Below are 477,271 nucleotides of genomic sequence, written 5' to 3' on the forward strand. Positions count from 1 at the left end.
GAAAAGCTCACAGAGAATTGGAGGTACGGCAAAGGGTCTTTGTGCACGCAGAGAGGAAGGGCGGCTGAGAACCTCGCTGACTTTCTCTGGCGGAAGGGGGAAGGAAGCCCCCGACCGCACTGAACCCCAGTTCTGACTGCACTGAACCCCAGTTCCGGGCGAGCCCCTGGGGACCCATGCTCTTACGGGGGGAGTCTGGACTCTCGGCGGAGACTCGGGAGCTGGGGAAGGCAGAAGTCTGAAGGTGCGCGCATGCCAGTGCGCACAAAGGCTGCGGAGGTTGCCACAGGCTTTCCCTAGTGGAAGGGAGTCGGAGGCTCCTGACTGCACTGAGCCCCAGTTCTGACTGCAGTGAACCCCAGTTCCAGGCGAGCCCCTGGGGACCCATGCTCTTGTGGGGGGAATCTGGACTCTCGGGCGGAGACTCGGGAGCCGGGGAAGGCGGAGGACTGAAGGCGTGTGCGTGCCAGTGCGCACAAAGGCTGCGGAGGTTGCCACAGGCTTTCCCTAGTGGAAGGGAGTCAGAGGCTCCTGACTGCACTGAGCCCCAGTTCTGACTGCAGTGAACCCCAGTTCCAGGCGAGCCCCTGGGGACCCACGCTCTTGTGGGGGGAGTCTGGACTCCTGGGCGGAGACTCAGGAGCCGGAGAAGGCAGAGGTCTGAAGGCGCGCATGTGCGCGCAAGGGCAAGGCTGACAGGAAGCCAAGACTGAGGCTCCACCCCATCCAAGATGAGCACAGAGGCTATTGCAGTTTGGCAAGTCTAATCCTATAAGGCTGTCTCCAGCACCAAACTTCTCCCAGCATAGACACAGCTGATCCTTACAGCCAACTGGCCTGGAGGTCAATTCTTCCCAGTGATACCAACAACAATCAAGACTTAATTACAACAAGGCTGTATACACAGTCCACAAAGGGGTGCACCAAGAGTGTCCACCTCAGGTTAACTGGGGAGGCAGACCCACTGGGCCATATTGGAAACCTAGCACACAAATATACCGTACCAACTCAGGGAAGCAGTGAACATGCGGCGTCAAAGAATCAGATCACAAACGAAAGAAATGGAGAAAAAAAACGACTGGATATAGAATTCAAAACCACGGTTATAAGGCTTTTCAAGAATATCCTAAAAAAGGCTGATAAATGTAACGAGACCCTCGAAGATATGAAAAAGGACCAACTAGAAATTAAACATACACTGACTGAAATAAAAAATATTATACAGAGACCCAAAAACAGACTAGAGGAACACAAAAATCAAGTCAAAGAATTGAAATACAAAGAAGCAAAAAACACTCAACCGAAAAAGCAAAAAGCAAAAAAAAAAAAATCCAAAAAGTTGAAGATGGTGTAAGAAGACTCTGGGACAACTCAAGCGTACCAACATCAGAATTATGGGGGTGCCAGAAGAAGAGAGAGAGCAAGATACTGAAAACCTATTTGAAGAAATAATGACTGAAAACTTCCCCCACCTGGTGAAAGAAATAGACTTACAAGTCCAGGAAGCCCACAGAACCCCAAACAAAAGGAATCCAAAGAGGACCACACCAAGACACATCATAATTAAAATGCCAAGAGCAAAAGACAAAGAGAGAATATTAAAAGCAGCAAGAGAAAAACAGTCAGTTACCTACAAGGGAGCACCCATACGACTGTCAGCTGATTTCTCAACAGAAACTATGCAGGCCAGACAGGAGTGGCAGGAAATTTTCAATGTGATGAATAGCAAGAAGCTACAACCAAGATTACTCTACCCAGCAAAGCTATCATTCAGAATTGAAGGTCAGATAAAGAGCTTCACAGATAAGAAAAAGGTAAAGGAGTTCATCACCACCAAACCAGTATTATATGAAATGCTGAAAGGTATTCTTAAAGAAGAGGAAGAAGAAAAAAGTAAAGATAAAAATTATGAACAACAAATACATATCTATCAACAAGTGAACCTAAAAATCAAGTGAATTAAAAACCTGAGGAACAGAATAATCTGGTGAATATAATAGAATCAGGGGCATAGAAAGGGAGTAGACTGATAATTCTCAGGGGGAAAGGGGTATGGGGGGTTCATGAAGAGACTGGACAAAAATCATACACCTATGGATGAGGACAGTGCGGGGGAGGTAAGGGAAGAAGATGGGGTGGGAACTGGGTGGAGGGGAGCTATGGGGGGGAAAAGGAGAAACAATTGTAATAATCTGAATAAAGATTTATTAAAATAAAATAAAATAAAATAAAATAAAATTTAATGTCATGCTTTGCCAGCGTGACTAAGTGGTTGAGCATCGACCTATGAACCAGGAGGTCACAGTTGAATTCCCGGTCAGGGCACATGCCTGGGTTGCGGGCTTGATCCCCAGTGTTGGGTGTGTAGGAGGCAGCCAATCAATGATTCTCTCTCATCATTAATGTTTCTCTCTCTCTCTCTCTCTCTCTCTCTCTCTCTCTCTCTCCCCCCCCCTCTTTCTTCCTTTCTGAAATCAATAAAAAATATTTTTAAAGTTTTAATGTCATATTTGAATGTGTATATAGTTTTTACTTTTTAATTTAAAATAAAATCCTAGATTGGGGAAACCACTAATACAGGTGATCAATCAAAACACTTTTACCCTAGCCCTGGCCAGGTAGCTCAGTTGGTTGAGCATTGTCCCCTACACCAAAAGGTTGTGGGTTGGATTCCTGGTCGGGGTACACACCTAGGTTTTGGGTTCCATCCCCTATTAGGGCACATATTGGAGGCAACCAATTGATGTTTCTCTCTCCCTTCCTTTCTAAGAAAAAAATAATCAATTGGAAAAAAAAATTTACCCTAAAAATTATCTTTTTCCCATTGGCCATAAATGGCAATATTAAGATACTTGATAACATTTTAATAAACTCTTGATTAGAATAATAATATTATGTAAATGTTAACTTACTGATTTTTATAATAGTGCTATGTTTTTTAGGAAGCATACATTAAAGTATATATTTAGGGATAAAGGGGCATCATCTTATGTTCATCATGTGTGTCAAATGGGGAAAAGTATGAATATATGAAGAAAGAGAGGGGAAAATGATAAAGCAAATGTGGTAAATATTAACATTTGGGGAATCTGGGTAAAGGGAATTCTTTGTGCTATTTTGCAATGTTTATGTAAGTCGAATTATTTCAAAATAAGTTAAAAATAAATAAAAACATTTTTGCTTAAATTACATGTGATAGAGTGGGGGCGGAGGGTTGGGAGGGAATGATAACAAACTAGTTAAGAAAGTAAAAGAAGAAAGACAAATTTTGGCGAAATCTGAAAGTGGGCCAGCCTAGTTCCTTTCCATCTCTGGCAAACCACATGGTGTCTATAACATGCAGCTGATGGCTGGGGACATTCCTGCAGCTGCTGACATCTTCAGTTCTCTACCCACAAACCTCTGGAAGGTGAAGACAGAAAGCAACAGACTTGCAGGATTTACAGAGCATTCCAATACTTTTAGCTCTTCTCCCTAGTGATCGTCTTAAAATAAAAAACAGTAAACCAGGAGAACTTAAAAAAAAAAAATAGGACATTTGTAAAAGTAAGGAGATGAAAATAGGATGCACTTGGGAAATAGAGGGGGGCGGAAATAAACCTTAAATAATCCAGTAACTGTATAAAAATGTGGGATGATGCTTAAAAGTCTAGGACTAGTCTTCATAAATCCAAAGAGGCATCAGCATATTGTAAATTAAATTTCCTGAAAAACCATCTGGAATTAAACTAGTATTCAGCATATGTGAACTTCATAGAGAGGCAAAAAACTTTGTCTGCTGTAGATTAATGAGAACATTATTCAGAAGTTTTCTCCAAAATCAAGATATAATATCTGAGAGTGAGGCTCAAAAATTGTATTAAACAATACTTACCAATCTACCAGAAAATGATCAGCACCCGGGGAAGAGTGTACAAAAACAAACAAAAAACACAGGCAATTTACTAAAAGAAATGCAAAATGCCAAAAAAAAATTCTTTTAAAAAAACACCTGCCTAATAATAAAAAGAAGTATATATTTATGCAATGATAAAATATTATTATTTTTATCAAATTGGCAAATTTTAATACACAGTGTTAGTAAATGTGGGACAAAAGGTGTATATAGTTATTATATATATATCAATAAAGAGCATAAATTAATGCTTGTTGGAGTATAATTTAGCAACCTATTTAGGAAGACTTAAAAATACACATGCTTTTTTACACAGATATTCTACTTCTAGGAGTTTATCATAAGGAAATAATCCCAAAAGATTTTGCCACAGGAATACTTATAAAAAGAAAAAAAATTGAAGCAGCCTATATTTTTACAATTGGCTAATTAAACCAAGGTATATGGATAGCATGGAGTACTATGCAGCCATTAGAAATTACATAAAGGAAGAATAACTCTAGGACAGGAAAAGTATTTCCCACTGAATAGAAAAATGGGTTATAAAATAGTCATATCACATTTTTTAAAAAGCATGTTCATAATTGTAAGACTGAAAGAATTCACACCAAAGTGTTGCCTCTGGTGCTCTACAAGTGGTAAGATTATGGACAATTTTTATTTTCTTACTCTTGATCATATGTGTCTTGTAAATTTTTTCCAATAAACAAATTATTTTTTCAATTATTTGTTTATAGGTACAAACCAAACTTAGAGAAAAAGTCAGTGGGGATTTTGTCATAACAGTGGGGTCCCTGATTGCTCTCATGTCTTTTCCCAAATAGAGTGAGCTCTGGATGCTCCGCAGTGGTGCTTAGGGAGTTCAGGAGATGCCACTTGGGAAGCTGAGGTCCAGCCCACTAGACTCTCATAAAGGGATATAGAGGATGCAGAACAATTTGTGAAATTCTGAGAATTTAGGAATTGGTAGAATCAAGAAATATACATAGTGTGATCATGGGAACCCTGGGATGCTTCCTGATGTAGGGAAAGGAAACTCAGTTTTTAACTTTTAAAATTGAAATCAAAGATGAATGCACTCTTGGTTACTCTTTTTTTTTTTTTTTTTAAATATATTTTATTGATTTTTTACAGAGAGGAAGGAAGAGGGATAGAGAGTTAGAAACATCGATGAGAGAGAAACATTGATCAGCTGCCCCCTGCACACCTCCTACTGGGGATGTGCCCGCAACCAAGGTACATGCCCTTGACTGGAATCGAACCTGGGACCCTTCAGTCCGCAGGCCGACGCTCTATCCACTGAGCCAAACCGGTTTTGGCTCTTGGTTACACTTGATACAAACGCTGAATTCAATTGACCAGCCAGATCATCTTCTCTAAACTTTAGTTTAATTAAACACATCTTCCTAAATTACGTTGCTAGCCCTGGCCGGTGTGGCTCAGTTGGTTGGGTGTCATCCATGCACCAGGATGTTGCCAGTCCTGGTCAAGGGCACATGCCTGAGTGACAGACTCGATACCTGGCAGGGGGCATGCAGGAGGTAGCCGATGGATGTTTCTGTCTCTCTTTCCCTCTCCCTTCCTCTCCCTCTTAAAATCAATAAACTATTCTTAAATTACTTCGCTAAAGTCTGAAAATGAAGTTAAGTGTTCTAAACCTAGAAGACTGTTCACATACTTAACCAAGAGATTATACATAAGAAAAAATATAGGGTTTGTTTTTAAAGATTCATATGAGCCGAAACCGGTTTGGCTCAGTGGATAGAGCGTCGGCCTGCAGACTCAAGGGTCCCGGGTTCGATTCCGGTCAAGGGCATGTACCTTGGTTGCGGGCACATCCCTGGTGGGAGGTGTGCAGGAGGCAGCTGATCGATGTTTCTCTCTCATCGATGTTTCTAGCTCTCTATCCCTCTCCCTTCCTCTCTGTAAAATATCAATAAAATATATTTTTAAAAAAATAAATAAAATAAATAAATAAATAAAGATTCATATGAGCAAAATCAGACTTAAACTAGCCTATTTATGGGGACTTAGAGAAACAACACAATTCATTTGGGATCATTTTCCACCTGGGCCTCTGAGAGACCCTAACCCCTCAAATTCGAGACCCTCTCTAGAAAATAGCCCCTTTCAGGGTACTCAGAGGTAGGATCCATCCTGGTTACCCTCAGAACTATATGTATCCCCAGCACAGATCTCTAATCAGAAAGAAACAAATATATATATTTTTATTGATTTCAGAGAGGCAGAGAGAGGGAGAAAGAGATAGAAACATCAATGATGAGAGAGAATCATTGATCAGCTTCCTCCCACATGCCCCTCACCAGGGACCAAGCCCGCAACCCTGGCATTTGCCCTTGACTGGAATCGAACCCGGGACCCTTCAGTCCTCAGGCCGACACTCTATCCACCGAGCCAAACCAGCTAGGGCCAGAAAGAAAAATTTGCTTTCCAAGTTTGACAGAAAAATCTCCATTCATACTGAACTGTAAACAGAAACCTAAGTTATTTGTACATCTTGGAAGACAGATTCTGGATTTCCCAAAGAAGTGGTTGAAGGAATCAATTCCTCAAAACTGAAATTGTTACCCTCCGCCTGGGAAATTTAATTTCATGCTTCCAAATGTATGTTAAGGGCATCACTTTGTTTTGCAGGGCACACATAGCTCTAATTACATAGGAACAGTGGGCCAAGAAAGCACATGGCAACCATCATGCAGTTGGAGAGTAATTACCAGCTCCTTTCTGTTGTCTAAACCACAGCCACGCAATAAAATATTAAAATTGTAAATAACATAGCAATTAATCTGTTAACTATTTGGACAGTGTTTTACTAGGTGTCTATGCCTTGGGAGAGGGAAATGTTTAATCATAAAAACTTTTTTTAATTTTTATTGATTTCAGAGGGGAAGGGAGAGGGAGAGAGATAGATAAAAACATCAGTGATGAGAGAGAATCATCGATTGGCTGCCTCCTGCACGCCCCCCACTGGGGATCAAGCCGGCAACCTGGGCATGTGCCCTTGACTGGAATCGAACCCTGGACCCTTCAGTCCGCAGGCCAGTGCTCTATCTACTGAAACAAAGCAATAAGGGCTCTCCGCTGTATTTTTTTTTTTTTTTTTTTTTTTAGTAAATTTAAATCTTTGTTGTTCAGATTATTACAGTTGTTCCTCTTTTTTACCCCCATAGCTCCCCTCCACCTGGTTCCCACCCCACCCTCTGCCCTTACACCCCTCCACTGTCCTCATCCATAGGTGTATGATTTTTGTCCAGTCTCTTCCCGCACCCCCCCACACCCCTTTACCCCCCGAGGATTTCTATGCCCCTGATTCTATTATATTCACCAGTTTATTCTGTTCATCAGATTTTTTATTCACTTGCTTTTTAGATTCACTTGTTGATAGATATGCATTTGTTGTTCATAATTTTTATCTTTACCTTTTTCTTCTTCTTCCTCTTCTTAAAGAATACATTTCAGCATTTCATATAATAATGGTTTGGTGGTGATGAGCTCCTTTAGCTTTTTCTTATCTGTGAAGCTCTTTATCTGCCCTTCAATTCTGAATGATAGCTTTGCTGGGTAGAGTAATCTTGGTTGTAGCTTCTTGCTATTCATCACTTTGAATATTGCTTGCCACTCCCGTCTGGCCTGCATAGTTTCTGTTGAGAAATCAGCTGACAATCGAATGGGTGCTCCCTTGTAGGTAACTGACTGTTTTTCTCTTGCTGCTTTTAATATTCTCTCTCTGTCTTTTGCCCTTGGCCTTTTAATTATGATGTGTCTTGGTGTGGTCCTCTTTGGATTCCTTTTGTTTTGGGTTCTCTGTGCTTCCTGGACTTGTAAGTCTATTTCTTTCACCAGGTGGGGGAAGTTTTCAGTCATTATTTCTTCAAATAGGTTTTCAGTATCTTGCTCTCTCTCTTCTTCTGGCACCCCCATAATTCTGATGTTGGTACACTTGAAGTTGTCCCAGAGACTCCTTACGCTATCTTCATATTTTTGGATTCTTTTTTCTTTTTGCTTTTCCGGTTGGGTGTTTTTTGCTTCTTTGAATTTCAGATCTTTGACTTGATTCTTGCAATCCTCTAGTCTGCTGTTGGATCTCTGTATATTATTTTTTATTTCAGTCAGTGTATGCTTAATTTCTAGTTGGTCCTTTTTCATATCCTCAAGGGTCTCACTAAATTTATTGGCCTTTTCTAGAAAATTCTTGAAAAACCTTATAACTGTGGTTTTGAACTCTATATCCTGTAGTTTGTTTTCCTCCATTTCTTTCATTTGTGATCTGTTTCTTTGTCTCCGCATTTTGGCTGCTTCCCTGAGTTGATAGAGTGGCTTTGTGTGCTAGGTGTCCTATAGGGCCCAGTGGCTCAGCCTCCCCAGTTACCTGAGGTGGACACTCTTGGTGCACCCCTTTGTGGGCTGTGTGCACAGTCTTGTTGTAGTTAAGCTTTGATTGTTGTTGGTATCACTGGGAGGAATTGACCTCCAGGCCAATTGGCTGTGAGGATCAGTTGTGTCTATGATGGAAGAACTTCTGTACTGGAGACACCCTTATGGGGCAAGACTTGCTTCACTGGGGCTTTGGTGCTCACTGAGTCTGCCCCCTGAGTGTGTCCCTTATGGATCTGAGGAGTTGTAATCTGGATGGTCCTACTCTGACCCCTGGGTACACTGGCTCTTGGATCTCCAAGGCAGTGCTAATTTATCCTCTGCCTGAGGCCACCCAGCAGGAGATATGGAGAGATCTGCAGATTCCTCTTCTTTTTTGGGTTTTGGAGTTGCCCTGATGAGGCCCAGCTGTGAAGCAATGCAAACTGCTGTGGGGCCTTGGGCATTCTTTTGGATGTTCTGGGTCTTTCTGACTCAGCTGCAGTTTGATAGGTAAGTTTAGATTTCAAAGGACCAGGCCATTCATATGCAAAAGCCTCTGCGCTCAGCTTGGATGGGGTGGAGTCTCAGGGCAGAGCAAACAGCAATGGCTGACCCTCAGCCCTGCCCTAAGAAGCCCCCGGGTCTCAGTGTCCCTTGATAATTGCTGCAAGCACCTCTGAGAGAAAGCCACCCTTGAGTTCCACCCGCTGCCAGACAGTCCAGTTTCTCCCCGTATGAGTCTGGGTCCCCAGAGTCTCACCCGGAACTGGAGTTCAGAGCAATCAGGGGCTTACATCTCCTTGCAGATTGAAAAAGCCAGCGGCGTACTCAGTTACCAGCCTTTCAGCACGCGCGCCTCCGTACCTCTGCACTTTACTTCCACAGCTCCTCTGAGTCTCAGTGTGCTTTTCTCTTCCCTTCTAGTTGTAGAATTTCCACTCAGCCAGCCTTCCTGTGGTTCTGGATGATGTCTGTTTTGTCTTTTAGTTGTAGTTTTGAAGTGGTTGTGCAAGGCAGCAAGTTCAGGTGTTTACCTATGCCACCATCTTAGTTTCTCCAATCATAAAAACTTTCAACCCTCAAAAGGACTTCAAAACAAAAGAAATAATGCTAAAATGTTACATAACATCTAGTTTTTTAAAAAAAAAAAAAAAAAAAAGAAAAGAAAAGCTGAACTGCCTGATTTTGCCTTACAGAAATTGTAAGGTCTGAGAGATCCAGCTTTGGGGACAATGGAGACAGATGTTAGTCAACCCTGTTAATTTGGTAGTTCATTCAAAATAAAAAGGATCCCAACCTGTGAAATAGGATCAGTTAAAACTGATTTGATGTTTTCTGATCCTTTTAGGCTAATAGTTTTGGGATTTGTTTGTTTGTTTACACACAAAATTTTTTTAATATTTAAAAAAAATGATTTTAAATATAATAGTTACATGCAATAAACAGTATTTTAAGAAAAACAATTTAAAATATAATGTAACATACAATAAATATTAATATTTCAAGAAAATTTATTTTAAATATAATATTACATGTAATAAACATTAATATTTTAAGAAAACTATTTTAAATATAATAATATTACCAAAACTGTACTAACATAGTATAATATCACAAAAGTTGTAGGAAATATTAAAAATCTGCAAATAACAGGATTACTTCTATTATATTCTAAAATATTTTTTTCCTCTGGATCTATTTTTGTTCATCAGTTTCTGCTGTTCATTATATTCCACAAATGAGTGAGATCATGCAATATTTATCTTTCTCCAACTGGTTTATTTCACTTAGCATAATGCTCTCCAGGTCCATCTATGCTGTTGCAAATGGTAAGAGTTCCTTCTTTTTTACAGCAGCATAATATTCCACTGTGTAGGTGTACCACAGTTTTCTAATCCACTCATCTGCTGATGGGCATTTAGGCTGTTTCCAAATCTTAGCTATTGTAAATTGTGCTGCTATGAACATAGGGGTGCATACAGTATATCCTTTCTGATTGGTGTTTCTGATTTCTTGGGATATATTCTTAGAAGTGGGATTATTGAGTCAAATGGGAATTCCATTTTTAATTTTTTGAGGAAACTCCATACTGTTTTCCACAGCGGTTTAGGCTAATACCGTGTTTCCCCGAAAATAAGACATCCTCCGAAAATAAGACCTACTTACAGGTTTCCTTCTGAGTGGAATATAAGGCATCCCCCGAAAATAAGGCCCCCAGGCTCTGTCTCAGAATGAAAATTAATTTACCGTAAACTGGTCGCTAGGACCACCCCGACTGGCGTCTAGCAACCAGTGACGTTACGCGGAGTCCTGACGTCACTGCTGTGTGGAGGCGGAGCGGAGGTCGGAGTGAGCGGTGAGCACGGGGCGGGAGAGAGGAGGAGACTTTCGCAGATGCATGTAGAAGAACAGGAGGATTAGAGCGGACGGGACACGGCGAAGGTGGTGAGTGCTGGTCTGTCTCTGGTGACACTACCTGATGCTCGCGGCCGCCTTCATGATGACTGAAGGTTCTCAGTCAGTGGCAGACCCTGATCCAGCCCAGATCCAGGCCCCAGCAAGCCCAGTGACAGTCCCCAGGCAGGCCCCAGGGGGTAAATGTCTGATAAAGGGGTAGGGGGGATGTCTGGTGAAGGTGTTCAGTGGCACAGGGGTGGGGGGAGGGGGATCACTTAAAATGACACAGGAGGATCAGAGGGGGCAATCAAAATGACACAGGAGGATCAAAAGGGGTTACTAAAATGGTAATCCCTCCTCTGATTCTCCTGTGCCATTTTGATTTCCCCCTCTGATCCCCCTGTGTCATTTTGAGTGATTCCCCCTCTCCCCACCTTGATACCCCAATTCCTTTTTTTTTACCCCTAGAAATGAGCACAAAAAGAAAAAGCTACTCCGTGGAGTACAAGAAAGGAATCGTGGAAGACTCTTGGGGCCAAAATCTTACTGCTTTCTGCAAAGAGAAGATGTTGAGTATCCGATTGGTCTGAAAATGGCGAGCAGAGTATGGTAACCTCATTGAACAAGTGAACAAGGGAAATGCTAAAAAGCGCAAGTGTGGATCAGGTCGGCAACCATTATTTTCCGAGCTGGAAGACCTGATCTGTGAATGGGTTGTTGACAGGAGAGCAAAGGCTTTGGTTGTGAATAGGGCTCAGATTCAAGAATTTGCCCTTGCAATGGCACCACAGTTTGACATAGCCCCCGAAGACTTCAAAGCATCACAACACTGGCTGGATAATTTCCTTCAGCAAAGTGAACTGTCTTTAAGAAGATCTACAACATTGTTTAGGTTGGAAGATACTCAAGTTATTAAGCGAGCACTTGCATTCAAGTCCTTTATTGATGATGCTGACTTCTCTAAATACAATCTTTCCAACATGATTGCTATGGATGAAACTGCAGTGTTTATGGGCCAATCATCTCAAACAACAATTGAACAGCGGGGTGCCTCCTTAGCGTACATTCCCTCCACTGCTTACGAAAGTGCACGTGTTTCCTGTATTTTGGCAATTTGTCTGGATGGCACTAAAATCCCACCTTTAATCATTTCTAAGGGCAAGAAGGAAAAGATTGAACGTGTTTTGGGCGTTTTTATTCCTGAAACTGAAAAAGCCTGGGCCACACAAGCAGTTATAAGGAAGTGGGTCGATTTAATGCTGCCGCTTGTTATGCGAGGGAGCCAAAGAGGTCTGCTAGTCTGGGATGCAGCCAGAACTCACCACGCTAAAGACATGAAGACATTTCTTCACGAAAGAAAAATAGATCAGATAATGATTCCCGCAGGAATGACGGCCTATCTCCAGACTCTTGATATTGCAATAAACAAGCCATTCAAAGACAATTTGCGCATGGAAATTAATGACTACATTGAAAATAGAATGGAGAGAAATCAGCGTGGAAACTTTGTGAAACCTAAACTGCAAGAAGTTGTGACTTGGGTGAAGAATTCATGGGAGAAAATCACTGACAGTTGCATTGCAAGTGCACTGCGAGCAGGCTACCTTGACAAGAAGTACTCATTTAAAGACAGTGCTATTGCTAAACATGAGAGATTTGGTCCACTGATTCTGAAAGAAATGGAGTCACAAGAAATTCACCAGGAAATTCAGGAATTGGATTGTTATGATGATGTTCCAGAAGATGATGACATGATTGTCATTGAATAAATGAGTAAATTCTTGATACTGTAGGATTCACAGTTTGTCTGGTTTGTGTTGACAACTACTGTACTACCGTACCGTATACAGGTAATAAATTTCCTTTATTTTCATTTAACAATAAATGTGTACCGTATTCTTCTTCATGGAAAAATAAGACATCCCCTGAAAATAAGACCTAGCGTGTCTTTGGGGGCAAAAATTAATATAAGACACTGTCTTATTTTCGGGGAACCACGGGTAGTTTCATATAGCTGAAACCGGATAACCAATGGATCCAGGTACCTGTCGCTACTTGAGCCAGTTAAGCAAAGACAGGGTTGAATCATGTATGAATGTTTATTCCAATAATGCCAGCAGTGGGAGAGCAGCAGGTCATCCAAGAAAATCTGCTCAGCAACCAACCGCTTCCCCCACCCCATAAGCCAGCTGCTTATATTGGGTAGAAAGACAAATATTACATGGGGAAGTAGGAAAAAGGAATAAAAATGTTTGTGTTTTTTTTAAACTGATTTGAGACCCTTGGCCAGGTAGTTCAGTTGGTTAGAGCATCGTCAAGATACACCAACGTTGCAGTTTGATCCCCAGTCAGGGTACATATAAGATTTAGCCAATGAATGAATAAATAAATGAAACAACAAATCTCTCTCTCTCAAATCAACCAATCAATAATTTTTTTAAAAAACTGATTTGACAGTTGGAGCCAATACTGTTTAAACCTTCCTCAGGAGTTTTCTCCCTAAACCACTTTCACATTTCTCCAAGTCTCCCTAGAGATTTGTTATTTGCATTAAGATTCTACTAAAGTGTCAGGTAAGGCAATTCCTAGAGAATTTCTTTGATTCCTCTAATTACCTGGTGTAGTGCTAATAAGCACAGAATCAAACAGAGTCCCAAAATGCTAAGAAAATCCTAAGGTGGCTGCCATAAGTTCATGCCAGTGGTTTTAAAACCATTATTGAACAATCCAAAACTTATCCAATTTCAAAAGGTTACTTTATAATATAATAAATGTGTATATGTATTTGAGCCTATTTCTCTACTTTCTATTTTTATCCTTTAATCTGTATGTCTTTACAGGCATCAGTGCTATAGTTTTAATTACTGTAGTACAACAATATGGTTTAATATCTAGTAAGACAGTCTTCCCCCAATATTCTTCCTATTGAGAATTTTCCTGGCCATTCTGTGTGTGTGTGTGTGTGTGTGTGTGTGTGTGTGTGTGTGTTAATCCTCACTCGAGGATATTTTTCCATTGATTTTTAAAGAGTCGAAGGGAGGGGGAGAGACAGAGAGAGAGAGAGAGAAACATTGATGTGAGAGAGACACATTGATTGGTTGCTTCCTGAATTCGCCCTGACCAGGGTTAAGATTGAACCTGCAACCAAGGTACATGCCCTTGACTGGAACCGAACCTGGGACCCTTCAGTGGCCAGGCCAGTGTTCTGTCCACTGAGCCAAACCAGCTAGGGCAGCACTCTGCTTTTCAGTAACTACTACACAAAGGGCCCTCTCTCATTTAATGCTTGTGAAAGTATATATCAAAATGATATATGTACATTGACAAAAATGTCAATATACTTAACACTACTGAATTGTACACTTAAAAATAATTAAGATAGTAAATTTTGTCTTTTACCACAATAAAAAGTTTGACTTGTGTACATACCATTTAACCCAACAATGTAACTAGAAAATTATCCAATTGATATACACATATGTGGAAAATGATGTGTCTTTAAGATTCAGCCCTAGCTGGTTTGGCTCAATGGATAAAGCATTGGCCTGCAAACTGAAGGGTCCCAGGTTTGATTCTGGTCAAGGGCACATGCCTAGGTTGTGGGCTCGATCCCCAGTAGGGGGTGTGTAGGAGGCAGCTAATCAATGATTCTCTCTCTCCCTCTCCCTTCATCTCTGAAATCAACAAAACATAGTTTTTAAATTAATTATTTTTTAAAAGAATATTCATTGCAATATTCTTTCTATTAGCAAAAGATTAGATGCAAGTGTCCATCAGAGGGAAACTAACAAAAGACCCATTTCATCTTGTTGCATCCTTGTTAGAAATGACCAACAATTGGTTAGGGAATCTCATTTTAACCTTCCAATTACTTGAAGTCATTTGTGACCCCTTAGCCTTCCTTTTTACCAATTCAATGACCCTAACCCTTAACCTCTACTCAAATATCAATATAGCAACTATTCAATCATTCTGGCTTCTTTGAGCTCTGCAAGTCTTTCTTTAAATGCAGATTTCCAATTGGCTTATGGTATGTTAGTAAGGATCACACCTATCAGATATTGTGGGAGGATGATTGAGCAGGTTTCACATTACCTTCTGTTAACACTTTCCTATGTTCGCTTTTGAAAGAAAATCTTTTTTTTCTTCCCAGAGAGAGCATGGAGTTCAGAAAAGAGAACCAGTTTCAAACCACAAGACCTAACTTTTGAATTTCCACATTCACCATTTACTGCCTGAGTGGCCTTTCATAATTCATTTATTCAAAAAATATTTGTTGAGCCTACTCTGTGCCAGGCACTGTCCAGGGGTCCTCAAACTTTTTAAACAGGGGACCAGTTCACTGTCCCTCAGACCGTTGGAGAGCCGGACTATAGTTAAAAAAAAAAACTATGAACAAATTCCTATGCGCACTGCGGGCCCGGGACGAGTCGGCTGCAAGCAGGACAGGCAGCGGCACCCGGCGGGCCGGATAAATGTCCTCGGCGGGCCGCATGTGGCCCTCGGGCCGTAGTTTGAGGACGCCTGGCTAGGCACTGGGGATAGACTAGTGAGCAAAACAAAGTTCCCACTCTCATTGGAATTTATATTTTAGTGGGGAGAGACCACCAATAAGCAAAATGAATAAGTAATGTATATGTCATTTTAAATGGTGATAAAGAAGAAGAGGACAGGAAGCATGGGGGCAGAAGGTACAATTTAAAATTTTTTTTTCATTCATTTATTTTAGAGAGCAAAAGAGAGGGAGGGCAGAGAGAGAGAGAGAGAGAGAGAGTGAGAGAGAGAAACATCAATTTGTTGTTCCACTTAATTTATGCATTCATTGTTTGATTCTTGTATGTGCCCTAACCAGGGGAGTACAATTTTAAATAGAGTCAAGAACATCTTTTTTGACAAGGCCACATTGTAGCAGTGACAACTGAGACAAGACTCTAAGGATGTGAGGGAGTGAGTTACATGGATTTCTGGGGAAGAGGGAACAGCAAGTGCAAATGCTCTGAGGTGGTAAGTGGCCTTGATGAACAGCAAGGAACTAGTGTGGCTCGATGGGAGTAAATAGGGGAGCAGAGCAGAGAGTTCAGAGAGGGGAGGAGTTCAGCCAGAGAGGAGACTGTAAGCGGCTGGACAGTGACCTGTGACTGAATGAATTAATTTCTGAACAATTATAACAAGACTTCATTCTCTGAGGTTTAAATAATGTAATATACATGAAAAGTGCCTGCCAAAAAGTCTGAGCTGAGCAGATGGAAGTCGGTTTATTTTTTAAAATATATTTTTATTGGTTTTAGAGAGGAAGGGAGAGGGAGAGAGATAGAAACATCAATGATGAGAGACAATCCTGTGCCCTTGATTAGAATCCACCCCAGGACCCAGCTAGGGCTAGAAGTAAGTTTATTAATTGTCTGCAGGATTCTGTGGCTGTTTTTCAGGTTGGGAGTGGTTTTTACCTAATGATTTATTCCCTATGATTAGAGAGATGTCTGTGTTCTGAACCATTTTCACAAAGACCAAAAAAAAAAACCAAACAAACAAACAAACAAAAAACCCACACATGTGGCTAATGTCAATTAAGATGTTGGGCCATATCCCAGAAGTGATTTTTTTTTATATCTAAAATATATCTGCAGATAATAAACTTACTCATCTGTGTCAGAGAGAATGCTGCCAGGACACCCTCCTTTAACAGAAGCCAAAGGTGAAGAGGTGAGAGGAACAGCAGCCCAAGGTCACTGGGGCATGACACAGACTGATTCAGTTGATTCAGCAGAACATTTAGTCAATGCCAATATCTGATAGTTGAATTCTCTGCAACACAGGCTAGACACCTTATCTAAGATCAGAGTTTCCAAACTATAGTATTGCCTAGCCAAAACGGTTTTTCTCTGCCAATATTTCTATTTATTTACTGATAGCTCAATATTTTAGTTAAAGAAGAAGGATAGAAGCAACCTGACCTTTCAGAAGCCTGTCTGAGAACAAAGGTGAAAGAAAACCAGTGGAGAAGCCTGTTGCCAAATCCAGATTCTACTGCTTTCAGTTGCCTCCTCCAGAAGCCCTTGCTTTCTGGCTTGTAGAAAAGCCTTGCTGTTCTATCAACAAATAGAAACCCAGGTGGATTGGATTAATTTTGCTATCATCAATCCATTGATCTCACGTCTGTTAAATATTAATGCCTCAGGTCAAGGTGATGTAAGCTTCTCCAAGAGGTATCCAGGTAACATAATTCAACTACATCAGCAACTGGAACTAACCTAAACCCTAAACACACACACACACACACACACACACAGCTATGCTGACAGAAGATGAACTAAAATTAGTTGTGTTAGAGCAATAAGATTATTTTATCCTATTGTTTTAAATATCACTTTTGAAAAAATTTTTAAATGCATATGGGGCCCAGCCGGCATGGCTCAGTGGTCACGGTTTGATTCCCAATTAGGGCACATGCCTGGGTTGTGGGCTTGATCCCCAGTGTGGGGCGTGCAGGAAGCAGTTGATCAATGATTCTCTCTCATCATTGATGTTTCTATCTCTCCCTCTCCCTTCCTCTCTAAAATCAATAAAAATATTTTTTTAAAAATGCATATGGGGTTTCAGTTAATGTAGATTACCAAGAAGTATTATGAGATTAATTTGTATTTTCAAACTCCAGACAACCTATTCTATAAAGGAGATTGATTTTTAAAAATTCAGTGTGTCAATATAATATGCAGCCATTAAGATATATTATAGAAGCCATGGCCAGGTAGCTCAGTTGTTTAGAGTGGAGTCCCCATGCGCCAAGGTTGTGGGCTCCATCTCCAGTCAGGGTACATATAAGAAGCAACCAATGAATGCATAAATAATTGGGTCAACAAAACTGCTTCTCTCTCTCTCTTTCCTTTCCTTTCTTTCTTTCTCAAATCAATAAATAGCCCAGTCAGTGTGATTCAGTGGTTGAGCATCGACCTATGAACCAGGAGGTCATGGTTTGATTCCCAATCAGGGCACTTTCCCAGGTTGTGGGCTCAATCCCAAGTAGAGGGCTTGCAGGAGACAGCCGATCAATGATTCTCTCATTTTTGATGTTTCTATCTCTCTCTCCCTCCCCCTTCCTCTCTGAAATCAATAGAAATATATATATATATTTTTAAAAAGAGCCCTAGCTGATTTGGCTCAGTGGATAGAGTGTCAGCCTGTGGGCTGAAGGGTTCCAGGTTTGATTCCAGTCATGCCCAGGTTGTGGGCTCAATCCCCAGTTGCGGGTGTGCAGGAGGCAGCCGATCAATGATTCTATCTCATCATTGATGTTTCTATCTCCCTCTCCCTTCCTCTATGAAATCAATAAAAATATATATTTAAAAATAAACAAAAAAAGAAAAGAAAAAAATAGTTTTTATTGATTTTTAGATAGAGAGGAAGGGAGAGGGAGAGAAAGAAACATCGATGAGCTGCCTCCTACACATCCCCTACCGGGGATCGAGCCCACAACCTGGGCACATGCCCTGACCAAGAATCAAACCCGGGACCTCTTGGTTCATGGGATGATGCTCAATCCACTGAGGCACACCAGCTAAACATATAATAAGAATTATTTAAATATTGTGTTAATTAAAATTCAGCTGCCTAATATTTCTAAAAATCAAATTAAGTTTCCAACTAGGAACACAAATAAAGCAATTCAGCTATCTACTTTCTCTCCTTCAGAAAACAGCTTGAAATAAGCACACAGCCATAAAGATTTGTGTCACTGCAATTTAATAATGGTGAACAGGACTTTGCCTGCATCACCTCACCTAATCTGCACAAACCCATGAGGAAATCCCCAGTAGGGAGCCTATTTTAGAGATGAGAAAACCAAAGAGCAGAGAAGATAAGTAAATTATCCCAGACGACAAAGTTAGGAAGAGGCACAGACCAGGGTGAAGACTCAGGGTTCCAAACCCTGAGTCCTCACCATTACTAGTCTCTATATCCATGCAGCCCTGGTCACCTCATCTATATCGCCTTCAACAGCAGTGGCAAGTTCTAGCTCTATCCTCAAAACTCCCTCCCTCTCTCTCTCTCTCTCTCTCTCTCTCTCTCTATATATATATATATATATATATATATATATTTATTTATTTATTTATTTATACTGAGTGGCCAGATTATTACGACCACCCCATCAGTACTTCATTGGGCCATCTTTTGCCTTCAATACTGCGGCGATTCTTCTTGGCATTGACTCCACAAGATGTTGAAAGGTGATGCGAGGAATCTGACACCATGCCTGATGAATAGCACTGTCCAGTTCTGTGAGAATTGATGGTTGTGGAACCAGCTGCCTGATGGCTCTTTTAACTTCATCCCACAAATGCTCAATGGATTGAGATCTGGTGATTGTGGGGGCCACTTAAGCAAGATAAAATCTCCCTCATGTTCTTGAAACCACTCCTGCATAATACGAGCACCGTGGCATGGCGCATTGTCTTGTTGGAAGAAGCCATCTCCACTGGGTACGCCATCAACATGATAGGATGAACTTGATCAGCAACAATACTTAGGTATGTTGTGCTATCCAGACGTTGTTCCCAAATCATGCCAGGAAAACATGCCCCAAACCATAACACTGCCCCCACCAGCTTGAAGGGTTGTACTCATGCATGTGGGGTGTATCCTTTCATGCTGTTTCCCCGAAATTCTCACTCTGCCATCTGCATGATGCAACTGGAAATGTGATTCATCGGACCACATGACTTTTTTCCAATGCTCGACTGTCCAATCCTTGTGTTCCTGTGTGAATTAGAGACATTTTATCTTGATAACTGCAGACAGCAAAGGTGTTCGAACAGGCCTTCGGCTTCCATAGCCCATACGATGCAGTGTACGGCTAATTTGCCTACAAACGTCAGGTGGTCATAATAATCTGGCCACTCAGTATATATAAATATTAGTGCCCAATGCACGAAATTCATGCAAGGGGCTCGGCCCTCACAGTGACGGCTTCGTCCAGAAGGTCGTCCAGACAGTTGTTCTGCTGTTCAGTCTAATTAGCATACTAGCTCTTTATTATATAGGATATTTTTTTAATTGATTTCAGAAAGGAAGGAAGAGGGAGAGGGAGAGGGAGAGGGAGAGGGAGAGGGAGAGGGAGAGGGAGAGGGAGAGGGAGAGGGAGAGGGAGAGGGAGAGGGAGAGGGAGAGGGAGAGGGAGAGAGAAACATCAATGATGAGAGAGAATCATTGATCAGCTGCCTCCTGCACGCCCTCTACTGGGGATGGAGCCCGCAACTGGGCATGTGCATTGATCAGGAATTGAACCGTGACCTCTTGGTACAGAGGTCGACACTCAGCCACTGAGCCACGACGGATGGGCTTCAAAAGGCACTTTTAACAACTGACCTAATTTCAGAGAAAAGGGGAACCCCTTCAGCTTCCTGCATCCTTCCCTTACTTATCCATTCTCTCTCAGAGGGAGAAACCTTATATGATTGCAATATTTGGGATATACTTCTACTAAAAAAGTTATTATTTATCTGAAATTCAAATGTCCTGTTTTGGGCAACCCTACTTAGAGAAGATTCTCAGCTGTCTTTCATACTAAGGAAACATACCAAAACAATCTTACTTTCTTATCCCTCTCCCACAACCAGTCATCTAACCCAAAGATGCCTATCATGTCTACCATTCCCGTGCCTCCTCCCAAGGAAAACTGTATAACAACAAAACCACATTTCCTGTTGCCCTTGCCGGTTTTGTTTAAACACATAGCAATCTGGCCTCCATAGCAGATTGGAGACTGTCCTGGAGGATTGCTACAGCCTCCACTTCTGAACTCAGAGCCTGTCCACTATTCTAGACAAATTTCAGCTCCCCTCCCCCCCCCCCAGTTGTGGTAGTGTCAGTACACTAGGAGACCCATGGTCAGAGGAGACCTAACAACTGTCACCCATGGTTACCCTTTGGATGTGTCAAAAGCAGCCTTTATCTGATTCAGCACTTCTTTCTCACGAGTCCTCTCAAGTCCTCTCACCTTGCCCTGGGCGTGGCTCAATGTCAGTGAGCTGGGGAATGTACTAGTATAGTTCCCCAAGAAAGGACTGAGCCATGGTAGATATTCCTGGAAAAATAAGGTTCATCCTGCACAAGAAAGATTACATGGAGATGGGAGAAAGCAAGGCAGGGATGGGATTACAGGATAGTTAAGAAGAGTATTTGCTCTCTTGATGGTGGCTTATTTAAAAAATTTGTTAACCTACATGCACAGAAACAATGAACAAGGCTTATTTAAGGCAAAGAGAAACCTTTTACTAAAGAAGTTATATGTCTGGGGTGTGACTACCTACCATGACCTGCTTGACTAGGAATTTATGATCAGATCATCTTTTGAGATTATGTTCCATAGAACCCATTTTTTCAGCCTGTGAGGTTACTTTCCATGGAACCATTTTTCCCCCCTAGTAAGCAGAGACAAAGGGGGAAAAAGAGTGAGGGGTGGATAGGCTCCATTACCATGATTAGTTTTCCATTACTACTATAACAGATGACCAAAAACATAGCAGCTAACAGTGACACAAATTTACTATCTAACAGTTCTGTAGGTTAGAAGTCTGACACTTGACTCACAGGACTAAAATCAAGGTGCTGGTAGGGCTCTATTTCTTTTTTTGAGACTCTAGGGGGAAATCTGTTTCTTTGATTTCCCTAGCTTCTAGAGGTGGCAATTTCTGGGCTCATAATCGTCCTCCATCTTCAAAGCCAGAAATATCAGGTTGCTGATCTCCCCTCTCCCACTTTTAAAAATCTTTGTGAATAGGTTGTACTCATCCAAATAATTCAGGATAATCTCCACATCTTGAGGTTGTTTAAACACATCTGCAAAGTCTCTTTACAATATAAATGAATATATCTGCATATCTCTTAGGACATGAACATCTTTGGGAGGCCATTATTCTGCCTCTCACAATCAAATTTCAAAACTAGCCCTGCCAGCATGGCTCAGTGGTTGGGTGTCGACCTATGAACCAGAAGGTCATGGTCAATTCCCAGTCAGGGCACATGCCCAGGTTGCAGGCTCTATCCCCACTAGAGGGCATGCAGGAGGTGGCCGATCAATGATTCTCATCATTGTTTCTTTCCCTCTCCCTTCCTCACTTTGAAATAAATATATTTTTAAAAACTATACCATGTGAAACATATATTAGCTATAAATTTTAACACACATGTAAAATAAGGAAATATTACTTTTAATCCCACATTTTGACTCCTATCAGATTAAGATGATGAGAAACTAATTAATCATTGGTTAGGGTGCCTTATGTGATATGCATAATGCCATAAAAATCTTGGTCTCAAAAAAAAAACCACTAAAATCTTGGTCTCAGGCCATGTGGTTCTCTAATGTACAATGAAATTCCGTTTGGTCAGAATGTCATTGACATTTCTGCCCAAGCAGGTCACCTTGGGGTCCAGTCATTCTAGATACCCCAATGCACTCTGAGCCCACTCCTTGGGCCCCCAAATTACTAGTGAAGTTCCTGGTAATCCAGGCCCCTCCCCTGTTTAGGAGAATCTTCCCTTTTCTCCACCCTCCATTACTCTCTCAGGCAGAGGCCTCTCTCTTTCTTCCCTCCTCTTGACTGGATTTACACTTTTACAAAAAACAGAAGAGCATTTGGCTTTAAACTGCTTTTGGCTTTCCCTCTTGCAAAAATCCCAAGAAAGGAATTACAACAGACCTATATATGAAGGACCTGTGTAGAGTAGGATGGGGCAGGCTTGTGTGGAGGCTGAGAAATGATATGGTGACCAAAACACATTGGTACAAAACAAAACAAAACAAAACCCCAGATTGGTACAACCCTATCCGGTTTGGCTCTGCAGATAGAGCATTGGCCTGCAGACTGAAGGGTCCCGGGTTCGATTCTGACCAACGGCACATGCCTGGGTTGCAGGCTTGGTCCCCAGTAGGGGGCGTGCAGGAGGCAGCCAATCAATGATTCTCATCATTGATGTTTCAATCTCTCCCTCTTCCTTCCTCTCTGAAATAAATAAAAATGTATTTTAAAAAATCACATTGGTAAAATTAATAAATTAACATCTCAAAAAACAATTCTGTTACATAAATATAGCCTACTATTTTATCTTTTCCCACGAGGACCTATTTCTATTTAGATAATTTCTTTCATTTCAACTTCTTTACAGCTAGTTCTGCAGAGGCACTGGTAAATTCTGATTTTTTTTCATGGTCTTTTTTTTAAGGATTTTTTCCTTAACATATGTTTTTATTGATTTCAGAGAGAGGGAGAACTAGAAACATCAGTGTGCCTCCTGCACACCCCCTACTGGGGATCGAGCCCAAAACCAGGGCATGTGTCCTGACTGGAAATTGAACCATGACTTCCTGGTTCATAGGTTGATATGCAACCACTGAGCCACGCCAGCTGTGCTTAACGATTTTTTTTTAAAGAGAAAGTTTATTTAGAAAGTTACACAGGTAGCCTGAACCGGTTTGGCTCAGTGGATAGAGCGTCGGCCTGCGGACTGAAAGGTCTCAGGTTCGATTCTGGTCAAGGGCATGTACCTGGGTTGCGGGCACATCCCCAGTAGGTGTGCAGGAGGCAGCTGATCAATGTTTCTCTCTCATCGATATTTCTCTCTATCCCTCTCCCCTCCTCTCTGTAAAAAATCAATAAAATCTAGTTTAAAAAAAAAAGAAAGTTACACAGGTAGTAGAATAGAAGTGAGGCAGCTGAGCTACATAGGCTCAGAAAACAAGTTACAGAAGCAAAAGAAGGGATGCACCTGGGGGGGAGAGGAGAGAGGAAAGGGAGACAGGAAAGTCATGGGCCTGCTCCCAAGAAAGAGAGTCACCCATTTGAACAATTTTAAAGTGTACCAATCAGTGGAACTGAGTACAATGTGGCTATCTAGTTCTAGAACTTTTCTATCATCCCAAATGAAAATTCTATACTCATTGTCCGTGGAAGGAATAGTTTATTTGAGCCCAACTGATGACATACGCCAGGGAGTAAGATCTCAGATGTTCCCAAGAATAACAGTTTTGCAGCTCTTTTTATGCATTTGAAATGAAGGAGGAGGGGTAAGGAAGATTACATGGAGGTGGGAGAAAGCAAAGTGAGGGTTAGATTACCAGATATTTAACAAGATTATGTGCTTTCTTAAGAGTGGGCATACCTTCAAGGGTATTACTTCTGACTTCTCAAAGGTTTGTTAACCTTGCATAAGAATCTATATATATAGCCAAAACCAGTTTGGCTCAGTGGATAGAGCGTCAAGCCTGCGGACTGAAAGGTCCCAGGTTTGATTTTGGTCAAGGGCATTTACCTTGGTTGCGGGCACGTCCCCAGTAGGGGGTGTGCAGGAGGCAGCTGATCGATGTTTCTCTCTCATCGATGTTTCTAACTCTCTATCCCTCTCCCTTCCTCTCTGTAAAAAATCAATAAAATATATATTTTTTAAAAAAGAATCTATATATATAAAAGCCTAAGCAACCGTTATGACTGAACAACCGGAACGACCGGTCAACCAGTTGCTATAATGTGCACTGACCACCAGGAGGCAGACACTCAACACAGGAGCTACCCCCTGGTGGTCAGTGCACTCCCACAGCCAACCTCCTGTGGCCCCTCCAACCCCACCAGCTGGCCCCCCGATAGGCCTCGATCCCCAGCCAGGCCAAGGGACCCACCCATGCACGAATTCGTGCACTAGGACTCTAGTAATAAATAAAGCTGGCTTAAAACCTTTCACTAAAGAAGTTATAGGCCTGGGCATAACTACCCATCATGACCAGCCCAGTTAGGAATTTATCAGATCACACTGTGAGGTTAATTTCCATAGATCCCCATTTTTTTCCTCCATGTCATTAACCAGTCACTTTTTTCTTCCCCAATCCTTTATTTGTATAGACTTATATTAATTTTTTCATAAAAATATAAAATACATAAGCAATATAGAAAATGTGAAGATAAAAATCTCTTTCCTTCCTGGCTGGTGTTGCTCAGTGGTTGAGCATCGACCCATGAACCAGGAGGTCACCGGTTCAATTCCCGGTTGCAGGCTTGATCCTGTGTGGGGCGTGCAGGAGGCAGCTGATCAATGATTCTTCTCATCATTGATGTTTCTATCTCTTTCCCTCTCCCTTCCTTTCTAAAATCAATAAAAATAAAAAGTAAAATAAGCCCTAGCCAGTTTGGCTCAGTGAACAGAGCATCAGCCTGCGGACTGAAGGGTCCTGGGTTTGATTCCGGTCAAGGGCACATGCCTGGGTTGCAGGCTGGGTTCCCCAGTAGGGGGCCTGCAGGAGGCAGCAGATCAATGATTCTCTCTCATCATTGATGTTTCTCTCTCTCTCTCCCTCTCCCTTCTTCTCTGAAATCAATAAAAATATTTTTTAAAAATAAAATCAAATCAATAAATTAAAAAATTTGTAAATATATATCTTTATAAAGTTATTGTAGCAGCTAATATGTAGGATTACCATAATTCCTGTTTTGTTTGGGACAGTCCCTCTTATGCCAGTGAGGATTAACCAAATAAATAAATAAAGATATTCAACATCATATCATTAGGGAATTGTAACTAAAACAAAGAAAAATCATGGATGTGGAGAGAGCAGAGCACCTGAAGAATGGCTCCTTTGTGATGAACACATCCAACAGCAACTTGGGCTTACTCCTCACGGGTGGCAGGATACTGTGACCTTCCTGTGATATTACGCCCTATATATAAAATAAATAAATAAATAAATAAAATAATAAAACAAAGAAAAATCACTATACACCTATCAGAATGGCCAAAATTGTTTTTAAAAATATTTTTATTGATTTCAGAGAGGAAGGGAGAGAGACAGAAACATCAGTGATAAGAATCATTAATTGGTTGCCTTGGTGAAGGGTCCTGGGTTCAATTCCAGTCAGGGCATATGCCCCAGTTGCAAGCTTGATCCCCAGTGTGGGGTGTGCAGGAGGCAGCTGATTAATGATTCTTGTCATTGATGTTTCTATCTCTCTCTCTGAAATCAATAAGAACATATTTTTTTAAAAACTGAGTGTGGCATACTTCTAAGAGCCAATTTACTTAAGGTATACATAGTGTTAGATAAATAAAGGAAGTTCAGAAACATATTTTATGATCCTATTTTGTGTAGAAAAAATAGAGAGAAATGGATATGTTTAAATATGCTCAGAGCATTCATGGAAGAGCATGAAACTTGCTAATGGGTTTATTTTGGGGAATGGGTTGGGGAATCGGGAATGGGGAACTTTTATATCCTTCAGAATATAGATTAAAATGTTAATATGAGCATGTTGTTCTTATTTTTTATGATTACTTTATTTATGTAACAAGTGGATGTGTCTTTTTTTGCAAAATAGTCTAACAATTCAGATACAGTAAAAGTGTTCTTGACTTCCCTCCATACACAGTCCCACACCCCTCCCAGGACAGAACCTCTGCTGGCAGTTTATTTGTATCCTTGTTTTATGATTTTAAAAGTATAAGTAACTCCTTTCGAGCTGCTTAAATCTCTGTTTATTATTAGTTGTAAAATTCCCCAGTGACCACAGAAATACTTCTTATGGGGAAAGGGAAGTTTTAAAATAGGGGAGCAGCAGTATTTGTCATAAACCAACCAGGCAGCAGGGAAAACCCCAGGCCTTTTTTAGATCTCTGAAGGATGGCTTAAGATGACTGGCCGGAGGCTGGGAGTGGACAAAGAAAGGAAGGCCAGAACAATAGAGTCACTCCACCTCTGCCTTTCTGGAGGTGGAGCCGCTGCAGTCAGTGTGGGGTTGGCCTACTCAATGTAATTTAGGGAGTAGAAACTCACCACAGAGTTAAAGTTTCAAATCATTACTTTGAATTCTAAGATAGAATATGGTGAGAAGAGTGGAAAAGTCTGTCAATTGCTCCCTTGGGTCCAAACACTTCACTGGAGTTAGAAAGGCCCGGAAGATGGTGCCACTTCAGTTATTTTGCTGCTTTACAATTGTTATCGGGGTTAAAAACACATGGGTGTTATAGAATTTTTTTCACTAATGTAGTTGCTTTCTATGTCGTTTTTGGATTAACAGGCTGTTTTCCCCAAATAGTAATTTATTTTCCTGATCATTTAAAAAAAACAACAACAACACTGAATTTTAGCCTGTTTGGTCCAGAAGATGCTTCTAGAGTGCAGGGAAATTCCTAATCTGATTTAATGGGAAAATCCCGGTCCTGGGACTCCAGTCCTTACTAAATGGAGTCCTTGCATCCTTATTGTGTAATCTCTCATTTAATTGCTTGGTGCTTCACTTGTTTCATCTGTAAAATAAGACTTGGTACAAATGATTTCTATGGTCCTCTGGCTCAAAAATCTATTAGTTGAACTTGTCTAGTTAATATAAGACTGTCAGACTTATCATACACTCAAAATGAAGTGGAGAGTTGGATCAACTGTATAGGTCATTCTGGAAAAAAAAAAAGTAAATTGGACCTCAATTAGGCCTATTTTATTCTGTTTTCTTTTTCTGAGGCTATGAAACCAGAATCCTTCCTATCTGATGGATCAATGCACCTCACTTGTTCTCTGCTCCATTTTATTAGGTGGACCCCACAGAAATTCAAATACTTACACCTAAAACTGCTAGGTATAGTTTTGCTCTGTATGTGCTAGAAAAACAAAAATGTCCTTTCAACCTCAGTGTTAAACGGATTTCACACATACTGTCTACCATCATTTGGTTAGCCAGCCCTTCTCAAACTTTCTGAAGTGCATAGTCACCTGGGGATCTTTTAAAATGTAGATCTTGATTCAGCAGGGCTGAGTAAAGCGCATGAATCTGCATTTCTAATAAGCTCCCAGGTGATCCTGGTGCTGTCTGTTTGTGTTCTTCACCTGAACTAGCAAGGGGCTAAACTTGGGAGCCCCTCACTGTCCTTTGTTATTCTCTTTTTCAAATGCAAATTATTTTTGATGAAAAATAACTAACTCTAATTTAACTGATAAAAAGAATGCTGCTTTCAGATAGTAGTTGTGAAATAAAGCCAAAATTAAGGTCATTCCTAAAATAAATGTGTTGGGTCTGGATGCCTGACACTGCTAATAGGTTAGGAAACTTACAAGTATGTTCCTTTGTCTTTCCATCTATAGATATCTTATACAGCAGAGAAGACTTATTAACGTATATAAATCTTTTGCTCCAAAAAAGATTCAAGGTTGTAAGTAGTGTTCCGGGAAAGGGGATCTGGCCCTGAACAGGTCTGCCTAAGGACCAGCGGTAGTGTGGATTCTCAACTCCGTGCAGGAAAAGTTTTACAATACAAATCCAGGTGAATTTTAGAGGACGTTTATTAAAGCTGGGGACAATGAAACAAAGAAGGACTGGGGAAATGAGCCTAAGAGGGCCTGCTTTGGCTCACTAAGTCAGAGAAAAGGGGGCCTTGGGGACAGGTTCAGGGGGTTTGCCTGGGATGGACTGCCACTGCTCATTGCTGCCCTGGTTACAAGCCTCATGGGGTTCTTTAGAGTTTTGGAGTCACTTGCCTGTGGGGGAAGAACTGTGGGACAGGCAGGGGAGAACTCCTGGGAAGGAGAGCTTGCCTTAGACTTTTGCTTTGAGAAGTTTTAAAGGCTGGGCATTTAGGGGAGGTCTTTTTTTTTTTTTTTTTTGGCCTTTATTTTTAAATGTTATTTTATTGTTTAAAGTATTACAAATAGTAGTACATATGTCTCCTTTTTTTCCTCATTGACCTTCCCCCGGCCCTCACCCACCCACCCCCACCCAAGTGCCGTGCATCCATTGGTGATGCTTATATGCATGCATACAAGTCCTTTGGTTGATCTCTTACCTGCACACCCCAACCCCCCCTACCCCCGCCCAGGAGAGGTCTTAAGGGAGAATCTCAATAGAATATTCATCAGCTTTATGCTGACATACCAAAATGAGGTTTATTCTCTAAACTTCATCTGTCCTTGGGTGTGGTTGGCAAATGGCACTAATTGGATTTCTGCTGTCTCCCTGAGTAGGGTGATTTAAACTGTTTAAATCTGGTTGTGGAGAAGAAGTGCAAATCTTTTACTCTTAAGTGTTCCTGGTTTGGAGAAGATAGGATTTACTAGGTGGCTGCAAGCTGCTGTTTAACTTTGTCTCAGTTTCCCTATTTTGCTTGTTCTGGTTTACAGGCCTGAATCAGTAGGTTATGAGGATTAATGAGGTAACCTATGTGAAAACCCTTCACCTCGTGCCTTGTATTTACAAAATACACAACCAAAAGATATATTACCAAGTAAGGCAAAAGATCCAAAGGGGCATTTCATAGAAGGGGAATCTTGAATGATCAATAAACATTTGAAAAGATGCACAACCTCATTAATAATCAAAGAACTGAAAATTCAAACCACAGTAAGATACCACTTTAACCTCCAGAAGAGCAAAAAGTAAAAAACCATAAAGTAGCATGTATGATTGGTGCAATTACTTTGGAAAACAATTAGGCATTCTGGAAAGTTGAAGAATATGAATATTCAACTACCTAGTAATTCAAATATTAGCTATAAATCCTAGAGAACCTCTTGCACTATATACCAGTAGACATGCACAAAGAAGCTCATGATATTACTGTTCATAAGTACAAAAAAATGAAAACAACCCAAGTGACTATGCATAGTAGAATGGATAGGTAGTTTCATATTCATGTTATGGAATCCTATCTAATAAAGAGGGAATATGCTAATTGACCATCACTCCATCACAAAGATGACTGCACCCACAGCTGAGGCCAAGTTCCCATAAGGAGCCTTAATGAGCAATTAGCAGGGACCTGAGGCTACACCCTCCCCTGCCCCCGTGGGGCTTGACAGGGGACCTCAGGCTGCACCCCCTGCCCTGGCATCAGGCTGGGGGAATCTCAGGCCACGCCCCCCACCAGGTGGGGCTTGACAGGGGACCTCAAGGTGTACTTTCTGTCCTGGTGCTGGGCTAGGGGACCTCAGGCTGCTCCCCCCGCCCCAGCACTAGGCTGGGAGACCTCAGACCGCACCCCCCGCCTGGCAGGGCTTGACAGGGGACCTCAGGCCATGCCCCCTACCCCAGCACCAGGCCAGGGGACCTGAGGCTGCACCCCCCAGCCTGGCTGGGCTTGACAGGGGACCTCAAGGTGCACCCCCAGTGCTGGGTCAGGGGAACTCAGGGCGCACCCCCGACCAGGTAGGGCTTGACAGGAGACTTTAGGCCGCGCCCCCCACACCAGCACCAGGCTGGAGACCTCAGACCGCACCCCCCGCCTGGAGGGGCTTGATGGGGGACCTCAGGCCACACCCCTTGCCCCAGCACTGGGCCAGGGGACCTGAAGCTGCACCCCCCTGCCTGGCTGGGCTTGGTAGGGGACCTCAGGCCATGCCCCCCACACAGCAAGGCTTGACAGGGGACCTCAGGCCATGCCCCCCACCCAGCGGGGCTTGACAGGGGACCTGGGTGCACCCCCAGTGCTGGGTCAGGGGAACTCAGGCCGCACCCCCCGCCCAGTGGGGCTTGACGGGGGACCTGAGGCTATGCCCCCCTGCAGGTGGGGCTTGATAGGGGACCTGAGGCTTCCCCCCCTCCCGGTGCTGGGCTGGGGGACCTCAAGGCATGCCCCCCGCCCTGGTCTGGGCTGGGGGACCTCAGGCCACACCCCCCATCCTGGTGCCGGGCCAGGGGACCTGAGGCTACACCCCCTGCCTGGCAGGGCTTGACAAGGGTGGGACTGGCCAGGTCTGGATCTAGCCCAATGGGGGTGGGCCGGCTGGGTCTGGGTCTCACGTGACTTTGAGGTGCATGTGGGTAGGCGGGGACTTGACTCTGGGTCCCATGGTGCGCCCCAGACTCTGACAGGAGGAAGGTTTTCATATACATTTTACTAATTTTCTTTCATCTCTGACACTTCTATTATAAAGAAAGGGCAAGTAGCAATATTAAATTATTTCCTCTAATTAATCCCCTTTTAATGTGCACGAATTTCATGCACTGGGCCACTAGTATTATATAAGAGTGAAAATGAAAGTACTATAGTCACAAACATCATGGATAAATCTCAACAAACTTAATGTTGGGGGAAAGAAAAGGCAGAGAAAAATACATGTAATATGAAAACACAGTGTATTGAAGAACATATATATTCATCATAAAATGGAAGGAAAGTAAGAGAATAATAAGTACAAAAATCAGGGTAAAGATTATATTGTGCACATTGAAAGGGGATTAATTAGAGGAAATAATTTAATATTGCTACTTGCCCTTTCTCTATAATAGAAGTGTCAGAGATGAAAGAAAATTAGTAAAATGTATATGAAAACCTTCCTCCTGTCAGAGTCTGGGGCACACCACGGGACCCAGAGTCAAGTCCCTGCCCATCCACATGCACCTCAAAATCGCGTGAGACCCAGACCCAGCCGGCCCACCCCCATTGGGCTAGATCCAGACCTGGCCAGTCCCACCCTGTCAAGCCCCGCCGGGCAGGGAACGTAGCCTCAGGTCCCCTGGCCAGGCGCCAGGATGGGGGGCGTGGCCTGAGGTCCCCCAGCCCAGACCAGGGCAGGGGGTGTGCCTTGAGGTCCCCATCAAGCCCCACCAGGTGGGGGACATGGCCTGAGATCCCCTGTCAAGCCCCGCTAGGTGGGGGGCATGGCCTGAGGTCACCCGTCAAGCCCCACCAGGCATGGGACACAGCCTCAGGTCCCCCGTCAAGCCCCGCTAGGCAGGGGGCATGGCCTGAGTTCCCCCGACCCATCACTGGGGGTGCACCTTGAGGTCCCCCGTCAAGCCCTGCTGGGTGGGGAGCATGGCCTGAGGTCCCCTGTCAAGCCCCACCAGGCAGGGGGTGCAGCCTGAGGTCCCCCGGCCTGGTGCCCCGGTGGGGGGCGTGGCCTGAAGTCCCCTGTCAAGCCCCTCCTGGTTGGGGGCGTGGCCTAAGGTCCCCCAGCCTGGTGCCGGGGCGGGGGGAGCAGCCTGAGGTCCCCTAGCCTAGCACCAGGACGGGAAGTGCACTTTGAGGTCCCCCATCAAGACCCACCGGGCAAGGGGTGCGGTCTGAGGTCCCCTGTCAAGCCCAGCCAGGCAGGGGGGGTGCAGCCTCAGGTTCCCTGGCCCAGTGCTGGGGTGGGGGGCACGGCTTGAGTTTTCCCAACCCAGCACTGGGGTGCACCTTGAGGTCCTCTGTCAAACCCCGCCGGGTGGGAGGCATGGCCTGAGGTCCCCTGTCAAGCCCAGCCAAGCAGGGGGGCGCAGCCTCAGGTCCCCTGGCCTGATGCTGAGGTGGAGGCACAGCCTGAGGTCCCCCGTCAAGCCCCACTGGGCAGGGGTTTCGGTCTGAGGTCCCCCAGTCTGGTGCCAGGGTGGGGGGGCGTGACCTGAAGTCCCCTGTCAAGCCCCTCCTGGTGGGGGGCACAGCCTGAGTACTGGGGCAGGGGGAGCAGCCTGAGGTCCCCTACCCCAGCACCAGGACAGGAAGCGCACCTTGAGGTCCCCCATCAAGCCCTACCTGGCGGGGGTCGTGGCCTCAGGTCCCCTGGCCTGGCGCCGGGGTGGGGGGTGCGGCCTGAGGTCCCCTGTCAAGCCCTACGGGGATGGGGGAGGGCATAGCCTCAGGTCCCTGCTGATTGCTAGTTAAGGCTCCTTAGGGGAACTTGGCTTCAGCTGAGAGTGAAGCCATCTTTTGTGATGGAGTGATGGTCAATTAGCATATTCCCTCTTTATTAGATAGGATAAGGAGGAGGGAGACATAACTGATTGGGCACCATGAGGAATTTCAAATGTATTGACAATGACAACATGTAAAATATTAAAGTTTTTATCCCTTTCCTATTGTCTCAAGTTGTACACTTTGTCATCATATTTTACTCCAATCTCTGTCCACATCATATCAGTTTTTAAATATATATATACTAGAGGCCCGATGCACGTGAAATTCAAGCAAGAGTAGGCCTTCCTTCCCCCAGCTGCTGGCACCTACTTCCCTCTGGCACCCAGGACCTGGGCTTCCCTCACAGCCCCGGCTTCATCTGGAAGGACATCTGGTCTAATTAGCATATTATGCTTTTATTATTATAGATATATATATTTTTTTATTTCAGAGAAGAAGGGAGAGGGATAGAGAGATAGAAACATCAGTGATGAGAGAGAATCATTGATCAGCTGCCTCCTGCACGCCCCCTACTGGGGTTCGAGTCCGCCACCAGGCATGTGGCCTGACTGGGAATCAAACCATGACTTACTGGTCCATAAGTGGATGCTCAACCACTTAGATACACTGGCCCAGCCATATCAGTTTTTTACATGACCTCTCTCATTTAAGGACATCATTAATCCTCTCACCCATGCCAGAAATGTGAAGGTCATCTTTGATTCCTCATCTAAACATTTCTCAGATCTCAGCCTTCATTTTCAACCCCATCCCCACTAATATGTGTTAAGTACTTGTAAATCTTCGACTATTGGAATTACCTAACATTTCTTCCCTTATCTTATCTCTCTCCAATCTTCCCCTCTATCCTCTTCTGCTGCCAATAATCTTTCTAAAAAGAAATCCAATGTTGATCCTCCCCTAGAAATCTTAAACAGCTCCCTGTTGTTTTCAGGATAAAAAGCACACCCTTTGTCATGGAAGAAGCCATTTTAACATTATAAAATTAATACTTCTAACATTTAGTCAGCATTTACTATGGGTTAGGTACCATTCAAAATGCTTTACATTTATTATTTGTCCTCACAACAACTCTACTAGGCTAGCATTATTATTATGCATTTGGCCCACAGTGAGTGATCAATAAATGCTGTTGAATGAATACATTTCTCTTTTACAGTTGGGGAAACAAGGCTTAGCATATTAAGTCACCCAAGGTTTTCATAGCTAGTCAGTGGTAAATTGTATACAAAGGGCAGTCTGACTCCAGGGCCTATAAGTTTGATCCATTATATCTCAAGTCTCTTTAAAAGTGGACCTTAGCCCTGACCAGATTGGCTCAGTGGATAGAGTGTGGCCCAAGGACAGAAGGGTCACGGGTTCCATTCCCAATCAAGGGCACATACCTCAGTTGCAGGTTCCTGTGCTAGAGGCAAATAATTGATGTTTCTCTCTCCCTCCCTCTTCCCTCCCTCTCCTCCTCCCTTCCTCCCTTCCTCTTTCTTCTCTCCTTTCTTCCTTCCTCCCTGCCTTCCACTCTGTCTAAAAATCATTAGAGGATTTTTTTTAAAAGTGGGCCCTACCTTGCTTTTCTGGCCTTATCTCTAGATACTTCCTAGTGCCTTTTCCCACCCTAGTGATTGTTCTCTGCATTTACGAAGCTAATTCATACTTGCCCATCTTTAGTCAGGCTCTTGGCTCTGGAAATGTCTTTCTCTACTCCAGTATTGGTCAGGGTAGCTTTTCTCAGCCTTCAGTATCATCAGCTCTTCTCAACTTTCATAAAACTGGGTCTGAGAAACTCTTCTTCACCCTGAGGCTGAATTACTCCTTCCCTCCCCTTTTGCTCCCAAAGCATTTTATTCATGCCTTTAATTACAGACACTCTAACACTATATTATAGTTTATTTATGCATTTCCCTAGGTTGTGTTCTCCTTCAGGGCAGGGACTGGGTTTTATTCATGTTTGTATCCCGGCATGTAATCAGGATTCAATAAATATTTGTTAAGTGAATGAATAAATGGATATCTTTAATTTGACTTTGCAAAAGATATAGGAAATATTTCTTTGAAAGGACATACCTTATAATAACCTTTCTATAGAAGCTAAGGGATAAGATTAAATCTTAATTTAGCAAAGGCCCTTGGCAGGAAACTATTTCAATATCAATAAGGTATCTGCTTTCTGAAACTATTGAATACAAGGGTATCAAGGAATAGTTAGTTACTAAAACAAATCCTAAGTGCACTTAAATGGAAGAGGCTAAGCAAATAAATATGAATGGTTTGCTGGTACTAGCCATTTGGGGAATGAAAACTAGAGAAATTAAAAACTAAGAAAACTTCAAATATTTTCATTTATCTTTTAAAGTTTAGATAGGGAAGTTGGGAATAGAGAAAAAAAACTTACCAGGCACCCTGTACTAAGTCTATTTTTATGACTTTTAGTTCAAATGCCTTTTCATAAACATTAAGGACTTCAGGTCCCTTATTGTGGATTATGTGTCATCTCTTCTTTGTCTATGAGATGTAGATAACAGCAAGTTTAGTTTCTGAGACCAGTCATTTGGTAGGTTATTTGGATCCTTGGATCTCTGAAAATTGTTAATTCCTGCCAACCGGTCTCACTAACTACCAGCTTAAAAAGAGATGCATCTGACTCATCGACAGATTCAGAAGTTTGGCCATCCTCTTCATTGTTATCCTGGTATAATACTCGACAATTATTCCAATACTAGAGGCCCGGTGCACAAAATTCATGCAAGGGTGTGGTCCCTAGGCCTGGCTGGTGATCCAAGCGTGAACATCTGGCATGGAAGGGCAGGTCCCAGCTGACCTCTGGGCCCTGGGCAGCACCTGGGCCCCTGCTCGCACCTGCCTTGGCCTGGTGCCACCCTCTCACCTGCTCCACCATCCCGCCTTGGTCCCTATCATCAGGGCCTATCGGGGCCAGCAGCGCCTCCACTGCCATCCACTGCCAGCGCCGTGTCACTGACACCCGCCATGCTCTGCGCCACCCCCTGGTGGTTAGTGCACGTCATAGCAAGCGACAGAACTCCCAGTTGAATGACTGCCTGAGAGGACAATTTGCATATTAGGCTTTTATTATATAGTATTATTTTCAGTAACTTGGTTAAGTCTTTCCACCATTTCCCTCCCTACATTTTTCTGTGTAACCAAAAACATCAGTTGAATAAGCAAAGTAAGCTAGAGAAAAGAAAATGTTATTAAGAAAATCATAAGGAAGAGAAAATGCATTTACAGTATTTATTGAAAAAAAAATCTGCATATAAGTGGACCTGCTCAGTTCAAACCCATGTTGTTCAATGGTCCAGTGTATATGCATAAAGATGTTTTTTAGCTATTTGCCAGTGCTTCTTTGGTAAACTTGAGCTGCTTGTCAAAATAGGATAACAAGAACGTTTGGGTCCATGGGTATAGGAGCATCACAGAAGTGCCTATAAATAGACAGGGGGAGCCTTCATGCTGACTCTATCAAATTGCTGAGTTATAACTGAACCGGTTAAAGACTAGTGAGCCAGAGAGATTCAAAATTCAGAGAGAAGGTGATTAGTAGTGCAGAGCTCTAGAGTATGGGGGTGGTGTGTGTGTGTGTGTGTGTGTGTGTGTGTGTGTGTGTGTGTGTGTGTGTGTATGTGTGTGTGTTCCGCAGCATAGGTGGAAAAAATAGCCTTAATAGGTGGAAAGGAGGGGTGTTATTTTGGAGGCAGGAAGTCGGGGGAGTTCCTTTTAAAGCCCTCTGTTTTTCTTAAAGGAGGAGGTGAGGTCATTCTTAGAGGGTGAGATGGGAAGGTCAGAGATTTGTGGAGGTTTAAAAGGGCTGTTGTGGATAATAGGAAACACTCCTTGTATCCTAGCAGTCCTGTGAGCCCTTTTGCAGGTGAACCACAGAAAGGTAAGGGAATGTGGGGTCAAAGTAAAGAACCAAGAGCTACAAGCTAGAGAAGTAAGAAATGAAGGCAGGAGGAACTCAGCCCAAAGACAGGGAGAGAAGAGGTCATAGAACCTGTGTCTGAGGAGTGAAGGAGGAAAGGACCGGGGAGGGTGGGGAAAGCTTGGTCAGACAGTGTAAGTGGGTTGTCATTTTAAGTGTAAGAAAGAGTATGAGTTTGAAACAAAATTAAATATACTGCAATTTTGTAATCTTGCATTTGAACATTGGTTTTATTTGTAGATTGTGTTTTTCAGACTTTTAAAATGAAATTTTAAATCGACCTACCAAGTTGAATCCTGAGTGGGTGATCTAGAGCCCAATGGACTCTCTGCCAGCTTTACACCCCCCACAGCAACCTCTGAGGCACTTTTACCCCAGGACTCCACAGAACACAATTTAAATATCCACTAAAGTTTTGAGACTGAAAACAATATTATATCAAGCGAACACAATTCTGGCCTTGTTTGATAAGATGTGGGGTCACATACTTACTGTCAAAGTCATGACATCATCTCAAGAGCACATTCCTATATTTCCCATAGTGGATATGTTTTACATTTATAATGTGTTCTAACCGGAGTCAGAAATGCAGTTGATCCTGGATTCAGTTCAATAATCTATCCAAAGGAGCTAACACTTGAGAAATCCCAAGGATGGGTCTCCCAGCTGTGGAAAAGAAGCAGGTAGAGCTAATTTTCTGTATTTTTTAGGGCTAACATAGTTTTCAGTCAGTCCTGTTTGCTTATTTAACATTTGTTAGAAAATAACACTAGACCTCTATCACTTATATTCCAAAATATATTCCCTATAGAGTAAAGCTTTAGATATAAAAATTTACAATATGTAATTAGAAGAAAATATAAGAAAAAAATTATATAAACTTGTATTAGAAAGGCAGATTATAAACTTACTAAAGGCCCGGTGCATGAAATTCGTGCACTGGCAGGGGGTGGGGGATCCCTTAGCCCGGTGTGTGCCCTCTCGCAGTCTGGGACCTCTCAGGGGATGTAGCAGTGTGCCAAGCGGCAGGTGGCCAGGGAGGAGCCCGAATCGGGGCCAGGTGCCATGCCACTCACACTCATCCTGGCCCACTGCGCCTGCTGCTGCAGCGTGGTAGTGCTACCACAGAGTCGGGAGTGCTGCCACAGATTGGCAGCTGCACTCGACAGCCATGAGCCCGGCTGCTGGCTGAGCGGCACTCCCCCTGTGGGAGCGCACTGACCATCAGGGGGAAGCTCCTGCATTGAGCGTCTGCCCCCTGGTGGTCAGTGCGCATCATAGCAACCGGTTGTTCCAGTCATTCTGCCGTAACAGTTGCTTAGGCTTTTATTATATAGATATCAGAAAGGCAAAGGCAACTCGGGAAAGTCAGAAGCCCAAATTAAAAAAGACAGACCTATCTGACTACACAAAAGGACAAACAATAACAAGGGAAAAGATGCAAAAGACATAATCAAAATCAGGACTGCTAAAAATATCTGCAACACATATGATGAGCAAAGAGTTAATAACATTACAAACAGATAAGAAAAAGACAAGCCAACCAAGAGCAAGGCAGACAAAGAACAGGCAATCCACAGGAAGGAATCCAAGTAGCCAACATATATATGAAAATAGTAGCCAGGAAAATAAAAATGAAAGTAACTATCAAACAGCATCCTGAGCTGGGAAGAAACTGTAGATATGGACACTCTCAAATTTACCATAGTGTGTGTGTGTGTGTGTGTTACTATAGCCTTTTTGAACAATCATCCAGCAACATCTATAGAATTTTAAATACTAATAAGATGAAAATGCAAGTAAACATACACTTTATCTTCTAATTTTATGTTTAAAATTGTTCAAATCTATAGAAAAGTTGCAAAAATAGTACAATGAGCAACCAGTCACCTACAGTCACCAATTGTTGACATTTTATTATATTTACTTTCTCTTTCTCTATCTCTCTCTATATTTAATACGTAAATACTTTTTATTTTCAAGAATAAAAAATGTTTCAATAAAAGTATTTTAAACTTGAGATCTAGGTGTGTCAGTGTCAAATAAAAAATTAAATGGAGCCCTGACTGGTTTGGCTCAGTGGATAGAGCGTCAGTCTGAGGACTGAAGGGTCCCAGGTTCAATTCCGGTCAAGGGCATGTACCTTGGTTGCAGGCACATCCCCAGTAGTGGGTGTGCAGGAGGCAGCTGATTGATGTTTCTCTCTCATCGATGTTTCTGACTCTCAATCCCTCTTCCTTTCTCTCTGTAAAAAACATCAATAAAATATAAGAAAAAAAAATTAAATGGAGGGCAACCAGCAAGGGTACCTTCCCTGCAGCAGGAAACTTTTCTGTAATAAAACTGCTTTTGCAAAAAAAAAAAAAATTAATGGAATCAAGCTCTATGTACTGCATAAAATAAACCCATTAAGACACATGGTTCTATTTTGGCAATGGCAACAAAACCCTATTAGGACAAAGAGTTTGCCTTATGCATAACTATATCTCCAGTGCCTAGAACACTGCCTGGTATATGGACAGTTCTTAGTAAATATTTCCTGAATGAGTGCATAAATATGAAATTATTTCCATTTTTGTCTGTTTTCCATTTAGTTGAATATCTGACTCAGGTGTCTCTATCTTAGCTGAATAGAATTTCATTTATAAATATGTTCTGAAGTAAAAACTATGGATTCCTGCATGGTAATTTATGCTTATCAAAAATAATAATTGTTGTGCTCACTTTGGCAGCACATATGCTAAAATTGGAATGATACAGAGAAGATTAGCATGGCCCTAGTGCAAGGATGACACACAATTCATGAAGCATTCCATATTTTTAAAAAATTGTTCTAGGTTCTAAACAAGCTTGGTCAATCAGGAAAGGCTACTTAAGGGAAGTAATATTTACATTGCTCTTTAAGGATGAGTAGGAATTAGGCAGATGAATGGCATTCTAGTCAGAGGAAGCAGCATTCATTCATTTATGTTTATTGCAACATTTACAGTGCTTACTGTGAGCCAGTCCATAGGTTCTGGAGATGTAGCAATGAACAAGACAGAAAAGTCTATGCCATCTTGTGGGAAGAGATAAATAAACAAGTAAACAAAAAATGTATAAATGACAAGAAGGATAAGGTATGAGAGAGGGCCTGGGGTGGTATGTGCATCTTAGATAAGATGAGTAAGGGAAGGACTAAGAAAGGAGATAACATTTGAGCAAAGGCCTGTGTGAAGTAAGGGAGGGACTGAGAAGGAAGAGCAATAAGTGCAAAGGGCCCGGCATATGGCTCAGTGGTTGAGTGAGATCACAGTTTGATTCCTGGTGAGGGCACATGCCCTAGTGGCGGATTCAATCCCTAGTGGGGGGCGTGCAAGGAGGCAGCCAGTCAATGTTTCTCTCTTATCATTGATGTTTCTATCTCTCGCTCCTTCTCCTTTCCTCTCTGAAATCAATATATATATATATATATATATATATATATATATATATATATTATACAACATATTATATACAATAAATATACATATATACATATGAAGGCCCTGAGGTGACCAGTGAAGCTAGAACTGAGTGAGTGGGAGAGCAATGCAACAGGAGATAAAATCAGAGAGATGCAGTGGGATATCACATAGAGCCTAGCCCTCAACAACTGGTGACTTTTCTGAGGTCACCAAGGAAATGAGGGTAGAGTTAGAAGTCTTAGAAGTGAGCAATATTTAGAGGTCTGGAAATACCAATACTTAGAGGTCTGGAAAAAGATAAAGATACAGAAAAGGAAAGTAAAATAGGAGCAAAACCAGGCATAAATGATGTTCTAGAAGTCTAGTGAGTACGTGTTTTAAATAAAGAAGCTATTTACTGTGCCAAAATATATAATATTGCTCAGGGAGCAGGGAGCAAATTCCGGGTAGAGTGATGGCAGGAGAAAGTGGTCACAAGCAACTTTTTCAGTCATATAACTTAACAACAATATTGACATGGAGGTCTTAAACATAAAGCAAGGCAAATGTAGAGCACTTTATCATCTTAAAATTACTTTCACACACACCAGATCAGTTGTCCCTCTAAGCCAGCAATTTTTAACCAGTGTGCCACAGCAGGCACACTGATAGCCGAAAGAATATTTATTTATTTATCATTGAACTAGAGGCTCAGTGCACGAAATTTGTGCACGGGGAGGGGAGGGTGTCCCTCAGCCCAGCCTGCACCCTCTCCATTCTGGGACCCCTCGAGGGATGTCCCAGTAGGATAGAGCCTAAACGGGCAGTCGAACATCCCTCTCACAATCTAGGACTGCTGACTCCCAACCACTCGCCTGCCTCTGCCTGATTGCCCCTAACCACTTCTGCCTGCCAGCCTGATCACCCCCTAACCACTCCCCTGCCAGCCTGATCGACACCTAACTGCTCCCTTGCCAGCCCGAATGCCCCTAACTGTCCTCCCCTGCCGGCCTGGTCACCCCCAACTGCCCTCCCCTGCAGGCCTGGTCGCCCCTAACTTTTCCCACCTGCAGGCCTGGTCGCCCCTAATTTCCCTCCCCTGCAGTCCTGGGTCCCCCCAACTACCCTCCCCTGCCAGCCCAGTCACCCCTAACTGCCCTCTCCTGCCAGCTTGGTCCCCCCACAACTGCTCTCTCCTGCAGGCCTGATCGCCCACAACTGCCCTCCCTTGCAGACCTGGTCCCTCCCAACTGCCCTCCCCTGCTGGCCTGATCACCTACAACTGCCCTCCCCTGTTGGCCATCTTGGGGGTGGCCATCTTTGACCACATGAGGGTGGCCATCTTGTGTGTTGGAGTGATGGTCAATTTGCATATTACTCTTTTATTAGATAGGATTTACGTGGATGACATTGTTTAATAAAATAAGTGTCAGAGGTAAAATTCTATCACAAGAATTTTTTTTTCTCCCAAGAATTTTAAAACATGCAATACCTGACTATTTAGTTAGGGGCACTGGCCTCTTTTCCCTTAGATTGTCAAATTGAAAAATGACCATGAAAAACAAGCAAACAAGTAAACAATTAAAAATTGACAACAGCCAACACAATAATAAACGTCCAGTGTGAATAAATAAAAATTATACCTTTTTTTTGTCAGAACAGAAAAAAAACATAATATATTTCTTGGTGTGCTGCAGAAATTTAGTAATTACTTTATATGTGCCATGAGATGAAAAAGGTTGAAAATTGCTGTTCTAACCAGTCCAATGCAGAACAGCCTTAATTTTCTTTGTCTGGAGGTATTCAATTAACTTCATTCATTTGAATCCATTTTTAAGTTATCTAGCTATATAATCATATTCAAATAATGATAATTTGCCTTATCTTTTAGAATATTTTCATATCGTAGAATACATGTTTTGTTGCACTGGCTAGAACTTCTAGCACACTATTACAGGAAAGTGGCTGCAATTTACATCATAAGCCAAAGTTAATCTTCCTTGTATAGAAAAAGCTCCTACCAAACACAGAGAAAGAGACCAACAAGAGAAAAATGAACAAAGAATGTGAATAGACAGTTCAGAGAGAAGAAAATACAAACTGTTCAACATTAAAAAAAAAAGTCTTCAACCTTACTTATAGTGAGAAAAATGCTTAGATGGTCAAATCATGAGAAGTTTGTTAACACTATGTGTTTTGAGGCTGTGGGAAAACAGGTGCTCTCATTTACTGCTGACGGGAATGTAAATTGATTTAATCCCATAGAGGGCAATCTGGCAGTATCTATCAAAACAACAAATGCATATACCCTTTAACCCAGCAATACCAATCTTAGGAATTTACCCTTGGGACATACTTGCACATGTGTTAATTGACCTATGTACAAGATTATTCATTGCAGCATTGTTTGTAATAGAAAACAAAAAGGAATCAATCCAAATGTCTATCAAGGAACTGGTTAAATAAATTGTAATATATCCACGAAATGGAATACTATGCTGCCAAGAAAGAATGATGAGCTAATGATACAGAAATATCTTTAGGACATATATACTAACTAGAAAAAAAAAAGGTGCAGAACAGTATATATGGTATGAGTATGATACCTTTTGTGGGGGGGAGGGGGCAAAATAAGAGCATATATTTTTATTTGTATATTCATAAAAAAATTCTGAAATAATACAAAAGTACTTATAACGAATTACCTTTGATAGTCTGGGTGTGAGCCAATGGGAGATAGGAATGGGAAAATTTAAATGAACCTGCTTATTTTTTAAAAAATGTTTGAACTGTGAGAGAACAGACTGATGGTTGCCAGAGAGGAGAGGCATTAGGGGGGTGGCTGGGTGAAAAAGGTGAAAGGGTTAAGAACTACAAATTGGTAGTTACAAAATAGTCATGAAGATGTAAAGTACAGCATAGGAAATATAGTCAATAATATTGTAATAGCTATGTAAGATGCCAGGTGGGTATGTATTTGAAATATTGGGGGACCACTTTGCAAAGTATATGAATGTCTAACCACTATACTGTACACCTAAAACTAAAACAAAGTAATATTGAAAGTAAACTTTAAATGAAAAATAAAATATTTTTAAATAAAATAAATGTTTGAACTGTGAGAATTTATTATCTATTGAAAAAAAAGTGGGGAAAACATGTAAATGAGTTACATACTCAGCATTTAAAAATGTAAATCAATTTTTAATTGGCTATTTTAGGTCCCTTTTCAATTGCTAACAGGGCATGGTGAAGTGGCTGGACATATTCACAGGGACTCATGTCAGCTGTTGTGTACATGTATCTGTAGCTTTCTGCTTTGGAGCTGGAATACCTGGATAAGCTGGATTAAATACTGCATGTGGCCTCAGGCAAGATCCTTAACCACCACCTAGGGTTGTCCTGAGGACTGAATGAAGGAGATAATGTACAGATTTTAGTTCAGAGCCTGGCATGTGCCAAGTGGAAAAGCGTTGTTTCCATGTTTTCTGAGAGTTGGTACTTGCTTCTCTCTTCTCCCAAAGCACCTGTTACCCACTTCCTGTCAAAGCTCTCATGCTCTGTGCTAGCAGTTTGTTTGCAAGTCTGATCCCTTGAAGGCAGACACCCCGTCTTAGTGAACTGAGTCCCCATAGTGCCCAACACATTGTCTGGCATGTAGTAGACTGTAATGGGCACACAATAAATGTGTGTTCCTTCATCCTACAAAGATCTGTGAAGAACCTACTATTTGGGAAGGTACTGTTCTTGCTGCTGAGCATTAAAGAGACATGTGGTCCTGTTAATTTAGCAAAAGATAAAGACATTAAAAGATACTTGATTGCAGTGGTATGAGTGAGAAGAAGGAACAGTATCTAAAGCACAATAAGCCCTAGCCGGTTTGGCTCAGTGGATAGAGCATCAGCCTGCAAACTGAAAGGTCCCAGATTTGATTCCGGTCAAGGGCATATGCCCGGGTTGTGGGCTCGATCCCCAGTGGGGGACTTGCAGGAGGCAGCCAATCCACCATGATTCTCTCTCATCATGGATGTTTCTATCTCTTTCTCCCTCTTCCTTCCTCTCTGAAATCAATAAAAATATATTTATAAAAAAAATAGTACAATGAGCCGAAACCGGTTTGGCTCAGCGGATAGAGCGTCGGCATGCGGACTGAAGGGTCCCGGGTTCGATTCCGGTCAAGGGCATGTACCTTGGCTGCGGGCACATCCCCAGTGGGGGGTATGCAGGAGGCAGCTGATCGATGTTTCTCTCTCATCGATGTTTCTAGCTTTCTATCCCTCTCCCTTCCTCTCTGTAAAAATATCAATAAAATATATTAAAAAAAAAAATAGTACAATGAGACCCTACAGGGAGAGGCTAAGCTGGGAGTCTCCCTTAGGAACTGACTTTTAGAGAATTGAAAATAAATCTAATTTAGTTGCAGGAAACATTGCAGGCAGAGGGAACTGCCTCCCCAAAGGAAAGGGTTTTATGTCCTTGGGGAGCCAAAAGGCCAGCAGACCCTTAAGGAGCAAGGAGGAGAGAAACCTCTGCAGTGGCCCTGGAGGTAAACTTAATAAAACTTAACACTTGTATGCTTGATACTTGTGTGTGTGTGTGGTGGGGGGTGTGGGTGGGGGGGAGCGGGAGAGGGAGAATGGTTGAAAAAGGTGAAGGGATTAAGAAGTACAAACTGGCAGTTATAAAAATAGTCACGGGAAACAACCTAACTGCCCATCAGCAGGTGAGTGGGTTAAAAAACTGTGGTACATCTATACAATGGAATACTACTCAGCTATAAAAAAGAAAGAATTCTTACCATTTGCAACAGCCTGGATGGACCTAGAGAGCATTATGCTAAAAAAATAAGCCAGTCAGAAAAAGATAAGTATCACATGATCTCACTCATATGTGGAATCTAATGAACAACATAAACTGATGAACAATCAGGTCGGGGGCCGGTCGGCCGGACCCCACCCATGTACAAATTCATGCACTGGGCCTCTAGTAATATTATAATTATGTATAATGTCAGATGGATAGTACACTTATCAGGGTTATAACTTCATAAGTTATATACTTGTCTAATCACTATGCTGTACACCTGAAACTAATGTAATATTATATTTTTCTTTTTTTTTCTTTTTTTTTAATATATTTTATTGATTTTTTACAGAGAGGAAGGAAGAGTAGAGTGATAGATAGTCAGAAACATCGATGAGAGAGAAACATCGATCAGCTGCCTCTTGCACACCTCCTACTGGGGATGTGCCAGCAACCAAGTTACATGCCCTTGACCGGAATCGAACCTGGGACCTTTCAGTCCGCAGGCCGACGCTCTATCCACTGAGCCAAACCGGTTTTGGCTGTAATATTATATTTTTCAACTGTAATTGAGAAATAAAAGAAAATCATAATAGAACAATGAGGCACAGCCGGCATGGCTCAGTGGTTGAGCATCGACCTATGAACCTGGATATCAGCCAATAAATGATTCTTTCTCATCATTGATGTTTCTATGTCTCTCTCCTCTCCCTTCCTCTATGAAATCAATAAAAAAAATATTTTTTAAAAAAGAAGAACAATGAGTTTCCATTGAAGGATTTTAGGCAGAAGAAAGAATTGATTAGATTTTCATTTCTTAAAATCTTTCTGGCTGCTATGGAAAGATTAAGAGGCTTTTGCAACTGTTGAGGATAATGATAGTGACGAAGTGTTACATGATTGCATAGATAAGCCAAACAACAATTCATCACGAATTATATTCAAATTTGTATTACAAATTTACTTGGTTTGCACATCTTTTTATACTTCACTGAAACTGTATCCTCTTTATTTATTTATTTTTGTAACATGTTTTTATTGATTTCAGAGAAGAAGGGAGAGGGAGAGAGAGATAGAAACATCAATGATGAGAGAGAATCATTGATCAGCTTCCTCCTGCATGCCCCATACTGGGGATCGAGCCTGCAACCTGGGCATGTGCCCTAATCGTAAATCGAACCATGACCTTCTGGTTCATAGGTCCATGCTCAACCATTGAACCACATCAGCCGGGTTGTATCCTCTTTTACTTTACCTTATCTAGGAATTCACAGATCTCTTCAAGCTACAGATTAGTAACCACTTTTAGGAAGGTTACCCCTATAGATAAATCCTATTACCTGTTGATATAATTTTACTGTAGAGAGTAATCAAATCTTGGAACTCTGGGAGATCATACCTGCCCCGACATGTAGTAGGCCTCAGTCTTCATTCTACCCTACCCAACTGCCCAATACCACTCCCTGCTACCACCTCGCGAAATTATTCTACTAGGAAAAGCCTCAGAGAACTTTATAAGAAAAATAAGCTAGTGCATAGCTCTGGCAGAGAAACAAAAACAAATATGGGATCTGAGGAATATGAAAAACAAGATGGGAACTGAGGAATATCTATCTAATTTGTGTGATTTTTACAGTAACTCTTTGGCTGCCTTAATCATCTAGAAATCAGTTTGGGTAACAGTTCTGAAAGTGATAATCTTGATAATGTCATTAGGGAGTTTCTATTCTAATAAGAGCTATCTTGTATACTTGGCCAAAGTTAATAGAATTCAAATGATATAACAACAGATTCCATTTTGCTTACCAAAATAAAAATAACAAAACTAATACACAATTTAAAATCTGTAATTACTTTTATTCTGTCTTCATCTTGTAAATAATTTGACATTTTTGCTGATATAGGTGCTAAGTAATAAAATTCTTAATGTCTGTTTAGAAGATTGTGACGTTAGGGGAAAAGTATCTTTTTTTCCCTTCCTGTGGCATTCTAAAAAAGAGGAAAAGGCATTGTTTGATAATATAATTAATGCTGTAGATATCAAATGAAGCACTGCAAGCTGTGTGAATCTGAATGAGTAAAAATTCTAAAGGCAACAAATAAGATTTTAAATGTCTTATTAAAACACATTTCCTCACCAGAGGGAGAGACTGTAAACACCATCTGAAAATTAATCTCAAACCTGGAATCTCCTTTCAGAGTGACTCGATGATTTTGATAAGCTCCCTTTGTGATAAAATTACTCTTTACTCTGAGGGGTAACTATCTGATAATTATATAGAAGTCAATTTTTTAACATATTTTTTATTTATTTCAGAGAGCAAGGAAGAGAGAGAGAGAGATAGAAACATCAATGATGAGAAAGAATCATTGATTGGCTGCCTCCTGCACACCCCCCACTGGGATTGAGCCCACAACCTGGGCATGTGCCCTTGACTGGAATCGAACCCAGGACCCTTCAGTCCACAGGCCAACGCTCTATCCACTGAGCCAAACCAGATAGGGCTAGAAGTCAACTTTTTTAAACCTAGGGAAACACTTAATTTTGACCAAGTGACAAACAATATATCTCACTAATTTGTAAAAGCCAATTTGTCATGGTTACAATTTATCCTATATAATAAGAGGTAATATGCAAATTGACCATTACTCCAACACACAAGATGGCTGCCCCCATGTGGTCAAAGATAGCTGCCCTCATGTGGACACAAGATGGCCGCCACAAGATGGCCAGCAGGGGAAGGCAGTTGTGGGCGATCAGGCCTGCAAGGGAGGGCAGTTAGGGGTGATCAAGCCTGCAAGGGAGGGCAGTTGGGGGCAACCAGACCTGCAGGGGTGGGCAGTTGGGGGCGATCAGGCCTGCAGGGGAGAGCAGTTGGGGGGGGACCAGGCCTGCAGGGGAAGGCAGTTGGGGGGGACCAGGACTGCAGGGGAGGGCAGTTGGGGGGAACCAGGCCTGCAGGGGAGGGCAGTTGGGGGTGATCAGGCCTGCAGGGGAGAGCAGTTGGGGGGGGACCAGGCCTGCAGGGGAAGGCAGTTGGGGGCGACCAGGCCTGCAGGGGAGGGCAGTTGGGGGAGACCAGCCTGCAGGGGAAGGCAGTTGGGAGCAACCAGGCCAGCAGGGGAGGGCAGTTAGGGGCAATCGGGCCAGCAGGGGAGCAGTTAGGCATCAATAAGGCTGGCAGGGGAGTGGTTAGGGGGTGATCAGGCTGGCAGGCAGAAGCGGTTAGGAGCAATCAGGCAGGCAGGCAGGTGAGCAGTTGGGAGCCAACAGTCCTGGACTGAAGAGGGTGCAGTCTGGGCTGAGGGACACCCCCCACCCCACCCCGTGCACGAATTTCATGCACCGGGCCTCTAGTCAATCAAATAAAAGATAAGTCAAGAGAGGAGTGTGTCTTTGGAATACCTGAGAGTGCCTGGTACCAAGGATTGTACACAGATTTAGGAAACACCTGGTGAGTGATTAATAATAATAGTGATGATGATAATAATATGTATGGAGTGCTTATCATGTGGCAGGGACTTTGAAGCAAGATTTACAAGTATTACATGTATAACTACCAAGTCTCACAATGACCCTAGGAAGTAGGTTCTGTTGTTATCCTCTTTTTACAGATGGCGAGGCTGGATCACAAAGAATATGGGGGACTTGAACAAAATCACAGAGCTAGGAGGTGATGGAGCTGGGATTCAAAATCAGACATCTGCCCCTAGAGTCTTTAATCACTGCTATTTCTTAAATATGGGATGATGAAAGTTGAGGTTTTCAAGGGGCAGGCCATAACCCATCACTTTAATGGCTCTTTTAAAAATTAAACAGAATAGAATGGAACAGAAAATATCCAGACTGCACAGTAGCAAAGGTAAGTACTGTTTCATAAAACGACTGTCATTTATGTGTAGACACATAAACAATCTACTGCACAGCAGCAAATGAAAAAGTACATTACAAAGCCTGATTCACAGATGTGAAACTAACAGAATCAGTTTTCCTGATATCACAGGAAGATATCACAGCTATCTTATTTGTCCTGCAAAATTAAACCTAAAAATGCATCAGTTCAACTTATTATTTTTCCAGCTCAGAAGACCACACATTTATCTCACAGTTTATGTGGGTCAGCAGATTAGTCATTTATGTGTAGACAAGTACATGTGGACTGGGTCACAATGTAAAATGTATTTTTACTGTGGGTTGAAGTAAAAAAAAAAATCTTTGCAGCCTACTAACCTAAAATATGGTGAATATAGATATGTTTTAAAATAATAATAAGATATAGATTATTTATATATTTTTATCAATTCCAGAGAGGGAGAGAGAGATAGAAACATCAATGATGAGAGAGAATCATTGATCGGCTGCTTCCCACATGCCCACAATGGGGATGGAGCCAGCAACCTGGGTATGTGCCCTGACCAGGAATGTGCCATGACCTCCTGGTTCATAGATCCACGCTCAACCACTGAGCAACACCGGCCAGGCTCCAACATGTTTTTGTGGGTTGGTTTGACCTGTAAGTTCATGAATCATAGTTCAATATTTTATGAGTTACAAGAAGATTTCCAGAGGGAATCTGAAAAGTATACAGGATTTTTCTCTGTGGAAAGAACAGAGTACGTTGTCTGACATTTCTGACATTCTAAGTGACAAGATTTCTCCAAACAGATGTAGCATATGATAGTATACAGTATACTTTTACATTGATTTGGACAAGAGTTCTCTATGTGATATGATTCTAAGTGGCTGGTTGCACAGATTTTTCTCATTGTTCAGATTGTGTAAAATGAGGTCCTTTTAAGCATATGCTTTAAAATAAAAGTATCCTTTCTTCCAATAGGAAATTCTTTTTTTTCTTTCTTAATCCTCACTGGAAGACAGACTTTTATTCATTTTAGAGAAAGTGGAAGGGAGAGGAAGAGAGAGAGAAGCATTAATTGGTGGCCTCCCCCACGGGGTTCCCAAAACCCGGGCATGTGGTTCTGACCTAAATTCAAACCTGTGACCTTTCAGTGTATGGGACTACGCTCCAACCAACTGAGCCACACCAGCCAGGGTTATATTTGCCTTTTTTGGCAATAGGAACACTCTACCAAGTTAGCCTTTTCTGATCTCTTTCAGGTCTAAAGTGACTACCTGAATCACTTTTGATTTGTTTTTGTCTTTATTTGTTTATGCTTTTTAGAGACAGAGGGAGGGAGAGAAATATTTATTTGTTGTTCCACCCATCTAGCACTCATTGGTTGTCTCCTGCATGTACCCTGAACGGGTTGAAACCGCAACCTCGGCACATCAGGACAATGCACCAACCAATTAAGCTACCCGGTCAGGACTGTTTTGCTTTGTTTTTAAAAGTAAGCATTTATCCCTAACCGGTTTGGCTTAGTGGATAGAGTGTCGGCCTGTGGACTGAAAGGTCCCAGGTTCAATTCCGGTCAAGGACATGTACCTTGGTTGCAGGCACATCCCCAGTAGGGGGTGTGCAGGAGGCAGGGGATCGATGTTTCTAACTCTCTATCCCTCTTCCTTCCTCTCTGTAAAAAATCAATAAAATATATATTTTTAAAAAGAGTAAGGATTTAGCCATGCCAATGTTGCTCAGTGATTGAGCGTCATCCGATGAACCAGGAAGTCACAATTCAATTCACCATCAGGACATATGCCCAGGTTGCAAGCTCTACCCCAGTATCTTTGCCTATTCCTTCTTCTCTGAAATCAATAAAAAAAAAATATTGTTTTTTACAAAGGGTAAGGATTTATCAGCTCTACCTTGTGTATAGCACTCAAGTTTCATTCATCTAATAATTCAACAAATATTTATTGAACACCTAATCTATAGGTAAGCGCCATAGGTAACTTAATGGAATACAAAGACATAAACTGCAGAATTCCTGCTCTTCAGAAGTTTATCACTTGATTGGGAAGGGAAGATGTAAAGCTGACAAAACACCAAGTTCTGACAACTCTACCTCTAACATTTCTTGAATCCTTCCACTTCCTGCCATTTTCAAAGCTGCTATATTAGTTCAAGCCACCACCAGCTTTTCCTTGGTTTTCTCTAACAAATCTCCTTGTCCCCAAATCTGTCCTTCAGTGTGCTTTCTAAAATGCTAATATAATCACTTCCTTTCCTAAAATCTTTTAACAACTCACTGTTTTTTAAACATTTATTTATTTATTTATTTATTTATTTATTTATTTATTTATTTTTATTTTTTGTTAATTCTCACCTGAGGATATTTATTCATTGACTTTTAGAGAGTGGAAGGGATGGGGAGAGACAGAGAAAGAAACACCAATGTGAGAGAGACACATCGATTGGTTGCCTCCCACATGCACCCTGACCAGGGCCAGGGATCAAGCCTGCAACCAAGTATGTGCCCCTGACTGGACTTGAACCCGGGACCCTTCAGTCTGCAGGCTGACACTCTATCCACTGAGCCAAATAGCATGACTCACTATTGTCCTTAGGATAAAGTCTAAATTGTCAAAGTGACTGAATCGGACCTTGCTTCTCTCCTTTGTTCTATCTTTAGCCATTTGCTTTCTTCAGACATGTTTTTCAGCCATTCTGAGTTCCTTTCAGAGTCCCTAATTTACATGTTCTCCCTGCTTGGAATGTCATCTGTAAATGTGTGCTCATTAACTTCTTTATTCACTCAAAGCATCTTTTATTAAAGGTGTCTATGTATCCAGCCCAGTACACTATCCTGAAATTTCCCATTGTTGTCAGGAGCTGGAGTGTAAGCAGGCCATTACACTGCAGTGGTCAAGTCCCCAGATGGGTGAAGACATAGGAACTGTGGGGGTCATAGAAAAACCCAACCTAGAAATCAGTGAAGGTGCTGGAGGGAGGAAGAGAGTGAAGAGTAGTCTGGATTGAGGAAGCAGCATGTGTAAAAGATTGGCAATTAGTGTGGCCTGAGCCGATGTGTAAACCCCAGAGCATGAGCAAGACAGGGAGGCAGGGCCCAGTCACCGAGGGCCTTTTACATGATGTGCTAGGGAGTTGGGATTTCTTTTCTTGTGAAGTAATGGGAAGCCACTGAAAGACTTTTTAGAAGTGGAAGGGAAAGATAGGGAGCTGGAGAGGAGAAGGAAGAGTAGCATGATCACATTAGTTTTAAAAATCAACACTAGTAGCCTTGCTAGTAGAAGTGGCAATTTGTGACAAATTGCTTAAATAAGCACACACAGTCCTGGATTGGGGGGGTGGGAAACCACCCAAAAAATTTCAGGGCTGCCTTATGAAGCTGAGGCCATTTACTAACATGCTAAGGAAGTTTAAATTGCATAAATGCATGCTAGTTTAAATTTCTCCTATTTTAATAAACTCAAGAGTATGAGTCTTTGAGAGCAGGACTTCTGCCTGACTTGTTCCCTACCATATCCTCACCACTCATTACAGAATCTAGTATGCAGTAGGTTATCAATAAATATTTTTGACCAAGTTACTCTTAAATATCTTCAAATACCTCTTCCAATATTGTTCGATGAAAATAACTCCCTGGTATTTAAAAAAAGCCAACAATGCAACTAAATTAACACCCACTTATTAAAGATAACATGTTCAAATTTATGAAACTGTGTGATTACTCAGAAACTATTATAGATCCAATTATAGGAAAAATCACATCTCAAGAAAATATTTTTTATGATTTGGTCGTTTTCTGTCAAGAGAAATAAAAGGTTTTTCTTATAATTGTATCCCCAGTCCCAACACAGTACATGTCACATTTTGGGCCTCAAAATATTAGTCAAATAAATGAATATCTGAATAAGTATAGAGAATGCTTCCTTAAGGCAAACACATTGACAAAATCCCTAATAGAAAAGTTTCTGTATTTCTATTTATCTGCTCTAATCTTCAAAAGAAAGGAACACACAGAAAGCACCTGAGAAACCTTCTAACAGTTGGATCCCTTCACGGATGGTGAAGAGCTCTGCTGCCTTATGAAGGGCAGAAGGAGTAGGAGAATCCCCATCTCCTGCTTCCAGGCATTTTTCACTGTCCCATTTTGCAACTCCAACTTTTAAAAAAAGTGGCAACATTCATAAGAATATTATTTGATCCTGTGAAACCCACTTTGTTTGTACAGCTCAAATGTATCTCTCTCCACTGCAGAGTTACTACAGAGCCATATATCTCCTGTAGCAGCAGAATTTGGAACATAGATGTGGAATTCATAAATGAAGGCGTTTTTGTCCCTCAAGTAAACTTTGTATGCTTTTCTGTGTGCCAGTTATTTCCACAGTGTAAGTTGTTTGGCTGCAGTCTTCAACAGCCAATGAAGTTTATGTTGTACACGAGACCTTGGGGATTTCATGTTCGCTGGGGCCAACAAAAGCAAATTCTCTTATGCCCTCCTACCAAGAACCTCATTATGACATTCTGATAGATGCCTTCTCAGATCTGCATGAGTTTCTACTTCCCTCTCTAGTTTCCACGACAGGCAAAGTTTGCCTCTGAAGTCTTATTTAGTCTGTCTTCCCTCACTGGTCCTCTTTCTGTCTCTTCAGGTCCCGTTAGTGGTCCTGTTTTCTTCCCTTAGCCACCCTGATTTCATAAGAAATATACTTGCAGAGTTCTCATTCCCACTAAAGTGCAAATGCTTGAAACCACTCTCCACACCCCACACAGTTCATTTGTGAGAAAAAGCAGAAGGGAGAAATAACACCTGCCCGTCTGCAGTTCTAGTCTCTAAAGGCAGAGACTACAGTATATAGGCACTAAATCTTATTATTTGTATATTTTTTGAAGAGCTCATAGTCAAGAAAAATGGTCTTCAGAGAAAAAGCACAAATAAAAATGCAAAGATTTCTCATTTGACTGTGTTGTGATCTTTTTTGTTGTTGTTGTTAATCCACATCAGAGAATATTTTTTCCATTAATTTTTAGAGAGAGTGGAAGAGACAGGGAGAGACAGAGAGAGGGAAACATCGATGTGAGACATCAATTGGTTGCCTCCTGAACGCATCTTGACCAGGGCTGGGGATCAAGCCTGCAACCAAGGTATATGCCCTTGGCCAGAGTAGAACCCATGGCTCTTCAGTCCTTGGGCTGACGCTCCAATCACTGAGCCAAACCAGCTAGAGCGACTCTGGTGTGATCTTAATAGCAAATATTTATAGCTTTAATAGGGAACAAACAGGTACTGTTCATATATTGTAGTATGTAAATTGATACAATCATTTTAGGGGACACCTTGGTAGTACCTACCACAATAATCTATATACACACTGAGTGGCCAGATTATTATAATCTCTGAATGCATAATGATCTGGCCACTCAGTGTATATATATATATATTAGAGGCCCGGTGCATGAATTTGTGCATGGGTGGGGTCCGGCCAGCCTGGCCAGGGGGAGGGAACATGGGCAATTGGTCGGCCTAGGAACCCTACCCGTGCACCAATTTCGTGCACCAGGCCTCTAGTAACTATAGATGGCCTTTGACAAAGTAATTCCACTTTTAGGGTGTTAACCTAAAGATATATTCACATATGTGTCTAAAGATAAATGTATGGGGCATTCATTGCAGTATTATTCATGAGAGAAAACCAGAAATAGCCCAATTGTCCTCAGTAGGGAAATGGTTGAATGATTTATACCATAAGTTTTATAGTACTGAGAAGATGGGGAGAGCTATGGGACTGTTATAAGGATGAAGTGGATTTATACATTCTGATCTGTTAAGTAAAAAGTAAGTCACTGAACAATATGTATAGTATGACGTCATATACTAGTATAATGAACAAAACACAAAGCAAACATATTTGTAAATACCTCAAAGCATACAAACCACACCCTAAAAGATGATTATCTCTAGACAGGGAAAAGAAATGGGGAAGGCATAAGAAAGGGATTTTATTTTTAGCTGCAGATAATTTTTTCTCTATTGTTTGAATTATTAACAGTAATCATGTATTGCTTTTTAATTTAAAAATAATTTTAAAAAATGTGCCCTAACTGGTTTGGCTCAGTGGAAAGAGCGTCGGCCTGTGGACTGAAGAGTCCCGGGTTCGATTCCAGTCAAGGGCACATGCCTGGGTTTCGGGCTTGATCTCCAGTAGGGGACGTGCAGGAGGCAGCCAATCAATGATTCTCTCTCATCATTGATGTTTCTATCTCTCTTTCCCTCTTCCTTCCTCTCTGAAATCAATAAAGATATATATTTTTAAAAAAACAACTGACAGTCTCACATCTTTAAAAAAAAAAAAAATTTTTTTGGAACAGTTCCCAAATTTGCATGCCATCCTTACTCAGCACTCATGCTCATCTTATCTATATCGCTCCAATTTTAGTATATAGGGTGTCCAAAAAAATGTATACACACTGAATAATTATAAAGACAGTGTTTATTAAAGTACATTTCATTTTCAAAATTGAGGTATCAGCTGTTAAAGTGTGCATACATTTTTTGGGAGACACCCTGCTGAAGCGAGCACTAAAAATAATTTACAAAAATAGAAATAAGAGCCCTGGCCGGGCCCTAACTGGTTTGGCTCAGTGGATAGAGCGTCGGTCTGTGGACTGAAAGGTCCCGGGTTCGATCCCGGACATGGGCATGTGCCTTGGTTGCGGGCACATCCCCAGTGGGAGATGTACAGGAGGCAGCTGATCGATGTTTCTCTGTCATCGATGTTTCTAACTCTCTATCCCTCTCCCTTCCTCTCTGTAAAAAAATTAATAAAATATACTTAAAAAAAAAAAAAAAGAGCCCTGGCCGGTGTGGCTCAGTTGGTTGAGCATTGTCCCTGCACTGAAAGGTAGCTGGTTTGATTCTGGGTCAGGGTACATGTCCAGGTTGTGGGTAGTAGGGGAAGGGGCAACTGATTGATGTTTTTCTCATATGGATGTCTCTCTCTCTCTCTCTCTCTCTCTCTCTGTCTCTGAATCAATAAAGACATTTAAAACATAGAAATACATGACAAGTGGTAGAAAGAAATTTGAGTTTCTGTTGCTCTTATATCTGATGAATGTTATTGTTTTGTGAGACAATGTGAACTAGTAGAAAGAACACAAATATCCCAGTTTTTATTCCTATTGTCCTGCCATCTAAAAAATCAGTGTTCTGGTCAAAGAGCTAAAAATGTGGAGGAAAAAAAAATTTAAAACACAAGACAGCCCCAGTTTTTCTAATAATAGAATATAAGTATTCCAAATGATCAGTGTACATCATACATATTATACATTATGGTTTAATATTAGGTCTGAAAGTCACTCAATATCACTTTGGTAAATCTAGGCGTTAAGTCATTGGGTTTTTGTTTTGTTTTTTAATATTTTTTTTTAAAATATATTTTATTGATATTTTACAGAGAGGAAGGAAGAGGGACAGAGAGCTAGAAACATCGATGAGAGAGAAACATCGATCAGCTGCCTCCTGCACACCCACCACTGGGGATGTGCCCGCAACTAAGGTACATGCCCTTGACCGGAATCGAACCTGGGACCCTCCAGTCCGCAGGCCGACGCTCTATCCACTGAGCCAAACCGGTTTTGGCTGTTTTTTAATATATTTTTATTAATTTCAGAGAGGAAGGGAGAAGGAGAGAGAGATAGAAACATCAATGATGAGAGAGAATCATTGATGGGCTGCCTCCTGCATGACCCCAACTGGAGATTGAGCCCACAACCCGGGCATGTGCCCTTGACTGGAATCAAACCCAGGGACCCTTCAGTCCACAGGCCGACGCTCTATCCACTGAGCCAAACCAGCCAGGGCTCATTGGGGTTTTCTTATTGGAGGCTGAGGGAGTTACTCTCCACCCCCACCCCCCCACCCCCGCTCCCCCAGAATTTAAAAATCTTTGTTTAAAGTATTACATATGTCTGGCCAGGGGGAGGGGACATGGGCGATTGGCCGGCCTGCCTGCTGGTGGAGCTCCCCCATTGATCCTTTCTAGCTCACCCCCCCAGCTCCTCCAGGCCTTCACCACCCTATTGTCTGTGTCCATGGGCTATGCATATTTGCATACAAGTTCTTTGGTTGATCTCTTCCCACCCACCCACCCACGCCTTCCCTCTGATTCCAGTCTGTTCCATGCTTCTGTGTCTCTGGATATATTTCGTTCCTTATTTTATTTTGTTCATTAGATTCCACATATGAGTGAGATCATGTGGAGGGAGTTATTTTTAAGGGTGCTTTGGTGTTAGCTATGGCTACTGTGAGTGAAGATTTGCTGAAGAAAATTGTGTTGATTTAATAAACCATTTACCAACCTCTTGGTGGCACAATAGGCCCCATAAAATTTGGGTGGGTTGCTTGCTGTTTCTTAATCCAATAATCAGTAAAGCTGATTTGGAGGGCACCTGGGGACAACCCAGAGGCAACCATGTGAAAGGCCATGTGCATGTGACTTTCAAAGAAAATACCATCTGCTGATGGTGCAGTGTGTGAAGGACAGCTATGCTGAGAAGAAAAACCGAGGGTAGAGACAGAGCAAGGGCACTTGCTGGGAGGCACTTAGCATGCAAGTTTACCCATGCGCCATGTTCAATCAATTACCGGGATTATAGTTTTAGTTTTTAGGAAGGGTTGGTTTTATTTATTTTGCCTTTTTATTAAATTTATTGGTGTGACAGTGGTTAACAACATTATATAGGTTTCGGGTGCACAATTCTACAGGTCAGGGTTGGTTGTTGAAGTAGCCAAATTTCAGTCTGGGGAAGAGTTAAAATTTAAAGACTTGCCCAAGAACTATTTTAAGTATCTTTTTCAGGGCTCTGAGATCACAAAGCGGCAAGAGCCAAAGACCCCACACCTCATCTCAACCTCCTTCAGGGTTATTCTCCCCATCAACTCCAGGCCCCAAGCCGAGGGCTTTAAAATAGATGAGAGGTCTGGGGCCTACACTTGGGCTAGGCGTGTGGTTTTCGCTTGTTCTCCACCCCCGCCCGGATTAAAGAAAAACACTGGGTGCGCATTCCCTTTTCAGAGCGCGGCCCCCATTCGAGGGGCGGGTCCTCATCCCGGCGGGCTCAGGCCACGCAGGTTGGCGGGAGCTGGCGGGGGCGGGCCGCCGCGGGTCCCGGGAAGCCGAAAGAAGGATGCCGCGCGCCACGCTCAAACTCGCGCCACCACCAGCTCACGAGCTACTCCCCACCCTCTTCGTCACTAAAGGCGCCAGCCAATGAGCGGGTCGGAAAGGCCGGGCCTGCGGACTAAGCCCTGGGAGGGGGAGCAGCGGGAGGGGAACGGGAAGTCGAAGGCGGGCTGCATTTGATTGACGGATGATCGAACCAGTCCTCCTCGCGGCTTCTCTTCGCTCTCTCCTCTGCTGGGCTCAACTCTTGTCCCACCTCCTCCTCCTCCACCCCCCCTTCTCGCTCTTTTTCGACCCGCCCCAATTCCCTTCCCCCACTCTGCGGGCAAATCGCTGCTGGAAAGAGGCGGGGGCAGAAGCGGCGGGCTCGTGTGGAGACTTGAGGTGGGATTGACGGGCGATCTGACCAATAAGAGGTGGACTGATGGCGCGGTTGTGGCTGGAACAGGCCAATAGACGGGCGGGCTGGGGGCGGAGGCCCAGGTTCCAAACGCTCCGCGGCGCCATGGGCTGAAAACTCAACCGAGATGGAATCTCCCAGTCTGAACCGGTTTCAACCGGTTCCGAGTTTGAGGCACTAGGAGGAGGGGGAGAAGCGGCTGCAGCGGCCGCGGCAGGACCAGCGGGAGCTACAGCATCAGCAAGAGCAACAGTAGCTACAGCCCCGGCGGCGCTGCCTCTTCCAGTCTTTGCTGCTGCAGTCCGTGCAACCACCCGGAGGGGGAGGGGGAACCACCAGTCGCTGAGAAGCAGGAGAAGGGGGGAAAGTTTAGGCGAGCCGGGGTGGGGGGGCCAGCGCCGGAGCCGCGTGAGAGAGGGAGCCGTATTTTGGTAGGGGAAGTCGGACTGCAACTGGCGGCAGAGCGTTCCCCGGCCGTGTGGACTCTACACCCCTACTCCTGCCGCTCCCGCCGCCGCCTGTAGCTGGAGGGTCTCCCTGGGGCTGAATCTTTGGGACTTGACCCCGTTCCCCTCCCCCTCCCCTTACTCCCCAGCCAGGCGGGAGCATTTATTTCTCAGATTAATTCCCCTCCTTTTTTGGGTGTGTGTGGGTGTGTGTGTGTCGGGGTGAAGTGTCTCTGGATAGTACATACTGTTGAGCCTTTTTTTTTTTTTTGCCCTTATCTCCTTTTTTTTTTAATTTCCTTTTTTTAAGGTGGGAAAACTGAAACCCACCTTGATTTCCTCCCCTTTCCCCTCTCCCCACCTTCCCTCTCCCTAATCCCCTGACCAGGAAGGAAGAAGCAGTTGGTTCAATCTCTGGGTAAGTCGACTGTGTCTTCGGGGCCGGGGGCCGGGGGCCGGGCGGCGGCGCGGCCGGGCGGGAGGAGGCCGGCGTGGGGCGCGGCGGCGGCCGCGGGAAGCGAGCCGAGGAGGCGGCGGCGGGCCCAGCGCAGCCTGCGATTGAATGGAGCCGCTTCTGCCACTGGGAGATGGAGGCGGGGAGGTGGCCGCGGGAGGGGAAGCGCTTGCTGGGTCATTCGCGTGTGCGGGTGACGGTGGAGGAAAGCGAGGAGCGTGGTAGTGAAGCAGGGCCCCAGCGCGGGGGTGGAAGGGCTTCCCCAGCCCAAAGGGCTGGGCAGGAGTTGGGGTGACTTCAGGAACATCTCTGTAAATTATTAGGAGTGGAAGTTTCCAGAAATATTTAGTGCAGCAGCATTGAAACGTCCGCCTGCATCACGTGGCCGCTCGGTGGAGAGCTTGGAGATCGGGGGAGGGAGGGGCTGCCGAGTCCCTGCACCTCCTGCGAGGAAACTCAAAATCTTTGTGTTTTTTGCAGAGTGAGATTAGAAGTAGGGAAGATGAGTTGATTTTTCAAGGATCTGCAAATGGGGATTCGTGCCATAGTTTGTTTTCGGCGGCTTGAGCTCGTTGTGATGGATTTTTACTGCTGATACTTTATGGTGGATGATGTCCTAATTCTCCTTCATTACGATTTCTCTTGAGTTTGGTGTGGGTGGGAGAAGTGGTGTAGTAGAGGAAGCATTAAAGATTTGCCCAGCCCGGACCTCCTGATCACGCAGAGGCCATGCTGCATAGAGAATGGGGCGGTGAACTTCGGGCGCCTGGCGGTGCCTCCTGCGAGTCTGGGCGGGGTGAGTGCGTGCTCGGTGTGCTCTAGTCAGAAGTGCCGCGAATGGGCTCGGGGAGCGAGGGAGGGCGGGCCTAGTGAGGTGTGTTTCTAGTGAATGAAGCCAGCCCTGGCCCACTCACCTAAGGGAGTCGTCTCTCTGCTGTAGCGACTTGGGTTTTTTTATTATTATTTTGCCTACTGTGTAGTTATCATTAACCAACGGTTATGCTTTTCTTGGTTTTGGATGGGAGTGGCAGTAGGTAGCTGCCTGCCTCTTGAGTTTGAAGTTGGTAGTCACTTGTAGAGCCACCACATTGTGTATGCTATCCAGTGAGTGGATTTTAGGATTGAGCGTCCAAGGGAAAACAGCCTTTGTGGTTTCACCCTTCTCGCTATGGCTGTTTATCTGCCTGGTTGTATAACGTAAGTGTATGGGACACTGCAGTTAGTGGAAAGAATGCTTTGGAAGTTATTTGATTTGGGGGACTAAATGTGCTTGGCATTGACCAGAAAGCCGCCATTTCTGTACTCGGTACAGTTCAAGAATAGGCAGGTCATATCGAAGATAGCCACTAGTTCTAAAGATGGCAAACTCTTCAGTATTTAACACAAGCTTCTATTCTAAACCTGTTTTTTTCAAAAGAATTTAGCTCAGAGAACTCAGAGAACAATTTCTTGAAAATGAAACTTTTTAGAGTCACTTTATTTTTTGTTTTGGTTATTCAATTATGATCGGTAGGCCAAATAGGAAAGTTCGTTCAATGTTTAAACAAAACAAAAAAACAAACAACAACAACAAAAAACGAAAACGTGATATGTAGATCTTGATGCTTTATGGACATTGTTTTCAGCTTCAATTTTTAAGATTGTTCTGATCTTTTAAAAATTGTCTGGCTCTTGAAGGAAGGAAATTGAAACATCTTTATTTGAATCACATTTCCTTTTTATGTTAGTATTTAGAACAAAGATTTTTGTTGTGTATGCCAGGTACTCTGTACTAAAAAACATGTTTAATAACTTATATAAAAGTTTTTGAAATCTCATCAGTTTTACTGTCAACAGACTTCAGGTTACTAAAAATCTTTCAACTCTTTTTAATGCAGATTCTCAGGCCTCTTTAAAATATATCTTTTTATTGATTTCAGAGAAGAAGCGTGAGGGAGAGAGATAGAAACATCAAGGATGAGAGAGAATCTTTGATGGGCTGTCTCCTGCATGCCCCCCACTGGGGGAGGAGCCTGCCACCCAGGCATGTGCTCTTGACCGGAATTGAACCTGGGACCCTTCAGTCCACAGGCCTACGCTCTATCCACTGAGCCAAACCGGGTCGGGCCCTTCATCTCTTAATACCTCAATTTTTTACATTATGTCTAACTTTACCCACTTCTAATTTGTTGTAACTGACATTATCATTAAATAAAACATTTGATCAAGCTAGTTTTTCCAAACATGATCAAATTAGCCACCCATTTCCTGATCCTGGAAGGTTTTTAAAAGTGGGGAACAAGTGGAGATTACCATCGAACCTTGTTGGGTCTAGGTACAATAAACTAAGAGTTCTTAACCTAAGGTTTCATGCCTGGCTTTCAAAGAGTCCGGCATCTTCTGTAATTGTATACAAAACTGTGAGCTTTTAATTTGGCAAGGACTATCATCTCCTAATTGTAAGGCATCTTGACCCCAAAATGTTAAGGAGTACTGATTTACTAGCCTGTCAGACTTGAGTGGCATTAGCTTTGAAGTAAAAGCAAAGATTTTTATACTGCGGGGCAACAAAAATGTGGATGTGTGCCAGCATCTTGGAGTGGAATCCTCTTAAAAGGATAACATCGCATATGAACCAGTAGGTTTTAGCCAGTACATTTTTTGAGGTGAAGAAGCTCATTTTCTGTTGTGATGGAATTTGTTTTTATTTGGAAAATAGTTGGCAAGCTTTACAGTTTTTACCTTGCCAATGAAGACCTTGAAATTTGAAGGAAAAAAATCTTGTTTGACATATTATCATAAAGATGTGGTTTTTTTGTAGACCATATATTCAGGGAATTTATATGCTTGTAACCTTAGTCCCAAATTCATTGGGTTGAAAGAAGCAAATGTAGATGGTTTAATTGTATGTAGAAACTTGAGTTCTTTATAGATGTTAAGAGCACCAGATTTGTTAGGCTGGTGGTTCCTACTAATCATTGACACATACAATAGTAAAACTTGTGTACCACATTTAATTTTTAGCATCTTCCTGCCTTTTCACTATATCTTAATTTAAAAATTAAGGTAACATGAAATGAGGGGAAGTGAGTGTTTACTGAACTAGACCTACTTATGAAGGGGGAAAATAAACATGTCCACTTGAAGTTCATCTGTACTTAAAAATTTGAGATCAAGACTTGGAACGGTCAATATTTAGGGCCATAAATTCTTAATAGGTTCATCTTAAAAACAAGTTAGGGTAACTTTATATAAATGTTAGTAGAGAACAACACAATTTTTCTGGCATCTAGAGTTGAATAGATGCTGATAACTGGTATGGTTATGGAGTAGCTAAGTAATTTCAGCTTTTATTTGCTTTTGTTAAATCTTTGAAATACTCATTAAAATATTTGTGTGAACATGGTTGAAGTAAAATAACTGAGTAGAAAGTTTTGACTGATATCAAAACTTCATAGATATCTTAAATATTTTTTCTTTATTTTCAGTAATCTATGCCAGCAATTATGACAATGTTAGCAGACCATGCAGCTCGTCAGCTGCTTGATTTCAGCCAAAAACTGGATATCAACCTTTTAGACAATGTGGTGAATTGCTTATACCATGGAGAAGGAGCCCAGGTAAAGTAGCTGTTCAAAACTTGAGAGCATAGTGTAACAAAGTTGTTGGATTTTGAATACAGGTTTAAATAATTGCCTTTTAAAAAAGTGTTCCATAGCTTGTATTAATTCAGAATTAAATAGAAATGATAAATGTCTGAAGAGAGAAGTTGAATTTTATATTTTTTTTTATTGATTTCAGAGAGGAAGGGAGAGGGAGAGAGAGACACATCAATGATGAGAGAGAATCATTGATCTGCTGCTTCCTTCACGATCCCCAGTTGGGGGCAAGCCTGCAACCTGGGCATCCTTCAATCCGCAGGCGGACGCTCTATCCACTGAGCCAAACCGGCTAGGGCTGCATTATATTTTGACACAGAGTGAAATAATATTTTCTTATACTTGTTCTATTATTCTTAAACATTTACTCCATTTAATAAAAAATAGAGTTCTGGCCAATTTGGCTCAGGGGATAGAGTGTCAGCCTGCTGAAGAGTCCCTGGTTTGATTGCTGTCAAGAACAAGGGCCCATACCTTGGTTGCAGGATCGATCTGCATGCAATCTGTGTGGGGGAGGCAACAAATCAATGTTTTTCTCCCTCCCCCACCACCCCCTCCCTTCCACTCTAAAAAAGAATTTTTAAAATATCCTCTGGTGAGGATTTAAAAAAATAAGAAAGGAAAAAAATAAAAGAGCACAATGTATTAAATGTTTTGTAGAGATATTAAAGATAGTATGTACCTTATACGTATATCATGTATTTGTAGTTAATATGATTCTTTTAATCTGTAAAATATTTAAATTAAATTACAAAACTACTTCACAGATATAAACTTGTTTTGATTTTTTTTTTTTTTAAGAGAGGAGGGAGAGAGAGAAACATTGATGAGAGAAACATCAATCGGTTGCCTCCTGCATTCCCCCTACTGGGGATGGAGCCCACAATCCTGGCATGTCTCCTGACCAGGAATCGAACCTCTTGGTGCAGGGTTGACACTCAAGCACTGAGCGACACCAGCTGGGCTATAAACTTGTTTTAAGAATCTTAATACCAAACATCTTTATGCTATTTGAATTTTTAAAAATATATTTTTTTATTGATTTCAGAAAGTAATGGAGAAGAGAGATAGAAACATCTATTGTGAGAAATAATCATTGATTGGTTGCCGCCTCCTCCCACCGCTGGAATTAAGCCCGCAACCCAGGCATGTGTCCTGACTGGGAATTGAACCGTAATCTTCTGGTTCATAGGTTGGCTGGGCTGTTACTTGAATTTTAACATTTGTAAAAGTGGTACTGTTAATGTAGGGAATTATCTTACCACATAATCTATTTTTGATTGTTGTAAAGTGTGGGTTTTTTGTTTTTAATACCCCATTTAAAGAGAGATGAGGCAGGACTGTTTCTAAAATGTAATGTTAACAAGAAACTGGACAGTCTTAGGACTTCACCCTATGGAACTAATGTCAAAGTTTTATTTTTATTTTTTTATATTTTATTGATTTTTTTTTTTTTTCAGAAAGGAAGGGAGAGGGATAGAGAGAGAGAAACATCAATCAGCTGCCTCCTGCACACCCCCTACTGGGTATGTGCCCACAACCAAGGTACATGCCCTTGACTGGAATCGAACCTGGGACCCTTCAGTCCGCAGGCCGATGCTCTATCCACTGAGCCAAACCGGTCAGGGCTAATGTCAAAGTTTTAAATGAGTAAGTTTCCTTTCGGTTGGATAAGAAAATCTTAAGAGAATTTTAAAGGAAAGGGCCATGAAAATTGTGTGAGTGGAAAAATTACTCTTGCAATGGTTGTTGTAAGCTTGTTAGTCCAGTTTTATATTCCTAAGGGCAGTTGATCAGAGTTGTTTTCTCCAAAAGCATTCCTGAAAAGGTTACTCCATCTGTATCACACATATCATGTTTCCTCATGCTGTACATTCGACATGGAGCTTTAAGCTTAATTTTATTTTAACTTATGTATGGAAAGCAGCTGCTTTTGGAAGAAAGTATAAAAAATAAGGTTAAAAATGCATGAAGTAAAGTTGGGCTCAGCTTTGAATATATTCGAAACACAAATCTATAGCCATTAGGAAGATGAGCATTTAATTTTTTCACATCATTCAGTTATTGCTGCTCTTCAATCTTTGTCTTTTTTTAACCTCATTTACAACATCTAAAAGTAATATGAATAAATGAGGAGACCAGTGTTCTAGGCTTATAAATGAGAATTAGCAGTAATTTTTATCAAGAAAAATATGTTGTAATACTGCCTTCAGTAATGTTTCATAGCATTGAGATTTAATGATTTGTTTTAAATTTGAATTTTTAATAAAGTTTATAGGTTTAGAAAAGTAAATATTTTCTATGTTTAAAAGCAAAACTATCTCAAATGTAAGGATTTTAAGTTTAGATCTCATGACAAATCAGTTGCATAAAGATGATCAGTAAACTGGTATTTGTTATATTATAGACTAGAGGCCTGATGCATGAAATTCGTGCAAGAGTAGACCTGCCTTCCTTCCCCTGGCTGCCGGTACCTGCTTCCCTCCGGACCCAGGCTTCCCTCGCAGAGGGAGGCCCCACCCACCTGCTGCAGCCCGCTGGATGGTGGCCTGGGCCTCTCTCTGCGGGGCGATCATGGGGTGATGGCCGGGCACCCGCCTTGGCTGGCCTGGCCCAGTGGGTGTCATAGCGTGGTCCCGGATGGTCGTTCCGCTATTTGGTTGGTTTGCATATTATGCTTTTATTATATATATAGGATAAGGAAACTGAGGTTTAGAGCTTAAAGATTAAGAACTTTTCTAAAAATCATGTCTTTAAACTTCTAGTTCTGTTTTTTTTTGTGTGTGTTTTTGTTTTTTTTTTGTAACCACTTTTTTTGAGGGTCTTATTTTGAATGAAAAGAAGAAAAAGATGTAGTAGGGAACATGTTAGTTGTCCTAATTTTATTCTAGTAAGTTTTCTAGTTATTGCTCTGGAGTCTCCTCTATAAACTATTACCTACCTTGCAAGCTATTGGAGGATTAATGATGAGATTTGTAAAGTACCTGTTATAGTACCTGATACTTAACAGGAATTCTGTTTAAAGAGTACTTTTGGCCCTAACCAGTTTGGCTCACTGGATAGAGCGTCGGCCTGGGGACTGAGAGATCCCAGGTTCGATTCTGGTCAAGGGCATGTACCTTGTTTGTGGGCACATCCCCAGCAGGAGGTGTGCAGGAGGCAGCTGATTGATGTTTCTCTCTCATTGATGTTTCTAACTATCCCTCTCCCTTCCTCTCTGTAAAAAATCAATAAAATCTATTTTTAAAAAAGTACTTTTGGAAGTATAAAGATTTAGTATATGTGATGTCAAATTCATTGTTTTTAAAGTACAGTATATATTTTTTCCTAATCTCAAAATATGTGCTAAAAATGGCAACTAGAAATTATACTGATTAAACTTTTAAACTAAACTGTAGTTAGTCTTAACTTTTTAAAAAGGACTACATAACTTTGGAGGGGAAGAAATTACTAGAAGAGTGGCTTTTTTAAATTTATTGGGGTGAACTTGGTTAATATGATCATAAAGGGTTCAGGTGTAGGTTTCTGTTACAAGATCTGTAACTTGTGCCCATCACCCAAAGTCAAATCTTCTCTTTGAAGAGTAAAATTACAGGAAAACTAAAAGGAAACGATTTTAAGAGGCATGGATTTTTTTTTTAAATATTTTATTAATGTTTTTACAGTGAGGAAGGGAGAGGGATAGAGAGCTAGAAACATCGATGGGAGAGAAACATCGATCAGCTGCCTCCTGCACACCCCCTGTTGGGGACATGCCCGCAACCAAGGTACATGCCCTTGACCGGAATCGAACCTGGGACCTTTCAGTCCACAGGCTGACGCTCTATCCACTGAGCCAAACCGGTTTCGGCAGCATGGATTTTTTTATATCTCTTAATATTTGTTACTATTTTATATTATACTTATTTTTTGTTAATCCTCTTCAAAGATATTTTTTCCCCATTGATTTTCAGACAGTGGAAAGGAGGGGGAGAGGCAAAAGAGAAACATTGATTTGTTGCCTCCCATACTCAACCTTGCCCAGAATCAAACCCGAGGGCCTTCAGTCTGAGGGCTGATGCTCTAACCACTGAACAAAGCCAGCTAGGGCTATTTGTTAACTATTTTAAAATGCAGCTGTGTCTAGTAAGAAATGAATATTAAGAGATTCTCAGAATCAAAACTGCTAAAATGTGCTTTAGCCCGAGATAACTCACATCAAGTACTCTTTCTGCCTTTTGTCTGCCTTTTATATAGTCTATTTATATAAAAGCCTAAGTGACCATTCAACTGGTAGCTATGACACACACTGACCACAGGCATGAAAACATGGGACAGACTGAATCTCAGAGGGAAGGAGAGAGGGGGAGGGCAAGAAGAGATTAACCAAAGATCTTATGCATACCAGAGGCCTGGTGCACCGATAAGTGCACCGGTGGGGTCCCTCGGCCTGGCCTGGAGGGAACGGGCTAAAACCGGCAGTCCGACATCCCCCAAGGGGTCCCGGATTGCGAGAGGGCGCAGGCTAGGTCAAGGGACCCCACTGGTGCACGAATCTGTGCCCTGGGCATCTAGTATAATTATAGTCCCTTAAGTTATCAGTCCTTAATGAAATGAAATAAAATCTATCTATAATAATAAAAGTGTAATATGCGAATTATACTGGACAGCCCAATGACCTTCCAGACAAAGCTGGGGCTGTAAGGGCCAAGCCCCTTGCACGAATTTTATGCATTGGGCCTCTAGTATCTACACTAATAAAAGAGTGAGATGCAAATTGACTGTACCTTCGTGACGCCCACCAGCCAATCAGGCGTGAGTATGCAAATTAACCCAACAAAGATGGGTTAATTTGCATGTGCAGGTGCCGAATGGCCAGGGGTGGGACACTTGCGTCATCAGGCAACGATACAGGCGTTCACACAACCCCAGCCACTCTGGGCCTATGGGCAGTGTGGGAAGGTGGAAAGGCAGCTCTGGGCCTGAGTAAAGGCAGTGCTGGCAGCCAGGAGAAGGAAGGCCCATTCTTGCACAAATCTTCGTGCGTTGGGCCTCTAGTATATATATAAAAGCCTAAGCGACCGGCCGGTAACTATGACACATACTGACCACCAGGGGCAGACGCTCAAAGCAGAAGCAGAAACTACAGTCATGGAAACATGGAACTAACTGATGAATCTCAGAGGGGAGAGAGGAGGACGGGAAGAGATTAACCAAAGATCTTATATGCATACTAGAGGCACCAGTGGATCCCTTGGCCTAGCTGCCTGGCCTGAAGGGATCAGGCCAACACCCACTCTCCGACATCCCCCGAGGAGTCCCAGATTGTAAGATGGTGCAGGCCAGGCCAAGGGACCCCACCGGGCCTCTAGTGTATATATATAATTACATTTTCCAGCTTACACTCTAGCCTTAGCCCCAGACCCTCAGGTGAAACCCAGGCAGCTGATTTTTAAGTTGCATGAGGCTTCTGGTGGTGGTGGTAGAACCACCACCTAGCTTTAGTTTAACTCAAATGTTTTAAAAACAATAAAGAGTATATGTTGACTAATGGCAAAATGATGAATGTGATGTAACTGTTACCTGAGGAAAATAATTCTCAACATCAAAGCCAAAGTAGGAGTAAGGGTTATTTCCATAGGTTGGAATAAAAGCCAAGTCAAAGATTATGAGATATCTCTGTCAGAGATGATTGAAGTAAGAATGCTTCTCCCCCCCATCCTCCCTTTTTAATTTTTCTTGTTTTATAGTATAGATTTAAACCCTTGATCAGGTAAATTAGTCTAACAGGAGGGAATCAGACAAATTTAAAAACCATCAAGCTAGATTTTTGCCTACAATATGTGATAGAAACAGGTAAAAGATCATTAGGGAGAATCCAAAACAGAGCTACAAAACAGCCTTTAAAGATAAGAAAAGATTAAGCTATTGCTTTTTAAGGAAAACACATATATTATTAATAATAGAATTAACAGTCTTTGTTTATGTATAGATAGAAAACTATAATGGTTTAAAAAACTAGATAAATAATGTCAACCTGGCTAGATCTTTAAAACTGTTCATTTCAATCATATTTCAGTAAATGTGAGGAAGCTAAAAACTGTCCAATGGAAAGAGCAAATTACAGGAGGATTTCTGTAAAATACACGATATAAAATTTAGTGACTACACTATTATTTTTTTTAAATCCTCACCTAAGGATATTTTTCTATTGATTTTTAGGGAGAGTGGAAGAGAGGGAAAGACAGAAATATTGATGTGAGAAGCACATCGATTGGTTGCCTCGTGCACGAGCCCTGACTAGGGCCGGGGCCCAGGAAGGGACTGCAACAGAGGTTGAACCTAGGACCCTTTGGGCTGCAGGCCAATGCTCTGTCCACTGAGACAAACTGGCTAGGGCTACACAACTGTAGTTTCTATGAAATTCATACACGTGCTCTGAAAATAGGGACAGGAAAAGACCAAATTCATGATAGTGCCTATCTTTAAAGAAGGAACAAAGGAAGGAAATGGCATTGGAGAAACTTATAAAAGATGACTTCCATAAGTTTTAGATCTTTTATGCTTAAAACAAAAACACATTCTAGATAATGGCTACATTGATTTAATATTTTCTTGGTTTGCATTTAAGAAAAAATTTTAATCTATTTTTATTGATTTCAGAAAGGGAGAGGAAGAGACAGATAGAAACATCAGTGATGAGAGAGAATCATTGATCGGCTGCCTCCTATACCCTCTCCTTCCCCCCACCAGGGATTGAGCCTGCATCCCAGGCATGTGCCCTTGATTGGAATCTAACCTGGAACCCTTCAGTCCGTAGGCTGACATTCTATCCAATGAGCCAAACGAGCTGGGGCATGCATTTTTTAAAATTTAAAGCTTTCAAAATAAGCTAGGATTTAATATATGAAATTTGAGGACATTCAGAAAAGTAAGTTTACAATATATTTGAGACTATTTAAAAAATTAGTCTAAGGGTCTTAATGTCATATATACATATCTATAGGTATTTGAGATTTAAAGTATTAGACCTCGTTTATATGCCTTCACACACTACATTTTTATAGATAAATTTTGTTAAGAGGTAGGTTGGTGACTCTTGTAAAACAGTATACCATTATTTGTCTAAGTAGATGAAGTTTTCTATGTTGCTTTTAGTTGATTGTAAGTACTGAGAACTTGTTTATGTCAGAAAAGATCTTTGTTAGCATTGGTTGAATTTAAGTACCCAAAAAAGGCTATTTTGTTTCAAAGGAATAAATACTCCTATTTTTAATTGAAGTTTGAGTGATAACAAACACATTTTTATTTCTATAAAGACTTATTATTTGAGTGGTTCTGAAAGTTGGTAGAATCATTGTCCTGTTAGGATTTGTGCCTTGTTCAATACCATTTTAATAAATGATTCAAAAGAACAAGTGAGTTTAAAATTCTTCTTGTATAATATTTTAGCAAAGAATGGCTCAAGAAGTACTGACACATTTAAAGGAGCATCCTGATGCATGGACAAGAGTCGATACAATTTTGGAATTTTCACAGAATATGAACACGAAAGTAAGCAAGTAGTGGTTTTAAAATCCATTTATTTCTTCTTTTCTTCCAGTCATAAACTTTGAGGAAGGTATCTCATTTTTAGTATGAGCATTTGTTATCTCAAATCATTTAATATTGTTAACTTATTCAAAATTGAGTCTTAAACATAGAATTAATTCTTGCAAATAGTCCTAAGAATTATGAAGCTTTGTAATTGGGACTAGTATGCAAGGTGGCTTTTTGTTTGTTCGTTTTGGGTTTTTTGTTTTGCTTTATTTTCTTTTTAGAATATGTGTACAGATCTAAGTAGCATAAAAAATTCTGAATGTTACTCAGAGATGAAACATAACATCAGAGGAATTTGGGGGGGGCAAGTAATCAATATAATACAGGCTCTAAGCACCTCCAACACCAAGTTGTATGGGCAGCATAAAACCCTACTCAGTGGTACCAATGCTTTTAATGGGACAGCTCTCAGTTTTTATTTGCAATTGAAAATGTTATAATCCAGGTCCTTTTTTTCTTAAGTTTGGACAGAAGGGTTGATCAAAATGTGTTTTGACTGTTTTAGGCTTGGTGATTCACACTTCTCTTTAAACTGCATTAACTTAAAATACCGTGCGTGGCATTCTGTTTAATATGCACAAGGTTTCCACTTGCTACACATTGTGTTAAAACAGAAAATAGCCATGTTCACATCTATTTATGAAATCAGACTGCGTTAATTAACAGTTTTAAAATATTAGTTTTGACATCTTGTAAATTTTCGGGCAAAAATACAGTTCAGAACTTCCTCAAAGTGCTAACCTTAAGTAACATAACAGTGTTTGCCTGTTTGCTTGCCTGGTAAATTTTGCTTTTTATACTGACAGACATTACTAATGTTTAAGTTGATTTATCAACAGTATTTTTAAAAACTCAAAATTTGTCTTGTGAAAAATGAGATGATTAGAGGAACAGAAAGAAAGCAACAGGTAAAGAATTCTTCGATTTACATAAATTACAAATGATTTGGTGCTAAAGTTATGCACTATGACATTTGGCTTTTATGCAATCATTTTTTTTTCTTTAAAGATGTTAACACTACCTGATATTAATCATAATGTTCCATTATGTTGATTGCTTGTAATAGGAAGAAAAGGGGTGTCTTCCTGTGCAACTGACACAGCTAGGCTTTGACGGCAGGCCTCCACAAGGTCTACCCTTTTGATTCCCTTTAACTGAATTCTGTTCATCAATTGTTTTTGTTTCATGGGTGGTGGGAGGGGAAAGGGGAATTCAATGCATAAAATAAGTATTTCTGGGGGCTCAGTAGAAATTTCTACCATAGGGATCATTTCATGCATTTATTTATTTATTTATTTATTTTTTCATTTAGTCTTTGCTGTTTTCTGTCCCTCATCTTCATAACTCAGCAGTGGATTTCTCAAATCCTGAGATGTAAAGCAGAAATGTAATTCTTTAGAATGATTGAATTACTTGTGGGTATTTCCAAAGTAGTCATTTTTCATTGGCCTTCGAATTTGGCTGTCACTTTAGATTTTTGGTGTGTTTTTGTTGTTTTTTAAATTTATTTTTCTTTCAGAGAGGAAGGGAGAGGGAGAGAGAGAGAAACATCAATGATGAGAGAGAATCATTGATCGATTGCCTCCTGCATGCCCCACACTGAGTATCAAGCCCACAACCCGGGCATGTACCCTGACCGGGAATTGAACTGTGGCCTCCTGGTTCACAGGTCAACACTCAACCACTGAGCCACGCCGGATGGGCCACTTCAGATTTTTGAATCAAAATATTATTGTTCAAATAAATATGAATTCAACTGTAGAGTCTAAATGTTTAGGACAGATTGGGTTTTAGGATATTATGATGGTGATCTATCTATTTCTTTGACCTAACTTGTGAAAAGCTTATATTGGGCTTCTTGCTTCAGCCCCCTTGGCAGAAAGACCCAAATATGTGTTGTATCTTCTGCAAGCTTATGCTACCTTTTTACAGTTGGAGAAAGGACTAGAGGTTAGTATACAGATGATTGAAATAACAAAGTATCAAATATAAAGGAAGATGTAAATAAATAACAATAAAGGAAGGGGAGACTATCCTTCAATTAAAAACTAAGCTGAAAAACTTTGACTAAATATGGTATGGTTATTTAAATTATTACTTTTTACTGGTATATTTATGGTTGTTTTGCTTCATAATTTTAAAAGATCCTTTTGATTAGTTTAGTATTAGCAAGAGGATAATAGTCCATGTAGTAAAAAAATACATAGCTTTGACAACTTGATAGTCTGATTTCATGCCTATAAAATTAAAGTTTTTAGAGCAGTTTTTTTTTTTTTTAAAGTTAATTCAGAATTTCAACCAGAAACTTTCCCTTTTTGCTTTATTTACATTTTTCTGAGAACTTTAGAGAGGTGTAAATGAACATGATAGAAAGCTTCATTATTTACTGCTGATTATGAAACACCTGCATCAAATTTACATTTTCAGAATTTTGCTTTGGCCTTGTTTTTATCTGGAAGTCTTTTTAAGGAATGTTTTGCAAATGTAGGATTTCATTTGAAAATTTTACTGAAAAGTGTGAAATGTTAAAATGAAAGAAACAGCAAAAACATTTACTGTTTGAGCACAATGTAGTTTGGGACAGTCTATATTGTGCTTTGGATAAAATGAGCATTCATATGATCCCTTTGGTTGAAATACTAATGCTCCTATTTTATTGTGTGATGACTAACCATTTTAAAGATGAACTCTTATTCTCAGCCAAAACTTGCAATCTGAGGTTATATGTCTATATATGAGTGAGTTTACCTTTCAGGTATTATAGCTGATTCTTCCCTAATTTAACCAGTTAAAACATACCACAATAATTTTGTCTTTTTTCTTCCTCCTGTCTATCCACACTAATTGGTCATGATAATAATTTTGGGTTTTAACTCCTATAGCATTATAAATTGTTATAAACATTCTTGACTATTTAGAGTGAGTAATCAGCAGGAGGGACAAAATGGCTTGAAAGTGGTATCTGTTTATTCTTTTTTTACATTTTCAGTTATAACTTCTATATTTAGGAAGGAATACCTGAAAGGTAGATACAGATTGCAACATGCACTTGTATTATTTTTGACTGTGCACAAAAGTTTATCTTTAAGTTAGTAGAAATAGCAAATATAAGGGTGGGGTTAAAATTTAAAATTAAACCCATGGGCTGTCTTGCTGCTCCTTAAATAACACACCAGTGATGTTTGTAAAGACTTTCTACAGAAAGTATCTTTGGCAATACTTTAATGCTTGGCCAAGAGCTTACAACTCCTAGAAGATGGTAGGAAGCTTGAGAGCATCCAAGCTGCTAAATTCTTAGGAACCTGGTCGTGTTAAAGTACGTGAGCCTATAAGCAGTCATTTATGCTGTGAATTCATATCTGGCTGCTACTTCCTTCTACAGATAAGCCCAATTGGCTGCAAAAAGGCTTTTTATTTGGTTCTTCCTGGTGTGAGCATGTGTAAACAGCAGGACTTTAAATAGAGTAGTAAACAATAAAATGAGGAAAATGCATGAAAACTCAGTATATGGGTGAATAGATCCTTGTTTAATATATGTAATTAAACTTGGTAGCATAATGTTTTTGAAACTTTAGATGTAAATGTGTGAATGTCTGTCCATTTGTGAATCCTGAAAGTTGCTAGTCTTACAGTAATATATTCACATATCTCTGTTATCCAATTTTCAGTATTATGGACTACAAATTTTGGAAAATGTGATAAAAACAAGATGGAAGATTCTTCCGAGGAACCAGTGTGAAGGTAGGAAATAATTTATGAAATTACAAATTCAGAGAAATTTTATTAATCCTGACATTTTTTTATCATAGTTAAGTATTTGCTTAACTCTAGTTTATTATGCTTTAACTAGAGGCCTGGTGCACGGATTCGACACCAGTGGGGTCCCTCGGCCTGGCCTCCAGGGATCGGGCCAAAACCAGCTCTCAGACATCCCCTGAGGGGTCCCAGATTCCGAGAGGGCAGTTCTCCGGTGATGCACCCCAGAATTGGGCTCCCTCCTCTCTGGTTCTGGGTGCGTCACCCAAGAACTGCAGCTGCCAAGTCACCGCAGCTCGGCAGCTCCTGCGTTGAGCGTCTGTCCCCTGGTGGTCAGTGTGTGTCATAGCTCCAGTCGGCCAGTCACTTAGGCTTTTATATATACTAGAGGCTCGTTGCACGAAAATTTGTGCAGGAGTAGGCCTTCCTCCCTCTGGCTTCTGGCAGGCACCCAGGACCCAAGCTGGCTTTCCTCCAGCCCCAGCTTTGTCAGGAAGGACGTCAGGAAGACGTCCAGTCTAACTAGCACAGTGGTCAGCACACTGCGGCGCATGAGCCACGTGCGGCTCACGAGCCACGGTTTGCCGCTCTGTTGACTAATGCGTTTGCTGACCACTGAACTAGCATATTACCCTTTTATTATTATAGATTATATAGGTGCCCCTTTCTTTGACTATGGATCTTTAAGATACCGTCTTTCACTTGATTTCTCATGTCATCTCTTTTAATTTTTTTTTTTTTTTTTTTTTATTGATCTCAGCGAGGAAGAGAGAGAAACAGCAGTGATGAGAGATAATTATTGATCACTGGCTGCCTTCTGCACACCCCACACTGGGGATCGAGCCCTCAGCCCAGGCATGTGCCCTGGCTGGGAATTGAACTGTGACTTCCTAGTTCATGGGTTTGTGCTTAACCATTGAGCCACACAGGCCATGCTCTCATGTCATCTTTATGTTGGGATAGGGACCTGGATTTACTCAACTAGTCTGACTTAAATCTTGATACCTATTTAGCATGCTTAGAGGTAAATAAGACAAGTTTTAATGACAAATATTTTTAATATATTTTAAATAAAGATTAAGAATGATAGTGCAGGAGGAAATAGTATCTCCAAAAGAAGTTCCTATTTCTTTAAATGTTTTATTTTGCGTTGCAACCATTTTAGATCATGTTCTGTGACCTTCTCAGAAACTAATAAGAGCTGTTTGACTGTTGGCCCAAATAGATTCTTCATACTTTCCCATCGCTCTTTAGGGACATTAGATGCTGTTTTCCTTCACTACTTTTGTTTGATACACATGTTCTGAGCCTCAAATTTAACTTTGGCCATGACTTACCATACCTAAAAAAGGTGTTTAGTTTTTTACCTCAGTACCATTTTACTGTAGTATAAGTCCTTCTTTTTGTTTTTAAACACCTAGACCTCTGCTTGTGATCACATAAGGATTGTACTAGATGCTCTCCCATAACCTTTTCCAGCTTTAAATTTAAGTGATTTAAAATTATACTAGTCTATCAAAGTCATGGTTATATTTGTTATAAAATTAGAGGCTAAGGGTCTACCTAAAGATTCAACATTGTTTGCTTTCTACATGAAGTGGAGTGTGGTATATTTGTTTGTTTGTTTAATTTAAATTTTTTATTGTTTAAAGTATTACATAAGTCTCCTTCTCCCCCCCCCCCCATTGACCTCTCCCTGGTCAGTCCCATCCCCCAGCACATGCCCTCACCCCACCCTACTGTCTTGTGTCCATTGGTTATGCTCATATGCATGTATATATATTTTTTAATTATGACATTAGAGGCCTGGTGCATGATAACTCTTGCACTGGAGCGGGGGTCTCTCAACCCAGCCTGTCCCCTCTCACAGTCCGGGAGCCCTCAGGGGTGGGAGGCGACCCGGCGATTAGGGGAAGGCGATGCCCCATCACACCTGCTGCTGCCACTGCCAGCAGTGCAAGCCTCAGCCACCCCTAGTTACCTGAGCCTCGGGCAGCCCTGGGCAGCTGGACAGCCACCATCTGAGGCTTGCCTGCGCCTCGGGCTGGCCCTGGGGGGCTCCGGAGGCAGGTGTGGGGAGTGGCCGAGGGATCCTTGGGCGCTGCCATCTTTGAGGGTGGGGCAGTCAATTAGCATATTTCCTCATTGGCTGTGGGCACCGCCATCTGTGACGACGTGAGGGTCAATTAGCATATTCCTTCTTTATTAGATAGGATCATAAGAGCTCCCATGGATTAATATGCAAATATCCAACATAAAATATTTCAGAGGGCTTAAGACTTTACTTTTGAGAGTCTGTTTTCATGTTTGAAAAGACTGGAGGGGAAGCAGTGGTGATTATTCTGCCTATTCTGCCAAACTATATTTATTTTTAAAAAGTATCAGAATCACCTTTCTCCCTGCATTTCCCATCATCACTAGTGTTAAGATTAAGTATGGTGTAGCCAAAACCAGTTTGGCTCAGTGGATAGAGCGTCAGCCTGCGGACTGAAGGGTCCCAGGTTCGATTCCGGTCGGGGGCATGTAACTTGGTTGCGGGCACATCCCCAGTAGGAGGTGTGCAAGAGGCAGCTGATCGATGTTTCTCTCTCATCGATGTTTCTGACTGACTATCACTCTTCCTTCCTCTCTGTAAAAAATCAATAAAATATATTTTTTTAAAAAAAAGATTAAGTATGGTGTAAACTTCATAAAATTACCTGAAGTTACTCTTTTACCCATGTATAATTGCTATTATTGGTGAAGACATTATATGGAGGAAAAAGTGTGGTGTAACTTCTAGGTCTTGGAGAGGCTCATTGTTGGAAGACTAGGCAAAATGGATTCCAGAGAATGTTAGTGGACCCTAGATTTTGATACCAACAGCAACTTTGCATGATGGATTTAATGATTCATGTTCTTTTTTAAGGTAATGGCTCTCATCTGTAAAGCATTGGAAAATAAATTCAATACTGTATTAATTTTGTAATTCTTTTTAACATTGTCAGTCCTGTGGAGGCTTCTCCAAGCTTATGATTTTGTGTTTCACAAAATATGCTAGTATTTCTGAAAGTTAATTTTCCTTCATCTTTAAGTAACTTTGGTATTGGAAATGAATTAGTATAACCCGGCAAATACTGTACATTTCTTTGTCATGTCATTTAAAGCTGTCAGTGCCACTTCTTACTCTGTCTTAGAATATATATTTACTAGAGGCCTGATGCATGAAATTCATGCAAGGTGCTTGGCACGTGCGCGCGCGCGCGCGCGCACACACACACACACACACACACACACACACACACACACACACACACACACCCCACCCCACCCCCCGCCGCCACGGCTTCGTCTGGAAGACCATCCGGACTAATTAGCATAGTACACTTTTATTATTATAGATTTACCTGGGGCACATACTGTATATCTGCTTCATACAAAGCACTGTTAGGTATTAAGGCTATATAAATATATCCTGACATCAGAGTGCATGCTAAGGGTCAGAATGTGCTAAAAGAAGGGAATGATGATTAGGTCAGGCCCTTTAGACAAGTTCCATCATACAAATTGCAATGCTTGTATTTTAAAGGAAGTGTAGGTTTAGCTACACAACAAACCAAAATAAATTTTGTACATTTTTTTCCAATCTAGCAATTTTAAAAATCTGATTTCAGGTGCTTGTTCATTAACAGTTTAATTTTCACATGTTCTTTTAGGGTAATGGTACTTTTAATTCAGGCCTCTTGTCTAAAGCACTTTGCCAGGAAAATCTCTGACAATTCTAGACTGTGTTTAGATGTCTCTTGCTGCGTGTTCCCTTAGTAGATTCTGTAACAGTGGATCACAGATGAATACAATTTCATTGAGCAAAAAACACACAGGTAATAATAAGCCAAGTAAAGACATTTTAAAAAAACATACAATTAAGTGACATTTTAATTTAAAAATGATCAAGGGAGATACAACATCATAATAAAACATTTTTTTAAAATATATTTATATTGATCTCAGAGAGAAAGGGAGAGAGATAGAAACATCAGTGATGAGAGAAAATTATTGATCAACTGCCTCCTGCATGCCCCCTATTGGGGATGGAGTCTGCAAACCTGGGCATGTGCCCTTGACTGGAATGGAACCCAGAACCCTTCAGTCCCCACGCTGATGCTCCAGCCACTGACCCACACTGGCTAGGGCCATAATAAAACATTTTAATAAATTTAGATTTATATGATACAAAATCTGCTACATTGCTCTGTTTTTGTTTTTGTTTTTTTTTAGGCCAGAAAAAACGTTAACTGTTTGGAGTCTTTCCCTCCACTACCACCACCATAACATTTCTCATATATGGCTGCCATTGTTTTTTTCTAACTCTTTCTCTTAATACCTCAAAATGTTAGCTTAATGGTGTTAAGGATCAGAGAATATCTATTGCATTCTTATTTCTTAGTATATGTGTCAACATATAATTATTCAATTAATGAATTGCATATTATTGAGTTAATGTTCTCCAATTTACTGTATTCTTCTACTTTAAGGAAATAATGACTTTTCCTATGTTTTTATTCTTATAAATTATGTGTTATATAATTGATATATTTGAGGTTAAGTTTTGAAGTGAATATTTGCATAGATGAGTTATAAATCAAATACTAAATATTTTTTACTTAAAGATAAAGGGGAAATTTTAATATGTGAAGTAGGATAGTTTTCAGATGGGGAGTGTGTGCTAGTCACTGGAGTAATTAAAGGTATACTAGGATTGCCCTAACTGGTTTGGCTCAGTGGATAGAGCATCGGCCTGCGGACTCAAGGGTCCCAGGTTCGATTCCGGTCAAGGGCATGTACCTTGAAGTTGGGGGCATATCCTCAGTAAGGGGGGGGGGGGGGCATGCAGGAGGCAGCTGATCGATGTTTCTCTCTCATCGATGTTTCTAACTCTCTATCCCTCTACCTTCCTCTCTGTAAAAAATCAATAAAATATATTTTTTTAAAAAAAAGGTATACTAGGATTGTCAGTGATATTGAATCTATGTCTTAGTTGTACAATAACTTTCATTATTCAGGTAAGCTCCCTTTCCTTTTAAATAATTTTAGAAAATTTTATTGTTGTTAGTCCTCACTCGAGGATATTTTTCCATTGATTTTTAGAGAGAGTGGGAAGGGTGGGGGGAGAGAAACATTGAACTGGAACTGTAATCAAGCTGCAACTGGTACATGCTTTCAAACCGTAATGGAGTGGGGGCAGATACTAAAACTCCTTTTATTCCCCCCTGAAATGATTATCTGTATAAAGGTATCTCTGTATTTTTAAAAATGTAAACCAAAGGCTTGTGTTTTACTCCATTAAGGCATATGATTTATAAATCATTTTATGAGATAGATATGAATTTGCTGATATTGAAAAGAGGAGTGATGAATTAATGAATAGTCCAAAGTGATATAATCATAATTGAACATTTAGCAGTTTGGTCACTTAAAGTAGTTGGACAAAGCTTCTAAGTTGTGCATTTCTGTGTTATAATTTATGAAGTTGACAGACCAAAGCTGATCATCCATAAGGTTTTTGTTAATCCTCAACCTAAGATATTTTTCCATTGTTTTTTCCCCCTTTTTTTATTCCATTGATTTTTAAGAGAGAGAGAGACATCAATGTAAGAGAGAGACACATCAATTAGTTGCCTCCCACACATGCCCCAACCAGGCCCAGCTCAAGCCTGCAACAGACATATGTGCTCTTGACCAGAATCGAATCTGCAACCCTTCAGTCCACATGCCTAGGCCTTAATCACTGAGCAAACTGGCTAAGTTACCCATAAGGTTTTATACAATGCTTTCCTTTGGAATGAGGCACATGGTAATTACTATATGATTTTACATGAATTTCTGTACCTCTTTGAATTTTGACTGTCTTGTCAAGGTTGTTGGGATATAAGAGGTGGAATGTGTGTAAAGCTCTCTGTGCTTCTAGGTGCTGGATATGAATAAACACAGCATGTGTTGAAGTCATTTTTTCCACAAAAATGTATCCATTTTCATTTTACCATCCTATATAATAAAACCCTAATATGCAAATCGGCCAAATGGCTGAACGACCAGTCTCTATGACGCACCCTGACCACCAGGGGGAAGGTGCTCAACATAGGAGCTGCCCCCTGGTGCTCAATGTGCTCCCACAGGGAGCATCGCTCAGCCAGAAACCGGGCTCACGGCAGGTGAGCGCAGTGGCAGCTGGTGAGTGCAGTGTTGAGAGCCTCCTGCCTCTGCTGCAGGTGGGCGGTAAGGAACAAGGGGTCCCGGACTGCGGAAGGGTACAGACTGGGCTAAGGGACACACACATCCAGTCAACGATTTTTGTGCACTGGGCCTCTAGTATACATCTACTAGTCTCAAGCTATCTTGAAAAAATTTATGCAATAGCTTCCTAACTGGACTACTTAATACCTACTTTTGTTGTGTTATAGTCCCCACAAAGGATTTACCATGATATTTGAAAGACAGAACTAATTGGGTCACTCCCATGCTTAATTAAGACCTCCCATTGTACTGAAGATCATATGTTCAATATGTTGATTGTGATACTGGCTTTTAAAATTTATATTTCTTGGGTTCCCAGCCGCCGCCACGCCCCAGTCTGCCTATGCGTGCCGCAGTCCACTTATGCACACCCCTCCAGCAGCTGCCAGCAGCCCCCTCCCCACTTCACACGCCCTTGTACCAAATAGCCCCACCCAATTTGATAAGTTTTGATTTATGCATATACCCATGAATCCACTATAATCAAGATGTTCATCTTGGCCTGGTTGGCGTGGCTCGGTGGTTGAGTATCAACCTATGATCTAGGAGGTCCTGGTTCCGTTCCTGGACAGGGCACATGCCCAGGTTGTGGGCTCTACCCCAGTATGTGGTGTGCAGGAGGCAGCTGATCAGTGATTCCCTCTCATCATTGATGTATTTATCCCTCTCTCCCTCTCATTCTTCTCTGAAATCAATCCATTCTATATATGTATATAAAAGCCTAAGTGGCTGACCTGTTCGACCGGCCGCCTCATAGCTATGATGCACACTGACCACCAGGGGACAGACGCTCAATGTAGGAGTTGCCAAGCGACAGCAACTTTGCAGAGTGCCTTTTCACACTCCAGGACCCCCCAGGGGATGTCAATTTGCAGTTTTGGCCAGATTCCCGCAGGCCAGGCCAAGGAACCTGGGCCTGTAGTAAAAATATATTAAAAAAGAAAAGATGTTCATCTTGTAATTACCTACCCTACCCTTCAACCTGTTTTCTATCACCCACATAGTAGGTGTATGTTTAACTATTTTCCAAAATGGTTGTATCATTTTACATTCTTACTAGCAGTATATGAATATGCTTTACATCCTCACTGAAGCTTGGTATGGTGAGTGTTTTTTAATTCTAGCCATTATAGAATGGCTTCTGGTTTTAATTTGCATTTCTCTAATGACTAATGCTGTGAGCATTCTTTCACATCATCTCTCTATATTATTTAAGTTGATACTATTGCTCTCTATTGAACACAGATGGTGGTTGTTTCCTTTGTTGGTAATTTTGAAAAGAAAGTTTAAGTTTTGGGATTCTTAAGCCCTTGTGTCTAAAGGAAATTCATCAGAAATTCATCCTCCCCAATAGAATGTAATGTTAGAAGTATTATCAGTCTGATCTTAGATTTGACAGGTGCCCCTATTTGTATGTTTTTACCAGTTTTATACCATGGTGGGATAATAAAAAAAATAATATTGCCCTAACCGGTTTGGCTCAGTGGATAGAGCGTCGGCCTGTGGACTGAAAGGTCCCAGGTTCGATTCTAGTAAAGGGCATGTACCTTGGTTGCGGGCACATCCCCAGTAGGAGGTGTGCAGGAGGCAGCTGATGGATGTTTCTCTCTCATCGATGTTTCTAACTCTCTATCCCTCTCCTTTCCTCTCTGTAAAAAATCAATAAAGTATATTTTTAAAAAATAATATTGATTAAATATACATTATATCTTTAAAAATGTCCTATTATATTTTAGTGTCATACATATTTGACAGTAATTTCCTACCACTTCTGGTAAGGTAGCACTTTTGTCCTTACAAAATTTCCTATTTATGTGGAATTTGCATAAGAGATGTTTACTTGAGACCTAACAATACCTAATACTTAGCTTGTATCCACATAGCAATAGGAGATGGGAACCACTTATAGAAGGACTTGATTACAGGAGGATGGACTTTAATAAATTTGCTTTTTTTTATTGTTAGAGGAAAAATAGTTAAATCTTTAATAAAATAAAATTATCTTGTAAGATATACACAACAGTATTTGTCGTTTCAAGTATATGATTTAGTGTTGGTAAGTACATTCACAATATTGCACAACCATCATCACTGTACATCTCCATAATTTTTCATCATCCCAAATTGAAACTACCCATTAAACATTAATGCTTTACACTCCCTCCCCAGTCTTCCCAGTACCTGTTAACCACTATTACACTTTCTTTCTCCATGAATTTGCTTATTCTAGTCATCACATATATGTGCAATCATGCCATATTTGGGGGGGCGGGGTTTGTCTCATTTCACTTAGCATATTTCCAAGGTTTGTCCCATGTTTTAACATGCATCAGAATTTTGTTCATTTTTATGACCAAATAATATTCCATTGTATGTTGTATACACACATTTTACTTATTCATTTGTGTATGGACATTTGAGTTGTTTTTATATTTTGGCTATTATAAATAATGATGCTATAAGCTTAATAAAATTTTGATTTCTGCATTATCTTATAAAGTTCTTATTAAGTATCTGTTTTAGGCCATAAATCTTTTTAAGAAAGATAGTCTTATAGATCAATTTATCTTCAAATTACTAAACATGTAGGCAAATAAATAAGTTAGTCTAATTCTAACCTGTCAATTGGAGCCCTAGGTTAAGAACCCCCACTTTCGAATTGTTCTTAGTTATTTGTCTCTTTATATTGCTGTTCTCACAGGTTCATTCCATTGAGTGACCAGGATGATATTATGGATTCCTGAAAATAAGGCAAAGAAGACAGCTATTTTAGAGCACTATACAGGGTTGGGGAAAAGTAGGTTTATAGTTGTTCATATGGAAAGTATTACAATGATTAATAATACAAGAATAAATTCTCTTTCGTGTGCTCACAGCTATAAACCTACTTTTTCCTCAATTTGCATTTTAGTGTCCACCATGAGGAAGTAACCACTTGAGCTAAAGCCTACCCTCAGCTTCTCTTTCAGAGACTCTCTTTCTGATGATTGGTCTAGGTCAGTGGTAGGCAAACTGCGGCTCGTGAGCTGCGGTTTGCCGCTTTGTTGACTAATGAGTTTGCTGACCACTGGTCTAGGTAACTTAAATGGACAAATGCTTGTAATCGAAGGCACAGGGAAAGAGCCTTCATATTTTACATAGTTTTGATGGAGGGATTTACTTAGTTTACACTTTAAAATATATATTTTTTCATTGATTTCAGAGAGGAAGGGGGAGAGAGAGAGAGAAACATTAGTGATGAGAGAGAATCGTTGATCAGCTGCCTCCTGCACCCCTCCTCCTGGGTATCGAGCCTGCAACCTGGGCATGTGCTCTTGACCTGAAACCAAGCCTGGGACCCTTCAGTCCACCTGCCGATGCTCTATCCACTGACCCAAACTGGTTAGGGTTACTAAGTTTACACTTTTATAGCTTTTATATAGAGTTTGTTTGCTTGTTTATTTTAAATCCTCACCCGAGGATATTTTTCCATTGATTTTTAGAGAGAGGGAAAGGTAGAGAAATATCGATGGGAGAGAAACACACTGATTGGTTGCCTCTCTCAAGCACCCTACCATGGCTGGGGCCCAGGGAAGGAGCCTATAGCCGAGGTATGTGACCTTGACCAGAATCGAACCTGGGACCCTAATGGTTTGCAGGCTGACACTCTATCCACTGAACCAAACTGGCTAGGGCTGAGCTGCTTTTCAGAAAAAACTTTTTAAACCTATTTTTATTGATTTGAGAAAGAAACATCAGTGGTGAGAGAGAATCATTGATAGGCTTCCTCCTGCGCATCCCTTATTGAGGATTGAGCCTGCAACTGGGCATGTGCCCTTGACCCGAATAAACCTGGGACCCTTTAGGCCACAGGCCAATGCTCTATTCACTGAGCCAAACCGGCTAGGGCTGCTTTTCAAAAATTTTTGAGTAAACTCTAGGAAGGAATTAGGGGAAGGAGTTAAGGTACTTGATCAAATAAGCTCTGGTATCTAGCAATTGGAGATTCTGGGCAAACAGTAAAAAAAAAGTCAGTAGTACTTGGTCAGAAAGGTGGTTGTTTATATTTAAAAGTTAGTCTTTTGAAGGGAAAGAAGTATTGAATATGGTAAAGTGACATTAAATTGAGACTTTATTGTCTATGAGAATCTTCCAGTTACTGACTACTTATATTGCTTTTTTCCTATTTTCATCTTTCACCCTTTGTTCCATCTACAGTGTGTTTTAGAAGCCTCTGAAAAGAGGATCAAGATAATCTAATGAATCGGTAACAGAGAAGTGGAAGGCTGTCTGATCCTGTTTTATATTCTCTGAGACTGAGAAAAGCCTCCAAATCTTAAATATCCCGACTAGAGGCAACAGTAGCAGTTTTGGACATTGTCTTGTTCCTTGTGACAGAATTAGAAGAAAAAGTAGTGAATCTTTTTTAGTTTAGAGAGAGAGGAAGAGAAACATCAATTTGTTGTTCCACTTATTTATGCATTAATTGGTAGATTTTTTTATGTGCCCTGACCAGGGATCAAATTCCCAACCTTGATATATCAGGTTGATGCTCTAACCCAGTGGTCAGCAAACTCATTAGTCAACAGAGCCAAATATCAATAGTACAACGATTGAAATTTCTTTTGAAAGCCAAGTATTTTAAACTTAAACTTCTAACGCCACTTCTTCAAAATAGACTCGCCCAGGCCGTGGTATTTTGTGTAAGAGCCACAGTTTGCCAACCACGGCTCTAACCAACTGAGCTACCTGGCAGGTTCCTAAATTTCTTTTATTACATTATATTGTCAGTCATTTAATCAAAGAGCAGGCTGCCCTGGCCAGTGATTCTCAATGGTTAAGAGTGTTGGCCTGCACACCAAATGGACTTGGGTTCAATTCCCAGTCAAGGGCACATACCTCAATTGTAAGTTCAATCTCTAGCCCCCTTCAAATTTTTTTGAAAAGCAGCTTGGTGATAGTACGGGAAGCAACCAATCAACGTCTCTCTCACATCAATCTTTCCCTCCCTCACTCCCTTCCACTCTTAAAAATCAAAGGGAGTATCTCCTCGGATAAGGATTAACAACAAAAGCAGTCTGTATTTTTGTTTCTATTTTTAAACTTGTAAACTTGGATTAAGAGGTTTCAGAGGAATGCTTACTCTTAATTTATTTTTTATTTTTTTTTAGCCTGCCCATTTCCTTATTTTGGGTGGGCCTTAATGATAGTAATTTATGGGTAAAGAACAGAAAGGTCATTGATACCAGAATTGTTTTTGATTAGGTTTAACAGGTAATACGGACATGTGATTGTTGTGTGGTGTAATTTAGTACTCATTAAAAAAATTTTTGGCTCCCCTAATTGTTACATTTTAAAAATCACCTTATTAAAACTAAACCTAATTTTACGTTGTGTCCACAAAGCCTCTTAATACTTTGAAGTAATTTTAGACTATAGAATTGTTGCCCAGAAAAGTACAGATTGTCCTGGTACTAACAACTTACACACAACAATAAAATGAACAAATCAGAAATTAAACATGTGGTTCAGTATTATTAACTGAACTGTGGACCTTGATTCACATTTCATAAGCTTTTTCTCTAATATCCTTTCTCTGTTCTACAATTCATTTAGTTGTGTCTCTTCAGTCTTGCAATCTGTGACAGTTCTTAATTCCTGATTCTATGCTTTTGACACTTGAGTTCTGGTCCATTATTTTGTATAGTATATTTTAGTTTAGGTTTGTTCTTAATATGATTAGACTGTGGTACATATTTTTTTAAGCAAGAATACCACCTAACCAGGGAATACATAATGTCAATTGTTCACTTTATTAACCTTTATCATATTTTTTTTATTGATTTTAGAGAGGGAGGGAGAAGGAGAGCCATAGAAACTCAATGATGAGAGTGAATCATTGATTGGCCACTTCCTGCGTGTTCCCAACCCAGGCACGTGCCCTGACCAGTATCAAACTGACCTCCTGGTTCATAGATTGACCCTCAACCACTGAGCCACACCAGCTGGACTTACTTTAAACTTTAAGGGGACCTAGAGTACATACTCTATAAATTCTGAATGATGTAAATTAAAAGCAAAGATATGGAGTCTTAACTGTTTGAAGAATAAGCTGTATTATTAAGGAGTTATTAGGTAAAGAACTATTGCAAACAAAAATATTTCCCTCTTTTTTTCCTATATTATAGTGGGGAAATTTTTAAAATCAAATTTCCACGTTGTGGCCAGGTAGAACTCAGTTGGTTAGAGCAGTGGTCGGCAAACCAGGGCTCTCCGCTCTGTTGACTAATGAGTTTGCCGACCACTGGGTTAGAGCATCAACTGGATAGTTCAGTCCCTGGTCAGGGCACATACAAGAATCAAGGAATGAATGTGTAAATAAGTGTAACAAATTGATGATTCTCTATTTCTAAAAGCAATCAATAAAATTTTTTTAAAAATACTTTTCCAGGATTAGCTTAATGTTATAATTAAAATAAGTTGGGAAAGGGTAAATATATCTGACCTTGATTTATAAGTATTTTACATAAAACTTTATAATGCTTATTACAGAGTAACATCTTTAGGGTTTTTGCAGTTTTGACCCACAAAAATAAGTTGATGTGAGTGTTTATTTAAGTGAAGAGCACATTAGTCCCTTGCAGTATTTTTTTTTGTTTTTCTCAAAATTAATATATTGGTATATTTAACTGGTATAGCATTTAAAGATTATCTTAGAACAGTGGTTGCCAACCTTTCAGACCTCGCGGACCACCGGTTGGCGACTGCTGTCTTAGAAGATATTAATTTGTAATTGTTCAATCTAGATTTTGTAAAGGTTAAGAACAAAACCTAAAAATTTAAAGTAGTGCACTAAAGCCCTGGCTAATGTGGCTCATTTGGGTGAACATTGTTCTATGCACTATAGGGTCGCCCACAATTCCCTGTCAGGGCACATGCCCAGGTTTCCAATCAATGTTTCTCTCCCTCTCCCTTGCATTCTGTCTAAAGTAAATTTTTAAAAAAAATTTTTTTTAATAGTATAAAGTAGTATATTAAATTTTTCCCAAAAAGCCAACATTGGTAATGGGATTAGGCATATTATCTGACTGTACTCTGCCCTCTTCATCCCCCAAATTTTTTGTTCCTGAAGATTTATTAATATGCTATAAAAATACTGATTTTTTTTTTCCCCCCATAGGAATAAAAAAATACGTTGTTGGCCTTATTATCAAGACCTCATCTGATCCAACTTGTGTAGAGGTAAGAAATTTTTTTAAGATTATTGTGAAAATGTAAAAGCATTTAAATATTGAATCTTCAACTTAAACCTTACTATCACTATCACAGAGCTATAAACACACATACACAATCATTTCCAATAAATATGCACTTATTTTTCTCTCTGAGGTTTCTTATGCTTTTGTTCTTAACTATACCTATTTTAGGCTCTCATTTAATCTAAATGTTTCTCTTTTCGTAGAAGGAAAAAGTATATATCGGGAAATTGAATATGATTCTTGTTCAGGTAAGCTTTCACTGTTTTCCTCAAAAGAGTTCAATGTTTCAGTTAGGCTGATTACTTGAACAAAATATTTGAACCCACTCTATTGAATAACTAAACTAACGTCTTACAGAAGTAGTGATAGTAGGGTTTTATATATATATATATATATATATATATATTTCAGAGAGAAAGGGAGAGGGAGAGAGATAGAAACATCAGTGTTGAGAGAGAATCATTGATGAGCTGCCTCCTGCCTGCTCGCCCCCTACTGGGACCGAGCCTGGCAACCCAGGCATGTGCCCTTGACCAGAATTGAACCTGGGACCCTTCAGCCAAACTGGCTAGGGCGATGGTAGTCTTTATAATAACTCTAATAGTTAACCTACTATGTAGCATTTTAAATTGTAAAACTGAAAACCCATCACTTTATTGTTCCAATATGGATTGGACTCGATTAAAATTTTATCATTTATGCTTGGTACTGTGTGTGTTTCCATGTTATCTGTCTGTTTTAATTGTTTTTTAATATAGCATTCCTTTAATCTCTAAGACGGTTTTTCAAACTTTCTGTATAGTCTAACTTTAGATTAACTTATCTGTTTTTAATATGTCAAAAAATTTTTTCTCAGGTTAATTGATGTGTAAGGAAAAAAGAAAATTTTCTCTATATTAAGTTTTGGAAACTTAAATGATTTTTAAAACATTTACATTTTCAATAAGTTATACTGGCTTTTATACTAAAGACTTTGTTGGTAACCTGTTTCTGAATTGGGAAGAGGAAGGAGTACATATATGTCCAAACTCTACTGTATTTCAAGGGCCAGATTTCAGCCAAAAAGTGTTTCCCTGCCCATCACCTTTTTAATTGCTTAAGAGTCTCCTGGGATACTTTGCATATGCCTATCTGGCAGATATTACATGCACACACATTATAGCCAGATTAGACCAGTTGGGATAACAGAGAGTAGTTGCAGGGCATTTGAGACAGAGGGCTTTATCTGTGTTGTACTTTCTATCCAGTGTATTTTATGGATGGTGGCACGTTTCCTCTTTTAATAAAGCAGTAGAAAATGGAAAGTGGTTTGATATTTGCTACTTTTAATATGATGCAATTTCTTTGAAGTTTTGCCATTGACAAGTGAAATAAAATTAACATTTTCTTATTTTAGATACTGAAACAGGAATGGCCAAAACACTGGCCAACTTTTATCAGTGACATTGTTGGAGCAAGTAGAACCAGTGAGAGTCTCTGTCAGAATAATATGGTGATTCTTAAACTCTTGAGTGAAGAAGTATTCGATTTCTCTAGTGGACAGATAACCCAAGTAAAAGCTAAGCATTTAAAAGACAGGTGAGTATTCTGTGTTAGAAGCTTAAGTAATTTCTCAAACTATTTAAAGGAATTTGGAGGCAGGCTGTAAGTTTTTAAAGAGTTGATTGTTAATATGATAAATTACTTTTAATTGTTTTTCAGTGCAAATTTAAATAGTTCTACAGTGAGCCTAATATTCTAAATCTGGAGGCTTAAAAAGTACATTCGGTGTTAAAGATAAGATGTTATACTTCATTGTCACAGCAAAAGAACATCATCATATGGGAAAGGATTATAGGTTGAGAGTTCCTTTGGGATATGTTTTATATGGTGACTACTTAATTATGGCTTCCAAGGAAAATTGTGTCCAAATGCCAGCTAAATTTTTACTAGTCCTGCATCTTGTTGGTTTCCTACTGTTAACACTAGGATCATGCTAGACTTTATTTTCTTTCTTCTTAGTTACTAAAAATTTGTTGAAGTCATTAGGACACAGCAGTATATTACTTTTATATACCATTATTATGTGGTCAAACTAGCTTCAGAATTTAGAATATTTCCTCTGATTGGGTGTATTTGGCATATACAGGATATGACAAAAGTAGGTTTACAATTTGTTCCTATGGAACAAAATACATTAGCTAATAAATCATGCAAGAATAAACTGTTTCACGTACTCACATCTGTAAAGCTACTTTTGTCCAACCCTGTATGTAATGCCACTTCACATATTTTGAAGATTTGTGAGCTTTGTTTTTTTAATGTTTTTATAGATTTTTTAAAGAGAAAGGAAGGGAGAGAGAGAAATACCAACACTGATCAGCTGCCTCCTGTATTCGCCCTCCTGGGCATCAAGACAGCAACCTGGGCATGTACCCTGACCTGGAATCGAACGGGTGACCTTAGTGCATGAGCTACACCAGCCAGGATAATTTGTAGAGTTTTGTGGGTTGGTTGGTTGATTGGTTGATTGGTTGGTTGGTTTGTTTGTTTGTTTGTTTGTTTGTTTTTAACTAACTTGATATCAAGACTAGATTGATTAATATTAAATAGAGTAAGGATGATAAAAAAAATCAAGAAACAGTTTAATAACTTTGTAGCTTTTGATGAAGTTGGTGTATGTGTTTAAATGAGAGTAATTCAAGTTTTTAATGGGCAGATTGGAATATGTAATATTTGTTAGTACGTGACTAATTACAGTATTTGTTTTTATTTGTCTTCTAAACCTATCACTCTTTATTTTTAGCATGTGCAATGAGTTCTCACAAATCTTTCAGCTGTGTCAGTTTGTAATGGTAAGTGCTTTCATTTTTACTTTTTAAAATAACAAATATATAAGAAGATAATTATTATATAGGTTTGTTTTCATTGCAGGAAAATTCCCAGAATGCTCCACTTGTACATGCAACATTGGAAACATTGCTCAGATTTCTTAACTGGATTCCACTGGGATATATTTTTGAGACCAAGTTAATCAGCACATTAATTTATAAGGTAGAGTGAATACATTTCACTTATCACTGAATAGTTGCATTTATTCTTATTTATAATGCTCTTTCCTATAGAAAATTATTCTGCATTTATAGCCATAGCCAACCTTGTTTCTGAGATAAGGAACCTGCTCAGAAGAACTTTTCCATAGTTTCGGCTAGTAGTTTTTTGTAATGATTGTTCACTTATACCATGTAATTTCATAAATTCCATGTGAACAACTGGGAATGGATCCTATTTTATTTTAGGTGATTATATAGACTACAGGGAGGTAACCTAAAAAATGGAACATCAATATTTTTTTCCTGATGATTTAAAAGCAGCAGCCTGGCTGCCATGGCTCAGTGGTTGAGCATTGGCCAATGAACCAGGAGGTCACGGGTTCATTCTCAGTCAGGGCATATGCCTGGGTTGTGGGCTCAATCCCCAGTGTTGGGAGTGCATGAGGCAGCCGATAAATGATTCTTTCCCATCATTGATATTTCTATCTCTCTCCTCCCCTCCTCTCTGAAATTGCTAAAAATATATTTAAAAAATAAAAGCAACATGTAATGCCTAGATGAAGTCTTATAATTGTTTACCCAGACATAACCAGTTTCCAAGTGGTTTTATTATATTTTCAAATCTTTTTTGATCAGATGTAATATACCTAATTGTGGCTTTATAAAAGCAGGCAATTGTAATTTACATTTTGGGCTTTGTAGTTCAGGGTTTGAGAAGGTCTTATTCTGATAAATGAATTTATAATGTTGGAGATAATTATTTTTTTAATATATTTTTATTGATTTCAGAGAGGAAGGGAGTGGGGGAGGGAGATAGAAACATCCATGATGAGAAAGAATCATTGATTGGCTGCCTCCTGCACACCCTCTACTGGGGATTGAGCCTGCAACCCCGGCATGTGCCCTTGACCTGAATTGAACTCTGGGGACCTTTCAGTCACAGGTTGACACTACCCATTGAGCCAAACTGGCTAAGGCTGGAGATATTTTATTAATAGACAATTTGTATAAGATTGTTTGCTATTGTCAATAGTACTAAAGGTTACATTCTTGTACATAAGACATTTATGCCCTTGTCGGAATATTTATTTTGTATGAGTTTGTGTTAAATATCAGGTAAATAGTAATGTCCATTTCTAAGGCTTTTGTTGCTTACCAAATTACCATCCACAAATGGCATGCCATCTTTATATCTTCTCAGCAAGAGAATATGAAAGAGCTAGTTTTTCCATACCTTCATTAATCATTGGTGTGTTGTCCATATCCTAAAATCTGAACAGTTATAAATCTTGTATTCTTTTTAGACTACACAGAAAATATGATATTCTTAAAAGTCACGTAATAGATCCTGGATAAGTTACTAAGCAAATTTGTGTTTTTTAGGTGTCCCAGACACATCAAAAGAAAGCACAGTTTGCTCTTAAAATAATTATTGTCAATAGGGTAGTTAATGAAATTTTCTCAAAATACATGTGCAAAACAAAATTATCTGTCAACCTGCATATCTGCTTGGGGGGGGTCTATATTTGATGTACTAGTAAAATAATTTATTCCCCCCCCCCTCCCCAACTGTTAATTTTAAGTAAAATGTTTCGGGCCCTTTAATTTTATGTTTTCTTTTTTGTATTAAAATAGTTCCTGAATGTTCCAATGTTTCGAAATGTCTCTCTGAAGTGCCTCACTGAGATTGCTGGTGTGAGTGTAAGCCAATACGAGGAACAATTTGTAACACTATTTACACTGACAATGATGCAGCTAAAACAGGTAAAACAACACTCAAAAACTGAGTAAATTTATGTTCCTTAGAAAAGGGTGGATTAGAGTTTAATCATTTCAGAGCAGTTTATAATAGACCGAGTATAATATGGTTGCATATCTATTCTATAAAAAGATGAGTAAACTAGCCATTTTAATAGTTCATTAAATGCTTGCAAATCTGGGGATTAATGTCAGCTGCTTCTGACCTAATGTCTGAAATGAAGGATTGTGCAGTTCTAGTTTATACAAGTTACTAGAAGATTGATGATAATATTACATTACTGTATGTTATATGAATAAATTAATTGAATGTTTTTACATTTCTGATAACATTAAGGAGGAAAAAGTTTGGTCCAGGAAAGAATTCAGAGTATTGTCTGAGTAAATCTTACTACTTGCATAAATTGCAATAGCTAAGATCTGGAAACAGCCCAAGTGCCCATCAGTAGATGAATGGATAAAAAGGCTGTGGTGCATTTATACCATGGAATACTATGCAGCAGTAAAAAAGAATAATATCTTAGCCTTTGAGATAGCATGGAGGGACCTGGAGAGTATCATGCTAAGTGAAATAAGTCAGAGAAAGAGAAAGAAAGACAAGTATGATCTCACTCATATGTAGAATCTAGGTAACAAAATAAAATGATGAACAGAGTGTGTCCAGAAATAATGGAAGCATGGAATAGAGTGCAGAATCTCAGAGGGAAGGTGGAGGACAGTGGGTGGGTGGGAGGTAATCAATCAAAGAAACCGTATGTATATATATATGCATAACCCATGGACACACACAATAAGGTGGTCAAGGTCTAGGATAGGAGGCGGGGGCAGGCTGGAGGGGGTAAAAGGGGACATATGTAATACTTAAAACAAGGATTTTTTTTTTTAATGTGTCCAAAGCTAGGACACAAAGATACAAAAACAGTTATAACTGACAAAGGAATTCTCATGAAGAATAAGCTATTTGACTATTTTAGTATTGGTAAAAGGGTAATGGAATCTTTGGGCTTAAATGTAGCGTCTTTTTTTCATTGGTTTTAAAATGCAGACTAATAGTCTCTATTTAAACCTGCAGATGCTTCCTTTAAATACCAATATTCGACTTGCATACTCCAATGGGAAAGATGATGAACAGAACTTCATTCAAAATCTCAGTTTGTTTCTCTGCACATTTCTTAAGGAACATGGTCAACTTATAGAAAAAAGACTAAATCTCAGGGAAACACTCATGGAGGTAGGCTTTGTAGAGCCTTTGGCTTCGGAAATTCTTTTTTTACATAATAACTCTTAAATACCTAAAGTACAGACATGTCAATATATATATATATATATATGTTTGTTTGTTTGTTTCAGAGAGGATTGGAGGAGAGGGATAGAAACATCAATGATGAGAATCATTGACTGGCTGCCTCCTCCATGTCCCACACTGGGGATCGAGCCTGAAACCCTGCATGTGTCCTGACCGAGAATCGAACCATGACCTCCAGGTTCCTAGGTCCATGTCAACCACTGAGCCACGCCAGTCGGGTCAGATGTGTTATTTCTAAGATGAAGTCTAATTACCGTACTTAAAAATTGATGTGTAGCCTGGTTTGTGTGGTTCAGCGGTTGAGTGTCGACCCATGAACTGGGAAGTTGCGGTTCTATTACTGGTCAGTGGACATGTCTGGGTTATGGGCTCCATCCCCCAGGGACAAGGGGGGCACATGCCGGAGGCAGCTTTTCAATAATTCTCATCATTGATGTTTCTATCTCTCTCTCCTTCTACCTTCCTTTCTTTAAAATCAATTTAAAGCCCTTGCTGTTTTGGCTCAGTGGAAGAGTATCAGCCTCCGGACTGAAGGGTCCTAGGTTCAATTCCGGTCAAAGACACGTACTACCTAGGTTGTGGGCTTAATCCACAGTAAGGGGGCATGTAGAAGGCAGCCGATCAATGATTCTCTTTCATCATTGTTGTATCTCTACCTCTTACTTCCTCTCTGAAATAAAAAATATATATGATTAAAATCATTTTTAAAACAAGTTTTTTAAAAAATTGATTTGTGATCCACATAAAACTATCTAGTTTAAAGTGTATAATTTAGTGCCATTTAGTACATTCACAGTGTTTTCAACCATCTATCTTTTTCAAAAGATTTTTACCCACAAACCAGTGATATACCCATTGAAAGTTACTTCATTCTTTCTTCTCCCCCATTCCCTCACAGCCACTGATTTGCTCTCTGTTTCTGGAATTACCTACTCTAAACCTTTCATACAAATGAAATCATATGGTCTTTTGTAGTTGGGTTTTCAAGGTTCATCCTTGTTACATCATGTACCAGTACTTCATCCTTTTTATGGCTGAGTAATAGTTTCTTGTATGGCTATATCAGATTTTGTGTGTTCATCAGTTGATGGATATTTGGATTGTTTGTTTCTTTTTGCTATTGATACCAACTAATTACTATATAAGTGTTCCAGGACATGTAAGAAGAAAACAGAATTTGCTCCTAGAGAATTTTTAGCATGGCGCATGAATAATGAAATATCAGGAGTTGTGAAACTTAAAACAGGAACTTTTATTTCTAAATAACACAATGAGTGCAAAGCAATTAATAATGAGTTATTTTAATAAGTTTTGGTCTTCTTTGTAGGCCCTTCATTATATGTTGTTGGTATCAGAAGTGGAAGAAACAGAAATCTTTAAGATTTGTCTTGAGTACTGGAATCATTTGGCAGCTGAACTCTATAGAGAGAGTCCATTCTCTACATTGGCCTCTCCGTTACTATCTGGAAGTCAACATTTTGATGTTCCTCCCAGGAGGCAACTGTATTTGCCCGTGTTATCCAAGGTAACAGTAAAGTGGGTGGTTGATGCTCTTGTTGCTTACTGTGATTTTTGAGAGCTAAATGCAAGCACTGGCTTTTGTTTTTTACTAATCTATCCAAATAAATGAGCTACAAAAAGAGTCCATCCTCCATGCATCTTGAAAACTAGAACATGCAAGGGATTTTTATAAGCACATCTGTGAGTTTATTAGAAATGCAAGTTAAGAGGCTATCCCAGCCATGGGCAAACTACGGCCCGCGGGCCGGATCCGGCCCGTTCAGCTGTTCTATCCGGCCCATGGAGCCGAAAGAGCAGAGGGTTCTCTTGCTCTCCCCTCCGCTCCTTTACTTTGAATTTATATTAGTTCACACAAACACTCCATCCATTCTTTTGTTCCGGCCCTCTGGTCCAGTTTAAGAACCCATTGTGGCCCTCGAGTCAAAAAGTTTGCCCACCCCTGGATCCCCTTTCAGTTTCTGGATGAAACACTGGATATTTGACAGTTGGTTTTTATTCATGATAAAGTTCGAGAACCACTGTTACAGAATTACACTTTAAATATGTTCATTCTTTTGTATTGTCAGGGCAATTCGGTACCTTAAGGTGCATATAACCTAATTTTTTAATCTTTATTTGATGTGGCTGATTTCTAAGATCTAACAGATTTTTCTTGTTCTTGAATAGGTTCGTTTATTGATGGTTAGTCGTATGGCTAAACCAGAGGAAGTATTGGTTGTAGAAAATGATCAGGGAGAAGTTGTAAGAGAATTCATGAAGGATACAGATTCCATAAATTTGTATAAGAATATGAGAGAAACATTAGGTAAGTTAATAAATACTATTAATTTAAATCTTTGTGATTCTATTCTGGAATGAAAATACTGCAAGAAATGTGATCCACTTAGGTTCTGAATCTGTTAATAGCCATTTTATTAATGTGCTGCTCTTCCCTTAGTAAAAGTTTTTGCTCATTAAATTTTGCATCTGGAACTTTTTTCCTTTGTAGTTTATCTTACTCATCTGGATTATGTAGATACAGAAAGAATAATGACTGAAAAGCTTCACAATCAAGTGAATGGTACAGAATGGTCATGGAAAAATTTAAATACATTGTGTTGGGCAATAGGCTCCATTAGTGGAGCAATGCATGAAGAGGATGAAAAACGATTTCTTGTTACTGTTATAAAGGTATGCACGTGGTATGTATAGACTGGAATTATTAAGTAATTATGTTTTATTATAAATTACTGAAATTTGTCTTATTTTACAGGATCTATTAGGATTATGTGAACAGAAAAGAGGCAAAGATAATAAAGCTATAATAGCATCAAATATCATGTATATAGTAGGTCAATATCCAAGATTTTTAAGAGCTCACTGGAAATTTTTAAAGACTGTAGTTAACAAGCTGTTTGAATTCATGCATGGTAAATCCTTTTTATTTAATATATTTTATTTAGTTGTTTGTTTTTGTTTAAAAATTATTTTTGAAATTTTTTTAATAAATTTTTTTTTTTTTCATTAGAGACCCATGATGGAGTCCAAGACATGGCTTGTGATACTTTCATTAAAATAGCTCAGAAGTGCCGCAGACATTTTGTTCAGGTTCAGGTTGGAGAAGTAATGCCGTTTATTGATGAGATTTTGAACAACATTAACACTATAATTTGTGATCTTCAGCCTCAGCAGGTATGGGAGATCTTAGCTTATTAACTGCTGTTTTAGTCAGATGGGAATAGAAAGAATGTCACTATTAGATTTAGTTCCCAGTATCTCTGGTTAAGTTTTCATAGTGAAGGAAAAATTGAACCAGAAGTTTGTCAGGCTGTTTTCCTGTCTAATATAATTTATTTCTGACACTTTAATAAAATTGGTTTCAGTATGTACATGAATTGTTTGTGTATGGTTTTCCTTATTATGATACATAAAAGTAAAATGTCTGCCTTTCAACATAGGTCCATACATTTTATGAAGCTGTGGGGTACATGATTGGTGCACAAACAGACCAAACAGTACAAGAACATTTGATAGAAAAATACATGCTGCTTCCTAATCAAGTTTGGGATAGCATAATCCAGCAGGCAACCAAAGTAAGTTATATTACTTTTTACAAAAGTTATGGTGGAATTTAAGAAGAGTGTTATTTTTAAGAGCAGTGAGCTTGGTACCTTTGACATGTATACCTGATTCATAACTACTTTTGTGTGTGTTTTTGTGCATTAAAAAAATAAGTGTATTTTTATTTTGTTTTGCTGTTACATTGGTAAGATTTCACTCTAATGTTAGTTGTAGGTATTAGTAATAGACTTCTGTGTTTTTATACTATTTTGGATTATAAATGTGATTATAAATTTGGAATGACGTGGGTAGTGGTTTTTGCTTTCATAATTACAAAGATAATTCTCATGTGATAAATAGATGTTTTTGTCTTTCACAGAATGTGGATATACTTAAAGATCCTGAAACAGTTAAGCAGCTTGGTAGCATATTGAAAACAAACGTGAGAGCCTGCAAAGCTGTTGGACACCCATTTGTAATTCAGCTTGGGAGAATTTACTTAGATATGCTTAATGTATACAAGTGCCTCAGTGAAAATATTTCTGCAGCTATCCAAGCTAATGGTGAGTGATTTTGAATTCTTATGGAATGTTGTACATCATCAGTTCTACATTCTCTGCCTTAGTGTAAACATTTAGTAGTTCTTACAGATTTTAAATAAGCCTCCCTCCAGATACCCCTAGATAATTTTTTAACCAGTTGCATGCCCCTTCCCTTATAAAATTAGTCCCTTTTTTTCCCCATTGAATTTATCTTTAGAGGTAAATAGTATTGGAAGCACATGTAATTACCAATATAGAATTTTAGTTGTCAAGTTGGATTCCACTTGGTTGTATTTTTTAGGTGAAATGGTTACAAAACAACCGTTGATTAGAAGTATGCGAACAGTAAAAAGGGAAACTTTAAAGTTAATATCTGGTTGGGTGAGCCGGTCCAATGATCCACAGATGGTAAGTGAGATGTGTTTTTGTTTTTGTTTTTTAAGTTGATGCTGCATTCTCTGATGTAAGCTTTATCTCTGTATGTATTTGGCTAATTTAAAGGTAACTTAGATGTCTACATTTGGGGTTATTGTATAGCATTCTATTTATTACATTCCTTGACTACTTAAAAATACTAACAGTTTTAAACCATCTTGCAAAGTCGTTTAGATGGTGGTGATAAGTAACAAGATAACTGAAAGGAATAGATTTGGTAATTTCAATTTTTCCATGGATAGATATATAAAGAGTTCAGGTGAAATCTTTGTGTTCATCATGATTTTCAAAGCAATTTACAAAGCTGTCATTAGTTTGCCTCCTCAGAAAAAGTGCTTTACCTGTTGAAGGTTTGAAAATCTCATTTACTCTTACTGCTTTTAGTCTAAATCATTTCCAGAAAGGAGTATGGTTTTCAGAAACTAAATCACCTCCATATGCCTCAACTTGGGAAAATATGAATAATTTTTCGTTTTTGTTACACCTTTTCATTCTCTTGATCCTTGGAACATTACAAAAATTTCTGTCTTATTAACACTGCTGTGTGGAAATATTGGTTGACAAGTGAGCTATTTGTATAATTTTACAATTTCAATATTGTTCCAAATGATAAAGAAATAATTCTCAGGAAACTTGTTCAGAAAACAATTGTGGAAGTCTCAAGGTATCAGATTTAAATATTGAAAAGTTTTGAACATGTGCATTATGAAAGTACAATTATATTTAAAATTGTAAAGTAAAAATAGGAAGAATTGAAGGAATTATGAAGTTTGTAATTTAAAATAAGTTGGGCAAATTTTAGGCATATCAGTGGTGATAATAAAGATGGCACCATTATATTTTACAATTAAGACTTATGTCATGGTTTAGGGCAGTAAATTCAAAGATACTAAACACTTCAGATTCAGTTTCTAGGAAAAGAGTTCTTTTAGTCAGTGTCAAGAGTAGAAATGAGCCCTAGCCTGTTTGGTTCAGTGGATAGAGCGTCGGCCTGTGGACTGAAGGGTCTTAGGTTTGATTCTGGCCAAGGGCACATGCCTGGGTTGCCACCTCCATCCCCATTGGGGGGTGTGCAGAAGGCAGCTGATCAATGATCCTATCTCTCCTTCTTTCCTCTCTGAAATCAATAAAGAAAAAAAAGAGTAGAAATGAGGCCCTGGCCAGTTTGGCTCAGTGACTGGAGTGTCGGGCTGTGGACCAAAGTGTCACAGGTTTGATTCCTGGTCCACGGCACGTACCTAGGTTGCAAGTACCCCAGCCCTAGTAGTGGCACTTGTGGGAGGTAACCAAACCAGGTGTCTCATGTAAATGAGAACCAGTTCTTTAAGATGCCAAGTGGGTAATTGGAAAAATAATTTTGTGCTTATTCTTCAATCTTATAAAACCTGTTTTGTATATTACTACACCACTGACACTGGTAATCTTCAATGAAGGAAAAATTGGTTGTAATTATTGTACATGTCTTAATATAGAACTTACAAAAAGCATAGATGTCACACCTTAATATGACTATGTTTATTGAGAATTCTAGAAATTTCACAGGTTCTGTTTTATATAAGAAGTGAAAGTGATGGCTATTCTTTTTGTTTATTAAAATACATTGAGTGGGTGTATTTTGGTTAGATATGAGTATTTTGGTTTTTATAGATATTATCCACTGAAGAAACTGATATAATCTTGGTTAGGATGATTTTTCTTTCCTGCTAGGTTCCTCATCCTTCATATACAGTACTAGAAGCCTGATGCGCGAAGATTCGTGCTAGAATGGGCTTTCCTTTCCCTGGCTGCCGGCACCGCCTTTTCACTCAGGCCCCGCCTTCCCATGCTGCCCAGAGGCCCTGAGAGACCGGGGGTGGAGCAGAATGCTTATGTCCCGCCCCCATCATTTGGTGCCTGTATATGCAAATTAATTCCCATCTTTGTTAGGTTAATTTGCATATCACTCCTGATTGGCTTGTGGCGTAGCAGAGGTATGGTCGATTTACATGTTTGTCTATTATTAGGTAAGATTCCTAGAATCCTGGTTGTGCCACAGCACCTTGGAGCCAGTCGCTTGGTTTTGGGCCTTAGTTTCTTTCTTAATTATAAATTTGAACTACACTATGTTCTGGCCCTTCCCGGCCTATTGTGATGTTTTGTTTTCTTTTGGTTAAATGCTTTAGTGTACAAAATACCTAGTCAAAGTGCATTTTCAGTTTATAGTAAAGCATCCTGAGAGATAAGAGTGACCTAGCTTTTTATAATAGTGACCAAAAACATAGATTAAAAGTTTTGCCCGGCTAGTGTGGCACAGTTGGTTAAGTGTCATCCCATTGCACCTGGAGGTTACCAGTTCGATTCCTGTTCAGGGCACATGCCCGTGTTTCAGCCTTGCTCCCCATTGGGCAGTCTGCAGGAGGCAGTTGATTGATGTTTCTCATCTATGTTTCTATCCTCCACTCCCTTCTCTCTAAAATATATAGATATATTTTTTTCTAAACTTAAAAGTGTGGTTTTGTGTTTTTTTTTTAAACAGGTAGCTGAAAATTTTGTTCCTCCTTTGTTGGATGCAGTTCTCATTGATTATCAGAGAAATGTCCCAGCTGCTAGAGAACCAGAAGTGCTTAGTACCATGGCTATTATTGTCAACAAGTTGGGAGGACATATAACAGCTGAAATACCTCAAATATTTGATGCTGTTTTTGAATGCACATTGAATATGATAAATAAGGTAATGTGATTTACATTTCAGTTATAAAATGGGAAATTCTACAGGATATCCTAAACTCTTGAAAGCATAAATGATATTTTTGATTGCAGCATAGTTCCTGGAGTTAAATGCTTGAACTTCTAGATCAGGGAAATGCTTGTTTTGTTTTTTTAATCCTATATAATAAAGAGGTAATATGCAAATTGACCATCACTCTAACACAAAAGATGGCTGGCAGGGAAGTGGTTAGGGGGTGATCAGGCTGGCAGGCAGAAGCAGTTAGGGGCAATCAGGCAGGCGAGCAGTTGGGAGCTAGCAGTCCCAGTGGGATCGGGCCTAAACGGGCAGTTGGATATGCCTCGAGGGGCCCCAGATTGGAGAGGGTGCAGGCTGGGCTGAGGCGGTGGGGGGGAGGGGGCGCGCACGCGCACACATACACAGTGCACAAATTTCGTGCACCGGGCCTCTAGTTCACTATAAAATGTACTAAAAAGGAGTACATTTGATAGATTGCATTTGTTCAAATAGTAGCTTGAATTTATTGAAAACTGCATTCATATACATTAAGAATTTAAATGTATTGATTTGTGAGTCTCCAAGTTACTAATGATTACATAGCATGTTAAACATGATGTTCTTTTATGTGCATTTTGATGAGTTGCTTTAAAATGTGACCTAAGGTCTCCATATTTTCATAATTCATTTGTTTAACAAATGGTAATTTTATGATCCATGAGAAGTGAATTATATTGTCTTTGAATTGGCCTTTCAATAGACCATACAACTTAATGAGTTCCACTAACAAGTATATTGAATTAGGGCTTGCTTTTTATTTTGTTCTTACTATTTATTTTTAGGACTTTGAAGAATATCCTGAGCACAGAACGAACTTTTTCTTACTACTTCAGGCTGTTAATTCTCATTGTTTCCCAGCATTTCTGGCTATTCCACCTGCACAGTTTAAACTTGTTTTAGATTCCATTATTTGGGCTTTCAAACATACTATGAGGAATGTTGCAGATACAGGTAAATGCATAGAAATTAATTTATTTGCCTGCCAATTTACAAACTCTACAGAGATAGATATATAGTTGTAGACAGGTAGGTATCACTTCACTTGTCAAGTTTTGTCTGTAAGCCCTAAAAGCAACTTAGTTGTCTGTTTTATACATAGTACATAGGCAGAATTAGTTATGGGGAGATGGGCATAAAATTAAAAAGTAGGGAGAACATCACTTTATTGATCTCTTTTTTTTTTTTTTTTCCAGTTGACTTCAGAGAGGGAGGGGGAGGGCATGGGAGGGAGAAAGAGAAACATCAATGATGAGAGAGTATAATTGGTCAGCTGCCTCCACATACAGGGGATCGAGCCTGCAACCTGATTATGTGCCCTAACTGGGAATCCAACCGAAACCTCCTGATTCATAGGTTGATATTCTACCACTGAGCCATGCAGCCTGCGCTCCGTCTCTTTATTACTGCTTCCTTTTCTGCATAGGCTTTTCCACTGCGGCACTAAGAATTTACTGAGGATAAACCTAAAGAACATCTCTAGCAGGAGGATTTTTATTTGTTGTGTATTTAAATAGTAATTGGTTTATGTAACAGAAACATCTATTTGTGCTGTTTTTGGTATGGATGTGGATAAAATCAATTGATCTTTCAGACATGGTGGTAAGGTGGTTATGGTTATTTACAGTTTGTCAGAAAGCAGACATTGATTCTAAGAGACCTCTATTACTGATTCAGGATAATTTAGGCAAATAATTAGCTAAAAAGAGAGAGAATGGGCTTTGAATCAGAATAGTATTTTGGTAAAATACTATTATGTGAGTGTTATCAGTCTGTAATTTGCTGCTGTTCTATGTATTTTAGGCTTACAGATCCTTTTTACACTCTTGCAAAATGTTGCACAAGAAGAAGCTGCAGCTCAAAGTTTTTATCAAACTTATTTTTGTGATATTCTTCAACATATCTTTTCTGTTGTGACAGACACCTCACATACTGCTGGTAAGGATTTAAAGCTATAAAAATGTTAAATGTTCCAGTTGTTAAATCTTAAGAGCTAAGACTACTCTTTTCATCAACAGGTTTGACGATGCATGCGTCAATACTTGCATATATGTTCAATTTGGTTGAAGAAGGGAAAATAAGTACACCATTAAATCCTGGGAATCCAGTTAACAACCAAATGTTTATTCAGGAATATGTGGCTAATCTCCTTAAGTCTGCATTCCCTCATCTGCAAGAGTAAATACATATATACTTTTAATAAACAAATTTCTTATTTTTAAAAAAGCAATTATTTAATTACTGTTTTTGATTTGCAGTGCTCAAGTAAAGCTCTTTGTGACAGGGCTTTTCAGTTTAAATCAGGATATCCCTGCTTTCAAGGAACACCTTAGGGATTTCCTAGTTCAAATAAAGGTATGTGATTTATTTGCATTTGCAAAACTACAAGACTAACTTGATCATTAGTTTTAAGAGAATCAGCTTTTTTATATCTTTGCTAGTGATTTTTTTTATACACACACACACACACCAGATAATGATGATCTCTGAATGCATAATAATCTGGCCACTCAGTGTATATCCTATATAATAAAAGGCTAATATGCAAATTGTCCCCTCCCTCTGGCCAGGTTGGCCAGACCCCACCCATGCACAAATTCGTGCAGCGGGCCTCTAGTATATATATAATTAGAGGCCCGGTGCATGAATTTGTGCATGGGTAGGGTCCAGCCGGCCCACCTTGATTGGGGCCGATCGGCCAGGCCAGCCGGGGAGAGGGGCTGCAGGCAGTTGGCAGGCCGGCTCTGCCCCGATCCGGGTGATGGGGGTGATCAGGGGTGGTGCCGGCCCCATCCCTGGTCTAACTCCTGGTTGAACTCCCCATCAAGAGGACAATTTGCATATTAGCCTTTTATTATATAGGAGATGCACGCACGCACACACTGAGTGGCCAGATTATTATGCGTTCAGAGATCATAATAATCTGGCCACTCAGTGTATATATGGCATCATTCTATGGCTCTTTTATAACCTTTTCCCCACTAGCACCTTTGGTTATTGTTTGTTTCGGGTTTTGTTTTGTTTTGTTTTTTAATATACTTTTATTGATTTTGGAGAGAGAGAGAAATATCAATAATGAAAATCATTGATCAGCTGCCTTCTGCAGGACCCCTACTTGGGATCAAGCCCGTAATCCAATCCGGGCATGTGCTCTGACTGGGAATTGAACCATGACCTCCTGTTTCATAGGTTGATGCTCAAATCTGTGCAACAACTTTGGTTTTTAATTCAGCCACATAATAATGAAATTTAAACCCAACCAATTGATGGAAAAATTATATCCCTTGTGTAAACAGGGATATGCTTATCTCCACTCCATCCCCCCCCAAAAAAAACTTTGTTTTTCATAACACACTTATTTATGTTGACCTTTCAATTATCTGCTTTCACAGGAGTTTGCAGGTGAAGATACATCTGACCTGTTTTTGGAAGAAAGAGAAACAGCCCTCCGACAGGCTCAGGAAGAGAAACATAAACTTCAAATGTCTGTCCCTGGCATCCTTAATCCACATGAAATTCCAGAAGAAATGTGTGATTAAAATCAGAAGTCATGCTGGGGTTTGATTTTTCTCTGCAACTTTTGTTAGCAGAAGAAAACAGCATCTGGATATTTGTCGACCAAAATGATGCCAATTTGTAAATTAAAATGTCACCTAGTGGCCCTTTTTCTTATGTGTTTTTTGTATAAGAAATTTTCTGTGAAATACCTTCCATTGTTTAAGCTTTTGTTTTGGTCATCTTTATTTAGTCTGCATGAAGTTGAAAATTAAGGCATTTTTTAAAATTCTACTTCATGCCCATCTTGTGGCTAGGATGGGGGAGGAGGCAAATTCGATTTGAACATATACTTGTAAATTCTAATGCAAAATTATACAATTTTTTTTTCTGTAAACTACCAATTTTTAATTAGGGAGAATTTTCTTTCTAGCCTGTATTTCAGTCTAGAAGAAAAATAATGAGTAAAACAAATTGCATTGTTAAAAGGATTATAGTGCTGCATTGTCTGAAGTTAGCACCTCTTGGACTGAATCGTTTGTCTAGACTACATGTATTACAAGTCTGTATGGCAAGTTTGCAGCAAGATCATGTGCATATCATCCCATTGTAAAGCAACTTCAAAAAAATATGTGAACACAGTTAGTTATTTTTACACAGTTCTTTTTGTTTTTGTGTGTGTGTGCTGTCGCTTGTCGACAACAGCTTTTTGTTTTCCTCAATGAGGAGTGTTGCTCATTTGTGAGCCTTCATTAACTCGAAGTGAAATGGTTAAAAATATTTATCCTGGTAGAATAGGCTGCATCTTTTTAACAACTCATTAAAAAACAAACAACAAAACTGGCTTTTGAGATGACTTATACTAATTTACATTGTTTACCAAGCTGTAGTGCTTTAAGAACACTACTTTAAAAAGCAAAATAAACTTGGTTTACATTTATTTTCCCTTTATTGGCTCAAAATTATTCCTATATTAAAAGGGGTTATTTGTGTTTAGGTATTTCATTTTAAAATAATGTGTGCAACCTGTTGACGTGCAAATATTTCTAAAGTGCCTGGGAGTAAAAGTTATATAAAGTTAATATGCTCAGATACCTTCTGTTCCCAAGAAACAAATTTCTTATTTGATACATTTTACCCTTATTTGTGATTAAAGAGAATGAGTGTCTTGTGTCCTTAATCCAGGTGTACAAACTACTACAAATAATTTTTTTTTTTAATATTTTATTGATATTTTACAGAGAGGAAGGGAGAGGGATAGAGAGCTAGAAACATCGATGAGAGAGAAACATCGATCAGCTGCCTCCTGCACACCCCCTACTGGGGATATGCCCGCAACCAAGGTACATGCCCTTAACCGGAATCGAACCCGGGACCCTTCAGTCCGCAGGCTGATGCTCTATCCACTGAGCCAAACCGATTTCGCCACAAATAATTGTTTTTTAAAAAATATTTTTAAAATCGATTTTTTGAGAGAGACAGAGGGGAAAATATTGATGTGAGAGCATAGTATCAGCCATCTGCCTCCTCAGGCCCCCTGTCAGATCAAGCCCGAAAACTGGGCAAGTGCCCTCACCAGGAATTAAACCAGCAACCTTCTACGCACAGGATAACAGCCACACTTGGCCAGGGCCAGATATTCTTGATTTGTGTTCTTGTGAAATGTAACCCTTAGAAGGAAGTGGACGGAAAGGGAAAAATGTATACAGGGCCTATAAAACACAAAAAAGGGTAGAGTGAAGGGAATACAAAAAGGAAACCAGCTGGGGTAAACTTGTTTCCAGAGGATAAACAAGTCTTCTATAAACTAGATTAAAGCTTAAGCACTCAAAGGACCTCATGTCAGTTGGAGAATCAGCAATTTTATATAATTGCCATCTTCCTAACAAGTGTGGCAACACTGCCATCATTTCGATAGATTATAATCCTACTTAAAGCAATTTGTTTCTAAAATAGCAAATGGTAAGGATTTAAATGTATTCAAAGAGAAATATTGGAAGACTTAAAGTTGCAGCTTTGTTCAACTCTTTGGCTGTGTTATTGGCGTATGACTAAAAATACGTTGGTTTTTTTAAAAATATATTTATTGATTTTTTACAGAGAAGAAGGGAGAGGGATAGAGAGAAACATCGATGAGGGAGGAACATTGATCAGCTGCCTCCTGCACACTCCCTACTGGATATATGCTGGCAACCAAGGTACATGCCCTTGACCAGAATCAAACCTGGGACCCTTGAGTCCGCAGGCCAATGCTCCATCCACTGAGCCAAACCGGCCAGGGCCTAAAAATATATTTTAAGGGGCCCTGGCCAGTGTTCCTTAGTGGACCAGAATGTCTTGGGTTCGATTCTGGATCAAAGGCATGTACTTGGGTTGTGGGTTCACTCCCCACCCCTGGTGGAGTACGTGTGGGGAGGCAACCAGTCAATGTGTCTCTTTCACATTGGTTTTTCTTCTCCCATTCTCTGAAAAGCCCATTCTCTGAAAATCGATGAGGGAAAATACCCTCAGGAGAGGATTAACAATTTTTAAAGGTTTGTGTGTTTTTTTAAGTACTATTGTTGTTTTGTGTTTTGCTTTTGTTTTTAATCCCCATCCGAGGATATTTTTCCATTGATTTTTAGAGAGAGAAAGACAGGAGAAATATATGTGAAAGAAACACATCTATTGGTTGCCTCCAACCAGGGCCCAGGCTGGGGAGGAACCTGCAACCAAGGTTCGTGCCCTTGACCACACTTGAACCTGGGACCTTTTAAGTTCACAGGCCAGTGCTCTATTATTTTTTATTAATTTTTTACAGAGAGGAAGGGAGAGGGATAGAGAGTTAGACACATTGACAAGAGAGAGAGACCTCGATCAGCTGCCTCCTGCACAACCCCTACTGGGGATGTGCCCGCAACCAAGGTACATGCCCTTGACCGGAATTGAACCTGGGACCCTTCAGTCCACAGGCCAATGCTCTATCCACTGAGCCAAACCGGCTAGGGCAACAATGGGCATTTTTAATGTTCTTATCTTTCTATAGCTCCACAGGACTTGATATGTTGGGGTTGTTGCAAGAAACCAAGCTTTGGCTTGGGAACCAGGATAGTCCATTTTGAATTAATGCTATAAAGTGGATCTCATCAGAGGTCCATGATTCTATTCTGCAATTCAATCCCTGCATGAAGATTATTTTGTGGTAGTATTTTTTGAGCAAAAATATTTACCAAAACTATAGAAACCAATAGTGTTAGCAACTTAAATCCTAGATGGGCAGTTTCTTGCTTAATAATCATATTTGGGTCAGCCTCAAGGTATTTGACAGCAAACACGGTTTTAGCTGTTTGGCATACTGCTATTTAACTCATAAGGTATTGTTTCAATAGTTAGAAATTACAAAGTATAATTGGGATTGTCTTACTAGTAAATAGTAAGAGGGTGTGGATCCTAGTCTAGGTGCTTCCTGGGTCTGACCTTACTTATAGCTGTTGGCTATAATGTATTTGATAGTATTGCTACTTAAAATTGTCTTCCAAAGGATAGTTCAACATCAAATTAAGTTGTTCCTCTTTATGTAAAAAGAAGTAGCGGACATAAACGATATTAAGTAGCGGACATAAACGATGTTATGCCTCCCCTAACCAGTTTGGCTCAGTGGATAGAGCGTCGGCCTGTGGACTGAAGGGTCCCAGGTTCGATTCTGGTCAAGGGCATGTACCTTGGTTGCGGGCACATCCCCAGTGGGATGTGTGCAGGAGGCAGCTGACCGATGTTTCTCTCTCTCTCATTGATGTTTCTGCCTCTCTATCCTTCTCCCTTCATCTCTGTAAAAAATCAATAAAATATATATTTAAAAAAAAAATAAGGAAATCCTCATTGTTGGAGGGATAACCACAGTTCTCTTTTTTTTTTTTTTTTCCCAAAGTGGCAACCAAATTTTTTTGCAACCAAGAAAGGGCATTCCTAATAAGCTCTGCAAAGAATTATCTACCAAATGCCAAGCAATGCAATTTTATAAGTGGAACAGATTAATTACATTTTAAAAAGAGGTAACCAGTTTATACATTTCACACAAGTATCATAAATATATACCAAAAAAAATTATTGAATTTATTGTGGTGACATTAATAAAATTATATAAGCTTCAGGTGTGCAATTCTATAATACATCACCTGTATGTTGTTTTGGGTGTTCACAGTCTCAAGTCTCCTGTCACCATTTATCTCCCCTTCACTCTCTTCTACATCCCTCATCCCTGCTTTCCTTCTGGTAATCACCATACTGTTGTGTCTCTGCGCTTTGTTCTTTCTTTGCTTAATCGCGTCCCCCTTTTTCACCTAGCCCCGAAACCCTCTTAACAGCTGTCACTCTGTTCTGAGTCTGTTTATACTTCGTTAGTTTATTTTGTTCATTAGATTCCACATATGGTGCTCTGACTGGCTTATTTCACTTCGAATAATATTCTTCATGCTATCAGAAAAAGTAATAGTATTCCATTATGTAAATGCACCCACAACTTTTTTATCCACTCATCTGATGGGCCTTTGGGCTGCTTCCAAGTCTTGGCTGTTGTTAATGCTGCAATGAACATAGGGGTACATACTAGTACAGGGGTGGGCAAACTCTTTGACTTGAGGGCCACAATGGGTTCTTAAACTGGACCGGAGGGCCGGAACAAAAGCATGGATGGAGTGTTTGTGTGAACTAATATAAATTCAAAGTAAACATCATTACATAAAAGGGTACGGTCTTTTTTTTTATTTCAATAGTTTTATTCATTTCAAACATTTTAACAAGAAGAATGTAAACACTAATATAATTTCAAACTTCAAAAAATGGAGGAATCATAGCACAATAACATACCTTATATTGAAGATGGCAAAGGCAAAATAAAATTGCCTAACAAAGGAAAGGTACAAAAGCCTTTCAAATTAAACTTAAATATAATAAAATAATTTAAAACTAAAACAAATAGAAAAGAACAAAATGTGTAAACAGTAAATTAAACATTTTCTTTAGTGCAACTTCCAAATTATGCCTGGGACGTAGATGTAGATGGCAATGTAGACTGGGTTGAAAGGTTTTTGGACTTTAAAACATCAACTTCAGTGGGAACAGTGTTGTTGGTCTCCTTTTTAGCTGATGCTCTGATACTGTGCTCTCCAGGGGCGTGTCTCCCTACATCACCACGATAACGTGTCTATGCATTCCCAGGGTGATGTCGGGGGACGTCCGCGGGCATTACAATGAGCCTCTGGAAGATTGAGAGGTTATTCCTTCTACTGAATGGGCGGTTATAAATCCGCCCACTCAGAAGAAGGAGCTGCGGCCGTGTTTCCCGACGTTGCCATGTTAACACTGCTTCTGGTGAAGGAGCGGAGGGGAGAGCAAGAGAACCCTCTGCTCTTTCGGCTCCGAGGGCCAGATAGAACAGCCGAAGGGGCCGGATCCGGCCCGCGGGCCGTAGTTTGCCCACAGCTGTACTAGTATATTTTTTTGAATTAGTGGTTGGGGTTTTTGCATGTATTTCCAGAGTGTAATTACTGGGTCATAAGGCAGTTCCATTTTTAATTTTTTGAGGTAACTCCATATCCACAATGGCTGCACCAATCTGCATTACCACCAACAGTGCACGAGAGTTCCTTTTTCTCCACATCTTTGCCAACAACATATGTTGATTTATTGATGATAGCTATTCTGACAGGTGTTGAGTCATTCCATTATAGGTTTAATTTACATTTCTCTGATGATTAGTGACATTGAGTATTTTTTCATCTGTCTATTGGCTATCTGCATATCCTCTTTGGAGAAGTGTCTATTCAGATCCTTTGCCCATTTTATAATTATATTGTTTTTGGTGTTGAGTTGCATAAGTTTCATAGGTTTTGGATAACCTCTTATCTGATGTATCATTGGTGAATATGTTCTCCCATTCAGTTGGTTGTCTTCATTTTCATGGTTTTATTTTTATTGATTTCAGAGAGGGAGAGAGAAAGAAACATCAATGATGAGAATCATTGATCAGCTGCCTCCTGCACACCCCTGTACTACTGGGGTTCAAGCCCACAATCCAGGCATGTGCCCTGACCAGGAATCAAACACTGATCTCCTGGTTCATAGGTCAATGCTCAACCATGAGCAAAGCTGGCCGGGCTCATCTTTGATTTTAAATAAAGCAGTAAGTAAACCGAGTCTGAGTTTGTCTTCATAGGTTATTCTTACCCCATTTGAGTCTAATCTACTTTGGTAGGACTACCTGGAATGCTGGCATTTCATGTTATGATAGCAACAGAGATAGGCAGGGATGGAGTTTGAAAGAAAAATACAATATAGAATGTTGAGAAGAACTAATTAGTCCGACTTACTCATATGTATTGGATTTTCCTCCAGAAATGTTGCCAGCAGAATTCATTCTGTAACAAGTCTTTAAGAAAAAGAGTTTCATAAAATATGGTCACATAAAGCAATGAACTGGTTTTGGTTCTGTGATTAAGAAGTTCATGGGTGGCCCTAACTGGTTTGGCTCAGTGGATAGAGCATCAGCCTGTGGACTGAAGGGTCCCTGGTTTGATTCCAGTCAAGGGCACATGCAGGAGACAGCCGATCAATGATTCTGATCATTGATGCTTCTATATCTCTCTCCCTCTCCCTTCCTCTCTGAAATCAATGAAAAAATATATATATATATATATTTTTTTTAATATATTTTATTGATTTTTTTGCGGAGAGGAAGGGAGAGGAATAGAGAGTTAGAAATATCGATGAGAGAGAAACATCGATCAGCTGCCTCATGCACACCCCCCACCAGGGATGTGCCCACAATGAAGGTACATGCCCTTGACCGGAATCGAACCTGGGACCCTTCAGTCCGCAGGCCGATGCTCTATCCACTGAGCCAAACAGGTCAGGGCAAAAAAAATAGGTATTTTTTTTAAAGTTCATGGATGAAGGTCTAGATTATAAAGAAATATAAGCCCTGGCCAGGTGGCTCAGTTGGCTGCAGCATTGTCCCATACACCAAAAGTTTGCAGGTTTGATTCCCAGTCAGGGCACATATCTAGGTTGCAGGTTCAGTTCCTGGTTGGGGTACATACAGGAAGCAACTGATTGATATTTCTCTAATCAATGTTTCTCACATTAATGTTTATCTTTCTCTCAAAAAAATCATTAAAAATATATCCTCAGATAAGGATTAAACAAAATTATATAAAATATGTTTAATTCCTATTTATAAATAGTTCTTTTAGCAATTTACTCCTGTCCATTACTAATTGCTGTGTCTTTTTGATAGTTAAAATAAGTAAAACTACTGCCCTAGCTGGTTTGGCTCAGTGGATAGAGCGTCGGCCTGCGGACTGAAGGGTCCCGGGTTCGATTCCAGTCAAGGGCATGTACCTTGGTTGCGGGCACATCCCCAGTGGGAGGTGTGCAGGAGGCAGCTGATCGATGTTTCTCTCTCATCAATGTTTCTAACTCTCTATCCCTCTCCCTTCCTCTCTGTAAAATATCAATAAAATATATTTTAAAAAAAATAAGTAAAACTGCTGAAACTAACAACCTGAGGGGAAAATTGCAGAGGTTGCGGGAAAGGGCCAAGTCTGATGGTTGGGAAAGTTGAAACCTGTTACTTCCATTGTGGAAAATATCTTAGAAAAATGTAGAATCTAAAATTCAAGTACTTTCCCTCATCCACTTCAAAATGACCTAATGCCCAAACAATACCATTGCTCTCACTTCTCTGTTAAGACAGCCAAAGAAATGATATCGTTTCCCCAACATTTGCTGACTAAACTAGGCCTTTCCTTTCCTAACGGAAATGTTTATTCCACTTTCAAAATTCTTTCAAAATACCCTCTGAGTATTTCTTCTTTTTTTTAAATCTTTATTGTTGAAAGTATTACATATATCCCCCTTTTTCTCCCTTGACCCTTTCTCGGCCCCCCAAACCTCCCACCCTCCTGCCCAGGCCTTCACCACCCTATTGTCTGTGTCCTGGGTTGTGCATATACAAATACAAGTGCTTTGGTTGGTTGATCTCTTCCCTCCTACCCATCCACCCCTGCCTTCCATCTGAGATTTGATAGTCTATTCCATGTTTCTATGTCTCTGAATCTATTTTTTTAATCCTTATTGTTGAAAGTACTTCATATGTCCCTCTCTTACCCCAAATGACCCCTTTAAGCCCGCCCCCACCCCTTGTCCCAGGCCTTCACCACCCTATTATCTGTGTCCATGGGTTATGCATTTATTTATTTAATCCTCACCCAAAGAGCCGCATGTGGCTCGCGAGCCGCAGTTTGCTGACCACTGGTCTAAGGCATTACCCTTACCCAGAAGTTTTGACTTCAGGTTAAAGACATTAGTACATTATTAAAATGTTTTTTAACTCTTTGGCCCCTTGAGTGTGGCTCTTCCACAAAATACCACGGCCTGGGCGAGTCTATTTTGAAGAAGTGGCATTAGAAGAAGTTTAAGTTTAAAAAATTTGGCTCAAAAGAAATTTCAATCGTTGTACTGTTGATATTTGGCTCTGTAGACTAATGAGTTTGCCGACCACTGACCGAGATGAAGCTGAGGCCCCCTGGTCACTTTAATACTCCCTTGCCAGTGAGAACAACCTGCCCTCTTATTTCTGAGAAAATGAATCTCCCCTGGTATGAATATCTTGTCTTAATAAAATAATCATGAATGTTTTTTAAAAAATGTTTTTTAAGTGTTTTTCCCTAAGGCAGTGGTCGGCAAACTCATTGGTCAACAGAGCGGCAAGCTGCCGCTCGCGAGCCGCAGTTTGCCAACCATTGGTCTACAAGAAATTCTTTCGCTCCTGCGTTCACTTGAAGTCTGAGTCTTCATCTACAGGGACTACCTACCGTTTAGGTTTCCTTAAGCATCACAAATAGTGTTTGCTTAAAAAAAAAAAAAAAACTCACAGAATGGAAATAATAAAATAATAAGCTAGTTATTAGCCTATAGGAAAAAACGTTGCTGCTTTTGACAATGTTTGCAAATACTGAGAGCTGTCAAGTCTACAAGGTTAAAATAGAAAAGATGCCCGGCAGGCGTGGCTCAGTGGTTGAGCATCAGTCTATGAACCAGGAGGTCACGGTTCGATTCCCAATCAGGGCACATGCCCAGGTTGCGGGCTCCATCCCCAGTGTGGGATGTGCAGGAGGCAGCCGATCAATGATTCTCTCTCCTCATTGATGTTTCTATCTCTCTCTCCCTCTACCTTCCTCTCTGAAATCAATAAAAATGTATTTTTTAAAAAATAGAAGAGACCATATAACTACTTTGATTCATCCATGCATAACACCAAAAAATTGCCCTGATAAATTTTGTTGTTGGTAATCCTCACCCAATGATATTTTTTCCATTGATTTTCTAGAGAAGCATCAGTGTGAAAAAGACACATCGATTAGTTGCCTTCCACATGTTCCCCAACTGGGGCTGGGGATTGAACCTGCAACCCAGGTAAATACCCTCAACCCTTGGTGCACTGGTCACCGCTCTAACCACTGAACCATTGGCTAGGGTGGCCCTGATAAATTTTAGGAGCTCAGATGTTCTGCAGGATACTCCTTTTGGGTCAGTCATCATTGTTCATTGAGGTGCTGTGCAGTAAATTGCCCTTTTCCATAATATTTACACATTTTATACCCCATAGAGCCTTAGCTAACTAGTTACATTGCTTGTAAGCTGGACTAGGTTCTGCTTTGTCTTTCAGTTAAAAATCTCTGTGCTTCCTGATATCCAGAATAAAGAAAAAAGACCTCTTTTATAAATTTTTTATAAACTAGAGGATTCGTTTTTAACTCTTAGCAATGCAAATTCTAACCCCAAAACTTGTATTAATTTAAAATACAATTTCTGTTTATATAATTGCATGAAATTATAATACATATTCAGGGTAGGAAATGGTCTTAACTCAAAAATTGTATCTGTTAATATTCATCTAACTTGTAAATTCACTAGTCTGTTGTGTTTGCTTCTTTCCTTTCTTAGTTCTTCAAAGCTAATATATTCAGGGTGATCTCTGATGCAGTATAATTTTGTTTCCATGAATTTATATATCTATTTTTTCCATGAATTTATATTTATATTTATAAAGGAATTTCCAGAATCTTTCTGAATTCAGTCATCACAAGATAAGTTGATTAATATTGAATATCCTGAATTTAATGGAATCACAACTCTTGAATAGCTCCAGAGTTACTTAATAAATGTAAAGTCACAACCTCAAGCAAAAGTCATAGATTTTGGTAAGTCTGAACTATTTAAAATTTCTCAGGCTGCCTCTGCTAAAAAGTTTGAGAATGTGGCTGGATTTTCAGTCATCTCCTTAGTCAATCCTTGGAATATTGGAGATAAGAATTTCAGAATAATCTTGAAAAATATGCCCTCAAATAGAATAGTCCAGCTGTAGTTCTATGAAAGCATATTGCTTTTTATGAAACTTCTGAAATAGAAGCTGAAAGTCATGAGACAAGTTTGAAAAGTTCCTCACAGTGCAGTCCTGAGCCTTCTCATTGCACCTCTCAATCTATCCAGGAGGTGTCATCCATTCTGGTTTCAGACATAAACTAAATGTCTTTTCCAATTTAAAATTCCTGCTTAGACTTCTTTTCTGCCCATATATCTTTGGATCTTAGGCTCAATAAGACAAATTGAATTTTGCCCATCCTATCCCTATAAAATTCAAAACAATCTAGTTCTTCAATGTTCCTTTTCTCAATAGCACCAATATCCCTTTCAATTTTCATGCAAGAAATCTGGGAATCACCTTTGACATCTCCCGTACTCTAACATATCCACTCACTAAGTTTTATTCAAGTCTACAACATAAGAATAGATCTTAAATTCACCTACTTCTCTATTCTTCCATTGCCATTAACCTAGGTCTCATCTTTCCTGAATTACTGAAATAGCCTTCTAATAGGTTTACAATATGCACATCACCTGGGAATCTTAGACCCCAGCTCAGACTATTGAATCAGAACCTGTATTTTAACAAATCTCTACATTATTCTTATGCACAATGAAGATTCTTTTCCCAATGCAAACCTGATTGTGTTACCTCCATGCTTACAACATGGTATGACTGGTACAATAATAAAGCAATTGATTATATTTCTGAAATGGAAAAACAGCATTATTGTTTCAACAATATATATGATGGCTTATTGCAGGTTGCATACATGCGAATATAAATGGTGGTTAAATGTCTTATTCAAAGTTGGAAGTGCTAACAACATATTCCATCTAAATGGCAATTAGGTTCTGTTATAGCTCATGATATTTAAAAATTGCAATTATCATGGGGAAATTTTTAAAATTAAAAGAATATCATGATACTATTCAGCAATAAAGAAAGAAAAACAGTACTTAATACATGCAACAAAATGGATGCATTTCAAAAACATTGTTTGTTAAAGAAGCCAGATACAAATTTATGTCTAAGATGTAGATGGCATTCTCTTAAGTTGCTCACTGCACAGGGCTAACTGTACATCAAAGGCTCCAGTAAGACAGGCATCATGAAGTTCATAAATACCAAAAAACAAGCTCTACCATATCTTCATCTCCACCTAGCATCACACTTTTCTGATTAATCAGTTCATCTCCCTCCAGAATTTTTATTTCAAAACTATAGTTCTTTCAGTCTGGCATAATCCTAACTTCTTGACTCCAGATGACCTTTGCCTCTTATTTCAGGAAAAGACCCCAAATTATCTGATGGGAACTCCCTCAATTTCTGATCATCAAATGTATGCACATGGGTACCCATTATCAAAGTCCAATCCTTCTTCCCTTGCAATGGATTCCATCCTCTCTCACCTTCTTAGAAAAATTACAGCAACCACTCTGACTTTTCTGTCCTGGTATTATCACCCTCTGTTTCTGGCACAAATTATTTAACCACTCTATACCTTATTATTCTCTTCTCGAAAATAGGGTGAACAATAGCACACAGCATACAAGATGATTGAGAGAATTAAATGAGTGCTTAGAACAGTGTCTGTTGCACAGTATGCACAGTAAGTTACCTATGATTAATTTCATCTTTTTACTAGCATTTACCCCACTTTCTCTGAGTCCAAAGTCTTTTTTTAAAAAAAATATTTTATTGATTTTCTACAGAGAGGAAGGGAGAGGGATAGAGAGCTAGAAACATCGATAAGAGAGAAACATTGATCAGCTGCCTCCTGCACACTCCCACTGGGGATGTGCCCGCAACCAAGGTACATGCCCTTGACCTGAATCGAACCTGGGACCCTTCAGTCTGCAGGCCGACGCTCTATCCACTGAGCCAAACCGGTTAGGGCCAAAGTCTTTTTTTTTTTTTTTTTTAATATATTTTATTGATATTTTACAGAGAGGAAGGGAGAGGGACAGAGAGCCAGAAACATGGATGAGAGAGAAACATCGATCAGCTGCCTCCCGCACACCTCCCACTGGGGATGTGCCTGCAACCAAGGCACATGCCCTTGACCGGAATCGAACCTGGGACCCTTCAGTCCGCAGGCCGACGCTCTATCCACTGAGCCAAACCGGTTTCGGCCAAAGTCTTTTTTTTTAATAATATATTTTTATTGATTTCCAAGAGGAAGGGAGAGGGAGAGAGAGATAGAAACATCAATGATGAAAGAGAATCATTGATTGGCTGCCTCCTGCACGCCCCCTCCACTGGGGATTAAGCCGGCAACCTGGGCATATGCACTTGACTGGAATCGAACCTGGGACCCTTGAGTCCCCAGGTCAACACTCTATCCACTGAGCCAAACCAGCTAGGGCGAGTCCAAAGTCTTAAAATAGTTTTCTACTTTAATAGTTTCTTCTATAAATGGTCTTCAGTCTACTGTAATGAGGCTTGTGTGTCCATAATTCCATCTCCCATGACCTCCATGAATAATCTTATGAATAATTTTGTAGATCTCGTTTTACTTGACTTCCCAGCATTCCTAATTGTCATCTTTTCCCTTGGCTTAATTGGTACCAAAATTCCCTCCCCACTTCCTTACCGGATTCATTACTCTTTGGGATATCTTCTCTTCCTCTAATCCAGTTCAACTTCCTTAAGGCTCTGTTTTAGGTTCTTTTCTTTCACTGTCTGGTATTACCTCTCCCTATATTATTTCATGACTTCATGTACCATTTGTGGCAGACACTGTAAGTAAACTGACTTAATACCCACTGCCAACTAGCTTTTCCTTGAGGCTTAAATGTGGCCATGTGACAGTTCTGGGAAGTGAGACCAAAAGTAAAGTTAGCTGTAGGGCTTTCTTGAAAGTTTTTGCTTTCCTGATGAGGACAGTTGAGGGAAGTGGTTCTTTCCTCCCCCTTCATGTGTGGAACCTGTAATGCTGAATGTGTAGCAGCTATCTCCCCTCCCCCATATAACAAAGAGCTAGTATACTAAGGATTGTTTTCATGTTTACATTTCCAGTCTGGGACTTTCTTCTGATCTTTAGATCAACATAACTGCCAGCTCAACAACTCCTTCTGGTTGTCTCACAGGCACCTCAAGTTGAGCAGTTCTAAAATAGTACGTCTCTTTATTGACCCCATCCCCCTCTGGTCCTTCAAGTGATCCCTATCTTGGTAAATGACACCACTATATCCAGTTGTGCATATCAGAAATCTGGATACATCCCCGATACCATCATCTCCCCATACCCATAAACCAAGTCTTGTTCTTTTTACCCCTAAAATATTCTTAGATGAACTCACTTTTTATGCATAGCTTTAGTTCAAGCTATCATCATCATCATCTTTCTGGATTACTATTAATGGTAGTAATCCTCTGCTGTCTCTACCTCCAATCCATTCTCTATAGATTAGTCAAAGTATTTTAAAATACAAATATGATTGTACAGCTTCCATACTTCAATTGCTTTTAGAAACTTATTGTTTCTAAACGTATTGTTTCTTGCCAATATCTTAGCAAGATCTGTGGTGCTCTGCAAAATCTGACTTGGGCCTTCTCCCACAATCATGTTCTAGTTATATTGGCTTTATTTTTGTGTTTCAGGGATTTTGCTGTTCTCTATATCTGCATGCTACTTATATTAGTTTTCTATTTTTTGCTGTAACAAATTACCACACCTTTAGTGGCTTAAAACTAAATTTCTTTTATATATATATATATATATTTTAGAGAAAGGGAGAGGGAGAAAGAGACACATCGACTGCCTCCTGCACACCCCACACTGGGGATCGAGCCTGTAACCTGGGCATGTGTCCTGACCGGGAATTGAATCAGCAACCTTTCGTTGCATGGGATGAGGCCCAGCTGAGCCACACTGAGCCACATCAGCCAGGGTTCAACTAAAGTGGTTTCTTTTAACAAACATTATTTTATAATTCTGTAAATCAGTGGTCTAACATGGTCTCATTGGTGTCAGCTGTGTTCCTTTTTAGAGGCTGAAGGGGAGAATTTCTTTATCTTTTACAGCTTCTCGAGGCCATCACATTTCTTGGCTTATGCCCCCTTTCTGCTTTCAAAGCTAGGAAATTGCATCTCTCTGATCACTCTTGTGTAGTCATAGCTCCCCCTGAATAAAGTTGGGAAAGGTTCTCTAATTTGAAAGTTGCATATAATTAATTGAGCACACATGAATAATCTAAAATAATCTTCCTTTTGCCATGTGAAGGTACCATATTCAGATACGTGGGATTAGGACATGGACATCTTTGGGAGTGTGTGTGTGTGTGTGGGGGGGGGGGCAGGTATTACTGTGCCTACCACACTAGTGTTAGTAAGTGTAAAACTCCAACAGTGACTTTAGGGTTTTTGTTAGGTAACCAAATGTCTTACATAGCAACAAGTAGGCAGTTAGTTGCTAGCACTGATTCAGCTGCTCAACGCCACCAGGTACCCACGCCTCTCTTTCCATTTTGTCATCTTTAATGCCTTGGCTTTTGCTTATAGGCTTCTTGGGTCATGATGGCTGCTGCTTCTCCACATATCACATTTGTATCCAAGGCAGACAGAAGAGGGAAGGATGGTGTACCAGATACCATCAGTACTCCTAGTTCTTATCACTTCAGTGCACAGTGGCCAGACTTCCAGCTGTTAGCATGTTTTTTTCTATGCCTGAGGGTTTTCTTCGGCTGCTTGAGAAGCCTGCTTTGCTGCCTATAAATCCTCCTAACAGTCAATCAGTGACTAAAGAGAGTAAATACTCAGCTTCTTTGTCCCTTGGGTAGGATGATTTTAAGGCAGGTTTTATAGTTACTTGTAGTTTCCCAGTAGGATTAGGTTCCAGTTACTCTCAAGAAAAAAGGGTTAGGCCTGGCCAGTATGGCTCAGTGGTTGAGTGCCAACCTATGAACCAGGAGGTCATGGTGTGATTCTCACTTAGGGCACATGCCTGTGTTGTGGGCTTGATCCCCAGTAGGGAGCATGCAGGAGGCAGCGATCAATGATACCCTGTCATCACTGATGTTTCCATCTCTCTCTCCCTTTCCCTTTCTCTCTGAAATGAAAAAAATATCCTATATAATAAAAGGGTAATATGCAAATAGACCGAACAGCAGAACAACCAAACAACCAATCAAAGCATAATATGCTAACGATATGCTAAAGCTGCTCAACCGCTCGCTATGACATGCACTGACCACCAGGGGGCAGACAGTCAACTGGTCAACCAGTCCCTATGACGTGCACTGACCACCAGGGAGCAAATGCTCTAACTGGTAGGTTAGCTTGCTGCTGGGGTCCGGCCGATTGGGACTGGGCGAGATGGGCTGGACACACCCTGGAGCCCTCCCGCAGTCCCTCCCTGGCCTGATTGTGCACCGGTGGGGTCCCTCAGCCTGGCCTGTGCCCTCTCACAATCTGGGATCCCCTGGGGGAGGTCGGAGAGCTGGTTTCAGCCCAATCCTGCAGGCCACTCCTCTTGGGAGGGTGCCAGACGCAGGGGTCATGGCTGGCGAGTGCTGCTGTGGCGGTGTGAGTCTCTCCTGATCAGGACTGATTGGGTGCAAGCCCACAGCAGGCACAGTGGGGCTGGGATGAGTGGGAGCTGCAGGTAGGAGCTGCAGGTGGCGTTGGACTGTGGGTTTTGGCCCAATCCCTGCAGGCAACCCAGAGGGACCGCACCCATGCACGAATTGTGTGTGTGTATATATATATATATATATATATATATATATATATATATATACATACATACATACACACACACACACAAACACACATATATATATATGTGTGTTTGTGTGTGTGTGTACTATATATACTACTATATATACTACTATATATACTAGAGGACTGGCGCACGAAAATTCGTGCACTGCGGGGGGGGGGGGGTCCCTTAGTCTGGCCTGCGCCCTCTCAGGGGATGTCCACCTGCCGGCTTAGGCCCACTCCCTGGGGGCAGAATATGTTTTTCTTCTTTAAAAAAATTATGTGAAACGCCAAAACCGGTTTGGCTCAGTGGATAGAGCGTCGGCCTGCGGACTGAAAGGTCCCGGGTTCGATTCCGGTCAAGGGCATGTACCTTGGTTGCGGGCACATCCTCAGTGGGAGTTGTGCGGGAGGCAGCTGATCGATGTTTCTCTCTCATCGATGTTTCTAGCTCTCTATCCCTCTCCCTTCCTCTCTGTGAAATATCAATAAAATATATTTAAAAAAAAATGTGAAATAATTTGAGAATCTTGCCCCAGCCGGAGTGGCTCAGTTGGTTGGATGTCCGACTGGAAGTTTGCCAGTTTGATTCCCGATCAGGGCACATACCCTGGTTGCAGTTGGGGTGCACACAGAAGGCAACCGATAGATGTTTTTCTCTCTAAATATGCCCTCAGGTGAGGATTGATTAGAGAATTATTCCCATGTATGATCACTTAATCATCACTTCAGGGTTCAACAAACTTCTGTAAAGGGCCAGATACAGTAAATATTTTATTCTCTATTTTTTAAAATATATTTTATTGATTTTTTACAGAGAAGAAGGGAGAGGGATAGAGAGTTAGAAACATCGATGAGAGAGAAACATCAATCAGCTGCCTCCTGCACACCCCCTACTAGGGATGTGCCCACAACCAAGGTACATGCTCTTGACCGGAATCGAACCTGGGACCCCTCAGTCCGCAGGCCAATGCTCCAACCACCGAGCCAAACCAGCTAGGGCTTACTCTCTATTTCTTATCCCAACTACTCCACTCTAAGCAGAAAAGGAGCCATAGAGAATATATACTGAATAAGTGTGGCTGTATTCCAATAAAACTTTATTAATAGACTTTGAAATTTTTTTAACCATTTAAAATTTTTTCTTAGCCCACAGGCCACACAAAAACCGGTAACCAGCCATATTTGGCCTATGGGTTGTAGTTTACCAACCCTTTATCTACTTCAGCTGCTTGTAAATAGATAAGGGCATAGAAGCTAATAAGAAGGTTGCCTGCCTTCTGACTCTATAGTCTTCACTTTTTTTTTTTTTAATATATTTTATTGATATTTCACAGAGAGGAAGGGAGAGGGATAGAGAGCTAGAAACATCGATGAGAGAGAAACATTGATCAGCTGCCTCCTGCACACCTCCCACTGGGGATGTGCCTGCAACCAAGGTACATGCCCTTGAGCGGAATCGAACCTGGGACCCTTCAGTCCGCAGGCCGACGCTCTATCCACTGAGCCAAACCGGTTAGGGCTATAGTCTTCACTCTTCAGTGCTATTTGGTATATGTCAAGAAAGACTTTTTAATATACTTAAAGAGAGATGTGAATTCTAAAAGAATTATGGAACAGAATCTGACAAAATATCTCCTAAATTCTTGTACATTGATTTTAAAACTGATCAGCAACCACCATACACCTTTGATAGCTAGTAGATTGCTGATGACATTCATTTTTCCAGTGTCCTGTTTCCTTACAATAGGCACACTGGTCCCATCTCAGACTTGCTCTTCCTTTCCCTCCTGATCTGTCTTCTTGCTTCCCTTTTTGGGCTGTCTGGGGGCCCGAACCTCTGAAAGCCGCTGCTATCACATTGGCCCTTCTTTGTATTCTCTTTTCTTCCTCCTTTTTTGCTGCCCTGTCTCGGTTGATGAAAACCTTGTTGGCTATCTCTAGCAGTTCACTAGCATTTTTTCCTGCAAACCCTTCCAGCTTCTGTAATTTTCTCCTGATATTTACCATGGTTTGAGTGTCCAGGGCCTCAGGGTTAAAGGGAGTGTGGATCCAGTATGCCTCACACAGACTCTCATAGAAAGCTGCTGGACTTTCATCAGGCTTCTGGAAAACCTCAGAGATTTTAGCCATATTGGTGGGCTTTTTGGCTCCAGCCCTGAACCCCTGGAGGAAAGCCAGCCGATATCTTTCTGGCCTGGTCTTTCCGTCTTCTGAGTTTGGGGACCAATTAGGTTCCTCATTGGGAGGGCCTCCCTTGCCCATCTGTCTGTGTCTAATGTCCCTGCCAGGGCCTGGGTCTGGAGCCACTTCCGAGCCTCTGTCATTACTCTCATGTGCTCCTTAGTGTTAAAGAATGCAAAAAGGAGCTGCTTGCAGTCCACCCAGGTGGGCTTCTGGGTCTGGAAGATCATTTCTAGGAGGTCTACCAGGGCCTGAGGTTTTTCAGAATAAGCTGGGGTGTGTTGCTTCCAATTCAGAATGTCACTTGTGGTAAAGGGCTGATAATAATAGACCGGCCTTCCTTCCTGTAAGGTCCCATCTTCACCAAGCACTTGGGCACCCCGAATCTCCCTGAGAGGCATCTGACGTGCCGGCTGTTGTTTGGGCCCTTGATCGGCTGAACGCAAGCGCCGCCCAACCGGCTCAGGAGAGCCTGGTGGAGGGGAGATGGAGGGAGGCGCTGTTTCCAGACTTTCCGGACCTTCCAGGCTAGCAGGGGGGGCACTTGGTGCTGCCTGTGGCTCATATGGAGGTGGTAACACTGGTGGGACTTCCTCGGGGGCGTAGGGGTCCTGTAGAATAGGGGGTTGAACTTCCTTTTAAGGGACCTGCTCCTGCCCTGCCTGCCTCTCCTTAGCCTGCTCCTGCCCTGCCTCTTCACTCCTGATACTAAAACCTTACTCTGTCCCTTCTTACACACGCAGAACCGGACCCAAGGCGGCAAGGTTTGAGCAGTTTCTAACCAGCTGTCTATGTAGGGAAACTGATCTGGGTGTCCAGGGTCTCCTGTGACTACATTCCAGACCGCCCTGACCAATCCTTCATCTAAAGAGCCTTCTGAGGGCCAGCCAACCCCGAAGTCTGGCCATTCCACTTCACAGAATTTCCTCAGTGTTTCAGAATTCATTTTAACTCCATAATCCCCATCAAATCCCTTTTAAAAATTTTTCAACATGCAATTGAGAACAGTGGGTTTACTCTGTCCCGACCCCATGATGATCCGTGGCGCGAGACAGACAAGGGAGGGGGTGACCTGCTTTCACAGATCCTCACTCAGACGCCCACCTGGCCAGGTCCCTTGGGAGCTTAGATTTGTCTTAGTTAAGGTGCACCGGTATAAACCCCGGGCCTGGTCACCTCCACGTGGGGGTGAGTCACTGTTATGCCATATGACGAAACGCGGAACCGCAGGTTGGGGCCCACTCGGACTCCATAACCGAAGCCGTGGAGCCACACAAAGGAGAGGAGAGGGCAGGCTCACTCTCTCCCTCCACACTCACACACTTTTTTTTTAAAAAAAAATACATTTTATTGATTTTTTACAGAGAGGAAGGGAGAGGGATAGAGAGCTAGAAACATGGATGAGAGAGAAACATCGATCAGCTGCCTCCTGCACACCTCCCACTGGGGTGTGCCTGCAACCAATGTACATGCCTTGACCGGAATCGAACCCGGGACCCTTCAGTCCGCAGGCCGACGCTCTATCCACTGAGCCAAACCGGTTTCGGCACACACTCACACTTTCACCAGACATTCAGAGTTTAAACAACAATCCACCCAATTCCTGATTCCTGATTAATTTGCCTGAGGAAGCTGTATGGCTTCCGGGGAGGTGATTAAGCTCCCCCTTCCACTCACTTGGAGTGGCTGAACTGATGGGGCCCCTGCCTTACCGATTCTGTTGACAGGTCCAGAAGTGTCCATCTGCTCTCTCCAGTTGCTGGCCGGGTCCTGGGCTGAGGTCCGGGAGCGCCCAGAGTCCCCCGGTTTAATTCTGCTAATTCAGCAGAGTGGCGCCTCCCGGAGGCCTGTCCAACGCCCCCGGGCCCCAAACCGGGTCCACTCACCAGAGGCTAAAAAGCCAAGCATGGGTTGGTTTTCCTGGAATCTCAAGGAACCAATAATGTTACAGAGAACTGGAATAAATCAAGCAATGCTCAGAGAGTTTGAAGTCACACTTTATTCACCGGTGGGCTTAGAGAAAATAAATTCAAATTCTAAGCAAGGCTACAAGCAGAACTTCCCTTTTTATTAAAGAGCCAGCCCTATGTGCACTTAGTGGTTATCTCGCTGCTGGCCTTGAAAACAACACAGTTCTATCCAATTAAAAAATGCACCTGGCATGGCATTGAAATTATGGGCATATCTAGTTCCTGGCCTACAAGGTCAGACAGCTGAGTTTATCTTCCTCATTATTCAAGCAGGCTAAAGAAGGCTAGAAAGCAAAGTTATTTTTTTTTCTTTTTTTAAATATATTTTATTGATTTTTTACAGAGAGGAAGGGAGAGGGATAGTTAGAAACACCGATCAGCTGCCTCCTGCACACCTCCCACCGGGAACGCGCCCGCAACCAAGGTACATGCCCCTGACCAGAACCGAACCTAGGACCCTTCAGTCCAAAGGCTGACGCTCTATCCACTGAGCCAAACCGGTTAGGGTGCAAAGTTATTTTTTTAGAATAAGAAGCCGTTTATGGAAAACAGCAGAGAATGCCAAACAGTAGTTTTACAAAATAGGGGTTAGCCTTCTCACCATGATTGGCTTTAAATCAGTAACAAATATTCCTTAGGGGCTTTCCTGAGACAGAGGTCTCTCAGATGGCACCTGAAAAAACACACAAAAACCACTTGGGTTTGGCAGGTTTTCCTGTTGGCAGGGAAGAGGGATGGGGCGGGGGCGTGGATATTGGATGGACGATGTCTGCCCACAGGGCCTCAAGTCTACGAATCGCAGATTTTGTGGGAAAGATGGGAAGGGAAGACGCTGTCGGGAGAGCTCCGCAGGCCTAAGGAGCACCTGCTCCCAGGGAGCCCCTGAAAACAGGATGGGCAGCAACTTGACAGCGTCTGCTTCAGGCAGCAGAAAAGCGAAGGCTAGGGATGGCGGTCCCGGCATGGCGAGGCGGTGGTGTGCCGGCTTCCACAGAATCCACGGGAGAATTTCTACTTACTAGATGGTCTGGGTGCAGGTCTAACAATATTACGCACCCTCCCTTTGGGACCTTTCAGTCACATCTCAGAACCACGTTGGATACAGAAATCCGCGAGGAAGGTGTAAGGAAGTGCGGGCGTGAGGAAAATTTCCCAAGGCTAACTGTAACTAGTTAACTAGCCCTGAACTTCAGCTGCGTGCCCTTCCCTCCGGGTTCTTCGTGCTCCGTCCCCTAGCTTAACTCCCTCTGAAAGCTGCTCTTCCCCGGGAAGCATCATCTGCTGTCTCAGGTGAAGAGTTTTAGATGGGCAAGTCCTGAGGGGCCCTCTCGCGTGAAAAGGAGGTGCCAATGTGGACGCCTCACTCCGCCATTTCTCCTCTCATCAGGCGTCTCACTGCTCGAGGAAGGATGAGCCCGCAGGATTGAAGGTAGCGAGGGACACGGATGCAGGTTAAGCCGACCTGGGCCGTTCCATCCTCACAAAGCCCGGCGGGGAGAGGGCCGTGTGCCCCAACGACGGCTGCGTGCCCCAACGAGGGCTGCAGCGTCGGCCCGGATCCCCATGCGCGCCTCTCCTCCCCGCCTCCCCCCTATACGCAGCGCGGGGAAGGGAGATGTGGGAGAAAGCGGCGCCCACTTCCCTTCGCGAGCCCGGAGGGAAAATGGCGAAGCTCAAGGGCGGGGGTCAGAGCGGCGCTCGCTGGGCCTCGGCGCCCGCGGAGGGGGCCGTCGTGGGCGACGCCGCGCAATCGCGACCAGCTCGGCGCCTCCGCCATCTTCAACTCACTCGGCGCCCCCCGCGGCCGCGCTGGCTGCCGTCTCCCTTCCGGCCGCCGACAGAGATCCGGGCGGGGCGGGGCGGGGCGGGGGGCGGACGCGCCGAGGGGGTGGGCCGAGGGCGGGGAGGCCGGACGGAAGAGGAAAGGGAGGGCAGCGAGCGGGCCGCGGCGGGGAGCGGAGCGTGCGGCGTGTGTGCGGAGGCTGAGTGGGAGGGCGGGAGGCGAGGCGAGGCGAGGGCGGGAGGCGGAGGAATGAGAGCGCGCGGCGCTTCTCGTGGGCTCCTTCGCCCGGACGGAAAGAGCCGAGCGCAGCCCGAACGCTCTATTAAAATGGCGGCGGCGTCGGCGGTGGCCGCGGCGTCTGGTCGGTGAAGTGACTCTGCTGCTTCTTTCCCCACCCGCCCCCTCCCTCCCTCTCCCCTCCCCCCGTCCTTCCCCCCCCTTCCCCGCCGCTGGCGCCTCCGCGCCCCTCCGGCCTGCGCACCTCCCCTCGCCCCCCTCCTCTCCCCCGCCCGCTCCGGGGATCGCCGGCCCCCTCCCCCATTCTGCTCCCGCCCCGTCTCCGCCGCCGCCCGCCCTCGTCGCCTCCCCGCCCCGCCGGTCGGCCGGCCCCCTCCTCCGCCTCTCTCCCCTCCCCCCCGCCGGTCGGGATCAGTCAGCGCGATCCGAAGCGGGGGAGGGGGGGGCGGCGGCCGAACGATGTGCGAGAACTGCGCAGACCTGGTGGAGGTGTTAAATGAAAGTAAGTAGCCGCGGCGGCGCCTGTCGGGGTGCACGGCTTGGGGTCCCCGCGCTGCCTTGCCGGCCTCTGCGGCCTGCGGGAGGGACGGCCGAGCCGGCGGCGTGCGGGCCTAGCGCCGCGGGAAGGTGCGCGGTGGCGCGGCCGCCGCGCCGCCTCAGGCCCAGCTCCGCCGGCTTACCTGGGCGCCCGGGAGGGGGCCGCCGCGGAGCTGCAGCCAGGCCGGGCCTGGCGGCCTCGGTGCCGGGAAAGTTTCCTCATTACAGGTGTCAATTAACGAAGCACTAATGAGCCTTCTCCTTTCCCTGTGGGGAGGGGAGGGGAGGTGCGGCCGAGAGCCGGCTTCCCTCCTCGGTCCGGACCCTGCGACCCTCCGGCCGCCCTCTGATTTTCGGGGTGCAGCCGAGGCCTCGCGTACCTGCTGGTTTTCTTTAAACTCCCTGGGAGGAGGATGGTGGTTTCTCCCTCCCTTGGGGTGTGTGTGGGTGTGTTAAAACCTTCTGCCAGACCTTAAATACCTGGAAATGAACTGTGGTAGTGGTGATTGGAAACTTCATACTATTCTAAAAAATTAATGCTGTTTAGTGTGCCATTCGTTGTTTTAATGGTGAATTCTGTCATACTAAGGAGAGTATTGTACCTCAGACACCATCCTGACATAGTCATGGCCTGTCTCCTGGAATAAAAGGCCTTATTTCTTATACTTTTGATTATTAAAGACTGTTAATGCATGTACATTGATCTTTTCTAGCCAGATTTAAAATTTTTATTCCCGACCCTTGCAAGATGGTATTTTAGCTTAAAGAAACAAGCTATATTGCAAGTTAACTACTTCTGGGCCCAAAGGCCTAGTTGGACCAGGTGAATTAGATAAAAGGTTAACACAGAAACTTGATTGTTAAGGAAATGCTCATTTACCAACAGCTTATGTAGGTTTTGGATTTGTGTTGTGTATGTGATATTTTGAAAGACTTTCAAACTACCTGTATCCTAATTATGATTCTTTAAGACAATTGATTCATAAAATGTATCATCTTGTTTGTGTTTGAATTTCACTTTAGTGTCCAAAGGCAATAATAAACGTGGAAAGGTATTCAGTTTACTTTTAACTGAGTGTTTACTTCCTGAAAGGTGGAAGCAGGGTTTTGCCCATATTCAAACGATACTTTCCAATAATTGTGCCATTCTGTAATTTCCTACATTTTTAAAGTTATTTGTATTTTGAGATACTTTTATTGTTGGCGCAGGTGGTTTGATATACTGATAAGCCCAAGTCCTTTTAAGTACTTACTTTAGTAAACTGTATTATGTATCTTAGATATAAGTTGTGTGATTATGGCTTGGTTCTGAAATTGGAAAAGGAATAGCCTTGCTGTGTAATATATTAGGGAAAATTGCTTTTAATAATTTTGTTGGTGTTTTAAAAATTGAACTTAACCAGTAAAATTAATTTTAAACATAGTTTCTAAATAAACTAAAGTTAATCTTTATTATTTTTTGAAAAGAGACATAGTGAAAGGTCTTATTGAGGATTATTTGTGAACCCCCTAGAACTCTGTTTAGGAGCACTCAAACATGTAATGGATTTATGGAGAGTTAGAAATAGTATGGAGAATTGAAGTAGAATTTAGTTTTTATTACCTTTAAGTGAATACAGTTAGTTGAACAAGGTTCACAAAATTTGTCCAGGCAGACCTTCTAAAAAACCTGTTATTTTTTAAAAATCTGTTTTAATGAACAAAAATAGAAGGATTTCCTATTTGTGTATGAGCCAATGATTTCTGAAAATACTGAGACAGTTTGTTAGTATTTTCTTTAAAGCTTAGTTTAAAAATTTGCCTCCTAAACACAATCTCACAGTGATAACTTCCTTTACAAAAAAAAAAAGTTACTTAAGCAATTTTTTTTTGTAGGTTATACCCAGCTATTATAAGTTGCTTCCTTCCCCCTCCTCACATATCCCCTCCATTATTATTTTTTCTTTGTGTAGTTCCTGTATTTCATACTAAACTTCATCTATGACTGGGTAGGAGTGTACTGTTGGAACTTGAAACTTGTTGAGTTGAAGTGTAGGGTATATGTCTTCGTGCTAATCTGGTTCACAATAATTATTAAGACTACTTTTCCCCTTCATGGTTGTGCAAAAATGAGCATCACTTCATTCTTGGTTAGAAATTCAGAGTTAAAGTACCAAAATATTGTGCTCAGAATTCATTTCTCAGTTAAACTCCCCATAAAAGTTTAACCAAGAGAAGAAATAAAACTATATTTTTGGGTGTTACATTTCAAGTTGATGTTGAAAAATAATTACTTAAAAAAGTACCAAAAACTTAATTTCTTTTAAAGTTTACAACCTCTGACCAAACTTGAAGAAGTCTGCCTGGACACACCAGTAAATGTGCAATCTAAAAATTTTGTGTTTTAAATAAAAGGGTAAACATGTGGATAGTATATGGCTTTATATCTGATATACACATAGTTTTGACAAGGTAGGGACTTCAGATTAATTATTTACTTTAAAATCTTGTAGGATGTAATGTAGTTAAAATAAAAATAGGTAGTAACAGAATGTGAGTAGTTTTTGATGAGAGTGTTAATACCAGTTATACCACTATTCCTCCTGAGAGTCTGAAGCTGTAAACTCTTTAACTGTGGAATATATATCCTTATACAGACACAATTTTGCCAGCAGGTTAAGGTCCATTGAAGCCTGTGTGTAGAACCAGGCTAGGAATCCCATAATGAGGACTCTTTTTAATGTGGTCTTGACAGATACCCTAAAACTTGAAATTACATTTCCAAATAGCTTTTGGCTGTAGTGTTAGAAAAAGATATCAACAGTGCTACATTTGAATTTCCATTTTACTTTCATGCTTTGTTTTTAATAAGACATTTAAAAATATATTTTTATTGATTTCAGAGAGGAAGGGAGAGGGAGAGAGAGAGATAGAAACATCAATGATGAGAGAGAATCATTGATTAGCTGCCTCCTGCTTCTTCCTGTGGGGATCGAGCCCACAACCAGGGCAGCATGTGCCCTTGACCGGAATTGAATCTGGGACCCTTCAGTTCGCATGCCAATGCTCTATCCGCTGAACCAGACCGGCGAGGGCAAGAGGACATTTTTAAAAGCTTGGAATATATTGGGTGAATTTTGCTGTATCAGTTTATGGGGTTGCATTTAGTTTAGGAGATAATTTTAAGTTTATATTCCTATGCTGCTTTTGTTGAATTTGTATGTTTGCTGCTTTTATAGCTATTTTTATGAACAGTTCACTAAGTCAGAGGTATTTTTGGATGTTTGAGAATTTGGAGGCCTGAAGTTATACTTTGCATCATTACCATAGCTAGGTCACTAGTTAATTGAGGTCATTATTTGCCTTGGAAAGGTACATATATCCATATACTGAGAGCAGAGTGAAAATCACTTTAAATGTACATCAGTCTTTTAAACTTTTTGTATGTTGTGGATTTTATTCTGTGTGCTATGTTGGGTGAATTACAGTTTACCAGTTGTTTAAAATAGACAATTCGTTTGTCCATCCTAACCTTTGAGATAGGCAGGAGCATGTATTGATATCATTTGAAAGGTGAAGAAATTAAATCTCAGAAAAGCTAAGTGGTTTGCTTAAAGATCATCTGTCACCTGCTTAGTTAGTAGTCATATCTAAGCTAGAACTCAAGATACTCTGATATCAGTATTTGCAGAATAATTCTGTTTGCAGAATACTTTTGAACAGTTTGTATTGGGTACTTTATCAATTCTTTGAGGTGGGTACTCTATCACCCTTTTCAGATAAGAGAACTAAGGCTTATGCAACTTGCATAGAGTTATGGGACTATTCAGTGGAGGCAGGATTTGAACAAGATTTAATCCCAGGTCAGGCCAAAAGCCCATGCTCTTACCAGGTGTACCAGTTAATATGTGGGGGTTTTTCAATAGATGGAGTTACACATATGTTGATATATATGCAACTCGATATGTATGCTATTTTGTATCGACAGCAAGCTTCAAAACTTCATATGTCAAATTTTCTGAAGCTGTTAACATCACAAATATTTTTATGCTTAAAAATGTCCAATTTCATGCCAAAAAAAGAGCATTTGCAGGAAGTTTTAATTCATTACTTTATTTTGAAGAAAAGTGCTGCTGCAAGTTATCGTATGCTTCAGGAAGCTTCTGGTGAACATGCTCAATCTCAAGATACTTGCGAACGCTGGCTTAAATGCTCTAAAAGTGATGATTTCGATATGAAAGGCAACGTCCAGGTCAACCAAAAAAGTTTGAAGACCAGCAATTACAAGCATTATTGGATGAAGATGCATGTCAAACTCAAAAACTTGCAGAAAGATTAAACTTTGCTCAGCAAACAATTTCCAATCGTTTACAAGCAATAGGAAAGATTTTAAAGGAAGGAAAATGGGTGCCACGTCAACTGAACGAAAGACAAATGGAAAACCGAGAACTCATCAGTAAAATGTTGCTTCAATGGCACAAAAGAAAGCCTTTTTTGCATCAAATTGTGACTGGCAATGAAAAGTGGATTTATTTTGAGAATCCCAAACGCACAAAATCATCGGTTGATCCAGGTCAACCATCAACATCGTCTGTAAGGCCAAATTGCTTCGGAAAGAAGACAATGCTCTACGTTTGGTGGGATCAGGAAGGTGTGGTGTATTATGAGCTTCTAAAACTAGGTGAAACCATTAATTCTGATCGCTACCAACAACAAATAATCAACTTGAACCATGCTTTGATCGTGAAATGACCAGAATGTGCCAGAAGACATGGCAAAGTAATTTTGTTTCATGATGACGCACCATCACACACTTCAAAACCAGTTAAAGACAGGTTTAAAAGATCTTGCCTGGGAAGTATTAACCCATCCGCTGTATTCACCAGACTTTGCTCCTTCAAATTACCACTTGTTTTGATCGATGGCACATGCAATTTCTGAGCAGCACTTCAGAACGTACAAAGAAGTGGAAAATTGGTTCTCTGAATGGTTTGCCTCAAAACAAGAAAAGTTCTCTTGGGACGGTATCCACAAATTACCTGAAAGATGGGGGAAATGTGTAGCTAGCGGTGGACATTACTTTGAATAAAGCACTTTTTTTAAAAAAAAACATTTTATTGATTTTTTTACAGAGAGGAAGGGAGAGGGAGAGAGAGTCAGAAACATCTCTGAGAGAGAAACATCAGTCAGCTGCCTCCTGCACACCCCCTACTTGGGGATGTGCCCGCAACCAAGGTACATGCCCTTGACCAGAATCGAACCTGGGACCCTTCAGTCCACAGGCTGACGCTCTATCCACTGAGCCAAACCAGTTAGGGCTGAATAAAGCACTTTTGATGTTTCTCTTGAAATTATCGTGTTTTCTTTGATTACAAAATCTGCATTACTAACTGGTACACCTGCTAACATTATGCTATACTGTATAAACTTGATAATCTGTTCAAATGGAGGACATTATTATGAGCACTGTTTGGCAAAAGAAATAATTACTATATTTTTATGTATTCTAACAAATTCACGTGTAAATCCATGGTAATTGTAGTAGAAATTTATGGTGATAAATGTAGCTGAATGGGAATCTATCTCTATTTTAATATAGTTTGTCAGCAATGATCCCTTTAAAAAACTATACATTTCACCCTGGCTGGTGTGGCTTGGTTGGAGTTTCCTCCCTCACACCAAAGGGTTGCAGGTTCCATCCCCAGTTGGGGCCCAAACCCAGATTGCAGTTTGAGTCCGGAGGCAGACAATCGATGTTTCTCAAATCTATGTTTTTCTTTCTCCCTCTTCCTTCCTCTCTCTCTAAAATCAATAAAAAACAAACACATGTCCTCAGGTGAGGAGAAAAACAAAAAAATCTACATATTTCTCTCCGGTTTTTTGGATAAGTACAGAGGCACTACATAGTCAAATCATTAGTAACAACATTTTTTGGTAGATTTTTATTTTATTATTTGAACTGATTCCTAAAATTGGAAATTTTATTTCACCACAAAATGAAGTCCCACATTATGGATTTATATTTGGTAAATTAATCTTGCTACATACATATCCTCTTAAACCAGTTAATACTTAAAATAGTTTTTCAAAAATAATAGCATTCACGATTTTAATTCAAATATTTGTATAAAGTAATTTATAAACCATAGAACTACAGACGTAGTTATGAAGGCTTTCTGCATAGTCAATGACAACTATTGATGACTAGCTTTAGCATTGTATTCATGAAATGTTAATGTTTAATAATGAGAGTATATATCTAGTATTTCCTATGTTTATTGAGAATTTTTAAATTTTCAGAAAGAAGGTCAGAAACTTTTCAATAATGACTTGATGAAGGTAGACAGACCGTAGCCAAATGGGCTGGGCTATCTTTCTTTTTCACTTACTCTTTTTTTTTTTTTTAAATTTCTTTATTGATTAAGGTATCATGTATTTGTCCTCATCCATTCCCATCCGAAACCCCTCCCCACGCATGCTCCCACCCCCCTGTTGTCCGTGACCACTGGTTAGGCTTATATGTGTTTTTTTTTTTTTTTTCTTAATTAAAAAGGTTGCATATTCTTATTGTAGACATTCTGAAAACTCTTCAAATTTAAATCTGCGATAATCTTACCATCCAATGATGACTCCTGTTAATGCTTTGAAATATTTTTCCATCTTTATGGTACACATTTCCATTTTAAAAACTGATAATGAGGTATACCGTATGAGTTTAATATCTAGTTTGTTTAACCTAACGTGTTTGATAATCTCCTTTAACTTTTGAAAACATTTTTGTCTGTATAATATTTCCATTTTGTATACAATTTAGTATTTACCTATTATTGTATGTTTGTTTCCAATTCTCCCATATTATAAATAATGCTGCAGCCCTGACTGGTGGTGCTCAAGGGTTAGTGTCAGACCTCGAATTGAAGGGTCTTGGATTCAATTCCTGGTCAAGGGCACGTACCTGGGTTGCAGGTTCGATCCCTGGCCCTGTCAGGGAGCATGCGGTAGTCAACCAATCAATGTGTCTCTTTCACATTGATGTTTCTCCCTCTCTCCCCCCCCTTCCCCTCCTTCGGCCTCCCCCTCTCTCCCTTCCTTCCACCCTCTGTAAATTTTAATGGAAAAAATATCCTCCGGTATGGATTAATAACACACACACACACACACAATCCTGCAAATGATCATCCTTGCATGTAAATATTTTAATACATCACTGGTTCTTTAAGATAAATTCCTAGAAGTGATTACTGTGCCAGAAATATAAACACTTTGTTTATACTATCCAATTTCCAGAAGGGATATTCTGATTTCTATTCTTTCAGCAGTGTCTTCGCAACTTGGGTACTCTCACTTGTACAGAATATTATACTTAAAAAAGTGTTGTTTTGGTTAGTAAGTTTAAACACATTTTTATTGGCTATTTGCATTTATTTAATGGTATAAATGTACCTTTTTGGCTTTTAATGTTTTGTATTAACTTGTAAGAGCTGTTCACTTATTAAGTATATCAATCCTTGGTCATATTCAGCATATATCTTTTTTTCCTGCTTTTTTGTTTGCTTTTTGCTTTTGGCATTTTTAATTACTGGTTTAAAAAATGTTTATATTGTGCGGCTTCTCCATTGTTGCCTGTCTAAAATATAACATACTAGAGGCCCGGTGCATGAAATTTGTGCACGGGGGGATGTGTGTCCCTCAGCCCAGCCTGCACCCTCTCCATTCTGGGACCCCTCGAGGGATGTCCGACTGCCTGTTTAGGCCCGATCCCGGTAGGGCCTAAACGGGCAGTCGGACATCCCTCTCACATCCCTCCCAACTGCTCGCCTGCCTGCCTTCCTGATTGCCCCTAACCGCTTCTGCTTGCCAGCCTGATCAACCCCTAACCACTCCCCTGCCAGCCTGATTGATGCCTAACTGCCCCCCTGCCAGCCTGTTTGCCCCTAACTGCCCTCTCTTGCAGGCCTGGTCACCCCTACTGCCCTCTCCTGCAGGCCCGGGCACCCCCAACTGCCCTTCCCTGCAGGCCCGGGCACCCCCAAATTCCCTCCTCTGCCGGCCTGGTCACCCCTAACTGCCCTCCCCTGCAGGCTTGATCACCCCCAACTGCCCTCCCTTGCAGGCCTGGTCCCTCCCAACTACCCTCCCCTGCTGGCCATCTTGTGTCCACATGGGGGCAGCCATCTTGTGTGTTGGAGTGATGGTTAATTTGCATATTACTCTTTTATTAGATAGGATGGTTATCATATTGCTTGCTTAAACCACCAAAGCTCTTTTTTTTTTTAAAAAAAATATTTTATTTTTTTACAGAGAGGAAGGGAGAGAGGGAAAGAGAGTTAGAAACATCAATGAGAGAGAAACATTGATCAGCTGCCTCCTGCACACCTCCTACTGGGGATGTGCCCACAACCAAGGTACATGCCCTTGACTGGGATCGAACCCGGGACCTTTCAGTCTGCTGGCCGATGCTCTATCCACTGAGCCAAACCGGTTAGGGCACCATCATAGCTCTTTATTGCCTGGAGATTAAAGTCCTAACTTCTTAGCCTGGCATATATATTATAGCACAATTTGGCCCAAAGTCATCTCACTTTTTTTGTGAGGCCTTCTTAAATCTTTTTGGACCGCTCTTAAAATGACTTAAACTCTTTAGTTAGAATATATACTGTGTAATGGCTCATCTTTTTTTTTTTTTTTAATTTTTTTTTTTATTAAGGTATTATATGTGTACATATCTTACCATTGCCCCCCCCCCACCCCACTCCCATACATGCCTCACCCCCCAATGTTTTGCATCCGTTGGTTACTCTTATATACATGCATATAAGTCCTTCAGTTGATCTCTTATTTCCCCCACCTCTCCCTAACCTTACTGCTGTAATTTGACAGTCTTGTTTGATGCTTTACTGCCTCTGTATCTATCTTTTTGTTCATCAGTTTATAAATGTTTTTCATTATCCCCAAATGAGTGAGATCATGTGGTATTTTTCTTTCATTGACTGGCTTATTTCACTTAGCATAATGTTCTCTAATTCCATCCAGGTGCCTACAAATGGTAGTAATTCCTTCTTTTTTACGGCAGCATAGTATTCCATTGTGTAGATGTACCATAGTTTTCTGATCCAGTCATCTGCTGACGGGCACTTAGGCTGTTTCCAAATCTTAGCTATGGTAAATTGTGCTGCTATGAACATAGGGGTGCATATATCCTTTCTGATTGGTGTTTCTAGTTTCTTAGGATATATTCCCAGGAGTGGGATTACTGGGTCAAATGGGAGTTCCATTTTCAGTTTTTTGAGGAAACTCCATACTGTTCTCCACAGTGGCTGCACCAGTCTGCATTCCCACCAGCAGTGCACGAGGGTTCCTTTTTCTCCGCATCCTCGCCAACACTTGTCGTTTGTTGATTTGTTGATGATAGAATGGCTCATCTTTTTATAAAAAAGAAAATCAGCCTCCCTTGCTGAATGGTGAACTCCTTAAAGTCAGAAGCCATGTTTTATTCTTTTCCCAGTCCTGACACAGTGCCTTGTAGAGAGTAGTGCATAGTAAACATTTTAGTTAATGAAAAGCTGTGGTATAAGATTGCATAGATACGTAAATCAATATTCATGGACCTATAACCAGTAGTGATTTATTTCATTTATTTTTTAAATTTCTTAAAGCTTATAGTCTTTTTAAATTTTTTTTTTTAGAGAGGGAAGGGGGAGGAGGGGTGAGACAGATTTGTTCCACTTATTTATGCATACATTAGTTGATTCCTTTTTTTAAAAAATATTTCTATTGATTTCAGAGAGGAAGGGAGAGAGAGATTGAAAAATAACCTGGGACCCTTTGTTCCTTAGGCCGATGCTCTATCCATTGAACCAAACTGGCTAGGGCATTAGTTGATTCTTTTTATTTTTTTCCCTTTTTTAAAAAAAATTCTTTATTGTTTTAAGTATTACATATGTCCCCCTTTTTCCACCATTGAACTCCTCCAGTCCCCCCTGCATGCCCCCCTCCATTGTCTGGGCCATGGGCCATGCATATATGCATACAAGGTTCTTGGATGATTACTTCCCACCCTCCCATCTTCCCTCAGAGATTCCGTACTCTTTTCTATGCATTCATGTTTCTGGATCCACTCCGTTTATCAGTTTATTTTGTTACTTAGATTCCACATATGAGTGTGATCATTTGATACTTGTCTTTCTCTGACTGACTTATTTAACTTAGCATGGTAACTCTTCAGGTCCCGCTATGCTGTCTCAAAGGATAAGATAGTCTTTTTTTTTTTTTTTTTTTTTTTTTTTTTTTTTTTTTTTTTTTTTTTTTTTTTTTTTTTTTACTGCTGCATAGTATTCCATGGTAAAAATGTACCACAGCTTTTTTTATCCACTCATCTACTGATGGGCACTTGGGCTGTTTCCAGAAGTTAGCTATGGTAAATTGTGCTGCTATGAACATAGGGGTGCATACATTCTTTCTGATTGGTGGGATCACTGGGTCAAATGGCAGTTCCATATTTAATTTTTTGAGGAAACTCCATACTGTTTTTCATAATGGCTGTACCAGTCTGCATTCCCACCAGCAGTGTACTAGGGTTCCCTTTTCTCCACATCCTCACCAGCACAACCATTTGTTTATGGTAGCCATTTGGGCAGGTGTGAGGTGATTCCTCATTGCTGTTTTAATTTGCATCTTTCTGATGATCAGTGCCTAAGCATTTTTTCATATGTCTCTTGGCCATCTGTATGTCCACTTTGGAGAAGTGTCTATTTAGGTCCTTTGCTCATTTTTTTAAATATATATATATTTTTATTGATTTCAGAGAGGAAGGGAGAGGGAGAGAGAAACATCATTGATGTGAGAGAACCATTGATTGGCTGCCTCCTGCATGCCCCACACTGGGGATCAAGCCCACAACCCAGGCATATGCCCTTGACTGGAATCGAACCCAGGACTCCTCAGTCCGCAGGCCAACACTCTATCCTCTGAGCCAAACCAGCTAGGGCTGCCCAGGTTTTAATTGGATTGTCTTCCTTTTGTTAAGTTGTATGAGTTCCTTATGTATTTTGGATATTAACCCTTTATCAGATGTACCATTGCCAAATATGTTCTCCCCTACAGTGGGCTCCCTTTTCGTTTTGTTGATGGTTTCTTTTGCTCTGCAGAAGCTTTTTATTTTGATGTAGTCCCATTTGTTTATTTTCTCCTTAGTTTCCTTTGTCCTAGGACAGTGGTCAGCAAACTCATTAGTGAACAGAACCAAATATCAACAGTACAACGATTGAAATTTCTTTTGAGAGCCAAATTTTTTAAACTTCTTCTAACAATACTTCTTCAAAATAGACTCGCCCAGGCCATGGTATTTTGTGGAAGAGCCACACACAAGGGGCCAAAGAGCTGCATGTGGCTTGCGAGCTGCAGTTTGCCGACCACGGTCATAGGAGATGTATTTGTACACATATTGCTATAAGCGATGTCTGAGATTTTGCTGCCTATGGTTCTTCTAGGATTTTTATGGTTTTATGACTTACATTTAAGTCTTTTATTCATTTTGAGTTTATTCTTTTGTGTGGTGTATCTTGGTGGTCAAGTTTCATTTTATTGCATGTATCTGTCCCATTTCCTAACACAATTTATTGAAGAGACTGTCTTGACTCTATTGTATGCTCTTGCTCCTTTGTCAAATATTAATTGAGCATAATGGCTTGGGTCAATTTCTGGGGTCTCTGTTCTGTTCCATTGATCTATATGCCTATTCTTGTGCCAGTACAGGTTGTTTTGATTACAGTGGCTTTGTAGTATAACTTGAAATCTGGTATTTTGATTCCTCCAACTTGGTTTGTTTTTTTTCTCAAGATTGCTGCAGCTATTTGGGGTCTTCTTTGATTCCATATAAATTTTTGGAGTATTTTTTTCTAGCTCTGTGAAATATGCTGTTTTTATTTTAATATGGATTGAATTGAATCTGTAGATTGCCTTGGGTAGTATGGACATTTTAATGTTGATTCTACCAATCCATGAACACGGTATATTCTTCCACTTGTTTATATCTTCTTCAGTCTCTTTTCTCAACATCCTGAGTTTTCCAAGTACAGGTCTTTTGCCTCCTTGATTAAGTTTATTCCTAAGTATCTTTTGTTGCAATGGTAAATGGGATTGCTTGTTTAGTTTCTCTTGCTGAGAATTCACTATTGGTGTATAAAAAAGCCATTGATTTTTCGGTGTTGATTTGGTATCCTGCTACATTGCCAAATTAATTTATTAAATCTAGTAGTTTTTTGGTGGAGTCTTTGTCTGATCGCTGTGGCTAGGACTTCCAGTACTATCTTTACTAATAAACTATACCAGTGATCGGCAAACTCATTAGTCAACAGAGCCAAATATCAACAGTACAATGATTGAAATTTCTTTTGAGAGCCGAAAACCGACTTCTGCGCATGGGCCGTGAAGTTTCTATCGCACTATACATGCACACCCACACGTATTTTGTGGAAGAGCCACACTCAAGGGGCCAAAGAGCCACATGTGGCTCGTGAACCACAGTTTGCTGACCACTAATCTATACTAATAAGAGGGTAATATGCTAATTAGACCGGATGTCTTCTGGACATCCATCCGGACATCCTTCCAGATAAAGCCACGGTGGCGGAGGCTGAGGCAGAGGCAGTTAGGGGCGACCAGGCCGGCAGTGGAGGGCAGTTAGGGGCGACCAGGCCCGCAGGGGAGGGTGGTTGGGGACGACCAGGCCGGGAGGGGAGGGCGGTTGGGGGTGACCAGGCCAGCAGGCAGAGGTAGTTAGGGGTGATCAGGCAGGCAGGCAGGTGAGCAGTTAGGAGCCAGTGGTCCCAGATTGGAGAGGGTGCAGGGCTGAGGGACCCCTCACCCCGCCACTGTGCAAGAATTTCATGCTCTGGGCCTCTAGTGTTAAATAAGAGTGGTGAAAGCAGACATCCCTATCTTGTTCCTGTTCTTAGGGGAAATTGTTTTAGTTTTTGCCCATTGAGTATGATGTTGGCTGTAGATTTGTCATGTATGGCCTTTATCATGTTGAGTTATACTGCCTCTATTCTCACTTTGCTGAGGGTTTTTATCAAAAATGGGTATTGGAATGTGTTGAATGCTTTTTCTGTGTCTATTGATAGGATCATGTGATTTTTGTCTTTCAATTTGTGTATGTGATGTATCACGTTTATTGATTTGTCAATATTGTACCAGCCTTGCATCCTTGAAATAAATCCCACTTGGTCATGGTGTATGATCTTTTTAATATATTGCTGGATCCGATTTGCTAAAATTTTGTTGAGGATTTTAGCATCTCATCAGTTGCTTCTTCTTTTTTTTTTTTTTGTAAATCGTAATTGTTCAGATTATTACAGTTGTTCCTCTCCCCCCCCCCCCCCATAGCTCCGCTCCACCCGGTTCCCACCCCACCCTCTGCCCTTACCCCCCTTCACTGTCCTCATCTATAGGTGTATGATTTTTTAAAAAAAATATATTTTATTGATATTTTACAGAGAGGAAGGGAGAGGGATAGAGAGCTAGAAACATCGATGAGAGAGAAACATCGATGAGCTGCCTCCTGCACACCTCCCACTGGGGATGTGCCCGCAACCAAGGTACATGCCCTTGACTGGAATCGAACCTGGGACCCTTCAGTCCACAGGCCGACGCTCTATCCACTGAGCCAAACCGGTTTCGGCAATAGGTGTATGATTTTTGTCCAGTCTCTTCCCGCACCCCCTACACCCCTTTCCCCTGAAGATTCAGTCCACTCCCTTTCTATGCCCCTGATTCTGTTATATTCACCAGATTCTTCTTTTTTTTTTTTAATAAATCTTTATTCAGATTATTACAATTGTTTCTCCTTTTTCTCCCCATAGCTCCCTTCCACCTGGTTCCCACCCCACCTTCTGCCCTTACCTCCCCCCCACTGTCCTCATCCATAGGTGTATGATTTTTGTCCAGTCTCTTCCTGAACCCTCCATACCCCTTTCCCCCTGAGAATTATCAGTCCACTCCCTTTCTATGCCCCTGATTCTATTATATTCACCAGATTATTCTGTTCCTCAGGTTTTTAATTCACTTGATTTTTAGGTTCACTTGTTGATAGATATGTATTTGTTGTTCATAATTTTTATCTTTACTTTTTTCTTCTTCCTCTTCTTTAAGAATACCTTTCAGCATTTCATATAATCCTGGTTTGGTGGTGATGAACTCCTTTACCTTTTTCTTATCTGTGAAGCTCTTTATCTGACCTTCAATTCTGAATGATAGCTTTGCTGGGTAGAGTAATCTTGGTTGTAGGTTCTTGCTATTCATCACATTGAAAATTTCTTGCCACTCCCGTCTGGCCTGCATAGTTTCTGTTGAGAAATCAGCTGACAGTCGTAGGGGTGCTCCCTTGTAGGTAATTAACTGTTTTTCTCTTGCTGCTTTTAATATTCTCTCTTTGTCATTTGCTCTTGGCATTTTAATTATGATGTGTCTTGGTGTGGTCCTCTTTGGATTCCTTTTGTTTGGGGTTCTGTGCGCTTCCTGGACTTGTAAGTCTATTTCTTTTACCAGGTGGGGGAAGTTTTCTGTCATTATTTCTTCAAATAGGTTTTCAGTATCTTGCTCTCTCTCTTCTTCTGGCACCCCCATAATTCTGATGTTGGTACGCTCGAAGTTGTCCCAGAGTCTTCTTACACTATCTTCAACATTTTGGATTTTTTTTTTTCTTTTTGCTTTTTCGGTTGACTGTTTTTTGCTTATTTGTATTTCAATTCTTTGACTTGATTCTTGTGTTCCTCTAGTCTGTTTTTGGGTCTCTGTGTAATATATTTTTTTTAAATATACTTTATTGATATTTTACAAAGAGGAAGGGAGAGGGATAGAGAGCTAGAAACATCGATGAGAGGGAAACATCGATCAGCTGCCTCCTGCACACCTCTCACTGAGGATGTGCCCGCAACCAAGGTACATGCCCTTGACCGGAATTGAACCTGGGACCTTCAGTCTGCAGGCCGACGCTCTATCCACTGAGCCAAACCGGTTTCAGCTCTCTGTATAATATTTTTTATTTCAGACAGTGTATGTTTAATTTCTAGTTGGTCCTTTTTCATATCTTTGAGGGTCTCGTTATATTTATCAGCCTTTTCTAGGATATTCTTGAAAAGCCTTATAACCGTGGTTTTGAATTCTATATCCAGTCGTTTGTCTTCCTCCATTTCTTTCGTTTGTGATCTGTTTCTTTGACGCCGCATTTTCATTGCTTCCCTGAGTTGGTAGGGTAGATTTGTGTGCTAGGTTTCCAATATGGCCCAGTGGGTCGGCCTCCCCAGTTAACCTGAGGTGGACACTCTTGGTGCACCCCTTTGTGGACTGTGTGTACAGCCTTGTTGTAATTAAGTCTTGATTGTTGTTGGTATCACTGGGAGGAATTGACCTCCAGGCCAGTTGGCTGTAAGGATCAGCTGTGTCTATGCTGGGAGAAGTTTGGTGCTGGAGACAGCCTTATAGGATTAGACTTGCCAAATTGCAATAGCCTCTGTGCTCAGCTTGGATGGGGTGGAGTCTCAGGGCGGAGCAGACAGTCTTGGCTTCCCGTCAGCCTTGCCCTTGCGTGCACGCGCAGACCTCTGCCTTCCCCGGCTCCCGAGTCTCCGCCCGAGAGTCCAGATTCCCTGCACAAGAGAGTGGGTCCCCAGGGGCTCGCCTGGAACTGGGGTTCACTGCAGTCAGAACTGGGGCTCAGTGCAGTCAGGAGCTTCTGACTCCCTTCCACTAGGGAAAGCCTGTAGCAACCTCCGCAGCCTTTGTGCGCATTGGCACGCGCGCGCCTTCAGACCTCTGCCTTCCCCGGCTCCCGAGTCTCCGCCCGAGAGTCCAGATTCCCTGCACAAGAGCGTGGGTCCCCAGGGGCTTGCCTGGAACTGGGGTTCAGTGCAGTCAGAACTGGGGCCCAGTGCAGTCGGGGGCTTCCTTCCCCCTTCCGCCAGAGAAAGTCAGCCAGGCTCTCAGCCGCCCTTCCTCTCTGCGCGCACAAAGACCCTTTGCTGTACCTCCAATTCTCTGTGAGCTTTTCTCTTTCCTTCTAGTTGTAGAATTTTCACTCAGCCAGCTTTCCTGTGGTTCTGGATGGTGTCTGTTCTGTCTTTTAGTTGTGGATTCGAAATTGTTGTGCGAGGCAGCAGCCTAGGTGCTTACCTATGCCGCCATCTTGGTTTCTCCCAGATTATTCTTTTCATCAGATTTTTTATTCACTTGATTTTTAGATTCACTTGTTGATAGATAGGTATTTGTTGTTCATAATTTTTATCTTTACCTTTTTCTTCTTCTTCCTCTTCTTAAAGAATGCCTTTTAGCATTTCATATAATCTTGGTTTGGTGGTGATGAACTCCTTTAGCTTTTTCTTATCTGTGAAGCTCTTTATCTGACCTTCAATTCTGAATGATAGCTTTGCTGGGTAGAGTAATTTTGGTTGCAGGTTCTTGCTATTCATCACTTTGAATATTTCTTGCCACTGCAATCTGGCCTGCATAGTTTATGTTGAGAAATCAGCTGACAGTCATATGGGTGCTCCCTTGTAGGTAACTGTTTTTCTCTTGCTGCTTTTAAGATTCTCTCTTTGTCTTTTGCCCTTGGCATTTTAATTATGATGTGTCTTGGTGTGGTCCTCTTTGGATTCCTTTTGTTTGGGGTTCTGTGGGCTTCCTGGACTTGTAAGTCTATTTCTTTCACCAGGTGGGGGACATTTTCTGTCATTATTTCTTCAAATAGGTTTTCAGTATCTTGCTCTCTCTTCTTCTGGCACCCCCATAATTCTGATGTTGGAACGCTTGAAGTTGTCCCCGAGACAACTTCATATTTTTGGATTCTTTTTTCATTTTGCTTTTCCAGTTGGGTGTTTTTTGCTTCTTTGCATTTCAAATCTTTGACTTGATTCTTGTGATCCTCTAGTCTGCTGTTGGATCTCTGTATATTATTTTTAATTTCAGTCAGTGTATGCTTAATTTCTAGTTGGTCCTTTTTCATATCCTCGAGGGTTTCGCTAAATTTATCGGCCTTTTCTAGACAATTCTTGAAAAACCTTATAACCGTAGTTTTGAACTCTATATCTAGTCGTTTGCTTTCCTCTATTTCTCTCATTTGTGATCTGTTTCTTTGTCTCCACATTTTGGCTGCTTCCCTGAGTTGATAGAGTGGCTTTGTGTGCTAGGTGTCCTATGGGGCCCAGTGGCTCAGCCTCCCCAGATACCTGAGGTGGACACTCTTGGTGCACCCTTATGTGGGCTGTGTACACAGTCTTGTTGTAGTTAAGCCTTGATTGTTGTTGTTATCACTGGGAGGAATTGACCTCCAGGCCAATTGGCTGTGAGGATCAGCTGTGTCTAGGATGGGAGAACTTCTGTACTGGAGACACCCTTATAAGGCAAGATTTGCTTCAGTGGGGCTTTGGTGCTCACTGAGTCTGTCCCCTGAGTGTGTCCCTTATGGATCTGAGGATTTTTAATCTGGATGGTCCTACTCTGACCCCTGGGTACACTGGCTCTTGGATCTCCAAGGAGGTGCTAATTTAGCCTCTGCCTGAGGCCACCCAGCAGGAGCTATGGAGAGATCTGCAGATTCCTTTTCTTTGAGTTTTGGAGGTGCCCAGATGAGGCCCAGCTGTGAAGCAATGCAAGCTGCTGTGGGGCCTTGGGCCTTCTTTTGGATGTTCTGGGTCTCTCTGACTCAGCTGCAGTTTGTTAGGTAAGTTTAGATTTCAAAGGACCAGGCCATTCATATGCAAAAGCCTCTGCTCACAGATTGGATGGGGCGGAGTCTCAGGGCGGAGCAAACAGCAATGGCTTCCTGTCAGCCCTGCCCACAAGAGGCCCCCGGGTCTCAGTGTCCCTCGGTAATTGCTGCAAGTCCCTCTGAGAGAAAACCGCCCTCGAGTTCCGCCCGCTGCCAGACAGTCCAGTTTCTCCCCGTATGAGTATGGCTCCCCTGAGTCTCGCCCAGAACTTGAGTTCAGAGCAGTCGGGAGCTTGTGTCTCCCTCCAGATTGAAAAAGCCAGCCGTGTACTCAGGTGCCAGCCCTCTCCGTGCGCCTCTGTACCTCTTCTGAGTCTCAGTGTGCTTTTCTCTTCTCTTCTAGTTGTAGAATTTCCACTTAGCCTGGAACTTACCACCTTCCTATGCCTTTCAAGTCTTTACTTACATGTTATTTTTTCAGAGAGGCCTTTTTTGAACATCCAGTCTAAAGTAGTTCTGGTTCTTAACCTTCATAGCACCACAGTTTAGAACAGGGGTGGGCAAACTTTTTGACTCGAGGGCCACAATGGGTTCTTAAACTGGACCGGAGGGCCGGAACAAAAGCATGGATGGAGTGTTTGTGTGAACTAATATAAATTCAAAGTAAAGGAGCGGAGGGGAGAGCAAGAGAACCGGATAGAACAGCCGGATCCGGCCCGCGGGCCGTAGTTTGCCCACGGCTGGTTTAGAATTACGCATTTATTTTAATTTACTTGTTTAATGTTTATTTTACAAGAATATAAGTTCTTTTAAAATTTAGTTTTTATTTTTATTGACTTCAGAGAGGAAGGGAGAGGGCGAGAGAGAGAAACATCAATGATGAGAATCATCTATTGTCTGCCTCCTTCACACCCCCTCCTGGGGATTTAGCCCGCAACCCAGGCATGTGCCCTGACTGGGAATCAAACCTGGGACCCGCCCTAGCCGGTTTGGCTCAGTGGATAGAGTGTCGGCCTGCAGACTCAAGGGTCCCGGGTTCGATTCCGGTCAAGGGCATGTACCTTGGTTGTGGGCATATCCCCAGTGGGAATGTGCAGGCGGCAGCTGATCGATGTTTCTCTCTCATCGATGTTTCTAACTCTCTGTCCCTCTCCCTTCCTCTCTGTAAAAAAATCAATAAAATATATTAAAAAACAACACACCTGGGACCCTGTAGTCCGCAGCCCAACGCTCTATCCACTGAGCCAAATCATCCAGGGCCAAGACTATGAAGTTCTTTGATTGCAACTATCTGTTATATTAACTTTCACAATACCCATAAATACTAGGATTAATACTTATTTGTTAAAATAGTTGGAAAAATGTTAAGATCACTGTAGATGGTTAATGATAGAGAGGACAGGGTAGGCTTGATGTGGTGGTTCGCCCTGTTTTCTTGGATATTTCAAATACTGTCGTTTCTTGTCTTTGTGGTGTCCTCCTTACCCCACCCCCCTTGGGTTAAAAAATCTAAGATTGGGACTTACTTTTGAACTGGTTAGTAGTCTATCACAAGAATCAGAAAGAAAAAACAGTCCATATGGCAGAAACAACAACATTTTTAAAAAAGCTATGACTAAGCATTCCAGGTGTGTACTATTAATCTATGCATTCATAACACTATCAGGACTTCATTACTTTATGGCTTATTCTGCTGTGTTTTCTTGGTTTTGACTTCAGTTTGGTCCTCTTAATGGAAGTAGAAATAGCTATTTTGCCATTTTTATACCACGCTGTTTGGAGAATCACATATTTATACTACACATAGGAAAAGAGAATCTCTTTGGAAACATACTGTACAAGAATAAGGAAGCATCTTTTTCTAAAACTTCAATAGCAAATGGCACTTCATATATCATTGGCCTTATTCCTTGGAAGAGTTCAAAGAGGATGGGTTTAGTTGTCTTAAACTGATTATGACCCATTCCTGAAGCTGATCCCACTGAAACCTCCTAGCTAAAACGTAGATGTTTCTCAAAAAGAAATTTGGCATGTTGGGGCCATGAATGAAGAAGGTGAAATTGTTTCTAGGCAGAATTTATTTATGCATTTATTGGTTGCTTTTTGTATGTCCTGACGAGATCAAACCCACAACCTTTGCATATTGGGATGATGCTCTAACCAACTGAGCTACTAGGCCAGAGTCTGAAAACCATTTTTAACGTTACATTTACTGAATTGATTATTTTGTGTGTTTTCCTTAACTCTCCATATTTAAATACTTTTTTTCAGTATGTAACAAATATATTGAACGTTTAACATGTGTAAAACATTGTACAGTACACTATGATAGATGTAGAAATACATTTACATGGATATCTTCCCTTAAAGGAAGGTTAGAGTTCAGTACAGATGAGGTAGTAGGATGGTAGTTGAGGGAGTGATTTCTGGAATTTGACTGACCTGTGTTGAAATTGTGTCCCTGTCATTTATTAGATGCTTGGCTGTGGTTAAATTCCCTAATCTTAGGGTTTTTTTCCTTATTTGGAAATGAGGATAATAGCCTAAATATATACCTGATAGGGATTTTATGGGGATTAAATAAGTAATATGCAAAAACACACAACAGTATGAGAAGAGAAATTTCATAAATTATATGTAGTTGAAGCACAGTGGGAGGAATTTAGTTTTTGGTAAGATTGGAGAAGTGTTCATGGATTGGATAGAATTGAAATTGACCTTGGAGCAATTTAAAAAAGATTGTCATTGAGAAATGGTTATTTAGTGAAAAAATTTGTAGGAAAAGTAAACATAGTTTGTCTTTCTTGAAACTTGACAAAGAATTGTCTCTGGTTGTATTTATTTCCTTTCATTTCCTCTAGAACCTTAATTGCTCTTCAGCTCTCTTTCTCTCTTTTTAAAATACGTTTTTATTGATTTTAGAGAGGTAGAGGAAGGGAGAGGGATAGAGAGATGAAACATTGATGAAAAACATCAATCAGCTGCCTCCTCCACATCCCCCACTGGGTATTGAGACCACAACCAGAAATTGAACCGGGACCTCTTGGTTCATGGGTTGATGGTCAACCACTGATCTACACCAGCCGGGCATCTATCTCTCTTTGATTTACCTCCAGCATCTTAAATTCTCCTTAAGCTTCTGAAATCTGGCTTCTGCTGTTGATTAAAAACTATATTGTCACAGGTTACCAGTGGCCTCCTGTTTACCAAAGCAAATGGGGAGATTTTCTCTCTAACTTTTAACATTAATCAATGCTTTCCCTTCCTGTTTTATTAAAACAATTTTTTCTTTTACTAATGGATGTAATATATATGATCAGTGTAGAAAGCTTTGAAAATACTGACATAAAACATTTGTAATTACATTGTTAAAATTTTACAGTAGTCCCCTTCATCTGCAGTTTTGCTTTCTGCGATTTGAGATATTAGCAGTCATCAACCATGGTCCAAAATCATTGAGTGGAGAATTCCAAAAATAAAAAATTTGTAACTTTTAAATTGTGAGCTGTTCTGAGTAGTGTGATAAAATCTTGCACCTTCACCCTCTGTCCCACTCAGGATGTGCATCTTCCCCAAAGCACTAGAGTAGTGAGGCTGGCAATTTGGAATGCAAAAGAGAAGCTGTAAAGTATATGTATGTACAGGAAAAAACAAAGTATATTAGTATATAAGATTCAATACTGCCCTGAACCGGTTTGGCTCAGTGGATAGAGCGTCGGCCTGCAGACTGAAAGGTCCCAGGTTCGATTCTGGTCAAGGGCATGTACCTTGGTTGCGGGCACATCCCCAGTAGTAGGTGTGCAGGAGGCAGCTGTTCGATGTTTCTCTCTCATTGATGTTTCTCACTCTCTATCCCTCTCCCTTCCTCTCTGTAAAAAAATCAATAAAATATATTAAAAAATAAAGATTCAGTACTATCCACAGTGTTATGCATCCACTGGGGATCTTGTAATGTATCGCCCATGGATAAGGGGAGACTACTGTATATCATTCCAGCTAATTTTCTCATTTTAAAATTATTATTTTTAAAAATATATTTTCATTGATTTTAGAGAGAAAGCGAGCTAAAAACATAAATCATGAGAGAATCATTGATTGGCTGCCTCCTGCATGTTCCTGTGGGGATCAAGCCCGCAATCAGGGCGTCATGTGTCCTTGATCGGCATCGAATCCGGGACCCTTCAGTCCATAGGCTGATGCTCTTTCCACTGAGCCAAACTAGCTAGGGCCCAGATAATTTTCAATGAATACATGTAAAATTGAGCTCATACATAGTATTTGCTTTTTTAAATGAGCATTTTCTCATATCCTTATGTGTATCTGAAAATAGAATTTAAAGGCAGTCTATTCATATTTTGAATATAACACTAGTGTTTTCCTGTAAAAAAGTTATGAAAATATTTTTGCGAATAGAAACCTGGGACATGTCCTGGGTCAAAAGATAAAAATATTTAAGGCTTCTGATTGCTTAATTGCATTCTAGAGAGGTTTATACTAATTTATACCCCAATAGCAGTATTTGAGAGTGCCTGTTTGCATTAGATATTCCATTTTTAGAAATCTATGTAGTAGAGAGAAAAAAGATATAGTCAATCCCCTAAACTTTTTGGTTCCTGCAAGAGTTTCGATATAGATATTTTAAAATAAGTTTTTACTGATTTCAGAGAGGAAAGGGGAGGGAAAGATAGAAATATCAATGATGAGAGAATCATTGATTGGCTGCATCCTGCACACCCCCTATTGGGGATTGAGCCCTCAATCTGGGCATGTGCTCTTGATTGGAATCGAACCCGGCATTCTTCAGTCTGCCGGCCAACGCTCTATCCACTGAGCCAAACCAGCCAGGGCAAGAGTTCAAATATTGAGGATTTTTTCATTATTTGTATCAACATATTTGATTTCTAAGTTTTAGTAGTAAGTAGTTTATTATTTAGAAAGGCTTTGCCCACTCTGAGATCAGATATTTACTTTTTAAGCTTTTATGGTTAAAAAAAATTTTAATACACCTGAAATTTATTTTGGCAAATGTTTTTTGAAGTGAGTTCTAACAATTTTTCCAAAGTATTACTCAGTGTTCTTATCACCCATCTTTTTTCCACTGATTGGAAATGCCACCTTTATTAAAAATTCTTGAGTGTAGTCCTAGAGGTCTATTTTTAAGCTTTGCAATTAATTATCTGGTTTTAATTTAGTTGCTTTATGGTACATTTTCGTACCTGATAGCATTAGGCCAAATAGCTACTGAAAAGTTATTTATTCCTTGAGGTAAAACTTAAGAATCCTGCCTTAGCTGGTTTGGATCAGTGGATAGAGTGTTGGACTGCGGACTCAAGGATCCCAGGTTCCATTCTGGTCAAGGGCACATGCCCGGGTTGTGGGCTCGGTCCCCAGTAGGGAGCGTGTAGGAGGCAGCCAATCAATGATTCCTTCTCATCATTGATGTTTCTACCTCTCTCCCTCTCTCTTCCTCTCTGAAATCAATAAAAAAATATATTTAAAAAACAAACAAAAACACTTAAGAATCATTTTGTTTCTTGCATTGCCTCTCCTCCCCATTGGAATTTTAATTGAAATTGCATATTATATATAGAGCTAACATCTTGATTTTGCCTGTTTAGCAAGCATAATGTGTTTTTAAATTTATATGATCTTCTATGTTTTCTTTGTGAACTTCTGTGGGTTTTTCCCCCCTTTATGCAAGTTCTATGTGTTTCCTTTACATTTATTCCTAGGTATTTTTGTTTATTGTTTCTATTTTAAATGGGATATCCACAGACCTTTTTATTATTTTACTGTATTGTTAACAGCTTTACATTAAAACTCAACCATTACGCCCTGGCTGGTGTTGCTCATTTGGTTGAGCGTCATCCTGTGCACTGAAAGGTTGCCAATTTGATTCCTGGTCAGGGCACATGGCCGGGTTTCGGACTCATTCCCCAATGGGGGGCATGCAAGAGGCAGCTGATTGTTGTTTCTCTCTCACATCGATGTTTCTCTCCCTTCCTCTCTAAAAATAAATAAACTATTTAAAAAAACCTATTACCTCACCCATTAAAACTCTACAACTCCATGGCTTTCAGTATATTCACAGAATTATGTAATCATCACCACAAGCAATGAGAACACTTCCATTACCTAAAAAATAAACAAATATCATTTAACCCCCCCCCCCATCCTCCCAACCCAAAGCAATTATCTACTTTCTTTATGTGTTTGCTTATTTTGAACCTTTCACATAAATGGGATCATAATACACTGTCTTTTGTGACTACTTTCGTTTAACATGTTTTCAGGATTCATCCATGGTGGAGCATGTATCAATACTTCATTTCTTTTCATGGCTTAATATTCCATTGTATGTATATATACACACCACATTTTGTTTATTCATCAGTTATTGAACATTTTGCTTGTTTTTACCTTTTAGCTGTTGTGAATAATGCTTCTGTGAACATTTGTGTAAAAGTTTTTCTGTGGACTTATGTTTTCATTTCTCTTGGGTATATAGCTAGGAGTTGAATTACTAGGTCAAATGGTAACTCTTTAATTTTTTTCAAAAACTGCAAGACTTCCTCCCAAAATGCTACACCATTTTATATTTCCTTTAGCAGTGTATGAGCGTTCCATCTTCTCCACATCTTTACTAACACTTGTTATTTTGACTACATGCATACCTTGGAGATTTTGTTGGTTTCGTTCCAGATCACTATAATAAAACAAATATCACAATAAAGGAAGTCACAATTTTTTTTTTTCCAGTGCCTATACGTTTTGTCTACACTATACTGTAGTCTGTTAAGTATGTAATAGCATTGTGTCTTAAAAAACAATGTACCCTGGCTGGTGTTGCTCAGTCATTGAGTGTCGACCCATGAACCAAGAGGTATCTGGTTTGATTCCCGATCAAGGGTGTGTACTTGGGTTGCAGGTTCACTCCCCAACCCTGGTTGGTGGTATGCAGGATGCAACCAATCTATATGTCTCTCTCCCCGCTTCTTCCCTCCCTTCCTTCCACTCTGAAAAGCAATGGGACAAAAAATCCTTGGGTGAGGATTAACAACAACAAAAAAAATTAAAATACTTTATTGCTAAAAAAATGCTAACCATCATCTGAGCCTTCAGTGAGTCAATTATCTTTTTTGCTGGTGGAGGTTCTTGCCTTGATGTTGATTAAAACGCAATAATCGCAAGCTCATTGCAAAACAAGGTACACCTGTCTTATTCTAGTCATCCTAGTGGTTGTAAAGTGGTATATCTTTGTGGTTTTGGTATTTCCCCGATGAATAACGATGACCATCTTTTATGTACGTACGTACTTGTCATTTGTATATCTTCTTTGGAGAAATGTCCATTTAGATCTTTTTTTTTTTTTTTAAATATATTTTATTGATTTTTTACAGAGAGGAAGAGAGAGGGATAGAGAGTTAGAAACATCGATGAGAGAGAAACATCGATCAGCTGCCTCCTGCACACCCCCTACTGGGGATGTGCCCGCAACCAAGGTACATGCCCTTGACCGGAATCGAACCTGGGACCTTTCAGTCCACAGGCTGATGCTCTGTCCTCTGAGCCAAACCGGTCAGGGCTGACTTTATAACTTCAGATGTCTTGTACTTCACAGATTTTTATGTATGATCAAGTCTGCTGTTGCTATTGTCTATTACATTTTTACTTCATTCATTGTATTCTTTAGCTCCAGACTTAGGTTCTTTTTTTTAAAATGATATTTGTCTTTTCAAAAACTCATTTTGTTATGTATTGTTTTTCTGATTTTTGTTTATAGGTCATGGAGCTTCCTTAAAGGGACTATTTTGAAATCTTTATTAGACAAATCGCAGATATCCATCTCTTTGGGGTTAGTTACTGAAAAATTACTGAGTTTTTTTAGTGGTTTAGGTTCTTTGATTTTTTTTTTTTCATATTTCTTGAAGTCTTGAGTTGCTGTTTTTTAACATCTGAATAAGCAGTCACCTTACTGACTGGCTTCGAGAAAGATATACCTGTGTCAGCTTTGTTAGGGATTGAGGCTTTTTCATGCTTTTCTATGGATATACCTCCTCCTCATTTCTTATACACCCTTGGAGGGAATTCTTAAGATTGTATGCCTTCTCTAGATCACGCAAAGTTGGGTTCAGTGCTGACAGCTTCTGATTTGCTTTCTCTAGGTGGTGCTGAATTCTCAAGTTTGTGTGCTTTTTCCCACTTCCCTAGAGTTGGGACCCTTTCTGTACCTACCCAGTAGCTGTCTGCAAAGGCTTGTTCATGTTGCTCTTAGGAGTGCGCTCATGGTGCTAGCCTTGGGATGGGACTGTGTCTACATCAGTGATTTTCAACCGGTGTGCTGCAAGAATTTTTAAAACCTGACTATTTAGTCAGGGGCACTGACCTCTTTTCTCTTAGATTGTCAAATAAAAAATGAGAACAGACGACACAATAGCCTTCCAGTTTGAATGAATCAAAATTACAACTAGTTTTTGACAGATTGGCAAAAAATTTGTATGTTTTTTGGTGTGCCACAGAATTTTAGTAGTTTATGTGTGCCATGAGATGAAAAAGGCTGAAAACCACTGGTTTAAATGATCAATCATATTGTTATTTCTTTTTTTTTATATTTTATTGATTTTTTTTTTTTTTTTTACAGAGAGGAAGGGAGAGGGATATAGAGTTAGAAACATTGATTAGAGAGAAACATCGATCAGCTGCCTCCTGCACACTCCCCACTGGGTATGTGCCCGCAACCAGGGTACATGCCCTTGACCGGAATCGAACCTGGGACCCTTGAGTCCGCAGGCTGACGCTCTATCCACTGAGCCAAACCGGTTAGGGCCATATTGTTATTTCTTGATACATATTTTCAGCTGGTGACTTCCTCCTATGGAAGGTCTATTGGTCTATTGACTTCGATGGAAAGAAACGGATTAGCTGTTTTTTGTTTTTTTACTCTTGCAATGCCTTTTCCAATTGTTTTTGAATTAATACTGTGTATTTGTTTACTGGGGCTATGTAAATATTATTCACTGTTAAGCCAGGCAGTATATTGTAGTTACATTTTTTGACTTACACCATTTCTTTCATTCCTATAGTTAGTAGTTTCCAAGTTTGTATGCATGTGTGTTGAGTTTCTGTCAGCATTTATTATATTTCCTCTAAAAGAGTAAAACTTGTTTTTAGATAAATCAAATGTAAATTATATGTTTAGTTCCCCCACTGCAGAACCATCTTACTTAGAGCTCTTTTATTCTCTTTCTCCTGCCTTTTTTAAAAACAAAAACAAAACAAAACAACTTTTTTATTGATTTCAGAAAGAAAGGTAGAGGGAGAGAGAAACGTCAATGATGAGAGAGTGAGTCATTGATCGGCTGCCTCCTGCATGTCCCCACACTGGCGATCGAGCCCACAACCTGGGAATGTGCCCTGACTGGGAATCGAACCCATGACCTCCTGGTTCACAGGTCGATGCTCAACCGCTGAGCCACGCTAGTTGGGCTGATCTCTGATTTTATACAAACACTAGAGGCCTGGTGCCTGAAATCAATATTTAATAAAGAGAAGTAATCAAATAGATGTTGAAGGTTTAAAGAGCAAAGAAACCCAGAGGACACCCAGAAAATGATGACAATGATGATAACTGCAGGAAACATCCATTCTCCCCTGAGGCTGGAGAAACAAAGGAAGGAGGGTTGTCTAGGACTTCAGGGAAGGGATGCTGCCTGCCTAATCCTGGTACTTCTAAGAGAGTGGTACCATGAGAATAGGTTCTTAGAAGCTGGAGCCTGGCTGGAATCAATGCTGCTACTGAGTATTGCTTTCAGATATAGCAAGCTAGAGAGTCCTTGGTCTCTTTCTACCTTCCAGTCTTTTTCTAGTGCTGTGTAGGCACTGGAGGAAGATCTTAACAGGAAGCCAGCTGTAAATGAAAAATGTAACTTGTAAAAGTCCTAGCCCCAGCATCACAAAACAGAGAACAGAAGGGTGGATTTGCAGTTTTGAGAGACAATACCAGAATAATTACAAAATGTCTCCCCCCCCACCCCCGCTCAGAATTGCATATATTAAAATCTCTTCTTAAGCTCAAATTAGTCATTAATTAAACCAAGATTTATTATCTTTGATAAAAGCAAAAAATAAAGTCACCTGAAATATTTACATTTCTAAAATCTAGGCTTTTTTTTTTTTTAAATGAAGCATTGGCTTTGACATAGGTTTAGCAATGTTTATTCATAATTAAAAATTATCTTTTCTACTTTATTTTAGTATCAGATATAGAAGGCGGTGATGGACTGCAGCTCAGAAAGGAACATACTCTCAGAATATTTGCTTATATCAATTCCTGGACACAGAGGTATGTATTCTTAAGTATGTTGAAGACTACTTTGTGATTTGTATTTTAAATTTTCGTGGTCATCAAATTCTCCTTTTAGGATGTTGGGTTGTATACCTTTAGTCGTTAAATGACAATTTATCAATATTTATTAAATTTTCTTCCTTACTCATTTATGGTTTTGTTTTTAAAACATAACAATAAAAATTCATTTTTTCTTTAACCCCCTCCTTCATTATTAACACATATGAATGTGGTCAAAATTTTAAAGATTATTATTTTGAGAGATTACATAATTGTTATGGCATAGCTAAAGACCTATAACAAACTTAAAAAAAAATCACTAATGTGATAGATGACACTTTCACCCTTCTGGAAGCCACTTGCTATTTGTTCCTTTCCTATTATGTATATTAGATCCATTTAAAAATAATACATATAATGAGAATATAGATAATAAAACTTTAGGGAACACAATAATTAATATAACCAAACTTTGTTTCAAGTATTTGCAAATTTTTGTTCAACATGATTTTAGTTGGTTATGGGTAAATATTTTTTTCTCTTGTGTGTCTAGCCTGTTTAAATTTCTTGGTCCTTCTAAAATTTTTATGGGTAGAGAATATTTGAGGTATTGTGTGTGCAATGATTAATGAACATGTTAAATGCAGTGATAACATAAATGAACATCCTGAGGCACACAAGGTAGCTGATGGTAGTTTATCAGAATAGTTTTAATTTCAAAAAAGCATTTCCTGTGCAAAAAAATACCTTTCCCAACTTTTTTTCCTTTTGTCAATAAAATTGGTACACATATTTGTTTAAAAACATTGTAGATTTTAGTTATTTAAAATTTATGAGCCGAAACCGGTTTGGCTCAGTGGATAGAGTGTCAGCCTGCGGACTGAAGGGTCCCAGGTTTGATTCTGGTCAAGGGCACGTACCTTGGTTGCGGGCAGATCCCCAGTAGGAGGTGTGCAGGAGGCAGCTGATCGATGTTTCTCTCTCATCGATGTTTCTAACTCTCTATCCCTCTCTCTTCCTCTCTGTAAAAAATCAATAAAATATATATTTTTTAAAAAAAAATGTATGTGCTGTCATTATTGGCATCTCTTCCGAGTCTCAACCTGAATTTTTTTTTACTTAAGTTTAGCAATGGTTGTTGTTCCTTTCATTATGGGTAAAAGAGATCATTGGATATTTTATAATACTAATACATTAATGATTTAAAATTCACATTAATAGCAAAAGGATTTGAAATGTCATATTTGAGTCAGAATTTTGAATTTTTTGTAACTATAGTTAGGTGACAACATGTGATACTAGGATAAAACCAGACTTTTAATTTCAGGATTTATAGTGTGCCACTAAATAAAAATGAAATTCAGAGAAATGATATTTTACTAACATCTCACCACTGATTATTGGTGGAGCTGGGTAGGAGTTACATGTTTGCATTTGTAGTCCACTTTTATCTTAGATGTTTATTCTTAATCCCTATATCAGGAATTTTTAGCCTGAAGTCTGTGGATAGGAATAAGATTATAAAGGAAATTTTGATATGCACAATTTTAGACATTAATTTGTAGGTTTCATCAGAATATCAAAGTGTTTGCCCCTAACTGTTAGAGATGCTCTCTGCCTTTATCTCATTCTGCTCCAGTGTGTAGTGGTTAAGAGTATGGTTTGGGAACTACATAGGTGTGGATTCTAGTCCTGCTTTATCACATGTGTACTGGATGATTATGACAAATTAAATAACTTCTGTAAGCTCCTCCCCATTTGTGAAATGGGAATAATAAAGCAAATACTACCTTAGGTTGTAAAGAAAGAAAGTGCTTAGCATAGTATCTGACGAACTTAATAAACCATCTATTTTAGTTAAAACTATTAATGTTTATTTTAGGAAATGAAATATATATTGAAGAGTACAAAAGCTAAAGCGTGAGAAGTTGAACTGAAAACACAGTTTGTAATGTTTATAATTCTACTCACATGATAAGTTATGAAAAGTTTTTTTAGCTGGTAGTAAACAGTACCAAAAAGTAGATGGTTACATTCTATCACGCTGATAGGAGATAATAAAATAGATCACAGTGCTCTGTGGTAAAATTTTTTGCCTATTCTCCTACCCTTATTTCTACCCATATCTCCCAGTTTCTTTTTTGGGCATCAGAAAAATACTGTTGCCTATATTAAGACTAGAGGCCTGGTGCACAAAATTCAGGCATGGGTGTGGTCCCTAGGCCTGGCGGGCAGTGGAAGCGCTGGTCGCTGTCTGCGGGGTGATCAGCGGGGCGATTGGGCTCTGGCCTGGCTCCCTTGGTGTCTGGGAGCTGGGCGGCGGCCCCATCCCCTGCCGCCACTGCTGCTGGTCGCCATCTGTGGGGCAATCAGTGGGGTGATGGGGCCCCGCTTGCACCCCCCTTGTCCTGGCACTGTATGCTTACCTGCTCCACCATCCCGCCATGGTCCCGCGCTCCTCGGGGCCCATTGTGGCTGGCAGCACCTCCACTGCCGCCTGCTGCCAGCGCCGCGTCACTGATGCCCACCGTGTTCCGTGCCGCCCCCTTGTTGTCAGTGCACATCATAGCGAGTGATCAAATTCCTGGTTGAGGGGACAATTTGCATATTATGCTTTTATTATATAGGATAGGATTGTGAATAAATGGCTACTCATAAAGCACATTCTACAAAAGAGATTTTAAATTTGGGGGCCCATGACTATGGAAATCCATAAATACACCTTAGTGCATGTGCATTAATGAATCCATGGCATTTGATATAAAATGTACTATATAGGTTTTTTGGGAGAAAGTGATAACGGCTTTCATAAGATTATCAATGGTCAAGAATAATTCTTTTTAATGTATTGACTAGAATATAGGTAAAAGGATTTTTGCTTAAAAATATGTTAAGAATTTATAAGCATCACAAACATTTTAATATTTTATATTCTTTTTACTCCTGTTTAAAATATACACTTATAAAAATCTGAGAAAATACAGGGAATCAGAGTTGATAAAAGCATGCCGCCATCCACAGTAAAAACTACTAACTTTTTTTTGTTTTGTCTAACCTAGATATGAGATTGTGAACAGTACAGTTTAAAATTTTACAAAATGTGATTTTACTACATGTCTGTTGGATATCTGGTTTTTCACATATAGTCTACTGTGATCAGTTTCTCCATGTCATCAAATATTTATGTTATCATTTTACATTGCTGTATAGCAGCCCAGCCGATGTGGCTCAGTGGTTGAACCATGCACCAGGAGGTCGCTGGTTCAATTCACCATCGACCTTTGCACCAGGAGTTCTCTGGTGTGATTCCCTGTGGGGACACATGCCCAGGTTGTAGGTCGTGCAGGAGGCAGCTGATCAATGTTGATGTTTCTCTCTGTGAAATTAATAAAAACATATTAAAGTTAATTACTGTATAGCAGTCACACAACTGCCACTCCTTTGTCTTCTGTGTAAGATCAGGAAAGTTAGTTATGTATGTTGGTTTAACAGATTATCATTATTTAATTTTATTAATATTGTAATTGGGAATGGTATGAAAGAAAAACTAATTCAGAGAATGGGAAGAGCAGATTACGGGAATAAATTGAATATACAAAAGAGCATGCCAGGATCTGAAAGGAATATCATGGTTGACAAATGCATTGATAACATAAGGCATAATCCTTCATGTTGGAAGTGTTGCTAGTTTTTTTTTTTTTTACTTGTTCAACGCTTATTATAAAATAGGCTTAGGTTTATATCTTGTAAATTTTATTTTCCTTAGCATGCAGTCAGAACTCTTTGTTGTTTCCTACTTACCTAGTTTTAGAAGAGAAATTTTGAAATAGTTAAAAAGAATTCTGGGTCCTAGCTAAGATGAGGTTCTGTTAGATCTTTATATTTTTAGTATCTATAATAATCTATAATAATAAAAGCATAATATGCAAATCAACTGAACGGCTGAACAGCGGAACTACCGTCCGGATGACCTTCCCGATGACTTTCCAGACGACCTTCTGGACGAAGCCGGGGCTGTGAGGGCTGAGGCAGCCAGGGCTGCGAAGGCCTGCTTTTGCATGAATTTCAAGCATCTGGCCTCTGGTAAAAATTACAACATTCGTACCTGTCATCTGTGCTTAATAAGTGTTTGAGGCTACTGCTTTTATTTTTCATTGTTCTAATAAACTTATTTTTCATTTTATTTTATTTAATATGTCTTTATTGATTTTTAGACAGGAAAGGAGAAGTAGAGAGAGATAGAAACATCAATGAGAAAGAAACATTGGCTGCCTCCTTCTTGGCCCCCACTGAGGATCAGGCTCCCACCTTGGGCATATGCCCCGACTGGGAATCCAACAAGAGACCGTTTTGTTCATGGGTCAATGCTCAACCACTGAAGCACACCTGCTGGGCTAAACTTTATTTTTTAAAACAGTTTAGAAGCTGTTGCTTTTGCATAGGTTAATGTGTGTTCACTGCTTAAGGCTCTGCCTTTTATTTTGGCATTACAAAATTTGACCAGTGGGATATTGATATTGACTGTTTAAAATAGTGTTTTTCAGAAATTAGTTTATAAATAAAACAATTTTTGCTGAGGTTGACTTCTGTGGATCAATAGTACTTGCATGTATTCAACTATAGCAGGCTAGGGAAAAAGTTAGATCCATTGTTTTTTATTTTTAAAATAGAGGCCTGGTGCACGAAAATCTTGCACGGGCAGGGTCCCTAGGCCTGGCCGGCAATCAGGGCTGATCAGGGCCTTCTGGCTGCTGGCTGGAGCCTTCCTTCATTCCGCGCCGCCCCCTGGTGGTCAGTGCACATTATAGCAAGCAGTCGAACTCCCGAGGGGACACTTTGCAGATTGGCCTTTTACATAAATATATACTATAGATTAAATCAAACTAAATTTTTTAATCCTCATCCAAGGAGATGTTTTTATTGATTTTTAGAGAGGCAGGGAGAGAGAGAGAGAAAGGGAAAGGGAAAGGGAAAGAAACATCTGTGTGAGAGAGAAACATTGATTGGCTACCTCCCTCATGTGCCTGACTGGGGATTGAACATACAACCTAGGCATGTGCCCTGACCAGGATTTGAACCTGCAAACTTTTGGTGCATGGGACAGTACTCCAATAAACTGAGCCGCCGGCCAGGGATATCCATTAGAATATTTGTTGTTAGATGAAATTATAGAATGCAGGTTAAAAATAATTTAATTTTGATATGTAGGTTTCTTATGAGTAGTTACTATTATTTTATTATTGAAGCTACGTATTTTATGGTAGACATTTAGAAATTTTTATTGCACATTAAAAAAATGTATCTTTCATTGTTTTCAGAGAGAAAGGGGGAGGAAGAGAGAGGTAGAAACATCAATGATGAGAGGGAATCATTGATTGGCTGCCTCCTGCTTACCCCCCCGTGGGGATCAAGCCTGCAACCTGGACATGTGCCCTTGGTGGGAATCAAACCCCAGACCCTTCAACCCGCAGGCTGACGCTCTGTCCACTGAGTCAAACCAGTTAGGTCTCATTACACATTTTTAAATGTAAGCATACTCCACCTAGATGGGCAGAATATAACTCTTAGGTAAATAGTCTTAGGCTGGTAAAAATAGGGGTAGGATTGGGAAGAAATAACATAAGCTCAGATAGTGGAAGGGTATGAATGATATGGTATATAAATGCAAAGTAATTCGTGTATAAATGTATAGAATTTAAATTGATTGGAAAAGCCTGTCATTTAAAAAAAGTCAATGTTTTCCTATTTCCTCAGCCGCATTTCTATTTTCAACTCTTTCAGATGTTGGTTTTGATATTAACCTATATATTCTAAAATATTTTGGTATGACTTCATCTATCAATTTTAGGTATAATCTATGATATTCCTTTTCTGATATATAAAGAGGTTACTCTTATTCTTCCTTATCCTTTCAATAAAGTTATACTAATTCTTAGGGTAGTTAAAAAAATAAAAATACTGCTCAGTGAGGAGCCAATAATGGTTCTTAGGTTCATTTTATATCTTAACATGATATAAATTCTTATTTATCTGTCATTGTCATTTTTTTGGTTTCCTAGAGTTTACTGGTTTTTTCATTTGATTAATTTTTTAGGTATGGATCACTAATTTTTCCACACCAACTTTTCTTAGTACTAATTTTTACAAATCACTAAATGATCTATTTTCTTTTCTCTGCTCTCCCTAATCTTCTTTGGCCTTTCCTATTCCAATCTGTATTGATTTCTTACTAGGGTTGCTAAACAGCTTTCTTCTCTTCACATCACCTTTGAAATTTCATTTGCTTTTCTTTTCCGTTGTACTGGATCTCCAGTTTCTGGGATTCCATGTTGTCATCTCTATTGGTTTACTTCTTTGTTTTGTTTTTTCTGAGAAGGAGTGCCTGGGAAACAAATGTTCTTTTTAGAGCTTTCAAGGCCTAAAAATGTCTGTTCTACCCTTATTTTTATTGATAACTTGTTGAATACAGAATTCTAGATGAAAAATTGTTTTCTGTCAGGACTTCGAAAATATTGCTGCATTGTATTCTAGCTTCCAGTATTGCTTTGGAGAAGTACTAGCTATTTTTATTCCTGAGCTTTTCCTTGTCATTCTTCACTCTCCCTGAGAGCTTTTAGGATCTTTGCCCCTTCTTGATTTCAGAAATTTCATATGTGTTTTGGTGGGCTTTTTAGTTCTGAAATTAAAAGAATCTCATAATTCCTCACCTAGATTTTTTACTGTGTCTTCTTGGAATTATATTAGTCAGCTGATTATACCTCTTTTCCTTCCTATTCTTCCCATTATCTTTCTTTGTCGACTTTCAGAGAGATTTCTTTAGTTTTACCTTCTGAACTTTGTGTTGAATTTTACAAATTGCTGTAATTTTCATTTGTTTTTAAATTGTGAATGTTGTATGTGCAAAAGCTATCCATAATAATAATAGCATAATATGCTAATTAGACCAGATGACCTTCTGGATAAGCCGGGGCTGTGAGGGAAGCCCGAGTCCCGGGTGCCAGAGGGAAGCCAGTGCTGGCATTTGGGGGAAGGAAGGCCTACTCTTGCACGAATTCGTGCATCGACTCTCTAGTATGTAATATATTTGTACACATTAAAGGGCTCTATTTTGTAATTTGAATGCATTTATTAATCTTTTGTTTCAACAATCCATTATCTTTTATGTCTCTGAGGATATAAATTAATTAAAACCTTTTATTTCTTTTTTTCTTTCTGCATTTTAACTTCCTTTGAAATTTAAAAAAAATATATTTTTATTGATTTCAGAGAATAAGGTAGAGGGAGAGAGAGATAGAAATATCACTGATGAGAGGAAATCATTGATCTGCTGCCACCTGCACTGGGGATCAAACCCGCAATTTGGGCATGTGCCCTGACCGGGAATCAAATCATGACCTCCTGGTTCATAGGTCAACACTCAGCCACGGAGCCATAGCAACTGGGCAGAATTTTTTTTTACTGTTTTTTTTTTTTTTTTTAATATATTTTATTGACTTTTTACAGGGAGGAAGGAAGAGGGACAGAGAGTTAGAAACATCGATCAGCTGCCTCCTGCACACCTCCCACTGGGGATGTGCCCGCAACCAAGTTACGTGCCCCCGACCGGAATCGAACCTGGGACCCTTCAGTCCGCAGGCCGACGCTCTATCCACTGAGCCAAACCGGTTTTGGCTTACTGTTTGTTTGATCTACCTTTGGTGATGAAGCTTTTCCTGGAAAACGTTATTATCCTTTTCTGCCCTTTCATGGTTAAGAGAGGGCACTGAAAGTCTGGCTGGTGTGCTTCATTGGTTGAACACTGACCCTTGCTTGAGTCAAGAAGTCACCGGTTCGATTCCTGGGCAGGACACATGCCCAGGTTGTGGGCTTGATCCCCAGTAGGGGCTGTGCAGGATGCAGCCAATGAGTGATTCTCTCTCATCATTGATGTTTCTATCTCTCCCTCTCCCTAAAAAAAAAAAAAAAAAAAAAAAAAAAAAAAAAAAAAAAATCAATAAAAACATTAAAATGTGAGAGGGCACTGAGAGATGGTTTGGAAGTTCTGTGTAAATGGGACATCTCAGATGTTGGCCTATATTGTATGATGGTAAAATGGTGAGCAGACTTTATTAGTATGGATAAATGGACTTTTCTCTTAGGTTGTTCACATTTTCTAAGAGAAATATCTTTAAGTCTTTGGTCTTGAGATGTGTTAGTCTGGTTGTTGAGCAGGGACCGTACTTGAAGAGGTTCACCATTCAGTCATTTGTTTCATTTAATTTTCTTGCTTTCAATTTCTTATATCATACCTGCCTTCTTCAGTATCTGGTGTTCCTGAGTTTATCTTGTTCACTTTTATGTGCAGGAAAAATTAGTTTCCCTGGGGCAAGTTGGACCAATATCCTGGCTGGGATGGGAACCTGGAGGTTTAATTGTCCCTTTCATTCAGTTTTAACTGTCTTCTTTTCTGATTCATGTTTCATCTCTTTCTTCAGAGGTACCTGGTACTCTTCAGTCTTGAACTTTTCCGGTCTTCTGTGGAGTAGATCTTTCTTTTTGCTGGTACATTCTTCTTTAGCCCCTTTCAAGTTTATTTCTTCCTCTCTTAAATTATTTACTGTTATTTCTTCCTCTCTTAAATTATTTACTGTATCACCTTTTGTAAGCATCCAGAATTTGTTGCTATCTGTCCTCTTTTCCACTATCTATTTATGTATGTATGTATATATGTATGTATGTATGTATTTTTACTGTATCTTGTGTGTAAAATCAAAATCAAGCTGGGCTTAACTGAAAGTGATATTTTTATTTAAAAACACCGTTTCCCTTTTTGCTGTGCGTATGGATATATAGAGAAATGCAATGCTGTATTGAGAATCCAAATACCTAGACTACTCAGAATTGAGTATAATAGAGTAAAACGTATAATTTATGTAATATATGATAATTTTAGAGAGAGGTGTGTGTGTCTGTGTATCTTAGACTCAGCTCTCCTGGAACTTGTATATTTTAGGTCTGTAAGGACCTTGATCCAGCTTCCCATTACTTTGTTCATATATCATTTAAACATATATCCTATATAATAGAAGGGTAATATGCAAATTGAACAGCAGAATGACCAGTCACTATGATGTGCACTGACCACCAGGGGGCAGATGCTCAATGCAGGAGCTGCCCTCTGGTGGTCAGTGTGCTCCCACAGCGAGAGCACCGCTCAGCCAGAAGCCGGGCAGCTGCGGTGGCAGGAGCTTCTCCCACCTCCGAGGCAGTGCTAAGGGGCAGCGAGCAGGCGTGTGGTAAGGAGCAAGGGCTCCCAGACTGCGAGAGGGATCCCTCTGTGAGAGGGCTCAGGCCGGACTGAGGGACTCCCCCTACCGAGTGCACGAATTTTCGTGCAGCCAGCCTCTAGTATATGTATATTTGTTGATTTTTAGAAAGGAAGGGGGGAGAGAGAGAGAGAGAGATAGAGGGAGAGAGAAAGGGAGAGGGGGAGGGAGGGAGGGAGGGAGGGAGGGAGGGAGAGAGAGAGAGAGAGAGAGAGAGAGAGAGAGAGAGAGAGAGAAACAGAGAGAGAAACACCAGTGATGAGAAAGAATCATTGATTGGCTGCCTCCTGCACATCCTCCACTGGGGATCGAGCTCGCAACCTGGGCATGTGCCCTGACTGGCAATTGAACTGTGACCTCCTGGTTCATGGGTTTGTCCTCAGCCACTGAGCCACGCTGGCTGGCCTCATTTTTGTTTTTTAAGATTGATTCCCTAGTCAAGCAGTTTAATGCTTATTTCCTGACAATGAATTTTTAAAGTAAAATCGACTGACTTTTTGGCCTTCTTAATCCAAATATGACTTTAAGGTTTTCTTTGCGGGGAGGGCAGTTTAGAGTATTTTCACAAAAGAAAGGTATTCAGAGGTGTGATCCTTCTCTTTGAACTTGGTTTTTCTGAACCTAAAGGAAGAAGCTATTTGTCAGGAAAGAACTTTATTTTTCTTCTTATATAAATTGCAATATTACAGAATTTTAAAACTGGAGGAGGCCTTAGAAGTAAAATCCCTTTTGTTTGCTACTGATAAAGTAGGCATGATGTATCATTTAGCTTTTTCTGTGTAATAGATTACTCCAAAAGTAGTGTTTTAAGGCAATAATAAACATTTTATTATCCTCACAGTTTCTATGGATAGGAGTTTGGGAGTGGTTTTAGCTAGTCAGATCTGGCTTGGATTTCTCATAAAGTTACACTCAAGATGTTGGTCAGGTTAGTCATCTCAACCTTGTGTGGGGCTGGAGCATATTCCAAATGGGCTCACTTCCATTATTGGCAAGTTGTTACCTGTTGTTAGTGTGAGACCTCAGTTTTTCTCTTATGTGGACCTCTTCGCTCCTTGAGTGTCTTAAAACATGATAGCAGGCTTCCCCCAGAGTGAGTGATCTAAAAGAGAGCAAGGCAGAAGTGTCAATGTCTTTTATGACCTACTCTCAGATGTCATACACTGTCTTTTCTGTCACATTCTATTCATTAGAAGAAGGCAGTTATTAAATCTGGTCCATATTCAAGGGGAGGAAAATTGGCCTTCACTCTTTAAAGGGAAGAGTATGTGGCCATACTTTAAATCTGCCACAACTGGAGAAATGCGATTATTTCTACATGGTCATACAAGGAGTTGGTGATCTATTTGGACTACAATATAGATGTTTTGATAATATAACTAGGTGAAAATTGTAATAGTTACTTAACTGTCATTCATTATTGGATGCAATTATTATAACCTGTTACTTGTGTATCACTTGTTGATTCAACAGACCTCTTTGATTATTTACAATATGCTAGGCATTGCACTACTAACTAAACTTGTCTAAGAAAATTAGATTTGTCTATATTAATTACTGACTCATTGTTTACATTTATTTTTATTTTATACTAGAGGCCCGGTGCACAGAATTCATGAAGGGCGGGGGGTCCCTCAGCCTGACCTGCACCCTCTCCAATCCGGGAGCCCTCGGGGGATGTCCACCTGCCAGTTTAGGCCCAATCCTGCACGGTCCTAAACTGGCAGTTGGACATCCCTCTCACAATCTGGGACCTCTGGCTCTTAACCGCTCACCTGTCTGCCTGTCCTAACCACTCTGCCTGCCTGATCCCTCTAACTGTCCTCCCCTGCCAGCCTGGTCACCCCTAACTGCCCTCCCCTGCCCGCCTGGTCACCCCTATTAACTTTTTTTTTTTAATCTTATCTCCTTCACACACAATTGTATTTGACTTCCTTATTGGCTTCTCCCTCTCACACAATTTTTCTCCTTTATGTAACACTTTTTCCTACTGACTCATCATTTATAAACTTTTCTTTCCTCCTTATTTCCTACTTCTGTTCCATCATCCTTCTTCCCATCTTTCTCCTATCCTCCCTCCCTCCCTACATTCCTTCTTTTCTTTATCTTTATCCCTGCCCTCCCTCCCCTTTTCCTTCCTTTCCACCTTAATTTTTTTCTTCACTTCCTCCCTCAGACCTGCTTTGCTCCCTCCCCCGTTTCTTGCTTACCGGCTTCCCTTTAAAACTTTTCTTCTCTCCCTCTTTCTCTCTCATCCTACCTTTCCCATACATTCTTCTCTACTTACATCCACTGTTTTAATATCTATCTACCTACCTGCCTAATTATTCACTATCATTTATCTTTTTTCTTTTCTGACTCCTACTTTTAAAATCTGCCTCCAGGACACAACTATACTTGATTTTCATTATAGCTCCTACAGTTCACACATACATCCTCTTTCCTTCTTTAACTCTGCTCTCTACTGACTACTTTATAAAGTTCTTCCCTCCCTCTTAAAGCTTCCGTTCGGGGGGGAGGGGGAGACGTTAAACCCCAGCCCCAGGATCAGCCCTGGCCAGGTGTTTGCTGCCCACCCCCCTGCCCTGGCCTCCCCGCCGCCGTCTTCTGATTCCCTGCCCGGGACACCTGGCCATGCGAGTGTGGCCGAGGTCCATGCGGCCTGGGCACTTCAGCTCCCGCCGCAAAGCAGGAGTGTCTCCACCCAGGAGGCCTTGGACCGTCCTCCACTCCGTCCCAGACCCATGGGTACCTCCCTGCCAATGGCCACCACCGCCTTCCTCCCGCATCTGGGCAGGGCTCCCCGCTATGCGCCACCTGCGCCCCGCCTCTCGCCAGGCGCACCTGCTCCTCTGCGGTCGCCACTCACTCCCGCGTGCAACCCAGCGTTTCCTTCCCTTTTCCATTCCTGTGTCTTTTTCTTATTCCCTTTCTGTGTTTTTGTTTCTCCTCTTGGCCTGTCTGCATTCAGGCCTGCCTTCCTCTCCCTATCCTTTCTTATCCCCTCCCATCGTATTCTATTCTACTCTGGGCCTTGCAGCTGCCTGAGCAGAGAGCGGGGACGCAGCCTGCTGATCCGGTCATGATGTGATACTGTAACAGATAATTTGCATATTTCTCTATTAGTATAGATGTTGTTTTGTGTGTGTGTTCCTAAACTCTTCTCTACCATATAGGGTAGGAATGCTCCTCCCAAGTAGACTTCAAGCAAATTATTAATTTTATTTTTTTTTCATTTATTTTTTTCTAATTTCTTTATTGATTAAGGTATTACATATTTGTCCTCATTCCCCCATTACCTTCCCAAGCCCCCTCCCCCACTCATGCCTCCACCCCCCTGTTGTCTGTGACCACTGGTTAGGCTTATATGCATGCATACAAGTCCTTTGGTTGCAAATTATTAATTTTAAAATGTGGGTTTTAAAATTGACAACAAAACCACTTATGTAAAATAAGCAGCTTTACTAATAAGGCATGTTATTATAGACTGTTTCCTGGTATTTACTAAGCATAAAATGAGTACTTTGTTCTTAGAGAAGCAAAGATATATGCAACAAATATTATGCTTAAATAGTTCCTTGTGTAGAATGACAGGTAAGTGGCCTACATAAAATCGAGATCATAGCTGTCAATTTAATACGGTGACTTTTTATCAACTAAAGTACCAGTTTTTGGTGTGATGCTATCTAAAAAAGTTATTATGGTGCTACTTAATCAGGAAGGAGGAAATAAAAACAGTTTAGAAAAATGTATTTTAGTATTTGCTTAATTTTTTATATTGTTATATATAATTGTTACTTCTCTAGGAAGTATTAATTATTTTTTTTCTCTTACAGGCAATGTTTATGCTGCTTCAAGGAATATAAGCATTTGGAGATTTTTAACCAAGTAGTGTGTGCACTTATTAACTTAGTGATTGCCCAAGTTCAAGTGCTCCGGGACCAGCTTTGTAAACATTGTACTACTATTAACATAGATTCCACGTGGCAAGATGAGAGTAATCAAGCAGAAGAACCACTGAATATAGAAAGAGAGTGTAATGAAGAAAGTACAGAAAGGCAAAAATCAATAGAAAAAAAATCAAACTCTACAAAAATTTGTAATGTGACTGAGGAGAGTTCTGATCCTTTTAGTTTATGGAGTACAGATGAGAAGGAAAAACTCTTACTGTGTGTGGCAAAAATTTTTCAAATTCAATTTCCCTTATATACTGCTTATAAGCATAATACTCATCCTACTATAGAGGTATGTAAAAATAGGTATTGTGAATTTTAAGTAATACTTTGTTAGTACATACTAGTAGTTGTCAGTTTCTAAGTTATGAATAAATATAAAGATAGTTATTGATGGAAAAAATTATAAAAATTACTATTATAAAAATAATTCCAATTTTCTTTAGACTATACCTGTAATAACTTATATTGAACATTTGTTCTGCATATTCCTATTAAGGAAGGATGTATATATTGAACTCATAAAAATTGAACTGTTCATCAGTGATCTAAACATTTTGCTGATGTATTTCTATGCTCTTTTGTTAGTCTTTCAAAAGGTAATGATTGGGGAAAAAGAAGCACATAGAATTTTAAATTTTATTCTTAGAGGCATGGGTAACAGAATTTGAAATTGCCTTAGTCACAAAAGTAACTTAGTTTTAAATAATATTTTCTTTTGTAACTCAAGGTGCTTGACTCATTCTATTAGTAATACTTTTATAAGCCCTCCTAAGAGTTTAGTAACCCACATTAGGTTTCTAATATAATGGCATTTTCTTTCTAAATGTAGTGAAAATTGAGATAGTTATGTGGCAGTGTATAATATTAGTGGCTTAAAACAATAGTGATTTATTATTATTCATGATTCTGTGGGTTGGCCTGGCAATTCCTTTGCTGGTTTTGTGTGGTCTCATTTATGCAGCTGCATTTACTTTTGAGTGCTTTTGATGGTCCAACTTCAGGTCTGACAGTTGTTGCTGGCTGTTGTCTAGGCTGGGCAGTGGTCGCCAACTGGTGGTCTGCGGACCACTGGTGGTCCGTGAGGTCCGAAAGGTTGGCAACCCTGTTCTAGGGCACCTTACCATAAATGTTCTGCACATCGCCTGTCATTCTCTACTAGGATAGATAAGCTTCCTTATATGATAGTCTTAGCATTGATCCAGGAGGGGAAAAAATAGAAGCTATAAGGCCTTTTAACATCCAGCCTCTGAAACCACACAGCATCAGTTTTGCCACATTATTGGTTGCAGCAGTTCACAAGGGTAGCCCAAATAAAAAGGGGTGTGAAGTAGACTTCATCTCTGGATGAGAGGAGAGATAAAGTTTCATTTTAAACTTTAAGGTACATTCCTTTTCCCATGCATTCTGGCATGGGAAGAATTGTGGCCATTAACAAATCTACCATATGCTTTAAAAAAAATTCTGCCTATTTTCTCAAGATTATTTGTTCTATAACCTTCATACTGATTTCTTTATTTTAAAATACACTTTATTGGATTTTTACAGAGAGGAAGGGAGAGAGGGATAGAGAGTTAGAAACATCGATGAAAGGGAAACATAGATCAGTTGCCTCCTACACACCTCCTACTGGGGATGTGCCTGCAACCAAGGTACATGCCCTTGACTGGAATCGAACCTGGGACCTTTCAGTCTGCAGGCCGATGCTTTAGCCACTGAGTCAGTCCAGTTAGGGCTCTTTATTTTTTTAAAATACTGATTTCTTTAAACCTCTTTCTCCTTTACTGAAAATATTTTCACATTGAATTGAGGTTATTTTTAAAAATATATCCCAGGAGGTGGATATTTTCCTTATTAGAATGAATTCTTTTTTTTTTAGAATGAATTCTTTATAAGAATATTGTAAATCATACTCTGCTCAATCTTCTAAAATACTTAAGTCTATTATCTTCCCATATAGAAATCTTTTAATAAATTATTTACATGGTATAAGATATCTATCATTCTAAAAAGTCATCTCACAGTAATTTTTCAACAGAAAGGGGATCCATTTGTGCAAATCTGCTAAATTTAATCTTAACACCATATGAATAGTGTTTTAATGCCTTAAATCAATAATTGAAAGATGCTGAGAATAGTTTGGTTATAGACTTATAGATAAGACATGTGAAATTCATGCAATGTTTCCTAGAACTTTTCCTCCAGTTAAAAATACCTTAACAATAAAACTGTAGCAATACTGAATCTGCTATTGTGTTCCTAAAATCAGTTTGCTCATCAGTTTTGTTAAAACAATGATTTTCAAAAATGGTAATGTACAAATGTAGGCATAGTAACATTCCCCTATATTTTTCCTTTTGGAATAAAGTGCCTCATTAGTGTTCTTAAGGGTTGTTCCATGTGACTATCTGGTTGAAAGCAATGGTTCATGAGGTTTTTGTGGTAAAATAATAATAAAATCTTTAGACATAACAAGAATCTCCTTATATAGAATTCTGTATTCATCTCACAGAATTTGTATGTGCTTCTTTAATATTTTGCTCATAATAGTTGTTTCCCAAGTTTCTAGTATGGTAGTAAAGATCTCTTACAAATACTCTAAAATTTCTAGTTTCTGTATGTTAAGGGTCAGCTGTTTCAAAGCATCTTATATCAAAACCTTGGTAGCATGTGTGTATAAAATTATGATGTGTGTGTGTCTCTAAATACATAAACAGAGATATCTTAAGAAAACCAGTACTTGTTTTACAATGCAGTAGAGTTTACTGTAGAGATTTTTTATAGACATTTAAAAAATTTATTGACTTGAGAGACACACACACAGAGACATTGATTTATTGATCCACTTATTTATACATTTATTGGTTGATTCCTGTACATGCCCTGCCTGGGTATTGAACACGAAACTTTGGCATGTTGGGATGACACTCCAACCAACTGAGCTACCCAGCTAGGGCGTTTTTATAGAGATTTTTAATCTCCTTTTTATAAGGAGATAATTCTCACATTCTCCTTTCATACTGTTGTGCCATTCTTTCCTGGTAAAGCCTTTGATTTCTAAAAGAGGCACAAATTGGCTAAACTATTTAGAAGAGTCAGTACTCATGTGTTAGTATTTTAATAACTCTGACTTTAGAAACATAGTATTCTTGTTTTATATAAGAGGGACTAGTTTCAAAGGACTTTTAGTTTTGATTAGTTTGTATGCTATACTGCTGAGAGAGTTCTAGAATTCAGGTCTTATTCTAGTATAGTGTTTCTCAATCATTTCAAACTAATCACTGCAACTCATAAAAATTGAACTGTGTATCAGTGATCTAAACTTTTTTTTTTAAAAGGTAATTAAAAAAATCCTCAGTTGACATGCTTTTATTGATTTTAGAGAGGGAGGGGGAGAGAGAAACAAGTATCACTACTATCTAATTCCAATAACTTCTCTTTAAGCAAAGATTTTATTTCTAAATCTATAGCCCTTCATTTCTTCATGGTTGGATCATGAATGGCATAGCACCTCCTTCAATTATATATAGAATTACTTTCTAGTTATTTATTTCTCATTGTATTAAATGGGCAAATTTCTGTTTATTTATTGAAGTAGAATGGCATCATCTTATTCAGTAAATGTGAGATTTTGGGAAAGAACAGAAACTTAAATTCCTGATAGGTTTCTTAAGCCCTTTTCAGGAATCATCTAAAAGTTATATTGACTTTGCTTTTTAAGCAAGACTTTCTAGTTTTTTTACTTATAGATTTATGCTAACTATATATTATTAAGAATATGATTATAATAACATCTTAGGATTTTTTCTTCATGTATCCAGAGTAGAAATATAAAATCGTGTATCAGTTCTTCTGAGGAGCCAAAATAGATGTGAGTTAACATTTTGCATATCAAGGAGACTTTCTACTTGTGTCCATGTTAGGCACTAGAAAACTTGACTCCTAACTGTGGTCCTCGTAGTAGAGGGCTGTGAATAGAGTTAGGAGGTTTAGTACACTTACTTTGACAAGTATTTTGACCTCTCTTAGGGCAGATTTTGGTTATTTTGAAATTTTCTGAGTTTGATATGATGCTTTGAGTTGTTTTGAAACTATTTCATTAGGGGAATATACTATATAATAAAAGATTAGTATGCAAATTGGCCATCACTCCAAGACACAAGATGGCCACCCCCATGTTGTCAAAGATGGCTGTCCCCATGTGGACACAAGATGGCCACCACAAGATGGCTGGCAGGGGAGGGCAGTTGGGAGGGACCAGGCCAGCAAGGGAGGGCAGTTGGGGGGGGGTAGGCCTGCAGGGGAGGACAGTTAGGGGCGACCAGATTGGCAGGGGAGGGCAGTTAGGGGTGACCAGGCTGACGGGGGAGGGCAGTTAGGGGCAATCGGGCCAGCCGGGGAGCAGTTAGGTGTCAATCAGGCTGGCAGGGGAGTGGTTAGGTGTCAATCAGGCTGGCAGGCAGAAGCATATAGGGGCAATCAGGCAGAGGCAGGTGAGCAGTTGGGAGCCAGTAGTCCTGGATTGTGAGAGGGATGTCTGACTGCCCGTTTAGGCCCGATCCCACACCAGGATCGGGCCTAAACGGGTGGTCGGACATCCCTCAAGGGGTCCCAGATTGGAGAGTGTGCAGGCTGGGCTGAGGGACACCCCCCCCCCCCCCGTGCACGAATTTCATGCACCGGACCTCTAGTAAATATATAAAACAGGTAACAGCAACGAATGAATAGATTCCTTTGGCAGCTAGCTTTTTTCAGATGCGAACACCTTGCTTTTTCTTTTATAAAGGTAACATTTCAGTGTGACCATGAAATATAGAATATATAAAATACATACTTGAAAAAAATCCTTGGCTGGTGTGGCTTGTTGGTTGAGTGTTGTCCTGTGCACCAAAAGGTAGCCAGTTCGATTTCTGGTCAGGGCACATTCCCAGGTTGTGGGTTCAGTTGATGTTAAATTGATGTTTTTCTCTCTCCCTCCCCCCTCCCTCCCTCTCTTTCTTTCCCTCTAAAAAATCAATACAAACATATAGTTTAAAAAAATAATAAAAAGCCTGAACCTCTCCTCTTCATTCTGTCCAAAAAAAAAAAAAAAAATCAGTTATGAAATTAGTTCAGATATTTCTAGATAATAAAATAACTATAAAATCAGATCAGATCATATGCATAAATTTGTTTTTAAAAAATGTAATACAAGATGTTATCTTTATGTTTGTATATGTGGACCTAGTCTTATTTTTTAAATAGGTTTTTAAAAATGTTTTTCAGAGGAAGAGAGTGAGAGAGAGCAACATCAATGATGAGAGAGAATCATTGATTGGCTGCCTCCTGCACACCCCTTCCCGGGCATATGCCTTGACTGGGAATCGAACCCTGACCTCCTGGTTCATGCTAAACCACTGAATCACACCAGCCAGGCCTTTAACAGCTTTTTTCTTTTAAAGGTATAACTTTCCATAAATATTACTTGCTTAAAATGTACAAATTAATCATTTTAGGGAATTTAAAGAGTTGTGCAACCATTACACATTACAATTTTATTTTTTAAAAATATTTTTATTGATTTTAGAGAGGAAGGGAGAGGGAGACAGAAACATTAATGATGAGAGAGAATCATTGATAGGCTGCCTCCTGCACACGCCCTACTTGAGATGGAGCCCACAACCTGGGCATGTGCCCTTGACCAGAATCAAACCCGGGACTCATTAATCCACAGGCTGCTGACACTCTATCCACTGAGCCAAACCAGCTAGGGCACTACGTTACAATTTTAGAACATTTCCATCATCCCAAAAAAGATTCCTAATGCCATTTCACATTATTACTAGAGGCCAGGTGCACAAAATTCCTGCAGGGTAGGGTCCCTAGGCCTGGCCTCCCCACTTCCTCCTTCCCTTGCTCCCTCAGCACCCTGCCACTGCCTCTGGTCACCCGCCATGTTTCGCGCTGACCCTTGGTGGTCAGCACATGTCATAGTGAGAGATCGAACTCCTAGCGGACAATTGGCATATATTAGCCTTTTATATATATAGATAATATTTTAAATCCTCACCTGAGGATTTTTTTTAAAAAATTGATTTTAAAGACAGAGAGAAACATCGATGTGAGAGTTAAACATTGGTTGGTTGCCGAAACCGGTTTGGCTCAGTGGATAGAGCGTCGGCCTGCGGACTTAAGGGTCCCGGGTTCGATTCCGGTCAAGGGCATGTACCTTGGTTGCGGGCACATCCCCAGTGGGAGGTGTGCAGGAGGCAGCTGATTGATGTTTCTCTCTCATCGATGTTTCTAGCTCTCTATCCCTCTCCCTTCCTCTCTGTAAAATATCAATAAAATATATTTAAAAAAAACCCAACAAAATAAAAACATTGGTTGGTTGCCTCTCATACACACCCCACCCCAAGTGTATGGGATGATGTTCCAACTAAGCAATGGCAGCCAGGACTCACATTATTTTTGAAGGATGCTTAAAAATCCTGGATGGTTATGCCACCATTTATTTAGCCATCCTATTGATATTTAAGTTGTTACTAATTTTGAGATGTTAAATGAATAATTTCAGTGAGTCTGATTACATACACATTTTCTAAATCTTTTTTTAATTTTTATTGATTTTGGAGAAGAAGGGAGAGGGAGAGATAGAAATATCAATGATGAGAATCATTGATTGGCTGCCTACTGCATGCCCACCACTGGAGATTGAGCCCACACCCCAGGCATGTGCTATTGACCAGAATCAAACCCAGGACCCTTCAGTCCCCAGAATCAAACCCAGGACCCTTCAGTCCCCAGGCCGATGCTTTATCCACTGAGACAAACTGGCTAGGGCCAAATCTTTTCTTTAGTTGTTTAGGATATTTGACTAAATGATGAACTGGATCACAGGGAATGTACATTTTAAATGCTGATGTATATTGCCAAGTTGCCCTCCAACAAGGCCTTACCAGCTTATGCTCTCACCAACAATGGATGAGTGTGCTTCTGGGTAGTTTAAATTTTATGTATGGAAAGCAAATTATGAATCTTAGAGAATTTCAAAGCACAGTTTCAAAACCATTTTAAGTGTTTTGTTCTTTTTAAAATATATTTTACTGATTTTTTTACAGAGAGGAAACGAGAGGCATAGAGAGTCAGAAACATTGATGAGAGAAAAACATCAATCAGCTGCCTCCTGCACACCCCCTACTGGGATGTGCCTGCAACCAAGGTACATGCCCTTGACGAATGGAACCCAGGACCCTTCAGTCCGCAGACCGACGCTCTATCCACTGAGCCAAACTGGTCAGGGCCCATTTTAAGTGTTTTTATAAGAATTACTCTAGCCCTAGCCAGTAAACTCAGTGGATAGATAGTGTGTCGGCCTGTGGACTGAAGAGCCCTGGGTTTGATTCTGGTCAAGGTCACATGCCTGGGTTGTGGGCTCCATCCCAAGTAGAGGGCGTGTAGGAGGCAGTTGATCAATGATTCTCATCCATGTTTCTATCTCTCCTCCCTTCCTCTCTGAAATCAATAAAAAACGTGTGTGCGGTGTGTCTGTGTATTTATGTATGTGTGTGTGTGTGTGTGTGTGTGTGTGTGTGTGTATATAAGAATTACTCCAATTCTTTAAGGAAAGATTTTTGTTTAACAAGGCAAATAACTTGTAGTACATAGTATAGAAAGATTTATTTGGAGAAGAGTTAACATATACTTTAGAACTCAGTCATATTAGCTTCACGTAGGAATACCACTGTTCATGATGATAAGCAATCACAAAATCTGAGTTTTTATAAAATCAGTCTTTTTAAAATTGTATTTTGTAAGGATTGTCATTAAGTAGTGGGTGACCTAATTGTATTTACTTTTTTTTTTTTTTTTTTGCTCAGGATATATCAACCCAAGAAAGCAACATATTAGGGGCATTCTGTGATATGAATGTAAGTTTTTGCCTATTTTCATTCTTGGTTTTATGGAAAATTTTGTGGTTGTGCCCTTTTCCCCTCTTCCCCCATTTATGTCTTTTGAGTTTATTTTTATGTCTGATCAGTATTTTTCCAGTATTGGTAATAAAATAAAAATCATTCTTGATTTAGTTTTAAAATAACATTTTCTTTTTTCCCTCAGGATGTAGAAGTACCATTGCATTTGCTTCGTTATGTATGTTTGTTTTGTGGGAAAAACGGCCTTTCTCTCATGAAGGATTGCTTTGAATATGGAACTCCTGAAACTTTGCCATTTCTTATAGCACATGCATTTATTACAGTAGTATCTAATGTAAGTGTTCTTTGGAATTGGTTTTACTCTTGAGTACAGTGTCTAGATTTTAATAATGAATTTTATGTCCAGAAAAGGCAGATTTTGAATGATTTGCATGTACAATAACCTTTTTTTTCGCTATATTTTAAAAAAATTGAGTACAGAAACCTCCTTACAATATATATATATATATATATATATATATATATATATATATATATATATATATATATTTAGAAAGGGTCAAGATCTCTCTTATTTAATGTGTATACTATTTTCTTATACTAACAAATAACCAGAATTAAAAAAGAATTAATTAAAATCCAGAAAGCACTTCTGTGATGAATACTACTGTTTCAGTTTCTTAGGGCAGCCATGACAAAGGTACCACAAACTGTGACGTAAAACAATAGACATTTATTCTTTCATGATTCTGGAAACTAGAAGTCAAATCAGGTGTCAGCTGTTAGTTCCTTTTTTTTGGAGGTTCTTAAGAAGTGTGTGTTCTTGCCGAAACCGGTTTGGCTCAGTGGATAGAGCGTCGGTCTGTGGACTGAAGGGTCCCGGGTTCGATTCCGGTCAAGGGCATGTACCTTGGTTGCGGGCACGTCCCCAATGGGAGGTGTGCAGGAGGCAGCTGATTGATGTTTCTCTCTCATCGATGTTTCTAGCTCTCTATCCCTCTCCCTTCCTCTCTGTAAAATATCAATAAAATATATTTTAAAAAAAAAGAAGTCTGTGTTCTTGTCTCCCAGCATCTGGTAGTTGCTTGCAATCCTTGATGGTCCTTAGTTTAATAGAGATGTATCACTCCAATCTCTGCCTCCATCTTTACATGGCTTTCTCCTCTGTGTGTCTGTATCTAAATTTTCCTCTTCTTGTAAGGACACCAGTCATTGAACTAAGTTCTACCCTAATCTCGTGTGTCCTCACCTTACTTGATTATATCTTTAAAGCCTTCTTAAAATCTTAATTATAATAAAGTTAAATTTGTATAAATTAGTGAATTTAAGTTGAATAGGTAAATTTAGCCATTTACCTCTTACCTGAAATAATAAAAGACTAATATGCAAATCGACCAAATGGCAGAACAACTGGTCGCAATGATGCGCACTGACCACCAGGGGGCAGATGCTCAACGCAGGAGCTGCCCCCTGGTGGTCAATGTGCTCCCACAGGGGGAGTGCCGCTCAGCCAGAAGCCGGGCTCATGGCTGGCAAGCACAGCTGACACTGCTGGAGCCTCTCCCGACTCTGCGGCAGCACTAAAGATGTCTGACTGATGGCTTAGGCCCGCTCCCCATATATAAACCTCATTAATATATGCTCTCCCAGGGGGAGCGGGCCTAAGCCATCAGTCGGACATCCCCAAGGGCTCCTGGATTGTGAGAGGGCGCAGGCCAGGCTGAGGGACCCCCAGCCTCCAGTGCATGAATTTCATGCACTGGGCCTCTAGTCTGAAATACAAGATAGGCAGCTATGCAAAAAAATTGATTTTAACTTTCCCTGCCTGGGATTTTTTTTTTAACTGGGAAATTATCAGCATATATAAAACTGTTATCAAGTTAAGGTTCAAATCTGATAATAATTTCAGCCTATGCATTTATTTTAATCTCAAAAACTTGCTTCAGCAGTTCTTAACTAACACTGATTGTTTAGCAGATTTCTCAGTTTTGCACAAATATTACTCCACTAACTATATATGGATCCATTCTTAGTAATAATGGCTGCAGTCACAGGAGAAAAACAAATTTCTTTGGGTATGTTGTTTTCTTTTTTAAAAAAAATATATTTTATTGATTTTTTACAGAGAGGAAGGGAGAGGGATAGAGAATTAGAAACATCGATGAGAGAGAAACATCGATCAGCTGCCCCCTGCACAGCCCCCACTGGGGATGTGCCCACAACCAAGGTACATGCCCTTGACCGGAATCGAACGCGGGACCCTTCAGTCCGCAGGCCGACGCTCTATCCACTGAGCCAAACCGGTTTCGGCTGTTTTCTTACTTTTTGTTGGCATTTAGGTTTTCAGCAAAAGCAGTACAGGTTAGAGAAGTAGAATGTAGAGTCCTCATAGGTGTTTGCCCACTGACATCCAGGGTGAGTTATGCTTGATTTTAACTTACAGTATCCTACCTCAGCACTAGCTCTTTGCTTGAGTTAGTCATCTCAGACATACTAAACTACCTTTTATTAAAGGATCCACTAGAGCCATAGGATTTATTTCACTAAGAAGCATAAATGAGGCTTAATAAAGAAACCTCATGAATATATGCTTTGTAAAACAAATACAAGAAATTAAGAGATGTAATCAGAGATGCAAACTTGTAGGGGTTATATCAACACATCCAGTAGACATAGTAACAGTTTCTGAACTCGTGAGTCCTAAGACTACTTTTACAAAAATACTAAAAAGGACTATAAAACATCGGAACTTAAGCTAGGATACATTTTCACGTATCTCCACACTAGACAAGGAGAGTGGGTTGACAGTTCTGTCAAGTTTTCATTTCTCCATTTTTTTTTCAAAACTAGCAGAATACTGCCTGCTTTTCTGCTATTATAGGGGAGCAGGGAACAATTTTTCTATTTTTTAAAAAATATATTTTATTGATTTTTTACAGAGAGGAAGGGAGAGGGAGAGAGAGTTAGAAACATCGATGAGAGAGAAACATCGATCAGCTGCCTCCTGCACACCCCCTACTAGGGATGTGCCCGCAACCAAGGTATATGCCTTTGACCGGAATCGAACCTGGGACCCCTCAATCCGCAGGCTGACGCTCTATCCACTGAGCCAAACCGGTTTCGGCAACAATTTTTCTATTTACTGATTTTTTAAACATGTGCTTAGTAGAGCTACTAGATTTACCACCAAGAGGGGGAATGAACAAGATTTCTGATGGAAGGTATAGTACTATCTTGTAGTTTTTTTTTTCCAACTTTGTTTGAAACTAGCGCACAGACTACAAGCACTGTGAGGCCAGCTTCACTATTACTTTTCCTCCTTTTACGACCACTAAGATCTGTTCAGATCCGATGGGAAAGGGAACCAGAGGGTCAGGTTTTCAACGTCTAACTTTACCTTATTCTAAAACATAGGGCAGCAACAAGCTGGTATCCTCAGCTATGTCATTATCAGACGCTGCGAGGAAACATGGAGGCAACCTACAGAAAAAAGTGTGAAAGCTCTAAACCAAAAAGTTGTTTCAGTACATCCACCTGCATGGACCCAGGTGGGAGGCTCCCAAGCCCAGGTCCTGAGATATAGGAAAGGCGAGTGGCAGCTGCAGGTATTATGCTGACCTGAACTGTCAAAGTTTCTCCAGGTTGCTCTTGCATGCAGTTGGAGATATCTCGTGTGTGTTTTTGTTTTGTTTTTAATATCTTTTTATTGATTTCAGAGAGGGAGGGAGAGGGAGAGAGAGAGAGAAACATCAATGATGAGAGAGAATTATTGATTGGCTGCCTCCTGCATGCCCCCATCTGGGAATCTTTCCGTAACCTGCGCATACACCCTTGACTGGAATTGAACCTGGGACCCTTCAGTCTGAAGGCTGACACTCTATCCACTGAGCAAAACCAGCTAGGGCAGATACCTCGTGGTTTTAATGACTAATGAGATTGACAACCATTTCAAAGGCATATTAGCCACTCTAATAGTTTTTGAGAAGTACTGTGTAAGTCTTTTAGCTGCTTTTCTTTTAAATATATTTTTATTGATGTCAGAGAGGAAGGGAGAGGGAGAGAGAGAAACATCAATTGAGAATCATTGATCGGTTGCCTCCTGCACGCCCCTCGCCTGCGCGCCCCCCCCCCCCCCCCCCCATCCAGCCAGCAACCCAGGCATATGCCCTGACTGGGAATCGAACTATGACCTCCTGGTTCATAGGTCAAAGCTCAACCACTGAGCCACGCCGGCCAGGCAATCTTTTACCTGTTTTAAAAGTCAAATTGTTTCTTATTGATAGGTGGAGATTTCTTTATATGTTTTGGATATTAGTCTTTTGTGTTACATCTATGTATTGCTAATATCTTCTACTCTGAAGTCTGGTTTTTATTCTCTTGTCTCTTTTAAGAGTTATCCATCAAACTGTAATTTATAAAAAAAAAGTTTTATGGTTAATGTTTTATTTATGGTTGGAAAAGTCTTTAAGATCATGAGATATTTTTCTGTGTTCTAGAATTTTGATTGTTTTACTTTCACATTTTAATCTATAGGTCAGCTGGAATTATTTTATGTGTATGGCACGGGTAAGGGATCAAAATTCATTTTTTTAAATTTTTTAAAAAAATATATTTTATTGATATTTTACAGAGAGGAAGGGAGAGGGATAGAGAGCTAGAAACATCGATGAGAGAGAAACATCGATTAGCTGCCTCCTGCACACCTCCCACTGGGGATGTGCCCGCAACCCAGGTACATGCCCTTGACCGGAATCGAACCCGGGACCCTTCATTCCGCAGGCCGACGCTCTATCCACTGAGCCAAACCGGTTTCGGCAGTTCATTTTCTTTTTTATATAGACAACCACTGGTCTAACACTGTAGCAAAGGCAGTGTTTCTCCTTTTTTTCTACAGTATCCTTTTTACCATAAGTTAGGAACCTGTATGTGCATGGCTCTGGGATTTCTAGTTTATTCCATTAGTCCATTGCTTAATCTTGTGTTATTTGTATACCACCTTAATTTCTGGAGCTTTATGATCAGGGTTGCTATCTTGTAAAGCAGGTTCTATCTCTCTGTCATTTTTTAAAAATTGAGGTATAAGTGACATACAACATTATATTTAGGTATACAACATAATGATTTGATATTTGTATATATTGCAAAATGATAACCATAGAAAGTCTAGTTAACATCTGACATTCATAGTTAACAAGTTTATTTTTCTTGTGATGAGAACTTTAAAGAACTATTCTCTTGGCTACTTTCAGATACAAAATACAACATTATTAACTATAGTCACTGTGCTGTACATTATATCCCCATTTGCTGTCATTATTAAAGAATGTTTTATCTATTCTTGGACCTTTGCATTTGGAAACAGAGCCTAAAGTTCGTACATAAATTTTTTTGTTTGCATTGAATTTATAGATCAATTTGGGGAGAACTGTCATTTTTGTAATATGAGTCTCTAATCTGTAACTGTGACAAATGTGTTTTTAATAACAAGTTCTTTTTAAAAAAAATATATTTCTTTATTGATTTCAGAGAGGAAAGAAGAGGTAGAGAGAGATAGAAACATCAATGATAAGAGAGGATCATTGATAGGCTGCCTCCTGCATGCCCCCTTTTGGGGATCGAGCCCACAACCCAGGCATATGCCCTTGGCCAGAATCGAACCTGGGACCCTTCAGTCCACAGGCCAATTCTCCATCCACTGAGCCAAACTGGCTAGGGCTATTAACATGTTCTTTAATATTTCTCATAATTTTTGTTTCTATGTAGAGGTGTCATATGTCTTAGGTTATTCCTAGGCATATGCTATTTCTTGTTGTTGTAAAGAGAATATATATGTGTGTGTGTGTGTGTGTGTATATATGTATGTATATACGTTTTTAAATATTTGTTGAGAGTTTTATAGATGTCCCTCCCCCCCACCCCATTTCTCCACCTGGTTCCTGCCCCGCCCCAGGCCTTTGCCACTCTATTGTCTGTGTGCATAGGTAATGCATGTAAGATCTTTGTTTAATCTCTTCCTGCCCTCCCCACCCCTCTTCCCTCTGAGAATTGTCAGTGTGTTCCATTTCCATGCCTCTGATTCTATTCTGTTCATTAGATTTCTTACTCATTTATTTTGATTTTTAGATTCAGTTGTTGATAGATATATATTTATTGCCATTCTATTGTTCATATTTTTTATCTTTTTCGTCTTGTTCCTCTTCATAAAGAATACCCTTCAACATTTCATGTAGTACTGGTTTAGTGGTGATGAATTCCTTTAGCTTTTCTTAACTGTGAAGCTTTTTATCTGACCTTCAAGTCTAAATGATAGCTTTGCAGGGTAGAGTAATCTTGGTTGTAGGTCCTTGCTATTCATCACTTTGCATATTTCTTGCCACTCCCTTCTGGCATGCATAGTTTCTGTTGTGAAATTAGTGTTCCCTTGTAAGTAACTAATTGCTTTTCTCTTGCTGCTTTTAAGATTCTCTCTTTTAGCCCTTAGCATTTTAGTTGTTATGTGTCTTGGTGTGGCCTTCTTTGAGTTCCTCTTGTTTGGGACTCTGCTTCCTGGACTTGTAAGTCACTATTTTCATATTTTTGGATTCTTTTTTCTTTTTGCTCTTCTCATTGGATGTTTTTTTGCTTCCTCATATTTCAAATCATTGATTAGTTTCTCAGAATCCTCTTATCTACTGTTGAATCCCTGTATGTTATTCTTTATTTTAGTCAGTATATGATTAATTTCTGACTGATCCTTTTCCATGTCTTTGGCATTTTAAAAAATATATATATTTTGTTGATTTTTTACAGAGAGGAAGGGAGAGAGATAGAGAGTTAGATACATCGATGAGAGAGAAACATCAATCAGCTGCCTCCCGCACACCTCCTACTGGGGATGTGCCTGCAACCCAGGTACATGCCCTTGACCGGAATCGAACCTGGGACCTTTCAGTCCACAGGCCGACGCTCTATCCACTGAGCCAAACCGGTCAGGCATGTCTTTGGCATTCTAACTAAGATCCTGGAAAGTCTCACTAAGTTCCTTGAAGGTCTCATGAAGATTCCTGAGTAACTTTATAACCGTGGTTTTGAACTCTGTATTTAGCAGTTTGCTCTCTTCCATTTCTTTCATTTGTGACATGTTTTTTTCTCTCTGAATTTTGGCTGCTTCCCTGTGTTTGTTTATATGTATTGGGTAGAGCTGCTGTGTCTTCTGTAGTAGAGTGGCCTTGTGTAGTAGGTGTCCTATAGGGCCCAGTGGCTTAGCTTCCCCAGTTACCTGAGCTGGGCACTCTGCACCCTTTGTGGGCTGTGTGTACAGTCTTGTAGTTGAGACTTCATTGCTGTTGGTGTCACTGGGAGGAATTGACCTCCAGGCCAATTGGCTGTGAGGACCAGTTGCGACTACAGTGGGAAAGCTGCTGCGCAGGAGACACCCCTATGGAGCTGGACTTGCTTCATTGGGGGTTTGGTGCTCACTGAGCCTGCCCCTTGAGTGTGTCGCTTATGGATGTGTAGAGCTGTAATTTGGTATGGTCTGATGATGACCACTGGGCGCACTGGCTGTTGGGTCTCCAGGGGAAGTGCAAAGTCAACCACTGCCTGAAGCCACCTGGCAGGAGCTACAGAGAGATATGCAGATTCCTCCTATTCGTATCGGGTTTGGAAGTGCCTAGGTAAGGCCCAGCTATGCAGCAAGACAGGCTGGTGCTGGTGCTGGGTCTTGGGTCTTTTATTGATAGGTTTGGGGCACCTTGAGAGATTTTAGTGAAGTCTGAAGCCTGAGCAAGGACAGTTAATTTGTATGCAAAAGCTGCTGCACACAGTTTGGGTGGGGCTGCAAATTGGATAGGGCGGTGTCTCAGGGAATCACCAGGGGGGAGCGAATAGAAATGACTGCCAGTCAGGTCTGCTGACCTGGGAGGTCCCTGCACAGGAACAAAGACCCCTGGAAGCACCTTGGTCTGGGAGAATACGGCCTCTACATTCCTGTCCTGATGCCAGACAATCCAGTTCCTCCTCTTTATGTATCTGGGTTCCCCAGAGCATCGCCCTGGCACTGGAGCTAAGAGGAAGTGGAACCTTGTAAGTTCAGTTCGTGTAGCGGCCTTTCAAGAGGAACAGCTGGGTCACCAGCAGCCTCCTTGTAACTGAGCCCCAGTCCACGATCCTGTGCTTTGCAGAGACGATCTCCCTCTAGATCAAAAAAGGCACCGTTTTAGCGCCTCCTCCCCTTCTACCAGTTTCAGTGTGCTTTCTCCTTTACTTCTCTAGTTGTAGGGCTTCATTCAGCCAGCTTTCAGGTGGTTCTGGATGATGGTTATTCTGTATTTTAGTTGTAATTTTGATGTGGTTGTGGGAGGCGGCGAGTACAGGCATTTACCTATGTCATCATCTTGGTTCTTAAAGAGAATATTTTTGAAAACTGTAATTACTCTTTGTTCCTGGTATAGAGGATATATATACATATATATATGTGTATACACACACACACACACACACACACATATATAGATTTTGTGTGTATGTATGTGTACATATGTATGTATATTTATTTGTATTAACTTCTTAAGCAGCAATCTTGCTAAAATAGTTAATTACAAAAAACATTTATCTGAAAATTACTTTGGATTTTCTACTTATGTAATGATATCATCTCAAAGTAATCTTGATTTTAATTTTTCCTTTTATTTAGTCTCTTGCCAATTGCACTGTGTAGGCCCATCAATTCAAGTTGATTTGAAGGCATTCTTGTTTTGTTCCTGGTCTTAGGAGGAAAAGTTTTTACATTTCAACATTAGTATAGTATTTGCTATAGGACTTATGTAGGTATCTGATTAGATTAGAGTGAAGTCGTACATTCTGCATTTGCAAATTAGTTTTTCATTTGTATCCCTTAACTAGGCTTAGTATCATAGTTACTTGTTAGATGCTTTGCTTAGGATTTTTATTCTTATATTTAAACCATTATGAGAATAAAACTACTATAACATAAGCATATTAGATTTAGAAGTGGATTGGAATATCGTGCAGAAAAAAGGAAACATTTTATATCTTAGACTATAGTAACAGTAAAAGCTTAATTCATAAATGATTGTTTATATTGTAATCAATATGTGACTCCATAAAAAGTGTATATATTATCATTGATCTTAGAGGAAGGGAAGAAGAGAGAGAAACATCGATGTAAGAGAGAAACAATGATCAGTTGCCTCCCCCATGCATCCCAAGGTTGGGGATCAAACCTGCAACCTGGGTATGTGCCCTGACCGTGAATTGAACCTGCCGCCTTTTGGTGTATGGGATGACACTCCAACCAACTCACTGGCCAGGGCTAAGTATATTTGTTTTAAATGTATATGGAAATGACTAGAAATCAGAGGTAATTGATATTTTTTAGAAGGAATGGTGAGATGGTTTATTAGAAAACTAATTTAGCTCTGTAGTATTTGGGTTGCTACTATATTATTGGATAAGTGGTTGTCCCTTTTCAGCAAGAAGCTAATAATTTTTCAGATTGATTTTATGTTTGTGTATATTTATATATATAAATAAAATTAAATCCAAACTCCTTAACATATATAAAAAGTATATAGGTTAAATTAATTACTTGATAATGTGTATTATATTGTTTCTTAGTTTATTCTTTTGAAAATAGATAAAATGTATGTAGTTTAGATGCAACAAAATTCGAAATGATCTTGTTTTTAATTAAAGTGAAATATACATGTATTAATATATTTATTATACATTAATGCCATCTTTATGTTTCTTTATAGATTAGAATATGGCTGCATATTCCTGCTGTCATGCAGCACATTATCCCTTTTAGGACCTATGTTATCAGGTACGTTTATAAAATGTTTTCTGCCTGATTATCAGTGTAGTACATTTAAACAATTTATGACATAGTACAGAATCATATTGTTTTAAAGTCCTTTGTTTTCACATTCTTTAGAGAAAATTTTTATTCTCAATTCAGTGTGTAGTATTTTTTATGCATATGTAGGTTTATATTTAATGTTTGCTTTTAAAGCCATTTATGTCAAACTTTTTAAACATGGTATGTAAAAAGAATTAAAAGAGATTACTAATGGTTACATGGGATTCCACTATATTCAGTCAACAAATATATGCTAAGTGTTATGTTCTAAGCACTGGGGATATAACAGAAGAAAATATTTTTTTTGTGCAGCTAAGCACAAAATGAATAAATGACATAGTTCATCAGACAATGATTAGTATTAGAGAAAAATAGCAGCAAGGGTGGATTGAGAGTTCTAGAGGGTGGGTCACAATTTTAAATATGGGAATAGAGAAAGTCTCATGGAGGAGAAGGTGACAGTTGAGTTTTGTAAGTCTCAGCCTAGGCCGGAAACATATGAAGAGGATAAAGAAGAATTGTATTCATTAGACTTAGAGTATGAACTGTTAAGAATTCTAAGTTTGTATTTCTTGATAATAATTACAAGTTCTTTATACTTTTTTTCATTCCTTCGCAAATAATTGGGTGCATAATAATTTTTCATTGCTGTTTGAGTTGTTGGAGAAAGTGTCAGAAAAACAGATAGTGATGAATGCTACGCTAGTAAGGTAACATGATAGAGAGGGAATATGAGGCCTTTCTTAAAGTTGACATCTGAAGAACATGAATCATCTAATCAGATGATACTTAGGACATATTCCAGGTAGAAGGAATGTAAGGGCATAGGCTTTGAAGTTGGAAAGAATATGACATTAAAGAAACTAGAAGCGGACTGCTGTGGAGCATAGTGTATATGGGAGTATAATTATGATTTGAGGTTGGATAAGCAGGGACAGATTATTCAGGACCGTCAAGCCATTGTTGGAGTTTGGATTTAATTTTAGCAATGGGAATCTATTGAAGGGTTTTAAGCAGATGAGTTAGAATGGTTTTTAAAAGATTTCTTTGAACAAGACAGAGATGTCCACTCTTACCACTTATATTCAACACAGTGCTGGAAGTCCTAGCCAGAGCAATCGGGAAAGAGAAAGAAATAAAAGGCATCCAAATTGGGAATGAAGAAGTAGAAGTGTCACTTTTTGCAGATGAAGTGGTTCTTTTTATAGAAAACCCTAAAGGCTCCACCAAAAGAACAAATAACCCATTAGAAACAATAAACAACATAATAAATTTGTAGAATACAAAATCAGTGTACAAAAATCCACTGCAGTCCTATTACTAATAATGAAATTTCAGAAAAAGGAATGGAAAAAACACATAATTCCTTTTGCATTTGCAACAAAAAGAATAAAATGCTCAGGAATAAACTTACAGGTGTGAAAGACCTATATACTGATAACTACAAAACGATTGAGCCATAGCTGGTTTGGCTTAGTGGATAGAGCGTTGGCCTGTGGATTGAAGGGTCCTGGGTTCAATTCTGGTCAAGGGCACATGCCTGGGTTGTAGAGTTAGATTCCCAGTATGGGGCGTGCAGGAGGCAGCCGATCAGTGATTCTCATCATTGATGTTTCTATCTCTCCCTTTCCCTTCCTCTCCGAACTCAATAAAAATATATTTTAAATTTTTTTTATTTAAAAAAAATATTGAAAAAGACACTATGAAATTGAAAGATATTCAGTGCTCATGGATTGGAAGAACCAACATGGTTAAAATGTCTATAGTACCCAAAATAATATGCAGATTTGATGCAATCCCCATCAAAATCGCAATGACATTTTAAATTTATTATTTTTATTATTGTATTATTGACACTGTTACAGATGTCCCCCATTTGCCCCCTCCACCAAGCCCCTGCCCCAATGACCTTTTTAAAGAAATAGAACAAAAAAATAATCAGATTTCTATGGAACCACAAAAGATCCCAAATAGCCAGAGCAACCCTAGAAAAAGAACAAAGCTGAAGGTATCACACTACCTGACTTCAAATTATATTACAGAGCTACAGTAATCAAAACAGCATGGCCTTGGCAGAAAAATAGACACACAAATCAATAGAACAGAATTGACAACCCAGAAGTAAAATCACATGTATATGGGCAGATAATTTTTGACAACGTAGCCAAAAATATACAATGGAGAAAAAGTCTCTTTAGTAAATGGTACTGGGAAAATTGGAAAGCTACATGCAAAAGAATGAAACTAGGCTACAGTTTGTCCCTATATACAAAAGTTAATTCAAAATGGATCAAAGACCAAAATATAAGATCTGAAACAGTAAATTACATAGAAGAAAACATAGGTATTAAACATATGGACCTAGGTCTTAGAGAAAATTTTATGAATTTGACCCCAAATGCAAAGACATAAAGGGCAAAAATAATTGAATGGACTATGTCAAACTAAAAAGCTGCACAGCAAAAGAGACCACCAACAAAACAAAAAGGCAACCAACCAAATGGAGGAGATATTTGCAAACAACAGCTCTAACGAGGGGTTAATATCCAAAGTATATAAAGAAATCATACAACTTACCACCAAACAAAGAATCCAATTGAAAAATGGGCAGAGGATCTGAACAGACAACTTCTCCCAAGAAGACATACAAATGGCCAAAAGATACATGAACAGATGCTCAATTTCACTAGCTGTTAGGGAAATGCAAACCAAAACTACAATGAGATACCACCTCACACCTGTTAGAATGGCTATAATCACTGAGACAAGTGTTGGAGAGGGTATGGAGAAAAAGGAACCCTCATTCACTGCTGGTGAGAATGTAAAACAGCCACTGTGGAAAACAGTCTGAAGATTACTAAGAAAAATTCAGAATAGGGCTGCTGTATGACTTAGAATCCCCCCTTCTGGGTATCTACCTGAAAAATTTGGTAACATTTATTCGGAAAGACATATGCACAACCTGTGTTCATTGCAGCATTATTCATGGTGGCCAAAATATGGAGACAACCACACTGTCCTTCAATAGATGATTGGATAAAGAAGATGTGGTACATGCCCTGGTTCATATTGCTCAGTGGTTAAAGCATTGACCCTCAAACCAAAGGGTTTTGGGTTAGATTCCAGGTGAAGGGCATGTATTTGGGTTGCAGGTTCAATCTCCAGCCCAGTCGGGGTGTAATGAGAGGCAACCACTTGATGTCTCTCTCCCACATTGATGTTTCTCTTTCTCCCTCCCTTTAATTTCATTCAAAAATTAAATGGGAAAAATATCCTTAGGTGAGGATTAACAACAACAAAAAAGATGTACTTATTTACAATGGAATACTACTAAGCCATAAGAAAAGATGAAATATGGCCATTTGCGACAAACATGGATAGATCTTGAGAATGTTATGCTAAGCAAAATAAGTCAGTCAGAAAAAGCTAAGAACCATATGATTTCACTCATATGTGAGATATAAAACTGAAACTCAGACACAAACAACAGGATGGTGGTTACCAGAGGAAAGGGGGGTGGGGGAGTACTAAAAAGGTAAAGGGGGACAAATATATGGCAACGGAAGATGTTTTGACTTTGGTAGGTAGGCACACAATCCAGTATAAAGATCATGTATCATAGATGTGTATACTTGAAATCTGTATAATCTTATTAAAAATGTCACCCCAATAAATTTCATTTAACAAAAAGAGATCACTTTGGCCTTTAATTGGATTATACATTATAGGGGGGTTGGAATAGAAGACAGGAGACCAATTGAAAGGTTAATGTAGTAGTCCTGGAAAGAAATCATGCTTACCTGTGCAAGGATTATTTGTGGTGATTTTGAAAATTGAGTGGTTATAAATGAAAATGAAATCTACAAGATTGGTGATTGTGGAATTTAAGAAAAGGGTAGTATCATGGATTCCCCCCCCCCCAAATTTCTCTTTTATGCTGTATCATTAACTGAGATGTGAAAGAATGGGAGAGCTTAAAAGACTTACTTTTAATATGCCTTTAGGATGTTTAAGAGGCACTGGCAAATTGGGAGTATAAGTCTTATTCAGAACAACAACCTTAATTTAGAAGTTGTCAACATAAAGATAACACTTAAAAACCATGGGAGTGAATGGGGTTATCTGGGGACAGAATGTAGAAAAATAATAGAAGTGATCATAGGATGGAGCCCTGTATGACTTTGCTTTTGCTGTACAAGAAAACGGCTCCTAAAACTTGGTGACTTGAAATAACAGCTTTTTAACAGTTCTCTGTTTGGCTAGTTCTCCTGATCTGGGCTGACTTGGCTGGAAACTGGGTGCTTTAGGATAGCCTCACTCATATGTCCTGTGCTTGTCTGGGTGATTGGTCATGGTGGGGAAAAGAGTTTCATATCTGTCTTACAGTTGATTAGATGTCATTTGGGGCATTGACCATATCTCTTTCATCAAGCAAGCTAACCTGAGTCATTGTTCTTGGTGGAGGAAGAGTTCCTAGCCAGAGATGGCAAGCTCAGAGGCATTTAAAAGTGCTGCTTATGTCACATCTCTTAATGTCCCATTAGCCAAAGGATGTTTTATGGCAAAACTGAGATTTAAGGGAGTAGTGAAATAGATTACACCTCTTTCTTTTAAAAAAAATCTTTATTGTTCAGATTATTACAGTTGTTTCTCTTTTTTCCCCCCATAGCACCCCTCAACCCGGATCTCACCCCACCCCATGTCCTTACCCGCTCCCCCTCCACTGTCCTCATTCATAGGTATACGATTTTTGTCCAGTCTCTTCCCGTACCCCCACACCCCCTTCCCCCTGAGAATTGTCAGTCCATTCCCTTTCTATGCCCCTGATTCTATTATATTCACCAGTTTATTCTGTTCATCATATTTTTTATTCACTTGATTTTCAGATCCATTTGTTGATAGATACGCATTTGTTGTTCATAATTTTTATCTTTACCTTTTTTATTCTTCCTCTTCTTACAGAATACCCTTCAGCATTTCATAAAATACTGGCTTGGCGGTGATGAACTCCTTTAGCTTTTTCTTATCTGTGAAGCTCTTTATCTGACCTTAAATTCTGAATGATAGCTTTGCTGGGTAGAGTAATCTTGGTTGTAGGTTCTTGCTATTCATCACTTTGAATATTTCTTGCCACTCCCTTCTGGCCTGCATAGTTTCTGCCGAGAAATCAGCTGACAGTCATATGGGTACTCCCTTGTAGGTAACTAACCATTTTTCTCCTGCTGCTTTCAAGAATCTCTCTTTGTCTTTTGCCCTTGGCATTTTAATTATGATGTGTCTTGGTGTGGTCCTCTTTGGATTCCTCTTGTATGGGGTTCTGTGTGCTTCCTGAACTTGTAAGTCTTATTTCTTTCACCAGGTAGGGAAAGTTTTCTGTCATTATTTCTTCAAATAGGTTTTCAATATTTTGCTCTCTCTCTTCTTCTGGCATCCCAAAAATTCGGATGTTGGTACGCTTAAAGTTGTCCCAGAGGCTCCTTACACTGTCTTCATATTTTTGAATTATTTTTCTTTTTGTTTTTCTGGTTGGGTGTTTTTTGTTTCCTCATATTTCAGATCTTTGGTTTGATTCTTGTGGTACATTGATCTACAGTTGAGTTTCTGTATATTCTTTATTTTAGACAGTGTATGCTTAATTTCTGACTGGTCCTTTTCCATTTTTTTTGGCATTCTCATTAAGATCCTTAAAGGCCTCACTAAGCTCCTCAGCGGTTTTTACAAGATTCTTGAGTAACCTTATAAATGTGGTTCTGAACTCTTATGTCATCCAGTAGTTTGCTTTCCTCCATTTCTTTCATTCGTGACCTGTTTCTTTGTCTCTGCATTTTGCTGCTTCCCTGTGTTGATGGAGTGGCTTTGTGTGGTAGGTGACCTATAGGGGCCAGTACCTCAGCCTCCCCAATCACCTGAGGTGGACGGAGAGCCAAATTTTTTAAACTTAAACTTCTTTTAACGCCACTTCTACAAAATAGACTTGCCCATGGCCATGGTATTTTGTGGAAGAGCCACACTCAAGGGGCCAAAGAGCCACATGTGGCTCACGAGCCGCAGTTTGCCGACCATGGCTCTAGTCTGCTGTTGAATCTCTGTATATTATTCTTTATTTCAGCCAGTGTATGCTTAATTTCTAGTTGGTCGTTTTTCATATCCTCGAGGGTCTCACTAAATTTATCAGCAGTTTCTAGAAAATTCTTGAAAAACCTTTTAACTGTGGTTTTGAACTCTATATCTAGTAGTTTTCTTTTCTCCATTTCTGTCATTTGTGACCTGTTTCTTTTCTTTTTTTTTTTTCTTTTAATATATTTTATTGATATTTTACAGAGAGGAAGGGAGAGGGAGAGAGAGAGCTAGAAACATCGATGAGAGAGAAACATTGATCAGCTGCCTCCTGCACACCTCCCACTGGGGATGTGCCCGCAACCAATGTACGTGCCCTTGACCGGAATCGAACCCGGGACCCTTCAGTCCGCAGGACGACGCTCTATCCACTGAGCAAAACCGGTTTTGGCTGTGACCTGTTTCTTTGTCTCCGCATTTTGGCTGCTTCCCTGTGTTGATAGAGTGGCTTTGTGTGCTAGGTGTCCTATAGGGCCTAGTGGCTCAGCCTCCCCAATGACCTGAGGTGGACACTCTTGGTGCACCCCTTTGTGGGCTGTGTGCACAGTCTTGTTGTAGTTAAGCCTTGATTGTTGTTGGTATCACTGGGAGGAATTGACTTCCAGGCCAATTGGCTGTGAGGATCAGTTTTGTCTATGATGGGAGAACTTCTGTGATGGAGACACCCTTATAGGGCAAGACTTGCTTCATTGGGGCTTTGGTGCTCACTGAGTCTGTCCCCTGAGTGTGTCCCTTATGGATCTGAGGAGTTGTAATCTGGATGGTCCCACTCTGACCCCTGGGTACACTGGCTCTTGGATCTCCAAGGAGGTGCCAATTTAGCTCTGCCTGAGGCCACCTAGCAGGAGCTACAGAGAGATCTGCAGATTCCTCTTTTTTGTTTGGGGTTTGGAGGTGCCCAGATGAGGCCCAGCTGTGAAGCAATGCAACTGCTGTGGAGCCTTGGAAGTTCTGGGTCTCTCTGACTCAGCTGCACTTTGTTAGGTAATTTTAGATTGCAAAGGGCCAGGCCATTCATATGCAAAAGCCTCTGCATACAGCTGGGGTGGGGTTGTAAATTGGGTCAGGGAATCAACAGGGTGGAGCAAGCAACAATGGTTTCCTGTCAGCCCTGCCCTAAGAGGCCTCCGGGTCTCAGTGTCCCTCAGTAATCGGTAATTGATGTAAGCACGTCTGAGAGAAAGCTGCCCTTGAGATCCACCCGATGCCAGACAGTCCAGTTTCCCCTGTATGAGTCTGGGTCCCCAGAGTCTCGCCCGGAACCAGAGTTCAGAGCAGTCAGGAGCTTGTGTCTGCCTCCCGATTGAAAAAGAAAACAGAGTCCTCAGTTGCCAGCCCTTTCTCCACATGCACACCTCCGTACCTCCACACTTTACTTCTGCACCTCCTCTGAGTGTGCTTTACTCTTCCCTTCTAGTTATAGAATTTCCACTCAGCAAACCTTGCTGTGGTTCTGGATGATATCCGTTTTGTCTTTTAGTTGTAGTTTTGAAGTGGTTGTACGAGGCAGCAAGTTCAGGTGTTTACCTATGCCTCCATCTTGGTTTCTCCTCTAGATTATACCTCTTGTTGGGAAGAGTGGAACAGTAACATAGTAAAGATTTCTATATAAAGTGATGTGAGAAATATGGGCCTTTTTGCAATCCATTACAAGCCCAGAGAATCCTTAATGTGGAAAGGTTAGAAAAAGAAGAAAAACCAACCCAATAGAATAGTTAGGGCCTGAGAGGAAAATTAGTGGCTTGTGATTTTTTGGAAGGCAAAAAAGAATGAAGTTTATAATGTTCACATTTAAAAGAATTTTGGCTGTGTAGGGTAGTAGATACACTGTTTATATGATAACAGCTGAAATTTAATAAAACAAAATGTATACATTGTAGGTATCCTATCTAATAAAAGAGTAATATGCAAATAAACCATTACTCCATTATACTCACAAAGCCACGCCCACCCGCCAATCAAGAGCAAGTATTCAAATTAATCCAACCAAGATGGCTGCGGCCACAGACAGAGCAGGAGGGAGGCTCAGGTTTCCCTGGCGATGGGGGATGCCAAAGCTTTCTGCACACCCTGGCTAGCCCAGGCCTCCACTCCAGGCTACAAAGTTTCAATTATAGAAGATAAATAAATCCCCACAAAAATGGCAGCAGCCACAGAGCTGGAGAGAGCAGGAGGCTAGGGTTGCCCCCAGAGATGGAGGAAGCCACGCTTCTGCAGCCCTGGCCTGCCTTGGCCTCCGCTTAAGGCTACAAAGTTTCAATTATAGAAGATACATAAATCCCAACAGAAATGGCTGCAGCCAGCAGAAGGATTGGCTCTGCTCCAGGCTACAAAGTTTCAGTTGTAGAAGATAAATAAATCCCAGATACCAGGGCCTCCGATTGGGTCGAGGGGGGCGTGGCCGGCCTGCAAACCACCACAGGCCCCTGGCCCAGGCCGTCCCACGCCCCAAGGAAACCCCCACCCTGATCCAGGACACCCCTTAGGGCAAACCAGCTGGCCCCCACCCATGTACCAGGCCTCTATCCTGTCTAATGCTATATAATAAAAGAAGAATATGCAAATTGACCATCACTCCAATACACAGGATGGCTGCCCCATGTGGTCAAAGATCCTGCCCCCATGTGTACACAAGATGGCCAGTAGGGGAGGGCAGTTGGGAGAGACCAGGCCTGCAAGGGAGGGCAGTTGGGGGCGATCAAGCCTGCAGGGGAGGGCAGTTAGGGGTGATTAGGCCGCCAGAGGAGGGAAGTTGGGGGTGACCGGGCCTGTGGGGAAGAGCATTTGGGGGGGGGGACCCAGGCCTGCAGGGGTGGGCAGTTAGGGGTGACCAGGCCTACAGGGGAGGGCAGTTAGGGACAAACAGGCTGGTAGGGGAGCAGTTAGGCATCAATCAGGCTGGCAGGGGAGTGGTTAGGGGGCAATCAGGAAGGCAGGCAGATGAGCAGTTGGGAGCCAGCAGTTCTGGATTGTGAGAGGGTTGTCTGACTGCCCGTTTAGGCCCGATCCCAGCTAAACAGCAGTCGGACATCCCTTGAGGGGTCCCAGATTGGAGAGGGTGCAGGCTGGGCTGAAGGACACGCTCTCCCCCCCCCCCCCCCCGCGTGTACGAATTTCGTGCACTGGGCCTCTAGTTAGAGAATAATAAAACTTTACTGGACGTGCCTAATCCTGTGTTAAATGACTTGGCTCTTTGCAGTTAATGATTTAAGTTGGCATTTCAATAAAGGACACATTTCCACAAGTCATAATCTTTGAAATAGTTTAAATAGTTTGAAATGTTAATCCCAGGATGCCAGGTTCTACTGTATTAAACATTTTGCATTTTGAAGGTTATGGAACAAAGAAATATTATTGAATCATTAAGTGGTCTTTAGAAATATTTTCCAAGCTTTTGTATATGTTTTATTTCTGAAACATTTCAGGTATTTATGCAAGCTCTCTGATCAGGAGTTAAGACAGAGTGCGGCTCGCAACATGGCTGACTTAATGTGGAGCACAGTGAAAGAACCATTGGACACAACATTATGCTTTGATAAAGAAAGCCTAGATCTTGCATTTAAGTACTTTATGTCACCTACTTTGACAATGAGGTTGGCTGGACTAAGTCAGATAACGGTAAGTTATACTTGCTTTATTTTTGTTTGATTTTTAATTTACGTTTAAGACTATCATCATCACCATAATAATGCCAAGTTTTTACGGAACACTTACCTTATGCCAGGCATTGTGCTAAGTATTTTACATGTATTACATTGTATGGTCTTTAAAAACAATTTTTGTATTTTCCCTATTTTATTTTTATATTTAATTATTCTTTGTTAATCTTCATCTGAGAATTTTTTTTAATTGCTTTTTTGAGAGTGGAATGGAGGGAGGGAGGGGAGAAGAGAGAAAGAGAGAGAAAAACATCGATCTGAGAGAGACATATTGGTTGGTTGCCTCCTGCATGTGTCCCAACCAGGACCTGGAATGAACCTGTAACCCAAGAAGTGCCCTTGACCTGTTGAACCCAAGACCCTTCAGTGCTCTGGTCAACACTCAGACCACTTAATAACTACACTGGCCAGGGCTGTATTTTCCCTATTTTAAATATGAAGAGACTGAAGCTTAGATTTAGAAGGACTTATACTTTAGGTCGTTTTTATTTCAGGGTCCAACTCCTTCACTGTTTTTTTTTTTTTTTTAACTCTTCATTTAGAAACCAATGTTTGCAGAGAGAAAAAGAATTAGAGATTATAAATTAGGTACTTAATTCATTGTCCAGGGAGAAGCCACAAATTAATGGGCCATAGACCAAATTTGACTAACAAAAATATTTTGTTTGTACAGTAGCAAATACTGTTGTAAATAGGTCGATATTTGTATTATTGGCCTCTCTTGGGGTGGGATTGGGTGGGATGGGGAGGGGGTTGGTGTTGGGAGGAAGAACTGTTATCCTTGAGTCTGTATTGCATTAACAATTTGCTAGAGCTAAGTAATTAGCTGCACTCTTTAGAATGGATATGCGTTCTATGGTTTACCAAGGCCTTCCTTAACCTTACTTTTTATTTTCTGCCTGTTTTTCTAGTGTAGTTATTCTGAAGTAGCTGGATTTTACTCATGTATTGGACTTTGAGAATATGGAAAATATTTGTTGACAATTTCCCAAATTAAATCTTTTTTTTAAAAAAAAATTTAAGTTCTTTATTGTTTAAAGTACTACATGTCGTGTTTTTCCCCCATTGACCTCTCCCCAGTCGCTCCCACCCCCAGCCCTCACCCCCTTACTGTCTGTGTCCATTGGTTATGCTCATATGTATGCATACAAGTTCTTTGGTCGATCTCTTACCCTCCCCCCCTTCCCTCTTATTGGACGGTCTGTTCGATGCATCTGTGTCTCTGGCTCTATTTTTATTAATCAGTTTATGTTATTATATTCTACAAATGAGTGGGATTATTCAATATTTATCTTTCTCCTAATGGCTTATTTTGCTTAGCATAATGCTCTCCAGGCCCCAAATTAAATCTTAAATGTATTTAGTGGGCCTTTACAAAATTCTATGTCTTTAAGAACATATTGTTGCCTTGCATTAGGTTTTTGTGTTTTTCCCTTATTCAGCTTTTTCTCTGTAGAGTGCATAGTGGAATAAAGCATAATTAATACTTGTGGAATGAATTTATTTAATGTTTTAATATGATAAAGGAAATAGCCAGACTAGTTGGGAAATGTGTGCATCTGATTCTCTATTTAAATTTTATAATTTTGTTTTGGTTATTGATTATGATCTGCAAATATCAAAACATGTTTCTTGACATTTGCTAACACATATAAGAATAATTTTGGGAAACTTTATTTTTCTAATTATAGAATCAACTTCACACCTTCAATGATGTGTGCAATAATGAATCATTGGTATCAGACACGGAAACGTAAGTAGGAGCATTACTTATACATAAATAATAACATTTTATGTGTGACTATTTACATGGTAAATATAATTGTGACTTTTAGATTTGAAGTGTTTACTAGAAATTCTTTACTTTTTGGTTTCATTTGTGCAATCTTAATAAGATTTCAGAATAATATATTGAAACATTTCTCCATGTTTTTTCAAAGCATATGCCAACATAGTGTTTATTTGCACAAAATGCAAAAGGATACTATTTACATAGGAGAATTTAGTAGTAAACAATATGGTACTGATAGTTTTTAGAAAGCACGCTTGATGCAGAAAACCTACAGCTAACATCATACAGAATGGTGAGAGGTTCAAAGCTTTTCCACTAAGATCGGGAGCAAGAAAAAGATGTCCCTCTCACCACTGCTTTTCTCCATTTTGCTGGAAGGTCCTGTCTAATGCAATAAGGGAAGATAGAAAAAATGAAAGGTATACAGAATGGAAGGAAGAAATAAAACTCTTTGAATTAAAACTTGGATAAAAGATACCAAAGAACTAAATAAATGGAAAGATATTCCATGTCATCGAATAGGAAGACTCAACATTTTGAAGACATCAGTTCTTTCCATCTTGATATGTACAAATGTGGTATAATCTCAGTCCCAGCAATTTATTTTGAGGACATTCATAAACTGATTTTAAAGTTTACATGAGAGGTAAAAGATCTAGAATAACCAATACGTTATTGAAAGGAAAAGTACAAAGTTGGAAGCTTTGTACTTCAAGACTTACTGTAAAGCTACTGTAGTCAAGACAGTGTGGTTTTGGTCAAAGAATAGACATCAATAGAGGGGTCAGAAATAGACCCATATTAATATAGTCCACTGATCTTTGACAAAGGAGCAAAGGCAGTATAATGGAGCAATGATAAATCTTTTCAGCAAATGGTGTTAAAATAATTGGACGAACACATGTTAAAAAAAAAAATCTAGACACAGAACTTACACCCTTCACAAAAATTAATGCAAATGGGTTACACATACTATCTAATAAAAAAGTAATATGCAAATTAACAACCACCCTGCCACACCCACAAGCCACGCCCACCAGCCAATCAGGAGCGAATATGCAAATAAATCCAACCAAGATGGCTACAGCCACAGAGAGCAGGAGGGAGGCTTGGGTTTCCCCGGCAATGGAGGAAGCCAAGCTTTCCGCCTGCCCTTGCCGGCCTAGGCCTCCGCTTAAGGCTACAAAGTTTCAATTACAGAAGATACATAAATCTCAACAGAAATGGCTGCCGCCATGGAGCAAGCAGAAGGCTTGGTTCCGCTCCAGGCTACAAAGTTTCAATTGTAGAAGATAAATAAACCCCAGATACCAGGGCCTCCGCTTGGGTCGCCAGGGGGCGTGGCCGGCCTGCAAACCACCACAGGCCCCTGACCCAGGCTGCCCCACACCCCAAGGGAACCCCCACCCTGATCCGGGACACCCTTCAGGGCAAACCAGCTGGCCCCAACCAGCTGGCCCCCACCCATGCACCAGGCCTCTATCCTATCTAATAAAAGTAATATGCAGATTGACCATCACTCCAACACACAAGATGGCTGCTCCCATGTGGTCAAAGATCCTGCCCCCATGTGGACACAAGATGGCCACCACAAGATTGCCAGCAGGGGAGGGCAGTTGGGAGGGACCAGGCCTGAAAGGGAGGGCAGTTGTGGGTGATCAGGCCAGCAGGGGAGGGCAGTTGGGAGGGACCAGGCCTGCAAGGGAAGGTAGTTGGGGGCGATCAAGCCTGCAGGGGAAGGCAGTTAGGGGTGACCAAGCCGGCAGAGGAGGGAAGTTGGGGGCAACCAGGCCTGCAGGGAAAGGCAGTTGGGAGGGTCCCAGGCCTGCAGGGGAGAGCAGTTGGGGGGGACCAGGCCTGCAGGGGAGGGCAGTTAGGGGTGACTAGGCCTGCAGGGGAGGGCAGTTAGGGCAAACAGGCTGGCAGGGGAGCAGTTAGGCATCAATCACGCTGGGAGGGGAGTGGTTAGTGGGTGATCAGGCTGGCAGGCAGAAGCAGTTAGGGGCAATCAGGAAGGCAGGCAGGCGAGCAGTTGGGAGCCAGCAGTCCTGGATTGTGAGAGGGATGTCCAACTGCCCGTTAGGCCCGATCCTACCAGGATGGGGCCTAAATGGGCAGTCGGACATCCCTTGAGGGGTCCCAGATTGGAGAGGGTGCGGGCTGGGCTGAGGGACACCCCCCCCCCACCCCCCCGTGCACGAATTTCATGCACTGGGCCTCTAGTTAAACATAAAATGCAAAATTATAAAACTCTTAGATAATAATATAGGAGATAACCTAGGTGTCCTTGGGTATGGTGATGGGTGACCTATTGGTTACAATACCATGATTCATGAAGGAAAGAATTGATAAGCTGGATATCATTAAAATGAAAAACTTATGTTTTGCTAAGGACAATGTCAAGAGCATCAGAAGATAAGCCACATACAGGGGGAAATACTTGCAAAAGACAAATCTTGATGGTCTTGCTCAGTGGTCAGCAAACCGCGGCTCGCGAGCCACATGCGGCTCTTTGGCCCCTTGAGTGTGGCTCTTCCACAAAATACCATGGCCTGGGCAAGTCTATTTTGAAGAAGTGGCGTTAGAGGAAGTTTAAGTTTAAAAAATGTGGCTCTCAAAAGAAATTTCAGTCGTTGTACTGTTGATATTTGACTCTGTTGACTAATGAGTTTGCCGACCACTGGTCTAGCTGGTTTGGATAGAGTGTCGGCTTGTGGACTGAAGGGTCCCAGGTTTAATTCCTCTCAAGGGCATGTTCCTTGGTTGCAAGCTGGATCTCTGGTCCTGGTTGGGGTGCATGCAGGAGGCAACCAATCAATGTGTCTCTCTCACATCGATCTTTCTGTCTCTCCCCCTCCCTTCCATTTTCTAAAGACCTATGGAAAAATATGCTCAGTGAGGATTAACGACAACAAAAATAAACAAAATAAAATAAATACTGTGAAAAGAAACATAAAAAATAAAAAGACAAATCTGATAAAGGGCTATTATCCAAAATATAGAAAGAACTGAAAACCCCGTAATAAAACAAACAACCAGATTAGAAAATATGCCAAAGACTTTTTAAAAAGTGTGTTTTTATTGATTTCAGAGAGAGTAAGGGAGAGATGGAGAGATAGATAAAACATTGATCAGCTGCCTCCTGCACACCCCCTACTGGAGATCAAGCCCACAATCAGGGCATGTGCCCTGATGGGAATCGAACCATGATCTCCTGGTTCATAGTTCTGTGCTCAGACTCTGGGCAGCAGATACCTCATCAAAGAAGATACACAGTGCTGGCTAGTTTGGCTCCGTGGATAGAGCATTGGCCTGCGGACTAAAGGGTCCCAGGTTCAATTCCGGTCAAGGGCACTAAAAAAGAAAGACATCCAGGTAGTACATAAGCACAAAAAAAGATGCTCCACATCCTCCTTCGTCAGGGAAATGCAAATGAAAATAACAGTGAGATTCCATTACACAACTATTAGGAACACTCAAAATCCAGAATATTTAAACCACCAGATGCAGACAAGGATGCGATGCAAGAGAAGTCTCTCATTCATTGCTGGCGGGAATGCAAGAAAATGGAACTACTTTGGAAGAGAGTTTGCAGTTTCATACAAATCTCAGAATCCTCTTACCACATGATCCAGCAGTCATGGTCTCTGGTATTTATCTAAAGAGGTGGAAAACTTATGCCCATACAAAAACTTGAACATAGATATTTATAGCAGCTTTAGACATAATTGCCAAAACATAGAAAGAACCAATGGCCAGTGATAAATGCAACAAATGGATACATCTTAGGTTGAGTGAAAGAAGTCAGTTTAAAAAAAGTGTGCATACTGTATCACTTTTAAAATATAAAATTATAGAAAATGAAAACATCTATCATAATACAAAGCAGGTTGCTAGTTGGGGAATTGGGTTGTGGGGGCTGGATAACAAGGGGCATAGATAAAATTTGGGTCGATTATACAGTTGTTACCTTGATGGTGGTGATAGATACATAGATACATACTCAAGCTTTAACTCATCAAACTGCACATTTCAAATACAGGGTCCGGAAAAAATAGGCTTACAGTGGTTCATGTGGAAAACAATGCAATATTATAAGAGCACAAACGGTTTCACATACTCATAACTGTAAACTTACTTTTGCCCCACCCTGTAAGTTCAATTTATTAGATGTTATGTATATCTCAAAGTTGTAAAGGATAACTGATAAACCCACACTACCTTATTGGGAGAACTAACATAAATAGGTTAACTTGTATGCCGGTGAGTGAGTTATTACTCTAAGAATTGCTTTTATTTATTTATATTTAAAATATATTTTTATTGATTTCAGAGAGGAAGGGAGAAGGAGAGAGAGATGGAAACATCAATGACGAGAGAGAATCATTCATTGACTGGCTGCCTCCTGCACACCCCACAATGGGGACCAAGCCCGCAACTTGGGCATGTGCCCTTGACTTGAATCGAACCCAGGACCCTTCAGTCTGCAGGCCAATGCTCTATCCACCAAGCCAATCCAGCTAGGGTGAGAATAGGTTTTAGATAGTTCTTAAAAAATGAAAGGTAATCAGAAAGAGTGTATGTATCCCTATGTTCATAGCAGTGCTATTTACAATAGCTAAGATGTAGAGCAGCCCAAGTGCCCATCAGTAGATGAGTGTATGAAAAAGATGTGGTGTATTTACACAGTGGAATACTATGCAGCTGTGAATAAGTATTTCTTACTCTTTGAGACAGCATGGAGGAATCTGGAGAATATTATGTTAAGAGAAATAAGCCAGTCAGAGAAAGATAACTATCACATGATCTCACTTATTTGTGGAATTTAATAAAATAAACTTATGAACAAAACACGTCCAGACACATGGAAGGAAGCATGGAATATACTGACAAATCTCAGAGGGGAAGGTGGAGGAGGTGGGGAATGGGAAGAGATTAACCAAAAAATTTATATGCATATATGCATAACCCATGGACACAGACAATCGTTCGGTGAACCCCTGGGGTGGGGGAGGGAGTAGGGTGAAGGGGGTCAATGATGGGAAAAAAGGAACATCTGTAATACTTTAAACAATAAAGATAAATTTTTAAAAAGAAGGGTAAATAACCTAAAACCATTCTAAAATAAAAAGATTATTTTTTTGAAATGATAGATGAGATGTTGGTAAAGAAGGGTAATAACCTAAAACCATTCTAAAATAAAAAGATTATTTTTTTGAAATGATAGATGAGATGTTGGTAAATGTAAGTTGTTCTGAACAAGTTGATATCTTTGGACCACATTAGTGGAATCTTTATTAGTATCAGGCAGGAAACTTGCAGTTTGGCTTGAAATTTTTTTTCATCCTTTTGGTAATCTACATTTGGAAACCTTCCCTGCACACTTTAGTGCTTACTATGGAAATTAATAAGTGGGAAGGTAAAGTCCTTGAGTAGGAAAATATATTACTTACTTGGTTTTATACTTGGTGTTCTCACCTGTGTACTTGGTGGTGTTATCCTAACTTTCCAGGACTTTTTTTTTACTTGTTTATAAAGTTAGGTAATATTATCATTTCTTTTCTTTGTTATTTTTTGTGTAGTAACCTAAACAGTTAATTGTGTGTAATCACTTCTTTCTAATTTGTATGTGAACAAATTGGGATTTTTAATTGTGTCTACCTTTTGGACATGGGAAAGAGTGATAACTCCTATTTTTTTGGTTTTGTTTTTTTGTTTGTTTTTGATAACTAATATTTTTTAATGTATTAACTATTTTTATTATTTGATTTTAGGTCCATTGCGAAAGAACTTGCAGACTGGCTTATAAGCAACAATGTAGTAGAACATATATTTGGACCAAATTTACATATTGAGGTTTGTGGATGATTATATGACTTTTCTGCTCTTTTAAGACAGAAGAATATTTCCAAAGATTAACTATAGTAAGTTTTTCTTTTCCAGATTATCAAACAGTGCCAAGTGATTTTGAATTTTTTGGCAGCTGAAGGGCGACTGAGTACTCAGCATATTGATTGCATTTGGGCTGCAGCACAGGTAATATTAACAGCTCACATTTATTGAGTGCTTCCTCTTTATGTGTTCTAAGTGCCTTACTCCTCTAGGAGGTTAGTTCTGTTATCCCATTTTATAGATAAAGAAACTGAGACATGGTCCAGCTGGTGTGGCTCAATGGTTGAGTGTTGACCTACATTTTTATTTATTTATTTGTTTTTATATTAATGATATGTACATAAATTTAATTAGAATCCTGATAGCTAGAAAATTAAGCTAATGGTTTGTTTGGTTAAGATAAAATTCTGCTTATGTAGAGTTTCACAATTTTATGTACTGCTATTTATGATATTTGGTAATTAGCATTTACCAACATACTAAAAAATAATAGTGTACCAGTTATCTTGGCTTTTAAGACTATAACTTTAAAAAGTACAAACTGCATAATTTTTTTGGTACCAAATTATTTAGTTATGTAGGGTAATTATTTTTGACTCTTGTTTCTACCTTTATTTTGTAGTTGAAACATTGTAGTCGGTATATACATGACTTATTTCCTTCACTCATCAAGAATTTGGATCCAGTACCACTTAGACATCTTCTTAATCTGGTCTCAGCTCTTGAGCCAAGTGTTCATACTGAGCAGGTAATTTATTCAAAATATGATGATAGTTATTATTTTTTCATACACATTAAATATGAAAATTTATCTGATTCAGAGAATTTAACATAGCTTATTGTTAGCATTTTAATTAGGCATAAGGATATTAAATTTGTTATGTTGCCTAAAACTTCTAATTTCTTCCTCTCTCTCTTTTTTTTTTAAAAGACATTGTACTTGGCATCAATGTTAATTAAAGCATTATGGAATAATGCGCTAGCAGCTAAGGCTCAGCTATCTAAACAGAGTTCTTTTGCATCTTTATTAAATACTAATCTTCCCATGGGAACTAAGAAAGGTTAGTAAAGCATTTTTTGTAGTAAGTTGTGCAAAGTTTATAACTATATTTAAAGTACATTTTCTGCTCAGTAATTCAGTTCAACCTTAATTTCAAAATAAGTTTGAGATGGACACTATAGTATTTGTGAAAGGTTGAATAAATTGGAGTTGCTTCATCTTTCTGGCTATAATTTCAGGTGTTTTTTTATGTGTTTATAGCTTTCTAGGACTTTCTAAAACTTTTATCAACTTTACCCCAATTTTTGTCTCCTGACATCATATACTACTCTTTTCTTAGGCTTTTCTGTGCAGGCACCCACAAGTACTACTACAGGTGGTGGAGACTTAACATTATCGCAGATTTCCCTACCTGTATCTTGTTGACTATGTAATAAGAACAACTGATAACTGTCCCAAAGAAGCCCAGTCATTTAGAATATTCCCTCCTGTTTTTTCCTTTTCCCTCAGAGGAAGAAGAGCTGAGAAGAGCAGCTCCATCACCTTGTAAGTTGAGTCTAGATGTGCATGGCGCCATGGCTTCCCGTTCCTAGAGATATCACAGTTAACTGATTTCATGTATTTGTATCAGTCATAAAGGCCCTTTCGAGCAAAAGACATATACCCTTAACTAGTTATCCAGCTCACTTACCCTTTTGGTTAAACTGTCGGTAATCTTGACTTAATTGAAATTGTGTATATTCTCTTGGCAAATGTTAACATATTTAGATTATATTTTTGGCTACTTAGCATGAAGCTTTGGTAAATCAAAGAACCAAAGGACTTTGCCTTTCTGATAGATCCATGTTAATATAAAGTAGAAGTAAAACAAAAAATCTATTTAATATAGGGTCACCTGCAGCTAGTCCTCAAAGCAGTGATAATAGTGATACCCATCAAAGTGGAGGCAGTGATATTGAAATGGATGAGCAACTTATTAATAGAACCAAACATGTGCAACAGCGACTTTCGGACACAGAGGTATGAAAAAAAGCCCCACCCCCCCTCTTCCCAAGTGATTTTTGGGTTTCTGCCATGTTTATCCTTTGAACTGGGAATATAAAAGGTGATCTGTGTTCAGGCCTAATCTTTCTCTTTTTTAAAAAAAATATTGATTTCAAAGAGGAAGGGGGGGGGGAGAGAGAGAGAGAGAGAGAGAGAGAGAGAGAGAGAGAGAAACATCAATGATGAGAGAGAATTATGATTGACTGCCTCCTGCACACCCCCTACTGGGGGAGAGGGGGACCGTAACCCAGGCATGTGCCCTTGGCAGGAATCGAACCTGGGACCCTTTAGTCCGCAGGCCAATGCTCTATCCACTGAGCCAAACTGGCTAGGGCCCTAATCTTTCTCTTAAGTGGTATTATTGAGATCCTTTATTTTTTTTTTAGTTTTTAATTCCATTTTGTATTGTTCTAAGGAATGAGTCAGCACTGTGGCAGCCTTTTAAAAATAAGTGTTGTGTTAAAGTCAGTTACTTTTTCTTACTATTGTAAATATTTATTTAAATCTGTTTGTTTCTCAATACAGGAATCCATGCAGGGAAGTTCTGATGAAACTGCCAACAGTGGTGAAGATGGAAGCAGTGGTCCTGGTAGCAGTAGTGGGCATAGTGATGGATCTAGCAATGAGGTGAATTCTAGCCATGCAAGCCAGTCAGCTGGGAGCCCTGGCAGTGAGGTACAGTCAGAAGACATTGCAGATATTGAAGCCCTTAAAGAAGAAGATGAAGATGACGATCATGGTCATAATCCTCCTAAAAGCAGTTGTGGTACAGATCTTCGGAACAGAAAGCTAGAAAGTCAAGCAGGCATTTGCTTAGGGGATTCCCAAGGTCCATCAGAAAGAAGTGGGACAAGCAATGGAACAGGAAAAGACCTTGTTTTTAACACTGAGTCAATGCCATCAGTAGATAATAGAATACGAATGCTAGATGCATGCTCACACTCTGAAGACCCAGGACATGATATTTCAGGGGAAATGAATGCTGCTCATATAGCACAAGCATCTCAGGAATCTTGTATTACACGTACTGGGGACTTCCTTGGGGAGACTATTGGGAGTGAATTATTTAATTGTCGGCAGTTCATTGGTCCACAGCATCACCACCATCACCACCACCATCACCACCACCATGATGGGTAAGTCTACTTTAAAAAACAGCTATATTTATTTTAGGGAAGTAATTATGTCTTATATTTATTAAATTACAATTATTATTGATCATTGTTGTCCAATAAGTATATAATACCAACTACAAATGCATGCCACAAATATGCAATTTTTAATTTTCTGTTGGGCACATTTTATTTATTTACTAGAGGCCTGGTGCACGAAATTTGTGCATGGGGGTGTGTGTCCCTAAGCCCAGCCTGCACCCTCTCCAATCTGGGACCCCTAAAGGGATGTCCGACTGCCCGTTTAGGCCCCATCATGGTAGGATCGGGCCTAAACGGGCAGTCGGACATCCCTCTCACAATCCAGGACTGCTGGCTCCCAATTGCTCGCCTGCCTGCCTTTCTGATTGCCCCTAACCGCTTCTGCCTGCCAGCCTGATCACCCACTAACCACTCCCCTGCCAGCCTGATTGATGCCTAACTGCTCCCCTGCCAGCCTGATTGCTCCTAACTGCCCTCCCCTGTAGGCCTGGTCACCCCTAACTGCCCTCCCCTGCAGGCCTGGTCCCCCCCCAACTGCCCTCCCCTGCAGGCCTGGTCACCCCCAACTGCTCTCCCCTGCAGGCCTGGGTCCCCCCCAACTGCCCTTCCCTGCATGCCCGGTCGCCCCCAACTTTGCTCCTCTCCCGGCCTGGTCACCCCTAACTGCCTTCCCTTGCAGGCTTGATTGCCCCCAACTGCCCTTACCCCTAACTGACCTCGCTTGCAAGCCTGGTTTCTCCCAACTGCCCTCCCCTGCTGGCCATCTTGTGGTGGCCATCTTGTGTCCACATGGGGGCAGCCATCTTGTGTGTTGGAGTGATGGTCAGTTTGCATATTACTCTTTTATTAGATAGGATAGAGGCCTGTTGCACGGGTGGGGGCTGGCTGGTTTGCCCTGAAGGGTGTCCTGGATCAGGGTGGGGTTCCCTTGGAGCGTGGGGCTGCCTGGGTGAGGGGCCTGTGGTGGTTTGCAGGCCGGCCACGCCCCCTGGCGACCCAAGCGGAGGCCCTGGTATCTGGGGTTTATTTATCTTCTATAATTGAAACTTTGTAGCCTTGAGCAGAGGCCAGGGCAGGCGGGAAGCTTGGCTTCCTCCATCGCCGGGGGAAACCCAAGCCTCCTGCTCTCTCCAGCTCCATGGCCGCTGCCATTTTTGTTGGGATTTATTTATCTTCTATAATTGAAACTTTGTAGCCTTGAGTGGAGGCCAGGGCCATCCCGGGTGGGCGGGAAGCTTGGCTTCCTCCATCGCTGGGGGCAACCCAAGCCTCCTGCTTGCTCCAGCTTCGTGGCTGCTGCCATATTTATTGGGTTAATTTGCATACTTGCTCCTGATTTGCTGGTGGGCGTGGCTTGTGGGCGTAGCAGAGGTACGGTCAATTTGCATGTTTCTCTTTTATTAGATAGGATTTATTTTTTAAAAATATATTGTATTGATTTTTTACAGAGAGGAAGGGAGAGGGACAGAGAGTTAGAAACATCAATGAGAGAGAAACATCGATCAGCTGCCTCCTGCACACCTCCTACTGGGGATGTGCTCGCAACCAAGGTACATGCCCTTGACTGGAATTGAACCTGGGACATTTCAGTCCGCAGGCCAATGCTCTATCCACTGAGCCAAACCAGTTAGAGCCAGAAGAGGTTACTTTTAATCATTAATTTTATTTAAAACAATAATATATAAGCTATCTTCACATGTAACAAGGATAATTAAGATTTTTCTTGTAGTGTCTTCAATAATTTGTGTATATTTTATAATTAAACCACATCTCCGTTTAGACCATCCACTTTAAACAATTTTTTTTCTTTTTAAATTATAGCTGATGCCCAATATTATATTAGTTTCTGGTGTACAGCCCCATGATTAGACATTTATATAACTTACCAAGTGATCACCCTGATAAATCTAGAACCTGTCCGACATCATACATAGCTATTTTTTACTATATTCCCTGTGCTATGCTTTACATCTCTGTGACTATTCTCTAACTACCAATTTGTACTTTAAATTCCTTCACCTTTTCCACCCATCTCCCCAACACCTGTGCAATCTGGCAGCTGTGTTTGTTTCTGTGTATTAGGTAAAGTTGTTACATTTACCTGACTTGGTGTAGAAGGGCCTTATGTGGTAGGTGTCGTGTTCTGTAAGGCCCAGTGGCACAGCCTCCATGGTCACCTGAGCTGGGCATTCCATGTGTGCTCCTGTGTTGGCTGTGTGTCCTGTCCTGTGGCAGTTGAGTTGGCTGCTGTTACCATGCACTGGGAGAAATTGAGCCCAGACCAATCGGCTGCAAGCTCTGGCTGCTAGTGCAGTGGAGCTGCTGTGCAAGGGCCAACCCCATGGAGAAGGATTCGCTTCAGTGGGACTTTGGTGCCAGTCATGTTTGCCCCTTGAGTGTGTTGCTTATGGGGCAGAAGCTGTCCATCAGGTACACTGGCTCTGCGGCCTCCCAAGAGGTGCAGGGAAAGCCACCACATGCTGCTCAGGACCACCCAGCATCAGCTACAGAGTAATTTGAAGATGATTGTTTCTTGTGCTGGGCTTCAGGGAGCCTAGGAGAGACCAAGCTGCAAACTAAGGCTGGCTGCCACTAGTGACAGACGTGGGGCTACTTAGCAAGAGGTATTGGGGTACATGAAGTCTAGATGCTGCTCGAGAGATTTTATGAAATTTCGAAGCATGAGCTAAGAGAGGCCATTGTATGGAAAATCCATTGGAAATGACTTGGATGGGCCTGAAAGTTGAGTGGGTCAGGTGTCTCAGGGAATCACCAAAGTGGAATGAACAATGTTAGCCTGGTTGTTGAGAGACTCGGATATGGTGCCCACCCTCTAGCTCTGGGGGTTAGGGCTCAGCAATGGAATAACAGCCTCAAATAGCACTTCTGTCTTGGAAAAAGCTGCCCCTGTAGCCCTGGTCCTGAAGCCAGACAATTTAGTTCCTCCCCATGTGTCCCTGGCATCTTTCAAGGTGAAGCCCCAGCACTAGATCTCAGAGCGAGCTAGCAAGTATAAGTCAGTCAGTGTGCAGGGCCTTTAAGAGAAACTTTATCCTGGGAATCCAGGAACCCTTTGTTTTAGCCACAATCCCAGCTGGTTTTTACAGCCAGAAGTTATGGGGACTTCTCTTCCAGCCACAGGAATCCTGGGCTGGCGGTTCTGATTGGGGCTGGGACCTCTTGCTTCTTAGGGGAGACCTCTACAACCAAGATATCCCTCCTGATTTTTAACTACCACACGTGGGTATGAGATCAGCTTGTTCCATGTCTCTGTCCCTTTTACTATTCTGTACATGCTTTCTTCTTTATGTCCTTAGTTGTAGGACTTTTGTTCATCTAGATTTCAGGTAATCTGAATGATGGATGTTCTGTAATTTAGTTGTAAATTTGATGTACTTGTGGGAGGTTCCGAATACCACGTTTTCCTACTCCGCCATCTTGATGGGAACTCAGCCACTTTTTTTTTTTTTAATATATATTTTTTTTTATTGATTTTTTACAGAAAGGAAGGGAGAGGGAGAGAGAGTTAGAAACATCGATGAGAGAGAAACATCCTTCAGCTGCCTCCAGCACACCCCCTACTGGGGATGTGCCCGCAACCCAGGTACATGCCCTTGACCAGAATCGAACCTGGGACCCTTCAGTCCGCAGGCTTACTCTCTATCCACTGAGCCAAACTGGTTAGGGCCTCAGCCACTTTTTATATGTGCAGTGGCCACATGTAGCTAGTGGCTCTCATTGGACAACACAGATCTGTATCTTCAACTCCTTAAAATAATTTCTTAAAAGCAGGTGTAAAATTGCTTTTGGACATTTACATGAAAGTATGATAGTGAAAAGGGAAACTTTACACACATCCTAATTTTAGGGTTATTAATAAGCATAAAGCTTCTTGATTATTTGTGAAATACACCTATGGTATTTAATAGTAAGTAATTCTAGTCACTGGTGTTCTAATATTAATTTTTCTGTCCTTCATTTATTTATTTTTTCATAAAATAGACAATACTACTTATGTCATTGATTTATTGTGAGCATTTCATAGACTAATATGATTGGCATATAAGACCTCAGTATATATTAGCTGCTATTTATTACTACTACTAGAGGCCCAGTGCACGAAATTCGTGCATGGGAGGGGGGGGGTCCCTCAGCCCGACCTGCACCCTTTCCAATCTGGGAGCAGTTGGACATCCCTCTCGCAATCCAGGACCTTTGGCTCCTAATTGCTCACCTGCCTGCCTGCCCTAACCACTCTTCCTGCCTGCCTGATCCCCCTAACTGCCCTCCCCTATAGGTCTGATCCCTCTAACTGCCCTCCCCTGCCAGCCTGGTCACCCCTAACTGCCCTCCCCTGCCCGCCTGGTCGCCCCTATTAACATTTTTTTTTTAATCTTATCTCCTTCACACACAATTGTATTTGACTTCCTTATTGGCTTCTCCCTCTCACACAATTTTTCTCTCTCCTTTATGTAATACTATTTCCTACTGACTCATCATTTATAAACTTTTCTTTCCTCCTTATTTCCTACTTCTGTTCCATCATCCTTCTTCCCATCTTTCTCCTATCCTCCCTCCCTCCCTACATTCCTTCTTTTCTTTATCTTTATCCCTGCCCTCCCTCCCCTTTTCCTTCCTTTCCACCTTAATTTTTTTCTTCACTTCCTCCCTCAGACCTGCTTTGCTCCCTCCCCCGTTTCTTGCTTACCGGCTTCCCTTTAAAACTTTTCTTCTCTCCCTCTTTCTCTCTCATCCTACCTTTCCCATACATTCTTCTCTACTTACATCCACTGTTTTAATATCTCTCTATCTACCTGCCTAATTATTCACTATCATTCATCTTTTTTCTTTCCTGACTCCTACTTTTAAAACCTGTCCCTAGTACACAACTATACTTGATTTTCATTATAGCTCCTACAGTTCACTCATACATCCTCTTTCCTTCTTTAACTCTGCTCTCTACTGACTCCTTTGTAAAGTTCTTCCCTCCCTCTCTCTCTTCTTAAAGCTTGCATGGGGGGGCATTAACCCCCAGCCCAGGGCTCAGTCTTGGCCAGGTGTTCGCTGCCTGGCCTCCCCGCCACCGTCCTGCTCCCATTCCCTGTCCGGGACGCCCAGCCCAGTGAGGGTGGCCAAGGCCCGTGTGGCCTGGGTGCTGCTGCTGCCGCAGCAAAGCAGGAGCACCTCTGCCCAGAAGGCCTCGGACCATCCTCCACTCCGTCCTGGACCCATGGGTGCCTCGCCGCCAATGGCCGCCACCCGCATCTGGGTGGGGCTTCCCGCTCTGAACCGCCTGCGCCCCACCCCTCGCTGGGTGCACCTGCTCCGCACTGCCAAGGTCGCCACCCCCACCCACGTGCAGCCCCGTGTTTCCTTCCCTTTTCCATTCCTTTGTCTTTTTCTTATACCCTTTCTGTATTTCTGTTTCTTCTTTCAGCCTGTCTGCATTCAGGCCTGCCTTCCTTTCCCTCTCCTTTCTTATCCCCTCCTATCAAATTCTATTCTACCCCGGGCCTTGCAGCTGCCTGAGCAGAGGGTGGTGACGCAGCCTGCTGATCCAGTCGTGATGTGACGCTGTAACAGACAATTTGCATATTCGTCTATTATATACACTGAGTGGCCAGATTATTATGATCTCTGAATGCATAATAATCTGGCCACTCAGTATATATATATATATTAGAGGCCCGGTGCATGAATTAGTGCATGGGTGGGGTCCTGCCAGCCTGGCCAAAGGGAGGGGACGTGGGCGGTGGGCCGGCCTGCCTGCTGGTCGAACTCTGGTCGAGGGGACAATTTGCATATTAGCCTTTTATTATATAGGATATACACTGAGTGGCCAGATTATTATGCATTCAAAGATCATAATAATCTGGCCACTCAGTGTATATAGATTATTACCAGTAGTAATGTTTGAGTTGATGAAATACAAACATGTGTTTTATCAGGATGAGTTTTCTTAGACTTGAAAATTTGCCAGGCCTTCACAATTTAATATGGTTGTTGGGGAGAACTATGTATTCATATATATTGCTACTTTATTTCTTTTGCTTTTTTATTCTTATCACTAACTCATATGAGTTTAAGGTAATGTTTCTCAGCCTTGGCAGTCTTCACATTTTGGCTCAAATAATTCTTTGTTTTACATTTGCACCAGTGTGAATGCTGTTGTGTATTGTAGAATTAGTAGCATCCCTAGCCTCTATCTCCAGATGCCAGCATTATCTGTCCAGTTTTGATCACTAGAAATGGCTCTAGACATTGCCAGATGTCCCTTCCGGGGGCCAAAATCACCCCTGATTGAGAACCACTGGTTAGGCTCTGACTTTATAGATACGTATTCAAAGTTTTCCCTTTGAGAGCTCATACTGTTATATTGCAAATATCTTTAGTTTTCCCAAACCAAAACTCTTGTCTCACAAGACCTGATGATTTTATCTTTGTTGGCACTTTCCATATGCTCTCCATGTGGTACTACCTGTGAGTCTCTAAGTCAGTCTTGAACACTTTTTCTTCATGTTATTTTTTCATTCTTTGGTCTTTATATCAGAGTATCCAGTATAGTATGTTTTAGAAGTGAATGCTTAATTGGTGTTTATTGAGTTAAAAGTCCCCCAATTAATATTAACCACATTTCAATTGCTGCCTTAAATTGAAATATTTTTCCTGGTAGTTAATCTGATTTGATTCTATAGTTGTATAAGTAAATGTAAACAAATTTTAAGTTCCTCACATTGTGATTTGAGTTTATAAAATAATTATGTAAAAGTAAGTTTACTGTCCTACTCTGCAATTATTCTCTTTGAAGTGTGTTGATGGACCAGATAACATGTAGGTATATTGTAAAATTAATATATAGTTCTGATAGTGTGGGCTTTTTAGTTTTTGTAAATCTCCTAACATACTGTCTTACTAAAAAAAACAAATGTTTGTTCTTGAGTGTGAATAACTTGTGCCAAATGTTTTGAGAGATCTTATTGTTATTCAGAAACTGTTTAAATATCTAGTAACTTTGTGCTCTTCTCTGTGTTATAGACATATGGTTGATGATATGCTAAGTGCAGATGATGTCAGTTGCAGTAGCTCCCAGGTCAGTGCAAAATCGGAAAAAAATATGGCTGATTTTGATGGTGAAGAATCTGGGTGTGAAGAGGAGCTAGTTCAGATTAATTCACATGCAGAGCTAACATCTCATCTTCAACAACATCTTCCCAATTTAGCTTCTATTTACCATGAACATCTTAGTCAAGGTAAGATTCTGTAGTAAGTAAAATACATTACTTTCTTTAAAATAGGAATAATCTATATTACATTGTTAAAAAATGAATCAACAGTTAATGTTACTGAAGTGTTTTTGCCAAATAAGTTTTATGTGGTAGTTTTCTTTCCGAGTGAATTAAATTGTTATGAATACTCCATCAAGAATATAAAGGCTGCAGTTCCATCAAGAGATACTTAATTAGAAGAAATACTAAAAATATGTATAAAAATTATAGCTTTGTATTTTAGAATAGAAATAACTTTATTAGATTTTATATTCAGCAGTCATAGAACCAGAAAGTAGGAGATTACACAGGATCAGATATTGTATAATTCCATTTATATAAAATGTATAGCCTGGGGCTAGGGAGAGTTGGGAAAGAAGAGGAGGGGTGACTGCTAAAGGGCAAGGTGTTTCTTTCACCTGGGATGATAAAATCTTCAAAAATGATGTTCTAATCACTGTAAATGAATCTAGAAAAGGAATAGGACAGACCAGATTTGGGAGAATGGAGTTGAGAGCGGTTTAAAGAATAATAGAAGAAAATGGAGGAAAGAAAAAAGTTAAGAGAAAAACAGTTTTAGAATTGTCAGTTTTAAGGTCTATATCCTACCTCTTGTTTGGTTAGGTGCCATCAGCATTTGCTAGTCTAGGAAATTGGTTTTGGGATGATAGTACATTGCAAACTAAGTAAACCTGGCCAATTAAATTTATTCTAAAAGGTCATGATTAAACTTCGAGATAGAACTTACGGACCTTGGAAACAACTTACTGATTTCAAATGTTACTTGTACATAAACTAGATAAGGTTACCTTTTTTTTAAATTGGGCTATTGTGGTTGCTGAGAATTGAATAGGTTAAGATTGAGGTCATTTGATTTTGATACTATATTATTACATTTTGACCATTCTTCTATTTTTATCTCATTTTCCTTTTATTCAGTACTGTACATATTGTTTATTAGATGGAGTTAGAAGTTGAGCAAAATTATTAAATGTATTAATGCAGTCCAAATTCACCTTGCAATACAATGTATTTAACACTATAAAGAACTCTTCCAACACATTAAGACCCTCCAATTTGAAATGATCAAAAGATTTGAACAGTTAATACATAAAAGAAGATATAGAAATGGTCAATAAATACATGAAAAGATTCTCAATATCTCTAGTCATCTAGAAAATGCAAGTTAAAACCAGAATGCTACACACCTGCTGGAATGGGTAATATTAAGGCTAACGATAATGAATGATGCTAAGGATATAGAGAAAATAGAACTCTCATAAATTGCTGTCAAGGAGTATAGAAAAGTATAGCTAGTTTGGGAACTGTTTTATCAGTGTCTTATAAAGTTAAATATGTACCTACCATATGACCTAGCAATTCCTGTTCTAGGTATTTATTCAAGAGAAATGAAAACATATTCACAAAAATACACATGAATGTTCGTATCTGCTTCATTCATAAGAGCCTCAACTGGAATTAACTGGTAGATAAACAAATTGTATATTTACATAGTGGAATACTACTCATCAGTAAAAAGGAACTACCGATATAGTGCAACACAATGGATGAATATAAAAAAATATTCTAAGCAAATGACATTAGAGGAGTATATGTTGTATATAATTTATATTCATTTCTATAATATTCAAAATTAATTTATTATGGTTGAAATCTACTCAGTGGTTACTTGAGATTTGGTGGTGGAGATTGATTGTAAAAGGTCACAAGGAAACTTTTTGGGGTGATAAAAATGTTATGTATCTTACGTATTCATATTATATTTATTAAAATTAATTTTAAAAAGTAAATACCAAAAAGTCAAGCCTTAGTAGTAAGACAATCTAATTAAAAAGTGGGGAATGATTTATTTCACTAAAAAAGGTACATAAATATAAATGGTTAATAAGCAACTCAAAATCAGTAGTTATTAGAAAAATACAAATAAAAACCACAGTGAGATTCGATTGCACACCTATCAGATTGGCTTAAATTAAAAAGACAAGTACCATATGATTTCACTCATATGTGGAATCTAATGAACAAACTGAACTAATAAAATAAGACAGATTCATAGATAGCAGGCAGACAGTTCTGTGGGGAGGCTGCAGAGGTGAAGGGGATTGAGTAAAAAGAATGAGAAAGAACTCATGGACACAGACAACAGTGGTGATTACAGGGACAAGGATGGAGATGGAAGAGGGTATGGGGGGATAAATGGTGTTGGGAAAAAATAAAATACCTATTTTGTAAAAATCTAAAAAAAATTAAGCTAATGTATGACTATTAAATACATATGCTTGCATTTATTGTTCAAGACACTTTTAGAAATGGAATTTATATAATTGGGAAGCAAATTATTGTTTTAAATGGAGCAGAATAAAGAGTCCAGAATAGACTCTTAAAAAAAAAGTGATCAAAGAGTGTTGGGAAAGGATGTGGAGGAGCAGGAACTTGTACTCTTAATATATTTTTGGTGGGAATGTAAAATGGCACAGCCATGTTGGAAAAGAGGTTGGCAATTTGTTTCTAGTAAATGTACATTTATTTACCTTTTGACCCATTAACTCCACTCCTAAGCATTTACCCAAGAGAAAGGAAAACATCCTATATAATAAAAGGGCTAATACGCAAATCAACCAAATGACGGAACGACTGGTCACTATAATGCACATTGACCACTAGGGGGCAGACGCTCAATGCAGGAGCTGCCCCCTGGTGGTTAGTGTGCTCCCACAGGGGGAGCGCCGCTCAGCCAGAAGCTGGGCTCACAGCTGGCGAGCTTAGCAGTGGTTGGCAGGAGCCTCTCCTGCCTCTGCAGCAGCGCTAAGGATATCCGACTGATGGCTTAGGCCCGCTCAGACATCCCCTGAGGGCTCCTGGATTGTGCAAGGGCACAGGCCCGGCTGAAGGACCCCTCTCGAGTTCACGAATTTCGTGCACCGGGCCTCTAGTACAGTGGTTGGCAAACTCATTAGTCAGCAGAGCCAAATATCAACAGTACTATTGAAATTTCTTTTTTGAGAGCCAATTTTTTTAAACTTAAACTTCTTCTAACGCCACTTCTTCAAAATAGACTCGCCCAGGCTGTAGTATTTTGGGGAAGAGCCACACTCAAGGGACCAAAGAGCCGCATGTGGCTTGCCAGCCGCAGTTTGCCGACCATGGCTCTAGTATATTCATAAAAAGACTTGTTACACAGATGTTTATGGCAGCATTAACGTTAACCCCAAACTGGAAACTATCCAAATATTCATTAACTGGCAAATGTGTAAACAAAAATGCACTATTTCCACATACGACATATTATTCTGTAATTAAAAGGAACACACTGTTGATATGTGCTTTAAAATGGATTAACCTCAGTGAACATTTTGCTAAGTGAACAAAGTTAGACATAAGACTATACCTACTGTATGATTCTATTTACATGAAATTTCTAGAAAAGGCTAATTTATGGGGTTGGATAAAGACTGGGCTGGAGAATGAGAATAGGGATTAATTAGAATTAGGTATTAGGGATAGTTTTAGGATGGTGAAAGTGTTCTAAAACTGTGTTGTGTTGATGGTTGTACAATTATTTTAATGAAATCAATGTCTGAGTACAATCCAATAAAGAAATTTCATCGTAAAGCTGTTTAAAAAACAAAAGCAAAGAAGCTTTTTGCTTAATATAATAGAATTAGAATTTATTTAGCCTGGTACTCAGAAAGTCTGAATTATTTTAATAGCGTTTTTTAATGTGAGGTTTTGGGTAAGTAATCTCCAATCTAAAAAAATTTTTTTTAAGATCTTTTTTCTTTTTAAATATATTTTATTGATTTTTTTACGGAGAGGAAGGGAGAGGGATAGAGAGTTAGAAACATCAATGAGAAACATCGATTAGCTGCCTCCTGCACACCCCCTACTGGGGATGTGCCCGCAACCAAGGTACATGCCCTTGACTGGAATCGAACTTGGGACCTTTCAGTCCACAGGCCGACCGACGCTCTATCTACTGAGCCAAACCAGTTAGGGCTAAAATTTTTTTTTAGTGTAAGAATATAAGACAACTATATAGAAGGCCAGTTAGAGGAATGTCCCTTGGCTATAGAATTATTTTACTTAAGTTGTCTTCTTTATGCTTAATTTGGGATTTAAGTATTTATGTATAGTTCTCTTGACCTGTGAAAAAACATTAAATCATACTTAATTAGAAGTAGTGAAGAGACTATGGAAAGAAAATTTTTCTTACTTTGTCTAATCAAACTTTAAACAATACTATTCTTTGCCATTCATAAAGCAACTATTGTGCTAATCTTGTATATTGTTTTTATTTTGTTATGTATAAAGATATTAATTGTTATACTTTTGATTTGTTAACTTAATGCTATAATTCACATCACAATTTTAGTCAGCTGTCTTCCTCTACAATGTGTTGTACTTTGCCCCCTCAGGACCTGCAGTTCATAAACATCAATTCAACAGTAATGCTGTGACAGACATTAATTTGGATAATGTTTGCAAGAAAGGAAACACTTTGTTGTGGGATATAGTCCAAGATGATGATGCAGTAAGTTATTTAATAGAACCAAAGACTGCAAAATTACTGCAAAATGCCCTAAAAATAAATAGTAACTTTATGTATTTTTTGTAGGTTAATCTTTCTGAAGGATTAATAAATGAAGCAGAGAAACTTCTCTGTTCCTTAGTGTGTTGGTTTACGGATAGACAGATTCGAATGAGATTCATTGAAGGTTGCCTTGAAAATTTAGGAAACAACAGGTAAATAGGAATTAAAAAATTTTTTTATGTAGTAGTCAAAGCTCATTTTGTATATTATTGACTAGGTGTGGTGAAATCATACCATTTATCTGCCATTATCAACCTATTTTTTTAATAATTGTGGTTTTCATATTATGTTTAAAAACTTCCTTTTCAGGGTTCATGTTTTATCACACAGTCTTGCTTTTTTTCAGCACTTTATTTCATTTGGCACTCTTGATTAGATTCCCACCAAGAGAAACAAAGAAATAATAACAACACTCTCTTCTTGATTCTGAAAACATATTGGTGATTACTGTGTGTTCACATTGCAATTAAATGTTCTTGAACTGTCATATTACATATAAAGGAAGCTAAATAAGATAAGTAAACTTAAGTTGAAATGTAAACGTTTTGATAATGGCATTGTTTTTTTATTTGGGTGGATTATTTGTGTCTTGATTTTTGTATATAAAGATTTAGGTTAGTGTTTTTTCTCTAGTTTAAATTCTGCCATATATTTATAGTCTCCTTATCAGATAGAACACAAGTTTCTTAAATTTTATTTTTATTTTTGGTTAATCCTCAACCAAGGTTAATTCTTCCATTGATTCTTTTTTTAAAAACAAAATATTATTTATTTTCGAGAAGAAGGGAAAGGGAGCAATAGATAGAAATATCAATGATGAGAGAGGATTATTGATCAGCTGCCTCTTGCATGCCCCCTACTGGGGATTGAGCCCGAAACTCAAGGCATGTGCTTTTGACCAGAATCGAACCCGGGACCTCTCACTCCTCAGGCCGATGCTCTATCCACTGAGGCAAACTGGCTGGGGCCATTGATTCTTAGAGAGAGTGGAAGGGAGGGAGGGGGGAGAGAGAGAAACATCTATGTGAGAGAGACGTTGATTGGCTGCCTCCCACACATGCCCTGACCCAGGCCTGAATCAGACCTGGAACCCAGGTACATGCCTTTCACCGGGAATTGAACCCGGACCCTTTTAGGCTGATGCTCCAACTACTGAGCCAAACTGGCCAGGGCTCTTTATTAATATTTTTAAACTTCTGTTCTATTGTATAATTTCAGGTTTTTCTTGTCTCATACAGCTTTGATTGATGATGGTTTATTTTTCTGGCATAGTAAATTCAATTATTAATATGTTATTTATATTAATATAGTGTTTTCAGCTTACTTTTCCCAAGACTGATATAAATGACTAATTTTATTGAATATTTAAGTGCATCAAAGTTTGTGGGTTTTTTTTTACCTAATTGAATTAAGACATGTATGTGTAATATTTTCTACTTTTGGTCTTTAAAGAGCTAAAATTTGAACAATCAAATAGAAAATTGCTTTTTCATGTAGGTATGAGAAATCACTGGTAGACTTCTTTTAATGGATCAGTAGCCTCATTTAGCATATATTGTTTAAAAGGAATGTTGTTAATGCCTGGATCATATTTTATCATTCATATAGATATTATAATAGTTAATTTAAAAATGATAATTGTCTTTTAAAAGTCTTTGTGAAACCACAAAACAGTTTTTAAAGTGGTTTTATACTTAACCAGAAATTAAGAGGATGGGTTTGGAATCAGACTGCTTGACCAACTTCACTTTGTGATTTTTGGTGCAATGCTTGTATTTCCTGTGTAAAAATGAGAATAATATTAGAACCTATTTTATAAGGTTGTTAGGATTAAATTTAAAAAATACATGTGAGGCAGTTATTGCCAATAGTTGTAATAGATTTAATGCTTCTACATTTATAATTATATATATGAAATGGTGGCTTTTTTTCTGTTTAAAAAATGTTAGTTGTAGAATATGTGAAAAAACAAAGCACAAAGAAAAATTTAAACTATCCATAATTTCATAACCTCAAAGAACCATTTATATGACTTTATAAAAACACATATGAAGGTGTGTATCTATATCTTATTTTGATAGCATATTATACATTGTTTTTAATCTTTTTAAAATTATAATTTAATATTGTTTTCCAATCTAAATATTTGTTCTTTTCCAACTACTGTGTGATAAAAGCAGTTAAAATTCAAAAAATGAAGTGGTTTTATAAATTTTACATTCCTCATATGTGTATCTGCATGCCCTGTGACCCAGCAATTTCACTAAGTATGTGCCCTAAGAAATTCATCCCGATGGTTACCAGAAGGACATTCCAGAAAGCTCATAACAGCATTATTAAAAATAACTAAATATTCTTTGAGTAACTGTCCAAATGCCAAAAAAGAATAGGAAGGAAAATCAAATTTTGGACTGTTGAGTGATGTAATATATATAGCAATAATAATGAAAGAACTACAACCACACAGAATAGTGTGGGTGAATCTCACATACATAATGTTGACTGAAAGAAGTCAGATGATCTACCTAATTTTAAAGTGTTTAAAAACAGGAAAACTATTATATTTAGTAGTCAGGATAATGGTTACTCTTGTGTTGTTAGTGTCTGGAAAGGGGCACAATGAAAGCTTCTGGTATGCTGGTAATGATTTATTTCTTGATGTTAGTGCTGGTGCACAGGTATGTTCACCTAATATTTTGAACTATTACTTAGATTTATATGTTTTTGCGTGTGTGTTATACTTCAGTAAAAAGAAAAAACTGAGAAAGATAAAATATCATGTAGTCTTTTACAGTCTTGTTTTCAAAGATTATATAATAACATGGGCATATATTCATAGGCCAATTTGCTAAAAAGATGGCAATCAATATGAGACTGTAAATGGTTATTTTCTGGTAGGATTGAGTTTTTTTTTCTTTTTTTTTTTTTTTTAAATATATTTTATTGATTTTTTACAGAGAGGAAGGAAGAGGGATAGAGAGTTAGAAACATCGATGAGAGAGAAACATCGATCAGCTGCCTCTTGCACACCTCCTACTGGGGATGTGCCCGCAACCAAGTTATGTGCCCTTGACCAGAATCGAACCTGGGACCTTTCAGTCCGCAGGCTGACGCTCTATCCACTGAGCCAAACCGGTTTTGGCGAGTTTTTTTTTCTTTATGCTTTTCTGTTTTCCACTTTTCCACCATTAGCATATTTTTCTCTTATAAAAGGACAAAAGGAAAAAATCTGTGTATAAAATGAAAATTGTCAATCTGGATTTCTTATTCACCTTGAATTTATCCACTTCCAAATTAGTTGAAGATGAAACATTTTACATTTGTTTGAGGCATTCCCTGTACACTAATCATGTAATGATTTAAAAAAATATTTTTTATTGATATTCAGAGAGAGAAAGAGAGAAACACCCATGTGAGAGCTAAGCATGATTGCTGCCTCCTGCACGTCCCCCATTGGGGATGGAACTGGAAACCTGAGCATGTGACCTCACCAGGAATCAAACGGGCAACCTTTTGGTGTAGGGGACAATGCCCAACCAACTGAGCCACACAGGCCAGGGCTCACTTAATGAATTTTTTAATGGCTTCAAACGTAACTATTATGTTGAAGTTAATTTTGCCCTCAGACTTTACTCCTCAGAGGGTTGCTATATCATGCTAGTCTTACTTCTTACTATAGAAGACATTAGTCATATGTGACAATACATAGAACATAGTGGCATTTTTCAGCCGATGATATATGCAACATATGCAGTATATATCAACTGCACTTACTGAAGTTATTGCAAATGGAAAAAAATAAGTTTGAAAATATTTTAATCATCACTAGTTTGGGTTTTCTGATAAACCAGTGGTTTCAATGGGGGTGATTCTCTCCCCTTTGTCCCCAGTATTTATATCTGGAGATACTTTTTTCCTTTTTTCTTTTTTTAATATATTTTGATTGGTTTCAGAGAGGGGGAGAGAGAGAGAGAGAGAGAGAGAGAGAGGGGGGGGGGGAGAGAGAGAGAGAAACATCAGTGATGAGAGAGAATCATTGATTGGCTGCCTCCTACATGCCCCACACTGAGGATCGATCCTGCAACTCTGATATTGTGCCTTGACCAGGAATCCAACTGTGACCTCCTGGTTCATAGGTTGATGCTCAATCACTGACCTACACTGGCCGGGCTGGAGATACTTTGATTGTTACACTAATGAGTAGGTTTAGAGGTGTTATTACAGGCTGGGGTTGCTGCTAAAAATGCCTGCATAATCTTTCTCTGTAATATTTAACATGTGCCTTGTGCACATTTATCCCTAGGCAGATTGGTTTATAAGGCACATCCTTCCAGGCAAAGGACAGCCCTGTATAACAGAATTATCTGGTCTAGAATGGCAGTAGTGACCACATCAAGAGTTGAGAAATCCTATTCTAAACACAGTTTATCATCACAGTAAGAAAGAAACTTGCACAAGTGTGCTCATATTAATAGGAAAGTTCTTACTTATGTTAAACAAACGGGCCAGTGTAACCTTAACACAATTACCATTTTCCTTACATTTAACAAAAATCAGAGGTTTACTTCTTGATGATGTTAATTTTTTATGTACTTAGAGGCTTTATGTTTTTATTTCTCTATGCTAACCTTTTCATTTTCTTTCTTTTTTTTTTTTTAAATATATTTTATTGATTTTTTACAGAGAGGAAGGGAGAGGGATAGAGAGCTAGAAACATCGATGAGAGAGAAACATCGATCAGCTGCCTCCTGCACACCTCCCAATGGGGATGTGCCCGCAACCAAGGTACATGCCCTTGACCGGAATCGAACCCGGGACCCCTCAGTCCGCAAGCCGACGCTCTATCCACTGAGCCAAACTGGTTTCGGCTAACCTTTTCATTTTCTTTCTAGTTCCTCACTTGCCACGGTTTGTAAACCTGTCAGCATTTTTTGTTTGCTTTTGCTTTTCTGTAGTCATATTCCAACTTATTTTATAAAATTAACGTAGCTTTTTTGGAACAATAATTTGGACTCATTACTTCTCAGGAAACAGATCTGAAGAAGAAATTTAAGTCTTCCATACTCACTTATAATTCTATCATTTATATGGAACCATTGCAAACATTTAAAAAAATACGCCTGCGTAATCTTTCTCTGTAATATTTACCATGTGCATTGTGCACATTTATCCCTAGGCGGATTGGTTTATAAGGCAAATAGTAACATTTCAGCAGTGCAGGAAGTCTAAAGTTACATGCAGAAACGTGGTAGAATGTGTTTGCAGAATGTTGTCATAATGTGAGAGCATGAGGCAGAAAGTAGTTCCCATAATGAAAAGTCTATTATCAGCTTAATGTTTGTACCAAGGATGAGTGAGACAAGACTGCTGTCCAGTGAGTAGAGCACAAATGTAAGGGTTGGGTGGTAGTCGGCCCTGTTAGTTGTTTATGTTTACTAGTGTTTATGTTTACTAGGTCCACATCCGGTCCCTAGGGGTCCCTAGGCATCCCTGAAATTCTGTGTCCTAAGAATTGAATTGAGACTCTGGGAACCTATCCAATGTGCTATTTTTTGCCATTGATTCCCTATAGGTACTTGAACCCATGTGTTCATTTTTTTTTGCCTGTGTGTACAAATGATTTCTTGATTAAAATGATTGCATATGTCATGAATCCTGTTTATATAAATAAAGGTTCAGATAATTAAGAAATGGATGATATTGTGTACTTTTTTGTTATGTTTTAACGTTCAAAATGACTATTATTATAAACAGGATTTTGCATCAACTCTTATTATATACAGTTGTTTGTATGGAAAAAGACATAATACAATAATCAATAAATAATTTATTATTTATAAATAAATAAAAGATGTCAGTGCCCCTGACTAAATAGGTATATCATGTTTTAAAAATTCTTGCTGCACACCAGTGTCCAGCAGCACACAGGTTGAAAATTGCTGGCTTGGTAATATTCTTCTGTTTATAACAGAAATTCTTAGAATCAAGCAAAGAACTACAACAGTTTAGTGTAATAGCATTTTTCTTGAGTCTAAAATTAGTATCTTGTTAGTCTGGATTATTGAACCTTTTTGACATTGTTGCCTAGGCTTATATTTGGGTATTTGAAAGGTTCACTCTTAGAAGAATTTTTGAAATATAAGTTTGAATATACAGTTCTTTTTATATTGAGTTTTGTAAGCATTCAGCAATCAGAGCTTCAACATGCAAATATTAATTTATGTCACCAATCAAATAAATTACCCCTATTTTGTAAGTGATTAATTTTTAGTCTATAATAAATAGGTACTTTATATCATTTTTTTTCTTTTAAATTTATCAGTTTAAATAAAATGCAGTACTTTGGGGCCAATTTGAATTTGGATTTAGTCCTTATAAAGTATTCTTAAATGTATAGCACTTACACCCTGGCTGGTTTGGCTCAGTGGATAGAGCATTGGCCTGCGGACTCAAGGGTCCCGGATTCAATTCTGGTCAAGGGCACATGCCCAGGTTGCGGGCTCGGTCCCCAGTGGGAGGCGTGCAGGAGACAGCCGATCCATGATTCCCTGTCATCATTGATGTTTCTATCTCTCTCTTCCTTTTCCTTCCTCTCTCAAATCAATAAAAGTATACTAAAATTAAAATAAATGTATAGCACTTAAAATGTGTGACTTCTATGTTCTTGGAAAATTTTTAAGAAGAAAATTTTTCTGATAATCTTAGGAAAAACTTTAAAAATGTTTTAGTAATTTAATATGTAATCATTTCTTGATAATTCAGTGGTTATAAATAAATTGTGGAGAAAAAAATTTCTCTTTGGGGAGGAATAGAGGGAAGATGAATCTCATTTCTATCCAAATTTCTGGTTTTGGTTCTTTTACATGAACCACACCATTATCCACTCAACCACTGTCTATTTAACAAGAATTTTGAAAACATGCAATACCTGAATAGTCAGGGGCACTGATTTCTTTTCCCTTAGATTGTAAAAAAAAAAAAAAAAAAAAATGGCAATAGCCAACACAACAGTAGCCATCTGGTGTGAATGAATCAAAACTATGTCCTTTTTTTGTCAGATTGACAAAAGTCTATTCTTTAGGTGTGCCACAGAATTTTAGTAAGTAGTTTATGTGTGCCATGAGATAAAAAAGGTTAAAATCACTGCCTTAGGTCTAGTGTTCTATATGTTAACTAGAGGCTCGATGCACGAAAATTCGTGCAAGAGTTGGCCTTCCTTCTCCCGGTGCCTGGCACCCAGGACCTGGGCTGCTTCCCTCCGGCCTCCGGCAGGCACCCAGGAACTGGGCTTCCCCTTTTATTATTATAGATTCTTAGGAAAAACCACAGATGTTTCTGAAATTTGACAAAGCATTCTAGGTAAAGAATCTGAAATTCCCCTTCATTCTCCATGGCCTCTTTTTCCAAACACCATTACTGTGCATCTTGCAGAAAAATATTAAAAACTTTTAATACTTAAAAATATACTTTTAAAAAAATATATAAAGCTAAATATTTTTTTATTTTAATCTACCTAAAAATGGAATTGTAATCTCATGGGGTTTTAAGAAACTGACAGTTTTTGACAATCATATTTTAAAAATGTACTTTAAAATGTTAATGTTTTTAAATATTTGAAGAATACTTATATTGCACTTACCGGATATCTCAGGCACTAACTGTCCTCATTACTTCACTATGTACTCCTTAATCTTTACCAATGTAGGTTTGATCCTCTAACGTTCTACTAACATACTGTTATTATCTGGTAGCATTTTTTTTTTTTTTTTGTCCTGGTTCTTCATGATGGTTATATAGCATTTAAAAAGTTGGTTATCACCCTGACTGGGTGGGGCTCAGATGGTTGGAGTGTTGTCCCGTACACCAAAGAGAGGTTGTAGGTTCAATTCCTGTTCAGGACACATACCTAGGTTGGGGGTTGGAGCCCCGGTTTGGGCATGTAATATCTCTCTCTCAAAATCAAGAAAAACATATCCTTGGGTGAGGATTTAAATACATATATAAAAAGTTGGCCATCTCCTTCCTTGAGAATCTTGCTTTTGAGTTCTTTCCTGGTTCATTATTTAAGTATATGTTCAGTGTGCACCATATGCAGAGAATTTTAATAAGATAGTCTTTGCCATCATTGAGCACATAACAATGATGGACACATTAAATAAAGGAATATTTTTTAGAGGATGAAAAAAAATGGGAAGGAATCAAGAGGAATAAAGAGGTGTTATTTAATAGAGAATTGTCCTGGTCATCTTTTCTGATGACAGTTGAGGAAACATGAATAAAGTAAGAGAAGGAGTAGTCTTGCAGATAGATATTTAGGTAAAGAGCATATCCAAGTAACAGGCAAAAGCAGAGGCCCCTAGCATTAATGTGCTTGTGTGTGTTGAAGGGATAGCAAAGAGAAAGATCGGAAGGAAATAAAGTTAGACTGATAGGAGGAGTAAGGACATATCACACAGAGCTTTGTAGTCCGATTTAAGTACTTCAGATTTCATTCATAAAATAAGTTTTCCTTTCTAATTTCTGCTACTCAGTATTCCATCACTGTTTCCCTCCCACTCAAACCTGTTCCTCTGCTATCCCTGGTACCCTTCTTAAAGAGTAGGCATTTTGGAAGACTAACTTGTACACCAAACTTGTGGTTAGAGTGCCAACTTTTCTCTTTCAAAAAATTCTTTCAAGAAGCTATATTGGCTCCCGAGCTTAAAAAAAAAATCAGTATCTCATTAGAGTTTGTCCTTCTTTCAAGGCTCATGCAGCTAATCTTACCTACTAAGACTTCTGGGATTTGTATGCCAATATCTACCTTATACCCCTTCCTTTCAGAAGATAGGCATACTCAGATCTACTTGTGTGAGCTTTTCTATTACTCTTTTGCTCCTTCATACTTGAGGTGTATGGTGTGCTTTCATTATTAACATGGCTCCTAATGCAGTGAATCTCAACTTGGATGCAGATCACAGTAAATGAGAATTAGGGAGAAAGTGATAATTTGTATAGTTTGAAATAAATGTTCTCTACATTATTGTTTCTCAGAATGTGGTCCATAAACCCAACAGTTTGTCACTGGTGATCTTGTTATAAATGCAAAATTTTTGAACCTACCTTAGACCTACTGATTCAGAATTTGTATTTTAACAAAATTCCCTCAGGTGAATCAAGTGCATATTAAACTTTGAGGATCCCAACTCTGGCTGCTGCTTTCTATTTTCCTTAATTAAATTCTCAGAGTCCCCGTAACTTGTTAAAGAATATGTACTTCCATGGGGAAAAAAAAGTTGAAAAAAAATTACCTTTAAATGCTTTTTACTTGCTTTTATACTCAGATTTTATAGTGTATTTTACTTTAAAAGTCTTGGATTGGAATTTTAAAATTGGTTTCTTGCCCCAATGTATAAATTTGTACTTCAGAAGAAAAAATTTCAATGTTTGTGTAAGAAATATATATGTTAATTCATTAAATTCTTTTGCATTTAAGATCTTAAAAATAGTTGAATTTCTGTAAAAAGCCAGAATTACTGATAGTAGTTAAAATTAGTTTATTCTATAAATACCTGTTTTTGCTGTTTCAGATCAGTTGTAATTTCACTTCGGCTTCTTCCAAAACTGTTTGGTACTTTTCAGCAGTTTGGGAGTAGTTATGATACACATTGGATTACAATGTAAGTAAATAAATGTATTCATTTTAAAGATCTTTTTTCATATCATAGTTATCAAACAGGGTTTTTAATAACTTACTGATTTTTATTCTGTACCAGAAAATTTTGACTTTCATGTGGTTCAAATGTTTTCTTAGATTTCTAAGTGTTATCTCTTTCACTTAGCCCCATGGAAATTATATTCCAATCAGTAGGAAAATCTGACTTTTGTATTCTTTGTAGTTTGAGAAAAATGTTGTAGCAATTAATGCTCTAATTTTAGGGTGAAGATTTTTAGTATACCTGGCCATACCAAAGAACTCCTGAAGAAGATCGCCCCTAAAATAAACACTCTAGGATGTCTTTTATTTTTCCTGTTCCTAGGAATTGGTTCTAGACATTACATCATGTTGGGGTAATCTTGACCTCATCCTATTAATCAGTGTTAAAAAATACTTTGTGAAATTGATCCTGTTTTTGGTAACATTCTAGAGAAAGTTAGCTATCACAAGCACTTCATTAATCTCTAAGAATATGTTACTTTATTCAAAATAGACTTTTGAAGAGATTTCAGAGACATTTAAATTTTAGGAAAAATTAGATCTGTTGAAGGACTCATTTTTTAAGTCAAGTAGGATGACTTTTTACCTAATTAGCTTTTCAAACCTAAGATTAGATGGTAAGAGCACTTGCACTTTGCTTGCTTTCAAAATGAATACTATTTAAAAAATTCTTGGAAGTCTACATTGTAGTTCTGTATAGGATGAAGTTAGTTCTTCTGAGTTATAGCTCTTGCTTATTTATTGCTCTTTTAAAGGAGATGTATTTAACATGAGCCTCTATTTTTTTTAAAAGCATCTTAGAAAGTCTTAGGTTAATATTGCAATATGACTCTAGTGATCATTCTAGATTGTGAATGCAAGGAAGGTCCTTGAGCTGCTAAACAGAGGGAAACTTTTAGCATCCTTAAAATACAAGAATAGCGTGAGTCTTACTTCATTGACACTTCCCTTAGTGTTTAAATGGCGGAATTACAAAATTCTAAAGTATGAAAGGGATTCACTTGGGAAATTGGTGACACATATTGTGGCTATTTGAGGAGGTTATTATTGAGGAGGAAGAAAGGGTAACTTTCTTGTAGAAGAGGCAAACTCTGAATATATAGTTACTTATCTAGTACCTGAACTTAAATATATTGAGTTGAAACTCTTTGAGCTTGTTCTTTAAATTAAATGTAAATAAGCTCAGTTAATGACAGATCACTGGGTCTCTAACATGAGACTGGTATCCTAAATCTTATCCAGAACCCTGAGCTCCCTATGATTATTTAGTATCAGTAATAACAAAAACCACTTATTGTGAATCTTTTATGTGCAGTAGCACTCAACATTGGTACATATTATCTGTTAAACTCTTATGGCCATATTTTAAAATTGGAAGTTTTGTTGTCCCTGATTCTCTTAGTAAATGTTCAGGTAACCAGCAAACAGATTTCAAGAGGTCAGGTTACTTGCCCAAAGCTGTGGAGCAAATCTGTTAGAACTAGTTTTAAGCCTAAGTTTTAGGTTTTCTTTCTACCACTTGATCTTCATTAAATGATTGGCAAAGGGAGAGTAACTTATTTTGAAAAGAGAACTATATAGCAAAAGCATGATTTAAACTACATAAGAAGTTTGGGATTTTTAATCTTTTTACATCTATACATTTTAGCAGATACATTGCTAGTAAACATTGTGTAAGATAGATTGTTAGTTATGGAAGTTAAAGACCTTGGGATCTCTGATTATATTTATCACTATTTCTTTTTCCCCCTACTTTGGAGTTTAATACCTGAATTATTTATTTGATTTTAAAAAATTATTAAAAATAAGCAGATTACATGTTGATAGTAAACTTTTCTGGTTTAGTAATTTTATATTGTATGTGTTTTATATGTCAGGTCCTCTACTAAATTCTGCTAAATAATAACCAGTGCATACAGTCTATTCTTATATGGACTGTGTCAGACATTTTTAATATTCATGATAGTCATTTATAATTAGCACTGTACCAGAAATTTTTCCCCTTCACAAGGATTGAGTATTTTGAGATTAAAAAACATTATAAACTGATGAACAAAAATAAGTACAGAGGCAAAGAAGCATTGAACAGACTGTCAAATTACAGCGGGAAGGCAGGCAGGAGGAGGGTTGGAGGGGGTTAAGAGATCAACCAAAGGACTTGTATGCATGCATATAAGCATAACCAATGGACGAAAGATAGTGGTGGGGGGGTGTGGTGAGGTCATGTGCCAGGGGGTAGGGGAGGCTGGGGGCAGGTCAATGGGGAAAAAAAAGGAGACATATGTACTACTATTTGTAATACTTTAAACAATAAAAAAAACTCCAACATTGATACTTTAATAAAAATTAAGGTGTAAGTTTTGACAATGAAAAGATTTTGTATTTGAAGATTATATGTGTGTGTGTATTATATATATATACACACACACACACACATTTATATATATATATATATATATATATATATATATATATATATATATATATATATATGTTTTTTTTTCCATTCTATAATAGATTTATTTTCTTACCTTATGGCTTTAAAATTATTTTTTCTTTCAATTGGTCCAGGTGGGCAGAAAAAGAACTGAATATGATGAAGCTTTTCTTTGATAATTTGGTATACTATATTCAGTCTGTAAGAGAAGGAAGGCAAAAACATGCACTGTAAGTATCCCTTAATTAGGTTAGTTATGTTTAACTCTTTATTGTCCTCTGAAAGATAATTTTCCAGTGTTTCTACTTCTTTTATATAATAAGTAAAAATGTTAATTGTGAGAATTTTAAGAGAAAGGATTTTTCTAAGTTGTATTTTATAAAGTTATTTTTGTAATTCTTAATCTTTTATAACTTGGACATGGTTAACCTTCACTATTGAGTTCTGTTGAAAGTTGTTTTCAGGAACTAAAAGTAAATTTTCCCCCAGAAATCATCAATATCCATGTCTTAATGTATTAGGAGCATTGACTCTAAAATTTTTAAATATTTACTTCCAAACAGATACATTTAACATATAATTAATTTAAAACATTTCCCTTTATTATTTAATTGGATACTAGTTTAAAAAGTTTAGGACATGTGTGGAAAGTTTAAAAACTGATGGCATAACTGGTTAATATTTCATCATTAAAAATGTTCTCTGGATATGTTTTAGAAATTGGTCAGTGATATAGCTGTGTTTAAAACTATGCTTATAGGGAAATGCCTGCCCAGAAGTAAACGTAAAATTCAGAAGGTTACTGCTTGTGAGTCAATTGATGGGGACTGATGGTCTAATTGAGGAAACCAGCTCATTGTTAGTATTAGCATGTTAGTGAATATGAGAAGTAGCACAGTATTTACTGAGAAGATAACACACAGGAAACTTCCACATAGATGGAAGCTGAGTTGACTGGAGAAGTGTTCAGAAAAGTCACAGACCTTTAAGGCATGCATACTTACCTTCAAAAATGAATTTACTTATTTTTTTCCACAAATGGATTTTTTGGGGATTCTTTTATTTCCAAACATGAATAATGATGATGATAAAAGCTAGTGTTCATTGATATTGTGTGCTAGATATAATGTAAGTACTAAGTATTAACTTCAAGATATACAACAACCCTTTTGAGGTAGGTAGTCACATTTTAAAAATAAAAACATTTAAGCTCTGAGGTAAATAACTTTCCCAAGGTCACACATTTTATAAATTGTGGAGCCAGGGTTTCTATAATTCATTTTATAAACACACATTTTATGAACAAGGAAACGGTCTGTTTTCTATAATTCCTGTTCTTGAGTGTTCCCTTGTACTGTCATCAATCTCTAGTTACGTTAATGCTAAAATATATTCCATGTCTTTTCTCAAGTTGACATTACCACAAACACTGTTCCAGTTCTTTTAACCAACCTCTGGATCAGTCTTCTTGCCTAAATCTGCCCCTAGGGTTGTTAATTTCTTATCCTTATTAAAGTAGGAAGGCAGTATGGTATTGTTGGAAAGCACATGGGCTTTAAGAATCATCAGACCTGGATTTAGATTACGAATCTCTTGTTTTGACCTTATTTCAGTTGTTTACTTCTCTAATAAATTTCATTTACTTACCTTATGAATTTTTGTAAGGAGTAAATAAAATAATTTAGTAAGTAATATCTGGCACATAGTAGAGTATAAATTGTGATTACCTCGCTAAAGTAAAAAAGAAACTTGCGCCTTAGCCCTTGTAGATTGTTCCCTGCATAAAAAATAAACACCAGTTTTTTACAGCCTACTATTCTGGGCCCTCTAAAATCTAAACTCATCCAGCCTTTCCTATTTTATTGTTCAATGATCTCTTAAGGTATCCTATTCTACAAGCCTATCAAATTATTTTTTAGATATTTCCCTAAATTTACTCTATTCCATAGTTTTGATTATAAAGGTACCACTACACAAGATGCATTCTCTTTAAATCCTATTAAAATTCTAAGTGTTCTTCATAGTCTGTGTTCTCCTTTAATTTTTCTTCTTGAAGCAGAGGTCAAGGATAATTATGGCCTCCTGAATATGAGCATCTCCATACATCCTCTATAAAATCTATAAGATAAAAAAGGAGCAGAAATTAAACCACGTGACCCACATCTTCAGCATTTTTTAGGAGACAGAGAATTCAAGTTACCTGTCAGAGAGAGAGAAACCTGAAGTTACAAAAGAGCTCCTAGCACAACCACAGCCTGTGGGCTTAAAGAGAAGGGATGGGGTGCTTAAGAGAGGAGTAGAAAACAGATGAATTGCCCTCAAAAAGTGAAAGTCCCAACATTAAGTGACAAAAAAAATAAACACAGGTCTGGAACTTGGTTGTTTACAGCATTATCTACAGGGTTGTCGCTTAGTTTATTAGAAGAACCAGAGGTGGAGCCTCATACAAGCATTGCTTCTGTGGTAAAAAAGGTAGAGGAGTAGTGCTCTTTGGAGATGAGTTTTATATTTCTGTAGGGTACACCAGAGCATCTTTCCAATCTGCTTTGTTGCCTGGCATTTTAGAGAATAAAACCTTAGAGCAGAGAGATGTCTGCACTATTTTGGTAGAACTCCTTTGTTCCTTCAGGCTGTAAAACAGTTTTATATTTGCTACTTTTTGGTAAAGCATTCTGAGTTCCTGGCACATTATTTTCTACTTGTTCATTGGGCAACAGAAGTGTAGAGCCAATGGTTCTGTGGAAGCTGAAGAAGGGGTGATGGACTGGATCCAGGCTTCCTAGGGTTTTGGGTCTCTTACTCTGATTTGCGAGTGAGTATAGGGAAGAAAGTATTCAAGAAATAAAGGCAATTTGTAAAGAACAGGACTTTATTCACCTTTCATGTCTGTGACCAAGGTCCTTCAGACTCAGTCTCAGAGTACTTCAAGGCCTCTGCTACAAAATGTGTCGTATTAGAAAAGGATGAGAAACTATTAATAGCTGTCCTTGAATTCTATTTAGGTAGCATTTTAGTCTGTGAGTGGTTTATTATATTCCAACCTTCCCCACCCCAGCCACTTTGCCACATGTACTTTCATCTTTACAAAGGGCACAGCAACAATAATGAAGCAGAGTTCCCTCCTTCTCTCTCTCTTTTTTGCCAATATTAATATGAGACAATAAAGAGTAGTAAAGGTATATCCAGCAAACTCAATCTGTAGAAAAACTTTAAACTTTAACAGTGAATTTAATGAAATTTTTTGAAACTAATTTTGGGAAACTTAAAAAAATCTGTACTTAAAGATTATTGGAAATTGTGAATTAAGAGGCTCTGACTCTGTAAACTGAATTGCGGATCAGGGCTCAGGCTGGTTGCTGCCTTTTGTTGGCAAAGTAATTTGGGCAATTCATCTACAATCAGCCTTTTGTAACATAGAGATAAGAACTCATGATTGACTTAGTTTCATTGGTTGAGTGCTCAGGTGCTTGTAGTACTAGAATGTTGTGATATCACTTTGTTCAGTGCGCAGTTCACAGGGTTGCGAAAGGAATCCTAAAATGAAAACCTGATCATTATAGCTTCCTCTCCTCCCAATATCGTTCAGTGACTTCCACCCAGATCAATACCAACCTCTTCTGTCTGACATTCAGGCTGGCTATAATCTGGCCCGCTTCAGACCCATCTCTTACGTTTCCTCATCCAGCATTTTTAAAATGCTGTTTCTTTTCAAATGCCTACAAACTGAATTCCCAGAAAACCATGTAAAATTACCTACTTAATAAGCTTCCAAAGCAACTCTTAAATTAACCATTGAATTTTGTACACATGAATTATAGTTATTTAGATTTGAAATAACATTCAAAAGTGTCAGTTGTGTATCAGCCGAATTCCTCAAGAACTTGATTTATGGAAATGATATTTTATTAGTGTTTCTTGTTTAAAGAATAAGGTTGTATCACTGGAAGGACAGTGATAATGAAACATGCAATTTCTAGATAGAGTAGGTTTTTTTTTTAACTTGTAATTTATGTGCATGTTGCATAATTTCAAAATGTATTTGTTTCACTGTTGGGTTCTTATGTACTTTCTGCTCATCTAATTTGAAAGTACATTTTCTAATAGTTTAGAGATTTTTTATAATTTATTAAATAACATAAATCTCAAACATAACTTTTGACTGTATGACCTTTTTTTTGTAACCAAAGTTATATAATAAAAGTAATTATGAATTATGAAAATAATTTACTTCTTTTGTATCATTTAATATTAGGACCATTAAATCTTTAAAATTAAGAAATAGGGTTAATTATTTTAATGACTTTTTATATGTAGGTATAGCCACAGTGCTGAAGTTCAAGTCCGACTTCAGTTTTTGACTTGTGTGTTTTCAACCCTGGGATCACCTGATCACTTCAGTAAGTTTTTAAATCAGTATTTTAATCAGTTTTTAGATCTGTATTGATCCTTGGAGAAGAGTCCAGTGAAATATACTCATGCATTTTGATTTCTTTAGTCATTAGATTATTCTCAATAATGAATGTCTTCTCAGTATATATGGCAATATGAGCATGAGCCTGACACATTTTTACTTTAGTCTCTGAAAATGCCAGTTTTTCAATGGATAAATGACTCATATCAAGAACATATCATGTTAGGGTGATTGCATCTTTTATTACCTTTGGTTATAGAATCTTCCTATCACCTCAGTTGGAAACAGATACTGTCTACATATTATTATCAGAGCTAATGTTACCCAAAATTGCTTGGTTTCATAGGTGATAGAAACATTTAGAGACCCTAGTTTTATTTAGATTAATCTCAAACTCAGTTTCATTAATAGTTAACCTTTAAAAAATTAGAGATTGGTCAGGTATATTCAGAGTGTGAACCATGTCCAAATATGCATGCTAAATGTTCTCACAAGCGAGAAGGAAGATTTATTGATTGATTGATTGATTGATTGATTGCTCGCCAGAGTTGCTTTTCTCTTACTAGACTGATTATGTTATGTCTTACTCCCCACACTCTTTATGTGTGTTCATATCAGTAAACCTCATTTGTGAGGACATTCTCTTTCTTAAACTGTGTTAATATAGTCAAACGGATAAGTATCTTACTAGCCTGAGAGGTGTCATTACTCTTTTTAAGTCCATATCTGTGCTCGAGATGCACCATCTGTTTATTTTACTATTTAAGTCTAATTTTTTCAAGTCGAGTTATTTGTAACAAATCCCACTGACATTGTTATACCAACAGATTTCAAAATGAAGACTCCTGTTTTTATAGGAAACTAGTGTCTCATGTTACTAGGTCATTTATCATCCATTATTATAGATAACATACAGGAAATAAATAATATAAAATGTAAAAATCCTATCTTATTCATGGAGAAGTCAAGCCAATACAAGTATTATCAGCATAAATAATTTCATGTGTCCACTAAGTTTCATGTTGGCTCATGGGAAAATGTTAACCACTCTTCTATTTGAATAATGAATTATTTATTTTGCTGCTCCCATCACAGTAAGCACAGTATAAATTCTTTGTACATTATAGCTACTGTCCAGATAGAATCAAGTTGAAAATTTCACTTCTCCCAGATCATAATTGTACTTGTACTGGTACAGTTCCTGTCAGGTATAATATGATCACTCCATAGTTATATTCAATGAGTTAATACTGATTATTAATGTACCAACAAATATCTTTTTTAAAAAGTTAAAGTAATAACAGAGCATTGCCTATTGAACGTGGATTGGTGATTCAGCCATTTATAAATACACCTGTTTTATCATTTAATTTGTAATTAACCTGGGTACTATTTTTTAGGACTGTTACCTATTTTCTTCACTCATCTCTCTTTCTTAATTAATGTTTTTAAGTTACTATATACCCTAAGGGTTGTTTCTAGTTTTATGGTGACTCCCAGAGGCAAAATGTTGTTCTTAGAACAAATACTTTGAACATTAACTATTTCTGTGAGAAACTGATAGGATACTGTTTGTTTGTTTGTTCTTTACTAAAAAAGAAATTTGTTTATTGAGGGCAAGAGGATACAAGCAATATAAAAATCAAAAGCTTATCTGGCTTTAATTGGCTTTTCTTTCTCCTATTGAATGGGCTGGGATTTTACACACACACACACACACACACACACACACACACATACACACACACGTTAATCCTCACCCAAGGATATTTTCCCATTGATTTTTAGAGAGAGTGGAAGGGAGGGGGAGAGATAGAGAGAAGGAAATATTGATGTGAGAGAAACACACTGATTGGTTCTGTCCTGCCTATGCCGCAACCAGGACTGGGGATAGAGCCTTCAACCGAGGTATGTGCCCTTGACCAGAATCAAACCCACGGCCCTTCAGTCTGAGGACCAGCACTTTATCCACTGAGCCAGACTGGCTAGGGCTATTTGTATAATTTTTAAGTGTCCCAATCTGCTCATGAAATTTCATACAGGGGGAAGCTGTGGGGCACATATTCCTTAAGCGACCCATTGGGAGAACTGTTATCAGGGTGGAAATATCTGCTCAGTGCTGCCTACTTCCTTTCCTTCTTCATGTGTATTACAAATGTCATTGCATGTGATGGTGAGCTTGACAATTAGCTCAAAGCAGCTCTGGAAGCCCACTCTGCTGTCTTGGCACTCGTCCAGGTCCTTCATTATTTTGTTTACGGCCAGAGGTTCTTTTTGATTTTCCAAAAGTCAAGGGAACTCCTTTTTCATGAATACTCTCAGGTCCTCCTTTGCTAAGTAGCCTTTATTCCCAGCAAATTTATGAAACGTGAACATCATGGTTTCCATGGCGTGTTCCATTTTGGTGAGGTCTAGGCGGGAGGCATGGCAAGATTGTTTGCCTGGCTAGGACTGGTGACCCTAGGATATTGTTTTTCTGCTTAAACTCTTTAGACTGGTATTGCTTCTTGGTAAATATTTTCTGAGGGATCCCCCCCCCCCCCCCCCATATTCTGGATCTCATCTACTTTTTCCAAGAAAGAGGTTTCTTATGATTCTGTCATAACTTCATATCCCTTCTGATTCTGGGGGGCAACCCCAGGCTTTGGAACCCCTTATGATATACTTTAGAAATCCATGTGATGCTTTTATTTCTATCCTTTTAGATTGTCTCATTTATCCATATTCAGACTTGTGATTGCCTTTAATGCCTTCTTTTTGAATAATTCTTTGACTTCCTTCTGTCACACTTCGGAATTATTTAATACTTGGGTCAAAGTACCATACAGATTTCTTCTCATTACTTTAGCTTCCCAGCTGATTGTATCCCCTGATGTGTTGTTGTTCTCTGTTTTAGGCAATCAGTTCCATTTTGCTTTATTACAAGGATCCTTTTTTTCACAGTTCACAAAAATAATGCTTATTAGCATGCATTGATTACCTACTGTGTGCATAGAATGAGCTTTGAACATGGTATCCACTCTGTTCTTAATGCTTAAACCTTGGAACTGACTCCTCAACTTTTGGGGATACTTTCCTTTAATTATGTGTGCTTCAGTACAGTAATATGTCCATACTTTAGGAAGAATGATTTTCCAGACTAAATGACTCTTCTAGGATATTATATAAGTTGTATGTTTTTAGGTAATTTATAAATTGGTTATATTTAATTACATTTGAAAGCATAATTATGTGAAATCTCTTAAAAAGTAATTATAAAAGGCTATAAAACATTTGTATTTTTTATATATATTGGTGCTTCTAATACATTGAATTAGGATTGAAACATTGTATGTATCATGATTCAAAATTTGTAATTTTTATCTAGGGTTAAGTTTAGAGCAAGTTGACATTTTATGGCATTGTTTAGTAGAAGATTCTGAGTGTTATGATGATGCACTCCATTGGTTTTTGAATCAAGTTCGAAGTAAAGATCAACATGCTATGGGAATGGAAACTTACAAACATCTTTTCCTGGAGAAGGTAATTTTATTTCTTGACAGTTTTATTGTTTATATTGTTTTTTTCCATATCTCCTTTTATCCCTTAAAATATAAACTCTGTAATGTTAATTTTTTATCTTTTAATGCTGTTTTTTTTTGAAAAAGGTAAATGTACTGTTTTTCAGCAGCCCTTACATAGTTTTTGCCACTTAGATTTTGCTTTCATTTTGTCTTCTACAGTGTTTATATCAAAATGAATATTTAGTTTTTATTTACAAAAATATTCTGTTCCTTAACTAAAGTATTTATGCTAATTAGTGTTAAGTATTAATTCAGGCAAATACTTATAAGAAATGTGGAGAGTCTTTTATTTTTAAAATAACATTGTAGTTACATTTTCAGGAGTGTATCCACATCCACAAGTGTAGAGTTGTATTCTGTCACTCTTCCTTAGTTAAATAGGTTGTGGTTTCAGCCAGTCTTCTGGCAGATGTAAAACAATATTCAGAATTTTTTGTAGATCCCTGGGAAGGCAGGAATTGCTGTAATCATAATAATGACATTCTTCAATCTAGTTTTTGTTCTCCTTTATCAGATGCAGCAGTTGGTTCAGGTGATAATTTTCCATTTGAATTTTGAGAACATTGATAATAACAGAGCAATAGACTTTTTAAATTATTTGTGTGCTTACTTTTGAGATTGTAAAGGCTCTCTGCAAACTCTCACATGATCTCTGTGGTAGAATTGAGTAAATGTGAATGAGTACATGTAAATTAAGTCACTTAATAGTTCTAAAGCAAAGCTACAAATAGACCCTCACTATCTTAATTTCAGTCCTTGACTTACACACAAACTGTACATGTAGCTACACATCTCATAAGTGTGCATCGTCTATGTATACAAAAAATGATGAAAATTTTTATTCATTTTCTCTGATTTGAGTCTATGTTCAGTGTAAAACTTGAAACAATTGAGATATGTTTTAGTTATAACCCGAATAAAATTTTCATTAAATTATCTATTTTAATTTTTAAAATTATCATTGAAAATCTGAGCTGCTACATTTCTTTCTATAATGTTTTCAGTAAAATCAAATTTAATTTAAATCTCTCAAGTTAAATCCAGTAAAATAAAATGTTAACTTCACCACACTAAACCAGCTTTAAAAATTTTTTTTTAAGATGCCCCAGCTAAAACCTGAAACGATTAGCATGACTGGCTTAAACCTATTTCAGCATCTATGTAACTTGGCTCGATTGGCTACCAGCGCCTATGATGGTGGTTCAAATTCTGAGGTAAGGATTTAGACTTGTCATTTTATTAGGTCAGCTTGTAGAATTTTTGTTTTATTCCTCAAATTAGATTACTGAATTATGTTATACTAGAGGCCCGGTGCATGAAAATTCATGCACTGGAGGGGGTGTCCCTAAGCCTGGCCTGTCCCCTTTCATAGTCCGGGAGCCCTCAGGGGCAGGAGGCTACCTGGTGATCAGGGGAAGGCAGCGCCACATCACACCTCTGCTGCTGCCACTGCCGGCAGTGCAAGCCTCTGCTGGCCCTGGTTACTTGAGCCTCGGGCCGGCCCTGGGTGGCTGGCGGGTGAGGGGACTGGGGGACGCTGGAGGCAGGCGTGCAGAGCAGCCAGACCCGCCTGGGTGTGGGCCCAGCTGCGCTGCGCTCCTGCCGCCCCGGCGGGGCTGAGGGGACTGGGCGCCACCATCTTGTGGCTGTGGGCGCCGCCATCTTTGAGGGCATGACAGTCAATTAGCATATTCTCTCCTTATTGGCTGTGGGTGCTGCCATCTTTGTGAGGGTGTGGTGGTCAATTAGCATATTCCCTCTTTATTAGATATCTTTATTAGATAGGATAGTTTGTCAAGCATTGAATTTATGAAGACTTTTATTCTTAGATTTTAGAATAAAAGTTTTATAAAGCAGATTTGATGACTTTTCTTTACCAGTGATAATCTTGGTTGTGCTTAATGAACTTATTGCACATTCTTTGATTAATAGAGAAGAGGCTATTATCTGAGTGTTCTTTTAGTCCTCTAAACACTCCCAGATAATATAAACAAGTAGTTTTATCAAATAGAACAGGTGTCCTCAAACTACGGCCCGCTGGGTGCCACTGCCTGTCCTGCTTAGCAGCCGACTGGTCCTGGGCCTGCAGTGCGCATAGGAATTTGTTCATAGTTTTTTTTTTAAACTATAGTCCGGCCCTCCAGCAGTCTGAGGGACAGTGAACTGGCCCCCTGTTTAAAAAGTTTGAGGACCCCTGAAATAGAAGGTTGATTTGTCTAAAATCTGATTTTAATGCCTCTTGTTGAGGCCAAAACTTTTAATTACTCTTGGGCAGTTACAGAATTCCTGTTAGTAACCTCTGTTCTGGAATAGAATCTAAGTCATCTTTGACCATGAGTCATATAATCAGTTTATTAGCTGAAACTCTCACAAGTTGCTAGTCTTATCTCTAGTTTAGAGTTCCATTTGCCTGATTGATTATTTCTAGACTCTCCTGATACAGACTATTATTTGAGCCTTCCTCATTGGACATTCCAGCTTATTGATAGTTTTGATTTATATATTATCCATTCACATTTTTCATTACTTTTCTTCAGAATTGTTTGAATTGTGTTATAATGACTAAGGTATAGAAAACTGATGTTAACTTATGTGGTAAAGAATAATTACATCTAGAGTGCTTTCATAGTATTTTCCTACTTTTCTTGTTTGAATAGTGTTCTTTTTTAAATTTAATATTTTGGCTCTAACTCTCACTTTGATAGTACTATGATAAGTTTCAGTTTGTGATTTCAGACAACCAGACATACTCTAATTTTGAGATAGTACTGCTTTTTATGTAGATGTTGTAAATACTATGGCTGTTTAGTCACTTATCAGAAGGATATCTTGCTTTACCCCACCCAGCTTTTAAGAACTTCTGTTTTCCACATTTTCTGTGGTTTTCAGGAAAACATTTTTTTTTTTCATCTCATAGTTAACCTAAATTTAAGTAACAACTTGGGTTAACATTTTTTTTTTTTAATATATTTTATTGGCTTTTTACAGAGAGGAAGGGAGAGGGATAGAGAGGTAGAAACATTGATGAGAGAGAAACATCTATCAGCTGCCTCCTGCACACTCCCCACTGGGGACGTGCCCGCAACCAAGGTACATGCCCTTGACCGGAATCAAACCCGGGACCCTCTAGTCCGCAGGCCGACGCCCTATCCACTGAGCCAAACCGGTCAGGGCCTTGGGTTAACATTTTAAAAAATTTTCTGTGAATACTTGTAAGCAATGATTTTATCAGAGTAAGTTGTATGAAAGCATTGAATCATTATTATGCTAATAATTTTGTGTTTTTATTCCTTTGTAGCATGTTTTGGGGACTTTTTACCACTATGTAGTCTTTTGAGTTAGTGAACATTACACACACATACACAGTCAACTGCTTTATAAATAAGTATTTTTACAATCAATACAGCTATATCTCAGTAACTGAGGAAATTTCCAAGGCTTTTGTCTTTTATATTATCTTCTACATATATAAAAGGCTAACATGCAAAGTGTCCCTCGGGAGTTCGACTGGGAGACTGGGAGTTTGATCGAGGTGTGGAATGAAGGAAGGCCCCTGGCCAGTAGCTGGAAGGCCCCGATCGGCCCTGATGGTTGGCCAGGCCTAGAGACCCTACCTGTGCATGAATTTTGTGCACCGGGCCTCTAGTTATTTAATAACTAAGTAATAGGAATTACCTTTTAAATATTTTATAGGATATTAAAACTTTTTGATGTTGTATGACTCTTAAATTAGTTACTTCAGTCTTATCATTTGCATTATTTGACAAATAATAAAATAGATGTTGTCACATTTTTCTTTTTTAGCTTTGTGGTATGGACCAATTTTGGGGCATTGCTTTAAGAGCACAATCTGGTGATGTCAGTCGAGCAGCTATCCAGTATATTAACTCCTATTATATTAATGGTGAGTTATTTGAAATATTCCCTAATGGATAATTTTTTATGTGGAGATTTTTAGTTTAGCTACAGTTAATTTTCTTTATATAGCAAAACAAGAATATAAGATAGATTCACATGTCTAAACATCTGATTTTCAGGTAAAACTGGTTTGGAGAAGGAACAAGAATTTATTAGTAAGTGTATGGAGAGTCTTACGATAGCTTCTAGCAGTCTTGAACAAGAATCACACTCAAGTCTCACTGTTATAGAAAGAGGACTTCTTATGCTGAAGACACATCTGGAAGCATTTAGGAGAAGGTAATTTTTTTATACCACATTTGAATGAATTTCAAACTTTTTTATTGCTGACATGTCCGAAAGTATTCTTAAAAGAGGGGTTTTTTTTGGGAGGCAGGTAGAAAGCATAACTTACCAAAAATGAAGTGCTAGTTTTAGAATTAATTTTTGTTCATAATATGTAACATATAGTGGTGCAATAGGCAATATAGATTCCTGGTAAATATTGCAGAGCTTTAAAATTATTAGGTTGTGAGAAGGTATGCATGAATAAGAATTTCTAGTCAGAATTCCATCACTACTAAAGTATTACGAAAATTGAAAAGGCAGAACACTACCAAAAACAGTTTCACTAAAACCCTTGCCAAGAGCATCAAATAATCTCTCATAGTGAACCAAGTTGAGGTTGTTTCATTTGCTGTTTTTTTTTTCTTCCTGGACTAGGAGAAAGTATTTTAATTTTGAATTTCCATTTACCATGGAAACATGATAAAAAATTCTGTTAATGAATATCTGTATAATTAATTTAGACATACCCTGTGTAATACAGAAATAAAGCAAATTAACAGTTATGAATGTATCGACTGAAGTGAAAGGTGAGTAGTTTTAATTAAGAAATTCTGTGTAGTAGAAATCATGAGTAAATGTAAAAGTATAAAGAACTGTGTCGTGCCCTGGCCGGTGTTTCACATTGGTTAGAACATCGGCCAATGCACTGAAGGATCTCCAGTTCGATTCCCAGTCAAGGGCATGTACCTGGGTTGCAGGTTCAATCCTGGCCCCTTGTGGGAGTGTGTGGGGAGGCAACCATTGACGTCTCTCTCACATCGATGTTTCTTTCCCCATCTCTCTCTCTTTCTCCCCCTCCCTCCATCCCTTCCACTCTTTAAAAATCAATGGAAAAAATATCCTTGGGTGAGGATTAACAACAACAAAAAAAGTGTGATGAAAAAAATTGTTAAAATTAATGACTTCTTTCAACTTCAGAGTTTCGTTTGATAATGAAAATGCCATACAATTGACATTTATTGACATTTTTTATTTAAAATATCAGGGAATATTGAACAAGGATGGTACTCTAGGCATTCCTTATACACAACATGACTATGATTAAAACATTTGGGTATTGTAACATTTTTTTACTTTGATTATGATTGAAATTTGTGGAAATTCTATTTAAATAATTCTTTTTGTTTTTAAAGAATGTGTAGTGAAGTCTAGATTTTTGCACAGAAACTAAACACTGCCAGGTAACTTGTACCACTTTTACAAATAAGTAAGAATAAGCAAATGTGGTGATGTTGTATTCAAATTAATAAACACTCATAAAATTTATGTATTACACTAAGATAATACTATAGAAAATAGTATCAGATAGTTACTGTTAATGATATAAATATATACAGGGTGGACAAAACTGGGTTTACAGTTGTTTGTATGGAAAATAATGCAGTAGTTAATAAATAATAAAAGGAGCTGTGCTTCATGTGCTCACAAATGTAAACTTAGTTTTGCCCACCCCTGTACATATATTCCAAAATTTTCTCTGTGCTGCAATGTCTACAAACAACAAAATAAAAAGAACCTGTTTGCTCAAACCCTTAATCCTTATATGATGTTAACAGTGTTGTAAAATAAATACTTATTTAAAAATAAACTAAGGTTATTTAATTTTATGTGTGACTAGTAGAGAAACTAGGAAACAATTGAATATTTAAAAAACTAAGAGGTAGTTTAATGATTTATCTAGGCATTTTCATGCAAATCTTTGTGCATTATCATTGTACAGTTTCAAGTGCTTAATGTGGTCAGTGCTACTATTAATTTAAAATTGCTAACATTTATCGAGTGAAAATATAAAGTAATTATTGTGTTTATATATTCCTTATATTAAGAGAGTAAATAAAAATGTCTCTTTTAAAAGTTTTTTTTTCTTCTTCTTCTTTTTTTTTTTTTAAAGATAAGGTTATCATAAAACTGGTTCTCAACCAGAAGCAATTAGTTTCCTGGAGGACATTAGGTAACTTCTGGAAAGATTTTTTATTATCATAGCTTAAGGGAGAAGGGGGTACTATTGGCATCCTTGGTCTCTACTAATGTAGTAGGTAGAGACCAAGGATGCCAGTAAACATCCTACAGTGCGTGAGACAGCTCCCCTCCTCCCATAATGAAGAATTACTGGGCCCAGAAAGCTTGTCTAAGATTAATTTTTTGCTTAGTAATAGAAGCTGGACATTGGCCTGCTTCTAGGAAATAAAGTCCATTTTTTCTCTTACTTTACCCTCTTTCTATTCCAGAATTGATGATTAGATAATATATTGATAATTTTTTTCTTATCTAAATTAAGGTACCCTGGATCCTGTCTTCAACAACTAAAAATCACTTGGCAAATTGACAAATATTTAGAGTGTCATGTTAGATGCTTAATGTGTCCTTTGAAATATTAGTGTTCGTAATTCAGTTTAGCAGTCATGGAATAAGTCCACAAAATTCTGTTAGGCTGGTTAACATATATTTACTAGAAAAATTTGTCTCTGAAAAAACATTTCTTAGTACCCTTTTTTCCCCCTCTTCTGAATGTAGGAATTACAACTTGCTATTTAAGTTTAATTCAGTATGATGAGCCTAAACTTAGTGCTTTTATTTTGGAAAAAAAATTAAACTTAATGCTATTGATAGACTCAATTGGAATTTGCTAGAACCTTTTGTGGGCTTTTTCATTTTGTGAAATAATAAAAACTTCAGTAATATTAGAATGTTTTAAAATGATATCCTTCCTATGTGTGGTTTTTGTGTGTTTTAGGTTTGCTTATCATCTCAGACAGTGGCAAATTGAAGGCACTGGAATTAGTAGTCATTTGAAAGCATTAAGTGACAAACAATCCCTGCCACTAAGAGTTGTATGTCAGCCAGCTGGACTTCCTGACAAGGTAGTTGCATAGTTTTAGTTTCCAAATTCATAATATTTCCCAGTTCAAATATCTGTTCTTTTTGTATTTTTAAATTGGTTGCATCTCATATTTCAGATGACTATTGAAATGTATCCTAGTGACCAGGTAGCAGATCTTAGGGCTGAAGTAACTCATTGGTATGAAAATTTACAGAAAGAACAAATAAATCAACAAGCTCAGCTTCAGGAGTTTGGTCAAAGCAGCCGAAAGGGAGAGTTTCCTGGTAAGTCCAATAGTTCCAATTTTCATATTTCTTAGGTTGCGTTATAATAACAACTTTGAACCTTTACTTCTTTGAAGACTACCAACCATGTCTGTGGCTCCCACTCACCTTCCCCTATTCATGGTATAATACCATTCATTCTTAAGCAGGAGTTAATAGTTACTTCAGATGTTACTTGTAAACATTTTCTCTCCCTTTTTTCAAAAATTTCTCCTTTTGGAGGTTATTTAATGAGCACTGTGGGAAATAATAATTTGTTTCCATGAACTACTTGGTAACCAAGAATTTGTTTTGCCATTTAGTTATATTTTGTTTTTGTTGTTCTTCAGAGCATATGAAAATAATGCACCCTTCAATTCCACCTGTGTATCTCTCCCCTTCCCTCCAAAAAAGTATCCTATTAAGAAATTTTTCATGTGGGCCTGAAAGGTATATTTCATTTCTACATTACTGTTATGACTAGTACATTTTAAAAACATACATTTTACTGGTTTTTAGAGAGAAGAAGAGAGAGGGATAGCGACTTAGAAACATTGATGAGAGAGAAACATCGATTGGTTGCCTCCTGCATGTCCTCCATTGGGGATCGAGCCTGAAACCTGGGCATGTGCCCTGACTGGTTTATGGACCGAGGCGCAACAACTAAGCCACACAGGGTGGGAGACGACTAGTGATTTCTAGTGTCTTTCTATAACATATAAAATATGAGCTAATCAGAGGATTGATGATAAAAGCTGTTAATTTTTCTTAAAATTTAAGGGCCTGAAATTAAAACAGGCTAAATACATATTTAGGGGGAAAATCTTAACAGTTTTAAAGCTTGTTTTTAGATTTTAACATGACTGCAGGATAATAATTCTTGGACATTTTTTAGTAAAGAGTTAACCATTTTACTACAGCGTGCTTAATTAAGGTGAAACCATGTATATCTTCTAAAGTAGCAGATCTTAAATTTTTTCTTAAATAATGAATAAATATTCTTGGTACCAGGTTTACCGGTTAATGCAGAATGTTTTCAGTAGATGGAGTTACACATATGTTGATATATATGCGATTTGATATGTATGCTATTTTGTTGTATTGAAAGCAAGTTTCAAAATTTCATATGTCAAATTTTCTGAAGGTCTTAACATCATAGATATTTATGCTTAAAAATGTCAAATTTCGTGCCAAAAAAAGCATTTGTGGGAAGTTGTAATTCATTATTTTGAAGAAAAGTGCTGCTGAAATTTATCATATTTTTCGGGAAGCTTCTGGTGAACATGCTCCATCTCAAGATATTTGTGAACGCTGGTTTAAACGCTTTAAAAGTGACGATTTCGATGTGAAAGACAAAGAACGTCCAGGTCAACTGAAAAAGTTTAAAGACCAACAATTACAAGCATTATTGGATGAAGATGCGTGGAGATGCGTGTCAAACTCAAAAACAGCTTGCAGAAAGATTAAACGTTTATCAGCAAACAATTTCCAATCGTTTACAAGCAATGGGAAAGATATTAAAGGAAGGAAAATGGGTGCCACATCAACTGAACGAAAGACAAATGAAAAACTGAAGAGTCATCAGTAAAATGTTGCTTCAGCCGCACAAAAGAAAGCGTTTTTTGCATCAATTTGTGACTTGCGATGAAAAGTGGACTTATTTTGAGAATCCCAAACACAAAATCATGGGTTGACCCAGATCAGCCATCAACATAGACTGCAAGGCCAAATCGCTTCGGAAAGAAGACAATGCTCTGCGTTTGGTGGGATCAGGAAGGTGTGGTGTATTATGAGCTTCTAAAACTAGGTGAAACCATTAATACTGATCGCTACTGACAACAGATAATCAATTTGAACCATGCTTTGAACGTAAAATGACCAGAATGTGCCAGAAGACATGGCAAAGTTATTTTGCTTCATGATAATGCACCATCACACACTTCAAAACCAATTAAAGACACATTAAAAGATCTTGCCTGGGAAGTATTAACCCACACGCTGTATTCACCAGACCTTGTTCCTTCAGATTACCACTTGTTTTGATCGATGGCAAATGCACTTTCTGAGCAGCACTTCAAAACATATGAAGAAGTGGAAAATTGGGTCTCTGAATGGTTTGCCTCAAAACAAGAAAAGTTCTCTTGGGACGGTATCCACAAATTATCTGAAAGATGGGGAAATGTATAGCTAGCGATGGGCATACTATATAATAAAAGGGTAATATGCAAATTGACCATCACTCCGTCACAAAAGATGGCTGCACCCACAGCTGAGGCCAAGTTCCTATAAGGAGCCTTAACGGGCAATCAGCAGGAACCTGAGGCTACGCCCTCCCCTGCCCCTGTGGGGCTTGACAGGGGACCTCAGTCTGTGTCCCCCACCTGGCAGGGGTTGACAGGGGATCTCAGGCCACGCCCCCCACCCAGCAGGGCTTGACCGGGGACCTCAAGGTGCGCTTCCCGTCCTGGTGCTGGGCTTAGGGGACCTCAGGCTGCTCTCCCTGCCCGAGCGCCAGGCCGGGGGACCTCAGGCCGCGCCCCCCACCCCGTCACCAGGCTGGGGAATCTCAGACCGTACCACCCACCCAGCGGAGCTTAACACGGAACCTCAGGCCGTGCACCCCACCCAGTGAGGCTTGACGGGGGACCTCAAGGTGTATCCCCAGTGCTGGGTCGGGGGAACTCAGGCTCTGCCCCCGCCCAGCAGGGCTTGACGGAGGACCTGAGGCCATGCCCCCCACCCAGCGGGGCTTGATAGGGCATCTCAGACCCTGTCCCCCACCTGGCGGGCCTTGACGGAGGACCTCAAGGCACGCCCCCTGCCCCAGTATGAGCTGGGGGACCTCAGGCCACGCCCCCCCCTGCCCCCCGTCCTGGTGCTGGGCCAGGGAACCTGAGGCTACGTGCCCTGCCCAGCAGGGCTTAACAAGGGTGAGACTGGCCAGGTCTGAATCTAGCCCAGTGGGGAAGGGGCGGTCGGGTATGGGTCTCACGCGATTTTGAGGTGCATGTGGGTGGACGGGGACTTGACTCTGGGTCCCGTGGTGAGGCCCAGACTCTGACAGGAGGAAGCTTTTCATATACATTTTACTAATTTTCTTTCATCTCTGACACTTCTATTATAGAGAAAGGGCAAATAGCAATATTATTTCTTCTAATTAATCCCTCCCCCCTTTTTTTAAATAAATCTTTATTCAGATTATTACAATATTACAATTGTTTCTCCTTTTTCCCCCCATAGCTCCCCTCCACCCATTTCCCACCCCACCTTCTGCCCTTACCTCCCCCCCACTGTCCTCATCCATAGGTGTATGATTTTTGTCCATTCTCTTCATGAACCCCCCCCATACTCCTTTCCCCCTGAGAATTATCAGTCCACTCCCTTTCTATGCCCCTGATTCTACTATATTCACCAGATTATTCTGTTCCTCAGGTTTTTAATTCACTTGATTTTTAGGTTCACTTGTTGATATGTATTTGTTGTTCATAATTTTTATCTTTACTTTTTTCTTCTTCCTCTTTAAGAATACCTTTCAGCATTTCATATAATACTGGTTTGGTGGTGATGAACTCCTTTACCCTTTTCTTATCTGTGAAGCTCTTTATCTGACCTTAAATTCTGAATGATAGCTTTGCTGGGTAGAGTAATTTTGGTTGTAGGTTCTTGCTATTCATCACTTTGAATATTTCTTGCCACTCCCGTCTGGCCTGCATAGTTTCTGTTGAGAAATCAGCTGACAATCATATGGGTGTTCCCTTGTAGGTAATTAACTGTTTTTCTCTTGCTGCTTTTAAGATTCTCCCTTTGTCTTTTGCTCTTGGCATTTTAATTATGATGTGTCTTGGTGTGGTCCTCTTTGGATTCCTTTTGTTTGGGGTTCTGTGGGCTTCCTGGACTTGTAAGTCTATTTCTTTCACCAGGTGGGGGAAGTTTTCTGTCATTATTTCTTCCAATAGGTTTTCAGTATCTTGCTCTCTCTCTTCTTCTGGCACCCCCATAATTCTGATGTTGGTACGCTTGAAGTTGTCCCAGAGGCAGCTTACACTATCTTCAACTTTTTGGATTTTTTTTCTTTTTGCTTTTTCGGTTGAGTGTTTTTTGCTTCTTTGTATTTCAGTTCTTTGACTTGATTCTTGTGTTCCTCTAGTCTGTTGTTGGGTCTCTGTATAATATTTTTATTTCAGTCAGTGTATGTTTAATTTCTAGTTGGTCCTTTTTCATATCTTCGAGGGTCTCGTAATATTTATCGGCCTTTTCTAGGATATTCTTGAAAAGCCTTATAACCGTGGTTTTGAATTCTATATCCAGTCGTTTGTTCTCTTCCATTTCTTTCGTTTGTGATCTGTTTCTTTGACGCCGCATTTTCACTGCTTCCCTGAGTTGGTAGGGTAGATTTGTGTGCTAGGTTTCCTATATGGCCCAGTGGGTCGGCCTCCCCAGTTAACCTGAGGTGGACACTCTTGGTGCACCCCTTTGTGGACTGTGTGTACAGCCTTGTTGTAGTTAAGTCTTGATTGTTGTTGGTATCACTGGGAGGAACTGACCTCCAGGCCAGTTGGCTGTAAGGATCAGCTGTGTCTATGCTGGGAGAAGTTTGGTGCTGGAGACAGCCTTATAGGATTAGACTTGCCAAATTGCAATAGCCTCTGTGCTCATCGTGGATGGGGTGGAGTCTCAGGGCGGAGCAGAGAATCTTGGCTTCCCCTTCAGCCTTGCCCTTGCACTCGTGCGCACCTCCAGACCTCTGTCTTCCCCGGCTCCTGAGTCTCCGCCCGAGAGTCTAGATTCCCCGCACAAGAGCGTGGGTCCCCAGGGGCCCGCCTGGAACTGAGGTTCAGTGCAGTCAGAACTGGGGCTCAGTGCAGTCAGGAGCTTCTGACTCCCTTCCACTAGGGATAGCCTGTGGCAACCTCTGCAGCCTTTGTGCACACTGGCGCGCGCGCCTCCAGAACCCTGCCTGCCGGGTCTCCCCCGGGTCTCCGAGTCTCTGGGTGCCTTTCTCTCTACCTGACAGTCCAGACTCCCCCTGTATGAGCCTGGGTCCACGGGGTTTCACCCGGGACTGGGGTTCAGTGCAGTCAGAACTGGGGTTCAGTGCGGTCGGGGGCTTCCTTCCCCCTTCCGCCAGAGAAAGTCAGCCAGGCTCTCAGCCGCCCTTCCTCTCTGCGTGCACAAAGACCCTTTGCCGTACCTCCAGTTCTCTGTGAGCTTTTCTCTTTCCTTCTAGTTGTAGAATTTTCACTCAGCCAGCTTTCCTGTGGTTCTGGATGGTGTCCGTTCTGTCTTTTAGTTGTAGTTTTGAAATTGTTGTGCGAGGCAGCAGTTTAGGTGCTTACCTATGCCGCCATCTCGGTTTCTCCCTAATTAATCCCCTTTTAATGTGCACAAATTTCGTGTACCGGGTCACTAGTTACTTTGAATAAAGCACTTTTGATGTTTCTCTTGAAATTATCGTGTTTTCTTTGATTATAAAATCCTCATTATTAACCGGTACACCTGGTACAGTAGGTGTTGAAAAGTCTTCCTTTTACACTGATCTTTAAAGCACTGATTTTTCTCTTCTGCTAAGGTAGATGTTATTAGTTTCCTACACTTCCTTCAAAAGATACCAAGATATAATGTAAACATAATCATATAGATTTAGGTAGATACGCACACATACACATATAATAAAAGGGTAATATGCAAATTGACCGTCACACCCTCACAATATGGCTGCCTATGACCAGGCCAGTAGGGGGGTAGTGAGGGACGACCAAATGACTGAACAAGCAGGCTGCGTGGAGTGACTAGGCCGGTGGGGGGGGGTGGCCGTGAGGGGCGACCAGGCCAGTAAGGGGGGCAGTTGGGTGTGACCATGCCGGCAGGGGGGCCGTTAGGGGTGACCAGGCCAGCATAGTGGGGCTGTTGGGGGCTACCAGGCCGGTGGGGAGGGTCAGTTAAGGGCGACCCCCTCCCCTCCGTGCACATATTTCGTGCACTGGGCTTCTAGAGTGTGTGTGGTCAGTTCCTCCCAGTGATACCAACAACAATCAAGACTTAACTACACACACACACACACACACACACACAGTCTTAGAATACAAATGTAGCATTCTTTTTTTTTTAAATATATTTTATTGATTTTTTACAGAGAGGAAGGGAGAGGGATATAGAGTTAGAAACATCGATGAGAGAGAAATATCAATCAGCTGCCTCCTGCACACCTCCTATTGGGGATGTGCCCGCAACCAAGGTACATGCCCTTGACCAGAATCGAACCTGGGACCTTTCCGTCCGCAGTCCGATGCTCTATCCACTGAGCCAAACCGGTTAGGGCCAAATGTAGCATTCTATTTATACTCTTTGTCCTTATAGTGCTTCACATTCTTAGAGAACATTCCATATTAGTACCCATAGAAAGTTACCTCATTCATTCACATTTTATTTTTAATTTTATTTTATTTTTCTATCACCTTTATCCCCTCTATGCCCTCTACCATCTCAACCCAGCCTCCTCCACCCCTGCAATCACCACACTGCCGTCATGTCCATCAGTTCTCCCACTTTTTTCTTCAATACTTACACCATCTCCACCAGTGTTGTCTGTCTACTCTCTATGAGTCTGTTTCTGCTTTGCTTGTCTTTCTCTGACTGGCTTATTTCACTTAGCATAATGTTCTTCAGGTCTCTTATGTGTCGATATACAAAGCAGAAGTCCTGTTTCACTCATTTCTGAAAATGGCTGTTCAGTGCCCAGCCTGTGGAGTTTATCTACACCAAGTTAATAAAAAATAACAATATTTAAGTTTCAATTAATTAAACTTTCTATTCATTTTTTTCTTTATTAAAAATTTTTTAAAATTAGACTTGACATACAATACTATATTAATTGCAGGTATACAGCCCAGTGATTAGACATTATATAATTTACTAAGTGATCACCCTGATAAATCTAGTACCAATCTGAAATCAAACATATTTATTACAATATTATTTACTATGTTCCCTACGTCATACTTAAACCTTTCACCTTTTTTTTTTTTAATATATTTTATTGATATTTTACAGAGAGGAAGGGAGAGGGATAGAGAGTTAGAAACATTGATGAGAGAGAAACATCGATCAGCTGCCTCCTGCACACCTCCTACTGGGGATGTGCCCGCAACCAAGGTACATGCCCTTGACCGGAATCGAACCTGGGACCTTTCAGTCCGCAGGCTGACGCTCTATCCACTGAGCCAAACCGGTTTCGGCAACCTTTCACCTTTTTTATCCATCTCTCCAACCAAAATCTTCTCTGTATCTGTGAGTCTGTTTCTCTTCTGCTGGTTTATTTTGTTTTTTTATACCTATTTTGTATGGTATGAGTATTGCTACCCCCGCTTTTCGTTTGTTTCCATTATCATGAAATATCTTTTCCATCCCTTTACTTTTAGTCTTTGTGTATCTTTATATGTAAGGGTCTTGTTTTCTTATCCATTCAGCCTCCATGTATCTTTTGATTGGAGTATTTAATGCATTTGCATTTAAACTAATTGTATTTTTTTATTTATTTTTCTTCTTCTTAAAGCCGACCCTAACATTTCTTGTAATACCGGTGGTAAGGAACTCTAGTTTTTATTTGTCTGGGAAGTTCTTTATCAGTCCTTGGATTCTAAATGATAGCCCTCCTGGGTAACATAATCTTGGTTGTAGGTCCTTGCTTTCCATCACTTTGAATATTTCTTGACACTCCCTTCTGGCATCAAAATTTCTGTTTAGAAATCAACTAACAGTCTTATGGGAGCTCCTTTGTAGGTAACTAACTGCTTTTCTCTTGCTGCTTTTAAGATTCTCTCTTGGTGTGAGCCTCTTTGGATTCATCTTGTTAGAGCCTCTCTTGCTTCCTGGACTTGTAGGTCTATATTCTTCACCAAGTTAGGGAAGGTCTTCATTATTATTTTTTTCACATAGTTTCTTTCTTCTTTACAGAGTTTCTTGATCCTTTGGTCTCTCTCTTTTCTCCTGGTGGTACCCCCATGATGCGAATGCTGAAGTTGTCCCAAGGCTCTTTATTACTATCCTCATTTTTTTAAAAAAATATATTTTATTGATCTTTTACAGAGAGGAAGGGAGAGAGGTAGAGAGTTAGAAACATCGGTGAGAGAGAAACATCCATCAGCTGCCTCCCGCACAGCCCCTGCTGGGGATGTGCCCGCAACCAAGGTACGTGCCCTTGACCAGAATCGAACCTGGGACCCTTCAGTCTGCAGGCTGATGCTCTATCCACTGAGCCAAACTGGTCAGGGCTATCCTCATTTTTTTTTTTTTGGAATTTTTTTTTTTTTCTGTTCTGATTGTTTTCTGCTTCTTTATCTTTCAAATTTTGATTTGATCCTCTGCTTCATCTTCTCCACTGTTGGTTCCCTATCATGTAGTCTACATTTCAGTTAATGAATTCTTTATTTCTGTTTGGGTCTGTTTTATCTCCATTTTTTTTTTTTTAATATATTTTATTGATATTTTATAGAGAGGAAGGGAGAGGGATAGAGAGCTAGAAACATCGATGAGAGAGAAACATCGATCAGCTGCCTCCTGCACACCTCCCGCTGGGGATGTGCCCGCAACCAAGGTACATGCCCTTGACCGGAATCGAACCCGGGACCCTTCAGTCCGCAGGCCGACGCTCTATCCACTGAGCCAAACCGGCTTCGGCTTATCTCCATTTTAATGTTTCCTATTTCTTCGTTGATGTTCTCACTAAGTTCATCTACTCTTCCCCTTTGTTCATCCTTACAACCAGTGTTTTGAACACTATCTAGTAGATTGCTTGTCTCTGTTTTGTTCTTTCTCTGGAGTTTTTTCTGTTCTTTCATTTAGGACACATTTCTTTGTCTCTTCATTTTGTCTGCCTCCCTGTGTTTGTTTCTGTGTTATTAGGTAGAGCTGCTATGTTTCCTGGGCTTGGTAGTGGCCTTATGTAGTAGGTATTCTATAGGGTCCAGTGGCAAAGCCTCCTGGATCACACGATTTGGACATAGGACTAACTGTGATCACCTTGGAGGATCAGCTGTGCAGGGGATGACCTCACAGAGCAGGACTTACTTCATCAGGGCTCTGGTGCCTGTTGAGATCTTCCCCTTTTGTCTGTCCTTTGTGGAAGAGGTTTGGTGGTGCTTCAAGGTGGCCTGAAGCTGTCCAGCAGGTGTGCTGTCTTTAGGGCCTGCTGGAAGGTGCAGGCCAAGGTCAGCTCCATCTGTGTTCTGCCTTGGACCACCTGGAATGGTTGCTATTTGTGCTGGGCTTGGAGGTGCCCAGGGGAGGCCACTTTACTAGTGCCGGGCCTGGCGCTACTTAGCGAGACATACACTGCATGCCTAGCTAGATGCTGCTTGTTTGAGAGATTTTAGGAACGTTTGAATCATTAATCAAGAGGGGCCCTTTGGCCCATGTAGTGTGGCTCAGTGATTGAGTGTCGACCTATGAACCAGGAAGTCACAGTTCAATTCTTCAGTCCAGCACATGAGCGGGTTGCGGGCTTGATCCCCAATTGGGGTGTGCAGGAGGCAACCAGTCAATGATTCTCTCTCATCATTGATGTTTCTCTTTTCTCTCCCTCTCCCTTCCTCTCCAAAATAAAAAAAAACACAGGGCCGTTTATATATAAAAGCCACTGGGAATGGCTTGGATGGGACCAAACGTTGGTTGGTTTGGGGTTTCAGGGAATCAACAGGGCAGGGTGAACTGTGTTAGGTTGATGGAGACTCAGATATGGCTCCTGTTTGCCAGCTCTTTGAGGGGAGGGCTCAGTAAAGGAAAAATGAATGACTTCCGCTAACACTTCTGTCTGGGAGAAAGCTGCCACTCCAGCTCTTGTCCTGATACCAGACAATTCACTTCCTCCCATATGTCCCTGGTGCCTTTCCAGCTGCCTCACAGTATTGGAGCTCAGAGCGAGTGAATTTGAGTAAGTTTGTGCGCTGATCCTTTAAGAGGAATGCCTGAGACTCCAGCAGTTCTCTGTCATACTCTGCCACAATCCCCTCTGGTTTTATAACCAAAAGTTATGGGGACTTTTTTTTCTGGAACTGGAACCCGAAGCTGGGGGTGGGGGGGTGGTGTCTAATGTGGGGCTGGGACCTTTGCTCTTCAGAGGGTTACCTCTGCAGCTGCGATATCTCTCACAATTTTTATCCACGGCACATGGGTGTGGGACCAGCCTGTTCAGCATCTCTGCCTCCCCTACCAGTTTTGATGTGGCTTTTTTATATCTTTAGTTGTAGGACTTACGTTCAGCTGGATTTCAGGCTGTTGTGAATGATGGTTGTTCTATAGTTTATTTGTAATTTTGATGTGGTTGTGAGAGAATTCAAGTACTGCATTTACCTATGCTTCCATCTTAACTGGAACCCCTTAATTTTCTTATTCTGTCAAGCATTTCTTTTTTTTAAAAAAAAATGGATTAAACAATACTTAATTTGAATGCCTGCTATGTTCTTGTACTGGGGAGTACAGCTGTGAACATAATAAAATCTCTGCCTTTGTGAAATTGGAATTTTTTTTTAATGAAGGAGAAACAGATAAATATATAATGTCAAATGCTATTAAGTGCTTTAGAGAAAGATAAAGCAGAATAAGGGATTGATAGTGAATTGAGGCCCTCTCTTCCAGGGAGCATGCCCGTATCATTCCCTTTCCCCTCTTCTTCCCCCACAAGGCATGTATCCCCTAAGGGATCTTATGAGACTTGCAACCAGGGGAGCAATGGGCAGAGGCAGCTAGTCCCAGGCTGACCCCCTGAACCTGTCTCCAAGGCCTCCTTTTTTTTTTTACTTCCCAGTGAGCCAGAGTAGCCCAGCATAGGTTCTCTGGTGTGCCCTTCCTTGTTTCGTTGTCAAGTATATTTTTGCTATGGTCAGTAAATTCTTGCTTGCTTTTCAAAAAAATAAAATAGTCGATTGAGGGGGTAGGCGAAAGGCCTTACATTTGCTAGAGACGTGAAGCAAGTGAGGGAATGAGCTATTGAATTTCTGTGGAGGAATATCTTAGACCTTGAGATAGGAACATTTTTGGTATTTTCAAGAAAGGGTAAGGAGGTTAATTGGCTAAAGCATATTTAGGTAGGGATGATGGTGGGAAATGAATTGAAGGTGTGCTCAGCAAAAAGGACTTTATGCTTTCTGGAAATAAAATGCCTCAATCTGTTGAGTTTCTTGAATTTACCATAATCTAGGATGTTGTAACATATTTTTTTCATGTCAGAGCTTTGCTTTTTAAATTTTTTTCTGTATTATCGTTTATTTTACTTGGTTTTGGTGTGTAAGAACAGGGAAGAGAAAACTCGATCATTAAAAATACTTGCTGGGCCCAGGAGGTCAGGGCACATGCCCAGGTTGCGGGCTTGATCCCCAGTGTAGGGCATGCAGGAGGCAGGTGATCAATGCTTCTGTCTCATCATTGATGTTTCTATTTCTCTCACTTCCTCTCTGAAATCAATAAAAATATATTTTAAAAAATACTGGCTGGTTACTTGTGTAATTAATGCATTAACGAATCTGAATCATCTGCATGTGTTGCTAGGGAAAATACTTAGGTTCCCATAAAGCTCCATAGTGTTTTTTACTTGTAAAATTTTTCAGATGATTAACACCTTGCTGACCCGTCACAAGATAACTCATGTTTCCATGTCCAAACGTTGCTGACCGGTAAGGTGTGAAAGTAATGTAGAGTTTTAAAATTACTTAAAGTAAGTGCAGACATGCGTTATTTCATGACCGGTCAGCAAGGTGTTAAGCAGACAGGAATTGATACCATTAAATTGATGCTAAATGATAATTTTATTTTAATTTTTAACTGCATAAGGTTAACTTGTACAACAGAAAATAATGCAGGAATCATGCTTAATACTGTCTCCACTTGGCTCAATAATTATAGTAAGCTTAATGTACCGTGAAATTAATTCCTATAACCATATTTCCATGTCAGCAAATAAGTTAACTCTTATAAAAGTGTTCACTTAGCTTTTCTCCTGTTTTTCAGGAGGCCTTATGGGACCCGTCAGGATGATTTCATCTGGACATGAGTTAACAACAGATTATGATGAAAAAGCACTTCATGAGCTTGGTTTTAAAGATATGCAGGTACATATAAATGTGAATTGAGTTTTAATAATCTATTTCCTGTTATAATCAGTAGTGGAATATTTGAAGATATAGTTTAAAAACAGTTCTTACTGCTTTTGTTATATTAAAATCATAAGTGAAGTTATTTTATACTTAAGAACTATTTTATACTTATTAAACCAAAAACTTGATATATATACACACACACACACACACACACACACACACACACCACACACACTTTTTGTTTGTCTTTCTCACTATTGCTTCTACTTTTACAGATGGTTTTCGTATCTTTGGGTGCACCGAGGAGAGAACGGAAAGGGGAAGGTGTTCAGCTGCCAGCATCTTGCCTACCACCCCCTCAGAAGGACAACATTCCGATGCTTTTGCTTTTACAAGAACCTCATTTAACTACTCTTTTTGATTTATTAGAGATGCTTGCATCATTTAAACCACCTTCAGGAAAAGTGGCAGTAGAAGATAGTGAGGTGACTTTATCATTTCATTTCCACAAAGTTTTGTTTTGTGTTTCTGTGGAGTGGAAAATAATTCTCATCTCTTAAGAGCAGTAAAACTTAGGAAACCAATTATTTATTCATTAGCTATTTAAGTGTCTAACATGACCTAGGCATATTGTTTAAAGTGTTGTTTTGCAAGGATCAAACTAAGCATAGTTTTGATTTTTATTGAATCCAGTGGGGAAGACAGTTCATTGATATGCCAAACAGATAAATAGTTTCAGATCAATTAACAGGTAAATCATAGATAGAGATAGGTGCTAAGACTGAGACGTGGCACGTAATTATTAGGACATGGTGATAGAGATTCATTTATACTAGAGGCCCGGTGCATGAATTCGTGCACGGGTGGAGTCTGCCTGCCCTGATCGGGGCTGATTGGGCTGGGCCAGTGAGGGGGAGGGGCTCTGGGCGGTTGGTGGGCCAGCCCCACCTCCTGGTTGAACTCCAGTGTAACTCCTGGTTGAGGGAACAATTTGCATATTACCCTTTTATTATATAGGATATTATTCTGTCAAGGAAGGTTTCTCTGAGGTAGACTATATGTAATCTGGGGATGATGGGTAAAAAGGATCCAGCTAAATGAAGAGAATGAGGAATGATTTGGATAGAGTAATTTGATACGATAAGGAGTTACAGGTCTAGGAATTGTTAGAGAGCTAGTAAGTAAAATGTAAAGGGTGATAAGAGGAATGAGATTGGAAAGGTAAGCAGAGCAAAACGAGCCATTGCAAGTTATTTACATTTTACTCAAAGTAAAGTGGAGAGCATTAAAATATCTTAAGCAGAACACACATGTTCTGGTTTCTGTTTTAAAAGTAATAGAGAAAGGTGTAAAGAACCCAATTCACTAGTCCAAGGGAGCATTGATGGTACCCTGAAATAGAATGGTGGCAGTAGACATTAATTAAGTAGATAGGTCAAAACAACATAAGTTGGTGGTGGATTGGCTTAAGAGTAGGGATAGACTTGGATTTAGGAAGAAGGAAAACTGTTTCTGGCTTGAGAAACTAGTAGATTCCATTTGAAATTAAGAATGGATGCCTGTGGGACATGAAGTGTAGATGTTAAGTAAGCATTTGGATATATGAGTTTGGAGTTCAGAGAAAAGGTGTGATCTAGAGAAGTAAGTTTGTGGGTTACCACTATAAAGATGGTATTTAAAGTCAGTAGTGTGTATAAGATCACCTAAAGGAATCAATCATTTCAGTCCATTGACTTTTTTAATACCTTTAAATGGATTTATCCTAAGAGGTTCATTGATTTTCTCATCCAGAGAATCATTATTTTGAGGTAGAGTGGCAATTAATAGTGGTGCTTTAATGGTTTGCCTTTAATGGCTACTGTTCTTTCTTAAGAATGTTAAGTGACTTCTTTCTATGTTTCTAAAATGTATGTGATCATGGATGCAGTGGTAGCCACTGAGTCCTCTATTCCTGATAGTTTGGTTTCTTTGGTGGTGGTGGTACATTCTTTTTTTATTATTTTTATTCTTTTATTATTATTATTTTTAATAAATGGCCCCAGGGATAGGGGCCAGGGGAGCAGGGAGGAGCGGAAGCGAGGCCCCAGCCCCATAACCCATCTCACCCACCCCTTTTCCCCTTATATATTTATAATCTATATACAAAGCATTGCGGGGGAGGTAGGAACAAGGGGAACTCCCTCAGGATGGAGGCAACCTAGCCTCCTTGTCCCCAGGGAACCCACGCTCTTCTGTCTGTGGGGAAGACCCTTCTCAGGAACGTGGCCCTTTCCGCTCCTAGGGCTTCAGCATCCAGTGTAGGGCATCAGGTGGGAGGCCTGCTGGCGAAGGTCAATGTGCTGGGTGCGGAAGACACCGCTATAGGTGGAGGGTGGGGCTTTGAGATGGGAACTGAGACCAGAGAAAGACTTTGCACCTGGGGGAGAACATGATGACCTGGGTCCCCCAAGGTTGCTGCTCAGTTTTTGATAATCCTGGAATAGCTTTAGCTCTACTCGGTGAAGCTCTGCTTGCCCCAAGCTAGCGGGGGAAGGGCCTGGCAGGTGAAGGCAGCACCCGAGGAGCAGGTGGGGGCCACACAGACAAAAGGGGGGGGCTGCAGAGCAGGGTCCACAGGTAACAGAGAAGTGGGGCCAGGAGGCAGCACTGGGAGCAGGGAGCCAAAGTTCACCACAGACAGCTGGGAGTCCACCATGAGTTAAATTCCTAAGAAATCCCGCTTTTGTTCAAGCAGAATAACTAATAATAGATGCCCATGAACTCTCATTTCCTCACCTTTTAAATTTATGCCATAAATACTTAATGACTTTTTTTTTTTTTAAATCCTCACCTGAGGATATGTTTTTATTGATTTTTAGAGAGAGAAACATCGATTGGTTGCCTCCCGAACACACCCTGACCAGGGATTGAACTACACAACTTTTTGGTGTATGGGATGACACTCAAACCAACTGAGCTACTTACTACTTGGACAGGGTTTGATGACTTTTTACTTCTTTTGAGCACTGTTTTGGCATTTTAAAAGAGAGAAAGATAATTATAAAAATTCTCCAGTGTTCCAGAAGGGTGCTAGTCTTCTGTGTAGAATGTTATGGGAACATAAGTGAGAGGAAAAAATTTGGGGGAGGATTTTGCAAAAGGAGAGTATTGAATATTGGGTCCAGCTGCTGATAAAAGTAAAGAGACATTATAGATATACAGAAAAGTAAACAGCGTGTTTGAAAAACTTGGGAGTGTGAGTATAGTGTAATCGTATATACTAAAAGCCTAATATGCTAAGTGTCCGTTCGTCTGGTGACCAGTTGACTGTTCAACCAATCAAAGTGTAATATGCTAATGATTTGCTAAGGCCATTCAACCGCTCGCTATTACGTGCACTGACCACCAGGGGTAGACAGTCAACTGGTTGACCAGTCGCTGTGATGTGCACTGACCACCAGGGGGCAGATGCCCCGACCGGTAGGTTAACTTGCTGCTGGGGTCCGGCCGATGGATCGGGACTGAGCAAGATGGGCTGGACATTTCCTGGAACCCTCCCTCAGTCCCTCCCTCGCTGGACACGCCCTGGAGCCCTCCCATGGTCCTTCTGTGGCCCCATCATGCACTGGTGGAGTCCCTCAGCCTGGCCTGCGCCCTCTTGCAATCCGGGACCCCTTGGGGGATGTCGAAGAGCCAGTTTCAGCCCGATCCCGCAGCCCACTCCCCTTGGGAGGGTGCCAGATGCAGGGCTCATGGCTGCTGAGCACTGCAGTGGAAGCCTCTCCCAATCTGGACTGATAAGGCGCGAGCCTGCAGCAGGCGCATTGGGGCCGGAATGAGTGGGAGCAGCAGGCAAGGTTGGACTGCAGCTTTTGGCCCGATCCCTGCAGGCCACCTAGAGGGGCCCTACCCATGCACGAATTTGTGGACCTGGCCTCTAGTACAAATGTAAGGACAGAAAAGGAGATTGTAACCAATACCATAAAGGATCGTATGAGTTTTTATTCTCTGTAAAATGGATTGCCATTGTCATGGAAGCTTTTTTAGCAACAACATGAGATCGTTTTCTGGGTCTGGACTTTTAGAAACAGTTTAAGTGTTAGTGTGGAAGATGTCTGAGAGAGAACAAATACCAGAGCTGGAGGACTAATGAATAGGCCATTCCAAAGGCCTGAGGTGGAGGACCAGTTAATAGGCCATTGGAATAGTCCACATGAGACCTAAACAAAAGGGAAGCATTTATTTTTTTAGCAGGTATTTTATTGAACTTTATTTGTGGTAAGTATATCATTGTTGATGTGGAGTTTCTTGTTGTAAGACTGATTGGCCTGAAAGATAAAAATAAAGGACATTCACTGTGTGTGACCCATATTGTAGGGCCTTTGAGACATAACATAGAACATCCTATATAATAAAAGGATAATATACAAATTGTTCCCTTGACCAGGAGTTTGACTGCAGTCTGACCAGGGGGCGGCCGGCCAGCCAACCACCCTCGACCCCTCCCGCCCCCGATTGGCCCTCCCAACTCCCCTACCCCCAGCCAGTCTTGCCCCATCAGCCCCGATCATGGTGGGCTGGCTGGATCCCACCTGTATACAAATTGGTGCACCGGGCCTCTAGTAGTCATATAAGATGGGTGAATTTTGTTTTCTTTGAATCGTTTTTTTTGCAGAATTCCATCCTTTTATTTTTTAAAAACGGAGAGTTTAAAAAACAATAAATTCTATTTTACTGAAGAACTTTCACTGCCATTTTCCTAACTAAAGCAAAATTATTAGTTGGGTTCCTTCTCTTTCTTTTCTTTTTCAAATATATTTTTATTGATTTCAGAGAGGAAGGAAGAGGGAAAGAGAGAGAAACATTCATGATGAAAGAGAATCATTGATCGGCTGCCTCCTGCAAGTCCCCCACTGGGGATCAAGCCCACAACCCGGGCATGTGCCCTTGACTGGAATCAAACCCGTGACCCTTTGGTCCGCAGGCTGATGCTCTACCCACTGAGCCAAACCGGCCAGGGCCCTTCTCTTTCTTTCTTAGGATTATGAAAAGCTAAATTTACCTTGAAACTCCATCTCTAACATTTCCTTGTCTTCTGACTATACTAGCTTTTTACCATTATACAAAAAGAACCAAATTACTTTTTATAGATGTACAAAAGATTCCTTTGGCAATTTAGACTGTATGTATTATATTTTAAAAAATTAATGACATAGGCAGTGGTAGAATAATAACATACAAATTCATACTCTGTGGAAAATTCCAAAACTATAAGTGAGCTTTTGCTGCTTATTTAACTCTTTGGGTTGTGCTTTAATTAAAAAGAAAAAAATAAGGAAACTTGCCCATTTCTTGCATATTTCCTAAAACATACTTAAATATTATCTCAGCACCTTATAGAGCTCAAATTTAACAAATGATAGTGGAGAAATGTAGATTGTTAAAAACATTTTTTTTTCTTTCCTCTTAATCTCTGCTTGTCTGAGAATAAAATATAGGTATGGATAGGCAAAATAAGAGGAACAAGTATACTAGTATTCTTTTTCCAAATGTAAGGTTAAGGACTAAATTCACCAAGTCTTCATTGTACTTAGAATAGTAATCTGCAAAGGGGACATAGGTGATAGTCCTATTGAAATATACTTGTACGTCTTTATAAAACAGACATTTTCACTGCTATTTGGAAAGTTTCCTAAGAAAAAGGGCTAGAATTAAAGGTCACTTTTCTTCCCAGAAAAGTGTTTAATAACAAGTTGAAAGACCGTAACTTGGACATAATTTATTGATAAATGTATTTACTATGTAAGGAATAGTTTATTTCTCACTGTTAAAGTAAGACTATAAAATACTATCAAACTTGGGCATTAGTGATTTTATGCAAAAAAAGTTGAACTTAAGTTTAGGGACCTTTTTTTTTATTATTGATCTATCTTGATAAGCAGTTGTTCTTATTTATGTAGAGCTTAAGATGTGAAGAACTTCATCTTCATGCAGAAAACCTCTCTAGACGTGTATGGGAACTACTGATGCTTCTTCCTACATGTCCTAATATGTTAATGGCATTCCAGAATATCTCAGATGAACAGGTAAGCCCATAGAATCTCTCTTTTTTTAATCGATTGGTTTTAGAGAGAAAGAGAGAAGCATCCATTTGTTATTCCACTCATTTATGCATTCATTGGTTGATTCTTATATGTGCCCTGACTGTGGATTAAACCCTCAACCTTGGCATATCAGGATGATGGTCTAACCAACCGAGATATCCAGCCAAGGCCTACAGAAGCTCTTTATTCTCCTGGAGGATGGTACCAGTTTATTCCTACTAGCAGTGTTTGAGATTGCATTTTGACCTGTATCTTCAGTAAAAAGTGCCAGTTCATTTTAACGTTTAGTGAAAAGGTAGGGTAAATATAAGGCAAGGATGTTTATTAAAATTACCTTTAGAAAAAAATATGGGTGTGCCTTTATATTAGTGTTTTCTCATAATACTATATGTTCTGAATATTGCTTAGTTTTCGACAATAAAAATGTTTAGAGAACATACACTATGATTTAATGACATGTATCAGTGCTTGTTTTGGATGCTCATACAAGTCAACTGATAGAATTAGGTAAAAAAAAATGTAGCTAAGAAATCTAATAATATGTTTGTTGATTTCCCATAGGAGCATGACCTCATATAATATTAGATATCTCCCTTTAAAGATATCTGTTAAAATGAGAGATTATTTTTTAGGGGTTACTTTCTGGAGCTATCAATGGAACACCTATAGGATGAATGGAAAAAATAATCTAATATTATGCTCATCGTTATCTATGATTTGGGATGTTTTCATGTGATTTCAGAAGGTCCTATATCTGGAATGATTTGGAAAATGGTGGATCATAACTCAGAGTAGCTCTGATAAAAATATTGTCAAAGATGCACACTAAGTGTGAATAACAATTTCGTAAGTTGAGAGTAGAAAATAATATTTTCAAATGTATGTATGTGCATATGACTTTTAAAAGGGTCGGTGTAACTTACAAGTATTAAACATAGACTTTACTAATTCTATATTAAAAGTTTACAAATTCAAGAAGGCTGCAATGTTTTTTATTAGTCAGTTGATAAATTGATTCAACTTGTGAAGGTTAACAAGATCAATTTTTTCCTATTCTGCTGTTTGTATATTAATTTTACTTAAATTTAATCAGTAATTGATGTTTTATTTTTTATTTGTTTAAACCTTTATTGTTGAGAGTATTATAGATGACCCTTCCTTTTTCCCACCATTGCCCCCTTCCCCTGGTTTCAGCCCCTCCTCCCCCCGCATTCACCACCTTATTGTATGTGTCCATAGGTAATGCATATATGCATATAATTTCTCTGGTTAATCTCTTTCAAGCCCCCCTCTCCCATTCTCTCTGAGATTTGTCAGACTGTTCCAGGTTTCTATGTCTCTGGTTCTATTTTATTAATTAGTTTATTTTTTCATTAGATTCCTTGTTCATTTATTTTAATTTTTAGATTCAGTTGTTGCTAAATATGCATTTATTGCTATTTTATTATTCATATTTTTGATATTTTATTTCTTCTTCTTAAAGAAGACAACCTTTAACATTTCATGTAATATTGATTTGGTGGTGATGAACTCTTTTAGCTTTTCCTTATCTGGGAAGCTCTTATCTGACCTTCAATTCTAAATGATAGCTTTGCTGGGTAGAGTGATCTTGGTTGTAGGTCCTTGCTTTTCATCACTTTGAATATTTCTTAACACTTTCTTCTGGCCTGCATAGTTTCTGTTGAGAAATCAGCTGACAGTCATATGGGCGCTCCCTTGTAGGTAACTAACTGCTTTTCTCTTGCTGCTTTTAAGATTTTCTCTTTGTCTTTAACCTTTAGCATTTTAATTATGATGTGTCTTGGTGTGGACCTCTTTGGGTTCCTCTTGTTTGCAGTTCTCTGTGCTTCCTGGACTTGTATGTCTATTTCTTCCACCAGCTAAGGGAAGTTTTCTGTCATTATTTTTTAAAATAGGTTTTTTATTTCTTTCTCCTTCTCTTCTCCTGATAACCCCATGATGTGAATGTTGGTATGTTTGAAGTTGTTCCAGAGTCTCCTTACACTATTTTCACATTTTTGGGTTCTTTTTTCTTTTTGTTGTTCTGATTGGGTGTTCTTTGCTTCTTTATATTTTAAATTCTTGATTTGATTCTAGGTGTCCTCTACTGTTGAGCCCATGTAAACTATTCTTTATTTCAGTTTGTGTATCCTTGATTACTGTTTTTTATATGTTGTTGATGTTTTCACTAAGTTCCTTGAAATTCTCACTAAATTCCTTGAAGTTTTCATTAAGTTCTTTGAGCATCTTTATAACGATTGTTTTGAACTCTGTATCTAGTAATTTTCTTCCGTTTCATTTAATTCTTTTCCTGGAGATTTCTCCTTTCATTTGTGACATGTTTCTTTGTCTCTGCATTTTGGCCAACTCCCTGTGTTTATTTTTATGAATTTGGTAGATCTGCTATGTCTCCCAGACTTGGTGTAGAGTCACCTTATGTAGTAGGTGTCCTGTAGGGCCCAGTTGCTTAGCCTTCCCAGTCACCTTATCTGGGTGCTCCAGGTGCATCCCTGTGTAAGCTCTGTGCACTGTCCTATTATGGTCTAGCCTTGATTTATATTGGCCTCATTGAGAGTGGTTGACCTCCAGGCCAATTGGTTGTGAGGATCAGCTGTGACTATAGCTTAAGAGCTGCTGTTCAGGAACAGGACTTGCTTCAGTGGGGCTTTGGTACTCACTGAGTCTGTCCCTTAAGTGTGTCACTTGTGGAGGTAGTAGGATTGTAATCCGGTGTGGTCGAAGTTGACCACCAGGTGCACTGGCTCTGAGGCCTCCTGAGAGGTGCAAAGTCAGCCTCTGCCTGTGCCCTGCCTGGGGCCACCCAACCTGAGCTACAAAGCAATCTGCAGATGGCTCCTACTTACGTTGAGCTTGGATGTGCTTAGGAGAGGCCAAGATGTGAACCAGGGTGGTCTGCTGCTAGTGCTGGGCCTGGGGCCACTTATTGAGAAGTACAGGGCACACTGATTCCAGGTGCTGCTTGTTTGAGAGAGTTTAGGAAATTCCAAAGCATGAGGCAAGAGAGGCCAGTTGTATGGAAAAGCCACTGAAAGTGTCTTGGATGAGCCTGCAAGGAGGGAGGTTTGGGGTCTCAGGGAATCACCAGGCAGGGTGAAAAGTGTGAGCCAGGTTGATGAAGATTCAGATATTGCAGCAGCCTTTAAGCTCTGTTGCAGGAAGGGCTCAGCAAAGGAATAATGGCTTCTGTCACCACTTCTGTGTGGGAGAAAGCTGCCCCTCCAGATCTTACCCCAATTCCAGGCCAGTTATTTCCTCCCCAAATGTCCCAGGTTCCTTTCAAACTGGTGCACTGGAGCTCAGAGGGAGTGATTCCCAGAAAGTTCGTATGTAGCCCCTTTAAGAGGAACTGCTGGGCTTCACAGCTAAAAGTTGTGGGGACTTCTCTTCCTGGCATTGGAACCCTGGGCCGGTGGCATTGGAACCCTGGGCCAGGGACCTGGTGTGGGGCAGGGATTCCTCTCTCCTCAGGGAAACCTCCACAGCCATGATATCCCTCCTGATTTTAAACTGCCACACTTGGGTGTGGGACCAGCCAGTTCCCACATTTCTGCCCTTCCTACTAGTCTCAATGTGCTTTCTCTGTAGTTCCCTTGTTGTAGGACTTCTGTTCAGCCAGATTTCAATTGGTTCTGAGTGGTGGTGGTTCTGTATTTTAGTTGCAATTTTTGATGTGGTTGTGGGAGGCAATGAGTACCATTTTTACCTATGCCACCATCTTTCTTCCTCAGTAATTGGTGTTCTAAGCATAACATTAGTACCAATTATATAATTGGTCTTCTCATGTTTGAATGTATTTCAGTGTATATGTAATGTTTGAGTTTTTATATAGTGTCAATTTTTTTTAATTTGGGGAGGTTCCCTTAGTAAGTTGGCATGGGAAACTTATGTGTTTTTTTTTATTTAAGAGTAATGATGGACTTAATTGGAAAGAACTTCTCAAAATTAAGAGTGCTCACAAGCTATTATATGCCCTGGAAATTATTGAAGCACTGGGAAAACCTAATAGAAGGATAAGGAGAGAGTCGACGGTAATTGTATTTCTATTGTTATCATTACATATTTGTATTCTTTCTGGAGCAAAATTCCAGAGCATGTTATCTTTTAATTCCAGAATAATTTTTTCTCTTGCCATTCTCTCTCATTCTTATTTTTTCCACAGGGAAGTTACAGTGATCTTTATCCAGATTCTGATGATTCAAGTGAGGATCAAGTGGAAAATAGTAAAAATTCATGGAGTTGCAAGGTTGGATCATGTGTTTTACAGTATGATGACAATAATTTATTTCTAATTTTCCAAAAGGAGATACCATAATTGTTAATAGGTTTTCAACTAATTTACTATTAAAATAAAGGGTAGTTTAAAAATATAGATTACTCGACTTCACTATAAGCTAATATGTATTAATGCCTTGGAGCTCCTAATTTTAGCGCTTACATGTTCCTTCATTGTAATACTGTTAGTACATCCCAGTGTTTGGGATTAAATGGTTAATTGAATATAAAGATATGTTGTAGATTTTTGCAAGAACCTTTTAAAAATTCTTGAAAGTAGGCTGTATGTTACTTGTATAAAAATTATTTTGATTATTTAAGTCAAAGAGAAATTTCTTCGTTACATTATGTAGCTGCTTTTCTCTTACCATTATGCTCACAATTGCTTACAGTTTGTTGCTGCTGGAGGGCTTCAACAGTTATTAGAAATTTTTAATTCCGGAATTCTGGAGCCTAAAGAGCAGGAATCCTGGACTGTGGTAAGTGAAAATTCACTGTTAGCTAGTTACAATAGTTATCCCAATTTAAGCATTTCCATTTCCCATTAGCAAGTATAACTTTTGCTACATCACTGTCGCACAGGAGAGTATGGAGTATAGTAGCAATTATTTTTTCTTAAATAGGGTTTGATAAAGAAATTATGCAATAAGAGTTTTCCATGTCAACTTCGTTTAAAAATTTTTAGTGTTAAAATTAATGACTCTGAACTATGTCTAATCATGAATATTTTTCCTTTAGGTTTATACATTATATATTAATATTTATATAGTTAAACTTTGGATGCTTTTTTAAAAACTTGGTGTATGTATTTAATTTTTTGAAGAGACTCTTTTTCAGTTTTTAAACCAAATGGACCTGACCTCCAACAAAGCAGAGTAGCATTATGAAACATTACATTCAAATAATAATTTCTTAGTACTTGTTGTTTAGAATTATTTTGGAACCTAGGAGACAGGTGTTTTTTATATCAAATGCTACTAACTTTAAAAGTTTAATGAAAGAAAAAAAAGCTTAATAAAAGAAAGTACATTTAGAAAACATAGCTATCTTTTTAAAAAATATATATTTTTATTGATATCAGATAGGAATGGAAAAAGAGAGGGAGAAACATCAGTGATGAGAGAGAATCATTGATTGGCTGCCTCCTGCACGCCCTCTATTGGGGATCGAGCCTGCAACCCGGGCATGTGCCCTTGACTGGAATCGAACCCAGGACCCTTCAGTCCGCAGGCCAACCCTCTGTCCACTGAGCCAAACCAGCTAGGGTGGAAAACATTGCTATCTTACCACTGGTTTCAATACTTTGAAATGAAAAACAATACATTTTTATTTTACTACAGATATTTTATTAAAATAGATACCTATACTATAATAAATATTGATATCTATGTCTTATAATTTAAATATTTGTTTTGTTTTATTGTTTCTCATGTCTTTCTTGTCCTATTAATCTCTTAGTGTTATAAGGGTCTTTTAGTTCTTTGGCAAAGTGGGAGTATTTAACTAAAATCTTTAATGAGTAGTTATGTATCATTTGTAGGAATTTTGTTTATAAAATATTCTATGTTTAGTATTGAATGGTATTGCAGGGAATTATGCCAAAGGTTTTCTTTGTTTACTTTGATAGTTTGGATACTGTATGAAATATTACTGATAAGAAAAATTTGCTGCCATATAGCCTAGCAGTGTCAGAGATGCCAAGCATGCCTGAGAGATAGATTGCTTTAAGTCAGCTGATATATCCCCTATTTATAATGCATCTCTGTTAATATATTATAGTTATAATTCAGAATCATCCTTGTTTCTTAACCAAATTTTTTTTACTTTTAGAATGAACTTAGCTGAAGTATACTTTTAAGTTAAATTTAATTGAGATATAATTCACATACAATAAAATTATTTTAAAATGTATAAATCAGTGATTTTTCATATATTCACAAAATGGTGCAACTATTACCATTGTCTAATTCCAGAACAATTTCATCATCCCCCAAAAGAAATCCCATACTCATTAGCAATCACTCCTCATTTTTTCTCATGTTTGAGTCCTAGGCAACCACTAATCTAATCTACCTGCTATCTTTATAGATTTGCCTATTGTAGACATTTCACATAAATCTTTCTATATATACTAAAGGCCCGATGCATGAAATTCGTGCAAGGGTAGGCCCTCGCAGCCACCCCGGCTTCGTCTCCAAGGTTGTCTGGACAGTCGTTCTGCTGTTCGGCCGTTTGGTCGATTTGCATATTACACTTTTATTATTATAGATATGGTCCTTTGTAACTGGTTTCTTTCCCTTAGCATATGATTTTCAAGGTTCATCCTTGAAAGTAATGTATTATCCAAGGCCATGAAGATTGACGTCTGTTTGTTTTCAGTATTTTACATTTTTAGCTTTTAAATTTAGGTCTTTGATCCACTTTAAGTTTTATATGTCTTACGAAGTTTAGTATACTTTACATGCAGTAAATGATGTGCTTATTTACAAAGTATTGTTTAAGTTTTCAAAAATGTGTATACTTGTGTAATCCTTCAACACAATTGAGATACAGAATATTTCTACTACCTCAGAAGTTCCATCCTCCCTTTTATAATCAGTTTCTCCCAGCCAACCACTGACCTGCTTTCTGTTGCTATAGGTTACATTTGTATTTTATAGAATTTAATGTAAATGGAATAATAATGGTATATGCTCTTCTGTATCTGGCTTCTTTCACTAAACGTATATGGAGATTGATAAATGTTCCATGTATTGTTAGTTTGGTTTTTATTGCTGAGTAGAGAACCATTGTATTTGTATACTACTACTTTCAGTATGCACTCACCTATTAATGGACATTTGAGTTTCCAGTTTTGGGCTATTACGAAAAAAGCTGATATAAGCATTCATATGCAAGTCTTATGGGGTACATATGTTTTTGTTTCTCTTGGGTAAATGCCAAGTAAAGAAATTGCTGAGAAGTGTATGGTAAGTGTAAGATTACTTTATAACAAGCTGCCAAACTGTTTCCAAAGGAGTTTGTACCATGCATTTGTTTCACATTCTCACCAATAGTTGGTATAGTTAGTCTTTTTAATTTCAGCCATTCTAGTGAGTATGTAGTATTATATTGTGGCTTTGTTGACCTACTCAAGAAATCATTGCCAAATTCAATGTCCTGAAGCTTTTGTCCTATATTTTCTTCCAAGAATTTTATATTTTAGGTCCTTGATTCATTTTGAATTAATTCTTGTATATGTGTTAGGTAAGGGTTCAACTTTAATCTTTTTCAAATGGACATCCAGATTTCCCAGCATTTCTTGAAAAGGCTGTCCTTTCCCCATTAAATGGTCTTAGAAGTAATTTTAATATTTCATAATTTTATTTTTCATTTACATTGACATTTTTCGATCTGCATTTTTGTCCTTTTTATTGAATTTATTGGGGTGATACTGGTTAACAAAAGTATACAGGTTTCAATTGCACAATTCTACAACACATCATCTATACACTGTATTGTGTGTGCACCACCCTAAGTCAAGTCCTACATCCATCACCATTTACCCTCTAAACCCTCCTCCACCCCCCGCTCCCTATCAGTCACCACTCTGTTGTTCATATCCTTGAGTTTTTTCACTCTTTTTTTTTTTTTTTTAAATATATTTTATTGATATTTTACAGAGAGGAAGGGAGAGGGATAGAGAGCTAGAAACATCGATGAGAGAGAAACATCGATCAGCTGCCTCCTGCACACCTCCCACTGTGGATGTGCCCGCAACCAAGGTACATGCCCTTGACTGGAATCGAACCCGGGACCTTTCAGTCCGCAGGCCGACGCTCTATCCACTGAGCCAAACCGGTTTCGGCTCTTTTTTTTTTCTTTTTGCTCAATCCATCTACCTCCTTCATCCAATGTCTCCCCCGCTCACCCCGCCCGCTCCTCCCTAGGTTTCAGCCTACGCTCTATCTATGAGTCTGTCTCAATTTTGCTTAATAGTTCATTTTATTCATTAGATTCCATATATGAGTGAAATCATATGTTACTTGTCTTTCCAATGTGGAGAGCATTATTCAGATTTTTTATTTCTTTATGAATGAGTTTTGTGTTTCTAAAAGTTTTGTCCAAGTTATCCAATTTTTGACATACACTGGCAGCATCACCTCTCTTGCACAGTGGGCTGTTATTAAGTAAAATAAGAGTTACTTGAACACCAGCACTGTGCTACTGAGCCAGCTCTACTTAGTGATTAATGGTTAAATAGTGTATGCAATGTGGACCCACTGGACAAAGGGGTGATTCATGTCCCGGGCGGGACAGAACTACACAGCAGGAGATTTCATCACACTGCTCAGAACAGCACACAATCTAAAACTTACGAGTTGTTTATTTCTGGAATTTTCCATTTAATATTTTCAGACTGTTGTTGACCATGGGCAATTGGAACCTCTGAAAATGGAACTGTGAATAAGGGAAGGGTCTGCTGTTGTAGGAATGTTTTCACTCAGTCTGTGGCTTACATATATAAACATTTATGTTTTTTAAGCACAGTTTTTAATGTAACCGTTTTTGTATCCTCTATAAGAAACCCATGTTTTAAAATCACAAAGATTTTCTCCTGTTTTTTGTTTGTTTGTTTGTTTGTTTTCTGTAAGTTTTACAGTTATCTTTCAGATTTAGATCTGTGATGCATTTAAAAGTAACTTTTATATATGTGGAGTGAGGATGAAGTTTTGTTTTATTTAATTTTTTTATGGCTATCCAATTTTTCTAGTACCATTTGTTGAAAAGACTATTCTTTCCTCACTGAAATTTCTTGGTACCTTTCTGAAAACCAGTTATATGGGGTTGCTATGTTTCCAAGTATATTGGTATAGATATACCACTTGGCACTGGTGTTAGGAAAATAGGAAGAAAAGGACTATTAAAGCGAAAGCTCTGAAACTCTCACCTTGAACATAAGTGATATTCTTATTCATTTCAAGGAAGTGTTTTACTTTAAAAATATTTTTAAGTAGAGCTTTAAGTCAGTAAGAAATATTACACTAAACAATATTTTACCAAAAATATTTTTTATTTTAAATTTACATATAGAAATGTAACATTTTCAGTTGAATTATATTCTAGAGCTATTGAGAATTGCTATGGCCCCAAAATATTAGAGTATATGCAACTTGTTGGAGAAACAACTTGTTAGTTGTTTAACTGTTTTAAAAATCATAGTACAGTTTGAGTAGTGTACAGTGGAACCTTGGTGCTCAAACTTAATTCATGCTGGAAGCCTTTTCAAAAAGTGATTTGTTAAAAAACTGAATCATATTTTCTCATTATAAAGAATATAAATTGAATTAAACCATTCCAGACCCCCAAATAATTCCCTGTTTTAACCTTTCTTATATACAATACATGCATAATGTACTGTTTAATCTATAAATAAACACTTACTTTCTTAAATTTATGGAGCTATCCCCTCTAGCCTTAAAGGAATCACTTTCAGCACTCCTTCTAGGGGTGTCTTTCAGGTCAGCATCAGCATCTTTGTTTGTTCAAATATCACTGCCTCCGAAATGCTGTCATTGTATTTTTTAAAAAAACCCTATATCTCTCTATTACATACATTTATGTGATGTTTTTATGATAGAAATATGTGTCATTTTTATTTCATTACATGCACTCTCTTAGTGTTTGGTAATTTTTCTTCAGTTTTATAAGATTGGATTGTTACTGACCATAATAAATGCTTAGCAAAATTCTATAGTACATGGATTAAATACTAGGTATAATTATTTTTATTTTCTAGCCTTTCATTTTAAGGTATATAGTAGCCATATTAAGTTAATTAAAATAGGGAAATGACATTTTTTTCTTACCCACAGTGGCAGCTTGACTGTCTTGCTTGCTTGCTGAAGTTAATATGCCAGTTTGCAGTAGATCCGTCTGATTTGGATTTAGCTTATCATGATGTCTTTGCCTGGTCTGGTATAGCAGAAAGCCATAGGAAAAGAACTTGGCCTGGCAAATCAAGAAAGGCTGCTGGTGATCATGCCAAAGGTCTTCATATACCAAGATTAACAGAGGTAAAGTTCAGAAGTTATCATCAAATTGTAGTAATGAGTTCTATTTATGTTTTAAGAGAGCTTATGTATTTTTGATTTGACAAAATGATGTAAAACACTAATGCATAAGAAATGCTATTCTACAGTACCACAGTATGACTTACCATTTGAAGTGATGCCTTTATTTTAATGCAGAAGTAATTATGATGCTTAGTTCATCATCCAAAATGCAGGAATGAGTTATATGGCATTTTAATGTTATCTAACTGTAGGATTGAGTTTATTATTTGTATTCAATAATATATATATATACTGAGTGTATTGGAGTCCATTCAGGAAAGCAAACCACATTAGATTTTTCAACAGAGGAAATTTAAAATAGAGAATTGGTTTTATTTGTATGTGTTACAAAAGAGAAATGTTGAGGTAATCTAGACAAGTAACCATTTACTGCTCATAGGGTTTTCAGAATATATGGGAGGAATACGTTGGGGTTTTCAGAAATAAGCTTATAGAATAAAAAATACTGTTGAACTGGGGTTTAGGCCTCTCAAGAACAGGGTTATGCTACTGCTTCTAAAACCAACTGCCTATTCTGGATGAAATATTCTGGAGCAGTGCTAAAAATAAAAATAAAAAAACCCACAAGGAAATAATTTATAGTGTCTCAGATTGACAGAACCTAATTGGAAGTTGGCTGGCAAGGAAGAATTTGATTTGTTATGTACCAACCCTAGGATTGCAAAGCATGTATATAAAATGGATACAGCTGAAGAAAATGGCACAATAACCAGCAGTAAAAGTAGAATTATTTTTGTTCACGTGATCATATATTTGCCTTTCCAATGTCTTCACCAGTGGTCTGGGAAGTGGGGAAGAGATGAAGATGAGTTTTTAGTGAAATCTCTTTCTCAGTATGTAATCTTTTGTGACCAGTGCCTCATTTTGTACTTGCCCAAGAAAAAACAGTAATGAGTTGGTTATTGATAGAAAAATATTGTGGTGGTTATAGGTTGGAAACTGCTGGTATAAATGGAAACATAAAGCATATTTCCCTGGAATTTGGGGAGATGAAAAGGGGAAAATGATCAATGTTAGTATTCCAGGGTTAAATGGGAAAAATGGTCTATGCTAATATTTCCAGGTTATAATGTAAAAAGCTCAGATTGAATGTGCTTTTTCCCATCAACTCACTAAATAATTTAAATGCTTTTGACACTTAGTAGTGATTTCCTCTTGAGATATTAATAATATATAAATATAGGTACACATATAGAATTTTAAAAAGAATTGGCTTGTTTTTTGTTTTTTTACCTTTTATTGTTGACACTATTATAGATGGTTCCCTTTATCCCACTTTGGCCACTTCCACCCAGCCCATAAGAATTGGCTTGTTTTTTAAAAAATATATGAAAGTACATTCTTAGTGAAAATAGTTCTGAATGTACAAGTGAACTCCTTAGTCATAGGTGACAGCCATTAATAGCATTATTTTTTAGCGTGTTTTTTTTTTTCTATGCACATGCCAGGGTTAGGTTTCCATAGTTTACAAAAGGTACATACCATATGTATTTTACCATTTATTCATCATAATAATTAGAACTTAGTATGTAAATCTAAGCTGTTTGGGAATAAAAATTATTGTTACACTAATTCTGGAGACAAAGCCATCCAATTTTGGTACACTGTAGATAGTAAGAAATTCTTTGTATTTGTTCTCTTTAATAGCCTTTACGAAGGTTGAAATTCCAAATTGAACTTTTATATTCCTACCTAAACATAGTTTTTCTTGAAGGTTTCCTGATTTTGCCAGGGACAGGTTTTGCACATTTGATATATATATACTTGTGTTACAGTGCTCTCTATGTTATCTGCTGCACTTGTCTAACATCTCCAGGATGGGAACAGTGTCGTATAAAATAAGTGCCCAGAATGAGCTCTGACCTACAGAAGAGATTGAATAATTTTTTAATTAAGTTAGCATATTATTATTTTTTCCTATTATATGGATGAAGAGCTAGAATTTAGAAATTAAGTTTATTAGAGTAAAGGCAGCTTGAAAGTCAGCAGACTCAATATTGAACCTCAGAATTTTTAATCTAAAATCCATGCTGTATATCCCTGGTGTATTATATTGCCTTCCTATGTTCATTTCAGGATTGTTGAGGAATCTGATATTGCTTGACTTCTTTTTCCTTGTTTCAAGAGTAGAAAATGTTTAATTCTTCACCTATGCCACAAAAATCCACCAATGTGTGATATATAGTATTTTTCTCTGACATGCAGATAATCTGTGGAGCAAATATAAAAAATAGTTTTACTTGTGTATTTCTAAATTTTGAATATTTTCTTGTTGCTGGTTTTCTAATATTTGATATTTTTACAGTATTTTCAAATGGCCATTCTAAGATACTCGTCATAAAAAAGTTTAACATAATTTGGAGTCTTAGGTTAAAAATGCAGTTGTGTGTTTTTTTTTAGTGTATTTAAAGATGTTTTTTAAATTTTTTGTTTTGTTTTAAAGGTATTTCTTGTTCTTGTGCAAGGAACCAGCTTGATTCAGCGACTTATGTCTGTTGCTTATACCTATGATAATCTGGCTCCTAGGTACGATTTTTTTAACATAATTTATGTATGCATTTGTGGTAAGAATATAGTGTTTTAAAGCTTTATTTTGAAAACATTTAGTACTTAGAACAATTTTAGGGTGTTTTTATGAATTCCCATCCTGCTTATTTAGATTTGCATATTATTATCAACATTTTGCCAATTTTATCACATAATCATGAGTGTGTATATCAGTGTGTGTCTGTGTGAACACATTCATTTACATATTGTTCTGAATCTTTGATAGTAGCTCACTAGAGGAATGGGGACCAGCCAGGCTGCGGCCTGGGAGAGAGACAAGCCGCCTGCCTCGCGATCCCAGGCGCCAGTGGCTCTGCCTGCAGCCCGGCCTGGGAGAGGGACAAGCCGCCTGCCCCACAGTCCCAGGCGCCTGCGGTTGCGGCCTGGGCGAAGTCGCCCACCTACAGTCCCCTGCGGCTGTGGCTGGCCTGGGCGAAGCCTGCTCAGGTCCTGGGTGCCTGCGGCCAGCCAGAGGGAGGGAAGCCCGGGTCCTGGGTGCCCACGACTGCCTGGAGAAGGGAATCCTGGGTCCCAAGTGTGGGGCAAGGCAGAGGCAGTTAGGAGTGATAAGCAAGGGAGCAGTTGGAGGCGATCAGGCCCGTAGGGGAGCAGTTAGGGGTGATCAGGCAGACCAGGCAGAAGTGGTTAGGGGTGATCAGGCAGGCAAGCAGGCGAGCGGTTAGGAGCCAGCGGTCCCAGATTGCGAGAGATAGTTGGGCATCCCCCGAGGGGTCCCGGATTTGAGAGGGTGCAGGCCGGGTTGAGGGGACCCCCCCCCCCCCCCCCGCTCATGCACGATTTTTGTGCACCGGGCCTCTAGTCTATATTATAAAAAGCAAGTGGTCGTAATGCAGTAACAACCAAAGACTGGTCACCAGGAGGTGCATGGAGCACCTCTCGGTCCCTCCCCCTGGCCCGCGAGCCACTCACGCAGCGTGGCCCACAGGCTTGGATCACAGCAAGGTGGGTGGGCGGGGCCGCACAATTTCACACGCTGGGCTTCTAGTTTACTCATAAATACTTTAATTTTTATCTCCTAAGACCAAGGACATTTTCTTCACTACTAGTGTAAAATAAGTTTAGAAAATATGATCTAATATACAGTTGGTACTCAAATTGTCTCACTAGAACCATGTACTACTATTGCATTTAGTTGTCATATTTATTTCATTTCCTTTAATTACTGATACTTTCTTAGCCTTTCTTTGATGATATTGGCATTTCTGAATAGTACAGGCCAATTCTTTTATAATGCAGCTTTTGATCTAGGTTTTCCTGATTAGATTCAGATTATATATTTTAGCAGGAATACTCCATAAATAATAATCTTCCCCAGTACATCCTGGTGATGTCAGTTTGTCCCTTGTTAGTGGTATTAATTTTGATTGGTTAATCAGGTTTCCTTTTGGTTTTTCTACAATGTTTTTGATTGTTTTCTTTGTAACTAAAAGTATACTGTGGGGGAAGATATTTTGCAATTGCTTAAATTTCCAGCTCCTAATAAAATTTTCATTCATTGATTTTTTTTTTTTTTTTTTAGCATTCAGTGATGATTCTTGCCTGAATTAAAAATATTAGTATAGCCCTCACCAGGTGGTTCAGTTGGTTGAAGCATTTTCCTATACACCAAAAGGTTGTGGGTTTGATTTGTGGTCAGGGTACATACCTAGATTGTGGGTTCAATTCCCATTCGGGGTACATTTGAGAGGCACCCAAGAGCGCTTGCTCGCTCTCTCTCTCTTTCCTCCTTACCTTCTTTCTCCCTCCATTCTTCCTCTTTCTAAAATCAATAAAAAAGCATATCCTAGGGTGAGGATTAAAAGTTAAAAAAATATATATATATTTACAAACAAATGGTTTTTCTAACTCTTAACATTCCTTTTATGTTTATTAATTGACATTTTATTGTGAGGAAGTGCTTTCTCTTCTTTCCTTTTATTTATTTATTACCAGTTTGGATTTTTTTCATTCAACATGTTGTAATTCATTACCATTACTATTCTCTTTACTAAAATTATACCTGAGTTGGCCTCATCAGGCTTGTTGATGTGTCTTTTGACATATCACATTATTTTGTGTGGAGGGGAGGAATCCTTTTTTCTCCCTGTTACTATAAGATCTTCCAGGCTTATAGTTTCCCTGCCTCAGTTCTAGAATCAGCCATTTTCTTTAAGAAGCCTTAAAGTTGGTAGGGAACCTCAAAAATATGGGTGCTTGGTCTACTCATTCCTACCAGTGTTTCCTTGCTTCTCTGCCCTCTGGCTAGAGCTGGAAATGTGTTTATAAGAATATAGTTAAAACATGTAATATGATCCCATGTATTGGAGCTACGTTGGAATTTTTTTTTTAAATGTACAAATTCTCCCCCACCCCCCATTAAAATATTGTATTTGCTGACTAAATACATGGGGAGTGGAGTGAAATGGAGAGAGAGATACTGATTGGTTATGCCTCCTGTACACACCTCTACAGGGGATTGAACCCACAACCTAGGTATGTGCCCTGACCAAGAATCAGACCTGCAGCCTTTGGTATATGGGACGATGCTCCAACCAACTGAGCCACATTGGCCAGGGCCTAAGATTCTTTCTTTCTTAATGTACTTTTCTTTAGTGTCTGTCCCAATTTAATTCACATTCATTCCTTGATCAATATCTGCTGTACCACATTAGACTGGGGGTAAGTACTATATAAACTAAATCTGATTTTGCTCACCATTATATTTTCAGTGGCAGGTACCTTACCTCATAGTTTATAAAACTTATGAATGAGTAACATGGGGAAATGAAGAAAATGCTGTAACTTGTCTTTGATTAATATGATAAAATACATTTTATACCCCAACCACCAATTACTCCCAGCTAAATATTTAACTCTTCCTCCTTGTCCTCTAACATACACTGTACCTCAGTATTCACACACTGCAATACCTTGAGTTAAGGCAATTCAATGACTGCTTTAGTCTACTTTTTGTTCACTTGACTCTGTTAACCTCATGCAATGAAAAGTAAATATGCAGATTTGATACCAGGTGTTGCTGCTGGTTCTCTCTTGGCAATTCTTGTTTTCATTCTAGGAGTTCCATTTTTATTTTTTATTTTATTTTAGAGACATCAATTTGTTGTTCTATTTATTTATGCATTCATTGGTTGCTAGTATGTGCCTTGTCTAGCTAGGGACCAAACCCGCAACCTTGGTGAATTTGGATGATGCTCTAACCAACTGAGCTACCCAGCCAGAGCCAGTAGTTCCATCTCAAAAAACTCATTAAAATCTTTGCAATTGAGCTCTTGCCCACTCCCCACTCCCACACTTCATCCCTGTGATTTCTCAGCTATATCTGCACCATTTTCTTTGCATAGGCTCTAACCCTCCATTCATAAGGTGCTAGGAGGTTTACATCCATTAAAGCAGTTAGAACACTTTGTGCTTGTATTATAAAAAATCATTTAATGCTACAAATTTTAAAGATAGGTGGGTAAGCTGCTCTGGTAAAGTTAACATACCAATATATTTATAGTATGTTTAATATTAATACTTGATTTATAAAGTTTTGACTTCTTAGTACCTTTTCCTTTAAATCACTAATATGGGTGAGCCTTGCTTTTGGGGATTTTGATAGGTATTCTGTGAATTTATAACAAAGTGGGAATGCTCAAGATTCATGACTTTTTAAAAGTTTATAAGGCAAATAATCTATATTTAATCTTGTTAAAATAAAAATTTTAATTAGTTTTCTTGAAACTGAAGTAATACATTTTCTTTTTAAATATTTTTATTGATTTTAGGGAAAGGAGACGGGGAGAGAGATTGAAACATCAATTATGAGAGAGAATCATTGATCGGCTGCCTCCTGCATGCCCTCTACTGGAGATCCAGCCCACAACCTGGGCATGTGCCCTGACTGGGAATTGAACCGTGATCACCTCTGGTTCATAGGTCCCATAGGTTGATGCTAAACCACTGAGCTATACCAGCCGGGGGAAGTAATACATTTTTCCATTGAAGTTACTTAAAAGTATTGGGGAAAATAAAGATGAAATTATATTAAATTAAATTAGCTTTCTCTACTTTTTAATAATTTGCTTTTAACTATTCATGCTAGAAACTGGCATTAACAAACAGAACCTTTCATGGCTGAAAAGCTTTTCTGAAAGGGTTTGTTTAGCTGAATGCTAGCCAGAAAAGGACTAAGTCCTGGGGCATGAAGTCTAAACTACCAGCAGCAGATGGTGGCTAGATGGAATACACTGCATGTCCCCCATTCTGGAGTTGATGGGCTCTTTGTATATTATGGAGAAAGATGTAAGTTGTTTTGAAAGAATTTACATTGGCTAAGTTAACGGGGTAGGTAAAGCAGGGGCAGTTCTAGGATAGGTGCATAGTCCCTGAGGAAGAAATGTTTACTACTTTAGATTGGTTGCAGGCACAGTCCTGAAAGTTCATGCGTAAGCAGATTTTGATGGCTTCTGGTGGTTGCTCTAGGAGTTGATTCAAAGCTCCTTCATGCTTTCAGGAATGTGAGCAGTCTATTGTTAGTTGGCTCACAGACTTTAATTAACTGGTTGAATACTCTTGTCTCTCTATTTCACTCTCTGGCCTGCTATAATTTAATTTAGTACTTCTCAGAATTTTTTTTTCTTGTCAAAGGAAGGTCATTTTATGTCAGTGTATGATTTTTCTTTTAAGGAGTCTGAAGTTTAGACTAAACCATTGTGACCTTTCTCTTTAGTAACTCAACCATGAGCATTTGTTGAGGGTTTACTTATTTCAATATTGGTTTCACTCAAATTTTATTAAATCTGAACATCCATTTGTTTGCTATAAGATTTTACCAGTGAATTTTAAAATAAAAGATAAGAGTCATAGAAAAAAACAAAAGTAGCTTTCTAAAATCTAATGTTTTTTAGGGGGAAAGTTACATATACTTTTTAAACTAAGTTATTTTTCATTCATTACTGAATTTAATTGGTGGTGGTGTGTTTTTACTTGCAGAGTTTTGAAAGCTCAGTCTGATCACAGGTCTAGACATGAAGGTAAGGATTCAAGAAAGTTAATTTTTAAGAAAAAATTTAGATAACTAGATACATTTATATATATCTTTAATGAACATTGTTTTCTTTACAGTACCAAGCCCTTATAATTGTATTTTTTTTCTACTTTTTTTTTAGTTTCACATTATTCAATGTGGCTCTTGGTGAGTTGGGCTCATTGCTGTTCTTTAGTGAAATCTAGCCTTGCTGATAGTGATCATTTACAAGATTGGCTAAAGAAATTGACCCTCCTTATTCCTGAGGTAAGATAAAAATGAAGATTAGTAGTTACTCTTTACTTTTTCATATTGTTAACATCCTATATAATAAAAGCATAATATGCTGTCTAACCGATCAGTCGACCATTCGGTTGACCACTCGACCATTTGGTTGACCACTTGACCAGTCGCTGTGACGCGCACTGTCCACCAAGGGGCCAGATGCTATGACAGGTAGGTTAGCTTGCTGCTGGGGTCTGGCCGATCGGGACTGGGCAAGAGGGCCGGACATGCCCTAGAGCCCTCCCATGGTTCCTCCCCGGCTGGCCAACCTCCCTTGGTCCCTCCCCAGCTGGCCAGCAGCCATCAGCCCCGATCGGGACTGGGCGACATGGCCCTGATCAGCCCCGTTCGCTGGCCAGGCTGAGGAACCCCACCTGTGCACGAATTCGTGCACTGGGCCTCTAGTTGATGATTAAAAAAAAACTAATGGAAACAAATGGACATGATCCCACAAATATATCACATTATCTGAAAGATCTAGAATGTTTTGAACTATGTATACTTAAGTGTGAATATTACATATTCAATAGCACTCATATTTGTCTTTTTCTGAAATTCTTATTTACAGGTTATTTTGCTTTTTAAAAAAATTGCTCTTTTCTGGGGCAGGGGGAGGTGAGAGTTTATTGTGGTCATTTAGCATTTATTGTGGTCATTTATGTTTTAGAAAAGTTTTCATTTTATTTTTTCTATTTAATTAGAGTGTATCTTAGATGCAACAGAGACTAAAAATAAGTTAAATATATTTTCTTTTGATTCTATTATTGACACTGAGGAGGACAGTATAATTTTCACTAACTATATCTTTGATATTACACCATATTCCTAAATGAAATAGTAGAAACACACTCTTACTATCACTTAGCCACCACAGTCACATCTGTTTTAGACAGTACTGTATAAAACTATACTCTGAATTGATGAATATGTGTTTTTGTTCTGGTTCTGTCCCAAAGAACCATTGTGACATTTGGGCAAGTCCCTTAGAATATATAAAATATTCTAGTTTAAGTGTTTTCTAAATTGCTACCTGTTATGAAAATATTTTATCCTGTTACTTAATCTTGTACATAAATTAATATGTATATTTTCTTCTCAATCCCCTTTGTATTTGTCTATTATTGTATTTATTTGGTTTTACTTTATGGCCATATTTAGGATTTCTCAGATATGTTTTTACATATTACTATATACGTTGGGATACTTTATTTGATCATATATTATTTATATGCATGAATATTTGATCAGAACATTGCATTTTAAAATATGTTACTAAAGAAGTCATCTAACGTTATTTCTGCCAACATATTAATCCTAATATTAACTGTTTAATACTAACTCAGATTGTTTTTTGAACTTGTTTTTTCATTTAGACTGCAGTCCGTCATGAGTCTTGCAATGGTCTTTATAAGTTATCCCTATCAGGGCTGGATGGAGGTGACTCAATCAATCGCTCTTTTCTGCTATTGGCTGCCTCAACATTGTTGAAATTTCTTCCTGATGCTCAAGCACTCAAACCTATCAGGGTAAGATTTTACTGTGTTCAGGAGCGGTTTCTATTTTTGCAGTTTCCTTTGCCCAATTTTATTATCATATTGTTGCAGTAATTTTGAGTCTTTGTTTACTATATATAGTTTATTACCAAGGTAATAATAGTTGCATAGTTCTTAAAGTGACAGCATTGTGACCATGTTACACCTAGGAGTAGAATCTGTTTGTTTTGATTTCAGCTCTAGGGGATCCTTCATGGATATTCTGTTTTGGAAATAACATTTGTTCTTACTATATTTTGGGGCCTGTGTTAGTAAGTTGAATGACAGAAATATCATAAATGTAGCTATCATCTCATTTAGTCACATAGGGTTTTATCATTAGGATATTCTGAATTTCCTATTTCCTTTCCTTTCCAATATATATATTAGCCTTGTAAAAGCCTCTACCATATAATAAATCCTGAGCCCATTAGTAAGTAAATTTTACTAATCCCAGAAATATGTTGTATTGTAGGATTTACTTTTCCTCCACCATATTAACCTATCATCGACTATGTAAGAAATATGATGTGTTCTTTATTTTTCAGATTTCAAAGTTATAATAGACCATTGCATGTGGGTAGCTTTATATATACTCATATTCTGTAGGTTTCTTGTATTCCCACATTTTCATTGAATTCTTAATTTATATCACATTATTTAGCATTATACATTCATATCTTTTTCATGTAGGTTGTACTGTTAAATAATTTGAGAGTAATGTTATTCTGAGTTTTCTCATTCACTATGTTCTTAGTTATTCTAATTTTATAGAAAATAGGATTGTTGTCTTCATTTTTTTGTTAAGTTCTTTTTACTGTTTAGTTTGTATTAGGATTTAATTCTTTTCATAGTCTAGTTTCTTAAATATATTGTAATTACAAGTTGCTTTCCTTTGAAAAATGATTTCACAAAGTTAAAATTTTTTTAATAGATAGATGATTATGAAGAAGAACCAATGTTAAAACCTGGATGCAAAGAGTATTTTTGGTTGTTGTGCAAATTAGTTGACAACATACATATAAAGGACGCTAGTCAGGTATGTTCAGGAAACTATACATTATCATGTTAATAGAGATGAATTATGTACACGTGTGTTTGTAACTTTATAGGTCCTTATTAAAGCATTTTAATCAATAATAAGTTGAAAATGTTACAGTTTTTCTACTCGATTTGCACCTTTCTGTTCTGCTCTAATTCCTTTCTTCTTTTTACTTTTATCTTTGTTGAAATGGCTTTATCTAGTATCTACATATAAGTAGTTTCCTGTCTCTTTTGAGTAAGATTTCTGGATGCAAAATCTTACTTAGAATGTGAAATTTAGACTTTAAATTTAAATGCAGCTTTCTATAATAGCATGTAGATTTGGAGTTCTGAATATAAAATAAAATTGCAATTCAAATAGAAGTTGTTTTAAGGTAAAGAAACACCATGAGTTTGCTGATCTAATTTTCTTTTAGTAGACTAAAATATTTTCATCTAAACAAATGTTTAAAAAAAGTGAATTTTAAAAACAAATTTGCCACATAAAGTTTTTTGATTTTTTTCTCTTATAAATTTAGTAAACTAAAATGCATCTAAATGATCTCAGAAAAAAAATGAGAAACAACTTAAACAAAATACATTTAAATATTTAGGAAACATTTTCTCTGATTTTTTAATGTATTTTTATCAAAGTGCAATATATACACTTTACATTTAAAATACCCTGTAGTGTTTGATCTTCTTTTTAAGAAACAGTTACATCTGAATTCCTTTTTTTTTTTTTTGGTTAATCCTCACACCAGGATTTTTTTCCCGTTGATTTTTAGAGAAAGTGGAAGGGAGAGGGAGAGACAGAGAAATACCGATGTGTGAGAGACATATTGGTTGGTTGCCTTCCACATGCCCCTGACCAGGGCTGGGAGCCTGCAACGGAGGTACGTGCCCTTGTCCGGAATCTAACCCGGGACTGTTTAGTCCACAGGCCGACACTCTATCCACTGCGCCAAAACAAGTTCTAGCCCAGCCTGTGTGGCTTAGTGGTTGAGCATCAGCCAGTGTACCAAAAGGTCCCTGGTTCAATTTCTGGGCATGGTATGCCTGGGTTGTGGGCTCTATCCCCAGCAGAGGAGGGTGCAGGAGGCAGCTCATCGATCAGCATCAATGTTTTTGTGTCTCTGTCTCTCTCTTTCTAAAATCATAACATATTTTTAAAAAATTAAATTCTATTTTTTAATTCTGTTTTATATAATCTGTTAAAATGTTTTGCTCAGTTATATTGATAATTAAAGCTTTTTAAAATTATTTAACTGTATGTAAGTTTATTTTTAAAGCCTAGTTTAAAGGTGGTGTTAAAAAACCTGAATTGTCCAGTATGTGAATTATATCAAATTGTTAAAGAAAAAAATAAAACAACATTAAACCTTAGTATCTTCTCAATAAATGTGACGATCATAATTTGTTACCAACATTCCATTGTATCTTTTCTTTTTTAATTTTTATTGATATATATGTATATACATAAACATATACACTGAGTGGCCAGATTATTATGATCTCTGAACACATAATAATCTGGCCACTTAGTGTGTGTATGTGTGTGTGTATATTAGAGGCCCGGTGCATGAATTTGTGCATGGGTGGGGTCCGGCCAGCCTGGCCAGGGGGAGGGGACATGGGCAGTTGGCCGGCCTGCCTGCTGGTCGAATTCCTGGTCGAGGGGACAATTTACATATTAGCCTTTTATTATATAGGATATACACTGAGTGGCCAGATTATTATGTGTTCAGAGATCATAATACTCTGGCCACTCAGTGTATATATATTTTTTTAGACAGAGGGAGAAACATTGATATATTGCCTCCCTCATGCACCTTACCTGAGCATTGAACCCACAAACCTGGCTATGTGCCCTGCCCGGAAATTGAACCCACTACCTTTTGGTGTATGAGACAGTGCTCCAACCAACAGCCATACCGGCCAGAGCCCATTGTATCTTTTTTGAAGGACTACCAATGATGTGTTTACAACTATATTATTATTAATTTGACATCATATATGAGTTATTTAATAGGTATATTAATGAATTTAGGAAACCAAATTCTTACTACTTCAAAGGAAAATATTTTTATGTTTTAATAATCCAAATCACTAAATATAAAAATTTATAGTTGAATTTTATATTTTCTCTTTGTATTAAGACAACGCTCCTCGACTTAGATGCTTTGGCACGGCATTTGGCTGACTGTATTCGAAGGTAAAATTTGTTGTAAAATTGACAATTATATTGTTGAGAGATAAAAGGACGTAGTCATGTGAACTATCTTGTTTTCCTTGTATTTTCTGTAGCAGGGAGATCCTTGATCATCATGATGGTAACATAGAAGATGATGGGCTTACAGGACTCCTCAGGCTTGCAACAAGTGTTATTAAACACAAACCACCCTTTAAATTTTCAAGGGAAGGACAGGTAGGTATTAAGACATCTAAATATCTGTGTGAAATATGATTGAAACTTTTTTTGTTGCCACAAAAAATTTCCTTAAACATGCAAACGTAAAGTTTGCTAGAGCTTTACTTTTGGGAGGAAAAGTGAACTGTGAATAAAATGAACCCTGGAAATACAAATCTTAGGCTCATTTTTAGAATGCAGAAATAATTTTTAATTTCTATGACTATATATAGAGAAAAACTTTAATGGTATAGTTTTGTGGGATTGAGTATTTTGACTAGTAACTTACACAATGGAGTTAACATCTAGTCATTATAGAGTACCTGTCTTACCGGTTTTATATTTGAAAGGCCCACTTGAAATAAAATCTATTTGATACACTTAATGACTAAATTAACAAATGTCTAATTACTCTTTAGATTGAGTTATTCACTCTTCCATTGGCACTTTTGTCATTTCTTGCAGTGAGTCAGTTACTTATGATCTGGAGAGTTGGTTATTGATTATGTCAGAAAACACAGGCTGGAAGATTGTTCCCATGAGCATAGACTAGGAATTCTTGAGATGAATTTAGGGTGACATTTTTACCTATGTTAAATCTGTTTACTTCCCCTATTCCTTAAAGCTCCTTCCTGTGCTGTTTCTTCTGTCTTTCCATTATTTTTCCATTATACCCAGTGGGAATAATTTGATTGATTCATAATCTTACTGGTTGAAGTCTTATATATAAACCAATATATAACTATTATTCTTAAATAGAAATAATAATTTTTCTGATATTGTAAAACAAAAATCATCATTATAAGTAAAGAAAAAAGTTTTAGATAGTAGAATGAGAAGATTCCTTTATATAGTTCATTTTCCCATGATGCTTTGATGATGGCCTTCCAGGGCTTTCTGTGTATATAATAAATACACAAGTATAAAATTTACTAGAGGCCCGGTGCACGAAATTTGTGCACGGGGGAGTGGGGTTTCCCTCAGCCCAGCCTGCACCCTCTCCAATCTGGGACCCATCGGGGGCAGTCGGACATCCCTCTCAAATCCAGGACTGCTGGCTCCCAACTGCTCATCTGCCTGCCTTCCTGATTGCCCCTAACCGCTTCTGCCTGCCAGCTTGGTCACCCCCTAACCACTCCCCTGCCAGCCTGATTGATGCCTAACTGCTCCCCTGCCAGCCTTTTTGCCCCTAACTGCCCTGCCCTGCAGGCCTGGTCACCCCTAACTGCCCTCCCCTGCAGGCCTGGTCCCCCCCAACATCTCACTCCTGCAGGCCTGGGTCCCTCCCAACTGCCTTTCCCTGTAGGCTTGGTCACCCCCAACTTCCCTCTTCTGCCGGCTTGGTCACCCCTAACTGCTCTCTCCTGCAGGCTTGATCGCCCCCAACTGCCCTCCTTTGCAGGCCTGATCCCTTCCAATTGCCCTCCCCTGCTGGCCTGATCGCCCACAAATGCCCTCCCTTGTAGGCCTGGTCCCTCCCAACTGCCCTCCCTTGCTGGCCATCTTGTGGTTGCCATCTTGTGGTGGCTATCTTGTGTCCACATGGGAGCAGAATCTTTGACCACATGGGGACAGCCATCATGTGTGTTGGAGTGATGGTCAATCTGCATATTACTCTTTTATTAGATAGGATGGAAGCCTGGTACGCTGGTGGGGGCCAGCTGGTTTGCCCTGAAGGGTGTCCCAGATCAGGGTGGGGGTTCCCTTGGGGCGTGAGGCGGCCTGGGCGAGGGGCCTGTGGTGGTTTGCAGGCCGGCCACGCCCCCTGGCGACCCAAGCGGAGGCCCTGGTATCTGGGGTTTATTTATCTTCTACAATTGAATCTTTGTAGCCTGGAGCGGAGCCAAGCCTTCTGCTTGCTCCGTGGCGGCAGCCATTTTTTGGGGGATTTATGTATCTTCTATAATTGAAACTTTGTAGCCTTAAGCAAAAGTCTGGGCCGGCCAGGGTGTGTGGAAAGCTTGGATTCCTCCATCACCGGGGGCAACCCTAGCCTCCTGCTCTTTCCAGCTCTGTGGCTGCCGCCATTTCTGTTTGGATTTCTGTATCTTCTATCATTGAAATTTTGTAGCCTTGAGTGGAGGCCTAGGCCGGCAAGGGCAGGCAGAAAGCTTGGCTTCCTCCATTGCCAGGAAATCCGAAGCCTCCCTCCTGCTTTCTGTGGCCATAGCCATCTTGATTGGGTTTATTTGCTCCTGATTGACTGGTGGGCGTGGCTGGTGTAGCGGAGTGATGGTTAATTTGCATATTTCTCTTTTATTATATAGGATGTTATGTAAACACCATTCTGTGATCTGTTTTTTTCATTTAAAAAATACATTAAAAACATACCCTTTGAAAAATTAAATACATAAGAGGGAAATAATTTCGTGTTTTTAAAAAATACATATTTGTATTGATTTCAGAGAAGAAGGGAGAGGGGGAGAGAGAGAAATGTCAATGATGAGAGAGAATCATTGATCAGCCGCCTCCTGCATGCCCCACACTGGGAATCAAGCCCGCAACATGAGTATGTGGTCAACCATTGAGCCAAACCAGTCAGGCTCACATAAATTCTTTTTTTTTTTTTTTTAATATATTTTATTAATTGTTTACAGAGAGAAATGGAGAGGGATAGAGAGTTAGAAACCTCGATCAGCTGCCTCCTGCACACTCCCTACTGGGTATGAGCCCGCAACCAAGGTACATGCCCTTGACCAGAATCAAACCTGGGACCTTTGAGTCCGCAGGCCAACGCTCTACCCACTGAGCCAAACCAGTTAGGGCTCACAGAAATTCTTAAAGTAAATTTAATTAATTTTAATCAGAACACACCACTTTACAAAAAACTACATCATTTTTATATTCCCAGCCATACTAAATGATAGGTGTTTTCAACTGGTGTGCCACAGAAGCACACTAGTGAGCCACAATAATTTTTAAAACATGGAATACCTGACTATTTAGTCAGAGGCATTTACCTCTTTTCCCTTAGACCGTCAAATAAAAAATGACAGTTTTCAACAAAACAATAGTAATACAGTGTGAATGAATCAAAATTATACTTATTTTTTTGTCAGATCAGCAAAAAATATATATATTTTTGGTATGCCACAGAATTTTTTTTTGGAATATGTTTTTATTGATTTCAGAGAGAAAGGGAGAGGAACAGAGAGATGGAAACATCAATGATGAGAATCATTGATTGGCTGCCTCCTGTATGCCCCACATGGGATCGAGCCCACAACCCAGGCATGTGCCCTTAACTGGAATTGAACCTGGGACCTTTCAGTCTGCAAGCCGATGCTCTATCCACTAAGCCAAACTGGCTAGGACATGCCACAGAATTTTAATAATTAGTTAATATGTGCCATGAAATGAAAAAGATTGAAAATTGCTGTTATGTGATAATGCTAGTTTCTAAACATCTCCATACTAGAGGCCTGGTGCACGAAATTTGTGCACGGGAGTTGTGTCCCTCAGCCCAGCCTGCAGCCTCTCCAATCTGGGACCCCTCAAGGGATGTCCAACTGACCTCTCACAATCCAGGACTGCTGGCTCCCAACTGCTTGCCTGCCTGCCTTTCTGATTGCACCTAACTGCTTCTGCCTGCCAACCTGATCACCCCCTAACCACTCCCCTGCTAGCCTGATTGATGCCTAACTGCTCCCCTGCCAGCCTGATTGCCCCTATCTGCCCTCCCCTGCAGGCCTGGTCACCCCTAACTGCCCTCCCCTGCAGGCCTGGTCACTCCTAACTGCCCTCCCCTGCAGGCCTGGTCACTACTAACTGCTCTCCCCTGTAGGCCTGGGTCCCCTCCAACTGCCCTTCCCTGCAGGCCCAGTCGCCCCCAACTTCCCTCCTGCCAGCCTGGTTCCCCCCAACTGCTCTCCCCTGCAGGCTTGATTGCCCCCAAGTGCCCTCCCCTGCTGGCCTGATCGCCCACAGCTGCCCTCCCCTGCAGGCCTGATCCCTCCCAACTGCCCTCCCCTGTTGGCCATCTTGTGGTGGCCATCTTGTGTCCACATGGGGCAGCCATCTTGTGTGTTGGAGTGATGGTCAATTTGCATATTACTCTTTTATTAGACAGGATTTGTTACCTGACTTTTAAATCTTTACCAGTTTCAGTGTTGCTTTAGTTTTATTTATTTATTCATTCATTCATTCATTCATTCATTCATTTATTTATTTATTTATTTATTTATTTATTTATTTATTTATTTTTGTTAATCCTCACCTGAAGATATTTTTTCTTGTTTTTTCGAGAGAGTGGAAGGGAGAGGGAGAGGCAGAGAGAGAGAGAAACATTAATTTGAGAGAGACATATCAACTAGTTGCCTCCCACATGTGCCCTAACCAGGGCCTGCGATTGAGCCTACAACCAAGGTATGTGTCCTTGACGGGAATCAGACTCAGGATCCTGCAGTCCACGCTCTATCCATTGAGCCAAACAGTCTAGGGCTACTTTTATTTTATTTCTTTGGTTATTATTGAAGATAAGTGTTTTTTTATGTACTAGAGTCCTGGTACACGAAATTCGTGCATGGGGCAGGGGTGTCCCTCAACCCATCCTGCACCCTCTCCAATGTGGGATCCCTCTCACAATCCTGAACCGCTGGTTCCTAACCGCTTGCCTGCCTGGCTGATTACCCCTAACCACTTCTGCCTGCTGGCCTGATCGCCCCAAATGCCCTCCCCTGCTTGCCTGATCGCCCCCAACTGCCTTCCCCTGCTGGCCTGATCGCCCCCAACTGCCCTCCCCTGCCGTGACCCTCCTCCTCTGCGTGAAGCGGTGGATACGCCGGGACCAGCCTCCTCTGTGCTGCGCAGAGCCACAGGACCCCCAGGCCTCACAGCATGGAGCGGCCGCCGGGCCCCGACTCCACTGTGCGCGCAGCCATCACACCACCTAGGCTTTTATTATATAGGATAGGATTGTCCCTTTGTATTTCTAAAAGTTCTTTTGAGAATATCAGCTCTTCTATCATATGGGCAGGAAATGTTTCTAAAAGTCTTATTACTCCTCATTATTCATATTTTTTTAAGAACAGGTGTGTTTTTCCCCCTCTCTTTTGTTTATTGATTTATATAAATAATTGTCTTAGGCAAAGTGTTTGAGCCCTTATAAAAGGTAGATATTTTTATTAGACCCCTTTTGACAGAGGATGAAACTAAGGCATTGACAGGTTAAGCACCTTGCCTCACTGAGGTAACTCAGACTCTTGACCAAGCTTTTAATCTCTATTCAATAAAATCTACAGATATTAAGACCTTGAACACACTGTTTTATAGTTCACTTTTTTTCACCTATCTTAGAGATTCTCCATATCAGTATGTATACTGATTTTTTACATAAACTTAAATTTAGATAAGATTGTGAGGTGGAAGAGAAGTTAATCAAAAGTGACTCCTCAGTTTTAAGTCTTAGAAATTAAGTGAATGATAATTCCATTTACAAAGAAGAGGAAAACTCAGACTCCACAGGATGGGGGGAGAGTGGGTGTATCAGAATCAGGAGTTCTGTTTTGGACATGTTAAATTTGAAATGTCAATTTAGATAGCCAGTTTAAGGTAGTTGGTTTGGGTGTAATTTTAAGAATAGTCTCTATCTCCAGTATATTTAAAGTTCCTTTTCTACTTTAATGATCTTGCTTTTTTATTTAAGAATTTTTAAAATTTTCATTTAGAATTTTACTTTAGTTCAGAAGTCAGTAAACGTTTTCTGCAAACAGCCTTATAATTTTAGGTTTTGCAGGCCAGGTATGGTCTCTGTCACCACCATCACCACTATCATCACTATTGTTACTGTTTCTCTTTCCTTTCCTCCTTTCTTCCTCCCTTATTCTCATTCCCTTTTAAAAATATAAACTCCATTTTTATCTCTACTACCTTGCATAGTATCTAGCACATATACTAGGTGTACCGGTTAATGCAGATTTTTTTCCAATAGATGGACATATGTTGATATATATATGATTTGAAATGTATGCTATTTTGTTGTATTGACAACAAGCTTCAAAACTTCATATGTCAAATTTGCTGAAGGTATTAACATAGATATTTTTACACTTAAAAATGTCAAATTTCATGCCAAAAAAAGAGCATTTGCGGGAAGTTATAATTCATTATTTTGAAGAAAAGTGCTGTGGAATACTTCGGGAAGCTCATGGTGAACATGCTCCATCTCAAGATACTTGTGAATGCTGGTTTAAACGCTTTAAAAGTAATGATTTCGATGGGAAAGACAATGTCGAGGTCAACCGAAAAAGTTTGAAGACAAACAATTACAAGCATTATTGGATGAAGATGTGTGTCAAATTCAAAAACAACTTCCAGAAAGATTAAACATTGCTCAGCAAACAATTTACGAGCTTACAAGCAATGGGAAAGGTTTTAAAGGAAGGAAAATGGTTGCCACATCAACTGAACAAAAGACAAATGGAAAATCGAAAAGTCATCAGTAAACGTTGCTTCAACGGCACAAATGAAAGTCTTTTTTGCATCGAATTTTGAATTGCGATGAAAAGTAGATTTATTTTGAGAATCCCAAACGCACAAAATCATGGGTTGATCCAGGTCAACCATCAACATAGACTGCAAGGCCAAACCGCTTCGGAAGGAAGACAATGCTCTGCGTTTGGTGGCATCAGGAAGGTGTGTATTATGAGCTTCTAAAACCAGGTGAAACCATTAACACTGATCACTACTGACAACAAATAATCAGTTTGAACCACGCTTTCATCGTGAAATGACCAGAATGTGCCAGAAGACATGGCAAAGTAATTTTGCTTCGTGATGACACACTTCAAAACCAGTTAAAGACATGTTAAAAAATCTTGCCTGGGAAGTATTAACCCACCTGCTCTATTCACCAGACCTTGTTCCTTCAGATTACCACTTGTTTTGATCGATGGCACATGCACTTTCTGAGCAGCACTTCAAATCATAAGAAGTGGAAAATTGGGTCTCTGAATGGTTTGCCTCAAAACAAGAAAAGTTCTCTTGGGATGGTATCCACAAATTACCTAAAGATAATGTGTAATGGACATTACTTTGAATAAAGCACTTTTGATGTTTCTCTTGAAATTATCATGTTTTTGTTTTTGTTTTTTATTACAAAATCTGCTATTATTAACCGGTACATCTAGTATGTCGAATAAGTGCATGCTTGTTTTTTTATTACAAAATCTGCTATTATTAACTGGTACATCTAATATGTTGAATAAGTGCATGCTTTTAAAACTTAGTCCTGAGTTTTAAAAACTGACAATTTAATGGTTCACTTGTTCAGCAGGTAATTACGGAGAAGCCTGCCTTATGCAAAATTTGTATGTATCCTCACAAATAATGGCTGCTTATGATACTTGTAAGCTTTGTTAAAAAAATAAGCTACTAAAGGGATGTTATCGGGGATATTTAAGAACCGATAGCGAGAAGATTAGGAAAGGCTTTAAAGAAGATACAGTTTTTGTAATACAGGATAAAATTTTCTTAAATAGATAAATGAAACATTTAATTATAGAAAAGAACACGAGTAAAAAATAAGTCAGAAAACTACTGGGTGTGTACAGGAAATTGAGTGGTTAGTTCAGTTTGGCTTGAATTTGAGGAAGTATAGGAGGTAACTTTGGGAAGCTAGGTGGCCATCTATTGTGGTCACAAGAAATTGTTTTTATATGTACAATAAAACAAAAACCTTTTGTAATTTTAAATAAGGGCTTTTGAAGTTTTGATCAGTCAAATAACCTCAGGAATATGTTTTGGTAAAGTAAATCTGGTAACTGATTGAGAGGCAGTAGTGCCGTGGTCTATTAAGCTAGAATGATTCTGTGTTTATATTTTTATGGATTTATAAATTCTGAGAAACTGTTTACATAGTGGAAATGTAAACCTTGTTCATATAATGTTTACAGTAGGAATTAAAGTTTTGTTTTAATAATGTCATTTCTTTGAATTTCTTCTGAATTATATATCAAAAGTACACTGTGACCAATCTTTAGAAACTTTTTAATATTCTCTCAGGTAGCTGTTTGAGGTTCTTTCTGGAAAGTATACTAAAATGGCTTTATATTATTTAGTGAATGGTTATATTAATATACATATGTTATTATTTCACTTAAAGACACCTGCTCTGGGTAAGGAAAATAAAAGTATTGTTTATTTTAGCATGCTTTTATCAATCTAATATTTCTGATAAAATGCTTTCTTATCACAGGCTTTAAATATATATTTTCAATACTTCGGAGCTACAGATATTTAGCTTATTCAATTTCTAGATCTGAACTGATTGGCAAAGATAATTCATTGTTAAATGGTTACTAGCCAATTCCCTTTCTTTTTGAGTGAGCCTGGTTTTATTTTGTAGTTTTATTTTCTACTTTGTTTCCAAGATAGTCATCTCACCTCTGAATTCTAAGATAGACAAGTATAATCTTTCAACTATATGAAGTAAGACCATATTTACTTTCAATATTTCTTAGCCAAAGTTGGGAACTATGTATTTTACTTTCTTTGATAATAGTGGGGTGAAGAGCTTTGAAGAGATTAATGGGAAAATATTTCAAATTGTGCTATATTGGGTATTCATGTCAGAGGTTCCATGACCATCCCCAGCTTCATTGATTCACTAGAAGGAATCAGAGGACTCAGCATGTAGTTGTACTCATAACTGAGCTTTATTACAGCAAAATGAAAGCAGCAAAGGAAAGTGTGGGGCCAACTCTGGTGGAAACCAGGTACATGCTTTTAAAAGTCCTCTCCCTATGGAGTTTCACAGATTGTGCTTAATTCACCCAGCATTGAATGTCAAAATAATTGTGCAGTGTAAGGGAAGCTCTATTGAGTTTAGAAGTCCAGGGCTTTTATTGGGATGGATGGTGTAGGTACATAGTATCTGAATAATTGACCACAGTCACTGAAATTCCTGACTCCCAGATGGAAAGCAGTTACTCAGCATAAACCAAAACAAACAGGCACAGTGAGCTACTTTTATCACTTAAGAAAAGTTGTATATCACAGGAGGATACTGTTTACCATTCAAGTTTCTAGATGATAGCCAAGGGCCAACCTTACAATCCATACTTTCTAAGTATAGCAGAATCTCGGTCTTAACAACATTACCTCTTTTCTATGCAGTACCCCAGGAGGTTTTAGGCCCCAGAACAATCTACCATAGCAGTATTTGAGATGGGTGAGGGACATAATTGGTCATTTGCTACTTTACCAAAGAAAATTAAGAAAGAACAAGTGGGAAAGGTAACTCTTTCTCAAGGTTATCAAATTTAGGAAAAAGTACATCTGAAATGTACTTTACATGCTAAAGCCTTGTACCTTAGTTTGAACTTCACTGGTATAGAAGTTAAGAGCTTGGTATCTTAAATCCTGGCTCTGGCACCTGTCAATTCCAGGCAAGATTCTTTTTTTTGTTTGTTTTAAATCCTCACCCAAGGGTGTGTTTTTATTCATTTGAGAGAGACATCGACGTGAGAAAAAAACATTGATTGGTTGCCTCCTATACACACCCCTAAGGTTGCAGGGGATCAACCTCAACTTAGGTATTTGCCCTGACTGGGAATTGAACCCACAACCTTTTGGTGAATGTGATGATGCTTTGACTGAGCCACCCGGCCAGAACAGGCATGGTTTTTAATGTTTTTTGTTTGGGAACCTCTGGCACTTAAAAGTTCTCATTATACATAAGTTGCTGCTTTGATGGCTACTACTATTATTATTAGAGTAAAATAAGGAGAAACTTAAGTAAGTGCAGAAGCAGCCAAGAAAGGGAGTAATGAGTCCTTAACAAAAACTTTTGGTCACTTAATGGAGTGTAAGATAATAGCATTGTGGTAAGAATGAGCTATATTAAGTGTCAAGAGGGAGGTAAGAGGGAAGGTGATTCTCACCCTTCTGTTTTCTCTAAGAAAAGTGAACATTGGGAATACTTTCCAGTGATTGTATATGATGCTGCTTGAAATTTTCAAACAGTCTTGTAGAAAATTGTAGATTGTCATAGGATTTAGTTTACGTAAGTTACTCATATTTGGAATATAATTAATATTTAAGTTTAGATAATATGCTTGGTTTTTCTGTTTTTCAGGAATTTTTAAGAGATATCTTCAATCTCCTGTTTTTGTTGCCTAGTCTAAAAGATAGACAACAGCCAAAGTGCAAATCACATTCTTCAAGAGCTGCTGCTTATGATCTGTTAGTAGAGATGGTAAAGGGGTCTGTTGAGAACTACAGGCTAATACACAACTGGGTTATGGCACAACACATGCAGTGTAAGCATTCTTGTTTTTCTTTAATCTTTCTAAATTTTGTATGCAGAAGTGAGATTTTTGAAGGGCATTTTTCAAAGAAAAATCACTGTTCACACACTTGAACAATTATAAATGATTGTTGCTTGGATGTTATTAAAGTAAAAGATTGCAAATTGTTTTGGTTTTTTTTTTTAAAGGTGTGAAGAACGTTTTATAGATAGCTGAAGTACTTAAACATTTTTTTGTTAAATAATTTAGTGTTAAATGGAATGAAGTTGTGACAGTCCTTTGAATTTTTAGGAAATGAATTAGTTTTACTATGTGTTCTAATTTAAAAATTACCATATATAATGTTTTATGCATATTAACTAAATACGTAATGGAGGGTAATGGTTGTTAATAAAAACAATACATTATGTTTAATAGTTTGTTTGGGGGACATTTTTTCTACCCTCTTTTTTCAGCAGCCCATGCACCTTATAAATGGGATTACTGGCCTCACGAGGATGTCCGTGCTGAGTGTAGATTTGTTGGCCTGACTAACCTTGGAGCTACTTGTTACTTGGCTTCAACTATTCAGCAACTTTATATGATACCTGAAGCAAGGCAGGCTGTCTTCACTGCTAAGGTATAATTTTCTCACTTTAAAAATTAAAACTATGAAAATTTTAAAATTCTGTGGCTAAATCTTGATTTTTTTAATTTACTAAAATATTGTTTGAGAAGCAATTTATGAATTTTAAAAAATGACAAAATTTGATTATATAACTAGCTAACTCCATGTGTGGTTTTATTTTTTTAATATATTTTTATTGATCTCAGAGAGGAAGTGAGAGGGAGAGAGAGATAGAAACATCAATGATGAGAAAGTATCATTGATTGGCTGCTTCCTACATGCCCCCTACTGGGGATCTAGCCCGCAACCCCGGCATGTGCCCTTACCAGGAATTGAACCGTGATTTCCTGGTTCATAAGTTGAAGTTCATCCAGTGAGCACACAGGCTGGGTAAAGAAAGTGACTTTTTAAAGATGTCTTTTTTCTTTTTTTTTTTTTTTTTTTAAATATTGATTTCTTAGAGGAAAGGAGAGGGAGAAAGAGTTAGAAACATCGATGAGAGAGAAACATCGATCAGCTGCCTCCTGCACACCCTCTACTGGGGATGTGCCCGCAACCAAGGTACATGCCCTTGACCGGAATCGAACCTGGGACCCTTGAGTCTGCAGGCTGACGCTCTATCCACTGAGCCAAACCCGTCAGGGCTAAAGATATCTTTATTCAATTTTCTTACATAATAGTGATGGCTGTCTTTATATAATGAACTAAATACTTCCATTTTTTAATGCTAAAATTGCTAGATTGTGCCTTTTCTACACATATCTAAAAGAAAGAAAATGGATAGTGTAAAGCATATTGTAGTACTTTTCTTTGCTAGAATGTCTAATGTCAGTATCTTTTAATTGAATGTTTTCTTTTGAATTTCAGTATTCAGAAGATATGAAGCATAAGACCACTCTTCTAGAGCTTCAGAAAATGTTTACATATTTAATGGTATGTTTGAGAATTGTGTATGAGATGGGGTTGGGAAGAGATTAACCAAAGAACTTATATCCATGTATGCATTGCCCATGAACACAGACAATAGGATGGTAAAGCCCTGGGCCTGGCTGGGAAAGAGGAGTAGGGGTGGCAAAGAGGGGGAAAATGGGAGGGGGACATCTGTAGTACTCCCAACAATAAAAAGCCTAATATGCTAAGTGTCCAACCATTCGTTTGACCATTTGTTCGACCATTCGACCAGTCACTGTGACTCACACTGACCACCAGGGGGCAGACGCTCCGACCCGTCGGTTAGCTTGCTGTTGGTGTCCGGCGATCAGGACTGGGTGAGATGGGCCAGAGGCCCTGGAGCCCTCCCCAGCTGGCCAACCTCCCACAGTCCCTCCCCGGTCCCGATTATGCACCGGGGGGGGGGGTCCCTTAGCCTGGCCTGGCCTCCGCACTCACGCAATCTGGAACCCCTAGGTGGATGTCAGAAAGCTGGTTTTGGCCTGATCCCCGTGGGCCAGGCCAGTGGACCCCACCGGTGCACGAATCTGTGCACCAGGCCACTAGTATTTTTTAAAAAACCTAATTAGATACACCCTCTGACCAAAGCGGAAAACATTAGAGCTCATTTGTTTTGACTTTGTCCTGACTATGTACTGTTAACTTTTCAAGTCGAATTTGTCACTTACTGGTACTTTTAATGGCTATATCAGTTATTTACACCCTGTTATTGTCTTTTGAAGAATCCCTTTTTCTGTCACAGCCCCTCCGCCCCCCCCATTAGGCTTAGAATTTTCTTTTTTTTTTTCTTTTTTTTTTTTTTTAAATATTTTATTGATATTTTACAGAGAGGAAGGGAGAGGGATAGAGAGCTAGAAACATCGATGAGAGAGAAACATCGATCAGCTGCCTCCTGCACACCTCCCACTGGGGATGTGCCCGCAACCAAGGTACATGCCCTTGACCGGAATCAAACCCGGGACCCTTCAGTCCGCAGGCCGACGCTCTATCCACTGAGCCAAACCGGTTTCGGCGGCTTAGAATTTTCTTATTTCTTTTTTCACCCCCTCTTCTTACTTCCATAACTATAAAAATTCACTAAATCAATGTGTTGTGTGTTTTTGTTTTGTTTTTGTTTTTATATATTTCTTTATTGATTTCAGAGAGGAAGGGAGGAGAGAGAGATAGAAACATCAATGATGAGAGAGAATCATTGACTGGCTGCCTCCTGCACGGCCCCCACTGGGGATTGAGCCCGAAACCCAGGCATGTGCCCCTGGCCAGAATCGAACCCGGGACCCTTCGATCCACAGACTGACGCTCTATCCACTGAGCCAAGCCAGCCAGGGCTGTTGTGTGTTTTTTTAATTGCAAATCTTTCAATATTACTCCCAGGCTTAAAACTCTTCAGTGATTCTTTATTATGAACAGAATAATATCCAGGTTCATCAGCATGGCACATACCCTGTGTGATTTTGCTTCTTCTCTTCAATTTTCTTCTTCCTTTGTTTGTTAATTATTACCTGAAGATATTTTTTCCCATTGAGTTTTAGAGACAATGGAAGGGAGGTAAGGAGGGGGGTGGGAGAGAGAGAGAGAGAGAGAGAGAGAGAGAAAGAGAGAGAGAGAGAGAGAAACATCGATGGGAGAGATACACAGTGATTGGTTGCCTTCCACTTGCACCCAGCTGGGGCCAAGGATTGAGCCTGCAACGCAGGTGTGTGCCCTTAACCAGAATTGAGCCCAAGACCTTTCCATGCATGTGCCTATGCTCTTACCATTTAGCAACACCAGCCAAAGACTTAAGTTTCTTTATTTGATTATTTTATAATTCTTTTCCCCACTTCCACCCCCCACTATTCATTTACAGGAGAGTGAATGCAAAGCATATAATCCTAGACCCTTCTGTAAAACATACACCATGGATAAGCAGCCTCTGAATACTGGGGAGCAGAAAGATATGACAGAGTTTTTTACCGATCTAATTACCAAAATTGAAGAAATGTCTCCAGAACTGGTTAGTACCAGAATACTTAAGTTTCTTGACATTTGTAGAGATTTACCCAACTTTAGTTACTGACTTTGGTTTATTTGTTTGTTCCAAAGAAAAATACTGTCAAAAGTTTGTTTGGAGGTGTAATTACAAACAATGTTGTATCCTTGGTAAGTATTCTACCTGTTCTTTGCTTTTTAGAAATCTTAATTAGCTTATTTAAAAATTACTAACTTTTTACTGTTAATTGACCAGGATTGTGAACATGTTAGTCAGACTGCTGAAGAATTTTATACTGTGAGGTGCCAAGTGGCTGATATGAAGAACATTTATGTAAGTAGTGTATATATTTATAGATTTTTTTCCTGCTTTAAACTATTGGTATATAGCAAGATTATGTTTCTCATCTTGAAAGTTAACTTCTATTTTCTAATGCAATGCTACTCAAGATAAGAACTAAATATAGACCACAAAGTTGATCTTTTCCTAATCAAAATTTAAATGCTTCACTTTTGAAAAATTTAATAATATTCAGAGAGTATTTGTGTCAATGTGAGGGGAAAACAATTGTTACTGAAATTAAGAATTTACTTTAAAAAATATTTTGGCCTTAGCCGGTTTGGCTCAGTGGATAGAGGACTGAAGGATCCTGGGTTCGATTCCGGTCAAGGGCACATGCTCAGGTTGCAGACTCTGTCCCCAGTGTGGGGCGTGTAGGAGGCAGCCGATCGATGATTTTCTGCCATCATTGATGTTCCTATCTCGCCCTCTCCTTTTCTCTCAGAAATCAATAAAAATATTTTTAAAATTTTGGTTGTCCTCTCTATATTTACCCAAACTGTAATTACTATTTTTTTGTATTTTTGCATGCTGTAAACAATAATATGAAACCTTTAACCCTGGCTTTATATACAGGAGTCCCTTGATGAAGTTACTATTAAAGATACTTTAGAAGGTGACAACATGTATACTTGTTCTCATTGCGGGAAGAAAGTACGAGCTGAAAAAAGGTATGTTTTTTAAATGTAATGTTATTTTGATAATCAAATGGAAATAAAACACAAACTTATAAATTAAAATTATCTGATTAAGGTTAAGGTCATCTGCTTAGAGCTCATTCTATTAGCAGTTTTTTATACAGTTACTGAAGTATACTTTCAAGCACCCTTAAATATTTCAGATTTTTCTCTTAATTAATTAAATATTTACCAAAGTCTGTCCGATTGCTTATTTCTCTGCTCTGCATTTAGTGAAGCAGGATAAAGAGTCTACTTATGAACTGAAGACATCCTTTTCTGAATCTCTGAGAGATTATTTTTCTTCAGAGCTCAGGCATACGGTGACCAGTTTAGGACAGAGTAATTGGGTAAAGATGTTTCAGTTCTACAGGTGAATATTGAATGACAAGTAGAAATTTGTTTGAAAGAGCATCTTATACAGTTAGTTGCTAGGAACAAAGGCAGAGAAATAGAAATGACCTTGTATATGCAGGAAGTCCAGGAATAGGCCAGCCTACATCATTCAGGTAGAGGATTTGCAAGATTGGTAATATATAGTAACATCAAGTAATTAATATCTAGATTTTGGATTATCTGCTTAATTGAAGGCATCAGAACATCTGCTTGAGAAAGAACATAACTATTGCAAAGGACAAAGACTTAAGCCATCCTAAATATACAGAGAGAAAAGTGACACAATCAAAGAAAGAAAATCAGGATAGGGAGGTAACCGAGAAACTAGGGAAGAGAATCTTAAGGTATTCAGAGATTGGGGGTAGGGGAGCCTAGCTGAGTAAAACGCATCGGGTTTTGTTTCAAATAAGTACTTGTGTTTTGTCAAGTTGTAGCAATAAAAGCAGTGTTGTCAGGGCACATGGTGTCAAATACAGATCATTCATTTTAGAAGTTTGACAAAAATCAGCAAGGAAGATGGAGTTTAAAATGAACTTTGGGATCAAACAGAGGAGTCTTCTAGATGAAATCATGTTGAAGGCAGAGAAAGAAAAGCCCTTGCTTCAAATTGCTTAACAGAAGATTTTTCCAGGTAAATCCGTATTTGAAGGGAATGGTATTCTTTTTCTCGATCTTCAGAGTTCATGTTGGTTGCAAAAGAGAAAGGTTGTGGGTGGACATATTCAAATGAAAGTATAACTGTGCAGGCAGTTACAGGAAGAAGAAAAAAAGCTCATCTGGTAAGAACTGGATTAGGGTAAGAATTAAGGACTCACACAAAATGGTGTCATTCAAAAGTTCTTTACTGTGGAGGAATATAATGAGTCAGTCAAAAGATAATTGATAGAGAGTCACGTTCTTTGGAGAATCTCTTTTTACTTGGAATAAATCTGTCATTTTTTTTTTTAATAAATCTTTATTCAGATTATTACAATTGTTTCTCCTTTTTCCCCCCATAGCTCCCCTCCACCCGGTTCCCACCCCACCTTCTGCCCTTACCTCCCCCCAACTGTCCTCACCATAGGTGTATGATTTTTGTCCAGTCTCTTCCTGAACCCCCCACATACCCCTTTCCCCCTGAGAATTATCAGTCCACTCCCTTTCTATTCCCCTGATTCTATTATATTCACCAGTTTATTCTGTTCCTCAGGTTTTTAATTCACTTGATCTTTAGGTTCACTTGTTGATAGATATGTATTTATTGTTCATAATTTTTATCTTTACCTTTTTCTTCTTCTTCTTCTTAAAGAATACCTTTCAGAATTTCATATACTGGTTTGGTGGTGATGAACTCCTTTAGCTTTTTCTTATCTGTGAAGCTCTTTATCTGACCTTCAACTCTGAATGATAGCTTTGCTGGGTAGAGTAATCTTGGTTGTAGGTTCTTGCTATTCATCACTTTGAAAATTTCTTTTTTTTAAAATATATTTTATTGATTTTTTAAAGAGAGGAAGGGAGAGGGATAGAGAGAAACATTGATGAGACAAAAACATCGATCAGCTGCCTCCTGCACACCTCCTACTGGGGATGTGCCCGCAACCAAGGTACATGCCCTTGACCGGAATCAAACCTGGGACCTTTCAGTCCACAGGCCGACGCTCTATCCACTGAGCCAAACCGGTTAGGGCACTTTGAAAATTTCTTGCCACTCCCTTCTGGCCTGCATAGTTTCTGTTGAGAAATCAGCTGACAATCGAATGGGTGCTCCCTTGTAGGTAATTAACTGTTTTTCTCTTGCTGCTTTTAATATTCTCTCTTTGTCTTTTGCTCTTGGCATTTTAATTATGATGTGTCTTGGTGTGGTCCTCTTTGGTTTACTTTTGTTTGGGGTTCTCTGCGCTTCCTGGACTTGTAAGTCTATTTCTTTCACCAGGTGGGGGAAGTTTTCAGTCATTTTTTCTTCCAATAGGTTTTCAGTATCTTGCTCTCTCTCTTCTTCTGGCACCCCCATAATTCTTTGGTACGCTTGAAGTTGTCCCAGAGGCTTCTTACCCTATCTTCAACTTTTTGGATTTTTTTTCTTTTTGCTTTTTCGGTTGAGTGTTTTTTGCTTCTTTGTATTTCAATTCTTTGACTTGATTCTTGTGTTCCTCTAGTCTGTTGTTGGGTCTCTGTATAATATTTTTTATTTCAGTCAGTGTATGTTTAATTTCTAGTTGGTCCTTTTTCATATCTTCGAGGGTCTTGTTATATTTATCGGCCTTTTCTAGGATATTCTTGAAAAGCCTTATAACCGTGGTTTTGAATTCTATATCCAGTCGTTTGTTTTCCTTCATTTCTTTTGTTTGTGATCTGTTTCTTTGTCGCTGTATTTTCAGTGCTTCCCTGAGTTGGTAGGATAGCTTTGTGTGCTAGGTTTCCTATATGGCCCAGTGGGTCGGCCTCCCCAGTTAACCTTAGGTGGATACTCTTGGTGCACCCTTTTGTGGACTGTGTGTACAGCCTTGTTGTAGTTAAGTCTTGATTGTTGTTGGTATCACTGGGAGGAATTGACCTCCAGGCCAGTTGGCTTTGAGGATCAGCTGTGTCTATGCTGGGAGAAGTTCGGTGCTGGAGACAGCCTTATAGGATTAGACTTGCCAAATTGCAATAGGCTCTGTGCTCAGCTTGGATGGGGTGGAGTCTCAGGGTGGAGCAGACAGTCTTGGCTTCCAGTCAGCCTTGCCCTTGCACGCGTGCGCAGGCGCCTCCAGACCTCTGCCTTCCCCGGCTCCCGAACCTCCGCCCGAGAGTCCAGATTCCCCCCGCAAGAGTGTGGGTCCCCAGGGGCTCACCTGGAACTGGGTTCAGTGCAGTCAGAACTGGGCTTCAGTGCAGTCAGGAGCTTCTGACTCCCTTCTGCTAGGGAAAGCCTGTGGCAACCTCCGCAGTCTTTGTGCACACTGGCGCGTGTGACTCCTGACCCCTGCCTGCCGGGGCTCCCCCAGGTCTCCCCCGGGTCTCCGAGTCTCCGGGTGCCTTTCTCTCTACCTGACAGTCCAGACTCCCCCTGTATGAGCCTGGGTCCACGGGGTTTCACCCGGAACTGGGGTTCAGTGCAGTCGGAACTGGGGTTCAATGCAGTCGGGGGCTTCCTTCTCCCTCCCGCCAGAGAAAGTCAGCCTGGCTCTCAGCCGCCCTTCCTCTCTGCGCGCACAAAGACCCTTTGCCGTACCTCCAATTCTCTGTGAGCTTTTCTCTTTCCTTCTAGTTGTAGAATTTTCACTCAGCCAGCTTTCCTGTGGTTCTGGATGGTGTCCGTTCTGTCTTTTAGTTGTAGTTTTGAAATTGTTGTGCGAGGCAGCAGTTTAGGTGCTTACCTATGCCACCATCTTTCTTTCCTCCAAATCTGTCATTCTTAATATGCTGCTTGTAACATTTCCTTTCTTTGGGGGGTGGGGGGGCGCTTAATATGATTCTACTAGTTTTGGTTTTTCTAAATACTGTCCCATCTCTCCCAGGTAAATTGTTAATCAGACTATTGTATTCTTAACATACTTATAGATGTCTGTAATAACATAGTAAGTGGTCAACAGAAATGTACTGAGGATCATATTCTGCTCTATCTTTACACCTTTTGTTTTCTCAGTTTATTCTTTCCTGAATAATTTTACCTACTCCCATAATATTAATATCTGCTGACATACTAATGATTCCCAAATTAATCATACCTAATTCGGAGTGCTGTACTGTTCTCTTATAACTGTCTTACTCTCATAGATTTAATAGGTCTATAACATAAATTCTTATCTTTCCAGATGTTTATTTTATCCTCTGACTCAATGCACATTCCATTGCCCACCACAAGTCTCTTAGTGACTCTTATATTTCAGGATAATTCATACTCTTAACATTATATACAAGGTCCTTCATCATTTAACTCCTTTATACTTCTGTAACCTTATCATTTGCTAGTCCTAAATAATCAGTAATGATGAATTTTTGGACTACTTACTCCCTTTGCTTATGACATCTTTTCCCTATCTCCTTCATCTTTCTAAATTTCTTTAGAAAACAAAAATACCGTACTCTTGGTTTAAACAAATTCTCTTTTGACTCCTGTGTACAGTGAAGTATTGTTTCCTAAAATTAATATTTTTCATAATTCTACATATATATATACACACACACACACATACACACATATACATACATACATACACTAGAGGCTTGATGCAGGAAATTTATGCAAGAGTAGGCCTTCCTTCCCCCAGCTGCTGGAATCTGCTTCCCTCTGGCACCTGGGATTCGGTCTTCCTTTGTCCGGAAGGTTGTCTGGAAGGTCATCTGGAAGGATGGAAGAACATCTGGTCTAATTAGCATATTATGCTTTTATTATAGACTAGTGGCCCGGTGCATGAAATTTGGGTGTCCCTCAGCCCAGCCTGCACCCTCTCCAGTCTGGGACCCTTTGGGGGATGTCCAACTGCCGGTTTAGGCCTGATCCCACAGGGACATCCCTCTCACAATCCAGGGCCTCTGGCTCCTAACCACTCACCTGCCTGCCTGCCTGATTGCCCCTAATCTCTCTGCCTGCCGGCCTGCTCGCTCCCAACTGCCCTCCCCTCCTGGCCTGATCGCCCCTAACCGCCTCTGCCACCATGCTTTTTCCGGGAGGACATCTGGAAGGTCTCCCGGTCTAATTAGCATATTACCCTTTTATTAGTATAGGTTTTGTTTAAACCAAAATTTTGTGGGTTTTTTTTTTTAAACTTGAACTACTAATATGTCAACCATAAGATTTAGGTAACCAGTTGACTTTCTGCTGCTGCTGTGATTGTTGTACTATCAGGCAACACATTTTGAATGATATTTGCCAGACAGTGTTCTAAAAGTTATAGGGAGTAGCCACTTTAGTCTCCATTTTACAAATCAGGAATTAAGCTTAGAGAGGCTAAGTAACTTGTTTAGGGTCGTACATCTAGTAAATGATACAGAGACTTCAGTTCTAATTTACAAAAATAAATACTTAAAACCCTGTTATTTAAGGTGGAAAAGAAAACAACCAAAGACCTCCTTGCCTTTAAAGTATGATGTGACTCTTTTCTATACTTCCATAGCACCTTTATATATCTTCATCATGTTGTTTATCACAGTCTATTAAGTTTTTTTTATCTAGACACAAGAAAGTTGTTTCAGAGGTCATATATGTATATTTCCCCCTCTTACATGATTGAAGTACTTTTGAAAGATAATTTTTAACAAAAGTTTTATTAATTTTTCTGTGTTTCAGGGCATGTTTTAAGAAATTGCCTCGCATTCTGAGTTTTAATACTATGAGGTATACATTTAATATGGTAACGATGATGAAAGAGAAAGTGAACACACACTTTTCCTTCCCATTACGTTTGGATATGACACCCTACACAGAAGATTTTCTTATGGGAAAGAGTGATAGGAAAGAAGGTAATTTTCCATCTCTTTTCTTTTATTGTAATCCTCCATAACCAGATAGTTATAATTATAAAGTTGTAATAAACTATACATTTAACAAAATGCAACTGAATCTTAAAAAGAATGTTTTTAAAGACAATGTGGCACGTTCAGTCAGTTACCAAGTTAATATTTAATATCTACTAGGACTTGTCTAGGCATTCTTCTAAGCATTGGGGACACTAGTGAACAAGATAAATGTTCCTGCCCTTGTAGAACTTAAGTGTAGTGGGCAAGTCTTATATTGAAAAAGAAATTACAAACATGATACAATGTCAAATAGGACAGTGAATGTATTACATACTTCTAAGGGAAGCAGGGAAGGCTTTTATGAGAAGTGACATTTAAGCAGAACTTGAGTAAGAGCTAGATTGAGAGGAATGGATAAGCTCTTTGGCAGGTGAGGAGTGGAGCTGATGAAATGGGCAAAGGGCAGGGGCCAATTCATTTTTTTGGTAGGTCATGGTAAAAATTTTTATCTTTATTCAGTGTGAAACCATTGGAAGATTTTAAGCAGGGAACTGAGATGGGAACCAGGTGGGATCTGGAAAAGGTTAATCTGACTACGGCAATCAAAATGGATTAAAGGATGATGAGAGGAGTGTGGGGAGGCCATTCTGGTAAACTACAGAGGTGGTAACTTAGATGAGAAAGCATACCGGTAAGGTTGGAGAAGTGTATGAAGATGCAGTTAACAGGACTCGATTGAATAGATGAATCCAACAAAGTTGTTGAACAGCTACCTACTATCTAATTTGCTATTCTTCTGGTAATGGGACTATAGTGACAACAAAAAACAAGGTATCTGCCCCCTTTGAAGATTACATTTTGTTTTAGTCAGTCTGCTACTAGAATGAGGAGGAAAAGTCGAGTGACTCAGGTTTCTGGTTGGATCAGCTAGGTGCATAAGGGGCCAGTATTTTAAGATCTCAAGAAAGAAGGAATGTGGTCAAAATTATTGGATGCTAAAGAAAAAGAAGTTTCAGTAAGAACGTGATGTAGAAGATTTTTGGTTATCTTTATCAGATCAATTTTATTTGGGTATTGCAATAGTAAGGTAGATTGCATTGAGTCAAAGATGGCCCTTGGTTCATAAGTAGTTACCTCCAAATTGCTATTACTTCCATAAGAGCAGTGATTTTCAAAATTCTTCGTATGCCCCTCAAGGACCACAGAGATGAGGAATGGAAATAGATGAGAGAAGAAAGCAGAACAGATCTAGGACTTGCCTTTTACAATTTTAAGGTGTAAAGAAGTTACTATAAGATTTAGGATAGAGAACAGGGCATGGTTCTATTGCCTGGCACTTACTGAGCATTCAATAATTTACTCTCACTAAATGAGAGATGAGAGAGGTAAAAACAACGAGTGTAGGGTATTCTTTCAAGAGAACATGTTCTTGTCCTAACCGGTTTGGCTCAGTGGATAGAGCGTCGGCCGTAGACTCAAGGGTCCCAGGTTCGATTCTGGTCAAGGGCATGTTCCTTGGTTGCGGGCACATACCCAGTAGGGAGTGTGCAGGAGACAGCTGATCGATGTTTCTCTCTCATGATGTTTCTAACTCTATCCCTCTCGCTTCCTCTTTGTAAAAAATAAATAAAATTATATATATATATATATATATATATATATTTTTTTTTTTTTTAAAGAGAACATGTTCTTTATTTGAAGAGAGGAGATAAGATGGCGACTATAGCTATGAAAGAATATGGGGTTATGGGAGGGAATTTTTAAAGTTAGCATTTGGGTATATTTAGAAGTTGTGGGAAATGAGCCAGTAGAGATAAGTTTTAAAATACAGGTGAAGTTAAGAAGTGGGCACTGTATAAATACATCCTACTTTTTAGAACTCTTCAAACAATTCCTAAAATTATAGCAAGACTGCACAGAAACTGTGCTTCATTCTGTTTTTCATGACACTTCCATGGATGGAAGTAGCAGAAACTTACGTCAAAATAAGGGATTTGTTGTCTATAGTTTTGCACTAACGTGGTTGTTTTTCCAATTTGTATAAATGTTCCTTAAATTTTTAGGTTATGGATGGTAATAGCAAATGCAGTTGTTTTGTACCTATTTCAATATGTACTTTATCTACTTATGTATGTAAAGTATATAAAGCGATTCTCAGGTGTCACTGTGCAGTTTTCAAAATTATTGCCATTATTTTATGTAAATCATTTCAGGTTTTAAGGAAGTCAGTGATCATTCAAAAGACACAGAGAGCTATGAATATGACTTGATTGGAGTGACTGTTCACACAGGAACAGCAGATGGTGGGCACTATTATAGCTTCATTAGAGATATAGTTAATCCACATGCTTATAAAAACAACAAATGGTGAGTTTTAAATATTTTATTGGGATTTTTAAAAACCTTTTTAAAGTATAAGCTGTTGATAGTTTTCTCTTCAGATATGTTTTCTGATGTCAGTTTTCTAAAAACTTTAAATTTAGGAAAGGGGTTAGAAAAAATTTTTAAATGAAAGTGACTTTCAAAAGACAGTATGACTTAATTATTAAACTTCATGGATCTCTAGACTCCTTTGAGAATTTTATTAATGCTTTCTTCAGAAAGAATGAACACACAAAATTTTGCATGCAATTTTATATTCATAGAACATATTGCACCTTCCAAATCTTACCTGTCTGTGTTCACTCATTCAAGAGCTTTTACTGAATTTTTTCTATACGGTGGCCAGAAAGTTCTTATGCACTTAGTAGCCAGATTATTATGATCTCTGAACACATAATAATCTGGCCACTCAATGTATATCCTATATAGTAAAAGGCTAATATGCAAATTGTCCCCTCGACCAGGAGTTTGACCAACAGGCAGGCCGGCCAACCGCCCATGTCCCCTCCCCCTGGCCAGGCTGGCCGGACCCCACCCATGCATGAATTCATGCACCGGACCTCTAATATATATATATATATATATATATATATATATATATATATATATATATATATATACACACACACACACACACACACACACACACACACACACACACTTATACACACACACACACACACATATATGTATACACACACACACACACACACACACACATACACTGAGTGGCCAGATTATTATGCATTCAGAGATCATAATAATCTGGCCACTCAGTGTATATTCTAGTTAGAAGCTAACCTAGCCCGACGGCATGACTTAGTGGTTAAGCATCGACCATAGTTCGATTCCTGCTCAAGGCACATGCCTGGGTTGCAGGCTCGATCACTGGTTTGGGGCGTGCAGGAGGCAGCTGATCAATGATTTTCTCTCATCATTGATGTTTCTATTTCTCTCTCCCTTCTCTGAAATCAATATATTTCCCCCCTCCCAAAAAAAACACAATAAGTTGACCTTCATGCTCCACTCTCTTTACCTTTCCTTTCTCCTTTGACACACACATTCTCTTTTATCATCTTTTATCAAGTTAACTAGAGGCCCGGTGCACGGATTTGTGCACTGGTGGGGTCCCTCGGCCTGGCCAGCGGGGAGCGGGCCGAAACCGGCTTTCCAACATCCCCCGAGGGGTCCCGGATTGCAAGAGGGCAGTTCTCGGGTTACGCACCCCGGAATCAGGCTCCCTTCTCTCTGGTTCTGGGTGCGTCACCTGAGAACCGCAGCTGCCAAGTCACCGCAGCTCAGCAGCTCCTGCATTGAGCGTCTGCCCCTGGTGGTCAGTGCATGTCATAGCTACTGGTCAGCTGGTCGCTTAGGCTTTTATATAGAGAGATGGTTGGAAGTCATTAAATCAGTTCTTAACTATTTTTTGGTTTTCAAATGTCTTCAGATATTGTTAGATAAATCTGCACTTAACAGAATAGTTTTGTTCAACTATTTCTCACTCTTTAAGTCAATCATGTTATATCTTTAACTTTTTTTGTCCATTTGAATATATTTCCATAAATATACTTTGAATCAATTTTTTATCATAAATTTTAAAATGGCATTTTTATCTTTGGAAGTTCTACCATCTCTTAATGCTTTTCTGTCCATGTTATAAATTATATTTACGCAAACTTTTTATTGCTTTTACAAATTCCTGTTACTTCTAGGTTATAAATGAATGTGTCAAATTTTAGGGTGGTTATGACTGTTAAATTATATTCCCAATTTCTAGTGGATTCAAGTTGTCAAAACAAGAGCTTAGTTAAAATTTACCTTGTATTAATAATAATAGTTTGATAATTATTTATAATATGTCAGTATATAACAAATATTTTTAAAATAGACATAATAGAGAGGTATTCAGTACATATATACTTTATCAACACTGCTTGCTCTGTTTTAGGTATCTTTTTAATGATGCTGAGGTAAAACCTTTTGATTCTGCTCAACTTGCCTCTGAATGTTTTGGTGGAGAGATGACAGTAAGTTTTATTCAGAAATTATAAATAGTTTATGACTTTCACATGCTTTGCAATATCATAAAATCCAATAGCAGAATCACTTAACTTTCTTTTTAATCACTATGATTCGATCTAAATTTTATTCTGCTGGTATTAATGGAACTTTAGTATGTTTGGAGTATATAATAGACCTTGGGAAATATTTTAAAAGTTACTATTTTTTCCTTCAACTGATTAAGAATGTTAAGAATTAACAATTGAAAATGAAATAATAGTATAGGACTTGAATTACCTTGCCTTGTGACAGTATGATTGAATTAGTTGTTTTCTTGAATGCTTTGGGATTAAAGCCAAAAGAAATTACTCTTTGTTTACTTAATATGAACACTTTTTGACAAGGAAGTTGGATTGAGCTGAGCTTTAAAGAATTGTTTATTTAGTGGCTTTTATAAAGCAGTTAGCAACCTGGTTATTACAAGAGATGGGATAGAAAAAGAATAGCTTACCTGTTACATAATTAGCAGTAAGATATACAAAAAGATCATTAGGTTGGAGTAGAATTGTAACAATTTCACTCCTACCAATTTTCTGAACACTTTAAAAATACCCTGTTGATTCTTATAAGTCAGATATTTAATAGTCATTTCCATTTCACAGACAAGCCCAGATAAACTGGTTTTTAACTTTAATAGCCATGTTTATTGTGAAATAATTATTCACATTTTGGATTTTAATTTGCTCTTTGGTGTCCTTATACTATTCTGAATATAAACGGAGAAGTAGGAAAATTGCTAATACTTTGGAAATGGGTAAAAGGAGTAAATAATGAGTTACCACTGAAGCTGTCACTAAACTGATTACTTCTCTAAATGTTATTCACAGAACTATTTCTTTAAAAAAGTAAACTTTCTAAAAAACTCTTAAGAGTTTTTTAAAATTGCAAGTTCATTTTATTTCCTTATGCTTTATATATTTTATGGTAAAGTACTTAAAATATGTTTTGCATCTCCAATTTTTAGTATTCTTAGCCAAAAATTACTGTTAAGAATTTTCATGAATGCAGTGCTATTTGAGAAACTATTTATGAAGTTATTGCATAGTATTAAACAGCTTTTTAAAAAATACTTTATATGTAAATATAACTAAATGTGCCCATTTTCTAAAGAAGGAAACTTATTTTTTAAAACAGACCAAGACCTACGATTCTGTTACAGATAAGTTTATGGATTTCTCTTTTGAAAAGGTAACCATTTCTTTCATATATAATTTTACATCGTTCTCTTTTTTTCATGTTGTCTTCTTTAATAGTCATATTTTATCAAAACTGAAAATGTACTTTTTTCCCTGTTAAAGACACACAGTGCATATATGCTGTTTTATAAACGCATGGAACCAGAGGAAGAAAATGGGAAAGAATACAAATTTGATGTTTCATCAGAATTACTAGAGGTATAAGCTAATTTAACTTTAGCAACAATTTGAAAGCATGTTTTAAGTATTTTTTCAAGTAATAATAGTACTGTGATACAAGAATAGACTATGACAACATTAATATCTGTAATTGTGGGTAGACCTTAACACAATATGCAAATATTCTTGGTAATACTGACATACAACAGGTGAATATAAAGCGAATGAGATTAAAAGAAGTAAAAAATTATTAGTAACATCAAAGAAAAATAAGAAAGATGAAATGGTTAATGGCATTACAGCAAAGCCCACAGGTAGCTTGTATGGTTGGTAATGTTCTTTTTTTTTTTTTTTTTTTTTTTTTTAATTGTTTGAAGTACTACAAATAGTAGTACATATGTCTCCTTTTTTTTTTTCCCATTGACCTCCTCCCTGGCCTCCCCTACTCCCCAGTACATGCCTTTACCGCTGCCGCCCCCCCCCCCCCCCCAGTGTCTTGTATCCATTGGTTATGCTTATATGCATGCATACAAGTCCTTCGGTTGATCTCTTACAGCCTCTCCCCAACCTCCCCTGCCTTCCCGCTGTAGTTTGACAGTCTGTTCAATGCTTCTTTGCCTCTTTATTTTATTCCCCATTTCTTTCCTTTAAAAATACCTTGCCTCTGCAGACCAGAAATAAACATATAATAACAAAAAATGTTTGAGTCCCAATTTCAATGTCCAACAGTTCTGAGTCCCCATTTCAATGTCAAACAGTTCCTTATGTGTGCATGTCAGCAATGATATCTGGATGGTGGGCACATGGTGGCAATGCGGGTCCGACCTGGTTGGTAATGTTCTTAGTGGTGATAGAATTGCAAGTGTTCTCTTACTCTTCGTTACACACAATTATACAGTGTATGTGTATTTGAAATATGTAATTTTTACATTATAAAGTGTTTGATTTATAGTAATGAGGCTTTACTTCATAATGTAAGTGGTAATGTTACTTTAATGTTTTAAGATTTATAAAAGTACTCATCACTCAGTGTGTGTTGTGTCATTGTTATAAATTAAGCCAGTCAGCCAAAAGTACAAAAAAGTAAATCTCCAGAAAGGTATTCCTGAAAATATACTCGCCCATATAGATAATTCAGTTTTTACTATCTAATTGATTTGCTGATATTTGCACTGTGTGGTCAAGACTTAAAACTGAGTTCCCCCAAACACATACTCTAAATTGGTATCTTGCTTACCCATAATATTACTGACTAAAAGCCAAAAATATTGTCTTCATTAAGCCCTTGAATTGGATTTACCAGAAAAATTAGTTGCTTTGCTACATTTTAGGCCATTAAACTCAACCTATTTGTACAATAATTTCAACCACCATCCATAATTAAAATTAAATAGATTAGAATCCCCATTATGTGCAAGACTTTATGCCCCCAAGGTATTCAGGCAAACCTAGAAAGTATTATATCTGTTTCCCCTTTTCCCCCATTGACCCCTTCTAGCCTGCCCCCGTCCTTTTTAAAAAATATATTTTTCATTGATTTCAGAGAGAGAGAGAGAGAGAGAGAGAGAGAAACAGAGAAACATCAACAGTGAGAGAAAATCATTGATCAGTTGCCTCCTGAACAACACACACTAGGTATTGAGCCTGCAACCCAGGCATGTGCTCTGATGGGGAATTGAACCATGATCTACTGGGTTCATAGGTGACACTCAACCTCTGAGCCACGCTAGCCGGGCTGAGAACTTTAGAGTTTAAAAAAAAAAAAAAAAAAATTATTTTTCTCAGAACATTACCATTCAGTGAGAAAAGTTGCCCTGTTTTACATTTTTGCAAATCTCTTTAATATCTGATTTAATACAAGACAGCTTGTGTTTCATAACAACTTCTGTATTTTGCTATATTGTAATCTCATCATTTAGCTTCTGGAAAACTCCATTTTATGCTTTGGACCTTATAGACACCCTAAAAGTATCACAGGGACACCCACAGCTCTCTGAACCATTCTTTGAGAAGCACTGATTTACATTGTGAGAAAAGGGAATCCCAGACGTTTGCTTGTTGTAATAACAAGAAAAACAAACTGAACCATGTTAGACTATTCTTGATTGTAGATCTAAACCAACCATTTTTTCCCTATCATTGTTTCAGCTTATTAATTTAAAATGTTTGCCTGCACATACATTTTACTAAAAAATTTAAAAATATAATAATACTGTTACTTAACATTAACATAGATTTTAAATGTAAACCAGAATCTGTTTTTTTATATTTGTACAGTTAAAATATTGCTAGTAGCAGACTTTACCAGAGGTAAAAAGACAATTTTTAGAACCCACAAATGTGTGATTATTATGGATAAAACAAGTAGAGTGCTCAGAAAGGGGTAGTTGAATCAGGAGTACTGCAGAAGGTATTCAGGAAATATGACCTTCAACTTCAATTTGAAAGTTAGTGAAGAGTTAATCATATAAAGAGTACCCCGGGCAAAAAGAACGTTACATATAGAGTCCCTAGGAAGGATAGAGCTTATTGGCCTGTTTTAGACCCTGAAAGGTGACCTCTGTAGCTGTGATGATTAATAAATGCAAGGAATAGTGATCCAAGATGAAGTTGTATGGGTATATAGAAAAACACTTTAGGAAAGTTCTTTCTGATCAATGTAGTACTATAGTTTCACACTTACTAGGTGTACCGGTTAATAATGCGGATTTTGTGATCAAAGAAAACATGATAATTTCAAGAGAAACATCAAAAGTGCTTTATTCAAAGTAATGTCCATCGCTAGCTACACATTTCCCCCATCTTTAGGTAATTTGTGGATACCGTCCCAAGAGAACTTTTCTTGTTTTGAGGCAAACCATTTAGAGACCCAATTTTCCACTTCTTCATATGTTTTGAAGTGCTGCTCAGAAAGTGCATGTGCCATCGATCAAAACAAGTGGTAATCTGAAGGAACAAGGTCTCGTGAATACAGAGGGTGGGTTAATACTTCCCAGGCAAGATCTTTTAACATGTCTTTAACTGGTTTTGAATTGTGTGATGATGCGTCATCATGAAGCAAAATTACTTTGCCGTGTCTTCTGGCACATTCTGGTCATTTCATGATCAAAGCGTGGTTCAAACTGATTATTTGTTGTCAGTAGCGATCATTGTTAATGGTTTCACCTGGTTTTAGAAGCTCATAATACACCACACCTTCCTGATCCCACCAAACGCAGAGCATTGTCTTCTTCCCAAACCGATTTGGCCTTGCATTCTATGTTGATGGTTGACCTGGATCAACCCATGATTTTGTGCGTTTGGGATTCTCAAAATAAATCTTTTCATCGCCAGTCACAATTTGATGCAAAAAAGACTTTCTTTTGTGCCGTTGAAGCAACATTTTTTTTTAATATATTTTATTGATTTTTTACAGAGAGGAAGGAAGAGTGATAGATAGTCAGAAACATCGATGAGAGAGAAACATCGACCAGCTGCCTCCTGCACACCTCCCACTGGGGATGTGCCCGCAACCAAGTTACATGCCCTTGAACGGAATCGAACCTGGGACCTTTCAGTCCAAAGGCTGACGCTCTATCCACTGAGCCAAACCAGTTTTGGCTGAAGCAACATTTTACTGATGACTTTTCGGTTTTCCATTTGTCTTTTGTTCAGTAGATGTGGTACCCATTTTCCTTCCTTTAAAGTCTTCCCCATTGCTTGTAAAGGATCATAAATTGTTTGCTGAGCAATGTTTAATCTTTCTGGAAGTTGTTTTTGAGTTTGACATGCATCTTCAATAATGCTTGTAATTGTTGGTCTTCAAACTTTTTCGGTTGACCTGGACATTGTCTTTCCCATCGAAATCACTTTTAAAGCGTTTAAACCAGTGTTCACAAGTATCTTGAGATGGAGCATGTTCACCATAAGCTTCCCAAAGTATCAGCAGCACTTTTCTTCAAAATAATGAATTAAAACTTCCCGCAAATGCTCTTTTTTTTTGGCACGAAATTTGACATTTTTAAGCATAAAAATATCTAAGATGTTATCACGTTCAGCAAATTTGACATATGAAGTTTTGAAGCTTGTTGTCAATACATATCAAATCGCATATATATCAACATATATGTAACTCCATCTATTGAAAAAAATCCGCATTATTAACTGCTATACCTAGTAAACATACCCAATTTGGTTCCACATACATTGTATTGATAAAAGGCAAAATGGACAGTCAAAAAACAAGATGAATATTTCTGTAGAACAGAAATGGAACATAATTAAAGGCAGTAAATCTAGTGGAAATCATGGAACTACCAGGCTTTAGTACAAAGCAGATAATGGTGGCCAAAGGTTCAGCTCTTGCGAGGTTAGAGAGATAGTACCTAGCTAAAAGCAAGAAGTTGGAATAGGGCTCAGTTGCTATGGAAAGGCACTGAATTGAGTGGAATTAGTGAATGCTGTCAAACTTTCCTTGTGACTACAGCTAGTCTATGCCTAGAAATAGAGGACTAAGAACTCTGAAGCAAGGCCTTTAATAACTAGGTCTGTGATTTTCTAAATATAATGTACAGCAGGAGCCCTAATATGTGATTATAAAAACTGGATCCAGAGTAGTAGGGGGCTGAGGGGTAAGTAGAGTTAGTTGAAAATCTTTAGAGGGATAAAGATAGTCAATCATATCAATAATCAGAAAATAAAATTGAACCAGGTAAAAATAATGTTATGGAACTGCCTGGCAGTGACTTAAAGCATGTTTTTAAGGTATTTAAAGAGATGAACATAAAAACTAAAGACAGCAGAGCAGTTCCACAGGACAGTTGTGAGAAATAATAATTTTTCATTATTTTTATAGAGTAAACAGGGAAATCAACTCCCGTATAGGTCTGCCAACGTAAATTAAAGGGTGGTTGTCTTTTTTTTTTTTTTTTGTAGTTTTTAAACATAAACCTTTCATTACTTATTCTTATCAAAATATATATGACAGTTTTATTCATGTATATCTTTGTTCTTCAGGCAGATGAGATTTCCGAGTTGTTACTGGCAAAATCTTTATAAATATGTTTTTAAACAACAATAATCACTTGAGGTAGCCAGATATAGAATGATAAATTGGACCAGGTTTAGTAACTTACAGTACTTCCATGTTGCATATTCCTGGAAAAAAAATTAGCATGCATTTTAAGAGCATGTATTTTGGGGGGGTTGTTTTTAAAATATTGGTAAAATGTAATGGAGCAATATCTAATGTTAACTTTTTTTTTTTTCTTCAGTGGATTTGGCATGATAACATGCAGTTTCTTCAAGACAAAAATATTTTTGAACATACATATTTTGGGTAAGTTTGATAAATTTTGTAATAGATTTAAGAATTTTTATTGAATTTATTGGGCTGACATTGGTTAAATAAAATTATATATGACTCATTTGTATAATTCTATATCATTTATTTATTGTATGTTCACCACCCAAAGTCAAGTCTCCCATCTGTCACCATTTATCCCCCCTTTACCCTCTTCTGCCTCCCCAGTAATAGTTTTTTTGTTACACATTCAAATTTTTTTTCCTGTAAGAATTTCAACTTACTATTTTTAAATTCTAGGTTTATGTGGCAGTTGTGTAGTTGTATTCCCAGTACATTACCAGATCCTAAAGCTGTGTCTCTAATGACTGCAAAGGTAATATATAAGCCTTAGATAATTTTTTCAAAATCACTACTTTAAAATAATTAAGTCTTTTTTGCTTAATTTCATCTTTCTTTACAGTTAAGCACTTCCTTTGTCCTAGAGACATTTATTCATTCAAAAGAAAAGGTATGTTTTATTTTGTGCATTTTTGTGATTTGGTATCTTTTGGTTTTCATTATCAATCTTTAGCTGAGAAATCCTTATGCCTTCAGTGACTTCTTTCTTTCTTTTTGTTTTTTTTAGCCCACAATGCTTCAATGGATTGAATTATTGACGAAACAGTTTAATAATAGTCAAGCAGCTTGTGAGGTGAGGTTAAAAATTCAACCAGCAATGCATAGCTTAAGATTCACTTCTTTGTTTTCTTAACTTAGATGCTACAGCAAAATTGTTTTATCTATCAAATCATAGGGAGCCCAGTGTGAGTTTTTATAAAATCACTATAGAGTCCCTATGCACGGATTCATGCACCAGTGGAGTCCCTCAGCCTGGCCTGCACCCTCTTGCAATCCGGGACCCCTTGGAGGATGTCCGATAGCAGGTTTCGGCCTGATCCCCGCAGGCCCGATCCAGACAGGAGGGAACCCAATCCTGTGCGTTGAGTGTCTGTCCCCTGGTGGTCAGTGTGCATCAGAGTGACCAGTCAACCAGTCGTTCGATCACTTAGGCTTTTATATATATAGATTTGATAGCTGGAAGAAAGTTATAATTTATCAAATCCATTACACTCATTAAATAATTGATCCTTAATTTACTTTAAAAGTCTTTGGTTCCCCCCACATTAGAAGGAAAAGTATAGAAAATTCCAAAGACTACTAGATATTTCTTAACTGCTTTTGAATGTTATCAAAAACTACTTAAAATGTATATCTCCCCTACCCCTCTGAGAAAAAATACATATATCCCAGTGTATCAGTTTATATTCAATTTTTATCTCCTCCAATATTGCATTATAAGAGAAAGATATCCCTTAGGATAATTGCTCCCAGATAATGATCGCTTAACCATATTGCCATCTTAAAATCAAAACATGCACAAAACTAGAAAGATGTATCTATCACCCAATTTCAACAAAAGGTAACATTCTTTTGTTTTTATTTATTTCTGTGTCTCCCCCATGCTTTTTCTCAGCTGAAGTATTTTAAAGCAAACCCAGATACCATGTCATATGTCAATTAAGCTCAGTATGTATCTCCATTAACTGCTTTAAAATTAGAAGTGATTCCTTAATATCCAGTACCCATTCCGTATTCAGTTTTCTCTAATTGTCTTTTGTTAAAAATGTATTCTTTTCAGTTAATTTGCTTACATTTGTGTTCAAACAAGGTCCACATTTTGCTTTTGTCTCTTAAATCTTCCATATATTAGCAGTTACTTATTTTTCTACTTATTTGCTACTTTGTCATTTGTTATACAGGATTTTCCACATGTTGGCTTTGACTAATTGCATCCTCCTGGTGTTATTTAACATGTTTCTCTATTCCCTTTCCATTTCATGATTTTTAAGCTGTTTCATAGATCCTGAGGGTGGGTTGATTAGGTCATAATTTGTTTTTTATTTTTTAATACATTTTTTACTTTAGAATTTTAATTAAGGGTTTGCCTCTGGAAGTCTGTCAAGGAGTTAAACGTGTTTTCTACAATTGTCATTAATTGTGTGTATGCATAAGTAGGTAGTACAATTCAGTAGACGAGTAAAATATGTGATTAATAGATATCTCGAAATCAGTGGGAAGTTGTTCTTAGCTTAAAGAAGCATGTTTTTTTGTTATCAAGAGAGCATGATTTGTTTTTATTTATTTTTTATTTTTTAATCTTTATTGTTCAGATTATTACAGGTGATCCTCTTTTTTTCCCCCCATAGCTCCCCTCCACCTGATTCCCCACCCCACCCCACCCCATGCCCTTACCCCCCGCCACTGTCTTCATCCATAGGTGTAAGATTTTTGTCCAATCTCTTCACACCCCCTTCCCCCTGAGAATTGTCAGTCCACTCCCTTTCTATGTCCCTGATTCTATTATATTCACCAGTCCATTCTGTTCTTCAGATTTTTTATTCACTTGATTTTTAGATTCACTTGTTGGTAGGTATGTATTTGATGTCATTTTGTTGTTCATAATTTTTATCTTTACCTTTTCCTTCTTCTTTTTCTTCTTAAAGAATACCCTTCAGCATTTCATGTAATCCTGGTTTGGTGGTGATGAACTCCTTTAGCTTTTTCTTGTCTGTGAAGCTCTTTATCTGACCTTCAACTCTGAATGATAGCTTTGCTGGGTAGAGTAATCTTGGTTGTAGGGTCTTGCTGTTCATCACTTTGAATATTTCTTGCCACTCCCTTCTGGCCTGCATAGTTTCTGCCGAGAAATCAGCTTACAGTCATATGGGTACTCCCTTGTAGGTAACTAACCGTTTTTCTCTTGCTACTTTCAAGATTCTCTCTTTGTATTTTGCCCTTGGCATTTTAATTATGATGTGTCTTGGTGTGGTCCTCTTTGGATTCCTCTTGTATGGGGTTCTGTGCGCTTCCTGAACTTGTAAGTCTATTTCTTTTACCAGGTAGGGAAAGTTTTCTGTCATTATTTCTTCTAATAGGTTTTCAATATTTTGCTTTCTGTCTTCTTCTGGCACCCCCAAAATTCGGATGTTGGTACACTTAAAGTTGTCCCAGAGGCTCCTTACACTATCTGCATATTTTTGGATTCTTTTTCTTTTTGTTTTTCTGGTTGGGTGTTTTTTGTTTTCTCATATTTCAGATCTTTGGTTTGATTCTTGTGGTACGTTGATCTACAGTTGAGTTTCTGTACATTCTTTATTTGAGACAGTGTATGCTTAATTTCTGACTGGTCCTTTTCCATTTTTTTGGCATTCTCATTAAGATCCTTAAAGGTCTCACTAAGTTCCTCAGCGGTTTTTAGAAGATTCTTGAGTAACCTTATAAATGTGGTTCTGAACTCTATGTCGTCCAGTAGTTTGCTTTCCTCCATTTCTTTCATTCGTGACATGTTTCTTTGTCTCCGCATTTTGTTGCTTCCCTGTGTTGATGGAGTGGCTTTGTGTGATAGGTGACCTATAGGGGCCAGTAGCTCAGCCTCCCCAATCACCTGAGGTGGATGCTCTTGGTACACCCCTTTGTGGGCTGAGTGCAAAGTCTTGGTGTAGTTAAGCCTTGATTGCTATTGGTACACTGGGAGGAATTGACCTCCAGGCCAATTGGCTGTGAGGACCCACTGTGTCTATAATGGAAGAACTGCTGCGCTGGAGACACGCTTATGGTGCAGGACTTGTTTCAGTGGGGCTTTGGTGCTCACTGAGTCTGCCTCTTGAATGTGTCACTTATGGATGTGAGGAGTTGAATCTGGTGTCTCACTAGGTACACTGGCTTCTGGATCTCCAATGGGGTGCAGGTCAGCTACTGTCTGAGGCCACCCAGCAGGAGCTACAGTGAGAACTACTGTTTTCTCCTCTTTGCTTGGGGTTTGGAGGTTTTGGAGCTGTCTGACCCGGGCTGCAAGTTTGCTAGGTTAAGCTACGATAGGGCAGGCCATTCATATGCTAAAGCCGCTGCTTGGAGCTTGGGTGGGTTTGTAGGTTGTGCGGGGCAGGGTCTCAGGGCGTCACTAGGCTAGGGCGTGGCAAACAGTGATGGCTGCCAGTTAGCCGGCTCTGCGTCTCTGACCATGTCCCTGCGTCCCATGCCCCAGCGCAGTAAACAATTATTCCTGTGTGCAGCCCTGCAAGCAAGCCTCACTCACTTTCCGACCCGATGGCCGACAGTCCAGCTTCTCCCCGTAGGACTTTGGGTCCCCCGCGTCTCCCCAGAAACTGGAGTTTGTAATCGGGAGCTTGTCTCCCTTCGGGTTGAAAAAAGCAGCGCTCCCAGCTGCCCGCCGCCATCCTGATTCGCGTGCCTCCATACCTCAGCTTTTCAGCACTTGTGCACATCTCAGTGCTCTTTTCTCTTTCCTTCTAGTTGTAGAACTTCCACTCAGCCAGCTTTCCCATGGTTCTGGGTGATAGACGTTTTGTCTTTTAGTTGTAGTTTTGAAATTGTTGTGCGAGGCAGCAGTTTAGGTGTTTACCTACGCCGCCATCTTGGATCTTCTCCCATGATTTGTTTTTAAACATAAAGAAAATGAATTGTACTCAGATCATAACAAAAGAAACAAAAGAGCCCTGGCTGGTTTGGCTCAGTGGATGGAGCGTCAGCCTGCGGACCGAAGGGTCCCAAGTTCGATTCTGGTCAAGGGCATGTACGTTGGTTGCGGGCACGTCCCCAGTGGGGAGTGTGCAGGAGGCAGCTGAATCGATGTTTCTATCCCTCTCCCTTCCTCTGTACAAAAATCAATAAAATAAAATATAAATAAAAAATAAAAAAAGAAACAAAAGACTCTATAGTATGACATGAGGACTAAGAGGAAAACAGTATTCTATTTTATTATAAGAACTGCAGATTGCCATCTTGCAGGGTGTGCACTGTGATGTAAATGGCATCCATTGAATTCTATATAATAAAAGGGTAATTTGCAAATTGACATAACAGTGGAACAACCAGTCGCTATGACGCATACTGACCACCGGGGGCAGACGCTCAATGCAGGAGCTGCCCCCTGGTGGTCAGTGCGCTCCTACAGGGGGAGCACTGCTCAGCCACAAGCCGGGCTCACGGCTGGTGAGTGCAGTGGCAGTGGAGGGAGCAGGCCTAAGCTGTCAGACATGCCCTGAGGGATCCCGGACTGCTAAAGGGCACAGGCCTGGCTGAGGAGGACAGCACACACACACACACACACACACACACACACACACACACACCACCAGTGCACGAATGTCATGCACCGGGCCTCTAGTTATGTAATAAGGTGGTCCTGATTACGATTTTAGGCATTTTAGGTTTTGGATTTTTTAGCAAATGAAGAATCTCTTTTGGTAAGTATTTAAAATAATGGAAATGTTGTTGAGAATTAAAATCCTTATATGATTTTTATCCCATTGACCGAGTTTTGGTTAAATGTTAAAATCCCACTATTTTCTTACAGTGGTTTTTGGACCGCATGGCTGATGATGACTGGTGGCCAATGCAGATATTAATTAAGTGCCCTAATCAAATTGTGAGACAGGTAAGAAAAAAATGTATTTGAAAAAGAAATGGCTGTCAGGTTAATTCTAAATTTGCCTGAGACTGTCTTAACCCATCTTTTATATAGTTGCGAAAGATGGACATCTTACCATAAAAGTCATTTTGCTATTGTTTTCACCAGCCCTTTTAAGCAAATCAAATATTATTTCAATCAAGCAATTTAAATCATTCACATGTCCTGGTGATAGGAAGATAGCTATAACCACCATTGTCTCAGATCCTATTCTGGCTGCTTTATGAGTTCTACTGGTTCTTTTTTAGATCCTGAAGATATTCTAACCATGGGGACTGAAATGACTTTGAAAGTTAAATGAATAGCTTATAATTCATTTCTCTAACAAGTCCTGAGCTATCACTTGAATATTTGTTTTTCTAATTGGAAAATTTAGGCAAGGAAAATATAAATATTACTCTATATTCATTTATTATACAAAACCGAAAATTTGATCTGAAATATGCCACTTTTTAGTTATTATTGAGATGTAATTCTTATAAAACTCACTGAAACCTTTCAAAGTGTAAAATTTAGTGTTTTTTAGTATGTTTCTAAACTTGTACAACCATCATTTATCTGATTTTATAACACCCCAAAAAGAAGCCTTATACCTATTAGCAATCACTCTCCATTTTATCCTGTCACTTCTCACCAGCCCCTGGCAACACTAATCTACTTTCTCTTTCTATAGATTTGTCTATTCTGACCATTTCTATAAATGGAATTATTCAGTATGTGTTCTTTTGTGACTGGAGTCTTTGATTTTATAATATTTACAAGATTTATCTATGCTGGATTATGGATCTGTACTTCATTTCTTTTCATTGCTTAAATAGTATTCCATTAAATGGATATTTCAGATTTTATTTATTCTTTCAGCAATTGATGAATATTTGGGCTGTTTCCACTTTTGGGTTATTTTGAATAAGCTGCTATGAACATTGGTATACAAATATTTGTGTTGACATGTTTTCTTTTTTTTTTTAACATACATTCCAAATATTCAGTCAGTGAGAATATTTTTCAAAACAATGCTATTCTGATTTTTGCAATATCTACATTATTATTTTTGAAAATTTCCCATAATCCCACCACTTCCTATATAATAAAAGGCTAATATGCAAATCAACCAAATGGTGGAATGACTGGTTGCTATGATGCGCACTGACCACCAGGGGGCAGATGCTCAATGCAGGAGCTGCCCCCCTGGTGGTCAGTGCTCTCCCACAGGGGGAGCCCTTCTCAGCCAGAAGCTGGGCTCACATCTGGCGAGTGCAGCAGCAGTGGTTGGAGCCTCTCCTGCCTCCCCAGCAGGTGGACATTCCCTGAGGAGTCCCCGACTGTGAGAGGGCACAGGCCGGGCTGAGGGACCACCCCTCCCAGTGCACGGGGCCTCTAGTTTTAAATATAATTCTTTGTTGTTGAAAGTATTATATATGCCCCCTTTATTCCCCCGTTGATCCCCTTCAGCCCACCCCTATCCCCCGCCCCAGGCCCTCACCCTGCCCCAATGTCTGTGTCCATGGGCCATGTATATATGCATACAAGGTCCTTGGTTGATTACCTCCCACCCACCCATCCTCCCCCAGCATATGTTTTCAATATTTTTAAATGTCCTTAGGAGTGGAATTGCTGGGTCATATGGTCACTTTATCTTCAACAATTTTAGGAACTACCAAACTGTTTTTCATAGTTTCTATACCAGTTTATACTCAAAGCAGCAATCTATGAGGGTTCCAGTTTCACTACATCTTCTTCAACATTTTTTACTGTCTTTTATTTTAGTCATCCTAATGAGTATGAAGTAGTATCCCATTGTGGTTTTGGTTTTCAATATCATTAATCTATAATTAATGATATTGAACATCTTTTCATGTGCTTATTGACCATTTGTATATCTTATTTAGAGACTCTCCACAGTTAAGAGAGTTTTGTGAAGCTTTGTTTTTGGTTATCTCTATTACTGAAACTTACCTGATTTTGTTTACCCCTTACTATAAAATTGAATGTTGTTTTTTAAGCTGACTTTGCCTTATATCTTCCGTCTGTAGTTGAGACTCCAAGAAAGTTTCAGAATGTAGAAAGATTTAATATGCAGGCAAAATACAAATGGATGGCAGAGAATTTTGAATCATGTAAATTTTTCAGTATCTTTGTTACCTGATGTGAGTTGGCTCCCGGATTGTTTTATCTTTTCATTTATAGATGTTTCAGCGTTTGTGCATCCATGTGATTCAGAGACTTAGACCTGTGCATGCTCATCTCTATCTACAGCCAGGAATGGAAGATGGGTAAGAACTATCTTTTGAACATTTTATTGTTAAACTTTTTGATGATCTGCCTACAAAGATTTTTTGTTGTTAATCCACATCCGAGGACATTCTTTTCCATTGATTTTTAGGGAAAGTGGAAGAGAGAGAGACATCGATGTGAGAGAAACACATCCATTGGTTGCCTCCTGCAGGGCCCGAGCCAGGGAGAAGGCTGCAACTGAGGTATGGGCCCTTGACCAGAATCCAACCCGGGACCCTTTAGTCTGCAGGCCGATGCTCTATCCACTGAGCCAAACCGGCTAGGGCTTCCTACAAAGTTTTTGTAAATATTCACACTGAAATATTTAGGTGTTTTTTTGTTTGTTTGTTTAAAAAAAATGTAATTCTATAAATCAAGAAGGCAAAACTTGTTTTAATTTTTTTTTATTTTTAATTAAGTGTATCTTCAAAATGCTCTACAAATAACTTTATGACTTCATCTTTTGCTTATATTGATTTAGCCAGGCACAATAATTGGAATCCAATTACTACATTGTTGTAATTGGTATTTTATTATTACAAAGATGAAAGAGTTAAATTCGGGTGTTGTTTTTAATGTGAGTGAGACATCTGTCGGTTGCCTGCTATATATGCCCCAACTGGGGATTAAGCCCACAACCTAGGTATGTGCCCTGGCGGGAATCAAACCCATGACTTTTGGGTGTACTGGACGGTGTTCTAACCAACTGCGTCACACTGGCCAGGACAAAATTCAGGTTTTTAAAGACAGTTCTCCCAGAGTATCTATCTCCAGACTTCATACTTTCTCTAAGATAATTAAATTGTGTTTTTAGGTCAGATGATATGGATGCCTCAGTTGAAGATATTGGTGGTCGTTCATGTGTCACTCGATTTGTGAGAACTCTGTTACTAATTATGGAACATGGTGTAAAACCTCATAGTAAACATCTTACAGAATATTTTGCCTTCCTTTATGAATTTGCTAAAATGGGTGAAGAAGAGGTGAGGCTATATCATGTTTATTTCTGGTATTATGTACCTATTTTCAGTATTTAAAATTTGTCTTTATATTATATTTTTAAACCAATATTTTTATTTTTAGAGCCAGTTTTTGCTTTCATTGCAAGCCATATCTACAATGGTACATTTTTACATGGGAACCAAAGGGCCTGAAAATGTAAGTACAGTCCTGTCTCATATCAGGGATTTATAGGCCATGTTTACAAGTTTGCATCATGGAAAATCATGAAATATTAGAACCCTTTAAAGTCCCTTCGGTCTGTGGTATTAGATAGTTTTAAGGGTCTAAGTTTGATTGTTTCTTCTCTTACTATACCCATTAAAAATATCAATCAAGCAAAACATTTGGTAAGGCCATGGAACAAAGCAAATAATTTAGGCAAAATGGCCACCACCTACTTTGGGGTTCTATCATTAGCTTCTTGTTTTGATGAACATTTTTGTTGCCCGTATTTTTTATCAGAGTCTCAACAATTTAATTAGCTAGTCTGTTTATATATTAAGGCATTGATGTGGATTTTGTATTGTCTATAATGACCACATTGGATTGAATGCTCTATTTGCACTGTTTTATTTAATCCTTTTGTAACCCTAAGAGGTAAGTACTTTTGTTATCTCCATTTTACAGATGAGGAACTTGAGGCATAAAGACATTAACTTGTTTTAAATCACAGTGAGTTGGGCTTTGATCCTTGGTCAGACTCTTTACCTATACAGTATTAATTACATGTATATGTATATGTATATGTATATGTATATGTATATGTATATGTATATGTATATGTATATAAAAGCCTAACCGACCCGTTAGACCATTCGACCGGTAGCTGTGACGAATACTGACCACCTGGGGGCAGATGCTCAACGCACAGGCATGGAAACATGGAACAGACTGATGAATCTCTGAGGGAAGAGGGGGCGGGGGTGGGAAGAGATTAACCAAAGATCTTATATGCATACTAGAGGCCCAGTACACGGATTTGTGCACTGGGCCTCTAGTGTATATATAAATGCTTCTCAGAATATGGACAGTTATTATGTAACTAGAGGCCTAGTGCACGAATTTGTGCACAGGTAGGGTCCAGCTGGCCTGCCCCAGTCGGAGCTTGGCGGGCTGGCCCTGCCCCCAATGGGGGGGTGGCGATTGGGGTTGGGGCCAGCCGGGGGGAGAGGTGGTTGGCCAGCTGGCCCCGCCCCCTGGTCAACTCCCAGTTGAGGGGACAATTTGCATATTAGCCTTTTATTATATAGGATTCTAGCCTATATGGCTGCTTGTTGAGACTGCTTTTCTCTTGCTTTGTTAGATCATAAAACCTTTTCAGTCTCTTTCATTTCAAAGCCCAAGTGATTATTTCTTCAAAATACCTACTACTTAGATTATTTGACAACTGCAAATAAGGATGCATTAATTTGTATAACTGTCAGTTTTATTAAATAGGAAATACTGTTTTACCATACTCATAAATTATGATCTGATTTATCTTCCAAGGGGCTTGCCAGTAAGAAAAAAAAAATTATTAAAGGATTTATCCCTTTAGGTAAGGTAAATAGTCACAGTTTTGAGAATCAATCATTTTTCTTTACAGTTCTGCCTATTAGGTCTACAATTGTCCTGAATGTGGTTTAGACTTTTAAAGTTGGGGTTAGGCCTTTGAGTGTTGTTTTTTTCATGACACATACTCCTGCCAACCATCTGCCTTGGTTAGTTATATAAAACAATCAAGTTATATGCTCTCAAGATAATGTTAAAACTAATATGTTAAAATTGGATTTTGTTCTGTTCTAGCCTCAAGTTGAAGTGTTGTCAGAGGAAGAAGGGGAAGAAGAGGAGGAGGAAGAAGATATCCTTTCTCTGGCAGAAGAAAAATACAGGCCAGCTGCCCTTGAAAAAATGATAGCTTTAGTTGCTCTTTTGGTTGAACAGTCTCGCTCAGAAAGGTGAAATGTCTCAACATTCAGAATGCTTAAAGCATGTTTGATTTTATTTTTTCATGATCGTTTCACCACTTTTAACTCAGTAGCTTTTGTTTTTTAACTCCTTTTAAACACTGCAGTTTACCAACTCTTGTAGCTTAAGTATTTCAATCCTTTGTAGCAAACTCGTACAGTATTTATCTGACTCATGTTAGAAATATACATTGAAGAAATTATACAGTAAAATATGTAGCAAAATTATATGTGCATTCATCCTTTAACCTAGCAACCCCACGTTTAAGAATCTGTTCCCCAAATATAGAAAGATGTATTTGCAGTGCTATTTATTGCAGCAGTGTTTGTAATAACAAAAGACGAAATGTCCACCAAGAGGGGACTTGTTGAAAAACAGGGTATTCACTCAATAGTATACTTTATAGTTGAAAAAAGGAAGCATGGAATATATCTGTACTACCTTGGAGAAATCTTTAGGATTAGTATTACTAAGTGAAATAAGCAAGGTGAGAAAAGTGTATATAGTATGCTACTTTTTAAGAAGGGAGGCTATGAGAAAGTGAGAGTGAGTGTGTCTGTTTGTGTACATGTGCACACGAACATGTATCCTCATAGCTCTCCTATTTTTGAATTTGCCTTCTTGCTAAAAAAATTTTTAATCCCCAAACAGTACTCAAGGAGCTTTTACAATCATTTATGGACTGTAGAAAGTACATGTGTAGAGTGGCAAAAAAAAAAAAAAAAAAAAAAAATGATTTGCCTGTTGTACTCTTTCCCAGTGTTCATATTGTAAACAATGTCCTTTTCTTGGTATATGTCACATTTTTCACATTTCTGCTTTTTGTTGTGGCTTGGCTGTTTAAAATGGTCCTTGAACATAATGTAAAGTGCTGCCTAGTGTTCCTAAGCTCGAGAAGATCAAGTTCATAATATGCCTTAGATAAACTTCATTCAGGTATGAGCTAGGGTGTTTGCTGTTAGTTCAATGCTAATGAGTCAACAATATGTATTAAATAAGGTGTCTTTAAATAGAAACACACTTAAAAAAAAAAGGTAATATCTATCGGTTGATGAAAATATTGTGAGCAGAGGCTCACAGGAACCTAACCCTGTATTTTCCCTTCCAGCAGTGATTGAGTATTCACCACTTGGTGTTTGTAGCACTTTATAAAACACTAGAGGCCAGTGCACAGGTGGGGTCCCTCAGCCTGGCCTGTGCCCTCTCGCAATCCGGGATCCCTCGGGGGATGTCGGGCTGCTGGTTTTGGGATCAGGCTGAAACCGGCAGTCCAACATCCCCCGAGGGATGTAGCAGTGCCGAAGCGGCAGGCAGCCAGAGAGGCTCCTGCCACCACAGTTGCATTCACCAGCCATGAGCCCAGCTTCTGGCTGAGCGGCACTCCCACTGTGGAAGCACACTGACCATCAAGGGGCAGCTCCTGCTTTGAGCATCTGCCCCCTGGTGGTCAGTGCGCGTCATAGCTACTGATCAGCCAGTCATAATGGTGGTAATGGTCGCTTAGGCTTTTATATATTTAGATAGTACTACAAATGAGAATTGACTATTTTTTTTTTAATTGAAGGCTGACTCAGAAACAAAAAAAGGCATTTCCTATGGTTGGGGAGGAAAAAACAGGCTGGAGGGGAAAAGAATGAAAGCTTGATGTCTTCGAATATACATTATTTTGTTTATTGTATTTGTTTTAACTTTGGAATCATGTGAATGTTTAAAAATCAAAAGCAGACTGAAATAAATGAACCTAGTTATGTATTGAGCTGGTGGCATAGCCAATAGAGAAGAATTAAAGTAACTTTAGAGCACATTAATATCACTGTAAATTGCCAGCAGGAGGTAACTGGAGGACAAAAAGAATTGTAAAATTATCCTAAACTGTTTTTGAAATTATTATTCTGAAACTTTTTATATTATGGAATAAAGCAAGTAATTGTTAATGTCATTAGAAACCAAGATTCTTAGCAAAAGAAGAAATACAAATATAATAGGGTTTTTATATAACTTTTTAAAACTAAGTTTGGAAATATCAATAGAATCCATGGTGTATTTTTGTCTTAAGCAAACAAAAAATGTATTATATACCTCCATTTTCTGAAAAGGCCTAGAAATCCTGTCTAGCTCATAATCAATGAGTGCCCCTAGCATCTAGGTTGTAGTAACTAGATACCATTTCCCACTGAAAAACTTATGGTTCCTTGGAAATATGGCCAATTCCAGGTTTGGGGCAAGAAATGAATGGGAAGCTGGGAATGTTTTATAACCTTGAAAAACAAAGAGCCAATCAAAGCCTAACATGAGGTCATGTTAAAAGGATTCAAGAGCCAACTTAAAGATGTTTATACTGGTTATAGATTGGACAACCTGAACATCAATAATAACAACTATAAGTGTTACAACTATAATCACACTTGTTTAAATTCATGAGTTCATAATGATACTTAAAAACAAAAATTTTAAAAACTCATTGACAACCTTTGCAGTATATTAGGAAACCAAATAATAATTTTGGAAACTTATTAATAAAGGAATATTAAGCATTTATCTTTACCTGTAAGAATTATAGCTCGTGGCAACCATATGGTAAGTGAGAGGAAGTTGTCGTCAAAGAGGTATTTGAGCTAATAAGATGTGCTGGAATTACAATATCAACATTTTGCATCCCAAATGAAATATTGGGTCTAGGAAGTGATCATCATTGACTGAAAACATTACAAAAAGAAAGACAACTTTTAATTGTATACCTCCTGATGAAATCCATACTATCACTGAAGTATTCTTGGTTAAAAAGTCAAGAATTGATCAAGATTTAATTTGATCAAATCTCTAGATCTACCTACCAGTTTACAGGAAATATGGGCACAAAGAAAAACATGTTAAAACACCACCACAGGGTACAATCAGCAAAATGGAAATGTGGGAAAGTCTATAGGACAAACCACCTGCTTTCTTTAGCAGATAAATTGCAAGATAAAAACGAAATCAGAGGGGAGACCAGTAGTCTAAAAGCGATTTGAAAGATAATATCGTCCAATAGCAACAGAGGGCTTTATTTGGATCCTGATTTAAACAAATTAAGTGTAAGAGTTTTTTTTTGTTAGAAACTTGAGGAAATTGTACACTGCATATTGTACGATAGAAAGGGATTGATGAATTTTGGGTGTGAATAATGTAAGTGTGGTTCTGTATTTTAAATTTATCTGTTAGCAATATGTATTGAGATTTATGGATTAAATTAAAATACTGGAATTGCTTCAAAATAGTCCATATTGAGTGAGTAGGAGGTACAAATGAAACCAGACTGGTCATGAGTTGATAATTAGAAGCTGAGTGATAGGATACTTACACTATTCTATTTGTTTTTGTACTAAATTTTTTATAGTAAGTTTTAAAAAAAATGCACTAATTTTAAACTGGGAAATGAAACTTGCAAGTATTTCTTGTTTGTTTTGTTTTGAAGGTTTTCATTTCAGAAAAAGCTAAGTGTCACAAAATATTAAATAAATTAAATGCAAATAAATTAGATTTAAACTGCAGTATACCAATTTTGGAATCTTGAAAAATTGTCTAAAATATGTCTAGCAGCCCTAGCTGGTTTGGCTCAGTGGATAAAGCATCAGCCTTTGGACTGAAGGGTCCTGGGTTCGATTCCAGCCAAGGGCACATGCCTGGGGTGTATTCGATCCCCAGTGGGGGCATGCAGGAGGCAGCCAGTCAATGAATCTCTCTCATCATTGATGTCTGTATCTCTCTCTCCCTCTCCCTTCCTCTCTGAAATCAATAAAAATATATTTAAATAAATAATAATAAAATATGTCTAGCAAACAAGTCTAGCTAGCAGATAGTTCAGAATCATTTTATAATGGTCGGTTGGTATGGTTATAATTGAATTGACAATTTTGATGTGTGTCATGATGCAGATAGCTATAAAGGAGTACAGAGGGAAGAAAAACTTATTTCTACTAATGTTTTCTTTTAGGCATTTGACATTATCACAGACTGACATGGCAGCATTAACAGGAGGAAAGGTATTACCTGCTCTATTTTGGACCATTTGATAATCACAAAAATAATAATAACATAACAGTTCTTAAATGAACACCTTTTGTTTTTAACAGGGATTTCCCTTCTTGTTTCAACATATTCGTGATGGCATCAATATAAGACAAACTTGTAATCTGATTTTCAGCCTGTGTCGATACAATAATCGACTTGCAGAACATGTAAGTGCTAAGAAAGTTTAAAGTTTTAAAGTATTAAAGTTTTTTGATAACTTTTAAAAGAATATTCTGAAATTTTCCTTTTTCTGTTTTAGATTGTATCTATGCTTTTCACATCAATAGCAAAACTGACTCCTGAGGTATGTAGAAATTTATTAATCATGTTTTTAAAACTATTACCAGTATTGACAGTGCTTTCAAATGAACCTTTGTAATTGTCCTTGAAAAAAAATTATCCATTTCCCCATAATATAACCTATTTTTAAGTATATAACTTGAATAAATGGAGTTAGTTCTTTGTGTCTTATCACAAATGTAATTTTCTCAATTAAATATAAACCTATACTAATAAAAGCCTAGGTGGCCCTCGCCACCCTCATGTCATCACAAGATGGCCGCCCCCACATTCTCACAAGATGACTGCCACAAGATGGCCGGCAGGGGAGGGCAGTTGGGGGGGACCAGGCCAGCAGGGGAGGGCAGTTGGGGGCGATCAGGCCAGCAGGGGAGGGCAGTTGGGGGCAATCAGGCTGGCAGGCAGGCGAGTGGTTAGGAGCCAGCAGTCCCGGATTGTGAGAGGGATGTCCGATATTGGAGAGGGTGCAGGCTGGGCTGAGGGACCCCCTCCGTCCCCATGCACAAATTTCATGCACCGGGCCTCTAGTTTATATATAAGGTCAACATATCAGTGTCCTGCCTAAGCTTGAATGTTGTTTGGTTTTAAGCATATAATTGGGCCCAAGAAAAAAAATAGACTAATCAGATTACTGGATAGGTGGGAAGTATATAAAAAAAAATGGAATACAGTATTGTACAAAACTATCTTTGTAAAATGGAAATGTTACAGCTACTTTGATAATACATGTCAAATATTAATACAAATTATATCTGAGATCAAAATTTGCTACAACAAACTTTTCATCTAAATTATTCTACAAACATGGTTGTCTCATTTAACAAGAGTTTTGATTTCTTTTTTTCAAATTAACATCCATAAAAAATATGTTTCCTGTTACATGTGGCTCCCCTGCAACTGACTTTGTATTCCCAGCTGATTTTTATGATAGTTCAAGTTCATGCAGGAATACTCTGCTCTGCAAACATAATGCAGCATATTTAAATGTGATGTATGCAAGAATTATACGTATTTATTTTTTGCTGATAGAGATGGTTTCAAATAGATATAAATACAGTCTTATATGTCTCTTACAGGCAGCCAATCCTTTCTTTAAATTATTGACTATGCTAATGGAGTTTGCTGGTGGACCTCCAGGAATGCCTCCCTTTGCATCTTACATTCTGCAGAGGATATGGGAGGTAAATCTTAGAGCAAATGTCTTAGTATTTATTTTTCTGAAGATTTTACTTGTTGAATACAGTCACTACCTTGTTAAGTACCAGTTTCTTCTTACTTAGAATTCTGAAATGGGTTTAGTAAGTCCTAGGTTGAGGAAAGAAGAGAGACACTTTAGTCAGAAAGTCTGGGGGAAGAGTTTTGGGCTAGTCTCCCAGATGTTTAAAGAGAACAGCCTTCAGCCAATCCACGGTTCTCATTTCCCTACTCTCAAACAAACAAGGTATGGCTCAGTTGGTTGGGCATCATTTCATACACCGGAAGGTTGCCAGTTTGATTCCGGTTGTGGGCTCCATCCTGGTAGGGGGCATGCAGGCAGCAACTGATGTTTAGTTCTTGCATCCATGTTTCTCTTCATCTGCCTTCCTCTCTGAAATCAATAAATATTTTTAAAAAACAGCCATGGAAAATACATAAATGAGTGGGTATGGCTGTGTTCCCATAAATACTTAGCAAACAGGCAAACTACAGAATTTGGCCCAGGAGTCATAGTTTTCCAACCCCTACTCTAGATTCCTAAAATTCTATTTCCCCATGAAAAAAAAAACACACAAAAAAACTCCCCAGTGGTGCAGTGAGCTAGTTTTCATTCTCACTTACAGAAACAGATTGGGCAAACAATAGGAAAAGTAAAGATGAGAAACTTTAAAAAATTAAAAGCACTTTTATGTTAATTTGCAAACTTAAGACCTCAAAGTAATTGGCTTCTCTTACTGGTCTCATGTTAAAATCCTTGGTTAATGTGTCATTGGCTTCTCTTATTGGTCTTATTTTAGAGTCCTTGGTTATTTTAATTTTATTTTGTAATCTAATGACATGTTTCTGAACATTTTCTGTTGATAAGAGTAAGTAGCTTTAAAAATGGGAATACAGCCCTAACCGGTTTGGCTTAGTGGATAGAGCATTGGCCTGCGGACTGAAGGGTCCCAGGTTCCATTCCGGTCAAGGGCATGTACCTTGGTTGCGGGCACATACCCAGTAGGGGGTGTGCAGGAGGCAGCTGATGGATGTTTCTCTCTCATCGATGTTTCTAACTCACTATCCCTCTCCCTTCCTCTCTGTAAAAAATCAATAAAATATATTTTTTTTAAAAAAGGGAAAACACATGGTTGAAACTTTTTTTAGGATTTAGTTTTCATAAAACTATTTTGGTTATGTGTTTAATGGCATATGCCAAAAGTAAATTAAAAAGTTACTGCTCATTTAATTGGCTTTATATTCTGTTCTTGTCTGTTTTATTTCTAGGTAATTGAATATAATCCTTCTCAGTGTCTGGATTGGTTGGCAGTACAGACACCCCGAAATAAACTGGCACACAGCTGGGTCCTGCAGAATATGGAAAACTGGGTCGAGAGGTTTCTTTTGGCTCACAATTACCCTAGAGTCAGGACTTGTAAGTCAAATATTCAGAATTTAACAAACCATTTGTTGTTCAAGTTGTATTTCTTTGTTTTGTTTGTAAGGTGACTATAATATGTCCATTGTTGTATAATTCAAATGCTCTTAAAGGTGTTATTTTTTTTTTAAAGCCAAAGTTATATTAGTATTTGGAAACCTATACCAATGTTTTACAAATATCTATAGTGGTTTTGGTTTTTTTAAGGATAGAAAGTATGTCCTTTCTTAGGTGACATCACCATAACACAGTTTTGTTTCCTTGCTTGATAGAATGACAAAGCATTATTAGCATTAGTGAATAGAGTAAAGGGTCATAAAATTCTATCTTAAAAGCAATTTAAGAAGGCTAAAAATAGCCCTAGCCGGTTTGGCTCAGTGGATAGAGTGTTGGCCTGTGGACTGAAGGATCCCAGGTTCGATACCTCGGTTGCAGGCTCCACCCTGGCCCCTGACCAGGGCCTGTGCAGGAGGCAACCAATCGATGTGTTTCTCTCACATAGATGTTTCTCTCTTTTTCCCTCTCTCCTACTCTCTCTCTCTCAAAAAAAAAAAATGCTAAAAAACAAAGTAGTAATAAATACATAAAACAAATTGAGGGAAAGTATTCACTGAAATTATGGGCATTAAATGATAAACATCTTTATTATACACATGCTGGAGGCGAATAAACAAAGATCTTGGAAGACAGAAGGACAAATACAAAATATAGATATTTCACAGAATAGGAAATTGCTGGTAAATAAACTTAGATTATGTTCTCTCATGATAGTGTTCAAAGAAATAAAAATCAAAGTAGTTAATATTTTAAAATTTTTCAGTCATTAAAATCATTTGTTAGCTGTCTACTGGAATCAATGACACTCCAGTAGCAACAAGCTTGTTGAATACCCAGATCTCTTTTTCTAAACACCATTCTTCAATGAAAGGAATCACAGTTCCTTGGAGAAATGGCTGATTCTAGGACTGTGGCTGGGAACATACAAAATGAATCTGCAGCATCTTGTAGATCCAGAAAGTAAAGAAGTACTCAAAAGCCAAAGTGATGGGACTGTATCAAAGGGATATAGAACCAACCGGAAAGAGCTCCCAATGACCAAAGCTAGAACAATTTGAGTAAAAAAGTAAATGACACATAGCGCTAGATTGTGATCCAAAGTATAAAATAAATATTCATGAGTCCATGCTGATAAAAATAAATGAATGAATGGAGAAGAGACAGATCTCCCACACAGAATTTCAGATAGTTTATGTCCCCAAGGAGGTGGAGTATAACTCCCCGCCCCTTTTGTGTGAGCTTAGTGCCTTGCTTTCAAAAAGTAGAGTTTGGGGGATGGAGGAAATAATGAAGTAAAGAAACTTGACAAATATTAACTCAGCCAGGTGATTAAGGTTATCATCACTGAAGAGTTACATTTATATCATAGCATATACCCTTGATATAATGTAATGCAAAGGTTACTGTACCTGTGTGTGTGGCACAGTGTGGTCTTCTTCCCAAAAACAATAACCTGAGAGTCTAAATATGATAAACATCAGATAAACCTAATTTGAGGATCATTCTACAAAAATACCTGACCTCACACAGCCGGCATGGCTCAGTGGTTGAGCGTGGACCCATGAACCAGGAGGTCACTGGCTTGATCTCCAGTGGGGGGCATGCAGGAGACAGCCAGTCAGTGATGCTCATCATTGATGTTTCTATCCCTCTCTCCTTCTCCCTCGTCTCTCTGAAATCAATAAAAAAAAATTTTAACCAGTTAATTGCCATGCATCCAAAACAGAAACCATCCCCATATGCCACGCTATTTTGAATTTAATTTTAAAAAATAAATTTGCAATGAATATTATAAAAATAAATATATTACAATTCGGGCATTCTTGAATATTTTTAGCTGAAAATTCTCACGAAAAATGATTTTAAAGTTGGTCAGGGCTGCCACTTAGGGAAAACCATTTTTTTTAGATGCGCATGGTGTGTGGAGAAAGTCCCCGCCACTTGTGTCTATTAACAATAGAGGAAATGGGGAGGCGGCGTATGGAGATTGTCTGTTCTACCTATTCTAAAATAAAATATTTGGGAAAAACACCTTTCATCGTGGGTAGACATGGATTGGCATTGGTACTCTGCTTATAGGCTTGTTTTTCTTGCCAATTTAGGTAACTCCACAGTAATGGGATATTTGTAAGAGCTGACACATATGCCGGTTGGCATTCGTGTCCTGACTTCTGAACATAAAATAAATAAAAACCTGTGCTGAACCCCTCTTCTGCCCAAAAAAGATTTTTGGCTAGCCATTACACCTAATATTCATGACAGTGCTTAGGAAACGCATTCTCATGCATTGCAGTTTCATTCTAAGTTAATGTTACCCTTATGAAAGGCAACTTCGCAGTATGTGATGAGATCCTTAAAATCTTTTTGCCTTTTTAACTCAGTCATTTCAGGATTCCAGTATTAGTAAGTCATCCAATATATGGATATCCAACCACATTATTTATAGTTGTGAAAAATTTAAAGCTAGATGTTCAGTTAGGAAATAACCTTTTTTTAAAGTATTATGGTGGAGATTGTAGTAATATCAAAAAGTATTTTTTATATAACTTGAAGAAAGGGCCCAAGTATTTGAATAGAATGAATATAACTTAGAATAAGAATTAGAGTAACATGTATAGAAGAAAGATTACAGAGAACTACTTTTAAATCTTACAAAATACCTTTAAGGAATGACTGAGAATGTTTCGAGTAAAGAAGAAAAATTGAGGCATGATAGGTGTCTTAAAGTAGTTGAAGAGTTGCCATATAGAAATGGAAGTAGATTTGCTCTAAATTCAACTGAATAAGTTTTTTTTTAATCATGACTTTTCTTAGTTGCAGTTTTATACAAAAATTTATCAGGATGATACCTACATGCCAACTTTTTATATTTGAAGCACATATCAAATTAAGCCATACTGATAATAGACTACCAGAGCAATATATCAGTGAAGAAATACATAGAAATGGAGTATTGTGCAGAAATAAATTTTAATTTATAATCTATAAACTAGATTACAATTAATTTTAGATATATGGACTTTTTTTGCTTTGGCAGTACAATGGAAATTATCAAATTATTGCTAAAATAGTGGGAGACAGAATTTAGGAGGTGTATTAAAAATAGAGTTAAACTAAGTCATTAGAAGCCTTGAGGAGGCTCTGTAGTGAATGTTAGGAGCTCATGAGACTGACCTGGGTTTGAATTCCAGTTGTGCCACCTATTGTGTTATAAGGGGTAGCCTTACTATTTTAAGTCTCAGTGAAGGTGGGGATAACAAAAGTAGTGCCTACTATATAAAGTTATGATGTTAAATAGTAAACATCCAATAAATGTTAGCAATTCTTGTTGTTGTTAATGTTATTGTTTTACCATTATCATCATCATCGTTTCCCAAGGCTGATTATGGGCTTTACTTCTTTATCTGTATGGCCTTGGTCTTTGCTTCTCCAAGATTCACAGTTTCCAATGTAATATCACCTACCTCCAAGATGGTTGTGAGGATTAAATGAGATAATATTTATAAAGTACCTAGCTCATTTCCTTGCTCATAGTAACTGCTTTTACATATGGACTCAACTAATGAGTCATTAACCTCTCAGAATTATAGCATAGGCTTAAGATTTTTCAGGTACGTTGGAGAGATTCTTTGTGTGCAAGGATAGCCTAGAAGACTTAAAGATTTCCAAAATTAATGTTCTAAAATTGGCATATATATAATCTTATGTATTACAAAGGACTTTTATTTTATTTTTTTAAATAAATCTTTATTCAGATTATTACAATTATTTCTCCTTTTTCCCCCCATAGCTCCCCTCCACCCATTTCCCACCCCACCTTCTGCCCTTACCTCCCCCCCACTGTCCTCATCCATAGGTGTATGATTTTTGTCCATTCTCTTCATGAACCCCCCATACCCCTTTCCCCCTGAGAATTATCAGTCCACTCCCTTTCTATGCCCCTGATTCTATTATATTCACCAGATTATTCTGTTCCTCAGGTTTTTAATTCACTTGATTTTTAGGTTCGCTTGTTGATAGATATGTATTTGTTGTTCATAATTTTTCTCTTTACTTTTTTCTTCTTCCTCTTCTTTAAGAATACCTTTCAGCATTTCATATAATACTGGTTTGGTGGTGATGAACTCCTTCAGCTTTTTCTTATCTGTGAAGCTCTTTATCTGCCCTTCAATTCTGAATGATAGCTTTGCTGGGTAGAGTAATCTTGGTTGTAGGTTCTTGCTATTCATCACATTGAAAATTTCTTGCCACTCCCGTCTGGCCTGCATAGTTTCTGTTGAGAAGTCAGCTGACAGTTGTATGGGTGCTCCCTTGTAGGTAATTAACTGTTTTTCTCTTGCTGCTTTTAATATTCTCTCTTTGTCTTTTGCTCTTGGCATTTTAATTATGATGTGTCTTGGTGTGGTCCTCTTTGGATTCCTTTTGTTTGGGGTTCTGTGGGCTTCCTGGACTTGTAAGTCTATTTCTTTCACCAGGTGGGGGAAGTTTTCGGTCATTATTTCTTCAAATAGGTTTTCAGTATCTTGCTCTCTCTCTTCTTCTGGCACCCCCATAATTCTGATGTTGGTACGCTTGAAGTTGTCCCAGAGTCTTCTTACATTATCTTCAACTTTTTGGATTTTTTTTTTTGCTTTTTGCTTTTTCGGTTGAGTGTTTTTTGCTTCTTTGTATTTCAATTCTTTGACTTGATTCTTGGGTTCCTCTATTCTGTTTCTGGGTCTCTGTATAATATTTTTTTATTTCAGTCAGTGTATGTTTAATTTCTAGTTGGTCCTTTTTCATATCTTCGATTGTCTCGTTATATTTATCGGCCTTTTCTAGGATATTCTTAAAAAGTCTTATAACCGTGGTTTTGAATTCTGTATCCAGTCGTTTGTTTTCCTCCATTTCTTTCGTTTGTGATCTGATTCTTTGACCCCGCATTTTCACTGATTCCCTGAGTTGGTAAGGTAGATATTTGTGCTAGGTTTCCAATATGGCCCAGTGGGTCTGCTTCCCCAGTTAACCTGAGGTGGACACTCTTGGTGCACCCCTTTGTGGACTGTGTGTACAGCCTTGTTGTAATTAAGTCTTTATTGTTGTTGGTATCACTGGGAAGAATTGACCTCCGGGCCAGTTGGCTGTAAGGATCAGCTGTGTCTATGCTGGGAGAAGTTTGGTGCTGGAGACAGCCTTATAGGATTAGACTTGCCAAATTGCAATAGCCTCTGTGCTCAGCTTGGATGGGGTGGAGTCTCAGTTTTGGCTTCCTGTCAGCCTTGCCCTTGCGCGCATGTGCGCTTTCAGTCCTCCGCCTTCCCCGGCTCCCGAGTCTCTGCCCGAGAGTCCAGACTCCCCCACAAGAGTGTGGGTCCCCAGGGGCTCGCCTGGAACTGGGGTTCACTGCAGTCAGAACTGGGGCTCAGTGCAGTCAGAATCCTCTGACTCCCTTCCACTAGGGAAAGCCTGTGGCAACTTCCGCAGCCTTTGTGCTCACTGGCGCGCGCGCGCGCGGGCACTTTCAGTCCTCCGCCTTCCCCGGCTCCTGAGTCTCCGCCCGAGAGTCCAGACTCCCCCCGTAAGAGCGTGGGTCCCCAGGGGTTCGCCCGGAACTGGGGTTCAGTGCAGTCGGAAGCTTCCTTCCCCCTTCCGCCAGAGAAAGTCAGCCAGGCTCTCAGCCGCCCTTCCTCTCTGCGCGCACAAAGCCCCTTTGCCGTACCTCCAATTCTCTGTGAGCTTTCCTCTTTCCTTCTAGTTGTAGAATTTTCACTCAGCCAGCTTTCCTGTGGTTCTGGATGGTGTCCGTTCTGTCTTTTAGTTGTAGTTTTGAAATTGTTGTGCGAGGCAGCAGTTTAGGTGTTTACCTATGCCGCCATCTTGGTTTCTCTACAAAGGACTTTTAAATAGGTCTCATTCTGTCTTTATAATGTAAGTAAATTTTACCTTTACCTATAAATTATTATAAAAGAATTTGCCATTATTTTGTAAAGAATAAAACTAAGACCCTAAAACATGATTTGACCATGTTCATCAGCCTTATTTAGGTCTTCTGGATCCAAATACTGTGTTCTTTCTGTTAAACCATATTGTTTCCTGAGAAGAAATGAAATGATAAGAAAGAACAGTGACAGAATGGAAGATGTCTGTCTACATCATTCCTTGGGATCTTTCTCTGGGGCTAATGATAGAGCAGAAAGATATTAAAAGAGATGTTCATATCCCTTAAATTTTATTCATTTTAATTTTTAAAGGGAAGAGTGGCTTTGTGTTTAATTACTGCTCTTCAGTTTATTTTTTATATCTTATAAGGACCTATCTGACCGGGTTGTTTTTTTTTTTGTTTTTACATTTATAGCTGCAGCTTATCTTCTGGTGTCCCTTATACCAAGCAATTCATTCCGCCAGATGTTCCGGTCAACAAGGTCTTTGCACATCCCAACCCGTGACCTTCCACTCAGTCCAGACACAACAGTAGTTCTACATCAGGTCTACAACGTGCTCCTTGGTTTGCTGTCTAGAGCCAAACTTTATGTTGATGCTGCTGTTCATGGCACTACAAAGCTTGTGCCCTATTTTAGCTTTATGACTTACTGTTTAATTTCCAAAACTGAGAAGCTGATGTTTTCCACATATTTCATGGATTTGTGGAATCTTTTCCAGCCTAAACTTTCTGAGCCAGCAATAGCTACAAATCACAATAAACAGGCTTTGCTTTCATTTTGGTACAATGTGTGTGCTGACTGTCCAGAGAATATCCGCCTTATTGTTCAGAACCCCGTGGTAACCAAGAACATTGCCTTCAATTACATCCTTGCTGACCATGATGATCAGGATGTGGTGCTTTTTAACCGTGGGATGCTGCCTGCCTACTATGGCATTCTGAGGCTCTGCTGTGAGCAGTCTCCTGCATTTACACGACAACTGGCTTCTCACCAGAACATCCAGTGGGCCTTTAAGAATCTCACACCCCATGCCAGCCAATACCCTGGAGTGAGTAAAATTGATAACTCATATCTGTATCCTCAAATTGATTGGAAATACCTGTTTTCCCCCTTTTGGGACATGGTGAGAAAATATGGAAGTATGGTCTAACTTTATTCTTTCTTAAAGATTTAACTTGTTTATTTTCTTGAAAACATAAAATGCTATATGGTTATAAAATTTATAAGTATATGGATAGTTTGTCTTAGGTTGATATTGAAATTTTCTCTAGCGGAACTTACCTATTTTAATTTATGGTTTTGTAAATGTGTCTTTCATATGTACCTAATGAAAAAAAGTTAACTTTATAGTACAGTTTTAATGAAGTGAATATTTTTATTTTGATATTTATTATCAAGGTCTATATGCTAAGCTAAGTTGTGAGCTAGATATTTTTATCTTTGCTGTAGTATTCCCTAGTATTCTTTTTCTCATACTACATTGAAGTGAATGAAATGGTTAAAGGTTCTGTCAGAATACAAATATATGCCATCTAAATATGATTTTTTTTCCCTCTGCAGACTATTTGTAGGTTTGATATTACATTCCCCCCACCCCCTCCATATAAGGCTGTCATTCCTGGATATTTCTTTTCATTGTCATCTCTTATTCTCTGTTGTCAATCGAAAATTATGCCAAGAGGGTATAAGTCTGGGAAGGAGTTTGGAAGGGGGGGGAGTGCAGAACCCTTTTTAAGGCTATTGTGAACTCAGAGGCCAAAAATTGCTAATATGAGAAGTTGTTTGCTAAATAGGAAATGGTGGGAGTGAAGAGTAGACATTTTTCAATACATTCAACATTTAAGACTTAAAAAAATACAATGAAGGATATTTTAAGGATTGGTATCCTTGAGTTGTGTACTATACTCCTTTTTTACTGTTGAAAATAAGGACCTTAACAATTCTTTAGACATAATGTGGTGAATTGTTTAGAATTTCTCACCTTGAAAGAACCTAATTTCCAGTGAAGAAAGTTAGAATGCCTATAATAAAGTGATTATATTAAGTACAAAAAAAGAAAAATACGTTCAAAACCAAGGCTATAAGAATACAGAAGGAAAAGAATGAGAGAGAGTGCCTGACTTAGGAGTCAGGATAAGATTTATTAAGAGTGAATGCATTTTTTCTATCACATTCATATAAATAATACTTGATTTCATTACTTAACATGTCCATAGTTAAATATACCTCTGAAGAGTGCTGCATGAGAATATCCCCTAATGTTTTTTTGACCTTGACATCAATGAAATGTAACAGTTTTTATTGTAGAACTTATCTATTAGAGATTTTAATAAAAATGGTACTTAAATCAATTTTTGCCAGGTAACTTGAACTGAGCATCCATCAGTCAAGAAAGATAATTCCAAATGTTGGCACCAAAGGGTTTTCTCAGAAATGGTCTTAATTGAGGGGTGTAAAATTCTTGTGACAAAGTGATTATTTCTCACTTATTAAAGAAAAGGTGGTAAAGGTTTGTTGTAGCATGTCTCTGAATGCACATTTGAAGTTACAAAACTTGGTTTTGAAACAGTATTAAGACTAAAAATGAACTATCTTAACTTGAAGTTTTTAATCTTACTGAAATTCTATTTTGAGATATGCACTTAATGAATTATATATGAAATTTTAAAAATAGAATTCATTGCTAATTTTATGACTGTTCTTCAGTGGTACTGTAATTGAACTTATTTGTGTAATTTTAAGAGCTGACTAATGAGTATAACATCTAGAATGAGAAGCACACATTCTAAAAAGTTGTAGGGTTAAAAGATCACCGTGATGTTTATTTGCCCTTTTTAGGCAGTGGAAGAACTATTTAATCTGATGCAGCTGTTTATAGCTCAGAGGCCAGATATGAGAGATGAAGAATTAGAAGATATTAAACAGTTTAAGAAAACAACCATAAGTTGTTACTTGCGTTGCTTAGATGGCCGCTCCTGCTGGACTACTTTAATAAGGTAAAAAGTTGTTTTGTGGGGTTTTTTTGTTTTTCCAACTGAGAGGATGGGGACCATACTTTTGACAATTTAAGTTATAACTATAAACGTTTACCAATTCTGTAAGGTTATTGGGGAAGCATTTATGTGTTTAGTCACCATGAAGAATTTATATTTTGAAAGCTAATGAGCTACTTTTGAGCAGGTTTTGTTTTTGTTTGGTTTTGCATTGTTTGTGTTTTGTCAAAATGATAGAATCTTAAGGTTGAAAGGAACCCTAATAGACAGTATTCTATTTAAAGTTCAATACTTGCTTTCTCTCGGACAGTCATCCAAATTATGCTTGAACAGTTCTGTTCTAGAGGCCTCCAGAAATAGCTTTTTTCATCTTTGGATGAGTCTCACTATTAATATGTTTTTCATTTGTTTAGCCCTATCTATCTTTTTAAACTAGGAATTAGGAAAATAACAAATCATGATCTTTACAGTTAATCAGAGCAAATTAAAATCCATTTTAATTTCTTAAAATGCATCTATATATTACAATAAGACTTGGAGATGATGTCCTTTATTAGGCACATTTCTTGGCAGTACATTCTTTTTTTTTTTTTTTTTTAATATATATTTTATTGATTTTTTTACAGAGAGGAAGGGAGAAGGATAGAGAGTTAGAAACAGAGATGAGAGAGAAACATTGATCAGCTGCCTCCCGCACACTCCCTACTGGGATGTGCCCGCAACCAAGGTACATGCCCTTGACCGGAATCGAACCTGGGACCCTTGAGTCCGCAGGCTGACGCTCTATCCACTGAGCCAAACCGGTTAGGGCTATGTGTATAGCTTTATAATACATTTGTATACTCTATTGTGTGCACACTACCCAAAGTCTAGTCTCCTTCTGTCATCATGTATGTGACCTTTCACCCTCTTCATTTTCCCCCTACACCCCTTGCGTGCTACCATTCTGTTGCCTGTATCTGAGTTTGTTTTTTTTGTTTGTTCATAGTGTTGAACACTCTAGTATCTTAAGCTATTCAACTGAAGATAGTTATTTCACATTATCTTCTTCAGAAAACTTTCAATTTGGATCTTTATTAATACACAAAATGCTTTTGCCAGGACTCTTTAAAGGAAATTTTTAAAATGTTGGCATTAATTTTGAATATATTGGTTTCCCAAGATTTACTACTTAAAGTTTTTATTTTCAATAAAAGATTTGGAGCTTTCTTAATTCTTTCTTTTGAAAAAGGAAAGAAAACATTTTGTTAAAGTGGAAGGATTTCCAGTCATACTATATAAAAGCAGTTTTCAGTACCTAATAATGAAATTAGATCTGCTAACAAGAATAATAACTGCTTTTGATTATTATATAAATTTTTTAAGGCCACCATATGTTTTTGTTTGTTTTTTTGTTAATCCTCACCCAAGGATATTTTTCCATTGATTTTTAGAGAGAGTGGAAGGGATGGGGAGAGACAGAGGGAGAGAAACATCGATGTGAGAGAGACACATCAATTGGTTGCCTCCCGCACGCACCTCAACTGGAATTGAACTCGGGACCCTTCAGTCTGCAGGCCTACGCTCTCTTCACTGAGCCAAACCGGCTAGGGCCACCATATGTTTTTAATGTTTTTCCTGTTATGTTTCTCTTTTTTCCACTAACCACCTAATGAGTGATTTGATAATATAAGTATATATTATTGTTCAGAACTTAGCATAATCTCAAAGATAAACCCATTATAAAAATAAGCATTTTTTTTATACTGAAACTTACAAAATATTCTTATTACATCTCTCCTACCATTGTGGATAATTAAGAGTAGACTAGATATTGTTAGACATTACTTTTCTTTAAGTTACTTAGAGGGTTTCGTATTTAATATTATCTCCTTTTATTGAATTACTAAGAAATAGATGTAGTAGTCTCTTTCTATAAGTAGGAAAGTAGAGAGCCTAAATGACAATATACTTCTGGTTTTGTTTTGTGTTTTTAATCAGCAAAGTGTTGTGTTCTGATTCAGAATTCTCAAATTAGACTTTATGTATTCTTCCAGTGCCTTCAGAATATTATTAGAATCTGATGAAGACAGGCTTCTTGTTGTATTTAATCGAGGGTTGATCCTGATGACTGAGGTAAATATTTTGTAGATTTACGTCATTTTAATTTTCTCACCAAGACTTCTTGTTTTGTGGATATTTAGAGTTTATTGTAGACTGTTTTACAGGTATTTAGATTTTAATTATACCAATCAGTAGATGCTAATTAATATTCAGAGAATAACTAGGTCACAATTTTTAGAGTGCTATTTACTTTTTCCATAGTAATTCCATACTTTCCCCCTCAGTTTGTTTGTATTTATTTATTTTAAAAAATATTTTTATTGATTTCAGAGAGGAAGAGAGAGGGAGAGAAAGATAGAAACATTAATGATGAGAGAGAATCATTGATCGGCTGCCTCCTGCACGCCCCCTACTGGGGATCAAGCCCGCAACTTGGGTATGTGCCCTTGACCGGAATTGAACCTGGGACCCTTCAGTCCACAGGCCAACACTCTATCCACTGAGCAATACTGGCTAAGGCTCAGTTTGTATTTAGAACAAACACTTGAAGTAGACTAGTTTTATGCATTTTATTCAAAGGCACAGTTTCTCAAGAGCTCACATATTTGATTGCATTAAGAAACTGAGATTAGCATCATCAGAGAAAGCTAGTGAGACTGTTACAGGTGGTTAAAATCAGCCATTCATTCTTCCCATAATTCTTGAACATCCATGCTTTGAGATGATTTTAAGGCCATAGAGGTCCATTGTAACCTTTAGTGTATTAATGGAGATAAGATGAAAAATATATGCCAAGGGTACCTTGAGATTAAGAGGTAGGGTGGTTTTTTCCAGAAAATGGTATGGCAGAATAGGAATACAACATGTTTGAAACTACTATGAAGAATCTGGACTTGGAATGATAAATGACTTAATTGGCACAGAGGCAAGAAAGTTTTGGTCATATTTGAGAAATGCCAACTATTTCTGTTTGGCTAAAACAAAAGGTAAGTGAAAGAGCAGTAGTGAGAATTTCATTCAAAAGATGTATGAATGTCTACTCTGCCAGGCTTTGTGCTAGGCACTGGAGGAGATACAGCAGTGAGCAAGACAGACATGGCTCCTATCTTCACAGTCTACAGGTTAAGTGTTGCACAAGTACATCGTTCAGGTTATATACTGCCACAGATTCTAGTCCATGAATTTTGAACTGATTTGAAAGGATTAGAAAAAGATGGTATAAAGAAAGTGGGAAAAAAAAATCTTAAGGCTTTAATTAAACTAATATAGTTAAAGGAGTTAATAGATTTAACAAGCCAGTATTTATATATATAAAAGGCTAATATGCTAAGTGACCATCCGGGTAATTACATCACGTAGTAACGCCCAGCTTCCTCTCCCTCATGACTAGCTGCCTCTGAGTTTCTTCAGCCTAGGAACATGATTTGCTTTATAGCTAACTGGAAACATTTTACACTTTAACCAAATGTCTGTGAAGCATTTTCACGTTCCTCATATCATTTGATCCTCACAGAAGTCCTGGAGTAGGTAAATAGGAGACTCGGTGGAATCCTATTTTCTTTTCATTAGCTGGAAAATGGAGATTTAGAAAGCTTAGAAACTTGACCCAACTGAAAAGAAGTAGGAAATGGTGGACCTTGAAAATGACTTCAGGTTTTCTCACTGCGCAGAATATAGTCAAACACTGCTGCAGTTAAATATTTTACCCTTTATTCTCCCTGCGTGATCTACAATAATAATCTGCTTGGTGTTGATATTTACTGTTGTGTTGCTGACAATTACCTGAAAGAGAAGTGCTTCACTGGGCTGGAAAAAGTTTAGCTAAATCAGAAAGCAGGTCTAATTAAGCAAGTTTATTCTATATATATAAAAGGCTAAGTTGACTCACACATGTGTGATTAAGTAAAGCTCTCGCTGGCACCAATCACATGCATGTGTTTCCATCATTGTTGATCATGAATTTGGTTGACACTTGTATTATAGAGAAAGGGCGAATAGCAGTATTAAAATATTTCTTCTAATTAATTTCCTTTCAATGTGCACGAATCCATGTACCGGGCCACTAGTGATAAAAGAAATTCCTACCCTTTTGAGCTCTTTTACCTCTTCCTTTTGAGTATAGCTGACAGCTATGTCATCATTTTCTTTCTTTAGAAGCCTTGCTATTCTCCCTAATCTTCATGTTGTTGCCTGCTGCCTTATACTCTAAGGCTTGCTATCTTAGAGCAAACAGTAACAAAAAGAAGAAAAATATGATTAAACAAATTATTCCTTCACACTAAAATGTGTACACAAAATATCAGGGCTCTGAAGTGTGAGGACTGTTCTATATTTTAAAAGAGCTAAATGAGAGAATTTGACTTTTAGATTAAAAAAAAACACAAATATATTTTCTTTGTGTTCATATGCATATACATAGTCTGAGTCTGAAAACATCTGTCTAGAATGAGCTCTACAGTTTTGTGGCTCAATAAAGTAAAAATGAAATGAAGTTTTCCATTTTTTAAATCACTTGTAGTCATTCAACACACTGCACATGATGTATCACGAAGCCACCGCTTGCCATGTGACTGGAGACTTAGTAGAACTTCTGTCAATATTCCTTTCGGTATTAAAGTCTACACGTCCATATCTTCAGAGAAAAGGTTTGGCTATTCCTATCTCTTTTTTGGTTTGTTTGTTTGTTAAAGAACAAAATAAGCCGTTTAAACCGCGTGCTTCAGAGAATTTGTTTTTATCTCCAGTTACAGAAGATGGGGCTGTTGCTAGTCATAAAGAAATGCTTATCATGACCTCTTGATATAAGATTGAAATGCTCTTATTTTCTTTATGTCTACCCCAAAAATAGTCAGGCATGTTTTAAGTGTCAAGGTATAGGAGACTGGAAAACATTTCCAGCACAGTAACAATATGAGTATTTTGTGAAGGTTCTTTAAGCGTGAAACTTCATGGCTTAGATTAGATCACTTTAGTTTCAAGAGAAATAACTATAAAAATATCTCTTGTGTACCTGAAAGATAATGTGAACTCTGAACTTCATATAAATTTCCAAAATATAGGGTATATTCGTCACTAAAATATGTGCTTTAAGAAATTTAGTAGGTTTAATAGTAGTAGCCATCTCATGAAAACAGTCATAGCTTTTACCCAAGATGTTTATGTAATAATATGTGTTTCTTAGTGTTAGTATTCTGCAGTTTACATGGAAAATAATAGTGAGGAGGTTTAATCTCAAATGGCATATTTATGTGTATTTTTGTATTTGCAGATGTGAAACAAGCATTAATCCAGTGGCAAGAGCGAATTGAATTTGCCCATAAACTATTAACTCTTCTTAATTCCTATAGCCCTCCAGAACTTAGAAATGCCTGTATCGGTAAGTAACTTAGAAATCCTAGTAAAGAACATTTTTGTGGGACTATTTTTCTGTAAGATGTGATGTTCTGTATGGTTTGGAAAGACATTTGTAACTTTTTATGTATAACTTGCAATGGCCAACAGACCCTAAGAATCGAATTTTATTTCTTAACATGCCAATAATGACCTATGTGATCACTTAGTATATCTGGGCTCTTTGACCTTAGGTTATCTCTAGATCTCTTGCTCTGACTCTTCTATCCTATGTAAGCAAGATAGAATCATGCAAATGTTTACAAAGTAGAATTGACATTGTAAAGGGTTGTGGTAATTATTTCACTGTGAGCTCTTTTGCCTAAAGATACTTCTTAGTAGTTGTTCATAGACTCCTAAGTATTTTACCTTTTTATTGATTGCATATTTATAATAAAATAATTTGTGCCTGTTAAAGGACCCCCTCATTTTAAATTTACATTGAAGTTTCTGCTACTTTAGAAGCCACTTTGAATCTTTAGATACTATAACTACTTATATCAGTTTCTCAAAATAACATGAATAACTAACTGACTGTCATGTGTAAGCAGTCAGTCTTAGCAGGCATTGGTCTAATGGTCTGTGGAATTACTGGCCTATGCCTCTCCAGCAAGAGGAGAGAGGCGCATGGTGGTAATCTTGCCAGAATCTCTACCAGTCGCCTGTCGTCATGAGCTTGACACTTACGTGATTAGAGGATGAGAATCAGTCCAGCTAGCATCATGAAACAAAAGTAGATTAAGGATTATTCCTTATATCTGAAGAACTTGGAACCTTACTTATATTTCTTGATATGTTTCTTCAGTTGATTTTATGAAGACACATAATGTGCATTAAATATTTCCCTCAGTGTACTTCTTCATGATGCTTCTCTTGGATAAATAATATACAAATAAATAGTTTTAAATTTTAGTATCTAAATGATGGCCCTTTTGTGGTTAGTAACTCTGCTGATCTAGATTTGATTGAGCATCAGACATGATTTCTCCCAGTGTCAGGAGCTAAAACAGTTTTAGACCCATTAAAACTTTCCAGCTGCCACACTGCAACTAGTCAGTCCAAAAGGGTTTGTGAGTTTGAAAGTAACAGGTAGACATACTCCAGTTTTTTAATACCCAAATTGTGTTCTTACTTTCAGATGTCCTCAAGGAACTTGTGCTTTTGAGTCCCCATGACTTTCTTCATACTCTGGTTCCATTTCTACAACACAACCATTGTACTTACCATCACAGTAACATACCAAGTATGTATTCATCTAGCCCAGTCCTTGAATATGGTTGGCATTTAAACTTTCTGCACACTGAAACATGGAGATTTATTTTTTCCATTTATTCTTATTGTACACTTTTAATGTCTTAGTGTCTCTTGGACCTTATTTCCCTTGTCGAGAAAATATCAAGCTAATAGGAGGGAAAAGCAATATTCGGCCTCCGCGCCCTGAACTCAATATGTGCCTCTTGCCCACAATGGTGGAAACCAGTAAGGTATGTTGGGATGCCAGGAAAACCATGTTTCTATAGTACACAATAATTTGAAATTTCCCCTCTGGCAGTTAAGAGTATATTAGACTTAAATGACCATTTTGTGGATCCTAAAAAGATTAGACTCATTTGGACTTTTCCTTTATAGTGCTCTGAAATGTTGGTTTAATATTTGCAAAATCAACAGTAAGCACAAGTAGTAAGTTTTTTTTTCCCCCCTTAAAAATACCTTAATGGAAAACCTTATTAGTGTTTGTTACTAGGCCAAATTATAAATGGGTCATATATATCTAAACCTGAAAAGTCAAGTTAGGTACTTACTGCTGTTTAAATTCACCACATAATCAATGACTTCTCTTACTGACCTTTAATTATAATCCTTTGACCTAAGCTTTGTATCACAATTGATAGATTTATCATCATTTGTAGTCTGACTTTGTCCTCTAACGCTTATTCTAAAAATAATACTAATTTTAAATTATGGAGAGAAGGTACAGGATAATTTGTTTTAGTTTCAACATTTTTTAAACAATTTTTCCACTTACCTTTTTTCACCCCACTTCATTCACACTCTCCCTTGCCCACTATCTTTGTATCTTAAATATATTTGAGTTTTTATAAGATAAACTATAAAAAATAATTAACCCTGTAGTAACCATTACAAAAATAATTTGGAATCTATTTCAAAAATAAAATTTAATTTATTCTTCTTGATTATATGTCTATAGAGTTAAAAGTGTCACATTTTAAAATCTTATAGTAATTTTACTTTATTAAAGTATGTAGAAATAATGGGTAATTTTAATTGACAGCATTTGCACACTGAAAATAAACTTGTGACAATTAAGATCTTAATAACCTTACTAGAAACTTGGAAATTAAAACTAGATTCTTATAGATATTAAATATTTAATCAGCTTTTTAGTTAAATTTATTACATTTGCACAAAATATGCTCTTTAATTTTTTATACAATTTAAGTGCAACCATTTTATCATCTTTAACCTTCAGGGCAAAGATGACGTTTATGATCGTATGCTGCTAGACTACTTCTTTTCTTATCATCAATTCATCCATCTATTATGCCGAGTTGCAATCAACTGTGAAAAATTTACTGAAACATTAGTTAAGCTGAGTAAGTATAAAAGATGAGCAGTAAATTCCACTGAATTATTTTAAGTCCCTAGCCATTCAGGAAGGGGAGGAAAAAAATGAGACAATCCTTTTCTTATTTTTTAAGTGAATGTTTAAAAATATTAATTATTCTTGGGAACATTTTTATTAAGAAAACACCAACTTACTGGTTTCCATTGAATAGATCTGCCCAGAGTTTCAGCTGGCCTATACAGGAGTGTGGAGTAGGGCTGTCACTTTTGTACATAGAAGCCCATGTCCTCCTCCATCTGCCCAGCAGAATTTAAAAACAAAAACTGTTCTGCTTAGGGAGACAGGCTTATTTCCCCAGCCCTGATCTTGAGGGTAAGTTGAGATCTATAGTGCCAGCTGTGCTTTGGAGCTGGTAACACCAAGAGCAAGCTGACTGGGCTTGCTAGGGTGAAGCAGAGGTGCATATATGAGTAAATTAGGAGGTAAGTCTCATAAAATAGAGAGGTGAGTAGAAAAGGAAATTTGAAAAGGAATATGTGAGAAATAGAAAACAAAACCATCAGTGAATTATTAGGGGGGAAGAAAATGCCAATTAATAAGTAATATTGTCTTTCCAAGGATGTGCCTGAGAGCTGTTAGAGAATGCTCCCTTTGGGTGACATTTTTTAGCTGATAAATCTTTGGAAGACATGTAGCCCTCCTCAGATGTCCCTTATCTCAGGACTTCCAGGGTTCCCAGGGTCTGTGTGTCTTGCTTCTTTAGGGAAGGGCCAGGATCCTTTTCAGTATTTTGTAGTTTTATTTCAGAGCATGGGAAATAAAATACTCCTGGAATTATCACGCAGGTCAAGAAATAGAATGTTACCACACCCTAGAAATCCCCTTGTGTTCCTTCTCAATCACAACCTCTTCCTTTCTGTGGAAAAGGTTTTGATCCATTATAGGTAGGGCAAAAGATGTGAACCTATTTTAGGTTTCATTATCCAAGAAGAAGGAAGTGGTAACAGCTGTCAGGGATAATTCCTCTTCAGAAAAACCATCTTATTGGTAAGTGATTAGAGCATCTTCAGATTTGAAAGGCTGTTTCTTCCACCTGTTATCATTAGCTGAATATATATGTAGCTGAGTGCCAACACGGTGTTGGGAGGGGTCAGGATGTGCTCAGATTGGCCATTTTGTGACTGCACAGTTGGGTTGTGGCACTTGGTAAAAAGCTAAAATGTAGCAGCAGTGGTGATCAGATGTAAAAGAATATCCAGGAGTTCTAGTAACAGCCTTGTTCCCAGATAAAGAGGGGACTTATAAAGATGCTGACCTTAAAAAAAGTTCTTGGTAGTTGTGTTCATATAGTTTATACCAAAAATAATGTGAGGAGCTATTTTAGCTACTTCAACAGCTCTAACCAAATAATGAATGTTCTTTCCTGTTTGGAACTGTTTCTTAACAACACAAATATACAGTTTCAAGGACACTATATATGGAGGGAAGCAGGAGGAGTGAGGAAAAGGACAACTCACTTAGACACATTAGCTGAATCAACTTTCATAATATTTTACTAGAGGCCCGGTGCACGAAATTTGTGCACGGCGGCGGGGGGGGGGGGGGGGGGCGGGGCGGGGGGAGCATTGTCCCTCAGCCTAGCCTGCACCCTCTACAATCTGGGACCCCTTGGGTGATGTCTGACTGCCCTCTCACAATCTGGGACTGCTGGCTTCTATCCACTCACCTGCCTTCCTACCTGATTGCCCCTAACCACTTCTGCCTGCCAGCCTGATCACCCCCTAAACACTCCCCTGCCAGCCTGATTAACATCTAACTGCTCCCCTGCTGGCCCGATCGCCCCCAACTGCCCTCCCCTGCCGGTCTGATGGCCCCCAACTGCCCTCCCCTGCCGGCCTGATCTCACCCCCAATTGCCCTCGCCCCCAACTGCCCTTCCCTGCAGTCCTGATCTTGCCCCCAACTGCCCTCCTCTGCCAGCCAATTTGGTTCTGATTGGTCGATTTGGTATCAATCCGCAGTCGCTCGGGAGCAACCTGTGGAGGTTGTGGTGGGGAATGTGATTGGTCGGGCTGAGAGCTGGGCGTTAATTGGTGCGGGTACCAGTCAGCATCAAAAGCTCCGCCTCCTAGGCAGCCATTGGCTCCTCACACTTCACCCAGATTTTGGTTTTGATTGGTAGGTTTCTATGCCAGTGTCTCTAGGCCTATCAGCGGGGCCTGATCAGAAAGGCGGGGCTGATCAGCACAGCCCCGGTGGAGGCCTGGAGAGAAACAGAGGTGCGGCTACTGGCGAGGCCTGGAGCAAAAGAGAGAGGCAAGTGCTGATCAACAGCTGCCACATAGGCTACAGATCAGACCCTTCTTCTCTCTTCAGGTCTCTCTCTGGGCATGATTCACAGCCCCCTCAGCAGTCAGTGCTAGGTCGCCACGGCAACCCAGCGCTGACTGTAGGACTGAGTTCGGTTGGTCGAGCCTCCAGTCATTGTGGATGTGATGGACCCAGGGTTTTTATATATTAGGATACTCTTATCACTGTTAAAACCATGAAGCACTGTTGATGCTGCCTTATATTTCTCTACATATGCACTATTCTATAGAACTTTTTACAAGGATGGAAATATTCTCCAACTGCATCACCATGCATAATATGATAGCCACTAGTCATATGTGAGTGTGGGGAACTTGAAGTGTGACTAAGGAACTGATTTTTTATTTTATTTTAACCAAGTTAAATTTAAAGAGCCGGATGTGGCTGGTGGCTACTGTATTAGAATAGCACATTGGCTGGTCCGAGTGCAGTGGTGTCTTAAAACTAATTGATCACAGCCAGTTACTGATTTCTTTGTTCCTTCTCCACTCCCACTGCTTCACTTGACTAGCCTTAAAAAAAAGAATAGCACAGCTCCAGATAGAAACCAAAGCCTTCACAAATTGAGCAGGATAGAAATTTTTCATGGTTGTATTTTATTTAATGCAGAAAATTGGATATGAAGTAAGACAAAGACCTAAAAACATTGCTTTCCTTGTGCCTCTTATAAATGGAGAGATATGTCTCAGTATTTGAAGGCAACTACTCCTTCCAGCTGACATAATTATTTCCAGGGAGAGGCACCTAGGAAAGAGCTTGAACAAAGCAAAGCCCATATTAATGACGGTAATGAGAAGCAGAGAGTTGATGAGTTTTCATTTGTATAATTGCTTCAAAAATTATATTTGACAACAAGGAGAGGAAAGGGTAAGTTTAAATTGGTTGTGTTCTTAATCATTTGAGTCTTGAGATTAGGTGGTCCAAGGGCTAGAGTATTTTGACCAGCCATAGATGGGATTGTCTCAAGACTGATATTGGATTGCAAGTCATTTTTAGTTTTGAGTTAAAGTCTTTGTGGTAATTTTCACATGGGTAACTGAGCAGATTTTAAGATTATTGGGGGAATAAAAGGAATTATGTAGTAACTGTAGATTAGAATTGCAGGGGATAGAGTTGCAAGTACTAAATGGAAAAGGGAGGAAGGTGGAAGTACTTTTGAAGTGAGGACAGTCAGGTATGGGGTTAGGAGAGACAGAAGTGGGAAGAGAATTCAGGAAGGGTGAACAAGCTGTTGACTGCCATGTAAAATAACAGTGTCTGAAACCACGGTATTTTGATACTTTAATATAGAAGATTTTAGCTAGAAAAGTTCTGACAAAGGGACTGCACTATTGATTTCTAAATACTTAACTAAAGATACAGTAATTTTGTTTTCTTTTTTAGTATTTACTAAATATGTAGTTCACAATTAAAAACAATATCAGGTACACATCATATCACTCACAGCTTCCTACCACTTTTATTCACTTTTTGCTTATCTCTTTTTTGCATAAAAACAGCAAGTATGGGTTTATTTTTCCCCCCTTTCTTACATAAAAGTAAGCTATAATGATTAAAACCATGTGATGCAGATATGGAAATTCACAGGCAGAACAGTGCGGAAAAGGCTCAAAAACAAATATAAGGATATACGAGGACACATCAGATCAATGGTGCATGGGTGGTATTGAGATAGTCATCTGGTAGAAGGTGGGGAGCCTTGAATACCTGCTTCATACCTTAGACCAAAATATATTACAGGAGGATTAATGATTTAATTGTGAAGAGTAAAATCATAGAAATGTTAGAGATTATATAGATGCCACCTTGAGATTTGAAAGACTCTGGAAACAAAACCCAGAAATAATAAGAAATTGAAAATTTTGTCTACATAAATATAAAAAATACTATATATTTTAAAATGCCATAAATTGAATGAAAATACAAAGAGATAATGGGAAAAATATTTGCATTCGTAACAGATAAACAGCTAGTATTGCCAAATAACAAAGAGTGTTTAGGATTCAGTATGATGGTAAAGAATATAAAGTAAAATAAACAAAGACCGTGAACAGGCAGTGTACACATGCACGCATGCACAGTACATATGAAAAGTTGTCCGAACTTCATAAATAAAGAAAGCAAATAACAATTCCTCTTTTTTCAACTATGAGTTAAAGTTTAGATAATACGCATGTTTGGGGGGAAAAGATCTTATAAAGGGGTTGGTTTGGAGAGGCAATTTGACATTATCAACTTAGATCTAGAAATCCACTTTACTTCTAAGTATGTACAACAATATACATAAGATGTTTATTTTCACTTAGTTTGTACTAAGTGAAAATTGGAAACAACCGAATGTCCCTTAATAGGAGCTTAGTTAAGTAAACCAAAGTTTAGCCTTTAAAATAAAAAGATGGGAATTGACTGTGGATTATGTGAAAAAAATAAATTGGAAAATGATGCAGACAGAAAGTGACATTTTTAAACCCATTTTTAAAAAGATTTTTTTTAACTTATTTTTTTTTTCCAAAGAGGAGGGGAGACAATGGGGGGAGGGGAAAGGGAGAGGGAGAAAGAAAGAGGGGGAGGGGGAGAATGAAAGAGAGGAACATCAATTGGCTACCTCCTGCATGTCAACCAACTGAGCCACGCTGGCCTGGGCTGACTACATTCTCATTTTAAAAGGGAGAAAATCACTCAGTATATGCAAAAAAAAATTTATCACCTATAGAGGATTATGTTCTAATTGTATATGGATAAAATTATGGGGTGTTTTTATTTTCTAGGTTGAATATCTGTAAAGGTTTAAATTATTTGCAATGATCATGCGATGGTTTTGTATTTGGGAAACAAAAAAAGTTTAATATAGAAAACTGGTACTACAAATTCTAATACCATTTTTTAGATACTATATAATTTATGCAGAATTAACAAGGTGCTTAAGTAGAATTAAACTTAATTACAAATCCCTAGATTTCATCATTTAGTTAAATAATTTTCAGAGACAAAACAAGAATTTATCACCTTTATTATTTAACACTAGAGGCCCGTTGCACGATATTCGTGCAATAATAGGCCTTCCTTCCCCTGGCTTCACTCCCATCCGCCCGGGAGTCGGCAAGTCCCCACTCCCCAGCGGCCAGGGAGCCAGCACGTCCCCGCTCCCGGCCCCGCTCCCGGCCCACCCAGGAGCCGGCAAGTCCTCACTTCTGTCTGGAGCACTGCTCCAGTAGCTCCCTCCGCTGCCCCCCTTCCTCTCATAGCAGGCGTCAGGCCCTCCATCTTTGTTGGGTTAATTTGCATGCCCACTCTGATTGGCTGTGGGCATAGCGGAGTGATGGTTAATTTGCATGTTTCTTTTATTAGGTAAGATTGTTTTGGAAAGTGTGCTTAATGCATTAATAACCAGAAGTAAAAATAGATTTTCTTAAAGTAACATTATGATGTTACTAGAAAATCCATAATCTTCAAATCTCTGGAATTAAAAAATTGTTATAGTAGGTAAAAGTAAACATGTTAAAATTTCAAATTATAAAAAGCACAGCACTGGCTCATGCTTAACCTTTTTGTGATGTCAAGGTGGTATTTGATTAGAGAAGCAACTGGTTAGCTGTTTCTGAAAAGGTACTTCAGAACAGGGCCAATCATTTATTGCAGATCAGAGCCAGCATTTACTAATCCACCGAAGACAAATGAATCTCTTTATTCTAGAGTCTAGGACCTAGACTAATACCTGGTAATTGTATTTAATAGACATATTTATAATTCTACTTACTATACCAATTTGTTGATTTACAGAGAAAAAAACTGGCACAGGTAGGACGAGCAGATTTTTTCCAGTAACCTACAAAGGAAGCTGAATAGACAACAGTAGGTTACTTAGTGGTCTGAAGTCATAACAAGGGGAATTAGAAACATCATATGTGTGATAACCTTAGGCTAAGACGTCTTGGTGATTCAGTTTCACAGTGGAGCATTGAGACTGAATTGTGGGCCTTTCATCCATTGGCTAAAGCTATCACTTCCCATGGATAATGCTGGGATATGATAAATATTCCTATAAAAGCTAGACAAAGAATTGTCCTATAATTCAGATAGGAGTAACCCTAACTGGTAAATATACATATGAAACATTTTATCCTACCTACAAAAGCAGTTTTAAGATTTTTCTTTTAATAACACACCAGTAGCTGCTACGGTATAAGTGTTATTGATGAAGAAAAGATATGTTGCAACAGTTTTTGATTGTTGTATATTAGTTCCTTTGTAAGTGGGGGATAAAGAAATACAAGTGTATAGAAGCCAGAAGGTTTTTGGCCTGCCCATCCTGTTTTACTGAGACCAAGCTTGGATGTGTGCCTAAGAACTTGGGCCATTGCATCACGCTGTGCTTTCCACCCAGTAAGTGAAGATTCCCCATGAGTACTGGAGGAGTGTGTGGAGTAGGATGGTATCGGTGTCTACCTTCAGTCACAGAGCCAAGATGCACCCGATCCTCAGTGTTCTGTGAAAATGCTAGAAAGAAATGGAAACTCTTGCTCTGAAGGAATGCCCTTCCTTCCAAAGGAGGTGCCACTCGGAAAAGGGAGTAGGTGGGACTATGAAAGGGGGTCCTTAGCGTGCCGTGAGTGTGTTTTCCAGAGTGCAGCGTACAAGATGGCCTAGGAAAAATAATGTTTATGTTAAATATGTGTGGGTCTGACTGTATTGCAAATACACATAACTACTACATCAAACCCATGATTTAGATAAATCCAGGGTAGACACAAACGTATCGTTCACTGGCTTTTGGGATGAACCTGAGCAGATTACATAATCTCTCTGAGCATAATTTCCTCATCAAAAAAAGGGAACAAAAATGAGAATAATGCCTCCAAATTGAAAAGTGTGATTATCTGACATAACTAGCATAGTAGAATGTCAGTATGTGTTTATTCTTCACTTGTAAAATAAAGATACTTGTATCAGAATATCACTTTAAGTGACCTAGATTATAGAAGGCCTCCATGGGGGTTTTTTGTTTGTTGTGGTAGTGCTGGCTTTTTGGTAGTTATGGAAAATAGGATTAAAGATTGTTTTACTTTGAGGGAGAAAAAAGAATAAACACCAGAGAAATATAAACTGAATTCTACAGTCTGCTTTCCCTAAGAGCGTTGATATCAGTGCAGCCTTTAGGTCAGGGGTTGACAAGCTTTCTGCAAAGGGCTGGATATTAAGTATTTTAGATTTGCAGGCCGTATGTGGTCTCTGTCTGCCTGTTTATTATACTCCTTTAAGAATGTGAAAACTCATTTTAGCTTACATGGCCACACAAAAACAGGCTGTGGGTCACAGTGTGCCAGCTCCTGCTCTACTTTTATGGGTAATTATGATGCTGGGATGTGCATTATAGATACTCTGTTCCAACAGTTGATGACATGCCCTTGTTTGCTTATGTATATTAGATAAAAGAGAAGATTGAGTTTCCGTGGATCTTTATAAAGGGATTAATCTTGACAGGAAAGTAAATGGGTTTACCCACAAAAGGGAGTTGAGGCATCTTTGGATGACTAAATTGGGTGACTGATCTGACTTCCCTTTCTAAAATTTTCTCAAATCCTTGGTCTAATCCAGGGGTTGGCACACAGCCTGCATGCTGCTTGTTTTGTATAACCAATGAGCTACCTTCAAGCTTAGAAAGGTTTTTGCTTGTTAGGTAGTTTAAAACCCCCACTAGATTCTGAATAGTTTGTGACACATGAAAACCACATGAGATTTAAATTTCAGGGTTCTTAAAGTTTTATTGAAAGGCAGCCACGCCCATTCATTTAGTGTTATCTGTGGCGCCTTCACACTACTCTGCCAAGTTGAGTAGTTGTAACAGATCAGATCATATGGCCACAAAGACTAAAATATTTACTGTTTAGCCCTTGAAAACTTTGCTCACTTTAGGTCTAATTTATAATTTTTTTTAATGGAGGAGATAGCTTTTATTGTATTTCTCCTTCTCCATCATTATACTTTGCCTAGGGGTGGAAGAGTGGAGGATGGGAAATTGACTTCAAACTATGGTATCGAAATTTCTGTGGTTTGAGAGGTGGGAGGGCAAGAGGGTAGGGGAACGAATTTCTTAAAGATGCACTTGACATCTGAACAGGCAAGAAGAGGAAAGGTTAGAACAACAGAGGTTCCAAATAGGATGCTGACATACAGATAGGTATGATCTATCCAAAAGATCCTGGGAACAAGGCTAGAAGGTGTTAAGACTCAGAGCATTGTTTACCTAAATCTACCATGAAGATAATTCTCCCTATTTTTAGAGAAACAAGGTAAAAGAGGAAGTAACGATGTTATCTAATTCTGAATATCTTTTTGATCTTAGGAAATCTCGAGTGCGTGGGTGCACACATCTACCTTGCAGTCTAGCTGTTGCATAAAAATTCTCTAATAGGTAGAGTGGTACCTGAATCCAAGAAAGCTTTAGAACCACTTGGCAGTAACCTTTATTAAATTGTCTCAAATAAAGTTCCAGTATTCAAAAAGCAGAATTGGTTTAAGTTGCCTCAGATCCTTCTGAGAATGAGGTGTGGGATATTAAAAAATTCAAAGTGTACTGCATTCTAAATTATGTGGTTAAAACATTGGAATGAATTCTTCCCTTTGAGTATTTTACATATTTCTAAAACATAGAAAATATGCATAGTGATGACTAGAAATAGCTATTATAATGCACCTGCATTGCAGTTCAATACCTCAGTAGTGCAATTTATAACCTATTCTGATTTCTTTTCAAATATTAGGTATCCTAGTTGCCTATGAAGGTTTGCCACTTCATCTTGCACTGTTCCCCAAACTTTGGACTGAGCTATGCCAGACTCAGGTAAAGAAAATTAGTTTTAGATTATTTGGTCTTTAATCTCATATGACCCAGGTGGTCAGTAATTTTAGGAACAATGTGTTGAAAGCTGGCTGGACACTGAGGATATTTTAGAATCTTGGTAAGTAAAATATGATTAACGGAAATAATAGCTATTAAGCATTGGGCATTTAGTTGCTCTTTGAAATTTTTGACTTTGGTAGGCTTGTATTACAGGATATTTCAAATAAGCTGTTAATAATTGAATTCCTCATTTGTAGGTCAATATCAGTAGTTGTGGTAAAAATCCAAAACAGGGAGATACTAGGGGAAGAAGACATGTCACTTCTTGCTTTCTCTGCCCTGCCCCCATTTGTCTCTTGCTCCCCTCCACCATTCCAAAAGCTCTAGCAGAAACTACTTCAGCAATCTGCCCTTTACCTCTTGCTTCTCTGTTACCTCTGAGTAGTTTTCAAATCGGATGCACTTGTTTTCTTATCAATAATCTCATAAAGAACAGGAAACACTGTGCCCTTAAGTATCTGAGAGCCAACGTCTTAAAGTTGGCACCTAAATAACACTTGTTAAATTGTGGAGGGAGAATGTCCTGCAGTGGGGAGAAACCAGATTGGTCCAAAAGTTGGGCTCATTCTTAGGTCAGGCAAAAAGGATCCCCACTCTTTTAGACCCTGAAAAAGGTACTGTTTTCCTGCCTGATTGCATCTGCTCATTTCCAGAGAAAGAGATGAGTTTAACTTTCCTTTGGCATAAACCTTTTATCCACATTATAGTATCTGAATTTCTTTGAGCTTGGTCCAGTCTCCTGCCCAGGCTCTGTATATTCTCAAAATGGATCTGTGTCAGGTACTATAATAGTTGTTTCTCTGTCTCCTTGTCCCAAACTCTGAGCTTCTCAAGTGCAGAGACTTTATCTGTCATCTCTGTTCCTTGAAGAAATGTCATTTTGTTTTCTACAGGAGGAATCTTTGAAAGGCTAGACACATTGATCACACACATGGTTTAGTGCTTTGTAGATAATCAGAAAATGACTTGCTGGTTGATTTTTTAGCTGAGTGGTCTATTCAGTAAATTAAAGCAGATCAGATCTCTTTTTTTCTTCTCTGTTGCTGATCTTTCTTGATTTGGATGGTTGCTTCGTGTGTGTGTGTGTGTTGGGGAGGGCTGTACTCTGCCACTTCCTACTGCTTCTAAAGTTTTAACTCATGTTAGAGAATACATTAAAGTCCTAAAATTATCTCTGCATGTGCTGTTTACCTATTATCCATTAATTGGTCCCCTAAAAACATTCTATTTGACCAGTCCTTTAATTCTCTTAATGCTAGATAATAAAAGCATTATTTTAAAGGAAATATTTGTTCAGTTTTGCCAAAATTTTTACAAGTCTCTTCTGTTAGCACTCACCCATGTAGTCCAGGTTAGTAATATTTTAACTGATTGGGAGGACAGCTGCTGTAACTGAAAGTTTAGACAGAGTTACAAGTGTTTTTCCAGCCGGATGCACAGACTCATGTACCTCATAAGCAGTATGTTTAAGGTTTACAGTGATTTCAGTGCTCACCCATCAGTACTTCTTCTCCCCACTTTAGTCTGCCCTGTCAAAAAATTGCATCAAGCTTTTGTGTGAAGATCCTGTTTTTGCAGAATATATAAAATGTATCCTAATGGACGAAAGAACTTTCCTAAACAACAACATTGTCTACACATTCATGACTCATTTTCTTCTAAAGGTATGTTGTACTTTGAAAACTCAATGTTACTTCCAGTTCGTTAATGTTTGTGTTTTCATTATATTGGTCTTTTGGAGATTTTTTTAATACCTTTTTTTTTTAGGTTCAAGGTCAAGTGTTTTCTGAAGCAAACTGTGCCAATTTGATCAGCACCCTTATTACAAACTTGATAAATCAGTATCAGAACCTGCAATCTGATTTCACCAACCGAATTGAAATGTCCAAAGCAAGTGCTGCATTAAATGGGGTAAGAACTGTGGAAGGGAGCAGTCATGTACTCCAGAACTTCCTTAAATCAACTCTAAATTTGGTCTTACTGTGATTTTATTATGCCTTTATTATTCAAACTCTAGAAGTCAAATATGAAAAACTAATCAAAGTTTTAAAAATTTGTTCACTGTGCCTTTTATGTATATCACACTTTGAAATATATATTTTTTAATTTTTAGAGAGAGGAATATCAATTTGAGAATGAAACACTGATTGACTGCCTCCTAGATGTCCCCTAGTGGGGATCAAGCCTGCAATGGGGAAGGTGCCCTGAGCAGGAATCAAACCGGCAACCTTTCAGTGTGCACAGGACGACACCCAGTCGAGCCACACTGGCCAGGGTGCACACACTTTTACTACCTTAGAAGACATGAGCTAATGTCATTAAATGCCTAAGGCAGTATGACCCCTAAAAGACATTCCCTTTATCTCTACTTGTTTACATTTTTGAAACAATTGTGATTTTTCTATTGCTCATCAATCAGATTAATAATCTGTTATAAAGCCAGTTAAAACTAGGGAATTAGTAAGTTGCCTTACGTAGGCTGCCATGATGGCCATGCCATAGAATAAAGGAACCTCCTGGAAATGTGCTGGCATGTCTCCTGCAGCAGAGCCTCCCAAGTAACAAAATGCTGGTGCCAGCAGATTAGAGAGAGGAGGGAGAAGACCTTCCTGTTTTTCACATATTTGAGAAACTGATTTCTAGATTGATCCCTAAATTTCTCACAAATCATTCAGGGTTTGTTTTTTAAATTCCTATAAAGTTCTGTTTTTCTTCCCCCATTTTCAGAAAACACTATTTGAGTCTCTGGTCTGACTTTTTAAATGATGTGATGTATAAAATAACGGTATTAGTTACTTAGGACTTGAGATACAGTATCATAACATTGGCTTTCTAGTTGCAGCATTCTTCTAAAAATGCCAGAGAAGCCAGGGTAGATTCCTGGGAATGTAAATATGTGCATTGAACTGTGAACAAAGTGTTTCAAATGTTGGCTTTAGAATTTGAAATGTTCATGTCCGGGTTGTTGTAGGACCTACGGGCACTTGCTTTGCTCCTGTCTGTACACACTCCCAAACAGTTAAACCCCGCTCTGATTCCAACTCTGCAAGAGCTTTTAAGCAAATGCAGGACTTGTCTGCAGCAGAGAAACTCACTCCAAGAGCAAGAAGCCAAAGAAAGAAAAACTAAAGGTTAGTGTTATGGACCAGAATTAACTTTAGGGTGGGAGGAGGGAATACACTCGGTGTAACTGACCATACAATAGCTCTTTGTTCACGTGGGCCTCCTATATGTGAAGGCTGTAAAAGAAATTTCCCATAAACACACCCTCCCTCAGTGTGATCGTAGTGGCTCCTTTCAAGAAGTTGGTTTTGATGTCTTCACAGATGATGAAGGGGCGACGCCTGTTAAAAGAAGGCGTGTCAGCAGTGATGAGGAGCACACTGCAGACAGCTGCATCGGCGACATGAAAACAGACACCAGGGAGGTCCTGACCCCAACCAGCACTTCAGACAATGAGACCAGAGACTCCTCAATTATTGACCCAGGAACTGAGCAAGATCTTCCTTCCCCTGAAAATAGTTCTGTTAAAGAATACCGAATGGAAGTTCCCTCTTCGTTTTCAGAAGACATGTCAAATACCAGGTCACAGCATGCAGAAGAACAGTCCAACAGTGGTAGGTTTGAAGAGTGTAAAGAGTTTAAAGACCTCCACTGTCCCAAGGATTCTAACTTAGCTGAGGAAGAATCAGAGTTCCCTTCTACTTCTATCTCTGCCGTTCTGTCTGACTTAGCTGACTTGAGAAGCTGTGATGGTCAACCTTTGCCCTCCCAGGACCCTGAGGCTGCTTTGTCACTCAGTTGTGGCCATTCCAGAGGACTCTTGAGTCACATACAGCAGCACGACATTTTAGATACCCTGTGCAGAACCATCGAGTCTACAATTCACGTGGTCATAAGGATATCTGGCAAAGGAAACCAAGCTGCTTCTTGACATTAGATGTAGCATGTCTACTTTTAAGGTCCCCCTGCTCCCCAATGCTGTTTGTATAAGTTTTGCTTATTTCTGTTTTTGTGCTTCAGTTTGTCCAGTGCTCTCTGCTTGAATGGCAAGATAGATTTATAGGCTTAATTCTTGGTCAGGCAGAACTCCAGATGAAAAAAAATTTGCATCTTCAGTACACTTTCTAAAGGGCAATCAGATAATGGATATGTTTTATGTAATTAAGAGTTCACTGTAGTGGCTTTCATTTAATATGGCTGTCTGGGAGGAACAGGGTTCCCTGGCCCTGTACAATGTAATTTAAACTTACAGCATTTTTACTGTGTATAATATGGTGTCTTCTGTGCCAGTTTTGTACCTTATAATAGAGGCAGATTGCCTCCGATCGCTGTGGTTCTTATTATCAAAATTAAGTTTACTTGTATACGGAACAACCACAAGAAATTTGATTCTGTAAAGAATCCTCTTTAGCTGTGGCCTGGCAGTATATAAATGGTGCTTTATTTAACAGAATACCTGTGGAGGAAATAAAGCACACTTGATGTAAAAATAATTGTTTTATTTTTATTGACATGACTGATTGCTATTCTGTGCACTTAATTAAACTGATTGTGATTACTTTTCATTTGTTTACATACGTTACTTCAGTCTTCTCAGATGAAAGTAATGAGAAAACTGTGAATGGGGGAAGCACTTACCGGTTGTATTCTATTTCGTCAGAGGTGTTAGTGACAGTCCAAAAGTAACTTATTCCCATAGACTTTTCAGTCCTTCCCACCTGTAATGCTTACTGCTGCAGGGAGAAGTGTGATAATACAACCAACTCCTCTCACTTCAACATGCTTCTGAGTGCAACATGCCACTGTTTCACTAACCTAAGAGCTACCTACCTTAAAAACCCTGAAGTAAATAAAGGAATGACATCAACATGCCAGTTATTCTTGTCTTCCTGAACTAAAACTACAGCAGAAAGTAGCTTGCTACAAGGACAAACTTTAGGCTAGGAAACTTCATCAGTACTCGGGAATTCAATGTATTCCCAGAGGAGCATCTATGAGAGGTAAGGTTAAGTACTTAATTTCAGGTTGCTTGCTACTTCTTACTTGTAGTCAAGATTCAAACGATGCTTTAAATTCTGTAAAGTTCATGGATGTCATCCAATATAAATCAAGATTTTTGTTTTCTGTTTTCCTTTTTTAAAAGAAATGATAGGGAAGAAGTAACTTTCTGCTTACAAAAAGTAATGCTCTTGTAAAATCTTCTAATTCAACCATTTAGAGTGGTCAGCTGCAGTAAACTTTTTATTTCTTCAAAATGCTGCTTCTGCCAACAGAATTTCATGTTCTCTTCTTTACACACAGGAACTCCTTTACAGTCCAACTGTAATTCCGTCTGCCCCGGAGTAGGCACAAAATTCAGTACAACTGTTGCATAGTGTTCTGGAAGGAAAATAGGAACCATTATGAAGAGGAAATGAGTACAGCTTTGAGTGTTCGAACTCTTACAACAAACAGATGGTACTAATAACATACCTTCTGGCCAGCTCCTACATCTCCATTTCATGACAATCTTTTCATTTGTTAACTGAAAACAAAGAGGAAGTTCTATTGAAAACATCTTTTTAAGTTTCCTACAGTACTATACAGAAAAACAGCGAAGCCTTTCATTAAACCCCTTATGTACTACTAAAAGTTATCAGTGAACAACATACAGTCCCCCCTTCAGTTTATATGCCAAAACCATTGAGAATTCATTGTCCCTAGTGCCAGAATCTAACAGCAGTTAACGTCAGGACAAGTGTAGTAACACGGGTAATGGAACAGAGCTGCTGACACTTGGCACACTCTGTGAGTCAGGTGGCAGAAAGCTGAATGTTCTACACCAAGAGCTGGGAGAATTATACTTCTTCTAAAATCATAAGCATTTGCACAAATACTGTGAAATTAAGGCTTCAACTTTCTCATTATATATAATATTTTTTATTTGCTTTACAACCAACTATATGAAGTTCTCAAGTTTCTGTGAGCTCAATTAAAAGCCCATAGCAAGTAAAAAAGCAATGGTAATGGAAACAAAGAGTCAGTCCCCAGCTTACTTTTCTTTAACCATAGATTTCTTACCAGTTCTATATATTCACCGGTGACATTCCCATCAAACATTTGGAATTTCCCTCCCTTTTCAGCTTCTAATATGGCCGGAGATTTAGAAAATTTTTGCACCAACTAACAAAGAAAAACATAGCCATTAGTTCAGTATAGAATAATTACTATGGTTTGAGGGGTTTTTTTTGATTTGTTAATCCTCACCTGAGGATATTTTTCCCACTGATTTTTTTTTTTTTAGAGTGGGAGGGGGAGAGACAGAATTTTTAAGTCCTGAATATGTAGCTTATAATTATTTACAGCTTTCTTTTCCTCACAGAGGGAGAAAACTAAGTAAATTAATGTATCCCCTAATTGCTAATATATCCCCCCCAAATATTTCAGAAGCTACCCTAAAGACTTGTATCCCCACAATTCTAGATCCCTTCATTCAGAAAAACATGAACATAAGGGAAACCAAAGAACCAGCTCCAGGTCTTAGTGTAACATTTTCTCCCAGTGCCAGCATTTAAGATCCTAGCTTGAGAAGTGACTTACCTCTTTCACAGTGAAGATGCTGTACAGCCGCTCTACGCCTGCATCGAACAGCTCCATCATGTGCAGCGCCACAGTGGGGATCCTGACACCCAGTGGCACCTGAATCTCAGGAGGTTCCAAAGGATAATTAGCACGCCAAGTTACAAAGTTGCTTAGATTTTAAAATTCAGTCTTCCTGTCTTACTACCCATTCCAGAAACAGAGAGAGAGCATGAGAAGGCTTTTTAGCACCACCCATCTTGGCCTTTACTTTGGAAACAGCTCATTATCCCTGTAAGCTCTTTAGCTGTTCTTCTGGGCTATGGTTTAACACCCCAAGTCCTACTTGGACATATGAATGTGGCTTAAAGGGTATGAAGATAAGCAGATGAAGGACAATAGCACATAAGGACAGAGTATCAATTTACACCACTAGATTCCAAGAACAGGATTTAAAACCTCGCAATCTAAAAGTTTGAAGAGATTGGTCCATTGAACCTCAAAGTGACCTGGTTTTGAAATCTGTTGCTACCAAAGAACAGTGCCTTTAGAATAATCTTGAATGAAATTCAATAATCCCACAAAAAGGTATTTATACATTCCCTTCCATTGAAGATGAGAGTCTCATTATCCGCCCTGCTCCCCCCAAAAAATATGGCATGGAGGCAAGGATGATAGACCATCATCAGAAGGCTGTTGAGAATTTGAAGAATTCTCACTAAGCACTCCCCACTTCCCTACATATTGCTCACTAGAGATCATACCTGCAAGGTGTTCTCACTCAGTTTCCTTTTAATAGTCAATTCCTGGGTTGCAGTTGCTTTCGTTGGTAAAATCATTCCCATTGTAAATTCTACAAAGAAACATAGGAAATGGCTTTAATAAGGAACTTTTTCCTTTTCAGCACCAATAGGCAGAAAACAAAACCAAAAAAAAGTGTAAAAAAAGTCATAAATCATTTTGAGAATTTCAAGAACATTACACATCCTATATAATAAAAGCGTAGTATGTAAATTGTCCCCTAGACCAGGAGTTCGACCAGGGGGCGGGGCAGGCCAGGAGAAGGGAGGGAGGCCAGCGGTGGCGGCATGCAGCCGGGGAAAGGGAGGGAGTACCCAGGGAAAGGGAGGGAGTACCCGGTCGGCAGCCACTACAGACCCTACCAGTGCATGAATTTCGTGCACTGGGTCTCTAGTTTTTATATATAAAACTAACATGAGTTACAGAGCAACAAATGCCTTTTATTTTTTCAAATGCCTCACTTTTATCCAATTCTTGATAAAACAGCAAAAATTTTCAAATGTTCTTTTCCAAAAACCTTTTTTAAAAATATATAGAGTTTATTGATTTCGGAGAGGGAGAGAGTGATAGAAACATCAGTGATGAGAGAGTTTCATTGATTGGGCTGCCTCCTGCACGACCCATACTGGGGATCAAGCCTACAACCTGGGCATGTGCCCTGACCAGGAATCAAACAATGACCTCCTGGTTCATAGGTCAACACTTAACCACTGAGCTACGCCAGCCAGGCCAAAAACCTCATTTTTAAACAACTAACTACTAATAGCTTTATGGCCTTCATCTACTGTCAAAACTGGACACTTTCACATTGCTTCACCACCACCTCAAAAGCTTCACCTCACAATATTCAGGCCTGTGGGCCAGTGGCAACCTCAAACCTATCTATGCCAACACCTAGACCAGGGGTGGGCAAACTTTTTGACTCGAGGGCCACAATGGGTTCTTAAACTGGACCGGAGGGCCGGAACAAAAGAATGGATGGAGTGTTTGTGTGAACTAATATAAATTCAAAGTAAACATCATTACATAAAAGGGTACGGTCTTTTTTTTTTTTATTTCAATAGTTTTATTCATTTCAAACATTTTAACACCAGCGTTGATGCTAATGTGCAGTGGTGCATGTTAACACAAATGCCCTGTAGCACGTATTTTTACAGGCGCAAGGGGGAGAAGCAAACGCAGTACAAAATGCATTTGTTTTGCCGCTAACACATGCGGTTAGTGGCCACGGTAGCGTTACTGATACCGCATCCGTATCAGCAAAAAAATGCAGCCGCAGCATGGCTAGTGTGACATGTCCTTTGTGTGTCTTTTTCCCTGCTGCGCGCGTCCGCAGTGGGGAAAAAAAACTGCAGTGGATACAAGCCCTAAAAGCTGAAAGTCTTTGTTGTTTTATTAACAAGTCATTGTGATGTACAGAATGTGGGAACAGGAAAAAATTGTGTTTGAGTAGAGCTCTTAATCTTACCTCAGAAAGGCTCTGATACTGTGCTCTCCAGGGGCGAGTCTCCCTACATCACCACGATAACGTGTCTACGCATTGCATTCCCAGGGTGATGTCGGGGGATGCGTCCGCGGGCATTACAAGGAGCCTCTGGCAGATTGAGAGGTTGTTCCTTCTACTGAATGGATGGATATAAATCCGCCCACTCAGAAGAAGGAGCTGCGGCTGTGTTTCCGTTGCCATGTTAACACTGCTTCTGGTGAAGGAGCGGAGGGGAGAGCAAGAGAACCCTTCGCTCTTTCGGCTCTGCGGGCCGGATAGAACAGCCGAACGGGCCGGATCCGGCCAGCGGGCCGTAGTTTGCCCACGGCTGACCTGGACACATAGCAGAATTCAAGGATCCTATGCAGACAGGCCCTGTTGGCTACTTTTCCTGGCAAGTAACTTCTCTAGGGAAGAAAGCAATAAATAACCTCACTTCCACATAGTGTAGGTAGGAATTACCTAGGTAAATCTCAACTACACCTGTACTACCTGCAGTCATTCATTCAACAGAGTTATTAAGCACCTACTATGTGCCAGGCATTGTGCTAGATGCTGGAGATACAGCAGTGAACAAGACAGACACCTTCCATGCCCCCATGGAGCTTATGGTCTGGCAGGGAAGACAACAAATTATACTAATGACTGATTGATTATCATTCATTCCAGAAAACTTAACAGTCCTATAGACAAAATGGTTCACGTGGTGTACAATACTGACAATCACTAATTATGGTCTTACTCATGACTAGCTCTCAACATGCAGACTACAATTTATCCTGCAGCATAGAGTTGTTTCTGGAGCCTTAGATGTTAGCCTGACCTGCAAATCCAGAGCACAGTGCAGAGCATAAGCAGGAAAGGGGCCCCGGGTTCACAAGGGATGCCTTCTTTACCCGTCTTAAGTGCCTTCAGGTAATCTCCAAGGGCCTCCCTGACCTTGGCGGTGCCTGCAGTTTTCATAAGATCCTTCAGTCCATCCCCATCTCCTTTCTTTTTACTCACATTCACCTACAAATCAGAAAAATACAAACCTAAGAAAAAGCTGGTCTGATGTATTCTTACAACATTGGGACAAATGGATGAGAGAGGAACTGTGACTGTAAGGGAAGGGGAAGACGTGACTATTAAGAGATGTGACAGGCAGGATTCTCCCTATAGTTGAGAAGATGGAAGCGTTTTTAAATCAAGTCTCCATTGACTATGTTGGCCAAATCTTGAATGGACTTCTTAGAATGTGAGCCCCTTAATTTGCACACAATTTCATATGTGTATGTATTATATTGATGTAGTCCATGGCTTTTATCAGGGTCTAGAAATGTGCTGTCCAGCATGCTCATTACTAGCTGCATGTGGCTCCTAGGCACTCGAAAGGTGGCTGGTCTGACTTGAGATGTGCTGTATGTGTAAAGTAATACACACCAGACTTGGAAGACTTAGTACAAAAAAAGAGAATGTAAAATAATCTCTAATAATTTTGATGTTAATTACATGTCTAAATGATGTTTTTTATATATTGGGTTAAATAACATTAAAATTAATTTTACCCATTTCTTTTAACTTTTTTTAATATGGCTACTAGAAAATCTTAAATTCCATATGTGGCTTGCATTATATTTCTATTGAACAGCGCACTGGTCTAGAACCCCAAAGCCAATCTATATATATAAAAAGCCAGCGACTGGAAAGCCATAACGACCAAAACGACCAGTTGCTATGATGCCCCCTGCAGCCAGCAAACCAGCCCGATCGGGGGGTGGGGCCCATGGCCAACCTCCTGGGACCCCTCCCCCCAGCCGGCCCCGCCCCTGATCAGCCTCTCCCACCCTGATCGAGGGCGGGGTGGCCAGCCAAACCCCTCCCTGCAGCCCTTCTCCAGGGCCAGCCCCACCCCTGATGGGCCTCCACCACCCCGATTGGCCCACAGCCCCTCCCCCAGGCTGGCCCCGCCCCTGATCCGCCCCCACCCTAATAGGGGGCGGGCCAGCTGGCCAACCTCCTGCCATCTCCTCCTCCGACAGGCCCGGCCCCAATCCACCCCGACTGGGGCCGGCCAGCCAGACCCCACCCATGCACAAATTCGTGCAGCGGGCCTCTAGTGTAATTAGGAAAAACAACTTCCCACATAACATGGCCTTGAGCTCCACACTGCTGGCAGGGATTAGAGTTGGGAAGGAGAGAAGAAAAGGAGAAGGAGGGAAGGAAAGGAGCAGGGGGGAGGCAGATCTGGGGGGGAGACAGGGAGAAGGAAACATCAAAATGCTGCTCTGGGTATGCTTCTGGTATTCTCAGAACAAAGAGCTCTGTTGGTTAGAACTCATGTAGTGTCCCTATGATTCAGCTGAGCTGGGTCTGTCCCAGGTCCCATCCAAAGGGTTCTATAATGCTACCAAGGATTGAATCTAAATGACCAGTTTACTAGGCTGATGAAAAATTTCTCAGCTGATGGATCTGAACATCATAAAGTGAAACCAGCCCCTGAGTATAGCAAACTCATGTCTGAAGATATGTCAGAGGCAGCCCCCTTTTCTGGCACTTTATAACCTTTAATAAAGGCAAGTCATAGACTGTTGCCTAGTATACTTTAGTTTTTATATCTTTGAAAGCCTTTGCACTGAATAATTTCACAAATCAAAAAAGACATTTTGTCCAACTATTTTGTTTGGAAAATATAGCTGCTGTACAAATGGTCTCTCCCCAGAACCAAGCTTTCAGCTTACAGAAGGCACTAGCTAAAAACCAAGGTTAGGATGTACCACACAGGCTCTATCACCCAAGAGAACAAGAGAGCCAGTCAAAGGCAATACATACTAATTACCTCACGAAAAACATACGATATAACCAAGGGAGATCACAGCTAATGGCTGAGGATTTTCACTATTAAAGGTAAACAGCAAAGACGCAGGGGAGGAGAAACAACCCCATCCACCAAACTGCATGCTCCCTGAGCACTGTGCAGTGTGTGCATGGTCACATTTATCTGATAACACCCTCAAAGACGAGTTCATCCCGTTTCATAGACAAGGCCACGGGATGCAGGCCCAGGCACACACCTGGTCCACGGGGCAGTCTAGGGCTGCCTCGGTTTACTCTCCTACACCACTCTGCTCCGCTCCGCACCACATGCTGCCTGAGCAAACAAGCCCTCCACAACTGACCAAAAAAAACTGCAGGGATCACTGTCTGATGAACAGTTTTTCAAATCTTCACCATCTAGAGCAGAAGCTTGATATTACAAAAAAGGAAGCAGATACTTTACCTCAGTGTCATCTACTTCATTTTCTTCAGAAAGGTTGGGTATTTCAATCAACCCCTTGTGCTTCGCACCAGATTCTTTAATTATACCTAAAATGAGCAAAACATGTTCTTCAATTACAAAGTAACAATTGGTTTATGCCAGTGGTCAGCAAACTCATTAGTCAACAGAGCGGCAAACCACGAGCCACCGTTTGCCGACCACTGGTTTATGCAAAACTTCCCTGCATAACGGAAGAGCCGGCCCTCCTCACAGGAGCCACCACAGCTAGCGACAAGGAGGCTTCAGGCTTTACCACCACACAGGTACCAACACGGAGCCTGTTTTCCTGACCCACATACCGGTAAGCAACCAGGACCCAGCCAACGAACGTGCACACACAATCAGGGCCAAGTGGAAGCGTGGGGGTGGAGTAAGTGGTTTTGTAACCAATGTTTCTTCGTCATCCCCCAATATTCTCTACCACATCAAGCAGGATAAAGGGCCATTCTGATGAAGAACAGAAAGGGACAATGAGATCTGATCATGGAAAGAGTGGGAGGGGAGAGGTTGTGGCTTGGGAAGTTCTATGTGGACTCCATGCAGCTGGATTTTCTTCAACACCAGAGTGATTTCAGTGACCACATCAAGGTGGCAACATACGTTATTCCCAAGTTCAGTGCCCTCACAAAATGGCCAACCAGCAGCTACCTAGACAAGACACACTGATAATCCCAGAACCCACAGGTGAGGTGGAACCCCCTCCTGGTCCAGAGGCAGAGAGGACCGCACTAGAGGCTAAGAGGAGTAGTGACACTGACCGAATCACCCTCCCCCAGGCCAGCACAGCCCCGGGGAGAGGTTCCCACTGTAGTTCTCCAGAGGGAGAAGAGAGCACCAGGTGCACATGCAGGGTCCTCCAGAACTGTGGGGTGCTTCCTGGGAGACTGCCTGGGCCTTCCCACTGGGAATCAGAGGTGTAGGGGCAGGGCTTTCAGCAACCAGCACTCAAATCTTTTTTTCCCCCAATTACAGCTTACATTCAATGACTATTATGCATTATTTTGCATTAGTTTCAGGTGTACAGCAGAGTGGTTAGACAGGCATGTACTGTGCAGCACTAAGATCTTGGTGGACCGCACACCTGCCTGTAGCAGCCCAGAAGTAGAGATCCCAGTCAGGGACAGCCCACCGCAGGGCCTGATCTAATCCCTAGGCAATGGCCGAAGCCAGCTGTGGGGCACATTCTATTGCCCCACCAGGCAGGAGAGCACATCCGCAGCCCTGCTCAACTGCTGGGCAGAGCCTCCAGTCCCAGCCATCCAGGAAGCCTGACCGGGACAGGCAGCACGGGACCATCTGCAGCCCCACTTAGGCAGGGCCCCAGCCAGCACCTGTCCCACTGCTGAGCCCAGCCTCGGGCCCTGCGCACTGAGGGAGCCTGAACAGTGACCCAAGCAGCCACCGAGCCCAGCCTGCAGCCCTGCCCAGAGGCAGCACAGAGCTTGAGGCGGCATCCGGACAGTGACCCCCACGCAATTGCAGAGCATAGTCTTAGCCCCACCCAATGGCTGGAGGCTGCTCCCGGCTGAGAGCCCAGCCGGAAACTTTGCTCCACAGTAGAGCACAGCCAGTGGCCTGCTGGCCTACCTGGCACAAAGGCAAGCCTACACACCCGTCTGTGCCACCTGATCACAGCACAGCCTGAGCCCAGGTCCAAGCCCAAAACCCTGCCTAAACAGAATCCACCAGTGGCACCATCTGATCCAGAAGCATAGTCTGAGGCCCCACCCACCCAGGAGCAACTGTGGGCTAGCCCACAGGCCTCCCAACCATCGAGTCCACCAGGGACAGTGCCTGCCAGGGAGCACCGCCAGGGACCCGCCCGACCTGAGGTAACTGCAGAGCCCAGCCATCAGCCATCAACTCCTCAGAGCACACGCAGTGGCCCCCCAACTGAAGACCCTGACAGCAAACTCCGAGACACCATGCCCAGCACTGGCCACCCCACCCAGTCCCCAAGCTAAGCTGAAAGATGGTATTTTCTTGCTGACACACACCTGTAAAGTAAGAGGAGACCACTTATATGTACAGATACCAATGCAAGGTAAGGCTCATAAAGAGTTAAGAAAATGGCCAAAACCAGTTTGGCTCAGTGGATAGAGCGTCGGCCTGCGGACTGAAGGGTCCCAGGTTCGATTCCGGTCAAGGGCATGTACCTTGGTTACGGGCACATCCCCAGTAGGAGGTGTGCAGGAGGCAGCTGATCGATGTTTCTCTCTCATCGATGTTTCTAACTCACTATCCCTCTCCCTTCCTCTCTGTAAAATATCAATAAAATATATTTAAAAAAAAAAAAAAGAGTTAAGAAAATGTGACAACACCTAAGGCAACTAATAAAGCTCCAATAAATGCCACTAAAGAAATAGAGATCTGCCTGGCTGGTATTGCTCAGTGGTTGAACATCGGCCCATGAACCAGGAAGTCAAGGTTTGATTCCCAGTCAGGGCATGTGCCCAGGGTGTGGGCTCAATCCCTATGGGGGGGGCGGGCAGCCAATCTTTGTTTCTCTCATTGATGTTTCTGTATCTCTATCCCACTCCCTCTCTCTAAAATCAATTAAAAAAAAAAGAAATGGAGATCTATAAACTATGTGACCAGGAATTCAGAATAAACCTCCTAAAGCTTAGTCAACTACAAGAACACACAGACAACTCAGCCAAGCTCGGAAAACAATGCAGGAACAAAACGAGAAGTTGAGCAAGAAAACAGAAACCATCAAAAATAAATTTAAAAAACAAATCCTAGAGCTGTAGAGTATAATTATTGCACTTAAAAATTAAATAGCTTCAATAGCTAACTCGAGCAAGCAAAAAAATTAGTGAGCTAGAAGATACGTCATTTGAAATTATCCGGTCCTAGAAACAAAAAAGAGAAAACGAAGAGTGAAGGAAGCCTACAGGACTTATGGGAAACCATTAAAAGAAACAAATACACATAATGAGAATCCCAGAAGGAGAAGAGACAGAAAAAGGGACAGAAAGTCGATTGAAAACAATAATGGTCAAAAACTTCCCAAACCTGGTAAGAGAAGTGGACACCCAGATTCATGAGGTGCAAAGGACCCAAACTGCTGACCCAAAAAGGGCAGCACCAAGACACCCTTAATTAAACTGTCAAAAGTCAGAGATAGAATTTTTTTTAAATATATTTTATTGATTTTTTACAGAGAGGAAGGGAGAGGGATAGAGAGTTAGAAACATCGATGAGAGAGAAACATCGATCAGCTGCCTCCTGCACACCCCCTACTGGGGACGTGCCTGCAACCAAGGTACATGCCCTTGACCGGAATCGAACCCGGGACCCTTCAGTCCGCAGGCTGACGCTCTATCCACTGAGCCAAACCGGTTTCGGCAGAGATAGAATTTTGAAAGCAGCAAGGAACAGTCACATACAAGGGCAATTAAACAAAAATCTGACAGGCCAGGAGTCACACTGTATATTCAAAATATTAAAAGAAAAGACTATCAGGGCTTCCGGTCAAGATGGCAGCACAGGTAAACAGTGCTCATATTCTCCCACAACCACATCAAAATGACAACTAAACTACAGAAGAACCATCATTCAGAACCGCCTGAAATCTAGTGAACAGTGGTCTTACAACTAAGGATAGAAGGAAGCTAGGTAGGAGGGACAGAGACTCGGGACAGGCTGGGCCCACACCTACATGTGGTGGATAAAAATCAGGAAGAGTTTCTTGGCTGCGGAGATTCCCCATTAGAAACAGGGATTCCCAGCCCATCACAGGCCCACCAGCCCAGGGTTCCAGCACCAGGAAAAGAAGTCCCATCACTCGCGGCTGTAAAAACCAGCAGAGCGTGCTGAATGAGACTGCGGGCTGCTGAAGTCCAGGCGCTTCTCTTACAGAGCCTGCATTCAGACTGACTCGGACTCACAGGCTCTGAGCTCCAGCACTGGGGCAGCAGCTGGAAAGGCACCAGTGACATACCGGGAGGAAATGAATTGCCAGGCACCAGGGCAAGAGCTGGAGGGGCAGCTTTCTCCCAGACAGAAGTGCTGGCAGAGGCCACGGCTCCTTTTCTGAGCCTTCCCCCCACAGAGCCAGAAGGCGGGTGCCATATCTGAGTCTCCATCAACCTGGCTACTCTGTCCACCCCTCCGTGGTGATTCCAAGACCCCGCCCCACCCAAGACAAAATAAACAAACAAGCAGCCCTGGCCGGTTTGGCTCAGTGGATGGAGTGTCGGCCTGCGGACTGAGGGGTCCTGGGTTCAATTCCGGTCAAGGGCATGTACCTGGGTTGCGGGCACATCCCCATTGGGGGGCAGTGCAGGAGGCAGCTGATCGATGTCTCTCTCTCATCGATGTTTCTAACTTTCTGTCCCTCTCTCTTCCTCTCTGTAAAAAAATCAATAAAATATATTTTAAAAAATAAATAAATAAATAAACAAACAAACAAACAAACAAACAAGCAGAACAGAAACAGACTCATAGATTCAGAGAACATTTTGATAGTTGCCAGATGGGAGGGGGCTAGAGGTATGGGTGAAAAAGGTGAAGGGACCAAAAAATACCAGTTAATAGTTACAGACAGTCACAGGGATGTAAAGTACAGCATAGGCAACATAGTCAATAATACTGTAATAACTATGTATGGTGTCAGAAGGATATGAGATTTATCAGGATTTATCACTTAGTAAGTTATATAATGTATAATCACTGGGCTGTATACCCAACACTAATATAATATTGTATGTCAACTGCAATTGAAAAATAAAAAATTATTTAAAGTCCTAGAAAACACCCCCAAAACAGGAAAGACTGTTAAGCAGGAATATTAAAGCAGCAACATCAATAACCTAAAATGTGAGAGAGAGAAAGTATAAATTTCTGTATTCTATTGAAGTTGTTACCAGTGTAAATAGGATATTTTACGTAAGCCTCAAAGAAATCACAAAGACATACCTGTAGTTGATACACAAAAGGTTATGAAAAGGAGTCAAAACATACCCACAAATAGGCATCCAATCACCAAGGAAGATGCCAGGAGAGGAAGTAAGGAACATGGGAGCTACAAAACACTCAGAAAAACAATTAACAAAATGGCCAGAGTAAGTCACATAAATGTTAAAATTCCCCAATCAAAAGACACATAATGGCTGAATGGGTTAAAAAGTACCAAGATCTAGCAATATGCTGCCCGTACAAGACTCACTTTACCTTTAAGGACACACATGAACTAAGAGTGAAGGGACGGAAAAAGATATCTCACGTAAATGGTGACAAAAAACCCAAACCATGAGCAGCTATATTTATATTAGATAAAATAGACTATAACTAAAAATGCTCAAAAGAAACTAAGAAGGTCACTGTGTAATGCTAAAGGGGTAAATTCATTAAAAAGATATAACAACAATAAATACTTAGGACCCAACATCGAAGCAACTAAATGTATAAAGCAAGTACTAAGAGAACTAAAAGGAGAAATATCAACAGTATAACGACTGAAATTTCTTTTGAGAGCCGAAAACCGACTTCTGCGCATGGGCCACGAAGTTTCAATCACACTGTACGTGGTATTTTGTGGAAGAGCCACACTCAAGGGGCCAAAGAGCCGCATGTGGCTCGCGAGCCGCAGTTTGCCAACCACTGTCCTAGGGCAATGGAAACTAAAGAGAAAATAAACAAATGGGACTACATCAAAATAAAAAGCTTCTGCACAGCAAAAGAAACCATCAACAAAACAACAAAAAGCCCACTGCATGGGAGAACGTATTTGCCAATGATATCAACGATAAGGGTTTAATCTCCAACATTTACAGGGAACTCATACAACTTAACAAAAGGAAGATAAACAACCCAATCAAAAAATGGGTGAAAGATCTAAATAGATACTTTTTGAAAGAGGACATACAGAAGGCCAAGAGATATATGAAAACATGCTCAAAGTCACTATTAATCATCCAAGAGAAGCAAATCAAAATGACGATGAGGTACCATCTCACACCTGTCAGAATGGCTATCATCAACAAATCAACAAACAAATGCTGGCGAGGATGTGGAGAAAAAGGAACCCTCGTGCACTGCTGGTGGGAATGCAGACTGGTGCAGCCACTGTGGAGAACAGTATGGAGTTTCCTCAAAAAACTAAAAATGGAACTCCTATTTGACCCAGTGATCCCACTTCTAGGAATATATCCCAAGAAACACGAATCAGAAAGGATATATGCACCCCTATGTTCATAGCGGCACAATTTACAATAGCTAAGATTTGGACACAGCCTAAGTGCCCATCAGCAGATGAGTGGATTAAAAAACGGTGGTACATCTACACAATGGAATACTACGCTGCGGTAAAAAAGAAGGAATTCTTACCATTTGCAACAGCATGGATGGACCTGGAGAGCATTATGCTAAGCGAAATAAGCCAGGCAGAGAAAGATAAATATCACATGATCTCACTCATTTGTGGAATATAATGAACAACATAAACTGATGAACAAAAATAGATGCAGAGACAGAGAACCATCAATCAGACCGTCAAACCTCAAAGGGAAGGTAGGGGAGGGTGGGGATAAGGGGGAGAGATCAACCAAAGGACTTGTATGCATGCATGTAAGCCTAATCAATGGACACAAACAGCAGGGGGTGAGGGCATTTGAGTGGGGGGGCGGACAATGGGGGGATAAGGACACATATGTAATACCTTAATCAATAAAGAAAAAAATAAAAATAAAGATATACAATAAAAAAAGAAAGAAAAAGAATGAAACTGGATCCCTATCTTCTACCATACACAAAAATTAACTCAAAATGAATTAAAGATGTAAACATACGACCTGAAACCATAAAACTCCTAGAAGAAAGCACAAGCAGGAAGTTCTTTGACATGGGTCTTGGCAATTATTTTGGGATCTGACACCAAAAGCAAAGGCAACAAAGCAAAACTAAACAAGTGGGACTACGTCAAACTAAAAAGCTTCTGCACAGCAAAGGAAACCATCAACAAAATGACAACCTGAAGAACGAGAGAAAACATTTGCAAGCCTCATCTGATGAGGAGCTAGTGTCCAAAATACATAAGAAACGCATACAACTTAATAGCAAGAGAAAAAAATCCCATTTAAAAACGGGCAAAAGGCCTAAATAGACACTTAGACAAAGAAGATCCTCAAATGATGGCCAACAGGTGCATGAAAAGGTGTTTAACATCACTAATCCACAGGGAAAACAAATCAAAACCATAATGAGTACCACCTCACACCTGTTAAAATGGCTACTCTATCAAAAAGAGAACAAGTGTTGGCAAGGATGTAGATCACAGCAGGGACCAGGCGGGTGCAGGGCCAGTCCCTGCTGCAATCCATCCAGCAGCAGCACTGAAGGAGTAACTGACAGCAAAGCCCGACCCTGAAGGTTCCAAGGCAGGAGTGGGACCACTTCTGATGCTGGCTGCCAACGCCCTGGGCTCTGGCCTGGTTGGAGGGAACACGGTGGCCACTAGGGCAGAGGCCCCAGGCCAGCTTACTGGGTGGCCCTCCAACCCAAACTCTCAAGAAAGGGGCTGACTCCTGGGCTGAGGCCTAGCCTTGAACATAGCACAATCTTTTAGCACCAGATCCCCCCTCTTCCCCCCCCTCCCCGCATCCTCTTCCTTTCCTCCTTTGTCTTCACATCTGTGGTTATTTTAACAAGTATTCATTGAGCATAGACTGCCTAGCCAGCCAGGAGCTAGGCACCACAGGAGAATTTATTCATTCAACCAACACACACCGTTCCAGACAGTGATCTGGGCCTGAAACAGAACCAATCAATTCCTGACCCAAAGACCCAAAGAGTGAAAACAACCCACCTGCCCACTAACTGACGAGCAGATAAACAAAATGTGCCATATCTGTACAAAGAACATAAAAAAAGAATGAAAAGTGCTACATACAACATAAATGAACCTTGAAAACATTACTAGTGAAAAACAATCACACACACAAAAAACACACACATACTGTGTGATTCCATTCAGATGAAATGTCCAGAATAGGCAAATCCACAGATAGAAAACAGACCAGTGGTTGTGGCAGGCTGGGGGAGTGGCTGCTAATGGATACAGGGTTTGGAGAAGGGATGACATTTTTCTAAAATTCATTGTAGTGATGGCTGTACAACTCTGAATGTATTGAAAACCACTGAATTGTATACAAGTAGGCAAATTATATAGTACTAGTAGCCCTGCACACGAATCCATGTGCCAGTAGGTGGCTGCCCTGCCCTCCTGTAGTTCCCTCCATCCCCCCCTCATAGCCTGCTGCCCTGCCCCTCCTGTAGCTCTGCGCCTCCCGCTTGCAGTTCACTGCCCCACCCTCATGCAGATCCGTGATCCGGTCATTACGTGGCGGGTGGTTATGCCACCGATAATTAGCAATTCCTCTCTTATTATATAGGATGTGAATTATACCTCAATGAAGTCGATAGTTTTTTTAAATCTCCACCCTGATGAATTGGGAGAAGAGGAGGAACCAGAACAAACAAAATATTTAAGTAACCATATATAACAAAATATCAGCACTTTGGGGGAAAATAAAGCAGGGAGGCAGTACAAGGATGGCTTCTGAAATTTTTACAGGATGCAGACAGCTGGCCTCACTTGGGGATGAAGACCTGAAGGGCCCAGAGCAGCCAGCAGGCAGCTATCAGGGGGAAGTGTGTTCCAGGCAGCAGCTCTGGGGAACGCTAGGCTTCCAGGGCCTGGCAGACAAGAGTTCAGCTGAAAGCGATAAGCTCTAAGTGTCTCCGAGAAAGGGAAGCCCCCAGCATGACGGACAAGGAACTCCAGGTGTGGTGAGGTTTGTCTGGAGCTACCAACACCAATTCAGGGTCCAGTCCGTGCAGGGTTCACAGCAGTTCTAAAAACATTTGTTGAATGATGAAGGATGAATCAACGAGTCTGCCCCGAGACTACCTCCAGCCCTCCTGGACCCCAGGCCCCGGTACCTTTCCAGCCCAGTTTGATGTTCCACTCGTAGAAGAAAATCAGCTTCCCTTTGCGGCTGCTGCAGGAAGCCTCGCCTTCCACCTGCTTCAGGTCACTGATCTGGCAGCGACCAGTCTCATTCTCCACCACGATACCCACCAGGGACTCTCGGAGCTTCCTCTTGGACCAGCTGGTGGCGTCCCGCTCTGTCCTGCCAGCGACAGAAGGGCGGAGCTGTGAGTGGAAGGCCCAGGTGTGTCACCGGCCCAGCCCAGATCAGCCTGACTCCTCTCTGGGCCTTAAAAGAACTGCCGCCCTCAAACTTACAAACATGCTCCTCAAACCAACTTTCTACCAAATAGCTTTTAATCCTCCTGCTCAGTTTCTTAAGTAGCATTAACCACTATATAAAGTAGTATTTTGTCTTGAAAACACCAGCTTATTTTGTGGAAAAGAGGGTCTAGCAATCTGACCAGTTGGAAATGGATGGGCAAAGCCTGGACCATATGAAAAGGTGGCAATAATTCAAATAATTCTAATCATAGCAAGACAATGTATCAAGTGTGTTCACGCCTATTATTTTATGCAATCACCCCAAATAATGTTCCCATTTTGGGGAGCAGAAATGGGCCCAGAGAAGTCCATGATGTGTCCATGGTGACAGGGCTAAGAAGGGAGAGGTCAGCTCCTCCAAGCCCCAGGCCAGGCCTCCCCAGTAAGCCATCCCATCACAGGCCAGGGCTCCCCAGTAAGCCATCCCATCACAGGCCAGGGCTCCCCAGTAAGCCATCCCGTCACAGGCCAGGGCTCCCCAGTAAGCCTTCCCGTCACAGGCCAGGGCTCCCCAGTAAGCCATCCCGTCACAGGCCAGGGCTCCCCAGTAAGCCATCCCGTCACAGGCCAGGGCTCCCCAGTAAGCCATCCCATCACAGGCCAGGGCTCCCTAGTAAGCCATCCCATCACAGGCCAGGGCTCCCCAGTAAGCCATCCCGTCACAGGCCAGGGCTCCCCAGTAAGCCATCCCGTCACAGGCCAGGGCTCCCCAGTAAGCCATCCCGTCACAGGCCAGGGCTCCCCAGTAAGCCTTCCCGTCACAGGCCAGGGCTCCCCAGTAAGCCTTCCCGGGCTTTGCTCTCTCAGGACCTGCCTCAGCATCACCTGATGGCCCTGAGGTACCACAGGCCTGGGAGGGGCGGGAGAGAAGCGATGACGGGGAGAGAGGGAGGCAGAAGAGAGCCAGTGTTCCAGATGAGGTACAAAAAGGATGGTAACTTGTTCAAACTCCTCCAAGGCAGGGCTCACCCGAGGCCCATCAAGTTAGAAGCCGAGTTAGATCCAAATTCCTGTTCTTTCGGATACGCACAGACCACGCTCCGCCCCCACACTTTCAAGCTTCATTCTTTCTTCAAACAGCAAGACGATTAGGTGTGGGAGGGGGTAGGGCAGAACTCAATGAAGGGGGCAGACTGTCCAAGTCGAAGAGGTAAGTCCAAAGCCATTCTCGGAGCCCAAACCAACTTTCAAAAGGACTCAAGTCCCAGGGGCAGTGCCCACGCGACGCCAGGTCTCAAGCCTCGGAGGGCGCCCCCAGGCCGCACTTAAAGCGGAGGGGGAGGGGAAGGACATCCTGCACCTGTGCAAGCCCCCGCCCCTCGGAGGGACCCCGCGGCCTAGAGGCGCCCCGAAACCCGCCACCCTCCACCCCCAGCCCCTGGGCACAGGGAGCCCAGAGCAGAGGGGCCCCACCGCCCCGCCGGCTCCCGAGGGAGGAGGCCCGGCCCCCGCTGCCCGGCCCCCGCCCGCCGCACCAGTGCCAGTTGTTCACGTTGGTGCCGTCCTCCCGCTCTTCCACGATCCAGCGCGGGTCGCCCTGGCCCCACTTGGCCATGTCTGCGCGGGCGGCGCGCCCTCGGCGGGGACCCACCAGGCCCGCGGCGGCGGCGGCGTTTCCGGCCTGAGAGCCCGGGTCGGCGTCCGCGGCCCAGAAAGTGCCGGGAGCCCCGCCCCTGCGCCGCTCCGCCCACCGCCCCGCGCAGCGCGCCCTGAGCTCGGAGCTCGGGCCGGCGGGCCGGGCGGGGGCCTGGGGGCGGCGGTGCCCGGCGGGCTCGGGGGAGCGTAGGGGCCTGGGAGGTCGGGAGTGGGGGCCCCGGAGAGGCCCGCCCGAGAGTCGGGGGCGGAGGGAGGTGAGGGAAAAGGGGGATGTCGGGGTGCGGGTCGAGGGCGGTGTAAGGAGGTGTGGATGGGGTGGGGGGATGTGCCAATACCACTGCCCGACTCGCAGGGCCCGGGGCCTGGAAGGGGATCCTCGGCGCCTCCTCGAAAGGCCCGAACACCTCCCCTCAGGGGCTGGTGATGGCTGCGAGGATTGGCTTCGGTGCTGGAAGTGGGCGGCGAGGGGCGGCCGAGGGCCGTGCTGGGCAGCAGACCGGAAGCGGCTGTCCGCTGTCGGCCGTGCTACCATTCGGTGCCATTGAGCACTCGACCCGGGCACGAGGGCACGCTGTTTGCTTTACGGCCGACTTCCGAGCGCGGGGCGCGGGGTCCCGGCGGGGCGCCTGCTCTGGACACCACGTTCAGGTTTTGTGTGGAAGTTCCTGCGGACGGCGCACTAGGGTTCTCCCCGGGCCTTCCCCCTGAGCGAGGAGCGCCAAGTTCCCAGTTACTTCAGGAATGTGTACCTGTTAGTCCTGTCATCATCTTCGATGGCAAAAGAACGTGATTGCAAGCGCATGTTTCAGCTTGCTGCAGTTTTACAATAATTAAGTGAATATTGATTCCTTAGGACTCTTCACCTTCTAGCAAAAACTGTGCCAATTATTTGTGAGATGTTACTAAAGGGTCTGGATATTTAGCGTGGGAAGCGGGTATGACAACTGGGAGGGTGGGAGGAGCTGACTGTCCCGCGGGGTCTGTGCTCATCAATGAGATACACTAACTGGCGGAGAACATTTTTTCTCCTTTACTTAACTGGAGCTACCGCATTCCAATATCAGTTTCCAAAAAACAACAGTGACATAAACAAAATGCTTTCAAAGTGTTTTAGCCCCAAAACAAAATGACATTTTGATTTCACCTTTTACACTTGACCTCACCAAAGACATGGACAGCTAATATATGGTATCAAATAGAAAAGAATTTCAATGGCAATGCCCGGGGGCACGGTTTTCTTGTGCATTAGCTGTGCAACTTTTATCCAACTCGTAAAGAATATTAATGATAGAATATGAGATAGTAAGATGTAGGTATGGATAATTAGAACCTGGGGGGGGAAATAAAACAACAGAAAACCTACGAAGGCAGAAGCTATAATCACTAAAATTGTATGCGGACAAAAATTTTTTTGCAATATTTATATAAAAAGAACTGTCCCAGCCCTAACCTGTTTGGCTCAGTGGATAGAGCAGCAGCCTGGGGACTGAAGGATTCCAGGTTCCATTCCAGGCAAGGGCATGTACGTTGGTTTCGGGCACATCCCCAGTAGGGGGCGTGCAGGAGGCAGCTGATAGATGTTTCTAACTATCGCTCTCCCTCTCTGTAAAAAAATCAATAATATATATATATTTTTTAAAAAAAGAACTATCCCGCCGAAACCGGTTTGGCTCAGTGGATAGAGCGTCGGCCTGCGGACTGAAGGGTCCCGGGTTCGATTCCGGTCAAGGGCATGTACCTCGGTTGCGGGCACATCCCCAGTGGGAGGTGTGCAGGAGGCAGCTGATCGATGTTTCTCTCTCATCGATGTTTCTAGCTCTCTATCCCTCTCCCTTCCTCTCTGTAAAATATCAATAAAATATATTTAAAAAAAAAAAAAAAAAAGAACTATCCCAATGAAAACAATTATATTAAAATGTAAATGGAAAAGGTATTCTATGTAGTAATTGGTCAAGAATTAAATTGGCCTGCCCAGCGAGAGTGGCACAGTGGGTTGGTCATCGTCCTATGCACCAAAAGGTTGCCAGTTTGATTCCCAGTCTGGGCACATATGGAAGGCAACTGATGTTCCTCACATCAATGTTTCTTTCTCTCTCTCTCCCTTCCTCTCTCTAAGCATGTCCTTGGGTGAGGATTTTTCAAAAATCCTATCTAATAAAAGAGTAATATGCAACTTAACCATCACTCCACTACACCCACAAGCCACGCCCACCAGCCAATCAGGAGCAAGTATGCAAATTAACCCAACCAAGATGGCTGCAGCAGCCACAGAGAGAGCAGGAGGGAGGCTTGGGTTTCCCCGGCGATGGAGGAAGCCAAGCTTTCCACACACCCTGGCCGGCCCACTCCAGGCTACAAAGTTTCAATTATAGAAGATAAATAAATCCCAGATACCAGGGCCTCCGCTTGGGTCGCCGGGGGGTGTGGCCGGCCTGCAAACCACCACAGGCCCCTCGCCCAGGCCTCCCCACGCCCCAAGGGAACCCCCATCCTGATCCAGGACACCCTTCAGGGCAAACCAGCTGGCCCCCACCCATGCACCAGGCCTCTATCCTATCTAATAAAAGTAATATGCAGATTGACCATCACTCCAACACACAAGATGGCTGCCCCCATGTGGTCAAAGATCCTGCCCCCATGTGGACAAAAGATGGCCACCACAAGATGGCCAGCAGGGGAGGGCAGTTTGGAGGAACCAGGCCTGCAAGGGAGGGCAGTTGTGGGCGATCAGGCCAGCAGGGGAGGGCAGTTGGGAGGGACCAGGCCTGCAAGGGAGGGCAGTTGGGGGAGACCAGGCCTGCAGGGGAGGGCAGTTAGGGGTGACCAGGCCGGCAGAGGAGGGCAGTTAGGGGCAAGCAGGCTGACAGGGGAGCAGTTAGGTATCAATCAGGCTGGCAGGAGAGTGGTTAGGGGGTGATCAGGCTGGCAGGCAGAAGCAGTTAGGGGCAATCAGGAAGGCAGGCATGCGAGCAGTTGGGAGCCAGCAGTCCTGGATTGTGAGAGGGATGTCCAACTGCCCGTTTAGGCCTGATCCTGGTGGGGGACACCCTTCAGGGCAAACCAGCTGGCCCCCACCCATGCACCAGGCCTCTATCCTATCTAATAAAAGTAATATGTAGATTGACCATCACTCCAACACACAAGATGGCTGCCCCCATGTGGTCAAAGATCCTGCCCCCATGTGAACATAAGATGGCCACCACAAGATGGCCAGCAGGGGAGGGCAGTTTGGACATTTAGGCCTGGTGGGATCAGGCCTAAACAGGGCAGTTGGACATCCCTCATGGGGTCCCAGATTGGAGAGGGTGCAGGCTGGGCTGAGGGACGCCCTCCCCCCGCCCCGGGCCTCTAGTACTAATAATAAACCCATAAAAATTTATTTCTCTCTCACTAGTGGTTTAAGACCAGTATGGAAGCCTGATGTGTTGGGATCCCAAACTATATATACCTTTTCTGAGATGCTGCCTTCATCTGCTTCTTCAAAGATGGCTCACACCCACTTTCCTATTCTTACCTGCAGGAAGACGGAAGGATAAAAGAAGGGCATGCTTTTCTCCATTTACAGGCGTGACTCAAAAATTGCAGACACTATTCTTCGATGACTCCCCACACTCACCCCTAAACAAGGCTCACTCAAGGTCTGGCCTGCCTGCCTCTCCAGCCCCTCATCTTGAGTTGCTCCACTGCCTGCACCCAGCACAGCAGCCACGCTCTGGTGCTCTCCACCCCATCGCGCTGTACACTTTCAGGACGGCCTGGCAGGCTCTTTCCACCCTCACCCCCTTCACCCAGCCTCTGCACTAATGTTTTCCCTCTGCAAAACTCTCCCTGGTGTCTCCTTCACTTCTCAGTCACACCCCCCTCTGCCAGTGCATTATTATATCGAGTATTATATCTATCATATCGTGCATTTTAATAGCTCTGAAATCAGAGGGCATCTGCAATGGGCAGTGACTTACAACTGCTCTTGGCCTTTAGTGAAACCAAGTGCTCCCAGAGAGCATTTATTTTTGCTTTTCCCAGGCAGTACTGTGTGGATGGCAGCCTCTAAGATGAGCCTCAATGATCCCTGCCTCTTGGTATTCATGTCCTGTGTATCTCCTCCCCTTGAAACATTGATAAGAGGAGCATCCATTGGCTGCCTCCTGCACCTCCCCACTTACTGGAGATCGAGCCTGCAACCCCAGGGGGTGGGGGACGGGAGCGGGGCATGTGCCCTGACCAGGAATCCAACCTGCGACCTCTTGGTTCCTGGGTCGATGCTCAACCACTGAGCCATACTGGCTGGGCCCGAATTTTTTTTTAAAGAGTCTAATTTATCCATGCTTTTCCTTTTTGGCTTTTGGGTGATGTGTCCTGCTTAGGATAGTCATTTGAAGAAAACCCCTAGTTTAAGAGCTAATTAAAAAGGAGAAGTGGCGAGCTTCACTCCACTTCTGCAAGAGAAACAACAATGAACACTGAGAAAGACTTGCCCAATTTTTCACTGGATCCATAGCTTAGGAGAGGGAGAGCCTACAGCTTTACTGCTCACTGGGTGTCTTTATTTGAATTTCTGGCAAACACATCAAATTCAACAGAACTAAAACCCAGACAACCTTTTCCCTCAAATTAGGACTTTCCTATTTCTGACAGTCTCATGAATCCAAACTCAGAAGTCATCTCTGTGTCTTCCTTTCTTTTTTAAATATATTTTATTGATTTTTTTACAGAGAGGAAGGGAGAGGGATAGAGAGTTAGAAACATCGATGAGAGAAAAACATCGATCAGCTGCCTCTTGTACACCCCCTACTGGGGATGTGCCCGCAGCCAAGGTACATGCCCTTGACTGGAATCGAACCTGGGACCCTTCAGTCCGCAGGCCTACTATCCACTGAGCCAAACCGGTCAAGGCTCTGTGTCCTCCTTTCATCCCTTCCGTACCTAGCCAGAAATTGACATTCCTTACTCTTCCTGTTCTCACTATTCCAGATCACCTCCCTATTCCAGATCCTCATCCCTCAAATCTGAATTGTCACTATAGCATCTCCACTTGTCTCTGGTTGCTACTTGCCAATATCCTCATCCTGCAAGGAAGTTCTCAGGGATTCCTCCCACTATTATCGCCTTAAACTGTTCATTACATATATATATAGTGTTACTTAAAAATATGTACAAACATAAAACTGGACATTAACTTATTATCCTTAGAGCCCCATCTGACTCTAAAACCAAAACAAACTTACAAATCAAATACAAACAAAAGCATAAAACCAATAAAATTCACGTTACCGTTTAGTGCCAGATGCTGTTCTGTTGACTGTTCTGCTAACCCTGTTGCCATGGCGCCGACGGCCTTCTGGAATTCCATGTGCTTGCAGTGTTATGGGCCCTGATGGCCAATTTCCTACTCTTTTCTTCTCTTGGCACTTCTGTGAAACCTTGGTTAACATAGTCAGTCACCAGGAAATTGCGCCTTCACTTTAACATAGATGCATCATGTATATATTAATTCCTCCTCTACTCTTTTCTCCTCAGCTTGTGACAAAGGAACTTGGTTCCACAAATATAGACACAGATATGGACTATGAATCCAAGACATCATAGGGGAATACACAACTATAAATGGACATCTAGATAAGTCTGAGCTTTCTTAGATTAAAATGTTAAATATTCATAGCAGCATTATTCACACTAGAAAAAAAGGTAAGAAGCAATCCAAGTGCCCATCAGCAGGTGAGTTTATGGTATATACATACAAATGGAATATTATTCAGGCTTAGAAAGGAAATTCTTGGCACATGGATAAACCTTGAGAATATTATTCTAAGTGACATAAGGACAATACTATGATTCCACTTATGTGAGTTACTTAGACCAGTCAAATTCATAGACAGAAAATAGATTGGTAGTTACCAAGGGCTGGGGTGGGGTTGGGGGATGAGGAGTTAGTGTTAATGGATATAGAGTTACAGTCTTACAAGATGAAAAGTGTTCTGTGGGTAGATGTGGTGATGTACAATGTGAATGTACTTAACATCATTGAATTCTACACTTTAAAAATGGTCAAGATGCTGTGGTACATTTACACAATGGAATACTATGCAGCAATAAAAAAGAAAAACCTCTTACCATTTGCAACAGCATGGATGGACCTGGAGAGTATTATGCTAAGCTAAATAAGCCAGTCAGAGAAAGATAAATATCACATGATCTCACTCACATGTGGAACCTAATGAACCAAATAAACTGATGATCAAAAACAGACCCAGAGACATAGAAGCATGAACAGACTTTTGAACCTCAGAGGTAAGGCAGGGGAGGATGGGTGGGAAGAGATCAACCAATGTACTTGTATGCATATAACCATAACCTGTAGACACAGACATTGGGGTGGTGAGGGCCTGGGGGTGGGGTGGGGGATAGAAGCAGGCTGGAAGAGGTTAATGGGGGGAAAAGGAGGATCTATGTAATACTTTCAACAATATTTTTAAAAATATATTTTATTGATTTTTTTACAGAGAGGAAGGGAGAGGGATAGAGAGTTAGAAACATCGATGAGAGAGAAACATTGATCAGCTGCCTCCTGCACACCCCCTACTGGGGATGTGCCCACAACCAAGGTACATGCCCTTGATCAAATTCGAATCTGGGACCCTTCAGTCTGCAGGCCGATGCTCTATCCACTGAGCCAAACCGGTTAGGGCTCAACAATATTTTAAAAAAATGGTTAATTAATATGGTAAATTTTATGTTATGTATATTTACCGCAATTTAAACTTTTAAAAATATTATCAAGTGGAAGAACAAAATTTGTAAGTGCTTGTAGAGAACTCATGGGCTCTGAATTGTGTAGACCCACACACCCTGCAGTCCACACTGCTTTCATCTGTTCTCCACCCTATACTCCTAACCTGGGATCCTAAGAGTAACCTTACTCTGACTCAGTTACCGCTCAGCTCTCCGCAACACCAACCTGCAGCTCCAGCTAACTGGTGTCCACCACACTCAACACAGATTCTCACCTCTTTGCCTTGGCTTGTGCCTTTCCTGTCTAAAATACACACTTTCCTCTGCTTGTATCATCCAATCCTTCCGTTTGGTGAAATCCCTTCTCCTCCTCACAATGAGGTAGTCCCAAGCCACAGTGAGTGCCAATACTCCCCATTTAGCATTAGTTACCCATTCTGAATTATGTTATTACTTACTCTCTCAATCACTCAACAAACATTTATTGAGCATAGGCCATATTCATGACGATGTGCTAGGCCCCTGAATCAAATGCTGTGTTTTCTGCTTATCCTCTCTCCCACAGTCCCTGACACATTTCATAGGTGTTTGCTGCAGTGGTTGGGTGATGTTGCACTGGCCTGTACTGTCACTTTCCTCATATGGACAGCAAATTTTAAACTACTGAAATCAGGAACAGTGTAATCTCAGGACTTCCCTAACATAACAGGATATTGTTAGTAATGGTAATTTTTTTAAAAATCGATATTAAAAAGCAGTTGTCAGTACAAGGAAGGTTTCCAAATTGAGTGCAGTAGGGATTGTGTGGTAGGGACTCTAGACCTAGTTTACTGGAGGTTTCCTTAATGATGGTAGGAATGGTTTTAGTCATGAATGTCTGTGGTCAAGGACATGTGCTGTTTCCAATGTTCCTTTGAATACCATTTACCTAAGACAGTGGTCGGCAAACTCATTAGTCAACAGAGCCAAATATCAACAGTACAACGATTAAAATTTCTTTTGAGAAATTTTTTAAACTTAAACTTCTTCTAACGCCACTTCTTCAAAATAGACTCGCCCAGGCCGTGGTATTTTGTGAAAGAGCCACACTCAAGGGGCCAAAGAGCCGCATGTGGCTCGCAAGCCGCGGTTTGCCGACCACTGACCTAAGATAACTGCACAAACAAAATAACTTCATTCATATGTTAGGCAGTGTTTGAGTAGACTGAGTTGCAAGGACACTGAATATAATCAATTTCTTGAACTCGGATTTGTGTTTAAAAACACACACGTTATATTCAAGCTCTGGGTATTTTACAGAATTTTGCATGTAGCCCACTTCTTTCTGCACAAAGATAAAATGTTATTTGTTTTTGCTTAAGTCTCCATTATTTTGCCGTGTCAACATGATTTTGTACCCCCAGTCATTGCACTTAGTCCCAGGTTACGTTGCTTTCACTCTCAGCCTTTTCTGACCTTCATTTTCTCTCTTTAGGTTCTTGAATATGGCTTTGCGGTGCAGGGTGTTCCTCCCCGAGATCCACAACAATCACCTCCCTAGAAAACGTCACTCCTTTTAAAGGTCTTTTGCTGTTATCAATAACTGAAGGGGTTCCACTGACAGGTATGTGTGCTCCTTGCAAATCAGCGTCCTGCAAGAGTGGGACAGACTGTGTAAGTGACCATCTTATGAACACAACAAGCCCTGCTTTTGAAAATACAGGTTATACACTAAGTAGCCAGATTATTATGATCTCTGAACGCATAATAATCTGGTCAGTGTGTGTATATATATATTAGAGGCCCCGTGCATGAATTCGTGCATGGGTGGGGTCTGGCCAGCCTGGCCAGGGGGAGGGGACATGGGCGGTTGGCCGGCCTGCCTGCTGGTCGAACTCCTGGTTGAGGGGATAATTTGCATATTAGCCTTTTATTATATAGGATATACACTGAGTGGCCAGATTATAATGCGTTCAGAGATCATAATAATCTGGACACTCAGTGTATGCACATTGTTAGTAAGGAACAGAAAAGTATCACTAAGTGATACAGGAAAGCTGTGATAATCCATCATTTTCGTATTTCTAGGGTTTTAAAAGCAACACTAACATATTCATATAGCATTTGGTAATGTGTGCTGTTCTCTCTATGCAGCAGTCAAACCCGGGAGCTGCCTGGATCATCTTTCTGTGTCTAACTGGGCCTGGGTCTTCTGTTGGGAGGGTGTGTGAGTTGTTCTTTTTAGGGAGCTCCAAACATGGAGCTAAGAAGCCCTGGCAATGTCTGTGTGCTAGATGAAGGAGCCTAGAACTCAGAAGGGACACAGGTCTGGTCCTGAGCTAAGCTACAGGGCAGGAATGACCTTGAACAATTCGTGTCACTTTCTCATTTGTTGGATCCCTAGATGATCTCCAAGGCCTCCTCCAGCTCTAAGCTTTGAGGATTCTGAGAAAAGTGGCAAAATGAGGGGGAATTATTAAGAAAAACACAAATGTAGCAAAGAAAAATGAGTATATGTCTTAGGCTTGGCATTTGTAAATCATTAATAACATGAACCAACAAAGCTAAGAATGGTTTAAATGACCATGGATGTTACACTCCTTCCAGGTACAGACCTAAATCACAGGCAACAGCATCCCTTATTATGCCTAGCCACGTACGTGACCTCCTTTACCATCAGACAGATTCGAAACTGCCCTTGTGGGGTGAAAAGCCCATCACCTTTGAACGGTTTTCTTTAGCACCCCCAGGATCTGGCTTCTCTTTTATTTTGCCCTCTATGTCCTCTTGGTTTTTCAAGTATGTGGCAACCATTTCTTTACTCTGTCTGTGGACAAGAATGCCAGGCTTCATGATTTGCCTTAGAGTCCTAAAAAAAAAAAAATCAGCAGGGATTTTAAAATTCATGCATATTAGCCACCATTATCACACGCAAAAATGGCTTTCTATGACATTCTATGACACAGACTTACTTTTCTTGGTCTCCTGGATTGCTTGTCTGCACATTATCAGTTAAACAATCTTCACAAGGACCGTTTCCTGTGTCTTCAATTTTCTTGCTTTGGAAACTGAAAATGAACAAGCAAACAATTCAGAAAAAGGAAAAATCGTCTTGATTTTAAGACTGGCATGGAACTTCATGTTTAAAGAGGCAATTAGCATTTCTCAAACCCTGAATGGAAAAAGTAGATCGCTACAGCATTATTATTTGATCTATTTTAAGTTATTTGATCTTATTTCAAGATACATTTGCTAGTGTGACTTGAAATCTGATCCCAATTTATCAGCATGGGTTTATACCATTTATATAAAAACAGCATCAATAAAAAGAGGATGGAAGTAAAGCAAATGAGGAGGAGGATGACGAAGATGATTGCTGTGGTGTCAGAGCTCATAGGCTCAGCTAGAAGACTTATCCACTCTCGCAATCACGGTTTGTCCAAATATTCTTTTTCAGCTCAGTTTGAAAGTAGTTCTCTTGTACTTTAAGTTTTCTAGAAACAGAAGAATAAAAGGCTGTTTTCATTGTTCTTTTGACCAGCTTTGTAAAAGATGCTCCGCTGTGTGATCACTCAGCTCACCGCCCCTCATCCCCAAAACTATCCGAATCTAAGGAGAGAGGCACTGGAGCATCTGGAGCTGAGCCCCTCTACCCTTTCTTCTCTCTTCAGTGACATCACAGACTCATGGAACCATTGAGTTTGAAAGACTGGAGCCCAGCCCAACCCCACCCACCACCTGGAATCACGAAAACCACAGAGCTCTCCTCTGGGCTGCTGTCTGTCTGTCCTCTCCTCTGAGATGGTGGGGTGGAGGTCACCTGACACCATCTTGGCCACTCTTTGGACAAGGATTTTCTTCCTACTCTCAGAACGCCATCCTTCCTTTCCTTCACCGGAGCCTGCTAAACTTACTGCTTTTTTCAGACCATAAACAATCAGCCCACTTCCTCCTTATAAATTCCCGCTTTGTAGCCCTGAGGCCGGTAATCAACTCACCTCCTAGTAGCGGTCCCTCCAGACCTAACAGCCCACATCCTTCTCATCCCACATCAACGGACCTACTTCCTGGACACAAAGAGCACTGGCAGCTCTAGAGGCCGTGGCCGAGATGACCAGAGCCAAGATGACCCCTGACCCACCCTAACGTCAGGTGAATGAGTGGTGCCCATGACAAGGGAGGGCAGAGCTAGGATTTTCTGAGAAAAGGAAGGTACAAAGGAGTATGGTAGCTGCTGCCAATCACATCTATAAAAGTCAAAAGGTGAGCTGAGGGGTCTTTGGGCTGCAGCGACACTGACTACCTTTCAGAAAGGCAAGGACTATGGCTTCTTTACCTTTGTATACTCTACCAAATCAGGACCTGAAAATTCCATAAATATTTAATAAGTGTGTGTGTGTGTCTGAGCACAAGTGGAGTTTACTGAAGGGCTCAGGCCAAGGCTGATTTTGCAGAATATGTGCACCACTGAGCCACTCCGCAGTCAGCAGATTCCTGGATGAAGTTTTCTCCAGCCAAGGCTCCCGGATGAAGACTCAGATACACTGCTGTCAGACTGAGGTTTTAAGAGTCCAAATCTCCTCATGTCTCATGGACACACAGATTTTTTTGGGAGATGGGGGTATTTTATATCTAGTTACTGGTGGTTACACTGAGCTAGACATATGTAAAAACCCATTAAATTTGTGTACTTAAGATTAGTACACTTCATGCCCTCTACTGTGTGGATATTATCCTATATAATAAAAGGCCAGTATGGCAAATCAACCGAACGGTGGAACGACCGGTTGCTATGACACACGCTGACCACCAGGGGGCAGATGCTCAACCCAGAAGCTGCCCCCTGGTGGTCATTGCACTCCACCAGGGGGAGCACCGCTCAGCCAGAAGCCGGGCTCATGGCTGGCGAGCGTAGCAATGGTGGCAGGAGCTTCTCCTGCCTCTGGCAGTGCTAAGGAGCAGCAAGCCGAGCGATAAGGAGCAGCGAGCAGGTGGGCGGTAAGGAGCGAGGGGCCCTGGACTGCAAGAGGGTGCAGGCCGGGCTGAGGGGACCCCCCCCACCTAGTGCACGAATTTCATGCACCAGGCCTCTAGTACTTAAATAAAAAAGAAAAAAAGGGCCCATCCCCATACTTAAGTTTGAGTGTGTGTGGTGCAGAGTAGTGCTGGACTGACTAGAGGGCACTGCTGCTGGTTGGTCTGTCTCCAAGACTGTTCACCACACAAACTCTAAGACCAGATACCTTTAGCAAGGACACACAGCAGTAGCAACAAGTAAGGGCTGGATAAGACTCTATCTAAGGGCTTTCTTTCACTGAATGTGGCTTGGGAATCATACCTTAAATTTATATGTATAGTTAATATACTATAATACATGGAGGATTACTCGACTTTGGTCTCTAAATCATATTTTAAATGCACTGGACTGTAACTCTATGATGCCATGGGGTTTTACTCTGAGATGAGTCTCCAGGACCTAACATTATGTGCCTCTCACACAGAAGGTTTGTACTAAAAAATTATTTGTGATGGGACATTACTACTAATATTAAAGAAATAAAAAGTATTTTGGCAGTACCATGAACAATCGTATGCTAACAAATTGGTTAACCTAGATGAATGAAAATATTTCTAGAAACACAAAACCAACGAAGACTGAATAATGAAGAGATAGAAAATCTGAGTGAGAACTGTAATAAGGAGACTTAATCAATAGTCAAAAAGTCCCAACAAAACAAAGTCCTGGACCAGATGGTCTCACTGGGGAATTCTGTCAGACATTTAAAAAACTAACACCAATCTTTCTCAAAGACTTCAAAAAAATTGTAGAAAACGGAACATTCTCTAACTCATTCTATAAGACCACTATTACCCTGACAATAAAGCCAAGGACAATACAAGAAAAGAAAACTAAAGCCCAATATTCCTTATGAATACTGAGGCAAAAGTCCTCAACAAAGTACTAGCAAACTGAACTTAGCAGCATATTAAGAGGATTATATGACCATAACCAAGTAGGATTTATTCATGGAATGCAAGGATGGTTCAACATGCAATACACCACATTAACAGAATAAGGGGGGAAAATACATTATCATGTCAATTGATTCAGAAAAGGTATTTGACAAAATTTAACATTCCTTCATGATAAAAAGGAAAAACATTTAACAAACTAGGAATAGAAGGAAACTACCCCAACATAATAAAGGCTACATATAGAAACTTCACAGCTAACATCATACTCAATGTTGAGAAAATATTTGTAAATCACATATATGGTCACAGATTAATATCCAGAATATATAAAGGACCCCTATAAGTTTGTGTTTATGTGTTTTATGAATATATAAAGAACTCAACAACAACAAAAACAACCAACCCAGCCGAAACCGGTTTGGCTCAGTGGATAGAGCGTCGGCCTGCGGACTGAAGGGTCCCGGGTTCGATTCCGGTCAAGGGCATGTACCTTGGCTGCGGGCACATCCCCAGTGGGGGGTGTGCGGGAGGCAGCTGATCGATGTTTCTCTCTCATCGATGTTTCTGGCTTTCTGTCCCTCTCCCTTCCTCTCTGTAAAAATATCAATAAAATATATTTAAAACAAAAAAAAAACAAAAAAAAAAAAACAAAAAACAACCAACCCAATTCAAAAACGGGCAAAGGACTTAAATAGAGATTTCTCCAAAGAAGATATACAAATGGCCAAAAACCATATAAAAAGATGCTCAACATCACTAATAACTACGGAGCAAATCAAAACCACAGTAAGATACCATCTTACACCCATTAAGAAGACAAGCATTAAAAAGAAAATTTTAAAAAAAGAAAGAAAATAGAAAATGACAAGTGTTGGTAAGAATGTGGAGAAATTAGGCCCTTGTGCATTGCTGGTGAGAATGTAAATCACTGTGGGAAATAGTATGGCAGTTCCACAGAAAATTAAACACAGAATTACATATCATCCAGCAATTCCACTTCTGGGTATATACTCAAAAGACATGAAAGCATGGGCCTGAACAGATATTTGTACACCCATGTTCATAGCAACATTATTCACAATAGCCAAAAGGTGGAAACAATCCAAGTGTCCATTAATAGGTGAATGGATAAACAAAATGTGGTATATACATACAAAGGAATGCTACTCAGCCTTTAAAAAGAACAAAATTCTGGCACGTGTTGCACATAGATGAACCTTGAAGGCATTATGCCAGGTGAAGTAAGGCAGCCATAAAAGGCCTGATTTCACTTATATATCAGATACCTGGAACAGTCAAATTCATCAACGCAGAAAGTAGAATAGAGGTTACCAGGTGCAGAAATGAGGGGGAGATGGTGAGTTATTATTTAATGGGTACAGGGTTTCTGTTTAGGAAAGTTAAAAAGTTCTGGAGATGGATAGAGGTGATAGCTGCATAACATTGTGAATATACTGAGACACTGAAGTCTACACTTAGAAATGGTTAAAATGGCCCCCTTTGTGTTGTATGTGTTTTAGCACAATTGGAAACATATTTGTGGAACAAAGGGAAGTAGCTTGGTTTGTGGCAGGCCCTGGAAAAATAAAACTAGCACAGAACGACCTTGTTTCAATCTCCACCCATTTGCTCATTTTGTTGCCCACTGTGAATGTCCTGGCCCTCCCTCAGACCTTTACCTGTCCCCACCTCTAAGGCCTCCAGGTCCAGGTCTTGGATTGCTCCTCCATGATGCCATCGTCATCGGCTGGGCTTCCTTGCTTCCTCTCAGCTGTCACTGCAGCTCAGTGACACACTATATCACCTACCTGCATTCAAACCCTTGCCCTGCCCAGCTCCAGCTGCAGGTACCCTGGGAAGTGGCAGCATCTTTCCCATTCTTTGTCATTTCTCTCCTCCCACCTCACTTACCCCTTGGCCTCAGGCTCCCGGAACCCTGCAAATTTCATTCCCTCCTGTTATCAAAGCCTGCTTTCTAATCCTTCACTCTAAGAATTCCTGATAGAAATGTAAAGTGTTCCCACTCTCAAGGATATTTATATTTTAACAAGGGCTTAACGCAAAAGCAAGACAGGGTAGAATTTCAGGCATCGGCCAGCAGATAGGGAGTTCTCTTTGGAGCCAGGAGGGCTTTTCTGGTGGTCCTGGCATCTGTCACATTGCGGTCAGACATGGGTTCCTCCCAGGCTGAGCAGCCTGCTCTGCCTCCCCCTCCTGCCTCGAGGCTCCTTTGGGGTAGTGGCCAGAGGATGTGCACTCCTGGTGACAGGTTCTACAGCATCTTGTGCTCCAGCTGGACCTTGATCCATATGAGCTGGTGAGATCCTTTGACGAAAGCATGATGCTTGAATTGCAGGATCAAGATGAGGACATTCAGAGGACTCACAAGTCACAGCTGCCTCGATTTGAAAACCAGGGTGAGCACAGGACCCAGTCCTGGTTGATCAGTCACAGTTCAGGGGTCAACATGTGCTCTGAGTCATCTCAGTCTCAATGTCAGGACATTTGCAGAAACTACCAGCACAGAAGTGTAAACCGGAAGCTGAGCATTCAGTTGTATGAACCAGTGCCTCTCCTTTTTGCCTTGCTGGTCTGAGTGAGGTTTATGTCTCTTGCGATTTAAGATTCCTGATCAACACGTTATAATCAACCCCATACTTCCTCCCTTTCTGAGCCCATGATTCCTAACATGAGATCCTGCATTCTTCACATGAGAGCCATTGAGCCCGTTCACTACCTTGTTGGACATTACATAGGTTCACCCCAGCCTCAGTGACAAGGGAAATGAAATGAGTTCCTTTTCTCTTTTATCAAATCAGCTCAGTCTTCCTGACCACAGCCAGGGGGCTGCTTGGAGGTCTTTTAGATTTTAGAAGGCTAAATGCAAGTTACTGGAACTCCTCAACATCAAGGTATGATATTTAACAGGGCACTTGTATTGAAATAGTTTTTCTTCCCTACATTAGTGGACAGCAAATCAGATATGGGGCTTTACCAGTGGTCAGCAAACTGTGGCTCGCGAGCCACATGCGGCTCACGAGCCGCGGTTTGCCGCTCTGTTGACTAATGAGTTTGCCGACCACTGGGATAGGGGCTTAATCACAAGAAACAACAACAGCCTGTAATTATTGGAATCGAGAGTCTATTAGGCCAATAGAAGTTGGTGATGAAATCATGCACTGTCTGTTCCATAGTCCCACCTGGGAGATCCAGTCTGCTCACCCTACACCAATCCCCAAATGCTACAGTTCAGCAGAAGAACCTGCCAATTCACTGCAAAAGATGTGGCGAGACTTTACAGCTAATATCTATTCATCTGGAATCAAAATGTCTCTGAGAGAGAAAGTGTTAGAAGCAGGGCACTGTTAATATTACATGATAACCACCCATAATTGAGTCAGTACATCCCTGACTTCGACCACGATAGACACACAAGTGCTCACCCATTCCAGGGAACATTTTAAAGTCCCCCTATCTCATGCTCTACTGCAGACCTCAGGAGGAAGGAGCAATACAGTGTTGGGGATTCTGCCACCACGGCCCGAGCCATCATTCCAACGGTCCCACTCCACCCTTCAGGTTTGTGAAGGGCACACGGAGGTTACCTAAGTATATCCTGTCCCTGAGCTCAGAGCTTCACCATCCACTCAGTACCATGAACCAGAATCCTGGAAGTCAGCACAAGCCTTCTCCTCTCTCCCCCTCCATCTAATCAATGACCACATCCAGCTGATTGACATCCTAATCTTTCTCCAAACCACTCCTCCTTTTCATCTCTACCTCCTGTGATCCAAGGTCAGTCAGGATGTCATTAACTCTACCTGGACTATTACAAGAGCTGCCTAACTGGTCTCCTTACCTCTGAATTTGTTCCTCTTCTATTCACCACTTACCGACGCATCAAAGTTTCTTGGTCAAATACAATTCTGGTAATGCTATTCGTGGCCTAACCTCTTCATCAGCTCCCCATCATCTACCAAATAAACTGTCTGAATCTAGTCCCGCCTCCTTTCTCTGGCCTCAGTTTCCATCATGCTGCTTAGAATTCTCCACTGTCCTTGGCACTGTACGCGCCCTGCACCTCTTGACCCTTGTCAGCCCAGGCTGACCCCTAATCATCCCTCATGGTTCACCTAGAAGCCTTTTCTGCTCCCCACCCACCCTTTGGCGCTCTGCAGGGCTTTCTGAATTCTACTGAAATAATTTCTTCTCCTGTCTGCAGTACCCCCGATTGAGTTTCTTGAGGACAGGGGCTGAGGCTTACCTGTTATTGTATACTCTGAGTTTGGCATCCATTTGAAAAATACTTATTGAGAACCTCCTGTGTGGGTACTGTTTCACGGGCTGGGGATGTGGTGGTGAGCAAGGCAGCAGGCACCTGCATTTCATGGCACAGATGGTCTACTTCTAAAAGACACGAGAGGCCTATTCTGTGGAATGAGCTGGACTCTACAGGTGCAAATAAAAAGCAGATCTCCAAACTCCTTTTAGTTTAGAACTTCTTCCCTTCTCCAGCCAGGCTCTGACAAAGCTTGATGGTGGTCATTGCTATCTTTCCACTCCAGACCTTCCTCTCCCACACCACACTTCATGCTGCATGCCGTTAGAAAGGATTCAGCAATTTTAAAAGCTGAGGAAGTAGACTTGGGGATATATTCCGTTTGAGTGCGATGGGATACATTTCTACGATTTCCAGAGACCTCCATGTACAGTGAAGTCACTGCTGGCTGTCCTGGTATAGGAATGGCTTCCAGGAATGCCCCCCGCCCCCGCCACTCCCCTGATGCCCGGCATCATGAAACAGAGGTGCAGGCCAGAGGCGGATAACAACATGGAAGTGTCCTACAGTACCTGGTGCTGGACATGAGAATCAGGCTTGAAGGGTTCAGAGCTAGAAGCTAGTCTACAGTCCAATTCTGAATCATCTCAGTTTCTGAGTGGATTAAGTTGCTCCAAGACTGACAGTGCTCCTAGCCATCTCTCAGAAGCAAACATGTATTCTCTTGGGAGGAAAATAACATTATTTTAGGCTTCAAATTATTTCTATAATTTTTCATACACAATGACCACTTTTCAAAATAAAAAATAGTCAGGTGTTCAAGGAGACAAATTGATGTTTAAAAATCAAGGGGAAAACCCCCTAAATTCTCTTGTGTTTGAGCCATTTTTGGGTTTGCAGTTAGCATTACCTTAAAACAGAATTTAGTATGTAATAAATTTAGCATCACAAGCTAGTGGAGGAAAGAATTATATTTAATACATGTGTTTATTGACACCATGGATAACTGGTTAGCCATCTGAAAGGAAAATAAAGTTGGGTCCATACTTCAAAATTATGAACACTTCCAAATGAATCAAATACTTAAATGGGAAAAATGAAATCATGCAAGTTCCAGAAGAAAACATGAGAGAATTTCTTTATAGCTGGTATTGACTTAAGAGAGTAAGGGAGAGGGAGAGAGAGATAGAAACATCAATGATGAGAGAGAATCATTGATTGGCTGCCTCCTGCGCGCCCCCTACTGGGTATAGAAGCCACAGGCCAACACTCTATCCACTGAGGCGAACCGGCTAGGGCTAGCTGGTATTTCTTTATATTTGAAAGGCCTTTGACTCCAACTCTAAAGTCATAAAAGATTAGACTGGTACATCTCAGTAGCTAAACATAAAAACTCTGGATGGCCAAAAGATACCATTCACCAAGTAAAATATAAATGACAAACAGGAAAATCATTTGCTATTCATATTCACAACCAGGCAAAAGCTAGACTCTTTACTATATAAAGAACTTTACTATATGAGAAAATACTAACAATCCAATATAAAAATAGATAGTGATTGAAAAGAAAAGTCTCTTCAATATATGAAAGATGCTCAATTCATATAAAAGAAGTGCAAATCAAAATTATGCTGACACCATTTTTTTACCCATTAGATCGTCCAAAATCCAAAAATTTGATAATATTCTGTGTTTCTGAGGCTGCCTGGAAACAAGCCCTTTAATGCATTACTGGTGAAATTGTTAGATGTACACATGAAAGGTGATTTGGCAACATCAAAGTAACAAATCTTTGACCAAGAAATTCCACTTTGAGGAATTTATCCTGCAAATATACTTGTATAAGAACAAACTGATTTATTATATATTCACTGTATATTATTTGCAACATGAGGTTGGAAAACACCCAAACATACATCAGTGGGAGACTGGTTAAATAAATTATGGTACATCCTCAATGGATGTTATGCAATTGTTAAGAAAATGAAGATCTCTCTTAACTTTTATACAAACATATCCAAGGAACTTATGCTAAAATGCACAGTGTATATATGTTAGCTTTTGTGTTGGAAGAGGAAAAGTCCATATTTATATTTCATTGGACAACAACCAATGGAACAAAACATGCATCGCAGAAACACTTATACATTCATAGAGACATGGTACAGGACAGACAGCACTATAAACCAGTGGAGGAAGTATGAATGAAGCTGGGGGCATATTTAAAAGGAAAAAAATAAGAATCAGATCCCCACTTTATACTACACACAAAGTCAATACCAGGTGGAATAAAGATCTCAATGTGAAAAAGCAAACTTTGAAACTTCTGAAAATAGGTATTAGTTTAGGTATCAGGATAGGAAAGGACTAAGCATAAAGGAAAAGATTAGAAAATATGACTACATTCAAATTAACTTACATGAACAAAGATACCTTAAACAAAGTGAAAAGAAGTGCCACAGTCTGAAAGAAGGTGTTTATGACATATATATAACCAAGGATTAGTATTCAGAATATAAAGAAATACTACAAAATAAATTTTAAAAAATTAAACAGAAAAATGGGCAAAGGATATAAACGATATAAACAGGCAGTTTCCAAAAGAGGATACCTAAATGGACAATAAATGTGTGAATATATGCTCAACCTCAATAGCAATCAGGGGCATATAAATTAAAACAACAAGACACCATCTCCCAGGGGTGGGCAAACTTTTTGACTCGAGGGCCACAATGGGTTCTTAAACTGGACCGGAGGGCCGGAACAAAAGCATGGATGGAGTGTTTGTGTGAACTAATATAAATTCAAAGTAAAGGAGCGGAGGGGAGAGCAAGAGAACCCTCCACTCTTTCGGCTCCGCGGGCCGGATAGAACAGCCGAACGGGCCGGATCTGGCCCGCGGGCTGTAGTTTGCCCACGGCTGTGACATAGACACTGGAGAAGTAAAAATTAAAGTCTATCAGTACCATGGTAACCATTGACATTCTGACCCTAAAGTTAGCAATGGGAGTTCTTTGAAGTTAGATGTAATCACGACTTGCTTTGGCCAAATAAATGTGAGCAGAAGGGATGTGTCACTTCTGTGCAGAAACTGAGCTGGTCGCTCTTTTCCCTGCCTCACAGCAGCACGTCAGGATGGGGTCTCCGCAGCCCAGGCCCTGAGTGTCTATGCTGAACTTCATGCTGGCGCGCACTGCACTTGCAGCATGAACGAGAAATAAACCTTTGAATCAAGCCACTGAGATTTTTGTGGTTGTTGGTTATTGCGGCAAAATTTAGTTATCCTGACTGATATAACCTTACTTGTTGGTGAAGAAGTGGAACAGCAGGGAATCTCACATACTGCTGACAGGAGTCTAAGCTGGTGCGTCCCTGGAGAAAAGTTTGGAAACGGTTAGTCAGCTTGACTTTGTGCATACCCTTCAATCCACGTATGCACAGGATAAAGATCCAAAATTTTTATTGCAGTTTTAAGAAAAATTTTGAAAATAACCTCAATGTCCATCAATAGGATATGGATAAATACATTTTGGTAGATTCATATAGATTACTAGAGACCCGGTGCATGAAATTTGTGCATTCCGGGGGGCGGTCCCTCAGCTCGGCCTGGGGCCTCTTGCAGTCCGGGATCCCTAAAGGGATGTCTGCCTGCCGCCCCTAGGGGGATTGGGCCTAAGCTGGCAATCAGACATTCCTTGCGCAGTCCGGGGCTATCACAGTCCGGGACCCCTCGCTCCTTACCACCCACCTGCAGCGGAGGCAGGAGAGGCTCCCGCCACCGTCACTGCGCTTGCCAGCCGTGAGCCTGGCTTCTGGCTGAGCGGCGGCGGTCCCCCTGTGGGAGTACACTGACCACAAGGGGGCAGCTCCTGCATTGAGCATCTGACCCCTGGTGGTCAGTATGCATCATAGCAACTGGTAGTTCCACTGTTTGGTCAATTTGCATATTAGGGTTTTATTATAAAGGAATATAGAGGAACCAAATAAATCTAAGCTATCTGTCTTAAAACATTTAAATCTCAAAAACATAATTTAGAGTCTAAAAAAGTCATAGGAGATGTACAGTATGAGTTTATTAAAGTTTAAATAGTATATTATATTGTAGATACATAATATATGTAGTAAAAGTATAATGACAGGCATGGACATAAAAAGTATAATGGACAGGCATGGCTGGTGTGGCTCAGTATGTCCTGTGCAACATGAGGTTGCTGGTTCAAATCCTGGTCAGGGCACATGCCCAGTTTTGGGCTTCATTCCCAGTAGGGGGCATGCAAGAGGTAGTTGATTGATGTTTCTCTCCCTTCCCCTTACTCTCTCAAATCAATAAAACATTTAAAAACATACAACAACAAAAAGCCACATTAGCTTCAGGGAAGTGTTTACTTCTGGGAAAGGAAGTTGGAAGCAGAATCATCTATAATAGGGTGAAGATATTGGAATGTTTCATTTCTTATAAAAAATGTATATCATGCTATTATGTCAACATACTGAGGATTGAGTACCTGGATGTTTGTTGTATTACCTGTACTTTTCTGTTGACTTTAAATATTAAATAATAATTAAAAAGAAAATACAGACAAGCAAAAAGGAAGAGAGCACCCATGACTCTCCCTCCCCCGCCCCATCCGTGGAATAACCTGTTACCATATTGGTATAAATCTGCCCAGCAGATTTATACCAGTATGGTAACAGGTTATTTATCCTATATGTTAGGATATCCTGTGTCTTTGTGTCTCTCGTGCCTGGACAGGGAGGAACAGGCGTCAGGTCTTCGGGTAAGTCAGGGAGGACAGGGCACAGCGCTGAGCAGGCTGGGTAATCTGCTGAATCTCAGTGATAATTTGCTGGTATAGAGGATGTACGTTTGCTAAGTAAAGCATTTACAAAAAGGCGAATCATTTCATTATTTAATATTTAAGAATCTACATTAGTTCACTTCCCGTCACTTATTTTAGTCACACTATTTAAACATTTTCCCCCTCTCAATTTTTCGGAATTAAGAGCTTTCTAAATGCTTATAATGCATACAGAATAAATACACAACAGCTTGAGAATAGGCAATTCTGGCCCTGAGCAAGGGCATCACATTGAAACTTCACTATACAAGTGGTGTTCCTTGTTCTTTTTCTGATCTTCTTCCTTTTCCTCATTGCCTTCTAGGATCCTTTATGTATTTTAGCCATACTTTACCTTACCAGTTCTTTTTCCAATATTCTGTTTTCTTCTACAAATAATCCACATATGTACACTTGCTAAGGAAGACTAAATACAAATAAAGCAAATTATGTGATTTTAAGCAATGGTTTCCTTCCACTTTAGCGCTACCTTGTGGCCGTATTCTGGCATCAGAGTCTAGGCTTTCCTGAAAAAAATTATTTTTAACGCTGCTGAACATTTCCTGCTGAGGCTTGCTGTGTTAATTATTTAACAACATCATGTCACATAGCAGCATGGTTCTCAGCCTTCTGTACAAAGAGTCACCTGGTGACCTTTAAAAAATGCCAACACTAGGCCTCACTCCAGAACCACCGTGAGAAAGGCTTCAACATTGATTCGTTGGACAAAATTAGTTGTCATTCAAGGAGCAGTCAGCTCCTTTACTTACCGGGGGAAAGTAAGCTCTCTTCCCTGATTACGTAACCACATACACTCAGTCTTATGACTACTTACAGTCAGAATAAATATACTTTAGAGATCCCATCACGTGTTTGTCCCTGATGTAAAATAATTCTGACAGTCGCCTACATTTGTTGCCGAAGCTTTTCTTTCTCACATTTTTATTTTTCTTTCTCAAATTATTATTTTTCTTTCTCAAATTTTTATTTTATTTTCATTTTTCTTTTTCAAATTTTTAAACAAATCCTCATTTTAATGGTCAATAACTTCTGGTTGGCTTAATATTTTTAATTTGGGAAAATATATTAACTACAAACAACCACAGAGTCTAAAATAATAACCCACCATTCAAAACTAACAAATATGAAACTCTCATGTTTGTTTCAAATATTTATATAACACAGTTGACCCTTGAAGAACACGGGTTTGAACTGCATGATTCCACTTATACTCAATTTTTTTTCAGTAAGTTTATTAAGTGTATTTTTCTCTTCCTTATGATTTTTATTTTTTTATTTTAATGATTTTCTTAATGTTTTCTTTTCTGTAGCTCACTTTTTTGAAGAATAAAGTATATAATATATAAAGCATAAAATATGTTAATCTACATTATTGCTAAGGCTTCTGGTCAACAGTAGTCTATTTATAGCTATGTTTTGGAGGGAGTCAAAAGTTATAGGCAGTGTTTGATTGTTCAGGGGGTCTGAGCCCTATCTCCCACCTTGTTCTGGAATCATCTATATATAAAATATTACTATTAGAGCATAGGAGTTGTTGGAGACTCAAGGGCAACAAAACAAAAAAAGGAATGAGAACATGTGACTGCTAAACCGTGGCAATGGCGTGAGTGCAATAAAACTCAGAGAAGAGAGGGACCAGCAGATTCACGGAGGTCTGAGCAGGGACAGAGGGCCAGGGGGAAATTTCAATAAGCAGCAAACAAAAGGCGATCAATCCAGGTGGGAAAACAGCATGAGCCAGGGTCAAAAATGGAAATGAGCAACATATACTAGCAGTTATTTCTAAGTCTTCCATGTGGTCTAATAATAACATATTTTGAGCACTTACTATGTGTCAAGCACTATTCTTTTTTAATATATATATTTTTATTGATTTCAGAGAGGAAGAAAGATAGAAACATCAATGATGAGAGAGAACCACTGACGGGCTGCTTCCTGCACGCCCCCTACTGGGGATCGAGCCCACATGTCATGTGCCCTTGGCCAAAATTGAACCTGGAGCCCGTCAATCTGCAGGCCAACGCTCTATCCACTGAGCCAAACCGGCTAGGGCAAAGGCACTATCCTTAGTGCTTTACATGTATGTATTACCTCACGTAACACAGCAATACTGTCATGAAGAGCACACTGCACAAAACATTCTTTCTGTTGCCCTGAGACACGCTGCCATCTCTGGGCCTGTTTCTCCTTCTGCATGAAAAAGTAGATACTACTACTGTCCTGTGCACAAATATATGCATATGGGTAAACACAAGAAGAGACTAGATAGAAAATGATATACCTGTTGGGATAAATGGTAACTCCATCTAAATTTTTTTTTTAGGAACTGCAGACTGCTTGCTCTCCAAGGTAGCTGCATACGTTACATTGTCACCAGACAGGTATGAGGGGCCCAAATTTGCCACATTCTCTACCAGTCCTTGGGTGGATTTTTCATTATAGTCATTCTACCAGGTGTGAAGTGGTATCTCTTTGGGGTTTTGATTTGCATTTCCCTGGTGGCTAATGATGTTGAGCATCTTATGAAGTGCTATTGGCTATTTGCATATCTTCTTTGGAGGAATGTCTATTCAAATCCTTTATCAGCCGAAACCGGTTTGGCTCAGTGGATAGAGCGTCGGCCTGCGGACTGAAGGGTCCCGGGTTCGATTCCGGTCAAGGGCATGTACCTTGGTTGCGGGCACATCCTCAGTGGGAGGTGTGCAGGAGGCAGCTGATCGATGTTTCTCTCTCATCGATGTTTCTAGCTCTCTATCCCTCTCCCTTCCTCTCTGTGAAATATCAATAAAATAAATTTAAAAAAAAATCCTTTATCATTTTAAAAACTTTATCTTTTTAATGTTGAATTGTAAAAGTTCTTTATATATTCTGAAAAGAAGTCCCTTATTTGACATATGACTTATACACATTTTCTCCCATTCTGTAGGCTGTTTACTTTCTTAATTGTGTTTGTTCTCACATTTAGGTCGTTAATCCATTTTGAATCAATTTCTTTTGGTACATGGTGTAAGTGTCCAACTTCACTCTTTGTGCATGAGGCTATCCAGTTGTCCCAGCACCATTTGTAGAAAAGACTATTTGTTTCACATTGAATGGTCTTGGCACTGTTGACAATCAGGTGGCCATAAATAGATGGGTTTATTCCTGGATTCTCAATTCTGTTCCATTGATATATACATATGCCTGTCCTTTGCTAGTACTATACTGTCTTGATTCCTGTAGCTCTACAGTAAGAATTTAGAACAGAAAATGTGAATCGTCTTTGTTCTTTTCAAAATTGTTTTGGTTGTTCTGGGTCCCTTGAGTTTCCATATGAATTTTAGGATCAGCTTGTCATTATCTACAAAGAAGCCAGCTGGGATTCTGATAGGAATTGTGGTGAAACTATGAGTCATGCTAGCTTAACATTTAAGATTTTTGATCCATGAACATGGAATAGTTTTCCCATTTATTTAACCCTTCTTTAATTTCTTTCAATGGTATTTTATAGTTTTCAGAATGCTTTGCATTTTTGTTTAAATATTTTATTCTTTTTGATGCTATTATAAAGAGAATTGTTTCATTTCATTTTCAGATTTTTCATTAATAGTGTATAGAAATGTTGATTTTTGTACATCGATCTTGAATCCTAAAATGTTGCTGAACTTAATTATATGTTCTAATAGGCTTTTAGTGGACTTCTTAAGATTTTTCTATATAAAGATCATGTCATCTGTGAATACAGTTTTACTTCTTTTCCAATTTGGTTGCATTTCATTTCATTTTATTTTTTTGGCATGAGACACAAACTGCAAACCAACAAATAAAAGAAAAATATCAGAGTAATAATGTCACAGTTGTACAGAAATACACCCTGATGATATGATAGTGACTTGGTTAGCTACTTTAGATTGAGTACATGGAAATGCCTCCTGAGTGGAACTAAGAGCTAACCTAAAATCTAAATTATAAGAAAAAGCCTCTAGACAGTGAGAACAGCTAATGTGAAGGGACTGAAAGGTGGGAATGAGCTTACATGTTGGAGGAACAGGTGACTGGACTATAGTAAGCAGGAGGGAAAAGGTCTGAGCGGCAGCCAGGGCCTGGGCCATGTAGGACTTTGTAAACCCACGCCATGGAGGGTGGGTTTTATTCTAGGTTTGATGAAGTGCTACTAGAATGTTAGCCGGGGAGTGATGTTGATTTGATGCACATTCCAAGATCACTACAGTTGCTTTATGGATAACAGAGGGTGGAGTGGAAGCTGGCGAATCCCTTGGGAGACATTTGGAGCACTTCATGTAAAAGATACTGACTTGGGGCGGTGATAATGGCGATGGAGAGAAGCAAATGGATGTATAGGCTGTGCTGATGAACTGGATGTGGGGAGTGGAGGGAAGAGAGGAGTAAGAAGTAATTTCTAGATTTCGGCTTGTGCACTGGGGTGGCAACAGTGCCATTTCCTAAACTGGGAAAGACTGGACTTGAACAAGCAGGGAGCTGTGGGGCTGTTGGGGAGATACGTCACAAGCTCTGTTTTGATTATGTTAAGTTGCAGACGCATATTTGTGTTTCAAGTACAAATGCCAAGTAGGCGCTGGATACACAAGACTGAAAGAAGCTATAGGAAGTGAGCTAGGGTCACAGTGAGCCAGGAGACCGACTGTTTCAGGCATTCCAAGGTATATTATTTCAAGGTGTTGGAATGTGCTGATAGGCTCAGATTCCAATCCCTGTGTGGGTTCCTTTACCTCTCTGAACTTACTTCTCCACCTATAAAATGAGAATGATACTTGATTTGGGGGGAGGAGGGGTATTGTGAGACCTTCCTGAGAAGATGGAATGATTCAGATCAAGGGACTTTTCAAACTACTTTGTCATTAACATTTATTTCAATTAAAGAAATGTGAATTCAGAATTAATGTAAGGTCAAGCCTCAAAGTATTTGGCAAAAGAAATGCTATTAAGAGCTTGAATAAAATGTTTGTGGTACTTGTGTTATGTTCAACAGACATTAATAAAATAAAAAGCACATTTTGAAGAGAATCAAATTCTGATAAATTGTGGTTTGTAAAAATCAATTCAGTGGTACAGTCTCCCTAGGGAAGAAGCAATTTGCCTTGTTACTATCAGTTAAAAATCAAAAGAGCATCTTTTCCTCATCTGGTTGTGACTGTCACAGCACAATATCACATGTATATGCCTAAATCCTTTAAATTAGAGAATACAGTTAACTAAGCAAGACTCTGGTATTTAGCAGGGCTTACAGATTATGTGCTATAAAACATTTTCTTTTAAAAATAAAATTTTTATAATCCATTTCAAAAATACCAATTGAAAAATATGTAAACTGCAACAAAAGTTTCCAAACAGAAGTTCCAAAACCTTGGCCAAGCCATATATATAACATCAAATAAAATCTAACTTATCAACTAAAACACTCACTAAAAATAATGGCTAGTGTAAGTGTTTACTGAGTGTAACACTTCAATATTTCAACAAAAATTGCTGTTCTGTCATATTATCAAAGTCAGCTAAATACTTTGAAGAAATGTCAATTATAAGGCAAATCTTCATTTAAATTAGAAACAGTGCATCTTAAAGAGACCTATATATATAAATAATTCCTAAATACATACTTTTTTATGTGCTTATGGTTTGGAAAAATTTTCCCTGAGCACTCTTTCTTCTTTGTTAGAAAAATTAAAACATGATCTATAGAATTTTATTTTGATTTCTCTCGAATATATGCAATTTTTCATCCATCAAATGTATTTGGGAATCTTTCTTCCTAGACAACTCTAAAGCAATAAGTAATTATAACTGCTTTAAAGGACTATTTGAATAGCTATAGACATATGGTTGGGTTTTAGAACCCTGAGCATGGTATAGTGGGTATCTCAGACAACCTAAATGGTTTACTATCCTAAACTATCAATGGTTATTTTAACAAATTCAGGATGGCACTAGCCTCACAGAGAAAGAGTCAATAACCAGTAATTCCAGCTCAGATGACCAATAGGTAAACATTAAAAAAACAAAAGAAAAAAATTGGATTGACATTGTGCTGTCCATGGAATAACACTGAAAACATACCCTTCTGCCCAACACAAGATATACCTCACCATGACACTTTATTTAATGCAGTCTTGAGATTCGTCCGTCCTTAATATTCATGCAAACTTAAAATCGGCATCACTGAGCATTTCATCACACAAATTGCACAGGAGACATGCCACATTGTGCACTGGGTGGCAACAGTGCCATTTCCTAAACTGGGGAAGACTGGACTAGAACAAGCAGGGAGCTGTGGGGCTGTTGGGGAGATACGTCACAAGCTCTGTTTTGATTATGTTAAGTTGCAGACGCATATTTGTGTTTCAAGTACAAATGCCAAGTAGGTGCTGGATACACAAGACTGAAAGAAACTACAGGAAGTGAGCTAGGGTCACAGTGAGCCAGGAGAGACACATGCACGGTACCACTACCAGGTGTGTTCGCCTAATTTTTTAAGTTCTTAAGAGATCTTAGCTACCCAAGAGTTTAGGCCTCTTCTCTTTCAAATAAATAACTATTAGGAATCTAAACTAATTTGTAAATACTAATTTTCTATACAGCCTAGCATCACCCTAAAAGAAAATTAGATAAGAATTTCATATTTACAATTAGATTTCATAAGACCTAATTATATGCTTCCCTTAGCATTCTGATTTATGATGTTTGCAAGAATAATTAATAAATAACTTAAAACATTTAGAAGTCATCGTTCTGAAGATCTTCAAGAGGTGAGCAATTTCGGATGTCCAGAGATGTGTCTGCTGCCTCTGTAGTTACATGTTAAGGTGCTTTATGCAGGACGCCCTGGAACAAAACGGCTTTTCGACCTACATTTTTTAAACAGGAAAGAAGGTCAGAGGTGCTTCTAAAACAATAGAAAGTTGCTGCTTAGGTTATGCTTGCTTGACAGTATCAAAGTTTAAGAAACTTTATGTAGCTCCATAATCCCTTTTTAAAAACCCTTGGAGTGAAATTCAGATTTTTTTTTATTTTGGGGAGATAATATGGTACATGTATTGTATGTTATGGATCTGGAGCAGTGTCCCATCATCAAACGCTTTAATGTTTCTTCACAGTGAAACAAATGAACATTTTCATTAAGTGGGATAAATAAAAACTACAAATAATATCATAGTAGCTCAGTTTAGGTTGGAACTGAGATATATGAAAAAAATCTTGTGGTTTTCTGAGCTTTCTGGTTTTCTGCATTGCAGATAAGGCTTTGTGTAGTATTAATGATCAAATCTCAGTATATGTTAATCTTTAAAAGAAAATGTGTGACATAAAATAACACAGGGCCCACAAGTTAGATTTTTAAAAGAGAAATAAAACAAGGAATGAGAAAGACTTCAATGATTTATATAAAGTAATAATATATAAATCATAAACAGTATAAAATCCTGCTAATTCACAGTAACACTATTGCTTATATTTTTATCAGCAGTTGGGTCAAAACAGAACTGAATCAATAAACAGAAAACTTATAAAAACTATACTTTCATTAAATTTTGTGCTTATGACCTTTTAAAGTCTTAACTTTTAAGTAAGTTAAAATCTGGTTCTTATTAATGTCATGGTCTAATCCTTGACACAAAACAACACTCAAATTAGGTGCTTCTAGTGTCATATGATTTTCCCTAAAAAAAAAAAAAAAATCCCTTTGAAGCTAATGGCACTCTGAATTCTCCTATGCTGACTTACCTCGTGTTTTTCTCTGAGCTTCCCTGCCGTGCACTGACTGGCACTGTGGCCTTGATTTGTGCTTCGAGCCTGGAATAAATACCTCCTGCAAACTGCAGAGTAAAGGGACAAAATTTAGACATTATCTTTACAGAATCAACAGAAGCTGTGCTTTATTAAAATGGCATTACTTTTGCCCTAGCCGGTTTGGCTCAATGGATAGAGTGTCGGCCTGTGGACTGAAGGGTATCTGGTTCAATTCTGGGCAAGGGCACATATCCAGGTTGTGGGCTCAATCCCCAGCAGGGGGCGTCCAGGAAGCACTTATTAGTAAAAGTAACTTTATTTTGATTTTTGAAAATTCAGACTCTTTGACTTATAGTTTACATACATTAAAATTCACCTTTTTTAGTAAACATTTTGTTTTGATAGATGCATACAGCTGTGAACCATTGTTACAACGGAGACAGAATTGTTCCTTCACCCCAAGAAAATCCCCTGGAGCCTCTTTTTTTTTTTTTTTTAAATATATTTTATTGATTTTTTACAGAGAGGAAGGGAGAGGGATAGAGAGTTAGAAACATCGATGAGAGAGAAACATCGATCAGCTGCCTTCTGCACACCCCCTACTGGGGATGTGCCCGCAACCAAGGTACATGCCCTTGACCGGAATCGAACCTGGGACCCTTCAGTCCGCAGGCTGACGCTCTATCCACTGAGCCAAACCGGTCAGGGCCCCTGGAGCCTCTTTTAAGTCAACCAATTTGACACTACCAATTCTCGGAACCACCGATCTGTTTTATGACCCTATGGTTTTGCATTTTTCTAGAACATTATATAAATAGAATGATACAATCTATAGACTTTTACATCTGGCTTCTTTCATTTCACATAATGTATATGAGATGCATTTATGTTGTTGCATTCAGTAGTTTGTTAAAGAACTTGCCAAACTGTTTTCCAAAGTGATCATTCCTTTCGCATCCCTACTTGGTATATTTGAGGGTTCCAGTTGATCCACATTCTTGCTAGCATGTTTTAAAAATATCTTTAGGTATTCTAGTTGGTGCATCATTGAGGTTTTAATTTACATTTCCCTAATGATGAAATCTGTTGCATCTCACCCGGCCGGTGTGGCTCAGTGGTTGAGTGTCTACTGAGGAACCAGGAGGTAGCAGGTTCGATTACCTGTCAGGGCACATGCCCAGGTTGCAGGCTCCATCCTCAGTAGGGGGTGTGCAGGAGGCAGCTAATCAATGATTCTCATCATTGATGTTTCTCTCTCTCTCTCTCTCCCTTCCCTCTCTGAAATCAATAAAAATGTATTTTTAAAAAATGTGTTGCATCTTTTCGTGTGCTTATTTGCCACCTGTATCCTTCTTTTAAGAAGTGTATGGTTAATCTTTTGACCTCTTCTTTTAATGGACTGTTTCTTTTATTTCTGAGTTTTGAGTTATAGTATATTCTGAATACAAATCCTTTACCAGATAAGTGTTTTACACATATTTTCTCATAGCTTAGGATCTGTCTTTTCATTTTCTTATTAGTGTCTTTCAAAAAGAAGAAATTTTACATTTTGATGAAGTCCAATTTGTTAATTTTTTCTTTTATTGGTCATGTTTTTGGTGTTGTAGCTAAGATATACATTACTTGCCTAATCCAGGTCACAAAAATTTTTTGCCCATGTTTTCTCTTAGAAATTTTATAGGGAAGTAAATTTTTAAATAAAAAAATAGGGGCAAGTCCTAGCTGGTTTGGTTCAGTGGCTAGAGTGTCGGCCTTTGGACTGAAGGGTCCCAGGTTTGATTCTGGTCAAGGTTATACGCCCAGGTTGGGAGCTCGATCCCCAGTAGGGGGCGTCCAGGAAGCAGCTAATCAATGATTCTCTCTCATCATTGATGTTTCTATCTCTCTCTCCCTCTCCCTTCCTTTCTGAAATCAATAAAAATTTAAAAAATTTAAAAAACAGCCCTGACAGGTTTGGCTCAGTGGATAGAGCGTCCGCCTGCAGACTCAATGGTCCCAGGTTCGATTCCAGTCAAGGGCATGTACCTTGGTTGCAGGCACATCCCCAGTGGGGGGGGGAGTGTGTGCAGGAGGCAGCTGATTGATGTTTCTCTCTCATTGATGTTTCTAACTCTTTATCCCTCTCCCTCTTTGTAAAAAATCAATAAAATATATTTTTAAAAAAAGAAATCCAACTCTTTAAAAAAAATTTAAAAAACAGCGGCAAGAGTATAACTAAACATTACCAATACTGTGATAACACATAATGTTGATTAATATGTAATTCTGGTAAGAACATAGGAATTCCTAGTCATCATTTTCAGCAAGATAATATCTTATTTTAGAGATAACATCTATGCCCTGAAAGCAGGGTTGATCAAATCAGCAACTTCCTGAAAGTCACCCTCTGGATCGTCAGCCTCTGGTCGGCAATGCACCGTTAGCCTGTTGGTGTGACATCACACATTCAGTGACAATGCACTTTATTGTATGTGTTATAGAGGACCTATGAACCAGAGGCAATAAGAGGTAGCAGAAAACTTTTATGTGAATGAACTGGCTAACTGGTATAGAATATAAAAATATTTAAATCATTCTCTTAAAATTATTTCTAAAACACCTTTATATTCCTCATGACGAACAGAAGTAGGAAGGCATATCTAAGCAGGCATAGGGCACTAGTTCATAATTCTTACTTCTTTTGATTCCTTTGACTTGACTCGGTCCAGATCACCCAATCTCATCTTTATAAGGTGCCCTGTAATCTCAGACATCCGTCGCTGATCTGAAGGTAAAAAATAATAAACCTTACTTTTTATAAGGGTGATTTATAACTTTTATTTCTTAAAAGATTGAAATCATCAAGTGTTTATGAAAATGTTTTACAGATTACCTACAGCCTATTTATCATTGAAGAATTTTAGACTACAAGTGGAAAAATGGCTCATACATGGATAATTTTCATGCTTTTAGGATTACTGTACATCAGCCTAAAACATATTTTGTCATCTTTAGAGTGAAAGTAGTGAGCAAAAGTCAGTCTGAGAGACCTTAAAACCATACACGTGCATAAAATAATTATCTACTGTGATTGTCTAGTAATGAACCTCTGGTTGATGTCTAAGGACTGTTTTAATTCTGAGCCTTATTCCAGTTGAAACCTTTAAAGCTATTCAGCATACTTCATAACATAAAAGATTCCTATTATTTTTATTTATACCTAACTTGCATATTACACAAATAATAAAACTTACCATCTTCTCTTTGTGCATCCTGGTTGAATCGCAAAGATCTTGTGACATCCCACTTATTCCTCTGCATACTCACACTAGTGAAAAGTTAAACAAAAGTCAGCACTGGTGCTTTCAGAGTGAATATTTGACTGGATTCAGGAGCAATACTCACAGGAAAGGAGACACATCTCTAGCAGTTGACTAAAAAAAAGGAGACAACATTAAGGCCCAATTAGAACATATTTACTGATTAGTGCTATAATTTAAAAAATTTACATTTAATGAGTGCAAAATACTGTTCCAAGAGCATTACAAGTATTTCATTTAAGCCTTACAACAACCATGTGAGACAGGTGTTATCTCTACTAGAGGCCCGATGCACGAAAATTCGTGCACTCCGGTGGCGGGGGGGTCCCTCAGGCCGGCCTACACCCTCTCACAATCCGGGATCCCTCGGGTAGGGTCCCTAGGCCTGGCCTGAGATCAGGGCCTATTGGGGTTTTCCTTCCTCCTGCTGCAGGCAGCTGGCCCCACCCCGCTGCTGCCACTGCTTGCTATCTGTGCAGCGCTGCGCACCACCACCCCCCCCCCACCGCCACCGGTGGCCTCCGTCTGCAGGAGACAGGCGTGGGGTGCAATGGCTTGGCTGGTCTGGGCCCCCCTCTGCAGGACAATCGCTGGCAGGCCGCACACCTGCCACAGAGTTGCCGCCGGTGGCCTGGGCCTCCCTCTTTCTTTGCTGGGGGGGCGTGGCCAGCCCTGTGAGGGGCTGTCTACCTACCTGATCGCCCCTAACTGCTGACCTGCCTACCTGATCACCCCTATCCACTTGCCTGCCTACCTGATCATCCCTAACCACTGGTCTGCCTACCTGATCACCCCTAACCACTCTGCCTGCCTGCCTGATCGCCCCTAATTGCTTGCTTGGGGGCAGGGCCAGCCTGGCGAGGGGCCATCTGCCTACCTGATTGCCCCTAACCGCTGGCCTGCCTACCTGATCACCCCTAACCACTCTTCATGCCTGCCTGATTGCCCCTAACTGCTTGCTTGGGGGTGGGGCCAGCCCGGCGAGGGACCGTGGTGGTTCTAGTCCAGCCGTGGGCAAACTACGGCCCGCGGGCCGGATCCGGCTGTTCTATCCGGTTCTCTTGCTCTCCCCTCCGCTCTTTTACTTTGAATTTATATTAGTTCACACAAACACTCCATCCATGCTTTTGTTCCGGCCCTCCGGTCCAGTTTAAGAACCCATTGTGGCCCTCGAGTCAAAAAGTTTGCCCACCCCTGTTCTAGTCTCTGGTCGTTACACTTATGGTGGCTGGCCTTTTATTATATAGGATAATAAAACAGGTTTGTAAAAATTAAGAATTGTATCCAAAGAGAAACAAATTTGGAATTTGAACCCAGCTTTATTTGTCTGATCTAGAAACCCCAGCTTATGCAATCTTTTATAATTCACCCATTTGTGTGCCTGTAGTACTCAGCACAAAGATGAATGTACAACCCGCCAATTGTGAGGAACTTGTCTCAACCCCAGCTTTCACACATTTTGGAATCCATAGCTTTTCTTTTAGCCAACTGTGGTTCTTACTGTCCTCTTATTCCTACCTGGCTTTTCACCCCTTTCTTTGATGACATGGGGAAATAAGAATTATTTTTAAAAAGCATAAAATACATGATGGGGCAAACATAGATATACAGTTGTTTGTATGGAAAATAATACAATTAATAAATAATAATACAAGAATAAACTCTGTGCTTCAGGTACTCACAACTGTAAACCTATGTTTGCCCCATCCTCTATAATTAAAAAAAATTTTTTTTGTAGTAACATTACGTTTATTTCCTTTTTTAAAGAACAACAAGGTGGTCATAGTTACATAACGTTTTAATTTTTCTTTTCTTTTTTAAATTCTTTATTGTTGAAAGTGTTACATATGTCTCCTTTTCCCCCCACTGACCTCCCCCAGCCGCTCCCACCCCCCAGCACATGCCCTCACTTCCTACTGTCTGTGTCCATTGGTTATGCTTATATGCGTGCATACAAGTCCTTTGGTTGATCTCTTACCTCCGCCTCCCACCCTCCCCTGCCTTCCCTCTGAGGTTTGTTGGTCTGTTCAATGTTTCTATGTCTCTATATTATTTTTGTTCATCAGTTTATGTTGCTCATCATATTCCACAAATGAGTGAGCTCATGTGATACTTATCCTTCTCTGACTGGCTTATTTCACTTAGCATAATGCTCTCCAGGTCCATCCATGCTGTTGCAAATGGTAAGAGTTCTTTCTTTTTTACAGCAGCATAGTATTCCATTGTGTAGATGTGCCACAGTTTTTAATCTACTCATCTGCTGATAGGCATTTAAAGTCTATTTATTTTATTTCATTTTAAAGTCTATTTATTTATTTATTATATTGGTTCAAAATTCAAAAGGTACAAACAGCACACACAGTAAAAAGCCTCTGCCCCCAGACATCCACTCCTTAGAGGCAACCAATCTTATCAAGGTCTTATGTAGTTTTCAATATATATGTATGTATATTGATTTCAGAGGGGAAGGGAGAGGGAAAGAAACATCAATGATGAGAGGGAATCATTGATTGGCTGCTTCCTGCATGCCCCCTATTGGGGACTGAACCCACAACCTGGGCATTTGCCCTTGACCGGAATTAAACCTGGGACCCTTTAGTCCATAGGCCAATGCTCTATCCACTGAGCCAAACTGGCTAGGGCTCAAGAGATATTTTATTTACATACAACAATATTCATACATTCATATATTCATTCATATATTATTTACATTCAACAATATTCTTTCACCTATACTACACAAATGGTAGCATAATATACCACTCTACATGCTATTTTGCACTTTCCTTTTTTTACCTGTCAATACATCTTAGAGATATTTAATTAATCTCAGTCTTTATAATAATTTATTCATTTTACACTGCTAGCATTCCATTATAAATATTTGCTTCTCTTCTTTTTCAGATTTCCCCTTGCTATACTTGCTTGCTTATTTCTCAGTATGAATTTTAGATTAGTAGTATATAATTTAGAATTACCTTCTCCAATACCTTTTCTTTCTTCTGACCACAGGGTGAAGACATCTGCTTTTTTGGTTGTTTAGTGAACTTCTTTGGTTTCTCCTTTTTCCCTGGTAACAGAAAATTAATGTTAGGAGCGTAAGTCCCATATATTTCTCCAAAGCACTTGTTACTTCCAAACAATAAAACCCTTGTGTTCACAAGGGCTTACACTAATGTTAACAACAGCATTATTCATAAGAGCCAAAAGCTGGAAACAACCCAAATGTTCATGAAATGGTGATTAGATAAACAAATTATGGTTATTCACACAATAGACTACTACTCTGCAATAAAAAGGAATGAACTATTAATATATGCAATATGGGTGAGTCTCAAAAACATCATAGTAAGTGAAAGAAGCCAGACATAAAAGGCTACTCAGAATTCCACTTATACAAGATGTTAGAAAAGGTAAAACATTGTGACAAAAAGCTTAGTACTGTGGTTGCCTGGGGTTGGGAGTGGGCCAAGGTGACTGAGTGTAAAAGGGCAGGAGGCAACTTCTTGGAGTGATGTTCTAGGTCTTGATTTTGGTGGTGGTTATACAACCATATGCCAAAACTCATCAATGTGTACACATTTAAAAAAGGGTGAATCTTATTACATGTAAATTATACCTTAATCAACTGTGAAAAAAACATACAACAGTAGCATATTCTCCTTGACTAATTAGAATTGAAAAATAATTAATAAAGGACTACATTTAAATAAAAATTATATAAAACTTGGAAATAAGACAAAGGGTGGATTGCAAGTTCTTTCAGTGCCTGCTGGAGGACTGTTACACAGACCCACACAAGGACTGTTTAATTCTCTCAGAGAATGTCCTTGTGTTTGACTTTCCCATCTACATTGACTGAGGGCTCAGATTCTGTGAAGTCTCATGTGAACTTGCAGATTTTTGTGTTTAACAGAAATGCAAATGATTTCTATCTTGTAGAAAAGATAGCCCCGAAAGTCATAGGTCTATTGCACTATAGGAAAATCTGAATCTTGAAATGCTCTTTGAACTACTTTCCCTGCTATTTCTCTCACCAGTGATTTGAAAATCTTTGACATAAGTTCATTCTCTAGTTGTATAAAATCATGTTTTTAATTTTTTAGAGTCACATTCTGATGACTGTTAGTCAATGTTTCATTTGAGTGTCACTTCAAATCATCTCAGGTACTATGATGTGAGTCATACATTTTGAGAAACCCATTAGAGGTTACACCTGAAATAAAAACTTGGAGGATTCTCAGTACACTGCACTTTCTTTACAATTTTATGAGTATTCTGTGTTAGTGCCAAGGTTAGGAAATCTTGATGGAGCTTCCTTTATTTTCTTCCATATTATAAACCAATATGTAGATTTAGAAAGCCAAGTCCTCATCCGTTGCATTAAAGCCTTCAGAATACACCCCTTCATAAAAGTAAGGCTTGATTTTAAATTTAGAAACCAATGTACTTCTTCAAAGAGGACATACAGATGGCCAAGAGACATATGAAAAAATGCTCCAAGTCACTAATCATCAGATAAGATGTGAATTAAACCGACAATGATGTATTACTCCACACCTGTCACAATGACAAACAGGTAAAAAAGAAAACTGCAATTGCTGGCAAGGATGTGGAGAAAAGGGAACCCTAGCCCGACTGGCATGGCTCAGTGGTTGAGATAGATTTATGAGCCAGGAAGTCACAGTTTAATTCCGGTCAGAGCACATGCCCAGGTTGCAGGCTCGATCCCCAGTGGGGGGCGTGCAGGAGGCAGCCGATTAATGGTTCTCTCTCTCTCATTCATGTTTCTCTCTCTCTCTCTCCCTCTCCCTTCCTCTCTGAAATCAATAAAAATACATTTAAAAACAATTTTTTTTAAAAGAAAAAGGGGGAAACCTAGTACACTCCTGGCGGGAATGCAAACTATTGAAGCCACTATGGAAAACGCTATAGAGTTTCTTCAAAAAATAAAAATGGGACTGCCATTTGACCCAGTATTCCCACTTTAGGAATAGATCCTATGAATCTGGAAACACCAATCAGAAAGAATATATGCACCCCTATGTTCATAGAAGTGCTATTTATAATAGCTAAGATCTGGAAACAGCTCAAGTGCCCATCAGCAGATGAGTGGATAAAAAAGATGTGGTACATTTACACAACGCAATACTATGAAGCTATAAAAAAGAAGGATCTTTTACCCTTTGGAAAAGCATGGAGCAACCTGGAGAGTATTAGGCTAAGTGAAATAAGCCAGTCAGAGAAAGACAAGTATCATATGATCTCACTCATATGTGGAATCTAATGAATAAAATAAACAATAAAGAGAAAGAAAAAAGTGAAAAATAAACAATAAACTGATGAACAAAATAGATCCAGAGACATAGAAGTATGAAATAGACTAATGAATCTCAGAGGGCAGTGGGGGGGAGGCAGAATAGATTAACCAAAGAACTTATATGCACAGACAATAGTGCTGTGAAGGCCTGAGGAAGTTGGGGGGTGGTGAGGGGTGGGAGGGGGTTACTGGGGGGGGGGACAAAAGAGGACATCTGTAATACTTTCAACAATAAAAATAAATGTTTTTTAAAAGTAAGGCTTGATTTTTAATTTAGAAATCAATGTACTTTGTTTCTTGGATACTTCTTCTTCATCTCCAACTTCATCTTCAGTGACCTCAGATCCGGTGGTATATTCTTCCTCTTCTGAAAATAATGACTGTTGTTTCTGAATTAAAGAAACAATATACATTCTATTAAAAATGTAGTATTTATCACATCCCTAATGAATTTTTTCAAACACATTTATCTAAATTTATTTTCAATGAATGAGCCAAACAAGGCTGATAACATGACCACTGCCTAGCACAACATTGAGGATTGCTTTACATCAAATATTTTTTTATTTCCTTCACAGATTCTAGCAGAGTGATGGGCACCTGACAGGTACTCAGTATTTGCTGAAATCGTACCTCATCACTTAACTGAATGTATGTTCCTTGATATTAAGAATAAATTAAAATATAGCCCTGTCTGGTTTGGCTCAATGGATAGAGTGCCGGCCTGTGGACTGAAGGGTCCTGGGTTCAATTCCAGTCAAGGGCACACGCCTGGGTTGTGGGGTGGATCCCCAGTGGGGCGTGCAGGAGGCAGCTGATCAATGGTTCTCATCATTGATGTTTCAATCTATCTCTCCCTCTCCCTTCCTCTCTGAAATCAATAAAAATATATTGAAAAATAAATTAAAATATAATAATTGCCAATATTAAAGTAGTCTCATAAACAAGCACATGTGCACATTCTCTGGGTCAGTGGGGTCCTAGAAAACTTAAATGTATCCGCATCTGTTTCCTGTAGCTATCTGCCCTACTGCCTGTCATCACTGATCCAATTCTGACTCCATTTTTGTGAATACTGATGGCAGATGGCATAGTAATGGCAAACAGGTAAAAAAAGAAAAAAATCAATTAACGAACTAATCAGACGACGAGATAATTAGAAAGTTCCAATTACAGATTCGTTGCTTTGTTCAGTGTTCTGAATGTGACATAAAAATAATTTTTAATAAAGTCATTTAATAGACTTATAAATTATATTGCCAGATAATAGAATATGTGTCTATTTTAAACAATAACATTTTTAGTAAAGTACAAAATTGTAGACACTGAAAAAGATGATAAACATTTAACTAAAATCTAAAAAATAAGATGTTGATAACATTATATTAAACTAAACTGTAGCAAGAAAGAGATCCATGAAAGTGGAATATAGTTGTTTACTTACCAGTTGCAGAGTCCAGTTTTTCAGTGATAAAAACTATAAAAACGACAGAAGAATAAGAGATTAATAAATCTGCATATACCCAGGTTTCACTTCCTTATTTTCATATGGATATTGTAGAATAATTTTAAAAAGTTACAACTATAGTTCACTTTCAGGTTGAAATATAATTTTAAATTCAGGCTGAAAATGATATATTATTATCTTTTATATCCCCTGTCTAGAGAAGATGTATATGTTTACCAAAACAAAAACAAAAAACCCAAAAGACATTTCCTAGTGTAATTTCCAAAGGACAAGTAAATCACATGTAGACATAATATTAGTTTTTTTTAACTATTTCAATCACTCCCCCGCCCCCCAGACAGAAGGCCTCCCTCTGGGGTGCTGGCTGAGCCCTTGGGGAGCCTCATAGGATACAATCTTGGACACCCCTGGAAGGCAGTGGCTTCCTGTACAATCACTTTTTAATGTTTATATTTTTATAAATTAAAGAACTAGATTATATATGAATATTCAAGAAATATAATTTGCTATTTTGTATACAGTTCAGAAATAAATGTTAGTAATTGCACACTTGTAGCCAGCTGGAGTTTATAAGCTCTTTTACAAGGAGTATTTCACTTTCTCAAGTGAAGGCCACCTTAACCGACATGAAGGCAGGAAGCTCACCAGCAGAGACTTCCTAGCTGTTAGCAACAGGAATCAAAGCTTTCTGGTCATATTTCAGTTTTGAAATTTTGGAAAAACTAAATGCAATCCTGATTACAATTTTTAAAAAAGCATTTTTTTACCAAAAAGTTTATAGGACTAGGAGGGGACAAAATATACCATTTATACTATCTTCATTTATCAAATCATTATTTACCCATAATAAAAACCCTGAAGGCCATGTTATATTTTTCCCTAAAATTAAAGTCAATTAGTTATTAATTCTTTGAGGACAACAAATGTGGCCTATTATCCTTATAGTTCTATTAACTCAGCATAATACTGTGGTATGATCAGGTAATCAGTAAATACTTATAACTAAAAATTTCAACTTCAATTTAAACTGATCAGATTTCTGTCAAAGATTAAATGTCATCAATTGTTTATATAAATAAAGAATAAGTGAAACAAGCTACTCACAGCATTGAGCTCCCCACTTTTGGGGCCCCATGGGGTATTTGGCTCCAGTAAAACATCACAGTCCAGACCCTTCTCATCACAGGGACCAACCCCAGAATCACTAGGAAGAAAAAGACATTTGATAGAGAAGTGTTCAATTTTTTAAGAATTTAAAATGCAAATGATATCTTTTTATTGCAAGTGTTTTATAAATTGCTCTTTAGAAGTATAGTTTTTTAGTATAAGGCAGTGGTCAGCAAACTCTTTTGTCAACAGAGCAGCAAACCGCGGCTCGCAAGGTGCATGTGGCTCGTGAGCTGCAGTTTGCCGACCACTGTTATAAGGTATGGCACTTCAACTTTTACATTTCTTTATTCATCTAGTGATTCCCCCACAGAAATCACTATACCGAAATCACACCATTGCTCTCCAGGCATCATACTTGCCAGGTGGTGAAATGGGCTCCTATAACGGGTACTGGCCTGTGAACAGCCTTTAGTTAAGGATCCTCCTACCCTCAACCTGACAGCCTGCTGTAATTACATGATGACAGAAGTAACTTCAGAAATTCCTGACTTCAAGGAGCTCAAATTTATGCAAAGTAACCTCAACCATCAACTATTTTTCTAGTTGTGTCAATCAAGCATTTAGGATGAGCTTAAATAACTTGGGAAAAGAAAATAAAAACACCTCAAAAATTGGATCCTAACCTTTCAATCACCAAGGACTCCTTTTATTAGTTTTTCCACCTCTGGACTGCCAATATTCTGAAGTGCTTTTCCTAACACCTGCTTGCTCTTATTGTAAGCTAACATATAATTCCAGTTAAGCCTTCTGAAATACTGTAAACTATGTGAGGACTGCTATTAGTGATTGGGGAAGCACAAGGTGGATAAAGGATTCTGAGATGGGACTCACTCGATAAATATGTAGTACAGCATCCCTCTCCCACCCCACCCCACCCCACCCCACCCCACCCCCTACCTCACCTAACTGTATCTTTAGAAAAAGGCACAACAATGACATCTTTGTGTTTGTGCAGATCCTCCAGTATTCTAAAAGTTGGATAGGACAGCGAATCTCCACCTTCACCTTGATCATGAAGACCAACTATGTGGTCCCTCACTTTACAACCCTGTTGTACAAGAAACATTAAATTGGAGAGGTTGGTTCATTATAGACACATTCCTTTAAAGATGACTATGTTTTTGTTGTTGTTAATTCTCACCTGAGGATATTTTTTCCATTGCTTTTCAGAGAGAGTGAAAGGGGAGGAGGGAGAGGAAGGGAGGCGGGGGAAGAGAGAGGGGAGGGAAAAGAGAGAGAGAGGGAGGGAGAGAGAGAGAGAGAGAGAGAGAGAGAGAGGTGTTTCTCTCACATCCACTGGTGGCCTCCTACATGCACCCTAAACCAGGGGCTGGTAGCGAACCACTGACCAGGAATTGAACCCAGGATCCTTCGGTTTGAGGGCTGATGCTCTAACCACTTACCCACACTGGCCAAGGCATACGTTTTTGTTCTTCTTTGCCTGGTCATATCAACCATTTTAGCATTTCTCAAGAAAAGAGCATGAGACATAAATGTATACCTAAAGAATATCCAAGAGCATTCATGTAACCACCATCCACGTTAAGAAATAGAGTATTTGCAACACTCCAGGAGTCCCCATGAGCCCATTCTCCAAGGGCCCATACCTGCCTCCTTTCTCCCAAAAGGTAACCTCTGTCCTGCCTTTTATAAGTACTTACTTCTTGTTTTTATCCTTTACCACGTAAGGATGCATCCCTAAATACTACCATTAGTTTTACCTCAGTTGTTTGGTTCAACATTATGTTTTTATGATTCAACCAAAAGAGTTGGGAAATTTGAGAAAGAGCTGCCTCCATTTGTTCTTCCACTCACGTTTCAGCCCACACTAACGTGGCTTCAGGATCCGGGTAAAGCCAAAACAGCTCTTCACACCTATGAATTCCCAGTCAACAAAGCCAAAACACATTTCTTTCATTGTTTTACTTGAGCTCTTATCAATATTTGACATTGTGGACCACTGTCGTTCTTCAAACACTACTCCCTTGACTTTCATGACAACATTCTTCATTTCCCTCCTATTATTCTGGCTATTCCTGATTATTCTTCTTTGTAGCTCATGCTTCTCTAGCCATTAAATGTTGGAGTTTCTCTAGGTTCCACTGTAGGACCTCTGATCTTGTGCTCACCTATACTTGGTGGCTTCAATTATCATTTATTTGCAAGAAGAGTTATAAATTATCTTCAGCCTAGCCACTTCTCTGAGAACACAAACCCATATATTTAACACTCTTTGCCTGGTTACCTCAGAGCATCTCACATTCAAAAAATGTCCAGAACAGAACTCGTTAGCGTATTTCCAAACCTAATTCCCTTCTGTTGTTTCCTCTTCAGTGATTAATACCACCATCTATCAAGGAGTACAAGCATGAAACTGAGTCATCCTTCTCCCTCTATGATATAATCCATCAATCAGTTTTATGTCCTAAATACTGAATTCATTTATTTCTCTTCATTGCCACTACCCTAAGTCCAAGTTACCATCATCATTCTCTAAGGCTATGTAATAACTTCTTCTGGATCCTAATTGCACTCAAGCCATTCTCCACACCACAACTGATATTTTCAAAAACTTGAAATGAAGAAAAAAACTCAAACATGGCCTATGAGGTCCTGTCCGTCCATGGCCTGACATCTCCAGCATCTCCAGCCTTGTCTTGAACTGTCATGTTTTCTGTAACAAGCATGGTTTCTTTCAGTCTCTTATTCACTGTGCTCCTTTTGGACTTGCTGTTTTGAATGGAGGGCTCTTTCCCTTTGTCAACGAAATACCAACTCCTTAAGAAGGCATTCCTTGGCTTCAATGGCCAGGTAAGACCAGTCTATTACAGACATTTATAACTCTGAATACTTGTTCCAACATTTCTTTGTGTGCTTTTTCCCCTTTTGATATTATTACCTGAACTGTAAAGCTCCATTAAGACAGACACTATCTCATTTTATACACTACTCTTTGTCTTGCACAGTGTGTGATACTTCATAAATGTGGGGGATGGGGAGAGATAAAAGTAGGTGTAGAGTCATGAGTATGGGAAATAGAGTTTATTTTTGTATTGTTATTTATTAATTATTGTATTACTAGAGGCCCGGTGCACAAAATTTGTGCACCGGGGGGAGGGTGTCCCTCAGCCCAGCCTGCACCCTCTCCAATCGGGGACCCCTCAAAGGATGTCCGACTGCCCATTTAGGTCCAATCCCAGTAGGATCGGGCCTAAACAGGTAGTGGGACATCCCTCTCACAATCCAGGACTGCAGGCTCCCAACCGCTCACCTGCCTGATTGCCCCTAACTGCTTTTGCCTGCCAGCCTGATCACCCCCTAACCACTCCCCTGCCAGCCTGATCGACGCCTAACTGCTCCCCTGCCAGCCCGATTGCTCCTAACTGCCCTCCCTGCTGGCCCGGTCACCCCTAACTGCTGTCCCTTGCCAGCCTGGTTGCCCCTAACTGCCCTCCTCTGCCAGCCCGATCCCCCCTAACTGCCCTCCCCTACAAGCCTGATTGCCCACAACTGCCCTCCCTTGCCAGCCATCTTGTGTCCACATGGGGGCAGCCATCTTGTGTGTTGGAGTGACGGTCAATTTGTATATTACTCTTTTATTAGATAGGATTTTTCATACAAAAACTGTAAAATTACTTTAGCCCCACCCTGTATTTGTTGATGAGAAAGAGCTTTAGGTTCCTTTCAGCACTCATGAAATTTAATTACATAAGATTTTCAAAAGTGTTAATGATCAAGGACTCTAACCTATGGCAATACCCATGTATTGCACCAAGATGCATGTGCAAGGATGCTCATTGCAATACTGTAATACCATCAATTCTTTACCTTTACCTTTGTAAGCTGGGTAGGATCAAACCGAAGGACCTTCTGGTTACAGCAGGGATAAACTCCAGTGCCCATAGTACTAAGAGAACTGGCTGCAGGAGGATAAACCACTGCTTCTGAGTGATATTGACAATGTGAAAATTCTGTGCAGAGGAAAACCTGAATAAAGAAAAATATAAAATCAATTATTATTCCCACATTGAAATTTACATCTCAAAAATACTTTATTCAAGACCACATATTGTATGTTCCCTTTACATAAAAAGTACGGAAGTGGCAAATCTCTGGAGACACAAAGTAGATTTGTGGTTGCCTGAGGTTGGAGATAAGATTGGGGAGTGGCAGCAAATGGACACAAGCCATCTTTTGGGGGTAATGGGAATGTACTAAAATTGGATGGTGGGGATAGTAACGCAACTCTAAATTTACTAAATTGTATACTTAAAACGAATGAATTTTATGGCATACAATTATCATACCTAATAATAGACAAACATGTAAATTGACTGTACCTCCGCTATGCCCACAGCCAATCAGAGTGAGTATGCAAATTAACCCAACAAAGATGGAGGTTAATTTGCATACGTAGGCGCCCAGCAGCCTGGGTCCCGGGAACTTTCTCAGCACCCAGGTCACTCCGAAGTAGGCCCCCGGGAGTCCTGAGCTACCTGGGAAGGACATGAGCCAGGGGGCTCCTGGGCAGGGGCGGAGCTGAGCATTCGGAGGGAGCTGGGGGTCCCCTGTCCAGGCCCCAAGCCCCGGCCTGAGGCTTGGGGCCTGGGCAGGGGCGGAGCCGGGCTATTGGAGGGAGCTGGGGGTCCCCTGCCCAGGCTCCAAGCCCCGGCCAGAGGCTTGGGCCCTGGGCTGGGGTGGATCAGGGCGATCAGAGGAAGCTGGGGGTCCCCTGTCCAGGCCCAAGTCCGGGCCAGAGGCTTGGGGCCTGGGCAGGGGCAGAGTCAGACGATCGGAGGGAGCTGGGGGTCCCCTGTCCAGGCCCCAAGCCCCGGCCTGAGGGGTGGGGCCTGGGCAGGGGCGGAGCTGGGTGATGGAAGGGAGCTGGGGGGCCCCTGCCCAGGCCCCGAGGCTATAGGCCTGGCAGGGGTGGAGTTGGCGATGGAAGGAAGCTGGGGGTCCCCTGTCCAGGCCCTAAACCCCAGCCAGAGGCTTGGGGCCTGGGCAGGGGCAGAGCCTGGCTATTGGAGGGAGCTGGGGGTCCCCTGTCCAGGCCAGTGGCTTGGGGCCTGGGCAGGGGCAGATCAGGGTGATTGGAGGGAGCTGGGGGGCCCCTGCCCAGGCCCCGAGGCTATAGGCCTGGCAGGGGTGGAGTTGGCGATGGAAGGGAGCTGGGGGTCCCCTGCCCAGGCCCCAAGCCCCGGCCAGAGGCTTGGGGCCTGGGCAGGGGCGGAGCTGGGTGATCAGAGAGGGAGTTGGAGGCCTCTGCCCCAGTCCCCGAGGCTTTTAGCCTTTACAGGGGTGGAGCCGGTGATCGCAGGGAACTGGGGGCCCCTGCCCAGGCCCGGAGGCTTTAGGCCTTGGCAGGGGCAGAGCCAGAGATCGGAGGCGATGGGTGTGAACTACAGAGGAAATACCTTTTCTGACCGCTCACTGGCTAAGCTCCCTGTTTGCCACTGGTAATATTCTTAGTAACTTGGGTATAAGAATCCAAAAAGGTGATCTAGGGTTTTTCCACCACACTCCTGGAGAAAAAAAGGAAGGTCTGCTGCTGGAGGACTAAGAAATGTCATATCCTGCCCTAGGCGGTTTGGCTCAGTGGATAATGCCTAGGCCTGCCGACCGCAGGGTCTGGGTTCAATTCTGTTCAAGGGCATGTACCTAGGTTGCAGGCTCCTCCCTGGCTGGGGTCCAGGTCAGGGCTCATGCAGGAGGCAACCAATCAAAGTGTTCCTCTCACTTTGATGTTTCTCTCTGTCTTTCCCTTTCTCTTCCACATTCTCTAAAAATCAATGGAAACATATCCTCAGGTGAGGATAAAAAAAATAAAGAAATGTCATATCCCATGAAAGACACATCTTGAAAATGCCTAAAGAAAGTTGTCATTTTTTCATGGTGAAGGGACCAGAGTCCATGTTGATGAAAACACCTTGGTGGCTGCGGTGACTGGCAGTGGCTGCAGCAGCGGTGTGATGGGGCTGGTGCCTTCCCCTGATCAGCCCGGTAGCCTCAGTAGGACATCCTCTGAGGGCTCCCAGTATGTGAGAGGGGGCAGGCTGGGCTGAGGGACTGCCCCCCAGTGCACGAATTTCATGCACCGGGCCCCTAGTACCTCAATAAAGTTATTAAAAAGAAAGACCAACAACACTTTACTCAAAATTCAGATGAATTAATTGATCTTGATGTACATCTAATTTTACAATTAGCCAATCATATAAAAAGTTTCCAGTGAAAATAAGGAAATAAAATTTTGCCTTGACCATTCTTTGCTTATTTTTAAGATAAATATTTAGCATTAGTATTAATGAAAACAATGGAGTAACTTTGAATCATTGGTAAAGGAACATCAAGGTTTAATTATAAAATAAACGTTTTAAAAAAGTAATAAACTGTTAGAATTACATTTACCATGCAATCCAGGTATGTTTATAAGTTGGTAAAATAATTTAAAGTAACAAAATTAATCATTTTAAGCACTGATCTTTATTTTTGTTAATCCTTACCCAAAGATATTTTCCATTGATTTTTATTTATTTTATTTTTTGATCATATATTTATATATGTATTTTATTGATTTCAGAGAGGAAGGGAGAGAGAGATAGAAACATCAATGACGAAAATCATTGATTGGCTGCCTCCTGCAAGTCCCCCACTGGGGATTGAGCCTGCAACCTGGGCATGTGCCCTTGATTGAAATTGAACCTGGGATTCTTCAGTCCAAAGGCCGACTCTCTATCCACTGAGCCAAACCAGCTAGGGCTCCATTGATTTTTAGAGAGAATGGAACAAAGAGGGAGAGACAGAGAGAGAAACATTGATGTGAGAGAGATACGTTGATTGGATGCCTCCTGCACGCACCCTGACCAGGGCCAGGGATAGAGCCTACAACGAGGTACATGCCCTTGACCAGAATTGAACCTGGGACCCTTTAGTCCATAGGCCAGCACTCTGTCCACTGAGCCAAACTGGCTAGGGCTAAGCACTGATCTTGAACACAAAGGCAAAAAAGGATAATCTATAATTCAGAATTCTTACTTGTTAGTTCTAGTTATGATTTTCAAACAATTTTTAATTAAAATTTTTTGAGTCTGATAAAAGCTATAAGGTATACACTTATATACAAAGTATTTAGCATACAAATTATTTTTTGAGCTTATGAACTCTCCATAATAAATGTTAAATGCTATAAATAAAATCAATATTCAATTTTCTATAACAAAGAAAAAAATGCCTCAAATTTTCTATGTTCTGACAAGCTAAACAAGTCAGGTTTTAGAAGTGATATGCTGTTACACATAACAAGTTTACAAAAAACAAAAACGCCAACTTGACAATATCAAGCGCTAGTGAAGATGTGGAGCAACTAGACCTCTCAGACACAGCTGGGAGGAATGCAAGTTCAGGACTTTGGAAAACTGTTAGGATCACATTTACCATGCAATCCAGCAATCCTACTTCTAGGTTACCCAAGAGGAATAAAAATCTATATTTACATAAAAGCCTGTAGGAAATGTTTATAGTTGCTTTCTTCATAATAGTCCCAAACTAGAAACACATACAAAGTTCTTCACTGGTGAATGGATAAACACTTCAAGTCCATTTTACTAGATAAAAAAGGCTGGACTCAAAAAGTAAAAAATGGTATAATAGTATCTGTATGACATTTTGGAAGACACTTAAAACAAGTGTCAAAGTTATAAAGACACTTAAACAAGTCAGTGATTGCCAGAGTCGGGGGTGGGAGAAGGAACTGACTACAAACGGGCACAAGAAATTTTTAGAGTGATGGAAGTGGTCTGTTTTGATTGTGGTGGTAGTTACATAACTGTGTTTGTCAAACCTCTTAAAAGGAACTGATTTTACTGTATAAAGGTAAATTTTACTGTATATAAATTATACTTCAATAAATCGAATTTTTTAAAGATATTTTATTAATTTTGATTTTTTACAGAGAGGAAGGGAGAGGGATAGAGTTAGAAACATCATGAGAGAGAAACATCAATCAGCTGCCTCCTGCACACCTACTACTGGGTATGTGCCCACAACCAAGGTACATGCCCTTGACGGGAATCGAACCTGGGACACTTGAGTCTGCAGGCCGACGCTCTATCCACTGGGCCAAAGCGGTTAGGGCATTAAATCCAATTTTTAAAAATTGAGGGAACATAGGGAGTCCATTGGATATAAACCTATACAGTTTGAGAAATCTCACTCTGAAGGTTTTAATAAGCAGCTCTTCCTTCGCTCTACTTAAAATCATTACTCAAGTGAGAGAGGAAAATTACTGGGGGCAGGGAGACATTAGGGAGTCATAAAAAATTTTATGTGGCCCTGGCCAGTTTGGTTCAGTGGATAGAGTGTTGGCCTGCAGACTGAAAGGTCCCAGGTTCGATTCCGGTCGAGGGCATGTGCCCAGGTTTCAGGCTCAATCCCCAGTAGGGGGTGTGCAGGAGGCAGCTGATCAATGACTCTCTCATCATTGATGTTTCTCTCTCTCTCCCTCTTCTTTCCTCTCTGAAATCAATACAAATATATTAAAAAATTTTTCATGTAGAACACTCTGAATTTATACATAAGCCTAATTAGGAATGATTTTGACCTATAAAGATCTGTTTATTCTATAAAAGGATTTATTATAGGTATCTTCACATAGGAAGCTTTCTTGTGCTTTTATTACAGACTTCATTTATTAAAAAATGAACAAAACCTTTTTGGGAACACAGCCGTTATAACAAGAAGGGCATATATCAATCGCATCCTATCTGCAAATGTGTTTCTAAAGAAATGTATGGGCTACTGTTCATATATATATGTATTTAAATATATTTTATTGATTTTTTACAGAGAGGAAGGGAGAGGTATAGAGAGTTAGAAACATCAATGAGAGAGAAACATCGATCAGCTGCCTCCTGCACGCCCCCTATTGGGGATGTGCCCGCAATCAAGGTACATGCCCTTGACCGGAATCGAACCTGGGACCCTTGAGTCCGCAGGCCAACGCTCTATTCACTGAGCCAAACCGGTTAGGGCTACCGTTTATATTTGATGTTTGACTTTTAAATGAAAATAAAGGTGACAGCCCAGTTCAGTACTCTCCACCTGGCAAGGAAGAGTATTTGGCACATTAGTATGTGCTCATGAAAATGTTACAAAGATAAGCTTCGAGAAAGCAAAGTGATATTAAAGAAAGGTAAAATTAATTTAAAATAAATAAGTACAAGTAAAAAATAAAGAAATATATGGGCTAACAGAGAAACAGTTTAGCTGGAAATAATTGGAAAAATTTATTTCGTCACTTGTAACCTGTTGGTTTTCTAAAAATTCAGCAAGTCACTGATTGTTTCAACAATGAAAATAAAGAGGAAGAAGAAACATAGTAAGAGAAATTAAGTCAGATGTAAGCAATGTTTAATAGAACCGCTTTTGCCACTAATTTCTTAAAAAGATGTTAGATATTGTCAAAACACATCCAAACATACTAATTAAATAGCATATACCAAAAGAACCTGCTCTCAATGTTTGCAGAGGAGGATTTATTTTTAAAAACTCACCTGAAAACACCTTGAACAAGTTAGCCAGTTGACTGTTCCCCACAAGCGCCAATATACATCTCTCCAAGATTTTAATTCTTCAAAAAGACTATTCAAATACTCATGAACATCCCAAGTCTTATCTCTGGTGAAAGAGCATCAATTGTTATATTATTTTTACAATAAATCAATATTAACAATTGTTTAGAGCAAATGTTTTTAAATTTGTGGCTTATATCCAAGAATATTCCCTGATGGTTGTAGAATGGACTGAACAGTAGATAAAATATCATTTGGGAGTCTGTTTATGCTTTATTTTTCTGTGGATAACAGGAAAAGGTATGAATGGTTGAATGCCAAATTATTTTGCTAAGCTACATAAAGGATTATAAGTTAAATACAGTTTGAGGAGGCTAACATTTGGGACTTCGACATATGTTGTTTTATTCTAATTATACAAATTATATAATAAGTTGTTAATTATGGGTGATTCTAAACATTTCATTAATGTGTTTATATTATTCTCAAGAGGTATTTTTTAGTAATTGAATAATATAGTAATATACATTCAGGTCTTGGTAATAAACATTTTTATGTTAAGATCAACTTTAAAAATAGCAAAGGCACCTGGCTGACATGGCTCAGTGGTTAAGCATTGACCTATGAACGAGGAGGTCACGGTTTGATTCCTGGTGAGGGGCACATGCCTGGGTTGCAGGCTCGATCCCCAGTGTGGGGAGTGCAGGAGGCAGCCGATCAATGATTCTCTCTCATTATTAATGTTTCTATCTCTCCCTCTCCCTTCCTCTCTGAAATCAATAAAAAATATATTTTAAAAAATAGCAAAGGCTTAAAACCCTATTTGCTATGGTCATATGTAATTCAAGTTCCTATTTTTTCCCCAAGTCCCTTAATTTTTTCAGACTTTTGCTATTTTTGTCCTTAGTTCAACAAATAACAAAATGACATCATGTTATTGCAAATTACATAGGCACATCTGTTTTAAGTTAGAGACAATTTTTAAAAATGCCTTCAACAGCTGACTTGCTGGAAAATACTTTGAATAAAATAAAAATGGATGCTGAAGTCAACAATTTTTTTCACATAGTTACCACTGTCAGAATATATATAGAATACATAATAGTTATTGCTATCAGAATGGAAATAATTTTAAAAATAATTTAAAATTGATCTTAGAGAGAGGAAGGAGAGAGAAAGAGAAAGAGGGAGGGAGGGAGTGTGGGAGGGAGGGAGAGAAGGAGGGAGGGGAGAGAGAGAGAGAGAGAGACAGAGAGAGAGAGAGAGACAGAGAGAGAGAGAGAGAGAGAGAGAGAGAGAGAGAGAGAGAGAGAGAGAAACACTGGCCAGGGCAGAATGGACATAATTTTTTTTTTTTATCCTCACCTGAGGGTATTTTTCTATTGATTTTTAGAGAGTGGAAGAGCAAGGGAAAGACAGAGAAATATCAATGTGAGAGAAATACATCGACTGGTTGCCTCCTGCATGAGCCCTGACTGACCAGGGCCCGGGCCAGGGAGGAGCCTGCAACCTACCCTTGACCGACATCGAACCTGGGACCCTTCAGTCCACAGGCTGATTCTCTATCCACTGAGCCAAACTGGCTAGGGCCAGAATGGACATAATTTTAAAAATATGAATCAAGTCTCAAGACAAAATAGTATAAAATCCCAGGTGCTTACAATAACTAAGAAAGATTCCCTGATTATTGTATGGAGAGAAAAATGAACATTTTAAAGTTGACTGTGCTATTCGTATTAAGATCAAATGTGTTTTCTGTACTTCCGTTTTAAAGTTTAAACTATGAAATCTAACATTTGTAGTTTTTTTCTTTAGTAAAAGTAGTGCACATTTTTAATGTAGAAAAAAGAACTAGCACAAAGAAAATTAAAACCATCCATAATACTATCACTCAACGATAACACCGTTAACATTTTAGTGAGCATGTTTCTAGTTTTGTTTTATAACCTGTTCTTCTTTTCACTTAATTTACCACTAACAACTTTATATGTAAGTATATATTCCTTTACAACATTATTCTCAAAGGCTGCACATTAAGAATTGATTAGCTGTGCTTTATATATATTACTGTATAGATATTTTAGTTTGTTTAATCATTTGGGTGTTTCCCTTTTAAAATTTAAACAACATAGCAATAAATGTCCTTATTAAGTGCTTTCACAAATCCAATATTACCTCTTTGTGTTAAATCCTAGGAGTAGGATATATTTGAAAGTTTTTGCTTTCTTGAGACATACCATTTTACAACACTCTCCCTCCAACTCAGAATGAGAACTGGTTTTAAACTTAAAGGGGAATAAAAAAGAACTATGTATTAATGGAATACTGAAAAAGTATGAAGAATACACAGGTTATGGAATATTCAATTTCAAAGACAATTTTCCTCATTTACAAAAATTCACCTGAAAGTAAACTTGGTTCTCTTGTCAAGTTCAAGGTAACATTTGTATAGATAACTAAAATCTGTTAGTCAAAAGAAATAATTGTAATGGTACTGATCAAAGTATCTTTTGAGATAAATACACAACCATTTTTACTCTTTTAAAACTTAAAAACAAACAAACAAACAAACAAAAAAACTTAAAAATATACTTACCCAGTCAATAAGACATAGCCTTTAAAACTATTTTGTTTTGGAAATGGCATCTCTCTATATCAGTGGTTCCCAACCTTTTTTTGGCCATGCCCCACCTAAGCATCTCTACAATCCTGATGCCTACACTGTGACATATAATTCTTATTCAAAAAGTGAACTCCTATTCATGCGGAGGAAGCCTAAAAGGCCCTTAACTTGGTCTAAACAAGCTTCCAAAGAGCATGGCATCCATGAGAGAGAAAAATAAAAGAACGAAAGGACAGCTGAAGTACTGAGGAAGAAATCACTAAGAAATTGTTAAAAATAATAATAATATGAAGTGATATGAAAAAATAGCAAATAAAGTTTCAAAACATATAATAGAGAACTGAAATGCATAAATATGTCACAATATATATTTACATACTGTATATGAGGCCCCTAGAACCATAAGAAATGCAAAAAATTCATAGTTAATAACTCCTTCTCAAATTGCCCCCGCTGTGGGGCGTGTGCCCCACGTTGGGAACCACTGCTCTAAATCAAAGTTGGATCACATGCAGAAAATATATCCTATTCCTTATAGGAGTAGTTATGCTTCTATAAATACACTAGTAATTCACATTTAAAAAGCTTTATTTTATTTTCACTACACCTTATGTGAATATACACAATATTTCCATGTCGATCCACATTGATTTTTCCAGGAATGCAAGAAATTCTTCTTTCTGTTTCTTTTGTTAAAAGTTTCTTACACAAACAGCATCTATAACAAAAATTGATACAAAAACATACAAGAAGGAAAATGTAAATATAGTAAATTAAAGATTTTAGCTGCATCATACAGCCTACCAAAGAAAAACATGCCACCATACCTGTACAGTGTCGCTGCAGTATTCCGAGAATCTGGGTTCAAGTACTCAGGATCAAATAGTCTCTCAATCTTCTTACAAAACAGTTTACTATTAACAACAAATGACCAAGTTAATTTCCTTTATTTATTTTACTAAAGTTACTTCATAGTAATGAAAACAAATGCTGACCTATCTGCAGAAAATAAGATTAATAAATCCTTAGATTTATTAATTCTCTTTGGGAATTTACAAATTAATTCTCCTAATGAGAACTGCTTGATCAAGAATCTATTTCCATAAGAAAAATAAGACTGATGAAAATATCAGAAAAATATCTACCTCTCTTTTAGTCTTTTGTTACGGTAATATTCAAGATTGAAGATTTTGGAAATTTAACAATTCTAGGTCTACCAACAACTCAGTATCGGTAGTGATAAATACACAACCATCTTTTATTCTTTTAAAACTTAAAAATATACTGATATTTACCCAAAAATATACTTATAATTGCCTTTAAAACTAAATATGCGATCATCTATGTACTCTTCAACCCTTGACTGACCCGCTCCCTCTGGAGGCCGGGCAATGTCTCTTAAGGCCAGTGGAGCAGAGAGAGAAAAGGGGGACCACACGCTCTTGGAAGCTGACACTGAATGTGTAGAGGTGGGTGCAGGTCCTCCACAGCAGAGAAGGTCCATTTTGAGGTCCAGTGCCACCCTCAAGTGGGACAGGTGGCCACAACGGAGGGGGCCCTCTCAGGACTGGACACAGCCCAGTACTGCCCATCGTTGAGCTGCAGTGCCCACACACCCTCCTTGGGAGTGAAGGGCGTGATCTTTAGCAACTTAACTGCTCTGAACCTTGTTTTCTCATCCATAAAATGGGGTTAATAATTCTAAATTCGTAAGTTTTTAGGAGGGTTAAATGAGATGTTTTTAAAGAGTGCCAGACATAGCATTAAGCATTCAATAAATATTAATACTTTATTAATATGCATAATATGACTGAATTTTCTAATTAAACTAACTGCCATTAATTCCAAGTGTACCATTCTATCTCCATTTTCCCTCATGTAAGAGCTGCTATTAAAGTCCAGATCCAGATTTAGGACCCTGATCCTATTTTTAAGTATTTAGCTCTTAGATAATTCCCCTTTGTCTCATTTCCCTTAATGACTAAACTCTTGGATCAATCCCTACATTATCAATTCCTCCCACTCTAATGAATCATCCTGGTCAGCAAATAAACATAATCTCTCCTTTAAAAAAATGGCCCGGACCACGTGGCTCAGTGGCTGAGCATCAACCTATGAACCAGGAGGTCAAGGTCTGATTCCCAGGTCAGGGCACATGCCCAGGTTTCAGGCTCCACCCCCAGTAGAGGGTGTGCAGGAGGCAGCCGATCAATGATTCTCTCTCATCATTGATGTTTCTCTCTCTCTCCCTCTCCCTTCTTCTCTGAACTTAATAAAAATATATTGTAAAAATACATCTGGAAAAAATCTATCTAAATCCATCTGGACACATTTCTGTCCTCTCCTTACTCTACATGTGACAGCATTCTACACATTTGATCACTTAACTACTTCCTCCTGTTTGAAAGCCTTTCCTTCAACCCATTGGCTCCTTCTTCTCAGGCCCCTCACTGGCTACACTCCTCTGTTGAACATCTAACTAAATAAATTTAATAAAAAATGAAAAGTATCTTTCCACTGAAAATTATAAAACATTGCTACAATAAATGGGGGGTTACACCATGTTCATGGGTTGAATGACTCAATATTATTAAGATGTCAAATCTTCACAAATGTACAGGTTCAATATTAACCCCAAATTATTCTAGCAGGTGTAGGGGTGTGTGTGTGTGTGTGTGTGTGTGTGTGTGAGAGAGAGAGAGAGAGAGAGCGAGAGCGAGAGCGAGAGAGAGAGAGAGAGAGAAAGATGGCCAGGCTGATTTTTATAAAATTTTAAAAATATATATATATTTTATTAATTTCAGAGAGGAAGGGCGAGAGATAGAGAGACAGAAACATCAATGATGAGAGAGAATCATTGATTGGCTGCCTCCTGCATGCCCACTAGTGGGGGAATCAAGCCCGCAACCTGGGCATGTGCCCTTGGCCAGAATCGAACCTGGGACCCTCTAGTCTGCTGGCTGATGCTTTATCCACTGAGCCAAACCAGCTAGGTGCTTATAAAATTTATATGGAAATGCAAGAGACCTAAAATGGCTAAAGCAGTAATCTTGAAGAAAGGCATAGTTGGAGAATTTAGATAACAAAGAATATTGTAAAGCTACTACAATTAAGACAATGTGCTACTGATATAAGTATCCACAAAGAAATCAACAGAAAATGCAGAATTCAGAAACAAAACTCACATATATATATTCACCTGATTTATAATAAAGGTGCCACTGCAATTCAGTGGAGAAAGGTTTGCTAGGAAATTTCATCCAGTTCCATGGTTTCAAACCTCATCTATGCTTATTTATATATTTCTGTTTTAAGCCCCGACCTTTGACCTGAACTTCAGCTATCCAACTATCTACTTGCCATCCTAACTGATGTCTAAAAATATATTAAATATATACTTTTAGGTCATTAAATCATCTTAACATAACCCAAACCCATTTCTTGATTTCCTTCACTTCAATTTTTCCACTCTCTGCGGATGACATTACCATCTACTTAGTTGCTCAACCTTAAAGCCTAGTAATTACCCTAAAACACTCTCTTCCTACATCATTCCATAGGAAAAATCTGCCAAATCTAATGACCTACTTGAATCCATCTATTTCCTTCCAACTCCATTGCTTCCACTCTAGTCCCAACACTTCCCTCTCTCACCAGACTGCTGCATTAACTTCCTAGTAGGTCTCCTTGCTTCTTATATCCTTTTTACTAGAGGCCTGGTGCATGAAAATTCATGCACTGGAGCGTGGGGGTCCCTCAGCCCAGCCTGCCCCTCTCACAGTCCGGGAGCCCTCAGGGGTGGGAGGTGACCCAGTGATCAGGGGAAGGCGATGCCCCATCACACCTCTGCTGCTGCCACTGCTGGCAGTGCAAGCCTCGGCTGGCCCTGGTTACCTGAGCCTCGGGTGGCCCTGGACAGCTGGGCAGCCGCCATCCGAGGCTTGCCTGTGCCTTGGGCCAGCCCTGGGTGGCTGGGGGGCTGACAGGACTGGGGGGCTCCAGTGGCCGGGCTTGCCTGGGGGTAGGCCTGGCCTTGCCACACACCTGCCACCCCGGTGGGGCTGAGGGGACTAGGCGCCGCCATCTTGTGGCTGTGGGCGCCACCATCTTTGAGGGCGTGACAGTCAATTAGCATATTCCCTCTTTATTAGATAGGATAGTCTATTCGCCACATAGAAAACAAAATGATCTTTTTAACAAATCAGATAATGCCACTCCTCTGCTGCCAACGACTACTGCTGACCCCTCCTCATGCCACTCTTCCCCTTTATACTAAGGCCAGTTTTAATAATTACATAATTCACTGCCACAGTAAGCTCATATATACATTATACAAAATAACTAATTTAATTACTAATATATATCTTGGGCAAGTGGCTCTGGATAAATTTTACTTTATTTAAAATAAAATGGAAATATATTTTTAAATGTAATCTAAAAACAGACTATTTTACTAAAATGAAATAGAAATAATATATTTTTTCTAATAGGAACATCAGATTTAAAATTAAAAATTAGCCCTAGCTGGTTTGGCTCAGTGGATAGAGCGTTGGCCTATGGACTGAAGGGTCCCAGGTTCGATTCTAGCCAAGGGCACATGCCCAGGTTGCGGGTTCAGTCCCCGTGGGGGGCGTGCAGGAGGCAGCCAATCAATGATTCTTTCTCATCATTGATGTTCCGATCTCTCTCTCCCTTCCTCTCTGAAATCAATAAAAATATATTAAAAAATAATAAAATTAAATTAAAATTACCTCCGAAACTTATCTTTCTTGTCTTTTAAGTCATCAACCTCATTGTGTGTGAACAGATCAGCTATACGTGTAATAAGATTTGCATTAATACAGTTCATGTTGCATGGCGTAGCTACTATGGCATTCATATTTTTGTGGCAATACTCAATACATTGTTCAACCTAAAAAACATAGAATACAAAATGAATGTTGAAAACATCATAAAGGAAAATGTGATATCAATACCTTTCAAAGGTAAAATTCATTAAAAGCCTTATCCATGTATTGCTACATACTATCTGGGTTTTGTTTATTTGGGTTATCTACACTGTTCCAAAGTGGTCCAGCAGGTCAAATTTGTACAAACATATATCCATAGCTAGAATAATCATTTTCCACCTTCTTAAAATATTTTAAAAAGTAATGCAATGAGCATCTTTCATAGCTGTGGCAGGTATAAATCTTAGTCCACAAACTCAAGTATATAGGATATGTGACTTCTTATCACTGAACTTAGATAACAATTTTAAGTTTCCATTTCTCTGAATAGCAGAAACATACTTTCAGTTAATTCAGGGTTTTCTCAGTTGTGTTATGCTTGCTCTCTTCCTCTTCCTCTTTCACCAACCTGAGGTATACTTATTTACTTTTTTTATATTAAATCATTTATGAAAATTTAGTTTTTAAAAAAATACATATTTTATTGATTTTTTTACAGAGAGGAAGGGAGAGGGATAGAGAGTTAGAAACATCGATGAGAGAGAAACATTGATCAGCCGCCTCCTGCACACTTCCTACTGGGGATATGCCCGCAACCAAGGAACATGCCCTTGACCAGAATTGAACCCGGGACACTTCAGTCCGTGGGCTGACGCTCTATCCAAACCGGTTAGGACTGAAAATTTACTTTTTGAGGTGGACTTGGGTTCCAGGGAAAACTAGCATTGGCTAATCATGTATTCTTTAAAATATTTTGCTTATGGCAGAAAAATGTCCTTTAGGGCTTAGATTTCAGAATTCAAATGTTAAGGATTCTTTTAATTTCTGTTTTTTTTTCTGTAACCCTTTCCTGAAGCAATTAATACCAACAACTGACTAGGGGACGACTAAGGAATACAAAGAACTAGTAAACTAGTAAAACCCCAATCAATCAAATAAACAAACAAATTTCACATCTGTTAGCATAGCAAAGGAGTGTTCTGCCCTGTGTAATCTTCTTGGGGACTAAAAGTAAATATTTATTTAAAGGAAAACCATAAGAATATATAAAAACATTTGAATGATAAATAAATTCATTAACAAGAAAAAAACACAAGTATATTTTGTGTTAAAACTTGACATATTTATGTACATATGCTTTTATGTTTCATCAACTACTCTTAAACAATAGAATGAATGAGCATCTGATTTTCACATACAAAATTATAGTATTTAATAGTTGGGTATTGGTTCTTAATTTGCTGAAGTATAAATGAAAGACACAAATTAGCAAAACATGCTTAAAAAAACTACTTAAATAGTGAAACAAATATATTCCAATTAATTTTCATTTAACTTGATTTTAGAGCAAACTCTTCGTTAGGGTAAAGTTAATTCTGTTTTGTTTCATCTAATACAACAGAGAGCTACTCCTCGAGGATAAATTGCTTGCTTTATAGGCATCATATACAAATGATATATAACAGCCTTCACCCCTTCAAACATGAGCAGTTTATTCTAATGGAATCACACTCTTGAATTAACAATTACTTCAGAAAGATGCCTTAGAATTTTCTAACTTAAAGGAAAAATCAAGTTAAATATTAAGTCAAGCATGGGTGAACAGAAGAGCTTAGATCTTTTATTAATACTTACCAATGAATCCATTTTCAAGAACTCTGAAGAAATAAGAATTGAAATGACATTTCCTGGCTCTTGAAAAAAACAAAAACAAACATTTAAATTCTCTTTTTTATTTGTACCTCAAATTCCTGAGAAAAGGCTCCTTCTCACCTTAAAAGAGGATGATACTCTAATAAGAACAATTTAAAATTATCTTACTATGGCTTACTTATGTGAAAGAAAGAAAATGCAATATTCAAACTTAGGGTATAAAGAAAATGCACAGTAAATTTGCCCTGGAATTAGGTGCATATCAAGTAAGAGGACTCCACTTAAAGATACAATATATGCAAATTTCTCCTTAACTAAACCAGGGAAAAAGATAATTAAAATTGAGAATATAATTCATCACACAAAAAACTGAGAAAAAATTTTAAATGATTGAGAACTCTTGTTCATAAAAAGCAATTCAATGCTTTTTAAGAACAAGTACTTAATGAAAAAGATTCTGAAAGATAAGACAAAATTTACTTCTGCAGAAATGCTCAAGTTCCTTCCTAAAGGCAGACTGAGTGGAGCCAGGGAGAGGGGGATGGCCATCTGATGCTATTGTTTCAGTAAACCTAAGTCATCTCCTATGAAGTATAGTTAAGAAAAAGAAAAATCTGATTTTTACCATTATAGTACTAAGACAATCCAACTAAAGAACTATACAAACAATCCTATATAATAAAAGCCTAATATGCTAAATGTCCGGTTGTCCATTCAACCAATCAAAGCGTAATATGCTAAGGCTGGTCAACTGCTCGCTATGATGTGCACTGACCACCAGGAGGCAGACAGTCAACCAGTCGCTATGACATGCACTGACCACTAGGGGGCAGACGCTCCAACTGGTAGGTTAGCTTGCTGCTGGGGTCTGGCAGATTAGGACTGAGCTACACAGGCCGGACATGCCCTGGAGCCATCCCACAGTCCCTCCCTGGCTGGCCAACTTCCAGGTCCCTCCCCGGCCCTGATTGTGCACTGGTGGGGTCCCTCAGCCTATCCTGCATCCTCTCGCAATCTGGGACCCCTCGGAGGATGTCGGAAAGCCAGTTTTGGCCCAATCCCACAGGCCAGGCCGAGGGACCCCACTGGTGCACAAATTCGTGCACCAGGCCTCTAGTGATTAAAATAAGTAACCCCTATCTTTTCTTAAATAACAACTCTAGATTAAAGATTCTCAGATAGAAATAAAGAAAGGAAGGAGCTGGTGAAAGAGTTCCTCAGGAAATTATAATATGATCCATTCCAGTTAAGACCCAATGTCTGGATTATCAGAGATTTAATTAAGCATTTTGGTAGTTTTCCAGATTAGAATAAAGATTATGTCTGTAAAAGTTTACATTTCTAGTCATTATTTTAAGGTCAAAGATTACAGTGACCCGTTTTGCTCTACTTTTACCTTTACCATCCACATAAATATGATGGATCAAACAATAGCTTTTTTTTTTCTCTACATATTTTGATTTTTACTTCACACATACATATCATCTGCATGGTCTAGTATCTCTGGACTCTGATTGGCTGAAATTTTTGATTTAGCAATCCTGTAATTTTTAAGGATCACTAGAAACGTTTTCCATTAAATTTGGTCATCAAAATACAAATTATAAACTTCCTCAGAAAACTTTTATACTGTCAGCATAGATTCATTTACTAATAAGAGGTTAGAAATATTTTGGTGCTGGCCAGTGTGGCTCAGTAGTTGAGCATGACCTATGAACTGGGAGGTCATGGTTCGATTTCCAGGTCAGGGCACATGCCTGGATTGCTAGCATGATCCCCAGAGGGGGGTGTGGGCAAGGTGGCGGAGCAATGATTTTCTCTCATCATTGATGTTTCTATCTCTCTCTCCCTTTCCCTTCCTCTCTGAAATCAACAAAAATGTATATTTTTAAAAAAGAGCCCAAACCGGTATGGCTCAGTGGATAGAGCGTCGGCCTGCGGACTCAAGGGTCCCAGGTTCGATTCAGGTCAAGGGCATGTACTGTGGTTGCGGGCACATCCCCAGTGGGAGGTGTGCAGGAGGCAGCTGATCGATGTTTCTCTCTCATCGATGTTTCTAGCTCTCTATCCCTCTCCCTTCCTCTCTGTAAAATATCAATAAAATATATTTAAAAAAAAATATTTTGGTACTGCTGTAAATAGCAATTTTAGTGCACAGAAAGACTTTCTTAAACCGCTAGTGAGATTTCCTATATAAAACTATGCTCAATGAAAGATTACTTAGTAATTATTCTTCTTATCATCTAGAATAGTGGTTCTCAAACTTTTCCTCTCAAGATCCCTTTGTAATCTGAAAAACAGACTCCTAAATAGCTTTTGTTTATATGGGTTAATGAGTATTTACCATATTAAAGATTAAAACAGAAAAAAATGTATTAATTTACTTAAAAAAATAAACTCATTACATATTCACATATTTTTATGAAAAATAACTACTAGTATATTTTCCAAAATGAAAACAAAAAAGTAGTTAGAATAACACTGACATATTTTGCAAATTTTTTCAATGTCTTACTTAATAGAAGACAGCTGGAGTCTCATATCTGGTTCTACATTCAACGTATGGGTAATCTTTTTTGATGTTATATCAAAACTTGACAAATGGTACTTTTTTAAGGTTAGTTGCAATGTGATCTGAAATCATATCAATGAACTTTTCCATTCTATTACCATTAAAATCCACTGATTTATCTTGTGCTTTGACTCTTTAACTCCATTCACGATTTTTAACATCATGTACTAGTCAAGGAAAATATTGGTTCATGGAGTTATGCAGACTGAATGTTGAACCATTTCATTGTACAATATATTAAAAAATCACATTTGTTAATATGACAAGTCTCATCAGAAAAGTCTTTAAATATTAAGAAGCTGTCAAGCACATGAAAGTGCATAAAAGTTTTCCAAACTTTAATTCTCACTTGAAAGCTTGAATTTTATCATTGGCAACAAATACTAGCAGTTGTTTCCTTTTAACTGACCAGCTCATTTAATTCATTTTCTTTTTTGGGTTGTTTTTTTGTTGTTGTTGTTGTTAACCCTTACCCAAGGATATTTTTCCATTGATTTTTTAGGGAGAGTGGAAAAGGGAGGGAAAGACAGAGAGAAACATGGATGTGAGAAAAACACATCGATTGGTTGCCTCCTGTACGAGCCCTGACCAGGGGCTGGCCTGGAAAGGAGCCTGCAACTGAGGTACATGCCCTTGGCCGGAAATGAACCCAGGACCCTTCAGTCTGAAGGCCGATGCTCTATCCACTGAGCCAAACCAGCTAGGGCTTAATTCATTTTCAAGACAGTATCTGCCAAATGCTTAAGCCTGAGTAACCATAATTTGTCTGTCAGTCATTCTCTCAAGTAAACACAGTTTTCAATTTTTAAAAAGGCAACTAGGTTAGATTGCAACTCAAACAACTGCACAAGTGCTTTTCCTCAAGACAACCATCATACTTTGGTGTGTGGCAGAAGTACACTTCGCGTGTCATCTCACAGAATATTAAAAAGATGTATACTCAAGGCTCAAAACTTAATAAAATTAGTAATTTTTACTACTTCATCAAGGACATTCTTAAGTGAACCTGGATTTTTTTTTTTCCTTTTAACTGTGAGTTCATGGTGCTGAAGAATACAAAGACCACTAGTACAGTTTGGTGCACTGGCTTTGATATGCGCTAAAGCTGCAACAGTTTTACATCTGCACCGCCTGGACAAATGTCAACACATAAAGACAAATAACATCTTGGTTTTATTATGCAAACTAGAGGCCCGGTGCACGAAATTCGTGCATGGGGGTGTGTGTCCCTCAGCCCAGCCTGTACCCTCTCCAATCTGGAACCCCTTGAGGGATGTCCGACTGCACCCTCTCCAATCTGGGATCCCTCTCACAATCCAGGACTGCTGGGTCCCAACAGCTCGCCTGCCTGCCTTCCTGATTGCCCCTAACCGCTTCTGCCTGCCAGCCTGATCACCCCCTAACCACTCCCTTGCCAGCCTGATTGATGTCTAACTGCTCCCCTGCCAGCCTGTTTTCCCCTAACTGCCCTCCCCTGTAGGCCTGGTCACTCCTAACTGCCCTCCTCTACAGGCCTTGTCCCCCCAAACTGCTCTCCCCTGCAGGCCTGGGTCCCCCCCCAACTGCCCTTTCCTGCAGGCCTGGTCACCCCTAACTGCCCTCCCCTGCAGGCCTGGTTCCCCCCAACTGCTCTCCCCTGCAGGCCTGGGTCCCTCCCAACTGCCTTTCCCTGAAGGCCTGGTTGCCCCCAACTTCCCTCCTCTGCCGGCCTGGTCACCCCTAACTGCCCTCCCCTGCAGGCTTGATCACCCCCAACTGCCCTCCCTTGCAGGCCTGGTCCCTCCCAAATGCCCGCCCCTGCTGGCCATCTTGTGTCCACATGGGGGCAGCCATCTTTGACCACATGGAGGCGGACATCTTGTGTGTTGGAGTGATGGTCAATTTGCATATTATTCTTTTATTAGATAGGATAGAGGCCTGGTGCATGGGTGGGGGCCAGCTGGTTTGCCCTGAAGGGTGTCCCGGATCAGGGTGGGGGTTCCCTTAGGGTGTGAGGCGGCCTGGCAAGGGGCCTGTGGTGGTTTGCAGGTCAGCCATGCCCCCCGGCGACCCAAGCGGAGGCCCTGGTATCTGGGGTTTATTTATCTTCTACAATTGAAACTTTGTAGCCTGGAGCGGAGCCAAGCCTTTTGCTTGCTCCGTGGCAGCAGCCATTTCTATTGGAATTTATGTATCTTCTATAATTGAAACTTTGTAGCCTTAAGCGAGGCCTGGGCTGGCCAGGGCTGCAGAAGCTTGGCTTCCTCCATCACTGGGGGCAACCCTAGCCTCCTGCTCTTTCCAGCTCCATGGCTGCTGCCATTTCTGTTTGGGTTTATGTATCTTCTATCATTGAAACTTTGTAGCCTTGAGCGGAGGCCTGGGCCGGCAAGGGCAGGCGGAAAGCTTGGCTTCCTCCATTGCCGAGGAAACCCAAGCCTCCCTCCTGCTCTCTGTGGCCGTAGCCATCTTGTTGGGTTTATTTGCATATTCACTCCTGATTGGCTGGTGGGCGTGGCTTGTGGGTGTAGCGGAGTGATGGTTAATTTGCATATTACTCTTTCATTAGATAGGATTGTCTTGACCTCCTGGATCCTCTAAAACAGTGGTTCTCAACCTTTCTAATGCCGCGACCCGTTAATACAGTTCCTCATGTTGTGGTGACCCCCAACCATAAAATTATTTTCGTTGCTACTTCATAACTGTAATTTTGCTACTATTAATGAATCGTAATGTAAATATCTGTGTTTTCCAACGGTCTTAGGTGACCATGCTAGCAGTTCTCAATGTGTGGGTCGCGACCCACAAGTTGAGAACTGCTGCTGTAGAGCCTAAGACCATCGGAAAACACAGATATTTACATTACGATTCATTAATAGTAGCAAAATTACAGTTATGAAGTAGCAACGAAAATAATTTTATGGTTGGGGGTTACCACAACATGAGGAACTGTATTAACGGGTCGCGGCATTAGAAAGGTTGAGAACCACTGCTCTACACATGATCTTAGCCAAAAGACTGAGAAGCGATGAGAAGCACTGCTCTAAAAGGATCCTCTAGAACACCAGTGGTCCATGTACCATACAGTAGGAAATGCTGATGTAGAGACCCGTCAATTCGCCATACATCCTATATAATAAAAGGCTAATATGCAAATCGACCAAACAGTGGAACAACCAGTCACTATGACATGTACTGACCACCAGGGGGCAGATGTTCAATGCAGGAGCTGCTCCCGGTGGTCAGTGCACTCCCACAGGGGGAGTGCCGCTCAGCCAGAAGCTGGGCTCATGGCTGGAGAGTGCAGCGCCTCTGCGACAGCACTAAGCCGTCAGTTGGACATCCCCCCAGGGCTCCCGGATTGTGAGAGGGTACAGACCGGGCTGAGGGACCACCCCCCAAGTGCACGAATTTTGTGCACCAGGCCTCTAGTGCATTATAATTTACTAAAAAATATGAGGTATGTTTTCTAAAGTGCAATTACTAATTTGAATATAAATGCTAATGTTCAAGCAATTATCCACAATTCATGTTTGGCCTAAAGCAACTACCAGGTGACACACAAACTTAACTACAAAGTAAGTAATAGATTGTCTTTTACCTAAAATGGGCATCTCACAATCTTTATTCTCCTTAGTGTTCCTTTTAACATATTTTATCAACCAGTTGAAAATTTGAACGTCACAGTGAACTGAAATGTCCACCTCTTCCCAGCGTTGGGCATCCATAGATAAATATTCAGCAAAGTACTTCATTTCTGATATCAAAAGGTCTCGTGGGCAAATAAAATCTTCTTTCAAATTTTTTGCTTCATCACATACATGGATCACCATATTTGGCCTTCATAAAAAATATTACACAGAAATAAAATTATTAGAATTTCAGAAGAGGGGCCAAGAATATTAAACATTTATTAGAAGTATGAGAACAAGATATTTTTGAAGATTTGACCACAAATCAGTTTTATAGGATTTAAGTGTCTTGCTAACCTTATCTGTATCTGAGATTATAAATAATTTTAGTTAAACTACTCACTTAATTAGACAAATAAAAATATTTTTTACTATGGGACTCATAATTTACAGGGTTTAAATTTATCATTTACAAGGTTTAAGTAAATTATGAAAATTTAAGAACAGTACCAATTCATGAGGAAAAAGTAAGTAATACATTCTAATTCTTGTGATGAGCATAAAACAGTACTTTTACATGGCTATGGGTCTTGGAAGGAGATAAAGCTAAATATTAAAATTACCTTACTAGTAATAAGTAGAAAAAACAGTTAAAACTATTCACTAAAAAAAATCAAAAAATTAGCATGGCAACTTATTTTTAACAGCAAGAAAGTTTGTCAGGCCTGCTCGGTGTGGCTCTGTTGCTGAATGTCAACTCATGAACCAGGAGGTCACAATTTTATTCCCAGTCAGGGCACAAGCCCGGGTTGTGGGCTGGATCCCCAGCGGGGGGGTGTGGTGTGTAGGAGGCATTCGATCGATGATTCTCATCATTGATGTTTCTCTCTCTCTTCCTCTCCCTTCCTCTCTGAAATCAATAAAAATATATTTAGAGCCGAAACCGGTTTGGCTCAGTGGATAGAGCGTCGGCCTGCGGACTGAAAGGTCCCGGGTTCGATTCCGGTCAAGGGCATGTACCTTGGTTGCGGGCACATCCCCAGTGGGAGGTGTGCAGGAGGCAGCTGATCGATGCTTCTCTCTCATCGATGTTTCTAGCTCTCTATCCCTCTCTCTTCCTCTCTGTGAAATATCAATAAAATATATTTAAAAATATATATATATATTTAGAAACAATAATAATAAAAACTTTTTTAAAAAAAAGTTTGTCAGGTATTCAATAAATATAAATTAGTAAATATAGTTAAAAGTATTCTTAAGACTACAATGTACTTATTTACATATTTTTTAATAATTTGAGAATAAGTTTAGATGATACATCAGAATGACTGCTTCAAAAATTATATACTCCTTGAATTTATTATCCCTTGAAAAGTATATTACCTCAAAAGAAACATTAGTGTGATCCACAATTGCCTTCATGTCATTACAAAAGGAAGAGATTAAATAAGAGACACACTGTCCTACAAGATGAACTGGATGTGTATTGAATGGAACTTCATAAATTTCTAAATATAAAAAATTACTATGCTCTACACCTCTAACAAATATAAAATGTTACTGAATGTCAACTGCAATTGAAAAATAAAAATAAATAAATAATTGCATTTGAAATAAAATTGGGCTACCCGAAAAAGGGTTACTAATCAACACTCTTGTCCAAATCAAAATAACTCAAATAACTCTCTGAAAATTGTTCTTCCAAACAAATTATGGTCAAAATATAAACAGGTAATGGCTGGTATAATGAAGCATAAAGTTTCTGTGGCTTTTTGGACCACTATCTGAAATACTAGATAATTCCATGTAAAAAAATTATCTGATAAAAATTTTGTGATACAAACCTATCAGTTAAAAAAATCTACGTAAAACTTATATGTAAATAAACTAAAAATCACTATCAAAGGGTGATTTTATTTTATTGTGGTAAAATATACATAACATAAAATTTGCCATTTTAAGAGTACAGTTCAGTGGCATTAAGTACATTCACATTGTTCTAATTATCACTACCATCCATCTCCAAGACGTTTTCAAAAGGATAAATGTTATGGCATGTGAATTATATGTTATAAAAAGAACTATTTAAACTGATAATACACAAAAGAACTTTTAGAGACAATGAAAATATTCTATATCTTCATTTGGGTTATAGTTACATGGTGAGCCCATTTGTTAAAACTCATCAAAGTGAATACTTAAAATATGTGCAGCTGAATGTATGTAAAATATACAAAACAATACAAAAGTATCAAAACTTGCAATACAGCCCTGGCTGGTGTGGTTCAGTTGGTTGGAGCATTGTGTACACCAAAAGGTGGAAGGTTTGATTCCAGGTAAGGGTACATACCCAGGTTGCAGGTTTGATCCCTGGTCCACTTGGGCAACCAATCGATGTTTCTCTCCCCGTTCCCCCCCCGCCCTGCCCACTCCCTTCCTCTCTCTACAATCAATAAAAGAAAAAAAACAGGGAGATTTAAAAATAACTTGTACTATATTGAAAGATATATTCTAATTTTTAAATTTTTCTACAATGAATAATTATGTCAAATACGTCATTCTAAAATACATATCCAGTTTCTTTAATAAAACTAAAGAACTAATGACTGACTTTTTCTTTAGCTTTAAAATTCACTTTTCAAAGTTTTAGGTTAATATATCTTATTTCTAATATTTACGAAATGAAAATAAATTTTTAAAATGAAAAACTAGTCCAATTTATAAATAACACAAATAAGCATATGTTTAGCTATCAAGCAATTATATGTAGTTCAACACATGAACTAATTTCAACTGTTTCAGCAATTGTGATGTTTCCTAAATGATGGTAACTGATGTATATAATCACCAGTCATGTATTTTATAATTTAAAGTTGATACTCATATTAAACTTATCTAGCAAAGAACCAGCCTCCTACCCTTCAGATTCTTCAGTCTTTTCTCCACCATTACGAGTAGTACAATTTTCACTTTCTGAAGAACAATTCCTTGTGGAAGCTATACTATGTCTTCCTTAAATACAGAAACAAACACATACAACAACAAAGGGGGGGAAGTTAGCATTTCCAACTCAGAATGGATTTTTACTTATTGCATGGTTATACTGTAAATGCATGGCTTCCAAGGCTAGTTAAAGGTGGCATTTCCCTTAATATTCCAAAGGTTTATTATGCAAGAAACAGTCCAAAAAAGGGATAACAAATGGCTAATGTTACACTGAAGATTTAAAAAATACTGATATGGCGTATATAAATAGGATCAAATGCTCAAAAGCCAACAATATAAATTTCCCTTCCTGAAGTAAATTTTCACATCAGTACTCTGACTGCTGTTGCTGAGATTAAAATAATTCACTACACTCTGAGGATTTCTAAAACCAGTTATTATTTCCAAAGCAATTGCAGAAAAAGATCTCTTCTATCCTGCCACTGTGTCATTTTAAACTATCATTGACTGCAATAAAGAATAGATAGCTGTAAAAAAAATAACACAAGAGACGAGCAAAATTCTCTGAGGGAGGGGAAAAAACTTTAAGTCAAATCTCTTTAATATTTATGACATAACTTGGAGTAGTAAATTTTTGTATAGTAAAGAAATTTTTTTTGGTAATATTTAATCTGTATATTAACATTTAAAATTTTTTCAAATAAAGAAAAATTTCTAAAATTTAGGAAGACAAAAATGCATGGATTTTTCTATTAACGTTTATATTAGCCTTTACATATTATGGAATACATAATAATTTGCAGAATTATCATAAGGACAAACACTGCATTTTGTTGTAAAACCTTACCTGTTTTGGAAACTGCATCCTGATCAATAGAAGCCTCCTGAAATTCACCGTGTGTGTCAAGAAGTGAGGATCTGATATACGTGGCTAAAGTTTCAACAGGACTCTCTCCAGCCATTAGGGGACTATACCGGTTGTCAACAGGTGAGCTTCCACTGCTCTTCAGTTCCTCAAACCTTTTTGCACACTGTAATAATATAAAAGGAAGAAAATGCAGGTCTGGGAGTTTTTTGTGTTTTTTTTTTTTTAATTATGCTTTTATTTATTTTTAGAGAGAGAGGAAGGGAGAGGAGAGAGATGGAAACGATGAGAGAGAAACATCAATTGGCTGCCTCCTACGCACCCCCTACTGGGGATCGAGCCCACAACCTGGCCCGTGTCCTGACCTGGAATCGAACCAGTGACCTCTTGGTTCATGGATCAACGCTCAACCATTGAGTCACACCAACTGGACTGGGAGTTTTAAAATTAAAAAATAAGAAAATATATTCTTGTCTACTATTTGAAGATACTTTTCCATAATTATTTTTTGTAGTCATTCCTTGAAATTGATCACTTTTTCTTAATTTTTTCAGAGATATCTGTGGGACTGTTATTTACCTCTTTGGGTGTTAATCCAGGAACAAGCCTTGCCACAGTTTCCCAGTTGATGGTCTGATGGATTCCAGTTAATGGATAAAGGAGCATGTCCAATACCATTTGGCTGTTATTGTTTAGGAAATTGTTGTTTTCTGAATATCCACGACTCATCTTTTGGAACTAGAGACAGAGAAAGCAGATTTATTTGCATCTGATATACAAAAGTTTTCAGAACATTCTAAATCAGTTATAATTAATTCCTAAAAATGATCTGCTACTATACAAAGTAAAACTGACCTAAAATAAACACAAAGTATATAGCTCAAACTCTTCAAATATAATAGCATTTTGACATTTATGACTTGGTAGATGGATGGATAGGATGGACAGATAAATATGTGATTAAAAGTATAATGCGCCGAAACCGGTTTGGCTCAGTGGATAGAGCGTCGGCCTGCAGACTGAAAGGTCCCGGGTTCGATTCCGGTCAAGGGCATGTACCTTGGTTGCGGGCACATCCCCATTGGGAGGTGTGCAGGAGGCAGCTGATCGATGTTCCTCTCTCATCGATGTTTCTAGCTCTCTATCCCTCTCTCTTCCTCCCTGTAAAATATCAATAAAATATATTAAAAAAAAAGTATAATGCGAAAGTATTAATGGCATTAATCATCAACTATAATTAGTGTTATTTTTATATGTTCAAAACAACTTTTTTGGGGAAAGTCCTTCTCTTCTTCCTTGTCTTCAGAAGCAATGTAACAATTGGCCCGATAAGGTTTAATCCTTAAATACACACCCTGACATTCATATATAAAAAGCAAGACACCTCCACACACATACACACAGGCACTCACCAAGCAGAGAGGAGGCTTCCCTTGCTTCTTCACCTGACTCTCCACACGTCACATACCCTATTTCAATCCAGGAGCCCTTGAATAACATGTCCAGTGACCAAGGATATCCAAAATCTTCAGGCAATAGGATCACCAAGAAAAAAGGCTCCAGATGGCTTTCCAAATGCATGGGTCCCAACTATGTGCCAAGCATCAGGGATGCAAAAATAAATATGGCATGGTCCCTGTCCTCAAGGAGTTTATGGTCTAGGGAGGGGTATTAGCAGACAAACGGATCTTTTTAATATAATTTTCTGAGAGCCAAATCAGAGGGGAGCCAGAGGGGCAGAGGAGGGACACATAATAGCTATTATTTACTGAGTACTTCCTAGTATGGTAGAACTGTTATTTCAATAACGTTTCACCACACCCCTATAAGAAAGGTGCTCTCCCCACTTTTACAAGATGAAGAAATAGGTTCACAGAAGTGTAAGGCCACAGAAGTAATAAGAGGCTGGGCAAGGTAAAACCGACTCTCACATACATGTCGTTCCAATAATATACAAGAGGTATATTACAGGGAGACAGCAGGTTGGGAATGATGATTTAGGATGGAGAAAGACAGAGTCTAATTTTGAAGTCAATTATAATTCAACTAGAGGCCCAGTGCATGAAAATTCATGCACTGGAGGGGCGGGATCCCTCAGCCCAGCCTGCCCCCTCTCACAGTCCGGAAGCCCTCAGGGGCAGGAGGCGACCCGGCGATCAGGGGAAGGCGATGCCCCATCACACCTATGCTGCTGCCACGGCTGGCAGCGCAAGCCTAGGGCGGCCCTGGTTACCTGAGCCTCAGGCAGCCCTGGGCGGCTGGGGGGCTGAGGGGACTGGGGGACTCTGGATGCAGGCGCGCGGGGCAGCTGGGCCCACCTGGGGGCGGGCCTGGCCTTGCCGTGTGCCTGCTGCCCCGGCAGGGCTGAGGGGACTGGGCGCCACCATCTTGTGGCTGTGGGTGCCACCATCTTTGAGGGCGGGGCAGTCAATTAGCATATTCTCTCCTTATTGGCTGTGGGTGCTGCCATATTTGAGGGTGGGGCAGTCAATTAGCATATTCCCTCCTTACTGGCTGTGGGCGCCGCCATCTTTGCAATGATGTGAGGGTCTATTAGCATATTCTCTCTTTATTAGATAGGATGAAATAATTCTGAAAGCTTCTGCTTGTGAGGTAGGGGAGGGGGAAGGTTGTGGTATCAGAGCAAAAATGAAGCTACAACATTTAAACTTAGAGAAGTTTGAGTATTTCTGGCAATTATACTTCAATAGAGCCAAGATTTAAAAAACAATTTTTAAAAAACCTTTTTTTGGTATCAATGTATGTGAGACGTTTCTTACCTTATTCAAACACGTGCTGAGCCCTTGCTATGGGCCAGGCATTCTATCTGAAGTTAGAACATAAACTTACGTATGAAAATAAGACAAAGGTTTATGGCTAGTCATAGCTATGATTTAATTGATGATGAATTCTGGGGTGGGAATGTAATCACCAAAGAGAAGCTATTACTATGGGAAACAACAACTATTTTAGGGCATGCAGTATACAGAGCAAGAATCCACTGACAGACCGGTACAGTGCCAAAAGCAGTGCACCCAGGAGTCTATAGCTCTGCTTTTAGTATTAACTCCACACATGCTAGTCAAGGCAAGTGATCTGAATTTCAGTAGTAAGATTAAATGATGATAATACCTTTGACTGACATCATAGAGAGAGTCAAAGGGATTATTTTGTGAGAGCACTTTGAAAACAATGAAAGCGTCTCACAAATGAGAGTATCTACCTCCTAGTATTGTGCTGAGGATTATGTGAGATGTTTTAATGTTGGAATGGGGAGTTGGAATGTAGAAGCTCTCAGTAAGGGTTAACTATGATTAGGACTATGTAACTGTTTCCATAAAACACTGATATAAGACATCAGGTGGTAGACATAAAGTTATCCTACATGTATCTGCCTGAGCATTAAAAAGAAACACTTAAGGTATTATATGGTTTAGATTACTTATCGCTATGTCTCAACTTCCTCATCTGTAAAAAAAAAAAAAATAGTGGCTAGCTCACACAGTTTTGAGGACATATGGACAGAGCTACCTGGTACACAGTAAGGACTATGTAATGTTTGTAGTAGTAACATTACCATTCCAGAGATCCTCAGATTACTGTAAACAAATTCATAAAGATAAATGTGGCAGATAAAAGGAGAGACAGTAACTTTTCAATGAAGTACCCTTTGGACAAAATGAGTAAAAAGTCAGATCTAGATTCTTATCCAGTTTTTACCACTTTCAATAGACTCAGCTATAGGAAAATAATACCTACCTTTGGTGTTATTGTGAGGATTAAACAGTAATATATAAAGCATCCAGCACACTATCTGGCATATAAAACGTGCTCAGTAAATAATTTGTCACCACTATTATTCTTTTCCTTCCTCCTATTTTGGCCATTATTGGCATTAAAAATTTCTAAGAATTATTTTAATAACTGTAAATCACTGCCTTGAGCCCCCCAAAAAATAGGTTTTCCAGAACTTCATTGTTCTCCACCTTGGCACATCATCACTTTTCACACCACACAATTTGAGATGTGTATTAGGGCATGGGGCAGTTTTGTATAATGTGTTTGGGTCTCAGTCTAAAACAGAATTCAGGGCAAGGAACAGGGTACTTTTTTTTCTTTCACTTCAAAAACATTTTATTTAAAATTCCTAAAATACTTATTGTGTCCTACAATGTGTAGGCACCTGCTAGCTAATCAAAAACACAGTCCGGACTAAATACTTAAAAACATGTATGTATGTTTCAAATATGATACTCAGAATAGACACGTTTTAGAATAATTTAAATCATTTAGAGATGAAAAATTTGTTTTCTGTTGACATTTTCTTTACACAACTGAATCACACCAAACAAGGGAAGAGTACCCAGTACTAATTCCAGTTAAATGAATATTCAAGAAAGCGTCCCTTAGAGCTGAATGTAAGTGTGAAAGGATACTTAATCCTTGATGGACAGCACATAAATTCTCTCAGACGAGCTGTCACAGTGCATCCCATTCTGGGGGGGAGGAGAGAGTATAGACTTATCAAAAACTGTGACAGAAAGTTTAAAGCTCAAATTATACTACTACTAAGTCTACTCCCATTCATGACAAAATATATTTTAAAAGTTAATGTTTAAGTTGAAACGTGTGACTTGCCGGAAATAAAAATTCTACTTGTTTAATACACAACCCGCTTTAAGAATGCACTTCATGTCCTCTCCCCACTTCGCACAAGCTTGGTTTACTTAAATCTACCTAAAAAGAACAATCTAATTAATTAAGGCCAACAGAGGTCCGACTGGCATCTGATTTTTTTTTCCTTTTTGAAACTGAAAAGGCTTCTACAGATAGTGACCATGGTCCCGAGCAGCGGTCAGATGCGCAGCGAGGGGCGGTGGGGCAGGTCCCAGGCCGCAGGGTGACGGGGTGGGAGTAACCCTGAGTCATCCGCACGCGGGGAAGCCTGGCGCCCAGCGTCCAGCCCGCAGACGCGGCCGGAGCCAGCTGGCTTTCGACGGGAAGGAGTACAGTCCCATCGGACACCCGGGATGAACAGGGCAGAGCCCAGCAAGCCTCCGGCCAGGGGGTCCCCTCGCGGCGCCTCCGGCTGCGGTTCCGCCTAACCCACGGGAGGTGGGGCAGAGGCTCCCGGCCTGGAGCGGGAGGGGAGGGCGCACAAAGGCGCGGGCAGAGGGGCGAGGCAGGGGGCGAGGCGGGGGCTGGGCGAGCAGACGGCGGGCAGAGCTGGCTCCGGGGCTGGTGCGCGGGCGGGGCGGGTGGAGGGCTCTGGGGCTCGCAGGGTTGCGGGGCTGCAGGCGGCGCTGGGGGCGTTCGCGGGCGTTTGGGCGAGCGGGACCCCGGCCGTCCCGCAAGGGATGGAGGCCGCGGCGGGAACGCGCTGGCGGCCAGCGGCACCGCCCCTCGCCGCACTCCCCGCCCCGGCCGGCCCCCGGGCCCCTCGGCGCCTGGCTCACCTCCACAGGGCCGGGCGGCCCTCGCTGCACCTCCGTCCCCTGCGGCGGCCGGCTCTGCCCGCGCTCCGGCCATAAGCTCCCGCGACCCGGCCGGCAGCCTTGGCCGCAGCCCTCACACGAGTCCTCACACGCCGCCCCGCCCGCGTGGGAGTGGCCGGGGACCAGCGCCCGGGGGCGGGGGAGCGCCGCCCAACCCAACGCCGCCCGGCCAATCGTGGGCCAGCGCCGCAGCGGCGGAGCCAATGAGCGACGAGCTCCTGCCGGGCGGGAGGGAGCCGAACCGGCGGCTGCAGCCAGGGCCGCGGCGCCGGGCTCGGTCTTCCCCTGCCCCCTCTCAGCGTCCACTCCCGGGCCTGTCGCAGTGCAGCGTCCCCACCCTCCCAGCGTCTTGTCTCTTAGCAACCAGGTCCTCCAAGCCCGATCCTAGGTGACCAACTCTGAGTCCACAAGAAAGGGGGAATATGGGAGCGATAAATGAACTCGAACAAAGGGTGGACGAAATGGTTTTCGGTGCAGGTCACCTGGGTATCGCTGCTTAGGTTAGGTAGAAGCAACATTGTATGATCTGAGGGACACGAAAAGTGTCTTGGGTTAAGCATTGTCTTTATCAGGAGGCATCTCTTGGGAAAAAATGTAAATAGCGCCGGGTTACAAATTCAATTTTTATTCACATTAATAGGTTCAGCATGTGTGTGTTATTGTGAATATTGCCACTGGGAATCTAGCAAGGTGTATAAAGCCGTCTCGTAGGGTAAATACTACACATCACGTTTTATTTTTTATTTTTTTTAAATACATTTTATTGATTTTTTAGAGAGGAAGGGAGAGGGATAGAGAGAAACATCGATCAGCTGCCTCTCAGCTGCCTCCTGCACACCCCCTACTGGGGATGTGCCCGCAACCAAGGTACATGCCCTTGACCGGAATCGAACCTGGGTCCCTTCAGTCCGCAGGCTGAGGCTCTATCTACTGAGCCAAACCGGTCAGGGCAACACATCACGTTTTAAATTTCCACTTGGAACGTGTCTATTCTGAGAACCAAAAACTAAATGTCACAGTCAGAAAGGACAGAGAACATAAAACCCTACCCAAATGAATAATTACTACAATGAGACCTGATGATGAAATGGCTAACTGTACAGTTTTTTCCAGTTGTATCACCTGTGACTCTCTGCAAATCTTTTGCTATTTTTTTTCCAAAAAGATGTTAATTAAAGTTAGGTAAGTTTTGTACCACAAAGATACCAGTCAGGTACATTTGTAAGAGAGACTACTTGTTCTGTACTTCCTCTCACATAGGCTGGAACCCAGTTGTGATTGATGGAGAGCCAGTTTAAACTATGAGAACAAGAAGGACCCCTAAGGGATTGCAGAGCAATATGGAAGGAACCTTGGCCATGAATTACCTTGTGAAGCAAAGTTGCCTAAGAGGCCCTAGACTGCCTGTCTACCTCTGGACTATTACAGGAGAGGAAAGTGTTAATCTTGCTTCAGCTACTGCATTTTTTTAACCTATTTGTTACAGAAATTTGATCTATATGTCATTGGCAGGTGGAAACCTTGCAGGCTGGAAGGCTGCTGACTCTTCCCAAGTGTCATGTGTGTTAATTTGGAAAGCAGACTGTCAAGCCTATAGCTCTGAGGGAAGTAGTTGAGAAAAGGTAGGAATGTGTGTGTGTTGGCTGCCACTCCTTGCTTTTAGCAAGGTTCAACAAAAAGAAAGGAAATCAGTTAAGAATTAACCAGTTTGCAAGTAGACACTTTAGAGAATAGTCTCTACTACTGGACCCCACCCATAACATCTGCTCCAGCTGTTGATCCACATATTATGCATCTCTGGGGGATCAATTCAGGTACTTAATGTTTGAGGTTTATCCTCATCTCTCTCCAGCCTCTTCTATAACGATACTCATTTACAGAATGACAGAGCTAGAAAAGATCCTTGAAAAATCAACTTCTTCAATCTTTTTTTAAAGACTTTTTTTTATTGATTTTGAGAGAAAGGAAGAGGAAGAGAGAAACATCAATGTGAGAGCAATACATCGATTGGCTGCCTCCTGAATGCTCCCTACTGGGGATTGAGCCCACAACCTGAGCATATGCCCTGACTGGGAATCGAACCAGCAACCTTTAGATGCAAGGGATAACATTCAACCAACTGAGCCACAGTTGCAAGGGCTTCAATCTTTTTATTTTAAGGTCAGATAAAGTTTAAGTGGCTTGTCCAAGGTCAAATAGCTAACTCAGGTTCAATGACCTTTGCCCAAAGAAAAATCTTTCTTTGGTATTGTACAGATGTTCCTTCCTGAGGCTTTTTATGCAGAATGGGCAATTGAATCCAACTCTTCCATCCACTTTCCCTTCCTAGGCAAGTCTAACTCTTTTGTTTTTTGTTTTTTTTTAAATATATTTTATTGATTTTTCACAGAGAGGAAGGGAGAGGAACAGAGAGTTAGAAACATCGATGAGAGAGGAACATCGATCAGCTGCCTCCTGCACACTCCCCACTGGGGACGTGCCCGCAACCAAGGTACATGCCCTTGACCGGAATCAAACCCGGGACCCTTGAGTCCGCAGGCCGACGCCCTATCCACTGAGCCAAACCGGTTAGGGCAAGTCTAACTCTTTTGTGTTCACAAGCTCATCTATCCCTCTATTAGGTTTAGTACAGACTAAATTGCTTTAGCAAAGATACCCAAAATACAGTAGCTTAAACACGATATAAGTTTATTTCTCTCTCAAATTACAGTAGAGGTGGTAGTCCAGGGCTGACATGGCTGCTTTGCCATTCTGACACACAACTTCCATTACAGCATCTGAAATGACTGCAAACACTCACTCTTACTTCCACACCCCACGGAAGAAATGGGAGACAGGGCAAGAAATGGATGCCCCAGGACTTTTAATTAAATTTTATTAGGGTGACATTGGTTAATAAAATTATATAGGTTTCAGGTGTGCAATTCTATAATACATCATCTGTAGCATGCCCCAGGACTTTTAAGGCATGATCCAGAAATCACATGTATCATTTCCACTTATATCCCATTGGTTACAATTTAACCATAAAGGGGAAGGCCAGATAATGTAGGCTCCATGTGAGCAGCTGTGCACCCACTTTTAAATTATTGGAGAGTGAGCCTCTACCCAACAATCTAGTTTCAAGGGTTATATGCTACCCAGACTTCTATTATTGACTTCATTACAGTAACTTATTTTTGAAACATTTTTAACTAGTGAAATATGAAACTAAAAAGGAACTCCATTAGTACTACAAAAATTATATGTACACTCAGATAAATGTTTATGGATAAAAGACAATAAAAATGCAATGCCTTTTGGACTCCAGCTGCTACCAAACATTACTGCAGAGCACTATTTAAAACTAAATAATGTGCCCTGCTGGTGTGGCTCAGTGATTGAGCATCGACCTATGAACCAGGAGGTCATGATTGGATTCCCCGTCAGGGCACATGTCTGGGTTGTGGTCTCAACCCCCCAGTAGGGGGCGTGCAGGAGGCAGCCAATCAATGATTCTTTCTCATCATTGATGTTTCTATCTCTCTCTCCCTCTTCTTTCCTCTCTGAAATCAATAAAAATATATTTAAAAAAAGACATTGCAAAGAAACAAAAATATTTATTGATTTTTCACAATGTAAAACTTGAAATAATTGGCCATGAGTGTCTGGAAATTGGAGGGAAGTTATAATTTTTGGCACTGTGGTGGACTACATGTGAAGCTCTCCTACTGCACAAGGCCCCATCTGGGACATACACATTCAAGCACTTTGAGTCTCATAGGAAGTTGGGGAGCAGGCAAAAATCTATCAAAACCAATGAGCTAGAAACTGAAGGCAGAAGGGAGGGTTATGGGTGCCCTGAGGGGAGATGCCCAAAGTTGTCAGGAGTCTGAGCTTTGTGCCAATCAGCAGAGTGAGGGTGAGGGGAAACTGATCCTGGTCTCCTACTCTTACTTAAGACTTGCAAGGGAGGACTTAGCTGGTCCCAAGATATTATGCCTCCAGTAGAGGCAGAAGTGAATCCTCTGTGGAGTCAAGCCTTCCTAGCTTTGGCCTGCAGGACTCACAGATTAACAACTAATAAGCTCAGAAAGATCAGCATAAACATGAAGCCAGACACTATGCGTGAGCATCAGAACAGACAATAAACATTTGAACTTCTAAGTACTGCAGATATGGCAGTTCTTGTAGATATTAACATGGCATCCTTAAATAAAGGGCACAATAAACGATCAATAATGAACAAGCAGATTGAAAAAAAACAACACAGAACTTTTAGATATAATTATTAAAATATAATTATCTATATTTAAAATATAATTATGAAAATTTAAGAAAATCATAGTGAATGAGTTAAATGGTAAATTAGAAATAGCTGATGAGTGAACATGCAAATATACAAAGCTATGGAGGACCGAATGAGGTTCAACGTATGTCTAATTTGAATCCCAGAGAGAATAAACAGAATGGTGTTAACTGTTGTTAAATTTCTAGAATTGATTAAAAAGATGAATCCAAAAGTCCACAGATCCTGGAAGCAAATCAAATGAATTACAAAAGTAATTGCCATCTAAAAGATAAGCTATCTGCCCTAAGCCGCTTTGGCTCAGTCAGCCTGCAGGCACATGCCCTTCGATTCGGGTTAAGGGCACATGCCCAGGTTGCGGGCTCCATCCCCAGTAGGGGTTTGTAGGAGGCAGCTGATGAATGATTCTCTCTTATTATTGATGTTTCAATCTCTCCCTCCCTCTCCCTTCCTCTCTGAAATCAATATATTAAAAAAAAGAGAGAGAAACCAAGATGGCGACATAGGTAAGCACCTAAACTGCTGCCTCGCACAACAATTTCAAAACTACAACTAAAAGACAGAACGTCTATCACCCAGAACCACAGGAAAGCTGGCTGAGTGGAAGTTCTACAACTAGAAGGAAAGAGAAAACAGCATTGAGGGGTGCACAAGCACTGAAAAGCTGAGGTACGGAGACGCGCGCATCGGGCTGGCGACGGGTGACTGAAAGCGCTGCTGTTTTCAACCCGAAGGGAGATAAGCTCCCGATTACTCCGAACTCGTTTCTGGGGAGACGCGGGGGACCCAAACTCCTAAGGGGAGAAGCTGGACTGTCTGCCGTGGGGTCGGAAAGTGAGGGAGGCTTGCTTGCAGAAAGTGAGGGAGGCTTGCTTGCAGGGCTGCGCGCAGGAACAATTGTTTATTGTGCTGGGGCGCGGGACACGGTCGAGAAGCAGAGCTGCAGAGCTGGCTTACTGGCAGCCATCGCTGTTTGCCACGCCCTAGCCTAGTCACGCCCTGAGACCCCGCCCTGCACAATCTCCGAACCCAACCAAGCTCGAGCAGCGGCTTTAGCATATGAATGGCCTACCCTATCGCAGCTTAACCTAGCAAACTTGCAGCCCGGGTCAGACAGCTCCAAAACCTCCAAACTCCAAGCAAAGAGGAGAAAACTGTAGTTCTTGCTGTAGCTCCTGCTGGGTGGCCTCAGACAGTAGCTGACCTGCACCCCATTGGAGATCCAGAAGCCAGTGTACCTAGTGGTCAGTGTGAGACACCAGATTTCAACTCCTCACATCCATAAGTGATACATTCAAGAGGCAGACTCAGTGAGCACCAAAGCCCCACTGAAACAAGTCCTGCACCATAAGCGTGTCTCCAGCGCAGCAGTTCTTCCATTATAGACACAGCGGGTCCTCACAGCCAATTGGCCTGGAGGTCAATTCCTCCCAGTGTACCAACAGCAATCAAGGCTTAACTACACCAAGACTTTGCACTCAGCCCACAAAGGGGTGTACCAAAGGCGTCCACCTCAGGTGATTGGGGAGGCTGAGCTACTGGCCCCTATAAGTCACCTACCACACAAAGCCACTCCATCAACATAAGGAAGCAGCAAAATGCGGAGACAAAGAAACATGTCACGAATGAGAGAAATGGAGGAAAGCAAATTAATGGACGACATAGAGTTCAGAACCACATTTATAAGGTTACTCAAGAATCTTCTAAAAACCGCCGAGAAACTTGATGAGACCTCCGAGGAGCTTAGTGAGACCTTCAAGGACCTTAATGAGAATGCCAAAAAAATGGAAAAGGACCAGTCAGAAATTAAGCATACACTGTCTGAAATAAAGAATATACAGAAACTCAACTGTAGATCAACGTACCCCAAGAATCAAACCAAAGATCTGAAATATGAGGAAACAAAAAACACCCAACCAGAAAAACAAAAAGAAAAAATCCAAAAATATGAAGATAGTGTAAGGAGCCTCTGGGACAACTTTAAGCGTACCAACATCCAAATTTTTGGGGTGCCAGAAGAAGAGAAAGAGCAAAATATTGAAAACCTACTAGAAGAAATAATGACAGAAAACTTTCCCTACCTGGTGAAAGAAATAGACTTACAAGTTCAGGAAGCACACAGAACCCCATACAAGAGGAATCCAAAGAGGACCACACCAAGACACATCATAATTAAAATGCCAAGGGCAAAATACAAAGAGAGAATCTTGAAAGCAGCAAGAGAAAAACGGTTAGTTACCTACAAGGGAGCACCCATACGACTGTCAGCTGATTTCTCGACAGAAACTATGCAGGCCAGAAGGGAGTGGCAAGAAATATTCAAAGTGATGAACAGCAAGAACCTACAACTAAGATTACTCTACCCAGCAAAGCTATCATTCAGAGTTGAAGGTCAGATAAAGAGCTTCACAGACAAGAAAAAGCTAAAGGAGTTCATCACCACCAAACCAGGATTACATGAAATGCTGAAGGGTGTTCTTTAAGAAGAGGAAGAAGAAGAAAAAGGTAAAGATAAAAATTATGAACAACAAAATGACATCAAATATATACCTACCAACAAGTGAATCTAAAAATCAAGTGAATAAAAAATCTGAAGAACAGAATGGACTGGTGAATATAATAGAATCAGGGACATAGAAAGGGAGTGGACTGACAATTCTCAGGGGGAAGGGAGTGTGAGGGGTGCGGGAAGAGACTGGACAAAAAGCTTACACCTATGGATGAAGACAGTGGCGGGGGGTAAGGGCATGGGGTAGGGTGGGGAATCAGGTGGAGGGGAGCTAGGGGGAAAAAAAGAGGAACACCTGTAATAATCTGAACAATAAAGATTTAAAAAAAAAAAAAAGGATAGGATACCTAACCCATGGACACAGACAATAGGGTGGTGAAGGCCTGGGGCAGAGAGCGGGGGCAAGTTGGAGAGGGCCAGTGGGGGGGCAGAAGGGGACATATATAATACTTTTGACAATAAAGAGGAAAAAAATAATAAAAAGCTATGCTACCTAAGTGACTTGTGGCCTTTTCTCTGGGGTTTACTTTCCAACTGACATTTACAGTACTGGCTTAAAACTAAAACTTCTTTGGAGTGCAGGGTTATGAATGTACTATTGAAATTTAAAAATCAACCAAGTTTAGCCCAGTCAGCATGGTTCAGTGGTTGAGCATTGACCTATGAACCAGGAGGTCACGGTTTGATTCCGGTCAGAGCACGTGTCCAGCATGAGGGAGAGAGCCGATCAGTGATTCTCTCTCATCACTGATGTTTCTTTCTCTCTCTCTCTCCCTCTCCTTTCCTCTCTGAAATCAATAAAGAAAATGTATTAAAAAATAAAAATAATCAACCAAGTTTAAACTGTACAAAAATTAACTGATCAAAGGCATATAGTTTGATATTCCTTCCACATATTGTCTATTAACAGTGTAAATAAAACATGGATGCATTATGACTATCTAGGGAAATAATATAGCATACTATAGCTAGTAATGAATCTAAGCTATTGATTTACCCTGTACTCTTATTGTGTTAGGATTAATTTCATATGCTCTTTCTACAGTGAAACTTTCTGACATTAATGAGAGTGCTGGGGAAAGATACTATGATTTATCTGCTCATTCTTTTAGGATATGAGTGCCCAAAATATGATAGGTACTGTTTCATGTGTGGGATGCAGGAAGACATGAAGCAATATACCAGTAAACTACAAAGTTAATGCAGAGGTTGCAGTTTAAAACAGGGTGGCATGGATGGGCTCATCGAGAGAACTCTTGGGCAATGACCAGAAAGTTGCAGAAGAAGGGTATGAGGATTTCTGGGAATGTCCAGACGTAAGAAACACTATGTGCAGAAGTCCAAAGGTGAAAACATGGCTAGAATATTAAAGTGATTGCAAGGTGGCCAATGTGGCATCTATGAGGAAAGTGGAAGGTGAAGAGTTTGAAAGCGGGTCAGATGGCCTAACACTTGTAGACCTTTAAGGACTTTGAATTGTTATTGAGTCAAATGGGAAGCCTCTGGGAGGAATTCAGCAGAGGGGTGTTGTGATATGACTTTGATTTAAAAAAAAAATGAATACTCTGTTCCTGTTCTGACAAGTGACTACAGGTCTGGTGAAGTAGAGGCAGAAGCCAAGCAACAAGTCATAGGCTCTTACAATAATACTGTGACCTGGTGGATGGATTCATGCACCGGTGGGGTTCCTCGGCCTGGCCTGCGCCCTCTTGCAATCCGGGACCCCTCTAGCATGCATATAAGATCTTTGATTAATCTCTTCCTGCCCTCCCCCTCTCCCCTTTCCTTCTGAGATTCATCAGTCTGTTCCATGTTTCCATGCCTCTGCATTGAGTGTCTGCCCTCTGGTGGTCAGTGCGTGTCATAGCTACTGGTTGAACAGTCAAATGGTTGGACACTTAGCATATAAGCCTTTTATATATATAGAAGAAGATATGTGGGTTGTGAGAGAAATAAAAAAGGGTTCCAAAGTTTCTGGCCTAAACAAACAGAAAAATGTAATTGCCACTTACTAGCACAAGAAAGAGAATGGAGGAGAAACAGGTTTTGAAGTGAAGGTCAAGATTTTTAACCATTTTAACTTCAGATATCAAGTAAAGGTATCAAAGTGGTGGGTGGATATGATTTTGGAATTCAGATAAAAGGCCTGAAGATATAAATTTTGGAGTCAAGGACATATGGATGATGGAAATCATGACCTGAGAGGTAAGACAAATGACTTGAAAGGATTGGTCAGTAAACTGATTCCAGACAGCATTGGAAAAGACAGAAAAGGCTTGCCAATCCATTTATCTGCTCCATCATGTCTTTGTAGAAAAGTCAAAATGCGAAAGAAGCCCAAATTTGAATTGGGGAAACTCATGGAGATTCATGGTAAAATTAACAGTTCTGGAAAAGCTACTAGGGATGAGACAGATATTAAAGTTGAATGGGCTGATGGATATGAACCCCCGGTCCAAGAATCTGTTTAAAATTCATATTTAATGGTGACAAATAAAAAATCCTACATGTGAGGGGGGAAAAAGAACTCCCACTAAGGCAGATATAGCAGCTTTGCCCAACATTATTAATGAGGAAACTAAAAAATAATGTGTTAAATCTTACAGTAAGTAGTAGTGGTGTCCAGATTAGAATCCAAAACCTAGATTACTTGTAGTCTTTTTTTTTCTAATTTTTTCTTATTGATTAAGGTATTACATGTGTCCATATTTCCCCATTGCGAACTATGTATTTTTTTTTATTAAGGTATTATATGTGTACATATCTTACCATTGCCCCCCCCACCCCACTCCCATACATGCCCTCACCCCCCAATGTTTTGCATCCATTGGTTACTCTTATATGCATGCATATAAGTCCTTCAGTTGATCTCTAATTTCCCCCACCTCTCCCTAAACTTACCGCCGTAATTTGACAGTCTGTTTGATGCTTTACTGCCTCTGTATCTATCTTTTTGTTCATCAGTTTATAATGTTTTTCATTATCCCCAAATGAGTGAGATCATGTGGTATTTTTCTTTCATTGACTGGCTTATTTCACTTAGCATAATGTTCTCTAATTCCATCCAGGTGCCTACAAATGGTAGTAATTCCTTCTTTTTTATGGCAGCATAGTATTCCATTGTGTAGATGTACCATAGTTTTCTGATCCAGTCATCTGCTGACGGGCACTTAGGCTGTTTCCAAATCTTAGCTATTGTAAATTGTGCTGCTATGAACATAGGGGTGCATATATCCTTTCTGATTGGTGTTTCTAGTTTCTTAGGATATATTCCTAGAAGTGGGATTACTGGGTCAAATGGGAGTTCCATTTTCAGTTTTTTGAGGAAACTCCATGCTGTTCTCCACAGTGGCTGCACCAGTCTGCATTCCCACCAGCAGTGCACGAGGGTTCCTTTTTCACCGCATCCTCACCAACACTTCTCGTTTGTTGATTTGTTGATGATAGCCATTCTGACAGGTGTGAGATGGTATCGCATTGTCGTTTTGATTTGCATCTCTCGGATAATTAGTGACTTTGAGCATGTTTTCATGTGTCTCTTGGCCTTCCTTCTGTCTTCTTTCAAAAATATTCTATTTAGGTCCGTTGCCCATTTTTTTTTTTATTGGATCATTTATCTTCCTTTTATTAAGTTGTATAAGTTGCCTGTAGATGTTGGAGATTAAACCTTTATCAGTGATAACATTTGCAAATATGTTCTCCCATACAGTGGGGTTTCTTGTTGTTTTGTTGATGGTTTCTTTTGCTGTGCAAAAGCTTTTTATTTTGATGTAGTCCCATTTGTTTATTTTCTCTTTGGCTTCCATTGCCCTAGGGGCAGTATCAGTGAAGAAGTTCTTTTGGCATATGTCTGAGATTTTGCTGCCTGTGGATTCCTCTAGTATTTTTATGGTTTCCCGTCTTATATTTAAGTCCTGTAACCATTTTGAGTTTATTTTTGTGTATGGTGTAAGTTGGTGATCTAGTTTCATTTTTTTGCATGTATCTGTCCAGTTTTCCCAACACCATTTATTGAAGAGACCGTCTTGACTCCATTGTATGCTCATGCCTCCTTTGTCAAATATTAATTGCGCATATTGGTTTGGGTCGATATCTGGATTCTCTATTCTATTCCATTGATCTATATGTCTGTTCTTGTGCCAGTACCAGGCTGTTTTGAGGACAGCGGCTTTGTAATACAGCTTGAAATCTGGTATTGAGATCCCTCCTACTTTATTCTTTTTTTTAAAAAAATATATTTTATTGATATTTTACAGAGAGGAAGGGAAAGGGATGGAGAGCTAGAAACATCGATGAGAGAGAAACATCAATCAGCTGCCTCCTGCACACCTCCCACTGGGGATGTGCCCGCAACCAAGGTACATGCCCTTGACCGGAATCGAACCCGGGACCCTTCAGTCCGCAGGCTGACGCTCTATCCACTGAGCCAAATCGGTTTCGGCCCTCCTACTTTATTCTTCTTTCTCAGGATTGCTGTGGCTATTCGGGGTCTTTTTTTACTCCAGATGAATTTTTGGAGAGTTCTTTCTAGGTCTGTGAAATATGCCATTGGTATTTTTTTTTTAAATATATTTTATTGATTTTTTACAGAGAGGAAGGAAGAGGGATAGAGAGTTAGAAACATCGATGAGAGAGAAACATCGATCAGCTGCCTCCTGCACACCTCCCACTGGGGATGTGCCCGCAACCAAGTTATGTGCCCTTGACCGGAATCGAACCTGGGACCTTCCAGTCCGCAGGCTGACGCTCTATTCACTGAGCCAAACCGGTTTTGGCTGCCACTGGTATTTTAATCGGGAGTGCATTGAATCTATAGATTGCTTTGGGTAGTATGGACATTTTAATGATGTTGATTCTACCAATCCATGAACATGGTATGTTCTTCCATCTGTTTACATCTTCCTCTATCACTTTTTTCAGTGTCCTGTAGTTTTCCGCGTATAGGTCTTTTACCACCTTGGTTAGGTTTATTCCTAAGTATCTTAATTTTTTTGGTGCGATGGAAAATGGGATTGCTTTTTTAGTCTCTCTTTCTGTAAGTTCACTGTTGGTGTATAGAAATGCCATAGATTTCTTGGCATTAATATTCTATCCTGCTACATTGCCGAATTCATTTATTAAGTCTGTTAGTTTTTTGATGGAGTCTTTTGGGTTTTTTATGTACAATATCATGTCATCTGCAAATAAGGACAGCTTTACTTCTTCTTTTCCAATTTGGATGCCTTTTATTTCTTCTTCTTGTCTAACTGCAGTGGCTAATACTTCCAGTACTGTCAAACAGGAGTGGTGAGAGTGGGCATCCCTGTCTTGTTCCTGTTCTTAGGGGAAATGGTTTTAGTTTTTGCCCATTGAGTATGATGTTAGCTGTGGGTTTATCATATATAGCTTTTATTATGTTGAGGTATGATCCTTCTATTCCCACCTTGTTGAGAGTTTTTATCAAGAAAAGGTGTTGGATTTTGTCAAATGCTTTTTCTGCATCAATTGATATGACTATGTGATTTTTATCTTTCAATTTGTTTATGTGACATATCACATTTATTGATTTGCGGATATTGTACCATCCTTGCATTCCTGGGATAAACCCTACTTGGTCTTGGTGTATGATCTTTCTGATGTACTGCTGGATCCGATTTGCTAGAATTTTGTTGAGGATTTTGGCATCTACATTCATGAGGGATATTGGCCTGTAATTCTCCTTCATTGTGTTGTCTTTATCTGGTTTTGGTATTAGGGTGATGCTGGCTTCATAGAAGGAGCTTGGAAGTGTTCCTTCCTCTTGAATTTGTTGGAATAGTCTGAGGAGGATAGGTTTTAGTTCTTCCTTGAATGTTTGGTAAAACTCTCCTGTGAAGCCGTCTGGCCCCGGGCTTTGTTTGCCGGAAGCTCTTTGATGACTGCTTCAATTTCTTCCATAGTTACTGGCATGTTGAGCTGTTTAGATTCTTCCTGATTGAGTTTTGGAAGGTTATATTTTTCTAGGAATATGTCCATTTCCTCCAGGTTGTCCAGTTTGTTGGAATAGAGTTGTTCGTAGTATTTTTTAACAATCCTTTGTATTTTGGCGGGATCTGTTGTTATTTCACCTCTTTCATTTCTGATCTTGTTTATTTGGGTCCTCTCTCTTTGCTTCTTGGTGAGCCTGGCTAGAGGTTCATCAATCTTGTTTATCCTTTCAAAGAACCAGCTCTTGGTTTTGTTGATCTTTTGTATTGTTTCTTTGGTCTCTATGTCGTTTATCTTTGCTCTGATCTTTATTATTTCCTTCCTTCTGCTTACACTGGGCTTTTCTTGTTGCTCTTTTTCTAACTCTTTGAGTTGTTGGGTTAGGTAATTTATTACCATTGTTTCTTGTTTTTTGCAGTAGGCTTGTAGAGCTATGAACTTCCCTCTCAAGACTGCTTTCACTGTGTCCCATAGATTTTTGGATTGTAGTGTTTTCATTGTCATTTGTTGCCATGATGTTTTTTATTTCTTCTTTGATCTCTCTGGTAACCCAGTCATGGTTTAATAGCATGCTGTTTAGTCTCCATGTGTTTGATTTCTTTGGGTTGTTTTTATTGCAGTTGATTTCCAGTTTTATGCCATTGTGGTCTGAGAAGATGCTTGATATGATTTCTATCTTCTTGAATTTGAAGAGACTTTGCCTATGTCCCAACATATGGTCTATCTTTGAAAATGACCCATGTGCACTTGAGAAGAATGTATATTCTGTGGCTTTGGGGTGAAATGTTCTGAAGATGTCAATTAATTCCATCTGGTCTAGTGAGTCATTTAGGATTGATGTTCCTTTGCTGATTTTTTGTTTAGAGGATTTGTCCAATGGTGATAGTGGGGTATTAAAGTCTCCTACTATGATTGTATTGCTGTCAATCTCTCCCTTGATAACCTCCAGGAGTTTTTTTTATGTATTTGGGTGCTCCTGTATTGGGTGCATATATGTTTACCAGAGTTATTTCTTCTTGTTGGATTGCTCCCTTTAGTATTATGAAGTGGCCTTCCTTATCTCTTGTTATGTCCTTTGCTTTGAGATCTAATTTGTCATATATAAGTATTGCTACCCCAGCTTTTTTTTTCAGTTCCATTTGCCTGGAAAACCTTTTTCCATCCCTTCACCCTCAGTCTGTGTGTGTCTTTTTTTCTGAGGTGGGTTTCTTGTAGACAGCAGATATATGGGTCGTGTTTTCTTATCCAATCCGTTACCCTATGTCTTTTGATTGGGGCATTTAATCCATTTACATTTAAAGTTATTATTGATAGGTACTTATTTGTCGCCATTCCTATTCTTTACCCCTGAGTTCCTTCTTCGCTTCCTATTTCTTTTTTTTTTTTTTTTTTACAGCAGACCCTTTAGCATTTCTTGCATTGCTGGTTTGGTGGTAATAAATTCCCTTAGTCCTTTTTTGTCTGTGAAGCTCCTGATTTCACCTTCAATTTTGATTGATAGCCTTGCTGGGTACAGTATTCTTGGATTCAGACCCTTCCTTTGCATGACTTTGTATATTTCATTCCATTCCCTTCTGGCCTGATGAGTTTCTGTTGAGAAATCAGTTGCTAGTCTGATGGGGTTTCCTTTGTATGTAACTTTCTGTCTCTCTCTTGCCGCTTTTAAGATTCTTACTTCGTCGTTGGTGTTTGCCAATTTAATTATAATGTGCCTTGGCGTCCGTCTTTTGGGGTTCATTTTGCTTGGGACTCTGTGAGCTTCTTGGATTTGTGTGGGTTTTTTCTTCCCTATATCAGGGAAATTTTCTGTCACTATTTCTTCAAAGAGGTTTTCTATTCCTTGCTCAGCTTCCTTTCCTTCTGGAACCCCTATTATGCGGATGTTGTTTTGTTTCGTGTTGTCCCAAAGTTCCCTTAGGCTCTCCTCCTGCCTTTTAATTTTTTTTTCTAGAAGTTGCTCTACTTGGGTATTTTTTCCCATCTTGTCTTCTAGCTCACTGATGCGGTCCTCTGCTTCTTCTAGTCTACTCTTGATGCTTTCTATTGAGTTCTTTACAGCAGCAATGTCATTTTTCATTTCTCTTGGTTCTTCTTCATTTCCTCTTGGTTCTTGCTCATATTGTCGAATTTGTCTTCCATTCTTTTCAGCCACCTTATGACCATTTCTCTGAATTCTTTTTCTGGAAGGTTGCTTGCCTCCATTTCGTTTACTTCCTTTTCTGGTGATGCCTGCTTTTCTTTCATATGCGGGCTGTTTCTTTGTCTCCCCATGGTCTCTCTTCTCTGGGTGGCTGGTTATGTAGTTCTCTCTCTCCTTATCCCAGGCGAAATCTGACCTTTCCGTGGTGGAGTGTAGAGCTCATCTGAACTCGTGTGTTTGCGCCAATTGGGGAGCGTTGTTCTGGGGCTCGCAGCTGTTCCGTGGGTGCCGCAGTTGTGGATTCTTAGGCTTCTGATAAGCTCCACTTTCTTTACTTGTAGTCTTTTTATTTTCATTTTTAAGATTTTTAAAATTTTTAGAGAGGGAAACATCGATGTGAGAGGAATTGGCTGCCTCCTTCACACCTCCCCACCAGGGATTGAGGCTCGCAACCCAGGCACGTGCCCTGACCTGGGATCAAACTGACAACCTTTCAGTGTACGAGACAATGCCCAACCAACTGAGCCACACCAGCCAGGGTTGTAGTCTTATGTAGGGAGCAGCTATAGGGTCAAGCCTTGGACTGACCTGTGGCAGGGCCACAAACAAGTCCCAGCTTGGAGGGCAGAGCCCTCTTAGCATAATTAAGCTTAACATTATAGCCCTCCCTAGTTCCTTCCTGGGTAGCTAATGGGCAATGGGAGGTGCAGCAAGTGCTGCAAAACAAGGTGAAATTCACAAGAACATTGTAAACATGTTGACCACTACCCTTGTTTTGAGCTGACTATAAAATAAAGCTTTGGCATGCAGGCTTTGTCTTTCTGTGTCCTCATCCAGGCACAGGAGATCCGCCAAGCCCCTCCTCAGGTTCACCCTTGGCTGTGCTGGCACGGCACAGTCTTATTTTTATTTAACTCACCTTCTAGGTAATTTTTATATAAATCTAAATCTAATATTTTTTAGTTTTCCCTTAAAAAAAATTGATTTCAGAGAGAGGAATGGAGAGGGAGAAGGAAGAGAGGGGAACATCGATGTGAAAGGGATTGGCTGCCTCCTACACAGCCCCAAATGGGGAATGAGCCTGAAACACAGGCATGTGCCCTGACTAGGAATCAAACCATGAACTCCTGGTTCATGGGTCACTGAGCCA

At 39.7% G+C, this 477,271-nt stretch overlaps 5 protein-coding genes across 24 annotated transcripts; 2 read left to right on the plus strand and 3 right to left on the minus strand.

Moving 5' to 3' along the window:
• The first annotated feature begins 57,843 nt into the window (after positions 1 to 57,843).
• Positions 57,844 to 105,274, plus strand: XPO1 (exportin 1). Of its 5 annotated transcripts, none has more exons than XM_080686039.1 (25): positions 57,844 to 57,911; positions 62,295 to 62,426; positions 69,897 to 69,998; positions 73,712 to 73,784; positions 87,232 to 87,293; positions 87,514 to 87,558; positions 88,707 to 88,888; positions 90,096 to 90,144; positions 90,224 to 90,343; positions 91,978 to 92,106; positions 93,173 to 93,331; positions 94,734 to 94,931; positions 95,594 to 95,732; positions 95,916 to 96,097; positions 96,180 to 96,336; positions 96,435 to 96,598; positions 96,865 to 96,999; positions 97,347 to 97,530; positions 97,811 to 97,917; positions 100,460 to 100,654; positions 101,491 to 101,659; positions 102,509 to 102,643; positions 102,724 to 102,883; positions 102,964 to 103,060; positions 104,098 to 105,274. In XM_080686039.1, exons 2-25 carry the CDS (start codon positions 62,301 to 62,303, stop codon positions 104,242 to 104,244), a joined length of 3,216 nt encoding a protein of 1,071 aa, XP_080542165.1. In that variant the 5' UTR covers positions 57,844 to 57,911; positions 62,295 to 62,300; the 3' UTR covers positions 104,245 to 105,274. The 5 variants fall into 5 exon arrangements, with proteins under 5 accessions (XP_080542165.1, XP_080542163.1, XP_080542164.1 ...); XM_080686037.1 differs by lacking the exon at positions 57,844 to 57,911 and adding an exon at positions 58,052 to 58,791; XM_080686038.1 differs by lacking the exon at positions 57,844 to 57,911 and adding an exon at positions 59,019 to 59,623.
• A 21,092-nt stretch (positions 105,275 to 126,366) lies between these two features.
• On the plus strand, positions 126,367 to 367,693 carry USP34 (ubiquitin specific peptidase 34). 5 transcript variants are annotated; one of them, XM_080686042.1, is made up of 80 exons: positions 126,367 to 126,987; positions 154,960 to 155,047; positions 168,192 to 168,600; positions 176,168 to 176,218; positions 176,406 to 176,555; positions 185,980 to 186,047; positions 195,626 to 195,818; positions 197,551 to 197,612; positions 203,426 to 203,507; positions 203,595 to 203,687; positions 204,166 to 204,291; positions 204,475 to 204,604; positions 205,054 to 205,089; positions 205,433 to 205,563; positions 206,113 to 206,723; positions 213,777 to 213,991; positions 218,443 to 218,558; positions 218,643 to 218,770; positions 228,188 to 228,277; positions 230,887 to 230,982; positions 235,067 to 235,149; positions 238,531 to 238,685; positions 239,827 to 239,940; positions 242,531 to 242,630; positions 242,764 to 242,923; positions 245,706 to 245,832; positions 245,929 to 246,076; positions 258,056 to 258,156; positions 258,420 to 258,629; positions 264,084 to 264,209; positions 268,154 to 268,276; positions 268,408 to 268,491; positions 268,913 to 268,999; positions 274,376 to 274,576; positions 277,080 to 277,162; positions 282,179 to 282,219; positions 282,355 to 282,479; positions 283,871 to 284,023; positions 284,964 to 285,068; positions 287,212 to 287,267; positions 287,360 to 287,480; positions 297,538 to 297,721; positions 298,165 to 298,328; positions 299,184 to 299,249; positions 301,117 to 301,263; positions 301,353 to 301,409; positions 301,495 to 301,572; positions 302,155 to 302,249; positions 307,903 to 308,075; positions 310,286 to 310,439; positions 312,403 to 312,481; positions 313,650 to 313,703; positions 313,814 to 313,909; positions 319,123 to 319,187; positions 319,452 to 319,527; positions 319,615 to 319,662; positions 319,780 to 319,845; positions 324,571 to 324,651; positions 326,872 to 326,957; positions 327,773 to 327,941; positions 328,042 to 328,116; positions 329,746 to 329,897; positions 333,881 to 333,929; positions 334,020 to 334,124; positions 334,217 to 334,261; positions 335,334 to 335,438; positions 336,721 to 336,868; positions 343,263 to 343,897; positions 345,688 to 345,845; positions 347,879 to 347,957; positions 350,404 to 350,530; positions 351,154 to 351,261; positions 352,414 to 352,518; positions 352,635 to 352,759; positions 353,767 to 353,890; positions 362,993 to 363,072; positions 364,656 to 364,796; positions 364,900 to 365,043; positions 366,104 to 366,263; positions 366,459 to 367,693. In XM_080686042.1, the coding sequence occupies exons 1-80, from the start codon at positions 126,945 to 126,947 to the stop codon at positions 367,064 to 367,066; spliced, it is 10,632 nt and encodes a 3,543-aa protein (XP_080542168.1). In that variant the 5' UTR covers positions 126,367 to 126,944; the 3' UTR covers positions 367,067 to 367,693. The 5 variants fall into 5 exon arrangements, with proteins under 5 accessions (XP_080542168.1, XP_080542169.1, XP_080542171.1 ...); XM_080686043.1 differs by having other exon boundaries at positions 298,168 to 298,328; XM_080686045.1 differs by having other exon boundaries at positions 246,007 to 246,076.
• Positions 367,618 to 386,694, minus strand: LOC308257115 (activator of 90 kDa heat shock protein ATPase homolog 2). 9 transcript variants are annotated; one of them, XM_080686049.1, is made up of 9 exons: positions 386,469 to 386,694; positions 384,225 to 384,415; positions 375,240 to 375,325; positions 372,877 to 372,991; positions 370,458 to 370,546; positions 369,715 to 369,819; positions 369,196 to 369,297; positions 368,608 to 368,659; positions 367,618 to 368,514 (listed from the first exon to the last, which is right to left on the minus strand). In XM_080686049.1, exons 1-9 carry the CDS (start codon positions 386,663 to 386,665, stop codon positions 368,342 to 368,344), a joined length of 1,110 nt encoding a protein of 369 aa, XP_080542175.1. In that variant the 5' UTR covers positions 386,666 to 386,694; the 3' UTR covers positions 367,618 to 368,341. The 9 variants fall into 9 exon arrangements, with proteins under 9 accessions (XP_080542175.1, XP_080542176.1, XP_080542181.1 ...); XM_080686050.1 differs by having other exon boundaries at positions 369,715 to 369,813; positions 386,469 to 386,689; XM_080686055.1 differs by lacking the exon at positions 386,469 to 386,694 and adding an exon at positions 386,013 to 386,432.
• Positions 386,695 to 394,212: 7,518 nt separating this feature from the next.
• LOC308256689 (uncharacterized protein C2orf74) lies at positions 394,213 to 400,555 on the minus strand (the record flags this gene model as incomplete). The annotated part of the gene is made up of 4 exons (XM_080684956.1): positions 394,213 to 394,493; positions 395,563 to 395,710; positions 395,814 to 395,909; positions 400,497 to 400,555. The coding sequence occupies 4 exons, from the start codon at positions 400,553 to 400,555 to the stop codon at positions 394,320 to 394,322; spliced, it is 477 nt and encodes a 158-aa protein (XP_080541082.1). The 3' UTR covers positions 394,213 to 394,319.
• Positions 400,556 to 411,490: 10,935 nt separating this feature from the next.
• Positions 411,491 to 461,351, minus strand: SANBR (SANT and BTB domain regulator of CSR). 4 transcript variants are annotated; one of them, XM_080686729.1, is made up of 22 exons: positions 461,200 to 461,326; positions 456,803 to 456,904; positions 456,323 to 456,481; positions 455,726 to 455,909; positions 454,851 to 454,944; positions 451,902 to 452,140; positions 445,732 to 445,790; positions 443,899 to 444,059; positions 439,975 to 440,061; positions 439,755 to 439,865; positions 436,507 to 436,630; positions 430,790 to 430,942; positions 427,858 to 428,003; positions 426,890 to 426,989; positions 425,762 to 425,794; positions 424,607 to 424,706; positions 421,976 to 422,067; positions 419,083 to 419,111; positions 418,932 to 419,005; positions 418,374 to 418,462; positions 415,693 to 415,784; positions 411,729 to 414,818 (listed from the first exon to the last, which is right to left on the minus strand). In XM_080686729.1, the coding sequence occupies exons 2-22, from the start codon at positions 456,866 to 456,868 to the stop codon at positions 414,782 to 414,784; spliced, it is 2,229 nt and encodes a 742-aa protein (XP_080542855.1). In that variant the 5' UTR covers positions 456,869 to 456,904; positions 461,200 to 461,326; the 3' UTR covers positions 411,729 to 414,781. The 4 variants fall into 4 exon arrangements, with proteins under 4 accessions (XP_080542856.1, XP_080542855.1, XP_080542858.1 ...); XM_080686730.1 differs by lacking the exon at positions 456,803 to 456,904 and having other exon boundaries at positions 411,491 to 414,818; positions 461,200 to 461,349; XM_080686732.1 differs by lacking the exon at positions 454,851 to 454,944 and having other exon boundaries at positions 461,200 to 461,270.
• Between the last annotated feature and the right edge of the window lie 15,920 nt (positions 461,352 to 477,271).

This window comes from Plecotus auritus (genome assembly GCF_963455305.1).
Source record: "Plecotus auritus genome assembly, chromosome: 8".
Lineage (NCBI taxonomy): Eukaryota > Metazoa > Chordata > Mammalia > Chiroptera > Vespertilionidae > Plecotus > Plecotus auritus.

Coding starts and splice junctions, on each gene's coding strand:
- SANBR (XM_080686729.1), bottom strand. CDS start 456,868: ATGAGAGAGGAACATCGATCAGCTGCCTCCTGCACACCTCCCAATGGG. Junction 444,060..445,731: donor TCTTGAAAATGGATTCATTG/GTAAGTATTAAT, acceptor TATGTTTTTTAG/GTTGAACAATGTATTGAGTA. Junction 439,866..439,974: donor ACTGCAGCGACACTGTACAG/GTATGGTGGCAT, acceptor TTTTTGTTATAG/ATGCTGTTTGTGTAAGAAAC.
- USP34 (XM_080686042.1), top strand. CDS start 126,945: ATGTGCGAGAACTGCGCAGACCTGGTGGAGGTGTTAAATGAAA. Junction 334,262..335,333: donor TAGCAAAACTGACTCCTGAG/GTATGTAGAAAT, acceptor TGTCTCTTACAG/GCAGCCAATCCTTTCTTTAA. Junction 365,044..366,103: donor CAAGTGCTGCATTAAATGGG/GTAAGAACTGTG, acceptor GGGTTGTTGTAG/GACCTACGGGCACTTGCTTT.
- XPO1 (XM_080686039.1), top strand. CDS start 62,301: ATGCCAGCAATTATGACAATGTTAGCAGACCATGCAGCTCGTCAGCTG. Junction 88,889..90,095: donor GCTAAGCATTTAAAAGACAG/GTGAGTATTCTG, acceptor CTTTATTTTTAG/CATGTGCAATGAGTTCTCAC. Junction 97,918..100,459: donor GGTCCAATGATCCACAGATG/GTAAGTGAGATG, acceptor TTTTTTAAACAG/GTAGCTGAAAATTTTGTTCC.
- LOC308257115 (XM_080686047.1), bottom strand. CDS start 385,060: ATGGCTTACTGGGGAGCCCTGGCCTGTGACGGGAAGGCTTACTGGGGA. Junction 375,326..384,224: donor CATCAAACTGGGCTGGAAAG/GTACCGGGGCCT, acceptor TGCTCATTTTAG/GTATAATTAAAGAATCTGGT. Junction 372,992..375,239: donor ATGAAGTAGATGACACTGAG/GTAAAGTATCTG, acceptor TCTGATTTGTAG/GTGAATGTGAGTAAAAAGAA.